General features: G+C 41.5%; 4 protein-coding genes across 8 annotated transcripts; 1 reads left to right on the top strand and 3 right to left on the bottom strand.

The window, feature by feature from the left end:
- Positions 1-124,978: 124,978 nt before the first annotated feature.
- On the bottom strand, positions 124,979-137,815 carry LOC134349956 (NHL repeat-containing protein 3-like). Its single transcript, XM_063054910.1, has 8 exons — positions 137,749-137,815; positions 137,260-137,438; positions 135,259-135,411; positions 130,788-130,938; positions 128,865-129,065; positions 127,892-127,983; positions 126,796-126,908; positions 124,979-125,714 (listed from the first exon to the last, which is right to left on the bottom strand). The coding sequence occupies exons 1-8, from the start codon at positions 137,813-137,815 to the stop codon at positions 125,480-125,482; spliced, it is 1,191 nt and encodes a 396-aa protein (XP_062910980.1). The 3' UTR covers positions 124,979-125,479.
- Positions 137,605-174,257, top strand: proser1 (proline and serine rich 1). Of its 3 annotated transcripts, XM_063054372.1 has the most exons (12): positions 137,605-138,097; positions 138,771-138,836; positions 139,857-139,925; positions 140,384-140,478; positions 145,577-145,670; positions 148,942-149,052; positions 152,296-152,379; positions 155,030-155,108; positions 155,209-155,295; positions 164,573-165,011; positions 165,918-167,124; positions 169,640-174,257. In XM_063054372.1, exons 1-12 carry the CDS (start codon positions 138,053-138,055, stop codon positions 169,766-169,768), a joined length of 2,505 nt encoding a protein of 834 aa, XP_062910442.1. In that variant the 5' UTR covers positions 137,605-138,052; the 3' UTR covers positions 169,769-174,257. The 3 variants fall into 3 exon arrangements, with proteins under 3 accessions (XP_062910442.1, XP_062910443.1, XP_062910445.1); XM_063054373.1 differs by lacking the exon at positions 137,605-138,097 and having other exon boundaries at positions 138,780-138,828; XM_063054375.1 differs by lacking the exons at positions 137,605-138,097; positions 138,771-138,836 and adding an exon at positions 139,546-139,595.
- A 7,247-nt stretch (positions 174,258-181,504) lies between these two features.
- LOC134349684 (high-affinity choline transporter 1-like) lies at positions 181,505-221,671 on the bottom strand. Of its 3 annotated transcripts, none has more exons than XM_063054371.1 (9): positions 221,654-221,671; positions 217,360-217,554; positions 214,336-214,449; positions 210,952-211,107; positions 201,115-201,263; positions 199,188-199,331; positions 196,352-196,505; positions 192,515-192,732; positions 181,505-182,899 (listed from the first exon to the last, which is right to left on the bottom strand). In XM_063054371.1, the coding sequence occupies exons 2-9, from the start codon at positions 217,541-217,543 to the stop codon at positions 182,432-182,434; spliced, it is 1,587 nt and encodes a 528-aa protein (XP_062910441.1). In that variant the 5' UTR covers positions 217,544-217,554; positions 221,654-221,671; the 3' UTR covers positions 181,505-182,431. The 3 variants fall into 3 exon arrangements, with proteins under 3 accessions (XP_062910441.1, XP_062910440.1, XP_062910439.1); XM_063054370.1 differs by lacking the exon at positions 221,654-221,671 and adding an exon at positions 220,745-221,373 and having other exon boundaries at positions 181,506-182,899; XM_063054369.1 differs by lacking the exon at positions 221,654-221,671 and adding an exon at positions 220,696-221,372 and having other exon boundaries at positions 181,506-182,899.
- Positions 221,672-224,629: 2,958 nt separating this feature from the next.
- Positions 224,630-429,423, bottom strand: LOC134349683 (FRAS1-related extracellular matrix protein 2-like). The gene is made up of 24 exons (XM_063054368.1): positions 424,239-429,423; positions 417,960-418,049; positions 371,464-371,610; positions 367,759-367,989; positions 339,773-339,898; positions 338,445-338,693; positions 280,702-280,851; positions 279,336-279,545; positions 278,346-278,543; positions 276,868-277,032; positions 276,598-276,780; positions 275,763-275,893; positions 274,963-275,121; positions 270,549-270,852; positions 267,127-267,258; positions 265,033-265,364; positions 247,884-248,076; positions 242,884-242,988; positions 242,052-242,179; positions 238,474-238,608; positions 237,502-237,628; positions 236,183-236,370; positions 235,408-235,554; positions 224,630-227,359 (listed from the first exon to the last, which is right to left on the bottom strand). Exons 1-24 carry the CDS (start codon positions 429,277-429,279, stop codon positions 226,865-226,867), a joined length of 9,366 nt encoding a protein of 3,121 aa, XP_062910438.1. The 5' UTR covers positions 429,280-429,423; the 3' UTR covers positions 224,630-226,864.
- Positions 429,424-500,261: the final 70,838 nt, after the last annotated feature.

Here is a 500,261-nt window from a genome sequence, read left to right as displayed (position 1 = left end):
ACCCTTCATCAGGACTAACTGAAAGAAGAGCTAGTAAGAGATTTGAAAGTGGGAGGGGGACGGGGAGATCCAAAGTGATAGGAGAAGACAGGAGGGGGAGCGATGGATCTAAGAGCTGGAGAAGGGAGAGAATCATGGGATGGGAAGCCTGGGGAGAAAGAGAAGGGGGGAGGGCAGTCCCGAGGGTGGAGAGCAGGCAAGGAGTTATACTGAGAGAGAGAGAGAGACAGAAGGAGAAAAAAGAGAGAGGAAAAAAGGGGGAAAAATACAAAATATATGGAATAAATAAGGGATGGGGTGTGAAGGGGAGGAAGGGCATTAACAGAAGTTAGAGAAGTCAATATTCGTGCCATCAGGTTGGAGTCTACCCAGACAGAATATAAGGTGTTGTACCTCCAACCTGAGTGTGGCTTCATCTTGACAGTAGAGGAGGCCGTGGATAGTCGTGTCAGAATGGGAATGGGATGTGGAATTAAAATGTGTGGCCACTGGGAGATCTTGATTTCTCTGGCGGACAGAGCGTAGGTGTTCAGCGAAACGGTCTCCCAGTCTACGTTGGGTCTCGCTAGTATATAGAAGGCCGCATCGGGAGCACCGGATGCAGTATATCACCCCAGCCGACGCACAGGTGTAGTGTCACCTTACCTGGAAGGATTGTCTGGGGCCCTGAATGGTGGTGAGGGAGGAAGCGTAAGGGCATGTGTGGCACTTGTTCCGCTTACACGGATAAGTGCCAGGAGGGAGATCAGTGGGAAGGTATGGGGGGGGAAACGAATGGACAAGGGAGTCGTGTAGGGAGCGATCCCTGCGGAAAGCAGAAGGTGGGGGGAGAGAAAGATGTGCTTGGTAGTGGGATCCCATTGGAGGTGGCGGAAGTTACAGAGAATAATATGTTGGACCCGGAGGCTGGTGAGGTGGTAGGTGAGGACAAGGGGAACCCTATTCCTAGTGGGGTGGCAGGAAAATGGGGTGAAAGCGGATATGCGTGAAATGGGAGAGATGCGTTTGAGAGTAGAGTTGATGGTGGAGGAAGGGAAGCCTCTTTCTTTTAAAAAGGAAGACATCTCCTTCGTCCTGGAATGAAAAGCCTCATCCTGAGAGCAGATGCGGCGCAGATGGTGGAATTGCAAGAAGGGGGTGGCGTTTTTGCAAGAGACAGGGTGAGAAGAGGAATAGTCCAGATAGCTGTGAGAGTCAGTAGGCTTATAGTAGACGACAGTAGATAAGCTGTCTCCAGAGATAGAGACAGAAAGATCTAGAAAGGAGAGGGAGGTGTCAGAAATGGACCAGGTAAACTTGAGGGCAGGGTGAAAGTTGGAGGCAAAGTTAATGAAGTCAACGAGCTCAGCATGCGTGCAGGAAGCAGTGCCAATGCAGTTGTCGATGTAGCGAAGGAAAAGAGGGGGACAGATACCAGTATAGGCTTGGAACATAGATTGTTCCACAAAGCCAATGAAAAGGCAGGCATAGCTGGACCCATACGGGTGCCCATAGCTACACCTTTAGTTAGGAGGAAGTGGGAGGAGCCAAAGGAGAAATTGTTAAGAGTAAGGACTAATTCCGCTAGACGGAGGAGAGGGGTGGTAGAGGGAAACTGGTTAGGTCTGGAATCCAAAAAGAAGTGGAGAGCTTTGAGACCTTCCTGATGGGGGATGGAGGTATATGGGGACTGAACATTCATGGTGAAAATAAAGTGGTAGGGGCCAGGGAACTTAAAATCATTGAAAAGATTCAGAGCGTGAGAAGTGTCATGAACATAGGTAGGAAGGGATTGAACAAGGGGGGGATAAAACAGTGTCGAGGTATGCAGAAATAAGTTCGGTGGGGCAGGAGCAAGCTGAGACAATGGGTCTACCTGGACAGGCAGGTTTGTGGATCTTGGGTAGGAGGTAGAAACGGGAAGTGTGGGGTGTGGGAACTATAAAGTTGGTAGCAGTGGGTGGGAGATCCCCTGAGCTGATAAAGTTAGTGATGATGTGGGAGACAATGGCCTGGTGCTCTTTAGTGGGGTCATGATCGAGGGGTAAATAAGAGGAGGTATCCGTGAGTTGTCGCTGTGCCTCGGCAAGGTAGAGATCAGTACGCCAGACTACAACAGCACCCTCCTTATCGGCGGGTTTTATAGTAAGGTTACAATTAGTGCGGAGGGAGTGGAGAGCAGAGCGTTCGGAAGGAGTGAGGTTGGAATGGGAACAAGGTGCAGTGAAGTCGAGACGGTTAATGTCCCATCGGCAGTTAGCAATAAAGAGATCCAGAGCAGGCAGAAGACCAGAGCGGGGTGTCCATGAAGAGGAGGAGGGTTGAAGACGGGAGAATGGGTCATCGGTGGGGGTGGGAGAGTCCTTGCCGAAGAAGTAGGCTCGGAGACAGAGCCGGCAGAAGAAGAGTTCAGCGTCATGGCGAACATGGAACTCGCTGAGGTGTGGGCGAAGGGGGACAAAGGTGAGGCCCTTACTGAGGACAGAGTGCTCTGCCTCAGACAGTTGAAGGTCGGAGGGGCTGGTAAAGACCTGGCATGGATAAGAGCTGGGATCAGAGGGGGGAGGAGGGAGAGAGGCTGGTAGTGTCAGTGAAGAGGGGAGGGTTGAGGTGAGAGGAAGAAGGAGCCTCCGAGGGCCGAGGAGTAGATGATTGGATGTGAGGGAGACGGGGTTGCAGAGTGGTGGTGGGGGAAGGGGGGACGGGAGTCACAATAGCAGCACGTGAAGACCCGGCCTGGAGTTCAAGGCTGGAGTCACAGTTGGAGGTTGTGCAATCGCTTTGAAGGTGTCCATGGTCGTTGTTGGAGTCTGGGTTTTGAGAGATGGTAGGAGAGATTCTTTTTCTCTCTCTCTCTCATATACACACACGCCTACAAGGTCTGACTGGTTGTTCTCTGCAGATAAAATCAAAGAAAAAAGATTAGTATTTTGTCACATCTACATCAAAATTACAGTGAAATGCATCATTATGTGTCCAATCAAATCAGCAAGGATATGCTGGGGCAGCCCACAAGTTTCGCCATACTTTACGGCACCAGCATAGAATGCCCAAATCTCACTAGCCCTAACCATACATCTTTGGAGTGTGGGACTCCACGCAGCCGTGGTGAGACATGGCACTGTAAAGCATTGTGCTGACTGCTACAGTACCATGCCACCAACTTCTTCATGATAATTGTGTAGATACTGCATTAGCCATTGAAGTGTTCAATGGGCTTTCCCTGTCTTCAGTTCCAGTCCCCACAATTTCTTCTGCCTTCTGTTGAAGGATACTAACAGAATGGTTCAATTAAGTTTGCAAATGAGATTTCCCTGCAGGATCTGCACAGTTCATCACCACAAGCAAAATAGCATGGTTTTATTTCTTCTGCAATTTTCCCTCTGGTTTATTTCCAGTAACTCTTCTTTTCCATCTTGAAGATAACCCACTCTCCTTTTTCCACGTGACGATACATGCCATTGCAGTAACAGGAAATCTCACACCTACATAGTGTTTAAGGAATGGAAGTAGCAGTGCCCCTTGAGGTTGCTTCACCTTGAAATATCCATCTCCAAAGTTGAGATCCCATTGGCTTCAAAGAATCTACTGATCTCAGTCCTAAAAATACTCAGTAACTGAACAGCTACTACCCCTTTGGGTAGAGATTTGCAAAGATTCACAGTTTGAGGATAAAGGACTTTCTTCTAGATGATTAATCCATTATTCCAGGAATCCCCCCCCCCCATTTAATTCTAGACTCTTGAACCATGGGAGACAGTCCACAGCATCTCCCCATTAGCCCCTTCCAGTCTCTTGTCAATAAAAACATTGCTAAAAAGCATTCTAAGGAGAATGACAGAAACAAAATAGAAGAAAGCAGAGTATTTTGTCAGAGTAGGGTTGAAGAAGAATGGTAGAAAATGTGCTTAAATGCCAGATTTTTTAAGATTCTCATGGTGATAGAATGCTTGAAGAAACAGTAGTGCGAGGGTATGGTTTGGATAGCTAAGATGCAAACGGTGAAGTAACAGAGAGACAAGACACACTAGATGCCAATGCAAGAGATACATTTTTGGGGGGCAGAAGGAGTTTGAGGGAAAGGAAAGGAGCCATGAAAAGATTTAAAGATAGAAATCGGAAATGAGAGGGACTTGGTGGTGGGCGGGGGGAGGCAGAGGCCAATAGAAATAATGAAGGCAAGGGTGAGATATGGGCAGTAGGGATTAAAATGTGCCAAAGGTCAAAGAAGACAAAGAACAGACAGCTAGCCAGAGATTTCAGCAAAATGAGGTAAATGGGATTAGCTCCATTAGACAAATTGGTCAGCAGAATGAGTTGGGCCAAAGGGCCTGTTTCTGTGCTTTATAGCTCCATGGTTTTATGTGTTTAAATACCAATAGATGATTTTCAACAGCTAAGGCAGTATTTGTGAAGGAAAAAAACAGAATTAAATATTCGAGTGGTCCATTCTAGAGGTGACGATGACAGGATTTCAGCACCGGGTGGATTGAATCAAGGCAAAGATTTACAGGCAGAAATAGGGGTGTATTGTGGAAAGATTTAAAGAAGCTGATGGAGATCAGCTCACCTATCAAAAAGACAAGTTTATGGTTATATCATTCAGGCAGTGAGCTAAACTTGTTTTGGGAGCCAAGGTTAGTGGGTATGAAACTGGGTCTGTTAGCAATATGAATATGCTTGTCAAGATGCATGGTGCAGGAAGATCTCGTCATGAAAGGATGAATCCCTATAACTGATATAGGACAAATAGCCGACAGGAAAGAAGAACAAGGAGCTAGCAGTCTAGACTGTCCCCTACAGCCTGTGTTTTCCATGAGAGTGATGCCAGCAACTATAATCCCAAATCCTCAGTCACAAAGATTCTCTGACCATATCACCCTTCTTTGTCACCAACCACTGCAGCACCCTCTTCCCTAAAGACTAAAAATAAGCATTCAAAACAAAATTTAAAGTCTTTATATTAGATGAAAAAGTGAACTTGTGAAAAGGGTACTCTTGTCAAAGGTGGACAACGTGAGCTAATGTTGTGCCAGCCACATCATTGGTTGCAGAGAGTCTGACTGTGAAGGGTGGGGTCTCAGTGGATATAATTTACCATCCACATAGAACACAGAACCTATGATAGTTAGCTTAATCCTAACTCCACCTACTGCTGGATGACAAGTGGGAACAAGAACTCTGAGAGATTTTCTGTTCCTACCCATGAAATTCCACCCCACCACCACTGATCATTTTTCTTCCAAACACGCACCAAAGTCACTGCTTTCCTTCTGCCTGGTCCTTACAAAGATCTGCTGAAGATAGTTGGGTGTTCTTGCTATTTTTGTCTATCAGGAATGTTAAGCTTACAGGAAGGAGCTTAAGAAGGAAATTAGGAGAGCCAGAAGGGGCCATGAGAAAGCCTTGGCAGGCAGGATTAAGGAAAACCCCAAGGCATTCTACAAGTCTGTGAAGAGCAAGAGGATAAGATGTGAAAGAATAGGACCTATCAAGTGTGACAGTGGGAAACTGTGTATGGAACCAAAGGAAATAGCAGAGGTATTTAATGCAAACACAAGGAAATCTGCAGACGCTGGAATTTCAAGCAACACACATAAAAGTTGCTGGTGAACGCAGCAGGCCTGGCAGCATCTATAGGAAGAGGTACAGTCGACATTTCGGGCCGAGACCCTTCATCAGGATTTGAAAGTGGGGGGGGGGGGAGGGAAGAGGGAGATCCAAAATGATAGGAGAAGGCAGGAGGGGAAGGGATGGAGCCAAGAGCTGGACAGTTGATTGGCAAAAGGGATATGAGAGGATCATGGGACAGGAGGCCTAAGGAGAAAGAAAGGGGGAAGCCCAGAGGATGGGCAATAATGGATGGGGTACGAGGGGGAGGTGGGGCATTAGCGGAAGTTAGAGAAGTCAATGTTCATGCCATCAGGTTGGAGGCTACCCAGACGGAATATAAGGTGTTGTTCCTCCAACCTAAGTGTGGCTTCATCTTTACAGTAGAGAAGGCCGTGGATAGACATATCAGAATGGGAATGGGACGTGGAATTAAAATGTGTGGCCACTGGGAGATCCTGCTTTCTCTGGCGGACAGAGCGTAGGTGTTCAGCAAAGCGGTCTCCCAGTCTGTGTCGGGTCTCACCAATATATAGAAGGCCGCATCGGGAGCACCGGACGCAGTATATCACCACCCCACTAGCCTCCGGGTCCAACATATAATTCTCCGTAACTTCCGCCACCTCCAACAGGATCCCACCACTAAGCACATATTTCCCTCCCCCTCTTTCTGCTTTCTGCAGGGATCACTCCTTATGTGACTCCCTTGTCCATTCGTCCTCCCCCCATCCCTCCCCACCGATCTCCCACCTGGCACTTATCCTTGTAAGCGGAACAAGTGCTACACATGCCCTTACACTTCCTCCCTCACCACCATTCAGGGCCCCAGACAGTCCTTCCAGGTGAGGCGACACTTCACCTGTGAGTCGGCTGGGGTGATATACTGCGTCTGGTGCTCCCGATGTGGCCTTCTATATATTGGCGAGACCCGACGCAGACTGGGAGACCGCTTTGCTGAACACCTACGCTCTGTCCGCCAGAGAAAGCAGGATCTCCCAGTGGCCACACATTTTAATTCCACATCCCATTCCCATTCTGATATGTCTATCCACGGCCTGCTCTACTGTAAAGATGAAGCCACACTCAGGTTGGAGGAACAACACCTTATATTCCGTCTGGGTAGCCTCCAACCTGATGGCATGAACATTGACTTCTCAAACTTCCGCTAATGCCCCGCCTCCCCCTCATACCCCATCCATTATTTCCCATCCTCTGGGCTTCCCCTCCCCCTTTCTTTCTCCCTGGGCCTCCTGTCCCATGATCCTCTCATATCCCTTTTGCCAATCACCTGTCCAGCTCTTGGCTCCATCCCTCCCCCTCTCGTCTTCTCCTATCATTTTGGATCTCCCCCTCCGCACCCCCCCCCACTTTCAAATCTCTTAATTGCCCTTCTTTCAGTTAGAGTTCATCCTGACGAAGGGTCTCAAGGGTCTCGGCACGAAATGTCGACTGTACCTCTTCCTATAGATGCTGCCTGGCCTGCTGCATTCACCAGCAACTTTTATGTGTGTTGCGAGGTATTTAATGAATACTTTACTTCAGTATTCACTATGGAAAAGGATCTTGGTGATTGTAGTGCAGACTTGCAACAGACTGAAAAGCTTGAGCATGTAGATATTAAGAAAGAGGATGCGCTGGAGCTTTTGGAAAGCATCAAGTTGGATAAGTCACCGGGACCGCATGAGATGTACCCCAGGCTACTGTGGGAGGCGAGGGAGGAGATTGCTGAGCCTCTGGCGATGATCTTTGCATCAAGAATGGGAACGGGAGAGGTTCCGGAGGATTGGAAAGTTGTGGATGTTGTTCCTTTATTCAAGAAAGGGAGGAGTAGGGATAGCCCAGGAAATTATAGACCTGTGAGTCTTACTTCAGTGGGTGGTAAGTTGATGGAGAAGATCCTGAGAGGCAGGATTTATGAACATTTGGAGAGGTATAATATGATTAGGAATAGCTTTTGTCAAGGGCAGGTCATGCCTTACAAGCCTGATTGAATTTTTTGAGGATGTGACTAAACACATTGATGAAGGAAGAGCAGTAGATGTCATGTATATGGATTTCAGCAAGACATTTGATAAGGTACCCCATGCAAGGCTTATTGAGAAAGTAAGGAGGCATAAGATCCAAGGGGACGTTGCTTTGTGGATCCAGAACTGGCTTGCCCACAGAAGGCAAAGAGTGGTTGTAGATGGGTAATGTTCTGAATGGAGGTTGGTGACCAGTGGTGTGTCTCAGGGATCTGTTCTGGGACCCTTACTCTTCATGATTTTTTAAAATGACCTGGATGAGGAAGTGGAGAGTTGGGTTAGTAAATTTGCTGATGACACAAAAGGTTGGGGATGTTGTGGAAAGTGTAGAGGGCTGTCAGAGGTTACAGCAGGACACTGATAGGATGCAAAACTGGGCTGAGAAGTGCAGATAGAGTTCAACCCATATAAGTGTGAGGTGGTTCATTTTGCTAAGTCAAACATGATGGCAGAATATAGTATTAATGGTAAGACTCTTGGCAGTGTGGAGGATCAGAGGGATCTTGGGGTCTGAGTCCATAGGACGCTCAAAGCAGCTGTGCAGGTTGACTCTGTGGTTAAGAAGGCATACAGTGTATTGGCCTTCATCAATCATGGAATTGAATTTAGGAGCCAAGAGGTAATGTTGCAGGTATATAGGACCCTGGTCAGACCCCATTTGGAGTACTGTGCTCAGTTCTGGTCGCCTCACTACAGGAAGGATGTGGAAACCATAGAAAGGGTGCAGAGGAGATTTACAAGGATTTTGCCTGGATTGGGGAGCCTGCCTTATGAAAACAGGTTGAGTGAACTTGGCCTTTTCTCCTTGGAGCGACAGAGGATGAGAGGTGATCTGATAGAGGTGTATAAGATGATGAGAGGCATTGATCGTGTGGATAGTCAGAGGCTTTTTCTCAGGGCTGAAATGGTTGCCACAAGAGGACAGAGGTTTAAGGTGCTGGGGAGTAGGTACAGAGGAGATGTCAGGGGGTTTTTTACACAGAGAGTGGTGAGTGCGTGGAATGGGCTGCCAGCAATGGTGGTGAAGGCGGATATGATAGGGTCTTTTAAGAGACTTTTGGATAGGTACATGGAGCTTAGAAAAATAGAGGGCTATGGGTAAGCCTAGTAATTTCTAAATTAGGGACATGTTCGGCATGACTTTGTGGGCTGAAGGGCCTGTATTGTGCTGTAGGTTTTCTATGTTTCTATGTCTATGTTTCTATGTTGGTACTGATTGAAAATTCATAAGAACAATACCCCGACCCAACCACTTCCAAACAAACCAACCACCAGATACAATGCTTCAGCACAAGGTGCTGTTTACGAGATTGAATGTCCTGTCCGAAGTACAGGTTTTAATGGTGTCTCATCTGCTGCCATTCTCTCAAAGAAACCAGTAGGTGAAACGATGCAAAATAACTCAGTAGTGTTAGGTCTTGTGTGAATTTTCAAAGATTACTTGTCAATTGCAGGAAGAAGGGAAGATTAATGAAAGCGCTGAGCAGCAGTATCTGGAGCTTATGAACTGGTAGAAGAGACCGGATGTGGAATTCTGTTTCAGCGGTAACAATGCCGATCAGCTCTCTGTTTCAACTAATGGCACAGAATCTGCTGTAGAATGTGCTTCAGGCAATAATGCACGATAGGATCTGACCTCTGGCTCCAGGTCAAATCGAAATCCAGGGCTATGAATGGATAGAAGTTAATTATAGAATGCGTAGAAGGCCCTGTTAAACTGTGTGTGTGGTCTCTTCAGACATAGTTTTCAGTTGTGCTGATCCAGCATCCAGCAAAAACAAGGAAAGAACACAAATTAGAATCATGAGAAAATTGTCCCTCTAAACCCTTCCTAATTATGTACTTACTCAAATATCTTCTGCATTTTAAAAAATTATCCCTTTTCTTAAAAAGTAATTAATTGGCTTAATGGATTTCAGTACAATATGGTGTGATATAAATAGAGTGACATCAGTTTGTCACCAAGGCAGCCCCAGCCTCACCTTATCAGAGACATTCATTTGTCCCCTCTGTCTCTCTCATACTCTGTTTGGATCTTAAGATTAACGTGTTCCCTCTCACTCTTGGTTATGATGAAGAGTCTATAACCTGAAATGGAAACTTCTTTTCTTTCCCCAGAAGGTGCTTTATTTTTTGGAGCATCTCCAACATTTCCTGCTTTTTGTATTACAAATAAACCAAGATGTTTGCTTTATTTTCTTTGTTTTTAAAATCACAGTTCATAAACTCTCTGTAATTGTTGGTTCAAGGTGAGATTCGCATACATCCTTTTCCCTGGTAGGATGTTGGTTTCAAAATCACCCATAAATGACAATACCAAAGTTTATAATTTCATCTACAGAAAGATACTTCCTTTCCAATCAATTTGAGATATAAACCACACATATACCCAATCGCAAACAAGAGAAAATTTGCAGATGCTGGAAATCTAAGCAAAACACACAAAAAGCTGGAGGAACTCAGCAGGCCAGGCAGCATCTATAGAAAAGGGTACAGTTGACATTTTGGGCCGAGGTCCTTCTGCAGGACCCTTCCATTTCTGCTGAAGAGATATACTCTATGTTCCCTTTAAGGTGTGCATGTGCGTGTTTGCACACACACCTTTTGCTACTAGTGCAGAAAAGATTTTAACCTGAACACAAAAGGTTGTCACCCTCTAACTCACTGGCATGTTAAGTATATTTCACGATTGTACACAATCACATTTCCTTTTCTGGTTTTTGGTGCAGACAATGTTGACAACATGGAGTTTGGAATGATTTGACTGCATATTTATACTTTTTATACTGTTTTTATTGAAAAAATTATTGATTCACTATGTCAAATTCCAAAGAAGCAAAGGGTATGAAGCACAAAAGAACTGCTAGATCATTTAAAACAGAATGGCTTAATGAAGCAGCAGAAACTGCTGAATCGAAAGCTCATGAGGTCAGGAACGTGCAGCTACGAGAAATATTTATATACATTACAGAAACTGGTGTTTTCTGTGTTTATTGTTACGATGCAAAAGTTGCAAGTGGGAAGAAGTGGAGTGATGTTTGGAAACTCGACTTTTTAAAGCATCACTTAGCAAGCAAATCAGATATGGAAGGTGTGCAAAAGCCCCGGTAAGAAAATCCTTCATTACCTGCTACAGGCCTGCTACGTACGTTTTGTGAGAGCGTAGATGAACGAGAGCAAAAACGATCAAACCCAGAGGAGGTTGAAATTCTTATTGAAAGTGCTTTGCTTGCTATTAAAATGAATACTTCTATATATACAATTCAGCGCACACATGTTGTCGTCACTGGATAAAAAATTGCACAGCACAAGATTTTTGCACACTGCTCATTATAAATTAGAGGGAACATTGGTACTGTACGTCATTAGAATTTTAAGCCAGATAGAAACCATTGTTTAATAAAATTTCTGAACCTAACCACAAGTACCATAAAAATAATGAAAGTTAGAAACTCAAAATCAGCTAGAAAGAACAATTTAGTAGCAAGTCTATTGAGTGAATAAATAAATGCGTGTTAGCACAAGATGGAGATAAGATGTCCTGTCTGAAGTGCAGATTATAAATGAACAGATGCTGGAAATCCAGATAAAAACAGAAAATGCACGAAATACTCAGCAGGTCAGGCAGCGTCCGTGGAGAGAGAAACAGAATTAACATCTCATGTCAGTGACTCTTTATCGAAACTCAGAAAAATGAACAAAACAAATTAGTTTTAAGATGCAAGATGGAGAGGGAGAAGGTGGAAGGGACAAAGGAATATTTGAACTAAGATGAGGCCAAGGTGATAATGGGTTAATTGTAGCAGTTAGAGAGTGAGAACAGAGAATTTGGCTCTGGATTTGAGAATTGCAATATCAAACCATCACCCTGAAAGGTAACCACACACCTGTTAGTCTACACTCAATTGTGGGTTCTTCTCTCAGAGGCAGAAATGATTGCCATCATGGATTTGTGAAAGGCAGTTCATGATTTATAGATCAAGTCTAAACAAATTAAAGAGACCATAGGGATGAATTTACAGAACAGCTTTGGCCACTGTCTCAAGAAGTACTTTGAGAAAGAGGGGTGAAATGGGCCAAATGTATTTGCTTCTTCGTCATGTTCATGTGCACCAGAAGATTTTTGATTAGCAAAAGGAAGTATGAATTTGAAGGGGAGGCAAGCTCCCTTAATGGTTCTCAAAGTCAAGAATGGTGGAAACACTCAGCAGGTCAGGAATCATATGTAGAAAGAAAAATAGAATCAATGTTTCAGGTTAAACAGCTTTGTCTTTGACCCGATGTTTTTCTCTTTCTACAGATGTTGTCTGACCTGCAGAACATTCCAGCATTTTCTGTCAATATTACAGATTTTTTCATTTCTATTAATGGTTCAAACGGTAGAACACCGTGCATCTGGAGAGGAAAGAATCTGATAGGAGAGGAGAGTGGACCATGGGAGAAAGGAAAGGAGGAGGGGACACCTGGGGAAGTAATAGGCAGGTGAGAAGAGGTAAAAGGTCAGAGTGGGGAATAGAAGAGAGGAGGGGTAGGGATATTTTTTTTACCTGAAGAAACAGATGTTCATGCCGTCAGGTTGGAGGTGACACAGTTGGAATACAAGGTGTTGTTCCTCCAGTGTGAGTGTGGCCTCATCTTGGCACAAGAGGAAGTTCTTGGTTCTCATTTGTCAGACTCAAATCTGGTGTAATTGTAGAGGCTGAGAATTGTACTGAAACACCTGCTGTTAACTTTATTCTTAAGTGTATAAAAACTTGACGTGCCTTGAGTTCAGGGAGATATGACTGGGAGAGTCTCTAAGAGAATTCTTGTGATGAATGAGGACCTTTTACATGTACTGGCTTCTGTCTCCCTGTGGCTTAGTTATAGTCACAGCAGTGGCATCAGCCCTGCTTTCTGAAAAGAAAGAGGGATAGAGGGATAATGTGAAGTTTATAAATGGACAGCATTACCCATTACTCTGGGATGAAATACTTACTGGCAACGTTCCCTCTGATTTGTAATGACCAGTCTGTGCAAAAAACCTTGTGCTGTGCAATTTGTGCAGTGGCAACAACACGGGTGCACAGAATAATTTCTTCAATAAAAACAGTATAAGTAAGCCGGTTCTAAAATCTGCAGTCAAATCATCATAAACTCCACATTGTCAACACCATCTGCGTCAGAAACCGGAAAAGGAAATGTCATTGTGTATTATCAGGAAATATACTTAACATGCCAAAGAAGTAGAGGGTGACAACGTTTTGTGCGCATTTTAAATTCCCTTGTGAGCTAGTAGCAAAAGGTGTGTGTATGTGTGCGCGGGCACACACACACGCGCACACCTTAGAGGGAATGTTGCTTAGTAGTGAGGTATACTTGTAAGTAAAACTTTCATCTGTATACAAATCGCCACTAATAACCTGTGATCCTTTTTATTGCTGTAGTTCCTACTGTTATGCTGCATGTAGCTAGAAATTAAATTGTTAATGAGATCTCTCATTGACACCAGTCCGTGGTATTGTGCAAACAACCTGGCATGAAAGCAGTTATAATCACAATTTTGTCCAGTTTGCTCCGAGGTACTTGCAAGCATTCAGCTGTTTACTCAAAGGATTCCATGTGGCTAATACAAAGTAACCATTGTGGAAGTGCTTCCCATGTGGCTTTCAAAGATTTGAGATACATCAATAAACATTGAACTGCAGCCAAAATAAAGTTAGATCAAAAATGTAGCGAATTGTTATACAATCCACATATAAGGAAGCAGGACGTTGCTACAGGGTACAGACTGACCTTCAAGAGAGCTTAGCTGTTCTCCCCTCTCCACTGAAACTCTGGCTGAATGTTTGAATGTTCGGTGTCCATCACTCTGGTTGGAACATGTTCAACAGAGCTGAAAAATCTTTAATCTGCCAGGGAGGGATATGAATTTAACACTGAAATAGAAAAGCAAAGCCTGGGTTCTCTCTGTTGATGATCACTGAGGTTAGTCAACCAAGTTAAACTTAAAGAAGAAAAGGGAGTTCAAACACTCCTACGCAGAAACTAGGCTTAAATCGTTTTTAGTGCATTGCATTAAATGGATGGTTGTGTATGGCATAAACAATCACAAGTTATTCCTGTCAACACCATAAAATTTGACAAAGGCTCTTTTAAGGAAGTCTTGAGGTGTTTTGCACATGGAATGATGTGGTGAAATGGGCTCTGTGCTGTTTGACAAGGCACTCTACTTGATACTGCAAACTTTCTGTCATAAAGGGGGCGTTGGGAACGGACCCAAAATCAAGATACAGACACTGAAGTACTAGGGACAGGACTAGGATGCAAGACCTGGGCTAGGACATGGACAAGAAACAGGGAACCCAGACAAGGAAACATGAACTAGGAGCCTGTGCTTGGAGTCCGAGCCAGAGACTGGACAAGGACCCAAAACCTAGGTCTTAACTCGGGCTCGGTCCACAGAACCAGGCAAGGACATGACATGGCTGGGTTCTAGGGGTCTTCGAGGCTTGAGGCCTTGGAGACTACATGAGGACATGATGGGGCAAGGATACTTCAAGGCAGCTCCTGGGCAGGACGCAAGGACAGGGAGGGATAGACCTAACCACAGGGTAATGGCAATCGGCCTGGTATACCCGATGGAGGCAAGGGACAGGAAGGGAGCTAGGTCCGGAGTGGCTCCAAGACTCGAGGCCACTGGTAACCTCAGTGAGCTACGGAACAGCCACATCCATACCTCAATGGCTGCACTAGCTTTCCACCAGTGGATTGCTCCAATGAGAGACTGACAAGATGATCCAGCAACCACACTCGATCCCAGGGCCACTTATATTCCCATCCCCAAGATGAGCATCAGGTGCTTATGGTTAGATCCAACCGAAACAAGGGACAGCCAGAAAGCCCGGAGTCTGGAGTCTGTGGACCAGACTGTGAACCGGAATGCGGACTTCAGACCGGACCATGACACTTTCACACACTTCTGTTACATCTCATTACCACAAGGGGTCCATTTCTTCACGGCATGATCCCCAGCAATGGGTAATTGGGGACAGGAGTCAACAGGAAAGCTGCAGGAGGAGAGGGAGAGGGCTTGATGGTTCAACCAGTGAACTATGGAAATACTAAATGCCATAGGTGCAAGGAGGGTGTTGTAAGCTGTTAGAGGTGTTGAGAGACCCAACAGGGGTGACACTCCTCTACTAGCCTGTGTGACTATGCACAGCTCCAATGCCATATTCAAGTTTAGTCTTGTTGGCCAAATCACAGGTGGTGACAAATCAGCATATAGGAGGGAGATTGAAAATCTGTCTGGGTGGTGTCAGAAGAGGAGGAAACCAGAGGTCCATGAGCCAGTCCTCTTTGGAGAACGAGAGATGGAGAGGATCAGTAGCTTTAAATTCCTCAGCGTTATCATTTCAGGGGACCTACCCTGAGCCGAGCACGTACATGTGAAAATGAAGAAAGCACTGCAGTGCCTCTACTTCCTTAGGAACATAGAACATAGAACGGTACAGCACAGGGATCAGCTATTCAGCCCATAATGTTGTGCCAAACCAGCTAAAAGGCCAATCAAAAGCACCAGAACACTAATCACTCCTATCTCCACAATCTCTATATCCCTCCATCTTCCTTACATCTATGTGCCTACCTAAACATCTCTTAAAAGCCTCTAATGTATTTTCCTCTAGCATCATACAAGGGAGTGCATTCCAGACATCCATGACTCTCTGAGTAAAAAATTTACCCCCAATATCCCTTTTGAACCTATCCCCTCTCACCTTCAAAGCATGCACTCTGGTGTTCAGTTTTTAAACCCTGGGAAACAGATACTCCCTGTCTACTCTCTGCCTCTCATAATCTTATGAACCTCTTTCTGATCTCCCCTCAGCCTCTGCCGCTCCAGAGAAAATAATCCAGATTTATCCAGCCTCACATGCTAGCACACACCCTCTAAACAGGGAGCTTCCTGGTGAGCCTCTTCTGCACCCTCTCCAAAGCCTCAACATCCTTCCTATAGTAGGGCAACCAGAGCAGTATGCAATACTCCAGTTGTGGCCCAACCAGGGTTTTATAAAGTTGACTTTTGATCTCAGTGCCTTAAGTAACAAAAGCAAGCATTCCATAAGCTTTCTTAACCACCTTATCGACCTGTGTAGCCACTTTCAAGGAGCTATGAACTTGGATTCCAAGATCTCTCTGCTCAGTAACACTGTCAAGGACCTTGATCTTAACAGTGTACTGTCTTGTTGAAATTTCCCTACCAAGCTGCAACGCCTCATATTTATCTGGGTTAAGCTCCATCTGCCATGATCTGCAACTGATCTGCATCATGCTGTATTCTTTGCCAGTCTTCTACATAGCCACAACTCCAGCAGTCTTGGTAATATCCGCAAACTTACTAACCCACCCATCCATATTTTCATCCAAGTCATTTATATACATCACAAACAGCAGAGGTCCCAGCACAGATCCGTGTGCAACACCACTAATTACAGACTTCCAGCTCAAATAGGTCCTTTCAACCACTACCCTCTATCTTCTATGCACAAGCCAGTTGTGAATCCAAACAGCCAGTTTGCTGGGGACCCCATACATCTTAATCATCTGGATTAGCTTGCCATGAGGGACTTTGTCAAGCGCCCTACTAAATTCCATGTAGACAACATTCACTGGCTACCCTCATCAATCCCTCTTGTCACCTTGTCAAAACACTCAGTCAAGTTGGTAAGACACAACCTGCCCCACACAAAGTCATGCTGGCTCTCCCTTATTAGACCATGGGTTTCCAAACGCTCATGTATCCTATCCCTAAGATTTTTCTCCGGCACTTCCTGACAACACACATTACACTCACCAGTCCATAGTTCCCAGGATTTTCCACTGTTCATTTCTTAAATAGGAACTTGCAAAGATTTGGCATGACATCTAAAACTTTGACAAACTTCTATAGATAAGTGGTGGAGAGAATATTGACTGGCTGCATCACAGTCTGGTATGGAAACACCAATGCCCTTGAATGGAAAATACTGCAAAAAAACTAGAATCCGTGTAGGCAGAATTAAGAAATCACAAGGGAAAGAAGACTCTGATAGTAGTTATTTACAGGCCTCTGAACAGTAGCCAGGATGTGGTCTATAAATTACAGTGGGAGACAGGAAAATGCATATCAAAAGGGCAATATTACATTAGTAATGGGAGATTTCAATATAGAGGTAGATTGGGAAAATCAGGTGGGTGCTGAAACCCAAATGAGAGTTTGTGAAATGCCTCCAAGATGGCTTTTTGAAGCAGCTTGTGGTTGAGCCCACCAGGGGATCAGCAATTCTGATTGTGTGTTGTGTAATTCACTGGTTATATTCAGGGAGCTTAAGATAATGAAGCCCTTAGGAAACAGTGATCATAGCATGATAGAATTTACCCTGCAGTTTGAGTGGGAGAAACTAAGGTCAGTTGTAACAGTATTACAGTGGAATTAAGGGAATTACAAAGGCATGAGAGAGGAGCTGGCCAAAGTTGTTTGGAAGGGGGATATTAGCGGGGATGTTAGCAGTGCAGCAATGGCTGGAGTTTCTGGGAGGAATTCAGAAAGTGCAGGATAGATACATGCCAAAAAAAAGAGTAAGTATTCTAAAGGCAAGATGACTCAACCGTCACTGACAAGGGAAGTCAAAGCAAACATAAAAGCAAAAGAGAGGGCATATGATAGAGCAAAAATTAGTGGGAAGTTAGAGGATTTGGTATTTATTAAAAAAAAACAACAGAAGGCAACTAAAACAAAATCATAGGGGGAAAGATGAAATATGAAGTTAAGCTAGCCAATAATAACAAAAATGATAACAAAAGTATTTTAGAAACATAGAAACATAGAAAACCTACAGCAAAATACAGGCCCTTCAGCCCACAAAGCTGTGCCAAATAAGTCCTTACCTTAGAAATTAACTAGGGTTACTCATAGCCCTATGTTTTTCTGAGCTCCATGTACCTGTCCAAAAGTCTCTTAAAAGACCCTGTCATATCCATCACTACCACCGTCGCCGGCAGCCCATTCCACGCACTCACCACTCTCTGCGTAAAAAAAAAATTATCCCTGACATCTCCTCTGTATCTCCTTCCAAGCACCTCAAAACTGTGCCTTCTTGTGTTAGCCATTTCAGCCCTGGGAAAAAGCCCCTGACTATCCACATGATCAATGCCTCTTATCAACTTACACACCTCTATCAGGTCACCTTTCATCCTCTGTCGCTGCAAGGAGAAAAGGCCGAGTTCACTCAACCTATTCTCATAAGGAATGCTCCCCAATCCAGGCAACGTCCTTGTAAATCTCCTCTGCACCGGTTCTATGATTTCCACATCCTTCCTGTAGTGAGGAGAAAAAACCTGAGCACAGTACTCCAAGTGGGGTCTGACCATGGTCCTATATAGCTGCAACATTACCTCTCGGCTCCTAAACTCAATCCCACGATTGATGAAGGCCAATGCACTATATGCTTTCTTAACCACAGAGTCAACCTGCACAGCAGCCTTGAGTGTCCTATGGACTCAGACCCCAAGATCCCTCTGATCCTCCACACTGCCAAGAGTTTTACCATTAATACTATATTCTGCCATCATATTTGACCTACCAAAATGAACCACCTCATACATATCTGGGTTGAACTCCATCTGTCACTTCTCAGCCCAGTTTTGCATCCTATCAATGTCCAGCTGTAACCGCTGACAGCCCTCCACACTATCCACAATACACCCAACCTTTGTGTCATCAGCAAATTTACTAACCCATCCCTCAATTTCCTCATCCAGGTCATTTATAAAAATCACAAAGAGTAGCAGTCCCAGAACAAATCCCTGATGCACACCACTGATCACCGACCACCATGCACCCATCTACAACCACTCTTTGTCTTCTGTGGGCAAGCCAGTTTTGGATCCACAAAGCAATGTCCCCTTGGATCCCATGCTTCCTTACTTTCTTTCTTTTTAAATATTTTTATTAAATTAGTATACAAAAGGTAAACCATGTAGACACTAATACACTGCTGCAATATAAATTTGCAAGAAATATTAATACACAAAAAAGAGAGTATAGTACTTAGGAAATTTCTAACTTGGAGATATCTAAAAAAATGTATTCTTGGTAAGTTATATTTGTTAGATAATTGTTCAAAAGACATAAGGGAGCCATCTAAAAATAAATCCAAAAACCGTGACATACCATTAGTCTTCCAAATTTGAAAGGCATGGTCCGTGGAAGAGGGGGGAAAGAATATGTTGCCTAAAATAGGAATCGCAAGCCCAAATTGATTAAGATCGAAAAATTTTCGGAATTGAAACCAAATACGTAAGGTATATTTAACTATCGGGTTACAAACCTGTTTGTGGTGTTTCAAATCGAAAGGAAGAGAAGAACCTAAAATGGAGCCAAGTGCATAACCTTGAGTAGATTGTAATTCCAATACTACCCATTTAGGAATGGCTAGTGTATCTTGGTCAAGTAACCAAAATTTCATGTGTCGAATATTAATTGCCCAATAATAGAATCTAAAGTTAGGTAATGCAAAACCTCCATCTCGCTTAGCTTTCTGTAGATGTATTCTACCCAATCTCGGGTTTTTATTTTGCCAAATAAATGAAGAGATTTTAGAGTCAACTTTGTCAAAAAAGGATTTTGGAACAAAAATCGGCAGTACCTGAAATACATATAAAAATTTTGGCAGAATAAACGTCTTAACAACATTAATATGACCAATCAAAGTTAAATAAAGTGCAGACCATTTAAATGAAAGTTGAGTAATGTGATCAATTAAGGGTAGGAAATTAGTCTTAAATAAATCCTTATGTTTACAGGTAATTTTAATCCCAAGATATGAAAAATGGTTATTAACCAATTTAAATGGGAGGTTCTGATGTAAGGGAACTTGCTTATTAATCGGGAAAAGTTCACTCTTACTGAGATTTAATTTATAACCTGAAAAAAGACTAAATTGTGCTAATAAATCTAAAGCAGCAGGAATAGAATTTTGAGGATTAGAAATATATAAAAGTAAGTCATCAGCATAAAGTGATACTTTATGAGACTTTAAACCACGAGTTATGCCAATAATATTTGAGATTCTCGAATAGCAATTGCAAGAGATTCTAATGCAATAGCAAATAACAAAGGACTAAGAGGACAACCTTGTCTAGTACCTCGAAAAAGAGGAAAAAAAGGTGAGTTTAAAGTGTTAGTACGAACTGAGGCCATAGGAGAATGATATAACAATTTGATCCAGGATATAAATTTCGGGCTGAAATTAAACATTTCAAGCACCTTAAATAAGTAAGGCCATTCGACTCTGTCGAAGGTTTTTTCAGCATCTAAGGAAATGACGCATTCAGGATCATTTTATGACGGGGTATAGACAATGTTTAACAGTGTACGAATATTATAAAAAGAGTAACGACCTTTAATAAAACCCGTTTGGTCTTCTGAACTTTCTCAATAAGCCTTGAATGGGGTACCTTACCAAATGCCTTGCTGAAATCCATATATGCTACATCTACGGCTCTACCTTCATCAAAGTGTTTAGTCATATCCTCAAAAAATTCAATCAGCCTCTTAAGGCACGACCTGCCATGCTGACTATTCCTAATCGTATTATGCCTCTCCAACTGTTCCTAAATCCTGCCTCTCAGGATCTTCTCCATCAACTTACCAACCACTGAAGTAAGATTCACTGGTCTATAATTTCCTGGGCTATCTCTACTTCCTTTCTTGAATAAAGGAACAACATCCGCAACCCCCCAATCCTCCAGAACCTCTCCCGTCCCCATTGATGAAGCAAAGATCATCGCCAGAGGCTCAGCAATCTCCTCCCTCGCCTTCCACTGGGGTACCCGGCTGGGGTACATCTCTTTCGGTCCCGGTGACTTATCCAACTTGATGCTTTCCAAAAGCTCCAGCGCATCCTCTTCCTTAATATCTACCTGCTCAAGCTTTTCAGTCCACTGTAATTCATCCCTACAATCACCAAGATCATAAGCTCTTCTTTTCTTCTTGACTAGATTTACAACAGCCTTTTTACACCCAGTTCCTGTACCCTAACATCCTTTCCCTGTCTCATTGGAACGTACCTAAGCAGAACTCCACGCAAATATCCCCTGAACATTTGGCACATTTCTTCCGTACATTTCCCTGAGAACATCTGTTTCCAATTTATGCTTCCAAGTTCCTGCCCGATAGCCTCATATTTCCCCTTACTCCAATTAAATACTTTCCTAACTTGCCTGTTCCTATCCCTCTCCAATGCTATGGTAAAGGAGATAGCATTGTGATCATTATCTCCAAAATACTCTCCCACTGAGAGATCTGACACCTGACCAGGTTCATTTCCCAATATATTTTCAGATACAGTATATAAAGACCAAAAGAGAGGCGATATTGGACCACTGGAAAATGACGGTGAGAGATCGTAACAGGGGACAAGGAAAGAAGTATCTTGCATTAGTCTTCAATGTAGAAACCACTAGTAGTATGCTGGAAGTTTGAGAGTGTCAAGGGGGGAGTGCATTTGCTATTACTAGGATGATTGTGCTTGGAAAACTGAAAGGTCTGATGGTTGATAAGTTACCTGGACCTGATGATCTACACCTCAGGGGTCTAAAAGAGGTGGCAGAAGAGATTGTGGAGGCATTAGTAATGATCTTTTAAGAATCAATACGTTCTGGCATGGTTCTAGGGACTGGAAAATTGCAAATGCCACTCCACACTTTGAGAAAAGAGGGAGGCAGAAGAAAGGAAATTATAGGCCAGTTAGTGGTTGAGAAGATGCTGGAGTCCATTGCTAGAGATGTGGTTTCAGGGTACTTGGAGGCACATGGTGAAATAGGCCGTAGTCAGCATGGTTTCCTCAACGAAAAATCCTGACCGACAAATCTGTTGGAATTCTTTGAAGAAATAACAAGCAGGATAGACAATGGAGAATTGGTTGATGTTGTGTAACTGAATTTTCAGAAGGCCTTTGACAAGATGTTGCACATGAGGATCAGGTTGATTCTATTATTTCATCTTTTCTTTAGAATAATAAAAGACCAAGAATTGGAAAATATCAGTTACGAAAATTTAAAAAGGATGGAGGTCTTGCTCTGCCTAATTTAAGAATGTATTATTGGGCTGTTAATATACATTATGTGTGTTCTTGGTTATATTGGACTGATAAAAATGAATGACCACCTTGGGTTGATTTGGAATTGAAAGCTGTGAAACAATTTTACTTAACTTCATTATTAGGAGCCTCTTTACCTGTACAATTAGCCAAAATTTCTATTCTAAATTTATATCCTATGATTAAGCAGTCATTAGGAATTTGGTATCAGTTTTGTAATTTTTTTAATCTTAAAAAAATTAACCTTCTTAGTTTAATTTATCGAAACTATTTATTTAAACATTCACTTAGTGATCCTACCTTTTCTCTTTGGAGGAATGAAGGAGTTTATTCCTTCATGAATCTGTTCCAAGAAGGCCGATTGATGTCTTTTGAGAAATTAGTAACTAAATATTCTCTCTCGAACTCACATTTCTTGCAATATCTTCAGGCCAGATATTTCTTACAAGAAAATTTAAATAATTTTCCATATGTACAAGATTCTGACCAGTTAGACATTATTTTAAAAATGAATCCTTTAGTAAAAGGTTTTATTGGGAAAATTTATAATTTACAATTACAACAGTACAATTATCCTTTACTTAAGATTAAGCAAGATTGTGAAAGGGAGCTTAATATGACCTTGATAACAGAGGATTGGTTCCAAATTTTGAAATTGGTTAACTCTTCTTTGATTTGTGCCAGTCACTCTCTAATTCAATTTAAAATTGTACATTGTTACTATTTGACAAAGGAGAGACTGTCTAAAATATTTCCTAATGTTGATAGTCAGTGTGATAGATGTAAAACTGAGACAGCTACATCGACACATATGTGTTCTGTATTGAAACATTTTTGTAAATCTATTTTCTCTACAATTTCTAAAGCTTTAAAAATTAATTTACAACCTAATAAATTGACAGTTTTGTTCGGTATAATCCCTCAATATATTCACGGTATTTCTATCTCAGACCAACACGTAATTGCATTTGTCACATTATTGGCCAGAAGGGCTATTTTATTGAAATGTAAAGATGCCTCTGCTCCCACTTTGATACAGTGGTTCTCTCAGGTGATGTTATATCTTAGTTTGGAGAAAATCAGAAGTCGAACTTTTGATCCTCGATTTGACTTTGAGAAAAGGTGGGGTTCTTTTGCTTGCTACTATCATCTGATTTGAGTTAATTAAGATGGTCCCCTTCTGATTCTTGTTTAAATGGACTTGGTTGGTGGATTGATGTTTTTCTTTTATGGAAGCTTGTATGGCATCTAGCTCCGGGGTTGTGCTCCCAAAGGTTTTTTTTTCGGGTTTTTTTTTGTTAGTAGGTTTTTTTGTTGTTTTAGCTAGTAGGGGTTCTTTTTTTCCTTCTTTCTTTTTTCCAAAAAAATAATTTTAACATTTTGTTTTTTCTTGTTATTATTGATATATTGTTTAGCTTTGTTAATCAGTTATTTGATAATTTAATTCTTATTGTACATATGACATGTTGACTTGATTACTTTAATTTTTTTTGTTGATTTTCAATACTAATTAATAAAAAATATTTAAAAATGAGAAAATGAGGCTACTAACAAGGGCCCAGGGCATTAAAAGAAAGATACTAGCATGAATAAAGCATTGGCAGATTGGCAGGAGACAAAGAGTGGGAATGGAGAGATCATTTTAGGATTGGCTGCCTTAAGTGGTGTTCCTTAAGGGTTTGTAGCCCCTGCCAATCCCCCACATGATTCATCTGCTGTCAGCCCCCAACCAACACATATTCCACTCTCCCCTCCTATCCCTCTTCACAGTCCCCCACCCTGCTCTCATGACTACACCCCTTCCCCACACGAAACCACCATGGTGGGCTTCACAGCTGAACAGGTGAGAAGACAGTTGAAACATCTCAACCCAAGCAAGGCTGCCCGGATGGTCTCAGTACCAAGGTGCTCAAAGCCTGTGCCCCTCAGCTATTTGGAGTACTTCCCCATGTCTTCAACCTGATAATGAGTCTCCAGAAGGTCCCTGTGCTGTGGAAGATGTCCTGCCTTGTCCCTGTGCCGAAGACGCCGCGTCCCAGCGGCCTCAGTGCCTACAGACCGGTGGCATTGACCTCCCACATCATGAAGACCCTGGAGAGACTTGTTCTGGAGCTGCTCCGGCCTATGGTCAGGCCACACTTAGACCCCCTCCAGTTCGCCTACCAGCCCCGACTAGGAGTTGAGGATGCCATCGTCTACCTGCTGAACCTTGTCTACGCCTACCTGGACAAGCCAGTGAGCACTGTGAGGGTCATGTTTTTTGACTTCTCCAGTGCGTTCAACACCATCCACCCTGCTCTGCTGGGGGAGAAGCTGACAGTGATGCAGGTGGATGCTTTCCTGGTGTCATGGATTCTTGATTACCTGACTGGTAGACCACAGTACTTGTGCTTGCAACACTGTGTGTCCGACAGAGTGATCAGCAGCACTGGGGCTCCACAGGGGACTGTCTTGTCTCCCTTTCTCTTCACCATTTACACCTCGGACTTCAACTACTGCACAGAATCTTGTCATCTTCAGAAGTTTTCTGATGACTCTGCCATAGTTGGATGCATCAGCAAGGGAAATGAGGCTGAGTACAGGGCTACGGTAGGAAACTTTCTCACATGGTGTGAGCAGAATTATCTGCAGCTTAATGTGAAAAAGACAAAAGAGTTGTTGGTAGACCTGAGGAGGGTTAAGGCACCGGTGACCCCTGTTTCCGTCCAGGGGGTCAGTGTGGACATGGTGGAGGATTAGAAATACCTGGGGATACGAATTGACAATAAACTGGACTGGTCAAAGAACACTGAGGCTGTCTACAAGAAGGGTCAGAGCCGTCTCTATTTCCTGAGGAGACTGAGGTCCTTTAACATCTGTCGGACGATGCTGAGGATGTTCTACGAGTCTGTGGTGGCCAGTGCTGTCATGTTTGCTGTTGTGTGCTGGGGCAGCAGGCTGAGGGTAGCAGACACCAATAGAATCAACAAATTCATTCATAGGGCCAGTGATGTTGTGGGGAGGGAACTGGACTCTCTCACGGTGGTGTCTGAAAAGAGGATGCTGTCCAAGTTGCATGCCATCTTGGTCAATGTCTCCCATCCACTATATAATGGACTGGTTGAGCACAGGAGTACATTCAGCCAGAGACTCATTCCACCGAGATGCAGCACTGAGCGTCATAGGAAGTCATTCCTGCCTGTGGCCATCAAACTTTACAACTCCTCCCTTGAAGGGTCAGACATCCTGAGCCAATAGGCTGGTCCTGGACTTATTTCATAATTTACTGGCATAATTTTACATATTACTATTTAACTATTAATGGTTCTATTACTATTTATTATTTATGGAGCAACTGTAACAAAAAACAATTTCCCACGGGATGAATAAAATATGACTATGACTATGGCTATGTGTTGGGACCTCTTCTTTTACAATATATATTAATAGAAACTTAGAAAACATACAGCACAATACAGGCCTTTTGGTCCATAATACTGTGCCAAACATGTCCCTACCTTAGAACTACCTAGGCTTTACCCATAGCCCTCTATTTTTCTAAGCTCCATGTATCCAACCAGGAGCCTCTTAAAAGACCCTATCATTTCCGACTCCACCACCGCCACCGGCAGCCCATTCCATGCACTCACCACTCTCTGCGTAAAAAACTTACCCCTGACATCTCCTCTGTACCTACTTCCAAGCACCTTAAAACTATGCTATCTTGTGCTAGCCATTTCAGCCCTGGGGAAAAGCCTCTGACTATCTACACGATCAATGCCTCTTATTATCTTGTACACCTCTCATCTTCTATTGCTCCAAGGAGAAGAGGCCGAGTTCACTCAACCTATTCTCATAAGGCATGCTCCCCAATCCAGGCAACATCCTTGTAGGTCTCCTCTGCACCCTTTCTATGGTTTCCAAGTCCTTCCTGTAGTGAGGTGACCAGAACTGAGCACGGTACTCCAAGTGGGATCTGACCAGGGTCCTACATAGCTGCAACATTACCTGTTGGCTCTTCAACTCAATCCCATGATTGGTGAAGGCCAATGCACCATATGCCCTCTTAACCACAGAGTCAACCTGCGTAGCAGCTTTGAGTGTCCTATGAACTTGGACTCCAAGATCCCTATGATCTTCCACACTGCCAAGATTCATACCATTAATGTTATATTCTGCCATCATATTTGACCTGCCAAAATGAACCACCTCACACTTATATGAGATGAACTCCATCCGCACAGTTTTGCATCCTATCAATGTCCTGTTGTAAACTCTGACAGCCCTCTACACTATCCACAACACTCCCAACCTTTGCGTCATCAGCAAGTTTACTAACCCATCCCTCCACTTCCTCATCCAGGTCATCTATAAAAATCACGAAGAGTAGGGGTCCCAGAACAGATCCCTGAGGCACACCACTGGTCACCAACCTCCATGCAGAATATGACCCGTCTACAACCACTCTGCCTTCTGTGGGCAAGCCAGTTCTGGATCCGTAAAGCAATGTCCCTTTGGATCTCATGCCTTGTTGCTTTCTCAATAAACCTTGCATGGGATACCTTATCAAATGCCTTGCTAAAATCCAGATATACTACATCTATGACTCTACCTTCATCAATGTGTTTAGTCACATCCTCAAAAAATTCATTCAAGCTCATAAGGCATGACCTGCCTTTGACAAAGCCATGCTGACTATTCCTAATCATATTATACCTCTCCAAATGCTCATAAATCCTGCCTCTCAGGATCTTTTCCATCAACTTACCAACCACTGAAGTAAGACTCACTGGCCTATAATTTCCTGGGCTACCCCTACTTCCTTTCTTGAACAAGGGAACAACGTCCGCAACCCTCTAATCCTCTGGAACCTCTCCCGTCCCCATTGATGATGCAAAGATCATCGCCAGATGCTCAGCAATCTCCTCCCTTGCCTCCCACAGTAGCCTGGGGTACATCCCCTCCGGTCCTGGTGACTTATCCAACGTGATGCTTTCCAAAAGCTCCAGCACATCCTCTTCCTTAATATCTACATTCTCAAGCTTTTCAGTCTACTGCAAGTCATCCCTACAATCACCAAGTTCCTTTTCTGTAGTGAATGCTGAAGCAAAGTATTCATTAAGTACCTCCGCTATTTTGTCCCGTTCCATACACACTTTTCCACTGTCACACTTGATTGGTCCTATTCTCTCACATCCTATCCTTTTGCTCTTCATATACTTGTAGAAGGCCTTGGGGTTTTCCTTAATCCTGTCCACTAATGCCTTCTCATGGCCGCTTTTGGATCTTCTAATTTCATTCTTAAGTTCCTTCCTGCTGGCCTTAACATCTTCTAGATTCATAGTTTTTTGAACCTTTTGTAAGCTCTTCTTTTGTTCTTGACTAGATTTATAGCAGCCTTTGTACACCACGGATCTTGTACCCTACCATCCTTTGCATGTCTCATTGGAACGTACCTACTCAGAACCCCACACAAATATCCCCTGAACATTTCCCACATTTCTTCCGTATGTTTCCCTGAGAACATCTGTATCCAATCTATGCTTCCAAGTTCCTGCCTGATACCTTCATATTTCCCCTTACTCCAATTAAACGCTTTCCTAACTTGTCTGTTCCTATCCCCCACTCCAATGCTATGGTAAAGGAGATAGAATTGTGATCACTATCTCCAAAATGCTCTCCCACTAAGAGAGCTGACTCCTGACCAGGTTCATTTCCCAATACCAGATCAAGTACAGCCTCTCCTCTTGTAGGCTTATCTACATATTGTGTCAAGAAACCTTCCTGAACACACCTAACAAACTCTACCCCATCTAAACCCCTCACTCCAGGGAGGTGCCAATCAATATTTGGGAAATTAAAATCTCCCTCCACAACAACCCTGTTATTATACCCTGTTAGGATACATGGTGTATCAGAAGGATAGGAAGGTAGGCAGAGGGGGAGGCATGGCTTTATTGGTAAGAAATGATATTAAATCATTAGAAAGAGGTGATATAGGATCGGAAGGTGCAGAATCTTTATGGGTTGAGCTAAGAAATAGCAGGGGTAAAACGACCCTGATGGCAATTATTTATAGGCCTCCAAACAGCTGCAGGGATGTGGACTACAAATTACAACTGGAAATAGAAAAGGCTTGTCAGAAGGGCAGTGTTATGATAATTGTGGGGGATTTTAACATGCGAGTAGATTAGGAAAATCAGGTCAGCACTGGATCTCAAGAGAGAGAATTTGTAGAATGTCTGCGAGATGGCTTTTTAGAACAGCTTGTTGTTGAGCCCACTAGGGGATCGGCTGTACTGGATTGGGTATTGTGTAATGAACCGGAGGTGATTGGAGAGATTGAGGTGAAGGAACCCTTAGGAGGCAGTGATCATAACATGATTGAGTTCACTGTGAAATTAGAAAAAGAGAAGCCGAAATCTGATGTGTTGGTATTTCAGTGGAGTAAAGGAAATTACAGTGGCATGAGAGAGGAACTGGCCAAAGTTGACTGGAAAGAGACACTGGCGGGAAAGACAGCAGAGCAGCAGTGGCTGGAGTATATGCGAGAAATGAGGAATGTGCAAGACAGGTATATTCCAAAAAAGAAGAAATTTTTGAGTGGAAAAAGGATGCAACCGTGGTTGACAAGAGAAGTCAAAGCCAAAGTTAAAGCAAAAGAGAGGGCATACAAGGAAGCAAAAATTAGTGGGAAGAGAGAGGATTGGGAAGTTTTTAAAACCTTACAAAAGGAAACCAAGAAGGTCATTAAGAGAGAAAAGATTAACTATGAAAGGAAGCTAGCAAATAATATTGAAGAGGATACTAAAAGCTTTTTCAAGTATATAAAGAGTAAAAGACAGGTGAGAGTAGATATAGGACCGATAGAAAATGATGCTGGAGAAATTGTAATGGGAGATGAGGAGATGGCAGAGGAACTAAAGAAGTATTTTGCATCAGTCTTCACTGAGGAAGACAGCAGTATACCGGACACTCAAGGGTGGAGGGAAGAGAAGTGTGTGCAGTCACAATTACGACAGAGAAAGTACTCAGGAAGCTGAATAGTCTAAAGGTAGATAAATCACCCGGACTAGATGGAATGCACCCTCGTGTTCTGAAGGAAGTAGCTGTGGAGATTGCGGAGGCATTAACGATGATCTTTCAAAAGTCGATAGATTCTGGCATGGTTCCGGAGGACTGGAAGACTGCAAATGTCACTCCGCTATTTAAGAAGGGGGCAAGGAAGCAAAAAGGAAATTATAGAACTGTTAGCTTGACATCCGTGGTTGGGAAGTTGTTGGAGTCGATTGTCAAGGATGAGGTTACAGAGTACCTGGAGGCATATGACAAGATAGACAGAACTCAGCATGGATTCCTTAAAGGAAAATCCTGCCTGACAAACCTATTACAATTTTTTGAGGAAATTACCAGTAGGCTAGACAAGGGAGCTGCAGTGGATGTTGTATATTTGGATTTTCAGAAGGCCTTTGACAAGGTGCCACACATGAGGCTACTTAACAAGATAAGAGCCCATGGAATTACGGGAACATTACGTATGTGGATAGAGCGTTGGCTGATTGGCAGGAAACAGAGAGTGGGAATAAAGGGATCCTATTCTGGTTGGCTGCCGGTTACCAGTGGTTTTCTGCAGGGATCAGTGTTGGGGCCGCTTCTTTTTACATTGTACATCAACGATTTAGATTATGGAATAGATGGCTTTGTAGCTAAGTTTGCTGACGATACGAAGATAGGTGGAGGGGCCGGTAGTGCTGAGGAAATGGAGAGTCTGCAGAGAGACTTGGATAGATTGGAAGAATGGGCAGAGAAGTGGCAAATGAAGTACAAAGTTGGAAAGTGTATGGTTATGCACTTTGGCAGAAAAAATAAACGGGCAGACTATTATTTAAATGGGGAAAGAATTCAAAGTTCTGAGATGCAACGGGACTTGGGAGTCCTCATACAGGATACCCTTAAAGTTAACCTCCAGGCTGAGTCAGTAGTGAAGAAGGCGAATGCAATGTTGGCATTCATTTCTAGAAGAATAGAGTATAGGAGCAGGGATGTGATGTTGAGGCTCTATAACGCGCTGGTGAGACCTCACTTGGAGTACTGTGGGCAGTTTTGGTCTCCTTATTTAAGAAAGGATGAGCTGACGTTGGAGAGGGTACAGAGAAGACTCACTAGAATGATTCCAGGAATGAGAGGGTTAACATATGAGGAACATTTGTCCACTCTTGGACCGTATTCCTTGGAGTTTAGAAGAATGAGGGGAGACCTCATAGAAACATTTCAAATGTTAAAAGGCATGGACAGAGTGGATGTGGCAAAGTTGTTTCCCATGATGGGGGAGTCTAGTACGAGAGGGCATGACTTAAGGATTGAAGGGCGCCCTTTCAGAACAGAAATGCGAAGAAATTTTTTTAGCCAGAGGGTGGTGAATCTATGGAATTTGTTGCCACGGGCAGCAGTGGAGACCAAGTCATTGGGTGTATTTAAGGCAGAGATTGATAGGTATCTGAGTAGCCAGGGCATCAAAGGTTATGGTGAGAAGGCAGGGGAGTGGGACTAAATAGAAGAAATGGATCAGCTCATGATAAAATGGTGGAGCAGGCTCGATGGGCCGAATGGCCTACTTCTGGTGCTTTGTCTTATGGTCATTCCAGAATCTGTCTCCCTATCTGCTCCTTGATGACCCTGTTACTATTAGGTGGTCTATAAAAAACATCCAGTAGACTTATTGACCCCTTCCTATTAATGATTTGGATGATGGAATTGATGCTGTGTGGCCAAGTTTGTGGATGATATGAAGGTAGGTTAAGCGGCAGGTAATGTTGAGGGAGCAGAGAGGCTGGAGGAGGACAATGACAGATCAGGAGAATGGTGACTGATGGTGGCTATGCCAGGAAGTATATGGTCATGGACTTTGATAGAAGGAATAAAAGCGTAGAGTATTTCCTAAATGGGGAGAAAATTCAAACATCCAAGGTGCAAAGGGATTTGGGAGTTCTTGTGCAGGATTCCCTGATGGTTAATTTGCAGGTTGAATCAGTGGTGAGGATGGCGAACGCAATGCTATCATTCATCTCAAGTGGACTAGTATATAAAAGCAAAGATCTAATGCTGAGACAGTATAAGGCTCTGGTAAGGTCTCAGTTGGAGTATGGTGAGCAGTTTTGGGCCCCTTATTTAATAAAGGATGTGCTGACATTGGAGAGGGTTCAAAGGAGTTTCACGAAAATGATTCCTGGAGTGAAAGGGTTATCATATAAGCAGTGATTGAAGGTCTTTGGACCTGTGCTCACTGGAATTTAGATGAAAGAGAGGGGTATCTCACTGAAACCTATTGAAAGTTGAAAGGTCTAGATAGGATGGATGTGAAGAGGATGTTTCCTTTGGTGGGGGATCTAGAATCAGAGGAGTACAGGACCATTGTCGCAGGGAAGTAGCATTCATCATCAGGGTCCCACACCACCTAGGCCATGCTCTCTTCTCACTGCTGCCATCAGGAAGAAGGTGCAGGAGCCTCAGGGCTCACATCATCAGGTTCAGGTACAATTATTACCCCTCAACCATCAGGTTCTTGATCCAAAAGGGATAAATTCACTCAATTTTCACTTGCCCATCACTAAAATGATACCACAACCTATTGACTCACTTTCGAAGACGCTTTATCTCATGTTCTCGATATTTATTGTTGCCTTTTTCACACTGGTTGGATGCCCAGTTGGTGAGTCTTTCATTCATTTCATTATGTTTGTTATTTTATTGAGTAAGCCCACAAGAAAATGAATCTCAGGTTTTATGGTGACATATTTACTTTGATAATAAATTTACTTAGAACTTTGGAACTTTGAACTGGGAAGAAATCTGGGGCAGCACAGTAGTGTTTCGGTTAGTCCAATGCTATCACAGCACCAGCAACCCCGGCATCAGTTCAGCTGCTGTCTAAAAAATCTGGACATTTTCTCATGACCGCATGGAGTTCCTGGAGTTTTCCTCCCATATTCCAAAGCCGTGAGTTAGTAGTGTGGCAAGGACAGGAAGGGCCGGTTACCATGCTGTATTTTTAAATAACAAAATAAAAATCAAATTTTAAAATTGCCTTGGGTTACACCCTCAGGGCGATAATCTCTGTACTCCATATCTGTCACAAGAAGCAAGATGTTTAAAGCCGTATGAAGGAATTATTTTATGCTTGTACTCCCACACACAGAGATAAAATCATAGAGTGATACTGCACTGAACCAAGCCCCTTAGCCCTCTTTATTTACAGTGGTGCTAGAAAGTTTGTGAACCCTGTAGAATTTTCTCTATTTCTGCATAAATATGACCTAAAGTATGATCAGATCTTCATGCAGGTCCTAAAACTAGATAAAGACAACCCAAAAATAAACACAAGAAACATTATACTCAACAACTTTCAGAGGGCCTTATAAGAATTGTAGATGCTGGAAAAGGTTGCAAAAGCATTTCTAAAGACCAGAGTGTTCATCAGTCCACAGTGTGAGAAATTGTCTACAAATGGAGGAAATTCAGTGTTGTTGCTACTCTCCCTAGGAGAGGGCATTCTGCAAAGATCACACCAAGAGCACAACATGTAATGCTGAGGGAGGTGAAAAAGAACCCAAGGGTAACAGCAAAAGACCTGCAGAAATCTCCAGAACTTGCTAAAGTCTCTGTTCATGCGTCCACTATAAGAAAAACACTGAACAAGAATGGTGTTCATGGATGGACATCATGGAGGAAACCACTGCTCTCCAAAAAAAAACAAAAAAAAAAATTGCTGCATGTCTCAAGTTTGCAAAAATCCACCTGGATGTCCTGCAATGCTTCTGGGACAATGTTCTGTGGACAGATGAGACAAAAGTTCAACTTTTTGGCAGGAATGCACATTGGCTGTGTTTGGAGGAAAAAGGGCACTGCACACCAATGCCAAAACCTCATCCCAAATGTGAAGCACAGTGGAAGGAACATTATGGTTTGGGGCTGCTTTGCTTCCCAGGGCCTGGACAGCTTGCAATTGTTGAGGGAAAAAATTAATTCAAATTTGTGTCAAGAAATTTTACAGGAGAATGTCAGGGTAGCAGTCCGTCACCTGAAGCTTAATGTAATGTGGGTAATGCAACAAGAGAATGATCTGAAAGACAAGAGTATATCAACAACAGAATGGATTAAAAAGAAAATTCATGTTTTGAAATGGTTGAGTCAAAATCCTGACCGTAATCCTATAGAAATGTTGTGGAAGGACCTGAAGCAAGCAAGTTCATGCAAGGAAGCTCACCAACATCCCAGAGTTGAAGGAATTTTTATAAGGTGGAATGGCCTAAAATTCCTCCAAGCTGATGTGCAGGACTGATCAACAGTTACTGGAAACATTTAGTTGAAGGTATTGCTATACAAGGGCGTCACATCAGTTACTGAAAGCAAAGATTCACCTACTTTTCCCAACAAATACATGTACTATTGGATTATTTTTCTCAATAAATAAATGAACATTTAATTAATTGGATTCTCTTTATCTAGTTTTAGGACTTAAGTAGATGTCTGATCACATTTTAGGTCATTTATGCAGAAATGGAGAAAATTCTGCAGAGTTCACAAACTTTCTAGCATCACTGTACACTGCCCATTGAGTACTTATCTACGCTAGTCCCATTTACCAATACTCGGTCCACAGCCCACCATGTTTTGGTGACTTGAGCACTCTCCTGGGTGCTTCTTTAATGTCCCGAGCATACCTACCTTCACCACCTCCTTCTCGGGCAGTAGTTTCCAAACTGAAACCACAATCTGGGTGAAAAAAAGTCTTCCCAAGTTCTCTCTATTCTTTCTCCCCAATTTAAACATGTGTCTTAGACACCCCAACAGCTACGGTCTTCTCTAACCAAAGTTTTATAACGTTGTATCTTGACCGCCATGCTCTCATACTCTGTGACCTAGTAATGAAGGAAACCATTGTGCATGTCCTGTTGGTACTCAGTTCACTGTTTACAGATGTGTGTGCAAACTCACATATATTTAAAAACGTGAGCATTTGCACGCACACACACAACCTCACAGTACACTGTCTGGTATGCTCACTCATGCCTCATAGATAGCTGTGGGAAGTGGTCTGAAGTTGCTGGCCCTTCTACAGCAAACTCTCCCTAAGGGTCCTTCCATTCACAGTCCAGTGACAAGGAGCAGCCTCCCCGAGGTCAGGCTGGAGCCACACAGAACACACAGTGATGTAACATAGCGAAGTGCTAAGGATATCACAGACGCAAGGGTTTCTGCAGATGCTGGAAATCCCGAGCAACATACACAAAATGCTGGAGGAACACAGCAAGTCAGGAAAGGAATAAACTGTCAGCATTTCAGGCAGAGACCCTTCTTCAGGACTGTAAAAGGAGGGGAAAGTCACCAAAATAAAGGAATCTAATAGGAGTGGAGAGTGGACCATAGGAGAAAGGGACCGAGCAGGGGGAGGCGAGGGGCAGGTGAGCAGAGATCAGACGCCAGAGTGGAGAATAGAAGAGAAGGGGCAGGGGAGGCAACTTTTTTTAAAAAACTAGATAGAAGAGTCTTTACTATAAAAACAGACTGTTTAAATCCACTTTGTTTTTATGTTAAAGTTCTGTTAGAACACTACCACTGATGGAGAATGTGCTTCTCCCCACCCCTCTAATTACTGATGGCCTTGTAGCATCTGTCGGAAGTCTGATTAATCAACGTGTCCTTGTGATGCTGCTCCAGGCTATATCTCATTCGAATGAAGTCATCCCACTGAGGACTGCAGCTGAATATCAGCTGCTCACTTTATTTTTATTTTTACGCCATTGTTTTCATGCCCCACTGCCAGTATCTAGGCCTCTTCTTGATGTTTCACCCTTTCCTGTTTAGCACTCTCGAGTTATTGAGGTTACCTGCAATGCAGGGACTTTTGTTGAAAGCATGTGTATAGTTAGTTAGTCATGGATTCAAAGAGCAGGGAACCAAGCTCCTCGGCTCTCTGAGTCCGTATTGGCCATTAGCTTCCAATTTTACACTAATGCTACTCCAACTCATTTTAATCTCATCAATATCCCACTAACTTCTCCCTGGATTCTACCACTCAGAAGAGACAATTCTCATGGCCAATTAATTTACCACCCACCAATATTTTGTGATGTGGTAGGAAAGTGGAGCACCCAGAAGAAACCTATGCAGTAACAAGAAGAACTTACAAACTCCATAAGACAATAAGACATAGGAGCAGAACTAGGCCATTCAGCTCATCAAGTCTGCTCTGCCGTTCAAACATTCTACTGCTTTCTCCCTACAGGCTTTGGTGCCCATACTAATCAATAGCCTTTACCTATCAACCTTCGCTTTAAATATGCCCAAAGTCTTGAGCTCCGCAGTCATCTCTGGCACTGAATTTCACAGATGCACCACCCTCTAGAGAAATTCCTCCTCATCTCTGTTCACAAAGGACGTACCTCTAAGGCTGAAACACAGCACTTACAGAAATGCAGTGAGAGCACTATATTGTAAAGTGACGGACCATGCACAGAAGTGGTAGAGAGCATTGATCAGACTTTTTGTGTGCTACGAAGTGCTTTCACCAATTAGAATCAGCAACTGTGACCAGTGGCCGAATGTCCCACCCCATCATTAAGTGATAAATTTGTGCAATGGCTTCAGGTTACTTGCATCTGGAATTGAAAAAGCTTGTTCTCATTGATGTTTGAGTTGGGGGCGTGTTAATCCCTTTAAGGAACTCCATACCCTTCGAATGCCAATCAAACTGCATTGTTGCTGGGTACGTTATTTTTAGCTGCTACCTGGCAAAGCCCTTTCCTAGAAAAGGGCTCAAAAAAAGAAGTAATGATTTACACCTGCAGGAAGGAACAGAGGGAAGGAGAGCACATTAATGCTATTTATCAATGTCTATTATATAGCTAAGATCATAAAACATAAGACACAGGAGCAGAATTATGTAATTCAGCCCATCGAACCTGCTCCACCAGTCCATCACAGCTGACTCATTATCCTTCAGCCCCATTCTTCTGCCTTCTCACTGTAACCTGACTAATCTAGAAACTATCAACCTCCATGTTAAATATACCCGATAACCACCTCCACAGCCGTCTGCGGCAATGAATTCCACAGACTCACCACCCTTTGGCTAAAGAAATCCCTCCTCATCTCCGGTCTAAATGAACAAGCCTCTATTCTAAAGCTGTGGCGTCTGCTCAAAGACTCTTCCATTATGGGAAACATCCTCTCTATATCCACTCTATCTCGCTATTTCAATATTTGACAGGTTTCAATGAGACCCCCACCCCTTATTTTTTCAAACTCCAGTGAGTACAGGCCCAGAATCATCAAATGCTCTTCATATGTTAACCTTTTCATTCCCAGAATCATTCTCTGGACCCTCTCCTACGGCAGCACATCTTTTCTTTGATAAGGAGCCCAAAACTGCTCACAATACTCCATGTGCAGTCTGATCAATGCCTTATAAAGCCTCAGCAATACATCCATGTTTTTATATCCTAGTCCTCTTGAAATGAGTGCTAACATTGCACTTGCCTTCCTCACCACTGACTTAACCTGCAAGTTAACCTTTAAGGAATCCTGCTTGAAGACTTCCAAATCTCCTTGCACCTCTGATTTTTGAATCTCCTCCCCATTTAGAAAATAGTCTGTGCCTTTATTTCTTCTACTAAAGAGCATGACCATAAACTTCCCTGCACTATATTTCATCTCAAACAAGAGAAAATCTGCAGATGCTGGAAATCTGAGCAACATACACAAATGCTGGAGGAACTCAGCAGGCCAGGTAGCATCTAGGAAAAGACTACAGTTGATGTTTCGGGCTGAAACCTTTTGGTAGGACAGTCCTGCCAAAGGGGTTCGGCCCGAAACGTCGACTGTAGTCTTTTGTAGATGCTGCCTGGCCTGCTGATTTCCTCCAGCATTTTGTGTGTGTTACTATATTTCACCTGCCATTTCTTTGCCCATTTTCTTAGTCTAAGTCTTTCTGGTGTTTTCATTTCTTCAGCACTACCAGCCCCTCCACCTATCATCATATCGTCTGAAAACTTGCCCACAAAGCTATCAATTCCATCATCCAAATCATTGACATATAATGTGAAGAAAGTAGTCCCAATCCCAATCTCTGCAGAACACCACTAGTCACCGAAAGACAACCAGAAAAGAGCGTATTCCCACTCTTTGTCTCCTGCCAGTCAGCCAATCTTCTATCTATGCTAGTATCTTTCCTGTAATACCATAGGTTCTTGTTAAGCAGCCTCATGTGTGGCACCTTGTCAAAGGCCTTCTGAAAATCCGAGTAAACAACATCCACTGACTCTCCTTTGTCTATCCTGCCTGTTATTTCCTCAACGAATTCTAACATTTGTCAGGCAATATTTCCCTTAAGGAAAACCTGCTGACTATGGCCTATTTTATTATGTGCGTCCAGGTATCCTGTTATAACCAAAGAAAAAAATAGCTGAAGTCGCCTAGCACTTTAGAGCGAGGGTGTTTATTAGGTGTGTCAAAAATCAAACTTACAAAAATTAGTGAAAATAGCAAAAAGAAAACTGTCACTATTTACAAAAAATATATCTACCAGAAAATACAATAATGGCTCCTTACTATTTTTGTTCAGTGTGATTTCTCGGCAGCCCCTACTGAGGATGAAGAGCTCTTTTTTAGGCACTAGAACATACCACCTTTAATTACCATCAAAGTTAACTTAAGACTACAAATGAATTAGAATATGATGCACCCCACAATGTAATTACAATCATATTACAAAATGAACAGAGGTATCTCCCTTTAATAGTATACAAACAACATATACACATTTACACATCCCTATTACTAAAGGTATGGAATATTCCAGAATGTATGGTGTGAAAGGCACCATAAAGCCAATCCGAGCACACCAGCTCAGTTTAGGAGCCATTATGAGAATATACTGAGGAAGACATTGAAGTGCGTACACTCAGCAGAATGACAAACAGAATGTTTGTGTGTATAAGAAGTGCACTTACCAAGTGCTCTCTGTCACATAGCCTGAGACCTCATCCTCAACAATCGACTCCAACATCTTGCCAACCACTGAGGTCAGGCTAACTGGCCTATGATTCCTTTTTTTAATGCCTTCCTCCCTTCTTTAACAGTGGAGTGACATTTACATTTTTCCATTTCTCTGGCACCAGTCCAGAAGGATCACTGCTTATGCCTCCATAACCTCTTCAGCTAACTCTTAGAAACCTGGAGTTTAGTCCACTTGATCCAGGTGACTTATCTACCTTCCGAACTTTTGGCTTCCCAAGCTCCTACCCCTACCAACAGCAATAGCAGTCGCAATTATTTCTGCTCCTTGACACCCTCAACTTTCTGATATAATACTAGTGTCTTCCACAGTGAAGACTGATGCAAAATACTTATTAAGTTGGCCTGTCATTTCTTTGTTCCCCCCTTACTACTTCTCCATTGGTATTTCCCAGCACTCCAATATCCATTCTCTTTATATACAGTATCTGAAAAAATCTTTTCTGTATCCAGCTCCACTCTCATGTCTCTGTAATCCCCTTTGCTGCACTGTAATACTGATACATCTGACTTTAGCTTCTCCTTCTCAAACTGCAGGGTGAATGCTTTCATACTGTGTCATATAAATATTATTCTATCATGTAGGTAATGCACATTCTACAACAAGACATTGCATAATGGATCTCTTCGCTGATGAGTGCCTCACACCTGCACAGAGGGGTGTAACAGGTGGGCATTCATGTTACCTGCTATGCTGGCTGAGTGCCAGAGCAGTCCATTGTTCAGAGTTCCAGGTCACCTGGTCTGGAACTCAAATTGGCCACAAGAAATGTCGCTCTATAAAGGATTCTCTTACTGGCCTTGCAGCGGCTCAAAGATCAAAGTAAATTGATTATCAAAACGCCTATGTCACCATCAACTACCCTGAGATTTGTTTTCCTCGTGGCATTGGTAGTAGATACAATAGAATCAATGAAAAACAACACACAAGCAAAGATGGATGAACAGCCAATGTGCAAAAGAAGACAAACCATGAAAAAAACAAAATTTAAAAAATAATAAATAGGTAACTAGATAGATAGGTAAATAAATTATATAATATTGAGAACATGAATTGCAGAGTCTTTGAAAATGAGTCCATAGTTTGTGTAATCAGTTCCGTGATAGCTACTATCCTATCTGTGGATTTTCATCTACACAAGAGATTCTACAGATGCTGAAAATCTTGAACAACACATAAAATGCTGGAGGGGACTCAGCAGGTCAGGCAGCATCTATGGAGGAGAATAAGCAGAAGATGTTTCAAGTCAAGATACAGAACATTACAGCACAATATAGGCCCTTTGGTTCACAATGTTTTGCCGACCATTAAGCTACTCTAAGATCTCCCACATAACTCTTCACTTTTCTATCACTCATGTGCGTAAGAGTCTTAAGTGCCCCGAACGTACCTGTCTCCATCACTGTCCCCAGCAGCACATTCCACATAGCCACCAATCTTTTTGTAAAACAAACTTACATCTGACATTCCCCCTTTACTTTGCTCCAATCACCTCAAAAATATGCTCCCTCCTATTAACGCTTTCCACCCTGGCTGTCCACTCAATCTATGCTTCTGATTATCTTGTAAACCTCTATCAAGTCACTGCTCATTCTTCTTTGCTCCAAAGAGAAAAAGCCTTAACTTGCTCAACCAAAGAGAAAAGCCCTAGTTCACTCAACCATCTGGATCTTCATCAGGACTGAAAAGGAAGGAGGCAGAAGCCAGAATAAGAGGGTGGGTGGAGGGGAAGGAGTATAAGCTGGACGACGATAGGTGAGACCAGGTGAGGGGAAAGGTGGGTGGGTGGGGAGAAGGAAGAAAGTAAGAATCTGGAAGGTGATAGGTGGAAAAGGTAAAGGGCTGAAGAAGGAGGAATCTAATAGGCGAGGACTGGAAGCAACAGAAGGAGGAGGGGCAGCAAAGAGAGGTGATGTACGGGAGAAAGAGAAGGGACGAGAGTATATCTGGGGCATTTCCATCCTCCCTTTTTTCCTTTGCTTCCTTTTCCTTTCCAGGTTCTTTCAGGTCCCTTCCTCTGGAACATGCTGCTACTTATGTCTTGCTGGAGTAGTGCACACAATATTTGCCAGGTGTCATTTTACCTCAGCCAGTCACTCTGGATCAAAGAGGACGTGTGGGTTCTGAGTTGATTGATGAGCTCATTGTTGGAACTCCTAGCTCTTCCACAGATGGGACAGGTGTTGGCTGAAGGGGCAGGTGTGTGAATAATTTTAAACAGGTGAGTTCCCAATGCTTAGACCAGAGGTTTTCAACACCGGATCCCTGAAAGCCACAGCTGAGTGCAGAGATGTGCTCCCTGCTAAAAGCCTAGGATGCTGCCTTCTAAGTCTGGAGAGAACAGCTCACAGAACAGCCAGGAGAAACCTCATATTGGGCATCAAGAGGGCAAAATGGCCTGTGCACAAAAAACTCAGGAACAGGAGTATGATAATAATCCCCGGTGTATGTGACACATGTAGCCCCCCCTGGCCACCCTCAGGGTCGCTCGGCTCACTGTCGTCTAGGGAAACAGCACCTCGTCCATCTTCTGTCTCGCTCTCCCGCCTTCTGCCCCAAAACCCCACGCATACAGTATCTTCAAATACACCAAAACCATAACAACTATCCCAATTGGTTAATAGCACTCTCTTATCACACTCTAAAGCAAAAACAAACTGTTAGCGCAAACTTTCTCAGTGTTTAACACAACAAAGCCGCATTCCCCAGATTAACATAACAAAGACATCATTTTAATTAGCCTCCGCAGTAATATAAAAGTCGAAACCCACTTACACACATAACGGGGCATCAGGGGCGTTACTGACCAGGCAAGTAAAATCAGCAACATCTGCACCAGCGACACCTCCCTCCCTGATGCTCTGAGTAAGTTTTATGCATGCTTGGAGGCATGCAACGCAACGCCAGCCATGAAAGCTGCCTCCTTGCCAGGTGGGCAGCTACTGTATTTACAGTAACTGCAGCAGGCACGAGAAGGACTCTGCAGAGAGTCACCCACTGTAAAGCGGCCAGGACCAGACAACATCCCAATACTCAATAAATGTGCACGTCTGCTCACGGACGTCTTCATGGACATCTTCAATGCCTCAATGACTATTGCCCTGTAGCGCTTACGTCCACAGTGATGAAGTGTTTTGAGAAGCTGGTGACGAAGCATATCAGCTCCTGCCTGAGAAGTGTCTTGGATCTGCTCCAGTTTTCCTATCAGCGCAAAAGGATTTGGAGCTGAACTTTGATGAACTCCAGATTATTCTGGAGGCTGAGGGCATGATGGATAGGAGGTACAGAGATATAGTTGCAGGACACAGGAAACTGGGTGACAGTCAGGAATAGGAAAGGGGAGAAACAGCAAGTGCAGAGTACCTCTGTGGCCACCCCCTTCCCCAACAACAGGTATATCATTTTGGATACTTTTGGGGGCGAGAATGACCAAGCAAAGGAAAGTCCAAACATTCGGGTCTTTGGCACTGAGTCTGACTCTGATCCAGAAGGGATGGGGGTGGGGGATGGAGAAAAGGCGAACTGTGGAGACAGGGGATTCATCAGTTAGGAGTACAGAAAGGAGGTTCTGCCTGTGGATGAGAATGAGATTCCCCGGTAGTGTGTTGCCTACCAGGTGTAAGGATCCAGGATGTCTCAGGTCTAGTCCTCAGCATTCTTAAGTGGGAGGGCGGATCAGACAGAGGTTGTGGTCCATATATTGTAGGTACCAATGACAGAAAGGAAGAGGGATGAGGTTCTGCAGAGGGAGATTAGGGAGTTAGGTGCTAAGTTAAAGGGCAGGACCTCCAGGGTTGTGATCTCAGGACTGCTACCCATGCCATGTGCTGGTGAGGCCAGAACTAGAAAGAACATACAGTTTCACATGTGTCTAAGGTATTGGTGTAGGAAGCAGGACATAAAATCTTTGGATCATTGGGTTTTCTTCCAAAGAAGGTGGGACCTGTACAGAAGATGTTTGCACCTGAGCTGGAAGGGGACTAGTATCCTAACGGTAAAGTTTGCTACTGCTGCATGGTGTGCGGATGAGAACCAGAGTGCCAGAATAGTTAGCGGAGAGGTTGAGGAGACAGATCTTGGTAAAACCTCAGACAAAGTTAGGAATCAAAAGGTTGATCATGGTGTGACTAGTGCCCTGAGTTGCGTATATTTCAATGTAAGAAGTGGATGAGCTAAGGGCATTGATCAACATCTGGAATTACGATATTGTAGCCATTAGTGACACTTGGTTGCAGGACTGGCAGCTCAATATTCTGGGGTTCTGTTACTGTAAATGCGACAGAGCGGGAAGGATTAAGGGAGGAGGGGTGGTATTACTAGTCAGGGAAAATGTCACTGCAGTGCTCAGACCACTTAGACTAGAGAGCTCGTCTAGTGAGCTGTTATGGGTGGAACTGAGAAATAAGGAAAGTATGACCACGTTAATGGGGCTATATTACAGACCACCAAACAGTCTGATGGAATTAGAGGAACAAATTTGTAGAGAGATCTCTGACTGTTGCAAGAAACATAAGGCTGTTACAGTAGGTAGTTTCAACTTTCCACATGTTGACTGGGACTTCCATACTGTAAAAGGACTAAATGGGATAGAGTTTTGTCAAATATGTTCAGGTAAGTTTCCTTATTCAGTATGTAGAACTCCCAACGAGAGAGTATGTAATACTTGATCAGTTACTGGGGAATGGACAGGGTAGGTGACAAAAGTTTGTGTAGTGGAATACGTTGCATCTAGTGCTCACAAAACCATTAGTTTCAAAGTAAATAGGCAAAAAGATAGGCCTGATCCGTGGATTGAGATTCTAAATTAGAGAAAGGCCAATTTTGATGGTATCAGAAATGATCTGGCAAGTGTGGATTAGGACAGGTTGTTTTCGAGTACAGTAATGGCAATTTCAAAGGTGAAATTTTGAGTGTTCAAAGCTTGTACATGCCTGTCAGAATAAAAGGTAAAGATAACTAGTATAGGGAACCTTGGTTTTCAAGAGATATTGAGGCCCTGGTTAAGGAAATAAAAGGAGGTGCATAACAGGTATAGTCAGGTAAAAACAAATGAGGTGCTTATGGAGTATAAAAACTGCAAGAAAACACTTTAAGAAAGAAATCAGGAGGAAGTTACCAGGCAGATGGATGAAGGCAAGGCAGTGGATGGTGTCTGCAAGGACTTTAGCAAGGCACTTGTCAAGGTCCCACATGGGAGGTTGTTCAAGAATGTTCAGTTACTCAGCATTCAAGACGAGGTAGTAAATTAGATTAGACATTGGGTTTGTGGGGGAAACCAAAGAGTGATAGTGGAGGGTTGCCTCTCTGACTGGAGGTTTGTGACTAGTGGAGTGCTGCAGGGATCGGTGCTGGGTCTGTTGTTGTTTGTCATCTATATCGATGATCTGGATGATATGTGGTTAACCGGATCAGCAAATTTGGAGATGACACCAAGACTGGAGTGTAGTGGACAGTGAGGAAAGCTTGCAAAGGGATCTGGTTCAGCTGGAAAAATGGGATGAAAAATGGCAGATGACATTTAATGCAGACAAGTGTGAGGTGTTGCATTTCAGTAGGATCAGCAAGGGTAGGTCTTACAGAGTGAACAGTAGAGCACTGAGGAGTGTGGTAGAACAAAGTGATCTGGGAATATGGGTCCATAATTTGTTGAAGGTGGTGTCAGAGGTAGATAGGAAAACTTCTGTTACATTGGCCTACATAAATCAAAGTATTCAGTAGAGGAGATGGAATGTTATGTTGAAGTTGTATAAGACGTTGATAGGCCTAATTTGGAGTATTGTGTGCAGTTTTTGTCACCTACCTACAGGAAAGATGTATATAAGGTTGAAAGAGTGCAGAGAACATTTACAGTGATGTTGCTACAGCTGGAGGAGCTGAGTTATAAGGAAAGATCAAATAGTTTAGGACTGTATTCCTTAGAACATAGAAGACTGAGAGGAGATTGATAGAGGTATACAAAATTATTAGGGGTATGGATAGAATAAATGCAATCAGGCTTTTTCCACTAAGGTTGGGTGGGACTTCAACCAGAGGTCATGGGTTATGGGTGAAAGATAAACAGTTTGAGGGGAACATGAGGGGAAACTTCTTCACTCAGAGGGTCGTGAGAGTGTGGAATGAGCTGCCAGCACAAGTGGTGCATGTGAGTTTGATTTCAATGTTTAAAAGAAGTTTGGATAGGTACATGGATGGTAGGGGTATGGAAATATATGGTCCTGGTGCAAGTCGATGGGAATAGGCAGTTTAAATCATTTCAGCGTGGAGTAGATGGGCTGAAGGGCCTGTTTCTGTGCTGTACTTTTCAATGAATCTATGACTCTATGTGTGGTGGAGAGTACATTGACTGGCCTGCATCATAGCTTGGTATGGAGCACCAATGCCCTTGAACCAGAATGATTTATGATTTTCAAGATGGATCAGACCACGAATTCTAGTAAGGAAAAGGGTGGCAGCGTGTGCTTTGTGGTTATTTCACCTTGGTGCACCGTTGTGGCAGTTATGTTGAATTCACATTCCCCTGAGTTGGAACTCCTATCGAGCAAATGCGGACCATTCTATTCGCCTTGGGAGTTCTCGTCTGCGATCCTGATCACAGTTTATATACCACCAGTGGCCGACTATAAGCAAGCACTCATAACACTGCATGTTGTTTGTGGAGAAGAAACAGCCCATCCTGATGCATTATAGTCGGTGACTTTAACCAAGCGCAATTATCACCAGCCTGTAACCTGTAGCACCAGGGATCCTGACACACTAGACCACTGCTATACTATGATAAGGAAAGCCTCTTGTTCACTGCCTAGATCACATTTTGCTAAATAGGACCACTTGGCTGTCTTCCTACTACCTGCAAGCGGATAGAACCTAAAAAGTAAGGTTTCAGAGATACAACTAAGAGGTGGTAGTGTAAAGCAGAGGAACAGTTACAGGATTGCCTTGAGTCAGTGAACTGGGCCATGTTCAAGCACTCATCTGTGGATCTGAATGGACTTTATTAAAACAATTCTGGATGACGGTGCCCTCATGAATTTGTTTAGGGTTTTCCCCAATCAAAAGCCCTGGATGAACCATGAAATCTGAAACTTGCTGAGGGCCATTTCAGAGGCATTCATGTCTAGAGATCAAGACTGCTACAAGAGGTACAGGTATGATCTCTGGAAAGCCCCCTCATGGGCAAAGTGGAGATTCTGCACTAAACTGGAGTCAACAAGGGATGCTCGATAGCTGTGGCAATGTTTGAATGTTATAACCTCCTACAAAGTTATATCAAGCGACATGGGGGACAGCAGGGCTTTCTTCCAGATGAGCTCAATGTCTTCTATGCTCTCTTTGATCATCAGAACATGGAGGAACCATTGCAAACCCCCACATCTCCTTATGATCCTTTGGTCTCTTTATCTGAAGATGATGTCTATGCTGCCTTCAGGAGAGCGAATCCAAGGAAAGCAACCAGTTTGGATGGAGTACCTGGCTGATTACTAAAGACCTGTGCTGACCAACTGGCTGGTGTGTTCATGGATATCTTCACCCTCTTGCTCAGGCAGTGTGTGGTACCCACCTCTGTCAAGCAGGCTTCAATCATACCAGTGCTCCAGAAGAGCGTGGTGACCTGCTCCAATGACTATCGCCCAGTTGCACTTACACCCACAGTGATGAAGTGTTTTGAGAGCATATCAGCTCCTGTGTGAGTGACGACTTGGATCCACTCCAATTTGCCTACTGGAGCAACAGATCCACAGCAGATGCCATCTCATTGGCTCTTCACACAACCCTGGGACATCTGGACAGCAAAGATGCGCACATCAGGATGCTCTTTATCGATTTCATCTCAGCATTTAATACTGTCATCCCCTCAAAACTAATCAGTAAACTCTAAGACCTGGGCCTCAATACCTCTTGTGCAATTGAATCCTGGATTTCCTCACTTGCAGACTCCAGACAGTTCGGAATGGCAAAAGCATCTCCTCCATGATCTCCATCAGCACAGGTGCACTAACCCCGGCTCTACTTGATTTGCACTTATGACTGAGTGGCCAAGCTCCAGTGCCATATTCAAGTTTGCTGCTGGCACCACTGTTGTGGGCTGTATCAGAGGAGGTGATGAACCAGCATACAGGAGGGAGATTGAAAATTTGGCTGAGTGGTGTCATAACAACAAACTCTCACTCAATGTCAGCAAGACCAAGGAATAGATTGTAGACTTCAGGAGAGGGAAACCAGAGGTCCATGAGCCAGTCCTCAGCAGGGGTTCAGAGGTGGAGAGGGTCAGTAACTTTAAATTCCTGGATGTTACTTTCTCAGAAGACCTGTCCTGGACCCAACATATAAATGTTATTGTGAAGAAAGCATGACAGCACCTCTACTTCCTCAGGAGTCAGAGGCGATTCGGCATGTCATCTAAAACTTTGACAAACTTCTATAGATGTGTAGTGGAGAGTGTACTGACTGGCTGCATCATGGACTGGTATGGGAACACCAATACCTTTGAATGGGCAATCCGACAAAATGTAGTTAATACCCCTCAAACATCAGGTTTTTGATCAAAAAGTGCTCACTTGCCCATCCATTGAGATGTTCCCCACAACCAATGATCTCACATTAAGGACTCTTTATCTTGTTATTTCATGCTCTCACATTTACTGCTATTTATTTATATTTGCATTTGCACACTCTGTTGTCTTCTATGCTCTTCTTGATTTTTCATTGATACTGTTATAATTACTATTCTATAGATTTTCTGAGTATGTCTGCAGAAAGAGGAATCTCAGGGTTGTATGAGGAGATGGTTATATCGACTTCAGGCGAGCTCACACAATTCACACCCCACTTTTACATTGGCGGCACAGCAGCAGAAACTGCAAGCAGTTTGAAACTCCTGGGAGTGCACATCAGACACAATCTTTCATGGTCCCAGAGTACATCCTGCACAATCAGGAAATCTCACCAATGCCTCTACTTTCTGAGGAGGCTGAAGGGAGCTGGACTTTGCACATCTAGACCCATGTCATTCTGCAGATGTGCAGTAGAGAGCATGCTTGCTGCAACACTGCATGGTACGGAAACTGACCTGTGGTGGACAGGAAGACTCTAAAACAGAAAACCTACAGCACAGTACAGGCCCTTCAGCCCATAAAGCTGTGCCAAACATGTCCCTACCTTAGAACTACCTAGGCTTTACCCATAGCCCTCTATTTTTCTAAGCTCCATGTAGCCATCCAGGAGTCTCTTATAAGACACTTTCGTAATACCCTTAGAGAGTAAGATCATATATTTTGGGTATATACCTCAAGAGTGGTTGAGTAGAGATAAATATTTAATGAATATACTGCTGTTGGCTGGTAAAAGCACCCTTAATAGGAAATGGTTATCACAGGAGAGCCCAACTTTAAATGTATGGATGGAAATTACAATGGACACTTACAAAATGGAGAAGATAACAACATCTGTTAATCATAAATTGGAACAATTTGATTCATACTGGGAAAAATGGGTTAACTACATAACACCTCATAGGCCTGATTTTATTCTCACAAGTCAATGAATATGTTGTAAAAAAAAAAGATCACTTCCTACTTTGTACATAGTTTTCTTCTTTTGATTGTTCCTTCTTCCCTCTCCTTTCTATAAGTGTATACCTCACATAAATATTATGTGGAGATTCGTGACAAATATGATTATATAATATATACGTACAGTATCTGAAATACAGCTTATGGAAATATTTGTTTGTTGATGAACTTCAATAAAAAATAAATTACAAAAAGAAAACCCTATTGTTTCCGCCTCCACCACTGCCGCCGGCAGCCCATTCCACGCACTCACCACTCTCTGCATAAAAAACTTACCCCAGACATCTCCTCTGTACCTACTTCCAAGCACCTTAAAAGGATGCCCTCTCATGCTAGCCATTTCAGCCCTGGGGAATAGCCTCTGACTATCCACACGATCAATGCCTCTCATTATCGTGTACACTTCTCATCCTCCGTCGCTCCAAGGAGAAAAGGCTGAGTTCACTCAATCTATTCTCATAAGGCGTACTCCCCAATCCAGGCAACATCCTCGTAAATCTTCTCTGCACCCTTTCTATGGTTTCCACGTCTTCCTGTAGTGAGGCGACCAGAATTGAGCACAGTACTCCAAGTGGGGTCTGACCATGATCTTATCTAGCTGCAACATTACCTCTGGGGTCTTAAACTCAATTCCATGATTGATGCAGGCCAATGTAATGTATGCCTTCTTAATCACAGAGTCAACCTGCTCAGCAGCTTTGAGTGTCCTGTGGACTCGGACCCCAAGATCCCTCTGATCCTCCACACTGCCAAGAGTCTTACCATTAATATTATATTCTGCCATCATATTTGACCTACCAAAATGAACCACCTCATATTTAACTGGGTTGAACTCCATCTGCTGATCTCGGTTGAACTCAATCTACCTTATGTTCTGACAGTCCTGTGCCCAGCATCACTTTATGGACATACAATAATCTATGTATATGAGTTATCTTACGTCAGAATCAGAATCCGGTTTACTATCACCAGCAAATGTTATGAAATTTGTTGTTATCCAGCTGCAGTACATTGCAATTCACTTTAATAAAAAACTTGCAATTTACAGTAAGTTCGTATACTTTAAAAAGTTAAAATTAAATAAATAGTGCAAAAAAATAGAGAGGTAATGTTCATAAGTTCAATGTTCATTCAGAAATGTGTTGGCAGAGGGGAAGAAGTTATTCCTGTATCATTGAGTGTGTGCCTTCTGGCTCCTGTACCTCCTCCTTGATGGTAGCAATGAGAAACGGGCATGCCCTGGGTGATGGGGGTCCTTAATGATGGGTGCCACCTTTCTGAGGGGTCGCTCTTTGAAGATGTCCTGGGTGCTGGGGAGGCTCGTGCCCATGATGGAGCTGACTGAGTTCGCAACTTTCTGCAACTTATTTCGATCCCGTGCAGTGGGCCACCCATACCAGACAATGATGCGTCCAATTAGAATGCTCTCAACGGTTCATCTGTAGGAATTTGTGAGTTTCTTTGGTGACATACCAAATCTCCTCAAACTCATAATGAAATACAGACACTGCTTTCTTTGTAACTGCATTGATATGCCGGAACCAGGATAGATCCTCAGAGATGTTGACACCCAGGAACTTGAAGTTGCTCACCCCTTCCACTTCTGATCCCTCGATGAGGACTGATGTGTGTGCTTTCTAAAGTAAAATATCAATTCTTTGGTCTTACTGATGTTGACTGCAAGGTTATGATATTTTGCTCCTGTACACCCTCTCATCATCATCTCAAATTCTGCCAACAATGCTTGTATCTTCAGCAAATTTATAGATGGCATTTGAGCTTTGCCTAGCCACACAGACATGCGTGTAGAGAGAAAAGAGCAGTGGGCTTAGTACACATCCCTGAGGTGCGCCAGTGTTGATTGTTAGTGAGGTGGAGATGTTATTTTCAATCCGCATAGACGGTGGTCTTCACGTTAGGATGTTGAGGATCCAGTAGCAGAGGGAGGTACAGAGGCCCATGTTCTGGAGCTTTTCGATCAAAACTATAGGACTGTTTGTGTTAAATGCTGAGCTGTAGTCAATGAACAGCAGCCTGACATAAATATTAGCATTTCCAAGTGTTCCAAGACGTGTGAAGAGCCAATGAGAACGCATTCACTGTAGACCAATTGAGGCAACATGCTATTGCAGTATGCATTTATTGTGTTTATTTAAATTATTGTGTTTTTTATTTTATTGTTTTGTGTATTGTATTGGATCCAGAGTAACAATAATTTGCTTCTCCTTTACACCTGTGTACTGAAAAATGACATTAAATAATCTTGAATCTCTATTATCATGTATCGCATTGTACTGCTGTTGCTTAGTTAACAAATTTCACAATATAGCTAGTGTTAATAAACCTGATTCTGATCTTGAACTTGAATAAAATGGCCTTTTGCCACTCGGACTATTAACTGCAAGGATCACGTCAAAAAGCATTTTCTGTGTTTGGCTGAGTGGCTCATTGAAATACCTAGTCAATTTCAAGGCATGCGCCAAGTCTAACAAAAGATGTTGAGCCCGGTGAATTCATTGGCTTTATGTCTTTTACTCCCCATTACATATCAAAACCATTAGCATTTCCACAGACTAATGGTGAAAGCTATATTTTATTTGATTCAAAACAAAGCAAAACAGTCTGCTCTGGAATTGGAGATAGAAAAGACTGCAAATACTAAATCTGGAGTTATTGTACCAATTCTTTCTCTGCTTGGCTTGTGACATGATATGCAGAAGAATGAAGCCCCTCTGCCCCCTGGGGCAGATCACAGTTGTTATTTGATCTGTTGAAGAAGTGAATGCACAAAATGCCTCACCCCATCAGATGCTGCTTCACATTAGGCAACACAGACAAAATGCTGGAGGAACTCAGCAGGCCAGGCAGCATCTGTGGAAAAGAGTACAGTTGATATTCGGCCAAAACCCTTCGGCAGGACTGGAGAAAAACAGATGAGCAGTAGATTTAAAAGGTGGGGGGAAGGAAGGGAGAAACACAAGGTGATAAATTAAACTGGGAGGGGGAGGAGTGAAATAAAGAGCTGGGAAGTTGATTGGTGAAAGAGAAACAGGGCTGGAGAAGAGGGAATTCAATAGGAGAGAACAGAAGGCCATGGAAGAAAGAAAAAGGGGGAGGAGCACTAGAGGGAAGTGATAGGTAGGCAAAGAGATAAGGTGAGAGAGGGAAAGGGGGATGGGGAAAGGTGAAGGGGGGGGTGGAGGGCTATTTTGAGGAGTAATACCGGATATCCGAGAAGTCAATGTTCATTTCATCAGGTTGGAGGCTACCCAGATGGAATATAAGGTGTTGTTCCTTCAATCTAAGTGTGGCTTCATCGTGACAGTAGAGGAGGCCGTGAATAGACATTTCAGAATGGGGATGGGAAATGGAATCAAAATGGGTCCCATTGGGACCTGCTTCTTCTGGCTGGTAGGTGCTCGGCGAAGTGGTCTCCCAATCTTCATCAGGTCTCACCAATATACGAGAGGCCACACCGGGAGCACCAAACGCTGTATGTGACCCCCAACAGACTCAGAGGTGAAGTGTTGCCTCACCTGGAGGGACTGTTTAGTGCCCTGAATTGTAGGGAGGAGGTATAAGGGCAGGTGTAGCACTTGTTCCTCTTCACCTGGTGACACTTCACTTGTGAGTCTGTTGGGGTCATATACTGCGTCCGGTGCTCCCAGTGTGGCCTCCTGAATATTGGTGAGACCTGACATAGATTGAGATACCATTTTGCCGAGAACCTACCAGAAGAAGCAGGATCTCCCAGTGGCCACTCATTTTAATTCCACTTCACATTCCCATTCCAATATGTCAATCCATGTCCTCCATCAATCCATGATGAGGCCACGTGCAGGCTGGAGGAACAACACCTTGTATTTCGTCTGGGTGGCCTCCAACCTAATGGCATGAACATCGATTTCTCAAACTTCCAGTAATGGCCCTGCCCCTCTCCTTCACCGTTCCCATCCCCTTTTCCCTCTCTCACCTTATCTCTTAAACCCGGACTCCAGCAACGACCATGGACACCTTCAAAGCGATTGCGCAACCACCAACTGCGACTCCAGCCTTGAACTCCAGGCCGGGTCTTTATGTGCTGCTAGTGTGACTCCCGTCTCCCCTTCCTCCACCACCACTCTGCAACCCCATCTCCCTCAGATCCCACCGTCAGCTCCTGGACCCTCAGAGGCTCCATCTTCCTCTCACCCCAACCCTCCCCTCTCCACTGACACCCCCAGCCTCCCCCCTCCTCCCCTGATCCCAGCTCTCATCTGTGCCAGGTCTTTACCATCCCCTCCGACCTGCAACTGTCTGAGGCAGAATGCTCTGTCCTCAGTCAGGGCCTCACCTTTGTCCCCCTTTGCCCACACCTCAGTGAGTTCCACATTCGCCATGAGGCTGAACTCTTCTTCCACCGGCTCCATCTTCGAGCCTACTTCTTCGACAAGGACACTCCTGCCCCCACCGATGACCCCTTCTTCCATCTTCAACCCTCCTCCTCTTCATGGACACTCCGCTTTGGCTCTCTTTATTGCTAACTGCCGACGGGACATCAACCGTCTCGACTTCACTGCACCTTGTTCCCATTCCAACCTTACTCCTTCCGAACGCTCTGCTCTCCACTCCCTCCGCACTAATCCTAACCTTACTATTAAACCCGCCGATAAGGGGGGTGCTGTTGTAGTCTGGCGTACCGACCTCTACCTTGCCGAGGCACAGCGACACCTCGCGAATACCTCCTCTTATTTACCCCTCGATCGTGACCCCACTAAGGAGCACCAGGCCATTGTCTCCCACACCATCACCGACTTTATCCGCTCAGGGGATCTCCCATCCACTGCTACCAACCTTATAGTTCCCACACCTCGCACTTCCTGTTTCTACCTCCTACCCAAGATCCACAAACCTGCCTGTCCTGGCAGACCTATTACCTCAGCTTGCTCCTGCCCCACCGAACTCATTTCTGCATACCTCAACATGGTTTTATCCCCCCTTGTTCAATCCCTTCCTACCTATGTTCGTGACACTTCTCATACTCTTAAACTTTTCGATGATTTTAAGTTCCCTGGCCCCCACCGCTTTATTTTCCTTATGGATGTCCAGTCCCTATATATCTCCATCCCTCACCAGGAAGGTCTCAAAGCTCTCGGCTTCTTTTTGGATTCCAGACCTAATCAGTTCCCCTCTACCACCACTCTGCTCTGTCTAGCGGAATTAGTCCTTACTCTTAATAATTTCTCCTTTGGCTCCTCCCACTTCCTCCAAACTAAAGGTGTAGCTATGGGCACCTGTATGGGTCCTAGCTATGCCTGCCTTTTTGTTGGCTTTGTGGAGCAATCTATGTTCCGAACCTATTCTGGTATCTGTCCCCCACTTTTCCTTCGCTACATCGATGACTGCATTGGCGCTGCTTCCTGCACGCATACTGAGCTCGTTGACTTTATTAACTTTGCCTCCAACTTTCACCCTGCCCTCAAGTTTACCTGGTCCATTTCCGACACCTCCCTCCCCTTTCTAGATCTTTCTGTCTCTGTTTCTGGAGACAGCTTATCTACTGATGTCTACTATAAGCCTACTGACTCTCACAACTATCTGGACTATTCCTCTTCTCACCCTGTCTCTTGCAAAAATTCCATCCCCTTCTCGCAATTCCTCCGTTTCCGCCGCATCTGCTCTCAGGATGAGGCTTTTCATTCCAGGACAAGGAAGATGTCCTCCTTTTTTAAAGAAAGGGGCTTCCCTTCCTCCACTATCAACTGTGCTCTTAAACGCATCTCCCCCATTTCACGTACATCTGCTCTCACTCCATCCTCCCGCCACCCCACTAGGAATAGGGTTCCCCTGGTCCTCACCTACCACCCCACCAGCCTCTGGGTCCAACATATTATTCTCCATAACTTCTGCCACCTCCAACGGGATCCCACCACTAAGCACATCTTTCCCTCCCCTCCTATCTCTGCTTTCAGCAGGGATCGCTCCCTACACAACTCCCTTGTCCATTTGTCCCCCCCATCCCTCCCCACTGATCTCCCTCCTGGCACTTATCCTTGTAAGCGGAACAAGTGCTACACATGTCCTTACACTTCCTGCCTTACCACTATTCAGGGCCCCAGATAGTCCTTCCAGGTGAGGCGACACTTCACCTGTGAGTCGGCTGGGGAAATATACTGCGTCCGGTGCTCCCGATGTGGCCTTCTATATATTGCCGAGACCCGACACAGACTGGGAGATCGTTTTGCTGAACACCTATGCTCCGTCTGCCAGAGAAAGCAGGATCTCCCAGTGGCCACACATTTTAAATCCACATCCGATTCCCATTCTGACATGTCTATCCACGGCCTGCTCTACTGTAAAGATGAAGCAACACTCAGGTTGGAGGAACAACACCTTATATTCCCTCTGGGTAGCCTCCAATCTGATGGCATGAACATTGACTTCTCTAACTTCCGCTAATGTCCCACCTCCCCCTTGTACCCCATCCGTTATTTATTTATATACACACATTCTTTCTCTCACTCTCCTTTTTCTCCGTCTGTCCCTCTGACTATACCCCTTGCCCATCTTCTGGGTTTCCCCCCCCTCCCCCTTTCCCTTCTCCCTGGGCCTCCTGTCCCATGATCCTCTCATATCCCTTTTGCCAATCACCTGTCCAGCTCTTGGCTCCATCCCTTCCCCTCCTGTCTTCTCCTGTCATTTTGGATCTCCCTTCCTCCTCCCACTTTCAAATCTCTTACTAGCTCTTCCTTCAGTTAGTCCTGAGGAAGGGTCTCGGCCTGAAACGTCGACTGTACCTCTTCCTAGAGATGCTGCCTGGCCTGCTGCGTTCACCAGCAACTTTGATGTGTGTTACCTTATCTCCTTTCCTGATCATCACCTCCCTCTGGAGCTCCACCCCCTTTTTTCTCTTCCATGGCCTTCTGTCCGTTCCTATCAGATATCCCCTTCTCTAACCCTGTACCTCTTTCACCAATCAACTTCCTAGCTCTTTACTTCGCCCCCTCCCCTTATCACCTTGTGTTCCTCCCTCCTCCCCCCCATCTTTAAAATCTACTCCTCAGCATTTTTGTTCCTTCAGTCCTGCTGGAGGGTCTCAGCCAACATCGACTGTACTCTTTTCCATAGATGCTGCCTGGCCTGCTGAGATCCTGCAGCATTTTGTGTGTGTTGCTTGAATTTTCAGCATCTGCAGATTTTCAGTTGTTTGTGTTCACATTGATGCATTGTTTACAAAGAGCAATGAACAAATTGAAACCACAGGCAGATGGCCCTGAAGTCAGCACGAACATAAGTTTTCCATGTTAACAGCAAAGCTTATTCCTATCAGAGTGAAATGGGGGCATCGACCATTTCCTGCTTTCAATGATGAATGTTTGATAATTTTTTCTTGAGGGTTTAATTTGATTTTCAGATTACTTTGAGCTTAATTTATCAGAAAGAAATAAAACACATTTCAGAATTTGCTATAATAATTGATGATCTCACAACATATTTCTGATAGCTATTTAATGTAACTTATCAGGTGGAAAGGCATTTCTTACCTGGTAGTGTTGATATTAGGATCACTGATGTTACAATTATCACCACCAGGCATATAATAATTAAATCAAATTTACAGCTAAGAAGCCTCACACATGAACTTGCTTCCACTTTTACAACACCCTACATTTCTTCTTATTTTTCTTTTTTTCTATTATTTTTAGTTTCTCAGTTAGTTACCAACCTACTCTTAAATACTGTATATTTAAGATTCAATCTCATATCAGATAATTGTAGACAAATCAAAAATCAGAATTAAGCATTGCTGTTACGAACTTCCTGGTGGCTCAGTGCGCACTGTGGAAAGATTCTGACTAGGCCACATTCTAAATCCTAACTATAGTGAGTACACGAGTACATTGGTAGCTTCTGTGGTTTTGGTCTAAGGATTAGAATTTACTGATTGGAGATCTGAACCCTGACCACTAGCCATTAACTTCTCCTGAAAAGGTAAATGCGTAAGCACTGATGAGGACAAAATTAGACTGGGCAATGCTTACCTACCAACAGGTGTTCATGCAGGAGAATTTACTACGGGCACATTATTAGAGATTACCTCTTTACCAGTGTTGCAGGTTCACATTCAGGGGCACAAATTGTCCTATTTTGCACATTGCTTTTTGTCCGTCTTTACTTGTATATAATTTTTGTTTATTTTCCTGTAAATGCCTGGAAGAAAATGAATCCCAAGGTAGTATATTGTGACATATGTGTACCTGGGTCATGTAGTGATTATTGCCACACTATTGCAGCTCGGAGCCTCAGTGTTCGGAGTTCAATTCCTGCATCCTCTGTAAGGAACTTGTACATATTCCCCATGGCCACGCGAGTTTCTTCCGCATGCTCCGGTTTCCTCCCACATTCCAAAAGCGTACCATATAGTGAGTTAATTGGTCACTGTAAATTGTCCTGTGATTAGGCTAGGGTTAAATAGGTTGGTTGCTAGGCAGTGTGGTTCACTGGGGCGGAAAGACCTGTTCCACTCTGTATCTCCAAATAAGAATAAAATAAATAATATCTACTTTGACTTTGACTAATATGAGGAAACACAATTGAAAGTTTAAATAGGTAACTCATTAAATGTATGTCATTGCAATGGAGTAAACTGCAGGAGTGAATCTGATTCTATTTTATATTTTAGGATCTTTCACTCCCTCTCTCCTGTTGGATTGGACTGTATAATTGTTAATTTCCTTCTCGTTTAACTTTTTATGCTTGCTTGTATTTTTGTATAACTACATATATACACAGAATTGTTCAGTGTGATATTTTAGTGATTGCAGTCGCCTTTGTATCTTTCTGGAAACTTCTCAGTTTCAGTGGCGGTACGCATTGGTTGACTAGAGTCTGTCTTATTAGTTAATTTAAGCAATTGAGAGCAAAGTGTCTCAGCACACCTGGAGGCACATTATCACTAGTTCAAGTCTGCTGAAACAGACTTGGCCTAATTCTTCTCCCATGTTTTATGGTCTTATGGACTTCAAGCTGATACTGGCTTATTCGATTCCAAGACAGGTGGGCAGCTCACGAGTGCAGATAAAGTACCTTTCTTAGTTAGGATGTGGTGTGATGTGAAGAAGGACCTACAAGTGATGGTGCCACTATGCATTCACTACCTTCATCCCCCTGGGCAGTAGATGGCGTGGCTGTGGGAAGTGTCACTGGCCTTGGTGAGATGAAGCAGTGCAGTCAAGACGTGCTGGCGGTGCAGAAGGAGAATGGTCAGGATAGAGGATACCAAAGATTAAATTATGAGAACACTCAGTCCTCTTTTATTGTCATTTAGAAATGCATACATGCGTTAAGAAATGATACAGTGTTTCTCCGGAGTGATATCACAGAAAACAGGACAAACCAAAGACTAACACTGACAGAACCACATAGTTATAACATATAGCTACAGCAGTGCAAAGCAATACCATAATTTGATGAAGAACAAACCATGGGCACGGTAAAAATAGTCTTGAAGTCCCCGAGTCGATCGACTCCCGAGTCCCCAATAGCGGTGGCAAAAGGGAGAAACTCCCTGCCATAAACCTCCAGGCACCGTCAACTTGCCGATGCCTTGGAAGCAGCCGACCACAGCCGACACTGAGTCCATCCGTCGGAAAACTTCGAGCCTCCGACTAGCCCCTCCGATACAGCCTCCCGAGAACCATCCTCTGCCGAGCGCCTTCGACCTCGCCCCGGCTGCTGAAACACGCAAAGCCAAGGATTTCGGGGCCTTCTGCTCCAGAGATTCCGGTTACCACACAGTAGCAGCAGTAGCGAAGCGGGCATTTCAGACGTTTTCCAGATGTTCCTCTGTACTCTCACGTCCGTCTCCATCAATAATAGGTCCATAGACCTAGGTGGTCTGAAGGACAGGTGAAGCTGCTCTAATTGAGGCAAATAGAGGGAACTGCATCACACTCCTGACTTGTGCCACATTGATAGCTGAAAGGCTTTTAAAAGCAAGAGATGAATCTGTTAGCTCAGGTTACTTAACCTCTGACTTGCTCTAGTAATTCAGTTCCAGAACAATGGTAATCTCAATAATATTGTTTGGGCTTTATTAAAAAAGGTAAAGCCATTAGATGTTAAGTAGAGTTGGTTTAGACTCTTAGAGATGTCTATTGCTTGACAAATGTAAAGTATAAATATTACCTTGCATTTACATCTTGACTGTAGTTCAGGCCTACTGCTTTTTAAATGTGGACTGCTTCATTCACAACGATGCAAGAACTATTCAAATCAAATTGGATGGGTTGCAGATCACAGAGAGGGTTTGTGGATGGGAATGGAGGAGCGAGACTCTGAATAGTTGAGTGAAGATCCTATCCAATTTTAACAGGACTGGACAAATGAAATAAATGTGGGAAGGACGTCGGGAGCCTGAGGACAACTTTATGGATAACTGCAAGTTTAAGACTGAGATTAGGAAAAAAATTATTATTACAAAGTGGTAAACCTGTTGAATTCTCTCCAACAGGAAGCAATTTCTTCCCCACCACCATCAGATCTATGAGTGGACAATGGACCAACCCAGAACACTATTTTTGCTTTCTTTTTATTTTTTTATTTAAATTTTATTTTTATTTGGATAATGTATTCACAAATAATACACAAACTTTTTTTTACATGTATAACCTTTTCCATTTTTTATATGAATAAATCTATATTAATTTGTACATTCACAAGTGCACATTGAGATAATATAGAAAATAATTAGGCACTCAAATAGATGTTTATGTGCAATTGTAATTCCACTCTATTAAACTAAATAATGCTAATAGCTATTATAAAAATATTAATAATAGTGGTTGAATACTAATTTCCATGTATCTCTTTTGGTCCATTTCTTTCTGGTCCAAAATTTCCCCAAATCTTTTCCTTCACTTCTGTTAATTCCATATTTTCCAAAAAAGAGAACAGTAAACATTTGAGCCAAGGGTGCTTACGTTTACACTATTACTATGTTGGTGAGACAAACAGGAGACAAACCATTAGGAGAGTCATTTAAAGTCTGCTCGCTCTGGGGTTATAAATTCGTTCCATTTATTCCAAATTTGATAAAAAATTTTCCTTTTGAATTCTCAGAGAGTAAGTTATCTTTTCCATTTTAAGTATTTCCAAAATGATTTCATGCCAATCTTCTAATGTAGGTGATGTGGTTAAATCCAACATCATGTAGGTGATGTTGGATTTCACCACTTTCTGGTGATTGATTTCTTACTTGCCGCTAAAAGGGCCAGCAGCAGCTTTATATCTTCCTTCTGTTCCAAAAACAAAACATGCCCCAAGTAGAGAGTCTCAAAGTTCAGAGGTATCTGAGTCTTAAATACCTTAACTAATGTTCTGTGAATAATCTTATTTCTCTTAATTGGATTCAAAACCCCATTTACATTATAGGAAATTATCTTTACCAGTTCAATTTGCATTTTTCTCTAATAGAAAAAAAATCTCTCCTTTTCTAAACAAACAGTAAGCAATCCATTCTCAACAATAAACCAGAACATAAAACCAAACCCTAAGCATTTTTGAACATAGAACATTTGAAAAATTTTCCCCGACTTCCAACATTGAGGCCTGAGCACCGACCTGCCTCAGTTCAGAGGGATAACCCCTGTCTCCAGTCTGTGTTAGAGGGCCCTCCGCAGTGTGAGCAGTCATAGGGAATTCTCCCCTTCTTATGTCTCAACCGTATTGCTATCACTCAAGTCATTCCGTCTAGTTTATTTTCAATTATCAACTTTCATTTTACTTTTAAGTACGATTTACTCTTTTCAGACATTTCTCAATTATTCTACACTCTCTGTATGTTTGCGTCCAAATACTTGCAGCTTTTCCTTATAGCTTGACACTCAGGTTCGAGTGGAGCGTCCTTGCTGCACTGGCTGCCAAGTCCACCGCCGAATCTTCTCCAGTAATGACTCCCGTTGGGTGGTAACTTTTATGGGTAGTCCCCGAACCAATGTTGCCTCTTTCACTGTAGCGTAGGTTTTTGTCCCTTTGTCGTAAAAGACTCTTAGCCGAGTTGGATACAGAGTCTGAAATCTGATGTTGTTTTCCTTCAGGACCCTTCGTGTTTCCGCATATTCCTTCCATCTGGCAAGGATCCCCGGTGCGTAATCATGGTCTAAACTGATTTTACAGTTGCTCCACATAAAGTCTTTCTTTTGCCATGCCAGTTTAAGCACTTCTTCCTTGGTTCTGTAACTGAGAAATCTGACTGGAATCAACCTGGGCTGGGCATCTGCTGGGGGTTGTGGTGCCAATGTATGGTGGGCCTTTTCCATCTTAGGTCTTTTGCGTCTGGTATATCAAGGTTTTCTGTAAGCAGCTTCTCCACGAAGGGAATCACCAATCCGGCTTTACCTTCAGCTCCTTCGGGAACTCCGTAGATCCTCACATTTTCCCTTCTTGAGCAGCCTTCTTGGTCTATTAGCCTCCACTGGAGCTGCTCTTGTAGCTTTAGCATTTCTGCTATCACTTCCTCTGCGTTTTGCAGCCTCTCCTCAGTCCCTACAATCCCCGCTTCGGCTTCATCTAACCTCAGATTAGTTTTTCCTGTTTCTCCTTTTATATCTTCCAGCTGCTTGTTGATATCTTGTCGGAAATCACGAATCTCTCTAAGAATTGGTCAGATTCATCGATTCTTCCACATTATCCCTGACCTGGCTAGCCGTGGGGGAGCTAGGCCCCTTGTCTTGCTGCATCTTTTTATATTTACCAGCCTTCTGAGCGGACTTTTTATTCTTGTACATAGACTCCATCCTTGCCCCTTTTATTGATCTAGTTATACAATACTAAATATTTGTCTAATTTCGACTTTGGGGCATTTTACGTTCTGTTTTGTCGAGAGACCTTTTCCTACGCTGCCATCCCTTGGTGACCCCAAAGTTCTCCTCATTTTTGCTTTCTCTTTGCACTATTTATTTAATTTATTTTTAAAAATATAATTCTTGTTGTAATTTATAGTTTTTTAAAATGTATTTCTGCTGCAAAACAATAAATTTCATGACATATGTCAGTGATATTCAACCTTATTCTGATACTGATTCAGCTGAAGGAAACGTATTCAAGAAGGAACTGGATATTTTTCTTTGGTGAAGAGAGGTGAAGGGATATATGGGGAGAGCAGGAACAGGGTACAGGTGACCCCCACAGAATGGAGGGTTGCATTCTGAGAAAACATCTGTATTTATTTTTCTGTAATGTAAAGCCCTAATTTTCCATTCAATCCTGAACATCGATGATGAGTACCACAGCTGCTGGATCACAGTGAGTTGCCACTTAAGAGATTTGCTTTGAAAACTGACAAGGCAATTTCCTAAGTTGCCAGCAACTACATTTGGAGGCACAAGTGATACCACCTTCCAGCCTTTCTCTTGAGTCGAAAAATACACTTTGAATGCGTATCACATATGGATAGGACAGATTAATGATATAACTTAATAAATAACAGTGGTCATTTAGGTTTACAACTTTCAGTTGAACTTGCTGGTCCTGTTTCAGAAACCTTGAGAGGAAATATAATGGAAAGCTTTTGGGGGGAAAATAACTGCTAAAGAGCAAAATGAACATGCTATGTTAAAAAAAAAGCTCGCCACATTATTTGTGCTCATGGCAAGAAACGTGAAGTAAAAAAAAATAAGAATAGACAACATTTATTATTTCTTTTTCATTTTGTGGCTTATGTGATTTCCCCCCCACATAAATTCCGTAAAAACAAATTTTATTCGGTATCTTAGAGTTTTGGGCAGTAGTTTGTGCATTTGAGAGGGTGAATTCCTGTAATGTAGGTGTCACTTGTACTGAATTTGGATGATCATATAGAATGGTGGAGCAGGGTCAAAGGGTCAAATGGTCTTTTCCTACTCCTATTTTCATGTTTTTAATATTAAAATTATTAACAGGAGAAGGTTGGAGCATGTGGTCCAGGGTTTTAGAAGCATCAGGAATCTAGAGGATTTGTCTGACAGTAATCACCTTTCTAAAGTACAATGATGCTTCCAGGCAATAGGCAGCTCAGACTCCATAGAAACGGCTTGTCCAAGGCCAGGCTGCTTTTGAACGTTGTTGAAGCAAACCTCAACTCTCCAGCTATGTCCTGCTTTGGTGTGAGTAACTTGCTCATAACCTCTTTCATGTGACGTTGAAATGTGCATCGAATTCCATTTTGTATGACTGAAGCAGCCTGCTTGATTCGATTTTTTTTTGTATTTTGTGCATGAGGAAGAGTGTTCAACCTGAAATGTTAACTCCATCCCTCTTCCCATATATGTGGCCTGACGTGCCTGTTCTGTTTTGATATTCTGTGTACAATGGATCTGTTTAAGTAATGCATACACTGAGTGCCCTGTCACATTAAGCAATTGGGGTTTAGATAAAATGCAAGGAAAATACAATCTCAGCTCTGTATAAATAAATGTTTACAGAAGCTTCAACAATGCAGTCGTTTTATATTGCGCATAAAGTTTTAAATGCTCCTTAGCAACGAACCACAACTAATGAACGAGAATGCATTAGCTATTACAGTGTGTACTTTACCTCGTTCTCTCTGTAGGCTTCCATCTCTGTGTGTTCACCAGATTTTCCAACGTGAAGAAATGGGCCCTTAATCTAGGCACAGTCTGTGTAAACATGGGGGAGAAAAAACACCTTTACTTCACTAATGTCTTCTGCTGAGAGGCCTGGAAAAAATTCTTATATTTCTTTAGAATGACCGATTGTGTTTACACCATCTAATATTAAAGGGCGTGCGTTTAAGGTGAAAAGGGGCAAATTCAAAGGAGATGTGTGCAGTGAGTTTTTAAACACAGATAGTGGTGGGTATCTGTGATTGTGCTGCCTGGGATGGTGGTGAAAACAAATAGAATAAAGGCATTAAAGGGGCTCTTAGATAGGCACCTGAACGTGCAGAGATTGGAGTGATATGGCCATTGTGTAGGCAGATGGGATTAGTTTAGTTTTGGTGCTTAATTAATAGTTTAATTAATCCAGCACAACTGTAACATGCTGTAAGGTTTCACTGCTAATGTAATGGTTTCTCTGTAGCAGCAATGTCTGGGCTATGACTAGAGATAACGGGGCTTTGGAATGTGGGGACTATCCAATGAGAGAATGTTGTTCTTTCTGGTGAGTCTGGAAGAGAGATCTTCGGGTCTTTTGTCGGCAAGTGAGGAAGAAGGAAGACACGTGTGGAGAGAGCTGGCAGACCACCGGACGGAGTGGACTGGGATCGAGGGTTCGAAGGTCAGTGAAGAGGTCAGAGGAGGTCGATGGTTGACTGTATCAGTGAGCTTAATGTGCACTTTTGACTTTTTCCTTAAAACGGGCCCTATTTCTTTTAATTTTCTTTACTAACCCTATATTCAGATTTAAGATTTATAAAGTTCAATCATTTAATTGCACATTGTGTACTGTTTGCTACCTTGCGGTGTGGATTTGTAACCGGGCAGCATATCACGCAGCTAGGGTTGCCAACTTTCTCACTCCCAAATAAGGGACAAAAGTAGCAGTCAAATACGGGACACTTGTGTTTACCCTGAGAAAGACTACCATGACCATGAAGCCTTGCACGGGCACCCGCGTGCGCATGCGTGACATGCGCATACGTGTACATGCCAAATTTTTCTACAAATCAGTTTTGGCTTAATCTTCCTGATTCTGGTACACTGTATATACATTATTTCTACTTTATATAGGCTGTGTATTTATCATATCATTCCTGCTTTTACTATATGTTAGTGTTATTTTAGGTTTTGTGTGTTATTGGTATGATTTGGTAGGTTATTTTTTGGGTCTGGGAATGCTCAAAAATTTTTCCCATATAAATTAATGGTAATTGCTTCTGCGCTTTACACCATTTTGGCTTACGAACGGTTTCATAGGAACGTTCTACCTTAGCGGAGGAAATATGGGACAAGGGTGGGCCCGTATGGGACAAACCAGTTTAGCCCAATATATGGGATGTCCTGGCAACCCTGCAGGCAGCATCCACACAAATGAGATGTCTCAGTTTGGCGGGGCCAGGAGTTGTTTCCCCTAGACGAACACGTGCTGCCCGAGCCTGAGGGTTACACAACATTGTGGGCTGAAGAATCTTTTCTTATGCTGTACTTGTAGAAGCCATGCATTCTGTGTTGTCCGTTTATTATGGTAACTGGTCACAGGAGTAAGGGCGTGGTAAAAGCAAAAGGAATTAGTTATGTATTCTTGCTTACTTCATGGCAGTTTGTAGCTTGGGAGCGCAGAGGTCACATCTTTGCTGACCACTTAATACCATTTAATATCGCTTCAAGATTGTATGTTTGTTAATTGCTAAAAAAAAGGATAGAAATAAGAAATTCAACTCTTTAGAATACTCTTTGAAGCTGAGGGTGAATCATGCAAGTATAACAATTCCATCAGTCTGAGGTCGCTGGCGCCAATTGTTTGGTTCTGATTTTGGATATTTTATTTGCTGCTACAGTATGTTCCGTCTATCCTCATTTTATCCTCTCACTTCTCAGTGTTTTCTACTGTCTCTCATCTCTCCAAGGTTAATTTTCAGGTCAGGGTCAAACCCCAGTCACTTAGAGATGCAACAGCAGCATAAACTGTAGCCACAAATGATGGATTGGCCTTAGGATCTTCCCTGGACCGGACAGAGACCCAGCACTGCTAAATAAGGGAGAAAAAACTTGACAACCCAGCTTAAAAATGAAAGTGACTATAAGGCTGGAAATATTGCTGCTGTCAAGGCCTGTGAGGTTCCCTGAAAGCAAGGGTAGGCCAAAAAGACTGCAATCATGGTTAATAATTAGAACTTAGTTATTTTAATTGTTAACTAAAAATCACCATTGCTGCCAACTAGGAGATGAAGCAGGTAATTTTCACACTGCAAGTGCCCAGAAGAGCAACATGGAAATGCCCAGATGGTCTATTTTAGTGATCCTGACTGAGTGGTAACTGTAGGCCAGGATGCAGTACAGCCCCTTTGGCCTACAAAGTTGTGCCAACCTAGACAAATCTACTCCACGGACTTCTCTCTTCCTTACATATTTATATGTAATATTTTTGAATGTGAAGTAAATAATTATTCATCAATGGCAGTGCAAGGATTTGTGGCAGCACCCATCTCAACAATCTCTAAAATGTAAGAGTCTGTGACTTTTAGTCGAAGCACAAGATATTTTCTGGATCATTCCTTCCACACTTAAGAGTTGGAACTGATGAGATTAGTGAGGTTGAATTCCTTTGGGATGGATCCAACCTTAAAAATTCCAACCAGTTCTAACTCATTTCCAATGTGGAATGAATGTACCTAGAAAATACCAAGACAATTCTGTGGCCTACTGCTGTGAGCCTCTACTAATAGTAACATAAATAGTGTAGTTTATATCCTGTAAGAGATCAACAGGATTATTTATGTAGTCTTGTTACTCCTATTTTCTTTCTGTTGTTCATATTTATCCATGCTCTTGCACAGTGGCGCTCTCTAGAGAGCTAGGTTCAATCCTGACCTTCAGGGTTCTCTGTCCGAAGTTTGCATGTTCTTCCTCTTACCGGGTTCGTTTCCTCTGAGTGCTTTGCTTTTTCCTCCCTCATCCCAAGGATCTGAATGTTATAGGTTAACTAACAACTGTAAGTTGCCACTTTTGTGTACATAGGACATGGAACTGAACAGCATAGAAACAGGCCTTCGACCCAAAACGTAGAACATGGAACTGGACAGCATGGGGACATGACCTTCGACCCACAACATGGAACTGAACGGCACAGGGACATGACCTTCAACCTACAACACAGAACAAGGAACTGAACAGTACTAAAATTCCCAACGAGTCCCTTTTGCTATACAATATCTGTATCTTTCTATTTCCTGCATATTCGCATGTGCCTTAAGTTTTTTGAACGTCCTTATCTTATTTGTCTCCACCACCAACCTGAGGAGCACATTCCAGGCATACACCTCTCCGTGTGTAGATAAAAAAAAAATTTGCCTGCACATCTCCTTTGAACTTACCCCCTCTCACCTTCTTGTATTGCATATTCCAACTTACAGGACGGTAGAATCTTTGGGGGAGCTGGTGGTAATGTGGGGAGAATAAAAATAAAAATAGGATTATTAAAGGTAAATGTATCTAGGCACCATCTCTGTAGGCTGTAGGGCTTATTTCTGTGTTTTATGGCTCTCTCACTCTGGAATGTGGCTCACTATCTGTGAAATTAAAGGGCCAAGCAGTATAATTAATTCCTTACTTACTTATGGCCCACCACGCCACTGGCGTTTAGGGCAGCAATGAAGGTCCTCTATCTCTGGCAGTGTTCAGAGCTTCCTTTATCACATCAGTAGCTTCTGCTTGGTTTTCACTACTGTCAGTCATGTAATTTCCGGGTGGAGACTCAGGAATACCGCCGCACTCAGATGTAGAAGGATTCTTCCCTGCTGTTTCTGTAACCATTTTGTTTTACCAGTCAGGGTTGTTAGCCCCTAGCCCTGAACTGGTGGATCACTCGTAGTCTGTCCTCTACCCTTTGACCTGTTTGGCATGGGTGACCCTAGCAAGAGCCAAAACATAAAGCCCTGACTCCAGCTAACATAGCTCTCCAGGTCATTGAGGCACGCAAGCCTACAAAACTCAACAAGATTGTGATCCATTTGGAGGATGATTAATTAGTTATGACTTTATTTCTCCACTTTAATCAATCCTTTGGCCACTAAAGCAAGCAGCTTTAGTCAGCTTATCACACATTATTGAACTAAAGGTATAGACACTTATTAAAGCAAAATCACGGCAGGAACGTGGCTTGCGGAACATTTAAATTGTGCATATTATTTCAGGATATATATTGTGTAGCTCTGATTTACCAGATATCTAGTTTCTTTCCAAACAGGATTAAGACCCACTTCTGATGTAATATAAGAAAGAGGGAGAGTAGGTACTTCACACTGATCAGTTGTTTGTAGTTTCAAACTAATGGGTTAGATGCACAAAGAAACAGTTTCTGTTTACCCAAAATCAAAAAGAACCAACATACTGAGAACACAATAAGGCTGTTCAAAGGCCACAGTAAGATCTTTGTTGTTAAACAAATAACAGTGGAACCTTCTGAAGAATTAGACAGGTTTATGTGCCAATTCTGATAAACTCCGATGATGAAAATAACAGGGCAGCCAAGTATTAGGTTCTCAAACGCATGTGCTTTGTTTTCCCTTCCAAGTTTATCTTTTCTGACTGTTTCTAATAGCACGTCAAATAAAAACACATTCTTTTTTCTTTTGAAGTATTCTATTTTCTTTTTGTAGCATATTAATGGTTAACAAAAAGTTTTAGCAGAAGTGTTCAGTGATCTGCGCCTGGCCAAATTATGCTGAATGAATAAAACATCTTTCCAGTGTGGAATTGAGTGATATAATTATCAGCACCAGTAAAATTAGTTTTGGTAATCTCTTCACTGTTCGTTTCATTTTCAGCACGGGTCAGAAGTCAAACGGCTTTCAGAGTGGAATTTTCCATTGGTAAAGATGGTTTGTCTAGACTAGAAAACCTTCATCTGCAGCACACTTCCAAGTGTGCTTGCTGCCATTTCTTCAATGTCCATTCAACTGATCGCCCATTCATCGTTCTGACATAGAACTTTACTCACAGGGGGCTATTTTTACTCTACCTGTTTGACAGAATTTGGAGAGTGGGCAGTTGCTCATTTTGAAATAATAGCTTCTAATTCTCCCGGCCAGAGAGCACAAAAACCTGGCTCCAATCTATGGGATACATTCCAAGAAATGCATCTGGTCCCATCAGCATCTCAAACATAAAATCCATTGGGGTCAGTACAGGACCAATAAAGTCATAGAACGCAGGTCTATTGACCCACTGAGCCTGGCCTAAGTAACTTCGAATAAAGGTCTGAACTTTCCTGGAACCAGGAGAGCCCAGGAATATTAGAGAGAAAGCTATGCCTTCCATGATAGGATGAAGACCTCCCCATGTCGGATCACAAAGACCCCTGACAGCAAACTGGTCTGACTATTTCTGTCATTTCTCCCATTTAATTCGAAGGACGGGGCAAAGTGAGGCCTGGTTGTTAAAATATTACGGGTCTCATGCTCCTGTGACCTCTTTCACTGCCAAAAATATTCTGAGGATCAAAGAGGCTCCTGTGTTTATGACTGTTAGGCAGAGGCCAGTGCCTGCTCTTTTCAAACCCATTTCAGGTGTCTGGTTTATAGGCAAGGTTCTCCCTTATATCAGCTCTCTTCCAGGAGCCATGTGTTTCTCTGTGGATGACTGTTCCGACTCCTGTAATTGATTCTCACACTCTCACCCCCACACCCCGAGGAAAGAAGTTCCCCCTCATGTTCCCCTTAAACATTTCACACTTCTGACACCAACATAACATGTCTACAACTCACTAACCCTAGACTGGAGCAGCTGGCGGAAACCACACAGTTAATAATGTTAGGAATAGGAAAATCGCAAAGTGAAAATTGGGTTACTTGCTTACAGAATATTAGAGTCTTAACTTTCGTCATAATAATCCTTTCAGTCCGGTGGCTACAGATTTGTGTTTTGACACATAACATAGATAAGTGGCAATACAAGTGTCCAATGAATGTGGTCAGTGATCATTGAAAATTGATCATTCAGCTGTTTCAGGCAGAATAATTTAAAAAGCAGTATTCAATCGACAGCCTTTGCCTGTGATAATAGAACATCTTATTAACACTATTGTAAGGTAGTGTATTGGGTGACAGATGACACATATTCTCAATAATAGAAACTGTTCTACGTAGCTCACGAACACCGTCGCTGAGTTGTTGTGTTCACTTTAAGAGATGGCGTCTGATGTAATGACGTCAGTGTAAGGCGACTGCTTTTGGTTTGTTTGTAATGGAAGTAAAGGGCTGTGGCTTATGTTGAGTACATGAAACGACTCTCCCATGTTTTATTCACAAAATCCTACACTCCCACTGATTCCCAGGCTCTCTTTTACACAAACGCCCTGAAATATTCATGACTCATACTTCTTAAATTAACTACTGTAAATCACTGTTATGTGCTATATCTATTTGGAAAATAATGATACAAGTAAATTCAGCCTTATATTATAACGTACCAAAAAATCAGTGGAGGCTGAGTTCTAACCACTTTTCTTCAAACTTACCGGGTGCACAGATCTGCAAATGCAGCCTGTGGAGAGAGCAATGAAAACACCTTCTGCCAAAGAGCAAATTGGTACCACAAGATCAGTGTCTGGAAACACCATCACCGTTTGGAGTAGGATTAACAACTGCATCGTTCTCTTAAATGTGCATAAACACGAGATATAACAGATACTGGAAATCTTGAACAAATATGCTTGCTGGAGGAACTCAGCAAATCAGGCAGCATCTATGGAGGAGAATGAACAGTGGATGTTTCGGGCCGAGACCCTTCATCAGGACTGGGAAGGAAGTCAGAATTGAAGGTGGGGGGAAGGGTTGGTGTACAAGCTGGCAGGTGATAGATGAGACCAGATGGGAGACAGAAGGTGGTGGGTAGGGGAGGAGAAATTAAGTTAGAAGCTGAGGGGAGATAGGTAGAAGAGGTGAAGAGCTGAAGAGAAAGGAATCTGATAGGAGAGGACTGTAGACCATGGAAGAAAGGGAAGGAGGAGGGGAACCAGAGGGAAGTGATGGGCTGCTGAGGAGAAGAAATGAGAGGGTATTCAGACTGGGAAATGGGAAAAGAAGGTGCTGAGGGGCTGAGCTATGGACAAGCTGGAAGTTAGAGAAATTGATTTTCATGCCATCACATTGGAGGCTACCCAGATGGAATATGAGGTGTTGCTCCTCCAACCTGAGTTAGGCTTTATAGAAAGAGCAGAGGAGGCCATGGACATGCATCAAGACTGAGGGTACAGAGGGAAGATATACCAGCCAAGCAGAGGCTGTTAGGTTCACCCTGTTCACAATGGCCATCTTCAGCATCCAGTTGAATGTCATTACATCTCCCCTTTCCTTTCCCACACTGACCTGTCTGACCTCAGTCTTCTCCACTGCCATGGTCAGACCAAAAGCAACCTCGAAAAAGAAGCATCACATCGTTTGCCTACAGTCCAAGTATGAACATTGCATTTTCCAGTTTCGGTTATCCCACACCCCCATGTTCCTTTGCCTCTCCCACCAGTCCATCCAGGATCGCTCTTGTTTATTCACCATTTCCAACCTTCTTGTTACCTAGATAATGCCGACCCCCCCGCCCCCGTTCCCATCTGCTCATCACCCACATTCTTACCTACCTGATTTGTTTATCCCTTGGCCTACCTTCCCAACCTGCTTGCATCTGCTATCACCCCTTCCTTATCCACTTCCACCTATCACCTACTGGCCAGTGTCACTATTTGACTTCTTTCCTTTCCCTACCTCTCTAATATTTTTTCATAAGTTTCACCTATCACCTCCTAGCCTCTGTCTCAACACTCCTCCCCCTGTCTCACCCAGCTGCAATCTACCCAAACTCCCCCTTCTTCACCTGCTTCCACCTACCACCTTCCAGCTGTTGTTTCACTCTTGCCTTTCACCTCTCTGTCCTGGCGGTTCTTCCTCTACATTCTCAGTCCTAGTAAAAGGTCTTGAGCCAAAATCTTGACCATTCCATTGCCTCCTGCTGCTTGACCTGCTGAGTCTTCCAGCAGTTTATCTTTAATAGAAACATAGGACATAGGAGCAGAATTAGATCATTTAGCCCATTGAGTCTCAACCCTATTCCCCTGCCTTCTCCCTGTAACATTTGACAACCTTACTAATCAAGAACTCATCAACTTCCTCCTACCTTGGCATCCACAGTCAACTGTGGCAATGAATTCCACAGATTCACCAGCCTCTGGCTAAATATTTGAATGCCTGGGAGATCTTCCGTTTATTGGAGTCTGGCAAATTAGCAAAGCTGGCGGGTGATATATAGTTTGAAGTATACTGTTTGTTCCAGAGTGCCCTGGGGTCCTGTCTTCTGAGAGGAGGGGGCTTGCAGCAGTTCCAACAGTAAGCTGCCAGCCTAGTCCAGGAATTTCACTGCATAATGTGCAGGGAAAGAACACACAAATGGAAGCAGAGATGAAAGATCTTGGGGAACTTGGGAATAATATATTTCCCTTAAGCAGGCAGAACATTAATTAAGGAGCATAAATTAAATTAATTAGTGAATTTGAGTGGAATTGAGGAAAATTGCTTTCACTGAATGAGTAAAGGAGGTCGGAATTTGCTGATTGAAAGAGTGTTGCTGCCAGATGCTCTCACCTGGATGATCTCTCAAAAATTAGTAACCCACAAATCTACAGACTTGGAGTTGGGAAGTAGGGCTAATGTTATGCATTTTTAGCAGGCTTGGACGTACTGGATTCCTTCAGTGGCTTACATTTTTTATGATTCCATGGTTTTAACTGCTTCATAATTTCCCGTGCAATGTCTTGTAAAACAGAGAATAGGATTACAGACACTCCGGTTGAAATTCCTTGATCTTTCACTCTGATTTGAACAATTTTGGGTGAGTTAAACTGAAAGCGACATGTACAACCTGTGGGGATTGTGATAAATCAGTTGACCATGCAGGAAAATGAACGGAAAGCAAAATGACTTCCTTCTATATTACATACTTTGCATCTCGTTCAGGGAGTTGCAAAGTGCTGTATCAAAGGAGATCCTGTGAACGATATTGTGGTATCACCAGTCCATTGTCATGTTGGCTGAGAGATAAACTTTGGCAGGATTTCTTTAAAGTCCTGTTGGGGAGGCAGCAGGGGCTTTAATTCAGCATCTCAATTGAAGGGTGGATGTGACTGTCTCCTCCCCAATGTAACTCCCCTATGGATAATGACCACTGAATGATGCAGGCCTGACAGCAGCACCTTTTATCAATTTACAGGAAAGTGGTCAGTGGTTACAAAGTTTTAATAGACTCTGCGCAGAAAGCACAGATTTAATAATAGATTTATGATATGTAATTGTTGACGTGCAGCAATTATGTTTTTCCATGCTATGCTCTTATGATTCACTATTATGGAGTATTGTGAGCTGCTCTGAGCCCCTTATCTAAGAGAAGATGTGTTGACATTGGGGAGGGTTCAAAGGAGGTTCCAGGATTGAAAAGGCCTGTCATTTGAGGAGCGTTTAATGGCTCTGGGCTTATACTCACTGGAATTCAGAAGAATGAGGGGTGATCTCACTGAAGTCTATCGAATGTTGAAAGGCTTCAATAGAGTGGATGTGGAGTTGATTTCTTATGGTGAGGATCAGAGGACACAGCCTCAGAATAGAGCCAAATCCACTTAGAATGGAGCTGAGAAGGAATTTCTTGAGCCAGAGAGTGGTGAGTCTGTGGAATTCGTTACCACAGGTAGTTGTGGAGGCCAAGTTGATTGGGTATATATAAGTGTCCTGTCTCTTTCCCATAGACGTTGCCTGGCCTGCTGAGTTCCTCCAGCATTTTGTGTGTGTTGCTTGGGTTTATTTAAGGCAAGGGTTGATAGATTCTTGATTTGTCAGGGCATGAAGGGACAAGGGAAGAAGGCAGGAGATTGGGACTGAGAGGGAAAATGGATCAGCCATGATGAAATGGAGAAGCAGACTCGATGGACCAAATGGCCTAATTCTGTCCTATATCTTATGACCCTGTGGTCTTATTATCATGTTACTAGCAAACTATAATTCAACATTACACAATATAAGCATATATTCGGTAAATAGATACTTGTAATCTAGATATTCACTAAATATCATGCAAATACAACAAAGGGCTCCAGAAAGCCAGAGTAAAATGCTCTGCAACAAATATATCTGTTTCATACTGAACTTTTGGGTAATGCTTTCTATAGTGATATAAACTCAAGATATTCTGCAGATGCTGAAATCCACAAACTGCTGGAGGCACTCAGCAGGTCGGGCAACATCAATGGACAGGAATAAACAGATGACGTTTGGGGCCAAGACCCTTTATCAGGACTCTTCAATGCCTGTAAAGTTTTTTTTTAAATGTTTGTAGGTCATCTGCTAGTTCCATATGAATTCAAGATTCATTTTTTATCTATTATATTGTCTTACTATTCTGTGTGCTCATTTTTGAAATACATTTAGTGGCCATCTTACACCTGTACACCTGCTTGTTAATGCAAATATCTGATCAGCCAAACACATGACAGCAACTCAACGCATGAAAGCATGCAGACATGGTCAAGAGGTTCAGTTGTTATTCAAACCAAACATCAGAATGGGGAAGAAATATGCTCTGAGTGACTGACCACGGAATGACTGTTGCTGCCAGACAGGGTGCCTTGAGTATCTCATAAACTATTGATCTCCTGGGGTTTTCACTCACACCAGTCTCTAGAGCAGGGGTTCCTAATCTGGGGTCCATGAACCTCTTGGTTAATGGTAGCGGTCCGTGGCATAAAAAAGATTGGGAACCCCTGATCCAGAGTTTACAGGGGATGGTGTGAAAATCAAAAAAAAATCCAGTGAGCGGCAGTTTTGTGGGCAAATATAGGCTGTTAGTGAGAGAGGTCAGAGGAGAGTGGCCAGACTGGTTCAAACTAACAGGATGGCAACAGTGGTGTGCAGAAGAACATCTCTGAACACACAACATGTCGAACCTTGAAGTGGATGATCTACTGCAGTAGAAGACCATGACTATATGGTCTGCACTGGTCAAAGAACACTGAGGCTGTCTACAAGAAGGGTCAGAGCCGTCTCTATTTCCTGAGGAGACTGAGGTCCTTTAACATCTGCCGGACGATGCTGAGGATGTTCTATGAGTCTGTGGTGGCCAGTGCTATCATATTTGCTGTTGTGTGCTGGGGCAGCAGGCTGAGGGTGGCAGACACCAATAGAATCAACAAACTCATTCGTAAGGCCAGTGATGTTGCGGGGATGGAACTGCACTCTCACACAGTGGTGTCTGAAAAGAGGATGCTGTCCAAGTTGCATGCCATCTTGGACAATGTCTCCCATTCACTACATAATGGACTGGTAGGGCACAGGAGTACATTCAGCCAGAGACTCATTCCACCGAGATGCAACACAGAGCGTTATAGGAGGTCATTCCTGCCTGTGGCCATCAAACTATACAACTCCTCCCTTGGAGGGTCAGACACCCTGAGCCAATAGGCTGGTCCTGGACTTATTTCCTGGCATAATTTACATATTACTATTTAACTATTTATGGTTCTATTACTATTTAATTATTTATGGTGCGACTGTAACGAAAACCAATTTCCCTCGGGATTAATAAAGTATGACTATGACTATATCACTCAGTGACCACTTTATTAGATACCAGAGGTACCTAACAGAGTGGCCACTGAGTGTATGTATAGTAAGAAACTCTGGGAAAAACCATTTATATTGAAAACTATCTGAGAGTAATCTTTATTCCTGAGTGTATCCTGAAAGAATTTCAATAAAATCTTGAAAAGCAGCTATTGAACAGAGCTGATCTATTCTGCTGACTGGACAGGTGACTACTCTTCAGCATAGTTCATGTGTGTGTTTACGCTGATGCTTTCTAAGTCTACTAGAGTCCCAAGGTTGGTAGCAGTTACATTGCTTCCAGGTCTTATTTAATGTGAAAGGAGAAAAGTATATATTAAAGAGTTAATCTTAGTGCAGAGCGATGAGACAGAAATCTGTGTCCATGTTTCAGGCACAGCAAGTACCCACTCTCGGCAGGGGAGGTGTCAATTACAGGCTCGCACACAGAAGAATGAGAGTGTAAGTCGCCCTAGTTCTCTGATCCAAGTGCTAATGGCAAGCAAATCCAACATAGGCAGAAGTCCGAAAGTGGGTCAGCTACACGTCAAGGAAAAGGGAATGGTGCCAGACATACAGAAAGGATAAGAATGTAAAACATATAAAGTAGACAAAGAAAAACAGCAATAGCAAAGCCAACTGCACAGGTGTTATGCCAAAATAACTGCAGTAGCTCCGATCCTTGTGCACATGACATATCCTGTTGTGTGAAGACATATCGAGGTAACAGCTGGTCCCGGGGCTAAGCCAAACCTACATTTCAGTGCCAGAACCTAGGGTTTTGGAATTGACATTGAATATCAGTTTTGGAAGGTGGGAACAGCTGACACCATTCAGGTCACTTAAAAGACAAACCTTTCGGTGTTTGATGCAGTTAATATAAAAAATCATATGCAACAGAAAGAAAGTATTTCTGAAATGTCTCCCACCTCACATTCAATGTGAAAAGTATTTCAGATCTAAATAAACTTTGCAGACATTTAGTTCTTAATAGTACATGTTTGCACACTGTGAGGAATTGGGTGGGTGCTGTTCAGTTGTGGGGAATTTTTCTCACATTGTGGCATATAGAAACAAATTGCTTTGGTTTAATTGCAATCTAGGTAGTAGAGTGTGCAGAAAGTTAAACTTTCAGATTCGGATTTACTTGCCACATGTACATCAAAGCATACAGTGACATACATTGTTGGCATTAACCAGCACACCCTAGGATGGGCTGGGGGCAGCCCACAAGTGTTTCCACACACCCTGGTGCCAACATAGCATATCCACAATGTTCCTCAGAGCAACCCAAGCATCAACAACAACAAAACAAGACAACAACAGCAAAACAAGCCCCTTTTGCATCCATCCCACCCATCCACACTCACAGACAGTCATCCAACCCCAGGGAACTCCGCCTCCGGGCCTTCAGTCCTTCTGACCAGATTCTCAGGCTCACAGACATCAGGCCTCCAGCTTCAGACTTCACCCCAGGATTGGTCAGACCGCACTTGGAGTATTGTGAGCAGTTTTGGGCCCCTAAGCTAAGAAAAGGTGTGTTGGCATTGGAAAGGGTCCAGAAGGGGCTCACAGCAATGATTCTGGTAATGACAGGGTTAATGTATGAGGAGCATTTGATGGTTCTGGGCCTGTACGCATTGGAATTCAGAAGAATGAGGAGGGATCTAATTGAAACTTACCGAATATTGAAGGGATAGAGTGAATGTGGAGAGGAAGTTTCCTGTAGTGGGAGCATTTAGAACCAAAAGGTACAGCCTCAAAAGAGAGGGACATCCATTTAGGACAGGGATGAGGGAGGAATTTTGTGGAGGCCAAGTCATTGGATATATTTAAAGTGGAGGCTGATCGATTCTTGATTTGTCAGGGCATCAAAGGTTACAGGGAGAAGGCAGGAGAATGGGGTTGAGAGGGTTAATAAATCAACCAATGATGGAATGGCGGAGCAGACTTGATGTGCCAAATAGCCTATTTCTCCTCATATGTATTATGGTCTTATGGATGCCAAACATGGGTTTGACCTTCAGGCCTCAACCTCTAAACTATCACAATAACTCTGACCCCAGTGACTTAGGCACTCGTGACACCTTCGGTCCTCTGCTTGGAAGGTGGCACCTCAGACAGTGCAAGCATCAGCAGCTTGATGCGTTTTCCACGTTAAGTACACACATACGCATGTGAATGACCTGTAGGCCTAATGATGGTGGAGAAGTCCTGCTTCTGTTGACCCCTTTCCTGTGTGACTGGGTAATCTGTGTCTGGGTAACCCGGAGCTCTCCATTACCCAACTCCCCTACCTATTGAAGGAAGAGGAAAGAAACTCATGGAATAGAAGGGAAATTATAGGAAGAAGATAAAGGACAATATTTGATTGGACTGGCCATCTGATGAGTGCAGAGCCAGGGCCGGACTTTAGGCAGGGCTAGGCTGGGCTGCAGCCCAGGGGCCCGAGCTGCAGAGGGGCCCGAAATAGGTAGCTATCATCATGGCGGACAAAAGAAAATACGAGAGTGGAGCATGCCGCTGAGCACATAGGAGAGCATGAAAATAGTGAACACTGCAGGAAAACGATACTGACCTACATTACACTAGCGTCTGACAGCGGAAGAATAGATACAGAACTGCAAAAACTGTTCGAGTCAGAGTGTGTCTACTAGACCGATGTATTGAGAAGAGTGTTGGTGGTTGTGAAGTTTTTGATCGAGAGGGGACTGGCTATCCGAGGCTCCAGTGACATACTTGGCAGGCCTGATAACGGCAATTACATAGGCTCAGATCCACAATGGGACAGGACAGGCTGAGTCATCTTACTCTGATGTCACTTGAAAGTGATCTTGTTCGGAAACTGGATTTTAGTGATCTGATCAAGGACTTTGCTGCGAAGAAATCCAGAAGAACCAGGCTTTAATTTTGAAAAACAAGCATCTGACTTTGTAAATATCTAGGCTTGTGTGTCAGTGCTGTTCCTGTTTTTGTGGCAATAGGCTAATAGTTGACTGTTTACAAACCTAGTAAGTAATAAGTGGTCTTTACTCTGCAAGACATACAATACAGCAATAGGTTAGTATGTGCTAGATTTCATTTTTCAAAAAGACTGTTGGAGTATTGTCAGGTTTCCTAGTTTGCCATAGTGCCATCTCTCTTGGCCTTTTTGTCTCTCATTTCCATTTTACTTTCTCAGAGCACACGGTTGAGAAAAATACCTAGACAAAAATGCTTTGGCATTATTTGAGAAATAAGGCCTGTGGTATGTGCAGCAATAGCTAAATAAAGATTTAAGATTGGGTACATCATACTTCGTCTCCCTCATAACTTTACTAAGCCAACTAAGCCTAGGTCAATTTTTAGTGCTTTAGATGCTGTCCTTCAAACTAAGAATCTGCATTACTTTCTGTTCTCCCTCTTAAGGCCTGTAAGCTTACAGCCTAAACCAAAGTCTTGGTCCACAGCTTTGATATTTAGACCAGTACGACCTTTGCTCTTGTTCTTGCCTTTTTTTGCTTGGTCCAGCAGCATTTTACGGTGTTGGCGGGGGCCCATTAGGGCCTCCAGCCCAAGGGCCCCGGCCCCACTAACTCCAGCCCTGTGCAGAGCCCACCCACCCACCTACAGCACCAATCCAAGCACAGAGGGAAGCCACCCTGACCGTTGCCTTTCCACTGAAGGAAAATGGACCGTGAACGGTGACAGTGCCTAAGGCGGCAGAGATAGACTCTGATTTGCTGCTGTTTAAAGGCCCTTGAACTAAAATAACAAGTTTCTGATAATCACAAAGCAGTTCAAATAGGTTCAAGTAATCAAAAGAGTGATTAAAATACATTACAGGTCAAAATATTGATGAAAACATTAAGATAAAGTAAAATTAATGATAAAATAAACTACTACCTATACTTACCTTAGGATTACTCAGGATTAGTCACCTTGTTCAAATGAATAGAGCTGTGTTTCGAACTCTGGGTAGATGTGGAGTTATATTTGGAAATCAGCTCAGCACTGTCTGGTGTGGAAGGGCCATTGCACAGGATCGGAAAAAGGTGCAGAAAGTTGAAAGCTCACCCAACTCGAGCATTAGTTACCTCAGCATCCAGGTCACCTTCAAAAGGCCATGCCTCAAAATGGTGACGTTCATCGTTAAGGACCCCCATCCCCCAGGACACATCCTCTTCTCATTGCTACCTTCAAGGAGGAGGCACAGGAGCCTGAAGACACACACTCGACAGGAACAGCCCCTCTCCCTCCATCGTCAGCTCTCTGAATGGACAGTGATCCCATGAACAGTACCTCTCTTTTTCCACTACTTAATTATTGTAATTTTCTTTTCTATATATACTTCTTACTGTGATTTATAGTTTTTATTATTATATATTGCAACATACTGCTGCCACATAACAACAAATTTTACGACATATGCTGGTGAAATTAAACCTGATTCTGATTCACCCAGGGGTCTGCCACTGGACTTGCTGACGTTTCCAAAACAAAAAGAATCTCAAGCTAGTCTATGGTCACGTATATACACTTTGATAATACATTTACTTTGAACTTCAACATCAGGTATCTGGAACACCTTTCGGCTTCTGTATGTTAATGTACAAATGCATAAGTCAGCACTGGACAACAGTCAGCCATTCCAGTAGAAGTGTTGGCAAGTGGTATGATCCAGTCCAATAAAGTACAAAATTTGCTTTCTTTCCTTCTCTGTGACATATCAGTATTTAAGGCAACCCGTTCATTGTAATCTGCTTGCAGGTTTCTACAATAACAATGAAGCCCACACTAAAGATGTTTGGAATATACTTCTGAGAATATCAGCCAAGACGTAGATGAGTTCCAGGATACGTGTAAGGCTAAAAAGGCATCCTGTTTAGTGTGTAGTGCTATTTACATCCTGTCTCACTATCTTTTTAATGGGGCTTCAAAAGTTCCGGTGCCCAAATAATCATCTGGTGTTACAACACCAGCTCCAAAGCTGGCTGATTACCATAACAACAGGACTGATCTCCAGCGTTTGCTCCAATTAATTGCACCATAAGGATTCTTCTTTGTGAGAGAGGTGTTTGCAGATGACAAGGTGTATTTATGCATTCCAGATGGGCAGTCTGGTAATACTAGGCCTGACTTCAGAGATGTCTGTCAGTCTGGTCAAGGTGCTGAATGGACTTCGCATCTGTGGCCTATAGGCAACAGGCTCCTGGACCTACCTCACTCACCTCAGCACTGAACTGGCTCCATGGCCGTGGAGAGACTCACCTCAGCACTGAACTGGCTCCATGGCCGTGGACTCATTCACCTCAGCACTGATCTGGATCCATAGCTGTGGACAGAATCACCTCAGCACAGATCTGGCTCCATGGCTGTGGACTGACTCACCTCAGCACTGAACTGGCTCCATGGCCGTGGACTCACTCACCTCAGCACTGAACTGGCTCCATGGCTGTGGACAGAATCACCTCAGCACAGATCTGGCTCCATGACTGTGGACAGACTCACCTCAGCACAGATCTGGCTCCATGGCTGTGGACAGACTCACCTCAGCACTGATCTGGATCCATGGTTGTCGACTCACTCACCTGAGCACTGAACTGGCTCCATGGCCGTGGACAGACTCACCTCAGCACTGATCTGGATCCATGGTTGTCGACTCACTCACCTGAGCACTGAACTGGCTCCATGGCCGTGGACAGACTCACCTCAGCACTGATCTGGATCCATGGTTGTCGACTCACTCACCTGAACACTGAACTGGCTCCATGGCCGTGGACTCACTAACCTCAGCACTCATCTGGCTCCATGGCCGTGGACTCACTCACCTCAGCACTCATCTGGCTCCATGGCCATGGACTTACTCACCCCAGCACCGAACGAGCTGCCCAGCCATGGATTGACTCACCTCAGCACTGATCTGGCTCCATGGCTGTGGACTCACTTTCCTCAGCACTGATCTGGCTCCATGGCTGTGGACTCACTTTCCTCAGCACTGATCTGGCTCCATGGCTGTGGACTCACTTTCCTCAGCACTGATCTGGCTCCATGGCTGTGGACTCACTTTCCTCAGCACTGAACTGGCTCCATGGCTGTGGACTCACTTTCCTCAGCACTGAACTGGCTCCATGGCTGTGGACTCACTCACCTCAGCACTGAACTGGCTCCATGGCTGTGGACTCACTCACCTCAGCACTGATCTGGCTTCATGGCTGTGGACTCACTCACCTCAGCACTGAACTGGCTCCATGGCTGTGGACTCACTCACCTCAGCACTGAACTGGCTCCATGGCTGTGCACAGACTCACCTCAGCACTGATCTGGCTCCATTGTTGTGGACTCTCTCACCTCAGCACCGAACTGGCTCCATGGCTGTGGACTGACTCACCTCAGCACCGAACTGGCTCCATGGCTGTGGACAGACTCACCTCAGCACTGAACTGGCTCCATGGCCGTGGACTGACTCACCTCAGCACTGAACTGGCTCCATGGCTGTGGACGGACTCACCTCAGCACTGATCTGGCTTCATGGCTGTGGACTCACTCACCTCAGCACTGAACTGGCTCCATGGCTGTGGACGGACTCACCTCAGCACTGATCTGGCTTCATGGCTGTGGACAGACTCAACTCAGCACTGAACTGGCTTCATGGCTGTGGACAGACTCAACTCAGCACTGAACTGGCTCCATGGCTGTGGACTCACTCACCTCAGCACTGAACTGGCTCCATGGCTGTGGACTCACTCACCTCAGCACTGAACTGGCTCCATGGCTGTGGACAGACTCACCTCAGCACTGATCTGGTTCCATTGTTGTGGACTCTCTCACCTCAGCACTGATCTGGCTGCACAGCCATTGACAGATTCACTTCAACACTGAACTGGCTCCATGGCTGTGGACAGACTCACCTCAGCACAGATCTGGCTCCATGGCTGTGGACAGACTCACCTCAGCACTGAACTGGATCCATGGCTGTGGACAGACTCACCTCAGCATTAAACTATTTCCATGGCTGTGGACAGACTCACCTCAGCACTGAACTACTCCATGACTGTGGACAGACTCACCTCAGCATTGTTCTGGCTCCATAGCTGTGGACTCACTCACCTCAGCACCGAACTGGCTCCATAACTGTGGACAGACTCACCTCAGCACTGAACTACTCCATAACTGTGGACAGACTCACCTCAGCATTAAAGTGTTTCCATGGCTGTGGACAGACTCACCTCAGCACTGAACTGGCTGCATGGCCGTGGACTGACACACCTCAGCATTAAACTGGCTCCATGGTTGTGGACTCACTCACCTCAGCACTGAACTGGCTGCATGGCCATGGACTGACACACCTCAGCATTAAACTGGCTCGATGGCCATGGACAGACTCACCTCAGCACTGAACTGGCTCCATGGCTGTGGGGTCACTGTTGGGGACTCTGCAGTTCATGCTGTGGGTATTATTTGTTTACTTTTTTTATTGTTTGTACGGCTCGTTCTTTTATCGTGCACTGGATGCCTGTCCATCCTCATTGCATGGGTTTTTTCATGAATTCTAATATGCTTCTTTATTTTGTGGCTGCCTGCAAGAAGACAAATCTCAGGGTTGTATACGGCTACATACTTGGATAATAGATTTACTTTGAACTTGGACTTTGAAAGCCTAATGAACAACACCGCATGTTGCTTCTTGCAGCAAGACCCAGACTTTCAATGGAGTTTTATCTTTCGTTTAAATTAAATTGTTCTGTGTACAAAAACGTGGTGAAACCCAGTCGTCCACGGGCAGACAGGTCGATGCAGTCATGTGTGGTTACTCTCAGCTTCCCAGCTTCAATACTCAATCTAATTTCTAAGCGAATGATGAAAATTCGTTGTTCAGTGTTTACAATGCACCTTGAGTATTACATTTAGTTTCGGCTGTCAAGGAATGAAAGATGTCTCTGTGGTCTTGGCAGTGAATGATGAAGCCTGGTATCAATGAGAACCAGTGCCAGTAAATCAGATCTGAATGTGAATATGTACAAACATGATATACTTTTATCTCTTTCTACTTTAATGACCTTTGCTAAACATGGTCCACTTCATGTGTTAGGATAAGGAATCCAGCCCATCTATAATCACGATACTGATCATCAAACATGAACATTAAAAGAGATACTATTTTTTAATATCTATAACCGGCTCATAATTTCCTGTGGGAATGAATCTCAACAGTGTCTTGTCATTTATTAGATTTGCCTTTGTACATTGAAATTCCTGAAATTTTTATACTGAAAGCACAAGATGATAACATCATTGTACAGGAAGCCGGAAACAAAAACGAAGAATGCTGGAGTATCTCGGGAGGTTAGATAGAATCTATGGAAAAAGAAACAGAGGTAATGTTTCAAGTCATAAACACGAGATTCTGCAGATGCTGGAAATCCAGAGCAATGCGCATGAAATGCTGGAGGAACTCAGCCGGTTAGGCAGAGCTACGGAAATGAAAACGGTCGACATTTCAGGTGGGGACCTTACATCAGGACGCGTGATGACCCAGTCCTGTTGAAGGATTATGGCCTGAGACATTAGCTGTTTTCGTTTTCATAGCTGCTGCCTGACTGGCTGATTTCCCCCAGTGTTTTGTGTGTGCTGTTCTAATGCAGAGTTTCCCACCTTGGGGTCCATGCACCCCATGCTTCATGGTATTGGTTCATGCCCATTCAAAAGATTGGCAAGCTCTGCTCCATGCTTCAAGTCGAAGACCCTTCATCCGATTTCCTTTTCCACAGCCCTCACCCAACTTGCTGGGAGATCCTGCACTTCCTGCTTTTTATTTCAGATTTCCAACTTCTACAGATTTTCAGTACAAAAGAAACTCAATGTTTGGACATCTGACACCAGAAGAAGCAGGGCAAATAACTAGTTTTTTTCTTAACCAGTCAGATTGTGGTCTAGAAATTCTTTCATACATCCAAACAAAAGATGCTATGCAGAAGAATATCCTCATCATTGAATGTTGTAGTCAAAAGGAAATTCCACTCCTGATTTCATTTACTCTGTCATCTTTTTAACTGGTGGAAAACTCTCTTAAAAGGTGTCAACAGTTATGGAGTAGTCCAGATTTTATTAAATCCCTTTTCCCTGAAACTATGCTGTCGAAAGGGAATACGCTCAGACTAACTTATCTTGTTATCACTGTGGCCTATGATGGTCCAGATTCTCCTGTGTGCCTGGGCTGTTATACCCAATCAATTCAAAGTCACCCTCTCTTCTCAGCGCTCCAGCTTCAGGCTGCTGCTGGTCTCGGCCTCATCCTGCAATTTGCTGCCTACTTTGCAATAAGGAGGTCACCAAACTCCATGATCATGGAGGGGAGGCTTATATTGCACAGGAAAGTCCATCTGGCCCATCAGATCCATGCTAGCTCTCAGGGAGCATTCCTGTTCTTCGTTTCTCTAAATGCGTGCAGTTTAATCTTTCTGACACAATTTTGTCAACTCCCCTTTGATTCATTTAGTCATTTAAGGGACAATTTACAGCAGCTAATAAAACCATCATCCTTGGACTCTGGAGGTAACTCAAACATCCAGAGGGTACCCACTCAATCATGAGAATGTGCAAACTCCACACGCACGTTACCCATGGTCAGGAATGACCTTGGGACATGTGAGGGAGTCCCTAGACGTGGCATCCGGCTGCCCCCTTCTCAGCTGTTCACTCTTCAGCTCACAGGAGCAGGCAGAGTCAGTCTGAGTTGGTCTCAGCTAGGGGAAACCGCAAATGGGGAGAAAAACAGAATATGGAATGCAGTTTCCTGAGAAGGTTCAGTACAGGTAGACAAGGGCCAATACAATGTAGATTGAGAGATTAAAAGTTCATCTTTTACCATATGAGAGTAATGAGACCACACCTGGAGTACTGTGTGCAGTTTTGGTCTCCAAATTTGAGGAAAGACATTCTTGCTATTGAGGGAGTGCAGCATAGGTTCACGAGGTTAATCCCCAGGATGGCAGGACTGTCATATGTTGAAAGATTGGAGCGACAGAGCTTGTATACACTGGAATTTAGAAGGATGAGGGGGGATCTGATTGAAACATATAAGATTATTAAGGGATTGGACACACTAGAGGCAGGAAACATGTTCCCAATGTTGGGGGAGTCCAGAACCAGAGGCCACAGTTTAAGAATAAGAGATAGGCCATTTAGAACAGAGCTGAGGAAAAACTTTTTTACCCAGAGAGTTGTGGATCTGTGGAATGCTCTGCCTCAGAAGGCAGTGGAGGCCAATTCTCTGGATGCTTTCAAGAAAGAGTTAGATAGAGCTCTTAAAGATAGTGGAGTCAAGGGATATAGGGAGAAGGCAGGAACGGGGTACTGATTGTGGATGATCAGTCATGATCACAGTGAATGGCGGTGCTGGCTCGAAGGGCTGAACGGCCTACTCCTGCACCTATTGTCTACTGAGATGTCGGTTCAATAGCCTGATCACAGTAGGATAGAAGCTGTCCTTGAGACTGGGGGTACGTGCGTTGTTCTGTGGTACTGTATGTCCAGCAGCTACAAGAACTTGTGACAGATCCATTGGTGTGTACAGCACCCAAACTGACAGTGGGCAGTGTCTCACTGGGAAACCCAGCAACCTCACAAAAGATCTAGATCTTATTTTTATAACATCACTGAGGAAGGCCATTCCGTCCATCAGGTCAAGTGCTGAGAAACTATAATTAACACTTAAAACGTTGATAAAAGGCTTCCTAGGTTGAAATGGACAGGCTTTCTATGGTGAGGGTGGTTAACAGGCAATTCAGTTCTTTGAAGCTGGGAAGCATTCATCAAGATATTATTTCTAGAAAATTAAAAGGCTTGTACATCTTGATCAGTTGTTTTTGTACTTCATTTTATTTGTCCCTTTGAACACGCTCAGCCCTATTGTTATTCCAGCAGCAAGTTCCAGGACATCATTTTCTAGACATTTTTCTGCACTGAATAATGTGAGGTTATTCATATTTGTGAAACCTGCCTTCAAAATATGAATACTTCTTTTACCTTCTAGTGAACACAGAACTCAAGATTCAAAATTTAAGAATTTTTTTTTCAGATATATAAAGAGTAACAGAGAGGTGAGAGTGGATATTGTACTGCTGGAAGATGTTGCTGGAGAGGTAGCAATGGGGAACAAAGAAATGGCAAATGAACTTAATAAGTATTTTGTGTCAGCCTTTGCTGTGGAAGACACTAAGCCAGAAATTTGAGGGTCTCAGGGGACAGAAGTGAGTGCAGATGCTATTAAAAAGAAGAAGGTGCTTGGGAAGCTGAAAGGCCTGAAGGTAGATAAGTCACCTGGACCAGATGGACTACACCCCAGGGTTCTGAAAGTGGTAGCTGAAGAGATTGTGGAGGCATTAGTAAATGCTCTTTCAAGAATCACTAGATACTAGAATGGATACCGCATTGGATACTGTTTGGGGGGATGACTTACCTGGGACTAGCTGCAGTAGCTGGATCTCTGGCACTGAGTCTGGCTCTGCAGTGCAGAAGGGAGGGGGGAAAAAGAGGGGAGCAGTAGTGATAGGGGACTCGATAGTTAGAGGTGCAGATAGAAGGTTCTGTGGTCATGACAGAGAATCCAGGATGGTTTGTTGCCTCTCGGGTGCCAGGGTCAAGAATGTCTCTGATCGATTGCATGACATTCTGAAGTGGGAGGGTGACCAGCCAGATGTCGTGGTGCACATCGGTACCAATGACATAGCAAGGAAGAGTGAAGAGGTCCTGGACAGTGAGTATAGAGAGCTTGGTAGGAAGTTGAAAAGCAGGACCTCAAGGGTGGTAATCTCAGGATTGCTACCTGTGCTAAGTGCCAGTGAGGGTAGGAATAGGATGCTCTGGAGGAGGAACAAGTGGCTGAGGAACTGGTGTAGGGGGCAGGGTTTCAGATTTCAGGATCATTGGGACCTCTTCTGGGGCAGGTGGGACTTGTACAAGAGAGATGGGTTACACTTGAACCACAGGGGGACCAATATCCTTTCAGGCAGGTTTGTTAGTGCTATTGGGAAGGCTTTAAACTAAATTTGCAGGGGGATGGGAACCAGAGAGCCAGAGCTGACAGTGTGGCTGGGGTGAAAATAAATGAGGTTGAAAGTTTAAGCAAATCCGCTGATAGAAAGGTTGTGAATGGTAGTAAAAATCTTCTGAGGTGTATATATTTCAATGCTAGGAGTATGGTGGGGAAGGCAGATGAGTTGAGGGCGTGGATTGACACATGGAATTATGATGTTGTAGCAATTAGTGAAACTTGGCTACAGGAGGGGCAGGACTGGCAGTTTAATATTCCAGGGTTCCGATGTTTCAGATGTGATCGAGGCAGAGGAATGAAAGGTGGGGGAGTAGCATTGCTTGTTAGGGAAAATATTACAGCAGTGCTCAGGCAGGACAGATTAGAGGGCTTGTCTACTGAGTCCTTATGGGTGGAGCTGAGAAACAGGAAAGGTATGGCCACATTAGTGGGATTGTATTACAGACCACCCAATAGTCAACGAGAATTGGAAGAGCAAATCTGCAGAGAGATAGCAGGCAACTGCAGGAAACATAAAGTTGTGGTGGTAGGGGATTTTAATTTTCCATACATTGATTGGGACTCCCATACTGTTAGGGGTCTAGATGGTTTAGAGTTTGTAAAATGTGTTCAGGAAAGTTTTCTAAATCAATATATAGAGGGAACAACTAGAGGGAATGCAATATTGGATCTCCTGTTAGGAAACGAATTAGGGCAAGTGACAGAAGTCTGTGTAGGGGAGCACTTTGGTTCCAGTGATCATAACACCATTAGTTTCAATTTGATCATGGACAAGGATAGATCTGGTCCTAGGGTTGAGGTTCTGAACTGGAAGAAGGCCAAATTTGAAGAAATGAGAAAGGATCTAAAAAGCGTGGATTGGGACAGGTTGTTCTCTGGCAAAGATGTGATTGGCAGGTGGGAAGCCTTCAAAGGGGAAATTTTGAGAGTGCAGAGTTTTGTATGTTCCTGTCAGGATTAAAGGCAAATTGAATAGGAATAAGGAACCTTGGTTCTCAAGGGATATTGCAACTCTGATAAAGAAGAAGAGGGAGTTGTATGAAATGTATAGGAAACAGGGGGTAAATCAGGTGCTTGAGGAGTATAAGAAGTGCAAGAAAATACTTAAGAAAGAAATCAGGAGGGCAAAAAGAAGACATGAGGCTGCCTTGGCAGTCAAAGTGAAGGATAATCCAAAGAGCTTTTACAGGTATATTAAGAGCAAAAGGATTGTAAGGGATAAAATTGGTCCTCTTGAAGATCAGAGTGGTCGGCTTTGTGCGGAACCAAAGGAAATGGGGGAGATCTTAAATAGGTTTTTTGCGTCTGTATTTACTAAGGAAGCTGGCATGAAATCTATGGAATTGAGGGAATCAAATAGTGAGACCATGGAAACTGTACAGATTGAAAAGGAGGAGGTGTTTGCTGTCTTGAGGAAAATTAAAGTGGATAAATCCCCGGGACCTGACAGAGTGTTCCCTCGGACCTTGAAGGAGACTAGTGTTGAAATTGCGGGGGCCCTGACAGAAATATTTAAAATGTCGCTGTCTACGGGTGAAGTGCTGGAGGATTGGAGAGTGGCTCATGTTGTTCCGTTGTTTAAAAAAGGATCGAAAAGTAATCTGGGAAATTATAGGCCGGTGAGTACAACATCAGTAGTAGGTAAGTTATTGGAGGGAGTACTAAGAGACAGAATCTACAAGCATTTGGATAGACAGGGGCTTATTAGGGAGAGTCAACATGGCTTTGTGCATGGTAGGTCATATTTGACCAATCTGTTGGAGTTTTTCGAGGAGGTTACCAGGAAAGTGGATGAAGGGAAGGCAGTGGATATTGTCTACATGGACTTCAGTAAGGCCTTTGACAAGGTCCCGCATGGGAGGTTAGTTAGGAAAATTCAATCGCTAGGTATACATGGAGAGGTGGTAAATTGGATTAGACATTGGCTCGAAGGAAGAAGCCAGAGAGTGGTGGTAGAGAATTGCTTCTCTGAGTGGAGGCCTGTGACTAGTGGTGTGCCACAGGGATCAGTGCTGGGTCCATTGTTATTTGTCATCCATATCAATGATCTGGATGATAATGTGGTAAATTGGATCAGCAAGTTTGCTGATGATACTAAGATTGGAGGTGTAGGAGACAGTGAGGAAGGTTTTCAGAGCCTGCATAGGGACTTGGACCAGCTGGAAAAATGGGCTGAAAAATGGCAGATGGAGTTTAATACTGACAGGTGTGAGGTATTGCACGTTGGAAGGACAAACCAACGTAGAACATACAGGGTTAATGATAAGGCACTGAGGAGTGCAGTGGAACAGAGGGATCTGGGAATACAGGTACAAAATTCCCTAAAAGTGGTGTCACAGGTAGATAGGGTCGTAAAGAGAGCTTTTGGTACATTGGCCTTTATTAATCAAAGTATTGAGTATAAGGGCTGGAATGTTATGATGAGGTTGTATAAGGCATTGGTGAGGCCGAATCTGGAGTATTGTGTTCAGTTTTGGTCACCAAATTACAGTAAGGATATAAGTAAGGTTGAAAGAGTGCAGAGAAGGTTTACAAGGATGTTGCCGGGACTTGAGAAACTCAGTTACAGAGAAAGGTTGAATAGGTTAGGACTTTATTCCCTGGAGCGTAGAAGAATGAGGGGAGATTTGATAGAGGTATATAAAATTATGATGGGTATAGATAGAGTGAATGCAAGCAGGCTTTTTCCACTGAGGCAAGGGGAGAAAAAAACCAGAGGACATGGGTTAAGGGTGAGGGGGGAAAAGTTTAAAGGGAACATTAGGGGGGGCTTCTTCACACAGAGAGTGGTGGGAGTATGGAATGAGCTGCCAGACGAGGTGGTAAATGCGGGTTCTTTTTTAACATTTAAGAATGAATTGGACAGATACATGGATGGGAGGTGTATGGAGGGATATGGTCCGTGTGCAGGTCAGTGGGACTAGGCAGAAAATGGCTCGGCACAGCCAAGAAGGGCCAAAGGGCCTGTTTCTGTGCTGTAGTTTCTATGGTTCTATGGTTCTGGGAACTGGAAAATTGCAAAAATGTCACTCCACTCTTTATGAAGCGAGGGAGGCCGAAGGGAAATTCTCGGCCATTTAACCCGACCACGGTGGTTGAAAAGATGTTGGAGTCCTCTGTTAAGGATGACGTTTCAGGGCACTTGCAGGCACATGATAAATTAGGCCAAGTCAGCATGGTTTCTTTAAGGGGAATTCTTACTTGAAAAATCTGTTGAATTCTTTGGGGAAATAACAGGCAGGATAGACAAAGGAGAGTCGGTCGATGTTGTTTACTTGGATTTTCAGGCCTTTGACAAGGTGCTGCAGATGAGGCCGCTTAACAAGGTAAGAGCCCATGGTATTACAGGAAAGATACTGGCATGGATAGCAGATTGGCTGATTGACAGGAGGCAAAGAGTGGGAATAAAGGGGGTTTATTGTGGTTGGCTGCAGGTGGCAAGTGGTGTTCCGCAGGGTACTGCTTAATTTCCCGTTATATGTCAACAATTTGGTTGACGGAATTGATGGTTCTGTGGCCAAGTTTGTAGACGATGCCAAGGTAGTTGGAAGGGCAGGTACTGTTGAGGAAACAGGGAGTTTACTGAAGGATTTGGACAGATTGAGAGAATGGACAAAGAAGTGGCAGATGGAATGTAGTGTAGAAAAGTGTATGGCCATGCACTTTGGTAGAAGAAATAAAAGTGTAGACTATTTTCTAAACAGGTGCAAATATCAGAGGTGGAAAAGGACTTGGGAGTCCTTGTGCAGGATTCCCTAAAGGTTAACGTGTAAGTTGAGATGATGATAAGGAAGGCAAATACAATGTTAGCATTCATTTTGTCAGGACTAGAATATAAGAGCAAGGATGTGATGCTGGGGCTTTATAAGTCAGACCACCCTTGGAGTATTGTGAGCAGTTTTGGTCCCCTTATCTAAGAAAGGATATGCTGGCATTGGTGAGGGTCCAGAAGGTTCAAGAGAATGATTCTGGGAATGAAAGGGTTAACATATGAGGAACATCTGATGAGTCAGGAGTTTAGAAGAACTTAATTGAAACGTATCGAGTATTGAAAGGCCTAGACAGAGTGGATGTGGTGAGAGTGTTTCCCATAGTGTTTGAATCTAGGACCAGAGTTCACAGCCTCAGAATAGAGGGACGTCCATTTAGAACAGAGATTAGAAGGTATTTCTTTAGCTAGAGGTAGGTGAATCTGTGGAATTCATTTGCATCAGCTGCGGAGGCCAAGTTCTGGAAAACATTTAAAGCAGAGGTTGTAGGCTCTTCGTTGGTCAGGATGTCAAAGGTTACGAGGAGAAGGCAGGAGCATGGGGTAGACAGTGATAATAAATCAGCCATGATGGAATGGAGGAGCAGGCTCCATAGCCCGAGTGGCTTAATTCTGGCCCTGTGTCTAATGGAAGTCTGAATCACATCTGCAAATACAACAGACCTGCAGACACACTGAGGTGGGTCCAGGCTGCATAACGCATAATATCCTGTCATTGTGTGACACAGTATTTGCAAATAAAAATGCCATAGCAAATATCTAAAGCAGGGGTTCCCAACCTGGGGTCCTCAGTTAATGATAGGGGCCCGTAGCGTATAAAGGTTGGGAACCCCGGATCTAAAGGTTTGGTCTGGTGCTGATCATCATCATTATCGTTATGTGCTGTGTCGTATGACGTGGGCGACCATGGTCTACATGACCATGTTTATTCTTGGCAAATTTTTCTACAGAACTGCTGGTAGACTTACAAGTTACATTTCTGTTCACAGAATTGTGAAAACCCAATAAGTACGGATCAATGAGTTTAACTTCAAGAATTAACAATTGTTTGGACAATTGAGTAGAGAAAATCAGATATATGGTAAATGGGCTGTAAATGTGTTTGATAAAATACCAGTTAATATGCTGGTCATCAAGTCTGAAGTCCTTTGGAATAAAAGAGGTTGTGAAAGAATGGAATAAAAATTGCCACAATTTGTAGTCCTGTCTAAATAGTTGGTACTTCCTAACACAGTTCCCAAACCAACTTGACAGGCCAATCAGCCTCCATCCATATGGTAACCAAACTATAAACAATGGAGTTTAAAATGCTGATAACTTGATTTTAAACAACTGAAAGAAAATGGTACCTATGTATTCAACAACAAGCTGTGTATAAAACTATACAAGTCCTTTTCAAGTTCAAGGTTGAGACCTATGTTACAGAAATGACTGTGGTGTACACAGCATTATTTTAAGGATTTAGTAAAAGTATTACATTTCTTACTTGAAACTGTGTCAAACAGATTACATCTACTTTCTAGATCCTTTGGACTTCCGAGAGTTAAGCCAGATTTGAGATGTTCCTAGTTTGAACATGCAATTACAGAATAATAAGGCCAAGGTGCAGAATTAGGCCATTTGGCCCATCAACAAACAAGAGAAAATTGCAGATGCTAGAAATCCAAGGAACACACACAAAATGCTGGAGGAACAGGCAGAATCTAAAGGAAGGAGTGAACAGTCGACGTTTTGGGCTGAGACCCTTCATCAGGACTGGAGAAAAAAGATGAGAAGTCACAGTAAGAAGTTAGGGGGAAGGGAGGAAGACATACAAGGTAGTAGGAGGGAGGGGGAGGGGTGAAGTAAAGAGCTGGGACGTTGATTGGTGGAAGGGCTGGAAAAGGGGGAATCTGATAGGAGAGGACAGAAGACCATGGAAGAAGGGAAGGGGGAGAAGCACCAGTGGGAGGTAATTGGCAGATAAGGTGAGAGAGGGAAATGGGAATGGGGAATGGGGATTGGTGAAGGAGAGAAAGGGCCATTACAGCAAGTTCAAGAAATTGATATTCATGCCATCAGGTTGAAGGCTGCCCAGACGGAATATAAGGTGTTGCTCCTCCAACCTGAGTGTGGCCTCATCGCGGCAGTAGAGGAGGCCATGGTCTGACATATTGAAATGGGAAAGGGAAGGAGGATTAAAAGCAAAAAGTAGTAAGGTGAAAAGTAAAAGTGGCAGGCTGACAAATCCAGGGCAAGCATCAAAAAGGGCCACTTTTCAACATGATTGTATAAGGGCTAAGAGTGTTGTAAAAGCTCGCCTGAAGGCTTTGTGTGTCAATGCAAGGAGCATTCGTAACAAGGTGGATGAATTAAAAGTGCAGGTTGTTAATAATGAATATGATATAGTTGGGATCACAGAGACATGGCTCCAGGGTGACCAAGGATGGGAGCTCAACATTCAGGGATATTCAATATTCAGGAGGGATAGACATGAAAGAAAAGGAGGTGGGGTGGCGTTGCTGGTTAGAGAGGAGATTAATGCAATAGAAAGAAAGGTCATAAGCCAGGAGGATGTGGAATCGATATGGGTAGAGCTGCATAACGCTAAGGGGCAGAAAATGCTGGTGGGAGTTGTGTACAGGCCACCTAACAGTAGTAGTGAGGTTGGGGATGGTATTAAACAGGAAATTAGAAATGTGTGCAATAAAGGAACAGCAGTTATAATGGGTGACTTCAATCTACATGTAGATTGGGTGAACCAAATTGGTAAGGGTGCTGCGGAAAAGGATTTCTTGGAATGTATGCGGGATGGTTTTTTGAACCAACATGTCGAGGAACCAACTAGAGAGCAAGCTATTCTAGACTGGGTATTGAGCAATGAGGAAGGGTTAATTAGCAATCTTGTCGTGAGAGGCCCCTTCGGTAAGAGTGACCATAATATGGTGGAATTCTTCATTAAGATGGAGAGTGACATAGTTAATTCAGAAGCAAAGATTCTGGACTTAAAGAAGGGTAACTTTGAAGGTATGAGACGTGAATTAGCTAAGATAGACTGGCAAATGACACTTAAAGGATTGACAGTGGATATGCAATGGCAAGCATTTAATGATTGCATGGATGAACTACAACAATTGTTCATCCCAGTTTGGCAAAAGAATAAATCAAGAAAGGTAGTGCACCCGTGGCTGACAAGGGAAATTAGGGATAGTATCAATTCCAAAGAAGAAGCATACAAATTAGCCAGAAAAAGTGGCTCACCTGAGGACTGGGAGAAATTCAGAGTTCAGCAGAGGAGGACAAAGGGCTTAATTAGGAAGGGGAAAAAAGATTATGAGAGAAAACTGGCAGGGAACATAAAAACTGACTGTAAAAGCTTTTATAGAGATGTGAAAAGAAAAAGATTGGTTAAGACAAATGTAGGTCCCCTACAGACAGAAACAGGTGAATTGATTATGGGGAGCAAGGACATGGCAGACCAATTGAATAATTACTTTGGTTCTGTCTTCACTAAGGAGGACATAAATAATCTTCCAGAAATAGTAGGGGACAGAGGGTCCAGTGAGATGGAGGAACTGAGGGAAATACATATTAGTAGGGAAGTGGTGTTAGGTAAATTGAAGGGATTAAAGGCAGATAAATCCCCAGAGCCAGATGCTCTGCATCCCAGAGTGCTTAAGGAAGTAGCCCAAGAAATAGTGGATGAATTAGTGATAATTTTTCAAAACTCTTTAGGTTCTGGACTAGTTCCTGAGGATTGGAGGGTGGCTAATGTAACCCCGCTTTTTAAAAAAGGAGGGAGAGAGAAACCAGGGAATTATAGACCGGTTAGCCTAACATAGGTGGTGGGGAAACTGCTAGAATCAGTTGTCAAAGATGTGATAACAGCACATTTGGAAAGCAGTGAAATCATCGGACAAAGTCAGCATGGATTTGTGAAAGGAAAATCATGTCTGACGAATCTCATAGAATTTTTTGAGGATGTAACTAGTAGAGTGGATAGGGGAGAACCAGTGGATGTGGTATATTTGGATTTTCAAAAGGCTTCTGACAAGATCCCACACAGGAGATTAGTGTGCAAACTTAAAGCACACGGTATTGGGGGTAAGGTATTGATGTGGATAGAGAATTGGTTGGCAGACAGGAAGCAAAGAGTGGGAATAAACGGGACCTTTTCGGAATGGCAGGCGGTGACTAGTGGGGTACCGCAAGGCTCAGTGATGGGACCCCAGTTGTTTACAATATATATTAATGACTTGAATGAGGGAATTAAATGCAGCATCTCCAAGTTTGCGGATGACACGAAGCTGGGCGGCAGTGTTAGCTGTGAGGAGGATGCTAAGAGGATGCAGGGTGACTTGGATAGGTTAGGTGAGTGGGCAAATTCATGGCAGATGCAATTTAATGTGGATAAATGTGAAGTTATCCACTTTGGTGACAAAAACAGGAAAACAGATTATTATCTGAATGGTGGCCGATTAGGAAAAGGGGAGGTGCAACGAGACCTGGGTGTCCTTATACACCAGTCATTGAAAGTGGGCATGCAGGTACAGCAGGCGGTGAAAAAGGCAAATGGTATGCTGGCATTTATAGCAAGAGGATTCGAGTACAAGAGCAGGGAGGTACTACTGCAGTTGTACAAGGCCTTGGTGAGACCACACCTGGAGTATTGTGTGCAGTTTTGGTCCCCTAATCTGAGGAAAGACATCCTTGCCATAGAGGGAGTAGAAAGAAGGTTCACCAGATTGATTCCTGGGATGGCAGGACTTTCATATGATGAAAGACTGGATGAACTAGGCTTATACTCGTTGGAATTTAGAAGATTGAGGGGGGATCTGATTGAAACGTATAAAATCCTAAAGGGATTGGACAGGGTAGATGCAGGAAGATTGCTCCCGATGTTGGGGAAGTCCAGAACGAGGGGTCACAGTTTGAGGATAAAGGGGAAGCCTTTTAGGACCGAAATGAGGAAAAACTTCTTCACACAGAGAGTGGTGAATCTGTGGAATTGTCTGCCACAGGAAACAGTTGAGGCCAGTTCATTGGCTATATTTAAAAGGGAGTTAGATATGGCCCTTGTGGCTAAAGGGATCAGGGGGTATGGAGGGAAGGCTGGTACAGGGTTCTGAGTTGGATGATCAGCCATGATCATACTGAATGGCGGTGCAGGCTCGAAGGGCCGAATGGCCTACTCCTGCACCTATTTTCTATGTTTCTATGTTTCTATGTAAAAAGGGGGGCCACTGGGAGATCCCGCTTTTTCTGGCAGACAGAGCGTAGGTACTTGGCGAAGTGGTCTCCCAATCTATGTTGGGTCTCACCGATATACAGGAGGCCACACCGGGAGCACCGAACACAGTATTTGACCCCAACAGACTCACAGGTGAAGTGTCAACTCACCTGGAAGGACTGTTTGGGGCCCTGAATTGTAGTGAGGGAGGAGTTGTAGGGGCAGATGCAGCACTTGTTCCGCTTACAAGGGTAAATGCCAGGAGAGAGATCAGTGGTGAGCGGCGAATGGACAAGGGAGTCGCGTAGGAAGCGATCCCTTTGGAAAACAGAAAGTTGGGGGGAGGGAAAGATGTGCTTGGTAGTGGGATCCCACCGGAGATTGCAGAAGTTACGGAGAATTGTGTGCTGCATGCGGAGACTGGTGGGGTTCTAGGTGAGGACAAGAGAAACCTTATTCTTGGTGGGGTGACGGGAAGATGGGGTGAGGGCAGTGTTAATGGTTGAGGAAGGGACACCCATTTCTTTGAAGAAGGAGGACATCATCTTCGTTCTGGAATGAAATGCCATATCCTGAGAGCAGATGTGGCAGAGATGGAGGAATTGAGAGAATGGGATGACATTTTTACAAGTATCAGGGTGGGAAGAATCAGTGGGTTTATAAAGATATCAGTAGATAAGCTGTCTCCAGAGATAGACAGAGAGATCGAGAAAGTGGACGGAGGTGTTGGAAATGGAGAAGGTAAGGTTGAGGGCAGAGTGGAAGTTGGAGGTAAAGTTGATGAATTCGATGAGCTCTGCATGGGTGCGGGAAGCAGCACCAACGCAGTCATCAATGTAACACAGGAAAAGTTGGGGAGTGATATCGGTGTAGGCTTGGAATATAGACTGTTCCACGTAGCAGACAAACAGGCAGGACTGGCTGCGACCCATGTGAATACCCATGGCTACACCTTTATTTAAAGTAAGTGGGAGGAGTCAAAGGAGAAATTATTAAGAGTGAGGACAAGCTCCACCAGGCAAAGGAGAGTGGTTGGATCTGGTGTACAGAAAGAAACAGAGAACTTTAAGGCCTTCCTGATGGGGATGGAGATGTATAGGGAATGGACATCTATCATGAAAATTAGATGATTGGGGCCTGGGAACTTGAAATCATTGAACAGATCAAGAGTGTGTGAGGTGCCACGGATGTAGGTAGGAGGGGACGGAACCAGGAAGGGACTGAACTGAGTCAAGGTATGCCGATTTAAGTTCAGTGGGGCAGGAACAAACAGAAACAATGGGTCTACCTGGACAGGCAGGCTTGTGGTTTTTGGGTAGGAGGTAGAAATGGGGTGAGGGAACTATGAGATCCCCAGAGTTAATAATGTCAGTGACGGTGTGGGAGCGAATGGCCTGGTACACCTTTAGTGGGATCCTGTTCTAGAGGTGAGTAAGTTGAGGTGTCTGACAGTTGTTGCGTGGTCTCAGCAAGGTAGAGGTTAGTCCACCAGACTAGTGGAGCTTGTGCCTTGTCTGCAGGTTTGATGGTGAGTTTAGGATTAGTGGAGAGCAGTGCATTCGGAAGGAGTGAGGTTGGAATTGGAAAATGGCACAAATAACACAGAGGTCCATTTTCATGTCGGGTGATCCAATTTTAACAGGAGAGTTGGAACAAACCAGGTTGCAAATGAATAATTTGTTCTTTCTTCTTCCTGGTTCCATGTTTTTTTGAATTGATCTTTGCATTTCATATATTACTTCACTGATGCAAATAATCATTCAAAGGTTTATGACCTTGGTTGCCAATTTGTCCTTTTCACGAAAGGAAGATTTATGTTAACCATCTGATAATGCCAAGCCTCTCATTTCTAGATGATGGAATGTCAAGTTTCATCATTAAATGTTCAGATAGTCCTCAGGCAAGTGGAGTAACTAAATAGAAATAAAGTCTGTTTCACCCATTAACTCGCCTAACGGTTCATAATCATTGAGAATCCCCAGTTTCAATGTGCCAGTTAATACAACTTGCTGACATTGCCAAATTCAATGCCTTCTGCATAAGTCAGTACAACTAATAATATTGATGTAATTTGAAGTAATTGTGATTATAAATAATCCTTATAAAATAACATCTGCTCTTGATAATAAGCTACCAAGGTCACGGTATGGTTGAATGAATTGGTCTAATATCAAGCCTCCAGCATTTGCACATGAATGTCTTGTAAATTCAATAATCATTGGACCTATTATGAACTTTATAAAGTTCAGATGTGTCATAATTTCATTTGTATTGCATTTCGCTTCCATTTAGCTACTCTACTTTTGCATCAGTATTATATATGGATATTAGTAATGATGATGATATGGTATATTAATCACATAAAATTTTCATTTGATTGAATATATGGCCTTCATTTAAATTATGACATTATTTGAATAATAATTATAGACTAGAAATCCCATAAGGACTACATAGAATGATTTGAAATTTTAAAATACTTTGGGTTCCTTTCAGGGCATTCTAAAGAGGAGACATCACTCTATAAATGTAGGAACTACCAGTTTTCACACAGAACACTTCTACAGCACCAAGGAGAATTTAATCTCTTTTAATAACTGAGTGAGGAAAAATATTGGCTAGGGGATACAGAGTAAACTCCCAAGGATCGTTTTCATCCACTTGGGGACAAAGCTTTAATGTCTCATCTGGAAGACATTACCCCTGACAGTGCAAATTCTGATGTTTCACGAGTTGCTTTTTAAGAATGTTGCTTTTGTTTAAGTGTCATGTTTAGGAAAAGCAACTTACCCACTTGTAAAGATGTATGTCCTTTGAGTTGCTTGCTCCTGGCCATGCCACAGTCTGCTAATCTTTTAGAGAATGAAATCCCTCATTGAGCATAGTATTCCTACAGGCTATTGAGTTAAAAAAAAATAAGTTTTTAAAAAAACAAAGAAGTCCTACTTTTGTCTGAACTCAAGAGATTCTTCAGTTGTTGGAAATCCCAAACAACACCGCAAAATTCCAAGGTCCTAATGAAGGATTCGGCCTGAAACACCAACTCTGTTCTTTTCCCTGGATGCACCCTGAGATGCTGAGTTCCTCCAGCATTTTGTGTGTTACTACTATTGTCTAAACTATCATTGTACAATTGTCACCTATTTTCACATATTTTACAGCTTGCTTTGAAGACTGGGAGCATAAAAAGGTTGCAAAATATTACTCAACTGACATTTTATTAAAGTCAATTGACGTTTGTGATTGATTATTTTGTGATTTTAAAAAGCTACAGATTTACAAGTAGACGAGCAGAGGACGGACTGAAGGACAGCCAGAACATAGAAATGATCTGGAAGCTCTGATGATAATCCTCTCACTCTCTCTGCAGGATCTACAACAGCAAATGTTGTGTGGCAAAGAACCTGCTGATTTGTTGCACATTCTGTCAAAATGAATCTTGCTCCACATAACTGAACAATGCCTTTTCCAAAGACGAGGGAGTGCTGTCATCCTTCAAGCACTAACTCACTCATCATTTATTATACAAGTTGGTAGCAACAATGGCTTAATTATTAAACTCTATTGATTTACTGTCACTGAAGAATTGTGTGTTAATCTTTGTCCTCTAAACCAGCATGTTCAACAGGAAAAATAACTGAAAGACTACGGTAAGTAGCGCAAGAAAAGACACCGGAACTGAAAACTGGAGCAGATGTTGAAATTCCAAGACAGAGATGAACCCAAGTGATCAGTCTCAATAAAGACAAACAAAGATTTTTGAAGACCCTGCATTAAAACTGGAGAAGTGTGATGGGTTAGGTTGGAAAGTACAAGGGCCTAGCATTGATAGATTGAAAACCCTATCTCAGACATTCTCTCCATTCATCTCCCTCCCTCCGACATAAAGCTTTTTTTCTGAGTTTTCAATTCTGATGAAGAGTCCTTGACTTGAAACATTGATTCATGTTTCTCTCCCGACTGATGCTACTTGATGTCCTGAGTGTCTCCAGCATTCTCTCTAATAAATGAAGCACTGTTTCCCTGTGCGAAGGAAAATGCATTATTTTAAGTTCAATGCCATCATTATTTCCAGAAATTGTTTCTAGTGGCCAGCACGGTAATGGAATTTGGATGACCAAACAGCTAGGGATGAAGATAAACCATTACAATTTCTTTTTCAACGCAGTCTGATGGGATTTAAAACCTATGGGAATAAAGGAGTAAGTTTATATCTTTAAACACTGAGCACTGGGCTTTGCTTGAGGTTAGTCCATGTAGGGAAATCTAGTGGGAATGCTTCCGCATCTCTAAAAATTACAATATGGTGTTTCTGTTCAATTAAGTTAATGGAAAGGAAATGGACAATCTTCTATAATGTATGTAAATGCATACCTACTTCTACAGTAGGGGTTCCCAACCATTTTATACCATGGACCCTTACCGTTAACCGAGGGGTCCATGGACTCCAGGCTGGAAACCCCTGCTCTAAGGGAGCATTAAAAATATTTTTGCAGACAAAGTTTCTGAACAACTGCTTAAGTTCTGCCACCTGACCATTATTGTCCCAACTACCTGAAGCACATCCCAGCCTTTGGATCTCAAGAACAATGCAGGCTTTTAATTTGAGTTCACTACACTACACTTGATATTGCTACAGATAAAAATATATGAAGACTTAAGCACAAGAAAGTCTTCAGAGGCTGGAAATCCGGAGCAACACACACAAAATGCTGGAGGAACTCAGCAGGTCAGGCAACGTCTATGGAAATGAATAGTCGATGGTTCGGGCCGAGACCCTTCTTCAGGACTGAAAAGGAAGGGGGAATATTGAATGGCAGGGCACACTTAATGCTCCTATGTCTTATGGTCTAAGATGCCAGAATAAAAAGGAAGGGTGAGGCTGCTAGTCATAGTCATACTTTATTGATCCAGGGGGAAATTGGTTTTCGTTACAGTTGCACCAATAAATAATTAAATAGTAATAAAACCATAAATAATTAAATAGTAATATGTAAATTATGCCAGGAAATAAGTCCAGGACCAGCCTATTGGCTCAGGGTGTCTGACCCTCCAAGGGAGGAGTTGTAAAGTTTGATGGCCACAGGCACGGTGGGTTTCACGGCTGAACAGGTGAGAAGACAGCTGAAACGTCTCAACCCAAGGAAGGCTGCAGGACCGGATGGTGTCAGTACCAGGGTGCCCAAAGCCTGTGCCCCTCAGCTATGTGGAGTATTTTGCCATGTATTCAACCTGAGCCTGAGGCTCTGGAGGGTTCCTGTACTGCGGAAGATGTCCTGCCTCGTCCCTGTGCCAAAGACGCCGCGCCCCAGCGGCCTCAATGACTACAGACCAGTGGCATTGATCTCCCACATCATGAAGACCCTGGAGAGACTTGTTCTGGAGCTGCTCCGGCCTATGGTCAGGCCACACTTAGATCCCCTCCAGTTTGCCTACCAGCCCTGACTAGGAGTTGAGGATGCCATCGTCTACCTGCTGAACCGTGTCTATGCCCACCTGGACAAGCCAGCGAGCACTGTGAGGGTCATGTTTTTTGACTTCTCCAGTGCGTTCAGCACCATCCACCCTGCCCTGCTGGGGGAGAAGCTGATAGCGATGCAGGTGGATGCTTTCCTGGTGTCATGGATTCTTGATTACCTGACTGGCAGACCACAGTACGTGTGCTTGCAACACTGTGTGTCCGACAGAGTGATCAGCAGCACTGGGGCTCCACAGGGGACTGTCTTGTCTCCCTTTCTCTTCACCATTTACACCTCGGACTTTAACAACTGCACAGAGTCTTGTCATCTTCAGAAGTTTTCTGATGACTCTGCCATAGTTGGATGCATCAGCAAGGGAGATGAGGCTGAGTACAGGGCTACAGTTGTGTTGGTGATCCATGTACCTGTCTGCATGAAGAGCAGAAGGAGCTCCTCTCCCAAGAGGGGAGAGAATGTAGATATGGGGGAGTGGGAATTCTGGTGGAGGTCGGCCTGGAACCTGAACTCTCAGATATATTCTTGAGCCCTGTGGTGGGTGGAGTGTGTGCACGGGCAGGTGTTGCAACTGCTTAGGCATCTGAGATCACCCTGGATCCCACCCCCCCACCAGTACTTATTAGTTAGTACTTACTCCTTAGAGCTGGGTACACTGGGTAAGGTTGGTGAAGCGGTGACTAGCCCCTCTTATTCTCAGGATCCCTAGAACTGGAGATGTCAGGGCCTGGGCCCTTAGGTGAGTGATGTACTCACCATGCTGACCCCATCAACCCTCGGTTTCCTGGGGGCGATGCCTCAGTCCTTGTTCTTGGGGGGGCAGGGCTAAGGCAAACGCGGAATCGGCAGGTGTGAGCGAGGTACCCCCTGCGCTGTAATTGGTTTAGAAGCACTCTCATCTGTGAGTGCACACGAGGAGGAAGATGAGGGCTCTGTGTGTAGTGAGGGGGTGGAAGGAGACTCACCTGATAGTGTGACAACGGACATCATCACCCCACCTGAGAAAACCCCATTGTTTCCCTTCAAGGCGATTAAAGAGTTTACTCTCACCTCTGAGATTTTTACTGCTGCACTTTGTCAACATGTATACCCTAGGTGTGGTCTGTTGCAGGCATGCCTATTCCTAAACAATGGAGACTACAATGGGATGAGGGAGGATTTAGCTAGACATCTGGGTAGGGAGCAGCTTTACTCCCTTGGGGGATGGCAGGTCACAAGGTGGAATTGGCACTGCTTGAGCCGGAGAGCAAAGAGCATTCTTGCCCTTTTTGGGGAGAGTAGGGATGAAGACAGCTCCGCTCTCACCGGGAAGGCTGCTGGTGCAGAGGCCTAGTGTACTCCTGATATGAAGCCCACCGTAGTTAGTCTCAATGTGAATGGCAGCAGGGGTTCTCTCTGCAGATTTAACAATCTCTCAGTCCTCAAGATTGGGAAATATGCGGTGAGTTTCCTGCAGGAAACACACACCATCCCAGGAGATGAGTCCGTTTGGCTCCTGGAATGGCAGGGAGAGGTCTACATGAGCCACCTCAGCTCCAACTCTAGGGGAGTGGAGATCTTGTTGGCCCCAACCTTCAAGCCGGAAATCGTACAAGTCCAGGATATTGTGCTCCTGGATGGTATACTGCTGCACTTTGTCAAAGTGTATGCCCCTAGGCGCAGAGTGTAGCAGACATGCCTATTCCTAAACAATGGAGACTACAATGGGATGAGGGAGGATTTGGCTAGTGTAGACTGGGAACACAAACTACATGGTGGAATGGTTGAGAAATAGTGGAAGACTTTCAAAGAAATTTTCATGGTAGTCAGCAAAAGTATATTCCAGTTAAAAGCAAGGATGGTAAGGGTGGGGAGAGCCAGTCTTGGATAACTAAGGAAATAAGAGAAGGCATCAAACTAAAAGCTCATGCATACAAGATCATCAAGAGTAGTGGGAAACGAAGATTGGGAAGACTAAAAAACAACAAAAAAACCACAAAGCGAGCAATCAAAAAAGGGAAGATAGATCATGAAAATAGGCAGTAAAATGAAGTAATAGGCAGGTGAGAAGAAGTAAGAGGTCAGAGAATACATGAGGGCTATATTGTTCATGAACACTCTGCCATTTTGGAAGAGTGTGACACCACTTGTGGTTCTTCATGTTACCTAATACTGAGACATACGGTTATTCATCTCCTCCTGGTAGGGTCACCCATGACAGTAAGGTCAAGGGGGAGGTTCGGAGGAAGAGCGATCCAAGGAAGACCTTAACAGTGGAGCTGGTGGAAGATGTTGACACATCACAACAGCAGTGTGGTGGCTGTCCGTGCATCAGCCTCTCCATGTTAAACTAAGTCACGCACAGGTATTCTCTAAGGAAATCCATCCTAACATCCCAGACTATGTGGATTCCCGACCAGCTTCTACAGCCATCTGAGAACCCACCAATAGACAATCCCTTAGGAGAACATCATATTCGACCCGCGTGATCACACTACTACTAAATCATGAGCTACATCAAGATTAGTGAACAACTGAATGGATAAAGCTGCTTTTGAGGCAAACAGGGGGTGAAATGAAGAGGAGCTTCTTTACTCAAAGAATGAACCTTACGAATTCTCTGTCCCAGATGGTAGACCACTCCATTCAAAACAGAGATTGGCTTAAAGGAATAGAGGAGGGTGGAAATACTGCAGTGTCAGGGTGTTTAGATTAAGGTCAATCCTTGCTGACTGGTGGAGCAGGCTTGAACGATTCAATGGCCTTTTCCTACTCAACTACTAATGAGCTTAATTGCCAAAATGCGGTTTGTATGGTTGAAATTCTATCACCATATCTGAGTAGTTTAACCTTTACATCAGTTATTGTAGAATCACAAGGTGATTATCAGCGAAGAGGAAAATTCAGTCCGGCATGATTTAGCTACTGTTAAGTTAACACCACGGCATCTCAGTCGGCGATGTCATGTTACTCTCCTCTACTATTTTGGAACCCATTCTAAATATTATTATCAGTCCTAAAGATATTCTTTTGTGGACAATATCATGCCCTTTATGTTTTTCACTATCCAGGCTTAATTTTAAATGTAACATATCAGTTTCTGTATATTTGTTGCCTGGTTTCAAGGCTAAAAGGATCCAAGTCTTTGCTCAGGTTTCAGTCCACTAATATTGAACAATATTAGCCTATTGTTCTGTTTCATATCATGTGAGACACCTGTTTCATTTACCTTTGAATATGATTTTAATATCAATCCACTCAAATGTTTTCAGCATTTTCTATTTTATTTTGGGTCTACCCTATCGGTTTTGTTTCACATCATTTGAATTATTTTTGAATATGATTTAACACCAATCCACTTGACAGTTTTCAGTATTTTATGTTTTCATTTCAAATTTACATCCTCTGCAGTTTTCTTTTGCTTTTCCAAACATTCAGTAAATGGCTTCATAAATCCTCAGCTCTCCAAAAACCCAAACAGAATAGGATTGAATTGTTGAATTGTAATGCCGTGACATTCTCCATTAGAAGGGAGCAGGGGAATACATTAATTTCATCTATTTTAAATAGTCATAAAGGTAGAATGTACAAAGTACATGTAAATGTCATTGTCTTCACATCAGATGTTTTGCCCATTGTACTACTAGAAGTGCAAAACAGGATTGGAGTAAATTAAGTTCCCTTGACTTTGTGGGCTGTTTCCCAAAAGTGAAAATAATATGTGGGACATAATTTCAACTGCCTACTATAAACATAATAACTAATGTGATCTCATTAAGACACATTTCCAGTGGGCAGAGCATATGACTTGAAGATAATGCCTTTACAAATATTTATCAATTTATTTCAAACAAATTAATGGATTTTCCTTGCACCCTTCCAAGGGAATGTTTTATGGCATTTACAGTTCAACACTGACAATATTTCTGAAAGTTAATTTTTCATCAAGGTTTTCCTCTGAAAAGTATATAATGTCACTCATAAATGAAAAAAAACTTGATAAGCCCAACTAATCTTAAACAATCAAATTGAAATTATTAGTGACATTACAGCTAATTTCATTGTATTGCAACAGATTAACTGTGGAAAGAATCAGCTAGAATCACAATAGTTGATTGCCGAAGGGTTTCAGCCCGAAACGTCGACTCTACTCTTCTCCCAGATGTTGCCTGGCCTGATGAGTTGCTCCAGCATTGTGTGTGTTGCTGGGATTTCCAGCATCTGCAGATTTTTTTCCTGTTTGTAGTTGATTGCATTTCATGTTAAACATGTATTTAAAACTTATGTTTTTGTACTGGGGGTTGCCACATTTATTTCAGCTTGATTTATAGCAAACATGTTTTTCTTGTCTATTCTGTCAGATCAAATGAATCAATTGACAGGCCTAGGTCATTAAGGCTGGTAAATAATAAATACTTTACACATAGATGTTCAAGACTGGACTCATAAGCCACTTGAGAGCCCATAAGTAGATCAACAGAACGAAGACCATCATCCTTGACCTCGAGGGACAGTCACGACTGACACATAGATGTAAAATTGCATCTAAGGACAATTCAAGATAATGAGTCATTAAATTGATCAATTGTTATTCATTGTAATGCATACCGTTTTAGAGTGTTTTTATAGGTGCTGTTTTGACTTCACATTTATATATACACAACGAGTGTGCTTGATTTAATCTTTTGCTTAGACTAGAACTATTTTCACAACTCAGACTGTTGAATTCATGTAAGAAACTGAAATCTGAATATTCATCAATACAATAAAATCAAAGCAATTATTTGTTATCCACATACTTTTATTATGCATGTGACGTGCCAGTAGAGGGATGAAAGGTATTCCACGGTGACTGTATTAAACTTCTCAATGTAACTAATCAAAAAGAAATTTATCATAATTCTCTTAACAAAATATGCTTTGGTGCTTTGTGTCACTTTCCTCAAGAATTCACAAATCCAAGCTCTTTCCTCCAGTTAACTGTTTCTAGCTCCTTTTTAGCTACTTCATTAACAACATTCTTTCCAATATCAGGTCAGGTCAGAAGTGAGTATTTGCTGAAGATTGTATGCTTAATCCCATTTTCCAACTTCTTAGAAAATGAAGCTCCTGCCTACTCATAACAAAATCCGGACATCATTCAGACTGAGCTAGTGTGCAGCACGTAATATTTGCAGCATTCAAGTGCCAGGTAATGACCTTCTCCAACGAGAGACCATACAATAAACTATCCTTTATATTGCCAAATCGCCCACCATCACAGCTGAGTAATCATGAGAGTGTGGTGACTGCATGAGATCAGAAGCTAGATACCTCCAAGCTCTTTGCACAATCTAGAAGACAGAAGCGTGAAAAATGCTTTCCACTTGCCTGATGTGTTTATCATCAACAGCACTCAAAGCTTTACTGTATCCAAGACAAAGCAGCTGATTTGATTGGCAATGATTAGCATCCCATCCACCACTGGCACACTGTGATGTACTGCGGTTACACCCTCAACTCCCAAACCAGTGACCTCTACTTTCTAGATGATATAACAGCAGGTAAGTGGGAACACCATCATCTGAATCTCTCCATATCACACATCACTAACATTTGAAAATATATTACAGTTGAATTTAAGTCCTGCAACATTCTAGCCACTAACACTGCATTGGACTAGTTGAGAGGAAGAATAGACGGGGGTGGGGGGAGAGGGGTGGATCTCAGTGAAACCTGTTGAATATTGAGAGACCTAGACAGAGTGGATATGGATGTTTCTTACAGTGGGTGAGTCTAGAACCAGAGGGCACAGCCTCAAAATAGAAAATCTTCCCCTTAGAGCAGAGGCGAGGAGGAATTTCTTTAGCAAGAAGGTGGTGAATCTGTGGAATTCATTGCAATAGACGGCTATGAAGGACAAGTCGCTGAGTATATTTAAAGTGGAGGTTGAATCAGAATCGGGTTTATTATCACCGGCGTGTGACCTGAAATTCGTTAACTTAGCAGCAACAGTACAATGCAATACATGTTAATAGAGGAAAAAAAAAGTAAATCAATTGTAGTAAGTATACATACTGTAGATCAAATAGTTAAATTAAAAATAGTGCAAAAACAGAAATAATACTGTATTAAAAAAAAGTGAGGCAGTGTTCGTGGATTCAATGTCCATTTAGGAATGGGATGGCAGAGGGGAAGAAGCTGTTCCTGAATCACTGAGTGTCTGCCTTCAGACCTCTGTATCTCCTTCCTGATGGTAACAGTGAGAAGAGGACATGTCCTGGGTGATGAGTGTCCTTAATAATGGATACCGTCTTTCTGAGGCAGTGCTCCTTGAAGATGTTTTGGATACTACAGAGACTAGTACCCAAGATGGAGCTGAGTAATTTTACAACTTTCTGTAGTTTCTTTTGATCCTGTGCAGAAGCTCCCTCCCCACCCCCCATACCAGACAGTGATGTAATCTATGAGAATGCTCTCCACAGTACATCTGTAGAAGTTTTTGAGTATAGTACTGACAAACCAAATCTTCTTAAACTCCAAATGGAATATAGCCGCTGTCTTGCCTTCTTTATAGCTGAATCAATATGTTGGGACCAGGTTCAATCCTCAGAGATCTTGACACCCAGGAACTTGAAATTGCTCACTCTTTCCACTTCTGATCCCTCTATGAGGATTAGTTTGTGTTCCCTCATCTTACCCTTCTCCATGTCCATAATCAGCTCTTTGGTCTTACTGACGTTGAGTGCCAGGTTGTTGGTGCGACACCACTCCACTAGGGTCGTCATTAGTAAGGGCAGCAAAGGCTACAGAGAGAAGGCAGGAGAATGGGGTTGAGAAGGATAATAAATCAGCCATGATGGAATGGCAGAGCAGACTCAATGGTCCAAATCCATCAACCATAACTCCAGTTCTCCATTCACTAACAGTCCCATGAGCAACCGCAGTCATTCAAGGGGATGACAGCACAACCTTTGTAAGGGCAACCAACTACAGGTAACTGAACCAATAAGGCGGCTCTATATAGTCAACTCTTGCTAATTATATAATTTACCTGGCATCTTCACTAAAGAGTGAGATACAGATTTGCATACAGAGGGCCACACAAAGGGAAAGAACAGACCTGTATACAGCAGAAATGAGAGGTAGGGTGAGGAGATTGGACTGAGGTGTGTAAAGAACAGAGAATTACTGAAAATATAGCAAGGAAAAAGCTGCAGCAACAGGAACCAACATTAAGCTATGATCAATAAATATTGCATAATTAACATGTTACATAATCTTACAAAGTCAAAAACTTTTTAGATGGGGGAAATTGGAAATAAAATCAGAAAATGGTAGAAACAGTAAGTGGGTCAGGCAGGAATGTGTGGAAAGAAACATTTACAGTTTCAGATTGCCTTGAAATGTTAACTCCATTTCTCCTTCCACCAGTGCTGCCTGACCTGTTGAGTATTTTTGCACTTTCTAATCTTTTTGTCAATGTAACGCTCCATTGTTTAGAAACCGCTAAGTCCGAGTTCACATTCCGATGCTATCCCACACATAAAGTCAGATATTTTTGACACAATGTGCTAATTTTATGGAGGTATCTAACAATCTTTTGAGGATTAAAACTCCTGTTTAAAAATGCTGTAATTGAATCTCGAAATAATTACTGATCTTCAGTATTGTAGCACTACCTTGTGTACGAAATGTGAAACTACAGTTAACCATGTCTACTACACAAGCGGAAGGGGAATTGTAAAGTAATTGTTGGATATCACTTGATATTTTTAAGAACATTACTTTGATCCAAGTAGAATATAATGTATTAAATTGTAATTACATTTTCCTGTAATTGCAGAATGACCAAGTTTTTTTTGTCTTGTGTTTCTAGTGACTTTAATAGTGTCCTATAAACTTTACAGTCACAGTTTCCATTAATTGGGATATATCTGAACAAATGAAATTAACACATCTAAGCATCCAAATTAGATATGCCTAAGATTATCAGTTAGTCAATCATTGAGATTACAAACAGAAAATTAAGCAAGACTCATAGAATAAAATCATGCACAAGAGGATGAGGTTCACAGGAATATTCTGGGCAAGTGTTTAGATAGCCCAGGCATGCTTGAATCTACTTTCAATGTTTTCGCAGGTGTAAACTGGCTGTGCAGATTGTCCACTAAATATAATATAAATCAATGGGGCTACCAGAACAAAGGTTGTTACTGTAACAATAAGGGACATTTATATCTAAATAATTAAATATATCTGGAACATAAAACTATACCAATGTAGCTGACTTAACTTGCTTTTTAAAATGACCTCTCATGGCATTCATAAGATTGAAGGCTAAAGAATAAATTTTGCAATGGCATGGGTGCCAGGCAACAGAAGAATCAGATGCATGACGCTCCTGGCTGAGCATGCTTGCAGACAATTCAGTTTAGTTTAGGGGCTTGTTCTGGGCTACGAGAACGGATGATGCTGTACAATCCAATTTAATACTTTCTCCACTTCGAATGGCTGAGCTGATGAGGGTGTCACATTCTTTGGAGGCTTTGGGGCTGTAAAGAGAGGAGCCATCAGGACCGTCACAGAGGCTGCTGAGCGAGCTTCCAGGTGGCTATGGATCAAGAGGTGTGACCCGTGGATCAATGCTGCTGGACACAAGCCGGGACTGGTCAACAGTGGCTGGGTGTCTGATGTTGAAAGACCCAAAACTCCCAATGACCCAAGGTTACATCACTAATGAAGCATCTCAGCGTCATGAAAACTTGCTTGAAGCGCTCAGTTGCCTAGACAACGTGCGTGTCCATTTCAGGAGCCTAGTTTGGACATGCAAAATTGGCAAACAGCCCAGTAGAGCAGCCTGAGTTCAACTGGAGGCTCAGTGTTGGGAATGTAGATTTGAGAGAAGATGCTGATGTTGGATTAAGAGGATTTTGCAACAACAGCATCAGTAGTATATTTCTGGTGCTTTGTGGCATCCATTACAAGTATTCAATTTCAACTTTATTGTCATCTGACTGTACACGTTTAACCAAATGAAACAATGTTCCTCTAGACCACAGTGCACCCACAAAAAAAAACACACAGAGCACATAATCCAAAATATTATCACAAGTTAATAAAATATAATTCAAAATGCATGCAACACAGGTGGACGGTAAACTTTACAGTATGCAGCAAACAGCATGCTGACCTAGTGACAAGGCCTTGGAGGTGGCAGGGTATTTATCAGTCGCACAGCCTGAGGGAAGGAGCTGTTACAGAGTCTGACAGTTCTAGTCCTAATGCTTCTGCACCTCCTTCCTGATGGCAGTGGGTGAAGGAGATTGTGGGGATCCTCAACAATGCTTTAGGCTCTTCGTCTCCTCCTGGTAAATCGGCGGGAGGGTGACCCCGGTGATCCTCACGATGGTCTGAACAATCCTCTGTAGAGTCTTCAGACCTGATGTCTTGCTGTCTCCGTACCAGACAATGACACAGCCAGACAGGACGTTCTCGATGATGCTCCTGTAGAAAGTTGTTAGAATGGGGGTGAGGAGCCTTGCATACCTCGTTCTCCTCAAAAAGTGTAGGTACTGCTGTGCTTTCAGGATGTGAGGAAGCAGGTTAGATTCTTTATTACGTGTACACCTAGATGTTTTGTGCTCTTTACTCTCTCCACAGCAGAGCTATTGATGTGCAATGGAGAGTGGTTGATCCGTGCCTTCCTCAAGTCCACAATCATCTCTTTTGTCTTGTCCATGTTGAGACTCAGGTTGTTGTTCTTCTTACACCATTTGATAAGCCTCTCAACCTCCTCTCTACCATGGGTTATGATCTTCATTGATGTTAATTCAAAGGTTCAACCCTGTCCAGACTGCTGCTACAGAAAATCCATTCATATTCCCCCAGGTACGTTCAGCTTTTCAATTCTATCACCACTGCCTATATTTTCAGCTATGTTAACCCCGTGATCAGTGGTGAATTGGCAGGATCAATGCCGAGTCCATTACTGCTTGTTATATACTTTGATGGTTGAGAAGTGAATGCAGGAGATACAATTTTGAGTAAGTTTGTAGATGGCAAGAAAATTCAAGGTACTGTATTTGCTAATAATGAGAAGGAACTCCTAGGCTGCAGAATGGTAATGATCAGTCAGCAAGATGAACAGAGCAACAATGGAATTCAATCCAGTTGTGAGAGGCATTGCAGATACGAGAGACAGCACTGGAGGAACGCAGCAGGTCAGGCAGAGTCTATGGAGGGAAATGGACACTCGATATCTTGTGTCAAATGTCAACGCTCTACTTTCCTCTGAGGAGAGGTGATGTACTTTGAGATGACGAATAAGGGTAGGACATAATGAAAACCAGGGCACTTGGGAGCACTGAAGAACAAAGGGAAATTGGGAGCAAGGATAGATAAAGTGGCAAAGAAGGCATAAAGTTTATTTCATTACCCAGGGCAGAGAGTATAATAGCAGGGAATATATAATACTTTATAATGCAGTTCTGGACTTCACACTCTAGGAATGAGGTGGTCAAAAGAGATTCATGAGAACGTTGTCTGGGATGAAGAGTTTCTGTTGGGAGACTGGGTAGGCTGGGTTTGTTTTCACTGAACTGGAAAAGGCTGAAGGGGGAGGTGGCAAAAGAGAGATACAAAATTGAAAAGGGACATAGCAGGAAACATTCTCATTGCAGTAATGTGTGTAAGTAGAGATCACAGATTAAGGAAACATTGCAGTGGTGTGTGTAACTAGAGATCATAGATTAAGGTGAGGGGTGAGAAGTTTAGAGGGGATTTGAGATTGTTTTTCCATTCAGAGGTTGGAATATGGAATACGTCTTAGTAGGTAATGGAGAAAGGTAGTTCTACATTTAATAAGCATCCAGAAGGGTGTTTGAATCACCAAGTCATAACAGCTGCAGACTAAGCACGGGCAAATGGAAGTAGTACATTGGTTAGCATAGATTTGATGGGACAAAGGGCCTTTTCCTCCACTCTGTGACTAAGAAACCCCAGTTTATGTGGCAAACGGTCACCCCACAATCCCGTCTTCAATCCCACTCCTATCCCTCAAAATTCTGAACACAGTTCCTCTGCAATCTTCAATCTCTGTAAAGGTAGATAGCCACACTGTGATTGGGACCTCATTCACCACAGAATACCTGAATCGGTCAAAACTTCCTCCAGTGCTCCACCTCAGCTGTTCCCAAAGATTGTGGGTGGCTAGGGAACCATGCTAATTGTACTGTTTAGCATGTCTCTGGCCGTGTGTTTTTGCTGCACAATCATTGATGTACAATCATTTTTGCTGCAATATTGCAACTGCCTTTTTTTTGGTAAATACTCATTATTAAATCAAATATGCTCTCCTGGCTTGGTAGACAAGGGATGTGCCGTAAGATAAAAAGTTGCATTGGTTTATAATCTTGCTGCTAAAGGTTCAGTTTTGAGGTGCTACATCCATCCAGAGCACACTGGTAATAAAAACTTGATGAGTGTGCTGACTAAAGGCAAATCATCGTATTCACAAGGATGTGGTGGTAATCACTTTTACTACTGCTGTTGTAAATCGATGCATATGCACAGGGTAGCTTGGTTAAGGTCGAACAGGCTTCTCTCCTACTAGGTTACCATTTACCTCAGCTCCAATTTAGCACCTTCTGATGCAACCATCCTGGTTACTGACACACCTAAAGTACACTCTGCATGCTTGTTGCTTCTGTGCTTCTATGCATTGAATAACAAATTAGGTCTGACTCTGTGGTAAACCATGTATATATGTTGTAACTCGGTTGCCTGTCTGGACACACTCCTCTGCTGACTGCCCCTGAGGCTCCTCCCACAGAGTCCTGTATAAAGGTGTTCGCCTTGCCCCTCCCCCTCAGTCCGGGGGCAGACACTCACTGTGGAGGTCGTATTGTACAGCGAATAAAAGCCTTTCAGTATTTTACCAAACCTCAGTCTTTTGGAGTAATTGAAGGTGCTTCAGACTCATTAACCAACAGTGGGCAATAGGTAGAATTCAATAGGCCACCTTTCCCGTGAGTGATCTGGTGAAACAAGACTTCATGGAAAAGATTCAAATTTGAACACTTCCTTAGCCATACTTGTACAATTGCTTTTTCTAATCTTTTTGTCTTTAATCTTGCACTGTCACTATTGGTGGCTCGGTTCAGCCAGTACAACAGGGCTGACATTACTAAAATTTGTGACAGGAATATCTGGGCTCCAGGGGTTCTCAATCTGGGGTCCATGGACCCATTGGCTAATGGTAAGAACCCATTGGCTAATGGTAGGGACTCTTTTGCTAATGGTGAGGACCCATTGGCTAATGGTAAAGGTCTAAGGCAAAAAAAAAGTTCGGGAGCCCCTGATCGAGGGTACTGGCTGAAAGACACAGTTGTGTGGTCTTGACTGCGTCATGTCGCTGATTCTATCACAACTAGCAGTTTGTTTTACAGCAAGAAATCTGATGGGAATTTTAAAAATATTAGAAGTTTGAGATAATACGTTGTGGGAGGCCAAACATCTGTGTAATGGTACAAAACTATAAATAATCAGAGGAATCCTTCAAAGTAGCAAAACAGGAAAGACAAGTTGATTACAAAGGCAGATAGGGTACCTGCCTTCCATAATTATAATTACGGGGAGAGTGTCTAGGCTAGGCTTGTTTTCTTTGTAATATATCACACACAGACAGAAGTCCAGAATTTTAAAAGATAGCCTGATAAACAGAAAGCACTCATTTCCGCTAACAAACAGGTCCATAACCAAGGGATGTATGTTTAAAATCTATCAACAAAGTTGTTGCTTGGCTCAATTGATTAATTTGTGATACTGGCCTAATTGCTGATAAAGTTTTGAATCTCAGTTGATACATATGTACTTTAGTCATGTTCTAGGCTACAGCTGGCTAGTCTTTTTTCCTCCAAAAGGAAATTGTTTTGGTATAATTTACTTGCTTGCTGAGCCATTTTGGTCTGAATCAGTGATATTTCATGTTAGATCAAGAGAATATTAATGACAATTCAGTTATATTATGGTCAATATTACTACTTTTTTAGTCCAGATTATCTGATTTTAAATTCACCAAATACGATTTGAGCTTATACCTCTAATTTACTTCTACTTTCAATAACTTAGCCTTTTGTACTACTTTCCCCCCTGGAACTTTTTCCTCTTGTAAAACCATTGATAGTGTAGTGTAATGTAAGGGATGGAAACATTTGCATTAGTTACAACCACCGACATTGAGTTGGAGTTCACACTTTAAGAGGCTGGTATGAGATGAGGACATAATGACGCAAAGTTTTTTTTAACCGTTCTTTACATTCTGTGTTTGGTGGACAATAAAGAAATTGTTATGGTTTCCCTTAAAGTTTAAAACGCCTCCACTGTTTTATTTACAAAAACCTACATTGCTGACCCTGTTGCTCTACTTATTCAAGGAGTCGTCCAATGCAGTCACTTTGAAACCGCCCGAGTTTTGGGAGCAAAATGCCATTGCTTGGTTTGTACAAGCAGAAGCCCAATTCGAGCTGTGAGAAAACTCTGTGGATGACATCAGATATTATTATTTAGTAGAGCTGCTCAGTAGTTCTGCAGTAGCAAGAGTGGTGAGTCTGCTTGAACACCCTCGGGAACGTGACAAATATCACACACTGAAGACTTAGCTAGTACAGACTTCTGAACTATCGGGGTCTGAGCATGCCAAACAGTTGCTCTCCTTGCCCGGCCTCAGTGATGCTCGGCCTTCAGAGCTAATGGACCACGTGCTGTTTCTCCTGGGAAATCACCATCCTTGTTTTATTTTCAAAAAGTTTCTTTATGCAGAAAATGCCTGAGCAAGTTTGCATAGCCCTCACTAATACTTTGTGAATGACTATAAAGAGCTCGCTAAAATGGCTGAGAGTCGACACTCAGCCAGGCAGAGGAGCATAATTCCTCCTCCTTTCTCTGCCTCATTCAGCAGGGCCTCCAACACACGCACACCTGCAGCTGTGAAACAGACAACGCTGGGTCTGCGCTTTTACCACGCTTGCTTTGGTATGAATGCCAGGAGGTGCCGGCACATCGGGACATCAGGGGTCTGTGAACGGTTGGGTTCCAGCTGCCAGGGTCATCTACTATTCATTACAGACACTCTTTCAGGGTGACGCTTCTTGTGTGGTACCGGTGCTCAAGTGAGTGTGTCGCCAGTATCACCGATTGATCAGAAGGTAAAGAGCAATGAAAACTCACTGGAGGCCGCCATCGGCCGCAGGATCGAGACCTACAGGACACGACAGGTGACACTCTGCTTCAGCGGGTGTCACTACACATGGGACTCCGACCTGGTTGAAGTGCTCGGTGCAGATTTCCTGTGTGCCCAAGGACTGTTGGTTGATCTTAAGAACTGCCGGCTCATGAATGTCAAGTACTTGGGTTGTTACCCTGCTCCCCTAGTAAGTTCTCGACAACGACTCTGTCAAGTGCACGCACCACCGCATGCAAGTTCACTCGACCGCTGGGTGAATTCCTGAATCTCTAAGCCCACAGTCTGTACTCCAGTCACAAACATGGGGACAAGCACAACATTTCCACAGATGGCCTGCCAATCCATGCCCACGTGCGTAGACTGGACCCAGAAAAGCCAGTCACTGCAAAGGCTGAGTTTGCCAACATGGAAAGGCTTGGAATTGTGTGCAGGTTGAATAGCCCCTGGGCTTTGCCCCACCACATGGTGGTTGTTGTCCATGTGGCAATTACCGCCACTTTAACAAGGTTACCTGGTCCCACATATCCAAGACTTGTCTGCACGTTTAGCCAGAAAGTTAATTCTTTTCCAAAGTTAATTTAGTTTAGGGCTATCTGTATGCTCGGAGGATATTCACAAAATGACCGTGATAACTCCGTTTAGCCTCTAATTTTCTGTGCATGCCTTTTGGACTGAAAAATGCAGCACAGGCTTTCCAATGGCTGATGGACTCTGTATTAAAAGACTTAGATTCTGTATACGTGGATGACCTACTTGCTGTTAGTGCATCCAAATCGGAACACATATCTCATCTCCGCACACTTTTCAAACACTCAAGCTGGGTTGATTACTAATCCTGCTAAATGCCAGTTTGGATTTTCAACCTTCAACTTTCTTAACCATTGTATCTCCGCAGAAGGCGCGAAACTCTTCCCATCAAAAGCCAATGCAAACATGGATTTCCCACTGTCCCACACTACTGAAAATCTACAGGAGTTTTTAAGTGTGGTGAACTTCACTCTATGAGTTGCTGAACTTACACTCCCCTGTATCATGCCCTTAAAGGTAATGCCCCAACAGCGAGCTTGACTGGTCAGCGGACATGACCAGAGCATTTGATGACACCAAGCTAGCTCTTTCCAAAGTGACCCTCCTGTTGCATCCACTCCCCAGTGCACTACAGCCATTACTACTGACGCTTCAGACTACACTGTGGGTGCTGTGCATGAACAGTTGGTCAGAGGCATGTGGCAGACACTCATCTTCTTCAGCTGGCAGCCCCCTCCCCCAAAAGGAAGTACAGCATGTTTGACTGTGAGCTTCTTGGTCTCTCTAACTGGCTGTCCACCATTTTTGTTTTCTTCTAGAGGGTCGCCATTTCACAGCATTCATTGACCACCAACCCCTTGTGCATACAATGGCCAAAATATCAAACCTCTGGTCTGCATGGTAGCAAGGCCACCTAGCCTACGTCTGAGTTCATGACTGACAGACAACACATCAAGGGGAAAAAATAGTGGCCAGGGCTGATTGCCTCTCACGGCCAGCCATTGAGGCCATACACACAGGGGTTGGCTATGCCAGCATGGCAGCTAACCAGACTACTGACCCAGAGGTTCAAGCTTATCGAGGAGCAGTCATGGGCTTGCAGATGGCTGACATCAAATTCAGGGAAGCTGGGATTTCTCTCCTGTGTGATGTCTCAACTGGTCGCCCTTGCCTCATAACGCCTGCAAACTGGGGGTGAACTGTTCTTAACTTGATTCACAACCTCTCACATCCAGGCCGTAAGGCCTCACAGAAACCGATTGTGCTAAAGTTTGTGTGGCAGCCTCAGGAAGGATGCATGTGATTGGAGTGGAGCCTGTCTTGATGCCAGTGGGTGAAAATTAACCGTCATGTTTAGGCACCATCGACACATTTCAAGATCCCTGATCAACAGTTTTAACGTGTCGATGTGGACCTGGTTGGTCCTCTTCCACACCCCCCCAACCGCGATTTCATGCGCCTCTTGACCACAGTAGCCCAGGTGGCCAAAGGTTGTCCCTCTAGCATTGACGATGGCGCAGATGTGGCTTGAGTGTTCATCAGCACCTGTGTTGCTCGGTTTGGCATGCTATCTGATATTTCCTCTGACTGCTGTCCCCAATTCATATCTGGGCTGTGATGGCCCAGCACCTCAACATTAGATTACATCACATCATCCACAGTCCAATGGCCTGTGTGAGTGGTTTCCTTGCTCCTTAAAGGCTGCTTTGAGGGCTTCCCTGACAAATGAGTGTTGGCATGATAGTCTCTCATGGGTCCTGCTGGGGCTCCGAACAGCTCCAAAAGAGGACCTGCAGTTATCCACGCCTGAGTGCTGTATGGGCAGCTGTTATGAGTGCCAGATGATTTTATATGGGTTGGCCTCTCAACAGCGTTCTGCCTTCCTCAGTAAAATCAATTCCTCGGCACGAATTCCTATCTCCCATCATGGCGTACAGCACTCATGGGTTCCTGTTGACCTACACTCCACCTCATTTGTTTTTGTCCATCATGATACACATCAACATCACTTAGGCCCCCCTGTGATGGCCTGCTCCACATTTTGGAATGGAAAGAAAAGACTTTTGTCAGAGATAGGAGGGTTAATCCTGAATGTATTTCAGTAGATCACCTTAAACTGGCCCAACAAGAGTTGGAGGATTCCACTACTGTGCCCGGTGTCACAACATGACTGTAAGTGTGTCAATACACCTCTGGATGAGCCAAAGGGGACCTACTGTTACTCCACCCATGGAACATGGGACCCAAGCCAGGAGACTCACAATGCTGGTTTTGGTGAATTCTTGGGTGGCGGGGGTGGGGGGGGGTGTGGTGTGGACTTGTGTAGGGTAATGTAAGGGGTGGAAAAATATGCATAATTCACAACCACCAACATTGAGATTGGGTTCCTTTAAAGAGGCTGGTCTGACGTGATTCGTAATGACACGGAAGTTTTTTTACTGTCCTCTATGTTCTGTGCTTGGTTGACAATAAAGGAGTTGTTCCCTTGGGCTTAAAATGCCTCTGCCGTTTCAGTTATGAAAATCTACAATAATAGATCAGTTTCACTATTGTCCAGAACTCTGCCATGGACAGTCCCAAGCCCGACTGTGAGAGGAGGTCGGCCATGGGACTAGCAACCCGATCCCATAAAAACCCAGAGCTACTGAAACACCAGCAGAAGCTCCAAAGACCTCATCCCTGGGAGAGGAAGGATCTTTGCCTAAAAGGCACGTGAACTTAAAGGCCAACGAACTTAACCTGTTCTTTAACAGATTTGACATTGTGGCCCCTGCCCATCCCCCACATGAGTCATCTGTTGTCGGCCCCCAACCAGCACATATTCCACTCTCCCCTTCTACCCCTCCTCACAGACCCCACCCTGCTCTTATGACTATACCCCTTCCCCACACAAAACCACCACGGTGGGCTTCACAGCTGAACAGGTGAGAAGACAGCTGAAACGTCTCAACCCAAGCAAGGCTGCAGGCCCGGATGGTGTCAGTACCAGGGTGCTCAAAGCCTGTGCCCCTCAGCTATGTGGAGTACTTCGCCATGTATTCAACATGAGCCTGAGGCTCCGGAGGGTTCCTGTACTGTGGAAGACGTCCTGCCTCGTCCCTGTGCCGAAGACGCCACGCTCCAGCGGCCTCAATGACTACAGACCGGTGGCATTGACCTCCCACATCATGAAGACCCTGGAGAGACTTGTTCTGGAGCTGCTCCGGCCTATGGTCAGGCCACACTTAGATCCCCTCCAGTTCGCCTACCAGCCCCGACTAGGAGTTGAGGATGCCATCGTCTACCTGCTGAACCGTGTCTACACCCACCTGGACAAGCCAGCAAGCACTGTGAGGGTCATGTTTTTTGACTTCTCCAGTGCGTTCAACACCATCCGCCCTGTTCTGCTGGGGGAGAAGCTGACAGCGATGCAGGTGGATGCTTCTCTGGTATTATGGATTCTTGATTACCTGACTGGCAGACCACAGTACCTGTGCTTGCAACACTGTGTGTCCGACAGAGTGATCAGCAGCACTGGGGCTCCACAGGGGACTGTCTTGTCTCCCTTTCTCTTCACCATTTACACCTCAGACTTCAACTACTGCACAGAGTCTTGTCATCTTCAGAAGTTTTCTGATGACTCTGCCATAGTTGGATGCATTAGCAAGGGAGATGAGGCTGAGTACAGGGCTACGGTAGGAAACTTTGTCACATGGTGTGAGCAGAATTATCTGCAGCTTAATGTGAAAAAGACTAAGGAGCTGGTGGTAAACCTGAGGAGAGCTAAGGTACCGGTGACCCCTGTTTCTATCCAGGGGGTAAGTGTGGACACGGTGGAGGATTACAAATACCCGGGGATACGAATTGACAATAAACTGGACTGGTCAAAGAACACTGAGGTTGTCTACAAGAAGGGTCAGAGCCGTCTCTATTTCCTGAGGAGACTGAGGTCCTTTAACATCTGCCGGATGATGCTGAGGATGTTCTACGAGTCTGTGGTGGCCAGTGCGATCATGTTTGCTGTTGTGTGCTGGGGCAGCAGGCTGAGGGTAGCAGACACCAATAGAATCAACAAACTCATCTGTAAGGCCAGTGATGTTGTGGGGATGGAACTGGACTCTCTGACGGTGGTGTCTGAAAAGAGGATGCTGTCCAAGTTGCATGCCATCTTGGTCAATGTCTCCCATCCACTACATAATGGACTGGTAGGGCACAGGAGTACATTCAGCCAGAGACTCATTCCACCGAGATGCAGCACAGAGCGTCATAGGAAGTCATTCCTGCCTGTGGCCATCAAACTTTACAACTCCTCCCTTGGAGGGTCAGACACCCTGAGCCAATAGGCTGGTCCTGGACTTATTTCATAATTTACTGGCATAATTTACATATTACTATTTATGGTTCTATTACTATTTATGGTCCATCTGTAATGAAAACCAATTTCCCCCGGGATCAATAAAGTATGACTATGACTATGAAGTCGTGTGGTGAAAGCTGCTAATCTGTGGAAGTCACAGGGCTGATCAATCTTCTATATTCCAGGACCACCTTCTGACTGGCCCAGGATAGAGGGCTCTGGCAAGCTGCTGTCGACAGCCTACGCCCCTTAAGGGGCGATGGGCTTAACTAACTATTGTCCAGGTACTGCAAGAAGCTGCATTTGCATAGTAGCTTTGAACTTAGAGCACGCTTCAAATAATGAATTAGTTTTTAAGCTCAGTTACAACTAAGCACATTGATGAAGATAGAGCAGTAGATGTAGTGTATATGGATTCCAGCAAGGCATTTGATAAGGTGCCCCACGCGAGGCTTATTAAGAAAGTAAGGAGACTGGTATCCAAGGGGACCTTGCTTTGTGGATCCAGAACTGGCTTGCCCCCAGAAGGCAAAGAGTGGTTGTAGACAGGTCATATTCTGCATGGAGGTCAGTGACCAGTGGTGTACTCCAGGGTTCTGTTCTGGGACCCCTTCTCTTCATGATTTTTATAAATGACCTGGATGAGCAAGTGGAGGGATGGGTTAGTGAATTTGCTGATGACACAAAGGTGTCAATGGTGTTGTGGATAGTGTGGACAGCTGTCAGAGGTTAAAGTGGGACATCGATAGGATGCAAAACTGGGCTGAGAAGTGGCAGATGGAGTTCAACCTAGATAAGTGTGAGGTGGTTCATTTTGGTAGGTCAAATATGATGGCAGAGTATAGTATTAATGGTAAGACTCTTGACAGCATGGAGGATCAGAGGGATCTTGGGGTCAGAGTCCATAGGACACTCAAAGTTGCTGCGCAGGTTGACTCCATGGTTAAGAAGGCATACGGTGTGTTGGTCTTCATCAACCGTGGGATTGAGTTCAAGAGCCAAGAGGTAATGTTCCAGTTATATAGGACCCTGGTCAGACCCGCTTGGAGTACTGTGCTCATTTCTGGTCACCTCACTACAGGAAGGATTTGGAAACCATAGAACGTGTGCAGAGGAGATTTACAAGGATGTTGCCTGGATTGGGGAGCATGCCTTATGAGAATAGGTTGAGTGAACTTGGCTTTTTCTCCTTGGAGCAATGGAGGATGAGAGGTGACCTGATAGAAGCGTATAAGATGATAAGAGGCATTGATTGTGTGGATAGTCAGAGGCTTTTTCCCCAGGGCTGAAATAGCTAACACAAGAGGGTACAGTCATAAGGTGCTTGGAAGTAGATACAGAGGAGATGTCAGGGGTAAGTTGTTGTTGTTTTTTTAAAAAATGCAGAGAGTGCTGAGTACGTGGAATGGGCTGTTGGCGACGGTGGAGGTGGCGGATAAAATAGGGTCTTTTAAGATAGGTACATGGAGCTTAGAAAAAGAGGGCTATGGGTAAGCCTAGGTAATTTCTAAAGTAAGTACATGTTCGGCACAGCATTGTGGGCTGAAGGGCCTGTATTGTGCTGTAGGTTTTCTATGTTTCTAAAACATTAGGTTGAGAAACAAAAATAGCTTGTACAAGTAGAACAAAGGAAGAAAACATTTCACTTTTTTATTAAAATAATAATTACAAATTTTATTGATTCTCAAAAGTAGAAACTTCTCCCTTAGTCACATTTTAATTAATACACATTTCATCTCATGAACTCAATTGTTCTCTGAACAGTATGCAGCAAATTTAATGTAAATTTACATCAATTAAAATAATTAACCACTTACATCAAATAAAACTGAAGTAAAAAGCACTAAAGATTAAACAAGGCCATCAACAAAGATGGGAAAGTATTTCAAAATGATAGTAACACAATCGATAATTTCTTCTAAAATAAAGCAAGACATTGAGAATTGTGATCGGAGGAATAATCCAAAATAAAAAGTAAAAGGTAAATCCAGATGGAAGACGAAATGGATCAGAATTCTTTTTATTTTCTCCCTCGTACCTCATTACTCATTTCCTCTCTCTTCTCATCCCTACCTGCTTCCTGTCTCTGTTCCTGTTTACGCCTGCTACTTCATTCATTACAGACTCAAGAAAGATTGCAGATGCTGGAAATCTGGACCAACACACAAAATGCTGGAGGAACTCAGCAGTATCTTTGGAGGGAAACAGGTAGTTAAAGTTGGGGTCAAGACCCCTCCTCAGGAACCAATAGTATTTATGGTAAAACAAGGTTGACCTAACATTCCTACCAACCAAATGAGTGAAACAGAACAAAATCATAATACTAATACAAAAAAAATTTCAATGATGCTATCCTAATTTTTAACCCTTTGTTACCACCTCTTACCATTGGCAATTCCAAAGAATACCAGGTTCCCAGAATTAATTATAATAAGCTTCGTATGCATCAGAAGTACCTTTTAAATACAGAGATGTTAATAATCCAAAATAAGCACTTAAAGCTTTCCCTTAACACCTACTTGATCAGTGGTTTCCTAGTTTTATTAATTCTTTATAAAAACTGAAACATTTCCTTACCCTTTCTCAATGGATAACGTCTATTTTAGACATTGTCTGAAATAGACTGCAAGCCTCCAGACAATTACTCAGGACTTATAAGTATCAGTCATGTAAATGTTTCACAATTACTGTATCAATGATTTAGCAGCGGAGTGAATTCTGGTGCCAAACACTTGAATTAGTCTATAACTGTAAGACATCCATGCTTTTCAAAATCTGAAGACTTACCAACACGAATAATGGTCAATCATTCCAACTTTCACCCTGCCCTCAAGTTTACCTGGTCCATTTCCGACACCTCCCTCCCCTTTCTAGATCTTTCTGTCTCTGTCTCTGGAGACAGCTTATCCACTGATGTCTACTATAAGCCTACTGACTCTCACAGCTATCTGGACTATTCCTCTTCTCACCCTGTCTCTTGTAAAAACGCCATCCCCTTCTCGCAATTCCTCCGTCTCCACCGCATCTGCTCTCAGGATGAGGCTTTTCATTCTAGGACGAGGGAGATGTCCTCCTTTTTTAAAGAAAGGGGCTTCCCTTCCTCCACTATCAACTCTGCTCTTAAACGCATCTCCCCCATTTCACGTACATCTGCTCTCACTCCATCCTCCCGCCACCCCACTAGGAATAGGGTTCCCCTGGTCCTCACCTACCACCCCACCAGCCTCCGGGTCCAACATATTACTCTCCGTAACTTCCGCCACCTCCAATGGGATCCCACCACTAAGCACATCTTTCCCTCTGCCACTCTCTCTGCATTCCGCAGGGATCGCTCCCTATGCAACTCCCTTGTCCATTCGTCCCCCCCATCCCTCCCCACTGATCTCCCTCCTGGCACTTATCCGTGTAAGCGGAACAAGTGCTACACATGCCCTTACACTTCCTCCCTTACCACCATTCAGGGCCCCAAACAGTCCTTCCAGGTGAGGCAACACTTCACCTGTGAGTCAGCTGGGGTGATATACTGCGTCCGGTGCTCCCGATGTGGCCTTTTATATATTGGCGAGACCAAACGCAGACTGGGAGACCGCTTTGCTGAACATCTACGCTCTGTCCGCCAGAGAAAGCAGGATCTCCCAGTGGCCACACATTTTAATTCCACATCCCATTCCCATTCTGTCATGTCTATCCACGGCCTCCTCTACTGTAAAGATGAAGCCACACTCAGGTTGGAGGAACAACACCTTATATTCCGTCTGGGTAGCCTCCAACCTGATGGCATGAACATCGACTTCTCTAACTTCCGCTAATGCCCCACCTCCCCCTCGTACCCCATCTGTTACTCATTTTTATACACACATTCTTTCTCTCACTCTCCTTTTTCTCCCTCTGTCCCTCTGAATATACCCCTTGCCCATCTTCTGGGTCCCCCCCCCCACCTCCTTGTCTTTCTTCCCGAACCTCCTGTCCCATGATCCTCTCGTATCCCTTTTGCCTATCACCTGTCCAGCTCTTGGCTCCATCCCTCCCCCTCCTGTCTTCTCCTATCATTTTGGATCTCCCCCTCCCCCCCCCAACTTACAAATCCCTTACTCACTCTTCCTTCAGTTAGTCCTGACGAAGGGTCTCGGCCTGAAACGTCGACTGTACCTCTTCCTAGAGATGCTGCCTGGCCTGCTGCGTTCACCAGCAAATTTTATGTGTGCTGCTTGAATTTCCAGAATCTGCAGAATTCCTGTTGTAATGGTCAATCATATTGAATTCCTATGTGCTTAGAGTTAATTCAGTTATAACCAGCTGGCTGCACAAGAGTGGATAAGTAATATGCAGCACTTCATGAAGATCCAAGCATAGAACCTACTCTAATTCCCAGAGCTTCATTTAGAATCTGCACCAAAACAGTTAACCAAGGAACAGAACAACAAAGTTAAAGTTGTAAACTTAAAGTATGAAAAGAGAAGAATGTGCTACAAATGTCCAAAAGAAACACATTAATGGTCCAAGATAAATAAAAAAAATTGTAGGCACTATTCTCTCCACCCAAAGCAGTACTGTTGTATTATTTATCCCATATCTACTCTACTTGAAGTAAACAGGGTGCTGAAAACAAGAAAAATATTTGCTTCACAGCAACAAAAATCCCTCTTCAATCAGCTTTCATCCTCTGGGAAAATCAAGATGGGATCAAGATTTGTCACGATCTTAATGCCACACAAGTGTAAGAAGCAAAGGTTCCTGAGAGACAATTGCTTCAGGGGCTGTGTTGCACTTGAAAAGGAGTCAGGCTCACTGAAATTTACCTTTTTACAGACAGACAATCCTAAGGCCAGGAAGCTTTTGAATGTATACATTTATCCAAGTAGTCATCTTAAAAGATTGAGGGAAACATTTCATCATAGCGATTATCAGCAACTGTGTTTATATTGAAAGATTAAAAAAAACATTTGCTGTTCTGACATGTTAATGAAAATAGCAAAACTCAATTTTAGCCAATAAATTGTTTCTCATAGTTTGTTTGTTTATTTAATCAAAGACAGTTGACCTACCTTGAGCCCCAACTCATTACATTAATTTGATCTTCTACAAAAATACTATCAAGTTTGCAGAAAATGTCATTCCCCCCCCCCCAACCCCCACAAAGAACTGGATACTAATGAAAACTAAAAGATGTTGAAAATTTGGATCAAAAAACAACAAAAAGCTGGAAAAATCTTGCAGGCCAGAGAACATCTGTGGAGAGAGAGTTCTGATAAGCATCCTTGAATGTGGCATGTTGTCTAGCTTGAATGGTTTTCCCAACATTTCTTTTCTTTGATTTTGTAACCAGATATTAATGCTGAATTGAGGGGTAATATTCAGAGTCACTGAAATTCAGTGCCATCACAGGTAGAGTGTATTTGACTTTGTTTGTGATCTCAATGGGATACTGAAATGGTGTTATAGACAATAGGCAAGAGCTTGTTGATTATAGGGGAAAAAAAAATCAAAGGTTGGTGTAAATGCAAAATGAGGATAAATGATGCCAGGGAGGAGAGGAGATGCAAAAATAGAACAAAAACACTTCATTGACACTAATTATCAAAACTTTTTACCTATTTACAATAATGCTCAGAAATCCGAATAGCCATTTTATGGCATATTCATTACATTAATGCAACAAATTAATTTCAAAATAAAACTTCAACATGGTGGGCAGTGTTGGTAAAGGCGGTGCATTTCTAAATCAATATATTTGCTTCGTATTTTAAAACGTCCCCTCAATTTTTATTTTTTTCCCCTCTCCTCCTCCTCTTCCTTTTTGGCATATAGCTCCACAAGTGGATTTCACTCAAGAAGTCAATTATAAACACATAAACCGTGTGTTAGCGGGTCTCAGCAGATTGTTATAAAAGGCTCTTAATTTCTTTGCTCAAAATCTACTGTCATTCACCTCCAAAAGGAACCACAAGCTTTTTTTCCCCTGGGACTTGAGGCAGAAGTAATGGAGTGTATTAATATTGTTCTTAATGTAACCACAAGATTAATAAACTCAATTCAAGTCAAGAATTGAACCTGGGATCTTATTGGTTTCATTCTCAGTTGGAGAACTTTAAAAGTCTGGTTTTAAATCACATCTAATGCAAATGAAAAATTATACAAGAAAGGTTATTGGACTGTATCGTAGATGGCTTTGCAATAGTCTGCTCGGGGTTCACATCATACCATCTCACCCATGACAGCACCACTTTAAATCTGATGTACATTTCAAACCACCAGTGTGAAAGTGCCAGTATAACAGCATTGGAAAGCTTAAGAATTATTTTCTAGTATTAGGTACAAATTTCTGTGCTTGCTGTGCACCAATTTCTGCAATATAAATAGCACCAGTTTTACGACTAACATCCACAAGATGGGGCTTTACATCATCAGCTAATTGGATTGTATCAGCTATGTAACACACCCCAATGTCACCTACTGATGGAACAGATAGAAACAGCACTCTGTTGATTTTCAACTGGGTCACAACGAAGAACTTGTTGTCATACGTCAATCTATAATATTAAAAACAAAATTATAAAGTTTACTTTATTTAGCAACCTTCTTTTAATAAGTGCATAAAATAGTACAAACTATTAAAAAAAGAGATATTCCTATAACAATGAATACAAGCTCCAAAATTCTGATGAGTGCATAATAGCAATTGGTTTATGAAAGTGTTGGAAGATACCAGGAGGGGGAGAAAAAAGACTTGTTAAAAATTTGCAAGATCAGTGGGAGGACATCTCCTTGCAGGGAAGATTAGTGCAAGTCAAGGGTAACACACCGAGTGCTGGAGGAACTCAGCAGGTCAAGCAGCATCTATAGAGAAGAATAAACAGTTGACCCTTCGTCCCCATTCCCTTCCAGTCCTGATGAAGTCAGATTAAGGTAGTGGGGAGAGGGGTAGGCAGGATATAGATGAAGACAGGAATGGGGGAAGGGTGGGTAAGGATGAAGTGAGATGCCAGGAGGTGAGAGGTGAAGAAGATAAAGGGATGAAGAAGGAATCTGATAGGATTCGAGAGTGGAGCATGGGAGAAAGGGGCACCAGAAGAAAATTGCTCAACCCTCTCCCCAAAACACTCTCATTAATTAAAAATCAGAAATCCTGAATGCATCATCCTTGGCGTATCAACTCGTATACCATTTTGGATTTTTAATCATGGTCATGATTATAAATTCTAGATTATGAATTCTTAATCCTTACTTATATTTTATTTATAGGGGATGAATACAAATTCCACTCATCATAACCCTACACCGAAATCTTCACAAATAGCAAAGACCCAATGCAACTTCTTCATTTCTCTGCCAGCTTTCTACAGTAGAGATATTTAAGTATTTGGACCCCAAGGTTATTAAAAGAATCGAAAAATGATTCAAATTGTGCGTTCAAAGAGGACCCATAGCCAATATTTTCATTCTGAATATTCAGCTATACAAAGGGATAAGGTAAAGTCTGAACACTTCCCCACAGGCTGCATTGAGCACTTGTACTTGTCAGAATCAAAAACATAAAAACACCAAAAGTACGTATTTTTTAAAAAATGAAGTTCTATGAAATTTGATTTTACTCCAGATAGCCACACTCACCTTACAGAGGAGGGACCATCGTCTGTGAAGCAACTGGACCAAGCTCCGATCCACTGACCTGTCTCTGCATCAAATGCTTGTAAACGCATGTTGCCTCTGTCAGCTACCCAAATCTAAAATTAACAGAATTATAGATAGGACTACAATTATACTATGTGCCCTGAAAAAAGATATTTGCTGAATTATTGTCTCCTTGCTGAATGTCAGAGTATATATGCAAAGGGCCGAATTCTTACAGACATTGGCAGGAAGTTGTTTAAAGTTCTTAAGGTTTGCAACCTTGATATAATGGTTGTTGTCTCCATCAGCAGCTGTCTACAACAAGACCAACCAATGTCAGTCATACAGCAAGGAAACAGGCCATCTCATCCGCCACATCCACACTGACAAATGGGAACCTATTTGTATTCCAGCAGTTTCCATGCAGCCTTCAATGCCCAGGAGATTTGAGCCCTTGTCCAGAGACTTTTTTTAATGATGAAAAAGTACCCCAGAGTGACTTCATTTAGATTACAGAGTCAGATTGAAATTTCCCAGCGGTTGAGGCCGGATTCATTGAGTCAGTTCAGTCGCCCAACTTGAATTACTGCCTACGGTCTTTCCACATCTCTGTTTGCCTTGTTCTTGTATGCAGGCACTTCCACAGTCCAACATCATGATCTCTGTGGAAGAGGGCTTCCAGCAGCATTCCCACACTTCAAATGCAGAACTAGTGACAATGCTTTGCTGGTCATAAAAATGACTAAATATTTAAACACGTTTACCGTTTGAAAATGGTTACAACTGAAATTAAATAATAAAAACGGAATTAAAAGAAAAATACGCACTTGCTTCTTATTCTTTGTCTTACAATCTCAATAAGACCAAAGAGGTCACGGGTCATGATACAAGTCTAGCCTAGCACAGGGTTGAAGAGGCAACTTTCCAATAAAGTGCTTGGGAATTCAGCAAGACAGGACTTTGCCACGGGACTCACTGCTGTTATTTTCAAGTTAATTATCGGTTTTGTCAAAATCCAAGTGTAATTAAATTCAGATTAATAAAAAGCACTGTTTAAAAATATTCATTTTCAACTCGTAACAGACCTAAGACTTACCCTCCCTACATTATCTTCAGTTACACTGTGTGGAATGTAAAACTGGGAAGGCTCATCTCCCTTTTCTCCTTTCATCCAAGCGACACCAAAACCTGCAGGGGAAAAGCACATGGGGCAGAAATGAAGTTATTTTCAATAATTATTTATGTTCAGTGACGTAAAATTCAACTGGGTAAGAAAAGGAATGCAAAGATGAATATATTCATCCATGTTCCAGATACAAGACTAAAATGATAAGTCATATAGAATTACAAACAACTGGCTTTTGCAGATATTAAAACATATACTATAAATCCCTTAATTTAGTTTTCACTTTTATCCCATGAACTTCCTGTGTTCCTGAGCAGAGTATTTCCGAGGTTGCTACAAAGCCAAAAGGTAACAATTGCCTTACCTCGCTTTTGTTTTCACAATTTCTGTTTTACAATATTTTCAATATATATACACACATGCTGCTAAGTTAACAAATTTCACGGCATATGCTGCTGATATCAAACCTGATTCTAATTCTGAATTCTTCATTCAGATTGGTCCTAATTGCACAGAATTATCACTCCTCAGTATCAAAGCTGAATTTTGGAATTACTTATTGGAGAATAGGACCGGGAGAGGGGGCAAATCTAATAGACAAGGAAAATAAGGAATTACGGAATTCAGAGCACTACTATGCTCTTCAAACACAGCTTTAAAAATAATCCTGTTGGCATTAGCATTATTTACCAAACTACAGTCAGAAAATTAAGGTTTACAGAGAGGCAAAATTAAAAACTGAATTTGGAACTAGCTCACTGCTGAAGGAATGCTATCCCAATATGGTATATACTTTCGGGATGCGGAGGGAAAACTCCAGGAAAATTAAATCTCTTTGCAAAGTCCTTCACTAATCCAGAATTGATCAGGCAAAGACAAATTAGAATAAAATTACACCTAAAATAAAGCTTTTCTTGTTAACAGTTGAAGTAATTACAAATACCTAGCTCCAGTTTGATTAGTCTGTTGTTTAAGCCTCCATCACCATCCACAATATACATTTCCCCCTTACTGGAAACATACACTTCTGCTGGTTGATCGAACTGCAATGGATCCAAGAATGAGCCTGGATGCCCAGGTGTCCCCAGAGTTTGAAGAAGCTTTCCAGATTGGCTGTACTGTTTGATGGTGTGCCCATACTTTCCTAGAACAAAAAAAGACACATAAAACTTCCTTTATATCCTCAGCATGGGCCTCAAAGTGTTTCGTAGCCTCTGAGTGCAATCAGTGTTATTAGCAGATGTTTTGGCACCCAATCCAAATTTAGTATTATCTTTAAATTCCAGTATTTTTAAATGTAGATTCATAATTTTGATTAACTCTTTCTCTAATGTTGATCAGCAAGGTCAAGTCCCACAAGTCAAACCATCTGCGCTCAATTCTTTAATTTCCCCATTTTGAACTCACTTTTCAAACTAGAACCTGTTGCAAGTTTCCCATTCTCCTCCTAGACATTATTTAGAATTTCTACATTGCTTACATTGGTGTGCTTTTTAAAATCACATGGGATTTTGTGTTTTTTTTTTAAATCAAAGGCTTCACTCAAGTCCACATAGGTAATGGGGCAGATTACCCAGACTCTGAGATTGCCAATCTTCAACATGTTCTTTTGTCTAATGTAGCCCAAGGTGGATTGTTCAACCAAGAGGATGGATACTATGTTCCAGTGGAGGTCATCTCTCAGGGTAAGCCCACATCTATTCACACATAATGGCTTTGACTGCTGATGTGATCCTATCCCCAAACTCAAACTGCAAACTTCTCAAGGAAATTGAATGTTTGTGAATATCTTTGCATTTAAACATACAAATAAAACAGGGAAACCTTTAAAGAATATAAAAGAAAAAATATTAAAAAAGCAAATATTCTTAAGAAAATTAAAAAAAAATTAACGTACATTGAAGCCAAATTAAATAACACAAACAATGCAAGGTCACATAACTTGTTCCCTTTAAAATTATTTGATCTTGCTTTTGGAGACCATCCATTCTTAAATGCAATAATTGACACAATCACCATGCAAAAAAAAAATTAGATAGTTTACATTTCACAGCCTCCGATTTCTTTTAAAAATGATTATTGTTCTATCTTTGGAAATGCTGTGGCCAAAATGTGGACACAGAACTTCCATAAGCAAGGATGCCACAATTGTACGGAGTGCTGATGAGGCTGTACCTGGTGTATTGTACACAGTTTTAGTAACCGTATTTATGAAAGTGCAGCCAGGCATTGGGAACAGTCTCAAATGGATTCAACAAATTAATTCCTATCGGGCTAGATCAGTTTTCATTGGAGTTTAGTAAAATGAAGGTTAATCATATTGTCCCACAAGATCCTCAGAGGGCATGGCAAGATAGGTATTGTGATATTTCTATTAGTGCAAGAGTTCCAAACAAGGGATCACTTTACAAGATAAGAGCAGTCATTTAAAACTGAGTTGCAGAGGAATATTATTTTTCTTGCAGAGGGTGATCAGTCTATGGAAATATGGATAAACGCAAGTCAGGACACCAAGGACAACATCCTTGCTCTTTTCTCAAAACAATGCTACTGGATCTTTTATAGTCACTTGAGACAGTGGATGGGGCTTCAGATTAACGTCTTATCCAACCATGCAGTGCTGCAGGGTCAACCCAAATTTTGTGCTTCACCTCCTGACTCAGATGAGTGGCAGCAGGCTAGCAAACAAATAGGCTGTGAGATCTAAAAGACCTGCCCCAGGAAAATTACTGCCACACTAGTTATGTGACACATGATGTGAGCATATCTCCAAATTCATAAATAGAATTATTAGAAGTTGAGGGATAATATTACAACAGATTTTACACTTCAGATTTTGTACATCCATTCCACTATATATCCATACCATTTCCAACATCTGTCACCCACAAAGATGTGGCAGGAGAGGTCTTAGCTGCAAATATCCCATGAGGCATTTCAATTGTTGTGGTGTTCCATGCTCGGAGGAAGAATCCTCCTTCTGTAAACATTAACATTTTTGGTACAGATTCCCCTCTCTGTAAGGTTTAAGAAAATCATAATATTAATTGAAATTGTCAGAAGATTTAAATCATTTAGAACACAAGAAATAGGAGCAGGGTACTCCATTTGATCCTTCACTTGGCCGTGCCATACAACAAGCTCGTGGTTGACCCTTCACCTTATTAAGGATCATTTTCTTGCCCATCCCCATATGCTATACTTTCTTCCATATTCAGAAATCTACTGAGTTCAATTTTGAATGCAGTCAATGATCCAGTTGTTGCATTCCTCGGAGGCCAAAGATTACAGAAATGTGAAGTAATTTCTCGTTCCTGTACCAAATGACCCATCTCATATTTTGAGACTGTGACTCTTAGTCATGACATTTTAACCAGAGAAAACATTTGCCCAGCTTCCACTCTGTCAAGCTTCCTTAAAAACTTTACACCATTCGTACTTTTAAACTTTAGAGAGTCCTTGCCTGCTCACTTGCTTCTCAGATGACATGCTCACCATTCCAAGAATGAATTTGAATTTTACCCTTTCTTACAAGAATAACTTCTTTATATTTAAGGAAATCAAAACTGTATACAATACTCTTGGTGAGGTCTTCTCAAGGTTTTATATAATTTAGTAAGATAATTTTGCTCTGCGCTCTTTGCAAAAGGCCAACATATAATTTGCCTTCCCATTGCCTGTTTCACCTTCATTTTCAGCAACTTTTGCTTAGGGACACACACAAATTTACCGAACAGTTTCAGCACAGAATTTAGTCATTCAGTCTATCATATTTGCACTGGCTTTTCTCCATAGCCTTGCAACTTTTCCCCCACCGTATATTTAGTCAATTCCTTAGGGGCAGACCAACTGATTCGAAGACAGAGAGACAGCTTTGCACAGGTCGGGGAGAAAAGTTTTAAAAAGAAGCGCTTCACGGGGCTCGGCACATTAGCAGCGGACCAACTGATTCAAAGACAGAGTGAGCTTTGCATAGGGCGGGAGGAAAGTTTAAAGGAGAAGTGTTTCGTGGCACATTGGCGGCGGACCAATCAATTCAAAGAGAGAGCGAGCTTCGCACAGGTCGGAATGAGGTGCGGAGACGCAGTAGCTCTACATTGCGCAAGAACGCTGAGAAAGGGCTCCAAAATAAAAGAGAGACAGTCTAGCAGAGCGGTCATTGGAGCAGTGCAAGTCAGAGTAATAGGGCTTTGGCTCATCACGGCTTCAGCGAGGTAGTTAATTCCACCCCCCGCCCCCAACAAGAATAATGGGTATGACTGCAAAGCCAGTTTTCTGTTCTGGTATCAGATGTGGGATGCCTGGGACACTTCCAGCCTCCCTGATGGCCACATCTGCACCAGGTGCATCGAGCTGCAGTTCCTTAGAGACAGAGCTAAGAAACTGTAGATGCAGTTCGATGACCTTCGGCTTGTTCGGGAAAGTGAGGGGGTGATAGACAGGAGCTACAGGCAGGTAGTCACCGTGGGGCCACACGAGACAGATAAGTGGGTGACCGTCAAGAGAGGGAGGGTATCAGGTAGTGGAGAGCACCCCTATGGCTGTACCCCTTAACAATAAGTTCTCTATTTTGAGTGCTGTTGGGGGGTGTGGGGTGGGGAGAGACAACCTACCTGCGAAAAGCAACAGTGGCCATGCCTCTGGCACTGAGTCTGGCCCTGTGGCCCAGAAGGGTAAGGAACGGCAGAACAGAGCAGTGGTAATAGGGGGACTCTTATAGTTAGGGGGACAGATAGGCAATTCTATGAGTGTGAAAAAGAAACAAGACTGGCAGTTTGCCTCCCAGGTGCCAGAGTTCGTGATGTTGCTGAGCGTGTCCACAATATTCTGAAATGGGAGGGTGAGCAGCCAGAGGTCGTGGTACATATTGGTACCAATGACATAGGCAGAGAAAGAGTGGAGGTCCTGAAAGCAGAATACAGGGAGTTAAGAAGGAAGCTGAGAAGCAGGACCTCAAAGGTAGCAATCTTGGGATTGCTGCCTGTGCCACTGGATAGTGAGTATCGGAATAGAATGAGGTGGAGGATAAATGTGTGGCTGGAGGATTGGAGCAGGGGGCGGGGAATTTAGATTTTTGGATCATTGGGACCACTTCTGGGGCAGGTGTGACCGAAGTGAAGAGGCAGAGGATGGGGAGGTTGGAGCACAAGGAGAGGAAGGAGAGGCAGATGTTAGAGCAAAGATGCACTCAGCCTGATGGTTTGAGATTGTGTCTATTTTAATGCGAGGAGTATCATAAACAAGGCGGATGAACTTAGAGTGTGGATCAACATGTGGAACTATGATGCTGAGGCCATTGTAGCACCTTGGATGTCTCAGGAGCTGGAATGGCTGCTGAGTGTGTTAGGCTTTAGATGTTTCAAAGAGAACAGAGAGGGAGTCAAAAGAGGTGGGGGCGTGGCATTACTAATTAGGGATGGCGTCACGGCTGCAGAAACGGAGGAAGTCATGGAGGGATGGTCTACTGAGTCAATGTAGGTGGAAGTCAGAAACAGGAAAGGGGCAATAATTCTACTGGGTGTTTTTTTTATTGACCCCCCTGCCCCCCCCCCAGCCCCACCAGTAGTAACAGAGATTTTGAGGAGCAGATAGGGAGGCAGATTCTGGAACGGTACAATAATAACAGGGTTGTTGTGATGGGAGATTTTAAACTTTCCTAATATTGATTGTCATCTCCTTAGTGCAAGGGGTTTAGATGGGGTGGAGTTTGTTAGGTGTGTTCAGGAAGGTTTCCTGACACAATATGAAGATGAGCCAACTAGACGAGAAGCTGTACTGATCTGGTATTGGGAAATGAACCTGGTCAGGTGTCAGATCTCTTGGTGGGAGAGCATTTTGAAGGTAGTGACCATCACTCTATTTCCTTCATCATACTGCTGGAGAGGGATAGGAGCAGACAATTTGGGAAAACATTTTATTGGAGTAGGGTGAAATATGATGCAATTAGACAGGAACTTGGGAAGCATAAATTGGGAGATGTTCTCAGGGAAATGCACGGCAGAAATGTGGCAAATGTTCAGGGAACATCTGCATGGAGTTCTGCATAGGTACGTTCCATTGAGGTGGGAAAAGGATGGTAGAGTTAAAGAACAAAGGATGTAGAAAATCTAGTTAAGAAGAAAAGCTTACAAAAGGTTCAAGAAACTAGGTACAGTTAGAACTCGAGAAAATTATAAGGTTGCTAGGAAGGAGCTTAAGAATGTGATTAGGAGAGCCAGAAGGGGCCATAGAAGGCTTTGGTGAGCAGGATTAAGGAAAAACCCAAGGCATTCCACAAGTATGTGAAGAGCAAGAGATGAGCCGTGTGAGAATACAACCAATAAGGTATGATAATGGAAACGCATGCATGGAGTCGGAGAAGGTAGCAAAGGTACTTAATGAATACTTTGCTTCAGTATTCACCAGGGAAAAAGACCTTAGCAATTGTGGGGATGACTTACGGTGGACTGAAATGCTTGAGCATATAGACATTAAGAAAGAGGATGTGCTGGAGCTTTTGAAAAGCATTAAGTTAGATAAGTCACCGGGACCAGTTGAGATATACCCCAGGCTACTGTGGGAAGTGAGGCAGGAGGTTGCTGAGCCTCTTGCAATGATCTTTGCGTCATCAATAGGGATGGGAGAAGTACCAGAGGATTGGAAAGTTGCAAATGTTGTTCCTTTGTTCAAGAAAGCGAGTACAGATAACCCAGGAAATTATAGACCAGTGAGTCTGACTTCAGTGGTGGGCAAATTGTTGGAGAAGATCCTGAGAGGCAGGATTTATGAGCATTTGGAGAGACATAATCTGACAGGGAGTCAGCATGGCTTTGTCAAGGGCAGGTCATGCCTTACGAGCCTGATTGAATTCTTTGAGGAAGTAACAAAACACATCGATGAAGGATAGAGTAGAGGATGTAGTGTATATGGATTTCAGTAAGGCATTTGATAAGGTTCTCCATGCAAGGATCATTGAGAAAGTAAGGAGGCATGGGATCCAAGGAGATCTTGCCTTGTGGATCCACACCCTGTGCCTGGTCTTTTCCACGAGTCAGTGCTCTGGACACAGCAGAGCGCTAGATCGTTTGATCGAATTCCAAACTACACATCACAGGCTCCATCAGTCTGCGTAACACCCTGGAGCCATTGAACTATCATAAGATAATCAACACAAGGAATGAGTTGAATCACCTTGATTATTCCTGCTCACTTCCAGCAATTTACTGACACATGGCAGAAGTCCAGTTTCAACTCATTATCTTACTTTCACAAAAAGCAGCAAAGTAGTATTTTTAAAATAAATTGATGAAAGCATTAAACAATAACAATTAAATTCAAAGAAAGAGTATGTGACTCACCTGTGCTACGTAAACAACATCAGACACTGGGTCAACTGCAACAGCAAACACTTGACCTGTGAAAACTTCTGGAAACCTAGGCCATCCAATATCCAGTCTGTACAGACTTTTCTCAGAAATTCTAGCGGAGCCCGTGGAATATCCAGCAGATGCCTGATTAACAGATTTGTGGAAAACCTAAAGTACTTCTCCTAAACAGCTACAAAATTATATCTCACAGATAAGAGAGAGAATAAATAAAGTGTGATTACCAGTTCATTATTTTATATTTGCAAATGAAATGCTTGTCTCTATTATATACGTTCCCCATCACATTTTGTTGCAAAGACAACAGCTTTCAGTTAATTATAGTACAGATTAAAAATAATTTTGTGAAAATCTCTATGTATAACATATGAAAGGAAATATGAATATCCAACGAGGATGTCATGAACAGAGCAAACACAAAAAGAGAAATAATGTACAAGATCGTGAAAGGGCAACGTAACTTCATTGGACATGTGATTAGGAAAGAGGAATTAGAATGCACGGTAATTACGGGAAAGATTGAAGGGAAGAAAGCAAGAGGAAGACAAAGACAAATGATGACGGAGAAAGCAGCCAGAGAACTGGAAATGAATACCAATGAATTGATCCACTTGACCCGAAACAGGAGTGTGTGGGCCATGGCAGTCAAAGCTCAAACTGGGCACGACACCTGATGATGATGATGATGATGATGATGATAACATATGAATGGCTGTCTTAATTAAATGATTAATGAAAGTTAATCATACCTTCTCCTTCCCTCCCCTTCAAAACTGTTGCATTGTTCTTGATCAATTTTAAAACCTTATTGGGAATTATATTAGGAAAAGAAAGAGTGGAATATTAGGTGTTTTCTGGCACAGCAGAATCTGAGGCAACCTAGTGCATTTTGTCTTGTACACCCAGTTCTAAGTTTCACAGAGTGCAGAGTTAGCAGCACAGAACACAGACCCTTCAGCCCACCCACACATGCTTTCCCGATCGCCTAACTGAGCTGACTCCACACCTCTCTAAACCTTTCTTATCAACGTACCTACCTCCACCATCACTTCCCCTAGCAGCTGGCTCCACATACCCACCAGTCCGTGTGGAAAAAAAATCACTCAGGTTCCCTTTAAATACTGTCCTCTTCACCCTAAATCTATGTCCTCTAGTTTTATATTCCGCGAAAAAAACTGTCATCATTCCTTAATCTATACCCCTCACAATTTATATACTTTCATAAAATCACTTCTTAGGCCTCTGTTCTATATTTTTAAAATCATATACATACATTGGATATCTACCACACTCACTTGGGGAAAATTCTATTTTTTTAATCTACATAAGGACAAATACTTAAAAACTAGTATTTCAGAGCTTCCTCTTTTATTAACAGAAACAAACTCATAGGCCATAGATTACTGATTTCCTCTCTCTCCTAGTGTGGAATCACTCAATCTATTTGCACTATTGGTAAAATTACTTGCCACTACCTCAATTTTCTTTTTACAGATTCTTGGTGTTGTAGCAACATCCCAATTCTGCTGCTGAAACTATTTTCAATGTTTAATAGTTCCTGGCTCACCATTCAATACCTTCCCACGTTTTATCATCTGTATTGGTATATTATTGGCGTGCTTATACAGTGGAGAAAAACTTCGTGCGCCGCGTAGGCAGATCATGCCATATACAAGTATATAGAGATAGTAAAAAAGAGAACAGAATGCAGAATATAGTTCATAGCAGCAGTTGGGAAAATGCATCCGAACTCCACCAGCAGCTTCTTAACTCACTAATTTGCCCTCCTACCTGATTTCCCTTGGTTATAAAAAATTCAAAACCTCAATTGTTTCACCCTTTCCCATCTCTATAAACTCCACGGATTTCGTATATTACTGATGTTATCTACAGTCAGCGGACAACACTCCACAATTCAATCTTCAACCCCTCTCTTTCCATCTTAAACATAAACGACTGGAAAAAAAAACTTACAGTGTTAGCAGACCGAGTAGATAACGTGCACAGGAAAAACAATACAAGCAACATCACGACCCCAACAACAAGCCTATTTCGGTTCACATAAACTAAACGAAATAATCTTTTAGAGACGGTCCTACTTCGTCCCGCCTTCATCCTTTCACTACCGCCACCCATGTAAGGCGGCCTTTCCACTGCCAGAAAAATATATTAGGAACATGAATGCCGCCCGAGAGTTAAAGTGGAGGGAGGTTAAATAACAAACCCCAGTTTTAAAAACTGTGGTACAATTAAAGGAAAGCTGCTCCTACAATATTTTGGGAAAGGGGGCCTGCTGTGCACATGACATCATCAGCCGGAGCCGCATGGCCGCCGTTGAGGGACTCGACCGGTGACCGAACTGGGTTCGAGTTCGCGGTCCGAAGGCGTGAGGACCGAGCCTGAATGTGCGCGTCAGTCGGCCGAGGCCCGAGGCTCCCCTCCCCTCCCTTTGGCGGCTGTTACCGTGAACAAAGCCGCTGGCTGAACCGAGGCACCTGTTTTCTGTCCGCACCCGGCCGCTTACCGACATGGAGTAGGCGGCTGGAGTAATCTCCTTCCCCCCTCCTACACTTCTCCCTCACTCACTTACCCATCCACTCTTTCCCCGGAACCAACAGGGCCAGTGGCCCAACACCCCATTGTTCGCAACGGTGGGTCCCTGGAAGGTACCGACACTCGGCCAGAAAGACGCTGCATGGACGGCTGTATCGCTTAAAATAAGAGAAACAATTGCCTTTCACCCTTTTCCCTTCATCTCTAAAACAAAATGGATAACAAATCGTTTGCTATAGTCCTGGATGAAATAAGGAAGGTAAAGAATATACTGTTCTGGTAATTTCGATGTTGTGAATTGCAATACATGGTAAAAGCAAGCCTACTGTGCTCAAACGTTTAGGTGACATAATCACTCTAAGCCATGCTTTTGGCTTGCTTTCCTGTGCAGTACTTCAGCATTTAATGAAGCTAACAGATCTAGAGCCTTAGATAATGGAAGGAGAAGAAGTGAAAGCAGAGAGAGATCGCATCTCCTGCCAATGCATGCATGGGAAGTGCTGTAAGTGGAAGAGTAGACCCTGTTGGTAATGGAAGAGTAGACCACGGTGTCATGAAGACCCTTCAGAATGTGGAGTGGGGAGATAATGTGTCTGGTGGTGGAAATGGCAAAGGATGATCTTTTGAATGTGGAGGCTGGGGAAGTGGAAGGTACGGAGCAGAGGTGCTTTAAGCGAGAAGAGTGAGAGCAGATCAGCAGCGAATCTGATGAGATTCTGTCACCTATGGTAGAGGGAGAACTGCTGTTGGGATAGAAGGAAGATATTGACCCACTATTTGATTATCTTCAAAAGATTATAGATAAACATGACTTAAAGTTGATATTTAATTTTTACAATGTCTATTTCTACTAACACAACTCAAGTACAGTGTCATTACTTTCTAGGACCTTATTATTGAATGTTAAAACTGGAAATATTCCTTTTTTTTAGGGTGTTTTGACTGATCAGAAAATAAAAGCAATTGAGTATGTACATGGATATTTTTCAAGTGAGCAGGTATTACCTTCGAATACACATTTGCTTCTCTATGATTTGTGTTAGTTTTGTTATATTGCAATGAACAATTTAAATTATTATGACAGGTGTATAATTTTTCTCTGGCGTATTAAGAGAGAAAACATTTATTATATTTTAATGTTATCTTTTCCTTTGTCCAAATCAGAAATGAAACTAATCAAAAGCAACACGCAAAATGCTAGAGGAACTCAGTAGGTCAGGCAGATTCTATAGAAATGAATAGATAGTCAACATTTTGGGTCAAGACCAAAAATATTAACATTGCTTTCAACCTTTTCTATTTCTGATCAATGGTTACTAATATTTACATCTGTTTTTAAACTTGTATATTCCATGAGTAAGATACTCTATCTTTTCCAGTATAGACTGTCTAGAGGTTAGAAATGCCTGACTTGTAGAAACCCCTACATACAGAGTTGTTATAATTTTAAATTCAGAATTTTGATGTGTTGTACATATGTTTGTTTCTATGAGCAGCCATGTTAGTTTCCCCTCTCTCTCCAATTCTAGTAATTGTTCGTAACATTTTATGTGCTTTTGATACCATTCATTACAATAACATGGAGGTATGGTTGCCACATCAAGTGATGTTTTGTGCACTTTCTGACTTGTAGGCAAAATCAACTTCAACTTCAGGACATTGTTATCGGAGACAGCCTGTACTTTTTATTCATATTTATTGAATGAAAGTAACTGATTGAGCTTCTTTCTCTTCAAGACTGTGTAGTAAGTTAGAAGGTAATGAAGTGGTCTGGCAAAAATCTAAGGATTAACAGGGCACCAGATGGAAGACGTTCATTTGGTTTTGATAATTTTGCAGAAAAATTTACTTATTTGATCAATATGAATGATTATGTATTGATATATGCAAATATGTAGGATAGAATGCTGTGAAAAACTGGTTAAAAATCTGTTATTATCATGTAATGCCAGTGATTTTATTGGTGAAGTATGTTTGAATTCCTACAAAACTAAATGTATCCATATTGTTTCTTGCAGGTAGTTGAACTACTGAAATATTTTTCTTGGGCAGAGCCACAACTAAAAGCTCTTAAAGCTTTACAACATGTAAGTGTTAATCTCATACTGTGTTGTTATACTGTAAGATATTAATAATATATTTTCCTGGTTTTACCTTTCATTAAAATTGAATGGTTTGACTATATATAATTTCCTGTTATATCTCCCACTTCTACAAATACTGAGGTATTCACACTTGTCCAATTCTAGTCACCTGGTCATCTGCAAATTTAAGCCATCTGCCATGTTGTTGAAGTTCTAAACTCTTAGATTCAACCCCTTAGTTTTTCTACCCTTCTGTTTCCCTTTGCCTTCCAAGACTTTCCATAAAATCTACCCATTTGACAAATACCTTGTGTGGCTTGGTCTGTTTTGATATTTTTAAAGCTAAAGAAATGTATCAACATTATTGTTATCTTAATGAATACATTGTATTGTGGAATTGAGTTATCAATAATAGTAATTGACAAATTAATCTGAAATCACCTGGTTGTTGTGTTTTTCAGAAAATGGTAGCCATCCATGTATCTAAAGTAATAAATATCCTCCATTGTCTCACTTTCACTAAAGACAAACTTGTTGCCTTAGAGCTCATAGCTTTGTAAGTATGTTTTAGATGTTACATGTAATAATTTGAAATATTTCATTTGACACAATGTATACTGTTTTTACTGGAGTTGTAATTTTTTCCAGCAGATTTGAGTCATTTCAAAATTCTAAGACTGGGTTGTAAGATAACAGGCTTGAGGGTAAATAGAGGAAAATGATATTGATGGCAAGTGTGCACATTTTTTAAAGCAAAGTTATGCCTTTTATTGGCTTTGAAAATCTTGAAGCTTATTACGAATCAGAACTGTAAGTGGTTGTATCTAGATAATGGAGTGCCAAGCTGTCGTAGTGGTTAAGATTTAGGTTTAAACCAAAAATGAAGAATGCTTGATAAATTGATCACAAATACTTATTTGTGTCCTTCACTTAATACAATTAAGATTCCTTTCTTTCTCACATGTACATGTATTAATGACTGAAAATCGAATAATGGTACGAATCATCTTTTATGATCATTATACAAATCATTGAAGGGATAGTTCTCCTAAGCAGTATTATTGCTTGGTTTGAAACACAGGCTGTTATATAAAGATTTAAAACTAGTTGATTGTCTTCTTATCAATTTTAATTGTGAATATCTCCTGTACTTAATAAAGTGGCCACAGTATGTTCATGATCTTCTGCTGTAGCCCATCCACTTTAAGATGCAATGTGCCATACATTCAGAGATGCTCTTCTGCACACCATATGAGTTACTGTTGCCTTCCTGTCAGCTTGAACCAGCCTGGCCATTCTCCTTTGACCTCTCTCATTATCAAGGCACTTTCAGCTACAAAACTGTTGCTCACTAGATTTGTTTTTGTTTTTTTTTGTCTATTCTCTGTAAACTTTAGAGGCTTGTGCATGAACATCACAGGAGATCAACAGTTTCTGAGTTAAACGATCTGGCGCTATCAATCATTCTACCATCAAAGTCACTTAGATTGTATTTCTTCCCCATTCTGACGTTTAATCTGAACAACAGCTAAATCTCTTGACCATGTCTACATGCTTTTATGATTGACTTGTTGTCACATGATTGGCTGATTAGATATTTACATTATTGAACAGGTATACCTACTAGAATGGCCACTGAGTGTACTTTTATTAGAACCAAAACTGAAATTTTGTTAGTTTCCTCATTGCTTTGATTCACTGTAAGCTACAGTATCCAACTCAAACTCTATTTGCTTCATCATGGGAATGCAGTTGCACAAATAACATCTGATATATTGATTTATATAATCCTAATCTTTCTGCTGCAACATTGTTATCTGTAAGTTTGCATCTTTTATATTATTTGTTGTTGTTCTGCTGTTTTTTTCCACTGAGATGGTATTCCTTCCGTTGCCATTTTGTATCTTATCAGTATTGCTAATCCCAGTACCTGTAGCGTTTCCTTGTTATCTTGTAGCCTAGAATATTTAGTTACAAATTGTTCACTTTTTTTAGCCAGATCTCTTTGATGCAAGGTCTTATTTGTGCTGGAGTGCATGCTTCCCTGATGTTAGTAGGAAACTCACTGTGGGAGCAAAATGTGGTGAATAGATATGTGAATAGGAAGCAGGGTGAGTATTCTGTTTGTGAAAGTAAGAGGCAGCAATATCATTGCACTACGCCGCATTTATTTAGTGTCTTTAACATAAAGCATTTGACAGCTGTGGTACCAGACATTGACAGTGACCATATAAGTTGTTAACAATTAAGAGACAAGTTGTACAGAATATTTGGAAGGCATAAAGAAATGGAGAGATTTACAGCAGCTTCTTTGTAGCTTGGCTTCTACACATCTTAAGGAAGGGTTGTATGTGGAATGGGAATGCACATTTTAAAACTGAGGGATTGATAGACAAGGACTCAGTGTAGGGCTACAAGCATCGAGATTGGATGATTAGGCGAGTGTAAGGTAGTATAAGTACAACAGAGCTTTATGTGAGCTCAAGTTTATAGAATTTCATTTATCTCTTCACGCTTTGTTCTTTCCTTTTTCTTATTTACCATCTGAAATATCTGGGTCTACATGTGCTTTGATGATATTTACCCCACTTCTCTTGATCTCACAACTTCTCTGATACTTTCAGTTAGCAGAAATCCTCTTTCTTTGTTATCTTTCTCAGACCTACCAGATTATATTCTTTCTTTTAACATCGTATTTTCAAGGACAATCTATAGATTGTAAACAAGCCATAGCTCTGTTCCTTTCAACTTATGGAATGGGAAACATTCACTCAACACCTTGAGTCATAGAGAAATGCAGCACTGACCGCAAGAAAGAGCGGAAAGTAGCGGTGACTTTGATAGAGCGTCACTGTCTAAAGACTCCACGAAGTTTTGTCAACACACCCAGGTGAGCACATGGAGGGATAGCTACTCTCCCTTCCGCAATGCTTACAAAGTGCTCCTCCACCCGCCATTTGGAAAATCAGATCACTCCTCCATCTTGCTGCCAAGGTACAGACAGAAGCTGAAACAAGAGGCGGCCATAGTTAAAACTGTCCACTGTTGGTCCGACCAGTCAGCCTCCATGCTACAGGACTGCTTTGATGACGTCAACTGGAATGTCTTTCATGATAAAGATGTCTCTGAGTTCACGGAAGAGGTCACGAGTTTCATCCGGAAATGCATCAAGGATGTTGTCCCCCAGAAATTGGTCAGTGTCTATCCAAACCAAAAACCCTGGATCATCAGTTCCGTGCGAGCAGCACTTAACGCACGACACAGAGCTTACACTGCCGGTGACTAACAGGAACTCAAGAAATACAGCTATGATCTGTGTAAAGTCATCAATGCAGCGAAACGACGATACAGGATCAAGATCCAGATACAGCTGTCCACCAACCGCACACACAGCTTATGACAAGGTCTGCATGCCATCACAGACTTCAAAGCTAAACGCAGCGGTGTTTCCAACATTGCTGCCTCTCTCCCAGATGAGCGAAATCTTTTTTACTCTCAGTTCGATGTCGCCAATACTGAGCCCGTGAGGAGAGCCACCGAAGTGACTGGCAGCTTGGTCATCTCTGAGGCCGGAGTACGCAGGTGATTCCGATGAGTGGACAGTCGCAAGGCTGTGCGACTGGAAGGCATCCCAGGGCGGGTACTCAGACTGTGCATGGCACAACTGGCAGGTGTGTTTACAGACATTTTTAATCTCTCCCTCTCCCAGTGTAGATTGCCCTCCTGCTCCAAAACATCCACCATTGTTCCTGTACCTAAAGAGACCAAAGTAACATATCTGAACGACTGGCATCCTGTCGCACTCTCTTCAATAATAAGCAAATGCTTTGAAAGGCTGGTTAAGGACCTCATCTGCAGCATACTGCCACCCAAACTGGACCCCCTACAGTTCACCTACCGACACAACCGATTGACAGGTGACGTAATAGCCACTGCTCTACGCACCGTCCTTACATATCTGGAGAAGAAGGATGCTTATGTGAGAATGCTGTTCTTGGACTACAGTTCAGCATTCAGCACCGTAATCCCCCGCAGGCTCAACAAGAAACTCAAAAAAGAGACCTCAGCCTTCACCCTGCCTTGTGTAGCTGGATCCTGGACTTTCTGTCGGATCGCCGGCGGGTGGTAAGAGTGGGCTCCCTCACTCCTGCCCCTCTGACCCTCAACACAGGTGCCCATAAGGGCTAAATCTTAAGCCCTCTCCTTTACTCTCTGTATATCCCATGACTGTGTTGCCACCCACAGCTCCAATCTGCTAATTAAATTTGCTGATGATACTACATTGATTGGCTTGATCTCAAATATAACGAGGCGGCCTACAGAGAAGAAGTCATCATCCTGACACAGTGGTGTCAAGAAAACAACCTCTCCCTCAATGTTGCAAAAACAAAGGAGCTGGTTGTGGACTACCGGAGGAATGAAGACAGGCTAACCCCTATTGACGTCAATGGATCTGGGGTTGAGAGGGTAAATAGCTTTAAATTCCTCGGCATACACATAACTGAAGATGTCACAGGGTCTGTGCTTACTGGCTGTGGTGAGAAAAGTATAACAGCGTCTTTCACCTCGGACAGTTGAAGAAGTATGGGCCCCCAAATCCTAAGAACTTTCTACAGGGGCACAGTTGAGAGCATCCTGGTATTACTGCCTGGTATGAGAACTATACTTTCCTCAATTGCAGAACTCTGCAGAGAGTGGTGCGGACAGCCCAGAGCATCTGTGGATGTGAACTTCCCACTGTTCAGGACATTTACAAAGACAGTTGTGTAAAAAGAGCCCCAAGGATCATTGGGGACCTAAGTCACCCCAACCACAAATTGTTCCAGCTGCTACCATACGGGAAATGGTACCGCAGTATAAAAGCCAGGACCAACAGGCTCCGGGATGACTTCTTCCACCAGGCCATCTGACTGTTATATTGTCTGTCCTGTTGTACATACTATTTGTTACAAATGACTATAAATTGCATATTTTTACTCATGTATATGAAGGATGTAAGTAATAAAGTCAATTCAAATCAATATATGAGTTGTTACTATTTACTTCACTGTGACTAATAATAACTGATTGAGAAATCTTGGCTATCTTTGATTTTAGCAGGCCTCTGTTATATCCAATGAACTTTTATTGAGCAGGGAGAATTGCAAATGAAGTCAGAATCACAGAGCAATGCAGCATCAATATAGGCTGTTAGTTACAATGTGTCCATATCGACCATGGTGTCAACCTACCTAGTCTCAATTTCCTGTGATGGCCCATATCCCTGTAAGGTCTGAGCCCTGCCTCTGCACATGCCTATCTAAGTGTTTCTTGAATGATGCTCAACCTGGCTCAACCACTTTCTCTGAGTTCATTCCATATACTCACTGCCCTCTGCAAGAAAGAAGTACCTTTTAAATCTTACCCCTCTCACCCTAAATTTGTCCTTCCTAGTTTTGAACTCCCCTACACTGGGGAAAAGACGTGCCATCCACCTTGTCTGTTCCACACATGGTCACAGTTCATTCTTCTGCGCTCCAGGGATGATGTCTTATTGTGAAGTTGTTACTAGGAATATAATGTTCACGGTGTCAGGTTATGAAACTAATAGTTATAACGTGACAGTTTTTGGTGAGCAGAGGAAGTGTGATCAACAGTTTTTTTTTAACATGTAGGAATATCATTGATCCCCATAATTATCGACCTATTGAAGATATTTTCCGGGTGCACTTGCCAGAAAAGAAACGCTGCAAAAAAATTCTTGATCAGGTAATAAATCTCTTGCTGAGATCACTTTACTGACATTTGTTTTTCCAGGTATATTTTCAGTGCTATATTTATATAAAAAAAATTTCAATGATGCTACATTAGGAAGTATGCAGTTAATGTAATCAGATGATTTGGTTAAATGTAGGTAGATATTGGATAATATATAGAATGAATGTACTGTTTTAAAAGGCAATTGGACCAAAATATTGTGATGAGAATTGTAATGAGTGAGAGAGAAACTGAGAGTTGTCTATTTCAGCAAGTTATATTTTTTGCCATAAATATTAACCAGAGTTAGGAGAGCAAAATACAGTTTGAGTGAACAGAGTAAAGGACAAAGTGGGGCACAGTGCTAGTCTTTTTGCCTTGAGCGGCATTTGTGTGAGCCATTAAAGAAATTTCAAAAGTGTAGTTTTTTGTCATGTTGAGCAGACTCTGTTCCAGATGTTGGCAATAAAAGGCAGGTGAGACAGACCCAGGGTCTAGGTCTTAAATGAATGAAAACAGGATAGGGTAAAGTGTAAGGCAGACCAGAGACTGGGACAAAATGAATTGAGAAAAATAAATTCTAATGTTTGAAAAGAGTAAGAAATATGCACATCATGAGTATAGAGAAAATATAAAGAAAGGAATTAAAAACACAAAATATAGTATTTTAAAGGGAGGGAGATAGCTACTTGGCAGCACATTGCTTTACAGTACCCAGCGACTGGGGTTCATTTCCTGCCGTTGCCGGTAAGGAGTTTGTACGTCTCTCCATGACCACAATGGTTTCTTCCGGGTGCTCTGGTTTCCTCCCACAATCCAAAGACGTACCAGTTAGTAGGTTATTGGTCATTGTAAATTTTTTCTGTGATTAGGCTAGTATTAAATTGGGCGATTGCTGGGCAGCGTGGCTCAAAGGATACTGTATGCCAATAAATAAATGAATTAATTAAATTAGCCAGAAAAATAAGCTAAAGTTTACCGTGTTTCACTTGAGCAGCACCTGGTGGCCAGATTCTGGAATTGGAGCAGGTTCAAAACAACTAAGTATTCTGGCATTCCAAATTTGTGTTGTGAGAATTTGTATTTTGTAAGTATGACTCTGGGTGATCAGGACATAATTAACTAAGAACAATCTATCTTCTTGAAAATATGCATATGAGCAACATAAATTGTTTCAGGTTCATAAATAATTAAATCTTTTTGGAGAAATAGTTCATCTCAAGATATCTTTATGTGATATTGTGGTGCATTGTTTGATGCATCTTGCTGCATTCACAGGTAAAGGGGGGTTTTCTTTGGCACTTAGACCTACTTTTAAACCTAGAATGATTTCCATGCCTTCTGCAGTGCCTTTGGCCCAGTCTTCCTTCTTTTCATCACCACTGTGGAAATGAACAAAATTATGTTAATGGAGAATGGTTTCTTTAAACCACTTGGCAAGTTGGATGCCAAATGAGTTGGTTACAGTGGATTACTAATGGCTTGCACAAACTGACATTGTCTTGATGGATCACAAAAGGGGTGACATTTGACAGCAGTGGAAGCTATTGAGCTGGGATTGACTTTGAAGGAACCAGGCATAGCTTGTATGGCCCAGTTAATTTGCATATCACCCAGTTTCATATGGTTGCTCACTAACCAAATTGGAGCATGGTATCTGGGGGTGGAGTTATCAATGAGAGTAGAGATCAGTAATATGTCAGTGGCACCCACTGCAATTGGCTCCATTGTCAGTGTACATGAGATTGCAGCTTCTTGGGTGAGAAGTGTATTGATATTGACATGCAGCAGTTTTTCCAGAGTTGCAGATTGACCTTTTGGTTGTGTTGTTTGGTTTGAATTTGTTGGTATTTTAATGGCAATGCCATCAGGTTTTATTTTTGCATTGGGTGCCCAAAGGCCTTTTGAATGTGCCTATAGGTTGAAAGTACAGTTTTATTAATAATGTTTATGGAATGCACTCAAAATCCGGTATGTGGAATGCATTTGATTCTAGTTGCTCTTTAGCTAACACACTTCTTTACAGTAACTTTGCAGTTGTGATCTTGTTTGTGGTTGTACTGAACAAAATATGATGATGTAACAGGGATTTTTTTTTTTGCTTTGGTGTTTAGAGATTTCCTTCAGTTGTCCAATACTTTGATCTGTATTTCTGTCCAGAAGCATGTTCTCATTTTCCTATAAAGCAATGAGTCTCCAACCTTTCTGTCTGGTGGCTTTCAATCCTTCTCAGTGTGTCTGGTTATTAATAAGTTCAGGTTTATCAGGACTAATGTAAAAGAAACACCTCTGTTTGAAAGACTGTCTCATAGCAAGCATTGATAAAGTGTATTACCTGGAACGGTAGGTCATGGTGCAGGAGGCCAGTGTGACTGCTAAGAAACAGACTGAGGAACTCCCTTTGAAACACATTTAGAAACCATAGATCCATAACATGCATATCAAGGTGAAAGGCTGAACTGTAAGAGGAGCCAGCTCCAGCTGAACTGCGAGCACAAACCCGGATAGTGTCCAGGGGCTCTAGCAGCACGAATAGGAAAGGTGTGCGTGATGGTACGTTAGTACATCTGGAACAGGAGAAAACATTTGTGAAAAGGATTCATCAAGTGAACTTGACCAGTTTTGAAGTCAAAGTAACAGACGACGCAGACAGATTACGAATCAATGATAAAATCTACAGATTTCCAGGTGGCTGTAATGTAAAATACAGCTTTTTGAATTCTGCAATACACCCTGTATCATGTGTATGATATAGTAACTGCAATCCACTGCCACTAGATTATTATAATTTTAAGTTTATGTTAAATGCTATTTTGCAGCAGTAGTTGACATCCATACTTAATGCAAATGAATTTCAAATATGCATTTAATAACTGCTTTAGACGTTGAGCTGAGTTATTTTTATTTTTGTTTGATCTTACAATTAAACTCTAATTTTAAATGTGCTAACTTAATAATCAGATCATAAATGGTTATTGTAATTATTATGACTTGCATATTGTATTGCAAAAACATGAGAGTTTCAATAGGAACATGCAAGGAAAAAGAATCACAAATGCTACTTAATCATATTACTTAACTTGAGAAATGCAGATGCATTCATTTTTTCACTGTTGGATTCAGGTGATAACTATTCCTTAAAATCTGTTTAAATTGCTCAACCACAGAAAGCTTACTTTTCAGAGTGATTTGGTTTGCAAATTTTCTAATGGATATAAAACAAGTTGGATTCTGAATTATACTTCCTTTGCTGATAGGATTTTGTTTTGTTTTTGGATTCAAGGCTTCTAAAGCTGGCTGTAAGGCTCCTCTTGCCATGAGATCTTCATGTGGAATGATTCCAGGAAATCCTTACCCTAAAGGAAAACCTAGTATGTTAAATGGTTTGCTAGCAGTAAGTATGCAAGCTTTGCTTTGTCATACATTGATCAAGATTTGGTTTGATTGTTTGTGATGAAAGTACTGCTCCTATTTAGAATACTTGCCCAGATGGAAACTTCTAAATGACAATTCATATGCTTCTCTGTAGACTTGTGGAAACAAATTTCATGTCAGCCCCAGTTAATATTGAAGCTGTAAGTAGAGCAATGGAGGACATAAATTTGTTTGTGACGATTCTCCAAACGTTTGTGGTTTCTAGTCTCATGCCATTTATGAATGCAGGTTAGGTATTTCTCCTACAGGAAAGTAAGCACAAAATATTAGGAGAGTTACCACGAATGGGTCTTTCATGTATTTTAAGGACTGGTTAAGTAGCAGGGGCAGAGGACTGAAAATAGTTGCATTGTGTTACAAGAATCACCCCTTGTAATGGTGATCAGTGAGGCACAGAGAATCTGTATATACCGACAAGTAACTTTTATTGTTTCAACTAAAAAAAGCAGGTGGGTTCAGACTCTTAGCTACCTGTTTGCTCCCTACTAGAACCCCTGACAGTCCGTGAACAGTCAATGAAGAGAAAAAGATAGAACCCGGGAAAGGAGTCTACGCTGGCCGGGCGTTCCTCGTAGTCCTGATCTCCACGTGTCCGTGGGGTCCTCCTTATCCGCGATGGCTGGTCTCTGGCTGCTGGAGAGTTATTACCCCTGCATATTTGGAGCTCCTGAGTCTTGTACTGGTCCTCATCAATTGAACCATTGGATCTCCATCCCATTGGCTCAAGGTCACCTAACTTACCTGGGTCATCTTCTTATTAGTCATAGTACAGGGCTACAGCCAACATTGTTTCATGGCTCTGCCCACCCTAGCCTTGTGTATTTGTGCCTTTACACTCTGACTGGTCCAAACCAGTTAAATGAGGCAACCCAAACAACAGGAATTCTGCAGATGCTGGAAATTCAAGCAACACACATCAAAGTTGTAAGCGAACAAGTGCTACACATGCCCTTACACTTCCTCCCTTACCACCATTCAGGGCCCCAGATAGTCCTTCCAGGTGAGGCGACACTTCACCTGTGAGTCGGCTGGGGTGATATACTGCGTCCGGTGCTCCCGATGTGGCCTTCTATATATTGGCGAGACCCGACGCAGACTGGGAGACCGCTTTGCTGAACACCTACGCTGTGTCCACCAGAGAAAGCAGGATCTCCCAGTGGCCACACATTTTAATTCTACATCCCATTCCCATTCTGACATGTCTATCCACGGCCTCCTCTAATGTAAAGATGAAGCCGCACTCAGGTTGGAGGAACAACACCTTATATTCCGTCTGGGTAGCCTCCAACCTGATGGCATGAACATTGACTTCTCTAACTTCCGCTAATGCCCCACCTCCCCCTCGTACCCTATCCGTCATTTATTTTTATACACACATTCTTTCTCTCACTCTCCTTTTTCTCCCTCTGTCCCTCTGACTATACCCCTTGCCCATCCTCTGGGTTCCCCCCCACCTTGTCTTTCTCCCTGGGCCTCCTGTCCCATGATCCTCTCATATCCCCTTTGCCAATCACCTGTCCAGCTCTTGGCTCCATCCCTCTCCCTCCTGTCTTCTCCTATCATTTTGGATCTCCCTCTCCCCCTCCCACTTTCAAATCTCTTACTAACTTTTCCTTCAGTTAGTCCTGACGAAGGGTCTTGGCCTGAAACGTCGACTGCACCTCTTCCTAGAGATGCTGCCTGGCCTGCTGCATTCACCAGCAACTTTGATGTGTGTTGGTTAAATGAGGCAACCCAGACAGTTTCTAACAAGGTTACAGATTGCAGCTCTGGCATTTTACATATCAAGTAGCTACTCCTCTGACAATGGTTTCAGGTATATTGCTCTGATTAGATTGTCCCAGAGAATCAGTTCAGAGTCCATGTCCTTTACATAACAAATGGCTACTTGTTTGAGAATGGTCTCAGGTTTAGCAGATCATTACCTGAAGCTTCCTGTGTCCACATTCATTTGCTCTGATTAGATTATCCAAGGGCAAGAAACTGTTCAGAGTGCACAAAATGGGGGAAACAAAGACAACTGGCTTGTCTGCTTCCCCTGTCCTTGATCAGACTGATGTTTCTTCTGGCTAACATCTCCCTCCTCTTTATCCAAAGATATTTATCTTAGGATCATTATCCTTCTCTCCTTCAGTTGACTGCCCATAGGAGGAATTGGAGGAATTATTTCCATGTTGGGGAATGTGGAATACTGCTCCGGCATAAAACGTTCCTTTACCATCATCACAGGTACCCAGTACTCTGTTGGTTATTGTGAGGCTTCTAATATGACACAATGGCATCCTTTCTCCAACCCATTCTTTTAGCTGCTCATCTGAGACCCAATTTGATAGTTGATGTGGAAATAATTCAACCTACCCTCTGAAAAGTGTTCACAGTGTTGGCAAATATCATGAGAATACATTGATATCCTTAAGTAACCCACCAATACTTGCTATTGTTATGAATAGTACTGGGAAAGGGATAGATTTATCACGATGCCGTCAAGGGGGAGACCACTGGTCTTGTCCAGAAGAAATGACAAAGCAGAAGCATACAAATTGTGGTTTCAGTACTTATGAAAATTGTTCTTTGTCTATTTTGCCTGTGAATAATCAGTCTTTCTTACAATATGCATCGGTGGGACAGACATATAGCAACAGGGGTCACAGTTATACCAAGGGATGGAAACAATGCCCTTTGGAAAGTCACAATGTTGCCATAGGGAATGTGACTTCAGATCTGACCATTGGAGGACGAACCTTGACTCAGCTAGCAAGGAGAACTTCAAGATCCAACACGCTGATACAGATGAATATCTGTGGGACTGTTGTTAGTGAATTGCCACCAATTCCTCACTTGACTGCAGACTGGACACGTGTTGTGGAGGAGGCAAGGGAGATAATCCATCAGTGGACTAAACACACTAAATAATTAAAACGTGCTGGCAAGGCAAATGAACTATTGAGTAACCCAAGCTTTTGGAGTAAATTTTGGAATTGGGGGACAAATGTTCAAATACATCCATGGGTAAGAAGCAGACAAGCTAGTTGTCTTTGTTTCCTTTGTCCTTTATCAGACTGAAGTTTCTTCTGGCCAACAATTGTACCTAATAAAGTGGCAACTGAATGTAGATTCAAATATAGATGAGAGAAAAATGAAATCATGTCGGTCAAATACCAATTTGATAGTTGAAAAGTTGATCGTGATTTTATTTCATCAGGCTCTTGCTGTTAAGAAAGAAAACGAAGAAGGTTATACTACTAGTCGAGGAATAGCAACCTGTATTCTAGGACCTTCTAAACCTGTGAGTATTTAGTTTAAAACTTTGGTGTGACTTAGTTGATAAGGTCAAGAATTATAGTTGTTAAACAATGACGTTTCTGTTGATGATTATAATTTGTCATGAAAGTATGTGCACCTATATTAGCATTTTCAAGGTGCAATGCATATGTTTGCATCATATTGTATATTATTTCCTATCATAATTTTGTATTTTAAATTGTTTAAAAAAAGGTAAATTGCAATCATTTAAATTGCACAAACACCTACTAGATAACACAGTAGCTTTCAATGGACTTCACCCATCATACTTTATAAACAAGCAGTTTGTATTCTGATCTGCAATTTGAGTACCTGTCAGTTCATTTAGTGTTAAACAAACAATCTTCAAACTTTGTAATTGTTGTTTCATTGTAGGAGCAGAGTAATATATTGGGCATAATACTCGTTAAACAAAAGACACTTATTTACCTTGACAAATTTGTGATTCTAGTCAATGTCCAATAATCCAAAAATCAGTGTGCATAGAAATGGAGTTTAGTAGATCTGTTCTACAGTCATAAGATGAAGTTGTGTGTGAGTGTGCGTGTGTTTATTTATTAAATGGTAATGTATTTGAATAAAAACATCCAGAAAGATTTGGGAACTTTTGGGATTATATATTGTAAGCAGTCTCTTCTATGTTGATACATGATCGAAGAAAGGAAATAAAGTATTAAGATGTACAGTTAAGGGTGTAATGCTATTTTAAAGTGCTAAGTTTACAAAATCAAAGAAGAGTAAGGCATGGAAACAGGCCATTTAGTTTAATTCATCTGTGCTAGACAGCAGGCTGTCTATTGATCCCATTACTCAGCATTTGGTCCATAGCCCTTTGTGCTCATCTAGACACTTTTTGCATGCAACTTCAGTCACTCTCAGGTAGTGTATTCCATGTACTTGGCACTGTCCGGATGAAGAAGGTCTTCATCATATTCCCTCTAATTTTTTTCCCTCTTTAAAGCTATGCCCTCTTGATTAATTTTATTTCTAACATGAGGAAAATTTCATCTAGTCTACCCATCTGTACCCTGCCATAATTTTATTTACCTTAGTTGTGTCCCATCTTAACTCCCTCTGCGCCAGGGAGAAAGGACCTATGTTCTTCAGCCTCTACTCATAAATCGACTGCTCCATCCCAGGTAATATCCTGGTGAATCTCCTCGTTATCCTCTCTAGCACTATCAAATCCCTCAGTGAACAGACCTACAAATATAAATCAACTGCTCCATGCCAGGTAATATCCTGGTGAATCTCCTCGTTATCCTCTCTAGCACTGTCAAATCCCTCAGTGAACAGAACTACAAATAATCCTCCAGCTGAGCCCCTTCATCAGTACAATTTGTTACCTCTTCAAAAAAAAAATTCTGTATCAATTGGACAGGATTAGCCTTGACAAAGCCACATTGGTGGTGTTTGAGTACTCCTGCCTTTCCAAGTTCTTAGTTCTTTCTCTCAAAATATTTTTCCAGTTCTTCCCTACTACTGCTGTTAGGCTACCAGGGGCCATTCATATAAAGGGAAAATGAGGTGTGCTATCCTGCAGTCATCCAGTACCTCACTTGTGTCAGGCAGAAATATAAAAGTCTGTTCCAGAGTCTCGTCAATCTTCCCTTTCTTCCTCATTTGTTACATATTTCCCTTTTATATTCTCTTCAACCACACAGTATTTTCAGGCCAATGGGATGACCTGTTCCTATGTCGCCTTCTATTTTATAGTTTCCTTTAGGAGATATGAATGTCTGCTTGATTGATTCAAGTGGAAAATCTCCCCATAGGTATCAACAGACACTGGTAAGAATGAACCAGTAAGCCAATGACCGCTAGAATGCTGTCAGTTAATTCAAATGAAGCAAACTTTTGCTGGTTTCATAAACAGAAGAGATTCTGCAGATACTGGAAATCTAGAGCTATACATACAAAATGCTGGAAGAACTCAGCAGGTCAGGCAGCATCTATAGAAAGGAATTAACAGCTGATATTTTGGGCCGAGACCATCTTTTGTCTTACTGTTCTTTAGTTCTCCTGTCAGCCCTTACATCTTACGGATTTCATGTAGGAGTGAATTACTTACTATCTGTAGGGTGTTCACTTACTCATTAGCATTAAAAGACACAAACCCATAAAAAATACAATGAATGGATTTTGTTCTGGTAGTTAATGGGTTAATCCTATGCTACTCTGTTAGTCACTCCAACATGGGAGGAGTACACGTATTGTACAAACAGTGTTATCAATGAAGTTCAGTTGAATAGCCTGCGAGGCTGCCTTGCTGGTGTGGTTCCCGCCCCCCCCCCCCAATAACGAACACAACAGGTTTGATAGTATTTTCCTCCAGAGTTATAGCTTTGATGCGTATGACTGCAACAGAACAAGAAGTAACTGTATGAACCAACTTTCTAAACTAAGAATCTCTGGATTTCAAATGCACTTGCCAACTTGTTAGTGGGACTGTTAATGATTAATGTTATATTACACTTCAGTGAAAGTGATCAATTTTGTATTTATTTTATATTTTGCTCTTATTTCTGTATAATCTTATCCAAAAATATTGTAAAAAGAAGTATTGTAATTGTTTTTCTTCAGTCAAAAATGTGAATTCTCCATATTTGTTTCTGAATATTACTCTCATCTAGGCTCCAGCAACATATAATCCTCACAAGCCTGTTCCTTACCCTATACCTCCTTGCCAACCACATGCAACTGTTGCACCAAGTAAGATTTTTAGAAACATTTTTCTTAAGCCATTTGCCTCAACTGTAATACGTATGCTGCACTAAACCACATTTAATGTATGTGTGTTGTTTTCTTGTAGGTGCATATAACACTGCTGGCCTTGTTCCAATGGGTGGTTTCATGACTCCTGTTGTAGCAGCACCAGCTGCGTATGCTGCCCAGCAAGGTCTGTATAGAATGCATGTATTTTAGATTATTACAGGAAATTCTTAATCTGAGACTAAAAGGTGGTATTTAGGTAGTAAGAAGCATCATAGTATTCATATTGCTAATGATAAGCACATACTGCGTATCACTGCTGCTGAATGTTACAATTTTTCCATCCTCTGTCATTCCAAGAGTTAGATGAAATTATGTGATTGTTCTTCTAAGTTAAAATTATTTGTACTGCAACTTATGAATATGGAAAAGACAATAACTAGTCTTAACTATTCTTAATGGGAGACAAAAGCTCAAGGAATATGGAGATCTGTTATATGCATTGTAGACTTGTTGAATTCAATTTTGAACTTGTTGAATTGAAGTTCTATAGGAAAGATTCTGCAAAGTCTGTGGAGGAGAATTTTTACATATTTAGGCTATAGGCACATTTTAAGATAGTTGGCCTGGTATACTGGCTGTTTTGCACACTAAACAGTGCTGTCCTTATTTTGGTAATTATCTTGGCTTTTGTTGGTTGAAACCCTCTCGCACCATTGCATGGAGAATATCCTCTCCAGCCTTTCCAACGGCAAGGGCTGTATTGTTCTCATTTAGAAATACATTGTTTCAGTATGTTGTCTTTGAGCTTTTCAGTAGAATAAGCAGCAACATTAGAAGTTGATGAGCTTAGACCTTCTGGTGGATACACTGTTTTGATCTTTCACGTGTGGGCGGCATCCATGGATAGATGTAAGACGTTCACAGTTCGACTTTGAACTTTAAGATGCCTAAAGGGCTTTGCAATTGAAGAATTACATTTGAAATTACGCTTAATTATTTAATAAACATGATAACAGGTAGTCTGACAAATTGTGCACAGACATTCCCAACGAACAAAAAATTACATACATTAGATAATTTGTTTTAATGATAGTTGAGATGGCCGAAAAGTGCAACGTCAATTGATTGCAGGATTTTTTTTAGTAAACTGAATAGGTCTTGATTTAATGTCACACCAGTCTAGATATCTCTTTTTCAGATATGCCACCAATAATGTCTACAACCCTACAGAATTCATGCAAATGATAAAAGATTATTAGTGCTACTGTCAAAAGTGTCAGAACTTCTAAGCTCCAGTGCAAGCAAGTTATGACGACAAGTTAGGAGAGCCATCTAGTGGTGCTGTTTACAAGTACAGGTGATTCCCTTGGTTACAGCCTTTAGTACAGAAATTCACCCTTATAGAATTCACAAACTACTACCCAAAAATCCATAATACAAAATGAAATTCACTTTTTTGGAATGGATGTGGGAGTGGGGTCAAGTGAAAAAATAAACAAAATGCAAATAGAATGTTTGTTTTTAAAAATGTTTGACTCATTTCTTGACACAAACATAGATGTTATGATTTTATTTAGCAAAGTAGATTAATGTAGTTATCTAGCAGTTTTTTCGTAATCATTTTTCACAACGAATGCAGATTAGCAAAATATTACTGTTGGTGTAAGGTCTCCGACTTGCTGCCCATGAGCAACGGCTAAAATGTTGCTGTGGTCCTGGATATTGAAACGGTTAAGTAAATGATAATTTGATTCTCACTGAGTCTCTTTGTGATGGAAAAATCACCAAGGTTCCCAAAACCTGGCCAAGTCCATGTGTCCAGTATAGAGTTTTATCATGAAGGAGAGAGATGATATAACTCAAACAAAAGGATCTATTGAGAATGACATACCAGTGGGAATGAAAAACAGGATAAGATCTAATTGAATTGGGAGGCAGATTTTGGAAAGGTGCAAAAATAACAGGGTTGTTATCATGGGTGACTTTAACTTCCCCAATATTGATTGGCACCTGATTAGTTCCAAGGGTTTAGATGGGGCAGAGTTTGTTAAGTATGTCCAGGACGGATTCCTGTCACAGTATGTGGACAGGCCGACTAGGGGGAATGCCATACTAGATCTAGTACTAGGTAATGAACCGGGTCAGGTCACAGATCTGTCAGTGGGTGAGCATCTGGGGGACAGTGACCACCGCTCCCTGGCCTTTAGCATTATCATGGAAAATGATAGAATCAGAGAGGACAGGAAAATTTTTAATTGGGGAAAGGCAAATTATGAGGCTATACGGCTAGAATTTGCGGGTGTGAATTGGGGTGATGATTTTGCAGGGAAATGCACTATGGACATGTGGTCAATGTTTAGAGATCTCTTGCAGGATGTTAGGGATAAATTTGTCCCGGTGAGGAAGATAAAGAATAGTAGGGTGAAGCAACCATGGGTGACAAGTGAGGTGGAAAATCTAGTCAGGTGGAAGAAGGTTACATACATGAGGTTTAGGAAGCAAGGATCAGATGGATCTATTGAGGAATATAGGGAAGCAAGAAAGGAGCTTAAGAAGGGGCTGAGAAGAGCAAGAAGGGGGCATGAGAAGGCCTTGGCGAGTAGGGTAGAGGAAAACCCCAAGGCATTCTTCAATTATGTGAAGAAAAAAAGATGACAGGAGTGAAGGTAGGACCAATTAGAGATAAAGGTGGGAAGATGTGCCTGGAGGCTGTGGAAGTGAGCGAGGTCCTCAATGAATACTTCTCTCAGGTATTCACCAATGGGAGGGAACTTGATGATGGTGAGGACAATATGAGTGAGGTTGATGTTCTGGAGCATGTTGATATTAAGGGAGAGGAGGTGTTGGAGTTGTTAAAACACATTAGGACGGATAAGTCCTTGGGGCCTGATGGAATATTCCCCAGGCTGCTCCACGAGGCGAGGGAAGAGATTGCTGAGCCTCTGGCTAGGATCTTTATGTCCTTGTTGTCCACGGGAATGGTACTGGAGGATTGGAGGGAGGTGAATGTTGTCCTCTTGTTCAAAAAAGGTAGTAGGGATAGTCCGGGTAATTATAGACCAGTGAGGCTTGCGTCTGTGGTGGGAAAGCTGTTGGAAAAGATTCTTAGAGATAGGATCTATAGGCATTTAGAAAATCATGGTCTGATCAGGGACAGTCAGCATGGCTTTGCGAAGGGCGGATTGTGTCTAACAAGCCTGATAGAGTTCTTTGAGGAGGTGACCAGGCATATAGATGAGGGTAGTGCAGTGGATGTGATCTATATGGATTTTGGTAAGGCATATAACAAGGTTCCACACGGTAGGCTTATTCAGAAAGTCAGAAGGCATGGGATCCAGGGAAGTTTGGCCAGGTGGATTCAGAATTGGCTTGCCTGTAGAAGGCAGAAGGTCGTGGTGGAGGGAGTACATTCAGATTGGAGGATTGTGACTAGTGGTGTCCCACAAGGATCAGTTCTGGGACCTCTATTTTTCGTGATTTTTATTAACGATCTGGATGTTGGGGTAGAAGGGTGGGATGGCAAGTTTGCAGGTGACACAAAGGTTGGTGGTGTTGTAGATAGTGTAGAGGATTGTCAAAGATTGCAGAGAGACATTGATAGGATGCAGAAGTGGGCTGAGAAGTGGCAGATGGAGTTCAACCCAGAGAAGTGTGAGGTGGTACACTTTGGAAGGACAAAGTCCAAGGCAGAGTACAAAGTAAATGGCAGGATACTTGGTAGTGTGGAGGAGCAGAGGGATCTGGGGATACATGTCCACAGATCCCTGAAAGTTGCCTCACAGGTGGATAGGGTAGTTAAGAAAGCTTATGGGGTGTTAGCTTTCATAAGTCGAGGGATAGAGTTTAAGAGTCGCAATGTAATGATGCAGTTCTATAAAACTCTGGTTAGGCCACACTTGGAGTACTGTGTCCAGTTCTGGTCGCCTCACTATAGGAAGGATGTGGAAGCATTGGAAAGGGTACAAAGGAGATTTACCAGGATGCTGCCTGGTTTAGAGAGTGTGCATTATGAACAGAGGTTAAGGGAGCTAGGGCTTTACTCTTTGGAGAGAAGGAGGATGAGAGGAGACATGATAGAGGTGTACAAGATAATAAGAGGAATAAATAGAGTATATAGCCAGCGCCTCTTCCCCAGGGCACCATTGCTCAATACAAGAGGACATGGCTTTAAGGTAAGGGGTGGAAAGTTCAAGGGGGATCTTAGAGGAAGGTTTTTTACTCAGAGAGTGGTTGGTGGGTGGAATGCACTGCCTGAGTCAGTGGTGGAGGCAGATACACTAGTGAAGTTTAAGAGACTACTGGACAGGTATATGGAGGAATTTAAGTTGGGGGCTTATATGGGAGGCAGGGTTTGAGGGTCGGCGCAACATTGTGGGCTGAAGGGCCTGTACTGTGCTGTACTATTCTATGTTCTATGAAGCTTCGGAGGATTTATGTATAGAAGAACTGATGCCCAAGAGTGAGAAACAGACTGGCACTCAATCAAGAGTTTGTGATATTTATATAAAAAATAAAAGGCAAGGCAAGTTTACTTGTGTAGCATTTTTCAAACACAAGGCAGTACAAAGTGCTTCAAATAAAACGATATAAAAATCAAACATCAAATTACAGACTATAAAGAGAATAAAATCACACACAAAAAATAAAGAAATAAAAGTTGCAGTGGAGGAGATTCTAATTAAAAGCTACAGTGAAAAGAAAAGTTTTAAGCCTCGATTTAAAAGAACTTTAAGTTGGGGCAGACTTCAGATCCTCTGGAAGGCAGTTCCAAATATGTGGAGCATAGTAACTTCGCCATGTTTAGTTTTGGGGACGTTAAGCAGACACGCCCCAGGTGACCTAAGAGCTCGGGAAGGTTCATAATGCAGTGAAAGATCGGAGATGTATTTTGACCCTCGACCATTCAGTGGTAAACTAACAGTGATAAACCAGTAGTAATACTTTAAAGTCAATCTTCTGATGGACAGGAAGCCAGGGTAGCGATCTGAGAACTGGAGTCATATGTTCTACTTTCATGGTTTTAGTGAGGACTCTCGCAGCAATGTTCTGAATGAGCTGTAGCTGTCCGAAGGATATTTTACATAAACCTGTAAAAGCGCCATTACAGTAGTCAAGCCTACTGAAAATAAATGCATGGATGAGTTTTTTTAGATCTTGCTGAGACATAAGCCCTTTAACTCCTGCTATATTTTTAAGATGGTAGTAATCTGACAGTAATTAATGGGAGTTATCTACAGGCCCCCAAACAGTAGCCTGGATATAGGGTGCAAGTTGAATCAAGAATTAAAATTGGCATGTTGCAAAAGTAATGCTACGGTTGTTATGGGGAATTTCAACATGCAGGTAGACTGGGAAAATCAGGTTGGTACTGGACCCCAAGAAAGGGAGTTTGTGGAGTGCCTCCGAGATGGATTCTTAGAGCAGCTTGTACTGGAGCCTACCAGGGAGAAGGCATTTCTGGATCTAGTGTCGTGTAATGAACTGGATTTGTTAAGGGAACTTGAGGTAAAGGAACGATTAGGAGGTAGTGACCATAATATGATGTTTTAATCTACAGTTTGAGAGGGAGAAGGGAAAATCAGAAGTGTCAGTATTACAGTTGAACAAAGGGGACTACGGAGCCATGAGGGAGGAGCTGGCCAAAGTTGACTGGAAAGATACCCTAGCAGGGGTGACAGTGGAACAACAATGGCAGGTATTTCTGGGAATAATACAGAAGGTGCAGGATCAGTTCATTACAAAGAGGAAGAAGGATTCTAAAGGGAGTAAGGGGCGACTGTGGTTAGCAAGGGAAGTCAAGGACAGTGTAAAAATAAAAGAGAAGTATAGCAAAGATGAGTGGGAAGCCAGAGCATTGGGAAACTTTTAAAGAGCAACAGAAGATAACTAAAAAGGCAATACGGGGAGAAAAGATGAGGTACGAAGGTAAACTAGCCAAGAATATAAAGGAGGATAGTAAAAGCTGCTTTAGGTATGTGAAGAGGAAAAAATTAGTTAAGACCAAAGTTCGGCCCTTGAAGACAGAAACGGGTGAATTTATTATGGGGAACAAAGAAATGGCGGACGAGTTGAACAGGTACTTTGGATCTGTTTTCACTAGAGAAGACACAAACAATCTCCCAGATTTAATAGTGGCCAGAGGACGTAGGGTAACGGAGGAACTGGAGGAAATTCACATAAGGCAGAAAATGGTGTTGGATAGACTGATGGGACTGAAGGCTGATAAATCCCCAGGGCCGGATGGTCTGCACCGCAGGGTACTTAAGGAGGTGGCTCTAGAAATCGTAGAACGCATTGAAATCATTTTCCAATGTTCTATAGATTCAGGATCAGTTCCTGTGGATTGGAGGGTAGCTAATGTTATCCCACTTTTTAAGAAAGGAGGGAGAGAGAAAACAGGGAATTGTAGACCAGTTAGCCTGACATCAGTGGTAGGGAAGATGCTGGAGTGAATTATAAAAGATGAAATAGCGGCACATTTGGATAGCAGTAACAGGATTGGTCCGAGTCAGCATGAATTTACGAAGGGGAAATCATGCTTGACTAATCTTCTGGAATTTTTTGAGGATGTAACTATGAAAATGGGCAAGGGAGAGCCAGTGGATGTAGTGTACCTGGACTTTCAGTAAGCCTTTGATAAGGTCCCAAATAGGAGATTAGTGGGCAAAATTGGAGCACATGGTATTGGGGGTAGGGTACTGACATGGATAGAAAATTGGTTGGCAGACAGGAAACAAAGTAGGGATTAATGGGTCCCTTTCAGAATGGCAGGCAGTGACTAGTCAGGTACCGCAAGGCTCGGTGCTGGGACTGCACCTATTTACAATATACATTAATGATTTAGATGAAGGAATTAAAAGTAACATTAGCATATTGCAGATGACACAAAGCTGGGTGGTAGTGTGAAATGTGAGGAGGATGTTATGCGAATGCAGGGTGACATGGACAGGTTGGGTGAGTGGGCAGATACAGTTTAATGTGGATAAATGTGAGGTTATCCACTTTGGTGGCAAGAGCAGGAAGGCAGATTACTATTTGAATGGTGTCAAGTTAGGAAAAGGGGAAGTACAATGAGATCTGGGTGTCCTTGTTCATCAGTCACTGAAAGTAAGTATGCAGGTGCAGCAGGCAGTGAAGAAAGCTAATGGCATGTTGGCCTTCATAACAAGGGGAGTTGAGTATAGGAGCAAAGTCGTCCTGCAGTTGTACAGGGCCCTGGTGAGACCACACCTGGAGTATTGTGTGCAGTTTTGGTCTCCAAATTTGAAGAAGGACATTCTTGCTATTGACGGAGTGCAGCGTAGGTTCACGAGGTTAATTCCCGGGATGGTGGGACTGTCATATGTTGAAAGATTGGAGCGACTGGGCTTGTATACACTGGAATTTAGAAGGATGAGAGGGGATCTGATTGAAACATATAAGATTATTAAGGGATTGGACATGCTAGAGGCAGGAAACATGTTCCCGATGTTGGGGGAGTCCAGAACCAGAGGCCACAGTTTAAGAATAAGGGGTAGACCATTTAGAACTGAGTTGAGGAAAAACTTTTTCACCCAGAGAGTTGTAGATCTGTGAAATGCTGTGCCTCAGAAGTCAGTGGAGGCCAATTCTCTGGATACTTTCAAGAAAGAGTTAGATAAAGCTCTTAAAGATAGTGAAGTCAAGGGATATGGGGAGAAGGCAAGAACAGGGTACTGATTGTTGATGATCAGCCATGATCACAGTGAATGGCGGTGCTGGCTCGAAGGGCCGAATGGCCTACTCCTGCACCTATTGTCTATTAACAATTTGAATGAAATGTTGTAAATAGGGTTAGTAAGGTTGCAGATACATATAGGGGTGAATGATGAAGAGGGTTAACTAAGTTTCCAAGGCAATCTAGATTAACTTGGGAAATGGGCCAGTGCATGGCAAATAGAAGTTAACTCTTGTCAAGAACAAAGTTTTGCATTTGGGTACGTAACACCAGGGCCGTACTTGCGCACTAGGATCCTGGAAAATATTGTAGAATGAGAAACTTAGTGGTATAGGTCAATAGTTCACTCAAAATATAGGCACTGGTAGATTGGTGAAGAAATTTTGTCTTCATTGGTCTGGGTTTTGTGTATAAGAATTGGGACATCATGTTACAGCTGTAGAAGATGTTGATGAGACTGCACTAGGAAGACTGTGCATTTGTGGTTAATATAGACAGGGTGCAGACTAGATTCAGAGCATGTTACCGGGACTGGTGAATTGGAGCTGTAAATTGGTTGGACAGGCTGGAGTTTTTACTGAGGTGAGTAGGAGTCAGAGAGATGACCTTGTAGCGGTTTACAAAATCAAGAGAGACACAGATAGGGTGAATGGTCACAGTCATTTTCCAGGGTAAGAGAACCTAAAGCTAAAAGCTGTAGGTTTATGGTGAGAGGGGAAAGATTTAGTAGGGATCTGAAAGGCAAGATTTTCCACACAAAAGTTCCTGAGTACATAAACCAAACTTCCAGAGAAGTGGGTGAAGCAGGTACAATCTTAACATTTAAAAGACATTTAGACAGGTGTATGGATGGGAATGGCTGAGAGATGTGGGCCAAATGTGGGAAAATGGTACAATTAGACAACTTTGCTGGCATAGGCTATTTGGGTGAAAGAGCATATTTTCAAGATGTGTAACTGACTCTTGAACTATCTTATCTATAAATGATCTGCATTTAAAACTGTATATCTCCATCTAAACCAGGGATTCCCAACCGTTTTTATGCCATAGACCCCTGCCATTAATCGAGAGGTCTGTGAACCCCAGGTTGGGAACACCTGATCTAAACAGAAGGCTGGAACGTGATGATCATTTGTGTCACTTAGAGATTATCTTGTCAGTTTCAATGGCAAGTTTCCAATGTGTGAAGAGAATATCTTTGAAGCGATTATTCGTTATTGTAATTTGTTCCGTATTCAAATCATTTTGCAAAAAGGCAGAATAGCATAGCGATTAGCACAGTAGGTTTACGGTACCTGGCTAGTAATCAATGATAGGTTCAATTCCTGATAAGGCATTTGTACATTCTCCCTGTGACCATGTGGGTTTCCTCCGTGTTCTCCAGTTTTCTCCCACGTTTCAAAGGTGTACAGGTTAGGGGTAGTGAGCTGTAGGCATGCTATGTTGGTGCCAGAGACGTGGTGACCCTTTCAGTCTGCCGAAGGGTCTCAGCCCAAAACGTCGACTGTCCTCTTTTTCCATAAACGCTGTCTGGCCTGATGAGTTCCTCCAGCATTTTGTGTGTGTGTTGCTTGGATTTCCAACACCTGCAGATTTTCTCTTGTTCAAGAACAATCATTGCTGATTTGATTTGACACAAACGATGCATTTCACTGTGGCAAATAAAGCTAACATAATCTAATCTAGTCACTTTGAAATTGTGTGATGAGGTTTTAATAGTTTTTAATATATTATGAATTCCATTTTAAAGGGATTTTTTTTTCAGCTTTTTCTAGGTCAGCGGGTCAACTGAGTTACAACTCAACTGCTGCCAACTTGCATACAGCTGCATTTTCCCCACATGGATCTTACCCATCCGCTCCTGCAACACCAATTGCAGCACCAGCACTTGTGCAGTCTCCTGCAAATCAGCTAGGTTTTGCTTCAGCGCCAGGCACACCAGTCTTTTCAAGGCTTGGCACATCTACCCCAGTACCTCCTGTTTTTGCAGCTGCTCCTCCACCAACCAGCACTTCTGTTCCATCTTCTTATCCCGAGTGTCAGAATCCGACAACTGTGATGTCAGCAGTCCCACAGACATCCCAGGCTCTCAATGAAATAACAGCGGCAAATGCAGACACACCCATTCATAGCTCAGCTGCTGCAGGGTTAACGTCAAGTTATAGCAACACAAACTGCAGCTCTGGAATGATGCTACAAACTGGGTGAGTCCCTTGTTGATTTCTCAGTGCAGCTATTACCTCTGTTGAACAAGAAAAATAAAAACAGGTGTGTTTGTTGTTACTAAAACTAGTAAATCTCCTTTGTTAAAATGTGATGTGTACTTTGTGGTCTACTGTAGTATTTGCTATAAGATTTTTTTTAGAAACAATGAATTGTTATTTGGTTCAGAGATGATGAATTTGACTCATGTAAAAATATAACAGCTGAGTCCAATACAGAATGAAGGGAATAACGTTTTAACAGGTTGCTTGCTTGCAGAAGCAATAGTATATAAAAGTTATACCTTGTTGGCTTCACTGGATGTCTTAACAGAAGCACCTAAAGTGACAGCACAGTGTATTTAGTATTCTGAGAGAAGTAGACCGTCCTAAAATTCTCTTTAGGAAGCTTGATCCAAATTTCAAGCAGTGTGTTTTAGAGCATTATCAGATTTATTCCTTAAATCCTCATTTTATAACCAGTTATAAACCTGCATCTCTTGCTACTAAATATGACTTCATTGCACTTTCTCCTAGCAAAACCTCATATTTCTTACATTGAGTGAAGTAAATAAGTCCAATATAATTTACTGTTTTGTAAAATTAATTCTTTTTCTCAAAACTGTCCACACAACCTAACATTTTAAAAGTTAGGGGTTTCATTTTTTCTGGAACAATGTTTTGAAAGTAAGACTATTTTTTCCATCTTGAATGGTTGTTAAATTGTCAAAAATGTACATTCCAATTGCAAATGTGGATGTGTTTCTTTCTAAACATGGAATACACATAGTCTAGTTACATAGAGTTTGTGAATGCTGTTGTAAATGATGGCTACTTTAGGAGTTTTCTAATTGTAATTATCCAAGTTAGTTCAGTAATTGGATTTAACATTGGATTTTCATTTTTCAGTTTATCCTCAGGTTTTCAGGCAAGTGATGGTTCTAGCAGCTCTCCATGCATGAGCAACTCCTTCCCAGGTCTCGTATCCTTCCCAGGAATGTCTGTGTTTTTTCAGAACCAGACTTTATCTGCTGCTACATTGTCTGCCCTCCAAGCTGGAATGAGTGTTGCAAATCTGCCTGGACTTCAGTCTATTGCAGCTGCAGCAACCTTGGCAGGAATGCATTCTTCTGGGACGGGTACATCTCTCTCTGCACTCCAAAATAATATGATGGCAGCAACAGTGCCTGGCCACCAGTCTGTTACTCCGGTTGCTGGACTCCAGTCAATTGCTGATGTTGCCTCTCCTCGTGGACTCCAAACAACAGCATCTCTAGGTGGACTACAGCCGAATGGAAGTTCAGCATCTCTTCCTGGATTACAGCCTACAGTATCTCTGGCTGGACTGAGATCTGCTGCAGCCTCTCCAATTGGATTGCAATCTAGTTCTGGGTCTCCAGCTGGACTACGATCTACTGCAGCTTCTCCGGCTGCACTGCAAGCCGCTGCCTCTCTTGCTGGACTGCATGCTGTTGCTGCTTCTCTAGCTGAATTGCAGTCACCTGCTGTCTCCCAGTCTCTCCCTGCATCCATTTCAGAATTCCAGACCATTGCTGGTTCACCCTCTGGCCTCCAACCTCCGATTTCTTCTCTCCCAGGGCTGCATCCTGCCAGTTTTCCTAGATTGCAGTCCTCTACATCTTTCTCTGGACTTGAGTCTATTGTTGCAGCTGCCTCTTTGGCTGGGTTGCAAACTACAACCAGTACTGTATCTCTTCCCAGCCTTCAGACAGCTGTACCAGTCTCATCTCTACCTGGGCTTGAGTCTGCCATGGCTGCTGCTTCTTCCCTGCCTGTTCTTCAGTCTGCTTTGGGTGCTGCTACGTTACCTGGACTTCAGTCTTTGGGTGCTGGGTCCCTACCAGGAATACAGTCTGTGGTGGGTAATCCCGCACGTTCTGCTATCCAAACATCTATAAGCGCTACCTCATTTTCTGATCTTCAATCTACTGTGAGCACCACTTCTCTGCCTAGTGTACAGTCTGGAGCAAATACCGTGTCAACAATGGATCTGCAGTCTACTGTAGATACTACAGCCTTACCAGGATTTCAGACTACCATGGGTACCGCATCTCTCCCTGGATTGCAATCTGCTGCACAGTCAGGTTTACTTCAGGTAATTTGTCTCTGCCCACGTATATCTCACACAAGGATTCTTTTTTTTAAGCTTTTATATGTCTGAATTGAGACAAAATGTCATAAATACAAGGCTTAGGGAAATGAGTTCGACAATAGAGGATACAAAGTAAATTTTGGTTTATGCTGGCCAAACTGTAACTTGAATGCTTTCTGTCTTTCATATTCCTTAGCTGTTTTCCCAATAAAAGTATGGTGGACAGTGAAGGAGGATGTCTAAGGTTATAACAGGGTCTAGATCAGCAGAGAATGGCAGATGAAATTTAATTCAGACAAGTGCAAAATGATATACTTTAGGAAACTAAACCAGGTCACAATTTACACAGGCCCTGGGGAATGTTGTAGAATAGATAGATCTCAGGGTATACATCGTACCCTGAAAGTCACGACAGTGGTAGATAAAGTGATGGAAAATGGTGTACGGTCTGGTAACCTTCATCAGGTAGGTATTGGGTATAAAGTTGGGTCATGGTGTTTAGAATATTGGGGAGAACCCACCAAGAATATTGTGTGCATTTCTGGTTCTCATACTCTAAGAAGGATGTTATTAATCCAAAGTGCATATAGAAAAGATTCATGAGGATGTTGCAGGGATTGGAGGATTTGAATTACAAGGAGACGCTGGATGGGCTGGGAGAGTCTGAGGGGGTGACCATATGAGAGGCATAGATATGGTGGATGGTTGCATTATTTTCCCCCTAGATATTGGAGTCTAAAGCTAGAAGGCACTGCTTTAATGTGAGAAGGAATATATTTAAAAGTGACAGGAGGGGTAAGTTAATTAGGAGATTTGAAAATGGGGTTTGGTTAGTACATTTTTTTGAGGTTTTGAATGTGAAAAGACTATTATAATTGCTCATTCCAGTCAAATAATTGAATGAAGCAAAGGAGTATTAAAATATTTTAAAGATCTGTAAGAAGGTGAGTTAGTAAGGAGGAGAGACGTCTAATTACAATAATAGGAAACACAAATATGGAAATCAGTGGAAAAATTTTGGCAATTTGAAAGAAATGGGTGTGATATTTAAATGAAGTCACTGGAAAAATATATTGGATCATAGTCATGGTTCAGAAGGAGAATAAAAACAGCTTCAGAGAGATGCTGTTCCCAGATGTTCTCCCAGGCCAAAATAGTACTACACTCAGTGGCTACTTTATTCTACCGGTGTAGCCCATCTACTTCAAGGTTTGACATGTTGTGCGTTCAGAGATACTCTCCTGCACACCACTGTTGTAACATGTTTTTATTTGAGTTACTGTTGCCTTCCTGTCAGCTTGAAGCAGTCTGGCCGTTTTCTCAGACCTCTCACATTAACAAGGTGTTTTCACCCACCAAACTACCTCTCACTGGGTGTTCAGTCTTTGTACCAGTCTGGAGACTGTTGTGTGTGAACATCCCTGGAGATCAGTTTCTGAGATACTCAAACCACTTCATGTGGCACCAACAATCATTTCTTGGTCAAAGGCACTTAGATCACAATTCTTCCCCATTTTAATATTTGGGCTGAGCAACAACTGAGCCTCGTGTCCTTTCATGCTTTTATGCATTGACTTGTGGCCACATGATTGGCTGATTAAATATTTGCATTAATGAGTAGGTGTACCTAATAAAGTGCCCACTGAGTGTATTGTAAAGGATTAGTTTCCTCTTCCCCAGAAATGAATCCTGTATTATCCTTTGCCCTGAAGACTCCGAGACCAACATAAGTTCAGTGTGCAAAAAAAGTATAGAATGTCAAAGGAAAATTGCTATTTTATTGTTACACGTAATGAAGTTAATCTGTTTACATATGCCTGAAACAAAGGGTTAAAGATCATCTAAGTAAAAGACGAAAGTCTGCTTTTAAAAGTCATGTTTGATTTGTTAGAAAAGTTTGACAGCCAAGGATAGAATGAGTAAACTAACAACTGTTTGAACATGGAGCTTGGTGCTGTGTTTATGGGTAGAATGGGGATGTTAGCCAAAGTGGTGCCCTAATCTTTGTGTGGCTTTTCTAAAGTAGGGGAGGGAGTACTTAGTAGTGAGAGCAGTTTATCCATTCTCCACATCCAAATTATTGTTCACTGCTCTAAAAGCACCTGAATTACAATTTTACATGTTCTTCTGATTCTTTCTTCATGCTGAGGATTCAAGCAGGTGAATATCTTGTTCTTTCCAGGCTTGCTGTCCTAAATCTCTCTTTTCCTTGGGTACTCGAACTTCCTGTTTCTTCAAAGTATTTTTATTAAGAGTGATCAATTAAACAGATATAAAATGAGAGCTTTATATGGATCGTTCAAGGTAGAAGTGGAAGAGCAATTAAAATCAGAGGAACACTCAATTCTGAGATACCTTCTAATTAATTGTCATTCATATGAGGAGCAGTGATTGGATCGATGTAGCAGTGTGTAGTTAATTAAATTTATGAGTAGCTTATTAGCTTAATTGTACAAAATGAATCAATCTGTTTAGTTTCTGGCATAAATAATTAAAATGTGATGTGCTCTCTTTTCAGGCACATTCAACTGGATCTGTGGAGAACTTCCCAAATCAGGGCAGTAATGGTTTTACATGTTATCCTTCCACACCTACAACTCCATATTCCCTGCAACCTGGTCTACCTTCTCAACTAGGGTGGCAGTAAATAGTGGACTTGTTTTGAGCATCCTCTTGGCTTGAGATTCGAAACTTTTGAACTTATCCAGCTTTTTTAACTAGGCATGCAGTAAATTTAGCAGTGCATGCAGCTGAAACTTGCTTTTTTTAAAAAGAAAAAATCTGAAGGGTAAAAGAAAAAAGTAGGGGATAAAGATACACAAGAGTTCTACATATGCTGGAAATTTTACAAATGTGTGCAGGAGAGTTTCCACACTTCCCTTGTGGAGGAACTAATTTAATTCTGAAACTATAAGCCCAATGTAACTTTATTTTAAACCAAATATCATGGAAATGGATCAGATCATGTTTAACTTACTGTGTTTCGAGTAAATCAATCAAGTGTCCAGATATCATTCTGGTAAATTGAGGTTATAGTATCAGCAAGGCCATTATGTCCCTTCAGAAGTGTGATGCTCTTGTGTGAGAATAATCGGAGTCTAATATAATTCTATTGTATAATTTTAACTCCACTGTATTTTAATCATCTGAATATTTGTTGTTGAGGTACAGCTCAATATAGCGGTGTCTCATTTACATATATCCAGAGGATTCGAGTACAAGATCTCATTTTAAAAGTCAATTGTATGAAAAGTAGAAAATGCATTGTACTATAGTAGCTTCTTAAAGATTATAGATTAGCTTTATTTGTCATATGTACATCAAAACAACAATAACACGCAGGGAAATGTGTGGTTTGCATCAATGATCAAAACAGTCCGAGGATGTGCTGGGGACAGGCCACGAGTGTCATCGTACCTCCTGCACCAATGTTGCGTACCCACAACTTACTAACCATAACCCATACACCTTTGGAAAGTGGGGGAAAACTATAGCATCTAGAAGGAAACCCCCATGAACGTGGGAAGAAGGGCGTGAATTGATCCTGGGTTGCTGATGCTGTAAAGCATTAAGTTAACTGCTATGCTACTTTGCTGCCGTTATTTCCAAAATCCAAGATGCATTTGTAAGCAAGACTTAAGATAAACTATTTGACATGTTTTGTCTGCAAACATATCTCTGGAGCAAGTGCTACCTTTCACCAAGATATAGTCTCTGATGTTCTATTCATATGATTGCCTAGTTCCACATTCAGCTTGCAAGTATGATTTTAATAACTTTTGCTTTCACCAATATAAAGACATAATTTGAAACCATTGTAGAAATTTATATAAGATGGTAGTTAGTCTGTCCAAAACAAGATTTTGACAAGTTTAATTGATGGGCAGTATTGGCAGAATTGTCACTTGGTCCTAATATCTGCAGCATTTTTTATTTTCATACTAGATAGGTTACTGGACCGGTAGCTAGAATTTTGGAGCCACCATGGCTGTGTGGGAATTTTAAATTGAATAACTAAATATTGAATTTAATATATATATTAAATATATAATCTCAATAATGAAAGTGCAGGACTTTAAATGGTCCTTAAAATTCCACACAATTCATTGTCCTTGTCTGGTATATTCTATATGTGACTCCAGGCATATCAATGTGCTCAACTCTTAACCACCTTCTCAGTTCAGGAGCAGTTAAGGATTTGCAGTAAATGCAAAGAACAAATGAATAAAAGCAAAAAAATCAGAGCGATAATGTATTCTGATGTGTGGACCGTTACACCAGGATCAAAATTGCTACGAATAGAATGATGTTCCCCTTTAAATCCCACATACAGAATGAGAGGAAAATCATAATGGGAAAAAATCAAAATCAAATTAATGATTAATAGATTTTATTGTTTCATGTACGTTGAAACATACAGTGGAATGTGTCATTTGCGACAAATCAAATCAGCAACAATTGTGCTGAATTGCCAAACTTCAAGCATCAACATAGTAAGCCCTAACTTAAACACCTTTGAAATGTGGGGGAAAACCGGAGTGCCTGGAGGAAACCCACTCTGTTTACAGTGAGGACGTACAAACTCCTTACACACAGCGGCAGGATTTGAATCCAGATCTTTCAGCTGATGCTGTAATAGCGTTATGCTGACCACTGCGCTACCGAGCTGCTGCTGTAAGTTTGCTAAAGTCTCTCATCAATCTCATGATCTTTTTAAGCAAAAGCGTTGCCGTAATCAGTACAACCTTAAAGCCATGAATGTTTTAGATCGAAGAGATGAGCTTAATTTTTTCTTTGAATACTGTGGAGACACTGTTCTCACCACCTGGTTTCAGGGACCACTGAGTGCTTGTTGATTTGGAATTGTGATTGTTGAAAGTGATGTCATGCTGCTGTGTGAAATCAACTCTAATTAATTGTGGTAGTCCACAAAAAAGGTTCCTAAGTGTAGACACAGTATTTGATTTGGTAAGGAACCAGGAGTTTTTGTTTATCCTAGTAAGTGGTTAGACTCTGGATCTTGCTACCAATTAAGATGTTGTGGCAGAAACCATACATTTAAGCAGAGCTAGATATAAATTAGTAGATGAAATATAAGCAATAATGTTAGATTTTGTAAGGAAATAGTAAACCAGAATTACTACTAGAAATTGGATTAATATTGATTCATTTTAATATTTTTTGAATGACTATAAATATACTGTATATGCTAATGAATACCTACTGTGACTTCTTTGTATAGTCTATAAAAAAAAACACTTTTTAGGTGCTACTAATAATTCTACGGTGAGTGTTGATTGCTATGATATTTTGAGGCAGTTCTATTAAGAAAATAATAAACTGCTGGCGTATTAATCAAAGAGTTCATACACCTCATCATGTTTTTTCTGAAGGTTCATGTTGAGATGAACCTTGGTTCAGCTACTGATTCTACATTCCCTGTGTGTATTTGTTTTATAGAAACTATTGTACAAATTGAACATTTTTAATATTTGTGTGCTCCAATTAAGAGTATTCAACTGCAATACATTTGATATTTTAGATGCTATATAGTGGTGATGTAGTATTCTGTGTAAGCAGTTAAAATGTATTCTCAGAACCAGGTTATATTTAATTTAACAATCATGGATTTTGACAATTGTTGGTATAATGGGGTATCAACTTTAAAAAGATTTTAAACCTAAAGCTGTAAAGCTTTTAAAAAGTTGCACCCTTAATATAGTTTTTAAATTGGTGCAGTGGGTGCTCATGCATGAGAATGCTAAAACAGGCACTTTCAGAAAGTTACTCTTTTATACATGTATGATTGTGTGTATCAAGGTAAACATAATTGATTTGGGTATATTTTACATACTTGAAGGATAAAATGGACTTTACCATGAATATATTGCCTGTATGTTACTTCTGTTTTTTTGAGTTTTTAATGTCTTGATAAAGTGCAAACGTTTATCAAAACATGATTTTTTAAAAATTGTACACTTACCTGCCTCAGAGTATTCATTTGAATTTGTGAAGATATTTACACATTATTCTTTGGTGCATGAATTATTGTCCAGTTACCTTAGCCAGATGTGTCTCTTGCCATTTTATACCAATACAAGTAGGCACTTTTGGTCTTTGAATATTCAGGGTAATGGAGGGGAGTGTCTCAGTTGATAATGCAAAAATATAAATAATGCACTTCACATTAATATGCATCAGATGTGTTTTATTTCTTAAAATATTCATATTTCATTAATTGGCTTGTAGCAGTTGTAGGATTGAAGGATCATTGAAGGATGTAACATCCTACTGCTCTATGAATTGAGCGATGTGATTTCCTCCCACCGTATTAGGGTCTCTAGAGGACATGCGTTTTAAGGTGAGTGGGGGAAGGTTTACAGAGCTATGTGGAACAGAAAGTGGTTGATGTCTGGACTGGGCTGCCAAGCGAGGGTTAGTGGTAGAAGGAAATACAATAGTGGTATTCTTTGTGGACACATGAATATGCAGAAATGTGAGGCTGTGGAATCAGATCTTCCTCCAATTCCATTCAATGTGAGATATAAGTATTTTTAATTATGATATTTTCACCTCCACCTGTTTACTGCTCAGCCTATGGTTGAAGTTTCTTCTGCAGCTGAGCTCTTATTATTGCTTATGTCTGATAGTTTTTCTTCATGAGTGACTCGTGTGATTGCAGTCCTTATTTTGGCCATTTCATAAACTGCATTCAGAACTGTCAGCTTCTAAATAAATTTTAATTACTTTCCCTCACTAACATGCTTTTCTTCGAGAATCCATAATTAGCAGTAATGAGGATGAGGAGGGGCAGTGTTCAATTAGAGAACCATTTCTAGGAAGTCCTTATTGCAAAATGACAAACATCTTGACCAGCAACGGTTTGAGAATGAAATGGCCCACCCACACTGTTTTCTGGCATATTAAAAATTTTCTCAAATGAAGGTCTTTCCTTGCTGCTTTGTTGAATCTCACAAAATTTGAGCTTGTAAGTTGATTCTGTTTGTCTTTAACATTTTGAGGCCTAAAACTTGTTCAGTCCTGATTCCCTAGATCTTAATCCTTCACCCCTTCCTTGAATCATTCCAGTGTTGCTGTGTCAAAATCCTCATGTCATCGCCTTTGTAGATATTTTTTAGACACACCACTCGAAGTCAAGCGAATCAAGTAAGATCAGTGTCTAAAATTCTGAGCCATCTATTCATTCATACCATATCTTCACCAAGAATTGTTTTATAGTCATGCCTTTCTTCCAGATTCTGAAAGCATTCAAAATTCTTTTTGAAGCTTAACCCCACTCGTCCCAGTTTTATGGATATTTACAAATGTATGTGGGTTCAGTATGACAGGGATGCAGTACTCTACCAACTGTCCAGATTATTTATAAATGACAAAACACAGTTTTAACTGTTTGATCAAATTCTTGCTGTTGTCTAATGCATTCTCCAGAGGCAGAATCATACCCAGAGCAGGATAAATATGAGTCAACTGTTTGAAAAGTCAAGAATAAAAAAGGTCAACCAAAGCTCCACCGATCAGTCATGCTTCCATTAGTACATCCAGCTAAATTTTGAATATGCCTCGAATGCCTTAGCACTCTGCTGTCTGAGGGAATGTTTTAGATATTTATCATAAATTTATTAGTAATTAAACTTCTAGCTAATAAAATTTTAAATCAATTAACTATTTTGTATGAATGAAACTGAATATAAAATGTGCTGTTCATTTTATTTACACTGGGTTCCGTTTATACAGAAGCAGTGATAAGAATGCCTTAGTGAAGCAACAAATAATTGGATGTTATATTGTCATATCTGGTCAATATTTCTAAATAGTTAGATTTTCAGTCTTACAGATTTTTGTGTTGTAAACAGAGACCATTTACAGCCTGTCTCATACAATCAATAAAGCTTGGTTTGGCATGTAAGCTAAAAGAAAGAAAATTAAAATGAGAATTTGAAAAATTTTGTAACTTTTAAAAATAGACAACCACTGTACTACAAATTCAATTTTTTAAATTGCATGAATATTCTTTCCAATGAATAGCGGGTGTGAATTTGACACTTCTGTGGTATTCTAAGACAGGAAGTAATCAGTTCACTCACAAATGAATTGTTGCTAGAAGGAACACTTTAGCATAATACTTTATCGCTGCCAAGGGTTTTCCAATACGGCAGTAATCATAACATCGATTTGTAACATTGGCAAAATAAATTACAAAACCTGTGGAATTTCTACAATCTTTCAGAAATGGAAAGATCTTGCAGCTTTGTTTTTTGTCATCTATTTTGATTTCTTTACTGTATATTTCTGACTGCTTATTGTATTTCTTTGGTACATAAGAAAATTGTATTCAATTTAATAATCTACTAAAGTTATTGCATGTAATTAGGCTTGTGAAAGATTGCCTTTGTAGTGATATAATCAACTGAATAACAGTTAAGCTTTGCAATAAAGCATTTTTACTATACAGTGTATCAGTGACTTCTGTATTGTAAAATTTACTTTCATATAATTATATTTGAATAATTAGTATGTGCTAATATTACCTTTTCCATATCTCCAACCCCCATCACCCTATGGTGTTTGACTCTGTTGTTGGGTCATTGAATTTGGACTTTTTTATTACTCAGTGAGGCTCTGAAACTCTGCAAGTTTTCCTCACTGTTACAGATCTAATCAAATTATTAGTGATGTTTCATGTGATTATCCCCAAACTATTTATCACCATTTTCTCCTAGAGCAGGGGTTCCTGACATTTATTATGCCATTGATCAATACCATTAAGCACAGAGTGTGTGGAGCCCAGGTTGGGAACCCCTGTCCTTGAGCATCCCTCTATCATTATTTGATCTAATCCTATTCTAACTTCTGGAGTAAAGCTACCTGTAAAGAATTTCCTTCTGGATTCCATGCCATAATCTCTTGTGTCCCTCATCTCACCATCGCCCCCAAAGGATTGAGCTCATCTTTGTGTATTTATAATTGCTTGGCAACATTTTTGATTTTCATATGATATACTGATCTTGACCCCTCATTGTCTGTAAATTGTTAAACTACTTTTCTGAAATTAAGTATAGAAAGCAGGAATTTCCTTCAACTAGGGGATACAAATATTGAAATCCATGTCCCAAAGAATGTCCTTCTACCCAATCACATTTGACTCGAAGATTAGCTGTTTGTTTTCACCTGTAATATGAGGCTCAAAGTCAAATTTTCTTTGATATGCCTTATGGAATGGATTGCTGACTCAGAACACTACATGTTCTCTGTAGTCTTAGGGCAAAACCTATATTTATGCCATATTTAGGATAAAAGACTTGGTTATTTTGATAAGTAAGCAGAAAGAAATTCCAAGTATCTACCAGACTAATGTGAAATTAAAAAAACACAATACTGAAGGATTCAGCATCAGAGAGAGAGAGAGAGACAGACAGACAGACACAGACAGAGAGAGACAGACTGACTGACTTACCACTACTATAAAAGTAAGAAATATATTTTAAATGGAAAGGGAGGAATGTAATAAGTTGGAAACCAATATTGTTTAGGCGCCATGGTGTTCATCTCCACCTGCTATTCCTCTACTTGACCAAGGAGAATCCCAAGCAGGATAATCATTATCAAGTATTTCCTGAAAGTCCTCTTAAGGTTGTATCAGATAACACTCTTATTAAGCATAGTCTTCAGGATTTGAGGGAATTATTTGACAAAATATTCTGGAAAGTCCTCCAATGTATTTCATAGTTCCTTTAAAATTCTGTCAACTTCTGGCTAGAATTGCTCAACCATCGATCTCTTGAACCCGAGTGGATAACTTCATTTGCCCCATCACTGAACTATTTCCAAAACTAATGGACAACTTTCAAGTACTTTTCCTATCATGTTCTTGTTATTTATTGTTTGCTTGCTTATTTATTTATTTATTTTTCTATTTCTTATTTGTGGTTTGTTGTCCTTTGCACATTGGTTGTTGGTCTGTCCTGTTGAGTGCGGTCTTTCATTGATTCTGTTGAGTTTCTTGGATTTACTGTAGGCCCACAAGAAAATGAATCGGGGTTGAGTATGGTGACATATGTACTTTGATAATAAACTTACTTTGAACTTTAAGAAACAACAGTGAAAATTTAGTATTGATTTGACTCTCTGTCTCAGAAACACATTTTATATGCCTGTCAGCTGTTTACTGTAGGGAACATTGCCACTTGAAGCTTCAACTATCAATGTGGTGTGATCTTAGAATCTAAATTGATTTCATTGGCTATTTGAGAAACAGAACTGGAGTTGAAGCAAGTTATCCTTGATTCTGAGGAACTGCCTTTGAAATAGTATTCTGGGTTTGCCCAGTATCTTATATACGGTAAGAGATATTGATGTATATCATGCTGGAGTTAGGCTAATTAATTAATCTATTCCACAACCCTTGTCACATGTTAATTTAATTGACTTTATATTCTCCCACCTATTCTGCAGCAAATTAAAGCTCAAGTGTTCACATTGCCAATGACTATTGGCATTCTGCAGTAACTGGTGTTGGGTCTCCTGCTGTTATAGATATGGCAATTTGAATGAGAATGTAGGTGGTATGTAGTCTGTGAATGACTCCAAAATTGTGACATGATGAACAATGAAGATGGGTTAAGGTCCAATCAGATCTAGTCCAGCTGGAAAAGTGGGCATAGGAATGGCAGCTGGAATTTAACTGGCACGTATGAAGTGATGTATTTTGGGAAGTTAAACCAGGAAAAGTAAATGACAGAGTCCTGTAGAATAGTAAAATAGACATCCAGAAATACAAGTACATAGTTCTCTGCAAGTGACAACACAGGTAGACAAAGTGATGAAAGCATAAGACATTAGTGTATCAAGCACGAGCACTATGCTATCACATTACAGCTCTATAGGAGGTTGGTGAGACTGCGCCTAGAATACTATATGCATTTCTGGGTAACCACGCCAGGAGGGATGTGTTTAAGTTGGCAGAGAAGATTTACAAGGATGATACTATAAGTCAAAGGCTTGAGTTATGTGGGGAGATTGGGTAGACTTTTCCCAGAAGGAGGCAGAGCGATGATGTAGATGTTTATGAAATAACGAAGGTTTAGATAAAGCTGTCACCGTCTTTTTCCCTGGTTAGGGAAGTCTAAAACTTGAGGCCATAGGTTTAGGATGAGAGGGGAAAGTTTGAAGGGACACATTTACCACACAGTGTGAGGTGAGTATATAGAGGACTTGGAAGTCTCAATGGGACTAGCTCAGGAAGGTACTTTGGTTGGCATAGACTTGGCTTTGCCTAGACTTTGGTTGGTTCAAGGACTTGTTTCCAAGTTGTGTGATTGTAAAATTTGTGAATTTAAAACTAACTTCATGAAAACTGGGTTCTTTTTGTTCTTGCATCTTAAACTTATAAAGAATGGTCTTTCCTATTTTGGAAACCATAAAATCAGAAAGGAGTAGAACAGGACAGTTTCAATTTCTGCATCTTGATATAAAACTGCCTTATGGTTATAACAATGTGCAGGCCTGAGATTCCTGAACTCTTCTGCGGATTTGCTGGTCAGGATAGCGCATCCAAAGTATGCTACAGAAATGCAGAATAATCTACATTTCTTCAGGGTTACCAAGGTGTAGAAATTCCCCCGGGCCAGAATTTCCTGCAGTTCTCTTCAACTGATAGGCATCCAGTATCAATCAAACTTTTTGTCCCACCACATTGGAGCGGGAGAAGGAAGCCATAAAAGATCTCTCCATCACTAACATGTTCTACCATTACCTCCATCTTTTCATACTGATCTGATTGGCTTACTACATAACACAGATGCAGATACCTCATGTCCTCTAGACGCAGAAGAATGCCCTTAAGTGTTAAGCTTTACGCCTGGTGTTTATTGAGAGCAAAGATTTGTAAAACTACTCATTATTCAGACAGGTATTTGAACCTTTAGATCTCCACTCCCAAGGTGAATGTGTGGGTATGTGGAATACATCTCAGCTATTGCAGGTATTGTGGTTTGTTCATAGAAGATGTTGACCTCAAAGACCTTGGCAATCTGCTGTGGTTTTCTCCTTTTCAATAAGGGTTCTCATCAGGTGGCAATAATAATGAAATCCTGTGACACCAAAGAAGCCGAACAGCAAATAACATTTTAGAATCTCAAGCCATTGTCAGAAAATAATCTTTAATTTGTGATGTTACAGACTGCAGGAAAAATTGGAACATACAAAAGTTTAAGGTAGAAATTGAAGTACTAAAGCATAATAAATTTCCCAGTTCTGCTGTAGTGCCCTGTTAGTAGCAGAAATAAACATGTATTCCTTATTACGAATAGAAATGCAGCAAAACTTTATAATTAGTAAGCTTAAAAATAAAGAATAAGAATTTATAAAGAAATTAATGGAATTTGGAAATCTTTATAAAGAAATGAAGGTTTTTAGAACTAGAGTAGTTGTTAGGCAGTAACTATGGAGCTCTGTTCTCTGTGCTTGCACAGTTCCTGGGCTTGTCTGGGAAAGATGCCTTGGGAAGGAGAATGGTTGTTGACACATTCAAGAGTGGACTTAGGGTATTGCAGTGAGAAGATTGAGGGTTTTATAATGATAAACTCAATTGCAACTGCTGACAACAACAGGGAGAGAGAGCTTTGAATATTTTCTGTAAATTTTATACATTTTATTTCTGAAGAAACTTGACAGTAGCAGAATATAAAAACACAACTGTAGTGCAGCTTATGTAGGGTTCAATGGTAGCATTCATCCCAACCTCACCTTAATGATGCTGAACTGCACTGCTAGTAACGAGAATGAGCTATAGTATAGAAACATAGAAAATAGGTGCAGGAGTAGGCCATTCGGCCCTTCGAGCCTGCACCGCCATTTATTATGACCATGGCTGATCATCCAACTCAGAACCCCGCCCCAGCCTTCCCTCCATACCCCCTGACCCCCGTAGCCACAAGGGCCATATCTAACTCCCTCTTAAATATAGCCAATGAACTGGCCTCAACTGTTTCCTGTGGCAGAGAATTCCACAGATTCACCACTCTCTGTGTGAAGAAGTTTTTCCTAATCTCGGTCCTAAAAGGCTTCCCCTCTATCCTCAAACTGTGGCCCCTCGTTCTGGACTTCCCCAACATCAGGAACAATCTTCCTGCATCTAGCCTGTCCAATCCCTTTAGGATCTTATACGTTTCAATCAGATCCCCCCTCAATCTTCTAAATTCCAACGAGTACAAGCCCAGTTCATCCAGTCTTTCTTCATATGAAAGTCCTGCCATCCCAGGAATCAATATGGTGAACCTTCTTTGTACTCCCTCTATGGCAAGGATGTCTTTCCTCAGCTTAGGGGACCAAAACTGCACACAATACTCCAGGTGTGGTCTCACCAAGGCCTTGTACAACTGCAGTAGTACGTCCCTGCTCCTGTACTCGAATCCTCTCGCTATAAATGCCAGCATACCATTCGCCTTTTTCACCGCCTGCTGTACCTGCATGCCCACTTTCAATGACTGGTGTATAAGGACATCCAGGTCTCGTTGCACCTCCCCTTTTCCTAATTGGCCACCATTCAGATAATAATCTGTTTTCCTATTTTTGCCACCAAAGTGGATAACTTCACATTTATCCACATTAAATTGCATCTGCCATGAATTTGCCCACTCACCCAACCTATCCAAGTCACCCTGCATCCTCTTAGCATCCTCCTCACAGCTAACACTGCCACCCAGCTTCGTGTCATCCGCAAACTTGGAGATGCTGCATTCAATTCCCTCATCCAAGTCATTAATATATATTGTAAACAACTGGGGTCCCAGCACTGAGCCTTGCGGTACCCCACTAGTCACCGCCTGCCATTCTGAAAAGGTCCCGTTTATTCCCGCTCTTTGTTTCCTGTCTGCTAACCAATTCTCCACCCACACCAATACCTTACCCCCAATACTGTGTGCTTTTAGTTTGCACACTAACCTCCTGTGTGGCACCTTGTCAAAAGCCTTTTGAAAATCCAAATATACCACATTCACTGGTTCTCCCCTATCCACTCTACTAGTTACATCCTCAAAAAATTCTATGAGATTCGTCAGACATGACTTTCCTTTCACAAATCCATGCTGACTTTGTCCGATCATTTCACCACTTTCCAAATGTGCTGTTATCACATCCTTGATAACTGACTCCAGCAGTTTCCCCACCATCGACGTTAGGCTAACCGGTCTATAATTCCCCGGTTTCTCTCTCCCTCCTTTTTTAAAAAGTGGAGTTACATTAGCCACCCTCCAATCCTCAGGAACTAGTCCAGAATCTAACGAGTTTTGAAAAATTATCACTAATGCATCCACTATTTCTTGGGCTACTTCCTTAAGCACTCTGGGATGCAGACCATCTGGCCCTGGGGATTTATCTGCCTTCAATCCCTTCAATTTACCTAACACCACTTCCCTACTAACATGTATTTCACTCAGTTCCTCCATCTCACTGGACCCTCTGTCCCCTACTATTTCTGGAAGATTATTTATGTCCTCCTTAGTGAAGACAGAACCAAAGTAATTATTCAATTGGTCTGCCATGTCCTTGCTCCCCATAATCAATTCACCTGTTTCTGTCTGCAGGGGACCTACATTTGTCTTTACGAGTCTTTTCCTTTTTACATATCTATGAAAGCTTTTACAGTCCGTTTTTATGTTCCCTGCCAGTTTTCTCTCATAATCTTTTTTCCCCTTCCTAATTAAGCCCTTTGTCCTCCTCTGCTGAACTCTGAATTTCTCCCAGTCCTCAGGTGAGCCACTTTCTCTGGCTAATTTGTATGCTTCTTCTTTGGAATTGATACTATCCCTAATTTCTGAGCTTTCAACCTTTATCCAAGGGCAAATCATCTAAAGTCTGTGAATAAAATATATTCGCATAGTTCATTATTTTATACAGATAATCCTCCTCACAAGCAAGATCTCATCTGAGATCACCTCAAGGTCACTTTTTAAAATATTGTGTTAAAAGATGCCAGCCAGTAAAGCAATATGGAAATGTCTAAATTAATTGTGTCAAACAAGAAAGATTTCACAGCACTGTCGTATCTTGACCATCCTAACCATTGAGTCTGAAGTTTGAAGGCATAATTAATAATTTTCCCAGATTTGCTGTAGTGCCCTGTTAGTAGCATAATTAAACATGTATTCCTTATTACAAATGGAAATGCAGCAAAGCTTTATAATTAGTGAGCATTATAGAAGCTCAATGAACTGATTTGAGTAAGAAAATTAGATTCCAAGTTCTTCCTCCACCAGTGTGATTGTACTGTATATTGTATGCCTATTTTCGTTTATTGATGCAATAATTCAGTGTTTCTCATCTCACCTGGTCTTCCTGTCAAGGTAAACACAGTACCAGAACCCTCTGGCCATTTAATTTTGCTTATATGTGACAATACTACAGTTGTAATCAAAGAGGAGAGCATTGCAAATGTTTTATAAGGGAAAGTCTGAACATAATAGTTGTTTTGAAAATAACCTCCAGGATAGTGGATAATAGGCGGCAAATGGAAAAGGGGTTCGCCTCCAGTAATCCTGAGCAATGCCCCTATCAAAACTCCTGTGACAAATCCAAGCCTATTCACGCATGGAACATACAGAGCACAAACGAGCTGTGGAAAAATGACAACATACACTATGTCAGCACTTAATACATAAAGGCCATAAATGGTGTTAGTGAAGAGAGCAAGGACAGTGGCTAGTACTGTCACCAGAAGGACTGAGGTTTTCATCACATACAGGATTTCCTTCTCTGAGGCCTGAAAATAAGAAGAAAATGGGCACTATGAGAAAGCGGTCTCTGTGAAAATATAGGAGAATGTATCAGACATTTGACTTTCAAACACAAGAGAGTCATAATGAAAGGTTTCGGCTCAAAATGTTGACTGTTTATTCCCTTCCAGAGATGCCACCTGACTTACTGAGTACCTCTACTATTTAGTGTGATGCAACTTTCTGAATGTTACCAATGTGACAAGCCCTGCCTATTAAAATAGAGCTTAGCTAAGCAGAGCAGACGCCCGAGCACAATTACTTGGCTACATCCACTTTATAACAAAGGGTTTAATGAAAAATGTCATCCATGCATAACACATTTATGCTTCTTGGAATCATACAGATACAATAGAAAAATGATGATGAGCATGAAACAAAAACAGTGACTGCTGAAAACCCTCAACTGGTTAGGCAGTATTTGAAAAGAGAACCCACTGTTGGGTTTCAACCAAAATGTTCATATCTCTTTCACCTCACAGACTCTGCTCGATCCACTGAGCTCCTCCAGCCGAGTAATGCTCTGGATTCCAGTCTTTGCAGTTTTCTATGTCTATGGAGTTAACGCAATCAGGTTCAACAACTTTCGTCAGAAATCAGTAGGAAGATGAAGAAAATGTCCCATAATTTTAATGTTTTTAAGAGTAATTCAGGCAGTGGAATGCTCCTCCTGTGAGATGTGGGATTTCAGGGTACTTAATGGTCTCCCTGATCAGTTAACCCAACTTCAGGTTTCTGGATCATCGCGATCCCTTCTGGGGAAGATGACCTGCACAAAATGGACACTTACACCTGAACCCGAGAGGGACCAATATCCTTGTAGGCAGGTTTGCTGTGCTGTTGAGAGGGTTTAAACTGAGTTAGCAGGGGGGGTGGGAACTGGAGAGATAGGGCTGAGTCTACAAGTCACTACAGTGTGTAGTGAGACTGAGAAAGTACGGGCAGACGGGGCAAAATTGCAGTCAGTAGGATGCGGGGGCAAAGTCAAAAAGAGTGAATGAAAGACTGAACATGTTATCTTTGAATTCACACAGTATACAGAACAAGGGAGATGATCTTGTAAACACGAGGAATTCTGCAGATGCTGGAAATTCAAGCAAAACACATCAAAGTTGCCGGTGAACGCAGCAGGCCAGGCAACATCCTGGCCTGCTGCATTCACCAGCAACTTTGATATGATCTTGTAGCACAGTTACATAATTGGCAGGTATGATTTGGCCATCACTGAGATGTGGCTGAAAAAAGATCAGTTGGGAGCTTAACATCCAAGGATAACCATGTATTGAAAGGTCAGGCAAATAGGCGGGGGGTTGAGGTAGCATTTGGTTAAAAATGAAATCAAATCCTTACAGAGGTGACATAGGTTAGGAAGGTGTAGAATCATTGTGGGTAGAATTAACAAACGTCAAGGGTAGAAAGACCCTGATGGGAGTTATATACAGGCCCCTGAACAGCAGCTAGGATGTGGGATATAAATTACTACGGGAGACAGAAAAGGTGTTTAATAAGAGGCAATGTTACGATAGACATGGGGGGATTTCAAAATGCAGGTAGACTGGTAAAATCAGGTTGGTGCTGTATTCCAAGAGAGGGAATTTTTGTACAATGCCTATGAGATGTCTTTTTAGAGCAGCTTGTGGTTGAGCCCACTAGGGGAAAGGCAATTCTGGATTGAGTGTTGTATAATGAACCAGATTTGATTAGGAAGATAAAGTTAAAGTAACCCTTGAGAGGCAGTGATCATAATATGATAGAATTCACCCTGCAGTTTGAGAGGGAGAAGATAAAGTCAGATGAGTCAGTATTACAGTGGAGTAAAGGGAACTACAGAAGCATGAGAGAGGAGCTGGCCAAAATTGATTGGAAGGGAACACTGGCAGGGATGATGGCAGAACAGCAGTGGCTGGAGTTTCTGGGAGCAATTTAGAATGTGCAGGATACATCCTAAAGGTGAAGAAGTATTCTAAAGGGAGGATGAGACAACCTTTGATGAGGGAAGTCAAAGACAGCATAAAAGCAAAAGAGAGGGCATATAATATAGTAAAATTTAAATTTAAAATTTAAAATTTAAGAAATTAAAGGATTCGGAAGCTTTTAAAAGCCAACATAAGGCAACTAAAAAAAACCCATAAGGAGAGAAAAGATGAAACACAAAGGTAAGCTAGCTAAAAATATCAAAAAAGATACCAAAAGCTTTCAGAAATATAAAGAATAAAACAGAGGCAAGAGTGGATATTGGACCATTAGAAAATGACAGTGGAGAGGTAGTAATGGGAGACAAAGAAATGGCAGACAAACTTAATAATTTGCATCAGTCTTTACTGTGGAAGACACTAGCAACATACCTGTATTTTGAGTGTCAGGGGGCAGAAGTGAGTGTAGTTGCTATTACTGAGGAGAAGGTCTTGGGAAGATGAAATGTCTGAAGGTAGGTAGGTCACTTGGACCAGATGGACCACACCCCAGGGTTCTGAAAGAGGTAGCTAAAGCTGATATTAGTAATGATCTTTCAAGAATTACTAGATTCTGGAATGGTTCCAGACAATTAGAAAATTACAAATGTCATTCCACTCTTTAACAAGGGAGGGAGGCAGAAAAAGGAAATTTCAGGCCAGTTTGCCTGACTTCAGTGGTTGGGAAGGTGTTGGAGTCCATTATTAAGGATAAAGTTTCGGTGCTTGGAGGCGCGTGATAAAGTAGGCCAGATATGCATGGTTTGCTTAAGGGGAAATCCTGCCTGACAAATCTGTTGGGACTCTTTGAGGAAATAACAGGCAGGTTAGACAAAGGAGAGTCAGTCGATGTTGTTTACTTGGATTTTCAGGCCTTTGACAAGGTGCTGCACATAAGGCTGCTTAACAAGGTAAGAGCCCATGATATTACAGGAAAGATACTAGCATGGATAGAGCAGTGGTTGATTGGCAGGAGGCAAAGAGTTGGAAAATACAGGGGGGAGGTGCTCTGGTTGGCTGTTGGTGACAAGTGCTGTTCTGCAGGTGTCAGTAAAGGGACCACTTCTATTCACATTATATGACAACTTGGATGATGGAATTGACAGCTTTGTGGCCAGGTTTGCAGATGATACAAAGATAGGTGGAGGGACAGGTAGTATTGAGGGAGCAGGGAGTCTGCAAAAGGGTTTGGACAGATTGGGAGAATGGACACAGAATTGGCAGGTGGAGTATAACGTAGGGAAGTGTATGGTCATGCACTTTGGTAGAAGGAATTAAGGTGTAGACTATTTTCTAAATGGGGAGAAAGTTCAAAAATCAGAGGTGTAAAAGACTTGGGAGTCCTTGTGTAAGATTCCCTAAAGGTTAACTTGCAGGTTGAGTCGGTGGTAGGGAAGGCAAATGCAATGTTAGCATTCATTTCGAGAGGACTAGAATATAAGAGCAAGGATGTAATGCTGGGGGTTTATAAAGGCACTGGTCAAACTGCATTTGGAGTATTGTAAGCAGTCTTGGGTCCCTAAGAAAAGAAGTGCTGGCAATGGAGAGGGTCCAGGGGGCTTGCAAGAATGATTCCAGAAATAAAAGGGTTAACATATGAGGAGCATTTAATAGGAGTTTAGAAGAATGAGAGGGGATCTCATTGAAACCCATTGAATATTGAAAGGCCTAGACAAGTGGATGTAGAGAGGATGTTTCCTATAGTGGATAAGTCTAAGACCACAGGGCACAGCCTCAGAATAAAGGGATGTCCATTTGGAACAGAGATGAGAAGAATTTCTTTAGCCAGAGCGTGGGAAATCTGAGGAATTCATTGCCACGAATGGCTATGGAAGCCAAGTTATTGAGTATATTTAAAGCAGTTGTTGATAGGTTCTTGGTCAACAGGTCATCAAAGGTTACCATAAGACCATAGACTATAAACTATAAGCTATAGGAGCAGAATTAGGCCATTTGGTCCAACAAGTCTGCTTCACCATTTCATCATGGCTGATCCACTTTCCCTCTCAGCCCCATATAGTCTCCTGCCTTCTCCCTGTATCCCTTCGTGTCGTGACTAATCAAGAATCTATTCACCACTCTCTGGCTAAAGAAATTCCTACTCCTCTCCATTCTAAAAGGATGCCCCACTATTCTGAGGCTATTCTTAGTCTCTCCCACCATAGGAAACTTCCTCTCCATATCCTCTCTGTCGAGGCCTTCCAAAATTCAATAGGTTTCAATGAAGTCGCCTCTCATTCTCCTGATTTCCAGTGAGTAGAGGCCCAGAGCCATCAAACACTCCTCATCTGACAAGCCTTTTAGCCCTGGAATCATTTTTGTGAACCTCCTTTGAACCCTTTCCAATGTCAGCACACCCTTTCTCAGATAAAGGGCCTAAAACTACTCACAGTACTCCAAGTGAGGCCTCACCAGTGCTTTATAAAGCCTCAACATTACATCCTTGCTTTTATATTCTCATTCCCTCGAAATGAATGCTAACATCGCATTTGCCTTCCTTACCATTGACTCAACCTGCATATTAATCTTTAGGGAATCCTGCACAAGGACAATCTTGGCACCTCAGATTTTTGAATTCTCTCTCCATTTAGAAAATAGTCTACGCTTATATTTCTTCTGCTAAAGTGTGTGACTATACACTTCCCAACACTCTTTCATCTGCCACTTCTTTGACCCTTCTTCTAATCTGTCTAAGTCCTTCTGCAGTCTCTCTACTTCCTCAAAGCTACTTGCTCCTCCACCCATCTTTGTATCGTTTGCAAACTTAGCCATAGAGCCATCAATTCCATCATCCAAATCATTGACATATAATCTAAGAAGAAGTGGTCCCAACACAGACCCCAGTGGAACATCAGCAGTATCTGGCAGCCAACCAGAAAAGGCTCAGTTTTTTCCCATTCCTTGCCTCCTGCCAATCAACCACTGCTCTATCCATGCTAGTATCTTTCCTGTAATATCATGGGCTCTTATCTTGTTAAGCAGCCTCATGTGTGGCACCTTGACAAAGGCCTTCTGGAAATCCAAGTACACAACATCCACTGATTCTCCTTTACCTGTCTTGCTTGTTATTTCTTCAAAAGAATTCCAGCAGATTTGTCAGGAAAGATATTCCCTTAAGGAAACCATGCTGACTACGGCCTATTTTATCGAGTGCCTCCAAGCATCCCGAAACAACATCCTTATCAAACAACTGCGTCATCTTCCTAACCACTCAGACTAACTATTATATACCCTGTCTTTGGCTTTATGTTGGCTTTGACTTCTCTTGTTAGTCGTGGTTGTTTCATCTTTCCTTTAGAATACTTCTTCCTCTTTGGAATCCATATATCCTGCACCTTCCAAATTGTTCCCAGAAATTCCAGCTATTGCTGCTTCGCCATCATCCCTGCCAAACAATTTTAGCTAGCTCCTCTCTCATGCATCTGTAATTCCCTTTACTCCATTCCAAACAGATACATCAGACTTTTTCTTTTATTTCTCAAATTGCAGGGTGAATTTGATCATACTATGATCACTGACCCTAAGGGTTCCTTCACCTCTAATCAATTCCAGTTCATTGCACAACACCCAATTCAGAATAGCTAATCCTCTAGTTGGCTCAACCACGAGCTACTCCAAAAAGCCATCTCGTAGGCATTATAGAAATTCCCCCTCTTGGGGTGCAGCACCAACCTGGTTTTCCCAAACTACCTGCATATTGAAAGCCCCCATGATTATCGTAACATTGCCCTTTAAGATGCATTTTCTATCTCCCATTGTAATTTGTAGACCACATCTTTACTACTGTTCGGGGAACTGCATATAACTCCCAATAGGGTCTTTTTACCCTTGCAGTTCTTTAGTTCTACCCAAAACAATTCAAAACCTTCCAATCCTATGTCACCTCTTTCTAATGATTTGATTTAATCTTTTTCCCCAAGGGAGTCACGCCACCCCTCTGCCTACCCACTTGCCCTTTCGATACAATGTATATCCTTGAATGTTAAGCTCCCAGCTATAATCTTCTTTCAGCCACAATTCAGTGATGCCAACATAATCATACATGCCAATCTATAACTGTGCTACAAGTTCATCTACCTTATTCGGTGCATTCAAATATATCACCTTCAGTTCTGTATTCACCTTTTTCAAATTTGTCCACCATTTACATTGCAACTTATCAAATTTGCCCTGTCATCAGTCTCTTCTTGCTAGCAGTCTCACTACACATTGCCTCTGTTTGTAAAAACCAACTACCTCATCCCCAGCACTATCACTCTGGTTCCCATCCCCCTGACAAATTCGTTTAAAACCCTCCTGAACAGCTCTAGCAAACCTGCCTGCAAGGATATTGGTCCCCCTCTGGTTCAAGTGTAATCCGTCCCTTTTGTACAGGGGAGAAGGCAGACAAGTGGGGTTGAGAGGAATAATAAATCAGCCATGAGGGAATAGCAGAGTATACTCGATGGGCCAAATGGCCTAATTCTGCTCCTATGTTCTACACAGTCTGATTAATTTTGTCCTCACTGTTCTTCCCTCACCCTTTGCCATTTAAAGCCAGCATGTTTATTTCTCTTTCCTAGTTCTGGTGATGGGTCTTTGACCTGAAACACTAATTTGCTTTCTCTTCCCACAAATACTGCATGAGCTTCTGGAACGTTCTGTTTTCAGATTTGCGCTATCTGTATTTTGTTTCTGGTGTTCAGTGAAAAGTGGAACTAGACCGAACATGATGAGATCTGTGAAGAACTGAGAACAGTGGAAGAGGATTGTTACCGCTCAGGAGGCCAGTCTGTTTGTAGCGACTCCAATCCCTGTATGATCCCCATGTTATTCTTCCCTGAAGCACTTGTCTAGTTCCTTTTTGAAGTCCCGATTGACTTTGTTTCCAGCACTTTTATGATGAAGGCATTCCAGATTTAAGCCACTCTGTGTAAAACATCAATTTTCTCACATCTCCCAACAGCACTCTCCCATTTACCTTTTGCCCTTTTGATCTTTATCCTCTGCAGCCTTAAGCAACTGCTAATAAGATCAGGATTGAATCATGTGTGCAGAGCAATATGCGGCAGTGTTTCCACTTAAAGCCGGCATGGTTTGGTTGACAAAATTGCCTTGAATTTTGTCTTTTAAGCCATCTGATTTTTTTAATGTAACAGTTGTCTGTAAACTTTTTCCGACACTTATTTTCTTCCCCCAATCCTCCTGCATTTCCAAAACTCATTTATAAAGTACAGTGCCTTCACTATGCTGCCCCCCCCACCCCCCCGGGATCTCTAACCACTAAGTGCTACTAAACTGAAGTTGGAATTCGACCAAATGAGGCAGGCCAGATGGATGTGGTCTGCAGCCAAGATAATTACTTTGGACCACCTCATATCACCCACTGCATTCAGACTACAGTGCAAGCTGGCCAGTAATATGACCTTGGCAATGAACTTTGGCCACTCTGGAGACTATTTCAGGGCAAATATCTGCCAAACTGCTTCTAATTCTTGGATACTGTACTTGCACTGAACTGTCAAGTGACTGGCAGAATCAGCTTGGAGATCCGATGACATGTTCCTTTGTTCACTATTACTTCCAATAGACAAGTGACAGCATTATAAAATTTATTGCAGCTTAACATTTTGGTTGGGTAATTTGAGGATAATGCATGTGGTCTAGGTGATGCTTGGGCACTTTCTTGAAAGTGCATGAATATGTCAGCAGCATAATGTGTATGACATCTATTTTATAAACCTGTACATTCTCATTCTGATGGGCTCTGCGGCCCAGTCTATCCTGGGCCCAACATATTGATGCAGTTTTTTATATTTTATTGGGAGTCTTGGTATGACAGCAAAGATCTCACACATTTCTACAGATGTACAGGGAAAGCATTCTAACTGGTTGCCTCGCTGTCTGGTATGGAGGGGTTACACGCTACAGAAAAAACTGCAGGGAGGAGTAGGGGAGCCTCAAGACACACACTCAATGTTTCAGGAGCTGCTCCTTCCCCTCTGCCATCAGATTTCCGACGGATAATGAACCCATGTATACTACCTCACTACTTTTTTCTTTTTTTCCCTCTCTTTTTGCATCATGTATTTAATTTATTTAAAAAATACATTTCTTATTGTTACTTATAGCTTTTTTAATATTATGTATTGCAATGTACTGCAGCTGCAAAACAACAAATTTCACGACATATAAAACCTGTGATATTAAACCTGATTCTGATTCGGATGGTGTAAAGACAAAAGCTCAGTGATTATTAGTGCTCGCCTGCAGGGAACAGTGGCTGTAGATCACACAGTGCTTGGACGGTAATGAGCCATACATTCTCTTTTACCTGGGGAATTGTCAGGGCTGGTAAATTACCTGACATACCAACAGTCATTGAACAGAGCATTGGAATGTGATATTCCCCAAGGGCCTGCGTTCCTGTCGTTCCTGAGGTCCTGAACACTTTCTCAGTATGCCCAGGGATCTGTGTGAGACTCCTGTACAGGACGATGGCTCAAAACATTGGAAGTGTTTGGGAGCTTGCAGCAGATAACCATAAAGGGTTAATATAAAGTACATTAATATTTGAAAAGGGGCACCCTTTTATATTTAAACTCTGATCCTTGGTTTGCGACTCTGGGAGGAGCTGTTGAGAAAACGCTGGGTGTAACTCCTGTGCATTCTGGGGCCAGTCAGCTCTCACTATTCATTGAATGGTGGAGGACGTGGATGTCAAGATGGTGGACAGAGAACTGAATGAAGCAGCCTGCACTCCACTTACTGCCACCTCGGGGGAGATGAAAATCACCTTCGACCTTGGCAGTATGCCTGCAAAGAAGAACATTTCTGAAACCTCTCTACCCTTTCTTGATCTAGCAGTCTCCATAGCAGGAGATAAACTATCACTGACATTATATCACACAGCTACCTAGATTAGACCTTCTCTCATCCTATCTCTTGTAAATATGGCATTCCTTTCTCTCAGTTTCACCATCCCCGGCACAACTGTTCTCAAGATAAACCCTTCCACTCCAAAACATCTGAGATGTCTTCCTTTCTTAGACATATTATTGATAAAGATATAAAAGATAAAGGTTAGCTTTATTTGTCCCACGTGTAGCGAAACATCAAAGCATATCGTGAATTGCATGATTTGTGTCAAATCAAATCAGTGAGGATTTTATATGATAGGCAGCCCGCAAGTGCAGCCACACTTGGGGCGTTAACATAGCATACCCACAACTTATTAATCCTAACTCAAACATCTTCGGAACATGGGTGGAAACTGGAGCACCCGGAGGTCACGGGAGAATGTATAATTACAGACAGTGATGGGAATTGAACCCAATCATTGATAGCTGGTCAGCACCATGAAGCGATGCACTAACCGCTACTCTACTGTGCCATTGTTGCAATAAGAAGAAGGTGTTGTGAAGGCTTTCTTCTGCATAGGTAGACCACTGGATATTACTGGATGTCCCTGCATTAGCGTGCCAGAAGCACAGAAGATCCAGAGGGAAAACTACAGATCCTGAGACTCAGTGTATGTTCCTGACTTTTCTTTGTGGTTAACTCTTTGCTGAAATTGAATTGTGTATTGTACAAAAAGGTGGGACAATGCAATCCAATTTCTAAGCACGTATCTCTAGCACGTGGGCACACAGGCATGATCATTAATGTTACCTTTGGTCTGAGAATTTTCCAATAAATGTTATAGGTGAACATGGAACTGGATGAAAGGAGACAGGAGTCTGTTGAAGACATGACAGCAGCAGCAATGGCGCCGATTCCAAAAATAGAAATGTAATGCGGGCACAAATATTGGAGGACTATCGGCAGGATCATAGAAGCCTCCCCCATTTCGAAAGGAGACTTGGCACCATAAGAGGTTTGATTCCAGTCTGAAACAAAGAGGAGAGAGAAGTACTCAAAATGAGAACATTGTCCGCCCTGAGCAATCAGTGTACTTGAAGATGAGCTTTATTTGTCACATGTACATCAGAACATACAGTGAAAGGTGTCACTGGAGTCAATGACCAACATAGTCTAAGGATGCGCTGGGGGCAGCCAGCAAGTGTCTCCACACTGCCAGTGCCAACATAGCCTGTCCAGAATTTACTAACCCTAACCCTAGCCGTACATCTTTGGAATGTGCGTGAAACCAGAGCACCTGGAGGAAACTCACGCAGTCAGGGAGAGGACGTGCAAACACCTTACAGGCAGTGGTGGAATCGAACCTGGGCCAAGAGGCCTCCAATGGTCGGGGTCAATCATGGATGTTGCGTTGTGTCTCAGTGCTCAAGCCAGGGCAGAACAGTATGCAGAGCAAGCTGCTGCCCATGTCGCAGGCTCCCCCTCTCCACGCAGCTGACGAACCCAAAGGAACAGCAGAGACCAATACAATTTGGTACCAGCGGCATTGCAGGAGTTGCCAGTCAGTGTTGAACTCAACATAGGACTGCCTTAGGGTCTCCAGCTCCGGAGTTTTCCTGGATGTTTACTCCTGAAGTCTTCCCCATGACTGTGTATAGCTGCAGGGCTGTGGAGGTTGAGATCAGAGTTTTCCTTCTCCTGGATGAGCTGCCTACAATGGCCGATGAGCCCCAACTGCCTGAAGCGACTGGTTTTAAGGCATCAGTAACCCTCCTTTGCTCCTTCTCCTGTCAGTGGAAAAGGTTCTGCCAGCCTTAGTAGCTCAGCCAGACACGAAGGCCAGGAGCTGGACTTGTTGTCAGAGGCTGCTTGAGACACGCGGCATTCAGAGCATTTAATAGGTAGTGGAAGCTTGTCCCTATCACCCCCATCACACCCAACACCCCTGTCCCCTGGCTCTGATAACCTTAAGGAACCAACCCAGTTCACTAGCACTATATAGCATTACAGTAGAAGGTTGAGGGGGGACTTGATAGAGGTATTTAAAATTATGAGGGGGATAGATAGAGTTGACATGGATAGGCTTTTTCCATTAAGAGTGGGGGAGATTCAAACCTCTATCAAGTCCCCCCTCAACCTTCTACACTCCAAAGAATTAAGACCCAACTTGTTCAACCTTTCTCTGTAACATCGGTGATGAAACCCAGGTACCATTCTAGTAAATCTTCTCTGTACTCTCTCTATTTTGTTGACATCTTTCCTATAATTCGGTGACCATAACTGTACACAATACTCCAAATTTTGCCTCACCAATGCCTTGTACAATTTCAACATTACATCCCAACTCCTATACTCAATGCTCTGATTTAGATTCCACCATAGAAGCTGGCCAATTTAAATTCAGGTAACTGAATAAATCTGTAATTCAAAAGACTAAGCTCATTTTAGTCACAGGAACCATGAAATAGTGGATCATTTAAAAACCGTCTGTCTCACTGATGCCTTTAAGGGAGAGAATCTGTGGAAGTCATTTTCACAGATGGCTGTGAAGGCCAAGTCGTTGGGTATATTTAAAGTGGAGGTTGATAGGTTCTTGATTAATAAAAGTGTTAAAGCTATGGGGAGAAGGCATGAGAGGGATTATAAATCAGCTAGGATGGAATGGCAGAACAGACTCGATGGGTCGAATAGCCTAATTCTGCTCCTATGTCTTATAGTCTTATGGTTTTATGGAAGCTGCCATGTTCAATCCAAACCATGGGTGAGGCTAACCTATATTTCTGACCAGAAGTCATATCACCAACATCATAGTGACCATTTTCTTATTCGTACGCTGTATCTGCTTTCAACTCTGCTTCAGACCCACCAACCTTGATTACTTTTAACTGCCTCCTCAGTTCAGGGGAAATCAAGGAAATGCAAGAAATGAATGAATGATCCCAATACTGCCATTTTGTCTGTTTAGTCCTTTCTATACAATGACAGACTGGAAATAAGTGGAACCTCTTACATTAATACCCCACTTGTTTTACTGTGTCACATATTGCCACTTCATCCTCCAGAGTACTGTGGCAAGTGACATATCTCCAGCTTGTGATGATTGCACGTCTTCAGCCTACTGTCTGGTAAATGTCTATCACACAAACTGTGGACGTGATCCATGTAATTTCGAAGCCTGCTGCCCTAGAATGAAAGTCTTGAGCAAATTGCCAAAGGAATGTACACAAGCCTTCATTCCAGTTTGTAAGCCGAGCAGGTAAATATTCTGGGTTGCTAAATTAGCTGACAAGCTGCAACAAGACTTTTCTGTAACATTGTTCAGCTGTAGCATCAATGGATTGATCTCAGCCACACCCTCTTCCCCACCAATTCTTTTGCCCTATTGACTGATAAATGGACAGACGTGAGGACCTGATCCACACACACACACACACACACACACACACACCCACATCCCCTCTATAAACACACACACACACACACACACAGAGTTCAAGAACAAAAACATTCAAAGACAGCTTTTGCCTTTCAACCATTAGGCTCCTGAACCAACGTGGATAACTTCACTCACCTCAACACTGAAATGATTCCACAACCTGTGGACTGACTTTCAAGGCTCTATAACTCACATCCTCAGTATTATTTATTTATTAATTATTATTTTTTTTTCAGCTCAAGCTGGTAAAACCTGAGGTACAGGCATAGCCAAGCACGCTCATTTGTCAATTGCTGGGAACTTGCGGACTGTTCTAGTGGTAGTTAGCATTGTGGCTTTCTGAAGATCTATATAGATATTAAGGTGCAGCCCTAATTGTGTAGAACCTTTGGGATGACACCATTTGCAGCTATTACTATCAAGACAATGTATACCTTGTTCATGTTCCAAAGTCTTTCAATTTCCTCTTTTAATTCAACTGGTGTTTTTCATTTATGCATTTCTGTAATTTATGTGTGTTTGAGATGGATGTATCTATTAAGTTGTTCTTGCTTGTTTATCCTGTATTATTATATCCGGACAGTTATTACGGATTCTCCTTTCTGTAATAACGGATCAGTCATAATATAATTTATGGGACTCTGACCCTAAAGCTGGATCAGGCTTGTATTTATAGCAAGGTACGATTTCTTTTATGAGTTTGTATTTTAAAGCAAGCTTTTGATAAATGATGTTTGCCTTTTGATTGTGGCTGTGTAAGTAATCAGATTGAGCTAAACTGCTATAGGATCCTGTAATGTGTCGGATTGTCTCTGATTTTTCTCAGCATTTTCTACATTTATCATCTTGAATTTGCTTGTCTTTTATGACATATTTTTTGTGTTAATCGCTCATTCCTGTATTCCCACAAGAAACCATAATTATTATTATTATTTGTGTTTTTTTATATTTGCACAGTTTGGCTTCTTTTACAAATTGGTTGTTTGACAGTCTTTGCGTGTAGTTTTTCATTGATTCTATTGTATTTCTTTGTCTTTCTGTGAAAACTTGTAAGAAAATGAATCTCAGGGTCATATATGGTAGCAGATACATATTTTGATAATAAATTTACTTTGAACTCTGTGCGCACACACACACTGAACAACCTAGCTCTGGTGGATGGGTGCTTTGTCATTCTACTGGAGCTTGTACATGTTTCTGAACGGATGTACCTGTGGAAGCTGCAACTGAGCCAATCAGGACTGAAGGAACGCCCATAATACAACCACCGAATGCTCCTGCTATTGATAATATTTGAGCACTTTTTGATGATGAAGCAGCCAGCACACGTTGAAAATAGGCTTGCCACGGTATTCCACCCAACACCTGCAAAATTAAATTTCAATCTATCTGGAATTATTACATTAATATTGATTTGTCTGGTGAGACCAAAAGAATTCTAATGTACTAAAGAAGTAGAAGATTCAGCTGGAGTACATTAATTACGGTTTAAAGTACATTTTCGTATATCATTAGGAACAGTGTGTAAAATCAGACAGAAAAGATTTACTATTAAAATAATAAAGTGCATTGGAACTACATTACAAACAAGAGAAAACCTGCAGATGCTGGAAGTACAAACAACACACACAAAACTCTGGAGGGTACTCAGCAGGCCAAGCAGCATCTATGGGGAAAAAAACACAGTCGACGTTTTGGGACGAAACCCTTCAGCAGGACTGGAGTTAAAAAAGCTGAGGAGTAGATTTGAAAGGTGGGGGGAGGGGAGAGAGAAGCATCAGGTGATAGGTGAAACTTGGAGGGGGAGGGATGAAGCAAAGAGCTAGGAAGCTAGTGCTCTCAGGATGAGGCTTTTCATTCTAGGTTCCTTTGCCTCCGCTGCATCTGCTCTCAGGATGAGGCGTTTCATTCTAGAACGAAGGTGTCCTCCTTTTTCAAAGAAAGGGGCTTCCCTTCCTCCTCCATCAACGCTGCCCTCAACCGCGTCTCTTCCATGTCCGCTCTTACCCCATCCTCCCACCACACTACCAGGGATAGGGTTCCCACCAGCCTCTGCATCCAGCATATAATTCTCCAAAACTTCTGCCACCACCAAACACATCTTTCCCTCCACCCCACTTCCTGCTTTCCTCAGGGATTGCTCCTTTTGTCCCTCCCCACTGATCTCCCTCCTGACACTTACCTTTGCAAGCGGCACAAGTGCCACACCTGCTCCTACACCTCTTCCCTCATTATCATTCAGGGCCCCAAACAGTCCTTCCAGGTGAGGCGACACTTCACCCGCGAGTCTGTTGGGGTCATAAACTGTATTCGGTGCTCCTGGTGTGGCCACTTGTATATTGGTGAGACCTGACGTAGATTGGGAGACCGTTTCGCCAGAACAAGTGGGATCTCCCAGTGGCCACCCATTTTAATTCCACTTCCCATTCCCGTTCGTGATAAGGCAACACTTAGGTTGGAGGAACAAGGCCTTATATTCCATTTGGATAGCTTCCAACCTGATGGCATGAATGTTGATTTCTCAAACTTCCAGTAATGCCTCACTTACCCCCCCCCCACCCCACCCCCTGTCACCACTTCCCATCCCCTTTCCCTCTCTCATGTTATCTCCTTGCTCGTCCATCACTTCCCTCTGGTGCTCCTCTCCCCTTTTTTTCTCTCTTCCATGGCTTTCTGTCTCTTTCACTTATCAACTTCCTAGCTCTTTGATTGATCCCTCCCCCTCCAAGTTTCCCCTATCGCCTGGTGTTTCTCTCTCCTTCCCCACCTTTCAAATCTATTCCTCAACTTTTTTCCCTTCAGTCCTGCCGAAGGGTTTCAGCCCAAAATGTTGTCTGTGTTTTTATTCCATAGATGCTGCCTGGCCAGTTGAGTACCCTCCAGAGTTTTCTGTGTGTTGCTTGGGATTACATTCATTAAAATTGTTTTGAGTTATTGTTTAGAACAGCTTTCATACAATTTACTTATAAATTACGACCAACCCAGAATACAAGTAACTTACTGTGCTTTTGTTCTCAATTTCCCTTGTGTGGCACAGAACCTATTAGAATGGATCATTCTTCACAAAGATGTAGATTGCATATTTTTTCCCCCAGATGTTATAAACCTCTAGTCTGGCCATATCAAGAGTGGTTATTTCTGGTTGCCCCACTATATAGGAAGGATGTCGAGGCTTTGGAGAGAGTGCAGAAGAGCTTTACCAGGATACTGGCTGGATTAGAGGTCAAGAGGTTGGACAAACTTGGGTTGTTTTCTCTGGAGCTGCAGAGGCTGAGGAGAGGGCCAACAGAGGTTCATAAGATTATGAGAGGCGTAGACAGAGTAGACAGGCAGGATCTTTTTCCCAGGGTTGAAATGTCTAATACCAGAGGGAATGTGTATAATGTGAGAGATGGTTAGTTCAAAGTAGGTGTAAGGGACAAGTATTTTTACACAGTGGTGCACTGACTGGGTGGTGGTAGAAGCAGATATATAGGGGACTTCTTAGAGATGTTTAGATAGTCTTAAAAAAAGTTCTTTCTTGTGCGCGGGTGGTGGGTTTGATGTTTCTCTCTGAAGACTTTCATGGTTTTTCTTTGTTTTGTGGCTATCTGGAGAAGATGAAGTTGTATTAGGGGTTCATACTTTGATAATCAGTGAACCTTTGAATGTGAGGAAAGTGGAAGGACATGCACATCATGTAAGGAGAAGAGAGTAGATTTAGTCGGCCATTTGATTTCTAATATAATTGGTTCAGCACAATATTGTGAGCCGAAGGGCCTGTTCCTGTGCTGTACTGTTCTATGTTTCAAAATATGTTTCTTCACCAATTTATGAACAGTTCTAATGTATGTAACAGTGCAAATGATACATCTAGAAATCAATTTACAATGAAAAACTGTGACTAAGCTATAACGAAGAGACATTATTTTCTTCTCTCGGAGAATGCCAAAGCAGAATTTAAATAGGTAGCTGGCCGGTCACTTATTTGGTCACTAATCTGCAACTTTCAATTATACCACATAAAACAGTGAGTTTCACATTTAAAACGGAAAATTTGATTCTTACCATTATAAAAAGATTATCTATCCATCTTCCAATAAATATCTCATCAATTTTGCCTAGCCAGGGCTTCTGATAGACCTCCTGAACTGCTGTGATTTTGAGGCTTGTAACAGCTTGATTTTGAATTGTGAAAGGAACAGCGAGCCACTGAAAGAAAGAATATGTTTTGCAATTATCCACTCGTGCATCTTAGCGTGAATACAGTAAGAGCCTGTTCAATACCTGTGGCTGGAGAATTTGTTCAGCTTTCAGTCGAGTATTTAGTTCTGTCATTTGGCCTATTCATAAGTTATTGTCCAGATCTGACGGTTGATCCTCAACCCAAACACTAACCCATATTCTGCATTCTTTTATTCCTTGTCCCTGTACTTCCTTGATACACAATGTTTTTTTCTGTATTCAGATGTGACAGTCCATTTACATGTCCTCACACTCTATGGATGCCGATGTGTTTCTGACCTAATTTTCATTTAAGATTTTCAGCATTCATTGCTGAATTATTTCAATAATTTGATGCATTCATTTACATTTCTTTATGACTGAGAAAGAGGGCATTTGGTCCATCAAATCTATGCTGACACTCAGCAATCCCATCAGTCCAATTCACCCACTTATTTTCCTGCAACCCTTTCCTTCCCCCAAGTCCATTAACATACCTTAGAGTTTCTCAATCTGGAGAGTTTATGTTAGTGGCCAACTAATCTACCAATAACCTGACTGTATTGGTGAAAGTATCCTGGCTGGTTGCATCATGATATGGCACATAAATTCAAGAAGCTGCAGAGGTAACTAATAAAGTGACCACTGAATGTAATTTGAGATCTTCTGCAGTTGTAGAGCATCCACTTCCCGGGTCGACGTGTTGCCCATTCAGAGGTACGTTTCTGCACGTCACTGTTGTAGCGCATGGTTAGTGGAGCTACTGTCACCTTCCTGTCAGCTTGAACCAGTCTGGCTAGTCTTGTCTGACCTCTCTCATTAAAAAGGCAATTTCACCCACCGAACTGCTGATCACTGGGTTTCTTTTTTCACAACATTCTCTATAAACTCTAGAGAATGTTGTGCATGAAAATTCTAGATCAGCAGTTTCTGAAATACTCAATCCACCACATCTGGCACCAACAACCATTCCACGGTTAAAGTCACTTAGATCATAATTCTTTCCCGTTCTGATGGCTGGTCTAAACACAATCTCTTGACCGTGTCTGCATGCTTTTATGCATTGAGTTGCTGCCACATGATTGGCTGATTAGATATTTGCATTAATGGGCAGGTGTACAGGCTTATCTAATAAAGTGGCCTCTGAATGTATATCTCTCATAAGTTTGTATACCTGAATAATCCCAGTTTATTACAATCATTATCCGAACAATCAAAAAAACCTCAATTTGATGGAAATCTAAAATTAAAAATGAACAGAAATGCTAGAATATTCACCAAGTCAGGCTGCCTCTGTAAGAAGAGAAACAACACTAACATTTTAGGTCGAAGACCTTTTCTTCCTCCCAGTCCTGAGGAAGTGTCTTTGACCTAAAGCATTAGATCTTTTTCTCTTCCCACAGATCCAGCCTGACCAGCAGAGTATTGCCCTCATTTTCTGCTCTTATTTATAATCCACGGTTGAATTGGTAACAAACATTAAATAATGTGAGCCAGCTGCATTGGACTTTGAGGTGAGTGGTCCCAAGTTCAAATCCGGCTGGCTCCCTGCACGCTTTCCATCCATGCTGGGTTGAGCGTTGAGCTAACAACTTGGCCTTGTGAAAAAAAAAACTTGCTAAGTAAACGGCAAGGTTGCCACCAAAAGGCGCGGACAGAAACAACAACGATGAAGTAATGTTGACGTTACTCTTTTAAAAATATGGCCAAAGTATTGAAAACTTTAGTTAACCAGTGATATGCTTACAATATTAGAGATGCTCAAACTCACCAAACCAAAGAAGATGCATCCTAACTGAACAACATCAGTATATGCCACAGAGTACAGACCTCCAAGTAAAGTGTATATCATTGCTACACAGGCTGAGATCGCCATTGATATATCCTTGTTCAGGTCCAACATGACACTGGAAGTTGTACCTATTTAAGAAGGAGAAATTGAAATTTAGTCTTCAACAACGTTAATGTTTATGGAGAAACCTTGAAGGTCTTTACAACTCGTTCTGTTTTATTTACTTATTTGTTTATTTGTTAGTTGATTTATCTATCTATTTATTTATTGCCAATCCTGTACCAGGTTGGTTAAATTACTCTGGGAGACAACAGTCCCTTGGTCAAATTGACCTTGAGTGTCGGGGAGGAAATACAGGAGCCCGAAGACCCAAACTCAATGTTTTAGGAACAACTTCTTCCTTTCTGCCATCAGACTTCTGAATTCTCCAAGAACCCTACCTCATTATTCCCCTTTTGCACTATTTATTTATTTTTATTAGAACTTACAGTAATTTGTACTGCTGCTTCAAAACAGCAAACTTCTCTGTTTACGTCAGTGACAATAAAAGTGATTCTGACTGTGGTGGAGGAATCACAGAAATCACGCTCTATTGCTCTGTTGTGACTTCCTTTATTTATTTGTTTAGAGATGCAGGGCGGAACAAGCCCAAGGAGCCGTCCCACCCAGCAAGCCGCCTATTTAACCCAGCCTAATCAAAGCACAATTTACAACAATCAATTAACCTACCAACCAGTATGTTTTTGGACTGTGGGAGGAAACAGCAGTACTGGAGGAAACCCACAGAGTCATGGGGAGAACGTACAAACTCCTACAGGCGGCGCTGGAATTGAACTCTGAGCCCTGGTGCCCAGGGCTTTATTAGCATTGCTACGCTATTGTGGTGCCCCAACTGGTAACAGTAGGTGCCTGTCTCAGTGTTTAAATATCCTCAACCTGCAGGTTAAAAAGATGAATTGGATGGTTAACACAGCATGCTTTATGATTTTGGTAATGCATACTGCATCATCTTCCTAGCTGTTTAAAAATCATTTAATTTGTGGGCATTGCAGTGGAGCAGCAGATAGTGTTGTGCAGCACAGTTCCAGCAAACTGGACTTGATCCTGACATCCAGCGCTATCTGGGTGGTGTCTGAGTTTTCCCTGTGACCACATGGGTTTCCATCAGCTGCTCTAGTTTCATCCCACATCCTGCAGACATGGCCAGTAGTCTAGTTGACCCTTCTGTAGGTGCACTGTGGAGCATTCTAACTGGTTGCATCAGTGTCTGGTATGGAGGGGGTCACTGCACAGGATCGATAAAAGCCGCAGTAAATTGTAAACTCAGCCAACTCCTTCATGGGAACCAGCCTCCCCAGCATCAAAGACACATTGAAAAAGCAATGCTTCAAGAAGGTGGCATTCATCACAAAGGGCCCCCGTCACTCGAAGGGCCGAATGGTCTACTTCTGCACCTATTGTCTATCATCTATTGTCACTCAGGACTTGCCCTCTTCTCGTTGCTACCATCAAGGAGGAGATACAGAAGCTTGAAGACAGACACTCAACATTTCATGAACAACGTCTTCCCCTTCACCATCAGATTTCTGAATGGACAATGAATCCATGAATACTACCTCACTATATTTTGCTCTCTTTTTGATCTACTTATTTAATTTAATTTTTTATATAGACAGTAATGTGCAAAAGTCTTAGGCACACTGGATTTGTTTATATGGTTTCAGATGATATGATTTCAACCGAGCCCTGATCTCAACATCACGAAGGCTGTCTGGGATTATCCGGAGAGAGAGAGACAAGAGAGACAGACAAGGTCTACAGAAGAACTGTGGCAAGTTCTCCAAGATACTTGGGACAACCTACCCTCACATTTTCTTATAAATCTGCACGACAGTGTAACTAAGAGAATTGATACAGTTTAAAAGCAAAGGGTGGTCACACCAAATATTGAATTGATTTTTTACTGTTTACTGCTCTTTATAGTAATTTTTTTGATATATGTATACTTTTCAATTCATTATTTTTGAAAGCATTTTCACTTTACTGAATATTTTTAAACGTGCCTGACTTTTGCACAGTACTGTATACTTTTTATTGTAATTTATAGGTTTTTTTATGATCAAGTATTGCAATGTACTGCTGCCACAAAACAACAAATTTCAATATATACACCAGTGATATTAAACCTGATTCTGAGAAGCAGGGTGGAGTTGAGTGCATGTGAAAGAAAATAGCGAATAAATGGTGGAATGAGATTAATTGATTGATTATTCTGTTAAAATTCATAACACATTACACATTCAACCATTGTTCATTCAATTAATTTTCTTTATACCATAAAGTTAAATATAATCTAATACCTCAGTTGGGTGCTGGGGTGGAGATACATCTCTACCAAAGGTCACCCTCGGGCAAGGTGTAGCACCTGCTTAGCTCCCTCCCCCTCCCCCCCCCCCACACCCGATCAGGGTCACATGAAGCCATGGGAGCAGGTGGTGGATGGTCGTATGAGCAGCTGGGGCATATCACAGATCCTGGTTATGTGACCACTGACACCAGGCAGGCAATCTCTGAAGAGTATTGATAATGGCTGGGGCGGGGGGTCACCCATCTTGTAAAGATACTGCCCTGGAGAAGGCAATGGCAAATCATTTCTGTAGAGAAATTTGCCAAAAAGCAATCACGGTCATGGAAAGTCCATGATTGTCCACATCATACGACCTGGCGCATAATAATGATGATGAAAACTTCAGCTGGACCTTGGGGAGGCATATGATTGGCTAGAATATAAAAACAAAGGAGCTTCACTCTTAGCTTACTGGGCCACGTAACTGGAAACTTGTCAAGATTTTACAATAAAGACACGTTGAGAGGTATCAAGGAAACTTAATCAGTGTGAGAGTGGTCTAAGAGGTCTAAATACAATTTACATTCAGAAGATGCAAAAAGGACCTCAAAATGTGAAAAACGTTCCTTTGTACCCAATCAGATCTTCAGCATTCCAGATGGCCAAATGGAAATCCTATGTTTAGATAATATTTGTGAAGTGGAGTAATGGCTTTACATTAAACTGTGGATTTCTAGATAACATTCCAATATTTTCAGTGAAGTGCTTAACCTGGAATTGGCAACTATGGTCACATTTGAGTGCTGGGTACAGTCCAAAACGAAGACATCCACGAGTTCCCTCACCAAGATCCAATACGCAGATGGCAACAGTGTTGCAGCTCTTTCAGAAAACCACCTACAACAGATTCTGACTGCCTTCAACCATGCATACACAAAACTTGGACTTACCATCAATTCCAAGAAGACTCAGATCATCTATCAACTGTCACCAATTGAGACAAATCGGATAGAACCATCAATTCAACTTGGCGAAACAACCCTGGAAAACGTGGACCACTTTCCGTATCTTGGAAGTCACCTCTCCTCCAATGTCGACCTTAATGACGAGATCCAACATCGTCTTAAATGCGCTGGAACAGCTTTTGGACATCTCCGAAGAAGAGTCTTTCATGATCATGACATCCGAACAGACACCAAAATGTTAGTGTACAAAGCACTGGTAATCCCAACACTCCTGTATGCATCAGAAACCTGGACAACATACCGACGATATCTGAAGGCATTTGAAAAGTTCCATGAACACTGTTTTTGAAACATCTTAAATATCAGCTGGGAAGATAGAAGAACCAACGTCAGTGTGCTAAATGAAGCAAAAACAACAAGCATTGAAGCCTACGTCATCAAGAACCAACTAAGATGGAGCGGTCATGTTGTTCGGATGAAAGATGAACGCCTGCCGAAACAAATCTTCTGCTCCTAGCTTAAAGAAGGCAAACGTAAAAGAGGCGGACAACAGAAGAGATTCAAAGATGTCTTAAAAGCCAACATGAAGAAATGTAAACAACAGGAATTCTGCAGATGCTGGAAATTCAAGCAACACACATAAAAGTTGCTGGTGAATGCAGCAGGCCAGGCAGCATCTCTAGGAAGAGGTACAGTCGACGTTTCAGGCTGAGACCCTTTGTCAGGACTAACTGAAGGAAGAGTGAGTAAGGGATTTGAAAGTGGGAGGGGGAGGGGGAGATCCAAAAAGATAGGAGAAGACAGGAGGGGGAGGGATGGAGCCAAGAGCTGGACAGGTGATTGGCAAAAGGGATACGAGAGGATCATGGGACAGGAGGTCCGGGAAGAAAGACAAGGGGGGGGGACCCAGAGGATGGGCAACGGGTACATTCAGAGCGACAGAGGGAGAAAAAGGAGAGTGAGAGAAAGAATGTGTGTATAAAAATAAGTAACAGATGGGGTACGAGGGGGAGGTGGGGCATTAGCGGAAGTTAGAGAAGTCGATGTTCATGCCATCAGGTTGGAGGCTACCCAGACGGAATATAAGGTGTTGTTCCTCCAACCTGAGTGTGGCTTCATCTTTACAGTAGAGGAGGCCGTGGATAGACATGTCAGAATGGGAATGGGATATGGAATTAAAATGTGTGGCCACTGGGAGATCCTGCTTTCTCTGGCGGACAGAGCGTAGGCGTTCAGCAAAGCGGTCTCCCAGTCTGCGTCGGGTCTCACCAATATATAAAAGGCCACATCGGGAGCACCGGACGCAGTATATCACCCGAGCCGACTCACAGGTGAAGTGTCCCCTCACCTGGAAGGACTGTTTGGGGCCCTGAATGGTGGTAAGGGAGGAAGTGTAAGGGCATGTGTAGCACTTGTTCTGCTTACACGGATAAGTGCCAGGAGGGAGATCAGTGGGGAGGGATGGGGGGGACGAATGGACAAGGGAGTCGCGTAGGGAGCGATCCCTGCGGAATGCGGGGGGGGGGGAGGGAAGGATGTGCTTAGTGGTGGGATCCCGTTGGAGGTGGCGGAAGTTACGGAGAATAATATGTTGGACCTGGAGGCTGGAGGGGTGGTAGGTGAGGACCAGGGGAACCCTATTCCTAGTGGGGTGGTGGGAGGATGGAGTGAGAGCAGATGTATCTGAAATGGGGGAGATGCGTTTAAGAGCAGAGTTGATAGTGGAGGAAGGGAAGCCCCTTTCTTTAAAAAAGGAAGACATCTCCCTGGTCCTAGAATGAAAAGCCTCATCCTGAGAGCAGATGCGGCGGAGAGGGAGGAATTGCGAGAAGGGGATGGCGTTTTTGCAAGAGACAGGGTGAGAGAGGAATACTCCAGATAGCTGTAAGAGTCAGTAGGCTTATAGTAGACATCAGTGGATAAGCTGTCTCCAGAGACAGAGACAGAAAGGTCTAGAAAGGGGAGGGAGGTGTCGGAAATGGACCAGGTAAACTTGAGGGCAGGGTGAAAGTTGGAGGCAAAGTTAATAAAGTCAACGAGCTCTGCATGCGTGTAGGAAGCAGCGCATGACCTAATCAGTTCCCCTCTACGCTTCTTTTTGGATTCCAGATCTAATTAGTTCCCCTCTACCTCCACCCTGCTCCGTCTAGCGGAATTAGTCCTTACTCTTAATAATTTCTCCTTTGGCCTCTCCCACTTCCTCCAAACTAAAGGTGTAGCTATGGGCACCCGTATGGGTCCTAGCTATGCCTGCCTTTTTGTTGGCTTTGTGGAAAAATCTATGTTCCGTGCCTATTCTGGTATCTGTCCCCCACTTTTCCTTCGCTACATCGACGACTGCATTGGCGCTGCTTCCTGCACGCATGCAGAGCTCGTTGACTTTATTAACTTTGCCTCCAACTTTCACCCTGCCCTCAAGTTTACCTGGTCCATTTCTGACACCTCCCTCCCCTTTCTAGATCTTTCTGTCTCTGTCTCTGGAGACAGCTTATCCACTGATGTCTACTATAAGCCTACTGACTCTCACAGCTATCTGGACTATTCCTCTTCTCACCCTGTCTCTTGCAAAAACGCCATCCCCTTCTCGCAATTCCTCCCTCTCTGCTGCATCTGCTCTCAGGATGAGGCTTTTCACTCTAGGATGAGCGAGATGTCTTCCTTTTTTAAAGAAAGGGGCTCCCCTTCCTCCACTATCAACTCTGCTCTTAAACGCATCTCCCCCATTTCACGTAAATCTGCTCTCACTCCATCCTCCCGCCACCCCACTAGGAATAGGGTTCCCCTGGTCCTCACCTGCCACCCCACCAGCCTCCGGGTCCAACATATTATTCTCCATAACTTCCGCCACCTCCAACGGGATCCCACCACTAAGCACATCTTTCCCTCCCCTCCCCGCATTCCGCAGGGATTGCTCCCTACGCGACTCCCTTGTCCATTCGTCCCCCCATCCCTCCCCACTGATCTCCCTCCTGGCACTTATCCGTGTAAGCAGAACAAGTGCTACACATGCCCTTACACTTCCTCCCTTATCACCATTCAGGGCCCCAGGCAGTCCTTCCAGGTGAGGCGACACTTCACCTGTGAGTCGGCTCGGGTGATATACTGCGTCCGGTGCTCCTGATGTGGCCTTTTATATATTGGCGAGACCCGACGCAGACTGGGAGACCGCTTTGCTGAACACCTACGCTCTGTCCGCCAGAGAAAGCAGGATCTCCCAGTGGCCACACATTTTAATTCCACATCCCATTCCCATTCTGACATGTCTATCCATGGCCTTCTCTACTGTAAAGATGGAGCCACACTCAGGTTGGAGGAACAACACCTTATATTCCGTCTGGGTAGCCTCCAACCTGATGGCATGAACATCCATTTCTCTAACTTCCGCTAATGCCCCACCTCTCCCTCGTACCCCATCTGTTACTTATTTTTATACACACATTCTTTCTCTCACTCTCCTTTTTCTCCCTCTGTCCCTCTGAATATACCCCTTGACCATCCTCTGGGTCCCCCCCCCCCGTCTTTCTTCCCAGACCTCCTGTCCCATGATCCTCTCGTATCCCTTTTGCCTATCACCTGTCCAGCTCTTGGCTCCATCCCTCCCCCTCCTGTCTTCTCCTATCATTTTGGATTTCCCCCTCCCCCTCAAACTTTCAAATCTCTTACTCACTCTTCCTTCAGTTAGTCCTGACGAAGGGTCTCGGCCTGAAACGTCGACTGTACCTCTTCCTAGAGATGCTGCCTGGCCTGCTGTGTTCACCAGCAACTTTTATGAAGAAATGTAACATCGACATCAACAATTGGGAATCCAATGCCAAGGACACGAAACTCTGGCAAGCCATCATCTGAGAAGGAACAGCAACTTTCGAAGCCAACTGATGTGCAGAATTAGAAGAAAACTGAAGAAAATGGAAGGAGAGGCAGCAACAACCAAAGCCTGATCTGCCATCTGGAACTACCTGTCCTAAATGCGGAAGAACTTTCAAAGCCAAGATTGGACTCATAAGCCACTTGAGAGCCTACAAGTAGATCAACAGAACGAAGACCATCATCCCGACCTCGAGGGATAGCCACGACCGACAGTCCCGGTGGCCCAGGTTGTATTTTGGTGCAGAATTGTTATTTTCTTATATCTTCCTAGTAATCTAACTTTCCTATGTTTGTATTTTTATATAATCATCTTATATACCTATAATTGTTCAGCATTGTCCAGTTGCTTCTGCATTTCTCTAGTTTTCTGTAGCAGGTGTCCTGCCACTTCAATCTGGCTAATTTGTAGAGTTAGTGTTATCACTGCAATTTTTGTTATCTCTAGACCGAGTACGAGATGACCATGGCTGCTTTTTTCGTTGTTCTCTCCCTTACTGTCTGTTCATTCTTTGCTCCTGTAACACTGTAAGCAACAAGTTTTATGCCTCATTCCTGACTTCCTAAGAACCTTCAGAACTCAAAAGCATCAGAATCCAATATCCAGCTACAGGAAGGATGTTAATAAACTGGAGAGGGTGTATGTACATGTGTACATGCCATAGCACCCTGTTCCCCCGGTGCTACATGTAGAAAAGATTTACAAGGATGTTTCGAGGACTGGAGGACTTGAGTTATAAGCAGAGAGAGGCTAGATAGGCTGGGAAACACAAACAATTCCTTTCCGCGCGCCCCCCTCCCCCCGCCGCCACCCACCAACAATGTTCCTCCAGCAGATTGTTTGTTGCTGGATAGGCTAGGACATTTTTCCCTGCAGTGTAGGAGGCTGACTGGTGGGTGACCTTATAGAGTCCTGAGCAGCATGGCTAAGGTGGACTGCCAAAGTCTCTTCCCAGGGTAGGGGCATCCAAAACTAGAGGGTCGGTTTAAAGTGAGAGGGAAAATATATAAACAGGAGAAATCCAAGCAACACACACAAAGTGCTGGAGAAACTCAGCAGGCCAGGCAGCATCAAAGTATAGTTGACGTTTCGGGCCTAGACCCCTTGGCATGTTGGCCAGAAAGAATGACAGCTTACAAGTCAGTGAATTCAAATGAATCAAGGACAGTGGAAGCAGACAGACCAATTGTCTTTGTTCTTGCCAAGTGCTTAGGGATAGAGGCTGCCATTTTGTGAAGACACTCTATTCTCCATTTTGCGAGTTTGACATGTTGGGCTTGATCAATGTTTTGAAGAAGACACAATGATACTTCAGGTAATCTGCTGGACTGGAGATCATTTCCAAATCCGAAGTCATTTGTGAGATGTTCTTTGGCTGATATAACATGCAGGTTTGTGAATGTTGGGGTTGGTGCCTGCCTGGAGTGATTCGAGCTCGTTGCTGATTGAGAACAAAAAGCCATAAATTATCGACTGTCACTTGATGGGAAGAGGGCAATAAGTGAGTACTGGCCTGGAGCAGAGCCAATAACAAGGTGTTAAAGGTCAGACACATGACCTGTGGCCAATGACACTGGAATGCAATATTTGAATTGATAAGGAATCGATATAAAAGTGGATGCTTCGTGTGTGCTGGCAGTGGTAACTTCAAAGAATAACCATTGCAGATACAAGTGTGTGAGCAACCCTGCGTGGAACACGTGGTGAGTGAATCGGGACTACGAGGAACACCTGGCCAGTGTAGGCTCCTTTGCCCAGATAATACCTTTACTATTCTTTGACTATTCAAGAGAGTCAAGGATACTTAGTGGGTGGGCACACAAGGTATTTAGTGTATGAGTTTACGTACTTGTTGGTTTAAACAATAAAGGTACTTGTCAATAAATACAGATCTCTCTGTGCCTCACTAATCATTGTTTTAAGAGGTTTTTTTTACAACAGGTAGGACTGAGAAAAAAGGATGAGGAGTAGATTTAGAAGGTGGGGAAAGGGAGAGAGAAACACAAGGTGATAGGTGAAACTGGGATGGGGAAGGATGAAGTAAAGAGCAGGGAAGTTGATTGGTGAAAGAGACACAGGGCTGGAGAAGGGGGAGTCCGATAGGAGAAGACAGGAGGCCATGGAAGGGGGGAGGTGCACCAGAGGGAGGTGATGGGCAAGCTAGGAGATAAGGTGAGAGAGAGAAAAGGAAATGGGGAACGGTGAAGGAGGCGGGGGCATTACTGGAAGTTCAAGAAATTAATGTTCATTCAAGTTGGAAGCTACTCAGACGGAATACAAGGTGTTGTTCCTTATATATGAAAGTGATTGGAGGGGTGAACTTTTTCACACAGAGGGTGGGGAGTATCAGGAATGAGGTGCCAGAGGGGGTGGTTGAGGCGGGTATAATTATGACAATTAAAAGACATTTAGATCATTGCATGGATAGGAAAATGTGGGCCAAACACGGCCAAATGGGACAATCCTGGTCAGCATGGGTGAGCTGCATTGAAAGGCCAGTTTCCTTGCTGCAGCCTATGACCCTATGCCTCTATGACAAATCATTAATCAACCAGGAAATAACACATATGGATATGATAGAACGTGATGTGTGGGGTACTAGTTTCAGAGGACAATCAAAGTATGCTCCACATCCATACCTAATGCTGCCAGAATGGCAGCAGACCAGAATATTTCACCAATTATAGCTGGAATGAATATAAGGCTTGCAATGCAGTTGCCATAACGTTGCTGAAAGGGATCCAACATGGTTACATACTTCTGCCTTCGCATTTTCTTGGCAAAAAATAATGCACCTGAGGAAGAGAAAGGAGATATCATTGATATGCTGCAGGGGGGACCCAAAACATCAAACTCCCCTTGTATCTTCCCTTTGAGGTTTGCACCTTTGTTAACAGCTAACAGCTGATGAAAACATAATCTGATTATAGGAACACAAAGAAACAAGCAGACTACTCAGCTCCTTGGGACCTCTCTGCCACTTAGTAAAATTGTGGTTAGTCCTTTAACCCTGCCCTTACAGATATCATTAATGTCCAAAAAAACCTCACTTGGTCATGGGGAGATATGGCACAGCGGTGGTCACCACTGGGTCGGCAATCCAGAGACCCAGTTATACCCTGGGGACATGAGTTCGAATCCCACCAGGGCAGATAGTGAATTTGAATTCAATAAACAAAAATACCTGATCACCATGAAGCCATGTCGATTGTCGTGAAAACCTGGTTCACTAATGTCCTTCAGGGGAGGAATCCTGTCGTCTGGCACATATGTGACTCCAGACCCACAGCAACGTGGTTGACTCTTAAAAATAGGGATGGGTAATAAATCATAGTCATACTTTATTGATCCCGGGGGAAATTGGTTTTCGTTACAGTTGCACCATAAATAATAAATAGCAATAGAAGCATAAATAGTTAAATAGTAATATGTAAATTATGCCAGTAAATTATGAAATAAGTCCAGGACCAGCCTATCGGCTCAGGGTGTCCGACCCTCCAAGGGAGGAGTTGTAAAGTTTGATGGCCACAGGCAGGAATGACTTCCTATGACGCTCTGTGCTGCATCTCGGTGGAATGAGTCTCTGGCTGAATGTATTCCTGTGCCCAACCAGTACATTATGTAGTGGATGGGAGACATTGACCAAGATGGCATGTAACTTAGACAGCATCCTCTTTTCAAACACCACCATCAGAGACTCCAGTTCCATCCCCACAACATCACTGGCCTTACGAATGAGTTTGTTGATTCTGTTGGTGTCTGCCACCCTCAGCCTGCTGCCCCAGCACACAACAGCAAACATGATCGCACTGGCCACCACAGACTCGTAGAACATCCTCAGCATCGTCCAGCAGATGTTAAAGGACCTCAGTCTCCTCAGGAAATAGAGACGGCTCTGACCCTTCTTGTAGACAGCCTCTGTGTTCTTTGACCAGTCCAGTTTATTGTCAATTTGTATCCCCAGGGATTTGTTATCCTCCACCATGTCGACACTGACCCCTTGGATGGAAACAGGGGTCACCGGTACCTTAGCTCTCCTCAAGTCTACCACCTGCTCCTTAGTCTTTTTCACATTAAGCTGCAGATAATTCTGCTCACACCATGTGGCAAAGTTTCCTACAGTGGCCCTGTACTCAGCCTCATCTCCCTTGCTGGCTTAGCTGGCAACGGCCACATCCCGTAATTGAATAAATAAAAAAAAAACTATCTCAACATCGGCTGGTTGCAGGAGGACCCTTGTACCAGCTTTGGTGTAAGTGCTCCTTCTCTCATGCTCGTCCAGTCCCCGTAACACAGGCAACACAATATAGTGTGTGCTGCTGAACGATGTGCCTTGTTTTAGTACACTGACAAAGCTTGTCTGCTGAGCCCATTTGCACCTGTTCTTTATATCAGCTTTATTAGATTCTTTGTGATCGTATCCTGAGAAGATTATGGCTGACAGGAAAGATTCCCCTGGCGACCAGTGTGACTCGTGTAGCTAATGCTGCTGCCTACCATGTACTGCACTTCTTCTACTCTACTGGAAGAAATTAAAGCTTTTGAAAGAAACTTTTGATCTTTCATGTGAGCATAAAAGTCTCACTGGGTTGGATGCTATCTGTACTGTATCAACAACCTCCTGCATGCAGCATCCTCTGGCCTTGCCTTTCAGAGAGATTCGACATGTCCCCGTTGACCCTTACCGATTTTTATTGATGCCCCATAGAAAGCATCTGAACTAGATGCATCGTGGCTTGACATGGCAACATGACCACAGGAAACTGCACAGAGTTTGTGGACCCACCCCATTTCTCACGCAGACCCTCACCTGCATGGTAAGAACACTGAACAGTGGCTGTCTAACATACTAATTCCTTGTGTTTGGGGTGAAATCGGAGTGTCCACACTGACGGCAGTCAAGTTCAGGATCAAACCTGCTTCTCTGGCCCTGTGAGGCAGTGGTATTGCAGATTCTGCAGATGCTGGAAATCTTGAGCAACACACACGCACACACAAAATGCTGAAGGAACTCAGCATCCATTTTAATTTATTTAGAGAAACAGCACAGTAACAGGCCCTTCCGGCCCAGAAGCCTGTATGGCCCAATTATAGCCATGTGACCAATTAACCTATTAGCTTTGGAATGTGGGAGGGTATCAGAGAACCTTGAGGAAGCCCATGCATTCTCGACGGGAGCTTATGGACACTGGTGGGAATTGAATGCAGGTCACTGATACTGTAACATTACGCTAATCACTACGCCTATAATAAATGGTCAATATTTCGGGCCAAGACCCTCCATTTGTGTATTTCCCTCCGCAGATGCTGACTGACCTGCTGAGTTCCTGTAGTATTGTGTGTGTGTGTGAGAGAGTGAGTGAGTGAGTGAGTGAGTGAGTGAGTGTGTGTGTGTGTGTGTGAGAGAGAGAGTGAGTGTGTGTGTGTGTGTGTGTGTGTGTGTGAGAGAGAGTGTGTGAGTGTGTGTGAGTGAGTGTGTGTGTGTGTGTGTGAGTGAGTGTGAGTGTGTGTGTGAGAGAGAGAGAGAGAGAGTGTGTGTGTGTGTGTGTGTGTGTGTGTGTGTGTGTGTGTGTGTGTGTGTGTGTGTGTGTGTCTTACTTGAAGCAGAGACACAACTAGCTGCCCAGCAAGCTGTCTGTTCAGCATCCCCATGTTCTCAGGCACCAGTGTAGCTGCTGGACTAGCTTACAATGTGATTCACAGCTGCTTCCTGCTCTAAAATCTTGGTTACTGTTGAAGGCTGTGAGATCTCTTAGATACTTAGAACTAGATCAAGGTAAAAGTCCCCCCTGGCCAATGCACCTGCACTGCGCAATTACGCCCATGTGCCTGATTAACCTACTAACCTGTATATCACTACCCGTATCTGTAGAATGTAGGAGGAAACCAGAGCACCCAGAGGAAACCCACGTGGTCACGGGGAGAATGTACAGGCAGTGGCAGGAATTGAACCCAGGATCCTGGTGCAGTATAGCATTACGCTAACCGCTACACTTGTAAAATTAGATTACATCTCTGCTCACCGGTGAACAAACAGAGTAGAGTAGTCCAAGGGGCTACAGTCCACACTAAGCCAGCGTCTGGCCGGTACACCATCTCAGCTATGCCATTGACGTAGGCACCACCAACCCACGTGGCTAAAAATGGAAGCACAGGTCAAGTCATTTGTACGGCAATTAGGGAACATCTTATCGAGAGAGTAAAGGTTTCCAGTTGCTGTGATGAAGTACACATCTTATCACAAATGTAAAACTTTTTAGACTAGGCTTAAGAGGGAATTCAGAAGCAAAAAGAGGACATGAGGTAGATTTAACAAGCAGGGTTAAAGATAATCCCAAGATGTTCTTCAGTTATATTCAGACTAAAGGGGTGATGAGGGAGAGACTAAATCCTCTTAAAGACCATCAGGGCTCCCTATGCGTGGAGCTGCAGGAGATGGCTGAGATTTTTAATGGCTATTTCTCAGTGTTTACTAAGGAACATATCATGGATTGCCAAAGAAATGAGAGTAATAGGTAGTGAGGTCTTGGATTATTTGCATATTATGAGGTAGGGGAGTACATTAAGTTGGGCAAATCCCCAGGGCCTGACCAAGTGCACCTCTGGATCTTTTGGGAGGCCAGGAAGAAATCTCAGAGGCCCTCGTAGAGATATTTGCTTTACTGTTAGCTACTGGTGAAGTTCCAGAAGACTGGAGGGTGACGAATCTAGTTTCTTTATATAAGAAAATTAACATGGACAAGACAGGCAGCTACAGACCAGTGAGCCTGACTTCATTTGTAGGGGAGTTACTGGAGGAACATCTGAGGGACAAGATCTATTGTCACTTGGAAAGTCAAGACCAGATTAGGAAGAGTCAGCATGGTTTTGTGTGTGGGAGATGATAGAGTCATAGAAAAGTACAGCACAGATACAGGCCCTATGGCCGATCTAGGCCACAGCAAGCCATTTAAATTGCCTAGTCCTATCGACCTGTACCCAAACCATAGCCCTACATATTCCTTCCATCTATGTACTTAATCAAACTTCTCTTAAACACTGAAATTGAAATTGCATCGACCACTTGTTCTGGCAGCTCATTCCACACTCGCACGACCCTCTGAGTGAAGAAGTTTCCTTTCCTGCTCCCTTTCAACATTTCACCTTTCACCCTTAACCCATGACCTCTAGTTGTAGTCTCACCCGACAACAGTGGAAAGAGCCTGCTCGCAGTCACTCTATCTATACCCCTTAAAATTATGTATACCTCTATCAAATCTCCTCTCAATCTTCTACATTCTAGAAAATAAAGTTCTAACCTATTCAATACTTCCTTATAACTCAGATCCTCCAGTCTCAGCAATATCACTGTAAGTTTTGGACTTTAGTAGTTCTTTGACAAGGTCCTGCATGGCAGACTGATCTGAAAGGTTATGTTACATGGAATTCAGGGGGAGCTAGTGAGGTAGATTCAGAATTGGCTCAGTGATAGGAAGCAGAGGGTGATGGTTGAGGATCAGTTCTCCAGCTGGGTGGGTGACCCAGGGGCCAGTGTTGGGAACTCTGTTATTCCTTATTTATGTAAGTGGTTTGGATATGAACATGGTACGGTTAACAAGATTACTGATGATGGTAAATTAGCATGTCTTGTTGATTGTGAAGCAGGTTATGATGAAATGCAAAGAGATCGCGATCAGTTAGAGAGATGGGGCTGAGGAATGGAAAATGGATTTCAACTTAGGGAAGTGGGAGGTGATGCACTTTGAGAGTCAAACCAGGCTAGAACTTGTACAGTAAATGACAGGGCACTGATGAATGCTGTGGAACGGAGAGACCTGGGAATACAAATGCACAGTTCACAGAAAGTGGCCTTGCAAGGAGACAGGGTGGTGAAGAAGGTGGCTAGCATACTGGCCTTCATCATTCAGGGCACCGTCTTCAGGAGCAGAGGCAAAATGTTGCAGTTACCTATGTCGCTGCTGAGGCCGCTCATGAGGTACTGTGTACAATTACGGTCACCCTGTTACACAAGAAACACTGTCAAGCTGGAGAGATTTATGAAGATGCTGCCTGGGCTAGAGGGCCTTAGTTATAGGAAGAGGTTGGCCACACTGGACCTTTATTCCCTGGAGTGCAGGAGAAGCAGGGACGATGTCACAGAAGGTTATGAAATCATGATGGGTATAGATGCAAGGTGGATGCTCGTAGTCTTTTCCCCAGGGTTGGAGAGTCCAAAACCAAAGGGAACTAATGCAAGATAAGAGGGGATTTAATAAAGACCTGAGAGGTAACTTCATTATACAGAGAGCAGTAAGACCATGAGATCGAAAGACGTAGGAGCAGAATTGGACCATTCGGCTCATTGAGGTTTCTCCACCATTTGATCATGGCTGATTTATTATACCTCTTAACCCTATTCTCCTGCCTTCTCCCCATAACATTTGACACCCTTTCTAATCAAGAACCTATCAACCTCCACTTTAAATATACCCAATGACTTGGCCTGCACAGGCATCTGTTACAATGAATTTCAGAGATTCACTGCTGTCTGGCTAAAGAAATTCTCCTTAACTCTGTTCTAAAGAGATGTCTTTTCATTGCTGGGACCATTCTCCCGAACCTCCTCTGGACCCTCTCTGAATCCAGATCATCTTTTCTTAGATGCCCAAAACTGCTCACAATATGCCAAATGCAATCTGACCAATGCCTTATAAAGCCTCAGCATTGCATCCTTGCTTTTATATCTAGTTCTCTCACAATGAATGTTAACATTGCATTTGCCTTCCCCAAGACCAACTTAACCTGCAAGTTAACCTTTAGGGAATTGTGCACTAGTACTCCCGAGTCTCCTGGCACCTCTGATTTCTGAATTTGCACCTCATTCAGCAAATAGCATACATTTTTATATTTTCTACCAAAGTGCAACTTAGATCTGCCACATGCTACAGCTGCAGAGCTATTTGTGGATGATTAGGTCTCCTCATGCACAAATCAGAACTGATACACCAGCATTATTGAGTCAATAATTACTACAAACTGCAGATAGTGTAATATCAAGATCACATTACCTGTGGTTGTTAGAATGCCTAGAATATTTCCAATTCTTCTTCCTGCAATTATTAGCATTTCAGAGCGATCACCTGCATATGTTCTTTCAACTTTTTGGCCTTTTCTTGCAGCCCAGATACCAACCGCAAGAAAGAGAAGATAAAAAATGCCCATTGACAGAGCTCCGGCAACATTTACTGCCATAGTGCTTTCTCCTGCAGTATGAAGTACAGCCAAAAATTAAACACAACACAATTCAATTAATAATACAAAAGAAAAAAGCTGCTGGACAGCTGAAATAAAAACTGAAAATAGCAGAAAGAGTAGATGATGCTGCCCGTGTGGACAGAGAAAAAGGGTTAACATTTCAGGTTGACGATATTTCAGCAGGATGATAACAAAACAGGTTTTCGGCAACTCTTGAAATTGATCTCATTCTAGACTGTCTAGCAGATGTACAGCGCATATTTTCTGCGAAGGATGTCTTAGCAGATTCACTATCACTAGAATATCATTGAGAATGTTTTCATGTTTTATCTCTACTCAGAATTATTGTTTTCTCGCACTTAGCCTTATGTGCTCAGCAAGTGAGCTGAACATTTAGTTTTAACTGTAGAGGAAGACCTTTAGTCACACCAAGAATGATGTACTGTAACTGGAATATGATTAGATGTGTTGTCTATCTGGACTTATATCAGTCAAAGTTATGCCAGCTAATCAGATCATAGGAATATTGAGTCTAATGGTTATCTTCTTAACCATGGAATGATTTTATATCCATTCTGGGATGTATTAATGTTACTGGGCAACATTTATTACACTCCCCTAATACCCTCTGGGAGTTGCTGCAATTTTTATCGTGAAAGGACTCCTACTGTGCTGTTTGGTAAGGAATTCCAGGATTTAGTTCCCAAGTCGGGACCATGTGAGACTTGGCGGAAAACCTGAAGGTGGCTGTGATACTTCCTTGTCCATCTAGGTGCTAGAGGTTTATAGCTTTGGGCGATGCTGTCACAGAAGTGAAGGGACTAGGAAAATGAATAACAGAGAAGGAAATAGGTCAAATTGGAGATTATTATGATTATGATTAGATGCAGGAGAAATCAATTGTGGGAAATAGTGGATTAAGAGAAGGGCAGAGAGACAACAAGGATAGAAGAAAAATGTAAAGTTAAGAAATTGTCTGTGGAGTGGTACTTCACAAGTTCATTGTTAGCTCTTCAGAGCTTCAGGTATGTTTGCAAGTCAAGACCAGAAACAGAGTAATCTTTTAATACATCCCGAGTGGCCACAGTGAGGTTAAATTGCATTAACAGCACAAATCCAGCCAATGTAGGATAGACAGAGGGTGGGGGTGAACCTCTAAGTTCTTTAGTTAAGGCTGACAGTGGAATATTGCAGAGTACTCTAGGAGTCTATGGTGCTTCAAAATTCACAACTCCTCTCTCCTCTCATCTTGACACGTTTTAGACATGGGAAGTGAGCTGAACTTGCCAGCAGTTTCATGGTCAGTGAGGTTAGTGAGAGTGCTGTCAATTTGACCTTTCTCCTCACGCCAGGTCCTAGAGTGGCTAATATGGAAATATGAGGAGTTGGGTCAGACGATGGCTGGACTTTCACAACTGGGCCTTGGGAAATGTTGTAGATCAGAGGGACATTCATGCAAAAGTACATAATTCCCTGAAAGTAGTATCACGGTGTTTGGTGGCTGTTCATCAGTCAAGGCGTCAAGGACAAGAGTTGAGTCATTATGTTGCAGTTGTCTGGAGTAGTGCGTGCACTTCTAGTTGTCCTGTGCAGGGAAAATGTCACTAAGCTGGAAATATGCAAAGAAGATTTACAAGAATGTTGTCAGGATTCAAGGGCAGCTGCTATAGGAAAAGATCAGAAGACTAGGACATGATTATTTGCAATAAAAGAGACTAAGAAGAGTAGAAAATCATGAGCAGTATAGATGGGGTGAATGCGCAGTCTTTTTCCCAGGGAAAAGGGAATCAAAAACGAGAGGGCATAGGTTTAAGGTGAGAAGGGAAAGATTTAAATGTGGATCTAATTGGTACCTTTTCCACCCAGGTGGTGGTGGGTATTTGAATTAAGCTACCAGAAGAAGTGGTAGAGGTGGGTACAATTGAAATATTCACAACACATTAGGATAGGTTTATAAATAGGAAAAGTGTTGAGGGATACGGACCAAATGCGGGTGAGTGGGATTACCTCAGATGAACATCTTAGTTGGGATGAGGCAATTGGAATTAAGGGCCAGTTTCTGTGCTGTGCCGTGACACTCAAGTAACATTTGAATAGCAGACTTCATAATAATATTCTATTCCTAATCTACCTGTATTGTCATACGTGGAACAATAGCTTCCTTCTTACCTCCTGGCAGGATGCCTATCAATCTTCCTTTATTAACCAACCAGCACACTATTTCTATTACTTTATGTCTACATAAAGTTTCTACATTGAAACCGTGTTGAACGGTATAGTGACAGTGTCTTTCAGGATGCCTGAAGACCTGATTAAGGTTAACTATTGCATGTCAAAAACCATCCTCTACCCTGGAAAAATGTCAACCTTAATGCATGAGGAGCATTTAATGGCTCTAGGCCTATAGTCACTGGAGTTTAGAAGGATGAGAGGGACCTCATTGAAACTTACCAGATGTTGAAAGGCCAATATAGAGTGGATGTGGAGATGCTTTGGTTTGTGGGGGAGTCTAGGACCAGAAGGCACAGCCTCAGAATAGAAGGACACCATTTTAGAACAGAGATGAGGAAGAATTTCTTTAGCCAGATGGTGGTGAGTCTGTGGAACTTGCCATAGGCAGCCGTAGAGGCCAAATCATCAGGTGAATTTAATGCTGCCATTAATAGATTGTTGATTAGTAAGGGCATCAATATTACAGGGAGATGGCAGGAGAATGGGGTTGAGAGGGATAATGAAGCAGCCAATATCAAATGGTGGAGCAGGCTTGATGAGCCAAATGGTGTAATTCTACTCCTATGTTTAAGGCCTTAGGGTTATGTCTGGATCACTATCAGGAAGTTGATTAAAATAATTCTGCATTATATCAGTGACATAAAACTTCTGCAATTACAGTGCAATATTGTGTATTTAATGTAGGTAGCCCCCCGGCCACCCTCAGGTTCGCTTGGCTCGCTGTCGTCTAGGGAAACAGCCTCGGCCCCACCAAACTGGATAATTCGTTTGTGTGGATGCTGTGTGAGGTACCCCACCTCGCCCAAATAACAGACAATACACCAGATGCAATTAAATGATTTACAGTTTATAGATATTACTGAAACTATATAATTAAAAGAGAATAAAATATAAAAGGAAAATAAAAGGCGCCACACTTATCAAAGTTCAATCTCTTCGTGCACAAAACTGTTGGAGCTCAAGGACCTTCTTCTTCACCCTGCGACCCCTCGGACCACCTCGACCGGCCGCCTGGGACCAACAACGGTGGTCGACCAGACGCTCCACACGAGTCCGTCTCCGTCTCCTCACCAAACGTCCCGCTCGGGGTCCAACCTCGTTAGCGGGCTCACAGCACCTGGTCCATCCTCTGTCTCGCTCTCCCGTCTTCTGCCCCAAAACCCCGCGCATACAGTATCTTCAAATACACCAAAACCATAACAACTATCCCAATTGGTTAATAGCACTCTCTTATCACACTCTAAAGCAAAAACAAACTGTTAGCGCAAACTTTCTCAGTGTTTAACACAACAAAGCCGCATTCCCCAGATTAACATAACAAAGACATCATTTTAATTAGCCTCCGCAGTAATATAAAAGTCGAAACCCACTTACATGTACTTCTGAAAACATGAGAATATTTCACTATTGTATCACACCACAACTGGAAACTGTTCTAATATTTGGAATGAGCTTCTGGAAGCAACCTGCTAATGACATATTCCTATTGTTCAGCCACAGGCTGCACATCTGCCCGGTTAACCATAGACAAAGATCATATTATAGACTTCTAGCTGGGATTCAAATGCATACTACAGAGCTTAACCATGTTTGGGATAGGCAGGCACAATCTGCGTTATTTCCATTACCCATATAGTTCAAGCACATCATCTATAGTGTTTGCTCATGTTTATGATCAAGCAGGTTCCCCAGACTTCCTTTAATCCACCGGGATTTTCACGTTACAAATGGAGAAACAAGCTGAATACTTGTACTGCAGAAGAACACATGCAATGTGTTACCAGGAATCCGATTCATATCCTTTCTCTGTGATGCATGGTTAAGTTTAAACATGTCATTAGATATATCCAGTACTCCAACAAAGAAACAGCTTACCTTCAGACAATGCTGCACGGATTCAAACAGGTACAACACGAGCTGACAGAGATCAGAAATGAATGTAGAACATCACTCTTGATTCCCTCTTCACTTATCTCCTCGGGGGCAGATACACAAAACTGCTAGTTGCTCACCACTTCTGAAAATTTCCACTAGAACTAGCAAGAATTATAAGAATTTCTTAGTCACCACAAGACTATCAAGGAGTTAGACTTTTGGACTGTCAGAGATTAGGTGCTTGGTGCACACCACAGTACACTGTTATAATCCTGTTAAGTTCTACTAAACCCACACAGTTGGGATCAAGACCAGTATTAGATATATCCTACACACCTACAGCAGATTGATCAGAATTGACTGCAACAGCTGAAGATTGAAAGAATCTTCACAAGCCATAAGGGAACAGATGATTCAAAACCAATATGATTGGGTAAAATTTCAGGACAGCCTTCATTGTTTGAATTCCGCCAATTGGTGTAGAAAAATATTCCTCCCCAAACATGGCACAGTACTGAGCATCAGTGAAACTCGGAAGCACGTGAAAAATCAAATTACTTCAGTCAGATTGAATTGTTCCTGGTGGATCATTGACTGAGCCTGAAGATATTCCTTTGCAACCTTATTGCTGCAAATAATATATGCACAGACCGTTAGAAGGGAAAGAATACAAACACTTTTGGTGACAAATGATTGATTTTGATTTGAGGGAAGAAAATGCTTATTTGGTTTCTTTTGCTAAGCAGATAAAATCCAAAATTCAGATGATTTATTTGACATTTATTTTCCTCCCTAAAAATAGCAAAGTAAGCAAAATTTTTGAACTTGCCTTGCAGTAATTAAAATCAGCTAATGTACTTCTATTCATAATGGAGTAAGGAGTTTTCAAATGATAGTTAAGAAAGCCTGAATTAAAAACAACTAACAACGGAATCTTTCAGAGATATAGGAATTTATCAAGAATTTAATTGTTTTCAGAAGTTATTCCTGCTAAATGGCTTCTTTGTAGATATACAGTAGTCTTCCCAATCTAATTTTTCTATTTCCTCTCAATTTATCCAGATGAAATTCCTTCACAGATCCACAATTAGTTGTCATAGTTATTCACAGACTTTTTTTGTCTGTTATGGTTTATGGCAGTCATAGGATTTCAGTTTGTACAGCAGAATATTTGATTAGCTGTTTATATATTTCCAGCAGACGGTTGGTGTTCATATATAGCTGCCAGCTTCATTAGGCATCAGTTTAAAAGTCTACCAAGAGTTTTAACAAGCTGTTGAATTGACTGCCACAATATCTAAACTTGGATACTGGATCATGTCAAACAGTAATTGTATAAATCATTTCCTCATAAAGGTCTGAACACTTTGTGATGCCTTCATTCTTCCTCAGGGTAAAGAATGACTTTCTTCCTCTTCAGTTCTGTGAGTTCTGAGCTGACTGATGTTTATGTCGGTAGGCAAAACATTGTGGGACAAAGGCCCTGTACTGCGTTGTACTATGTTGTATGATGTGGCCAATGTGAGAACAAAATATCAACCTTCCCACCCCAAAGACATGAAAGGAAAGTCCGACAGGGTGGGTGGGTAGGTGATTCATGAGGTGGTGCACTCTTTCTCGTGTTCATGCATGCCTTTGGTGTGCACCTAGTGCACAGACTTGAGATGCTCAAAACCATCCTTAATGCCACTTCTTCACTGAGGGGTAAGCATGGGCCAGGAATATTCAGGAGCCAGTGGGGATGTTGCATTTCCGAAGGCAGTTTTCAGATCCTTTAATCTTTTCCTCGGGCTTCCTAGTAATTTATTCCTGTGACAGATGCCGAAAAGTGGTGGTCAAGGGTAGTGAGTAACTGAGGGCATCATTGCACAAGTAGGAGATGGTGAATCAAATCTGAAATTACCAGGAGAATTTAGCCAATTTCAGATGGTCAGCCGGTACATTGCATCCAGTTTCCCCCTCTATTCCAGTAATTTTGGATTTAATTAATCTCCTACTATTTACATTCCTGCAGCTATACCTTTCAATATTCATTAACGTTTATCATTCCCTTTTAGCTGGCACCACCAATTTTGCTGTTACTTCCTCCTATCATAAACCTTCTGTTTTATTCTCTTTGACATCCTTCTTTCTCTACCATCTTTAACAGGTTTAAAACTTCTTCCCAATCCGGCAAAAAGTCATCATTTTGAAATATTAACTGTTTCTCTCTTCACAGGTCTTACCTTGTTTGCCGAGTATTTTCCATTTATCTGTAAGCTTGCTTGTTTTTAAAGCAATTGTAAACCAATCACACGCAAAGGTCAAAGGTTTTCCATAAAGCTGCTCTCAGGTATTGCTGTGGTTCACCCGATTTTCAATCCTTTTAACCCATTGGAATGGAACTTTGTTGTACTTTCAGCCAGCTTGTGCAAGTGGACCTGGAACACTTCCAAGAAAACATTGCCATTTTTGCCCTATTATAACTTACAATTCATCCCTCTGACCTGTCTAACTATGTAGGATAAATAAGTCTGGGTCAAGAACTAGAATGGTACAGCACAGAACAGTCTCTCTGGCCCTCAATGTACTGACCTTTTAACCTATTCTAAGATCAATCTAACCTTTCCCTCTTCCATATGGTAATTTTCCCTATTATCCATATGCCTATCTAAGACTTTCTTAAATGTTATAGAGAGTATACATTTGTCGATTTGAAGAGTTGGCTGGAAGTATATAACTAAGTTTTATTTTAAATGAAGGATCTTCAACCTGAATTCTTTCTCTCTCTACAGATGTTGCCCTAGCTGCCAAATATTTACATTGTTTGTCATTTCTATTTCAGATTTCCAATATATGCCTTTTTTAAAATTTTCTATTACTTTTACAATCTTTCTATATTTCCGCCACGCATGAACTACCTTAAAAGTAACTTGTTAAACAATGCCATTTCATCTATAAATGAAACAGGATGGTGATTTTTGAGTGGGTCTCTGTGCAACCTCTGATAAATAATACTATTTACACGGAACTGTTAGGTTTTCAAATTCAATTAGACACAATCTTATTGCACAGAGCATTGAAACAAAGATGCATGACACTTGAGAAAGTTTTGAACAATTATTCTTTTAAAATCAATGCTATTCAGTAAAAATAGGAGAACAAATATTTTATTTGTTTGCAATATGAGCAAAACTAAAAAATAAGCCAATGGAAGGTTAAAATGACGTGGTGTTTAAATGCAACTTCCACATCATTTCTATAAGTGATTTCTGTTTACAAATGTTCTTTTTGCATGGCACAAATACTTACAATGAAATCAAGAAAGATACTCCCCAGAAAACTAATATCCACTAATCTTGCTGCAGTTCCTAGTGCCTCCCAGTTGAATACAAAAATGGTTCCAAACAAAATAGATGAGAGATATTGTAATTTTAACAAGTTGAAAATTTTAAATGTTTTTTTTGCTGTAGGTTGCATAGTTTGCCCATTCCAAATAATTTGAATACAGTAGTACACAAAGAACAATACATACATGCTATTTTAAAAAATGAACTGGAAATAGATGGTTCATAAAAAGGCAGGAACTAGAAATCTCAGAATGAGCAGTGAATTATATCAGTGAATGTGTGGCTTATACACAAAATGGTCATGGAGCCTCAATTAGATGTGCACTTTAAAGCATTTTCACAGCAACATTTGTCTAATATGTTGTTACAAAACCTACATTAAAATAATAATGTTTACCCTGCAGACTCACATAAAATCAAGTTACCAGTGTTGTTGGTATGATCATAATAGAATGTAACATTTCATGTGTGAACATTAACATATTCACGCAAAATTGAAAAGAAGTGTGGATCAATATCATAAAGGGGCTTGTTTATGGATAGATGATTGTTAACTCTATAATTAAATGGTAAATCCCTGGTGATTATATACTGATGGAACATACTTGGCGAGACAAATTAGAATTATGCCCAAATATCACAGCGTAATAGGTTCACCATGGCTTTTATTAATAAAAGTCCTATGACGTTATGGTATCAATGTGCCAGATGGGTACAGTGACCACTCTAGTCTAGGCTGCACAGAACTATAACATATTTAATTATTCAGTCTAATATTATTCAGTGCAGAGATTACCAGATCCTGGTCTAACCCTGTTCTGTAGATAAGGAGAAAACTCAAGGAAAAGGCCCAAGGCAAATTTTTTCACATTTGTTAACAAGAATATGATGTGGTGCTTTTATTTTAAACTTAAGGAGTTCATATCCTTGTGTCATTCAAGACTTTATGTACCCTGAACCTGGCCCTTTGAATATTTTACACCCACCATCCTTGCATGTAGCACAAGGTATTAGTTGCAACTGATGATGGTGGCACACATGTCGTACATATACTTGCTGCAGTCAAAAGCAAAACAAAATATAACCAGAATAAACAGAGCCTGCACAAGAAACTCTAAAAAAGAATACACAACATGAAAGCACCAGGTAGATAACTTAGAAATTACTGGCATGAAATTAAAGCACCTCAATCTTCTTAGGTGGACCAAACAGCTAAAATTTAATAAACATTTTTTTTAGTTGAATAACTTTTATCCAGTGAGCGCAACAATATAAGTTACTTTCCTCTGTATTTGATTCTTTCTGAGCTAAATGGTGTAAAATGGGTAATGTATTTACTTCATTAGTGGTGGGTCTATTAGACATGCACCTACTGTAGTTGCAAGAATCTGATATAAAATGGTCACTAATTCATTTGTGGACTGAAATAAAAAAGCAAAATTAAAAATGTGATATATTGAGCCTTTTATCTACTGCACCGCCAGTTTTTACCATCATCTACACAAGTTAATAAATCTCCTTTCAGCAGGAGGACAACTTAGCACCTTTGTCTTTTAATCCTGACTTGTGAAAATACTATCTTATAAAAGTATAGACTCCCCTCCCACTACCCTCCTGTGTTGCAGTTCATACTGTGCCTTTTTGGTACACAGCGCATTTCAGGTCACTTGCTGAATTCTGTGCAAAAGATGATACTGGAGACCCTTGATCGAGTTTCAGTGAATACAATGTGCATGGCTTCCAAAGCCAAACATTCAAGTTTCAACAGTTGGAGACTTGTGTCAATGTTCATTGGATAAATAAAGTTCCGGTCTTTGTAATAAGGCACAGATCAAGTCCTCTGAGGCACTTTGTGGTTGGCTGAACTCTAGCTGCGAGGTATTCAAACCTCAGAACTATCATTGTGATAATTTTGTGCAGTCATAATCTTGTCGCAGGGTGATTTCCTGTATTCAGCCTTACCTGATTGCTTCTTCCGTTTCAGCATAAGGATGATGATAATGATGACACAAATAGCTAGTAACAAGGCAGCAATCCCTGCAATAATGGGAATATTGCCATCTTGGTCACCTCTATCATTTGGTGACTTAGCAACAGCTCCTTCAGGGAAAATCACTTTCTCAACGACCTGCTTCCTATCGCTCCGGTTCAAAGCAATATGCTGGATGTTAGTTCCTCGGTTGTTCTCAACGCCAATGTTCTCAGCAAGTGCTGAAGCTTCCCTGACTGATCGACGCTGACGTGAACCTGAGCTCCAGTTTTCAGAGTGTGACAGAATATGATATTCCAAACTTCGTTTTCCAATCCCTCTGGAAGCACTTTCCCTGGACCGCACAGTGTAAATGGTATGAATATACCACTCTCGCCCAGCAGCAACCTAGAGGTAAAAGGTAACATGTAGCTATTGTATGTCAGGCTTTATTAAAATGAAGAGAAAACTAAATGAGCAAAAGATAGGTTTGCAACTAGTTTAAAAGAAAGACTTTTAAAATGACCTATTTTTTCATCAGAAGGTGTCAGTAGCCACTAATAGTTGTACGCATAGAACATTTATGATATTCTGTGTTGGCATATTAACAATTAATTTCAGGCAGATTACATGTCTTAAGTATATACTGTTCCCTGTATGTATGTAATCATTAAATATTAGAAACAAAAAAAATTCCTTATGATTTATTTGGTTTGTAAAAATTAATTGTTTGCTTTATTTTGTTATTGTATTTGCCTGGGACTTGAGCTTTTCACCCCATACATTAACTTTTTAAGGCAAAGTAAGTTGCTTATCCAAGTGTACAGGTGATATCCCATTTGGTGTCATATTAAGTAGTGTAGATGGGAGCACAAAGCTTTACCTTTTCTGAGATTGAGTCGAACTCTTTGAAATTTCAAAGAAGGAATGATGATCTTACTGAAAAGTCAAAGTTCTTACAAGGCTTGGCAGACTAGATGGTGAGAAGTTATTCCTTTGCAAGAACTAGATGAGGGATCAGATATTCAGCACAGACAAGGATAAATTACTTTTTTTTAGGGAAGGCTGGGAATACTTAGATGAGCAAGACTGTGGAAACAGTGACATTAATTCTGTAAGTTTCAAGGTAACTAGTGAAAGGAATAAGGTTGGTCCTCAAGTTAAGATCCCAAATTCAGGGAAGGCTGATTTCAACAGCACAAGAGAGATCTGGTGAAAGTAGAGTGGTAGCATATGCTTGCAGTTTACACAACATCTGACAAGAGGGCATCTTTTAAAAGAGAATTAGCAAGAGTTTTGCACTGTGCTGTAAAGGGTGAAAGGCAAAGATGGCAAGATAGATGTCAAAGATTATTGAAGGTACTAAATTGCAGAGCAGGCTCCTAATGCTGTGCCGTCTGTTCCTTTTCTATTTTTAATGCGCTAATCAGAATCAGGTTTACTATCACTGGCATATGTCATGAAATTTATTATCTTAGCAGCAGCAGTACAAAGCAATACATAATAATATAGAAAAGAATAAATAAGTAAATCAATTACAGTAAGTATATATATGTACTGTATATTAAACAGTTAAATTAAAAGTAATGCTAAAACAAATAATAAAAAAAGTGAGTTAGTGCTCATGGGTTCAAAGACCATTTGGGAATCGGATGGCAGAGGGGAAGAAGCTGTTCCTGAATTGCTGAGTGTGTGCCTTCAGGCTTCTGTACCTCCTACCTGGTGGTAACAATGAGAAGAGGGCATGTCCTGGGTGACAGGGGTCCTTAATAATGCACACTGCCTTCTGAGACACCGCTGTTTGAAGATGTCTTGGATACTACGGTGGCTAGTACCCAAGATGGAGCTGACTAATTTAACAAGTTTCTGTAGCTTCTTTCGAACATGTGTAATGGCCCTCCCCCACCCTCATACCAGATAGTGATGCAGCCTGTCAGAATGCCCTATAGAAGTTTTCAAATGTTTTAGGTGACAAACCAAATCTCCTCAAATTCCTAATGATATACAGCTGCTGTCTCGACTTCTCTATAGCTGCATCAATATGTTGGGACCAGGTTAGATCCTCAGAGATCTTGACACCCAGGAGCTTGAAATTGCTCACTCTGTCCACTTCTGATCCCTCTATGAGGATTGGTTCGTGTTCCCTTGTCCTACCCTTCCTGAAGTCAACAATCAGCTCTTTGCTCTGACGTTGAGGGCTATGACACCACTCAACCGACTGGTATATCTCACTCTTGTATACTCTCTCATCTCCATATGAGATTCTGCCAACAGTGGTGGTATCATTAGCAAATTTATAGATGGTATTTGAGCTGTGCCTAGCCACACAGTCATGGTGTATAGAAAGAGTAGAGCAGTGGGCTAAGCACTCATCCCTGAGGTGCGCCAGCGAGGAGATATTATTATCAATCCGCAGACTGTGGTCTTCTGGTTAGGAAGTCAAGGATCCAGTTGCAGAGGGAGGTACAGTGACCCAGGATCTGTAGCTTATCAATCAGGACTGTAGGAATGATGCAACACACAACAAAGCTGCTGGTTAATGCAGCAGGCCAGGCAGCATCTCTAGGAAGAGGTACAGTCGATGTTTCGAGCTAGCTCTTCTTTCAGTTAGTCCTGATGAAGGGTCTTGGCCCAAAATGTCGACTGTACCTCTTCCTAGAGATGATGCCTGGCCTGCTGCGTTCACCAGCAACTTTGATGTGTGTTGCTTGAATTTCCAGCATCTGCAGAATTCCTCGTGTTTACTGTAGGAATGATGGTGTTTAATGAAGGGTTACATGATAGGCAATCCATGGAGAAAGAAGCAGGGCATTGGAACTGTTGGGAATGATTGGAAATCGATTTTAGACTTGATGTGTGCATGGCCTCTTTCTAGATGACATTATAATAACGTGGTAAGGAAATATAAAATTGTACAGTTGTAAAATTGTGGAATTCAAGACTTCAAAAGAAGATTGCCCATAGTCCTAACTATTCACCATAGTGTGGTGACATGGGATTTGCATGAAAGTGTTCTATCTCCCAGCATCAAAGGAGATCACTATATAGATGATGTGCTATTGCAGGAATTCTATGAAGAGGAGGTTTCCAAAGCCTTTAATACATGATTGATCACATGCAATCAAAGGGATGGGAAATTAAGCCCGATGAAATACAGGGCCCAGCTTCAACTCTTCATTTTCTAGTAATACAATGGACCAAGGGTGATAGGATAATTCCCAATAAAGTCAGAAGTAAGATCCTAGACATAGCACCCCCTACAAAAAAAACAAGAAGCCCTACACTTTGATGGCTTTTTGGGATACTGGCCACATAGCCTATTTAACTATGCTCCTCTGACCCTTGCATGCTGTGACCGGAAAGAACCTCACTCTTCTATGTGGTCCCAAGCAATCATCAGCTTTTGAGGCTGCACAGGAGGTCGTGGCCACTGCCTTACTCAAGTCGCCTCACAGAGAGGGGCCCCCATTTGAGCTGCAGGTTTCTGTTAAAGATGATGTGGCTGTCTGGAGTCTATGGCAGAAGTGTGGTGGAAAAAATATGCCTCTGGGTTTGCAGTTCTGAAAACATCCTGATGTTGCCACGAGGTAAACTGCATTTGAGAAATGACTTCTGGCCTGCTTCTGGGCTTCAGTAGAGACTGAAGCCGAGATGGGGGAGTTCCCTCATCTCTCTACGTCCTGAACTTCCCACTATGGGACGGGTACTCTCTGATGGGTAGGGTGTGGACAACAGATTTCTATCGTCAAGTGGAAGTGGTTTATTTCCAAACGGGTGTCAAAGGGATTGGACAGAACTAACAAAATACATGAAGGTGGTCGCTGAGTCCCCTTAGGCTACGTCACCCATCCTGAAGCTACTCCAATCAAAGCGTCCCCTGTTGCATGGGGCGTTCCCTATGACCTTCTAACTCCTGCTCAGCAGCAGCAGGCTTGGTTTATCCAAGGCTCTGTGATATGGAAGAATGGTCGTTGCTGTGGGAAGGCTGCCCTTGAGCCTCTCGCCCAACAAGTTTTGAAGAAGAAAGGCTCTGATGGCTTGAGTCAATATGTAGAGCTTGTAGCAGTGCATACAGTCATTATGCCCGAAACCAGAGAAGCCCATATTTAGACTGATGCTTGGGCTATTGCTAATGGACTTGCTGTCTAGTGAGCCAGTGGTCTTATACTGTTGTAGGGCATCTGCAATGGAGAGTGGAGTTATGGAAGGACATTTGGAGCTGATCATTACATGCTATCATTACAGTTTATCATGTCGACGTCCATTTGAAAGATAATTTGCCGATGACAAGATTTAACAACATTGCTGACAAACCCGCTTTTGTTGACACAAATCTTGCTCTTGTCACTTGCTCCGTGGGCCCATGAATTTTCTGGTCATTTGAGGGTACAGGGTACCATGGAATGGTCTAAGCAGAGGGGATTATTCCTTCCCACTGATATAGCTCGTACAGCGGTAGGGAATTGAGGGCTATGTTTCCAAATTAAGAGCCAGCACATTCTAAAATGACCTTTGAATACCATTCACTGTGGGTGCACCCTGCTCAGATTTGGCAAATAGATTATGTCAGTCCCCTTCCTTTACAGAAGCGATTCCAGTCTCTCCTCACTATGGCGGGCACCTATTCTGGCCTTTTGACGGCAATCCCTACTGCTAAAGCTAATCAGGATGGTACCCTGAAGGGATTAGAACACCTTGTTTCTACATACAGCAATCCCCTTTAAATTCAATCTGATAATGGTTCACATTTTTCAGGTTCTAGGGTACAAGAGTGGGCTGCCTCTAATGGTATACGGTGGGTCTTTCATGTTCTCTATTGTCCTCAGGCCAGTGACCTGACTGAACAAATGAATGGCCTATTAAACCAGCCAATTCACTTACTTACTCCTGTCCATACTTATCTGAATGGTTACCGTGCTTTGTATAATTTGAACAGCCACCCCTTGAAAGGAGGTACTCCCATTTTGTTAATGACAGGACAATCAATTCCTTTTGTTGGAATTGAACACACCGATCAAGAGCTGATTCAGTTCTGCCAGGAGTGTAGATAATGGGGGTGACATACTCGTCTTCCTCTCCAGAGGAAGTTGTAAGCTGACAGATAAGATGTGTGGTTTGAAGGAAACCACTGGCAGGAGAACAAAGGATTTGTCTGTCTCTTGATGAACTGCACTTGTGAAACTTGTAAACAGTACGTGGAGGAACTTCCCAGATTTCGTTGGAACTTCACCCAGACCGGAATCGCAATCAGTGCATTGGATCACAAGTTGGAATTGGGGTTCCCTCGATATCAACCAAGTGGTGACCAGAAAGCGAGGGACCAGAAATTTTTGTGATTTGCTGTGTAGTATTTTATGATCCCTTGATCAGAGGGGATGATGAGACGGCCTACAGGGACGAGGTCCAGCATCTGGCTGTGTGGTGTGCCGATAACAACCTGGCCCTTAACATCCAGAAGACCAGGGAGATCATTGTAGACTTCAGGCATGCCAGGAGTCACACTCACGTTCCCATCTACATCAATGGAGCTGTAGTGGAGCGTGTATCAAGCTTCAAATTCCTTGGTGTCCACATTTCCGATGATCTCACCTGGTCCCTGAACTCCTCCATCCTGATCAAAAAGGCACAATAGTGCCTTTATTTCCTGCGGAGCATGAAGAAAGCTCACCTCTGTCCCAGGGTACTGACGGACTTTTACCGCTGTATCATTCAGAGCATACTCACCAACTGTATCTCAGTGTGGTATGGCAATTGTCTCCTATCAGACCGCAAAGCACTCCAGCGCGTGGTGAAAACTGCCCAATGGATTATCAGCACCCAATTGCCCACCATTGAGAACATCTACCATAAACGCTGCCTGGGCAGGGCGAAAAGCATTATGAAGGATGCATCTCACCCTAGCCATGGACTTTTTACTCTCCTCCCATCCAGTAGGCGCTACAGGAGCCTCTGCTCCCGCACCAGCAGGCATAGGGAGAGCTTTTTCCCTGAGGCTGTAACCCTGCTGAACCTCACATCACAGCGCTAAGCGGTATTGCACCCAGATTGTACTGTCTCAGTACTTTTATATTTGTGTGCAGTAACACTTACTTTTTATTTGCAGTGATTTTGTAAATAACACTATTCTTTTGCACTTCTGGTCAGATGCTAATTGCATTTCATTGGCTTTGTATCTGTACTCGGCACAATGACAATAAAGTTGAATCTAATCTAATCTAATTTAATGTGATCTATTTGTACTTTCCATTTTATGGTAATAAACTGGGTTTAAATTACTTTGTTGTGCTTACTCACTTATTACCACATCTCTTGGACACTGGAATGATTGGGTCTGAACAACCCAGCCTGTTACAGCAGCATTATTAGAATGTCATCTGGTAAATTATCACTGACAGTAGCATCCCAACACACTCCATCCATGGTGTCCAATGAAATTCTTCAGGTAAGAATAGGTAAGCATAGATCTGTGTGTGTAGCAAAAGACGGATAAAGAACTGGATAGAAGAGCTGGTCATACTTGCTGGAGTAATGAGCAAGTACGCTTCATTAATAATACTGATGTGCCCATTATTTATCATCTATATTAACTAATCTGGATTCATAATTTCAGTTCAGAGATGGTATTGACTAGTGTGGATGCTGTAGAAAATTTGTAAATGGGTTATTTGAAACAAGTCTGTTTCAGTGAGTGCAAGATTTTGCATGGAAAGAATAACAAATTTGTTTTACGTATAGATGGAAAAAAATCTGTCCCTGCAGACCATTAAACCGCATGGAATGCTGAACCACATTAGCAAAGAATTAGAACATAAGTATGTCCAACTGATGTTCTGTCAGAGGACACTTTATCCAGGACACCAAGCAGAACGGTAAAGACTAAAGCCAATCAATTTCTCAAATTAAATTATGAATGCTGCACAAAACAGCCTTGGATGGTGGTAAAAAGTACATTGACAAATGATGCTATATATTCATAATTGGATTAATATCTTGTGATTTTCCAGATAGGATTTAAGTGGAAAAAAGGCAGGAGAATCGGGTTGAGGGAATAATAAATCATCCATGATAGAATAGGGGAGGAGACTCAATGGGTCAAATGGTCTATTTCTGCTCCTATGTTTTATGGTCTACATTAGAAAAAAAAAATCACATCATAGGCAATAGATTTGGCATTAAATAAATTCATAAAGTCAGAGTCATAGAACACTATAGAAATGGGATTTGTCCTCCATACCCCTTCCATTCCCTCCCACGTACCTATCCAAATTTCTCTTAAATGTTGAAATTGACCCTGCATCCACCACTTCTGTTAGCAGCTCAGTCCACATGCTAACCACCCTCTGAGTGAAGCAGTCCCCCCTCATGTTCCCCTTAAACATTTTACCTTTCACCCCTAAGCCATGACCACAAGTGGGTTAGGTGGCCAGTACCGTGTGATGTATTATCTGGTGATAAGTTTCATGCACAGAACAACAATGCAATTAAATGAAGACTCTATTAACATCACAGTATATTAAGTAAAATATGACTGAAGTAAAACCCAGTGGATTCCAGTTAATTGGGACACAACGAGAACAACCCAATTAAGCGGCTGCTCCAATTAGCCAAAGTTTCAGGGAAATAGTGAAGAAGGTATAAAAAAGACAAGCTGAGTAACAACATATGTATTTAAATGAAATACAGAACAAATTAGAATACTACCAATATTACCACAGTACTATAAAACTATGTATTAGTCCTTAATAGCTATTGATCCAGTGTACGCAAGGAACAAAATCAATGCAGACAACAAGTGGAGATAATGGACTACCTTCATATGATGCTATCAATGATTGCATCCTCCAAATCTTCTTTTTCATTGTAACCTACAAGATGACTGTCGATACCTTCAAATTCTACACAGTTTCTAACTTATTGAAGTAGTGAAATTGTTTTATTTTCACTCTCGGCTGTTTCTGGCATCTCCAAGCCTGAATGCTTGAAACCGCTGTGAGCAAAACGGATCAGAATTGTCTTATGCTTATTTCTCGCCTACTATCAGCGAAAAAAATGGCTTCTTTTTCAATACAAACACACACTATTGACACTATTTAAAAACACTTTGCTCTGTGTAGGAAAAATTGTGTGGCATCTAACGGCAACACAAGTGCGCGTGACTGAAGCTAGTTCGGCAATAGCCTCCTGCCTCGATGAGGTGGCATAGTGTCCCAAATAATTGAAGGTATTCCTGGCAATTTTCATGATTAGTGTTTTCTCTTTATGAATAAGTGGCTGCCCCAATTAACCATAATCCACTCTATTATGTAATGACATAATGCAATTCAGAATGGGAAATAATGACATATTCCATTGTTTTCTTAATAAAACAGCACAAAGAACCTCCTAACTGGTTTTAAGGAAGAGGTATCACTGATAATTGCCTGCACAGCACACACCCATTGAAATCTACTTCATACCTGGAAGAGTGGAGAGGAATCCAAACGGAAGCCATCAGAGCCAGGCTGTGTGGCAAGCGCCAGGGCTTCAGCGTCATCAATGGCAAGTCTAGCATTGAATGCCACATTTCCAAAGAAGGGATCCTGTGTCTCAGGTTGGGCCTTATCCTGTTATAACAAAGAGCAGAAGCTTTGTTCACATGTCAGTGGAAAAAAAGCTGTAACTGTGAAGACAAATTATACTGGGCCAAAAGCAACCCAATCCAAAACAGAAACAAAATATGCTCAAGTGGCATAATAGTTGATTTGCTCAGTTACTTTTTTTTATATTCCTCAAAACATTATTTATCTATCTTTGTCAACGGTACATTCACGATTTACAAAATCAAGGAGCCTCCTAATCAAGGATCAAGAATCAATTTTGTTCACCAAATACATTTACATGTATTAGGAATCTGCTGTGGAGTGTCAAGGTATGATGTGCAACGAAAAACACCATTCAACGATTATAAAGAATAAAGAACTCCATAAAAATAAAGTTAGAGGTTAGAGTACAGATATAGAATAAAATGTACATAAATACCAGCATGTATTTACAATGTAAACAACATTATAAAATTGGTTTAAAGTGTTTATAGTGCAGTGCAGTACAAGGTAATAGAGAGGGGTTGGCTGCGGGCTTAACAATACATTATGAAGAGGAACAGGGATATTTTAAAAAGTCACAATACACAGGGGTAATAGAGCAGAATTGCTGAATTCTCTCAGCACAAAAGGAAGCGATTAACTGACTTACCAGAATTTTGAATCTGTACAAGAGAGAAGGTGAATCGGCCAGACAGCCATATTCAGCATTTGGTGGATTGTACTTGGGAACATATCCGTCAGCTCCAGTACACAGAAATACCTTCTCAATGTTACAAAAGAACGAGTCTCCCAGATTTTGCACAGGGTCAACCATCACACGTCCATAGACAACTGATCCTGCACGAGAAATGGACTTCAGTCAGGAACGTGGTGAGACTTTCACCTCTGGTGCATGTGACCAAGCTACCTCCTCTCCAGTTGTAAATAAATACTTTCTTGTTATTTTATATGCAGTGCAATGCTTCATCAGTTTTACTCTTACTGACACAAGTACAGTACAAGGCATTTAAGTGTCAACCACACAGATGCAGAGCTAGAGTAATATCTAGAGTGGCCACTTTATTAGGTATCTCCTGTAGAAGAATTGAGAAAAGTACGTTTGATGAATTGTGTATTCAGAGATGCTCTTCTGCACACCAGTGTTGTAACACATGGTTATTTGAGTTACTGCTGTTTTCCTGCCAGCTTGAACCAGTCTGGCTATTCTACTATAACCTCCCTCATTAACAAGGCACTTTCCCCCACCGAACAGATGCTGACTGGACATTTTTGTTTCTTGCACCATTCTCTGTAAACTCTAGAGACTGTTGTGTATGAAAATACCAGGAGATGAGCCGTTTCTGAAATACTCAAACCACCCCATCTGATGCCAAGAATCATTTTATGGTCAAAGTTACTTAGATCACATTTCTTCCCTGTTCTGATGTTTGGCCTGAAAACAACTGAACCTCTTGACCATGCCTGCATGCTTTTATACACTGAATTACTGCCACAGGATTGGCTGATTAGCTTATACAAGTGGCCAGTAAGTATATGTATATAGTCCAGACTGGGTAAAGAAAATTCCTCGAAGGAATATGTTTTCACAACAAACCAACACTTTCATGAACATCATTATCAGTATTATTATTTTAAAGAGTCTAGATTCATTTAAAAAGGGAATTTAAATTTTACAGCTGCTATTGTGAAATCTGTGTGATCTCCAGACCATCAGTCCAGGAACATAATCTCCATGTTATCATATCTAGCAATCTATAGTGTTACTTTGATGTATCCTGACAAAACTCCCCTAGAGATTATAGATACATCAGCTAGTCAAATAAATATTGTTAATTCTGATTTGACTAATATGTTTATTTTTCTGTACCTTGCTGGACTGAGTTAGGGAACTACATTTTGAAAAACAACAACATTTAGTTTTAGCCCGTTTTATTGTTCCTGCAAAGCGTTGTGACCAGTCTTGCATACCTTCTGCAAAAGCGACATCACTGCCTTCTCCAAATCCCATGGAGCCGTCAGAGAGCCAGAGACTCTTCTTATTGAGTAGGAACATTTGAGTGTTCAGGCTGAACTCGGCAGCTACTGGGTCGCTCACCTGGAAGATGCAGTTGGAAATGATGAAAGATAAAACATTAAGCGTATGAAAAAATACATTGAAATCACCGCAAACCATTAGATCATTAAAACCACTACGAGTGCAATAATGAGTGAAATATAAATTTCTTATTCTGCTGAGTGAAAGACCTTGCAGATCCCACACCAGGTAGAATCACTAACATGTCCCTCAGCTACTGTTAACTCTAGCACACTCATATTCAGCCACAGGATCTCCACAAAGTTCAGTGTGACTGATTCCCTGGCAAATCCTGCCATTTTGTATCTCAATACTTTTCTCCTGAACTTCCTGGTATACAGTGGGTAAATGTGGCCAATTTAATGTGCCAAATGATTGTTTGCAAAGCTATTTCTGGAACCTTCTGAAGCCTCCTATAGTTCAGGTAAGCCTTACTTGCTTCTTCCATTGGTACTTCAAAACTGCATTAATCTGTCGTGATACAGGGATACATCATGCAATTACCTCATCCCAAATGACGTGGAAGTCTTGAGAAGATAACGATTAGCTTTTTGTCACATGTACACTGAAACGTGCCATCTTGCATCAAATCAAATCAGCCAGGATTGTGCATGTGTCGGCACGCTTCTGGCACCAACGAAGTACGTATGTCCACAACTTACCAACCCTAAGCTGCATATCTTTAGAACGTGGGAGGAAATCATAGCACTCGGCGGTAACCCACACATTACAGAGTGAAAGCACAAACTCTTCATAGACAACGGCTGGAATCGAACCCCAGTCGGTGATCGCTGGCGCCGTAAAGCAATTACACTAACCGTTATGCTACCGTTCTGCCCCTTTTGAGCTGCCTAATAATTTTGTACCTGTTGAAACCTGATGTCAAGATCAAACGTAATCGGCTCCCTTGGATTACACACGAATGGTATGGTATACTCCTGGCTTGGGGGAGAGGCACACGGAATCAACTTCAACGTGTATGTACCTGAATAATCACGGACCTAGAACAAGTGAAGATAACTATCAGGTTCAACAGTAAAAAGCAAATGGAAATTAGAAATTAATTCCAAATTTATATATTTTCACATCAATATTTATATTCCCTAAATTGCTTTTACTCAGTGCCTTGATGAATTTTTACTGTGATTAAGCTTTTTAAAAAGTTTAGAAAAGCCTTCTGATCAGACTAATGATCAGGAACAAATACACGTTTGGTGGACAGGCAACGCATTATCTTTTATAAATAAGCTTCCTTTCTGCCAAATGTTTCACTAAATCATCTCAGAGCTTTTATCTGAACAAATCATTGATATCCTAGTTGATATTTTCAAGCAAATAAATAACAACTTAGGTTTAACAATGTAAGACTTAACATGAAGCCCATATACAGAAATAGCCATTCACCATCCCCCTCACCTGGCTTCACCTGTCACCTTCTAGCTTGTAAGTCTTCCCTACCCCCACCTTCTTATTCTGGCTTCTCACCACCACCCCCCCCCCCCACCCCGCTTTCCAGTCCTGATGAAGGTTCTTGGCCCAAAGCATTGACCCTTTATTCCTTTCCGTAGATGCTGCCTGACCTGCTGAGTACCTCCCTATATCATATGCGTTTTGCTGGATTTCCGAAATCTACAGAATACTGTAGATGTTTGTCGTTAGGTCGCATCTGGAATTTCCAGTTGGCGGGCGATTTCCCTCCGCGCCAATCTGACATATTGGGAAATCATGTTCGTGGCAGGTTACAGCAGTGGTTTGCCTTTGCCTTCTGCCGGGTGAGTTTAAAGGGATCACCACCTCTTGCAGTGGATGACCAGGACGTCTAAGTGCCTCGTCGTGCTCTTAGTGCTCCACCACGCCTGCTGGCCAGCCTTCTTGACCGTTGGACTATTAATTGGTCTCTTCCGCTCAATCTGCCATGGCCCAACTTCACACGCTGGGACAGGCAGATCCCCTACCTCACCGAGGGTCAAAGACCCGTTGGCTACCCTCACCCGGTTTGGTCGGTCTGCCGAGACGGTTTACCGGGGTTTGGCCCGTCTGCCGAGATGGTTTACCAGGGTGTGGCTGCTGCGCGTGCTACAGCTACTTGGAGCCACAGGTGAGGGCTGAGTGCCAGGTGGGGACCAAAGGTGGACGAGCTACCCTGAAAAAGGGCATGGCAGGCCCCGCTACCAGAGGTGCTACCCCTCTCTAGACACCCCATACACAGATGTTACTGCACGTTATGAAATGCTTGGTTAGACAGCCTTGTTATTAGAGGCATCTTAAAAGCAGGATAGATAAAGTTTCCTGTGGGGATTTCAAGGCTGCTAAAGAGGGCACAAATAGAGGAATGCAGAGAATTCCGGAGTGAAGGTCATTTTTGAGAAAGAGAAAAACAAATGTGTGAAGGAATTGTAAACAAGGATAAGAGACAGGGGTGAGATAATGCTGGATCAGTAGAAAACACAGGGATGAATAGGTCTTGGTGTGATGAGGGCACGGGCAGCAGGAAATGGGGTCAGTTCAACTAAGGTGGAACATATAGAACATGCAGCATAGAAATTCACAGCACATTACAGGCCCTTCGGCCCATAATGCTGTGCTGACCATGTAACCTACTCTAGAGACTGCCTAGAAGTTCCCTAGCACATAGCCCTCTATTTTCCTAAGCTCCATGTACCTATCTAAGAGGCTCTTCAAAGATGCTATTGTATCCGCTTCCACCACCGCCGCTGGCTGTGCATTCCACACACCCACCACTCTGTGTGAAAATCTTATCCCTGACATCCCCTTAGTAGCTATTTCTACGCACCTTAAAACTTTGCCCCCTTGTGTTAGCTATTTCAGCCCTGGGAAAAAGCCTCTGGCTATCCACATGATTAGTGCCTCTCATCATCTTATACACCTCTATCAGGTCACCTCCCATCCTCTGTCACTCCAAGGAGAAAAGGCTAAGTACACTCAAACTATTCTCATAAGGTACGCCCTCCAATCCAGGCAACATCCTCGTAAATCTCCTCTGTACTCTCCCTATAGTATCCACGTCCTTCCTGTAGTGAGATGACCAGAACTGAACACAGCAGTCCAAGTGGTGGTCCGACCAAGATCTTGTATAGCTGTAACATTACCTCACAGCTCTTGAACTCAATCCCATAGTTGATGAATGCCAACACACCACATGCCTTCTTAACAACACTGTCAACCTGCACAGCAGCTTTGAGTGTCCTGTTGACACAGACCCCAAGATCTCTCAGATCCTCCACACTGCCAAGAGTCTTACCATTTATATTATATTCTGCCATCATATTTGACCTACCAAAATGAACCACCTCACAGTTACACACATCAAAGTTGCTGGTGAACGCAGCAGGCCAGGCAGCATCTCTAGGAAGAGGTACAGTCGACGTTTCGGGCCGAGACCCTTCATCAGGACTAACTGAAAGAATCTTTCAGTTAGTCCTGATGAAGGGTCTCGGCCCGAAACGTCGACTGTACCTCTTCCTAGAGATGCTGCCTGGCCTGCTGCGTTCACCAGCAACTTTGATGTGTGTTGCTTGAATTTCCAGCATCTGCAAATTCCTTGTGTTTGCACCTCACAGTTATCCGGGTTGAAGTCCATCTGCCACTTCTCAGGCTAGTTCTGCATCCTATCGATGTCCTGCTGTAACCTCTGACAACCCTCCAGACTATCCACAACATGCCCAGCTTTTGTGTCATCAGCAAACTTACTAACCCCACCACCCCCCCCCCCACTTCTTCATCCATATCATTTATAAAAATCACAAAGAGGAGGGGTCCCAGAACAGATCCCTGTGGAACACCACTGGTCACTGACCTCCATGCCGAGTATAAACCATCTACAACCACCCTTTGCCTTCTGTGGGCAAGCCAATTCTGGATCCACAAAGCAAGGTCTCCTTGGATTCCATGCCTCTTTACGTTCTGAAAGAGCCTTGCATGGGGAATATGTGTTTTGAAATAAGAGATTTACTGATAATCCTCATCCACATCTTAATGGTTGCATGAAATACTTTGTATTTCATAACAAATATTGAAAGGCCTAGGTAAAGTGGACATGGTGAGGATACTTCCTATAGTGGGAGAGTCTGGGACCAGAGGGCCCAGCCTCAGAATACTAGGACATCAACTTAGAACAGAGATGAGGAGAAATTTCTTTAGCTGGAGGGAGGTGAATCTGTGGAATTCATTGCCACAGATGGCTCTGCTGGCCAAGTAATTGGTTAAGTATAAAGTGGAGGTTGATAGGTTCTTACTCAGTAAGGCATTAGGTAACAGGGAGAAGGCAGGAGGACTGGGTTGAGAGATTCATAAATCAGCTGTGATGGAATAGTGGAGCAGTCTCGATGGGCCAGACGGCTTACTTCTGCTCCCATGTCTTATGGTGTTACGTTCACTAGGAATTACAGTCAATGTTGCAGTGCTTAAACTTGCAAAGACTTACAGCAAAGTCTGAAGTGAAGCTCCACTGCTGCTCAGGATGATTGTACGTTGGCTCACTCCGCACTAAACTGAGAGTAAAGGTTAATCCTGGGTGATCGGCAGACATAACCATGGAACTGAGAGGAGATGCTGCAAAAGCACAGGGACGGTTTTAGGCCATACATAAAAAAAAAAGAACATTTCCTTTATACTGCACTGCAAAACCAAAATTAATAACATGGAGTTATTCATAAATATTTTACAATATTTTCCTTTCCCAAAAGATAAAAATTACTCAATTTTTTTTTTCTGCCAGAACAAATTTATCTAGTGACTGAATTACAAATCGGGAGCAGCACACACAAAATGGTGGAGCAACTCAGCACATCAGAGTCCTGATGAAGATGTTTTGGCCTGAAATATTGACTGTTTATTCCTTTCCAGAGATGCTGCCTGACCTGCTGAGTTCCTCCAGCATTTTGTGTGTGTCGCTCTGGATTTCCAGCATCTGCAGAATCTCTTGAGTTCATGAATTACAAAATCAGGGTGCGTCTAGTTTTGGGCCCAGGCCCGTGCTGGATTTGTGGAGCTATTTGCAGGGGGATCAAAACTGAACTCAGGCCCTGTAGGAGAAAGCATGCTAGGATTCTGGCATCTCATTAGAATCCAGAAATCATTGCTCGAGTATGCAGAAGCAGACACAGGCTATGATACAGAATAATTTCTAAGACTTTTTGTAAAGATTAAATCAAGAACAACAGTCTCTCTTATAGTTAATATGGTAGTACTTCAGAAAGAGAGTACAGAATGGCAAAGCAGAATGACAAGCTGTGCATGAGGTGAAATTCACTCACCAGGGTGCACCATGACAAAGAGCCCATGAAACCGTGCCTCGGTACGGAAGTTCACAACCAGACGACCTTCACTGTTGATCCTCATGCTGGTTGGGTAAAGGGCACCTGCCGGCAAACAACACACATCATTAAACCTACTGACAACTCAGCTCAGACTGCAGCAATGTTATCTGTTAGGTAACTTTTTGTCCTTGTTAATGTATGCCCAGCAAAAGCAGTGATGCAAGACTTGCATGATTCTTGATGGGGCCCTACCTCATCTAGCCCACCTCTTGATAGTGGTTGCCCAGTATTCAGAAAAGGGTGTTAGCAACACACGTTTTGCCTGTCATAGAGGTGACGAAGTCCGATGGAGAACTCTCAATGAACTCAAAGGAACAAGGAAATTTTGGTCACTGAGATGTATTCAGGAGGAATTGAAATTGCCATTGGTTTATTACTGTTACATGTACTGCAATACAATGAAAAGCTTGTCTTGCATACCATCCATACAAATCATTACACAGTGCTTTGAGGGAGTCCAAGGTAAAATGATAAAATGGAGAGAGAGTGCAGAGCAGTAGACAATACGGTGCAAGGTCATAATGAGGTAGATTGTGAGGTCAAAAGTCCATTTTATCGTACGAAGGAACCATTCAATAGTCTTATAACTTGTGGGGTAGAAGCTGTCCTTGAGCTTAGTGGTGTTTGCTTTCAGGCTTTTGTAGCTTCTGCCTGATGGAAGAAGGGAGAAGTGAGGATGTCCAGTCTGGATGTGGGGTCTTTGAAAACGCTGGCTTCTAAGCTGAGGCAGCAAGAAGTGTAGACAGATTTCTTGGAGGGGAAACTGTTTTCCGCGATGTACTGAGCTGTGTCCACAACCCTCAGCAGCTTCTTGCAGTCACGGGCAGCGCAGTAGCCAAACTAAGCCATGATGCCTTTGGATTGGATGCCTTCTGTGGAGCATCGATAAAAATTGGTAAGAGTCAGCTGGGACATGCCAAATTTCTTTAACACAAAATAATCTGCAGATGCTGGGGTCAAAGCAACACTCACAACATGCTGGAGGAACTCAGCAGGTCGGGCAGCATCCGTGGAAAAGATCGGTCGACGTTTCCGGCCGGAACCCTTCGGAGGAAGTAGAGGCTTCGGTGAGATTTCTTGGCCATGATGTCTACATGGTTGGACCATGACAGACAGTTGGTGATGTTCACTCCTTGGAACTTGAACCTCTCAACCCCTTTGAGCTCAGCACCATTGATGTAGACAGGAGCACATGCATTGCCCTACTTCCTTAAGTCAATGACCTGCACTTTCGTTTTGCTGAGATTGTGGGCAGTTGTTGTGACAGCATGTCACTAGTCTTTCTATCTCCTTGTTGTACTCAGAATCATCACTATTTGTGATACGGCCCACTACAGTGGTACCTTCTGCAAACTTGCAGGTGAAGCTAGAGCTGAATCTGGCCACACCGTCGTGAGTGCACAGGGCGTAGAGTAGGGAGCTGAGCATGCAGCCTTGTGGAGCACCAGTGTCGAGAATAATTGCAGTGGAAATGTTGCCTATGCTTATTGATTATAGTCTGTCGGTCAGTAAGTCAAGAATCCTGTTGCAGAGGGAGATTTTGACTCCCAGGGTCTGGAATTTCACGATGTGCTTTGAATTATAGTAGTCAATCATAGCAGTCTAACATAGGCACCTTTACTGTCCAGATGCTCCAGAAATGAGTGTAGGGTCATGGAGATGGCATCAGTTGTAGACCTGTTTTGGCGGTAGTTGAATCACATTGGGTCGCGGTTGTCTGGGAGATTGGAGTTAATGCGTTCCATGACTGGACTCTCAAAGCACTTGGTGATGGTGGATGTCAGATTCACAGGTCAGAAGTCATTAAGGCCCATTACCTTGTTTTTCTTAGGCAACAGGATGGTAGTAATAATTCTTAAAGGAGGTGGGAACCTTAGATTTAAGCAGGAACAGGTTAAAAAAATCTGAAACTACCCCTGCCAGCTGATCTGCACAGGATCAAAGGACACAACCAGGAACACCATTTGGGCCAAATGCTTTCTGTGTGTTCACTCTCAGGAAAACTGATCTTAAGTCCACAATGGTGACTGTGGGTTTAGGTGCATTGATAGTGACATTCTATTTGTCTTCCGTTTGAAACGTGCATCATCATCATCAGGTGCCATGCCCAGTTTGAGCTTTGACTGCCATAGCCCACACACTCCTGTTTCGGGTCAAGTGGATCAATTCATTGGTATTCATTTCCAGTTCTCTGGCTGCTGTCTCCATCATCATTTGTCTTTGCCTTCCTCTTACTTTCTTCCCTTCAGTCCTTCCCATAATTACCGTGCATTCTAACTCCTCTTTCCTAATTACATATCCAATGAAGTTACGTTGCCTTTTCATGATCTCATACATTATTTCTGTTTTTGTGCTTGCTCTGTCCATGACATTCTCGTTAGATATTCGTTTCGTTCACGATATTCTTTGCATCCTCCTCAAAAACCACGTCTCTGCTGCTACAATTCATTTCCTCATGTTACTAGATATTGTCCAACATTCTGAGCCATGTAACATAACTGGATAAACGTAATATTTCAGTACTCTGAGGTGGGTTGTCATGCCTAGTTTATTGTTGGTCAGTATACTCTTCATTCTCATAAAGGTGTCTTTTGCCATCCTTATTCTTCTTTTGATGTCCATGTCGCACCTGCCATCTGATGTCACCCAGCTTCCTAAGTAGCAAAAGTTCTGTACTTGTTTTATGTCTTCCCCGTTTATTCTCAGCCTGCAGATAGGATTCTCCTTCTTTTTGGATATCACCATACATCTGGTCTTTTTGCAATTGATAGATAGACCCATTTTTGCACTCTCTTCAACAACTACATCAATTAAGTTTTGTGTGTAGAGTGTGTTAATTTTTATTTTTTAAATTTTTATTACCACCCTCAGGGAGGAGGCACAGGAGCCTGAAGACTCACACTCAATATTTCAAGAACAGATTCTTCCCCTCTGCCATCAGATTTCTGGAACCCATGAACAGTACCTCATTATTCATCTTTTGCACTATCTATTTATTTATTTAGTAACCAATCGTAATTTTTATGTCTTGCGCTATGCTCCTGCATACAAAACAACAAATTTCATGACATACGTCAGTGATAATAAACCTAATTTGGGTGTATGGTCTAATTAAGTAAAATAGTCCAAATACAAATAGATGTTTAAGAGAAACACTTTTAACTTAACTACTTTGCTTCACTACTCGATAATTTTACCAAACATTTCTGACCCCTTTTCTTCTCTTAGTTTGCCGATGGGCAGAGAAGAAATTAATCTAAAGATATAATTAGCACATAGATTATTGTCTACCAGCAGTTGTATCCTTTGAGAATGTGTGTTACTCTGGCGACACATAGTCAATGTACATTTAGGTAAATTTGCAACGCTTACACTACTGTGTTCTAAAAATCTGCTTCAACACATATCTTTTAACGTGTGCAGATTTAAAAAACAGGTATTCTCTGAATCAGAATTACAAGATTACAACAACCATGGGCTAAATACAGTGAATTAGAAAACAAATGTTAACAACAAACACTAGGGCTGGTTTTCAGGATTACACAAAGGACTAAAGTCTATTCATAGAACATAGAACAGTACAGAACTGTTCGGTCATTAGGCCCATGACGTTACGCTGGCTGACCTCTTAACCAACACCAAGATCATTCTAACCCTTCCATCCCACATAGTCTCTTAACTGTCCCTAATGTACCTTCCTCTACTACCACCCCCCGCAGTGCATTCCCTGCACCCTGCAACAACCTTATCTCTGACTTTCCTTTAATCATCTTAAAAATATGTCCTCTCGTATGAGCCATTGCCACCCTGGGAAAAAGTCTCTGGCTGTCTAATCTATCTATGCTTCCTAGCATCTTATACACCTCTACCAAATCTCTCATTCCACTTCACTCCAAAGGGAAAAGCCTTAGCTCATTCAACCTATCCTCATAAGACATGCTCTCTAATCCAGGCAGCATCCTGGGTGGGGTAGCATCCAAGTGTGGTCTAATTGGGGCTTTAGCGGGCTGCAACTTTAACTCTGTGTTCTTGAATTCAATCCCCTGGTTAACAAAGGCCAACACAACATATACCTTCTTAACCACTCTATCAACTTGCATGGCAACCTTGAGGGATAAATGGACTTGGACCTCAAGATCCCTCTGTTCCTTTCATTCAAGTCAACCTTTTATGGGTATACAGTGTTGTATCACATTTTACCGTGATACAGAAAAAAAATCCTAAATAACTTGTGAACAGCAGCAACTTTTATTTTATAAACAAAATATTTGTGCATTGGAAAGTTTCAAACAATGCATGGAACAGTCAAATCAATAAGCTTGTGATAGTATTGAAGGTCACTATTTTGTACACTAGCAAACCTCCGTGCATTTTACACAGCTATTGGATCTACCATATCAAACAGAGTAACCAAACAGGACTTCATTGAAAGAACAAATCCTTCAACACTGACCAACACCTGGCAATGAAGTGTTAGCTTAGATCCTGGAGTGAAATGCGCGCTGTGATCTTGTGAATTAGAGGTAAAAGTGTCTGGAACTTGTATACTGTATTTAGAATATATTTTGAATGGTTATTTTAGGCTATGAAGAAAAACAAAATTAGCTATGTCTTCTTGTATGTATTTTTTCATTTGTTTCCAAATTGTAAGGGAAAACTTTAAAGCAATAGCTGATTAAATTTAATTGTGCTTGCAAATGAGGAACTTGTTAATTGGAATAAATTTTGCTTCACCTTTTGAGAGGCTGAATGATTTCTATCCATAGTGAAACTTATGTGACTCAAAAGTTTTTCTTTTAGCATCCAGGAATTTTGTGACGCCCGGTGAGCGTCGTGAGTAATAAAACAACAGAGCATACTGGAAAATGAAAACCATTTAAATGTTCCTGACTGATAACAAAAATTGCCAAAACAAGCTCTGGTAGTAATTCACCAACCCTGTAATTCAGCCTCTGGTGGGCTGCCAATTCCATCTCTCCACAAGATGGCAGTGTCGTACACAAAAGTCAAGCGCAGCTCAGACTGCAGGTCGAAGTGCTGCCAGCCTCCAACCCCCACCGGGGAATGGAAGACATAGGAGACATATAGAGGGACTCGCAGAGTTACGTAAGACTGCACAAGGTTCAAAACCTGATGGAGAAAAAAGAAATATTTTAGTATGCCAGCTATCCTCAAATAATGCATGCAATTTTATTATAAACACGTTTTTGCTGAAATCTGTATAAACAAATGTTAACTTACAAAATCTAAACATGTCTGCATAAAAAATAAGCCTAATATTTATTTTAAAACTATGATATTACTGCTCTGCATGATTTGATGTTGTTTTTCTACAAACCACTCTATATGCACGCCTTTGGGACACTAAAGCAAACTAAGTCATAGGAACAGGGGAAACCAAAAATAAATCTGTTCCTTTCTTCAAAGATATCCGCGATTTTCTATCATACCTTATTGTTTTAATTGAGGTTACTGCATTGGTAACTTCTATAATATAAAGCATTAGTTAACTACAAAGACCCTTTTCAAATTGTTTTGTTGCTGACTTATACCACGATTTTTAGCTGAACATTGGTCAAAAGTCTGACAATTAAATGTACATGATGGGATCTTTAGTAATACTTCTTTCCTTAAGATTTTATAATGATACTAGATGGTTGTTGCATATGAAAATACATGGTTCACACACACTTAATCTTTAATCATGGCCATCAATGGTTTACACAGAGCTATTTGAGCACAGGTCACCTTAGAATTACACTCTAAACGTTACACTTAGTAGTGAAAGTCCAAACTGGGAAGCAAATTCTATTAGGAATGGAAAGAGAAAAAGTGGGTAAATACTTAGATGGGAAGTAGCAAAAGATAGGTGAGAGAGTACCGTGCTGTACTTTTAGACTTTTGAACTCATCTTGTCTGCCAGCCAAGGCCCTGCACATTCCTGTGTTCCCATGCCTGAAGGAATTTTAGCTTCTCAACTTAAACATTTATCTGCTTTTAACTGGATAGGGCTGTATCTATCTTGCCCATCTGCTACCTTATACTCAGCCTGCACTACAATTATTTCCAGGGCTTCAATTTACTTTCCCAGTACAATTTAATTAGGATAGTGAAATCTATTCCTCGAAAACAAACAAAACCAAGTGGCATAACTGATAAAATTAAATCATCACGTAAGATGATTATTTGTACCACTGCAAGAGGTGGTAACAGTGACCCTCACATGCACTTTCTCAGTGTGAATACACCGCCTTTGTTATCCACCCCTGGTCACCTCTACTTCCCATAGATATTTCCGACACATCAGTTCAGTGCTTTGAAACTCACTTTCCTAATTATTATTTAACGTTGTGTAACAACATGAAAATGAACAACTGTTATTAAGGTCAAACATTGAGTTAGCATAAAAGAAATGATGGCAGATTCAGTGATGTGCAGGCACAAATACTTAAGATTTAATATGAGTTTCTCAAACAGATGGAGTGATTAGTTCTAAGGTCATGCCCCCAGGTTCTGAAAATCCTTGAGGGAACAAGCATCTGACAAGGAAAGAGACTACATATAACTACTAGTATGTACTCAAGCCTTTGAAAACAAGCATTCATTGTTACCACTAAGGACAGGAATCTAAATTACTTAAATTGAACAATGACTCCGTATAACCTAGAGCTTTTAACATCAGTTACGGAAAAAAGAAAATAGAATGCAGCTTCAAAAGCAAATGACATGGAAGTCATCTAACTGCCAGCTTAAAATGTAAGCCTCCAGTGTAGGATGAAGCAGTGAATTTTTGTTTACCAATTAGCTTTGACTTTTCCGATGACTGTACAAAAATTTCCTCAGTTGTTAGATTGTAAATAAGAGGTCCTGTTTTCAGAAAATTATTAAGACAGATTAGCATTGATACAGTGCCTTTCAAAATCTCTGGACACTGCAAAGTGCTCCATAGCCAGTTATGTGATTTCTGAAATAAAAGAAATGCACTAAACTGTTTACACATAGCAAGTTCCTATACAGCAATGTGGGCTAAATGATCTGGTTTTTAAAATGAAAAATAAATCTCAAATATGACAACAAAATCCTTGAAACTCTGGAAATCTGGTTATCATTATTCCCAGATATCCATAGAGAATTATAAGCTGTGAGTTAAATGATTATAATTTTTTTATATTTATTATAATTATTTCCAGTTATCAATTGATCTTCTTAACCTGAATTAGAAAAAAATTCATAGAGTCTAATAAAATTCATCTATTATGCAATGTGATTCCTGGCCATTTTATAGTCGTTAGCAGCAGTGGGGCTAGCAAGTAATTTCTTGACATGATTGCACTACAGCTGATTTCAAATTTGGGGCCAAGGACTGACCTGAAATAAAGGCAGGAGATCCATAAACAACAACAAACCAACAAAAGTTAAATGTACTAAAATGGCTATCTACTCTGAAGGTTGCACTGAAGTTTTTTTTGATGAAGATACATAGAAAAGGAAATGGAAGAAGGTAAAGCAAGATTGAGACATATAGGGCATTATTCCAATACGCACTCTGGGTTAATTTAATCAAAAATAATCTGCTTTCACCTTCCACCCAGATAGGGAGATAGAGGAATCCAATTTAAGGGATTCCACTAAATTTCCTTTTGAGACTAGTGAAGCTAGATTGAGAAGGAAAAAAAGGCACAGAAATTAAACCAGTATGTTTTTTTCATTGTGAGACTTAGAAAACTTCCTAGGAATAGTGTTGAACATCAATGTTGAATATGAAGCAGAGGATGGGGGGTTTTTGAAATTCTCAAACTAAGGTGGCTGTAGATGATCAATTATTATGTATATTTAAGGCAGAGATGGGAGCTTTGTAGGAATATAGTGTTGGGATAAAATATCTAACAATTTACTGAATGGCAGCGCCTGCACAGAAGGGCCGAATGGCTTGTTCCTGTTTCTTTTTCTTTTCTTCTTATGCTGATGGTTGTAGCAGAATGTGGTATTTGAACATTATACAGGTTGGTCTCAAGAAGGCAAGTGAGGCTGATTTTACATGCACATGTCTAGCAACAGCAGTTTTGGCAAATTAAGTTACCAAAAAGAACTCTTACCTATCCCTTATAACTGAAGATGGAACCACTAATAAAGACAAAGATCATGAAGATGTTTAAAAAGTAAAAAAGTTAGAAGATGTTTATCTTTTTGCTGGTTTACGAATTGTGTAACTTTCAATAGCAACATTCTGTTGGAGGTGCTCGGTGGGGGTGGGGGGAGGATGTCAAACAGCATTTGAAGGTGGAAAGGAATTGTTTTGGGTTGAAAGTCAGTATGGATGCACTGGCACAAAACATTGACAACTCCTTCCCCCACAGATGCTGCTCGACCCACTGAGCTCCTCCAGCAGTTTGCTTGTTGCTGCAGATTTCAGCATCTGCCCTCTCTTTTCAGACTTTGGCCCTAAATTTGAACCTGCTTGATCCTACAAAATAAACTCCGGTTCAAAAAGAATGGGAGTTGTGCTTTCTTTCATTGTGTCATTTAATTGCGGGCAGATCAAATAAAATTGTGAAAGATAATCAACTGAGGGCAGGGCATTCCACTGGGATGAAAGAGAAAAATGCCCCTGTTTTCAGCATTCTGAATTGCATGCTATCCCTTATCTGTAGTGAGAAGTGTCAGCAGGTGAAGAAGTTTCCTTATCAGGAGCACACATCAAAGTGGAAAGTCCTTGATTCAAGAGTTTGTTTGAAAATTTGTCTTCACACAACTGCAAACAAAGAATGGACATAATGTATTTCCATATATTTATCTGAAGCTGGGTGTCTTTAAAAGGGCACCTCATCAGACTTTTGGTGCTTGTTGATAAAGATGAGACTGTTGTGGCTACCAGTGTTTAAGGAATGTGCCCATCTTACACATGGGAGAATAGAGAGCAAGGAAGATAAATCTCTCTTTCAAAAGTATATCCTTTGTACTTGGACTTTTCAAACCCTGGAACTAGTAACAATGAATCTTCGGCTACGAGTCTGTAAATTTTTTATCTCTTTATTTCAAACTTGCAGTTAATATGTATATCAACTATTTAATATACATACATATATATATATATATATACACACACACATACTTACTGTAATTGATTTACTTATTTATTTTTTCTATATTATCATGTATTGGATTGTACTGCTGCCGCTAAGTAACTTCATGACATATGCCGGTGATAATAAACCTGATTCTGACTCAGATTCAATGAAGACACCATTGCTTGGTCTTTGTCTGAATGAGAAATTGGGTACTTGAAGCTCAAAACCTCAAACCTGACAAGAAACCTCAAAGTCTGCTGGGTAGAAGTGTTCCTTGCCCTTTTACAGACTTCTGAAACTTGGACTACTTCCAGCCGCCTCTGCAAGAATGCACACAGTCCTCTATGTTCTTCAGACAAGTCAAGTTTTTTGTGGTACTGTAAGCAGAAGAACATGTACACACGGGTGCAATGAAAAACAGAAGGATTCGGGCATATGACAAACTTTGGTAGGTGGATAGTGGAATGCATACTGACTGGTTGCAACATGGCTTGGCATGGGAAATTCCAATGCAAGAGCCGACTCAGCAATTCGCATCAGAGGTATAACTTCCCCGCCATCGAGGTCATCAACAAGAGCCAATGTCATAGGATGGCACCAGCCATCATTAGGGATCCCCACCCACCAAGCCGTGCTCCCTTCTGAAATTCAGGAGCCCGAAGATTCGGGGTTCAAAAAGTCTTCTTTCCTCACAACTGATCTAATTTTTGCAGTCACTGTCTGGTTTACTTATTTAGAGATACAGCATCGTAACAGGTCCTTCTGGCCCAACTAGTCCGTGGCGCCCAATTACACCTGACTATCCTGTATGTCCCGGAATGTGGGAGGAAACTAGCCCACCTACAGGAAACCCATCCTGTCACGGGGAGAACGTCCAAACTCCTTACAGACAATGGCAGTAAGCTTCGGCTTCTTTACTGATTAAAGATTTATCCTTATCACATTGAATGGATATTCAAAAATTCAACCCCCAAAGTTTTCTGAGGTGAGGAATTTCAAAGATGCACAAGCTTTGGGGGAAGAAATTTTTCTTAATTTCAGTCTACAACATGTAACTTCTTATTCTTTTGCTATGCTCATGAGAAAAACTACCTAACACTTGCTCTGTCAAACCCCCTAAAAATTGTACATATTTCAATAAAATTACCTCTTTTTCTTTTAAATTCTATGAGTCCTGAGAAGACACTTTCAATCTTTGCCTTAAGATAATGGAAATGATTCTTTTTGGCTTTCACCTTGTTTAAATGATGAAAGCACACTGGTAGTTTTTCAATCCTTTTGTATTTCTACAAACTATTAGGCTTTTTAGAAGATTGCAATCAATTGACTCACTACATCCTACTTTTTTTAGGATTGAAGGATACAAGCTATATCATTGATCATACTATGTTGGAATACACCCTCCAGCTTGAGAAGATGATAAAATCGAATATATCATTATTACAGTGGAGTAAAGGGAATGACAGAGGCATGAGAGTGGAGCTGGCCAAAGTAGATTGGAAGGGGATACTAGCAGGGATGATAGCATAACAGCAATAGCTGGTGCTTATGAGGGACTTTAGGAAAGCACAGGAAAGATGCACCCCAAAGATGAATTAGTATTCTAAAGGGAGGATTAGACAACCATGGCTGACAAAGGCAGTCAAAGACAGCAGAAAAGCAAAAGAGAGCACATATAATATTGCGAAAATTAGTGGGAATGTAGAAGATTGGGAAGCCTTTAAAAACCAACAGAAGTCAACTAAAAAAACCGTAAAGGGAGAAAAGATGAAATATGAAGATAAGCTAGCCAACAATATGAAAGAGGATATAAAAAGTTTTTTCAGATGCAGATGAGACTGGAAATCGGCTAGCTGGAAAATGATGCTGGGGACAAAGAAATGGCAGATGAACTTAATAAGTATTTTGTGTTTGTCTTCACTGTGGAAAAAAACAAGCAGAATTCCAGAAATGTGAGAGTGTCAGGGGGCAGGAGTGAGTGTCGTTGCTATTAATAAGGAGAAGCTGCTTGGGAAGCTGAAAAGCCTGAGGCCTGAAGGTAGAGAAGTTAGCTGGACCAGATGGTCTCCAGGGTTCTGAAAAAGGTAGCTGAAGAGATTGTGGAGGCAGTAACAATGATATTTCAAGAATCAGTTTAGATTCTGGAATGGTTTCTGAGGCCTGGAAAATTGCAAATTTCATTCCACACTTTAAGAAGAAAGAGAGGCAGAAGAAAGGAATTTATAGGCCAACAACAGGAATTCTGCAGATGCTGGAAATTCAAGCAACACACATCAAAGTTGCTGGTGAACGCAGCAGGCCAGGCAGCATCTCTAGGAAGAGGTACAGTCGACGTTTCAGGCCGAGACCCTTCGTCAGGACTAACTGAAAGAAGAGATAGTAAGAGATTTGAAAGTTGGAGGGGGAGGGGGAGATCCAGAATAATAGGAGAAGACCGGAGGGGGAGGGATGGAGCCAAGAGCTGGACAGGTGATTGGCAAAAGGGATACGAGAGGATCATGGGACAGGAGGTCCGGGAAGAAAGACAAGGTGGGGGGACCCAGAGGATGGGCAAGGGGTATAGTCAGAGGGACAGAGGGAGAAAAAGGAGAGTGAGAGAAAGAATGTGTGTATAAAAATAAATAACAGATGGGGTACGATGGGGAGGTGGGGCATTAGCGGAAGTTAGAAAAGTCGATGTTCATGCCATCAGGTTGGAGGCTACCCAGACGGCATATAAGGTGTTGTTCCTCCACCCTGAGTGTGGCTTCATCTTTACAGTAGAGGAGGCCATGGATAGACATGTCAGAATGGGAATGGGATGTGGAATTAAAATGTGTGGCCACTGGGAGATCCTGCTTTCTCTGGCAGACAGAGCGTAGGTGTTCAACAAAGCGGTCTCCCAGTCTGTGTCGGGTCTCGCCAATATATAAAAGGACACATCGGGAGCACCGGACGCAGTATATCACCCCAGTCGACTCACAGGTGAAGTGTCGCCTCACCTGGAAGGACTGTTTGGGGCCCTGAATGGTGGTAAGGGAGGAAGTATAAGGGCATGTGTAGCACTTGTTCCGCTTACAAGGATAAGTGCCAGGAGGGAGGTCAGTGGGGAGGGATGGGGGGGGACGAATGGACAAGGGAATCGCGTAGGGAGCGATCCCTGCGGAAAGCGGGGGGGGGGAGGGAAAGATGTGCTTAGTGGTGGGATCCCGTTGGAGGTGGCGGAAGGTACGGAGAATAATATGTTGGACCCGAAGGCTGGTGGGGTGGTAGGTGTGGACCAGGGGAACCCTATTCCTAGTGGGGTGGTGGGTGGATGGAGTGAGAGCAGATGTACGTGAAATGGGGGAGATGCGTTTGAGAGCAGAGCTGATAGTGGAGGAAGGGAAGCCCCTTTCTTTAAAAAAGGAGGATATCTCCCTCGTCCTAGAATGAAAAGCCTCATCCTGAGAGCAGATGCGGCGGAGACGAAGGAATTGCGAGAAGGGGATGGCGTTTTTGCAAGAGACAGGGTGAGAAGAGGAATAGTCCAGATAGCTGTGAGAGTCAGTAGGCTTATAGTAGACATCAGTGGATAAGCTGTCTCCAGAGACAGAGACAGAAAGATCTAGAAAAAGGAGGGAGGTGTCGGAAAAGGACCAGGTAAACTTGAGGGCAGGGTGAAAGTTGGAGGCAAAGTTAATAAAGTCAACGAGTTCTGCATGCGTGTAGGAAGCAGTGCCAATGCAGTCGTCGATGTAGTGAAGGAAAAGTGGGGGACAGATACCAGAATAGGCACGGAACATAGATTGTTCCACAAACCCAACAAAAAGGCAGGCATAGCTAGGACCCAAACGGGTGCCCATAGCTACACCTTTAGTTTGGAGGAGGTGGGAGGAGCCAAAGGAGAAATTATTAAGAGTAAGGACTAATTCCGCTAGACAGAGCAGAGTGGTGGTAGAGGGGAACTGATTAGGTCTGGAATCCAAAAAGAAGCAGAGAGCTTTGAGACCTTCCTGGTGGGGGATGGAAGTATATAGGGACTGGACATCCATGGTGAAAATAAAGTGGTGGGGGCCGGGGAACTTAAAATCATCGAAAAGTTTCAGAGCATGAGAAGTGTCACGAACATAGGTAGGAAGGGATTGAACAAGGGGGGATAAAACAGTGTCGAGGTATGCAGAAACGAGTTCGGTGCGGCAGGAGCAAGCTGAGACAATAGGTCGGCCAGGACAGGCAGGTTTGTGGATCTTGGGTAGGAGGTAGAAACGGGAAGTGCGAGGTGTGGGAACTATAAGGTTGGTAGCAGTGGATGGGAGATCCCCTGAGCGGATAAAGTCGGTGATGGTGTGGGAGACAACGGCCTGGTGCTCCTTAGTGGGGTCACGATCGACGGGTAAATAAGAGGAGGTATCCGCGAGTTGTCGCTGTGCCTCGGAAAGGTAGAGATCAGTATGCCAGACTACAACAGTATAGGCCACTTAGCCTGACTTCAGTGGTTGGAAGGATGTTGGAGTCTAATATTAAGGATGAAGTTTTGGAATACTTGGAGGCACATGATAAAATAGCCAAAAGTCAGCATGGTTTTTAAAGGGAAAATAATGTCTGACAAATCCGTTGGAATTCTTTGAGGAAGTAACAGGCTGGATAAACAAAGGAGAGTCAGTGGATGTTGTTTATTTGGACTTTCAGAGGCCTTTGACAAGGTGCTGCACGAGGCTGCTTAACAAGATAAGAGTCCATGTTATTACAGGAAAGGTACTGGCATGGTTAGAAGATTGGCTGACTGGATGGAGGTAATGAGTGGGAATAAAGGGGGTCTTTCCTAGTTGGCTGCTGGTCACAGGTGTCGGTGTCGGGACAGCTTACTTCCATGTTGTATGTCAATGATTTTGATGAATTAATCGCAGGACTCTGCAGAGAGAGTTGCGGACAGCGTACCGCATCTGTAGTTGTGAACTTCCCATGATTCAGGACATTTGCAAGGACAGGTGTGTAGGATCACTGGGGACCCGAGTCACCCCAATCACAATCCATTCCAGCTTCTACCATCCGGGAAGAGGTATCACAGTATAAAAGCCGGGACCAACAGGCTCCGGGACAGCTTCTCCCACCAGACCATCAGACTGATTAACTCAAGCTGACTTGAGTGTAACTCTATATTACATTGACTGTTCTATTCATTATAAATTATTATAAATTACTATGATTGCACATGGCACAGTTAGATGGAGATGTAACATAAAGATTTTTACTCCTCATGTATGTGAAGGACGGAAGTAATAAAGTCAATTCAATTCAATTTAATTGATGGCTTTGTGGTCAGGTTTGCAGATGATATGAAGATAGGTAGAGGGGCAGGTGGTATTGAGGATGCAGGGTGTCTGCAGAAGGGCATAGACAGATCAGTGGAATCAAAGAAAAGATGTGCTGGTATTGGACAGGGATCAGAGGAGGTTCATGAGAATGATCACAAGAATGAAAGGGTTAACAAATGAAGAGTGTTTCATGGCTCTGGGCCTGTACTCATGGGAATTTAGAAGAATGAGGGTGGGATCTCTGATGTGGAGAGGATGTTTCCTTTAGGGGGCAGTATAGAACCAGAGGGACAAAGCCTCAGAATTGAGGGACGTTCATTTTGAACAGAGATGAGGAAAAATTTCTTTAGCCAGAGTGGGGAGTCTGTGGAATTCATTGTCACATATGGTTGTGCAAACCATGTCTTTGGGTATATTTAAGGTGGAGATCGACAGGTTCTTGATTAATCAGGGCATCAGAGGTTATGGGGAAAAAGCAAGAGAACGGGGTGGAGAGAGATAATACATCAGCCATAATGCAATGGCAGAGCAGACTCGGAGGGTTGAATGGCCTAATTCTGCTCCCAAGTCTTATGGTCTTTTATATTCCAGTGCACATATGGACCTTTAACCTCAGTAGTTTTGTATATACAACTTCTTTCCTGTATCTTTAGAAATAATAAAAAAAAAGTAGTATTTTCTAGTGGTAAATACTGATGCAAAATAGATGTTTTCGTATTTCCCTGTTCCTGCAACTATTTCTCCAATCTCATTCTCTGAGGGGCTAATGCTCACTTTGGCCATTTTCTTCCACTTCATGTGCTGAAAGATATTGTCAGTTTCTGTATTTCTCACTTCTTTGCCATTGTAGTTTATTTTTCTTTCTTGATTTTTAAAATCTATTTTGTTGGTTTCTTAACTTATCCTAATCATCAGGCAAACATTAACATCTGACATATTCTATGTTTTCTCCTACAGTTCGATAAAAAAACATCCTTAGTTAGTCATTGGTGGTTCTTTCCCTTGAGAATCTCATATTCTCATTTGATTTATTTTAGCTGGGAATCATGATTACCTCCACAAATGTCTGCCACTACCTGACTATAATCTACTTACTAATCTTTATGCACTTGAATCAACTCATCCATGAATCTTTTCTAACTCTTCTTGCAGAAGTTGTTTCAGACCCATATTTCCCATGGTAAATTCTATCTTTTGTGATCAGTATATCATTTCAATCTTGACTCATTACCAGGTCCAAACAAACCCGTTCTCCAGTTGGCTCCATAATCTATCGATTTAGGTCTCTGTCCTGAGAATTATTTCCTGTGCCTTCTATTACTAATCTGATTATCTTAATTTAAATGAAGACTAGCACACATGGTTATTGCTTTGCATATTGTATGTTATTGACTTTACTCTTTCTTATAGTTGACTTATGTTTGGGAGCTTATATTATTTATTTTCCTTGCCATTTTTTAACCTTCACCCAAATATCATCTGAGCCTAAATCATCTCTCACTGAAACTTCACTTCATCTCTTATTAACAAAGCGACTCAGAATCAGGCTTATTATCATTGAATGTGTTGTTGAATTTGTTGATTCACAATGAAAGAACTTTAAGTTGAAATAAACTAATCAAATAAATCGTGTTAAGGAGGAATAGTAAGGTAGTGTTCATGGACCATTCAGAAATCTGAAATCTTCTGCACCTCTTCCTTTTCCACCTGTCCTTCCCAAAGTCAAATATCCTCAAATATAGTGTTCCCAGCTTTGTCTCTGCAATGGTTGCAATATCATTCCTACATATTGATGCCAATTGTAATATCATTCACTGATTTTTTTTTCAATACCTTATGCATTTGGATAAAGAGCTCATAATTTCTTTTTACCACCGTTCCCCGTGACAATCCCATCTGTTTGGTCTAATATTGCTCTATTTGGTTTTCACATTTCTGCTTTTATATTTTGCTTTCTATTTAGAAACATGGAAACACAGAACAGTACAGCACAAAACAGGCCATTCGGTCCACAATGTTGTGCCGAACCACCTAAAAAGCAAATCTAAATCACCCGAACATTAATCCCTCCGACCTACACCATGTCCGTATCCTTCCATCTACCTTACATCCATGTGCATTCCAGGTTTCCACAGCTCTCTGGGTAAAAAACTTAGCCCTCACATCCCACTTGAACCTACCCCCTCTCACCGTTAATGCATGCCCTCCTGTATTAGACATTTCAACCATGGGAAACAGATACTCTCCGTCCACTCTATCTATGACTCTCATAATCTTGTAAACCTCTAGCAGATCTCTCCTCAGCTTCTGCCACTGCAGAGCAAACAGTCTAAAGTTTATCCAGCCTCTCGTGATAGCATATGCCCTCTAAACCAGGCAGCGTCCTGGTAAACGTCTTCTGCACCCTCTCCAAAGCCTCAACACCCTTCCAATAGAGGGACGACCAGAAGTGTACGCAATACTCCAGATCTGGCCTAACCAGAGTTTTAAGAAGTTGCAGCATAACCTCCTGAAGTTTCAACTCAATGCCTGGACTAATAAAAGCAAGTATTCCATGAGCCTCTTTATCGACCTGTGTAGCCACTTTCAAGGAGCTATGAACTTGGATCCCAAGAGTTCTCTGCTCAGCAACAAATGTTAATGACCTTGCCCTTGACAGTGTACTGTCTCCTTGTATTTGCCTTACTGAGGTGCAACACCTCACACTTATCGGGATTAAACTCGATCTGCCATTTCTCAGCCCAGATCTGCAACTATCGTGCTGTATTCTTTGCCAGTTTTCTACACTATCCACAACTTCACTATTTGTCTGCTTTCAATTTCTACCCTTGTTCTTTACTCCTCTAACTCTCTGCTCAGGTATTTATTCCCATGTAAAATGCCCAAATCCTCCTCAGTACCACTTGGAGAGAGTAGACATTGGGAGGGTGTCTCTGTTAGTAGGAGAGTCTAGGATCTAGGTGTAGTCACAGAATAAGGAATATCTCTTAAAACAGAGATGAGGAGGGATTTGTTCAAGCAGAGCTTGGTGAATCTGTGGAATCTGTTCCCACTGAAGGTTGTGGAGGCCGAGTCATTAGGTGTAGTTAGGGCAGAGAATGATAGTTTCTTGATTAGTAAGGAGGTTAAGGGTTAGAGGGAGAATGTAAAATAATCAGCATTGATTAAATGGTGGAGCAGACACATTGGGCCAAATTCTGTCCTATATCTTATGATCTTATTGTAAATGCTGTTGAGAGGTTATCAATCCGGGTCCCTCCTGAATTTATAACCTGAGTAAATGCTTCAAGGATGTCCTTAGAAACACCTTGAAAACTGCATCTTCCGATTGATTCCTGGGAATTGCTGGCTCATGAATTCCCAAAGTGGAGAAGGAGATTTTGGGAAGGTGCTAGGAACCTCAGTCCATGGACAGAAGCTGACTGAAACCCAGTGTGAATGAATATAACATAGAACATAGGATAGTACAGCACAATACAGGCCCTTCGGCCCACAATGTTGTGCTGACCCTCAAACCCTGCCTCCCATATAAGCCCCCACCTTAAATTCCTCCATATACCTGTCTAGTAGTCTCTTAAACTTCACTAGTGTATCTGCCTCCACCACTGACTCAGGCAGTGCATTCCACACACCAACCACTCTCTGAGTAAAAAACCTTCCTCTAATATCCCCCTTGAACTTCCCACCCCTTACCTTAAAGCCATATCCTCTTGTATTGAGCAGTGGTGCCCTGGAGAAGAGGCGCTGGCTATCCACTCTAGCTATTCCTCTTATTATCTTGTACACCTCTATCATGTCTCCTCTCATCCTCCTTCTCTCCAAAGAGTAAAGCCCTAGCTCCCTTAATCTCTGATCATAATGCATACTTTCTAAACCAGGCAGCATCCTGGTAAATCTCCTCTGTACCCTTTCCAATGCTGCCACATCCTTCCTATAGTGAGGCGACCAGAACTGGATACAGTACTCCAAGTGTGGCCTAACCAGAATTTTATAGAGCTGCATCATTACATCACGACTCTTAAGCTCTATCCCTCGACTTATGAAAGCTAACACCCCATAAGCTTTCTTAACTACCCTATCGACCTGTGAGGCAACTTTCAGGGATCTGTGGACATGTACCCCGAGATCCCTCTGCTCCTCCACACTTACAAGTATCCTGCCATTTACTTTGTACTCTGCCTTGGAGTTTGTCCTTCCAAAGTGTACCACCTCACACTTCTCTGGGTTGAACTCCATCTGCCACTTCTCAGCCCACTTCTGCATCCTATCAATGTCTCTCTGCAATCTTTGACAATCCTCTACACTATCTACAACACCACCAACCTTTGTGTTGTCTGCAAACTTGCCAACCCACCCTTCTACCCCCACATCCAGGTTGTTAATAAAAATCACGAAAAGTAGAGGTCCCAGAACAGATCCTTGTGGGACACCACTAGTCACAATCCTCCAATCTGAATGTACTCCCTCCACCACCACCCTCTGCCTTCTGCAGGCAAGCCAATTCTGAATCCACCTGGCCAGACTTCCCTGGATCCCATGCCTTCTAACTTTCTGAATAAGTGTACCGTGTGGAACTTTGTCAAATGCCTAACTAAAATCCATATAGATCACATCCACTGCACTACCCTCATCTATATGCCTGGTCACCTCCTCAAAGAACTCTATCAGGCTTGTTAGACACGATCCGCCCTTCACAAAGCCATGCTGACTGTCCCTGATCAGACCATGATTCTCTAAATATCTGTAGATTCTGTCTCTAAGAATCTTTTCCAACAGGTTTTCCACCACAGATGTAAGGCTCACTGGTCTATAATTACCCGGACTATCCCTATTACCTTTTTTGAACAAGGGGACAACATTCGCCTCCCTCCAATCCTCCGGTACCATTCCCGTGGACAACGAGGACATAAAGATCCTAGCCAGAGGCTCAGCAATCTCTTCTCTCGCCTCGTGGAGCAGCCTGGGGAATATTCCGTCAGGTCCCAGGGACTTATCTCTCTTAAAGTATTTTAACAACTCCAATACCTCCTCTCCCTTAATATCAACATGCTCCAAAACATCAACCTCACTCATATTGTCCTCATCATCATCAAGTTCCCTCTCATTGGTGAATACCGAAGAGAAGTATTCATTGAGGACCTCGCTCACTTCCACAGCCTCCAGGCACATCTTCCCACCTTTATCTCCAATCGGTCCTATCTTCACTCCTGTCATCCTTTTTTTCTTCACATAATTGAAGAATGCCTTGGGGTTTTCCTTTACCCTACTTGCCAAGGCCTTCTCATGCCCCCTTCTTGCTCTTCTCAGCCCCTTTTTAAGCTCCTTTCTTGCTTCCCTATATTCCTCAATAGACCCATCCGATCCTTGCTTCCTAAACCTCATGTATGCTGCCTTCTTCCACCTGACTAGATTTTCCACCTCACTTGTCACCCATGGTTCCTTCACCCTACCATTCTTTATCTTGCTCACCGGGACAAATTTATCCCTTACATCCCACAAGAGATCTCTAAACATCGACCACATGTCCATAGTACATTTCCCTGAAAAAACATCATCCCAATTCACACCTGCAAGTTCTAGCCTTATAGCCTCATAATTTGCCTTTCCCCAATTAAAAATTTTCCTGTCCTCTCTGATTCTATCCTTTTCCATGATAATGCTAAAGGCCAGGGAGCGGTGGTCACTGTTCCCCAGATGCTCACCCACTGAGAGATCTGTGACCTGACCCGGTTCATTACCTAGTACTAGATCTAGTATGTCATTCCCCCTGGTCAGCCTGTCCACATACTGTGACAGGAATCCATCCTGGATACACTTAACAAACTCTGCCCCATCTAAACCCTTGGAACTAATCAGGTGCCAATCAATATTAGGGAAGTTAAAGTCACCCATGATAACAACCCTATTATTTTTGCACCTTTCCAAAATCTGCCTCCCAATCTGCTCCTCTGTATCTCTGCTGCTACCAGGGGGCCTATAGAACACCCCCAGTAGAGTAACTGCTCCCTTCCTATTCCTGACTTCCACCCATATTGACTCAAAAGGGGATCCTGCTACATTACCCACCCTTTCTGTAGCTGTAATAGTATCCCTGAATTTGGCCTATTTCTCCCTAAACCACTCCCATCCATGCATCTGTCCAAATGTCTTTAAAACTTTGTAATTGTATCTACCTATAACAATTCCTCTAGCAGCTTGTTCCATATGCCCTGCTCCCATTGTGTGAAAAACTTGCCCTCAGATCCCCTTTAAATCTTTCCCCTCTCATATAAACCTATGCCATCTAGTCTCCGACTCCCCAGGAAATATACGGTGGTTACCTGCCCTACCTATGTCCCTCATGATTTTATAAACCTCGCTAGATCACTTTCCAGTCTCCTTTGCTCCAGAGAACACAGTCCCAGCCTTTTTAATCACTCTTCACAACACAAACATCCAAAGTAGGCAACATTGTTGTTAATTTTTTTCTGTACCTTCTCTGGTTTCATTACATCTTTCCTGTAGTTTGGCTATCTGAACTGCACACCGTATGCCCAAATCATCAAATGGTACAATTATCTCATCACCTATACTCAGTGCCTTGGCTGAAGGTAAAGTTAAAAAACGCCTCATCATCACTTGTCTACCTGTGTGCCCACTTCACAGAACTATATTCTTACAGTATATCCGAAAGTCTTGCTGCTAAATGAGTTTGCCCAGGGCATTTACTGTCTATGCCCTGGCTTGGCTTCTTTCCCCAAAGTGCATGACATTATCTAAGGAATCCTTTGAAAATGAGGTTAACTTAGTTTTGTAGGTTCTGAAATAACTGATTATAATCTGGGCCAGGTCACCATGTATGGCTGAATGGATGCTAAAACATAGGGTTAAACTGAAACGTATTATTCTACAAAAACTGTTGTTTTCATATGGTTTCTCATTCTAGACCTGACTACTCTCTCTCTTGCTCACCCTCATCTCTGACTGCAAGCACATCTTATACTCTGGGGCCCAAGTCCCAATCAACGTTTTAGGAACAGTTTCTTCCCGTCTGCCATTAGACATTTAAACAGTCCACAAGCCAAGCAACATTACCTTGCTATACCTCTTTTGGACTATTTACTTGTTTTTCAATTATTATAGTAACTTGAAGTAATTTGCTATGCCTGCACTGTTCCACTGCTACAAACCAAAATATTTCATAACTTTTGTCAGTGATAGTAAACCTGATTCTGATACTGTTTATGCAACAGAAAATATTCCAGCATTCGTACAAAATCATTGGTTTCCAAAAATAACTGACTCACACAACTGCAAGGCAAGTCTGCAGATGCTGGAAATCCAAAGCAACACACACAACACATCCAAAGCAACTCAGCAGGTTAGGCAGCATCTATGGAAATGAAGAAACAGCTGGCATTTCGGGCCGAGACCCTCCATCAGGACCTGAAGGAGGGTCTCGGCCCATAGATGCTGAGTTCCAGCATTTTGTCAGTGTTGACTCACATAGCATTATTTTGAAATTAGTTTGAATGGGACATCCTTTGTACCGATGAGTATAGGTTGTGCATTAATAATGAAAAAGGCCGTATCTGGGTCCCATGGAACCATGGGCATGAAATTTAGAAAAAACTGTAATACATTTAGTGAACATCTTGTTTGTGCTCAATTATTGTACAGAAATTATTGCAGAAAACATTAGCAGTAAATATAAATGAAAGAATCCACTTGATAAGGGGTTATACTGGGAAAACTGTCCATACCTGTCCATCTGTGCCAATAGTGCCTCCGCAGTCTGTGAGAAGCTCTGACATATCATAGAAACTCTCAAACTGCCAGAGACAGGCTTCCAGGTTGAGGTTTCGGTAAAATCTGAGCGTGGAAGGCCCACGCAGAGAGGGGTTATACTGGTACGGGGAGGTCTCTCCAATCACCTCTGGATTTTTAGTGGAGTCGGACAAAAAGCCATAATGAGTCTTTACTTCATTGTAGTCTAAGAGGTTAGAACACTTGTGGTTTCCGACACGGGTCCCATCGGGGCTGAGGGTGAGCTCGAAGTTAGAGAGCTGACGCGTGGAGATAACAGGAAGCATGCCTGAGACAAAAACAGAACATCTGGTAAATTTTATTAAATCAAAGACTATCATTTACTTCAACTCTCTTGCTGCATCTGGAAGAGGATAAGGGTCCAAAATTGAAATATACGTAACACAACATGCACCTAGTTATTTTGATTTTGGTGAAGTAATGGAGATTCATGTATTTAGTTAACTTGTAAGTTAATATTCCAAGTACTAATGACAATCCAATTTACCACTACTACAAACACAAGAAAATCTGCAGATGCTGGAAATCCTAGCAGCACACACAAAATACTGGAGGAACTCAGCAGGATGGGCCACCTTCTTAGTTTAACCTCGTCTTTCTTTCCAGTCCTGATGGAGGGTCTTGGCCTGAAACATTGATTGTTTACTCTTGTCTATAGATGCTGCCTGGCCTGCTGAGTTCCTCCAGCATTTTGTGTGTGTTAATGCTACTACACGAGCTTTTTAGGAGTCAGGAAAATGTTCAGTGAAATGCCTTGTTGAGGTGGAAAGGTTGGGATTTCTGTCCCATCAATCTCAGCATTTCTCACTGGGCAAGAGAGGCAGGATGCCCATTCACTGCCAAGCAAAGATGTCTTTGCTCCTCCTCACCCTGACTACCAGCCTTCCATCCTCTCTCCAAATGACAGTAAGCCTTTCCCAATCTTTTTGCAAACATAGGATTTGACCCAATATTAGGATTTCTGACCTATCTAGCCCTAAGCTCTGATGTCCGGAATTCCCCCATCACCTCCCCTGAAAGCCATCTGCAAGTCTTCTCCTTTATGCTACACCCTGCAGCTCTGATCTCTGGCCTTGTCTCTGCCGTACTGTTCATCAGTATTTCCCATGGTACCACAGTCATTTACCATCAGTTTTCTGGAAGCATCTCTAGAAGTACTTGGCTTTGGCCCTTGATGGCTAATGTCCCCCTCCTCATGCTGAAGAATACATCTGGGTCGCACTATTGTGTTTGACGTTACCAACAAAAACTGAAATGCCACAGGAACTCGACCAGTCAAGTAGCATTTGTGGAAAGAGGAACCAGTTAATATTTCAGGTCAAATTCTCCTTCAGAATTGAAATAAATAACTGAGCAAACTTTCACTTTCTTTCAATTCTGATGAAGGTCTTTGATATAAACCATAAACGTTTCTCTTTCCATAGGTGCTACTTGACTGACTCAATTCTTCCAGTACTTCTGATTTCCTTCTTGTTTCAGATTCCAGCATCTGTAGTTTTGTTTTCCACCAGACTGCCCAGCCTTGCTATGGTGTTCAGCTGTACCTTCAGCATTAGGTACCACTAGAGCAAGAATGATACTCCTCAGAAACCTTCTGGATCCTGTCTTTAACTTTCCATAAATCTCCAGAACATTAACGGTGTTTGGGAACCTACAGCTCAGCTTAAGCTTATGCAAAGAATATGGTGATGCAGTGCCCTTTACACTTGTGCATTAAGATTTCTTTTATAGAAGTTGTTCCATTGTAGTAATGAATGCCTTAACCATACAGTCTTTCTTTACACTGTGGACATATACACTAAACTTTACCCCAAAGTCTCACATTAATATTGGGGAAGTGACCAGACAATGGCAGCAACAAAAAAAAGATCTGTTTTGCTGAAGTGGGGGACTGGCGACTTTGGCATTTATGTTAAAGACCAGTTAAGTGAAATCTATAGGCAGTGTAAGAAAATTCTGTAGAATTTGTAAAGGAATTCATATAGAAGACAGTAGAACACAACACAGCAACTCCATAAAATACTCCCTACCATCAATGTGTGGCATTGTTACAGTCAATTTAATAAGGTTCGGATGGTCTGAATCTTCAGTTCCTGTGTAACGCAACTTGGCGGAGAACGGTTCGGCACCAACTGCTCCTTGCACTCTAGGCTGGCACAGACCTGACAGCAAAGGAATTACACATTACTAGTCGGTAATCAAGGTTGATTCTCTTGTCCTCACACTTTTGCTTGGCAACGTAAAACCTTTACGTGGATGTGCAAATTATTATTCACATTAAGGTGCTAAACTAGCTAAAAATAGCTAAAATAGCTAAAAATAGCAAAAATGCACACAGGTAAGAAATCATCTTTGCTTGCTATTACTATAAAAGGACAAGTAGGTAGTATCTTTGTATAAAATTCAGTTTCAAAAAGGTCAACTTTGTGCTTAGCAAATGGTTAATAATGAATTTTCACTCCATAATTTCTAATAGTTATAATTTTGGAAGGAAACAAAAAGTGTTCCACACTATAAATTAATCTTGTAGTAGCTTTGAACAATTATAGTTACTATAATAAATCATAATATAGTCATTCATGCCAAACTAACAATCTTGTAATGGCTTTGAAGAATTATACTTACTACAGGTAGAGTACCCCTTATCTGAAATGCTTGGGGCTGGAAGAGTTTTGGAATTTTGGATATTCTTGGATTTTGGAATATATAATGAGATAGCTTGGGATCACCATAATTTCCACCTCTGAATTTATGTACTACCAGTAAGAGAGTTTTTGTCTTACACTCAACAGTAAAAATTATTATAATGAAAATAAATAGGGTAACAGAGGAACTGAAACAGATTGACGTTAGGAAGGAAACGGTGATGAGTGGACTGATGGGTCTGAAGGCTAACAAATCCCCAGGTCCAGATGGTCTGCATCCTAGGGTGCTAAAGGAGGAGGCTCTGGAAATTGCGGATTCTTTGGTGATCATTTTCCAATGTTCCTTAGATTCAGGATCAGTTCCTGAGGATTGGCGAATGGCTAATGTTATCCCACTTTTTAAGAAAGGAGGGAGGGAGAAAACAGAGAACTATCGCCCTGTTAGCCTAACATCAGTAGTGGGGAAGATGCTAGAGTCCATCATTAAAGATGAAATAGCAGCATATCTTGATAGCAGTGATAGGATTGGGCCGAGCCAGCATGGATTTACCAAGGGCAAATCATGCTTGACTAATCTATTGGAGTTTTTCGAGGATGTAACCAGGAAGATAGACGTGGGAGATCCAGTGGATGTGGTGTACCTTGACTTTCAGAAGGCATTTGATAAGGTACCACATAGGAGATTGGTGGGTAAAATCAGAGCTCATGGCATTGGGGGGAGGATATTGACAAGGATAGAAAACTGGTTGGCAGATAGAAAGCAAAGGGTAGAACTGAATGGGTGTTTCTCGGAATGGCAGGTAGTGACTAGTGGGGTGCCACAGGGCTCGGTATTGGGACCACAGCTGTTTACGAATTATGTCAATGATTTAGAGGAAGGCATTGTGAATAACATCAGCAAGTTTGCTGATGATACTAAGCTGGGTGGCAGTGTGACATGTGATGAGGATGTTAGGAGAATTCAAGGTGAGTTGGATAGGCTGGATGAGTGGGCAGAAACTTGGCAGATAGCGTTTAATGTGAATAAGTGTGAGGTTATTCACTTTGGGAGCAAGAACAGGAAGGCAGGTTATTATATGAACGGTGTGGAGTTAGGTAAGGGAGAAATACAAAGAGATCTAGGAGTACTTGTTCATCAGTCTCTGAAGGTGAATGAGCAAGTGCAGCAGGCAGTGAAGAAGGCTAATGGAATGTTGGTCTTTATTACAAAGGGAACTGAGTACAAGAGCAAGGAAATCCTTTTGCATTTGTACAGGGCTCTGGTGAGACCACACCTGGAGTATTGTGTGCAGTTTTGGTCTCCAGGGTTAAGGAAGGACATCCTGGCTGTGGAGGAGGTGCAGCGTAGGTTCACTAGGTTAATTCCTGGGATGTCCGGACTGTCTTACGCAGAGAGGTTAGAGAGACTGGGCTTGTACATGCTGGAATTAAGGAGATTGAGGGGGGATCTGATTGAGACATATAAGATTATTAAGGGATTGGACAAGATAGAGGCACGAAATATGTTCCAGATGCTGGGAGAGTCCAGTACCAGGGGGCATGGTTTAAGAATAAGGGGTAGGTCATTTAGGACAGAGATGAGGAGGAACTTCTTCTCCCAGAGAGTTGTGGAGGTGTGGAACGCGCTGCCTCAGAAGGCAGTGGAGGCCAATTCTCTGGATGCTTTCAAGAAGGAGCTAGATAGGTATCTTATGGATAGGGGAATCAAGGGTTATGGGGACAAGGCAGGAACCGGGTGTTGATAGTAGATGATCAGCCATGATCTCAGAATGGCGGTGCAGGCTCGAAGGGCCGAATGGTCTACTTCTGCACCTATTGTCTATTGTCTATCGTAAAATACTATAATGAAAATTTAGTGTGTGCAGGATAACAAAAGCAGCATCAGGAGAATACCTGAACTGGCTGTTGAACAACAGCAGGCTTTTAATCTCCATCTAAGGTATTGTGTTTTGATTAAAAGATTACAATACACTGTATTTGTATTTTACACTTTTTAGGTTTGATGTAAGATAGTAAAGAAAATAAGCTTTGTAGACTTGTTCTGGTGTCAGATTTTCATCAGTGACGCTTTAAAATTTTAATGACGTTATGTAAGGCATAAAAGCAATCAGCAGGTTCTGGTGCTAGATCTTTGCTTGTTTCATGATCGGCACACCGTTAAGTGGCATATGGTCACTCTGATGCTAATGATATGCAATTGAGGACTTCATTTTTCACTTTATGCAGTGTTTTTTTATTTTTCATTAACTTCTCTTCATTACATATGTGAGGTCACTTCTCATAACTGTTTATGGAGTGCAGAGACCCACGTATCATCCGGGAAGCTTGTAGCATCTTGTGGAATTTTCCATTTGTGACATCATGTCACTGCTCAAAAAAGATTCAAATTTCAGAGGTATTGGATTTTGGAATTTTGGACAAGAGGTACTCAACCTGTATAATTAATCTCAATGTATATTCATTCATCCAAACTACAAGCATCTGCTGACTGACATCACACTGCTCGTCCTCACACGAGCTCAAAAATGACCGTCACAATTTCAGGATTAAGTTAATGTTAAAATTTGAATGATGGCATTTAATTACCTTTGTTAAACCAAACAGACTAATGATTGTACTAACCAAGCATTTCAACAAAACAAAAAGTATTAACCAATGCACAGAAAATATAAGTTAAACGTAGAACTATTTATTGTAAAATATAAATCTCTTTTATCTTGTGAGAACTTCCTTGCTGATCATCCTTCAACGTAAAATTGAGCATAGTATATTGTTTGAAGAACCAACAACACACTTTTATGTATTACCTTCCTCAGTGCTGACTGATACGATAGGGCTTATTAACTCGAGCCCTTCGTCCCCATTGGAATTAACGGCTCGAGCAGCACACTGCACCCGGGAGCCGGCTTGGAAGTAGATTGAGTCTAGAGTAATCATCTTGGATGAGGTGAAGAAGGTGTTTGAATCCACTTCTCTCATAGGGCTTGTCACTCCATCCGGACCTGTAGGAGCACTCACCAGCCAACGGTAGCTAGTGAGCGTATCATTGATGTTCTCACTGCTACATATTGATCCTGTTTTGTCATAATCAGAATACTTCGGATTGCAAGCCTGACAAAAAGAAATGGAATGAAGGTAAGTACTTCAAACACAAGCAATTAATTATTTTAAATAAGTAACAAAAAATACTTTGATGTTAATCTAAGGGCAAAAAATAAATTGCATATCCTGGAAATCTGAAATAAAAACAGAAAATGCTGGAGACACCTGTTTATTCAAGGGAAATGAAATTGTAAACTGCTGAACTTTCATTAGAACTGGAAAAGGGAGAACATATATATTTTAAGCTGCAGGGAAGAGGGAAGGTGTGGAGGGAACACGATGAACCACTGGTACAAGATATGAATTAGAGATGAACAAAGGTGAGAGAATGAGGGGGGAGGGGGAGGGAGAGGGAGAGGGGGAGGGGGAGGGGGAGGGGGAGGGAGAGGGGGAGGGAGAGGGGGAGGGGGAGGGAGAGGGGGAGGGGGAGGGAGAGGGAGAGGGAGAGGGAGAGGGAGAGGGAGAGGGGAGGGAGAGGGGGAGGGAGAGGGGGAGGGGGAGGGGGAGGGGGAGGGGCAAAAGGGAGGCACAGTAACGTAGTGGTTTGCACAACGCTTTACAGTACAGGTGACTCGGGTTCAATTCCTGCCGCTGTCTGGGTTTCCTCTGGGTGCTCAGGTTTCCTCCTCGAGTCCAAAGACATATCGTTGGTAGGTTAATTGATCATTGTAAATTGCTCTGTAATTAGGCTAGGATTAAATCGGGGGATTGCTGGGCGACGTGGCTTGAAAGCCTCTTCTGCGCTAAATCTCAATAAATAAAAAAACAAATAAACAAAAGCCAACATTGTAACAGTGAGATGCACAACACAGCAGTTACTTCAGTACAACTGTGATTAGTAAACATTCACACCAATCCCGTGCCATCTCCACCCGAGTACAGCATTGCTCCGTCCCTTCCCTACAACTTAAAGCACACTCGTTTCCTCATGTTTCAGTCCTGATGAAAGGTCTTTGACCTAACTCATTAACTGTTTTCCTCTCCACAGATGCTGCCCGATTTTAGTTTTTATTTGGTAAGTCATGCTTATATTTTAGTTGGTTTGCAGGCATGGATTTGGGGGCAATGTCATTCAACTTAAGCATTACTGCTGGAAGCAGTCAGAACGTGGCGAATCTGTGGAAAGGTAATATTCTCCGGATTGCTATCAGAGTTGCGTACAAATTGGCACAGCATCAATAAGATTATAGCGTTAAATGTATGGCTCAAAGATTGTGTGGGAGAAGTGGGTCTGAGTTTGTGGTATATTGGGGAAGGAGGGAGCTCTTTCTGAGAGTGACCCGAACTATACTGAGACCAGGGTCCTGGAGAATTGCATTACAAGGGCTGTGGATAGGGCTTTAAACTGAACAATAGGGGCTGGGTTCAACAGATTGGAGAGGTATGGATAAAGTAAAAGGGAAATTCTAGGCAGCTTCTGGAGTCGGTTACATAGTCGGCACAACATTGTGGGCCGAATGGCCTGTAATGTGAGGTAGATTTCTATGTTCAATGTTCTATGAAGGAACATACATGAGAGGTTCTTATCTCCAGAATAAGAAAGTGAGACAGAAAGTTTAGAAAAGGATAAGAATTCAATGCCAGGCAACATGGACATATATTTGAGAAGCAGGCAGTGAATACAGGACACAGTTTATGAAACAAGGTAGATGAGCTTATAGCACAGTTAGAAATGGGCAGGTATGGTGTTGTGGGCATTGTGGAGTCATAGTTGACAGCTTAACATCCAAGGATACACATCCTATCGAAAAGACAGGCAGGCTGGCATTGTTTTGTTGGTAAAAGGTTAAATCAAATCCTTAGCAAGAAGAGATAGAGGGTCAGAAGATCCTATGGGTAATCCGGAAAAAAAACTGCAAGGATAAAAAGACCCTCATACGAGTTATATGTAGGCTTTTGAATAGTAACCAGGATGTGGGATATAAATTAGAACAGGAGATAGAAAAGTTATGTAAGAAAGAGAACGTTACGATTGCCATTGCGGTCTTCAATATGCAGGTAGATTGAGAAAATCAGGTTGGTACTGGATCTCAAGATAAGGAATTCGTAGAAAGCCTGAGATGACCTTTTAGAGTAGCATGCAGTTGAGGTCACTCAGAATAAGGAAATTCCCAGATTGGGTGTTATGCAATGGTCCAGATCTTAATGTAAAGGAACTGTTGGGAGACAGTGATCATAATATGATATAATTCATGCTACAGTTTGAGAGGAAGAAGCTAAAATCAGAAGTATTGGTATTACAGTTGAAATACAGAGGTATGAGAGAGCAGCTGCCGAAGTTGATTGGAAGGGGACACTAGCAGGAACGATGGCAGAGCAGCAATGGCTGGCGTTTCAAGGAGGAATTTGGAAGATGCAAGACCATTTCATCCCAAAGAAGAGGAATCATTCTAAAGAAAGGATAAGGCAACTGTGACTGACAAAAGGAAGTTAAAGAGAGCATAAAAGTGAAGGAGAGGACATACAATATTGCAAAAATCAGCAGGAAGCTAGAGGATTCAGAAGATTTTAAAAACCAAAAGGCGGCAAATAAAGATGCAATAAGGAAAGAAAAGATGCAATTGGAATGTATGTACTCAATAATAGAAAAGAGGATACTCAAGTTTTTCTCAGATACATAAAGAATAGTAGAGAAACAAGAGTAGACGTCAGAGTGCCGGAAAATGATGCTGAGAGAGTAATAGTGGAGAGCAAGGAAATGGTGGATGAACTTAACACGTATTTTTTGTCACTGTGGAAGATAACTGCACATGGCAGAATTTCTGGAGAGTTGGGGGCAACAGTGAATGTAGTCACTGTTACCTAGGAGAAGGTGCTTGAAAAGGTGAAAGGAGCCTACGGTATTACAAGAAAGGTACTAGCACGTATAGAATATTGGCTGACTGGCAGAAGGCATGGATAGAGCATTGGCTGATTGGCAGGAGGCAAAGAGTGGGAATAAAGGGGGACTTTCCTGGTTGGCTGTCAGTGACTAATGGTGTTCTACAGGGGTTGGTGTTTGTCTGCTTCTTTCCACGTTACGTGTTAATGATCCAGATGATGGAATTAATAGATTTGTGTCCAAGTTTGCAGATGATATGAAGATAGTTCAAGGGGCAGATAGAGTTGAGGAAACAGGCAGCCTGCAAAAGGACTTGGACAGATTAGGAGAATGGACAAAGAAATGGCAGATGTAATACAGTGAAGGAAATTTCCTTCTTACTTTGTAGACAGAATAAAGACATAGGGTATTTTCTAACTGGGGATAGAATTCAGAAAACAGAAGTGCAAAGGAATTTTGGAGTCCTAGTGAGGAATTCCATGAAGATCAACTTCCAGGCTAAGTCAGTAGTAAGGAAGACTAATGCAATGTTAGCATTCATTTAGAAAGGACTAGGATATAAAAACAAGAATGCAATGTCAAGGCTTTATAAGGCATTATTCAACTACATTTGAAGTATTGTGAGTAGCTTTGGGATCCATATTTAAGGAAGTGTTTGAGAGGGTCCAGAGGAATGAGTAAAAGGATGAGAGGGTTAACGTATGAGGAGTGTTTGACGACTCTCAGCCTGTACTCACTGGAGTTTAGATGGATGATGTCATTAAAACTTAATGTATATTGTAAGTTCTGGATAGAGTGGACGTGAAGAGGATGCTTCTGGAAGTGGGAGAGTTTAGGGTGTATTTAAGATGGAGATTGATATGTTCTTGATTGGCATGAAGGTTGAGGATCATGGGGAGGTAGTGTGACATGACAATGGGATTGAAAAAAAATCCACCTTGATAGAATGGTGAAGCAGTCTCAATGGGGAAATGGCTTAATTCTGCTCTTATATCTTATGGTCTTCATTCATTGTTATCTAGTGCATTAACTTTTATCCATGTTTTCAAACTCTCAATGGTCCTTCTGTTTTCCACTCACACTATCTTATCAAAATTACATTCTATTGTCCTGAGGAAGGGTCTCGGCCCAAAACATTGACTGTTTATTCCTTTCCATAGATACTGCCTGACCTGCTGAATGCCCCAAGCAATTTGTAAGTGCTATTCTTATTTACCTAATAAAAGCATGATGCACATTTAAGCTATTAATACTGGCAGGACCTTGGAACAGTGATATATTAACATGGTGATACATACTGTAACGCAGACAACAGGATAGCCTGCTGGAGGACTGGGGTTTTCCTTTGCTTTGGATGTATCATCATATATTAGGAGTGAGACAACTTGTGGAACAGATGGGAACGTGACATCAGCCATGCTGTTCATCTCCTCGATGTATACTATTGCTTTACTTATCTGTGAAATAACAAAAGAAATGTCAACTGCATGCTCTTGGAAGGAAGCAATATGGCTACATCGACAGCATTGTTTGATAATATTTACACAGTTACAGGGACACCTCAAATAATGTGTTGCTTATTCATCAGAATGGGCCAATTGGTGAAAACATTTATTGCCAATCCTGAAAAAGGTACATCCCAATATCATTTAATGCTTCAGTGCTAGATGGTAATATTATCATTAAATAGAGTCCAGGAAGACCAACTCCAGGGCAAGCAGATGCTGCTCATTTCACTAAAGTCACCTTCGGTTTTGTCTCATGGCTCCTTTCTAGAGATCACCAGCAAGATCAGTAGAAGTAACCTGCATGCTCTGCACCACAGCTTAAAGGCTATAACTTATTTAGAAGAGCAAGCAGGCATGTCACTTAGCTCATTTGATAGAAGTACTCAGGGAGTGAAGGAGAGAAGTAAAAGCTGAAAAATATTAATTTAATTGCTGTGATATTTAATCTTTGCCCAGTAGTAACCCTCTCCTACAGCAGCAGATGATAATCTCCTCTTTACCTTGTTTGATAAAGAATTTTAATACTATATTTAAATCTTTTAATAAACCTGCAGCTAATCAAGTTACAATTTTTTCTTTTGTGTTTGTACCTGAGTTTCTGCCACCATGTTCTCATCAGGTTTCAGATGAATGGTGAATGCCTCCCTCATTTCTCTCATTCCATCATAAAGTATTTCAACTTCAACAAAATGCTGAGTTTCACCTTCTTTAAATTCAATTTCTGAAATAAATCAGAAACAACCAACTTGGTTCAAGAAAGGAGACAATATTATTCAAGCTTAGTAAGATATTTTTCTCAACAATGTTGAGAGACTAAAGTCTTCTTTGGTCTATTGAGTTACATACTTGGAATAATAACTGGCAAAGTAGAATTGAAGAAGTCACCACAGATAATTGAGGGAGCAAAGACAAGGATGAATGGGGACAATGAGAGATTTAAAAAGAAGAAAGATACTTTAATTGAGGATGTTCCTCTAATTGGTGATGATAAGGCTATGTCCAATTCATATTAGGTCAAGTTCACCCAACACCACAATGTTTGTTGGGCTGTACAGCAATGGTTTGATTTAAAAATTCACATTTTCATACTCTGCCCGGCTGTGTTACAAATCTGGAGTTGTTGATGCACGTCACACAGGAATTTTCATACCTAACCAAATCTAAATGCCCCAAAATTTCTGATTTAAAATCACAAATCCTACGCAACACAAAGCTCCAATCTATTCAACACGCCTGTGTTTATTGAAGTAGTTAATCTTGTTGGCCATGTCTGAGGCATTTCTTTCTACATCGAATAAAATTCAAAATGCACAAGAAGTATCATCAAAGCAGGTTGAATCTTGTTTCAAGTAACTCAAAGATTAATTTTAGTATAATTATCTAAACCATAAGAAATAAAGCATAAACCACATCACATAACTATACCTTCAGACAAGGGATTGTAGTCTTCTCCAGAGGTGGCAGAACCATCTTTTGTATGAACTCGTACAATGGAAACTCTTGAAGTGTCTCCCAGACGTAGTACTGGAATTTTTACTACTGCGATCTGCCCAGGTTCTTTAGGTTCACTGATACTAAATTTGGTTTCTCCAAATTTGATAATAGCCTCTGTAATTAAGAACCAAGTGCTGTTAGTGTGGTCCATGAAACAAGAAAGGAACTCATTTCATTAAAGTCATTCACTCTGAAACTCACTGTCTGCTCCATCCATGATCTTTATCACAGTTTCGTTCACTTCACCAATTGAAGCACCAAATGGGGATTCACTCTTTGGCGTTCCAAGAACTAGTCTCAGCTCCTCAACTTCTTCATGTATTGTATCATCACTTAAGCTTACAGTGCACGGTTTCTCAATTTCACCTGTGAAACATCGTACAATGCTTTCAGACTTTGAAGTGACACAGAGAAACTTCCAATTTATACAAAATCCAAGTGTTTTTTTAAAACAGGAAAAAATAACCTAAAAGCACAAATTAATTTAGACTTTCTATAACCTGTCCTGGGATGGATAATATTTAACTTTTTGACAGGAATACTTTTGAAAACTAGACTGAATTACCTTTCTTAATATTCATCAGGTCAAAATGTTTGGCATCATAATCAAAAAACCCAAAACACAGAAGTGTAAAGTTTAGAAAGGAACATATCTAACAGTGGTCAAGGAAAAAAGATCCGAGTTCTCTTGTACATTTCAGATGACTGTCTTTTTCATTACATTCGTATTCATGAATGCATAATCCCGGAGAGTTTACACTCCTTTTGTGCAGATCCCAGTACAGGATTTTTCACAAGAGCTAACATTTTTACAAATTCTAAAGGAGTAAATCATTAGGATGCCAAGAGCAGGCCATGACCATGTGAATAAAAGGAAGGATTTTCATTGACACAGTCCCTTAAACCGCCTGATGTTGTCCCGAGTTTTTACAGCCTAACTTCACTGTTCAATGCCTTCGTCTTTATACCACATGCAACGTGGCAGCCATATTGCAGAGAGACAGTTTGCAGAATTAGCAATAACTACCAGATAATCCCATAATTGAGGGACAAGGCCTGGAGACCTCCCTGGACAGGAAATCGCCTTAATTCTGTAGAACCTCTGCATTCGTATGGCAGAGAACATTGTATTTTATTGATTTCAACACCTCATTAGATCTTGCATAAGATTCTCCCAATTAACGAGTTGGAATTTCAGCATTAGTTTTTTTGCTCAGCATCTTTGGAGTGGGACTTGAGCCCAGGTAACTCAGTAGCAAAAAAAAGCTAACCTCTAGAAAAGTATAAAAAGCAGATAGCTCGAAAATCGCCAAGGTTATTGATCAACCATAACCTTCTGTCTCAAGAGTTCAGGCTCAAGGTGCTGAACAGCTTCCAGCTATTCACCAATGTTTCATTGAACGTATGATATTTACCACAGATCAATCTGTGAGAAAGATATCCCAATACAAGAAACTCCAACAAAATTAGAGCTTTAATTAAATAAAGTTGATATTCAAAAATAAATGAAAAAAGATTATTTCGGGATGTTAAAAGCGATTTCAGACCAAGGTAAAGATCTTGGCAACATCTGCAAGTAATGTAATGCAAGGTTTGCACAAGAAAGGGTCAAGAGGGAAAAGAGAAAAGTGCTTGCTTTCTAATTTGGAGCTGAAATATTTTTCTGTAAACTACGATACCTGGAAGGAATGTAATGACAGAGTCGTCTGTGTTTGGCCGTTCAGCAAAATCCATCATGACCTGAGCAGAAGCCTGGCGTGTATAGCATCGGACTGTGGACTTGTAGCTGATGTCTCCACTTCGGTAAACAACTGCTGTGACCTGACCATCATTCTCCTTCCCCACATAAGTAGATTCTTTAAATTGTACTTTTGGCACTAAGGAAAATGGAAGTTATTAATAATTTGGTTTTCTCCACAATTGTTTATTGAGTGAAACAGAACAAAGTTCTCCATTACACAACTGTACTTATACATGACACAAATGGCAAACCTTCCCTGATACCAGCTATCCTGGTGAGATTCAAAATACAATTTTATTTTAATACCGTACAGTAGGTTGTTCTGTCATTGCTTATTTTTGTGTTAATTTGCATTTCTCTGACCATATGGATAAAATACATTGATTAGATACACAATTCCCACCCAATTTACCACTGTAATGGAAAATAAAATGAAATACATTCAGAAGTTCAATTAATCTCATCAACCTCAAAGCAGCCTTTATTTACCAATGTACTCCCGTAATATTTGCATTCTTTTTTGATCTTAAGAAAGGATTAACATGATTTCTTTTTAAAAAATATTCTATACTCCAAGCAATATCTTGTAGAATTTACATATTAAAGAATGCCTTTAATAAATTTAGGAATAATCTCAAAAATCTGCTAATATTTTATATAGTTTACTATAGAAAAATATAGACATTCTAAGAGGGATGACAGATTTTTATCACTTTCACAAAATATGTAAGGATATAAAAGAATTCTTCTGAGAAAATTGTTAAATATGAAAATTTAGCTAAGTATTTACTTGCATCCCTGCCCATTTCTTAGCTTTAAGGGATATTTGAATGTTACTGAGCTAAACATCTCAGTTCTCCACAATAAACATCTTGCAGTTTCTTGGCACATCATTGGGAGGCAATACTTCCATATAGAATAGACTTACAATCAGAAACAGAGTCATTAATGAGAACAGTGACTTTGCTTGGCTCTCCAAGAACTGCATTCATTGGCATACGCAGGACAAGTTCAAATCTTTCTGGCCCTTCCAGTACTGGCTGACCTAAGTCATCAAGGATGGTCACTCGAAAAGTCTGCATGTTCACTCCAGGAGCAAAATCCAGGTTGCGGCTTATCCCTACGTAATCAACGCCGGCTAGAAAAAAAAAAATCGGTAGTGATTCGTTAATTTTGATTAACTTCCACAAAGATCCACAAATACCTTAAAACTCCCAATTCTAAGACAATGTTCCCTTCAAACTATTTTTAATATTGCTGTGGTTCTGAAATGTAACAGCACCACTTTCCAGGGTAATAGAAAGATTTACTGGTCCAACCAGCCCTTGCCACCCAATTACACCACTGTGATGAATTAACCTACTAGCCTGTTCACCTTTGAAATGTGGGAGGAAACCTGAGCACCTGGAGGGATTCCACACTGTCATGGAGAGAACTATAGGGAGCGACAGAAATGAAACCAGGTTGATAGCGCTGTAATTACATTACACTAACCACTTCACCACTGTGCGTTACCAACACTTCCTGTGCACATCAAATCCGTCAGTAAGTTTCAATTACCCGCTAGCCTGCAGGTCACTCCTGAGCAAGGTGTAAAACCTGCTCAGCCCCCTCCCAGTCAGGATCATGTGAAGCTGTGGGAGCAGGTAGTGGATGGTCATATGATCAGCTGGTGCATATCGTAAGTCCTGGTTATACAATCACTGACGGCAGGCAGGCACTCTCTGAAGGGTATTGATAATGGCTGGGGTCTGCCGTCTTGTAAAGACACTGCCCAGAAGAAGGCAATGGCAAACCACTTCTATAGAAATATTTGCCAAGAACAATCAAAGACCACGATCGCCAACATCATATGACATGGCACATAATGAATGAATTAAATGGTGAAGGTAAAGTAAGATTTTTTTTTTCCATGTGAGAATATGGTTCATTTACAAATTTAAACAAAAAGCTGGTGGGGGAACCCACATAAAGGATTTGAATGTCTGCAGAATTCTTTATATTGTCTCAATGATTACCTCTTAATTAAATCATCAATACTAAGTTTCTCCATTGATGGAGAAATTTTATGTAGATGATTTAATTGCTTTGCCATCAAATATCAGATGTGCGAATGGTGACCTTCCCAGAATTCATGCACGCCATGGGGTACATTTATATTCCTTCACAATGTTTTATTGATATAAATGCAGCGTCATGCATATCTTTGATTATTTTACGGCAAATAACAGGATTAGTCATATTCCTAGCCTGTGCGATCTGTCAGTTAAGAAGCATAACACGTGTGGTCTCACCTTCTGCTGACGCTGGGTCTGTTTTGCGGGATCGTACTGTCACTGTTGCGGTCTTGGACAAATCAGTTCCTGTTCTCCAGACCTGAACTTCCACATAGCCTTCACTTTCATCTACTTGATACTCAGTGTCGCCGAAGTAAAAAACTGGTTCTGGAAGACAGATAGAGTGAAGAATGGTGCACCAGCTTGCTAATACCCATTTTATCAAATCCTGCCCATCATTCCAACCACAATATGAGGAAAGCTTCCTGTAACAATGGAATAAAGCTTCCGGTAACAAGTGGAATATTAAAAAAAGTAATGCTTGCTCATTTGATGAAACTATTAAAGCAGCATTGCTTAAAATGAACTTCCATAGCAAACTTTCTATAACATTACTTAGAGATTTCGGCAGAGAGTAAACATGACAAAAAGCAGATTGATCTGTATTAGGGTGCTCTTTTGATTGAGCACAATGATTATTCAAGTTTCTGCAATATCCCACATCAAGTAAGCATAATTAATGTAGGACAAGCATTTTCACATCAGGAGGCAAACGAGAGAGAGCATTATTTTGTGCCTAGTACAAGTCATAGGGCTTCTTTTCCTGATAACCAACTACTTATTTCTTTATAGCTAAACTGCAGAGGAACTGAGTGAAAATGATATCGGGCTTGGCTGTGCTGAACTGGCAGCCTGTTGTTACTCACTGCTTGGACTCCCCCTAGCAGAAAATGAAAGACAGTGTGCACAGGAGCAGTCACAGGTACAGAACTAGTGAGAAACCATATCACTACAAATAAGACACAGGTAACCAAAGTGCAACGTTAAGATTATATCTTTTGAAACAACTCAGGCAAAAAAAAACAAAGTACAAACAAAAGGTAATTCGAGTTAAAAGCAGGCTTTCAAATATATCCATTCACTTATTGTATGCTTCAGTTCAATAGATTGGAATCCATTGTTTTATCATGCTAATTGCAACAAAATGTTGCATTACCTGTTAATATGTTTCTAAGAATTAATCTGTTCAATTTTAATTTTTGCGGGAAATCGCAGATACATTTTTCAGCAGATTGATTAACCTTGTGGTAGCAAGTTTAATCATTTGCCAAGAAAGTCCAAACGTTCACTCACTTTTCTACAAAATGCACTATGTAGGCTGGATACCGTATATGTGAGTCTTTCCCACTATTCGTTCACAGCAAAACCAGTAATTGATATTGCTTCATCTCATTTAACACACTTCTGAAATAGTACAATACGTGTCAAACTGCCTTCTCCCTGCTGGCGAAACAGAAAAATCAGAACCAGGATCAGGTTTAATATCACTGACCGGTGTCGTGAAATTTGTTTAGCAGCAGCGGTACGGTGTTGCATAGAAGATAGCTTTCCAGCACCAGTGATCGGGCCTCAATCCCCAGCTCAGTCTGTAGGAATTTTATACGTTCTCCATCTGATCCTGTGGGTTTCCTCCGGGTGCTCCAGTCTTGTTTCCGGCATTCCAAAGACATTTTGGTTAGTAAGTTGTGAGCACGCTATGACGGTTCTGGAAACTTGGCAACACTTATGAGCTGCCCCCAGCACATCCTTCGACGGTGTTGGTTGTTGACGCTAATGATGCATTTCACTGTGTGTTTCAATGTGCATGAGACAAATAAAGCTTTATTGATACATAAAAATGTAATATATGGCACAACAAAGAGAGTGCAAAGAGAGAGCAGGATAGTGAGACACTCCCACAGATGGCCACGGCAGATTTGTGGATAGCTTGTGAGATATTCTATTTCTAATGCAGGAGTTCTGCGTGCTCTCCATGGATCTCAATTTCATCATGAATGCTCCTCGTCTTTGAGTGGTTATGGATCAGAGGTTCCCAGGAATCAGAGTCAAGTCAGCGTTGAACAAATTGTTGACTCTTTTTTCTCTATCCAGTTGCTGTTTAATTCCTCCTCTACCACCTTGCCCCTATGTTGTATGCCGGGGTGAGGGTAATAACTGCAATGAACTGTCAATGTGTTTATTATGATTCTAGCCATGGGTTTTCTGTAATGTCAGAAAAATATTCATAAAGGATAGAAATACGGGAAATTAACTTACTTACTCAGTGCAAAATGGCAGCACCAATGGCAAGCACATGTGCGACTAACTATACCTGTTGTATTTGGCATTTTGCCTCAGATGTTAGGAAATCATTAAACGTTAGTCAGAAGAGCCAGAGAACTAGCCGTACATCTCCTCACACCCCTCCCACCCCACTGAATAGCTCTGGATGATCTTTCATGTCTTACTTGAAAGGGCACAGCTCATCTGATATACTCCTTAAATTGAACATCTGCAGCACTATAGTCCTTCAATACTGCATTAAAGCTGTAGCCTCGGTTAAATGATGAAAAACTGGAACAAAAATTCCACAAAACAGTAGTAGTTGTATTATGGACTTTTGAAAGCCTTACGTTGACCTTCTGTCTTTCAAAGTGAATTCAAAATGAATCTAATGAATAAATTGAATCTAATAAAATATACACAATCTCAATGGACATGCAATTGCTCTTCAAAAGCATAATATCTTCTCCTGTGTTCAAACAATGGAGGGATTCCATGTGTGTAATAATCAGAAACTTAGTCAGCTCTGTAATGTTAGAATTTTAGGGGACTGCAAATTGGAAATTAATGAAACAAGGTTAAAATCTGTGTAATCTCCCAAAAACAAGTATGATCCTTAGAAAGTATCCAATGCTGACAAATACTCATCAATCTAAACATTAAATCATAAGTTTAAATGTTTATTTTATTATCAAAGTATGTATACAGAATACAACTCTGAGATTTGTCGTCTCCAGATAGCCACAAAATACAGAAAAACCATAGAAGTAGTTGAAAGAAAACATCAAACCCCCCCCGCACGAAAAGAAAAAGAAACAAAAACTCACAAACCCCAAACTCCCCAATCCCTCCCTTGCACGAAAACTAACAGATCACCCACACGGAGGAAAACAATCATAGAACTGAAAGGGTCCAATACGAATTATAGCCCATTCATAAATCTCAGAATTTCCAGAACATCTCCGAGAGCAACCGCTTGAACCCAGTGGCCTTTGTGAGGAGAGCGATTCATGCAAACCAACTGGTCATATATTAATTGAGCTTGTATACTCTATAAAAGTGTGCTAAAAATTCATGGTAATTAATTTATTCAAATTTATATGACATCATTAAAATAGCAGCAAATAAGTTGACAGACTAATGGTCCAATTAAATTGCATGCTCTGATGAGAGATCAATATTTGCTGAGAAAAGTAGAGATTTAATAAACCTGAATTGCATATTCAGTCCTGTGTCAAAAACCAAGGCACTTTCCTCACTAGCACAGGGAGATAGTCTCAACTTTTATAATCAGCAGAGATGTGAAAAATTTGAATAAAGTTTGCCATGTCATTCCCTTTGAGGAATAAAAACTAAGTTTTTTTTGTTAACATTAACTTGCAAAACAAATTTTGTTTTTCCTCTGCAAGTTTTATTCAGCAGGTTTTTCCCCAACCTGCTGAAAATATTAACTTATTCCATTTTAAATTTAAAGTTTTATCACCTCCAGTACTTGGCTAATGCATGTGGAGAGTTAGGTCCAAATGTGATCTTCAGGCAAAGCAGTGCTAATGACCAGGAGATAATTGGATCAGGATGCAGAGACAAAATCAGATCTACTTTGGCTTGACTTTAATTTCTCCACCATACGTTCCATGTCTACATCTATAAAGAAAACTGCTTATCTAAACTTCTTACACTGTAATTAGATTGTTCTGTCAGTGGTGTCCTGCTGTGTAGCTACTATGGGAAGAGTGTAATTATAATCTGACAAATTTTACTATCATTTAGGAATTTACAGAGGAGAAGTTGATAAGAACTGAAAACAGATGCAAAGATATTTTAACAGGAGCTGGTTTACTGCAGCAGGACATCAAGCAATTCTTCCTCTCTCTCTCTTGTTTATTTCATAATTCTTAATATTAATAGTTGTGTATACACTTACCAGCTGTTTCTGTTACAGATATAATATTTCCATTACTATCAACAGGTACTTCCAAAAACTTTATTGGCAAAGTCTTTTCTACCTGAGGGAGTAGATTCAGATGAACCTATTCATCAGGTTAGGAGAGAGGAGGAGGAGGGGGAATTAAAGACAAGTAATTCTCAATAATAATTGTGGTGTGGGGGGTGGTGAAATCAGATTAAGAAAGAGAAAGAAAGATACAAATAGAAAAGGAAAAATAATTAAAATGTGACTGTTTTAAGACATTCTTATAAAATTAAAACCATTAATGAATGAAACTCCATACTTGGGATAGTTAGTTTTTTGGTGCCACAAAGGTCAATAACTGCCAGGCCATTAGAAGTGTTTACATAAAAGTCATCATTGGCATAAATCTGCCAATGATATTTATGCCAATGATTTCCAGCAACTTCATGAAAATCAACAGTTGTCTATGAAGAGAGGAATGTAAACTAACATCTCTGGTTCTTCTTAAGAAAGTGATGGATTGGATGGAGCACTAAGTATGGATTTGTCCAAACATTTTAAAAGTAACTTCAATAAGAATTGCCAAATGTGTGGTGAAAATATTATATTTATATGCAAAAGTATTTTTTTCTAAGGAATGATATCTAGGAATTCTTCATTTGTGACATCAGTGAACATCAGGGTAGCATTTGGAAACATTTCTCCCTAAAGTTGTGGTTATTTCAGTTGTGTAATGTTGCCTGTGAAGACTCATTGATAATCGTATTTCTACAGATTAGCACAAGCTTTATATCACATGATTTGAAGGCAAACCTGCAACATGTCAGTGATAATTGTTTACCTTATATAACTGACATAATAAAATATGTTACTCTGCCCAAAGTGGTACAATTGTTCTTTCCAGACTCATGCTAATGAAATCAGAAACTTCTGAATCAATTCACCATACTTTTGTAGTCCTCCACAGGGTCGAACATACAGCTTCTGAGTTTTTAACTTCACTGCCAAGGTTCAGTGGAATTACAAATTGATAGAATACCCAATAATGTCAGATACAGATGTATTCAAACAAAGTCCAAAAATCAATTTTTTTAAGATCAGCTTTATTTGTGAAATGTACATCGAGACACACAGTGAAATGCATTATTTGCATCCAGTCAAATCTGTGAGGATTGTACTGGGCAGCCCACGAGTATCACCACTCTTCCGGAGCCAATGTAGCATGCCCTGAACTCACTAACCCTAACGTATGTCTTTGGAATGTAGGAGGAAACCGGATCACCCAGGGAAACTGCATGGTCACAAGGGGAATGTACAAACTCCTTACGGACAGAGGTAGGAATTAAACCCCAATTGGTGATCAATAGCGCTGTAATAGTATTCCGGTAACCGTTACACTACTGTGTCATTCAAACGAAGTTTATTGTCAAAGAACATATATATTACCACGAGATTCACGTCCTTGCTGGCATTTATAGGAAAAACAAAATACAATAGAATTTTATGGAAAACTATACATAAACAGAAGAACGCTGACAAACAACTGTGCAAAAGAATGCAAGCTGTGTAAACTCTTTACATCCTCTGTTCTCACTATTATTTTTAGAGTCTTTGAAAGTGAGTCTGTAGGTCATGGAACCATCGAAGTGGAGAATGAAGTTAACTATGCACAAAGCATAATGTCTCAGATTTTATGCAGATGTCCTGCTATAGATCAGTCTCACAACATATTATCTGGTTTGACTGTTCAAGTTTTTTAGGTTACTACTAGGTCATGTGCAAAGAATAGGAGGAGAGCTTTATACAAAGTGCAAAACTGATTAAAGTGTTAAAACGGTTACAAGGCACTGACTTGTACAGATCAGGTCTGATGGAAAGTGGCATTAAATCATTGCCTTATGTGCAAGCCCCAACTTCCCCTCCCCCTGTGAAAAAGTGGGAGGGCCTCAGCAGAATTCTGATTTAGCCTGAGTAAACCTTGCACTCAGCAGCTTGGAGGAACTCTAATGGAAAGATGTGGGAGTTAGTTAAGATCTGACTTGGAACGTGTTGCTAAACCCTTCTTGAGAGATAACTGTGTGACTGTTGCTTGGGCCTAGCTCGTCACAACTCAGGGACTGAGTGAATAATCGTATCCAAAGATATCTTTCTCTTCACATACTGAGTGTGACTGACACAGCGGTATTGAGGGGACCGGACGATTGATAAGAAGGCACAAGTTTGAATTGTACTACTGCAGCTGAAGAATCTGCATTAAAGTTAATAAATAAACCTGGAAAGAAAAGTCTGGTAATGTTAACCATGGCTAACCATGGATTGTTGTAAAAATCCACTTAAAGAATTAATGAGAGGAAATTTAGTATATTTACCCAATTCTCTGCCAATAAATAGAACTCGCTGTCTCCAAGATTATTACATTTCCAACATCCTTTCTTTCCAAAACCTAGGAATTAAGTTGCTACTTAATAATTTTCTTCTATTAGTTAAAATTCAAGACTGGGGCAGCATCTGAATGAGGAAAGGAACTACCAGTGTTCCTTCCACCCCCACAGATGCTGTCTGGCCCATTGAGCTCCTTGAGCAGATTGTTTGTTGCCAGGGAAATGTTGCTAGAGACACATGAAGTTTTAGACAGAATCTCAGAAAACAATCAAATTTTCTATGTCAGTGTCAATTCATCTCCTCCCCAGTTATCATGTAATCCCATCATGTTATCTCTATTTCTGTTCTGTTCCTGTGAAAATATTTGGCGGGAGTACAGCTGTTTTATTTATGTAACAGTTTTTCCCTCAAACCATCGGACTACCAACCTACTGCCCTCCGCTGTGCCTATTGTCTTGTTTATTATTTATTGTAATGCCTGCAGTGTTTTATGTACTTTATGCAGTCCTGGGTAGGTCTGTAGTCTAGTGTAGTTTTTGTGTTGTCTTACGTAGTTCAGTGTAGTTTTTGTATTGTTTCATGTAGCACCATGGTCCTGAAAAATGTTGTCTCATTTTTACTGTGTACTGTACCAGCAGTTATGGTCGAAATGACAATAAAAAGTGACGACTTGACTTGAAAATGTCTCTTCATTTAAAATACAACTATTAAATTAAGAACCTGGATAAATGCTTGTGAAAAATCTCAAATGTATATGGGGTAATGTTGCCTGACTTCACCACATAACTCCATCTCACCCAGGGTGACACAGGAGTGCCAGAAAAAAAGTCAGGCTCCAATGTTGGTTCTGTGACTCTTCCCACCTCGGTGAAGTAGGAATTAGTTCCAGATTCATGGAGTTGTATGGCATGGAAAAAGGCCCTTTGGCTTAATTTGTCCATGTCGACTAAGATGGCTGTCTAAACTAGTCCTATCTGCCTCCACTTGGCCCATATTCTCTAAACCACTCATATTGATGAATGTGACCATGTTTTTAAACATTACAATTGTACCTGCTTCTAACTTCTCCTCTGTTCTGTGTAACTGTCACCATGTGTGAATATCCTGACCTCCCCAATCCCCTTCAAAGTTTCCCCTTTCATCTTAAGCCTATACTCTCTAGTTTTAGATTCCTCTACTCTTACAAAAGGACAGAGACTAACTACCCTATCAATGCCATCATCATTTTATAAACCTTTATAATATCACCCCTCAGCCCATTTTTCTCCTGGAGAAAACAGTCCCAGCCTATCCGATTTCTCCTTGTAACTCAAATCCTCCAGTGCAGGCAACATCCTTGGGAATCATTCTGAATTGTCTCTTGCTTAATCACATCCTTCCTATAGTATGGCTACCAGAAATGCAGAGAATATTCCATCTGTTGTCTAACAATCATTTTGTACAACTGTAACTTGATGTCCTAACTCTTATATTCAATACCTTGGCTAATGAAGGCAAGCATGCGATATCCCCTTCTTCAACAACCTATCTACATGCATTGCAACTTTATAGCGAACTAGGTGTTTGTACCCCTTGGTCTCCAAAGTCTACACCACTCCCCAGTGCTCTGCATTCACAGTCTATGTCCTGGCCTGGATAAACATACCAAACTGTATCGCTTCCCAATTGTCCAATCCCATCTGCTATTCCATTGCCCAATTTCCCAGTTAACCCAGATCCTGTCGTAAACTTATGCCAACCTTCTTCACTGTCCACTATACCAACTTTGGTATCATCTGCAAAGTTACTAATCATGCCAACTAAATACTCAAAGAAGTTATTCCTAAATAACTTGGGCCCAGCACTAATTTCTGCAACACATCATTGGCCACAGGCTTCCAATCAGAAAAAAATTACTCCCAAGTTCACCCTTTAACTCCTATCACCAAATCAACTTGGTATCCAAGTGGCAGCTCACCCTTGACCACACATGTAACTTGCCAGGCCAGCTCTACCATGTGGAATCTTGTCAAACACCTTGTGTAAGGTCCATGCAGACAGCATGTATCACCTGTGTCCTGACGAAGGGTCTTGGCCTGAAACGTTGGCTGCGCTTCTTCCTATGGATGCTGTCTGGCCTGCTGCGTTCCACCAGCATTTTGTGTGTGTTGCTTGAATTTCCAGCATCTGCAGATTTCCTCGTGAATGTATCACCCTGTCCTAGTTAATGTTCTTGTTCCCTTTTTCAAAAATACTCAGTCTAATTCATGAGACATGATTTTCCCTGCACCAAGCCAGGCTGACAATCCCTATTCAACTCGTGCCTTCACAATAGCACAGAAAATCTTGGTTGCACAGTTTGAGTGTATTTTAAACACCTTTTAGTCATACATCACATAAACAGGCTCTTCAGCCCATCTAGTTTTGTTCTGAGCTATTAATTTGCTGAGTTCTATTGACTTGCACCCAAATTATAGTGCTCCATACCACTCCCATCCATGTACATACCCAAATTCCTCTTAAATGTTGAAATTGACCTTCTTTCTGCTGGCAGATCACTCCACACTCTCACCACCCTCTGAGTGAAGAAATTCCCTCTTCATTTTCCCCTTAAACATTTCACCTTTCACCCTTAACCTTAACGTCTAATTCTAATCTCACTGAACCACAGTGGAAAACACCTGCTTGCATTTATCCTATCTACACCCCTCATAATTCTGTGTATTCTCAACCAAGTCTCCCCTTGTTCTTTTACGCTGCAGGGAATCAAGTCTGAACCTCTTCAACCTTTTCCTATAAGTAAGGTCCTCAAGTGCTGGCAACATCCTTGTAAATTTTGTCTGCATTCTATCTATCTTAATGATATCTTTTCCGTAGGTAGGTGACCAGAACTGCACACAATACTCCTAATTAGGTCTCACCAATGTTTCGTACAACTTCAACAATTGCTTAATCTTGAAAACCAAAGGAATAGCAGTGATCTGAATCTCTCATCTTCAGCCTTATGCCCTATAATAGGATCAGTTTCACTGATCTTTTCTTTCTTACTTTATAAATAACAACAATTCATGATCTGTAACCTCATAGTTCCCACACCATACACTTCCCATTTCTGCTCTCTACCCAAGATCCAAAAACCCGCTTGTCCAGGTAGACCCATTGTTTCAGCTTGGTCTTGCCCCACTGAATTCATATCTGCATACCCCGACTCTGTTTTATTCCCCCTAGTTCAGTCCCTTTGTACCTACATCTGTGACACTTCACACCCTCTGGATATTTTCAATGATTTCAAGTTCCCTGGCCCCCATTACCTTATTTTCACAATGGATGTCTAGTCCCTATACACCTGCATCCCCAATCAGGAAGGCCTCAAAGCTCTCCATTTCTTTCTAGACACCAGACCCAATCCATTCCTCTCCACCACCACTCTCCTCCATCAAACAGAACTTGTCCTCACTCTTAATAATTTTTCCATTAGCTCCTCCCACTTCCTTCAAACAAATGGTGTAGCCATGGACGCTCAACGAGTCCCAGCTAAGCCTGCCTTTTTCTCGGCTACATGGAACAGTCTACGTTCCAAGCCTACTCTGGTATCACTCCTCCACTTTTCCAACACTACATCAATGACTGCATTGGCGCTGCTTCCTGCACCCGTGCCAAGCTCGTTGACTTCATCAACTTTGCCTCCAACTTCCACCCTGCCCTCAGATTTACCTGGTCTATTTCTGCCATCTCCCTCCCCTTTCTTGATCTCACTGCATCTGTCTCTGGAGACAGCTTATCTACAAAGCAAGAGGCTTTCCTTTCTTCATCATCAACACTGCCCTCAACCATATCGCTTGCATTTCACGCACGTCTGCTCTTACCCCATCCTTCTGCCACCCTACCACGGATAGGGTTTCTCTTGTCCTCACCTACCACTCTATCAGCCTCCGCATCCACAACCTAATTCTGCAGAACTTCAGTCACCTCCAATAGGATCCCACCACCAAGCACATCTTTCCCTACCTCCCCCCCCACTTTCTGCTTTCTACAGGGATCGCACCCTATGCGACTCCTTTAAGCATTTGACCCTCCCCACTGATCTCCCTCCTGGCACTTAACCTTGCAAGCGGAACAAGTGCTACACCTGGCCCTATACCTTCTCCCTTCAGGGCCCCAAACAGTCCTTCCATGTGAAGCGACACTTCGGTTGTGAGTCTGTTGGGGTCATACACTGTGGTGCACCCAGTGGGATCCAATGTAGATTGGAAGAGCTTTTTGCCGAGCATCTACGCTCCATCTACCGGAATAAGTGAGATCTCCCAGTGGCCACCCATTTTAATTCCACTTCCCATTCCCATTCCATTATGTCAATCCATGGCCTTTTCTACTGTTGCGATGAGGCCACACTCAGGTTGGAGAAACAACACCTTAAATTCCGTCTGGGTAGCCTCCAACCTGATGGCACATGAAAATCGGTTTCTCGAACTTCTGGTAATGGCGCCCACCCCACCTCCCCTCTCCTTCACCATTCCTCATCCCCCTTTTCCCTCTCTCACCATATCTCCTTGCCTGCCCATCACCTTGCTCTGGCGCTCCTCCTCCCTTTTCTTTCTCCCTCACAAACTCATTCGTAAGGCCAGTGATGTTGTGGGGATGGAACTGGACTCTATGATGGTGGCGTCTGAAAAGAGGATGCTGTCCAAGTTGCATGCCATCTTGGACAATGTCTCCCATCCACTACATAATGTACTGGTTGGGCACGGGAGTACATTCAGCCAGAGACTCATTCCTCCAAGATGCAACACAGAGCGTCATAGGAAGTCATTCCTGCCTGTGGCCATCAAACTTTACAACTCTTCCCTCGGAGGGTCAGACACCCTGAGCCAATAGGCTGGTCCTGGACTTATTTCCATCTGGCATAATTTACAGATTATTATTTAATTATTTATGGCTTTATATTGTTATATTTATACTCTATTCTCAGTTGGTGCAACTGTAACGAAACCCAATTTCCCTCGAGATCGATAAAGTATGACAATGACTATGACTATGACTAGCCTTCTGCTCTCTCCTATCGGACTCCCCCTTCTCCAGCCCTGTATCTCTTTCACCATTCAACTTCCCAGCTCTTTACTCCATCACTGCCCCTCCTGGTTCACCTATCACATCGTGCTTCTCTTCCCCCTCCCCCACCTCTTAAATCTACTCCTCATCTGTTTTTCTCCAGTCCTGCTAAAGGGTCTACGCCTGAAACATTGACTGCACTTTTTTCCATAGATGTTTCCTGGCCTACTGAGCTCCTCCAGCATTCTGTGTGTGATGATTTGGGATTTACAAGTTAACAAATACAGCAAATCATTACTTAGGGCTGTACAGAATCTACTCAAGTATCAATGCCTGATGATTCTGGAACACAATGATACAGTTATATTTCCTAAGAACTAATAACTCCACCAAATGCAGTTGCATCCTTTCATTCATCCTTTTACTGTGTTTGTATTGTAGTGCGTTGGTGTCTGCACTTGTGAGGCAGAGAATGGCAGTCATCAGTCTGATTGCCACAGATGTCTTCTATTTAAAAATACCATAAAAAAAGAAATTTGAGATCTTAATGCCTTCTCACGGGTGTCACTGTACAATCTAGGTTCAGCAATAAAGTAAAAGCTATTGTGGTGTGCCATATGACAAGTCCCACTATACACACCACTTAAGAATGCACTTTGGAATAGGGGACTTGGATATAATTGGGGCACAGTTTAACGGCCAGATGTTTCAGTTCAACACCCTCATTTCCACCATGAAATCTGCCAGATTATTCATTGCAGCCATAATGTATGAATGAGATCAGTCATTAGTTTTTATTAACAGCCGTTCCCCTGCTTTCTTATCCAATTTGGCTCTGTCCTGTAATGATTCTGAATTCAGCAGGAATGTGGTCATTCACCCTCACCAGATGACTGTCCACTCAATAGCTAAGAGGTCAAAAACTGGGCCACTAGTCCCTTCAGATTTAAGCCACCCATACACAGTGCCTTGTCAGAATGAGAATTGTGTTTTTATCACTGACTTAACTGTTGAGAAATTCGTTTTGCGGCAGAACAGTTCAAAGACACAAAATTTCTAAAGCTACAAAATAACTAGTGAAAAAAGGAATAATGAGGTAGTGTGCACGGACTGTTCAGAAATCTGATGGCGGGGGGATGAAGCTGTTCCTAAATCATTGAGTGTGGGTCTTTGAGCTCCTGTACCTCCTCCCCAATGGTAATAATAAGAAGGCATGTCCTATATGCTGCTGGTCTTCAGAGATGGATGCTGCTCTGATGTCCTCGATGATGGTGAGTGTTGTGCCCATGATGGACTGGCTGAGTCTACAATCCTCGGCAGCCTCTTATGATCGTGTGCACTGGAGGCTCCATACGCGGCTCTGATGCAAGCAGCTACCTATAGAAATCTGCATGAATCTTGGTGGCACGCAACCTATGGACTTACTTACTTTCAAGGACTCTTTGTCTCATGTTCTCAATGTTTATTATTATTCCTTCTTTCTTTTTGTTTGTTGTCTTTTGCACACTGGTTGTGCACCCAAGTTGGAGCGGCCTTTCATTGGTTCTATTATAGTTACTGGATTTATTGAGTATGCCCTCAAGAAAATGAATCTCAGGGTTGTATATGCAGACATAAATGTACTTTGATACTAAATTTACTTTGAACTTTGATACCAAATCTCTTCAAACTCTGAATAAAGTCGAGCTGCTTCATCATTACATCAATGTGTTGGGCACAGGAACTTAAAGTTGCTCACTACTGACTCCTCAATGAAGACTGGAGTGTGTTCCTCCAACTTCCTCTTCCTGAGGTCCACAAATAACTCCTTAATCTTGCTGATGTTGGGTGTGATGATGCTGTTGTGTGACACCACTCAACTAGCTGATCAATCTCACTCCCGTGCACCTCCACATTAACATCTAAGATTCTGTACTTGTTTACAATAATACATGTTTATGAAAATATTTTCAGATTTTCTAGTCAACACCGTACATTCTGAGTAAGCAATGTACTCCCAAGTATCCATGTACGTAATTCAGACAAAGATATTGGGAAACTCTGAGAGGATTCTTTCTCTTTTAGATTTTTGCTTGACATCTATTGAATAGTAACTGGCATCAAATTGAAATTTCTAAAATTTGAAGAAATTATCTTAAAGTTTACTTATTTACTGATACAGTGCAGAGTAGCCCTTTCTGGCCCTTCAAACCACACCCCACAGCAACCCTCATCAAGCCATATTAATAGGACATTTTATAATGACCAATTAACATACCCGCTAGGTTTTGGGACAGTGAGAGGAAATCGGAGGACCTGGAGAAAACCACACCTTCCACAGGGAGGACATACAGAAACTCCTTACAGGACAGTGCCAGCTGAATCACCGGTGACTTTGAAAGCGATATCGGAGTTAATTCAGAGGGAAATTTCAACCTCTGTTAGGGAGATGATTCGTACAGAAATTATGGGCTTTGTTAAAGACCTGATTCATACGGAAATCTCAACTAAGTTCCAGAAAATTGCCGATTTAATTGATAAGATGCAAACATGTATTGCGGAACATCAGTCGGCTATATCTGATCTTCAAAAATCCGCGCAACAAAGTGAGCTTAAGATGGGGAAAGTCGAAGAAACAATTAATGTAATGAAGAAGAAACTTGACTTTTTGACTTTTAAAAACTCTGACTTGGAATCTAGAATGCGACGGCAGAATTTACGAATGATTGGCGTCAGGGAAGCCGTGGAAGCTAACAACCCTATGAAATATTTCTCCCAACTTTTAAAAGATGCATTCCCTACTGTATTTCCTGACCAACCACCGCTACTGGATCGTGTTCACAGAATCCCATCATACTCGTCTAGGTCAGATAGACCTAGGCATGTTATCTTACGTTTTCATTACTTTCAAGACAAGGAGAGACTGTTTCGATTCGCTCGATCTAAAGGTTTCATTGATTTTTCGGATCTTAAGTTCCGATTCGTGGAAGATTTCAGTAAACCAATCTGGGACCAACGGGTCCGTTACAGATCCGTGATGTCGGAATTCTATAAGATGGATTTAAGACCAGCGCTGCTGTACCCTGCACGTCTAAGGATTCGCATGTCAGATGGAGCCCTTCGTTTTTTTGATTCTCCATCGGATGCCCAGAGTTATCTGGATCAACTTTCATCCTCAACATCTTAATTGCCTTTTTTTTAATTATCTCCGTTGATCGGAGGCTGTGAATTGGTTGGTTTTAACTTTTCTGTGCCCTATTTGGGCAGAAAAGTTTACTTTCGATTTCTTAATATGGCTGCTAAACTTTCTTTTTAACTGCGTTATTTCTTTCTTTTTCCAGGGGATTCTGGGTGGTTACTTCCCTTTTGTCATCTTACGTATTTCCTGTGCGGCCTTAAATTTTGTAGTTTTTTTTAAATTTTATTCTGTTTTGCTTTTTATAATCATTTTATGTTAATAATCCTATTTTTTTTGTTGCTGTGTCTATTCATGAGTTTGAGGTTTATTGTGGTTTTTTTTTAATATATACTTTCCGGCTTTTGTTCTGTTCTGTGTGTATTTTAATTGAGCTAACTTTTTTTTTACTTATTTTTTTACTGTTTTACAATTAGCTGATCCTTTTCATATTTATACCTTTTTTTTAGGGAGCGTATACCGGAAGTCATGGGGGTAGTTTTAGCGCTTGCTTCTTTCTGGCGGGTCTGCTTTAGATTTCGCCTTGGGGTCTTGGGGTGGGGGGTGGTGGGAGGGGCTTCACGTTTTAGTTTGTTTCTCTTTGGGCTATATACATTATTGAAGTATTGGTTGCGTCCTTTTCCCCGGTATCTTTTGTATGTTCTGTTTCCTCTCCGGGTTTGTGGGTCGCGCCTATTGTCCATCCTCCTTGTTATGGGTTGACTTTAGGATTTATGGAGTCTATTATTAATTTTGTCTCCTGGAATACTAATGGTCTTAATCATCCTATTAAAAGGAAAAAAGTTTTTAAAGTGTTCCGGAGACTTAAAGCACAAATTTTATTTTTACAAGAGACCCATGTACGGAGGGGGGACAGACTACGTTTTTTCAAATTCTGGAAGGGACAACAATTTCATTCGAACTCCAATGCTAAGATTCGAGGCGTCTCTATTTTTATAGACTCCTCAGTTACTTTTATACAACAGGATATTATCTCTGATCCGAATGGTAGATTTTTATTGGTTAGTGGTTTACTATTTAATAAAAAAGTAGTTTTGGTTAATGTTTATGCTCCCAATATGGATTGTCCGGAATTTTATAAATCATTGTTTGATCAGTTTCCGAATTTGAACGAGTTTTCATTGATTTGGGGCGGAGATCTTAATACCCGTTTATCTCCAGCTTTGGACCGTTCGGCTCCTTTACGGACTTTACCTAATAAATCTGCAAATTTGATTAATTTTTTCCTTTCTGATTCTGGGTCGACGGACATTTGGCGTTTTCTGCATCCTCAGGAAAAAGATTTTTCCTTCTTTTCACATGTTCATCATTCCTATTCAAGAATTGATTATTTTTTCATTGATTCTCGTCTCATTCCTTCAGTGATTAAATGTGATTATGATTCTATAACCATTTCGGATCATGCTCCACTTAAGCTTTCTATTAAAATTATGGCCAATATACCAAACAATAGACAATGGCGTTTTAATTCGCTGTTGCTTCAGGACTCGGACTTTGTTAATTTTATGAATGAACAGATTGAGCTTTTTTTTACAATTAACCATACAGAAGATATTTCGGTTAACACTCTTTGGGACACTTTTAAAGCCTATATTCGGGGTCAGATTATTTCGTATTCCGTTGCTTTGAGGAAGAAACAGAAGCAGGAGGAGATGGCAATTGTGGACAAGATTAAAGAAATTGATAAGAAATATGTTATGGCTCCTTCTGAGGAGCTATACAAACAAAGAACTGAACTTCAAATGGAACACAGTTTACTACTCTCGTCCTCGATTGTAAACCAATTAAAGAAAACAAGAAGTGATTTTTATGTTCACAGTGATAAAATTGGCAAGCTGCTGGCTAATCAATTGAAATCTAATTATGTTAAATCTCAAATCAATCAGATTTATAACCAAAATGATCGATTGATATTGGATCATGTGGGGATTAATCAAACCTTTTGTGATTTTTATTCTTCTTTATATCAATCAGAGTCTCCTCGAGATTCTAAATATATGAATGATTTTTTAGATAAGTTAGACTTCCCTCAGATTTCACAGGATATGTCTTCTTTATTAGATACTTCCATTACAATGGATGAGATTAAGAATGTTATTTTTTCTGTGAATCTGGGGAAAGCTCCTGGCCCTGATGGGTTTACCGTTGAATTTTATAAATGTTTTGCTTCTTTATTGATTCCTTGGCTCTATAAGGTTTTTGAGGCTTCTTTGAAACTTGGTAAACTTCCGGAATCTTTTAATAGAGCATCAATTTCTTTAATACTAAAGAAGGATAAAGACCCTGCTCAATGTGCATCTTATAGACCAATATCTTTATTAAATGTTGATTCTAAAGTTTTTTCTAAGTTATTAGCAAATAGACTAGAAAAAGTACTTCCTTCTATTATTTCGGAAGACCAAACGGGTTTTATTAAAGGTCGTTACTCTTTTTATAATATTCGTACATTGTTAAATATCGTTTATACTCCCTCACAAAATGTTCCTGAGTGTGTTATTTCTTTAGATGCCGAGAAAGCTTTTCATAGAGTAGAATGGCCTTATTTATTTAAGGTGCTTGAAATGTTTAATTTTAGCTTGAAATTTATATCCTGGATTAAACTGTTATATCACTCCCCTGTAGCCTCGGTTCGTACTAACTCCTTAAACTCACCTTTTTTTCCTCTCTTTCGTGGTACTCGACAAGGCTGTCCTCTTAGTCCCCTATTATTTGATATTGCATTAGAACCTCTTGCAATTGCTATTCGAGAATCTTCAAATATTACTGGGATAACTCGGGGATTAAAGTCCCATAAATTATCACTCTATGCTGATGATTTACTTTTATATATTTCTAATCCTGAGAGATCCATTCCTGCTGTTTTAGAGTTATTAGCACAATTTGGTCTTTTCTCAGGTTATAAATTAAATCTTAGTAAGAGTGAACTTTTTCCGATTAATAAACATCTTCCCTTATATTATAAATTTCCATTTAAATTGATTAATAATTACTTTTCATATCTTGGGATTAAAATTACTTGTAAACATAAAGATTTATTTAAGACTAACTTTTTACCATTAATAGACCATATTACTCAACTTTCATCTAAATGGTTTCCCTTATATTTAACTTTGATTGGTCGTATTAATGCAGTTAAGATGTTTTTTTTGCCAAAATTTTTATATGTGTTTCAGGCATTACCAATTTTCGTTCCTAAATCTTTTTTTGATAAAGTTGTCTCTAAAATTTCTTCATTTATTTGGCAGAATAAGAATCCGAGACTGGGTAAAATACATTTACAGAAAGCTAAGAGAGATGGAGGTTTAGCATTACCTAACTTTAGATTTTATTATTGGGCTATTAATATTCGACATATGAAATTTTGGTTACTTGACCGGGACATACTATCTATTCCTAAATGGGTAGCATTGGAATTACAATCTGTTCAGGGTTATACACTTGGTTCTATTTTAGGTTCCTCTCTTCCTTTTGATTCGAAACGCCTTAAGCAGGTCTCTAACCCGATAGTTAAATATGCTTTGCGCATTTGGTTTCAATTCAGAAAATTTTTTGATCTTAATCAATTCGGGTTAGCGATTCCTATTTTGGGTAACATATTTTTTCCTCCCTCTTTTACGGATCGCGCTTTTCAAACTTGGAAGACTAAGGGTATTTTACGGTTTTTGGATTTATTTTTAGATGGTTCCCTTATGTCTTTTGAACAATTATCTAATAAATATAACTTATCAAGAATACATTTTTTTAGATATTTACAAGTTAGAAATTTCCTAAGTACTATACTTTCTTCCTTTCCAATGCTTCCTCCTATATATATTTTAGATTCGATAATTAACCTTAATCCATGTCAGAAAGGTGCATCGGCTATGATTTATAATATTATTATGAAACTTAGGAAAGCTCCATTTGATAAGATTAGGGTAGATTGGGAACAGGAATTGGGGCTTACCATTTCTGTGGATGATTGGGGGCAGATTTTACAATTAGTTAATACTTCCTCTATTTGTGCTAAACATTCCCTAATTCAATTTAAAGTGGTTCATAGAGCACATATGTCCAAAGATAAGTTAGCGCGTTTTTACTCGCATATTAATCCTTTCTGTGATAGATGTTCGGGGCAGATAGCCTCTTTAACTCATATGTTTTGGTCTTGCCCTACTTTGGAAACTTTTTGGAGAGATATTTTCAATATTATTTCTAAGGTATTAAATATAGATATCTCTCCTCACCCTATTACTGCTATCTTTGGACTACCTAAAATTTCTAGTAATCTTTCCCCTTCAGCCCGTAGAATGATTGCATTTCTTACTTTAATGGCGAAAAGATGTATTTTACAACATTGGAAAGAGCTTAATGCTCCAACTACCTTTTTTTGGTTTTCTCAGACGATTTTATGTTTGAATCTGGAGAAAATTAGAAGTAACCTTTATGATTCTTCATTTAAATTTGAACAGATTTGGGGACCTTTTATTCGATATTTTCATTTAATGTAATATTTACCCTTCTTGTTTTTTCTTCACTGTTTTAATGGAGGTCGGGATTGAGGACGTGATTTTAAGTTTAACTCTGTTTGGTTTCAAGTTAGCCCATTGCTTTGCTTTGCTTTTAGTTAGTTGCACGGTGGGTTTTTTTTTTGGGGTTTTTTTTTCTTTTTTTTTCCATTGATATATATAAAATCTAGTATACTATTATGTTATCTTGGTTTCTTATGCTTAAATTACATTGTTTGTAGTATTTTCTTTTTGGTATTGTTATCTTTTGGAATTTTATTATACTTTAACATTGTATTAATGTTTATATGGCTTACCTTTTTTGTATACTTACTCAATAAAAAGATTTAAAAAGGACAGTGCCAGAATTGAATTCCTAACTCCAGACGCCCTGAGCTGTAATAGCATTGTGCTGACTGCTACTCCGCCATGGTGCCCTTGGTGTACGCATGCTGTCAATCCTTCTATGATCCAACCCAAACTAACCCAATAACGAGCATCAATGACAGAGATAACTATGAAGCAGCACTTCATCTTCTTAGTGACTGAGTGGTGTATTTAGCATGTTCCAAGATGGTTTGTAGAAGAACCAAATAACAGATACTACGCAAAACAAAAATGACGTCGTGGGATAGAATAGATTCAATCAACGTTTTCAAAATGGATTCTAGTAAGTACTTGAAAGGGAAAATAACTGCTGAGCACGTGGAAAGAATGAAGGCATGGCACTGTCCGTATTGCTCCACTATGGACCAAATGAGCTTCTTCCACCCCCCTCCGTTTGATGATTCAGAATGAAAAGAATGTGTGGAAAACAAAATAAAACACGCAGTGAGCGGCAGTTCTGTGAGCGTTCATGAGAGAGGTCGGAAGATATTGACCAGACTGGTTCAAGCTGACAGGAAGGCAACAGTGACTCAAATAAACACTGTTATATGAACAAATAAACAGTATTATGCAGAAGAACTCCTCAGAATGCACAACACATCGAACATTGAAGTGGACGGGCTACAGCAGCAGAAGATCACACTGGTTCCACTCCTCTAACTAAGAAAGTGGCCACTGGATGTATTTTATTTGATGAGTATAACAAGTCCAAACAAAAACAGTTTAAAGTATCCAATTTCCACATAAATATCTAATTTCTTATTTTTGTGTTCCAATGTATATTTACATCAATTAAGGGGCATCAGGGAGGGGTAGCACCTCTGGTGGGGGAACACGGTTGTGTCCTTTTCGGGGCGGTTAGCCCACCTTTGGTCCCCACCTGGTGCTCAGCTCTCACCTGTGGCTCCCCGTAGCTGTTTGCATGCAACAGCGGCCACATCCCGGGCAACGGCTTCGACAAGCCAGCTAAACCAGGTGAGGGTAGCCGACGGGTCTCAAACCTTCGGTGAAATAGGGAGTTGTCTATCCCAGCATGTGAAGACAGACTCCAGCAGATTGAGTGGACGAGACCAATGGAAGGTCCAACGGTCAAGAAGGCGGTCTCTACAAGCGTCGTGGAACGCGTAGAGCACGACAAGACACAGAAGATGTCCTGACCATCCACTGCACCTAATCCCATCTCCAGCCGTCTCGACTCTGTCTTGCCACTGGATCCAGATGGGAATTGGGAAGAGAGAGTGAGGCTGACGCTGCGCAACTCTCCCTCACTTAAATCCAGATCAAGCACTAGTCTCGACACCATCAAAGCTGGCTGGTGGCGTAGTGACATCAGCGCCGGACTCTGGAGCGAAGGTTCCTGAGTTCGAATCTAGTCGAGCAGCTCCCGGGCACCCTCTCCATCCGTGCCGGGTTGAGTGTCGAGCTAGCAACTCGACCTCATTAAAAAAAAGTACTAATGGTGTCAAGGTCTTCATTGATAATGATGGACGAATCTTATACATCAATTAAACTTTAACTTTTTAATTAATTACATCTCACCATTGTTGGTGGCCCTTATGCCTAAGGCTCACGGTCGGTTTGTTACATACGGAAGAGTCAGTTATATAGTTGTTTCTAATTCTGCAGCAATTTCTTGTATTCCTAAACATCTAGCTGGTAATTTTAGTGACATTCTTTACAACTCTATATTTTTTGAAACCATTGTGCAGCCAGATCTTCAATTTCAAATAGCCTATTTCCTGCCAATTCATTTAACTGCTCCCCAGGGGAATGTAAAAGTCATACTTTCAATGGTAGGTATTGTGCACGCAACAGGTCATGTAGAGCTCTTCATTTAAGTGCAATGTCCTTTTAAACCTCCAATCACATTAAGTACTGTGGCCGGGAAAATTAATGGCATGTTTTAAAGGAACACTTCAAAACCATAAACTGAAGTAGGGGTGGATATTTCTTTTCATTGTACAGATAACAATCTATTTTATTCTGTGTGAAACAACTGTTACTATAAAGTTGTCTTCCGCCAAGATTGACAAAATTTCTTACGGTTACAAACTTAAAGATGATAGTCACCTACAAATTACAATGATTACAGGAAGTTCCTTTATATTCTGCTCAATTGCGCGAAGCTAAAATCCTTCAAATGTGTGTTTTAATGTGCCTTCTTCCATGACACAAATATGAAAATTTGACTGCAGTTTGCCATGTGTATGACATTTTGAACATTTCTCACATAATGCTACATGTGAAGTGGTTATTAGGCTGCAAAAGAAAAGATTGATGGATGCAACGCATCTGCGCATTGTAAACATGTGAAACCATGCTGGAAGTAAAAAGGTATTTGTATTTAATTTTGAACATACTGTCAAAGTGGGGCAAATAAATAAAATAAATCAAATGCTGAAAACCCAGGATAAAGATGGAAGATGGAATTACACATCAGATTGCCAGCCTGTAAGAAGAGAAACTTATGTATCAAACTGACTCAAATGTGTCAAGAAAAAAAATCATTAATCAAATAGTATTCCATCTTTCCCAGCCAAACTACTAGACTGCTAATAAATTACCTGTTTTGTGTACAGTTAATTCTGTACACACTGCGCTAGGCTACATGAAAGCAACTTCTGTCCACTGTGCCGCAGAGAACAAGCAGCAGCTGTGAAAGGACAGACTGAACAAACAAAAGTCCCAAACACTAATCACGGTCACCACTTACTCTTGCCCACACTCCACCAGAATATGTGGATCACGAATCGGCCTCTGAAGCCACCAATAGACAACTCCTTAGGAGAACATCATACTCCACTTGAGTGATCACACAACGAATTCTGATATGTTTCTCACCTGAATGATTGGAAGTATGACAGTAGGTAACAATATGATCTATAGGTAAAACAGCCTGACACAAATAATCTATCGGGTGAGGATTTTGTACAAATGCAACCAATTCTTCAAATTTCACTAAGTTGAGTAATTTGTAACCGGCAATATCAGAAGGTAAGCTAATAAATTAATTTAGTCTCATTGAGTTTCATTGATCTTGGCAACCAAGCTCTCAAGCTAACATTAATTTAGCGTGCACACACTTAGAAATGATAAAGTGACTTTTGAATTATGATGAAAGTTAAGTGAGTCACACCAACATATATCTGTGTGTGATGTTTGTGTTTTCTTTTATGTAGTATAAGATCCAGATAATTCTTTGAAAATGAATTGAGGCATTGATTGACATATTTGATAATTTGACAAGTGTTATCTACAGATATTGATTTGGCTTTGGATTAATGACTCTAACTCTCAGATATAGCCATCTATTCACTTTTATCCAGTAGTTTAAAAATAAACACATAAAGCAGCATTGCCTATATTACATGTGCAAACTGTACTTGATGGCAAATGGCTCGTGGCAGGCTGTCTATATAAGTAGCAAATTAAGTAACAGCATCTGAAACATGCTTGTTAAAAATGTTGCCATGAAACACTTTAATTCGGGTCTTGCACACCTATTATTAGGAGAATCAATGCATGACGCATTGTGAAGAGAGGCATGAGCTGATACCTCATAACTGATGATGCACTGACTGCACATAAAGTCAAATGGTTAGGGCTCCCCTATCTGTTTCTATTGGGAACACGAGGCAGAGCTTTCCTGCCACACAGAAAGTGCAAAACATCATGTGCAGAAGTTGCACCATGCATGCAACTCTAGAGTGGTTGTCCAGAATATAACAGTGCTTCCTGTAATCTTTGTAGTTTACAAGTGATAATCATCTTTACATCTGTAATGCTAACTTACTTTTCTATTTATCATTGTGTCATCAGCAAATTTAGAAACTTTATCTTTGGTGCCTAAATCCTGTTCATATAACTAAATTGAGCCAACTCCATCAAGGGTACTAGCCTCCCCGGAATCGAACACATCTTCAAAAGGTGATGCCTGAAAAAGGCTGCATCTGTCATTAATGAGCCCCATCACCCAGAGCGTGTCCTCTTCTCACTGCTACCATCACCGAGGAACTACAGGAGCCTGAAGACACACACTCAATATTTTAGGAACAGCTTCTTCCCCTCCGCCATCAGATTTCTGAAAGGCCAGTGAGCCACCCCATGAAAACCACATCACTATTTCTGCTCTCTTTTTGCATTACTTAATTCATTTTTTAAAATATATTTTTATTGTAATTTATAGGTTTTTATTTATTGCTCTGTACTGCTGCCACAAAACAACATATGTCAAAGCAGAAACGTCGACTGCACCTCTTCCTACAGATGCTGCTTGGCCTGCTGCGTTCACCAGCAACTTTGATGTGTGTTGCTCGAATTTCCAGCATCTGCAGAATTCCTGTTGTTTATGTCAATGATATTAATCCTGATTCTGATTGAGAAAAATTGAAACTTCTGAGTTGATCCTGATAGCATACTCCTTATATCTTGCCATACTGCACTATTTCCTAAGAACCAGGAAATCTTCAGTCCATGATAATATGTGGTCTTCCATGCCTAAACTTCTAATTCCTGTAATAACTTTTAATTATTTTCTTGAAATATTGGTTCATTCCCTGCTATCCCTGATCTACAGCTCATGCAATTTCAGAACTCTCAGTAATTAGTCCAACATGACATCTCTTTCATAGAATTTTGTTGATGTTGCCTCACTATTTTGCCTTGCCATAACATCTTTAATAATATCTTTGATCATTTTTCCTCTGGCAGATATTAAGCTTACTGGGCTGTTGTTGTCTGCTTTTTGTCTTCCTCCCTTTTTGAATAAAGGAGTTACTTTGCTCTTTTATAATGTAATAGAAATCGACTTGAAATTGCCTTGATTGGACACAGATCTGGAAATTAAAACAAACACTCAGAGCAGCTATTTCTTTTAAGACCCTGGGCATCAATTCAACAAGATTCAAAGACTTGTTAGCCCGCATTCAATCACATGACCAGTACTACTTTCTTGTTGACATTAGTTTTCCTGTGTTGCTTCCTTTTTTTCCCGAGTTCTGAATTTCTGCAGTCAAACTTGTCCTCTATCTAAGACTGATGTGAAATAACTGTTAAATTTATTGTCAGACTCCTTGTTTTCCATTTCCAGACTTAGTTTCTATTGGACCAAACTTGCTCTTCACTCTTTTACATTTTTGTAGTATCTTCTACTTTCTGTTTTTGTATTTCTAACCAGCTTTACCTTGCTTTCTAATTCCTTTCATATTAATCTTTCACTTATTTTTTTGATTCTTAAAACATATTTTGTCCAAATTCTGACCTGCCACCCAACTTATTAGATATCTCAAGTCAGATTCTATTTTAGCTTATAACAAATGGAGGAATCTCCCTGTGAAATTTTATTTTCATTTGGTAATGCATCTATTCTTTGTATTCTAAAAGATAGCCTAAATATCTGCCACTGCATCTTGACTGTCTGATCCCTTAATCTCATTTGCCAGTTCACTTCATTTGCTTCCGTGCTCACATAAAACCGAACTTAAGTTTAGAACAAAAGGATCTTTATTCTTCTCTTCCTCAAACTGAATTCAAACCTTAATCATAGTACAATTGTTGCTACGTAAGGGTTCCTTCACAATAAGGTTATTAATTAAACCTATCTTTTTGCACAATGTCAAGACTGTTCTCTGGTTAGTTTTGTTCCAAGAAACTCATCTTCTTAGTTACATTTGCCTGTCTGATTTTCCCACTCTATGCAGAAACTTACCACTGTAGTTGTCTGACCAACTTTCATAACCTTTATCTTCTAGGGGTGTAAGGAATGTATCAAGTGCTTATCATGGCAGTAGTCCACACCGAGAAGAGACTTCTTGCTGTTATTATTAATTTTCTTCTAAACCACTTCTGTATCCTAACATCTTGAATTTAGATCACTACTTTCCACTGTGCTAAGTCTATCATCAACTAACAGAGCCACTCCTCCAAATTTTCCTCAATTCCTGTCCTTCCTAAGCTCAGTTTATTACCCCATAGATACTGCCTGAATATCTTCAACATGTTCTGTTTTTATAATTATACATAACCTTCCCCCCCATTTTCTGATTAAAATCCACATCTGTTGAAGAAAGTAATATTCCAGGAATCCAAATAGAACAAGGTAGATCATATGTTGAAAAATTAATGATTTTAAATGACAGAGGCCAGATTTCTTTCCTCAGTTTCACAAACTTCTACTGTTACAAACTTCTAACTAATTTTCAGTGCACAAATAACTATGATTTAGAAAATAACTAACTATTCCACCTGTAAATTTGTTCAGTCAGTGGGCAATGCTGAACGAGACATTCACTGTGAAACTGTTTGCAAATTTGTTATCAGGGCCACGACATAAAAACTTCGTTATCATGCGTGTTTTATTCCTTATTATGAAGGCTGTGGTTTAGACAAATTAACTTCTTTATTTCCCTTACTTCCCCAGTTCCTTCTCATCTTGCAACAAACACTAAATAAGAAGGCTGGGGATCATGATGACCACCAACTCACTGCTGCTTGGTGTTTGTGGACATATTTGCTGAAAGCTCTCTGATGTGGCTGCTTGTGAAAGCCTTTAACTTTAGTCTCTTTCATCTGTTCAACATAATCGACAGAAATTCTAATCTACCACCTTAACCACAGATGCCGCTCCTAGTTACAGGGTGGTTAGTAAATTCATGAGGCGACTTAAATATCATGGGACTGATCAGTAAATATTTCACATTGTGGCACTTTTTGTTTACATCTCAGTAATTATCAGTCAAATATCTAATGATGGTTGCTCTTTATTATTAAAATACATCCCTAAAACAATGATTAAATCTATTAAGTCATAAGAAGTACTAAACTATATTGAAGTCTGTCACTGATAGATGAAGCTTCTGTGCAGTGAAATGGGTCTATGAAATCGGTTTTTCTAGCTTATATAATGGCAAGCCAGGTTAGAAGATGGGAATAATATAACCAGAGTGTGGCAGTGGTTCATTTATTTCAATCACCAGCCATCTCCATTGCTGAGCCTACCCAGATCCTTGGTAACATCACATGGCAATGCATCTGATTCTGGTGGTCTGGTAGACAGAGGATAGAAGTAACATACTGAGCTGTTTTTAAAGTAAATTTAAAGTCACCTTTTCAACGATCTGACAGTACTAATTAGGGGAAGCTAAAAAAACTGAAACTACTTAGTTTATAGAGTTATCTTGCTGATTTTTAGAACTTACACCACCTAATAAAGTTAAAAAGCTTGACACTTTCTTTTTTCATGGTATTATTGTCAGATAAGTCTGAAAGTTTGTTAACAATCAACTTAAGTGTATTAGGGATTCATTTTTTGAATTCTCTCAGTTGGGTTTCAAAGGTGTAGATATCTGAAAACTAAAAACAAGGAACAAACATGACCCACATCTCCAATGAACTATGGCAATCCAGGAATTTGTTAAAATGTATAGAATATTACTGTACAACAATGACACCATAGCAGATCAGTCCTCACTACAGAAGCTGAGAACAATGAATGACTATTCCGGTTGCACTCTCTGTGAATATCCAGTAGTGCAAATCCAGCTCTGGTCAGTACTTGGATGGCTGAGTACCTGGAACACCAGGTAAATTAAATGCATGTCCTGGAGATAAGTGATCTAAATTCCCACCAAATTCAACAGCAACCTCCAACAGATTGGATGTATTAAAATAAATATCAGCAATGATACAAACATTGAAACATAGAAATCTACAGCACATTACAGGCCCTTCAGCCCACAATGTTGTGCCGACCATGTAACCTATTCTAGAAACTGCCTAGAATTTCTCTACCGCATAGCCCTCTTATTTTTCTGAGCTCCAAGAGTCTCTTAAAAGACCCTATTGTACCTGCCTCTGCCACCTTCACTGGCAGTGCATTCCATGCACTCACCACTGTCTGTGTGAAAAACTTACCTCTGACATCCCCCTTGTACCTACTTTCAAGCACCTTAAAATTATGTCTCCTCGTGTTAGCCATTTCAGCCCTGAGAAAAAGCCTCTGGCTATACACATGATCAATGCCTCTTATACACCTCTACCAGGTCACCTTTCATCCTCCGTTGCTCCAAGTACACTCAACCTATTCTCCAAGGTATGCCCTCCAATCCAGGCAACATCCTCTCTGCACTCTGGTGAAATAAATATTCCAATACGACTAATGACCGCAGACAAGGAAAGAATAGAAATGTGCATGGATGTTTGTGATACTGTAAGTGGTTAAATAATTCTCCTCCATGAAGTAAGGTTAAGATATTGTATGATAAAGCCAGGTTTGTTTCAGTTTTTCATTCAGATTTTTACAAGAAGTAAATGCACAATTTACTTGTTTTTAGTATAAGATGTGCTTAAAGGTAGTGGATACAATTCAACTAGTTACCATGACTATACAGAAACCACCATGCACTGGGACCTTCACCAAAAGCATCCTGCCCAATATGGCCATAAAAAACTCTTCAAGCTGATGAAAGCTTTACTGCAAACATATTCCTATGTAAGGAGGCAAGATGAAGTTTTTTTTACTGTTTATTTACCTTATTAATTTGCTTTATAATAAGATAGTTTCACCATTTTTCTGTTAAATGAACGTTAGGATGCCATAAGTTTATGGAGTTAAAAGAAACTTCTTACAATTGCAATCCACAAAAAGTCGAAAGAAAGCCAGAAGGAGATCAGGTAACAGCTTGGTAATGTTTACCTGTGCGATGTGACAGAATTTCTGAGGAAAACCAATATTGAGGGAGTGAACTCTACAAAGTTTAAAATGACTTACAGTCTGCTCTGCTTGTCTAAATTCCAATGCATGAGATGCACGCACATGTGCAAGAGCATTCGACAGGCATTTCCACGGTTTTCATTTCCATTTGGGTGCCCCACAGACGCTGTAAACAATCTGTTTTCACCTGTTTGCTTTGCAAAAGTAAATGAATTAGTAAACCCATTTCTCCAAATGCTGTAGAATTTCTTGGTGGTGTAGAATGCCTTGGACACCGGAGGGAGAAATATAGTCTCTTGATTCAAATGGACAATATAATAGAAAGTGAACTGTACACAACAACATATTATGCATTTAGCCCAAGTAACCAAGGTCAAACCGTATGACTAACCTTAGTAACTACCTAAGTTCCAGAAGGCCCTACTCTTGTCTTTTTATATATTATTATAGAATGCCAACGGAGGCAATATCTCTTTGTAAGAAATAATTTACTGCTGACAGCAAATTATATAACACTGTATAATCCAAACTGACGGGGACAGCGCCAGTTAATTGCTTCACTAATGGCTTTAATGTGGATAAATGCACCATTTCTGTGGGAATGTAATGGAAATGTATGTGTGATTAATGAGTGTCAAATAGCAGTTTGGGGGAGCGGGGATAAAAACTTCTGCTGCATTATTTCAAAAACTGTGAAATGACTGCAGTCAACACCCATCAGGGCAAATTATTCAAATTACAACTGAAACCAAATTTGGAATGCTTTTTCCAAGGGACTTTAAATGAGAATTAATAAAGATAGTTCTAGAATCTAGGAAGCCTGATACCCTGCGGAAAGTTACTCCATTCTCTTTCTTTTGCTTCACCAGGAAACTTCTAGAATTCCTGGTGAAATGTAACCTCAGGGTAAATGGTCCATCCTTTTACCCAGAGGTTACATTGATCAGTAAAGTTGCACCAGGATAGGGTGTAACTTAGATACACAGTTGGCTGTGATGACTAAACTGTAGTAAAAATATCTAGAATATATTAATCTAATTTTCAAGCACTATTAATCAACAGAGCGTCAAGTTCAAACGGAGGTGATCAACTAAATAAAGCATGGAATTGGAATGATTTCTTTGCTGCTTGCATCACAGACATGTACACCAAGACAATCTTCTGTGTTATGCAATGTTTTGATACATTATGCAAATGAATTTAAGGCACTCTTTGAGGAGGAGCAGGAGCATTCCAGGTCATAATTTATCAAAGGCGCTAGTTCTAGCTGAAATGTAGGACGTTACATTGGACAGATTTTCTGATCAAAGCCAGAAGTTTTGGGTTGGATGGTGAGGGCAAAGATGGTAAACCAAAAGGACGGACGGGTTTCACAAAACATTTTCTCGGGTATTAACTGGTCAGTAGAGTCAATGGCAAGATGACCTATGTAATGTTATCAGTAAACACTTCATTTCCTTTCGTTGTTTATGTATTCCTATTCAATAGGGAAATGGAAGTATATTTACAAATAGTTTAACTGGGAAGTGAAGATTAAACCAAATAATGTTTCATGCTTCATATTTAAATTCAATAAAGCTATGCTTGTGGCTTTCATATTTGTTAACTTTTGGATTCTTCTTGTTTTTCTCCTCCATGGATGATTTGCCTGTTCCAACTACTTTTACATTTGAGGTAGGTTTTTGGTAAGGCCATATAGAACCCAAGAATCTTTTCACAGGTGGGGCAGGAGATACTCAATGGAACAAGCAGGTAAGTAGCTTAGGAGGAGATGCACTTCTTCCTCTGTCTTCACTGAGTGCTCCAATGAATGGACCTCAGATCCACAAATGTGTTGAGTTGCCTGCTGTAAATAGGCTGTGTTTTGAAAATGTATACGGGCACAAAGACTACCACTGTCTGCAGACCATGAGGTTTACTTGAGGTATTGTACTTAAGGTTCTGATTCTCAAATACTGTTTTCCTCAGACGTTCAAAGGCTGAGGTGGAGCACAGATCAAGATGGCGAATTTCACAAACATTGTCCACCTTCACTCAATCCTGAGATATGGGAAACAGTTCCAATTTCTTTGCAGACCTTAATTGTCAGAGGGGCAGACAGGTAGAGGATTTCTGTTTTGCATTGTTAAGTCCAAAGCTCATTCTCTTAAATGCTTTAATGAACAGGACAAAGGTGATTTGGAGCTCAGCAATTTAATGAACTTAACAGAACCACTGTCTAAATTTAAGCTCAGTCAACGAAGTCGGGTCAGCTTTGTTTCAGGAAACAGTTAATGCTTCCATTCCCCCTATTGTTTAGCTCCATTCTGATGGAAGACGGTGAGGCGCAGCACCAAGCAAGAAGGAAGGAGAGAAAATTTGATGCAATAAGTAAACCCTCCTTGACCATGTAGGTGTGCTGTGGACTTACTAAGATCATGGCTTGCGTAATGTCACAAAGCAGATGTGAACTGGATAAAAATTTCTGTGGGCAGCCAAATCTGAAAATGATGTTCCACAGCCGCTCTCGACTGACAGAGTCAAACACTTTTGTGAGGTCAAAGTAGGATATATAGAGTAGTTGGTGCTGCTTCCTTCATAGGCCATGCAATTTAAAAAGCAATTCTTCAGTCAAAGGGAGGAAGGATTTGGAGGATACTGTTGATGATTTTCCCTGTGATAGAATGAAAGGTGACACTCCCCACTCTTCTTTAGTTACCTCAATGAAATGGACCTCAGGAGATGCTGTAGTTATGACATTTGGATGCAACAGTCCTCATTTGGAATGCTACAGCTCTGATTGCATAATACCTTGCTGTCGAACAATTCCACATCTTGTTTAGTATTCCACTGAACTAGCACTTCCACATCTGGGTAAGAGGTTAATGAATTTATTTAAAATAGTTAATTAGTATTTAAATCAGACTAACAAAAATGAATTTCCAAAAAGCTTTAAAATTTAAAATATCAATTTAAACTGATCTACACTTAGAAACGCTAAGTGGTTATAATATAGAAACTTCAAAATGATGGCTACTAAATAATGAAAATAAAAACTACATTAAAACTTCAGCTAATGCACTGTTCTGATTAATTATACATAATTACAGTACTTGGACCATTGCACTTATTTCCATTCTGACCTGTGCCAGACACACCCTGTTTGGGGAGGTGAGAATCTTGTGCTCATAACTGCAAGCCAGAAGTTGGAAATATAAATTCTTAGTACCAGTGATACTTGCTTTCCAAATGTTAATGAAATAATTTGTCCCAAGGTAGTGGTAATTGAGTTGGAATGATTTTGTACAACTTATTTAATATCTAACTTTGTGGGTACCCTCAGTGATTTATTAACCACTGGTGACCTCTATGTTAAGGAATAATTATGTTCCGAGAAAACTGTTCATATCATTATTTTCCTTAAGGTAATATCTTTTTGTCCCATTAATTCATTTGTTATAAGTGAGATATGTTCCTTCAGGACGTTCTTCTCTCAACAGCAACAATAATACCACAGCAAACACGAGGAATTCTGCAGATGCTGGAAATTCAAGCAACACACATCAAAGTTGTCCGTGAACGCAGCAGGCCAGGTAGCATCTCTAGGAAGAGGTACAGTCGACGTTTCGGGCCGAGACCCTTCGTTGGGACTAACTGAAAGAAGAGATAGTAAGAGATCTCTTACTAGCTCTTCTTTCAGTTAGTCCTGAACAAGGGTCTCGGCCCGAAATGTCGACTGTACCTCTTCCTAGAGATGCTGCCTGGCCTGCTGAATAATACCACAGTTATTGGTTCATGGTGGGGTGGGCGAAGAAGGGGTTATGACACAGGGAGGACTTAACAGGTTACCTTGTCAGTTTCCAGAGCAAATCTCTCATGTGGCTAGCAGCTGTAATGTAACCCAGAGTAGGCTACATGGTCGGCACAACATTATGGGCCGAAGGGCCTGTAATGTGCTGTAGATTTCTATGTTTCTATGCATGAAAATGCACAGAAGAGGACAGAAACAGTTTACTTGGTTGAGGTAATCCATGTTGATATTTGTGTTTGACTTGAGCACCCTCCCAACCTTCTTCCTTTGTTCTCTATCAATATAACCCCCACCAAATTCTTCTTCTTCACATGATTCCAAGCTTTGCACCAAATACATCCATAACATTTGCTCATTCTAACTATTCTTTGTGTAACTGGGCTTGCGAAAAAGCAGATTTTCAGTGTTTCTGACCTCTGTCTCTTACCATTCATAAAAAGCTAAGTCATGAGATATTAGTTGATAACCATCAGGTCTAAACAATTCAGCTTTATTTATTCCCAATAATGTAATATCAACAGCAACATGAGTTTATAGTTCAAGACAATGGCGATTCCCTGCTTTACTTTGAAGTTATGGGATATGGTTAGATGCCAATTTTTACATTACCGATTTACAGGAATGTGTGTGGAATTCCAACATTTGCTTGTACCTTCAAAGTCTTCAAAAGAATTGTGGAACAGATGCTCTTCAGACTCTAGTAATTAGTTGTCTGGTATGAATTTAAGTATTGGAATTATAACACTCCTCCGGAAACCATAATTAAAACTAAAGAAACAGATTTTATCTGAAGTATGGAATGAGAATTTATATATTTGCCAACAGCCAACACTGATCTCTAACTAAGGTCTACGAATTAGCGATCTATTTTTTATCTCAACTTGAATCATTCTGAAACCATTTTTGGATAGATATAGTCCGCAACGCTGTTCTGACCAAAGTCAATTTGTAAAGCCTCTCTTTTAACTTCGTATCACTTTAAAGATAAAGATTAGCTTTATCTGTCACATAAACATTGAAGCATCGAAACATACTGTGAAATGCTTCATTTGTGTCAAAGACCAACACAGCCTTAAGTGTAGTTATGCTTCCAGTGCCAATGCAGCCACCTACAACTCACTAACTCTAATCCATACACCTTTGGAATGAGGGAGGAAACCGGAACACCTGCAGGAAACCCACGCAGTCACAGGGAGAATGTATAAACTCTTCACGGACCGAGGCAGGAAATGAACTCCAATCACTGGCATTGGAAGTGTTACAGTATCACTGTGCTACTGTACCACCACTGAGTGCATACTTAATGAGATCATAAGGTCCCATACATTGCAACCTTGGACACTTGATCTCACAATCTACCTTGTTATGGCTTGGCACCTTGTCTGCCTGCAGTGCACTTTCTCTGTGACTGCTTTCTTTTGTACTATATCGATGCACTGTTATAATGAAATGGTCTGTGGGGATGGCATGTGGAACACAGTTTCTCACTATACCACAGTACATCAACATTATTGTCATATACACTCAATGTCCACTCTGTCTAAGCCCTTCAATATTGAATACGTTTCAATGAAATCCACACTCCCCCATTCGTCTAAACTCCAGCGAGTATAGGCCATGAGTGATCAGATGCTGCTCATCCATTAACATGAGTGTAGAGAGAGCAGAGCACTTTCCCTGGGACCTCTGCAGTGATGAGGAAGGGACTCACGACTGCATCAGTCAGCTCCTCTCAGTGTTTGAGACACCATTAGTTGACAGAGGAAGAGGAAGGTCGAGCTCTGCCTCACACCTATTCACTCACCAGAAAGACTCACGGCCGCATCAGTGAGCACCTGTGTGAAGCAGAGTGTGGCCACCAATGGCTTCGCAAGTTTCAGAGCCCGGGTTTGGTCTTAGTGTAAGGAGCTGCATGTGAGGTGAGATTAGCTTACGGACAGGGACAGGGTCAGGGAGAGGAACTGGAGCTGGCAAAGGCACCAGCTGACCCTTCTGCTCCAGTAAAAGGTGAAGAGTGTGAGGTGGAAACAGATCTTCCTCGTTCCCATGGCCACCAACAACTTCACAAGCACCAGGGAGAGCTCACAGATGCTGTCATCACCGCCGCTGCAGTTCCCAGTCAAGTCGTGGACCCTGGGCCTTGTAACTTCAGACAAACTAAAGGCTGGAACGACTTGATGCATTCATCACTGTTGGTGGACAACTGGGGGGTGGCATCTTGCTACCAGCCGAGGAAGTGCTTGTAAGAACTTACATTGAGTGCCATATCCCCTGATGGAGACACTGACTCAGAAGGTGAGGCTGTTTCTGCTACCTCTCCATGCCAGGTAGAGGGAATACATCAAAGTGTAGCTGCTCCCTCATGCAGGAGACTGACCTCACTTAACTCGCTCCACTGACCGAAACTGGGCTCTCCCATCAATTGAGGGAGAGGATAGTGTCCAGGAAAGATCCTTGGCACTCTTTCAACGTAGCTCAAGTTTATGGACTGACATGAGGCTGTGGGGAGAGAGTGGGCTAGTGGGATTCGTTTGGGGACTGACAGGGCTGTGAGGAGAGAGTGGGCCAGTGGGATTCATTTAGGGACTGACAGGGCTGTGGGGAGAGAGTGGGCCAGTGGAATTCGTTTAGGGACTGACAGGGCTGTGGGGAGAGAGTGGGCCAGTGGGATTCGTTTAGGGACTGACAGGGCTGTTGGGGGAGAGTGGGCCAGTGGGATTCGTTTAGGGACTGACAGGGCTGTTGGGGGAGAGTGGGCCAGTGGGATTCGTTTAGGGACTGACAGGGCTGTGAGGAGAGAGTGGGCTAGTGGGATTCGTTTAGGGACTGACAGGGCTGTGGGGAGAGAGTGGGCCAGTGGGATTCGTTTAGGGACTGATGTAAAATTTGTTGTTTGGTGGCAGCAGTACAGTGCAAAAACATAATTACAATTTACAATGACAAATTAACCTACCAACCGGGGAAAATACTGTTCCTGATGTTCTTGTTGTAATATTCTGCTGCTTATGTTATTGACATAAAAAGAAGGTAATTGGGGATGAGAGCCCAGACATTTAGCTCTGTGATGTCCAAAAATAAAAATGGTGTTGCACAAGCAAAAAGCACAAACACGCAGTGTTAACCACAGTCCTGTTTTACCTGTGTTCCTGTATGAGATAACACCAAGCAATCACATTATGTGCTGTAACTTGTATGCAATTGCACTGTACCCAAAATGAATTTCTGGTGAGAATTTCAACTACATTTATCTGAATCCTGACTGACACTGTTTACTCCCATCTCTCATTTCTTTAAACTCTTGAGAAAAGGGGACAAGTCTACTCAATATAGAGTCACAAAGACCAGTCCGTCTTTGGAAACTGGAGCATGGGAAAACAGACTGTGTGCACTTACCCTACCCATACCCCTCAAGATTGTACACACATCTATAAGATCACCCCTCCTTTTCCTGCACCCTAATGATGCTCAACTTCTCTCTGTAATTCAGCCCCTCAAGTTCCAGCAACATCTTCATAAATCTTCTCCCTACTCTCTCCCGGTCAAAGGCATCTTTCCCATATCAGGGTGGCCAAAACAGAACACAGTATTCCAAATGTGGCCTCACCAGTGCTTTATACAAGATTATCTTGTATTTATTTACTTACTATTTAGTGGTACTGCCGGATAGGGATTTCCCAGCCCCTTTGAGCCGTGCCATCCCAGCAACAACCGACAAACCCGATTAATGCTAATCACGGGAGAATTTACAATGACCAATTAACCTACCCGGTAAGTCTTTGGGCTGTGGGAGGAAACTGGAGCACCTGGAGAGAACCCAGGCATTCCACAGGGAAGATGTACAGAGACTCCTTACAGAGCAGCGCTAGAATTGAAATCTGAACTCTGGAATGCCCCGAACTGTACTAGCGTTGTGCTAACCGCTATGCTGCTGTGACGTCCATCTTTTTGTACTATCACCACTGGGTCCAGTCAGCTCCTCCCTCTATCGCAGTACATGCTGCTTTAGTTGAGAAGAACAAAGCAACTATACATAATATTCTAATAGTGGACTCAAGTCCCTGTATAATCGTGGAACAATTTTACTTTTTCTCCCAATATAGAATTTGCCTTCACACCCGTCTCCCACATCTGTATGTTAACTTTCAGTGACTAACAGCGTCATACAGCACAGAAACAGGCCCGTTGACCCAGCTTGTCCCTACTGACCAATGAGATAGTCCCATTTGCCTACACTGGACCTGCATCCCTCTAAACATTTCCCATCTATGTTCCTGTTTAATTGTAATTATACCCACCTCTATCATTCTCCCAGCAGCTTGCTCCACATATCCAATACCCCCAGTGTGGAAAAATTACCCCACCAGTCCCTTTAAATCACCAGCTGCCCTCGAATCTGCAGGAACCGTTCCTCAATCTGTAAATTTTGGAAGATAATTGCCTAAGTAAATAAGTAAATAAATAATACCGGGAACATGATTTGTAGTCCTTGAAAGTAAAATTATATTCTGCTAAATAGCATGAATTTATGAAAATGAAATCATGTTTACTTAACCTATTGGAGTTTTTTCAAAGATTCAGAGCTGTTAAACTCTACCATTTTAAATAATTCCATTGGCCATCTTAGAAATTCACTTTCACAGACAGCTAAACATTTAGTGAGAAACCATGTCTTTGAAACAGATTAACGTGATCGTGGATGCAGCATCTTAAGGCACTTATAGGCTTTAAACAAAAATCACCCAGAAGGGGCTGTCTTTATAATTATATCAGAACACAGCTGCCCACATTCCAACATAATTTACGAACAGGAGTCGACAATGCCTCATTGACACCAGCAGGTGCTGCAGAAGTTTTCAGTTCAAGACGTTTGTTTACACTTGGAAATTTTTGTGGCACAATGTGAAATTAAGCCTAAATTAAATTGCCATCTGGAGTAGGTTTTCTTGTATTCCACATAAGTGGGCACTTTATTTGATTCCCAATGTTAGTAACCCAACTTGCTTTCACAATTACTCCTTCTACTAGTTTTCATGTATAAAACAAATATTAACCCCATGTAACAAGCCAATTAGATAAGTCCCCTGAATTCTAAAACAATAGGCTGTATTCAAAGAAAATTATACTAGTCCATCCCATCCTCACTCTTCCATCTCAGTAAACAAGAGGTCTACAATTGGAATCATGTCACATCTGCCGATCCTATCCAGCACAAACCTAGATGGTTTGTGACGTGACCATTAGATATTGTATGTGTTACCTCTGGCACCAGCAAAGTTCAAAGTTCTAAGTAAATTTCAAGATTCAAGTTTCATTTATTATGAAAGAATACATAAATTATACAACCTTGAGACTTGCTTGCCCACAGGTGGCACAAAGCACGAAACCCGAAAGAAACCAATTAAACAAAAAAGAGAACAAAAATTAAAGACCAACCCTCAATGCGCAAGAGAAAAAATATATAAATCACAAACAATTGAAATGAACAACAGCATTCAACCCAAAATCGAGCCCTCAGATCGGAACCCTGGAGCAGCCTGGAGTAGGCACCAGAGTGGGCTTATCAAAGTTACATATACTGTTTGTAACCATATACTACCCTGAGATTCATTCTCTTACAGGCATTCACAATAGGACTAAGAAATACAATAGAATCAATGAAAACTTCATGCAAACAACCATTGAAAAACAACTGCATGAATCCAGAAAATCCGGTGTTCACTCATTATATTAATAATTGGTAGGAATGATAACATTTCCAAGTAATTGCACAGAAAATGTGGAAGAGTGTTCAGTTTATAGAAATTGAAAATACATACAGTATGTCACAAAAATGAGAAAGCCTGCAGATGCTGGAAATCCAAAGCAACACACACAAGCTGCTGGAGGAACTCAGCAGGTCAGGTAGCATCTGTGGAAAAGAGTAAACAGTTGACATTTTGGGCCAGGACCCTTCTTCAGGACTGAGAAGGAAGGGAGAAGATGCCAGAATAAAGACCATAAGACAAAGGAACTGAAGTCGGCCATTCAGCCCATCGAGTCCGCTCCGCCATTTCATCATGAGCTGATCCATTCTCCCATTTAGTCCCACTCCTCCGCCTTCTCACCATAACCTTTGATGCCCTAGCTACTCAGATACCTATCAATCTCTGTCTTAAATACACCCAATGACTTGGCCTCCACTGCCGCCCGTGGCAACAAATTCCATAGATTCACCACCCTCTGGCTAAAAAAATTTCTTCGCATCTCTGTTCTGAATGGGCGTCCTTCAATCCTTAAGTCATGCCCTCTCGTACTAGACTCCCCCATCATGGGAAACAACTTTGCCACATCCACTCTGTCCAATAAAAAGGTAAGGGGGAGGGGAAAGAGGCTAGCTGCAAGGTCATAGGTGAAGCCTGGTGGGTGGGAAAAGTCAGGGACTGGAGAAAAAGGAATCTGATAGGAGAGGAGAGCTGACAATAGGGGAAAAGGAAGGAGGAGGAGACCCAGTGGGAAGAAATGAAAGGTCAGACTGGGGAATGTGGTGGGGGGTGGGGGTGTTGAAATTTGTTCATCAGAAGGAGAAATTGACATTGATGCCATCAGGTTGGAGGGTACCCAGACAGAATATAAGGTGTTGCTCCTCCACCCTGAGGGTGGCCTCATCTTGGCACATTGGAGGGTAGCCTCATCTTAGGTAGAACGGGAATGGGAATGGGAATTAAAATGTCTGGACACAGAGAAGTATCACTTGTGGTGGAAGGTGTGGAGGTGCTCGACGAAGCAGTCCCCCAACTTTCGTCAGGTCTCACCAATGTAGAGGAGGCTGGATCAGGAGCACTGGCATAATAGAAGGCCCCAGCATAATAGATGACATACAGCATGTACTTTGGTGAGTAATATCAGTTGTCACTTGTGAAAAATTCACGACTGCATGTGTGGCACTATAGGCCTCCCTCAAAGATGCAGTTTTCATGTACCCACACCAACACGTGACCCCCCCCACCCCCCCCATTGCTCTCATTTCCCCTGGCCCTCTCCTCCTGACGTACATCATTTTGACTTTCTTCTCTCCTCTCTCTGTATTCAAGTTAGCATTTCTCTTCCTGTTTCCAGCAAATGTCTAATTACAGAACTCACATTATTTTGCAGTTGTGTAGTTGTACAGCAGAAGAGTTACTGTGGAATTGTGAAATTGTGTAGAACACGTTCCCTAAAGGCATCTAGTAAAAAGGATTGTTTCTAATAATAATAATAAATAAATAAATACTTTATTGACCCTGAGTGGGAAATTCTTTCGTTACAGCAGCAGTATTTAAAGACACATTGAGCAGTGTGTAGACAATTGATAATAAAGTACAGAATAGTAATATACCCAATAATAACATACCAATGTTGAATAATGTATGGAATAATAAAGCAGAGACAATTGTACTGTGATGTGTGTTCTCCTGTGTATATAATAAATAATTTAAATAAAAACTTTCACATTCCTGTCATGACATCTTAATTTTATAGCCAGAGGCAATCTTCTAGTTTGGCACCCTGATGATTTGAGAACTAGCTACAAGCAACTACTTATGGAAGAGTTGATGTCAGAGTAAATGACCAACAAAGTTGTAACCGATGAGATTTGAAGAAGCTTTGACAGTAAAGGGTAAAGATAAGCAAAATGAAACATAGTGGGGGCAATCCCTACAGATGCTGCCTGTCCTGTTAGAAGTTCCTGTAGCATTTTGTGTGTGTTATCAAGCATTCTTAAGTATATTTAGATGTCTGTCACTTTGTAGGAAATGGCAGCCAGTCTGTGCATAGGCAAAGGCAATATGCTCATGCTCACTTTGCCTTACAAAGTGGGCATGATCCAACAGCAACCTTACAAGAATAAGATTCACTGAGGAATAACAACTCGCTAAGGATACTGGAAAGAACTCCCCAATTTTTATATATATATATTTTTTTAATCTTATCTGGTTTTCTAGAAAATAAATATTACTTATATGCAATAATTTTATTAAATTTTATTCAATAACACAAAAGCTACAAATTACAACAATTGGTTAACATCATGAAAAGTTTTGTTACAAATGATAACATACGTACAGTAAGAAAACAAAAAAAAAGCGGTCTCAGTAATCAATGCCAAATACAATTCTACTGGAACGTAACAAATAGAAGTGGTGCCACAACATCAAATAGTCTGGAAAATCTCTCAGTTCATATGACTAAATCTGTGAGTGTGTAGGTTAACTTCAGTCAAAGTGCAACCTTTATATGTTACATACCTGTATCATAGGTATAAAATGCCTTAAACACAATTTAAAATAGTTTCAACTGTTGGCGGTACTGGGATACTTCATTCAAGCACCAAAATATCCATTCATTTTAAGTAATTTCTTGTCTAACAGAAGCCAAGTTACACACAAAAGGCTGGAGGAACTCAGCAGGTTGGGCAACATCTGTGGAGAAGAAGTGTCTTGGCCAGGAATATCGGCCATTTATTCCCCTCTATAGATGTTCCCTGACCTTGAGCTCCAGCATTTGGTGTCTGTTACTCTGGATTTCCAACATCTGCATAATCTTCACTGAGACTACTTTGCTGAGCACCTACGCTCCGTCTGCCTGAAAAAAAACGGGATCTCCCAGTAGCCACCATTTTAATTCCACATCCCGTTTCCATCCTGATATGTCTATCTGTGGCCTCCTCCACTGTTGTGATGAGGCCACATTTAGGTTGAAGGAACAACACCTTATATTCCATCTGGGTAGCCTCCAACCTGAAGGCATGAACATCAATTTCTTAAACTTCCAGTATTGCCCCCCGCCCCACTCTCCTTCGCCATTTCCCATCCCCTTCTCCCCCTCTCATCTTATCTCCTTGACCACCCATCGCCTCCCTCTGGTGCTCCTCCCTCTTTTCTTTCTTCAATGGCTTTCTGTTTCTTTCACCAATCAACTTCCCAGCTCCTTACTTCATCCCATCCCCTTACTTCATCCTTCCCCCTTCAGGTTTCACCTATCACCCAGTGCTTCTCTCTCCCTTCCCCCTATCCTTTAAATCTACTCCTCGGCTTTTTATTTCTCCAGTCCTGCCAAAGGGTCTCGGCCCAAAACATCGACTGTACTCTTTTCCCTAGTTGCTGCCTGGCCTGCTGAGTTCCTCCAGCATTTTGTGTGTGTTGCTCTCTTGTTTGTGATCTGCACAATCTCTTCTGTTGATGGCTGGGTATTTCATGTTCTCCACTAGTTCACCCATGGATCTACATTACAAGCCTTTCACCTGTTAGAATCTATAAATACTTCAAAATCAATGCTATGTGATAGCAGTTTGAAAGAACTTTTGAGTTTGAATTCAATTTTCTGTTGTGTTCTTTATATTCTGGGGGTGGGGACCAGATGAGGTAATGAACATCAGTGTATAAATATTACACAATATGTACCATTAAGTATAATATTTGTACAGTGAATGCTCTGGGAAAGAGAGAAGCTGCATATCTAATAGTATCAACAAAGTATATTATTACATTAAATCAAACAATGTGGTTTGGTAAGTGGCAATACTACAGGAGATCTGGCAGCTCTGAAAGGCCGACACTGATGGTGTTATAGGTGATAACTTTCATTTTATCATTATCCGTACATACTGTTCCTAAAGAATAATCCACATGACATTACTAATGCAATGTCATTCAGGTCAGAAACTTACTACTTTTACCGGCTAATCTCAAGGTAGAGAGTAAGTTTAGTTCAGGAAAAAGGAAGATAATCTCAGAAATAATAGTGTGGAAAATCTATCATCTGTAGAAATACAGCAAAGCCAGAGAAACTGTAAGAATTGGTTGAAACTGCTACAGGTATGTAGTGGAGAGTATATTGACTGGCTGCATCACAGCCTTGTACAGAAACAACAATGGCCTTCAACAGAAAATCCGAGAAAATGTAGTGGATACAGTCCAGTCCATCACAGATAAAGCCCTCCCAACCATTGAGCACATGTACATGAAATACTGTCACAGGAAATAAGTGTCCATCATCAGGGACCCCCACCACCTTGGACATGCTCTCGTCTCATTACTGCCATCAGGTAGAAAATACAAGAGACTCGGGACTCACACCACCAGGTTCTGGAACAGTTACTACCCCTCAACCATCAGGCTTGTGAATCAAAAGGGATAAATTCACTCAACTTCACTTGCCCTGTCACTGAAATGCTCCCACAACCAATGGACTCATTTTCAAGGACTCTTCATTTCATGCTCTCAATATTTATTGCTTATTTATTTATTATTATTATTTCTTCTTTTTGTAATTGGGTAGTTTGTTGTCTTCTGCACTCTGGTTGAACACCCTAGTTGGGTGTTCCTTCATTGATTCGTTATGGTTTTTATTCTGTAGATCTATTGGATATGCTCATAAGAAAATGAATCGCAGGGTTGTATATGGTGACATAAATGTACTTTGATACTTTTTCCCACTTTGATAAAATTTACTTTGAACTTTGAGTACCCACAGGAACCCAGATGAAAAGAGGTGCAATCATGGTATTTTAGCTATTGTTATAAAGAGGATAACACAGCTGGGGGGTGGGGGGGGGGAAGAAAAGACAACTCAGAAGCACTAGTGTAGTCTGCCATTTTAATCCTTTATCCAACACCCACTCATATCTCTGTTTTTGTTGTCCTATACTGTTCTAACAAGGCATAACATAAATGCGAAGAAAAGCACCCGATCTTCTGTCTGGGCTCACAGAACACAGCACCAAATTCAACAATTAACTAGCTTTTCATGTTTGAGTCAAAATCAACTGGCTCTGATGTTAACTCAGTTTCTCTTGCATTACCTGAACTGCCAAATATTTCCAGTATTTACCTTTATTTCAGATTTCCACTAACTGCTGTGCTCTGGATCTTTTGGATACTGCTTTTTATGCACTTTACCACTTCATGCAGCTCCCTGCAACTCTTCCAGACAAAGTCACTCAGGATCGAAGGTTGTACGGACTGGAAGAGTGGACTGTGAGTGAGATTGGTGGGGACATTGCTGGTGCCTAAGCCTGGCTCCATGCTCAATTCTGATAGATTTGTGTGTTAAGGTTGTGGACAGATCTGAGTACTGTGAGGAGATGAGTCAGCCGATTGCTGTACTGAAGTACAGAAGGTTTTTTTCAATGGAGGCCAGTCAAAATGAATGTGGTTGTTGTGGGGAAGAGGTCAGTTAAGAGGAGAAAGAAGCCTAAGTGCTTTGTTGCTACCCTACGACAGGACTAGGGATATCTCTTCTGGCCTGGAGAGGAAATGTAGTAGGAGAGGGAAGATTCAGCTGCCATAGATTAGCATTGTTACGTGGTGAGCAGTAACAAGAATACTGAAATATTAGTTAATAAATATGAAAGTCAGGAGGTTAGAAAATAAATTATTTGCATGGACTTTAGAAGCACATTAAAAGAGAATTGGATAGTAACTTAAAAGTGGAATAGTCAAGAATGTTGGAACGACAAGGACAATAGGATTAGATTATTGATCTTAATGAAAATGTACATGTGTAAAATTGACTCTCTAAATAGCTAGTTCCTCTTATGTAAAATTCCGTGATTCCAATTGACAGTTGAATACAATTTCCCCAAAATTCACTTCTCAGCTGCATATTTACTGATTGCATTTGACTACTGCAATGAAATGAATTTTAACCGAGGTTGATATGACTACTTAAAGTTTCCAGCACCACTAACCAGGGTAAATTTCTAGGTAACTGTTTAACAATGGAGATGATGTATCATGTTAAGTGTGTTTTAAATGGAATCTTCATTTTGAAAAGATCAATGAAAATACAGTCAGTGGCCATTTCATCAGGTACACATGTACCCCTGCTCATTAATGTAAATATCTCACCAGCAAATCATGAGGCAACTGAATCATAAAAGCATGCAGACGTGGTCAAGGGGTACAGTTGTTGTTCAGACTAAACTTTAGAATGGGGAAGAGATGTGATCTAAGTGGCTTTGACTATGGAATGATTGTTAGTACCAGACGGGCTGGTTTGAATATCTCAGGAACTGCTGATCTCCTGAGATATTCACGCACAACAGTCCCTAGTGTTTACAGAGAATGGTGCAAAAACACAAAAGATCATCCAATGAGTGGTAGCCCTGTTGGCAAAGACAACTTGTTTATGAGAGAGAGGTCAAAGGAGAATGGCCAGACTGACAGGAAGGTGACAATAACTCAACTAATATGAAAGTCAGGAGGTTAGAAAATAAATTATTTGCTTGGGCCTCAGAAGCACATAAAAAGAGAATTGGATAGTAACTTGAAAGTGAAGGATGTTGGAACGAAAAGTACAAAAGGACAGAAGAGCAGTTCTGAATGCACAACACATTGAAGTGGATGGGCTACAGCAACAGAAGACCACAAACATACACTCAGCGGCCACTTTATCAAGTACAGGAGATCCCTAATAAACAGGACACAGAGAGTATAACATCTAGTTTGTGTGTGTTAGTTAGTTTTAATCAAAATGCAGTATGATATTGCCATTTTGTTAAATGCATCGCCTTCCTCTTTAATTAGGAGACAAGTCTGTGCAGAGCTATGGTCTAAACTGAAGTTTGCACATTTCATTTTCTGGTATGTTTTATTGACAAGACATGTAGCTGAAGGACAAAGGGAACAAACACTCAAGTTTCACTGGAATTATCTTTGGAAAACTAGTAAAATTTGTCAGCCACATTACCACGGATGCTAAATCTCAGAGTAGCTCTTGCATCTAAACACTTCCTAACATAAAGACGATTTATGAGTCCAAATTCTAAAATAATTGTGATGTTCATTTAATGGGACCTCAGGAGGAATTTCAATCACATATTTATATGTATGTATTTGTAACCAGGATATCTGAAAGCTTTACAATCTCACCCACATGAATGAGATTTGGCAGGAGTAGACTGAAACAAAATCAATTTGGTATTAAGTTTAATCATATTTATATACTGTTAGTGCTTCAAAAAAAAAGCTGCAAAGTTGAAACTCATGAACCAACATGTTGTAGGTATACATAGAAAAAACTACAAACATGAGAGATTCTGCAAATGCTGGAAGTCCAGAGTAACACGTAAAAAATGCTGGAGGAACTAATCAGCTCAGGCAGCATCTATGGAAAGGAATAAACAGTCAATGTTTCAGGCTGAGGCCCTTGATTAGGACTGAAAAAAACAGAAAAAAAATAGTATTTGTAGACAATACACAAACAATATTTTAATTTAAAGCAGTGTATGTATTAATGGAAACAAAGAGACTGGCCAAATCTTTGATGAAAGTTCAATATGGTTTAGATATTAGTAGGTGTGAATTATTTGGGTCCGTCTTACTTTGAAAGCAGATGCTTTTAGAAAATTGAATTTTAATGGGCTCCAAAGGAAGGAAGCCCTTACATTCTGAACAAATCACCAAAGGTAAGGACCCAGACACATACCTACAAACACTCAGTCACCATTGAGAATGCCCAGGTAGCTCACACTTGCCTCTGACTTACCACCATGTACACCTATACAGACAAATGATAATAAAATTGTTCCTCACAGTCCTTCACCTTCCCCATGAAGGCAGACAGTGAGGAAATGGAAGGTGGGCCCTTGCTTATTTAGTTCCTCATACTAATGATAGGCAGCAGAGAGAACACACTATTGAACTACCTCTATTGTTAGTGTGAAACAAACTTAGAGATCTGTTACACTATACCCTTTTGCCTTAGTCAACACCATCATTACACTCTGTGCAACTGTATCATCATGAAGATAATTTGGCCACAAAACTAATCAATAAGCTTCAAGACCTTTGTCTCAAGATCTTCTTGTGCAACTTCATTTCCTCATCTGCAGAGACCCAGTCAGTTTGGATTGGCAAAAATACTTCCTTCACAATCTCCATCAGCAAAGGTGCACCACAGGGCAGTGTGCATAGCCCCCTGCTCTACTCACTTTATACTTATGACTGCGAGGCTAAGCACAGTTCTAATGCTATATTTGGGTTTGCTGATGACTCTATTGTCATTGGCCGAATCAAAGATGGTGACGAATCAGCATTCAGGAGGGAGATAGAAAATCTGGCAGTGTGGTGCCACAATAAAAAGTCTCACTCAATGTCAGCAAGACCAAGAAGCTGATTATTGACGTCAGGAGGAGGAAACAGGACGTCCATGAGCCAGTCTTCAGCAGGAAATCAGAGGTGGAGAGGGTCAGCAACTTTGAATTCCTCACTGTTATCATTTCAGAGGGTCTGTCCTGGGCCATGCATGTAAGTGCAATTACGATGAAATCACAGCAGCATCTCTACTTTCTTCGGATATTGCGAAGATTTGGAACATCTAAAACTTTGACAATCTTCAAGAGATGTGTGGTGGAGAGTATATTGACTGGTTCCATCATGGCCTGGTATGAAAACACCAATCCCCTTGAACAGAAAAGCCTACAAAAAGTAGTGGATGCAGACCAGCCCATCACATATAAAGCCCTCCCCACCAATGAGCACATCTACATGGAATGCTTTCGCAGGAAAGCAGCGTCCATCATCAAAGACCAGCATCATCCAGGCTATGTTCTCCTCTCGCTGCTGCCATCATTAAGGACGAACAGTAGCCTCAGGATGCACACCACTATGTTCAGGAACAGTTATTATCCCTCGAATATCAGGTTGTTGAACCAGAGGGGATAACTTCACTCAACTTCACTCACCCCGTCACTGAAGTGATGCAACAACCAACGGACTCACTTTCAAGGAATCTTCATCTCATGTTCTCGATATACATTGCTTATTTATTCATTATTATTATTTCTTTCATTTCTTTCATTTTTTATTTGCACGGGTTGTTGTCTTTTGCACATTGGTTGATTGTCCATCCTGCTGGGTACAGTCTTTCATTGATTCTATTGTGGCTGTTGTACTTACTGTGAATGCCCACAAGAAAACAAATCTCAGGGTTGTATATGGTGACACATACAGTTCTGTGCAAAAGTCTTAGGCACCCTAGATTTCATATATGGTTTCAGATGGTATGGCCTCCAGAGATTCCTAATCTCAACATCACTGAGGTTGTCTGAGTTATCTGGGGAGACGGAAGCAAGGGAGACAGCCAAAGTCTGCAGAAGAACTGTGGCAAGTTCTCCAAGCTGCTTGGAACAACGTACTAGCCAACTTTCTTATAAAGCTGACAGTGTACTTAAGAGCAACATACATCAAAGTTGCTGGTGAACGCAGCAGGCCAAGCAGCATCTGTAGGAAGAGGTGCAGTCGACGTTTCAGGCTGAGACCTGACGAAGGGTCTCGGCCTGAAACGTCGACTGCACCTCTTCCTACAGATGCTGCTTGGCCTGCTGCGTTCACCAGCAACTTTGATGTATGTTGCTTGAATTTCCAGCATCTGCAGAATTCCTGTTGTTTGAGTGTACTTAAGAGAACTGATGCAATTTTAAAAGGCAAAGGGTGGTCGCACCAAATATTGATTTGATTTTTTTTACTGTTTTCTGCTCTTTATAGTATTTTTTTGATATTTAGAAACTTTTCATTTCATTATTTTTGAAAGCATCCTCACTTTACAGAATTTTATTACAAGTGCCTAGACTTTTGCACAGTACTGTACGTACTTTGAACTTCCCAGTGCATCTATCTTCCATTTTGTCTCTGCCGAGTTATCAATAGATGTCACAAGTTGCCACTTCTTAGAGGAGAACAGGAGCAGGAAGAGTAGAGGAAATGGAGGGGGCATGAGAGAGAGGAGTACGATGGTGAATGGTCAGACAGGAGAGGAGAAGTGGACTATGGAAGGATAGATGAAGGAGAGTGATGATGATCATATTGCATAGTATGTTATCTTTTTACTGGACAGACCACAGTACCACTCAGAGACTGATATGGGTGCCTGTCATTAAGAAATATCCCAGATGCTCTGAGGCTGCAGCACATAGTGAATCACATATCTGCATTGCTTCAGAGGACTCAGATGAGAGCCATGGTTGGGATGCTTTCATGACAAGACTAACTTGACTTCACATTGAGTCAATTATCTCCATGTCAGCATTTAATGCATGAGATGACTGAATCATCAACTGAGGTTGGGTGGGACTACAAGCAAAGGTCGTGGGTTGAGTGTGAAATGTGAAAAGTTTAAGGGGGACATGAGGGGAAACTTCTTCACTCAGAGGGTCGTGAGAGTGTGGAATGAGCTGCCAGTGCACATGGTGCATGCGAGCTCAATTTCAACATTTAAGAAAAGTTGGGATAGGTACATCGATAGCAGGGGTATGGTCTGGGTGCAGGTTGATGGGTGTAGACAGTTTTAATGGATCAGCACAGACTAGACGGGGCAAAGCACCTGTTTCTGTGGTGTACTCTACGACAAGGAGCACAGAGGAGGAAGTCTTCATGCGCTTGTAGAAGGTTGAATGGCTCCACGTAGCCATGCACGCTTCACAAGTGCATGATGATAATCTTGTTACAGCATCTACTGGTAGAAATGTTTTTTGCTCTGAAGACAGACATAGGCTGCTGTCTTTTTATCTCTTAAGCAGAATCATTCTGATTCAGCTGCAAGCCTCATCTTTGCCACACAGGAACAGCCTGAATCTCTTTAGGAACAGTGATATGCTATTAGGGAGCTGCCAGACCTGTTAAATAAACAGCGGGATGAGACTTGCGAGTGGATCTCTTTCCTATTTAAAACATATGATTCTCTGCATGAACAGAAGCCTGCTCTCAACACGGAGCTGCTCTCTATGACCTGCTTGTAGATCTCCAGGAGGAAAAGGACGTTGAATTTGAGCAGTTCACAGCTCTTCACAATGTTGCTTCACATCAGCAGTTTACTCCCCACAGCAGAGGAACATTATGTGTGAGGAGATGAGGAGATGAGGAGATATAGTACACAGGGATCTCTATTCTACAGGTACATGGACATGTGCTTCCAATCTTACAAACTTGTTGTTGGGAAAATCCTGCTGAATTCTTCTTCACCCTTTCTTGGTCAATGCCTATATATGTCATTCATTTTCTTTTGCTATGCTCCTTATCACAGATATTCCTTAGTCCTTCCCACTTCTCTTTGTCTGAAATCTAAAAGATGGCTATTGAAATGAGTCTACCCAACTTGGACAGAAGTTCATCTGTTTCTATTTCAGCAGATGCTGCCTGACTTGCTGAATACTCCCGTTCTTATTTCAGATTTGTTAATTCAGTTCTTTTGTGTAAAAGATCAAGCACTGTGGAGGAAAAGGGTCAACATTTATGCTGTGACTTCCCTGTCTTTAGTTCCTTCAGTTCAAGTCATTTAAGTATGCATTGTTTTGTTTAGCCAATCATTACATTAAATCTGTTAACTGAAGGGAAATGTTATACACAAGACTGATCTCTGAATACATGTAAAAACATCACTTACATCCAGAACTAATCGTGGCAATTCAAAGGGGGCTTATTCATTTAATTGAGGTCAAAGCCTTACTTAAAAGAGGAAGTCAAAGTCAGCATAGGTTTGCACATAAAAAAATAGTTTGACACACCACAAGGTTATATAACTGTTCTACTCAATTAGGTTTTGTTCTTCTGCAGTTGTTCCAAATCTATATGCGCATATAGTTAAAGAGCAAATTCCAATTGGAGACTCCTGCACTATACCCAAAACCGTACCATGGAATGGGAATTTCAACACTGATATACTGAGTACTTCCAGCATTTTCCCTGTTTATTTCCAGACTTCTGTCATTCATAGTATTTTTCCTTCTACAGAAAATGATCGCATGTTAATCAGGCAGCATCGATGGAAATTAATGAACAGTCGATATTTTGCCAAGACTTTTCTTCAGTACTGGAAAGGGGGAAGGCACCAGAATCAAAGGGTTGGGGGGAGGTGAAGGAGGACTAGCTAGAAGGTGGTAGGTGAAGCCAGGTGGGTGGGAAAGGTAAAGGGCTGCAGAAGAAGGAATCTGATAGGAGACGAGAGTGGGCCATAGGAGAAAGGGAAAGAGGAGAGGAATTGTGGTGGGGGGGAGAGGAAGGGTAATAGGCAGATGAGGTGAGGAGAAGAGGTAAGAGGACCAAGAGGGAAATAGAAACAGAGGGGAGGTGGAGGGAAATAAATTACCAGAAGGAGAAATTTATGTTTATGCCATCAGGTTAGAGGCTACCTAGACAGAATGGAGGTCTTGTCCTTTCACCCTGAAGGTGGCTTCATCTGGCAAAACAGGAGGCCATGGACCAACATGTCGGAATGGGAATAGGGATAGGAATTAAAATGGTTGGCCGCCAGGAGATTCTGCTTTTGACAGATAGAATGGAGGTCTTCAACAACAGGTCCCCTGATTTATGTCAAGCACTTCTGCTTCCCCAATTTACTTTGAACTTCTCCGCTCCTTCCTCCAAAAGCAAACTTTCCCAGTGATGCAGCGTAAATTATGGGACTACTTTGTTGAGCACCTCTGCTCCATCTACCAAAATCAGAAATTTCCATTGGCTAATCATTTTAATTCCAAACCCCATTCCCATTCTGACATGGCAGTCCACGGCCTTCTCTTTCGCCGCAATGAGGCCACTCTCAGTGTGGAGGAGCAACATCTCATATTCCGTTTAGATAGCCTCCAACCTGATGCCATGAATATCGATTTCTCCTGGTATTTTTTTTTCCCTTTCCTCTCCCACTCTGGCCTCTTATCTCTTCTCCTCATCTACCTATCACCCCCCATGCCTCTCCTCCTTCCCTTTCTCCTATGGTCCACTCTCCTCTCCTTTCAGATTCCTTCTTCTCCAGCCCTTTATCTTTCCCACCCACCTGGTTTCACCTATCAGCTTCTAGCTAATCCTCCTTCCCCTCTCTCACCTTATTATTCTGGTACCTTCCCCATTCCTTTTCAGTCTTGAAGAAGTACCTCGGCGTGAAATGTTGACTGTTTATTCATTTCCACAGATGCTGCCTGACCTGCTGAGTTCCTCCAGCATATTGTATGTATTGCCCTGGATTTCCAGCATCTGCAGAATCTTCTGTGTTTATCATATTGAACATACTTAACCAAATATCCTAGATGCCACGTGCTTGAATTATAGGGAAAGCTTGGCCACACTGGATCTTTATTCCCTGGAGTGCATGAAAATGAGGGGGGCCTTACTGAACTTTATAGAATCCTTTAGGAGTATGGATAAGGTAGATGATTATAGTCTTTTTATCCGGGCTGCGAGTCCAAAACTTGATGGCGCAGGCACAAAATAAGAAGGGAGAGATTTAAAAGAGACCAAAGATGTAACTAGCTTAGATAAAGGAAAGTGAGTACCTATAATGTGGAAGAGGTCGAGGTGAGTACAAATGAAACAGTTAAGAGATGTGTGGATAGCTACAAGGAGGAAAGGAGCTTGAGGGTTATGGGCTAAACGATGGGCAACTGGGACTGGCAGGGAGGATGTTGCGTTCAGGGTGAAGACTGTACTATTCTATGACTCTACAAGTTCTTTAAAACACTCTACTCACAAATCACTTAGTTACAGCAAATAGCGGAAAACCAAATAGATTGGTAATGTACTAAAAAGTAATCTGTCTAACGTTAGGTAGGCTCCCTTACAGGCGTACAGGACAATCTATGCAGTATTTTGTTATTTGCCTGAGCTTTGTTATCCATTTTTCCAGAATGCATACCCTTAAAAAAATCTTCCTTAGAATAGCAGACTAATCCTTTTAAGAAGTTATAGAGAAATTTCACTATTGGGTTCTAGATTTAAACATTTAAGTTAGGGAAGGTGCTATAATGGAGCAAACAATTGGAAGAAATGGGTTAAAATGAACTGAATGGTCTTTTGATATGACACCAATGCTGAAAATTTTTGATACAGCACCAAATGGCACAGGATATCTCATACCTAATTCAAGTCAGCCTCTTCAGTAGCCATTTTTCTTTATTGTATGTTCAGCCTTTGTGAAATTAGTTGCATGTATCAGGTAAGCGATCAGCATTTCAGAACATAAGCACACTTCAGTCCTTAAGTCCTCTATTACTTGAGCCGTTTTTCCTTAAAAACATCTGACAACACACAGATGCAGATAACCTTAAATTTTAAAGTTCGAAGTAAATTTATTATCAAAGTACATATATGTCACCATAATCCCATGAGATTCATCTTCCTGTGGGCATACTCATTAATCCAATAATCATAATAGAAAGACCACACCATCTGGACATACAACTTGTGTACAAAAGACAGTACAAATATAAAAGAAATAAGCAATACATATTGAAAAGATGAGATGAAGGGTCATTGCAAGTGAGTCCGTAGGTTGTGGGAACAGTTCAGTGATGGGACAAGTGAAGTTGAATGAAGTTAACCACTCTAGTTCAAGTGTCTGATGGTTGAGGGGTAATTACTGTTCCGGAAACCTGGTGGTGCGAGTCCTGAGGCACCTATACCTTCTTCCTGATGGCAGGCAAAAAAATAACTTTGCATATATTCTTGTTTAAGAATTAATTTTCATTAATACTTAAAAAAAGATGAGTAAAGTTCCGAATCAAAAGCCATTGATAAGCTCATGTTTTTCCCCTGGAATGTACATTTATGGATGATTTGCAGCTTTGTTTGAGTATTAACTAATTTAATAAATGAATTATTAGCCAGTGGCAAAACAATAAAGAGTTTCAATATTATGTTCATGCTTTCAGTTTTCCAGGTGATTAATTTTAATATTCTTGAAGGGAAAACCCCACACTGGTATTGAAATTATGCATTGGTTCTACATTCAGTAAAGTTAATAATTTTGATGCTTATAGCTATTTTGTAGATTGTATGTTTGATAAAGATAAGGAGAATTAGGATGTGTTAAGGCTAAAGTCAAACAGCAGTCATGGGATCCAGATGAAGTTAAGTAGGAATGTCAACTAATAAGGCTATCAGGGTAAGTTGTGAAATGTAGGTATTTCAGATGTGGGACGTAGATTAAAATTTATAAATCATTGCAGATGTTCAGAATAGTGATGATATCCTCTTTTCAATAATGCTACTAATGAGGAGAAAATGCAAGAAGTCTACAAACATTAGGTTAATGAAGTGTTATTTTCAGGGAAAAAAAAGAATCTATAGAGAAGAGACCAGAAGTGAAGGAAGAGGAGTGAACGAGTAAAAAAGTGTATTTACCATATTTATAGATCATACAAAAAAGTTTTATGCGACTAATGAACTTGCTTCATGTCTTTCAGTCATGACTGATGATAACTACTTCATACTTTTCTAATGTTTTTTGACACATGACAATTTTGCGACCTCACATAAGCTGGCTTCTTGCACTTACTATCTCAAACTACTCTGAACTATCCAATAGACCTGTTGCAAATGGCACAAAATAGATAGTTCATAACTGTTAAATCAGCAACAACTGAAGAAGAACCACTTAAAGAGTAATCGTTATATAGCCCTGAAACAGGCCTTCTGGCCCAGCTCATATATACTAAACAATCTGCCAACCTAAGTTAGCCTTATTTGTCTTTATCTCTAATCCTTTCTATCCGTGTACGTGACCTGTAAACATTGTAATTTTACCCTCCTGTACCACTGCCTCTGGCAGCTTGTTCCACTTACACTCTTCAAAGGCATACTCATGCACATTGTGGCAGATTCATGATCTGCTCTGTTTCATGATATGGAAAATCAAGGGTTTAACTTTAAAGTTCCTTACATCCACTACAATCAAATATAGTCCAATCAGGGCTGGCCTGAATGAAACTGACAAACTCTGTATGCAAGATGGACACAGAGAAGCAAAGAAGGCATGCATAAAACACTACATAAAACACTAGCTCAGCCTCAAAGATGGAATTATCCTTTCCTTGTGCATTATAGAGACTGCTTTGTTAAAGACTAATGTCCAGCTTAAGGTTTCCTGAGTGTTTCAAATATAGCTGACATAATACCGTGCCCAAGGCGTTGGCGTCAGAGTTGAGACATTTCATTGGTGATCGAAGTGAGATGAAAGCAACTGCTCATTACCACTCGTGTTTTATTTTGACACCCCCAATTCTCCGTTTATGCTGCCACTGCACAGTTCATGTCATAGTTTACAATCTTCACAACATGCACCGAGTGCAGCACTTTATCAAAAGTCTTTTCAAAGCACATGCACAACAAGCTAATTTCTCTTCAATAACACTTTATGCTAGCTTATCAAAAAAAGTTTACTAAGCCTGATTTTGTTCTTACAAGTTGATGATGGTTTCCCCTGACTAATCCACAATTGTCCAAGTGATTGCTAACTCTGTGCTTGATTATCATCTGTGAAGGTTTCACATCATCAAGATTAAGTTGGCTTGAAGATTCCTGGTTATTCTAATACTCTTTTGAATAACATTTACAATTCTAGGTTCCTTAGTCTGCACTCAAGTATCCATTAACATACCAAATTTATGGTCAATATTTCTATAATTTCCACCTTTACTTTGCTCAGCAACCAAAAATACACCCATCTCAACCAGGTAATTTATCCATTTTAAACGTAGCTCTGTCAATTTTTAACTCGCTTAATACCACAACTGCAGTTTTGTTTGCTGAGACTTTAGAAGCCTTCTTTCTTGGTTAAAAAAAACCCAAAAAAAACAGGAGAATGAGGGAAGATTTCTTAAAGGTATGAGAAGAATGAGGGAAGATTTGATGGAGGTATATAAAATTATGAGAGGTGATGTGACGGCCTCCGTCAGTCAGTGTTGACCATGGATATTGCATCCTAGCTGTCTAGATATGCAAGTCTGGGCAGAGCAAGCTGTTGCCCCTGTAGCAAGCTCTCCCTCTCCACGCATCTGATGAACGCAAAGGAACAGCAGAGACTGAAATAGTTTGGTACCAGGAGCATCACAGGAGTTGCCAGTCAACATTGCACTCAATGTAGGACTGCCTTGTGGACTCCAGCTCCAGATTGTTCTATCTGGGTTTATTCCTGAAGCCTTCCCCATGAGTGGGTATAGCCGCAGGGCAGCGGAGGTTTGAGATCAGAGTTTTCCTTCCCCTAGATGAGCTGCCTACCACAGCTGACAAGCCCCATCTTCCCAAAGTGGTATAGATAGGGTATTATGAGTGGTATAGAGAGGGTAAATGAAAGCAAGCTTTTTCCACTGAGCCTTGGTGAGACTAGAACTAAGGGGTCATGGGTTAAGGGTGAAAAGTGAAACATGAGGGGGGATTTCTTCACCCAGAGGGTGGTAAGAGTGTGGAACGAGCTACCTGCAGAAGTGGTGGACGTGGGTTCAATTTCAACATTTAAGAGAAATTTGGATAAGTACCTGGATCGGTTTTGTATGGAGGGAGGGTGGAAGAACAGTTTGGCACAGGCAGGATAGGCTACGAGGTCCTGTTTCACTGCTGTAGTGTTCTATGACTCTAAAATAAATTACTTATAGTACCTCAGCCATGCCCTCTGCCTCCACAAAGAAATTTCCTTTTTTTTTTGGATCCTGATTATTACCACCTCTCCTCTTACTTCCCATTTAATATTTAAGTGTCTATAGCAATTATACTTTAAAACCCAAAAGAAACGAAGTAAAATATGTTCAACGTATCACAAAGCTTCCATAATGTCATTGCTCACAAGTATAAGAAAATGGGTTTCTATCATTTCCCCGGATTATGGCATACTTTGGATAGCCTATCATCCCTGACCAAACTTACCTTGAAACAGGGCTTGTTTCTCGTAAGTAAGAGGTTTATGAAGTTGACAGAAATCTGCATTCAAGTATGATTCAATGCAGTGATTGAAAGAAAGATTTCTTTACACTTTTCAGTTGAAGAGAAACTCATTGGCCAAGACGTTGCATCATAGGTTAGATAACACCGAGCTTCACTCTTCCAAAATGACAAAGAGCCAAGTGCTGTTTCATTCAAACATACTGTCTACCTTACAAGAAGAACTAAACCCCTAAGTAAGAGAGTTATAAACACATGGATAAGACTTTAAAGAATCATTTTGCATTTGACAGTTTGAAAGATAAACTGTCATGAAGATAGGCAGTAACTCTGAAAACAATGGAAATATTTAAATCAATAAAATTTCTATAGAATTCAAAAAAATTTATGATTCACGTGAGAGATTACAATGCTTGTTAACAGTTCACTATTCAGTCAATTATATGCAATTGTTCTGAGCTCCATTATCCGATTTCAGAAAATCCATTTTGGGTATTATCTTTTACCTTACAAAGGATGGAGGATGAACTGCCAAGTGCTGAATCCACTTTCGTTTATTAGCAAAGAACTCAGCAATTTTGAGATCAACTCTGACATGAACCAGCTTCCCTAAACTGGGTATGTATCATTCCTTGACAAGAAATCTAATCAACTCACCAAAGTAATTTATTAACACATTTCATTTTCCATATTCTTAATATTTTACTCCGTTAGAACTGTAATCCTTGCATTATAGATACATCAGTTCTTTTCTGGACCTTATGGAGATCATGATTACTATTCACTTAACATATATATCTAATAATGTAAAATACCAAAGTGCATACAACAAAGTTTTTTAAAAAAACTGAATTGTTTATATCTAAGATGTTAGACAGAATATTAGTTGAGACTGCAGAAGTTACATTGATCTCAAACCTGTGGACTACACAAGACAGTTTTAGGCATCAACTGATCAATGCACCTCCTGCATATCCCATTATTACAGAAAATTCATCAACTGTGGAACAAATATAACTAAATTTACTAGATTACCTGAAATCTTCTAAATTCGCAACAGGATGATTATAAATGTTCGTATTGTGACGAGAATACACATAAAATTAAGATGTTTGCTGGCCTGGGTTAGCATCAGTGACATCAGCAAGTGGTCTGCCACCTGCCCTCAGGGGAAGGAGAGATAAGGAACAATGGAGCAGCATTTGGAGATGTGTAATGAAGGGACGGGGGAGAGAGAGCTGTCTGGAGCGGCTCCCCACTTTGAACCTTGAACTGTTTGAAGTGATGGACAGGCGATACCACAGCAGGGGGATAAAAAGGGACCGGTTCGCTAAGGCAGGACACACACGCCACCCGAGGTAACGAGACCCTGGAAGCGGTATGCCTCTCACGAGTCGGTGGGAAGTATCAGACAACAGCCAGGGTGGAAAGGTACGATCAGCGGGAACCCGGTGTGTGTCCGCCCCTGCCTGGGTGCCGGGTTCACTGCAGAGGATCGACCGCATCTGGAGGAGGGGTCACAGTCGGTGACCTCAGGTGACATCACCAAGGACCTGCCCAAAAGCTGCTTGTGAGCCATATCGCCGGCCTGTAAGTGAAGCCGTGTCTGAATGATCAGTTGTTCCTGTTCCCTCTCTCTCTCCCCCCAACGTTGTCCATCGCCATGGCAACGATTACTGTGAACTGAACTACTAAACTGGACTGAAGTTTGAGTCACTTTGAAATTTGGTCATTTACCCCTAGACAACGATAGAGCTTGATTGATGCTGTTATCTTAATTCTGTGCACATGTGTGTTTATAATCGCTGAACTGTTGCATTTATTATCCTTTCGATTACTGTGTTGCTTGTTTCTTTAATAAAACTTCCTTAGTTCTAGTACTCCAGACTCCAACTGAGTGATCCATTTCTGCTGGTTTGGCAACCCAGTTACGGGGTACGTAACAGTATATTGAGTTACAAGAATTAAATCTGCAAAGATTGTGGGGGTTTCTTTTCATTGGATATGATTTCAAATGATTCAATTTCAAACATGGGGCATAACAAACAATTTCAGATCCGTTTATTTGTTGGTTCAGTCACCCATTAGTAAAATGTTATGCAGAAATGTGAAAATGATGTGTCTTACCGTCATTTGGATCTGGTACAATGAAAATTTGACTACTTGGATGCATTCCTAATCTGCCTCCCATGGGCATGCTCAGTGTGACATTAAAGGTCTCCTCATCTTCATATAAGGAATCATCAATGATGACCACCTGACACCATTTTTCCGATTCATCCTTATCAAACCGAATGACACTCTTGTGATCATCTGGACGAGTGATATAATCGGAGTAGGACAACACGCTGGATGGAATAGTACCAGTAGCAGTGCCTGAAAGGAAGAACGTAGAACATAGAAATCCACAGCATGTTACAGGCCCGTTGGCCCACAATGTCGTGCCGACCATGTAACCTACTCTAGAAACCGCCTAGAATTTCCCTAGTGCATAGTCCCCTATTTTTCTAAGTTCCATGTACTAAGAGGCTCTTAAAAGACCCTACCGTATCTGCTTCCACCACTGCCACCAGCAGTACATTCCACGAACCCACCACTCTCTATGTGAAAGGATCAAAGCATTTCACCTTGAACCATTTCGCCAAAACCAAATAATCAAATAGTTCATTCTCAGCCTCCAAAGAAATAAAAGCTTGAATAGGGAATGCAGACAAGCATTCTTCCAGTTATGCTGGTGCCATATGAAATTCTATCATATATTTCCTATTTTACTTTAATACCTCATTCACAGTAATGTCCTTCCTCAGCAACAAGATCAAGTTTGAAGTAATAATGACATCATCACAAAAGCAACTATTTCATAAATAATACATGCTAATCACAAAGTTATAGAACAGCAGCTTATGTAGCCTCTCTAACTCATTGCATATTTAATTAGGATTAATATGAATATGAATTTCTGTTAAAGTCCACTATACTCACTTGGCTGATTTGGTTAAAAGTACAGAACTTGACATGAACTGACTTGCCTGCATTGTAGGAAGAATAGTTGTGACTGAAGAGAGAAAATGAAGAATTAAATGTCCACAAATGGAGCAGTTGGTTGGGAGAGATGTTTCATAGATGGATGGGAGGGACAATGTGTAATTGTGAAAAGAAATGACAGACATGATGAGACAAAGAATGCCAAATAGAAATGGAGAAACAGGGGGTGCTTGGGAACAGATTTTGGCTGCACAGAGTATTGGAAAAGCAGGTGGCGGAAAAAGGTTGGGCATAATGGGATTGCTGATTGGCGTGACTCGAAGGGCCAGAAAGGTCAGTTCCACACTGTATCTCAATAAATAAATAAACAAATATTTTTGACCCCAGAACATCCCAATGGAGAAATAAAATTCGCTACAGATTGCAAAAACAGTGATAACTAGATTATTTGTAGCAACTTATCCTCTTACCTTGTTGAGTGAAACACATAACCATCAGCTCTTGACTTATATCTCCTGTTCTCACCACAGGAATCAACAATTCACCGACATCTTCATCAATGGCATAGGAGGATTGGGGGATGAAGACAGTTGACTCTGGAGAGAAAAATATAGGTTATTTTTAAGGGGAAACAAAAGTGAATGGATGTGATTAATTGATCCAGCATACTGGACTTTACACACCTGTACAGAAATTGGTTACAGTACAACTCTGAAAATCTGGCACCCTTAGGAATTTGGTGGCATTCGAACAGTAGATTTTCCAGATTACCTGGGGGGTACTTGTTTTAATATTTTAACACACTTTTAATACACTTTTCTGAAGATTTTAAACAACAGAGCAAAAAACCAACCTGATGAAGTTAAAGTGAGAATGAGAAAAGGGACTCACCGAGTTTAAAGGGAGCATGGGAAAAGGGGCCCTGTGAGTTTAAATAGAGCCAGGGAAATAGGGCCCTGTGAGTTTTGAAGGTGGTATCTCAAAATGAGACCTGCTAAGTTTAAAGGGATCCAGAGAATAAGCTCCGGTGTGTTTAAAAGAAATGTTGGAAACAAGCTCGGGTAAGTATAAAGGGAGCCTGGGAATTGGGACCTGGATAAATTTAAAAGGAGCATGGGAAATGGGACCTCAGTAAATTTCAAGGGAACGTGAAAACAGGGCCCTGGTAATTTTAAAGGAAATGCAGGGTACAACACCCAATGTGGAGATGCAGAAATATCAGGATCTCTGAACACTGTGGCAGCAGGATTTTGGAGTTTTACTGTGTCTATAACAGGATAAAAATGATGCTTTGACATTCTGTGGAATTCTATTTCTATCTATATTATGAAAGGTGCAGTGAGAACCTATTCACATTTATAGCTCCCAGAGACATTAATGGATATCAGTTTGTTTAACCAGTTTTCTAAAGACTTTTATATTGGGAGAATTATGAACTAACCACTCCAAAGTCAAGAAATTTGCATTGACCAAACCTTTATAAAATATACTTACAGTATTTATTTAATGACCTTCACTTAACTTTTAGTGCTAGCTGGCAGCCTCACTTGTGCACCTCCCACGGTGGAAAGTATGCTTGCTTTTGTTCCAGAAACACACACGTGCACATGCACACAGAGGCTTCTGGCAAATTATCAAAGGAATCCTTCCAATCCCAAATCCTGATTAATCCTGACACTGCACATCAGAATAAACTAAATATTTGGGGGTGCTTTGCAATTGACACATTTATATAAACACAAGAGATAATTATAGTTTTTGTTATATTAATCAAAGTAATTTGACAGACAGTACTTTTTTTTAAAAAAGAATCTTTTCAGTTTTTTAGCTAGTTGGTTACACCTGCAAGACTAAGAAATTTTACAAGTCACACGTTATTAAATATAGGTTACTGAACAGCTGGTGAAATTTTTGTATGTCTGCATAGCAATGAAGACAATAAAAATGTGTCTGTTCCAAAGGGTATCAAAACTAAAAGATCAATTTTAAAGTTGTTTATATTGCTGGAAAAAATTTAATTCTGAATTTTTATACTCATAACCAAACAAAAAAAAACTGATCAAATCTTCTGATAATTTCCACCCTTTCATCAGGTTCAAGTTACTCATCTCTAGCTTCTGCTTTCTACCTACATTTCAGAGGACAGATAGTGACTAAAATGTACAATAAACTCGCACAATTAACTCGACTGTACTTTTAATACCCTATTTTCTGTAAGATCTCCATGGAATTCTCCCAGTCCCTCCATTTCCTCACACCTATTCCGTCGGTGCCACTTTCCATACTCGTGTCCCAGATTCACATTTACTTATCCCATGCATCCTAAAACACACCATGAAATATGTCATTTGTGTTAACAACCAACACGACCTTAGGATGTGCTGGGGACGGCCTGCAAGTGTCACCATGCATTCCAGCAGCAACGTAGCATGCTCACAATGTTCACAAGAACAACACTAGCAGCAGAAACAACTACAACAACAAAAACAAACAACAACAGCAAAACAAGCCCTTTTCCCATCCTCCAGGCCTCCCGTCCTCAGGCCTGGACTCTCAGGTATCAGGACTCGTACTACGGACTTCACAAACCTCAGGGTATCGACCACAGAGCTTGCCAATCAATGGGTTTGATTTTTGAGCCTCGACTTCCAGACTCGCACGGACCTCAAACCCTGGTGGCCTGGAGGGCACCAGCCCTCGTGACGCCTGCCTGTGTGGACTTCTGGCCAGGGACTGGGTCTTGCTGACCTGAGGATGGCTGGTTCCTCAGAGCCTGCTAACCCTGTTGTGTCTGTGCACAACTACATAGCAATTAAATAAAAGCATACACACGGGAAATGGCTTTAACTGGTGTATTCACATTGCAACGAGAGAGAATGAGAGAACAGTGCAAGCATACATAGTGCTGGGGGGCGGGGGGGGGGAGTGTCATTTCTCTAAAAGAAATAGATCCATAAATTACACTCCCTCCCCCTTGAGATTAATGCAACATAAAACTGTATATGTACAAAACATTCCATTTCCCTTTCATAAGCCCATATGCTTTTACAATAACAGTCCATAACTAACTTCACAGTTCTAAAGGTCTTTTGGGTGGCGCTCTGTTTCTTTCAGGATAGCACCTCTAAACCTGTGGGGTGGCATCAGGTTTGGCAGGTGTCTTGTCAAGATAATGCACTTGGTTTCTGGGTGTCACGTTGTAGTTAGTGAGAGGTAGAGGTAAGAGGTAAGTATCATTAAGAGGTAGGTCCGGTGACTGTAATGTGTCCATTTTGTTGGATGCTGTTGACTCAGGTGTGGTCTTCGGTTGGGCATCCAGTATCTGGTCCACACGACGTCTCCATGTCTGATCTCCAACATCCACTGTGTACATCAGTGGTCCAATTCTTGTAGGGTGTTTGCTTGTCTTCTCGGTAATCACACACTAGGATTTCGTGTCCAATCTCAAAGCTCCTTGCTGCTTCACTTGGCAACTGGCTGAACTGTTTATTCTGTACTTCCCTCCAGAGGTCTGGTTTCAGGAGGTCTATGATGTGGTTGACTTCATTGGAATGATCTCCGGCCACTTTGAATGACCATCCACAGCAATCAGAAACATGAAGTCCATGAATGGCCCAGCAAAGTCAATATGTACTCTTTGCCATGGTGAAGACGGCCACTCTCACGGGTGTAATGGTGCCTGTGGGGGTGCATTTTGAACTTTTTGGCATCCTGAACAGCTTTTGGCCAAGTCTTCAATTTGTTTATCTATTCCCAGCCAGGTGAGACTCTTCATCTTGACTGTACCCAGGTGCCCTTCATGCAGATTTTCTAACACTCTGCTGCACAATTTCCAGGGAACCACAACATGAGATCCACACATCAGCGTTCTTTGACATACAGACAGTTGGTCTAATCTCACTGAGAACTCTGGAAACATGGGGTTACCATGAGCTGGCCATCCTTACATGGTGATTTCATAGACTTCTGACAATGTCGGGACATTCCTTATTTCTCTCTATATTTCAGAATTTGTTACCAGCAACTGGTCCACCAATGCGGTGTGGAATACTTCTGCTGGGTCACAGTATGAAGATTTTTGTTCAGTTGCCAATGGTGGAAGATGTGACAAGCCATCAGTGTTGTTTGTTACCCTTGAACTCTATGTCATGAGAGTGGACTCCTAGGAATAGTGCCCAATGTTGTAACTGGGTAGCAGTCATCACTGAAATTCCTTTCCTGGGATTGAAACTAGACACAAGGGGCTGGTGATTTGACACTAGTGTGAACTTTTCTCCATAGAGATAGTGGTGGAACTTCTTTATTACCCATACTAGACTAAAGGTCTCTCGGTCGATCTGTGCATTCTACGCTTGTCAGTGATCTTGAAGCAAATGCAATCGGATATTCAGATCCATCTTCCATAATTTGTGACAAAATGGCCCCAATGCCATAAGGGGATGAATCACACATCAGTCTGATGGGCAAGGTGAGTCATAATGGGTGAGCAGTTCATCGGATGTTATTAGTCTCTTCGTTTCCTTGAATACCTTTTCATATCTTTCTGATCATTCCAACTTTGTTCCTGTCTCTAACAGTGCGTTCAATGGATGCACCACTATAGCAATGTTTACATGGCCCAAGTATGACCTAAATTGTGACACATTTTCCAGTTGGGGTGCTTGAAGGACTGTTTCAATTTTCTCTTGTGACTTACGTAAGCCATGCTTGTCAATGACATGTCTATAATATGAGATTTCGTTCTTGAAAAACTCACATTTCTCTCTCTTTGCATGCAGACCATATTCACTCAGCCTGGTAAACACTTTGCCAAGGTTCTGGAGGTGCTCTTTACCCAGGAACCGGAGTGAAAAGACTCAGGATAGGACAGATGGTACAAAAGCAAAATAAGCGCGCAATCAGACTGTCAGGAGGGGCAATGCAAATAATAGGACAAAATTGCAGCCAGCAGGGTGAGTATCAGTGCATTAGGGATGCAGAATCATAAAGGGTAGCAAATACAGAACTCAAAGTGTTATATTTCAATGCACGGAGTATAAGAAATAAGGTGGATGACCTTGTTGCACTATTACAGAATTGATTTTCAGGTATGATGTTGTGGCCATCACTGAATTATGGCTGAAGGAAGATTGTAGTTGGGAACTGAATGTTCAAGATTACATATTTTAATCGGAAGGATAGGAAGGTAGGCAGAGGGGTGGCGTGGCTCTGCTGGTAAAGAATGGCATCAAATCAGTAGAAAGGTGTGACATAGGATCAGAAGATGTTGAATTCTTGTAGGTTGAGTTAAAAAACTACAAGGGTAAAAGGACCCTAATGGCATTTACAGTATATATAGGCCTCTCAACAGCTGCTGGGATGTGGACCACAGATTACAATGGGAAATAGAAAAGGCATGTCAAAAGGGCAATAGTATGATAGCCATGGGAGATTTTAACATGCAAGTCAATTGGGAAAATCAGGTTGATAATGGATCTCAAGAGAGTGAGTTTGTTGAATTTCTACAAGATGGCTTTTTACAGCAGTTTGTGTTAAGCCTACTAGGAAATCAACTATATTGGATTGGGTATTATGCGTTGAACTGGAGGTGATTAGGGAGCTTAAAGTAAAGGAACCCTTAAGAGACAGTTATCACAATATAATCGAATTCAACTTGAAATTTGATAGGGAGAAAGTAAAGTCTGACGTAGGAGTATTTCAGTGGAGTAAAGGAAATTACAGTGATATGAGAGAGGAGCTGGCCAAAGTAAATTGGAAGAAATACTGACAGGGATGACAGCAAACAACAATGGCGTGAGTTTCTGGGGAAAATGAGAAAGATGCAAGATGGATGTATTCCCAAAACAAAGAAATACTCAAAGGGCAAAATAGTAGAACTGTGGCTGACAAGGGAAGTCAAAGCTAATGTAAAAGCAAAAGAGAGGGCATACAACAAACCTAAAATTAGCAGGAAGACAGAGGATTGGGAAGCTTTCCTACAGAGAGCAGCTAAAGGAATCATTAGGAGGGAAAAGATGAAATATGAAAGCAAGCTGCCTGACAATATCAAAGTGGATAGTAAAAGCTTTTTCAAGTATGTGAAAAATAAAAGAGAGATGAAAGTGGTTATAGGACCACTAGAAAATGAGGCTGAAGAAATAATAATGGGGACAAGAAGATGGTACATGAACTAAATAAGTAGCTTGCATCAGTCTTCACTGTAGAAGTCACTAGCAGTGTGCCAGATGTTGTTGTGTGAGAAGGACGAGAAGTGAGTGCAGTTACTATTACAAGAGAGAAGGTGCTCAAAAAACTGAAAAACCTAAGGGTAAATAAGTCACCCAGAGCAGTTGTATCTGAGATGCAAAGGAACTTGGGAGCTATTATGCAGAAAACCCTAAAAGTTAACTTGCAGGTTGAGTCGATGGTGAGGAAGGCAAATCCAATGTTAGCATTCATTTCAACAGGTCTAGAATATAAGAGCAGGGATGCGATGCTGAGGCCTTATAAGGCACTGGTGAGGCCTCACCTTGAATATTGTGAACAGTTTTAGGCTCCTCATCTAAGATGTGCTGGCATTGGAGAGGGTTCAGAGGAGGTTCACAAGTATGATTCTGGGAATGAAAGGGTTATCATACAAGGAACGTTTGATAACTCTGGGTCTGTACTTGCTGGAATTTAGAAGGATGGGGGGGGTGGAATTCTGATTCAAACCTTTTGAATGTTTAAATGCCTAGACAGAGTAGATGTGAAAAGGATGTTTCCCATGGTGGGGGAGTCTAAGACAAGAGGGAACAACCTCAGCATTGAATGGCATCCATTTAAAACAGCTGTGGAGACCAGGTCGTTGGGTGTATTTAAGGCAGAGATTGATAGGTTCTTGATTGGACATGGCATCAAAGATCATGGAGAGAAGGCCGGGGAGTGGGGCTGAAGAAGGGAGATAGGGATTCAGCCATGATTGAATGGTGAAGCAGCCTCGATGGGCCAAATGGCCTAATTCTGCTTCTATGTCCTATGGTCTTCATCATTTTTGCCAGTCACGATGATGTTATTAAGATAACATTGTGTTCCTGAGATATTTTGGAGAACTTACGTAGAAACATAGAAAACCTATAGCACAATAAAGGCCCTTCGGCCCACAAAGCTGTGCCAAACATATCCTTACCCCAGAACTACCTAGGCTTACCCATTGCCCTCTATTTTTCTAAGCTCCATGTACCTATCCAGGACCCTATCATTTCCACCTCCACCACCACTGCCAGCAGCTCATTCCACACATTCATCACTCTTTGTGTAAAAAACTTACCCCTGACATCTCCTCTGTACTTACTTCCAAGCACCTTAAAACTATGCCCTCTCGTGCTAGCCATTTTAGCTCTGGGAAAAAGCCTCCGACTATCCACACAATCAATGCCTCTCATCATCTTGTACACCTCTCTCAGGTTACCTCTCATCCTCACTTGGTCCATTGCTCTTTGCCAAATTGCTGGAGCTGATGCGACACCAAGGACGAGATGATTATATTGGAACAGTCCCTTGTGAGTGTTGATTGTGAGGAACTTCCTGCTTTGTCTCCTCAATTTCCATTTGCAGATAGGCTTGTGACAAGTCCATGTTTGAAAACCTCTCCCTGCCCACCAAAGATGCAAAAATGTCATGGTAGGGGATACTGCACACACGCAGCACCTTGGAATCCCCACATATGCAAACAGCTCCAGCCTTCCTTTCTTGATCACTGGGACAATGGGAATAGCCTGGGACACTTCTTTACCTTCAATCAACGTTTCTCTTCCCCTGTAGCTGACAGAGGATTTCATGGTGCTTATCAAAACTCTGACTTCTCATCTTCCACACCAGTGGGCTCCACATCCGATAAATAATTCTTTGTCATTTCCAGCACCTCCAGTATAGCACCACTACTTGCAAGCTCTTTTTTTTTTTCCTTTCAGCATTCAACAGGGACACTTTACTCCATTAAACATAAGCTCACTACAGAATTACTAGCAGTTGTCTTTCATCTATGAATGGCAGCTTTCTAGATACAACACTTTAAGTGTTGCATGTAGGAAGTGTATTTACACTCACTGCTCACTTTATTAGGTACACCTGTACACCTGCTCATTAATGCAAATAAGTATTTGGCCAATCATGTGGCATCAACTCAATTATAAAAGCATGAAGAAATGGTCAAGAGGTTCAGTTGTTCAGGCCTAACATTAGAATAGGGAAGAAAAGTGATCCAAGTGACTTTGTCCACGGAATGATTGTAGGTGCCAGACAGGGTGGTTTGAGTATCTCAGGAACTGTTGATTTCCTGCTATTTTCATGCACAAGAGTCTCTACTGTTTTCAGAGAATGATTCAAAAAACAAAAAAAAAGCACAACATCTGTAGTCCAAAATGCCTTGTTAATGACAGAGGTCAGAGGAGAATGGCTAGACTGGTTCAGGCTGACAGGATGGCGACTAACTCAAATAAACATGTTACAACAGGTGTAAGAAGAACATCTCTGAAGGTACAACACATCAAACACCATGAACATACAGAAATACATTCAGTACAGTATTATGTACTGTACCTCCTGTATTTAAGAAATATCTTTGTAGGGTGGATCAGAATTTACATTTTGAATGATTTGTTTTAACCTAAAACATTAATTCTCTTTCTGTTTATAGCTGCTGCCTGACTTCTTATATATATTCAACATTTTCTGTTTTTATTTAAACCTTACAACAGTTGCATTTACACCTACTTTGAGAGGTCAGTTATGGCCAGAATCAACTCCTACCTGAGCAAGGACCTGGACCGCTGTAATGTGCCTATCAGCACGGTAGGTCTACAGCAATGCAATCTCATTGGCTCTCAACTTGGCCCTGGATCACCTGGACAATAGCAATACCTACGTCAAGTTGCTGTTTATTGATTACAGCTCAACATTCAACACAACTATACCCTCAGTTCTAATCAACTAGCTCCAAAATCCAGGTCTCTGGACATTCCTCTACAACTGGATCCTAGACTTTCTCACCGGGAGGCCATAGTCAGTGCGGATCAGAAATATAATTCCAAAGTTCAAAGTACATTTTAAAGTATATATACTTCATATAACCTTGAGATTCATCTCCTTACAGGCAGCCACAAAACAAAGAAACCCAACAGAACCCATTGAAACAAAAGAAGACCGTTGAACATCCAATGTGCAGAGAGGAAAAACAAACAGATTGTGCAAACACTAGAAGAAAGAAAACAGTGTTCAGAACTGAAGTTTGCCGGAGTCCACGGTCAACCATCACTGCAGCCGATACAGAAGCCTGTTAGTTGCAGACAAGTGAACCTTGTGGATCAGCGAGGTGAACTGGCCTGTCCCTCACCTTTGCCCCCGGAAGTCTGATCTTTTCAATCTGGCCTAATGATTAAATCATCCAAACCTCAGATCAATCCTTGTGCTTGGACCTGGGCCCTACTACTTCAATACGCTCTCAGGCTCAAGCCCTGCCGTTTCGATTCAGTTCATACCCGACCTTTCCAATTCAGTTTGGCGCTTAAATCAATCAAACCTCAGGTCCCTCCTCGCACTTGGGCCCAGGCTTCCCGTTGCCTGCGCTCACTGTGCCTCTGCTGTATCAAATTGACTCTGAGTCTGCTCCAACAATGGCCACATAATGGCTCATTTTCTGCTCTCTGGCCCATACCCCACTGCCTCGATTGGCCCAAGTACACCATCTCCTGCACTTTCAAGACTTCAGTTCACACTGCAAGATGCCAAGTCAGACAGGCAGCTCAAAAGATCAAAGCCAACAGGGAAGTTAGAGGCTTTTGTTTGCGGTGATTGTTTACCAGAAAAAGTGTGATTAATAAAGTATTTAGTTGTTTCCTTTGTTTTATTTGCCACCAGCAAGTAGTCACTGAGCTTCACCAGTGCTATCTTAAACTGATATAACATTTCCTCCTCACTGACAATCGACACTGGTGTAGGTCAAGGATGTGAGCTTAGCCCACTGCTCTAATATCTCTACACCCATGACTGTGTGGCGAGGCACAGCTCAAACTCCAGTAACGATGATTACATACAATATTAATGTTCAGTTGGAAAGGCAGGGATTTCCAAACACATGTCATTGTATATTTCAATGTACATGTGATAAATAAATCTGAATCTGAAGATGTAATGGCTTCATTGGGGCCGGGGAATCTAACCAATTGGACTGACTATTCCAAAGAGGTGACAAAATGTACTGATGAGGCAATGCTGTTGATGTAGTCCATATGGACCAAGACAAATTACCATATTGAAACCAAATAGGCTTGATAATGGGACGCAATAGGGTGCTGGTGGAGGTTCTGGATTGAATTTTGAGATTGAAAGTCTGTGACTAATGGTGCCGCACAGATCTGATGTGGGGACCTTACTGTCTGTTATGTAGGTTAAGGATCTGGATGTGAATGCAGAAGGTAGAATCAGTAAGCTAGGGTGGATAAATCTTCAGAACTTGATGAGGTGACCCCTCAGACCCATTTCTGTGCTGCAGAGCTCTATAAGACAAAATGTTATACTGTAGGCTACAAGGTATTATTGGTCTGTTGTTGGTCTAAGTGGGCAGACAAAAGGCAGATAGGATTTTATCCTGATAAATGTGAGGTGATACACCATAGGAGGTCTAATAACAATAGGATATACTGTGAATGGTAGGGCCACTGCCTGTACAAATCTAAGGATCCTTCAGCACAGGAGGATAGAAGGTATACATGGCTTCGAGAGCCACAGCATTGCTTATGTTCAGGAAGGTAATCGTAGAATTTTATAAAATATTGGTTAGGTCACTGCAGTTGGTTAAGTTAAAGAAAGTAGATTTATATTTGTTGGACTTTGGAAGACTGAGATAATAAGATTCTTACTAGCCATGACAAGGTGTGTTTTAAGATGTTTCCAATAGTGGGAAAAATCTCAAACAAAGCGGGATTGTTACAAGATAAGTCATAAAACTCCTTATGAGAATGCAGGGTGACTTGGACAGGTTGGGTGAGTGGGTAGATGCATGGCAGATGCAGTTTAACGTGGTTAAGTGTGAGGTTATCCACTTTGGTGGCAAGAACAGGAAGGCAGATTACTATGTGAATGGTGTCAAGTTAGGAAAAGGGGAAGTACAATGAGATCTGAGTGTCCTTGTTCATCACTCACTGAAAGTAAGCATGCAGATACAGCAGGCAGTGAAGAAAGCTAATGGCATGTTGGCCTTCATAACAAGGGGAGTTGAGTATAGGAGCAAAGAGGTCCTTCTGCATTTCTACAGGGCCCTGGTGAGACCACACCTGGAGTATTGTGTACAGTTTTGGTCTCCAAATTTGAGGAAGGACATTCTAGCTATTGAGGGAGTACAGCATAGGTTCACGAGGTTAATTCCCGTGATGGCAGGACTGTCATATGTTGAAAGATTGGAGCGACTGGGCTTGTATACGCTGGAATTTAGAAGGATGAGAGGGGATCTGATTGAAACATATAAGATTATTAAGGGATTGGACACATTAGAGGCAGGAAACATGTTCCTGATGTTGGGGGAGTCCAGAACCAGAGGCTACAGTTTAAGAATAAGGGGTAGACCATTTAGAACGGAGTTGAGGAAAAACTTTTTCACACAGAGGGTTGTGGTTCTGTGGAATGCTCTGCCTCAGAAGACAGTGGAGGCCAATTCTCTGGATTCTTTCAAGAAAGAGTTAGATAGAGTTCTTAAAGATAGCGAAGTCAAGGGATATGGGGAGAAGACAGGAACAGGGTACTGATTGTGGATGATCAGCCATGATCACAGTGAATGGTTGTGCTGGCTCGAAGGGCTGAATGGCCTAGTCCTGCACCTATTGTCTATTGTCTAAAACGGAAATGCTTTGGAACTTCTGCTCAACCTCGAGAAGTCACTACCCTGGAGAATTGTGCAGGGTAGATCATCAAGAGTATTTAAAAAAAGGAAAGAGATAAATTCTTTGAAAGATTGGGGAAATAAGGACGATGAGAGTCCGGCACAGAAGAGGAGACAAGACCAGGGACAGAACAACCATGATCAGATTGAATAGTGGGGCAGGTTTGAAGGGCCAACCAGCCTACATCTGTTGTTTATATATGTTCTTATGTTCACAGGAAGAATATTGTGCACAATAATGGTCACTACACTATAGGAAGGAAGATGATTGCAATAGAAGGTATGCAGTGAATATTCATCAGAATGTTATAGGATAGAGAGTTTTAACTTTCTTTGAGGAGAGGCTGTGTTTGTTTCCTTTGAAGCACAGAGGTGAGCTGACACGCATACACAAAGTTGCGAGGGACAGATAGTGGAAAACCTTTCCTCTGAGCAAAGGTGTCGGAACCTAGAGAGCACAGGTTTCGGACAGGAGGTAAAGGGAACAATAAGAGGAAGGCGGTTAGAATCTGGAACATACTTTATGAGATAGAGCCAGATATTGACATTACATTGAAGTAGTATTTAGATAACCACTTCAATTGCTAAAGCATAGAAGATTACATATCAATTTCTGGTAAAGAGGATTAACTTTGAGGGACAGCATGGGCCAAAGAGCTTGCTTCAGTGTTGAATGATACTATGACTTCAAACAGCAATAGTTGCTGCTTCTCCCTGCGGGGATGCGCTCTGGCAGCAGAATACAACCAGAACTTTAAGCTGTGATCATGGAATTGGAGACGGATAGGGGAGGGGGTTGTGGGAGTTGGAGAGAATGAAGCGGGTTGATGAAACTTCCAGCTGGTACTACAGATGCATGCTTTGACTGTGTTTGATGGATTTTGAAGCCTTTCTTGTTGTGCCACAGACAGCACTGCAGCTCCCATTCAATCACAAGAAGTGGCAAATGAGCCAATTCTTTATCTGGTCAGTTTGCTGCCAGGAATACCACAGGCAGATGCTCCTTTTCACTCTCTGTTACTATTACATTGCATGCCAATTATGACATTGGGTTGTAGCCTTCATATGTTGATTCAGATATAAACCTTGCCAGTGACCTGATTTGCCTTTGCTGGGCTTTAAACAAGAGACTCTTTAACTTAAAATACAAGGATCAGGTTAAAGTTTTAAAATTCTTTTTTAGGGATCTGAGTGTCACCGATAAAACCCTTAGGATGGTGTCAGTGACCTAACTTCCTGAACTACTCTATTTCTTCCATAAGACCATAAAACAAAGGAGCAGAATTAGGCCATTCAGCCCATCGAGTCTGCTCCACCATTCCATCGTGGCTGATCCCAGATCCCACTCAACCCCATACACCTGCCTTCTCGCTATACCCTTTGATGCCCTGACTGATCAGGAAACAATCAACTTCCGCCTTAAGTATACCCATGGACTTGGTCTCCAGCGCAGTCTGTGGCAGAGCATTTCACAGATTCACTACTCTCTGGCTAAAAGAAAAATTCCTCTTTACCTCTGTTCTAAAAGGTCACCCTTCAATTTTGAGGCCGTGCCCTCTAGTTCTGGATACCCCTACCACAGGAAACATCCTTTCCACACCCACCCTATCTAGTCCTTCAACATTCAGTAAGTTTCAATGAGATCCCCCCACATTCTTCCAAATTCTGACGAGTACAAGCCCAAAGCTGCCAAACTCTCCTCATATGTTAACCCCTTTATTCCTGGAATTGTCCTTGTGAACCTCCTCTAGACTTTCTGTAATGACAACAGATCCTTTCTGAGATACAGGGCCCAAAACTGTTGACAATACTCTAAGTGTGAACTGACTAGTGTCTTATAAAGCCTCAGCACTAGATCCCTGCTTTTATCTTCTATTCCCCTTGAAATAAATGCCAATATCACATTTGCCAAAGGGTATAGGCCAAAATGTCCACTGTACTTTTTTTCATAGATGCTGCCTGGCCTTCTGAGTTCCTCCAGCATTTAGTGTGTGCTGTTTGGATATCCAGCATCTACAGGTTTTTCCTTGTTTGTGATTTGATCACATTTGCCTTCTTTACCACAGACCCAACTCGTAAATTAACCTTCTGGGAGTCTTTAACAAGGACTGCTAAGTCCCTCTGCACCTCTGATGTTTGAACCTTCTCCCCATTTAGATAATTGTCTGCACTATTGTTCCTTTTACAAAATGCATTATCATATATTTCCCAACACTGTATTCCATCTGCCACTTTTTTGCCCATTCTTCCAATTTGTCTAAGTACTATTGCAATCACATTGCTTTCTCAGCATTACTTACCCTTCCACCTGTCTTTGTATCATCTGCAAACTTTGCCACAAGGTGATCAACTCTATCATCCAAATCACTGACAAACAATGTGAAAAGTAGCAGTCCCAATACTGGCCTCCAAGGAACATCACTAGTCATCGGCAGCCAACCAAAAAAGGTCCCCTTTATTCCCACTTGCTACCTGCTGCTTGTCAGCCATTCCCCAATCCATGCCAGTATCTTTCCTGTAACACCACAGGATTTTATCATGTTAAGCAGCCTCATGTGTGGCACCTGTCAAATGCTTCCGAAAATCAAGTAAATGACATCCACTACAGCCCCTTTGTCCACCCTGGTTGTTACTTTCTCGATGAAGTCTAACAGATTTGTCAGGCAAGATTTCCCTTTACAGAAACCATGCTGATTTTATCATTAGTCTCCATTGTTAATAATAGACTCCAACACTTTCCCAGTCACTGAGGTTAAGGTGTTCACACAGTGTAGTTGGATAAAGAGTTCCAAGACTTACACCCAGTGATATATCTCCAAATCAGGATGGTGTACGTCTTGAAGGTCAAGGTGTTCTCAGGCACCTGTTGTCCTTATCCTTCCTGGTGGAGAAGGTTGTTATTTGGCAGGTAGTAGCCGTCTGGATAACTTCAGTATATTTTGTTTCTGGTGTACTCTACACCCACTAAGCACTAGTGGTGCAGAGAATGAAATTGGTGCTAATCAAGAAGGCTGCTTTTGGAGGGTGACATCAAGCTTCTTCAGAGTTGTGGAACTGCACACATCCAGGCAAGGGAAGAGTACTGCATCACACTCTTCCTTGCACCTTGTAGATATTGAAATGGTTTTGGAGTGTCAAGTATGAGACACTCAACATAGGTCTGACCTGCTCCTGATGACACAGTATTTACGTGGTTGATCCAGTTACATTCAATGCTGTCTTAGGATATTGATGGAGATGGGTCAGGGAGGTAGAGAAGAAGAATGTGATGATGGTAATGGCATTCAGTGTCAAAGTTAGGTGGTTAAACTCTATTTTCTAGGAGAAAGTCACCTTTGAGGCACAGATGTTCCTTCCCTTATATTAGCCCACGACCTGAATGTTATTCAGTTCAATGTCATGTTATATAAGCATGGGCTGTTTTATTTGCTGAGAAACTGCACTTGGAATTGACCATTATGCAGTAATTGGCAAAGATCCTTTCTTCTGACCTTACAGTAGAAGAAGATCAATAATAAAGATGATGGTTGGATCCAAGACACTGCCCTGAAGTTTTTCTGCAGTGTTCCACTCAAACTGGGATGACCAAGCTCTGACAGTCACAACCATCTTTCCTAGGGCAAGGTCACACTCTACCACTAGGGGTTTTTTTTTCCTGTTGTTCATTGACTTCAGTTTTTCCAAGTGCCTTACTGTCATACTTGGTCAAACATTGCCTTGATGTCAACACACTTCTGGAATTCAGGTCTTTGGTACATGTTTGGACCAAGGCCATGTTGAGGTCTGGAGCTGAGAAATACTGGCAAAACCCAAACTGGGCACCAGTGGGTTGATTACTGTTGACCAACTGCTGCTTGATAACAGTTTCCATCACTTAACTGATGATTTAGAGCAGATTGATTGGCTGAGAATTTTTTTTTCTGAATAGGCAATTTCGACACAAGATGCTAGTGCTGTAACAGTATTGGGACAGATCAGTCAGATATTCCTTACTTACAAAATTTTAATGATCTTCTGTCAATTGTTGGATGATAATAATCAAAGTCAATGAATCAGTTGAATCTTGATTAATCTTTAGTTTTCTAATTCATGAACATTTTACCTAAATTACAATATTGCATACAATGCAAATATCTAAAGCCAATGTCAGCTAGACATTTACCATTACCCATTACCCCTAATTATTCTGCCATAATGTCAGCTGGCCATGGTTGACAGACTGGGTTATCAAATTCTCAGATGAAAGCTTGAACTTGTTATATGGTTATTATGTTTTACTGATTTACAATACATTTACTATTTTAGCATTTACTCATTTTCCATTTACAATCCTAAGTCCACACTATAAACAATATACTCCCAAACGCATTCCTACTTCAGATAAATCACTCAGTAGGAGTAATGCTATTCACCCAAGGTTGGGAGGGTATTTTCCTTGGGCTGGTAAAACTACACATCATTGAGGCTTATGACTTGGAAAATGTGTCCTGCTTTACATCATAGAGAATATACCAAGGGAAAGGAGTTAACCAAGTGATATTCAATAAATTCTCAGTTTTCTAAACTAGATTGGTCAGCTAATTAACAAAGTGTGACAGGCTCTGACTGATCCCACATGTGATCTAATCTGCTGCTTCACATATTATTTGGTATTCACTTAATTAACCAAACTATAGGAATTGTTATTTTTTTTGCAGCCAAATGTTAACTTTCTTGGAAGGAGGCTACAGAGCAGATTTGATGAATTTTGGAATATTCCTGACAAAGGAACTATAAATGCAAGCTGACAAATGAGGGATAGAGAAATATCTCATTATTTTGCTGAACACCAGAATGTTCAAAAGAAAAATAATGTTTTTTCCACTTGTCTTTCCTGTTGTCCAAAAAGACAGGCTTGTTCCTTTTCAGGTTTAGTCAGCATTCAAACATTCTTTCAGCATTAAATTACACTGGGTAACATTTAACCAATACTCACAAAATGCTGGAGAAACTCAGCAGGTGAGACAGCATCAATGGAAGGAAATAAACAGGTGTTTCAGACAAAACCATTTATTGGGTTGAAGGCTACCCAGAGGGAACGAGATGTTGCCCCTCCAACCCAATTTTGGCCTCATCATGGCAGTAAAAGCTGCCATGGACTGATATGTCTGAATGCACTAACCAGATTGATGAGTAACAGTCACACAGGTTACCAGTGGTGGCCTTAAGCCATGAGCAGCTCTCAGCCATCACAGAGTCAAAGAGACATACAGCATGGACACAGGCCCTTCAGCCCAAATGGTCAGTGCTGGACAAGATTCCCACCTGCGCTAGAACCCATTGCTTGTGTTTAGCCCATATGCTCTAAACCTTTCCTATCCATGTCCCTGTCCTACTACCTTTTAAATAGTGTTAACTACTGCCACTCACTCATATACTGACCACACTGTGTGAAAAATTTGCCTCTCTGAGTCCTGTTAAATCTCCTTCTTCTCACCTTAAACCAACAGTTTCTACTTCTTGGTTCCCCAGCCTTGATTCTCCTTACCTATGTCCCTCATGATTTTATACACCTCTATAATATCACCATCTCATTCTCCTAAGCTCCAGTGAGAAAAGTCTCAGCCCGCTCAAGCACCTTCCATAACATAGTCCTTCAAGTCCTGGCAATGTTCTTGTAAATCTCCTCTGAGTAATGTCATCTTAATGGCACCTTTCCAAAAGCAGAACAAGTGAAGCTGAAAACAATATTCCAAAATAATACCTCACCAATGTTGTGTCCAACTGCAACATAATATCCCAACTTCTAGGTGCAGCGCCCTGACTGATGAGTTCTGAATGCCTCCTTCATCTTTATGCAACTCACATTGAGCTTGGGCAGAAGCTGAGTAAGGAAGTGGTTCATTTTATTTGTAACGCTTCTCCAGCACAAATGATCAATTCCTCCATGACTGATATTCAGGTTTCAATATGTATCATGGTCAGGACATACGAGGACAGGACATTCAGCCTGCAGAGCAGAAGTCAACACCCTGACACAGTGGTGCCAAGAAAACAATACAGTGTTGGAAAAAATGAAGGAGTTGATCGTGGATTACAGGAGGAACGTAGACAGGCTAGTCCCTATTGACATCAATGGGACTGCAGTTGAGAGGGTGAGTTTCACGTTCCTTGGTGCACATAATAGCAGCTGTGTGGTGAAAAAAGCACAACAGACAGCTGAAGAAGTTTGGCACGAGTACCCGAATCCTCAGGACTTTCTACAGGGAGCTTCTTACTTTCATCAAGAGCATCCTGATTGGCGGTGTCACCATCTGGTAAGGGAACTGTACTACCCTTAATCATAAGGCACTGCACAGAGTGGTGCAGACAGCTGAGTTCATTTATGGATGTGGACTTTCCTCTATTCAGGACATTTTCAGCAGCAGGTGCATAAAAAGGGCCCGGAGGATCATCAGGGACTCCAGCCACCCCAACCATAAACTGTTTCAGCTACTTCCATCTGGTAAACAGTACCTCAGTATTAAGGCCAGGACCAACAGTCTATGGGACAGCTTCTTTCTCCAGGCCATCAGATTTACCAATACACATTGATTTGATTACATATCTGACTGTACATACATGTATACAAAACAATTATGCATACAATGTTAATGTTTGGGCAATATCCTCCCACATTTCCCTTCCTTACTGCTTGTATAGAGACGCAACATAAAAATTTTTACTCACTCATCTTGTGAGATGGATGAAGGAGATAAAATTCTAATTCTAATTCTACAGAAACAACAAGCGTCTCATTGAGGGAACCTCACAAACCTGAAAACTTTTCCATCTTAAAGGAACATACACTTAGTAGCCGATTTATCAGGTAAAACTGTACACCTGCTCAGTAGTGCAAATATCTAATCAGCCAATCATGTGGCAGCAACTCAATGAAAAAAGGCATGAATATACGGTCAAGAGGTTCAGTTGTTGTTCAGACCAAACATGAGAAGAAAAAATGTGATCTAAGTGATTTTGACAGTGGAATAAGACTATAAGACCATAAGGTATAGGAGAAGAATTAGGTCATTTGGCCCATTGCATTTCATCATGGCTGATCTAATTTTCCTCTCAACCCACGTCTCCTGCTTTCTTCCTGTGTCCCTTCATGCCCTGACCAGTCAAGAATGTATCAAACTCGGCTTCAAATATACATAAAGGCTTGACCTCCACAGTTGCCTGTTGCAAAGAATTCCACAGATTCACCACTCTCTGGCTAAAGAAATTCCTCCTCATTTCCATTCTAAAAGGACACGCCTCTATTCTGAGGCTGTGTCCTCTGGTCTTAGACTCTCCCACCACAAGAAACATCCTTTTCACATCCACTCTATTGAGGCCTTTCACCATTCGATTGATTTCAATGAAGTCTCCCCTCATTCTTCTGAATTCTAGTGAATACAGGCCCAGGGCCTTTTCATATGACAAGACGTTCAATCCTGGAATCATTTTTGTGAACCTCCTTTGAACCCTCTCCAGTTTCAGCACATCCTTTCTTAAATAAGGGGCCCAAACCAGCTCACAGTACTCTAAGTGAGGCCTACCAGTGCTTTATAAAGTCTCAACATCACATATTTGCTTTTATATTCTAGTTCTCTTGAAATGAAAGCTAACATTGCATTTGCCTTCCTCACCACAGACTCAACCTGTAAATTAATCTTTAAGGAGTCTTGCACAAAGACTTCCAAGTCCCCTTGCACCTCAGTATTTCGTATTTTCTCTCCATTTAGAAAACAGTCAACCCTTTCATTTCTTCTGCCAAAGTGAACGACCACACACTTCCCAACACTCTATTCCTTTTGTAATTTCTTTGTCCATTCTCCCAATCTGTCTAAGTCCTTCTGTAGCCTTTCTATTTCCACAAAGCTACCTGCCCTCCACCTGTCTTCATATCGTCTGCAAACTTTGCAACAAAGCCATCAATTCAAATCATTGACATACATTATAAAAATAATCAGTCCCAACACAGACCCCTGTGGAACACCACCAGTCACTGGCAGCCAACCAGAAATGTCTCCCTTTATTCCCTCTCTTTACTTTCTGCCAATCAGCTACTGCTTCATTTATGCTAGAATCTTTCCTGTAATACCATGGCTTCATATCTTGTTAAGCAGCCTCATGTGTGGCACCTTGTTAAAGGTCTTCAGAAAAATCCAGGTACACATCAACCAATTCTCCTTTGTCTATCCTGCGTGTTATTTCTTTAATAAATTCTAACAGATTTGCCAGGCAAGATTGTCCCTTGAGGAAACTATGCTGACTACTGTCTATTTTATCACGTGCCTCCAAGTACCCTGAGACCCTACCCTAACAATTGACTCCAACAGCTTCTCAACCACTGAGGTCAGACTAACTGGCTTATAATTTCCTTTCTTCTGCCTCTTTCCTTTCTTAAAGAGTGGAGTGACATTTGCAATTTTCCAGCCTTCCAGAACCATTCCAGAATCTGAAAGATCATTACTAATGCCTCCATGATCTCTTCAGTCACCTCTTTCAGAACCCTGGGGTGTTCAGCATCTGGTCCAGGTGATTTATCTCCCTTCAGATCTTTCAGTTTCCCAAGAAACTTCTCTCTAGAAATGGTAACTTCACACACTTCATGCCCCCGACACCTGGAACTTCCACCTGTGTCTTCCACAGTGAAAACTGATGCAAAATACCTATTCAGTTCATCCACTACTTTTGTCCCCCTTTACTACCTTTCCAGCATCATTTTCCAACGGTTTGATATCTACTCTCACCTCTCTATTATACTTTATGTATCCGAAATAACTTTTGATATCCTCTTTAATATTATTGGCTAGCTTACTTTTGTATTCTACCCCCCTCTTCTTAAAGACATACAAGTTGTCTTCTATTGGTTTTTAGAAGCTTCCCAATCCTCTAACTTCCCACTAATTTTTACTCTATTATATGGCTTCTCTTTGGCTTTTATGTTGGCTTTGGCTTCTCTAGTTAGCCACAGTTATGTCATCTTTCCTTTAGAATACTTCTTCCTCTTTGGAATGTATATACGCTCTGCCTTCCGAATTGCTTCCAGAAATTCCAGCTATTGCTGCTCTACCATCATCTCTGCCAGTGTTCTTTTCCAATTAATTCTGACCAACTCCTCTTTCATGCCTCTGTAATTCCCTTTACTCCACTGTAATACTGATACATCTGACTTTAGCTTCTTCTCAAATTTCAGGGTGAATTTGATCATATTATGATCACTTTCCCTGAAGGATCTTTTACCTTAAGCTCTCTGATCGTTGCACAATACCCAATCCAGAATACCTGATCGTCCAGTGGACTCAACCATGAGCTGCTCTAAAAAGCCATCTTGTCTGCAATCTAGAAATTATCCCTCCTGTAATCCAGCACCGACCTGCTTTTCCCAATCCACCTGCACATTGAAGTCCCCCATGACTATTGTAACATTGCCCTTTTGGCATGCAATTTCTATCTCCCATTGCAATTTGTAGGAATGATTATTTGTGCCAGATGAGGTGGTTTAAGTACCTCAGAAACTGCTGGGATTTTCTTGCATCCTAGTCCCTAGAGTTTACAGAGAATGGTGTGCAAAACAAAAAAAACATCCAACGAGCAGCAGTTCTGTGGGTGAAAATGCCTTGTTAATGAATGAGGTCAGAGGAGAATGGCCAGACTGGTTCAAGCTGACAGGAGGGCAACATTAATTCAAATAACCACATGTTACAACAATGGTATGCCAAAGAGAATCTCTGAATGCAGAACACGTCGAATTTTGAAATGGATGGGCTACAGCATCAAAAAGCCATAATACTGTATATTATGTGCAGATGACAGACAGCTATCACACTCCATCCCAAACTGAAAATAGATTGGATTCTGGTTAATTGGGACACATCAGGACAGTACATTTTGGTCCAATTAAGCAGCTGCCTTAACTAGCTAAAGTTTCATGGAAATAGTTAAAAAGGTATTAGTAAGACAATCTGTCATTTAACTGAGTAGAACATTATGTACTTGAATAAAATACAGATCAAATTAGAACACTCAATATTATTACCATACTATAAAACTATGTATTAGTTCCAAATAGTTATCAACAGAGGAATTTGTCTAGTGTACATTCTGTTCTTTTGATTGACTGCAAATGAATAAAATCAGCACTGACACTTAGTGCAGAAAATGGACTGCCTTTTGACAATTGCATCCTCCAAATCTTCATTTTCAATGTGGCATTTAAGATTATTATTGATACCTTCAAATTCTTCATAGTTCCTGACTTGTTGACATAGTGAAATCATGACTAATGACCATACAAGTGCATGTGACTGACGCTAGTTAGAAACTGTTCAGCTGTTGCAAGTACGAGGCTGAGGACAAACCAAAGTGCAGGACACAGGCACGGAGGCAGAGTCATGAGGTGTCAGCACCGCCATGAACAGGGAACCAGTATCCAGGAGAGTCTTTATACAGAGACAAGGTTTACGTAGAATATCCAGGAAATGATGCAGAGCATAGAACTGACAGCCCCAATGAATCAGGAAACAAGGTTTACTCATACTAGAGTCAACGAACAAACTAGCAAAGCATGGCTGTGCCACCCGAATTTTATCCTATGTTCGCTAATGGGAACCAGGTGTGCTGTAATTAGTGGAACTGGGAATGACTGGAAAGCAGACGAGGGGATTAAGGCCCAATTAAGAAGGTAATAGCAAGATGGGGAATAGCCAGATGGGACCATGACATCAGCAAGTCTCCTGTCCCAATTAAGTAGCACAGTATCCCAAATAAACGAAAGGAATCCCAGCTATTTCTTCGATTAATGTTTGTTCTTTGAGTTGTTCCAAATAATGGGCTGCCCCAATGAACTAATGGCTCAATTAACCAGAATCCACTATATAGCATTGTTCCTTCATTGTCATTGAGTCTAAATCTGGAACTCCTCATCAAAACACAATGCAGGAAGCCAGGACTACAGTGGTTCCAAAAGATAGATCACTAACACTTGGTCTAGGTCAAGTCTGGATGGGCAATAAATGTCAGCCATTCTTGGAACATCATGAATAAACGAACTACAACTCATGCCAGAAGTGTGGAAACTAAATATTTTTGTGAAAGCTGATCCCTATTCCTTTCATGATATCATGAAGAAGTAGAACACTGATAAAGATAAAGGAGAAGGAACCAACAATTGATCCTTGGGTGATCTCAAGTTAATTGGATGCAACAGAAGGAGATTCTGGCAGCAACTGATATGGTTACATTTGGGCAATTAGCATGAAACCACAGAAGTCGATCCATACAGCTAGAAACTGATAGCAAAGATGGAATAATTACAGGAAATTGCAGCAGGGAATCTAGAAGAAGGAAGACACAAGGAGGATGCCATTCATGAGTGTGCTAATGAGAATTTTAGAGAAATTTGAGAAGAAATGAATTACACTGAAAGGTTTAAAGCAGGAATTGTTGCTAGAGATAAGCACAAAATTAGAGATTAAATATTTTCTTGAATAGAAAGGTCCTGGAAGAAAGATGCAGGTGAGCACTTAAGCTTGAGAAGTTAGAGGTATAACAAGCGTAAGCAAGATAGAATGCTCCTCCAATGAGATGTAGGATTACAAGGTACCTAATAGTCTCTCTGATGACTACATCTGTAGCAAGTGCTTGCAACTTCAGCTCCTGACTGACAAATTCAGGAAACTGGAGCTGGAGCTAGATGGGCCTGAGTACATTCACTTGGCTGAAAACCTCATAGATGAAACTTGAACTGAGGTGGTCACACCCAGAATACAAGCCTCAGATAGTAGATGGGTGATCACCAGGAGAAGTAAGAGGAGTAAGCAGTCAATGCAGGACTCCCCTGCAGCCATTCCCCTTAGCAACAAGTATACCCCTTTGGATACTGCTGGAGGTTTGAGGAAATGATTCTATCATGGCACAGCAGCAGCAGCCAATCCAGTGGCACTGTGGCCAACTCTAAGGCTCACCAGGGAAGCGTAAAGTCCAGCAGAGTGAAAAAGATAGGAGACTTGATAGTTATGGGGATGGGAAGGATACTCTGTGGCCACAAAACAGGCGCCAGGACTATCTGTTGTTTCCCAGGTGCTTGGGTCTAGGATGAGTCAGAGCGGCTGCAGGAGATTCTGAAGGGTGCACACTGGCACCAAAGACAATGGTAGAAAGAGGAAAGGGGTTCTGCAAAGTGACTATAGGGAGAGAGGGAAGAGGCTGGATAGCAGGACCTCCAACGTAGTAATCCCAGTAGCACATGGTAATCAGGGCAGGAATAGGATGATAGTACAAATAAATGAGTTGCTGAGGAACAGGTGCAGCAGGCAGGGTTTCAGATTTCTGAATCAGTGGGATCTCTTCTGGGAAGTTTGACCTGTACAAAAAAGTCAGGTAACAACTGAACCAGAGGGGAAGTAACATCTTTGTGGGCAGGTTTGCTAGAGCTGTTGGAAAGGGTTTAAATTAATTTGGCAGGGGAATGGGAGCCGGAGAGATAGGGCTGAGGATGGGGTAGTTGTTATGCAAGTTGATGCAGTGTGTATTGAGACTGTGAGGAAGAACAGGCAGATGGTAGGGCAAAACTGCAGCCAGTGGGATGAGCTGAGGTGGAACATGGGGCAAAATTGAAAGGGTGACGAATATAGGACTGAATGTGTTATATTTGAATGCACACCATATGCAGAATAAGGTAGTTAGATGATCTTGTAGTGCAATTAGAGTCTGACAGGTATGATATTGTGAGCATCACAGAGCTCTGGCTCAAAGAAGGTCATGGTTGGGAGCTTAACATCCAAGGATACACATTGTATCGAAAGGACAGGTAGGTAGGCAGAGGGTGTGGGGTGGCTTTATTGTAAAAAATGAAATCAAATCCTTAAAGAAAGGGTGACATAGGATAGGAAGGTGTAGAATTCTTGTGGGTAGTGCTAAGAAATTACAAGTGTAATAAGACGCTAATGGGAGTTATATACAGGCCTGCAGACAACAGCTAGGATGTGGGATGTAAATTACAATGGGAGATAGAAAACATGTTACAATAAGTCATGGGGAATTTCAATATACGGGTAGATTGGGAAAATTAAGTTGGTGCTGGATCCCAAGAAAGGGAATTTGTAGAATGCCTACAAGATGGCTTTTTGGACCAGCCTGTGGTTGAACCCACTAAGGGAAAGAGAATTCTGGATTGTGGGTATGTAATGAACGATACTCGATTAGAAACCATAAGATACAGGAACCCACAGGAGGCAGTGATCATAATGTGATAGAATTCACCCTGCAGTTTGAAAGGGAGAAGCTAGAGTCAAACGTATTAGCATTACAGTGGAGTAAAGGGAATTACAGAGCCATGAGAGTTGGTGAGAAGGGGACACATGAGTTAGGTGTACCATGGGGGCAAAATTGAAAAGGGTGATGAATACATGGTTTAAGATGTTATATTTGAATGCACACCGTATGCAGAATAAGATAGATGATCTTGTAAAAAGGGGACACTGGCCAAAGCTGATTGGAGGGGGACACCATCAGGGATGATGGCAAAAACAGCAATGGCTCAAGTTTTTGGAGGCAATTCAGAAGTCACAGAATAGATACATCCCACAAATTAAGAAGTATTCTAAAGGGAGGATGAGGCAACCATGGCTAACAAGGGAAGTCAAAGACAGCAAAAGAAATGGCATATAATATGGCAGAAATTAGTACGAAGTTAAAGGATTGGGAAGCTTTTAAAAACCAACAGAAGGCAACTAAAAAAAAGGCATAAAGAGAGAAAAGATGAAGTATGAAGGCAAGCTAGTCAATAATATAAAAGAAGATACCGAAAGTTTTTTCTGACGTAAAAACAGTAAATTAGAGGTGAGAGTGGATATTATCTTGTGAGGAAAAAAAAGCTGAAGAGGTAGGGATAGGGGACAAAGAAATGATAGTTGAACTTAATAAATATTCTGCGTCAGTTTTCTCTGTGGAAGACACTAGCAGCATGCCAGAAATTCAAGTCTCGGGGGCAAAATTCAATGTAGTTGCTATAACTAAGGAAAAGGTACGTGGGAAGCTGAAGGGACAGAAGGCCAATAAGTCACCTGATCAAGATGGACTACACACCAGGTTTCTGAAAGAGGAAGCTGAAGAGATTATGAAAGCATTAGTAAGGATCTTTTAAGAATCACTAGATTCTGGAATGGTTCCCGAGAACTGGAAAATTGCAATTGTTACCTCACTCTTCCAGAAGGGAGAGAGGAAGAAGAAAGGAAATTACAGGCCAATTAACCTGACTTCAGTAGTTGGGAAGATGTTGGAGTCCATTACTAAGACTGAGGTATCAGGGTATTTGGAGGCACTTGATAAAATGGGCCAAGGTTGGCATGATTTCCTTAAGGGGTAATCTTGCTTTACAAATCTGTTGGAGTTCTTTGAGGAAATAGTTAGCAGTATAGACGAAGGAGAGTCAGTAGATGTTGCTCATTTGGATTTTCATAAGGCCTTTGTCAAGGAACCACATATGATGCTGCTTACCAAAATAAGAGCCAAAGATTACAGGAAAGGTACTAGAATGGAGAAAAAATTGTTTGACTAGCAGGAGGCAAAGAGTGGGAATAAAGGGGGAATTTTCTGGCTAGCTGCCTGTGTCTAGTGGTGCTCAACACGTTTTAGTATTGGACCGCTTCTTTTCACTTTATATGTGAATGATTTGGATGACAGAATTGATGGCTTTGTGGCCACATTTGTGGATAATATGAAGTTAGGTGGAGGGGCAGGTATGTTGAGGAAGCAAGGCGTTTGCAGAAGGACTTAGACAGTGGAAAATGGGCAAAGATGTGCCAGATGGGAAAACAGTATAGGGAAACGTTTGGCCATGCACTTTGTTAGAAGAAATAAAAGTTTAGACTATTTTCTAAACGGGGAGAAAATACAAAAATTAGAGGTGCAAAGGGATTTGGGAGTCCTTTTGTAGGATACCCTGCAAGTTAACTTGCTGATTGAGTCAGTGGTAAGGAAGGCAAATTCAACGTTAGCATTCATTCAAGAGGACTAGAATATAAAAGCAAGGATGTAATGCTGAGGATGCAATGACCTTACAAGAAGTATTCTGAGCAGTCTTGGGCCCTTTATTTCAGAAAAAAATGTGTTGGCATTGGAGAGGTACCCGAGGAAGTTCATGAGAATGATCCCAAGAAAGAAAGGATTAACATTTGAGGTGTGTTGGTTGGCTCTGGGCCCATACTCTCTGGTATTTAGAAAAGTGAGGGAAGATCTCATTGAAGCCTATTGAAGGCCTAGATAGAGTGCATGTGGAGAGGATGTTTTCTATAGTGGGTGAGTCTGTTACCAGGGGGCACAGCCTCAGAATAAAGGGACATCAATTGATAACAGAGATGAGGAATTTCTTTAGCCAAAGGATGGTGAATCTGTGGAATTTATTGCTACAGATGGTTGTGGAGGCCAAGTCATTGAGTATACATAAAGCAGCCATTGCTTGGCTGTTCATTAGGTAGGGTGTCAAAGGTTACAGGGAGAAGGCAGGAGAACTGGATTGCGAAGGATAATAAGTAAAAACTGCATTGGGAATTAATCTCTTCTTTAGACTATAAGAATTAGGTCATTCATCCCACTGAGTCTCTGCCATTCCATCATGGTCTAAAAAAGATAAATTCACAATGCAGTTTTTAGGGTGGATAATTCCCCAATTATTTTAAAATTTAGAGAGCAAGCCTGAATTTAAAAAAAACTTTTAACAGCATCAGTGGATTTCAGGGAACTTGCATTATGTTCAAGGAATAGATTTATCACCATCACAAATCTGAGATTATCCAAACACACATTTAAAGAAAATAATGGGCTGTAATTTGCACAATTTGAATTTTGTTAAAACAGTCAAAGGTTATGCGTTCTCTCTCGGGCTGCCCAGATCCCAAAACCAGTTAAGAAGCAAACAGTGTCGGCCTCAATGAAGAGACTGAAATTGGAAAATGCAGAATAGAGTCCGAGGATCAAAGTCAAAGCAGGAGGAAGACTGCCTGCTTCTCAGACAGTGGGTTTGAGGAGTAATAGTCACAACCGCATAGACCTTAGAGCTGAGGTAATGCAAGAATTGTTTATTCCTTGAAAATGACAATGGAGAAAGTAAGGAAAGGCTTCTTTGACTATGACTACAACTATGACTAAAAGGTGATTCTCATTGAAAAAAAATGTCTTCGGTTATTCTTATTCATTGCAAATAAGGAACTTGCCAGAGGATAGTGAGATTAAGTTTAACATAAAATGGCTGAGCCAATGATTGAAGGATTAATCCAGAGGTGCACCATATTTTTGAGGTCGGATCTGACTAAATCTGTATGATGATGACAAAGGTGACATTAAAAATATCTGTGACTATATCAGACAGAGAAGATTCAAAACTAAACAAAAGTTTTTTTCTGGATATGCTCCACATTCTCGCTTTTTAGATTACTATATTTTGAAAATCTAAATTTAATTGGAATGCAATATATGTTAACTAATTCCAACAATATGTAATCACATACATCTGGGGCAAGAATACAGAAACAAAATGCTCTTAACAATATTCACCGTCATCCGGGTCGACAATCTCCACAGTTGCAATCTCCGGGAATTCCAGAACAGCCATTACTGGCTCCGACAGTACAATCTGGAATGTTTCAGATCGTTCGTATTCATGATCTGTCAAAATGAGTACTCTCCAAGTTGCTGTGGATTGACCTGGATTGAACTGCACCTGCTTTTGGGATTTCCCCCTGAAATCCTTATCCTTCTCAGCTGTGTCATCTTTTGTACCAATGCCTGTCAATCGAATACAAAGAACAGCTGGGTCAATATCCAAGTAAACCTGACATATATTCCTGCTGCACCGGTAAAACAAGTGGATGAATTCATAGCTAGCACAATTTTAATGCACAATTAAGGCAAACAATGGACTTAATCTGCATTAAATTAAGGGGATCAAAAGTAGTTTCTATGCTGATGGCAACACACCAAACTTTCCTGAAGATATCTGCACTGTAATCCAATGCATGAAAAGCAGTCAGAGACAAGCAAAAACAAAGGTGCAGGGAACAAAGGACAATGTAGACTATACAGCATCTTCTTTTTAAATTTATTTTTATTTTATGATAGATAATTTGAAGTTTATGCACATAAAGCATAATGTTTAAATAAAATACTATGTTTTAAAGAAATTGCAAATATAATGTAAAATATTTTGTTACCACTTTTCATTCTATATATTCTTATTCTATTGCTAGCCATATTCTAACATACGTCAAGTTTAATTTCTTTCTTCATCTGACTGACCTACGTTGTTTCTCGGTTGAACAAAAGCTCAGTTTTCAAATTCCCACTCTTATTTTCAAATCTCTTCATGACCCAGCCTGCTTCTGAACTGTTTGACCCACTTACATTGGGGAAGAAGTTACACAATATCCATGCCAGGATCACTAGACTCAAAAGCACTTAAGCCTGATTTATACTTGTGCGTATGGGCTATGCGTAGGCCTGATTTATACTTTGGATACCCCTACGCCATAGCGAGCATGCGTAGTTGTGTCTGCGTTGCTCTGCAATTCACCGCCAAAACGCTAGTTGGCGGTGGGGTTTCTATGCCACTGTGTTGAGTTTCTTCGTGAGAGACATGGACGAGGAAATGCATTTCAAATATTTTTGGATGTCGGCAGGTAGATTTGACGATTTGGTTCATCGTCTCCAACCATTCATTTTGCATCAGTGTACGGACATGACGGAGAAAAGCAACCGGAAATGCAACGCTACCAAGCGGACCAATCACAGTTGTTGCGGTCTGCGTCGCCACGACACGCGAGTTGCTTTTTTGGGGTGGTGCATGTCACCCTACGGCATAGGGTACACGTACCTTCGGCATACATTTGACGCGGAAGTATAAATTGGGCTTTACTTCCCCCAAGGCGTCAGGCTGATCATCATCTCCACCTCATCACTACATACACTTCACCTAGTGTCACCTTATATATATGACAGTTCAATTACTTACATGGTAAGTAATTTACCATGTTTTGTGCACTTTATGTAGTCCTATGCAGGTCTGTAGTCTAGTACAGTTTTTATTTTGTTTTACGTAGTCTAGTGTAGCCTTGTGCTGTCTCACATAGTCTAGTGTAGTTTTGTGTTGTTTCAGGTAGCACCATGGTCCTGGAGGAACGTTGTTTCGTTTTTACTGTGTACTGTATCAGCAGCTTGTGGTCGAAATGACAATAAACTTGACTTGACTTGACTTGATGGTGTTTTTATAGGATAACTTATATATTTATATTTATTGTTTTTGTTATACTTTTTTATGCTGCATTGAATCTGGAGTAATAATCATTTTGTTCTCCTTTACACTTGTATACTGACGAAAGACAATAAACAATCTTGAATCTTGCCCTACCCCCTTTGCGATTGCGACCTCCTCCAGTTGTACATCTCCCTTAGATATCTGTAGTTCTCCAATAATAGTTCAACTTACATCATTAATTTCAAATAATAATCAAAGAGTAAACATTTTTGTAGTTTGCTTTTGGGATATGGAGGATACTGGTGTCTCTATTTACTCCCTATCCTGAGTTGTATTAGATGGAATGAGAGTTAATCATTAATTGTGGTCTAAAATCAGATGAGATAAATGTAAGTACCTTTCACTAGAGGACATGAGGGAACCAATCTTCCAGCACTTTGCATTATTCTACTGGTTCATCTTCACAAACTAAATTTCACAACTCGCAGTGGTGGAATTTAAAAACAAGAACCTTTGTGTTGACAGAATAATCAGTAGGCTAACTGCAACTGCATTGATTCTATATTGCAACTAGTTAACATTCAATCAACCCTTTCATAACAGAGCACATAGGAAAAAACCTTAACCTATTCGTACTGATGCCAGAAGTTGCAAAACTACCATTAATTTGTCCTTTTGTTCTCCCATCTAAAGCTAAGGAGAAATTGTATCCAAAATGAGAAAAGAGGAATCTCTAAAATCTTGCTGGATAATACAATTTGAAAATGAATATAATTTTATTTCCACAATACAATTAATTATTTATTTTTTAATTAGCAAAATAAGTAAATATTCTAGAGCCTGTATTGAATTTTAGCTGAAAGCATTGCAAGAAAGAAACTCATTATTACATCTAATACGTCTAAATGCATTTTATCAACATGAAAGCAGATGAGAAGAACAGCAAAGTTGAAACCTGTGCCAAGCCATTGAATGTGATAGTTCATCCTCTTGGATTTTTGGCTACGCACACAACCTGGAAACCTTCCACATAACGCTTGGATTAAACGCACCTCTCTGCTAGAACTGAATGAGAAGCCTTTATTTTCCCTGGGCTTTTGGTGTAAAACAAAATGCTGAATCCTGGGTTGCAAAAATCTTAAAACAAGTTTTTTCAGACAACTGAAGTATGACCTATATATATCTATCAGAGTTCAGTACTCAGTGGCTCAAATAGTGGAGGAAGAAATAAAGGCAATATTAGAATGGTATTCAGTATTATTCTGCAAAATTTAATACTTGTGTTTTTTTGAGCAGATGCAGTGGAATTGCAATAAGTGTACTCAGCTGCACTGAAAATGCTTTGACATAAATACAAATATTTATTGCCGGTGATCTTTAGTTTCTTTTTACAACTGAAAATACTATGATTTTATTTTACCTAAACATAATGATTGCTTCAGCTTCGAAACTTAAACTGATTAGGCAAGGGCCAACTTGGTAGGTAGGCTTCAAATGCATATTTTTTTCTACATTCAGTAGCAACCCAAATGTTACATTTATGCAGACTGGCTTTTAGAGATGTGTTTGATTTAACACTTAAATATTGTTGACAGTGAACTGTCTCTATGGAAATTGTCATTGTGATATGACAATGACAAAACAGTCACATTGAGATTAATGATTCAGTGCCAGTTATCTCTAAAGGAATATTACTAACATTACATCATTTTTGGATAAGAAATTTGTGAAACTTTGGATCCTTCTTTCATGGTCATATAGATTCAGCTGTTAGCAAAGAAACTCCTTATTACAGAGATGAAGAATAGGTAACTTCTAATATTCATCTAACCATTCTATTTAGACAATTCAGCCTAGAGAAAAAATAGAATGTTTAACCTGGCAGATAACACTGACAGTACGAAGGTCCTTTGGAGATATACATATGTCTTTCAGTTAGATGGTATTTGTGTAAATAATGCAATCATATGTAATTCCGTAACAGTTTCAATTTCTAAATGGTACCTTACCAACAAATGAAGTTTCTCCAAGAAAGCCTCTGCGCTTCAGAGTAACCTCCAGAAATTTAGAACTCTCATCTATTAGGTAGTATTCCTTCTCCAGAGAAATCCAAGCCCAGTTTAAACGGAAAAGCTGATTCTTCAACTTATTACCACCTGCAATGAAAATTGGAGAGAAAACCAATTTAAATGTGTACCATAGAATCAATAAATTGATTGTCACAATATTGAGGACACACATTCAGTGTTTCCCAGACAACTTCTTCCCCTTTGCCATCAGATTTCTGAATGGACAATGACCCCATGAACACTACCCCACTCTCTTCTTGTCCTCTCTTTTTGCACTACTTACTTAATTTAATTTATGACATTATATATACACATATATATATATCAATATCAGAATCAGATTTATTATCACCGGCATGTATTGTGAAATTTGTTAACTTAGCAGCAGCAATTCAATGCAATACATAATATAGAAGATAGATAGATAAATAAATAAATAAATAAATAACAGCTATGTATATTGTAGATTAAAAGTCATGCATAAACAGAGATAATATACATAGAAAAGTGAGGTAGTGTTCACGGGTTCAACAGCCATTTAGGAATCGGATGGCGGAGGGGAAGAAGCTGTTCTTGAATCGCTGAGTGTGTGCCTTCAGGCTTCTGTACCTCCTCCCTGATGGTAACAGTGAGAAAAGTGCATGCCCTGGGTGCTGGAGGTCCTTAATAATGGATGCTGCCTTTCTGAGACACCGCACCCTGAAGATGTCCTGGGTACTTTGTAGGCCAGTACCCAAGATGGAACTGACTAAATTTGTGACCCTCTGCAGCTTCTTTTGGTCCTGTGCCAATCTTAATGTAATTTACAGCTGTAAAAATTCTGATGTAATGCAATGTAATGAAAACAACAAATTTCAAGACATGTGCCAGTGATATTAAACCTGATTCTGCTTCCTCTCTGTTACCATTTCAGAGGATTTGTCCTAGGTCCAGCACATAAGTGTCATTACAAAGAAAGCAGAGCAGCACCTCGAATTCCTTTGAAGTTTGCAAAGATTCGGCATATCATCTAAAACTTTGACCATGTGCGGTGGAGAGGATATTGACTGGTTGCATCATGGCTTGGCACGGGAACAACAATGCTCTTGAACAGAAAAGCCTACAATTAGTAGTGGATACAGACCAGCCCTTCACGGGTAAAGCCCTCCTCACGCATCAGCACATCTACATGGAGCGTTGTCTCAGGAAAACAGCATCTATCATCGAGGACTCCACCATCCAGACCATGCTCTGTTCTCACTGCTGCCATCAGGAAAGAGCTGCAGAAGTCTTTGCATCCTCACCACCAGGTCCAGGAACAGTAATTATCCCTCAAACATCAAGCTCTTGAATCAGAGGGGATAACTTCACTCAACTTCAGCACTGAACTTTTCTCACAACCTATAAACTCACTGTCAAGTACTAGAAACATAGAAAACCTACAGCACAATACAGGCCCTTCAGCCCACAAAGTTGTCCGGAACATGTCCCTACCTTAGAAATTACTAGGGTTACCCATAACCCTGTATTTTTCTAAGCTCCATGTAGCTATCCAAAAGTTTCTTAAAGGATCCTATCGTATCCGCCTCCGCCACCGTTGCCGGCAGCCCATTCCACACACTCACCACTCTGCGTAAATAACTTACGCCTGACATCTCCTCTGTACCTACTCCCCAGCACCTTAAACCTGTGCCCTCTTGTGGCAACCATTTCAGCCTTGGGAAAAAGCCTCAGACCATCCACACAATCAATGCCTCTCATCATCTTATACACCTCTATCAGGTCACCTCTCATCCTCTATCGCTCCAACTCTTCATATAATGCTCTTCATATTTATTACTTAGTTATTTGCTGTATCCATGTATGTTTGAATGACAATTAAACTTGAACTATGAACAATTAATTATTAATTTTCTTTCTATATTTTCACAGTTTGTTGCCTCTTGCACTTTAGACATTTGTATGTTCTGTTGGGTGTGGCCTTTTATTGATTCCATTGTATTTCTTGTATTTACTGTAAACGTCCAGAAGTAAATGAACCTCGGGGTTGTACACAGTGACATATATGTACTTTCATAATAAATTGACTTTGAACTTTGAAATTCAACTCTGTTCTTGCAGGAAACCAGTGATTCTTTATCAGCTTGTTTCCAGCTCCAGAGAAGCTGATGAGCCTGTGAATAAGTTCATTTAGATAAATGAATAATAGTCAACTAGCCATCACAGACCTAAATCTTTAGGCAAAGTACTGTTCCAGGTCTGAGTCTCTTTCAGTAAATGTAAATGAACAAAAAAGAGCACCAGATGCGAGAATTATCAAGAAGGGTCACAGAGGCGAAATACTGTTGCATGCCCGATTAGATTTTTCAAGCATCTTCTGTTTTTTAATGTTTCTGAATGTTTTGCAACCCTCCTGGTTTACAGCACAGATCAATTTCCCAGCATTAGAGGCCATGCCAACTACAGACATCCCACCTCTCCCGGAAGTTCCGGGAGTCTCCCGCATATTGATAGTGGCTCCCCAATGCCCAGAAATTATATACAATATCCCGGAAATTGATTTTATTTTGAGAGGGAGAGGGAGGGCGAGAGCGAGCATCCTGATCGATCTCTCTTCGTGCTAAGTAGACCTGTCAGTTTTCTCTGTGGGCGGGCTTTACAGTCGACCTCAAAAATAATGACAGTGTTGCTCGCTGCACTGTTTGCAACCACGAGGAAATCTGCAGACGCTGGAAATTCAAGCAACACACACAAAAAATGCTGGCGAACGCAGCAGGCCAGGCAGCATCAGCGACATTTCTATTTCCCATGGTGGGTTAAAATGTAAAAGACATGTTGAGGTGAGTTTAACAGGTGACATTCGTTCAGTAGCAGTTATTTAAACTAGCTGGCTGGCTGCTAAGGAGCTACTCTACTGATGTCCTACATGATGAGGCCAAACTCCCTGTAGACTTGCTTAAAGTTGTAATAGAATAAGCATGATAAAATAATATAAGTACATAATTTAATGTCACATTTTCTGCATGTACCCAACTTGGTTTACGGATTAGACAAAACCGCTAAACAAAGTATTACATACACCCTTGGAGGTCGACCGGGAGGAGGGTGATATGGGGTTGCTGGGGGCGGGGGTGCTACCTCCCTGAAATGAGTTTTTGCAGGGTGGGATGTCTGCAACTATGAGTTGAAATCATCTCTCTGACCCGCTCAGTATTTCCAGCATCATCAGCTTTTTAATCATATCAATATAATTCTCATGCTTTGTATGAAACATGATCTCTGCATTCAGAACCAGTACAATGATTTTTGTTCTCTTAAAATGTCATATTGAGCTAGTTACTATTACCTCCCAAAAACGATAGGTTTCCAAATTCCAACCATCGTCACTCAGCTTCAGTACCCTCTCCGAGCCAGCATAAACACTATTTGTGTCACTTGGATTCTTTTGGTCTACACTAATCACAGAGGTTCCCTATGCCCTCTTCACCCTTCTCTATTCATGCACCTCAAAACATATTTCATTTCTAATTTTTCTTGAAATGTTATCTACCCTTTTTAAAACAGATGTTACTTGGCCTGCTAAGAATTGCCATCATTTTTTAGTTATAAATATTGTTTTGAAATGGACCACAAATTGAAAGAATACCTTGTAAATCAAAGCATGAAATAACTTGAAATATGATCTTTTTTCTTCTTGGGATCAAGGAGAACTTCTTTCCACTCTGGTTCTGTGTACTTTGACATGATTAATGAGACCAACATAGGACTCACAGATCCTACTACAGAGGGGGTGAGGGGGTGAGGGATGTTTGATGGAGGGATAGGAGGGTGTAGTTTGCAAGATGTTATACTCCTGTCATGTATACCAGGCTTCTATGCAGTCTCAATACATCAATTTGATGTTCTCAATACCAAGAAAAATGTGTATTTTCCACTTTTAAGCAGTCATGGATCAGCACTTCCTGGGAATAAATTTTCAAAGAAGCTTTGAAACATCTGCTCACCTGACAATCTCTTCCTATGACAGTTTGGAATAGAAAGTGTGTTTCAAGAGTCTGATGCCAAGACTTTGAATATTGTAGCTACGAATAGACCGAATGTAAATAGGGCTTCAAACCTATTGTTTGAGGAGAGGATGATGAATTTAGCTCACTTAGCCTTCCAGTGGATTTCTCAAATATTATAGGGACAATGTTGGAGATATCTCTTCAGGGCTTTGAGGTACCTACCTATAGATTTTTTTACAACAGTATTTAATGTAAAATGGGAATTCTGTGAACTACAGCTTTTGAAATACCCAAAGCCACTCCATAAATTTACACTGAGGAACTGAATACTTAAATCATTCCATGCTTATTCTATCTCGATCCTCAATTAAATAAGAATATGAAAATAACATGTTTATTTATTTCATTCATTCATTCAGATACAGAACGGAATCGGCCCTGCTGGCACCTCGAGCCACACCACTCAGCAACCCCCGATTTAACCCTAGCCTAAACATGGGACAAGTTACAATGGCCAATTAACCTAGCAACCGGTACATCTTTTGTCTATGGGAGGAAACCAGAGCACCCGGAGGAAACCCACGCCGTCACGGGGAGAACATACGAACTCCTTGCAGACAGCAGTGGGAATTGAACCTGGGTCGCTGGTACTGTAAAGTGATGTGCTAACCACCATGCTACCATGCAGCTGCTACTAGGTTCTACAGATTTATCCTCTACAAATCACCAACCATTTTATAGGCAAAGCAAGAACACATCAGAATTCAATGCATATATCAACCATTTTGCTTGCAGTTCAAGTGAAGTCAAGTCAAGTCTATTGTCATTTAACCATGTACATGTATACCATCAAACAGGACTTTTCTCTGAGTCAGGGTGTGAAGCATAGTAGTAAACATAACACACAATAATTTATGAAAGTAAGGACAAAATATACAGATGCATTACATATAAATAAACAAACTAAAGTGGAGAAATTAAATATTGTAAAGTACAGAACAGATTAACAAGTGACACTTTCAATGTGATGTGGTAGGGAATTCAGAAACCTAATGGTTTGAGGGAAGATACACTAGTTGGAGTTATACCAGTTATAAAGAGAGCTAATATTGTAGACATTAACCTAAAAATTGAAAATAAGTTGCATCTGATTTCTCATTCTTGTTGGGTCACCAGCAATTTGACAGACTAGATCACCATAGACTTGTAAGCAGATAAACTGCATTGGTGAAAGTTGATACCTTTTTGTGAAGACAATGAAAATCACAAGACATACAACCTAACATTTAACGCTTGCCAAACTTCTAATTGTGTGATATATTATCGAACAGGACATACTTGACAGAAATACTAGTCAGTTTTCATATCATAAATTTAGTGAAGGTTAAGACAAGTGAAGGGAGAAGAATGCCAAATGGATTTAAATCAACTAGAATAGGTCACTAGTGAACTTATTAACTGGAAACTTCAGTTAAACAATTTTACACCATTCAGGCCATTGTAAAGCCAGAAACATTTCTACTGTGCAATTGTTTAATATGTCTTTGTAAGCATTGATGAAATTCTAATCACTTGTTCTCCAGTTAATAAAGTGAGGAATGTTACTATAGTACAGATGATTAACTAGATGGAGGATGGAATATTAAATATGAACCCTTCATCCCTAATTATGCTCTTGAAAGATACGTGAACAAAGTATTACATCAGCGGCTTGATATCTCCCTTTGTAAATAGGAATTTACGCTTGAAATAAATTCTTGCTCATTCTATCTTTTGAACAGCAGGTACTGAAATGGTTACAAGTTATGTTGGAAATGCAGGGTTTCATCACATTTCATCCAAAGAGTAATTAAAAATAAGTGATTGGAAATCTTAACGTGATCATCCCACAAGACAAATTTCTGGACAATTTCATGTAACAATAGTAAACTCTCATTTGCAAATGAAATTATATTCAAAGATTCAAAGTACATTATTATCAAAGCACATATAAATTATACACCTTGAGATTTGTTTGCTTACAGGCAGCCACAAGACAAAAAAACCTGAAGAACCCGTTTAAAAAAAAAATGAAAGCCCATAACCACCGTGCCACTATGCAGAGAAAGAAGAAAAACACACACACACACACACACACACACACACACACACACACACACCATGCAAACAATAGAAGTAAATGACAATATTGCAAACCAGACTGAGTCCTTGAGCAGCCAGAGTAGCCCCAAGCCTCGATCTCAGTTCATCATATTTGCAGGGCAAAACCTCAGCAAAATGCACTGCGATGACAGCCACCAGAGCAGTCCAGAGCCTCAGCGCTGTGGAAAAAGGAATGAGCTCATTGCGGGACAGCGAGCAGAATCAGCCTGACCCTCGCCTCCAGTCCTGATACTTGGGCTTTCCGGTCTACCTGGGCCGGCGTTTAAATTGTCTGTGCACCGGGTAGTGCCTCACTCTAGGACCTGAACCTCGGCATGGCAACACGCTTGGGCAACACAGCCCAGAGCCATGCTCAATCTCACCAAATCGGCCCAGCGCTTGGAGCGATCCAGCCCCACACCGGGTTAGGAATGGGTATCGAACCCTTCCACATTGATTCCTCTCCAAATCATTCACTCCAACAGTGACAACGACACCAGCACTGCCTGCAACCCAGTCTTGAACACATTGCATTCCATCTTTTCACCAGCAAGGTTCGTCCTTTGAAACAGCTTTGCCTCCACTTGCTTCTTCATTATTTTCAGTGATAGTTGACTTCAAATATATCATTTACTGCTCTGAAACATATTGACTTAAGTTCATCTATCATACAACAGCTTAATTTTACTTGGATTCCTTTTGGTTTGTGTTTCCAAAGACAAGTTTGACTTTGCTTATTTGAAATATTTGTCAGTTGTTACAAATCAAACTAAGATTGGATGTTTGGCAATCTTGTTCTTTTGTCCTCCCTCAGCTAAGACCAGAGTAAAGCATCAATTATTCTGTAACTTGGATTGGGTCAGTGAAGCCATAGAAATAGCTCACAGTTTGTATCATTAACTATTCTTTTAGCGAATCAAAATGAAGAAGCCTATTAAAACTTCTAATAATCCTCTCTAATGTAATTGGCTGTACACTTATTTTGGAATTAACATATAAATTATTAAGGAAAACTATAACACTTTGCAAGTCCAATTATATTAATTCAATTTTGTTCAAAGAATTGAATTAAAAATACACTTGGACTAAGATGTTAACTGTCCTGTGCGATCACCAGTGGGACCATCAGTTGATCTGCCACCTGTCTTCAGGAGTTTCGGCCCGCTTATGATCAAGACCCCCTCGAGGTGGTGGGCCAGCAGTGCTAAAGCACCACCTCCCACTGGTGAGCTTAAAAACTTGGCATCTGCCTCTATCATTTAATATTTCAATATGAAAAATTAAATGGTTCTGAGATCTTGCAGTTTTATTGGTACATATTATTTATTTTTAAAATATAAATTAATGACCCAATGGTAAAATATAAAATCTTGCATGGCTACATTTTTCTATTACAAACTTGCCATGTTAATAATTATTCACATGACTTTGTGATCAATTGGAAGGAGGTAAAATTCTACCTGTGCAAGTTTGGTAAAAGTAACTTATTTTCTTCCAACAGCTTCTCGGAGTTTCGATTACCGTCAACAGTTCTGTATCACTAAAATGAGCTTTCCCATTATTTGAATTTACAAGATTATGTAATACTTTATCCAAGCTTATTGTTACATAGACTTGTATTTAAATAAATCTCCTCAAATAAAGAAAAGCCTTAGAAAGCCAAAAAGAAACTATTTTTTTCTGCTGACTTTCAAAAGAAGAGTGTATATGACAGGACACAGCCACTCAAAACTTTAAATGGGAAAACAAGACTCTATAGAGGACTGGATAAGTGCTGATGGTTAAATTCAGTACTGACCAGGCTCAAAACAAGTACAACCTCATTAAGTAAACAGGAAGGTCGGTGTTAATGAAATGCACGTCCTACAAAGAGTAAAACAGATTGGCTTTTGGTTTTGCCAGTTTTAAGTTGGAGAAATGATGTCTCAAAGACTTACAGAAAACCAGAGTGGACAACTATAATCCCTGTGAAAATTTAACTGAAATTCATTAAGAGAACTCTATAATGCACCTGTGTTATCATCTTTTTAAATGACATTGCCCCTATGCCCATTTCAATTTCATTCTTGGCTGAACGGTCATTGGAAGAAAGCAATGAGGGAGAAAATGGACAGGATTACACATGGGCAGTTACATTTCCTGCATCACTGATCGTGTTCCCAAAGATTCAGATTAATTGGTACTGGTACCCATAGGCTCCAGTGTTCTGCTCTCCTGCCCTTTGGAGACATTTTGCTGAATAATGCTTTATTTAAAATGGACCATATTTTCAGCATTCTTTTCCAGAAGCAACCTAGAACCATCTGGCTGTACGAAGGTTGACTGATAAAATTAGTCATATTCATTGGACAATAAACTCAAGTATTTTCCTTAAGGCACAACTTAAAGAATTTTAATTTTGCTCAATGTCAAGCTAGAAAATAATTACCACCAATTTTGCTTTTTTTGTTACAATTGACAAATTACTCATATACAGTATTGGAAAAGAAGAAAAGCCAATTTGAGAAGCTCCTAACATAGCCTTCAGATATGGTAGTCCAAACAACAGTGAGGAGCCACGTGTTGTCACATTGCATAGAAATATCTCAGCGAGTGTTTCCTCACATAGATGCAATGCTGTCTGTCTGTGGGGCAGTTTGTTGTAAGATTCCCATATTCCACTACACACGGCATACAAATAGACAGGCTGCCAAAGGATCCACTTGCTGCACTTGCTTCATTGTTCAGGGCAATGAGTACAGGTGCTGAGATGTCATGTTGTAACTTGGTAAATCATTGCTGAGACCCTGCTTGAAGTATTATGTGCAGTTCAGGTTGCCCAGCTATGGGAAGCATGTCCTGAAGCTTGAGCAACACACATAAAAAATGTTGGTGTACGCAGCAGGCCAGGCAGCATCTATAGGAAGAGGTACAGTCAATGTTTTGGGTCGAGACCCTTCGTCAGGACTAACTGAAGGAAGAGCTAGTAAGAGATTTGAAAGTGGGGGGGGGGGAGAGGGAGATCCAAAATGATAGGAGAAGACAGGAGGGGGAGGGATGGAGCCAAGAGCTGGACAGGTGATTGGCAAAAGGGATACGAAGCTGGAGAAGGGAGAGAATCATGGGACGGGGGGCCTAGGGACAAAGAAAGGGGGAGGGGAGCCCAGAAGATGGGCAAGGAGTTATAGTGAGAGGGACAGAGGGAGAAAAAAGAGAGAGAGAAAAAAATAATAATAATAAATAAATAAAGCATGAACATTGACTTCTCTAACTTCCCCACCTCCCCTTCGTACCCCATCCGTTATTTATTTGTTCTTTTTTAAAGCCTGCACTATTTGTAAGTTACATAAATGTGACAAGTTAGTCATGAAATTGTGAAGAATACTATCACTCCATAAGCAGACATGCATGTACATAACAAACACAGTGGACAATACTACAATTAATGACAGCATGTCATGACAAAGTAAATAGGTTTCTAATGAAATTTATTTCTATGGTGCACGAATAAAATACATTGAGATACAGAATTTTTCAGCCAATGATTTATAAGACAACCTTATATTGGCAGGAAAAAATACAATACAATGTTTGGCTTTAGGAATACAATTTATAGAACAGTAACTTCTGGAGTACCTACAGGCAATAAAATATCATCATTGGGTTTGCTTGATAAGTACAAAAAGCTTGTTCTTTGAAAGCCATGGCACTGGAAGTACCTCCTAATTAACCCCAATTTCCATATGTTCGAGAAGGATACTCAGAGCACTTACCAAGAGCTTTCCAGAAGAGCTGCTCACTAAGGCAGATATAGGTTAAAAAGGCGCCCATTGTAATATTCAGATACTGACTACTGTGTAAACACAGCACATTCTTCCACTGATAATTGGGGCAGACAGTCCTAACTAGAGGTCCTCACATGGACTATTACAAGTCACACTGTGAAATTGTTCCACTTTTAAAATTGTTTCTGTGGGTTTGAAAATGCTTAAGTCACATTTTTGATTTGCAATGATAAAATGGACAAACAGAACAACATGCTGCTGCTTTCTTGGAACTTAAAATTACTGTAGTTTGACAGAGATCTCAAAAAGACATAGTTAACTTCATAAAGTACAACGCAGTGCAAGACTGAACTATTTATGCAATGCAAGCACTATCACCTACAAGTACTTTAATAAACTCTTAGATACAAACATTTAAGTCATAACTTATATGTACACAGCTACTGATGATCAGCACGACGAGAGGTAGGTATTTAACATAGAACATAGAAATCTACAGCACGTTACAAGCCCTTTGGCCCACAATATTGTGCTGACCATGTAACCTACCCTAGAAACTGCCTAGAATTTCCCTACCGCATAGCCCTCTGTTTTCCTAAGCTCCATGCATCTGTCTAAGAGTCTCTTAAGAGACCCTATTGTATCCGCCTCTACCACTGTCACTGGCAGTGCATTCCACACACCCACTGTCGTCGTGGCTATCCTTTGAGGTCAAGGGTGATGGTTTTCGTTCTGAAGAAGTGGCCCACAGAGTGAAGACACCTGTGTGTGTATTTGTTTAACGTGTACTTGATGTTGCACTCCAAGAAGCACACGATACTTCACAAATCAACCAACTAATTCCAATGGCATGGAAACCACAACGATTGGAGCTGATGGATTTGTTGCAGCCTTCATCCGCCTTCACAGCCGTTGAGTTTGAAGTAACTTCGTCCGCCTGTTCCACTGTTGAGGTCTTGGTTGGATTGTTCTTTGTCAGGGACCTCACCCTCGACCTTACCGCCATGGGTGACCCTACCAGGAGCAGAGCTCCAGACGGCATCGTTCTCGGGATCACAGGACCACACAAGCCTCTCCACCACGACAAGGTGACAATCCGCGGAGAATCCACACACCCACCACTCTCTGGGTGAAAGACTTACCTCCAACAAAAAACTCTGTACCTACTTCCAAGCACCTTAAAACTATGCCCTTTCGTGTTAGCCATTTCAACCCTGGGGAAAAAGCCTCTGACTATCCACACGGTCAATGCCACTCATCATCTTATACACCTCTATCAGGTCACCTCTCATCCTCCATTGCTCCAAGGAGAAAAAGCGCAATTCACTCAACCTATTCTCATAAGGCACACTCTCCAATCTAGGCAAAAATTAGTTTTATTTACCTGCATCATTTTTCTTTACTTAGTTAAAAACCAATCTTTATCTTTAACCCAAACACTCATAAAACTACTTATTGATGATATACCTATTAGCATTACAGTTTATACTTATGCTTTCTCTCAAGACAATAGGGGGCCAGTTTCCACATCACCTGATACTATGCAGCAACATAGCTAACTGTGTGCACAAGAAAGGCTTTGCTTCCTGGAAGCTGTGGAGTGCCTGGATTTCTGGCAGGTTTCATAGACAAAGAGAGGGCACATTTGTACTTGTGAAGACAATAACTGGAGCAGACCACCCAGTAAACAGGCTGCTAAAAGGGGTCTATACAAGAAAAGGCATCTGCAAGTAACTGCTGCAGATGTATACGTATATTAGCCCAGGGTTTTTCAACCTAGAGATAAAATGCTGATTTCAATTAAGTTATCAGATTGTTGAAACAAATCTTGCTGTGCCTGTGAATTTGAAATAAATATGGAAACGAAAAGCAGATAATGGTAAATTTGTCACAATTTGTGACAACAAGACTGGTTTTACTAAATCCATTCTGAATGACTCTAATTCCACATTGAGGTAGTTGTATGGCCATTGTAAAATTTGGATCCCCTGTACTACACCAAGAACCAGGCTGAGTGTAAAATATCATTTAAGCAACATCAGGAAAAGCAGAGTGGAGAGGGTTGTTCGACACAGCAGACATCCCACCTCTCCCAGGAGATCCGGGAGTCTCCTGCATATTGATAGTGGCTCCCTGATGCCCGCAAATTATATACAATATCCCAAAAATTGATTTTTTTGAGAGTGAGCATGAGAGCGAGCGAGAGAGAGAGAGAGCACCATGGCAGAGTGTTCCAAAAAATGAAAATATTAAATGTACGTCACCCCAGACTACACTAAAGTGTACCCCTGCCTATTAGGGGTCAAAAATAATGACAGTGTTGCTCGCTGCACTGTTTGCAACAGTGACTTTTCTATTGCCCATGGGGGGTTAAGACTGTAAAAGACATGTTGAGGTGAGTTTAACAGGTGTCATTCGTTCATTACCATAGCTAACATTATTTAAACTAGCTGGCCAGCTGCTAAGGAGCTACTCTATTGCAGACATCCCACCTCTCCCAGAAGTTCCAGGAGTCTCCTGCAAATTGATGGTGCTACCTCCCTGAAATGAGTTTTTGCAGGGTGGGATATCTGACACAGTCAGCTTGCAATTGGTATCAGCTTAAAAATTATGAAGTAATCAAAATGAATGCTGTGATTTGAAATTGCTGTTGAAATGCAGTTGAAAACAAGTAGTCTTGACATTTAACTTAGAGCAGCACAGTAGCATAGTGGTTAGCACAGGCAACCCAGGTTCAATTCCCATCACTGCCAGTAAGGAGTTTGTACATTCTCCCGTGACCACATGGGTTTCTTCCAGGTGCTCCGGGTTCCTCCCACATTCCAAAGACCTACCAGTTAGTAGGTTAATTCATGAATGTAAATTGACCTGTGATTAGACTAGAATTAAACTGGAGGATTGCTGGGCAGCGTGGCTCAAAGGGCCAGGAGGGCCTATTCCGGGCTTTATCTCAGTAAAATAAAAATTAAAAATTAAATTAACCTAGTCCCTTCACTTCCCCAACCCCAAATTATCTTTGCTTGGTTACTCATTAGGGAACATGAAAACCAGACAATATTTAGTTCTGACCATGAACAACATTTTTTACACCACAATAATGAAGTTCATATGCTGCCACTTATTTGAAATCCAAATTTCCATCATTTCAACTGCGACTACAAAGGCAACCACAATTAAATAGATTCGCAGCAGTCAGTATTAAGACACCGTGTATCTATCTTAAACGTACCATGGTCTCAAAATGAATTACAACTTTTTTATGTTTGGCGTAAATTTTAATTCTGGGATCCCTCAAGAAATAATGAATTGAGTCTAAAAGCAGTTTAAAACATCAATAGAATAATTTGCACCAAGGTGAAGACCAAAAAAAATACCTGACCAGGCATGGGTTAAATTTAGCACAGCTATTGACAGAGTGCAGTGCAGTGACCAGAAAAGATGTCAGCATTTTAAAGACACATTTCACCATAGCAGCTAGATTGCAACAACACCCTATAACTGTCATGAAGAATGAGGCTGCAGAGAGAGAAAGAGAGAAAGAGAGAAAGGGAACACCAGGTTTAGTGAGGGGAAAAAAAACAAGGAAACCTCATGCATGAGGTATTTAGACCATAAGACATAGGAGTAGAATGAGGCTATTCAGCCCATCAAATCTGTTCCAGATTTGATCTTGGATGATTAATAATCCTCCTCATTGTCATTCTCCTGCTTTCTCTCCAATCTTTGACACCCTTTCTAATCAAGAACATATCAACCTCCATTTGTCAGATTAGGTACTTTGCTTACTCCATTACCAGAGGATCCACCAAGGCCATTACTAGTAAAGCTTGGCAGGATGTGGCTGAACCTCTCATAATCAAAAGATCAATGCTGCAAATAATTTCATGATCCAAAAATTTCAACAATTCTTTTCCTTCCACAGATGCTGCACAACCTGCTATTTCCATGATTGTATCTTCTGTTTAGTCTTTGTGTCGTATCTGGAATCTCAGGCTTCTCCAACAAATACCATAACTCATAGTAGGAGTAGAGAGGAGGAAGGCAGAATTCAGAGATGAAGCTCAATTCTAACTGGAATTCTAAAATTTCCAAACTACTTCTATGTACAATTTATTTATTTGGAACAAAGATTCTTTCAGAGGATGTTAGCATTACTGGCTCTTTGTGCAACCAACTCCAGAATCCATCAGCCATGTGATGGCGAGCCCGGTAACTATATAATACTTTACACTTTATTGTCGCCAAACAATTGATACTAGAACGTACAATCATCACAGTGATATTTGATTCTGTGCTTCCCGCTCCCTGGAGTACAAATTGATAGTAAAATATTAAAAATTTAAATTATAAATCATCAATAGAAAATAGAAAATGGAAAGTAAGGTAGTGCAAAAAAACCGAGAGGCAGGTCCGGATATTTGGAGGGTACGGCCCAGATCCGGGTCAGGATCCGTTCAGCAGTCTTATCACAGTTGGAAAGAAGCTGTTCACAAATCTGGCCGTACGAGTCTTCAAGCTCCTGAGCCTTCTCCTGGAGGGGAGAGGGACGAAAAGTGCGTTGGCTGGGTGGGTCGTGTCCTTGATTATCCCGGCAGCACTGCTCCGACAGCGTGCAGTGTAAAGTGAGTCCAAGGACGGAAGAGTGGTTTGTGTGATGTGCTGCGATGTGTTCACGATCTTCTGCAGCTTCTTCCAGTCTTGGACAGGACAACTTTCATACCAGGTTGTGACGCACCCTAGAAGAAAGCTTTCTACGGTGCATCTATAAAAATTAGTGAGGGTTTTAGGGGGCAAGCCAAATTTCTTTAGCTTTCTCAGGAAGTAAAGGTGCTGGTGGGCCTTCTTGGCAGTGGACTCTGCTTGGTTGGACCAAGTCAGGTCATTTGTGATATTGACCCCGAGGAACTTAAAGCTTTTGACCCGTTCCACTTGCGTACCACCGATGTAAATTGAGTCGTGCGGTCCGCTACTCCTTCTAAAGTCAACAACCAATTCCTTCCTCTTGCTGACGTTGAAGGATAGGTTATTGTCTTTGCACCATGCCACCAGGTTCTTATTCTAGTATTTCAATATTCCAGTATTTTAATTAAAAACCAATTGACAAAAATATTTGCAGTATCTTCCTAGATTCTCACACAAAAGTGGACCTCACTCAGCAACCAGTAGAGTGGAATATTTACACAAAGCTCCATAATTTATCAACTAAACTATGTATTACTTATGTATATCATTCCTGGTGCCAAATCTGTTTGTGATCTTCCCCAATACTGATAGGACTTGCATAAATAATTCATTAGTGTATTAATATATTGAGCCATTAAATCACTATGGATATACAAGTGTACCTTTGTTTCTCATGAGTCTTACTGAATTATTCACATTCCTGTTTTCACTGGATCCAGATTAGTTAGTTGAACTAAGTGCTCCAGACTTTTGTCTTCTCCACTGTGCCTCTTCCTGTTCCAGTTATTGAAGAGTGAATTTTAAGTCAGAATTTAAATTAAATCTCCTATTGATCATTGCTAATGAAGTTATGATCACTTAAGAGTTAATCTGATTTTTTTGTCAGTGTTTTATTTGTTTGCTGGATTTTCTTTGTTTTTTTTTGTTTAAGAATTAAAGAACTTCCTCAAATAATAGCTTTTATTAACTCAGATCAAGACTGGAAAGTTCTGAACAACAGCTAGTTAGTGGTTGACAAACTATAAATTTTGCTGCCTAACAATCAACCATTAAAGCTGTTTTTATCTCTATTACTAATTTCTTATTTTGCTGATTGTACTCGTTTCCATTATCTGATAATACACAACTGTCTCTAGCTCTTTACTGTTCTACTTGATTACTTCCTTACCTATAGCTAAAAGATAAGGGACAATGTGTTGAAGTTGGCATCCACTTCCACAAAAGTAATGAATTATAGATCTACACTTACTTAATACTATGCTAATCTGTTAATTGCATCTCAAACACAGAGCAGGATTTTATAACGTCCGTTCTAGATGTTCAAAGTGAAACTTGTGGGAGGGTTATCGTGCCCAAGAGGGTGACAGTAATCTGCCTCAATGAAGGCAGTCCTGGGGCACTGACCTCCACAATAATGAAGTGCTTTGAGCAGTTGGTTACGGATCTTATTAAACCCCATCTTCCTGCTACACTGGACCCTTTCTAATTTGCTTATTGCTCAAATCAGTTCAGTGATAATGCCATTGCCTCTGTATTCCACACCGTCCTGTCCCACCTGGAAAATGGTACCTGATATCCCAGGTTGCTGTTTATTGACTTCAGCTCGGCACTTAATATGATTATCCCTCAGAAACTGGGGGGTAAGCTGTTCTTGATTGGTCTCAACACCCCTCTCTGCAACTGGGTCCTGGACTTCTTGACAGAAAGGCCACAGTCAGTCCATGCTGGCAGAAACATCTCTAGTTTCATCACGGTGACCACCGGTGCTCCCTAGGGTTGCCTGCTCATCCGCTGCTGGTGCATGGCTACATTGCTAGATCCAGCTCAAACCGAACCATCAAGTTCTTGGATGACACAACAGTGGCTGGCCTCAAAACAACGACAACGAGACAGTGTACAAAGAGGGAGTAGAGTGGCTGGTAGAATAGTGCAATAACAACTACTTTGGTCTCAATGTGGACAAGACCAAAGAGATGATTGTGGATTTTAGGAAGGTGCAAGCTGATCACTCCTCACTGCAAACACACAGCTCCTCCATGGGTGAGTTATGAGCACCAAGTTTCTGGGAGTGCGTATAGCAGCCAATTTCACCTGGTCCCTCAGCACCATCTCTTTGCTCAAAAAAGCACAAAGTGTCTCTACTTCCTGAGGAGAATGAGGCAAGTGAGACTCCCACCCACATCTCCCCCCCGCTATTTTAAATAATTTTTACAGGAGCACCCTTCCACCCATTAGAGATATTTATCAGAGGAGCTGCGTATGCAGGGCTCGTAATATTGTCAGTGATCCCTCCCATCCATCCAACAACCTCTTTGACCTCCTACCATTAAGCAATAGGCATTAGGACAAGAACTGCTAGGGTGGGAAACAGTTTCTGTCCCCCAGGCCATAAGACTACTGAACCCCCTGCTACCATCCAGGTCTCATCACATACTAAGTGCCAGGAGCACTATACTGTTTACATTTTAACTTGTATTGAATGTCCACCTTATTATTGGTTAATTTATTTGAGGTAATCTTATTTCATGTGTTATGTGTGTGACTTATATGTATATGCCTACAGGTGAATGACAATAACCTTGAACGTGAACTAGAGATAAGTAGAAGCTAACAAGTAGAGAAAAGTTCTGTGAGTTGCTTGGTCTGGTATTTACAAAGTGCAAGCAATAGCAAGCACATAATTTTTTATGGCAGCTTAATCAAAATAATTATAGTTGTCTATATATATATATGAAGAAAACTTGAGTTAACACTGAAATAATCCATGCTGATCATTTTTTTTGTGCAGGGGAAGGGATCTGGGGGTCAATGTGCCTGTTCCGTTTTAGTTTGTTTTTTGTGCGGGAGGGGTATTTGGGGGTTGATGTGCCTAATCAGTTTTGTTTGTTTTTTTTGCAGGGAGGTGGGATTTGAAGGCTGATGATTGGGCTGCCTTTCTTTTCATTCTTGGTTTCATGACTATCCAGAGAAATAAAGAATTTTAGAGTTGTACACTTTGATAATAAAATGAACCTTTGAAATAATAAAACTATACATTTAGCTTTCACATCAGATTAAACACATTTTGCTTCTTATCAATAACTTTATCAAAAATATGAAATGGATTTAAATACTTTTTTTTTAGGTGGAACATTCAATTTCAAAGATCACAATTTTTAACAAAAATCACTGATTTTAATTTCAGGCATTTCTGCAACCATACTTCCCGCATAATGAAGCCAAGTAATGTTTAACCTTTCTCCTTATTTTCATTTGTCTCCCAGTGGATGCTATCTAAAACCAGCAGGAATTATGTAAGAGCTGGCATTAGAGAACAGGGAATTGGACAGAAGCCCAACGCAGTTGGGAATTGAAGATTATAGTCTTTAGCATAAGTGTATTGCTTGGAGTGGAGGAGGTCTCCAAGGAGATGAGGGTGGAATGGTAGGATGAAAAGAACAGGGCTAGGAGCCAGAAAGATTTCTTGAAGGGAGGCTTGGAGAAGCAAAATTCACTAAATCTAAGTGATCTTCTCTGGCAAGTCAGATACATTCCATCAGGTTTCCCTGGCAGATTTGACGCTGATCAGGTCTTTCCTAGTTTCAAATTAAAGTGGTACTGAGCTGTCATTTTTTTTTCTAAACTCTTCTTCTACCCCAGGTGGTCAATAGTTCTCATTGTACTCAGTCTAACTCATGCCATGTGTAAACACAAGAAATTGATCCATCTCAAACAACAGGAAATCTGCAGATGCTGGAAATCCAAACAACACACACAAAATGCTGGAGGAACTCAGCAGACCAGGCAGCATCGATGGAAAAGAGTGAACAGTTGACGGTTCAGGCTGCGACCCTTCAGCAGAACCCATCAAGAGCTTTGTATATATGCGGATACTTTTTCCCACCTATATCCACTGCCTCTAATATAGTTGCCACCATATGGACCCCCTGTCTATTCAGAATGCCATTGTTTTTGCTATTGCCATTTACAAAGTGCCCTTTTTTTTAACCTTTTTTCTGTCCAAAGTGCATGATTCTACATTAGCTAACTCTAAAAACCATTTACTACAGTTCCATCTGCCATCATTGGTACTGTCTCATAACTTTATGCTTCTGTTTCTACCTTGCTTCAAAGGCCATCGCAAACGGTTACTTATCGATTCATATATTTAATTGCATGTGGATAGGACGTTATTATCTAATTTACTCCTCAAGGAAGCTGATTATCAATGGCCTCACCAATATCGCTCTTCTATGGGATTAGGATGACAATGCTGACATTCCCCAACTGCCCATGAAAAGCGGGTGATGAACAGCTTTCTTGAACTGGTGCGGTTTTTCTGGAGATGGTTCTCCCACAGAATCAAATCCAAGTTTGCTTAATGTCATTTCCAGTACACAAACATAAAGGAGATTGAAATAATTGTTTCTCTGGATCTGATGCAGTACAAAAAAAAACACAATTAGAAAAAGAGCACAATAATAAAAAAGCACGATAAAATAAATACATAAGATAGCTTATATAGATAGATTGATTGTATGTCCATAAGGTGATGCTAGATACAGGAGTGTCTGTACATAAAGCGACTGATAGGAAATGATAAAGTAGTGGTGTTTAGGATTATGGAGGGGTGGTTAGTGGTATCAGGGAGCAGGTATTGATCAACCATACTGCTTGGTGAAAGTAACTGTTTTTGAATCTGGTGGTCCTAGAGTGGATTCTATGTAGCCTCCTCTCTGATGAGAGTGGAACTAACAGTCCATGAGCAGGCTGGGTGGGATCCTTCATGATATTGCTGGCTTTTTTACAGTACCTTTCTGGATATCTGGTCACAAGGTAAGAGGATGAGTTAGACTTAGGAGGCAGTGATATACAGTTGAAAGTCAGGATGTTTTGTGAGCTGGAGTGGATCTATGGTTGATGCTATAAATTAGGTTAAATGTCCTGATCTCACTCATGTTAAAAGCTTGCACAGATTAATTTTAAGTGGAGCTTTTTGCTATTTTATCAGAGATGCTTTACATAATGGACTCATGCTGCAAGTAGGTTGAAGTAAACATACTAATTCCTGTAGCACAAATCAAAAATAAACTAATTTAATCAAAAGGTTAAAAAGATGTGCCATTTTAGTGAAACCTCTTCACTCAATGTCAGTAGATGTAAAGAGCTAGTTGTTGACTTCAGGAAGGGAATAGAGAGAGAACACGTGCCAGTCTACCTTGGGAGATTGGCTGTAGAGAGAGTCAGCCACTTTAAGTTCCTGAGCATTAACATTGTGGATGGCTTACCCTTGGCCTTGGACGTAGATGCGATCACAAAATATGCCAGTGTCTTTACTTTCTTAGGGGATTCAGGAGGCCTGACTCTCCAGTGTTTTCTGGTTTATTATAAACAATGTTTCGAAGCATTTGCCCCCACTTCTGATGGAACTCGTCCCCGTTAGGAAGCTGGACTGGGAAATTCCACCCACAATTCATCCTATGCGGATGTCACTGCCTTCTTGTACCTTGCACTTGTGATCATGTACAGATAATGACATCATCAAAACATATTTCAGATTTGGTGACAGAATCTAACTCAAAATATCATGGTCCACAATCTTTCTCGTTCACTACAGCAAAATAAGGAGCTCATTTTGGGGGCAATCATGTGAACTAAAGGATCCATTAATGACATGAATGTTACATTTACTGACACCCCCATATTGATTTACAGGTACTGCTCTTACGCAGACAAAAATCACAGTCTCTGTATAGTAAATGCTGCATTAGATTCCGCAATGGGTGATCATAGTGGCAGCACAAATGGTTTCCCTTATACTATGTGACTGCAAGGAGAGAACTCCTTAACTCTGACAACCCACTTTCCAGGGGGTAGTGTGTGAATGAGACACCAGCTCTGAGCTCAGACAGCATCTGCCCTCTTTACATGCACAAGTCTATGTTTAATACTGTTAAATGAGAGAAAATCATGTCAGGATTTCTTCAGATTGCAGTTGGTCTGAAATTAGGGCAAAATGTAGCACCTCAGAAATGTATGAAACTTAATTTGTAGTCTTCAGTTCTTCAGCACATTCCACTTTCTAGCTGGAGGATGGACCTCCAGCTGGAGAGCTGAGCAGGACAATACGCTGTTATCTGGCTCACTGTCACTGTTATGTCAGTACTGTAAATGCAACTCTGGCTGCAGCAAGTTTTGTCAATCGTTTGTGATCAAATGTGAAGGATAGATCTTTCAATGATAGGTAATAGCATTTAATAAGATATGAACAGCTGTTTCAACTGGCCAAAAATAGCTGGTGTCCTCAATTTGTTCTAAGCTATTCCTTTGAAATTGATACTCATGTTCATGACCAATGTCTGGCTCTACTTGTCTGAGAGAAGCTGCAGTCCAGGATAAGCAGGGCAGCATAAGTGATGCGGGTGTGCTGAAATCTGATCCAGCTTTATACGGTATGGTCACTGATACAGTAACCATAACAGTAATTAGACTGGACATTGTAGAAATGCAGGCAATTAGTACATACACTGAAAACTGACATTAGCAAACACAATACAAGTAATCACTGCATATTAAACAGGACATACTGCAATTACTAAAGAATTCTCTATTCTTATTATTGACCTATCAGACAGTGACCTTAATTTAACACTTATGTAACAAGGACACTACAATAGGCCTCTCTTCCAAATGGACTGGCTGCCTTTATGACTTTGAAATGGTGAGCAGGGATGCAGTCCCCTATTTTAACCCCTTTGTTCTCAGAATTAGACATCTGAATTTTTAACTGTAACCTGCTACAGTTGTCAATATTTTGACTCAGGCCAAATTTAGCTGTCTGGAACATCCATATAATACAGACCTTTGGCCTGCTAAATATGCAAATCTAGGTCTTATACAAATAACACAAGTTGCCAAAGGGCAACACAGTCTGTCATACACAGTCCACCCAACCACTCTAAGCCTTTAGCAAATTGACGACAAACTGTAGATAACTATTGAAAAGAAAAAGGCAGCAAATTTTCAGGTGCATATGATTAGGCCTGGAAGATATAGAACCTTTGAGATCACTTTAGCAAACTGATCAACTCAACACAGTATTTGGCACTCAACAGCCAGAGAGCTGCCTTTCTATAGTTTGTCCTCATTAATTAAATGAGAAACAAAAGCCAAATTTGACTCTGGTAGTTTGGCCTCAATGTACACTAGGCTACAGACTATTTTTGCACTGAAAAATCCTCATCTTGTTAGCAACTCATTAAGACATGTTAAAGAAGAAAAAATCCTCCTCAATATCATAAGGTCATAAAGCCATTCAACACTGGAAGAGCCCCTTTGGTCTCCATGTCCATCAAGCACAGACAAAGGAGATGCAGTAGACGTGGTGTACTTGGAATTTCAGAAGGCCTTTGACAAGGTGCCGCACATGAGGCTGTTTAGCAAAATAAGATCCCATGGAATTACAGGGAAGTTACTAGCATGAGTGGAGCATTAGCTGGTTGGCAGAAAACAGAGAGTGGGAATAAAGGTATCCTATTCTGGCTAGCTGCCAGTTACCAGTGGAGTCCCACAGGGGTTGGTGTTGGGGCCACTGCTTTTTATGATGTATCTCAATGACTTGGACTACAGTATTAATGGATTTGTGGCTAAATTTGCTGATGATACAAAGACAGGTGGAGGAGTTAGTAGTTTTGAGGAAACAGAGAGACTGTAGAGAGACCTAGATAGTTTAGGGGAATGGGCAAAGAAGTGGCAAATGAAATACAGCATTGGAAAGTGTATGGTCATGTACTTTGGTGGAAGAAATAAATGGGCAGACTATTATTTAGATGGGGAGAGAATTCAAAATGCAGAGATGCAAAGGGACTTGGGAGTTCTTGTGCAAGATATCCTAAAGGTTAACCTCCAAGTTGAGTCAGTTGTGAAGAAGGCTAATGCAATGTTAGCTTTCATTTCTAGAGGTATAGAATATAAGAGCAGGGATGTGATGTTGAGGCTCTATAAGGCACTCGTGAGACCACACTTGGAGTATTGTTTGCAGTTTTGGGCTCCTTATTTTAGAAAGGATATACTGACGTTGGAGAGGGTTTGGAGAAGATTCATGAGAATTATTCCAGGAATGAAAGGGTTACCGTACGAGGAACGCCTGAAAGCTCTTGGGCTGTATTCCCTGGAGTTCAGGAGAATGAGGGGGGATCTCAGAGAAATAATCCGATGTTAAAAGGTCTGAACAGATTAGATATGGTCAAGTTATTTCCCATGGTAGGGGATTCCAGGAGAAGAGGGCACGACTTCAGGATTGAAGGGCATCCATTTAGAACTGAGATGTGGAAAAATTACTTTAGTCAGAGGGTGGTAAATCTATAGAATTTGTTGCCACAGGCGGCTGTTGAGGCTAGGTCATTGGGTGTATTTAAGGCAGAGATAGATAGGTTCTTGATTAGCCAGCGCATCAAAGGGTATGTGGTGAAGGCAGGGGAGTGGGGATGACTGGAAGAATTGGATCAGCCCATGATTGAATGGCGGAGCAGACTCAATGAGCCGAATGGCCTACTTCTGCTCCTGTATCTTATGGTCTTATGGTCTTAAGTACTCATTTATACCAATACTGTTTACCAGCACTTAGTTCATAGCCTTAAAAAAAAGCCACAAGATCTCAATTGGCACAAAGAGTCAAAGAAATTCGAGGAAAATTGTTCTCCTCTGACGAATCCACTTTTCAAATGAACAGCATCATGGGGATGGCAGATTTCAACATTTCTATTCTCACGTATTAGTGATTGCACATGTTGTTGGCAGATGTGATTCATTATCAAAGCGAGCATTAATAGCCTCATCATTATCCTCAAACGGGCTACTGCTTGTATTAGAATGTTCATTTGTTATGTGACTGAATATTCATTATTGATGATTGACATTTTAATGAGGATAATGAATGGAAGGATGCAGGCTGTGAATGTTCAACTACTGTTACTACAGGAATTTGAAATACACAATCAAGCCAATGACTAGAATGTGGCATATTGTTACAGCATATTTTAAATGACCTTTCCCTCTATTACTCGGGAATACATACACACAGTTAAACCCAGAAGCAGAAATGACAATGTTTAATTTAAGATGTAAATTTTAAAAAAATATCAGACAAGGCAAATTAATTCTACACTATTCCATTACCTTTACCGCTCTGACTGTCACCTGCATATTGCATTCTCCTTAATCTTTTGCCAGTGACAGTCTGGATGCATGGACAAGAGACCAATTACTTGTTCTCAGTGACATTGCCAATAAGACTAACTATTTGCAACCAGCGATTTCATGATTGATTACACTCTGAAAATTTTCCTCCAAGGAGAGATGAGGTGAAGATTGATTGGTATGTTCACGTTTTATTTAGGATTACAGAGGATACAGACATCCAAAACATACCACTTGGTCTAACCAGTCTATACCAACATTCATACTTGAGTCAACCCTCTCCTGGTATTTTCTCATTTAAGGTTATCAGCATAGCTTTCTATTCCCTTCTCCCTAATGTTCTACATATGATCCAAAATTAGCAATGGTTGCTATTATGCTTTTGGACTGTATGTTAAATTTATTTCATTCTTTATATGGCTTTGAAAATAGACTGGTTGGTTTCTATTTCTAATTGGTATTATCTGCAATAAAATACTCTGTGACTTTATGCTTTATCTATTATTTCGACACACCCTTTTCTCTATGAGATTGTCATCTGTTGTCTAAGTATCATTTACAGTATTTTTATATTTCTATGATACCCAAGGTCATGCCAAATTACTAAGTCTCAGCATTGGTTCATTATTTTTGACTGTAGATAGCAGAAAGACACAAAATCCAAGCGATGACCTGGGAAATATATTAAAAGAGTATAAAGTCAACACATTTTCTCAGTAATATTAATATAATTTGCATACATAAGCCAATTCAAAAAAATTAAAACAAAATTTTAAAAAATGAGGATAGAATAAAAATTACAGGACCCATAATGAAAGAAAAGGAACTGGAGGAGAAATTCTTCTGGCCAGACAGCATCTATGGAAATGAATAAACAGTCGTCATTTCAAACTGAGACCCTTCATCAGATCTGGTGAATGGACTTGGCACAAAAGGTCAACTGTTCGTTAGTTTCCATAAACACCGCCTGACCTGCTGAGTTCCTCCAACATTTTCAGTGTGTGTCTCTCTGAAAACCTATGCGTAAAGAAATTCTTCTTCCTTTTCTTAGGGAGAACCTCAGGATTTTGCTTCCACTTTGGCTGAGTGGGTTCTTCGGAGACTGAAGGCTGGTGCGCAGCCATGTGTAGGAAAGTGGGCAAGGTGTGTGACTGGAGAAAGAATGTGGATTACGTGCAACTTCAGCTGGAGCTGTGAAGCTGCGGGTGTGCAGTCTGACCTGGGGACTGGGAGCATGGGTCAGTGTGCCCTAGAGTCAGGAATAGATATTTAACCAGAAGAAGCAGATAGAGATGTGTGAAGCTGAAGCCAGACCCTGAAGTATAAGGTAAAGAACTGATAAAAGAGAGACAGAAAAAAAAGATACCATGCCAAATGTAAAATGGTTTTGTTAACTTTTCACCCCATCTCATCCTGAAACTTAGCAGTCAACTAATTCTATTGATTCATCCACAAGTAAGTTCTAATTGTCCATTCCACATATTCTGATCTCAATAAAATTAAATTATCACTGAATTCTTATACAGTGGTGGAATAGCATGCCAGCTGTTTGAAATATTTCACATCTAGCCAGTTCAATTGATTGCTCCATTATCCCAAAATTATCAAAATACTTGTCCAAAATTCAGCAGCAGATCAACAGAAAATTCCTTGAACTAAATACTGGATAGATCAAACCCAATGAGTGATATCTGCCTACATCCAAGTATTGTTGACATCTTGCTGCATAAAGACATGAACTGCCTCATTTGCTGAGGAATTGGAAATGAGCTGAACTGCTCATGATGTATGATAAAGGTTAAGCCAACGAAGAAGCAACCAAAATGTTTGTGCCTAAGATACAATCCCAAAGTGTTCCTGAGGAGAAACCCTGGAACTGGGATGATTGACTTCCATGTGAATTTATGACTCCAGTTACATGATATGATATGACTTGTGTTTTTCCTTGATGTCAATAGATTTATTTTTTGCCAGATATTCTTGATGTAACACTTAATTATTCCTATTTCTCCTCTGAGAGCTTTATGGTGCATGAAGCCTGGGGCTGTGGTCTAAGCAAGACCTAAATTGGGCATTTGTGAGCAGATTATCGGAGTGCAAATGATATTTGCTTTCACTGTTGATGACTTCTTGCATCATTTTGCTTGTGGCAGGTTTGTTCCTGAATAATATTAATGAACCAGGTGGCCTTTTGTACAACAATGCTAGCTGTTATCGAGATTAGTAATGAATAAATTTCTTTTCTTCAAACAACTGAATTAAAATTGCACAATGAGCAAAGTGGTATTTGAACTCAGGCACCCTCTGGATTAGTAGAGTACTGATTTAACCAATGCATTGTCGTCATTAGCATAGCTGTGACGTTATGTCCCATTCACAATGGCAGTCTGTGCATTATTACAACGTCTCAGAATTTTAAAAAATAATACCAGTCCATTTTAGCTCATGGTCTAGAAACTTGCCTCTGTTGTTCTGCTTCAGAACTAGTCTCCTTTAGAAGTAACCTTTATGATTCTTCATTTAAATTTGAACAGATTTGGGGATCTTTTATTCGATATTTTCACTTAATGTAATATATACCCTTCTTGTTTTTTTTCACTGTTTTTAATGGAGGTCGGGATTGAGGACGTGATTTTAAGTTCAACTCTGTTTGGTTTCAAGTTAGCCCATTGCTTTGCTTTGCTTTTAGTTAGTTGCACGGTGGGTTTTTTTTGGGGTTTTTTTTTTCTTTTTTTCTATTGATATATATATAAAATTTAGTATACTATTATGTTACCTTGGTTTCTTATGTTTAAATTGCATTGTTTGTAGTATTTTTTTTGGTATTGATACCTTCTGTAATTTTATTATATTTTAACATTGTATTAATGTTTATATGGCTTACCTTTTGGTATACTCATTCAATAAAAAGATTTAAAAAGAAAGAAAGAACTAGTCTCATTTCTCACACTTCTGGCATGTATTCTCACAGCTTCCACTGAAGGTAGCAACACTTAAAGAATCACACCAAAACATAAGTAACAATCCTCCAGCTATTTGGGACGTGAAAACATGCTCTCATGCTGGGAAGGAATGGATTGGTGATGCAAGGTTCTCAAAGACAGCAGAGATGACTATGTAAGCTGTCAGGAGTGTCTTCCTTTATGCCAGCACGCTTCTGGCTGAAGGTTGCCAGGCAGCCCTCACTGAATATCTGTACTTGGGGAATTCCGCAATTTGCCAAATAACTTTGCCAGTTCTGAATGCTGAAGTCAAATTAACCAAACATTGGAATTTACTTGCCATGAACGTTCAGCGTTCTTGATGGCTTCTGCAACAGTCAGCTGCCAAGTATCCTCTGTAGCATAAATGAGGGAAAGCAAATCGGAAAGACTTTGTTGCTGGGTGTCTGAGAGCAAGGGTGACTTTGACTTCAGGATCAGTGCGGGCACTTAAGAGCTATTCTGAGGTTGCAGATGCAAAAGGAGATAGCCTTCTGGATGAAAACTTTGCATAAGTATTGCTCCTGCAAGAAGTAAAATGAGGGTGACTATATATGAAGACTAGGTTTATAATGTGTTCGGTTCCACCACCTTTGACAGATGTTTCTCACATTATTGTATTCATTTCTCAGCCATTGAACATGGAACCTCTGCAGGATGTCTTCTGCTATTCCTGGGCACTATTTTTTTTTGTTAGAACCAATGGAAACAACCTGATGGCCTGGTGATTGGGATACCAGTTTGGGTCAGTGCTCTGATATTCTAGAGCTGTGCAGCCTTGTACTCGTTCCTGAAGGAGAAGTGTGTCTGACTCAAGTTCACAAGTATTAATTCGTTAGTTGTTAAGACAGGAAAGCTTGAAATTTTCACTGAAGACCTACTGTGGATTTGCAGAATTATTAGCACATTTTGGGCAAGATGGAGGGCAGCAAAACGATGCCAAAGTATGTGAAAATATTGCAAAATTTCTTCATGTGATTTAATGTAAATTTTATCCGTGCAATACTGTTCATCTATCAGCTTGAAAAAATGACTTTCTAAATTTATTTTTCCCTCAGTTCATTCTAAACCAACAGATATCGACACTTTGTCAGATAGAAGGACTTAAGAGATGAGTTTAGTGAAGATAAGTGGCACCGGGACAGAAGGTCAGTCACGGGGAGATTTCATTGAAACCTACTGAATGTTGAAAGGACTAGATAGGGTGGATGTGGAGAGGATGTTTCCTATGCTGGTGGTATCCAGAACTAGAGGGCACAGCCTCAAATTTGAGGAGCGACCCTTTAGAACAGAGGTAAGGAGGAATTTTTTTTGCCAGAAAGCTTTGATTCTGTGGAATGCTCTGCCACCAACTGTGGTGGAGGCCAAGTCCGTGGGTATATTTAAGGCAGAAGTTGATTGTTTCCTGATTGGCAAGGATATCAAAGGATATAGCGAGAAGGCAGGTGTATGGGGTTGAGTGGAATCCGGGATCAGCCATGATGGAATGGTGGAGCAGACTCGATTGGCTGAATAGCCTAATTCTGCTCCTGTCTTCTGGTCTTATGGCATTACTGAAAGCTGGAGGAGACCTGGGGGGATGGGAGGGGGTAGTCAAAAGGCCTCTTCTTTTTCACGTGCTGTTATATTCTTTGTTGAAAGTAAATTGAAGTGGTGGGAGTGGGGAGTGTGTGGGTGAGGGTGAGCTACTGAGTAAGAGTGCTGTTGGACCCAAAGTTAATTACATTCCCACACTTGGCAATGGTAATTTACCATTTCAATCTCCTGACAGGAAGCACTTAACTGCTAAAAGTTGTTGCTTTATCTGAAACATCAGCACAGGCAGATGGCTGAGCAGGTAATAATATTTTTCAGCATTCTAAACTGTATACAGCTCATTAATTTTGTTAAAATTGTTCAAAATGAGATCCAAGTACAATGTACTTGATAACTTACTCAAAATAACTTGTATCACCGCAGTCTTTGTGGTAACCTTGAAAACATCAAGTAGCATTATACAAGTTGAAAAGAGGTTTCATTACATGATACTAAAATGGCTAATGGTGCATAATATTATACAGTAGCAAATGGAGTGTGAGATCTAACTGCAATAATTATCTAAATTATCCTACAACTGCTGGATGTAGTTTTCTTTCACCGTATTTTGGAAAAGTACAAACAAACTTCAGCACTCAGATGAAACTAGTTATACGGGCAATCCCAGTGTTACGAGGGGTGGGTCATTTTCCTAAAGAATTGTGATCTCTGCAATGTGAAGCTGCATTCTATCTGTCAAGGAACAAGTTTTTAAAAATTGTGCTTATTTACTTTTTCTCCCACGCACAATAAGGGCAAATTTCTGTAACTTGAAGGGCTATAATGCAGGGGTCACCCTGTATATCATTGTTGGCTACTACGTAATACTAGGTGGGAGTATATGCAAACTTTAATTAACTGCTCCGTGCTCTATTCACTGCTTCACCGAATAGGATATTTAGTGACACAGGTTAAATAAAAGCAAAAACAAATGCCAATCGCTCTAGTACCTTGAAAATAGTAATTTCCGGAGGGTGAAACTCATACAACATCTCACTGTGTAATGTAATAATATTACAAGTTACTAAACAGATCTGTGCAAGACCACTGTGAGGACAAAACAGCTTCAGGGTACACAGTCTAAGTCTCTTCTGTATTTATGTAACTCCAAAGAAAATAGATTGTGCTGTGTAAGCCTGCAATCCTTAAAACACTTTGGGTTCACGTCCCACCCATTGAAATTGGTAGAAGGGAGGTGGGGGGGGGGCAAGAGGGAGAGGTGGGGAGGCCAAGCCTTCCTCGTGTGATTCAGAGAAGCATTCTTCTTTCTCTAACACTCACAAGGATGTAAATGATCACTATTATTATTTTGTTCAAACTTACCTTGCTGAGACACTACTGGGTGCACATCCAGTGCCTGACAAGTTTGGTCTGGTAGGGCCTCAGGTCTTGGTTTATCACCAAATCACACCCTGGCTGGTGATAATCACAGACATGTAATTTGTATACTTAAAGCAGGATGATGTCTTTGCTAACCATGTTAAAAATCTAACTGCGAGATCAGGAAGGGAGGAAGAGTTGAATTGTTCTAACTCACTCCCCACCTTCTCAATCTTGGTTTCTGTCAGGTTGATCAGTTAAAGAAAACAAAGGAATAGATCAAAGGTCAGTAACATTATCAATATTTTCTAACATTACTGTAGAATAGATTTCTATCTGTAGAATTTGTACTTTGACGAGGAGACTGCCACTGAAAGGCCTAAATTACAAGACTTCTTGATCAAAACAGAGCTGTAAAGAGGGAATTTGCTAACTGTCTACAGTCACTCACACAACCTGCTCAGGTATGTCAAGAATGCACTGCTGGAAGACTGAAAGCAAACCAAACAGACTTAACAAATAAAGATGGCAGTCAGAATGAAAGGGTTTATTTTAACCAGTTTGTGAAGCTTACAAAAGGTAAAAACAATTGAGGGAGAGTAGGGAAATACTTGTTAAGTTTACTGTCAAAATATTTTCTCCAGCTATCATCTGCCTTTGGGCTTTGGAAGTGGTTTCAGTGTCCACATATCCACGACAGTATTCAAAATTACAATGTAGCACATACCTGAAAATAAAGTACAACTAACCTTTGCCTCCCACAGCCACATTAAATTTTAATCAAAGTTCAATTTCAGTCGTACACTCAGCTGACTTGAACCACAAAATTGGAATCAGACCTTTCACTTGCAAATGAATGGGATCCAATACTGTGTTCACTGTGTGGACATTGTGGGTGGGGGGGGGGGGATATGCATTGGGAACATGTTATGAGTTGGCAAAGAGGTAGAGCACATCAACAGCAATCCAGAAAGTGGGTGCTTTAAGATGACATAACCGTAACACATAGGAGCAGTATTAGGCAATTCTGACTATCAAGTCTGCTCCGATATTCGATCATGGCTGATATATTTTCCCTCTGAACCCGATTCTCTTGTCTTCTCTCCGAAACCTTTGACACTCTTACTAATCAAGAACCTATCAACCTCTGCTGTAAATATATCCAATGACTTGGCTTCCCCAGCTGTCTGTAGCAATGAATTCCATACATTCACCAGCCTCTGGGAAAAGAAATACCATATCTAAAGGAACATCCCAGCATTCTGAGGCTGTGCCCTCTGGTCCTAGACTCTCCCACTATTGGAAGCATCCTCTCCACATGCTGTTGATCAAGGAAATTTAGGGAATCAATGACTTCATAACCTATGTGGAGGAAGATGAACATGGATTCCTTGGTAACGTAGCAAATAAAATAGGTTTCAACCCTCCTGTGAAGATCAATGTCAGTGTTCAGCAAATTTCCATTTGTGAGCCATACACAACTGTTTCTACTTACGTAATCTTAAACTGTTAACAGAATTATGAAAATTCTGTTTTGCAGTTCGAGAGGATGATGAATAATTTCACATCTGAACAAAGGCTCTCAGCTACAGATGAGATTCATCATGCAGGAACATTAGCGCAGAAAAAGTGTAAGAGCAACAGTTTATTCAACAAATATTAGGAATTGCTACTTGTATATCTGCAGAATTTCAAACTGGTTTGCTTGAATTCTTTGATTTCACTGCTATTAAATATAGCTTAAAGATTTAGAGGAGGTTAAAAAGAGAATTATATGGTATTTGAAGTGTACTGAATTATTGAAAGGCCTGGATAATGTATACACGGAGAGGATATTTCCATTAGTGGGAGAGTCTAGGGCCAGAGTACATCGCCTCAAAGTACAAGGACATCCATTTAGAATAGATATAAGGAGGAATTTTTTTAGCCTGAGGGTGATGAATCTGTGGAATTCATTGCCACAGGCAGTTGTGAAAGCCATGTCATCGTGTATATTTAAAGCAGAGAATGATAGCTTCTTGATTTGTAAGGGCATCAAAGACTATGGGGACATGGCAAAAGAATGGGATCAAGAGGGAAAATAAATCAGCCATGATCGATTGGTGGAGCAGGCTCGATGGGTTGAATGGCGTAATTATGCTCCTATATCTAATGGTCTTATGATGCCGCTGGCCATTCCCAGTGGCTTCTAATAATATGCTCATCGTTTGTCTGGAAGAGCTGGATTGAAAATCTGGAAGTGTGCTATTGCTGAATAAGCCATCATTTATATGTTACACATGGGAAAATGCTGGACAAACTCAACATGTCACACAGCATCGATGGAGAGGAATAAACAGTCGACCTTCATCTGATCTGGAACGGAATGGGTAGAAACCAGAATGAGAAGGTTGAGGAAGGAGAAAGAGTACAAACTGGTAGGTGAAAGGTGAAGCCAGGCGAGGGGGAAGGTGGCTGTGTGGAAGAAGCGAATGAAATCAGAAGCTGGTAGATGATCGGTGTTAAAGGTAAAGGGCAGAAAAAGGAATCTAATAGGAGAGTGGACCATGGGACAAAGGGAAGAAGGAGGGCAGCAGAGGGAGTTAATAGGCAGCTGAGGAGAAGGGGTAAGAGGGGAGCCAGAATAGGAATTGGGAAAAGGGGGAGGAGGAAGAAGTTACCAGAAGTTAGAGAAATCAATGTTCATACTATTAGGTTGGAGGCTACCCACATGGAATGAGGTATTCCTTCTCCATCCTGAGAGTGGCAATAGAGGAGGCCATGGAGGCCTGCTGTCTCTCTTCCTTCTCTTTCTTCCATGGTGACGCTCTCCTCTCCTATCTGATTCCTTCTTCTACCACCCTTTACTGTTAACACACATCACCTCTCAGTTTCTCACTTCATCTCCATTTCCCCATCCATTCTCCTTCCCCCCTTACCTGGTCTCACCCATCACCTGCCAGCTTGTACTCCTTCCCCTCCCCTCACATCTTATTTTGGCTTCTTTTCCCTTCCTTTCCAGTCCTGATGAAGGTGTCTCGGCCTGAAATGTCAACTGTTTATTCCCCTCCATGGATGCTGCCTGAACCGGTGAATTCCTCAGCATTTTGTTTGTTACTCTGGATTTCCAGCATCTGCAGGATCTCTTTTGTTTATACATACACAAATGCACAAAATAATCACCATGTTTGGTGTGCAATGGATTCAGTAATCCACTATGTTTGTGGGGGAAGGAAAGTGGTAGAGGAATGCAAGAAGTAACAAAGTCAATTCACGTACAGCAAACTTCCACAGAGAGCAATATGATAATGATCAAGTAAGTTGTTTTGAAAACATTCATCAAAAAACAACTATTGGCCATTTCACCCAATATAGCTCAACATGAAAACTTTCCTGTTCACCTCAGGCAATGGAGCCCTTTTTTGGTAACCATCTCATTTAAAACTAGTCTCCATCCAATAACCCATTTGCAATAGGGACCCCCAAAGGACAATATAAAGGATGCTGCTATCTGATCTTGATCATACCAAGCCTGAGGACACAGAGGCCAATTGACATTCAAGTTAGTCTCTGCCTTTCTATTCATTGGAACGTTTCATAGTGAATTCTAATATACCAGTTATACAATTTTGAAGCCTGTTAATTTCAGTAGAAATGAAACTCTATATTTTATGGCTATGAAGAAATTAGGAAGTCTTTAAGCTGAACAGCGGTAAAATCAAGGAATTCAGAAAAACATGTTCTCTGAAAGGATAGAAATTCTGATTCTACAAATATATCAAGAGCAATTCCTTTTATTTAAATAAACTCTTACACTTTTTTTCAGCACAAGTGTTCCTGTATTATAAACCTGGTCTGTAACTGAAAGCCTTTGTTGGGATGTGAAATTATTTATCATCATCATCATCTTTTCTTTAATCTGAGAAACAGAACTTTTATAAATCTATTAGTAACTTATGACTCGATAAATGGAAATAACCCCATTGTAGTTAATCACAGGACAATGAATTGGACCCAGCAGAGTTGGATATTTTCAGCGTTTGTTTAAACATGCTTTGTATCTCTTTAGCTAGTGTTTCAAGACTAGACTGCTGTAGGCTTGATGTTTCATTGATCAGGTGACTAGGTATCCATAGAAAGGTTCTGGGAGTTCACGCAAATTATTCATGTCAAACCGATCCAGGAAAACAGTCAAGTTCAGCAAATGGGATTATGGTGGGCAAAAGAACCTGGCCAAACATTTTAATTCTGATTGCCATACCAACATGTCAGTCCATGACCTCTTCTTGTGCCATGATGAGACCACCCTAAGGGTGAAGGAGAAATACCTTATATTCCATCTGGGTAGCTTCCAGCCTGGTGGCATAAATATCAATTTGTCCTTCTGGTTAAAAACATTTTCCTCCTCCTCCCCTCTTCTTCTATTTCCACTCTGGCTTCTTACCTCTTCTCACCTGCCTATCATTCCCCCCCCACCCCCCGGTGCCCCTCTACCTTCCCTTTCTCCCATGGTCCACTCTCCTCTCCTCTCAGATTCCTTCCTCTCCTGTCCTTTACCTTTCCTACCCACCTGGCTTCACCTATCTAGATATTCTCCTTCTCTTCCACCTAACTTTTTATTCTGGACCATAACCTATCACTCACCAACCTGTTCAAACGTCCCCCTTTCCTCTTCAGCTCCATCTACCCATTATCTTCCAACTCTGTTGGGTGTAGCTGTAACTTGCCAGCCCTTGCCTGACGCTTCCCTTTCACTTCTATATAAAATTTTCTCTCATTGCTCAGTCCTGATGCAGGGTCTCAAATGAAACATCAGCTCATTGTCTCCACACATGCCAATTTGACCTGCTAAGTTCCTCCAGTCATTTGTCTTTGCTCCAGATTCCAACATCTTCTGCCTCTTTTGCATCTCCAGTTTTGTGCCTTAGTAATGTGGCAAGGAATTGGGAAGCCATACAGAGATCTATTCACCTAGGATATTCAGCCTATAGGACCTGTTCTTGCAGCCACATTATTTACACAATTAGTCCAGATGCGTTTCTGGTTGACAATGACCCCACCCACTCCCCAAAATGTCAATGGCCAGGGACTTAGCACTGATAATGGCATTGAGTGTCAAGGGAAGATGGTCATTGTTTGGGTTATATATCTGCCCATGTTAAAATCTATAGAACATTATGCTGTCAAAGAGGAGAATGCTAGTGTTTGCCTTAGTGCCCATGTCCTTTTTTCGCTCGTGAGGCCATCCTTTCCTAGATTCCCTTACAATTGCAGAGGCTGTCTTCTGTCCTCTCATCAAATCTCCAGCTTGTGACTCTTGCTGACTGCACTCCCATATAGCCGACCACCGATTTGTCACACAGCACACTTCCCAATCCCAGAATCTGCCAAACTAATCTCTCACCCCTAGCTAATCACGGTCCTGTAGTAATCCGCAAGCAATAACACCCCAGCAGATGACTCTCATCCTAACAGTTATACCAATCAATAGTGATCAACCTTCTTTCACCACGATCTACCGATCTTTAGCAAGTGACTCTTATCTTGCCCTGTTATGTCAGAGCACTTCTTTCCCCACACTTCTTCACCCACTCAAATAGTAGATCACACAAAGTAAAAACCCGTTCAGTAGCATGCAATATCTTATACAGCAGTTACAAAATTCTGTAATGCTGGACCCTCAAGAAAAACATCTGTTGGCCCACTGTGTGCTGGCCATGAACCTGCCTAAACAAGCATCATACAGTGTCTGCACTTATTTTACTGCAATCGTGATTAGCAGGATATTTTTGTTTAACCAAAAAAGAAAACAAAATAGTCTTTGTAATAATCCAAATGCCAGTGTTTTCTTAGTAGTAATTACGCTGTTTAGTGACCTTCATCGGCCCATTCATCTACATGATTCAACTACATGCCATCACAGATTAGATTAGACTACTCTTTGTGCTCATGACAGCTCTCTACATAAGTGCTTCTTTACTAAATTGAAATTATAAAATACTTTAAATATATTCAAAGTTGCGGCTGTAGAAAATTGTCTCTACACTGAACACCTTTGTAGCTTCTGTGTTGAAGAAACAGTATTAATTAACAAATATACCCAAAACATATTAAGGTTTCTCACAGGAATTACTTCAGTATACTTAACACTAATATGCTTGCCCATGGGCTTGACTATCTTGCCCAGCTGTGGTTTCAATGACAGAGAAAATGATTGTGTTTAGTCCAAACTACAGATGCATCCTATAAAGTTAATAACAAAAGGCATAAGAATAAAACATCAGAACAGAGCCTTAGATAGCAAACATGTAATTGAACCGACTCTTGCCAGGTGTCCTCCTCCTGTCCCCTCCCTCCATGCCCACAGGCACTTGCATTTTTGGCTGGAGATGAAAGATCAGCAGGCTCCCTTTGGAAAACTGAAGCCCTTTCCCTATTAAAAATGTGAAATGGTTCATGTTAAACACCTTGTTACTTTGCAAAGAACATTTAATGCAGATAATTATAGGAACAAGTTTTTCCATAGAAGCAGCCTGTTTAAATAATTATCTCCCTCAAAATCAGAGCCATTAACCCCTTCCCAGTTCACACAGGCACACTCGCCGCAAACCCATTAAAAACAAAAGCATTCTTTGCTTCTGCTGCTTCACATTTCACAGAGGCATTTAACTCTTTAATCCCCCATATTACAGATGCATCTTTCTCTGTCATTTCCCCTAGGAATTCAGAGCGGCACTTTCCTTCCATCTTTATAAGTTCTCCACCATCCACATGATGGGGCCCACTGTTGACAGGTAAACATTCCTGTCCAACGCTCTAACAATATTACTGGTCGTCCTTATCCTTTCTAATCCATTCAATATCTTGTTGTCACTCCCTGCATTCATTACTTCAACTCTTTCCTCTATCCAACCCCACTCAACCTTTCCAAAATTCCTTGTTCACAGAAGCATATTTTAGCGTTTAATTGGCAAAGTTCCTCATGTGCTTTAAATCAAGAATAGCTTACAAGGTGCTATGTTCATTTTTTTCTCTTGTTACATAGTGATTTTTATGCTTCATTTTTAAAATCATCAAATTTATATGCTTCCCTATGGATAGTCTGGAGATTTCAACCCCAAATTTCATCTCATTGCCCCAGAATAGTTGACTGAAAGAGGAAATCATCTCAAGTGACAGGCACAAGGACATTAATTCTGTTTCTCTTTCCACAAGTACTTCCTGACCTGCTGAGTGTTTCCAGCATTTTCAGCTTTTATTTATTGAATAGCCCTCTGCGCTCAGTTGAGATACAGGAAGACAGTCTGGCAGGATATCACTGTCAAGTGGTGGAGACATCAAAGGATCAGAGAAGGCTAAGCTTTCTTCATGTAGTCTGGTGGAGCAGCAAGATTGTTTCTAATGGCCTCAAAAGCCCCATTCCTCTTCCCAAAAGCTTCACTAGAAGGGACAACAACAATGCCAATTTATTAATTGGCTTAATTACACCATCAGATGTTACTATATTATCTTAAGAGAAACTATTTACAGGCAAATATCTTTGATACCTACATTGAAGTGAATTAAGAAAAAAATAAATGAAATCTAACAAGTCATGAAATATATCAGCTTGGTTAAAAGTGCTCCTATTTCAAACTAGTCTTATAGATAAATCCCAACTTTTAAGTCACACTTAAAAAGCACTTTTAAGTGCTTAGGTCTAGATAAATTTACAGTACACACAGGATTACATAGGCAAACCTTCTTCAGCTTAGCTTCAGCTATTCATTTTTTCCTATACCCTCACTTAATCTTGCTTTTCAACAGGTAGGGCACAATAACAATACACTAATGCACTGCTTCACAACTTTATGAAACAGTTTTTAAAAAGCATGCAGCAGTAAAAATATGTTACATTGTGTTACTTCCTTGTGATGTATAAAATCATAAACTTTTTCTAACAGATATTTAAGTGATGGTGTGAGTAATATTCTCAGATAGCAGTCCGTTTTCTTTTCTTACCAGCTTCCTGTAACTACCTAGCATTAAACAATTGCATTTTGAATATTACTGAGACATTCCATAATTAGAAAAACATGCTTTGATTACAATGGAGCAATTTTCATAAGTTCAAAGTTGCTGCCAATCACAGCTTATTTCGACAAATACCAAAAGACGGGGGGGAGTGGTGGCAAACTGAGTGACAGGGCTGAGGATGGGGCAGTAGGTATACAAGCAGAGGCAGTGACTCAGTGTGTCAGGAAGGACAGGCAGATGATAGGGCAAAATTACAGTCAGTGGGATCAGTTGCAGTGTAACAGGGACAAAATTGAAAAGGGTGATGAATACAGGACTGAAGGTGTTAAATTTGAACGCATGCAGTATACAAAATAAGGTAGATGATCTTGTAGTGCAGTTAGAGATTGGCAGGTATGAAGCTGTGGGCATCACTGAGTCGGGACTGAAAGAAGATTATAGTTGAGAGCTTAAATTCCAAGTATGCACATTGCATTGAAAAGACAAGCAGGTAGACAGAGAGGGTGGAGAGACTCTGTTGGCAAAACTAAAATCAAATCCTTTGAAAGAGGTGACATAAGACTGGAAGATGTAGAATCATTGGGGGTAGAGTTAAGGAACTACAAGGGTAAAAAGACCATGATAGGAGTTATATACAGGCCTCCTAACTGTAGCCAAGATGGGGGCTACAAATTACAATGGGAGATAGAAAATGCATGTCAAAAGGGCAATACTATAATAGTCATGGGGGATTTCAAACTGCAGGTAGATTAGGAAAATCTGTTTGGTGCTAATTTTGGATCCCAAGAGAAAGAATTTGTAGAATACCTATCAGGAGTCTTTCTAGAGCTGCTTGTGGCTGCACCCGCTAGGGGATCAATGATTCTGGATTGGGAGTTATATAATAAACTGGATTTGAATAGAGAGCTTAAGATAAAGGAACCCCTAGGAGACAGTGATCATAATATGATAGAATTCACCCTGCAGTTTGAAAGGGAGAAGCTAAAGTCAGTTGGGTCAGGAGCGGAGTAAAGGGAATTACAGAACGGCAGATAGGGAGGGAGGAAATCGAACATTTCAGAGTTTTGAGCATAGAAGTTTATCTGTAACTAGGGATGTGTAACATCCAATACGACAGCAACAATTGTACACTGCTTCCAAAACAATGCCTGTATTGACAACATAATCATTTTGAGTGATGGAAATTCACCCTCAGGGAATGCACAAAACAATAACAAAAAAATTAGATACAGAACAAAATTCCAATCACATGGAATTGATGTGAGAAAACAAAAACTTAGTTAACACAATATGTCAAAGAAACAACTAATGTTGTCAATTTTCCCCAAGGCTTTGAGTTATGGAAAGTCACAATATGGTTGGTTTTATAGGAACTTGACCTCTCCATAACATAGAGGGTGTACAGTATTTACAACCAACATTTAAGTCACCTCTTTTAATTCCACCACCAAAGCTTGGCACTGAGTTTCAAATCAGGTAATTTGCACCACAACTGATTTAGCAAATTACACCAACTTCAATGTTTAAATTCAAAACACATTCAGTTCTTGGCCAAAGCAAGAAATAAATCACCTTGACACTACTTCATCCAGGAAAGGAAACAATAATGGAATTCACCTTTCACAAAACTCTGTGTGATTACTAGTCACTTATTATTAGTCCATAATTAGTCATGAGAGGGGGACAGGAATGGATGCTCTATGTGTTAGAAGGTAGAGAAGGAGGTAAAAGAGTGGGGGGGGGGAACAACATTACAGTATGTCGAGGGGACATGATGGAGGCTTCATCTACTGAGGCTATACGGGGTGAACTTAAATAAGGAAGGTACAGTCACTCTGATGGTATCATACTATAGTCTCCATAATAGCCACGATGGCATTGTAGGACAAATATGCAAGCACATTAGGGAAAGGTGCAAAATCAATAGGGTTGTTGTAATAATGAGTGACTTCAATTTCATTGATAGACTGGGACATCCTTAGTGCAAGGCAGAATTTATAAGGTGCATGCACAAAGTTTGAGCAATGAGCCTAGCCAGGTAACTGACTGTTCAGTGGGGGGAAAAAAGGTTAAGGAACAGTGATCACAACTCCTTATGTTTTAAGATAGCTATGGATGAGGATAGTTCAGCAAAACATCATGGGCGGCCTGTTCCTGACCTGTACTGGTCTGTGTTCTAAAATAGTAGAGAAGAAATCATTTCAGACTCATATGAATACTGACATCCCATTACAGCTACTTTGCTTGTAGTAGTTGGATGGATTGTTGCCAATGTGGCTTTAATTTGCTTTCCTTTAAGATATTTAAAATGCAATTTATTTTCACAAGGTTCCCTTGCCTTCCAGTATCCTGAACAAACAGACTACTAGCTCAATTTCTGAAAAGGGACAACTTAAAACAAATGGGACACTAGTTAACATATAACAATGTCATATTTTCCTTGACATGAAATATAAAATCTTAAAATAAGTTACTGTACTAAAGTATGAAATTATGTAATCCTATAGTAAAAAATATATGGTGACCCCTTGTTATGGGGTGTGGGAGGGCGCAGGGTTGCATTTCTAAATGTAATTCTCCATGGCGTAAAACTGTCATCTGTATCAAGAAACATAATTTGAAAAGAAAGAAGTTCTGCAATAATTGTTACGTTTTTCTATATAAATTCTGTGAGAGTAAATTTTATTCCGTATTTCTAACTTTGGTAAGTGATTTTGAATTCTGTCAGAGCGAATTTCCATAACTTCTACTGGCATTTAGATGTGGGCATTCAGAACCAGAAAAACATCTTAATGAACCTGCACCTCACAAAATAATTTAATTTCTTAATTATAGCCACTGTTGTACTATGAAACATAATATCAAATCTTGAAAAAACCTTTAGTGCATTTACCAGCCTCCCATCAGGCACGGAGGAACAAGTTAGTCTGAAACCCTGATATTCAGCAACCACTTATCAACACACAAAGACCACAGACTTAAAAGTATTTCCAGAAAAAAAACAATTAAATAGGAAGCATCGAATGTTAGCTGTACTTGGAATCTACTCATATATAATTAGAGGTGAAGAAAAGCCGACAGAGTAATTTAGTCATTATTTCCAATGGAGGTTCTTATTACTGAATTATTTGCCTCTATGCAACATTCTCAAGTGTACACTGCATATAGCATGTTATCCTATCACAACACGGTCTGTGGTTAGAAAAATCCACACCTCACAAGCTCCGAACTGTCGTTCTTAAATGAAACTTGTAATAGAACATAGAACATAGAAATCTACAGCACACACTGTGTTGTGCCAGCCATGTAACCTACTCTCGAAACTGCCTAGAATAATGTACTTTAGAAATACTTTCAAGATATTCTCATCCGTCAGATATTTAATCAGAAGCTGGCAATGTACAGTGAAATTGTTTCTGCAAAAGTCAACAAATATCCTACGTCTACTGAAATTACGCTTTATTTTTCATTGTAACCATCTCTAATATGAAATATAAAATATTAAAATAAGTTACTAAAAACCAGAAATGCTGCAGCTTTTTACAAAGTTTGCTTTTGTTACACAATGGTGACTCTACAGATGACACACAGTCATAGACAGGGAAAAATTTATTTGATCTTCCATCCCATTTGAAAATGTAGCATGTTGAACTAAATATTAACAGGAAAAGTAAAGCGTTCTACAACTGAAGTATATTTGCACTCTAGTTGCTATAGTAATGTAGTATACCAATCTCACACAGCATCTCAGTAAATAGCATGGAGAGACAAATAGTCTTTAATTTTAATGACATTACTATGTGGATAAATATTTACTAATATACCCAGAATAACGCTCTGATCATGGAAAGAGTGTTTTGGATGTTTTGTATCAACCTAAAAAAGCACTAATTGACACTATGCCATGTTAAACAACATTGCACATAACACCAGGTCAGTTGAAAATGATATTATAATAATAGCCATCTGTTCTTTCATAATCCTTGAGGCAAAAGGGATTGTTAAGCATCTTTCTTATAAAGTCATTCTTTTCTCATGATACCATAATAAGAAAATAAAGTAAATAACAAAAACATTAGCTGCTTATATATTTTCTGCTCCAAAGGCAGAAAACATATAGAACATAGAATAGTACAGCACAGTACAGGCCCTTCAGCCCACAATGTTGTGCCGACCCTCAAACCCTGCCTCCAATATAAGCCCCCACCTTAAATTCCTCCATACACCTGTCTAGTAGTCTCTTAAACTTCACTAGTGTATCTGCCTCCACCACTGACTCAGGCAGTGCATTCCACGCACCAACCACTCTCTGAGTAAAAAACCTTACTCTAATATCCCCCTTGAACTTCCCACCCCTTACCTTAAAGCCATGTCCTCTTGTATTGAGCAGTGGTACCCTGGGGAAGAGGCGCTGGCTATCCACTCTATCTATTCCTCTTATTATCTTGTACACCTCTGTCATGTCTCCTCTCATCCTCCTTCTCTCCAAACAGTAAAGCCCTAGCTCCCTTAATCTCTGATCATAATACATACTCTCTAAACCAGGCAGCATCCTGGTAAATCTCCTCTGTACCCTTTCCAATGCTTCCACATCCTTCCTATAGAGAGGCGACCAGAACTGGACACAGTACTCCAAGTGTGGCCGAACCAGAGCTTTATAGAGCTGCATCATTACCTCGCGACTCTTAAACCCGATCCCTCGACTTATGAAAGCTAACACCCCATAAGCTTTCTTAACTACCCTATTCACCTGTGAGGCAACTTTCAGGGATCTGTGGACATGACCCCCAGATCCCTCTGCTCCTCCACACTACCAAGTATCCTGCCATTTACTTTGTACTCTGCCTTGGAGTTTGTCCTTCCAAAGTGTACTACCTCATACTTCTTGGGGTTGAACTCCATCTGCCACTTCTCAGCCCACTTCTGCATCCTATCAATGTCTCTCTGCAATCTTTGACAATCCCCTACACTATCTACACCACCACCAACCTTTGTGTCGTCTGCAAACTTGCCAACCCACCCTTCTACCCCAACATCCAGGTCGTTAATAAAAATCACGAAAAGTAGAGGTCCCAGAACAGATCCTTGTGGGACACCACTAGTCACAGTCCCCCAATCTGAATGTACTCCCTCCACCATGACCCTCTGCCTTCTGCAGGCAAGCCAATTCTGAATCCACCTGGCCAAACTTCCCTGGATTCCATGCCTTCTGACTTTCTGAATAAGCCTACCCTGTGGAACCTTGTCAAATGCCTTACTAAAATCCATATAGATCACATCCACTGCACTACCCTCATCTGTCTGTGGTATAAAAAACTTAAACCACAAACTTTTTCCCTCCATTTTGAAATAACTAAATTCAACTCTAATTACAATATGAAAGTCTGAAGACTACAGTACCTTTAATAAGTGGTTATGTGCAGTAAAGTGTTTAACTTGTGGAAGAATTAAATAATTGAAATAAGCTGAGACCATAATCGACGGAATGAAAGCTCTTTAAAGTTTTAGTTCCTCATCCAAATTCTCTCCACTGGGGTTAAACCAGATTACACTGGGCCTGGCTGCTGCCCAACCACACCACCTGCTGTGCCCACCCACCCAGATTTACCTTCCCTGGATGTGGAAGCCTAAACAAGCTGACACTCTGCTCTCAGGGAGCACCACATGAGGCACAGCACTGCTCCTGGAAGGCCCAAGCTGTCTTTGACAACAAGCCAGCTACATTTCAACAATTGAGATAATTTTTAAAAAAGTAAAATTGTCTTACGAGGCAGTTAATGGCATTAAATTAAAATGGCATTTAATAACTCGATTATGTAAACTGCAAGTAACACAGCCAAAACGCTGGAGGAACTCAGCAAGGTGAGGCAGCATCTATGGAGGGGAATAAACAGTCGATGTTTTGGTCCGAGACCCTTTATCAGGACTGGAAAGGAAGGGGGAAGGAATAACAAGGTGGGGGAGGGGGAAAGAAGTACAAACCGAATGATGATAGGTGAAGCCAGGTGAGGGGGAGGTAGGTAGGTAGGTAGATGGGGGAGGGGGGAATGAAATGAGAAGCTAGGAGCTGGAAGGTGGACAAGGTAAAGTTCTGAAGAAGGAATCTGGTAGGAGAGGAGAGTGGACCATGGAAGAAAGGGAAGGAGGAGGGTCACCAGAGGTAGGTGATAGGGCAGGTGAGAAAAAGAGAAAGGATAAGAGGGGAACCAGAAGTCAGATAAATTGATATTAAAGTTGTCAGGTGGGAGGCTACGCAGATGGACTATGAGGTGTTGCTCCTCCACTCTGAGATTAGCCCCATTGTGGCAGTAGAGGAGGTAGGAGCCAACATGTCTGAATGGGAATGGGGAGGCGAATTAAAATGGTGGGTCACCAGAACACTGTCTCTTGCAGATGGAGCAAAGATTAGTCTGCACTTACCTTCCTCCACAGAGTCAGCAACCTCATCAAAATCAATGGGGTTACCATTCGCAAGCCAGCTATTCCTGCCATAAAGATGCTGATTTGGTACAAACTGCACCCAGTCCCTCTGGCTACCAGTTCTAATCAAGCACCTGCATTTGCCCAAGCATGCTTCAAAATACAATGCATCCCAAGTCCTGAAGCCTTCAGTAGAGAACTGCCAGCTGACAGTCAACTTAACTGAAGTCAATGTGCTCACTTAAGTGCAATAAGTCTGAAACTGAATACTGTGAATATTTTTAGCGATATTTGCAATATATGGATTTGCTTATTACATTTTAACGAAACATAAAAGGTGTGTCTTTTGAACTTAACTGTTATCGAGTCTGTAAACTGCATTGACAGACAGGCTATAGCCAACTGTTTTGCTCTTTGCCAAAGAGTTGAATTGAAGTAGAGTGCCCCACTGAGTGCTGGCGCGTGGCCAAGTGGTTAAGACGTCTGTCTAGTGATCTGAAGGTCGCTAGTTCGAGCCTCAGCTGAGGCAACGTGTTGTGTCCTTGAGCAAGGCACTTAACCACACATTGCTCTGTGACGACACCGGTGCCAAGCTGTATCGGTCCTAGTGCCCTTCCCTTGGACAACATCGGTGGCGTGGAGAGGGGAGACTTGCCACATGGGCAACTGCCAGTCTTCCATATAATCTTGCCCAGGCCTACGCCCTGGAAACCTTCCAAGGCGCAAATCCATGATCTCACGAGACTAATGGATGCCTATATATATATATCTGTGTGTGTGTGTGTGTGTGTGTGTGTGTGTGTGTGTGTCACACTGATCGCTTAACCTCATTTTAAACTGTGTTACCTCTAGTTTCAGCCATGACAGATTCCATCCTTTCTCCGTAATCCTCTTCAGTCTTGTGACGGGAAATAATATTTGCATTCTTCCACTTCTGACCTCCTGATCATCCTCAATCACTGTAATGCTGATCGCTGCTTCTTAAGGTGAGAAATCCTAAATTCTATAATTTCCTCTATTTTCCATTTATTAAAGACATTTCCTACGACACACCATTTTTGAACAAACTTTTAATCATCTGCCTATTATTATGTAACATTCTATACTTGGCTGTATGGGATTCCTTTTTATTTGACACCAGTTTCTAAGCTAATAACTAATCTTTTGGGGAGATTGAACAGAAAAAGAATATTTCTACATTCAATTTTACATCCATGAATGCACTTTCTCAGAAAATAAACTGCAAATATTTAGCTTTTAATAATAAATTTTGGCTTTTGGTATTGTACAGTATTTCAAAATAGATATAGCCCAATGATTACAATCAAGTCAATACCTTCAGGAGAAAACTCCTATTTGTCAATCAGCGATAACAACTTTGGGAATGTCTAATGATACATTTGCAAGAAAAAAAGAAAGGACACCTCAACTATTTTTGACATAGAAATAGGACATAAGAGCAGAATTAGGTTATTAGGCTCCACCATTCCATCGTGGCTGATTTATTGCCTCTCTCAATGCCGTTCTCCTGCCTTTTCCTCATAACCTTTGACTCTCTTATTAATTAAGAACCAATCAACCTCTGCCTTAAATATACACAATGACTTGGCCTCCACAGTGGTCTGTGGCAATGAATTCCACAGATTCACCACCCTCTAACTAAAGAAACTCCTCCACATCTCTGTTCAAAGGGGACGTCCTTCCCTGTATTCTGAAGCTGAGCCTTTGGTCCTAGACTCGCGCACTACAGGAAACGTTCTCTTCGCACTCACTTTCTCCAAGCTTTTCAATATTTGATAGGTTTCAATGAGATCTCCCCCATTTCATTTTTCTTATCTCCACCAAGTACAAGAACAGAGCCATCAAACACTCCTCCTACTTTCATTCCCAGGATCATTCTCATGAACTTCCTCTGGACCATCTCCAATGCCAGCACATCCCTTCCTAGATAAGGAGCCCAAAATATATTTTGTTGGAACACCACAGTGAAATGTTCATTGCTTATGAATGCCAACTAAAATTAAATGATGAAGGGAAGTACACAGAATATTCCCAGACAGACAGCATAAAAAAATCTATGTTTTTTGGTCTGATGGTCTAATATTTCTCCAGAGATGAAGAGCAAATCAGATTTATAGACATAACAGACAAGATATAAATCTCCTTTACTTCAGAAGATGTGAGCTGAGGTCATCCAACCACAGTAAATGTACTGGAATGCTTGGCCTGAAAAGACTAATGGAAATCTGAATACATATATAACGTAAGAAATAACACCCTGACTTCCTCTAGGAAGTCTTTTCTATAATTAAAGCAGAAATACACAGTCATTGAAATGCATTATAAAACAATTCGTTAGCCTGGTTTTGTACATAACACATTGAATCACTTACCACTATCTTCAACTGAGAAGTGAAAAATGTCACTTGTCGCATTGATTCCTTCTTTCAGCACATAGCAGATTTTCATGCCATCAACATCACCTGAAATACCAAAGACAGTTTATTGTCATAACATGGCCACATTACTATCTGCTTTTCACATAGCTTTGTTTAATAAGTTTCCTTCAGTGGTCAATGAAATCTTTAGAGAAGTCACTCATGACCAGTGAGACATGCATGTGGGTGGCACTGTCGTGCAGCAGTTGGCACGACGCTTTACAGCATCAGCGTGCTGGGTTCAATTCTCACCACTGTCTAAAAAGAGTCTGCACATCCTCCCTGTGTCCACATGGGTTTTCTCCAGGTGCTATGAATTCCTCCTACATTCCAAAGATGTACCGTTTGGTCATTGGTCATTGCAGACATCCCACCCTGCAAAAACTCATTTCGGGGAGGTAGCACCATCAATTTGCAGGAGACTCCCGGAACTTCCGGGAGAGGTGGGATGTCTGCAATAGAGTAGCTCCTTAGCAGCTAGCCAGCTAGTTTAAATAACGTTAGCTATGCTAATGAACGATTAACACCTGTTAAACTCACCTCCACATGTCTTGTACAGTCTTAACCCATCATGGGCAATAAAAAAGTCACTGTTGCAAACAGTGCAGCGAGCAACACTGTCATTATTTTTGACCCCTGTTAGGCAGGGGTACACTTTAGTGTAGTCTGGGGTGATGTACGTTTTATATTTTCTTTTTTTGGAACACTCTGCTATGGCACACTCTCGCGCGTGCTCTTTCTCTCGCTCTCTCTCTCTCGTGGTCGCTCTTGCTCTCTCGCTCTCTCTCACTCTCTCTCTCTCTCTCTCGCTCTCACGCTCTCTCGCACGCTCTCAAAAAATTGATTTCCGGGACATTATATATAATGTCCACTATTAATATGCGGGAGACTCCCGGAACTTCCGGGAAAGGTGGGATGTCTGTCATTGTAAATTGTCTCATGACTGGGCTCGGTTTAAGTCTGGGGATTGCTGGGTGGCACGACACCAGGGGCTGATTCTACGATGTATCTCAATAAATAAATATGTTATGGTTGTTGAGAGACCCACTAGTATGCAGTGTAAGTTTGAGAAAATGCTCTGTAAACCTGAATTAGATGATGTAAAATGGCAGTGATTAAAAGCTAGCAACTCAAGATAGGTGGGGAAAAAGCTGAGAACATCACAGGATTTAGCATGTACTCCTGCAGAAAGGCAGCATCAAAACAGAAGAATAACCTTAAACTATAGCTACTCTTCCATATTTGATGTTAGGCTTTGGTTTGGGAAAAGCCCACAAATAACTCATTTTGATATCAAGTTACTGAACAATTCAAACAACTTCCATTAGATAACTACTGATTCTTGCTTTCAGCCACTCAGTTGGAAACAACAACTTGCTAAAGGGTTGCTAAACTGCACACTTAAAAAAATACTGTTCCTAATTATCTTTATCAAATGCTGCAAAACAGTGAGCATTTGAAGTAAATGATGAATTAAATTAGATTGTTGCCTTGCTCTGTTGTCATTATTCAAGGCACTCTCTATCTGAAACACAGCTGATGTACAATCAGCAGAAAGGTTACAGCCGTTCAAGATGCTCACCACCACTTTTGCAAGGGTAATTACAGGTGTGCATTAAATAATAACTTTGCAAGAGATGCCCAGGTCCTAAAACAAAAAGAAGAAGAAAGTAACAGCCACTCAAGTAAAACACCACTACACACAGACCAGGATTTGAGACCCCGGTGATTTCAAAGGGAATTGTAGGCCTGCAGCGTGGATTAAGTATCAAGTTTATTATCACTGACCTACAATATATCATGAAATCTGTTGTTTTCTGGCAGCAATACAGTGTAATACAAAAGCTTACTATAAATTACAATAAGAAATATATAAAAATATATAGATATAGTGCAAAAAGAGACCAAAACAGTGATCAGAGAAATCCCAAGTAATTATTCACAAAAATTATAAGTTTACTTTTACGTTATTTATTTATTAAGACACCGTGCAGGACAGGCCTTTCCAACCCTCTGAGCCACGCCGCCCAGCAAACCGTGACTTAACCCTAGTCTAATCACGGGTCAATTCCCAATGACCAATTAACCTACCTAATGGTGCGTCTTTGGAATGTGGGAGGAAACTAGAGCACCTGGAGAAAAACCATGTAGTCATGGGGAGAACGTACAAACCCATTACAGACAGTGGCAAGAATTTTACTAATATAAACTTCGCGAATTATTGCTAAGTAAGTCTAACCATTTTTTTTTAGATTAATTACTTCAATTTCAAAACTCGGAGTTTCTCCAAGCTTCAAATATACATTCCACTAAGAAGTGCCACAGTTTTTGCAAGAAACAAAGCTTAAACCCAGCACTTCATCTGGTATTCTTGTATTCACGCAAATAATTTACAGAATTCAATAACTGAATAATCTGGGACGCATGGTAGATTTGATATTTATCATATTGAACCAATGAAAAGCAGCAGTTAAGCAATGCCTGCAGGACATCGAACAGTAAAAAAAAGTTGTGGGCGTTATGGTAACGGAGCAGTTCGTGCGATGCTATTACAGCTCGAGGCATTCCGGAGTTTGAAGTTCAAATCCAGTGCCATTCTGCAAGGAGTCTCTGTAAGTCCTTCCTGTGGAACGTGTAGGTTTTCCCTGGGTGCTCCAGTTTCCTCCCACAGTCCAAAGACATACCAGGTAGGTTAACTGAGCATTATAAATTGTCCCATGATTACATTAGGGTTAATCAGGGTTGTGGAGTTGTTGGGTGGCATGACTTGAAGGGCTTACTCCACGCTGTACCGCTAAATAAATAAATAACATACATGAAAAATCAGGCAGCAGCTATCGAGGAAATAGAGAAATGGTTTACAGTAGATGTACATTGTAGTCAAGTGTAACTAAAACTTCATTGTCTCCAAATGTATCAAAACACAGGTTTTGTGACAAGTTTGCATAAAGTACCTAGAGGTTAGATGGTTTATGAAGGCTACAACTCTTAATGCCAAGTCGGATGCAGACAGGGAGTCAGTCAGGAGCTGCTGATAATGCTTTCTTGCTTTATGTGACTATGCATGCAGTCCCATGGGAAGATCACTTGGAAGAGGCCTTTGGAAGGAAGCTCTCCAAGTACACAGGACTGGTCAGCAACTGTCAGCAGGCTGGATGGAGAGCGAGGTGTCTCCCAGTGGAGGTTGGTTGTAGGGGATTCATAGCCCATTCTTTAGTTAGATCCTTCAGCAATTTGGGCATCGAGGGAGAGAGGAAGAGGAGAGCCATCCGCAGTACCACCGATGCGGCAGAGAGGGCCTCAAGATGGCTGTGGCTCAAAAGAGGGGAGCTGTGGAGTCATAAGTAGCTAGCCATCTGGACACAAGCTGGGGTCTGATCAGCCCCGGCTGGGTCACCTGAAGGAGGATGTATGATGTTGAAAGACCCGAAACACCCGATGATTCCAGGAACATCACTGAAGATGTGTCCAGAAGCATCAGTAGATGTATGTGCACAGGGCCAAGAGCTGGGAGTGGGATTTACCCAGTCTATTTTTGGCCAACATGGATATAAGAGGTTAAATGGTTCCCTTAAGTATGCCAAATTTCTATGATTCAGTATTGTGTACTTGGTAAGGCAATCCAAGGATGAGGTTCTTCCTCTCAAGTTTTGCAAATAACTTTAGTCCCACATCCTTCCTCTCATCAAGGTAAGTGGAGATGCTCACTGCTAGCTCCACAATGTTCAATTCCATTCATTACTCAGACAATGAAGCAACGTCCACATACAGCAAGACCTGGAAAATATTTATTCATGGGCTGATAAATGGCAAGTAACAATGGTGGCAGAAACATGCCAGACAATGACCATCTCTACTTAACCTTGATATTTGATGGTGTTACTATCACCAAATCTTTTACCATCAGTAATCTGGGAATCACCACTGACCAGAAACTGAACTAGACCAGCCAGACTGCAGGTCAGAGCCAGAATATTTTCCAGTGATACCCCAAGTCTTTCCGATGTCTACAGGGCACAGGCTAAGAACATAATGGAATATTTTGCACTTGACAAGATGAGTGAAGTTTTAGCAACACAATAATTATAACACTTTTCAGAACACAGCAGCTACCATCCACCATCCTAAATACTTATTATCTTCATCGTCAGCATGATATGCTAGCTACAAAAGACACTGCAGGGGCAGCCTAGGTTAGTCCAGGAGCACCTCCAAATGTGCAGCTTCTTTCATAAAGAAGGACAGGAATAGTAGGTGCTTTGGAAGATGACCACCTGCAGGTATCTCTCCAAGTCACAAACCAACCTAACACAGAAACATACCACTGTTCCTTCATTGTGACTGGATATCATCAGAAAGACTCAGCCCTTCAAAATGGTCAGTCAACAGGTTCTCAAGCCTTGCCATCAACTCTTGCATACCGAAAATACTCCACTGATTTCATAAGAAATTGCTTTCAGAAGGAGTTCAATATGCAGCTCTTACAACATAAGCATATTAAGAGCAAGTAATCAATACTGAAATTCTCCATTAACTCCAAAATCAGAAGAATACATTCTAGTATAGTGATCCACATCTATTATATTCACAGCCAAGCCAGAAATGAATACAAACAATTCTATCCAGCACACACAAAATGCTGGAGGAACTCAGCAGGCCAGGCAGCATCTATGGAAAAAAGTACAGTCGACGTTTCTGGCCAAGATTCTTTGGCAGGACTAGAAAAACAGAAGAGAAGATTTAAAAGGTGGGGAAGCGGCGAGAGAAACACCAGGTGATAGGTGAAAACTGGGAGGGGGAGGGATAAAGTTGATTGGTTAAAGAGATACAGGGCTGGAGAAGGGGGAGTCTGATAGGAGAGAGTCGAAGGCCATGGAAGAAAGAAAGGGGACGAAGAGCACCAAAGGGAGGTGATGGGCAGGCGAGGAGATAAGGTGAGAGAGGGAAAAGGGGATGGGAAATGGTGAAGAGGGGAGCATTACCAGAAGTTAGAGAAGTCGATGTTCATGCCATCAGGTTGGAGGCTACCCAGACGGAATATAAGGTGTTGTTCCTCCAACCTGAGTGTGGCTTCATCTTTACAGTAGAGGAGGCTATGGATAGACATATCAGAATGGGAATGGGAAGTGGAATTAAAATGGGTGGCTGGTGAGAGACCTCGGCACGACAGTAGAGGAGGCCATGGTTTAACATATTGGAATGGGAACGCTCATCGCGACAATAAAGGAACCTTATATTCCATCTGGGTAGCCTCCCACCTCCCCCAGCCTTTTAAATCTACTCTTCATTTTTCTCTCCAGTCCTGCTGAAGGGTCTCGGCCTGAAACATTGACTGTACTTTTTCCCATTAATGCTGCCTGGCCTGCTGAGTTCTTCCAGCATTTTGTGTGTGTTGCTTGGATTTCAAGCATCTGCAGATTTCTCTTGTTTGCAGACAATTCTATACTCTGAATACATATTGGTAAACATTAGAGTCATAGAAAAGTACAGCACAAAAACAGGCCCTTCAGCCCATCTAGTCTGTGCAGAACCTTGTTAACTGCCATGTCCCATCGACCTGCACCAGGACCACAGTCGTTTATAAGATTATCCAAAGTTATTTCATAAAAGGCTTTTTTTAAATGGGGGGGAAGGAAACTTCAATTTACCCCAATAGTAAATTACAACTAGATCTCAGAAAATGACTGTCTGGCAATGTATTTTTCTACCCAGATTCCCCAAACAAAATCTTGTTGCATGTAATTTTAAATGTAAATATAATCTGACATTACTAAAATGAACTTGCTTCTTTGTGTAATGTACTTAAGAAACTGGTACATGGAAAAACATCTCTGTTGAGAGAAAAACAAGCTTAATATTACTGCTTTAACAAACAATAACATAAATTTGTTGGGAAACACAGATAGAGAAGCTTATTTCTGATGTGCAATATACCTGACATCAGGCTCAGGTTGCCAGTTCAAACAAAAAACATTGTCATAGTTTAGCCTGTTATTTGCTAATGTTTGCCACTTGATAATCAGCTACCATAACAACATTTTTCATTCATTAGTCAATGCACACATTGCAGACAAAAACACTTGACATTTGACTGCAAGCTACTCACTGATTCACTTTACAAGATAATTTGGCTTGATAGATACTGACACATTTTCCTACTTAAATCCAGTAACAGCATTCAGAAAAATAATTTCAGAACAACACAGAAAGAAAATTATTTGGAGTTAAAATTACCTTGAGTAAATCTAGTAATGCTGTCATTTCCTTTGCCCAGGTGGATAAGGTGTCCATGTTCAGGGCCTTCCACTACCTTGAACTTCAGAACACTATTCACACTGTCACGATCTTCAGCTTTCAGAGCTTTGCTTGTAATCATGAACCCAAGATGTCCCGTGGCAAGTCCACGCAGAGTGGGAGCACCCTTGTTAACTATAATCTGAGGTATTCCATTGTCAATTGACATTGTCCGTATTCTCATCGTCTGTGGCTTTCGAGTTTCAAAGACAGTATCTGGGAAGACGTAGAAGTCTGTGTGTGTGCCATCAGTCACGATGAAGGAAAAGCTATCTTCAGAAAATTCAGTTCCATCATGCTTGTAACTGATGAGGTTTTCATTCAAGTCCTGCTTTGTAAAGGATCGAGCAGGTGATGTGCGGTTGAATAACAGCTGTCCATGAACAGGTAGTTGCGTCACAGTAAATCGTAGCAACTGATCAGGTGTGTCCCTGTCCTCAACAGTCAGTTCAAAGGGGGTAATTAGTTTCATTTCTCCCTCATGCACCACCAATTCATGTAAAGTAAGCACAGGCTTTTTGTTGTCAACGTCAGTGATCGAGATCCTGAAAGTGCGAAACACAGGGTTGTAACCATCTGTAACTTCAAATTCAAAGCTGTCCATTTTCACCTCGTCATCGGATGTGTGGATGTAGTAAATTTTGTTACCAGCTAACTGAAGCTGCGTGAATGTCGTGATTGGTACTCCGGGCTTATCAGTGCATTCTAGGTGGCCACGGATGGGTGCTCGGGTAATGCTGAAAAGCAGGTGTTCATCTGGACTATTCAGGTCAGTTGTACTAAGTAAATCTGTTGTCAGAGTTACTTTTCCACCTTCCTTCAGAGAGACTCCTTTGCTAACCACATCTGGGAAGATCTTGTCAATTCCACCAATAGTGACGTAAAAGTAACGATCAATGAGTGGATTAATGCCATCTGTTACATCAAACTTGATCAGATCACGGATGCCTTCCTTGCCCGTATGCATATACTGAATCAAGTTCTTGTCGACATCTTCCTGGGTGAAGTTCATCCCTCCTGTTATGTTTACAAATTTCCCAGAAGGGAGAAGATGTTGCAAGAGACCTTGATTTGGTCCATAACGTATAATGTAGACAAGTGTTTTATCATCTGAGTCCAGGTCTGTGGCTTTAAGAATTTTATTATTTATTGTTTTAGTTTCTCCAATGTCTATTTCTAGTCCATCATTTATTGTCATTCTTGGAGTCTCGTCATCGACTGGAATGACCATTATAATTACTGTTTTTTCAACAGTGTACTTCCCATCAGTTAGTTGAATGTTAAAGCTATCTTCTTTTGTTTCAGAGTCATCGTGCTCATAAACAATGCTGGAGCCTTCTCTGATCTCATTTAAAGTAAAGCTGTCAACAAGGACAGTACCTGTAGTAAGCTGATTTACAATCTGCCCGTGTTTTGGTGGTTTAATGATGGTGAAAGTTAATTCATTGGCAGGGATATCACCATCAGCGGCATTTAAAATGGGAGTGTCAATAACCAAACTCATGCCTTCCATTACAACAAACTCTCTCATGTAAATATCTGGTTTCTCATCATTTGCAGGAATTATGATAATGGGGAAAAAGTGTCTTTCGGCGAAGTTAACTCCATCAGAGCAGCGGAACGTAAACCTATCTTCCACTGGTTCCACAGTTTTGTGAATACTTTGCACATAATTAACATGTCCGAGACGTATTTCTTTAAGAGTGAAAGCAGTGATTGCAGTTCCTGCCCGAGATGTTTCAGACCCAGGAGCTGGCGAGATGTTCTCTACGTAGCCTGAGGTTGGTTGGACAATAATCGTACAGAGAATATCATCATCAGGGGTATCAACATCTTCTGCTCTTATATTTTTCAGTGTGATTGTATTTTTCTCACCTTCAACCACGGTGAACTGCTTCCCTATAATAACATTTGGAGCCTGACTGTCAACAGGAAGGATGGTCACCTGCACACGAACACCTTGTACTTTATTCCCTCCAATATTCCACTCATCAGACATGTCAGTGAGAGTCAAATTAAAAGAATCTTCTTTTTTCTGTAATCCTATCTCACCACTTGTATGAGTATAAATCACAACCCCATTGATTATATCTTGCTGTGTAAACCTTTCCGCACGAATTCCATTAACCAAGATCTCTCCTAGTTTTGGTTGATCCTCCACAATGAAAGTCAACCTAAGATCATCAGTATCTTCATCTGTTCCTTGGATAACATTACTTGTTATCTCAGTGGCTCCACTTTCTAGTACATCTATATATGATCCAATAGTTCCAGCTGGCAACATAATAGTTGGCACTTCATCGTCAACTGGGCGAACTCTTATTTTAACATTGATTGTAACAGTATGGACTCCATCACTCACATCAATTTTCAAAGAATCCCCAGTAGATTCATCGCCATTGTGAACATACGCTATTTTCCCATTAGCTATATCATTCAGATTAAATGCTTCTCCTTCATTTATACCAACGCTAGCATACTGCAGTTGCCCATGTTTTGGAAGCTGAGAAAGTGTAAAAGTGATCTGAGGTCTGTCGGTATCGGGATCTGTGGCATCCAATTCAGCGCTTGTAATGACGTAGGTGTCCCTTTCAAACATTGTGAAACCAGTGTTGGTAATTTGCGGTGGCTTGTTGTCAACAGGCTGTAGAAAGATTGTACATGTACCCTCGGCTTTGTTTCCAGCCATGTCTTCCACTGTGAAGTCAAACTGAACAATGTGAGGAGTAATTCCGAGTTCCACGTCTGGGGGCCTGTAGGCGATTTTGTGATGGTTGACTTGGGCCTGTGTGAACTCCGTCACTAAAGTGGAGGGGCTCTCAGTCAGCACTATGTTGCCCATTTGCACGGGATTGTTTTCATCGGTGTCAGTGGGGGGCTTAGTAACCGTGTACTTCAAATCTCTGTCATCCGAGTCCAGGTCAGTATAACGCAGATACTTCCTCCGAAAGTACGTCAAGCGGTACTCTTCGACAATCATTTGCAAAGTGGTTCCTGGATGCATCTCGGGTGGGATGTCGTCAACCGGCTGAATTTTTATCATGAAAGTGTGCTCCCCCGACTGATTGGGCGGGTCGTTGTCATCCTGCACTCGGAAGAAAAACTGGTCCATAACGGTGGTGGTGCTGTGAGGACCGGTGTGTCTATAGAAGAGCTTGCCGTCCAAGATGTCTTGTTGGGACCACTCCAGGACCACCTTCTCGTAGGCGCTCTCGCCCTCAATGAACTGCCAGGAATAGGGCTCCAGAGGCCGCTCGGTCTGGCGGAGGACCAGCTCTCCCACCTGGGACAGCGGCGGCTCCAGCGTGAAGCGTATCGTCGAGTCTTCTGAGTCGACGTCGGTGGCGCTGAGCACGAAGGGCGACAAGGGCATCATCTGGTGCTCGGCCAGCACCAGAACGGTGTTGGCATTGACGACGGGCGGCTCGTCGTCGGTCGGCACGATCGTGATGGGGAAGAGGAACTCGACTTGGTGTGCACCGTCGCTCATGCGGAAGATGATGTTGTCGCTGTAAGTGTCGCTGCCGTCGTGCTGGTAGATGACGGCGCCCGCCTGCAGGTCGGCGGGCGTGAAAAACTTGCTCTGCGCCCCCAGCACGGTCAGCGAGCCGTGCCTCAGGCCGTCCACCACCATGATCCTCACCTCGTCCAGGTTGTCCTCGTCGCTGACCTGCAGGCTGCGCGGGCTGGACAGCGGCCGCGACTGGCCCTCGAACAGCAGCTGGCCGGTGTTGCGTGTGACGACGGGCGCCAGCGTGTTCATGGGTTTCACCACCACCATGAAGGCGAAGGGCTCGGACACGGCGCCCTCGGTGTCCACCACCTCGAACTCGATCTGGAAGATCCTCTCGACGTCCGAGTCGTCGGCTGGCGGTCGGTAGGCGATCCTCAGCTCCTGCAGGTCACTCTGACGGAAGGAGGAGATGGGCAGGTTCTGGTCGTCGGTGCTGACGATGGCCGGCTCATGGCCAGCCGGCGAGGTGATATTGAAGATGAGGTCTCCCGACTCCGACTCGGCGTCCTCGGCCGCCAGCATGTCAGGCGTGATAGCTGTCAGCACGAACTGATCCACCTCCATCATCATCATGGCCACGAAGCTGGGCTTGGGCGGCGTGTTCTCCGCTCCCTCTCGGATGCGCACCAGGATCTGGAAGTACTCCTGCTTCAGCATGTTGCCGTGGAGGTCGTGCAACTCGGCCACCATGGGGATGTAGTCGCGGTTGGGCGACCGGCTGCGGGCTGTGTGCCGGTACCGGATATCTGAGGTGACCAGCTGGTCACAGTCCAAGCTCTGGGCGGACTGGTCAGCGCGCAACAGCCGCCCGTAGCGGGGCAGGCCACCGGCCCCCGGCAGCGGAGTCAGCTTACAGAGCTCCGAGGCGCGGTCGTAGTTGAACTCCAGCACCTTAGAATCGAGCGCGTTGCTGGTGCCCAGTAGCTTCTCGACGGTGAGAGGCATGTTGCGGGTGATGATCTCCAGCTGGGTGAACACCACCTCCACCTCCAGCATGAACGGGACAACCAGCGTATCGGTCTGCGTGTCGTACCTCAGCTGCAGCTTCACCCGGTCGGTAGACGGGCTCCGGGAGCCGAAGTGCGAGTACCTCACCTCGTCGCTCCCGAAGTCGCAGGGAAATTTCTTGGGAGTCAGCTGGCCCGGCCTCTGTGACAGTGGGTCGTTGTCCAGCACGGTGACGGTGCATCTGTCGCCCGGGTGCACCTGGATAACGAGGTCGTTGATGGGGTCGATGTCCACGGACCTCCCGAAAGGCACGCGGATGCCGTTATTGGCGAGAAGTATCGAATCGTCGGATGGCCCTGAACCGAAACCATAATACAGTTCGTGGCTATTGAAGTTCTCCTGCCCCATTGCGCTACCCGTGACAGTCAGAGCCAACAGCACCAGCAAACTTGTCTGGGCTGTATTCAAACGTGAAGATGCAACGTGCCTTCTCCGCTGGGAACTTGCACACACGGCCATGGGGTTAAATTTTTGAAATACTGATGTACTTTCTCTTCTCCTTTACCAGCAAGATTCAATGAATGAAAACTTAATGAGAATTGGCTGATTTTTATTGTTGTTGCTCCCTGCCAGTTTCTCAGCTGCAGCATCAAGTTCCACTGCACCGACTTCAAGCCCAGTCTTGGGCTATAAACTGCCCGCAGCCTTTCAGCAACCTGCTGGCGGAAGCACCGCCCCGTTTCCTGCTCTGGTTGCAGATCAATCAGGTCCCTGCCCTGGAGTTTATCACTCCACTTTCCGGCGGGTGGCTGGCCAGGTGAGCTGTCAATTAGGTGACGTCATCCAGAAGGCGGCTTCCTTCAATCTGTCTCCTGGAATAGACCCGGACAGGCGCTCCGTAAATGGCAACTCAATCTCAAGCAGAAAAGGAGCATAACTACCGGGATTGGGACGAGAGGGTAAAACTGCCAAGAAGTTAGTGGTTGCAATAGGGGAAATAATATGAACCTAAGGAAAGTAAAGTAGTTGACCTAGTGTACATATTGGTAAATAGGTTGGAAGAGAAGACAATGAGGAAGAAAATCAGCTCAGAGTTTGGGTAAGAATATACGAGACGGGAACGGGGAAACTGATACGGAAAAGATTAAAGGAGGAACAAGGAAACAAATTCCAAGATAAAACGGCAGATAAGAACAAAACAAAACATTTTCTTGAATCATTAAATACGAAGCGAGATCGCACATGTGTACAAGTAACAGCTGCCGGTGTTCCATTTTAGCTCATTTTATGTCCGGCAAGCAGTTTAAATTCTGGATTGAGCAACGCGAGACGTCGCTTTTTAACTGTGAATACTGAAGTAATATCATATTTGTCTGGTGTGTTTTTTCCCCTTTATTTTCAGTTAGTTTTACTCTAACAGTGGCATTCGATCCACACGGACATGTAAAATGCAACTTTGTCTACAGCCAGCTGTTGCTCATGACTTGATTGGAGGGTTTCTTCGTTCATACATAACTGAACTTCACAGCGGTCTTTGAAGTACCTGAAACGTACATAATTATATAAGATATATTAAATAGATTAATTGCTTTTTGTTTTACACAATGTTTTGATTGTGAAATGTTAACACAACCGTCGCCTTTTATCATTTGATACGGCTTTTACAAACTTAATGTTGAAACTACAAACGCGCCAATTCCCGAACAATTGTACATCTCTGATTGTTCCATCTATGATTATCGCTGGAAACAGATGCAGTACTATCTTTCTGGTCGGGATATCACTGTTCGCGGCCATCATCTGTCCTACTGTTGGAACTAGTGCGGTGCCGCGTCCCAGGAAAACCTGGAGGGAGCTCGGAATTACACAATTGCACGGTTGACAGCATCCTGGCCCGGGGCTAGGTGACTGGAATCTCCTTCGAGGCACTTTCATTCTCAACTGCCACACAGAGAGAGAGAAAAAAAACAATATGAATCATTTAACCCTTATCCTTTATAACCCTGTTGTCTTTTTAACGTACAACTTCTTTTGAACTTCGGCTCGAGGGTTTTTGCTGGTAAGTTGATCCGGTGTTCCCGACCACAATAACTCTTATCCTGAAGTAGTTGAAAATGTACTTTAAATTGTAATCTTGCAGTAAATAGGAGTTACACAATTCCAAAACGTCGCGGGATCTCATACAAAGAAGTAATCGCTACCAAGGACAGGGCTTCGATTTAGCTCACGTGGCATCTCATAGTATTTATTGCGCAAAAGTAGCATTTGGACCAACAGGTTGTTACTGATATTGAAGATCACACCAGCCTCCTTGCACCTGATTTCACAGTAAAAAGTTCCCCTCCTTTCTCTCCGTAATTCAACACGCAACATCCTTTTGTGTTTTGCCTTTTTAAACCTCTTTCAAAATATTTTGGTCAGGGCTTTCTGCAATCCGTCAAACAAAAATCGCAATGTTCACGTTAGGTTATCCACAGGGACCTTCTCGAACTTGTACAAATGATCTCTCTCTCTCTCTCTTTCTCTCTCTCTCTCTCTCTCCCTCTCTCCCTCTCTCTCTCTCTCCCTCCCTCTCTCTCTCTCTCTCTCTCGCTCTCCATCCATCCCATAGGATGATGATGGTTCCTTTCAGTCAGTTAGTGGGGTTTGATATGTGCGTCCTATACCCCACTCCTCAGAAAGGAACAGCGTGTGCGTGAGTGGATTTTAGGTGAGTAGGGGGTTGCACAGGTCCAGACCCACCCTCTCGACATCCCCTCCCTGATCCAGTGGCATGGTGGGGTCCAAGACGGCTGGGGGAAGTTCTGTTGCAGTGAATGGCCAGACCGAGCTTCAATGCAAGGGATGCCCTTTCCACGTCACGTGTTTGTTAGATGGCCGTTGACCCTACGAGAGGGTTCATCCGCCCTTTGACGGGTCTGGTTTTTCGTCCTGCAGGGTGTCTAGCCACCCTCCTCGCCAGGCAAGCCTAGTGGGGGAGCCGGTTTAGTCGCCGACCACCCGACCATGCGACAGGTAGTACTGGGTTACATGATACCAGTAGCACTCAGACCAGTGACCAACCTATCTCGATAGGTTGCATCTCAGTCTGGTATGACAACGGCTCTGCTCTGGACCGACGGACCCTGCAGAGTGTGCGAATGCGGCCCAGTCCACCAGTCGTTTCCTCACATACCTTACTTCGAGAAGGCTAATAGTATTGCCAAGGAGGCCTGCTACGCTCGCTATTTCTCTTTCCCTTTTTAACCGCTCTGGATAGGGCATACAGAGAGGTGGTTACACCCACGGTGCAGGACACTGGAGACTAGGTGACAGTCGGAAAAGGGAAAAGGGCAGTGCAGAGTACCCCTGTGCCCGTCCCCCTCAACAACAGGTATACTGTTGGGGAGGATGACCCAACAGAGGAAGGGAAACCTGTGGCGCTGAGTCTGCCTCTGTGACTCAGACGGAAGGGGAGAAGATGCGAGCTGTGGTGATTGGGGATTCATTATTTAGGGGAACTGAAAGGAGGTTCTGAGGACGAGAACGAGATTCCTGGGTGGTATGTTGCCTGGGTCTGGGACATCTCGGATCGAGTCCTCGACATTTTTAAGTGATTCTTAAGGTGAGCAGCCGGAGGTGGTAGCCCATGTCCGTACCAATGACATAAGTAGGAATAGTGACGACGCTCTGCAAAGTGAGTTCAGGGAGTTAGATGCTAAGTTAAAGAGCCGGGGCTCCATGGCTTGAGATCTCAGGTCTACCCGTACCGCGTGTTAGTGAGGCTAGAAATAGGAAGTCGTCGCGTTTAACACGTGGCTAAGGAATTGGTGTAGGAGGGAGGGCGTCAGAGTTTTGGATCATTGGGCCCTCTTTCATTGAAGTGGGGCTTGTACAGAAGAGATTGTTTGCAGCTGAACTGGAGGGGGCAAATATCCTAGCGGGAAAGTTTTGGTAATGCTGCAGAGCGCGGGGATGGGGGGCGGTGTTAAACTAAAGTTGCAGGGGACTAGGAACCAGAAAAGATGTTGGAGACGTTGTGGAGACAGAAGTTTCTAATATCTCAGTCAGTCAGGAATCAGAAGGTTGAGTATGATGCGACTCACGTCCTGAGGTGCCTGTATTTCAATGCAAGAATTGTAGGAAAGGCAGATGAGCTCAGGGCATGGATTAACACACGGAAGTATGATTTTTTTTAAAGCAATTAGTGACACTTGGTTGCAGGAGGGGCAGGACTAGCCGCTCAATATTCCGAGGTATCGTTGTTTACAGAGCGGGAGGGATTGAAGAGGGAGGGGTGGCGTACTAGTCAGGGAAAAGTCACGGCATTGCTCAGTCAGTACAGACTGGAGAACTCGTCTAGTAAAGATTTATAGGTGGGACCGAGGAATGGGAAAGGCACGATCACGTGAATGGGGCTATATTATGGACCACCCAACAGTCCACGGAATTAAAGGAACACATTTGTAGAGAGATGGCAGACTGTTTCAAGAATCATAAGGTTGTGATAGTGGGTGATTTTAACTTTCCACGTATCGACTGGGACTCCCATGCTTTAAAAGGACTAGATGGGATAGAATTTGTCAAATGTGTTCAGGAAAGTTTCCCTAATCAGAAGTCCCAACGAAAGAGTGTGCGATATTTGATCTGCTAATAGGGAATGAGACAGGGCAGGTGACATAAGGTTGTGTAGGGGATGCACTTTGACTCTAGTGATCCTGATGCCATTAGTTTCGAAGTAAAATGAAAAAGATAGGCCTGGTTTGCAGGTTGAGATTCTAAATTTGGGAAAGACCAATTTTGATTGTACAGTATCAGAAAGGATATGGCAAGTGTGGATTGGGACAGGCTGTTTTCAGGCAAAAGTATACTTAGTAAGTGGGAGGCCTTCAAAGATGAAATTTTGAAAGCACTAAGCTTGTATCTGCCTGTCAGAATAAAAGGTAAAGATAACAGGCATAGGGAACCTTGGTTTTAAAGAGATTTTGAGGTCTGGTTAAGTAAAAGAAAGGAAGCGCATAGCAGGTATAGGCAAGTAGGCACAAATGAGGTGCTAATAGAATAGAACACTTAAGAGGAAGTTACAGTACACTTTATGATTCTATAGCATTTTCTATTTTATGATAGTATACAATCATCATATAGTTAGTATATTAACATTTTGGAAGTTAAGAGCTGAATAATGATTGAACATAATACTTGGCATTAACCAGTGAAGCTGACCAACTGCCAGAAGAGCTCTAGTTGGGATCTGCAAATGCCAACCTAATCAATACTGGTTGATTTGGATTGGGTCGCACTAACAGTTGGATGACAATTTCATACAGCTTCTGTTCATGTATCAATTCTCTACAGACATGTGTGCTGACTGAAGGATGAATTTGATCTCTGGTTCTTCCATTGGATGGACTGAGCCAAGGGGTTTGGAGAGATATCCAAACTGTCAACCCCTGTCAGCACTGTGCTTGTGCCAGGACATCAAGATGTTTTGGAGAACCAATTACCCCTGGGTACCACTGGCTCCACCTGCAAGAATTGGTGGGAACTCCAAAGGGGTGGAGAGCCTGGGCACCAAACACCCATAGCTCATTGGATACAACACAGTTTGCTATTCCTACTTCAGTGCAAAAGTTTTGCATTACTCTAAAATAATTGAAAGAATTTCATGAGATGGGTTAATGCTCATGAATACTGTGCAGTCAGTACTCTCACATACTTGTCTACTAGTGAGAAAGGATTAGTTCACAGTACTTTTCTGGAGCTCTACTTTCTTAAGAGAATTTCTGAACCACATCACATTAGTTAGCTAAACTGAATCCAGATGAAATAGAAGTATGTTAAGCTGCAGTATTGTGAAGTCTTACTGTTCAGAGGCTGCAGGTGGAATGGAGGGAGGGATTTACAAGAGAGGTGCTGATCACAGGAGGCTGTAACATCACATCAGTTCTAATCAGAATCAGGTGTATTATCACGGATATATATTGTGAAGTTTGTTGTTTATAACAGCAGTACAGTGCAATACATTAAAAAATACTGTAAGTTACAATAAGAAATATATAAAAAGATAAATAGTGCGTAAGGAGAGCAAGATAACAAGGTGGTCATGGACCGTTCAGAAATATGATGGTAGAGAGGAAGAAGCTGCTCCAAAAAAGTGAGTGTGCATCTTTAGGCTCCTCTACCTCCTCCTTGTTGGTAGTAATGAGAATAAGGCATGTCCTCAGTGGTAGGGAGGCGAGTGCTCATGATGGAACTGTCTGAATCTATAACCCTCTGCAGCCTTTTTTTCAACCCTGTGCATTGGAGCCTCCATACTCGGCAGTGATACAACCAGTCAGACTGCTCTTCACAGTACATCTGTGGAGATTTGGAAGAACCTTTGGTGACATACCAAATCTCAAACTCCTAATGGAATATAGCTGCTAGTGTGCCTTCTTCATAATTGCATTAATATATTGAGCCCAAGATGGATCTTCAGAGATGTTGACACTCACAAACCTGCTGCCGTTCACCCTTTCCACTGTCAACTCCTCAATTAGCACTTCCTTAACATGTTACAACATAAAAAGGCCACACAATACAGTGGCAGAAATTGTGGTGGGATTTTAGAAGCAGAAGTAATTGATACAGCCTAGTCCATCATCGGATAAAGCCCAACCCACCACTGAGCACAGGAAAGCACCATCCAGGCTGTGCTCTCTACTCGCTGCTGCCATCAGGAAGGAGGAACAGGAGTCTCAAGTCCCACACCACCAGGTTCAGAAACAGTTGTTACCCCTCAACCATCAGGCTCTTGAACCAGTGTGGATAACTTCAATCACCCCAACACTGAATTGATTCCACAACCTAGGGACTCACTTTTAAAGCTTGTGTTCTCGATACTTATTGCCTACTTATTTATTATTACTATTTTACTTTTGCACCGTTTTTAATCCTTTTCACATTGATTTTGTCCTATAGTTTGTTTCTATTGTTTTTTTCTCTCTCTATTTACTGCGAATGCCCCCAAGAAAGTGAATCACAGGGTGACATGTATGTATTTTGATAATAAATTTACTTTGAACTTTGAAAACTCCCATTCTCATATTGAAGTTTCTTGAACTCCATTCATATAACATAGAAGGGTGTAGCACGGCAACAGACCATTCAGCCCATCATATCTGTGCCAACCATGACACTAATTTAAACTAATCCCTCCTGTCCATGTGCCTGTCTAAATGCCTTTTACATGTCACTATGGTAAATATTGCATTGCACATAAAATGTTGCTGTTGTACTCTCTTCGTATCAGAGGAGTAATCCCCAGTCACAGCAAAAGTCCAAGGAATTCTTATCTCTGTTGGGTGCATGAGACAGAAGTTCACTCTCCCCATGTTCTTATTTCCTTGGCTAGTATGCGAGGTTGCCACTTTGGGGTTCTAGTTTGTCTAATTGTCGTACGTGATCAAACTCTTCACAATGTATTCAGTGTATTAATTAAAGAAAAAACACAAGTAGCATTGGTGCTGTAACACACATCAAAGTTGCTGGTGAACGCAGCAGGCCAGGCAGCATCTCTAGGAAGAGGTGCAGTCGACGTTTCAGGCCGAGACCCTTCGTCAGGACTAACTGAACCAGCAACTTTGATGTGTGTTGCTTGAATTTCCAGCATCTGCAGAATTCCTGTTGTTAGCATTGGTGCTGTAGTAATTTTGATGGCACAGTAAATGTGAAGAGACGGTTGTACAAACTTAATAGTATTTCCTATATTTTTTTTTGAAATGAAACAAGATACACATCACCAGCAAAAGCAAATCCTCAACTAGAGAGCATGGAGAGAAAATTCTCTCTGTGCATGGATAGCATAACTTGGACGCTTGGTCAATCTGTACATTAAGTAACATCTATCACTAATCTGAGCTGGCCTTGTGGGTTGGAGTCAACTGCAGGAAGAGTGAGGCCATATTCTTTGGCAACTGGCCTGACTGACGCTCTGTTCCTTCACTGTCAAGTCTGACTAGGTGAAGGCACTGGGATTCTGGTTTGAGAGCAGTCTGGGCATGGAGCAAGAACTGGCTGGAGTAAAGCAGAAACTGGCACTCTGGGTGGACGATTCTATCTCAATGATTGAAAGTACCTGGTAGTCAACTGTTGTTCCTGTATGTGTGTTCCTGTACACAGGGCAGCAGTGGCCCATACCTTGTAGCTACGCCGTGACACTCACCCAAGCCACTTTCCATTTAAGCTGGAGATCTAAGATAGAACACATCCAACAGGTTGTGTTGTACAAGTCTCCAGAAGACAGGGGAAAAAGTACCCAAGATTGCCATTATCCTCCCGGCTACCATCATGTGTGGCTATATCAAGCCGTGCATAGAGCTAAAGTATGCAAACAGCAAATATCACAACAGTTCCACCTAATCCTGGTGTTGAGAATGGTGAGCCTCGCCTTGTTGCCACAATATTCGATTCAGTTGCTGCACTACTTGTCCATCCAGAAAAGTTACCGCTGTGAAGCAGTTTGATCTCAAATCTCTCAGGAAGAGGTCAGTACAGATGGTAATGTAGACTCTGCTGCAGAAGAGCATGATAGATCCTGTGGGACAGTCTCCCAATCAGATTGTCAACAGAATTTAGCAGACTGCCTCAGCACAAAAAGTTATCTACGGGAACCAAGCCCTCACTTGGCCGGAATGGAAAAGAGCATTTCCTGTCAAATTGTACCTACAGATCAAAGTCTCACTCCCAATAATGCATGCTGCCCTCCAGGTCTTTGTGATGTGGATGAGACAATTATCGACCTCTTTGTGAAATGTGCTTCATCCAAGAATGTCTGAAAAAGAATGATTGGATCCCTTTTGAGCTTTGACCCAAGCAGCCGTATAACAGAGGACATTGTGATTTGTGGGCTATATATCAAAACAAACATCAGCTATTATAGAACGGCCATCAATTCGGAGAAAAATGCACCTTTGTCTACTCAAAACCTGTTGATCTTCCAGTGCAAAAAGATATCTGTACTTAAATGAATGCTGCCAACCAGTACGTACCAGGCTTCAGGAAAACGTACTGAGGAATGCACTGAAGCTTGGTGCAGCCATTGTGGGGAAGGACCTCAATTTGAGGCCCTGCCACTAGTGGACGGTAGATCTGTTTTATCACCTAAGTGTATAGTAGTGAAAATCTTCCCACAATGGTTCTGTGGAAAGTTCTGAAACTGAAACTTCCATAACTGAGATTGATAGATCTGTGTTACGTAATGTTATCTTGATATGTAGATCAAAGACTAGCAGCTGTAGTTGAGGGATATGTGTTGCCTGAATGGTGCAACTGATTTGAATTGAATGGAATAATTCTGCGATTCTATGTTATGTAATTGAAAAAAATGGAAAAAGGAGTTTAATTAAAATCTTGTGCTATTTCTTTAGATCTGGTTTTAATCAAATTAATAACAAGTCAATATGACAGATTGTTTATGTAGTGATCTGTCAAATTTTACAACTAACTTTCTAAGATTATAACATATGGTTGTGTTTATCTTGACTGATTACTGCATGACCATCATGGTAACTACAAGAACCTCGTTAAAAAAAGTTATGGAAAAACTTGCCCTGAAGTGCATGTCTGAACCAGAATATTCTTCCTCAAGCAGAGATAGTCTAAAAATGTTTTAGTAATAATTTTCCTGTTAAGTATTTAGACTGTGATATGAAGTGTGATGTTTCACTGGATTTACATGAAATGTGTTGTAAAAATGATTGCAGAGCATATAATGTAACTCTAGTTGTGTAGTACTGTTTCTCAACAGTGAATTTTCCTGAATAGTTTACTCAAATCCCAGCATAATAAATAAGACATACTTGTAAAAGTCTAGTTGGAAGTTCAGAATTTACTTTATTATAGAAACATGGATAAATTAATGGTACATCAGTGTGAATGGAAGAATATAATACTTAAGTTTACAGCACTGTAGCATAGTGGTTAGTCTAACACTATTATAGAACTGATAATCCAAGTTCAATTCCCACTGCCGTCTGTCAGAAGTTTGTACATTCTCCCCATGACCCTGTGGGTTTCTGGTTTTCCCACATTCCACGGCATTTGGGTTAGTAGGTTAATTGGTCACAAGGTGTAATGGGTGCAGGCTTGGTGGGTCAGAAGGGCTTGCTACCATCTTGTATCTCTAATTTAGGGGCGGAGCAGCAGCATAGCGGTTAGTGCATTGCTTTACGAAGCTAGGAACCCGGGTTTAATTCCCACTGATACCTGTAAGGATTTCGTATGTGCTCCCCGTGACTGTGTGAGTTTCCTCCCACATTCCAAAGATGTATGGGCTAGGAGGTTAGTTGGTCTAATGGGTATAACTCGACGGCTTAAGCCTCTTGGGCTGGAAGGGGCCTGCTACCGTGCTGGATCTCTAAATTAAATTTAAATTAAATTAGGATCTTGGAGTATCCTTCAGGTTCCATATTCACTATTGTTGTGTATTTCTTCTGTGTCCAGAATTTGCACAGCAATGTGTGGCAGTAGCGGGCGGGAGGAGCCTTTCACCAGCTGGATTTCGAAGGGTCACTCTATTGTGACAACTCAGTTAACTGGAGCACTTTGTCTGAGGCACTCAAGGAACTCTTAGAACAGTCAGACCTGTTGTAGATTGCTGTATGTCAGCGTGGGTGAGAACAGACAGATCTGCTGTAGATTGCTGTATGTCAGCATGGGTTAGAACAGTCAGAGCTGCTGTAGATTGCTGTATGTCAGCGTGGGTTAGTACAGTCAGACCTGCTGTAGATTGTTGTATGTCAGGGTGAGTTAGAACAGTCAGACCTGTTGTAGATTGCTGTATGTCAGCGTGGGTGAGAACAGACAGATCTGCTGTAGATTGCTGTATGTCAGCATGAGTTAGAACAGTCAGAGCTGCTGTACATTGCTGTATGTCAGCGTGGGTTAGTACAGTCAGACCTGCTGTAGATTGTTGTATGTCAGGGTGAGTTAGAACAGTCAGACCTGTTGTAGATTGCTGTATGTCAGCGTGGGTTAGTACAGTCAGACCTGCTGTAGATTGTTGTATGTCAGGGTGAGTTAGAACAGTCAGACCTGTTGTAGATTGCTGTATGTCAGCGTGGGTGAGAACAGACAGATCTGCTGTAGATTGCTGTATGTCAGCATGAGTTAGAACAGTCAGAGCTGCTGTAGATTGCTGTATGTCAGCGTGAGTTAGAACAGTCAGATCTGCTGTAGATTGCTGCATGTCAGTGTGGGTTAGAACAGTCAGACCCGCTGTAGATTGTTGTAGGTCAGGGTGAGTTAGAACAGTCAGACCGGCTGTAGATTGCTGTATGTCAGGGTGGGATAGAACAGTCAGACCTATTGTAGATTGCTGTATGTCAGCGTGGGATAGAACAGTCAGACCTGCTGTAGATTGTTGTATGTCAGTGTGGGTTAGAACAGTCAGACCCGCTGTAGATTGCTGTATGTCAGCGTGAGTTAGAACAGTCAGACCTGCTGTAGATTGCTGTATGTCAGCGTGAGTTAGAACAGTCAGACCTGCTGTAGATTGCTGTATGTCAGCGTGAGTTAGAACAGTCAGACCTGCTGTAGATTGCTGTATGTCAGGGTGAGTTAGAACAGTCAGACCTGCTGTAGATTGCTGTATGTCAGCGTGAGTTAGAACAGTCAGACCTGCTGTAGATTGCTGTATGTCAGCGTGAGTTAGAACAGTCAGATCTGCTGTAGATTGCTGTATGTCAGCGTGAGTTAGAACAGTCAGACCTGCTGTAGATTGCTGTATGTCAGCGTGGGTTAGAACAGTCAGATCTGTTGTAGATTGCTGTATGTCAGTGTGGGTTAGAACAGTCAGACCCGCTGTAGATTGTTGTAGGTCAGGCTGAGTTAGAACAGTCAGATTGGCTGTAGATTGCTGTATGTCAGGGTGGGATAGAACAGTCAGATCTGTTGTAGATTGCTGTATGTCAGCGTGGGTTAGAACAGTCAGACCCGCTGTAGATTGCTGTATGTCAGGGTGAGTTAGAACAGTCAGACCTGCTGTAGATTGTTGTAGGTCAGGGTGAGTTAGAACAGTCAGATCTAGTTGACAGTGCTGCATAGCTAAGGGCCATAGACGCATGGTCGGCATGGAAACAGGCAAACCATCCTCTCAAAGGGGTTGGATGGTACCTCATTCATGGAACCAAGGCTAGATCCCAGCCCTCTCACAGGTCTGTATGAAAACAGAAGGGAAGTCTGCTGTGACGTTTCAAATGAGCCTATCCATCTTGGAACTCAGGGTCAAAATACTTACTTACTGCCCATCACGCATCAGGCGTTTATGGCACCGATGAAGGTCCTCCATCTCTGTCTGTATAGAAGGATTCTTCATTGCTGTTTCTGTAACAATTGTTTTTGATTGGTCAGGGTTGTTAGCCCTGAGCTGGAACCCCGAACCTGGAGGACCATGGTCCAGTCTTAGTCTGGCCTCTACCCTTTGACCTGCTTGGCATGGGTGACCCTACCAAGAGCCAAAGCACAAGGCCTTGACTCCAGCCAGCAAAGTTCTCCAGGTCATTGAGGCAGGCAAGTCTTCAAGCCCTACGACAAGGTTGTGGTCCTCTTGCAGTAGGGTCAAATCAACTTGATGAAATTCACTCACTTCTATAATAAGTAGCAATAACCACCATCATATTAGGTTTAGCAATCAGTTCCCTCACAGCCACTCCATTTTACTGTGCTTCCTGACATCAGCAGTCCAGCAGTTTAACAATATTCCTAATATCCATTGTTACTAGAACATAAATTATAATCAATATATTTGATGACGTATTTTATGATGGATCCTACCTACCCCGCTCATGGACTGTTTGTCCCACTCCCATTAGGGAAGAAACATCCACGCCAGGACTGCTACATCCCCTAAGGCATTAGGCTGATCAACACCTTTGTCAATTAGTCCACCCCACCACCACTACTTTATAATTCCCCTTCAGAGTCACCCAAAGTCGTGATGAAGGGTCTCGGCCCAAAATGATTCCTTCCGTAGATGCTGCCTGAGCTGCTGAGTTCCTCCAGCAATTTGTGTGTTACTTTATGCACAAAGACTGCTGCACCTACAGTCACTTTTCATACATACAGTTAGTCTACGTATATAGCGAAATGTATGTATTTATATTTATTGTATTTTTATTGTGTTCTTTATGCTTATTGTATTTTTATGCTATATCAGATTGGACGAACAATCATTTTGTTTTCCTTTACACTTGTGTATTGACAAATAGCAATAAACAGTCTTGAATCTCAGAATCACAGAGTCAAAGAAGACAGCTTCACAAAAACAGGCTCTTTGGCCCCTTTAGTTCATACTGGTCTATTTAATCTGCCTAGCCCCATTGACCTACACCTGGACCTAAGCCCTACATAACCCTCCCATCCATGTACCTATTCAAATTTCTCTTAAATGTTGAAATCAAATCCACATCCACCACTTGCACTAGCAGCTCATTCCACACTTTCACCACCCTCTGTCTGAAGAACCTCCCTCTAATGGAGCTTAGAAAAATAGAGGGCTATGCAGTAGGGAAACTCTAGGCAAGCTGCAGAGTATGTTTCGTGATCAGCACAACATTATGGGCCGAAGGGCCTGTAACGTGCTGTAGATCTTCTATGTTTCTGTGTTTCTAATGTCCCATAAACATTTCACCTTTCACCCTTAACCAGTGACTTCTAGTTCTAGTCTCATCCAACCTCAGTGGAAAAGGCCTGCTTGCATTTACCCCATCTATACCCCTCATCATGTTTTATGCCTCTATCAGATCTCCCCTCATTCTCCTACACTCCAGGGAATAAAGTCCTAACTCATTCAATCGTTTCCTGTAATTCAGGTCCTCAAGTCCTGGCAACATCATTGTAAGTTTTCTCTGCATTCTTTCACTCTTATTGACATCTTTCCTGTAGGTAGGTGACCAAAACTGCACACAATACTCCAAATTAGGCCTTATCAACACCTTTACATTTACCAATACAGCACATAGTAGGCCCTTTGAGCCACACTACCCCAGCAACCCCACAACCCCAATTTAACCCTAACCTAATCACGGGACAATTTCCAATGACCAGAAGTACCTACCCAGTACAGCTATGGACTGTGGGAGGAAACTGGAGTGCCCGGGGAAAACCCACACAATTCCACGAGGAACACACACACAGCGCTGGAGGAACTCAGCAGGCCAGGCAACATCTATGGAAAAGACAGTCAATGTTTCGGCCCGAAACCTCGGACAGAACGTACAGTAGCTCCTTACAGAATGGCGCCGGAATTGAACTCCAAACTCCAGAACCCCCTGAGCTGGAATAGCATTGTGCTAACCACTTTGTTACTGTCGCATCCAAGCCTTAAACAACGTCAACATAACATCCCAATTCCTGCAATCGATACTTTGATTTATGAAGGCCAATGTGCCAAAAGCTTTATTTACAACCCTATCTACCTGTGACACACTTCCAAGGAATTATGGATCTGTATTCCCAGATCCCTCTGTTCTACCGCACTCCTCAGTGCCCTACCACTCACCACGTAGGTCCTACCCTGGTTGGTCCTCCCAACGTGCAACACCTCACACTTGTCTGCCATTTTCAGCCCAGTTTTCCATTTTGAAAAATGTTGAATGTTTCCATTATTGTCCTTTGAGCATCCATACATGAACATATTAAATAGCCTCATTAGATTCAAGGCTAAACAAGAAGCCAGTAAATTTCTGTGCCATCTGTAAGGAGTTTGTATGTTCTCTATGTGACCCAATGTGTTTCCTCTGGTTGATCATGTTTCCTCCCCCAGTCAGAACACATAGCAGTTAGTAGGTTAATTGGTCATTGTAAATTGTCCTGTGACTAGGCTAGTGTTAAATAACACACATCAAAGTTGCTGGTGAGCGCAGCAGGCCAGGCAGCATCTCTAGGAAGAGGTACAGTCGACGTTTCAGGCCGAAACCCTTCGTCAGGACTAACTGAAGAAAGAGCTAGTAAGAGATTTGAAAGTTGGAGGGGGGAGGGAGATCCAAAATGATAGGAGAAGACAGGAGGGGGAGGGATGGAGCCAAGAGCTGGACAGGTGATCGGCAAAAGGGGGGCACGTTCCAAGAAAGGATATATGGCTGTGATAGCGAGTCTGAGTCAAAATGTGGTCGAAAAGTTGAAGAGCCGAAGAAATTACAGATGGGGAGCAGTGAGAGATGGTTTCACTGAACTCCCATTGAAGAGAAGATTTAAACTTCTTCAGTGTAGGCATCACCAGAAGAATTCTGCAGAATTCCTCATGTTTGTGTTTTTAAATTCACTACTGCGAAGCCTCTTCCTCTTCCTCTTCTGAAGAAGTTTAAATCTTCTCTTCGACGGGAGTTCAGTAAAACCATCTCTCACTGCTCCCCATCTGTAATTCCTTCGGTGCTTCAACTTTTCAACCACATTTTGACTCAGACTCGCTATCACAGCCATATAACCTTTCTTGGAACGTGCCCCCCTTTTGCCAATCACCTGTCCAGCTCTTGGCTCCATCCCTCCCCCTCCTGTCTTCTCCTACCATTTTGGATCTCCCCCTCCCCCTCCCACTTTCAAATCTCTTACTCACTCTTCCTTCAGTTAGTCGTGATGAAGGGTCTTGGCCTGAAACGTCGACTGTACCTCTTCCTAGAGATGCTGCCTGGCCTGCTGCGTTCACCAGCAACTTTGATGTGTGTTGCTTGAATTTCCAGCATCTGCAGAATTCCTCGTGCTAGTGTTAAGTGGGTTGGTTGCTGTGCAGCATGTCTCCTTGGGCCCCAAAGGCCTTCCCCATGCTATATCTCTAAACGTATAAAAATATTCCCTCTCACTTCTGTGTGATTACATTGGAAAGTCTCAGCCTGAACACCGGCAGACCGTTCAAACCTTGCCCTCACTGGACGTCTATACCCTATGGCCATACAGTTGAGTTCTCTAGATAGTGATCAGTAGAAGAAATCCTAATTAAGTTTCTCCTCCTTGATGTCGGGTCTAATTATAATGTCTTTGCTGAGGTCAGCTAACTCAACACCATCTGAGATTGACCTACTGGTATTAATTGTAGCTGAGAATTAGCTGCTCTGTTCATAAACACTGAAGAGATTTCAGATAGCTTAAAAATCTTCAGCCTTTGAAACATTGCTTGGCATCTGTTTACTGCTGGCAGTAAGAATATCTCTGTGAAACTTTGGAGTAACCTTACACCCAAATTACAGTGCAGTGCTGGTGTTGACGCACAGTTAACACTTCAAGCTGACAATTTTCCTAGACTGGCAATGTGGCGTGATCGTGAGTTAGACAAGTGAAGCAGCCCCACCAGACTTTTTGAATTCATTTCCACAACGTCTGGTAGTGTGAACAGAGCTAGCAGCATTTTGAATTACAACTTAGAACATACTGCACAGGATGACTAGAGGAGCTATTGGCAGACTTTTCTGTAATTACAGGTGTAGTGTGGAAATAACCCAACTTCACTGTTCTGACTGAATGAAAGAGCCCCATTGATTAAGTCATTGTCTGTTACAAGAAATTGCGATTACCATTGCAGAGTAACACACAAAAGTTGCTGGAGGAATTCAGGAGGTCAGGCAGCATCAATGGAGAGGAATAAACAGTGGATGTTTTGGGCTGAGACCCTGCATCAGGACTGGAAAGGAAATGGGAAGAAGGCAGAATAAGAATGTGGGGAGAGGGAAGGATTACAGGCTGGTAGGTGATAGGTGAAGCCAGGTGAGGGGGAAGGTAGGTGGGTGAGGGAGGGGGGATAAAGTGAGAAGCTGGGAGCTGATAGGTGGAAAGGGTAAAGTGCTGAAGAAGAAGAAGAAATTCTTTCCTAGCAGATTCATCCTCTCTTTCCCCCACCTGCTTACCTGCCCCCTCACCTGATCTCACCTATTACCTGCCAGCTTGAACTCCTGCCCCTCTCCCACACCTTCTTATTTTGGCTTCTCCCTCCTTCCCTTCCAGTCCTGATGAAGGGTGCTGATGCTGCCTGACCTGCTGAGTTCCTCCGGCATTTTGTGAGTGTTACTCTAGATTTCCAAAACCTGCAGAACTCTTGTTTATCAATTACAGTTGCATGCGGTATTTTAAAAGTCTAAGACTGAAGTAGATAGCCAGTGGCATTCAGTACCTGGCTATTGATTTTCTTCCAGTTTTACATCTGATCCCCAACACTCACTTATAGTTGTGAGTCTTGTTGTTTGCAGCATCGAAAAGTGAGCAAACATGTTCAACGTGGTTTCTTGCTGGAAGTATGCCGAGTAGACAGATCATGAAGTTAATCAGTATCTTATAATAATTTAATACCGTTGCTTACAGATTGGCCATCACCGATAAGGCTAATGTGATGCTCCAGTGACAGGCCAATTGAGAGCTGACAAAACTGACCTAAACAGAATGATGAATTTAAAAAAAATCTTATAAAGCCACTTTGTAAACCTGATTCTGATATATAATATTCAATTAACTATGAATATATGTGTTCAATCTTATATATTTAATGAAGTAGCATATTCCAATTTTATTCCAATGAAATCATAGAAAGATAGAAAACCTACAGCACAATACAGGCCCTTTGGCCCACAATGCTATGCCAAACACATACTTACTTTAGAAATTACCTAGGGTTACCCATAGCCCTCTATTTTTCTAAGCTCCACATACCTATCCAGGAGTCTCTTAAAAGACCCTCTCAGATCCGCCTCCACCACCATCGCCGGCAGCCCATTCCATGCACTCACCACTCTAAAAAACTTTCCCCTGACATCTCCTCTGTACCTACCTCCAAGCACCTTAAAACTGTGCCGTCTCATGTTAGCCATTTCAGCCCTGGGAAAAAGCCTCTGACTATCCACATGATCAATGCCTCTCATCATCTTAAACACCTCTATTAGTTCACCTCTCATCCTTCATCGTTCCAAGGAGTAAAGGCCGAGTTCAGTCAATCTATTCTCATAAGGCATGCTCCCCAATCCAGGCAAACAATCTTGTAAATCTCCTCTGCACACTTACAAATGGATTACAAATACCTGGGGATACGAATTGACAATAAACTGGACTGGTCAAAGAACACTGAGGCTGTCTACAAGAAGGGTCAGAGCCGTCTCTATTTCCTGAGGAGACTGAGATCCTTTAACATCTGCCGGATGATGCTGAGGATGTTCTACAAGTCTGTGGTGGCCAGTGCGATCATGTTTGCTGTTGTGTGCTAGGGCAGCAGGCTGAGGGTAGCAGACACCAACAGAATCAACAAACTCATTTGTAAGGCCAGTGATGTTGTGGGGATGGAACTGGACTCTCTCACGGTGGTGTCTGAAAAGACGATGCTGTCCAAGTTGCATGCCATCTTGGTCAATGTCTCCCATCCACTACATAATGTACTGGTTGGGCACAGGAGTACATTCAGCCAGAGACTCATTCCACCGAGATGCAGCACAGAGCGTCATAGGAAGTCATTCCTGCCTATGGCCATCAAACTTTACAACTCCTCCCTTGGAGGGTAAGACCTTCTGAGCCAATAGGCTGGTCCTGGACTTATTTCCTGGCATAATTCACATATTACTATTTAATTATTATTGTTTTATATTGCTATATTTATACTCTATTCTTGGTTGGTACAACTGTAACGAAAACTAATTTCCCTCAGGATCAATAAAGTATGACTATGACTATGACTATGACTATGACTATGACTATGACTTTTTATAGTTCCCACATCCTTCCTGTAGTGAGGTGACCAGAACTGAGCACAGTACTCCACGTGGGGTCTGACCAGGGTCCTATATAGCTGGAACTTTACCTCTCGGCTCTTAAACTCAATCCCACGATTGATGAAGGCCAATGTACCGTATGCCTTATTAACCACAGAGTCAACTTGCGCAGCAGCTTTGAGTGTCCTATGGACTCAGACCCCAAGATCCCTTTGATCCTTCACAATGCCAAGAGTCCAACCATTAATACTACGTTTGTATATTCTGCTATCATATTTGACCTCTTTGAAATCATGTTTTAATTTTAGGTATTTGCTGGAGGATCAAATTGACATTTTTGCGTTTCTTAACATAATAGTAACTGCAAAGGAAGATGAATGAATGGGACAGGGCAAAGTTCAAACAACTTGTTTAGTTGAGTACTGGCATTATTAGACTTAGGGGAAGGACTGGATTCAAAATTTCACAGTGATCACTGCCAAAATGTCTGTGTCATGCAAATCTCCAAGGATTAGACACCCAGGCAATTTACTTAGTTCTCTTTTCTAGACAAAGACACAACAACATTTGATGTATATAATTCAGTCACATTTCTTTTGTCAGTAACATTAAATTCAATCACGAAGTGGAATATTGTTGATGGAATAAGGCTTGTATATTCTTGGCACTGTGATAGAGAATTGTACCAGTATCCAACTTATAATATAGCCTTCCTGTGCAGTGACCATGCCTGACAGAAAGAAATTCAAGTTTCAAATAAATCATGTACAGTATGACATCTGATTGAACTTCATGTAACCAGCAAACATTGATTTACTGACTCAACATTAGAATTTTGTAAATTTCATGTCTAATCTCCTAATTAATGAAATACAAAAAATAACCATATGGATTTTATTTATATTTGAAGAAATATGATTTGATCCCTCAACAGGCAATTGCTCCATGCAGTCAGCCACCAGAGAGTTCTGGGTGCTGTAGCGCATCTGTAGATGTGATCTTCCCACTATTCAGGACATTTACAAAGACAGGCATGTAAAAAGGGCCCGCAGGATCACTGGGGACCCGAGTCACCCTAACCACAAACTGTTCCAGCTGCTACCATCCGGGAAACGGTACCGTAGCATAAAAGCCAGGACCAACAGGCTCCGGGACAGCTTCTTCCACCAGGCCATCAGACTGCTAAATTCATACTGACACAAGCGTATTTCTATGTTATATTGACTGTCCTATTGTACATACTATTTATTATAAATTACTAAAAATTACAATTGCACATTTAGACAGAGATGTAACATGAAGATTTTTACTCCTCCTGTATATGAAGGAAGTAAGTAATAAAGTCAATTCAATTCAATTCATAAGGACAACACATTGTCTGCCTTTTTACGCTGAATTGGACAGAATGATGCAGGGAGCAGTAAGATGGGTGAGAGTTGGCAGAGGGAGCGAGGGTCCGGAAGCTGTTGTTGGAAGGCTCTAGAGGGCTTTGAATTCAGCAATAGTCAGCTATTGTATTGTGGGTGCAAGAGGAACCAGTCCATTTGACCTTGATGCACTTCAAGGGAAGGAAATTTTGCTGGACTTTTTTTAGAGTAGTCTTTGACGATCCTGCTTGGGAATTTTGAAGATCTCTTAAATATCGGGGTCAATACAGTATGGATTCAGTTTCCTTTGTAACATGCTCTACTGTTCTACTGTTACATGAACTATCAGTGGACGAGTGAGTAATTTATCCCTGTGACCTTCCACTCTACAACATTTTAGCAGTGGCATCAACGCATTTAAAATAAACTGGTTAAAGCTCAGGTTGAAATATGGAGCAAGGGCAAAAAAAACCCCTCCCTGCTGATATTGACAATAGTGATTTCTAAACAAATTTTTCAATTTGAACAGAAGACAATGTTTGAAACCTAGTTCCTTTTATTGCAGAACTGTCATTTCATGAAATGAATATGTGAAGTTTGATATGCAATCTGAGCATTACTTAATCTCAGCCTTATCATAGATACATGAGTAATGTGCTTAATTGATAGTCTATTTAGTATTGTTTGTAATATATGATACTTGACTGTGCAAGTCTAGGAATTGTTGATGCTTAATATGATATTTTTGTAGTTAATATTACTTTATGAAGTCATTATATTGAGCATCATCTATGAAGGTTTTTCTACTATATACAGTATTAAATAGTGCTATTTACTGAGGATTATCATAGTATTTATCATAGTTTTTCTGAACAGTAATATTTAGACTACATACCAATCTTTTTAGTATTTTTTTCTTCATTAGCTGGGAAAAAATAATGGCAATCTTATATAGTTAAGTGTTTCTTTTCCACAATTTCTTGATGAACCTGTTTCACAGCCAAAACATTTCTTCTGATTTGGAATTGTGAATATTTAATGAGTAAACAGGGCTGTCAAAATCTCATAGACAGCAATAACTAGTGACTAGCACTCTGGTGGTGCTCTTTGAAGGATTGAGTTAGACAGATCATAAGTAATACTTGCTGATTTTCTTTGAATAAACTATCGGGGATCATTTACGTTCACTTACTGTCTTATCCCCATGTACTGGCACTTCGAGCAATTCAGTACTTCCTCAATATGCCTCTGTAGTATTAGTCTGAGTTGCTTACTCATCAGTTTAGCTTGAATTATTTACAGAGGACTGAAATAAAACTTTTGACTTGAATGCAAGAATGCGGCCTCTGAGCAGAGTCAAAATTTCAACAAAACTATATAAAGATGTAAAAAAGATGTAACCCTCATCCATCCAGTTGTTTAGGGATTAACAACAGATAAGGAATCCCCGTTGTGTTACACAACTAAGGAATCAGCAAAACTTCACTGACAGTGGGAGATTTTGCAGTGAGCACAAAGCCCTTATCAAAGCACTAAACAATATATTGAGTATATTTACATCTGATCCTTCTCACAATTCATGCATGCCTAGAGATTAATTTAACTGAAGTATAGTCATAACAAGGTTTATATGTTTTGCCAACCTAAGCACCAGCAGCCCCTGTAGAGCTTAGGACCATGACAAGTACCCAGATATTTTTGAGCTTGGAAATTTTTGATATAAGTTTGTACAAGTACAATGAAACTCCATTAATCTGGCATGTGGAGTAGTTTGCTGGTGCCAGACAAGCAGATTTTCCAGATTACTTTATGTAGTTCTATTAATAATCCAACACATTTTTAATTCCTCAGTCCTGATGAAGGGCTTTGGCCTGAAACGTCGACTGTTTATTCCCCTCCATTGATGCTGCCTCACTTGCTGTTCTCCTCCAGAATTCCAGCACCTGCAGAATTTTTTTGTGTTAACAATTTTAATTCAGCTTTTTCCTGATGTTACGCTGTAGACTGTAGAGCTGCATTATGCACACCAACACTCATAACCTTCCACAGCTGCGCAGTTGAGAGCATCTTAACCTAAGATGCTGCGTCACTGTGTGTGACAGCAATGGCACTGCAGTGGAGAGGAGGGCTCTACAACTGCCCAATGCATCAGCCTACCCACTATCAGGAAATATATACAGAAAAGTGCCGGAAAAAGGCTGGTAATGTCGTGAAGGATCCCACCCTCCCTGTTTGTAGAATGCTTGTTCCACTCCTGTTCGAAGAGGCTATACAGCATTCATGCCAGGACTACTGGACTCAAAAACAATTACTTACCCCAAGCCAATCAGCCTGAGCAACACCATTAACCAATCCACCACCCCAGGGTTCATAAACCCCACTACTACCTAGAACAGCCCCTCTTGCCGAGAGTCACTTTGCCACCTGATCAATTCCTGTCAGAGTCATCTTATGGTCTGGTACTCCTGCACTTAGCATCACTTTATGTGCATACAATTAGTCTATGTATGTAAGCTAACATTATGTGTGTATATGCAGCAACACTCATCAGTTAATTGTATACTGTCTTTTATAGGATTGCTTTTATATTCATAATTATTGTGTATTATATGCTTATTGTGTGTTTTATGCTCCATCGGATCTGGAGTAAAGTTCATTTTGGTCTCCTTTACACACACGTACTGAAGAATGAGAATAAATAATCTTGAAACTTGAGTCTTTAATCTAGAATTATAAATTTTCCACTCAATCCTGGTAAATTAACCTGGAGCACAGGGAAACAAGGCAGCCAATCAATTTAATGGAAGTGAGGGAAACAGGACCAGGTAAGGACAGCAGTCAACAGAACTGTCACGGTATGTTCTCGGAGGACTGGACCTAGGTACGGAGGAACATCAGGATCCTCAGGAAGAGATGGAAACAAGCGGTTAAACGTTGGAATCAGAGACTTGGAGGAGTGACTGAGAGATATCACGAGGTAATTCATTCTTCGTGGTAATTGATCCCAATATGGCACTGAATAAAAGTCCTCCTTAAGTAATCATAGACGGTAGGAAACATGAGCAGCCACAATTAACTTAACAAGATTAACCGAAAACACAAGGGTTTAACAACTCTAGTTAAGATATTGATTAGTAAATACAGGTGCTCAAAAACCCTAGCAACTCGATGCTGTATGGCAAGTCACAAGGAACCATGACAAGAACAAAATAAGTCTAAAGGGAGTGGGAGAACTGGAGCCCTGGTGAGTGGACGGGGAGTGAGTCATCCAGGGCCCCAGTAGGTAGATGAGCAGCAGGGGAGCTGGGCAATGGTGAGTGGACAGGGAATGCAGGAACCAGGGCTTCAGGGAGTAGAAAGGAATGTGGGAACTGGCAGTCCAGTGTGCAGATCGGGAGACAATTTACTGAACAATGGCTGACACAAATCTGAGATATGAAATGTGTTCTGACTCTCAGGTCAGTAAGATCAGGAACCACCTCCAGACTCACTGTAAATGCACGACAGAGTGTATGGTCAGCTGCAGTGATCTTCAATGCTTTCTGTATTTCTAATTTTTGTTCACAGGCATGGAAGATGAAACAGAGCTGATATACACTCTTTACAAATCACTGGCAATCTATCAGTCTAATCTTCAACACAGGAGCTTCTTCAGATGCTGGAAATCAGGAGCAAGGCGCACTAAAATTCTGTGGAATGCTCTGCCTCATAAGGTAGTGGAGGCCAATTCTCTGGATTCTTTCAAAAAAGAGTTAGATAGAGCTCTTGAAGATAGCGGACTGAAGGGATATGGGGAGAAGGCAGGAACTGGATACTGATTGTGGATGATCAGCCATGATCACAGTGAATGGTGGTGCTGGCTCAAAGGGCTGAATGGCCTGCTCCTGCATCTGTTGTCTATTGTCTAAAACAGGGGTCCCAAACTTTTTTTGCACTGCGGACCGGTTTAATATTGACAATATTCTTGCGGACCGGCCGACCGGTGGGGTTGGGGGTGGGGGGTAGTAGGGTTGCCAATGGATAAAAGTAGCAGTCAAATACATTGTGTTTACCCTGAGAAAGACTACAATAACCATGAAGCTTTGCGCGGACACCTGTGTGCTCATGCGTGTACGCGCCGATTTTTTTCTACAAATCGCTTTTGGCGATTCTGTTCGGGGAGGGGGTGTTAATCACGACCGGAATATAGGTGATAAGTAGCTAATGCACTCAATTTCGTTTCTAAAAGGGTTTATCTAACGAATTTAGTATTAAACACACAGTGCATATTTTCCTTGCATGAATATAGCGATAAGTCAATTATCAGGAGAGGACAGGGTAGCTTGAAGTAAGTGTTGAACGAACTTCCAGTAGAAGTGGTATAGGCAGTTTCAATATTATCATTTAAAGAAAAATTGGATAGGTATATGGACAGGAAAGGAATGGAGGGTTATGGGCTGAGTGCAGGTCGGTGGGACTAGCGTTCGGCACGGACTAGAAGGGCCGAGATGGCCTGTTTCTGTGCTGTAATTGTTTTATGGTTATATAAGTCAATAGCATCATAACATTTTAAGTAACATTTGGATATTAAATACACAGCACATATTTTCCCCGTATGAACATATAAAATCATTGCAACACACCAATATCGCTGAATCAGTGGGAGCCCTGGGCTTGTTTTCCTGCAACAAGACGGTCCTATTGAGGGGTGGTGGGAGACAGCGATACTCAAAGGGGGTTCCTTATGTCCAGTCTATTCCGCAATTTAGTTTTCGTTGCATTCATTGCAGAGATATGTTGGAAATGGAAGCAACGTTTTCAGTGCTTTCATGGCTATCTCAGGATATTTAGCCTTGACTTTGATCCAGAATTCCGGCAGAGATGTTATGTCAAACATACTTTTCAGCCCTCCGTCATTTGCAAGCTTGAGGAGTTGATCTTCTAAACCGCACTGACATGGATGACGCGCGGGTAATGACCTTGCATGCATAATGGCTCAACAGTGGGCGTGACAGGGAATGAGGAAAGGTGCAGCTGACTCCTGTCGCCAAATCATATTGTTTCCTCGCGGCCCGGTAGCACATGCTTTACGGCCCGGTGGTCGGGGACCACTGGTCTAAAATTCTGGAGAAACTCAACAGGTCAGGGAGCATCCATGGAGGGGGATAAACAGTCAACATTTCAGGCCGAGACCCCTCATCAGTAAAATCTGATCCATTATTAAAATTAGGTTAATCCCAGAAATTAATATGATTTGTCTACTTGATAACAAGTTGGTATAATTTTTAAAATTACAGGCTGTGCATCCTATGATGTCTCGAACTAGGTGGAAGTAGGAGATCATGGACTGTTACTGTGATTTTACAGATTCTGGGAAAGTAAATTTGGACACATTATAATCAGTGCTCAATTACCAGAGGATACAGTTGAGAATGTGAACATAAGAAGTGAAGTCAATAGAAAAAGATTTTTATTGTATATTATCAGCAGGGGCATCATGAAATTTGAATAAACAGAGAGAATTAGATACACTCACTCAGTGGCCACTTTACTAGGTACAGCTGTATACCTGCTCATTAATGCAAATACTGATCTGCCAATCATGTGGTAGCAACTCAATGTATAAAAGCATGCAGATGTGGTCAAGAGATTCACCTGTTTTTCAGACCATATATCAGAAAAGGGAAGAAATGTGATCTACATGACTTTGACTCTGGAATGATTGTTGTTGCCAGACGGGGTGCTTTGAATATCTCAGAAACTGCTAATCTCTTGGGATTTTCACACACATCAGTCTCTAGAGTTTACAGAGAATGGTGTGAGAAAGGTAATCCAGTGAGTAGCAGTTCTGCTGGTGAAAGCAGCTTGTTAATGAGAGAGTTCAGAGGAGAATAGCCAAACTGGTTCAAGCTGACAGGAAGGCAGTAGTAACTCGAATAACCATGTGTTACAACAGTTGTATGTACAAGAGCATCTCTGAATGCAAAACACATTAATCCTTGAAGTGCAGATCATTTTATCAACTCCTGTAACTAAAGTGGCCACTGAGTGTATATTTCCAGTAGTGATGCTTCAAGGGTGTGAAACAATGATGACTTGATAAAGTTGATCTATCAAAAAACGACAGTTTCACTGAACTTAATGTCTTTTTACATCTATGTTAATATGTAGAGTTCATCCAGGTTCTCTTGACCTAGGCCACCTTCACTTTTCAAAGCGAAGTCTTACAGGGACTACTCCCAATCTAGATACAATAATTAAAAATAGGCCATATGGACATATTCATAGTTTGCTACCTCTGAGTCTAAGGGAGTTAATCCTACTTAAAACACAATAATAAATCAAAATTTTCAAGACCTACATTATGATGTTCCATTACTTTCTGCAGACAGCTGACTTTGATCTATTGTGTCTTTCTTCTAACATGGTCTATTTGACAATCAAACACTGAAAGGAGTGAAGAGAGTTTATGCTTCTGAAGTCACAGTTATTCATAAATTTATTGTTTTTCAATAATCCTTAGACTAAGGATAAAGTCTAAGTAAAGTAAGTGATAATAAATTGGCAACTCATTTTAGATCTGAAACATAAAATCTTGAGGAATCTCTATGCAGAGTGGATGTGGAGATGTTTCCTCTTCTGTGAGAATCTTCAGCTAGAGGTCACTATTTTAAGATAATGGTCATCCATTTAAGATGGGAATGACATTTTTTGAAAGTCGCTTCCTCAGTGAAACCAAAGTGCTTGAATATATTTAAGGTGGAGGTAAATAGATAAACAAAAGGTTGAAAGATTACCAAGGCAGACAGGAATATGGTGTTGAGATTACCATCAGTTCTAACATTAAATGGTAGAGAAGCCTTGAGGAGCCGAGTGACCTACGCCTGATCCGAATTTATACGTTTATTTTGGTACAAAGAGATAACAAGACACTGCATAAAACAGACTTCCAATTCACCTTTGGCCATTTTGCACTTTGGTCCAAAATGAATTTTACCTCCAAAATCTTACAAATGGTTAATGAAAGAAGATATAAATAATAACATAGCAAAATAATGATGAAGAACTGAAGTCCATGTACATAGTTCTCTGAAAGTGGTGAAATAAAGTTGTAAAGAATAGGTATTACATGCTTGTCTTCCTTGGGTAGGGCACTGATGACAACAGTTGGGACATCACGTACAAGCTGTGCATGATGTCCCAACTGTTCTTGTGGCTGCATTTGGAATATTATGTTCAGTTTTGGTCACCCTGCCACACAAAAGATGCAATTAAATTGGGAAGAGTGCTGAGGAGATTTACAAGGTGTTGTTGGGACTTGAGGGGGACTGAGTTATGGAGAGAGGTTGAGCAAGCTGGGCTCTATTCATTGGAGTGCAGGAGAATGAGAGATGATGGAATTAATGGCTTCATGGCCAAGTTTGTGGATGATACTAAGTTAGGAGCAGGGGCAGATAATGATGGGGAAGGATGGAGTCTGCAGAAGTACTTGAACAGATTGGGAGACTGAGCAAAGTGGCAGATGGAATACAGTACAGGGAAGTGTATGATCATGCACCTTGGTAGAAGGAATAAAGGCATAGACTATTTTCTAAACAGGAAAGTCATTTTCTAAACTAAATCAGAGGTTCAAAGAGACTTGTGCAGGGTTCCCTAAAGATTATCTTGTAGGCTGAGTCAGTGGTAAGGAGGGGAAATGCAATTTTAGCATTCATTTCAAGAAAACTAGAAAATAAAAGCAAGGCTGTAATGCTGAGGAATTATAAAGTGTTAGTTAGACCACATTAGGATTATTGTGACCAGGGTCCTGAGTTTATGGGAATGATCCCGTGGATGAAAGGATTAACATGTGAGCAATGTTTAATGCTTAGGCTGTACTTACTGGATCTTAGAAGAATGAATGAGATCATATTGAATATTGAAACACCTAGATAAATTGGATGCTAGGAGGAAATTTCCAATAGTGGAGAGACTAGGACCAGAGGACACAGCCTCAGAATAGAAGGATGTCCTTTAAGAGTAGAGATGTTGAGGAATTTCTTTAGCTAGAATGTGGTGAATCTCTGAAATTCATTGCCACAGACAGCTGTGGAGACCAAGTCATGGGTTTATTTAAAGCAGAGGATGATGGGTTCTTGATTAGTAAGTGTGTCAAAGGTTATGGGGAGAAGGCAGGAAAATGGGGTTGAGAGGGAAAATAAATCAGCCATGTTCGGATGGTAGAGCAAACTCAATGAACCAAATGGTCTATTTCTGCTCCTATGCCTCAGGGTCTACAGCCTTCTAATAGAGGTGTACATGTATCAAATCATGTGGGGGATAGATTGGCTGGATGCACATAGACTTTATCCCAGGGTTGGGGAATCAAGAACTAGACAACCTAGGTTTAGAGGGAGAGGGAGGAGACTTATTAAGAATCTGGGGGCAGCTTTTTCACCCAGAGGGTAGCCTGTTTCTGGAATGAGCCGCCAGAAGAAGTGGTTGAAGCAGGTACATTATAACAACATTTAAAGCCGCTTGGACAGGCTCAAGGCTAGGAAAAAATTAGAGGGATATGGGCCAAACATGGCCATGTGGGACTAGCACAAATGGCAAACTTGGTTAGCATGGACCTACATGACTGCAAGGCCTTTATATGCTGTATGCCTCTAAGACTCTGTTAGACTTTGAGCCACAAAGGAAAGATTCAGGAACTAGCACCTATACTGAGAAAATGTCAAGAAGATGATTCCTAGTTTCATGAGTCTGAAATCAGGAAAACTTAGACTCCTTTGGAAAAACTGAAGCCTTGAATGATACTATAACTAGTTGTATGATGGCTAAGGGAATGTAAACATGTCTGAAGTATTACTGTAAATAAAATAGCATGAGAAGGAAAAACAATATAAGCAAAAATTAATATTCGGTACAGTTAAAAGTTAGAAATCCTACAATCAAAGAATAATGGAATATACTCTTGGGAAGAATAACAGAGCGAAAAAGAAACATAAATGTGCCGTAACAACAACCACTGACTCAATGTCCAGCAAGATCAAGGAGCTGATTATTGACTTCGGGGGAAGAAAACCAGATGTGCATGAGCCAGTCCTCATCAGAGGATCAGAAGTGCAGAGGTCAGCAATTTTAAGTTATTATTATTACTTTAGAGGACCTGTTCTGGGCCTAGCACGTAAGTGGAATTAGGAATAAAACACAGCAGCACCTCTACTTCTTTAGGAGTTTGCAAAGATTCGGAATCACATCTAAAACTTTGACAAACTTCTATAGATGTGTAGTGGAGAGTATATTGACTGGCTGCATCACAGCCTGGTATAGAAACACCAATGACCTTGACTGGAAAATGCTAAAAAAAAAAGGAGTGGATACAGCCCAGTCCATCACAGGTAAAGCCCTCACAACCATTAAGCACATCTACATGAAACACTGTCGCAGGAAAGCAGTATCCATCGTCGGGCACCCCATCACCCAGAACATGTTCTCTTCTCATTGATGTCATTGGAAAGAAGGTACAGGAGCCTCAGGACTCATATCACCAGGTTCAGGAACAGTTACTACCATTCAGTCATCAGGCTCTTGAACCAAAGAGGATAACTTCATTTAACATCACTTGCCCAATTATTGAGATGTTCCCACAATCAATAGACTCTCTTTCAAGGACTCTTCATCTCATGTTCTCGATATTTATTGCTTATTTATTTATTTTAAGTATTTCTTTCTTTTTGTATTTGCACAGCTTGTTTACTTCTGCACTCTGGTTAAACGCCCAAGTTGGGCAGCCTTTCATTGACTCTGTTATGGTTATTATTCAATAGATTTATTGAGTATGCCCACAAGAAAATGAACTTCAGGGTTGTATATGGTAATAGATATGTACTTTGATAATAAATTTATTTTGAACTTTGGATTATTTAAAGATTAATTGAATGGTGAAATAGAAGGCTTTAGGATCCTTATGGATGACCAAAATAACTGCTCTCTCCCATACTCTGTTAGGTTCTAGAAGTTCTGCCAATAGTACCATGGTGTGATAAAATGCAGCCTTGACCTTGATTCTTTCAATTTCATCTCTGGTTAGGCTTTGGTAAGTCAATTCTATTGGCTGGCCTCATAACATATACATCAAGATTATTTACCAGATGGAAAAGACTTAAGTGATGTGTATTTGCTAATGATTTTGAAACCAGGTACTATTCTGCACTTTAGAAAAACCATAATAAAAGTTATCCCGGATCACTAAACAAATATCTACATGAAACACTGTTGTATAAAAGCAGCATCCATCATCAAAGATCTTCACCACATAGGCCATGTTCTTTTGTCACTGCTGCCATCAGGTAGAAGGTACAAGTGCCTTGGGATTCACACCACCAGATACAAGTACAGTTACCACCCCTAAACCATCAGGCTCTTGAACAAAATCGGGTAATCACACGCATCTATTGTGATGTTCCCACGATCAATTATCTCACTTTAAGGACTCTTTGTCTTGTTATTTCATGCTCTCATTATTTATAGATATTTATTTAATTTTGCAATTGCATTTGCACAGTTTTTTGTCTTCTATGCTCTTGCTCTTCCATTGATCCTGTTTACAGTTACTGTTCTATAGATTTGCTGAGTCTGCCCACTGGAAAAAGAATCTCAGGGTTGTATGTGGTGACATGTATGCGTTCTGACTGCTCTGACAATAAATTTTATTTTGAACTTTGAACTTTGAAATAACTTGGTAATATGTAAATGATCCTTTGCATCATTTTAGTTCAAGAGTGCTGTATTTGAAATTAGGACAGTATATTCAGTATTATACATTTAACTTTGCAAATCACAAACTAGATCAACAAAGCTCTTAAAGTATTGTTTTCAATTTATAAACCACATTCTTTGCTAACTTCTAAATTTAAAGTTAAAGGTAATGTTGGCTGAAAAAAAGAAAATCTCTTAATGAATAGCTAATTAATGATTTATGGGTTTTCGCCAAAACATTTATAGCTTCAAGCCAGGATTGGGACTTGAGATAGCAGCCTTTGCATGAAGCACAAGCTTCAGTTCATTAGAAACAGTTGTCCGCAGAAATGAAAATATTGCTGCCCATTTGTGATTAAGTATGTGGCTGAATTTAACAAAAAAAACACATTGAGGTGTAACTGATTCATTGACCACCAGCAATACTTTTAAAAATGTGTGTTTGTACTTGTGCCAGCATTTTTTTATTAGGTTTGACAACTTTACTGGATCATTTCCAGGAGAGAAAATTTGACAGAATTTTTCACAAACTAGCATGCAAAATTACTGAGGCTTTGGACATATGTCATAACTACCATATCTCCATAATTATACCAGCTTGGATTTAGATGCACAAAGGAGACTCTGTATACTTAGGTAAAATGATAACACTGTTTTTAAACACTTTTAAATATACGCATTCCAGTTTGATCCCATGCAAATTGTACAGTTTAATAAATGCTTTAATTTCAATCAGTGAATCCATATCTTTAGTTTGCCTAAAGGGTTCTTTCAAATGAGGATGTTTCATGGGTTTGATCTATGTTTTGCACTGAGTTTAACTAGCTTGTACTTTGTTGTAATTATAGTGCAACACTAAGTGTTCACTGTCATTAGGCCACAAAAATAATGAAAAATGTACTTCCGCACATGCATAGTTTAATATGGAAATCTTAAAATCTTAAATGGAAGGTGCAATAGTTCGATCTAATACCAGTGTATTATGCCTAAACAATGGAGACTACAATGGGATGAGGGAGGATTTGGCTAGTGTACATTGAGAACACAGGCTATATGGTGGGACGTTGAGGAACAGTGGATGACTTTCAAAGAGATTTTTCACAGTGCTCGACAAAAGTATATTCCAGTTAAAAACAAGGACAGTAAGGTTGGGGACAGCCAGCCTTGGATAACTAAGGAAATAAAAGAAGGCATCAAACTACAAGCTCGTGTGTACAAAGTAGCCAAGAGTAGTGGGAAGCTCGAAGACTGGGAAAACTTTAAACAGCAACAAAGTACCACTAAGTGAGCAATAAATAAAGGGAAACTAGATTATTAAAATAAACTAGTACAAAATATAAAAACAGATAGTTAAAGTTTTTATAATTATATAAAGAGGAAAAGGGTGGCTAAAGTGAATGCAGGTCCCTTGGAGGACGAGAAGGGGAAATTGATATTGGGTAATGAGGAAATGGCCGAGGCTTTGAATGATTATTTTGGGTTGGTCTTCGTGGTGGAGGGCACGTCAAACACGCTAAAGAGAGATGTTATGGATGCGATGGGAGGTGAGGACCTTGATGCAATAGCTATCAATAAAGAGGTAGTGCTGAGCAAACTTGTGGGCCTGAGCATAGACAAGTCCTCTGGTCCTGATGGAATGCATCCCAGGGTACTGAAATAAATGGCAGTAGAGGCTTTGGTAATAATTTACTAAAATTCTTTGGACTTTAGCAAGTCTCAGTTCATTACAAGACAGTGAATGTCAGACCACTGTTCAAAAAAGGATGTAGGCAAAAGGCAGGTAACTATAGGCCAGTTAGTTTACCATCTGTAGTTGGGGAAAATGCTTGAAGCTATCACTAAAGAAGAAATAATGAGGCATCTGGAAAGAAATGGATCCATCAGGCAGACGCAGCATGGATTCAGCAAAGGCAGGTCCTGGTTGACAAACTTACTGGAGCTCTTTGAGGATATAATGAGCGCAGTGGATAGAGGGGAACAGATGGACATTATTTACTTGAATTTCCAGAAGGCGTTCGATAAGGTGCCACATAAAAGACTTATCCATAAGATGAGGATGCTTAGAGTTGGGGATGATGTATTAGCATGGATAGATGATTGGTTAACCAATAGAAAGCAGAGAGTTTGGATACATGGGTGTTGCTCTGGTTGGCAATCAGTGGTGAGCGATGTGCCACAATGGTTCATGATATATATTAACGATCTGGAATAGTGGACCGAGTGTAGTGTATCTAAGTTTGCTGATGACACTAAATTGAGTGGGAAAACAAATTGTGCAGAAGATACGGAGAGTCTGCAGAGAGATACAGATAGGTTAAGTGAATGGGTAAGGGTCTGGCAGATGGAGTACAATGTTGGTAAATGCAAGGTCATCCATTTTGGAAGGAAAAATGGAAGATCAGATTATTACTTAAATGGTAAAAAACTGCAGCCTGCTGCTGTGCAGAGGGACTTGGGAGTGCTTGTGTATGAATCACAAAAGTTGGTTTATAGGTGCAGCAGGCTATCAAGAAGGCAAATGAAATATTGGCCTTCATTGATAGAGGGATTGAATTTAAGAGCAGAGAGATTATGCTGCAACTGTACAGGGTACTGGTGAGGCTGTACCTGGAGTACTGTGTGCATTTCTGGTCTCCTTACTTGAGGAAGGAAGGCTTTGGAGGTGGTGCAGGGGAGGTTCACCAGATTGATTCAAGAGATGAGAGGGTTAGACTATGAGGAGAGATTGAGTTGCCTGAGCCTGTACTCGCTGGAATTAAGAAGAATGAGGAGAGATCTTATAGAAACATATAAAATTATGAAAGGGATAGATAAGTTAGAGGCAGGAAAGTTGTTTCCATTGATAGGTGAAACTAGAACTAGGGGATATGGCCTCAAGATTCGGGGGAGTAGATTTAGGACAGAGATGAGGAAGAACTGTTTTTCCCAGGGAGTGGTGAATCTGTGGAATTCTCTGCTCAATGAAGCAGTGGAGGCTACCTCAGTAAATATACTTAAGATGAGATTGGATAGATTTTTGCATAGTAGGGGAATTAAGGGTTATGGGGAAAAGGCAGGTAGGTGAAGATGAGTCCATGGCCAGATCAGCCATGACCTTATTGAATGGCAGAGCAGGCTCGACAGACCAGATGGCCTACTCCTTCTCCTATTTTTTATGTTGTTATGTTCTAAAATTTTATGTCCTGTTTCAAAAGTTGTCCTTATTTAATGGCATATAAGCCATGATTTCTCTCTCTGCTTCTAAACCCAAATGCCTAGATAGAGTGGACATGGAAGGGATGTTTCCATTAGTGGAAGAGTCTATGTCCGGGGGCACAACCTCAGAATATAAGGGCGTCCCCTTAGAACAGAGATGAGAAGGCATTTCTTCAATTAAAGGGTGAAGAATTTTTGGAATTCATTGCTACATCTGACTACAGAAGCCAAGTCATTGGGTATATTTAAAGTGGAGGATGATAGGTTTTTGATTAGTAAGGGCATCAAAAGTTATGGGGAGAAGTCAGGAGAATGGCACTGAGACGGAAAAGAAATTAGCCATGATCAAATGATGGAGTGGATTTGTTGGGCTGAATTGCTAAATTCTGCTCCTATGTCTCATGGATGGCATGCTAGCATAGTGGTGAGCACATTGTTTTGGCGCCAAATGAAGATCAGTGTTCAATTTTCGCTGCTGCCTGTAAGGAGTTTGTATGTTATCCCCGTGACCACGTGGGTTTCCTCCTGGTGCTTGGTTTTCTCTCACATTCAAAGACGTGGGGTCAGTGAGCTGTTGGCATGCTATGTTGGTGCTGAAAACATAGTAAGACTTGCAGGCCGCTCAGCACAATCCTCACTGATCTGATTTGATGCTTTTCACTGTATGTTTTGATGTATATATGACAAGTAAAGCAAATCTTTAATGTTTGTTCAATGCTGTTAAAATATGACTCATACACGTGGATTATAATTCCCTCAACAATGTATGAGAAAAACTAACTTACTATTTTAAAATGTCACTTCTGTCATAAATCTGCCTTTATCTTAGTCTTGTTAAGCTTCTTCTTAACCCTTGATGCCTTATAAACTGCTTTAAATATTTGTTAAATGATATAGTTTTCCATTTTTGGCACACTGTTTGAGAAAATTCTTCAAGGTTAGCTGTTTAGTATGTTTGATGGCATCACTATTGTTATATCCCAGGGATCCTGTTGAACTGCCATGTGACAGTCACTGACATTAGAAAAGAGGGAACCATTTTCACTGGGATTTCTCTAGGTTTTTGTGAAGAACTTCTTTCAAGGTTCATTACCCCACTGTAAATAAACTATAGGAGATTATTATAGCTGTTGTGAAAAATAAGAGATCTGAAAAGGAGAGTTGACCCTAGGGCTCTGTTAGTTATCATTATTCAAAGATTCCTGCTGAAAGTGGAAGTGTGTCAGCAGTTGATGACAGGAGTCAGCTCAGCCATGATTCTTCTCACAAGCATGCAGCTTGACAATGCCAATGTTAAATCCTGAAAGTTGTCAAATCTTAGCTCTTTGAGTGAAGTACCAAAGATGATCCTAGATTTGAAACGGTATTTCTTTAATGGAAATTGTCACATCACCGGGTTCAGAAACAGCTATTATGCTACAACCATCAGGTGCCTGAACCAGTTTGGATAAACTCACTCACCTCAGTATTATTATTATTTTCAGTTTGCCTTCTTGTACACATTGGTTGTTTGTCAATCTTTGTCTGTTCATGTATAGTTATTTTTGGAAAATTCTACTGCATTTCTTTTTTCCTGTAAATGCTTGCAAGAAAATGAATATAAAGATGGTAGCTGGTAACATATACAGTACTGTGCAAAAGTCTTACGCACATATGTATAGCTAGGGTGCTTAAGACTTTTGCACAGTATTTTTGTAATTTTATATATTGCACTGTACTGCTGCTGCTGCAAAAAATAAATTTCTTGACATATGCGAGTCTGACTCTGATATAAGTTAAGGTACAACTTTATTTATCCCAAAGGAAATTATTGTTGCAAGGTTACTCAGTCACAAATATGTACTTTAAAATACAGAATGTAAGCATTGAGGTATGTAAAAATATAAAATGAGCATTAAAAATTAATAGTGCAAAATGCAAATGTGCAATGAAACCACATACTTATATACTTAAGGAAGAGGAGTCATGGAGTCTTATAGACACAGGTCGATAGGATTTCAATTGTGGAGTGAGTGTCAATTGTGGACTGAGAGTGGGAAGGGGGCAGAGAGAGGGATATCATGGTTGCGAAAAGGGGAAGGAAGGGAGAGGGGAGGGAGTGGGAAGCACTGAAGAGATATTCTGTAATGAAGTGACTAAGAAAACACTAGCATCATTCGTACCATGTGAATCTTAACAGTAAGTAATTGGCTCATATCAAATTATTGAATTAGAGGAAGATTGAAAGTAATGTGATAATTTAATTATGTGTTCATGTCAAACTAATTTATTCACCTGAATAGTTCAACGAGTTTGAGATAAATATTAAAGTCTTAGACGGAGAGATTCGATGCTGAATTATAATGATATGCTGGAATAGCTATTAAGGATCACGGTAGCATAAAGCTTCACATTGCCAATGATCTGGGTTCACTTCCCACCATTGTCTGTAAGGAGTTTGTATGTTCTCCCCATGACGGTTTCCTCTCGGCGCCCCGGTTTCCGCCCACATTCTGAAGCCGTACGGGTTAGTAGTGAAATTGGTCACATGGGGGTAATTGAGCAGTGTAGGCTCCTTGGAGGGGAGTGGAAGGCTCTGATACCATGCTATATTTCTAAAACAAATCAATACAGAGGAATAGTCAGTATACAGTAATTTAATGCAATGCCTTTAACTCTGTTTTGGAGTCACCTATTGGGAATTGCTAATCTGTGTTGTTAAAGAATCTTGGTAATTGAAACAATAACATTTTGTTCAGGTCCTGAAGCAAAATCTTAATCCTTAGTTGTGGAAACAGCACATTGCTTTAACCCAGTGATTAGCAGATAATTTTGTTCAGGTATTCTTAAAGTCACTTGATCCTCATTCTCTACTGTGTAATATGGTTTATTTAAAGAAGCAACTTATTTCATCATCTCCTTTTAATAGGAACCAGAGCTCCAAGAACAATAAGTGCATTGTCCTGGTCTAGAATTAACCCCTTCAGCTCTTAATATAAATCTTTAGAAGTGACTTGCTAGAAATGAATAAGATGACAGGAAACATAAACAGAGTGGACAGCCAGAGACCTTTCCCCAGGGTGGAAATAGCTACTATGCAGGGGCATGATTTTAAGGTGATAGGAGGAAAATATAGCGGGTGATGTAAGATACACAGGGAGTGGTGAGTGCATGGAACATGCTGCCAGGTTAGTGGTAGAGGCAGGTACAATAGGAGCATTTAAGAGACTCTTTGATATGCACATGGATGAAAGAAAAACGGAAGGCTATGTGGGAGGGAAGGGTTTGATTGATCTTAGAGTAGGTTAAAAGGTCGGCACAAAGCATGTACTGTACTGTTCTATGTTCTAATGTGAATATTTGATCTAAAACATGTCATGGAATTGGCAAAAGATAATAGTTAGCTACATTAGCTGTCTTTAATTTTGGTATGTCTTTGTATGCATCGGTATTAATTATGTTTGAGCTTGGCCACAGAACTTTTTACAAGTTATAATAAAAGATTTGGTATAAAATGTAGTTTCATATCAAAATATTTCCTGGAATGTGAGTGTTTCGACAACATTTGATTATTAGCAGCTGATATAGAATCTTGAAGAAAGGGGCAGCACAATTTAAAAGCACAAGGAGAAGGGCAAATGACTGTAATTCAGCCAGTCTGAACTCTAAGTGATTAAAAGTTCAGGCCACTAATGCTCACAGAAAATTGGCTAACTTGTGCTTAAGGTGCCTTGATGTTTATTGCATAAGATAAAAACCCAGGTACAAGTGTGTTGCCTTTCAGGGAGGGGTTGGCATGCATCATTAACCTTTTGGAGAGTCTCCACCAACTTTGGGGCTGAAGAAAACTTCTTAAGCATATTGTAAATCATTACCTTTGCCCTTGAAGACCATTGAAGAAAACTTCAAGACATCATTGGAATGGTAAAATCGAAGTGATTCCAATGTAATTATATGATTATAGAGCCACAATGTTTCATCAAAAATCAAACACTGTAGGTGCTGGATATCCAAGATAAAATAGTGAATGCTGGAAAAACTGACCTAATGAAACAGCATCTCTCAAAAGGAAAACCAAAAGGAAGATAAATTGTGATTCATCAATCACAGCTCCAGACGTGTAGGCTCTTTCCCCTGGCTATCCCCTCACCTCTTTACACATACTGTCTCCCCTCTACGCTCTCAGTGCAGACGAAGAGTCTCAAACTGAAATGCTGACTGACAATTTCCTCCAACAGAGATTGTCTCACCCGCTGAATTCCTCCAGCAGTTTGGTTTATATTCCGCTCCAGATCACTGTACCTGTAGTCTCTAGTGTATCATTTTTTTTTAGATACAGCACGGAATATGTCATTCCTGTCTTCGAGCAGTGGCACCCATCAACCCACTGGTCTCTGGACAACTTACAATGGCCAATTAACCTCCAAACTGGTCAGTCTTCGGAAACCGGATCACCCGGAGGAAGCCCACGTGCAGCAGGGAGGAAGGTACAAGCCTGCTTGCAGAGGACGCTGGAATTGAACTCCAGACTCCGACACCCTGAGCTGTAATAGTGTCATGCTAACCGCTACACTAACGTGGTGACTCACTTACATTATTCTTCAATCTTACGTTAGGCTTCTGCACACAAGAGAGTCTGTAGTTGCTGGAGGAACTCAGCAGGCCAGTCATCGTCTATGGAAAAGTTGGGACCCTTCATCAGTCCTTTCCATAGGTGCTGCCTGACCTGCTGAGTTCCTCCCGCATTTTGTGTGTGTTGCTCTGGATTTCCAGCATCTGCAGGATCTCTTGTGTTTGATTTGTGGTTAATTTTCCATCCGGGCATGTTGCAATCTGCAGGACTAAATACTGAATTCTTTAATTTGAAACATCTCACCCTTTCTTTCTGCTTGCGTAAGAAATGGCGATTCCTGCTTGGCTTCATCATTTTGGCTCATTTTCTGTTCTCTTCTTCTTTCCCCAGATAGTCCAACCTGCTGAGAATGCCTCATGTAATTACCATTAGCGTGCTACTACACAGACAAAGAATCTTAATTTGATTTTATCTACTCCTTATTTACCACATTTCCATCTCAATTATCTCTTTTCCTTTGATCCACCCATCACTCTTGCCATTTTCTGCTACCTAAAACTAATTTGTTATATCTCTCTTTCTGAGTTCTGATGATCAGAATTAGAATCAGGTTTATTGTCCTTGGCATTAGTTGTAAAACTTGTTGATTTGTGGCAGAGTACAGTGCAGGCATGACAAACTACTCCTAAAACTGTTTCTAAAATGTTGAGTGTGTGTCTTCAGGCTCCTGTATCTCCTATGAGAAGAGGGCATGTCCTGGATGCTGAGGGTCCAGGGTGGATGGATGCTGCCTTTTTGAAAGCTGAAGATTTCCTCAACTTTCTATGAACATCTATAAAAACTTGGTGACATACCAAATCTCTTCAGATTCCTGATGAAGTAAAGCCACTGGCATGTCTTCATTTTGATTGCATCAACATGATGGGCCCAGGATAAATCCTCTGAGATGTTGATACTCACGAACTTGAAACTGCTCATCCTTTCCACCACTGACCCTTCGATTAGGATCAGTGTCTCTGTCTCAAAATATGTACTGTTTCTCTTTCCACAGATGCTGCCCAATTTTCTGAAAAGTTTCTGCGATGCTCCATGCCTGGTTATCACTGGTGAGACACCTATATAAACTTCAAGCAAAGAACAAACTGCGAAGTAACTGTGGAAAAGGCAGCATCTATAGAGGGAATTGGACAGTCAACATATCAGTTTGGGATCCTTCATCTGACTATAGGGTAGAAGGGAGATGGGCAATTTAAAGATAGAAGGGGAAGGGGTGGAGGAAAAGCTGGTAAAGGATATGTTGAACCAGGTGAGGAGAGTTGATAGACAGATGGAAAAGGCTGGAGTGGGTGTAGCCACAGAGGCTGGGAGGTGCTAAAGGACTGCAGATGATGGAATCGGATGGGAAAGGTACGAGGAACAAAGAACCAAAGAGGAATTAGCTTGGGCAGATGGGAACAGTAGAGGGAGAGGACGTAATGGGAGGAATATGTGGTTCATGGGCAGATGGAGTAGGTGGTGTTGGGAAAAGAATCAGAATGATTGGGACTGGAATGGGGAGGGGAGGGAAATGGGAGAATGAAGCATGAACTGGGTAGGTCAGAAGGAGAGAGAAAGGGGGCACAACAGAAGCAAGTTACTTGCACTTGACCAATTCAATGTAGCGCCATCGGGTTGTAAACAACCCAGGTGGAATATGAGGTACTGTTCCTCTGGTTTGGCCTCACCCTGGCAGTGGAGGAAGCCGAGTACAGATAAATCAATGTGAAATTGGAGAGAGGAATTAAAATAGCTTCTATCTAGAAGTTCCAGATGGCCATGGTGGACAGAGAACAGAATCTCAGCAAAGCGGTTGCCTAATCTGTGCTTGGTCTCACCGATGAACAGAACACCATATCCAGAGCACCGAATACAATGACTCTGCCTCACCTGAAAGGGTTTATAGGCCCCTGGATATGGTAGTGCAGGAGCAGGTGTAGGTTCTGGTATTCCATGCCTTATTGTTGGAGGGGAAAGTGCTGGGGGGGCGGGAAGGTGGGGAAGGTAGAGCGGTGGGCGGATGAGGGAACCAGGGAATCAGAGAAAAGCAGAACAGGGTGAGGGTGGGAAAATGTTGCATGTGATAGGATCACGCGGATGGAAATGTCAAAGTAATGATGTGATGGATGCATGGGTAAGGACCAAGAGGACACTATCCATGTTCTGCCTTGTGTGAGAGCCAGAGTGCGGGAAGTAGAGGAGATATGGGTGTGAGTTCCGTTCGCTATAGTTGTGGGGAAGTCTCCAACAGAAGAACATCTGCAGATGCTAGAAATCCAGATTGACACACACAAAATGCTAGAGAAACTCAGCAGGTCAGGCAGATCTACAGAGAGGAATAACGAATCAATGTCTTTGGGCTAGAATCCTCGATCAGGACTGGAATGAGATCTTTCATTGAGGGCGGAGTAGCCTCTTTTCCTGAAAACGGGGTGTATCTCAGATGTCCTAGAATGGAAGTTTATTTTACTTGTGGTATTTAACTTTTTAATCATTTTAAACTATTGAATAAAGTTTGGAAGAAATCAAGGCATTGTAGAATAAAACCTGAACACATTCTACATTGGCATTTATTACACGAGGATTTGAATACAAGAGTAAAGATGTCTTAATGAAGAGTCTAAGCCTGAAACATCAATTATTAATTTTCCTATGTAGGTGATGCTTGACCTGCTGAATTCCTCCAGCATTCTGTGTGTGTGAGTAAGGATATCTTACTGAAATTGTAAGGGGTTTTAAGGTGCCTGCTATAGATAGTCTAATTAACAGAAGTACAGAGCAGATCCTTGTGGATCTTGAGCTTTGTACTGGGATTGATACTGAAATTGATCTTCCAGCACTATTCTCCTCAATGTCCAATGACAGTGTTGACATGCTGAAGGTGTTGGTGAATTTCATCATGGATGTCTTTCTTAACAGAGACACACTCAAAATGTCCAAGGAACTCAGCAGGCCAGGCCTCATCCATGGAGAGGAATAAACAGTTGACATCATGGGCCAGGACCCTTCATTAGCACTGGAAAGGAAAGGGGAAGAAGCCAAAATAAGAAGATGGGGGAAGGAGAAGGAGTACAAGCTGAAGAATATGGTCAAAGAGTTGGAGAATGGCACAGATCATGGGGTGGGGGTGGGGGGCAGTGAAAAATGGTCACACAGAAATCCTATCAAAGAGAAGATTTTAATCTTCTTCGGGGTAGACATACATTGAAGAGACTATGTTATGTGTGTCTTAAAATAATCTTAAGGGATATGGGATGATACTGTTTACCAGGGTCTTGCATGGATCTTTATTGCTATTGGTCAGAGTTATTCAGTGAGGATAGGTTAGCAGCGGACTCCACAAATCATATTATGAATTTTGATTTAAGGCCCACCTGTGGGTGTTTATGTTCATTTAGAACAAAGGTTTGTAATGTAGCTATGAACAATCACACACCACCAGTTTCGGGAACGATTATTATCACTCAGTCATCTGGCTCTTGAACCAGAGAGGATAACATTACTCAACTTCACTTGTCCTGTCACTGAACTGTTCCCACAACCCTATGGGCTCACCTTCAAGGCCTCTTCATCTGGGTTTTATTGCTTATTTATTTGTTTGTTTGTTTCTATTTTTTTCTTTGCGTATTTGCACACTTTGTTGTCTTTTGCACATTGGTTGTTTGTCTGTCCTGTTGGGGGCAGTCTTTCATTGATTCTATTGTGTTTCTTCTAGTTACTGTGAATGCCCACAAGAAAATGAATCTCAAGTTCGAACAGTATATGGTGACATATATGTACTTTGATAATAAATTTACTTTGAACTTTGATATACTATTCACAATCACATAAAGAGTAAAACCTTCAAAGCATATTAACTTTGCTACTTTATTGATGTAATTTATGACTAATTAAGATCATTGCTTGGTGATTAACACCTGTAAAAATGTCTTTCTACTGCTTTCTGAAACAAAAAGGATGATGATGTGAATATATGCAATTAACTAGAACAAGAATAAACCAAGGACAGTTCTCAGTTCATTCCTCGGGCACATAAAAAGAATTTAGGCTCATTCAACAGGGAGAAACACTTTCTCGTATACAGGGTGTGAGCTCATTTACAAAATTAATTTAAAAGAAGGCAGGTGAATCTTTAACAATAAATATAAAAGAAAATTTGTTCTGATAGAAATAGCTAAACATACACAAACAACATAGGATCGCCAGGCAATGACACCCAGGTAAAGCGGTATGAAATTGTGGCTACTCAATACATGGAAAACTTCACTTCTGAAGCTTGTTGTTCCTGTGTGGATAAGTCAGTAATACTGCATAATTGTGAAAGAACCAGATATCGAAGGTGTGGTTTTTGGATTGAGCTCAAGATTTTTGGAGCTTGAAGTTTATTTTTCTGTAAGATATTTGACAGTTTCAGCTTTTCTTTTCCGCACCTCAAAAATCCACAGCAATCTGATTTTAGGAAGTATGCAATAAATTGAAACATGATCTCTGACAGACTTCCAAATCTCACACATTTTGAACAAGTCATAATAAATTCAGTAAAAAATTACTTGTTTCTACGTGCCTTAGACACTGAATGTAAACACACATTGCACTTTTACACAGTTTTTAATCCACCTCTCAGTGTTGCCCATTCTATTTTCTCCTTTGTATAGCGTGACATTTACTATCTAACTTTGGAAGCATTTTTCCAAGACAACTTTTAATTTTAGTTCTTTTTTAACTCAGTGTGTGTTAGTTAAACGCAGAATGCTTTGCATTAGCTGTGTAGAAATAAAATGAATTGTGGGCGATTGAATGATTTGGAAATAGCATACAACAAAGAACGTTCTAGTTGGAAGAAAAGAAAACTTGTGTTTATCCACTTCCTTTCCTGAAGTTGAGATGTCTTGAGTCATTTTACTGGAGTTGATGTAAGGTACTTTATGAAATGTTCTCCCTGTTGAAATGTAGGAAACATCCTTGCCGATTTTCAGACAGCAAGCTCCCACAAGCAACAACATGAGTTGTCTACCACCCTACAAGCCTCCGCATTCAGCACATAATTCTCTGCAACTTCTGCCATCTTTAATGGGATCCTACTACCAAACGCATCTTTACCTGCAACCTCACAATTCTCCGTTTTCTACCTTTCAAGGTTTTGCTCTCTCCATGACTCTCTTGTCCATTTGTTGCTCTCCACTGAATTACCTCCTGGTACTTACCCCTGCAAACGGCACAAATGCTGCATCTGCCCATTCATGTTCACCCCCACCACTATTCAGGGCCCCAAACAGTCCTTCCAGGTGAGGTAACGCTTCACCTGTGAGTCTGGCGGGGTCATCTACTGTATCCGCTGTTCCCAGTGTGTCCTCCTCTACATCACTGAGACTCAATGTAGATTGGGGGACTGCTTTGAGAACACCTTCGCTCCATCCGCCGCATAAGGAGGCTTTCGCAGTGGCAAACCATTTTAATTCCACTCGTCATTCCCACTCCAAAATGTTTGTCCGTGAGCTCCCCTATTGCCATGACGTGGCCAAACTCAGACTGGAGAAACAACACCTCATATTGTGTCTGGGTAGTCTCCATCCTGACAACATGAACATTGACTTCTCCAACTGCGGTAATTTCACCCTATCCCCCTTCTCTCCTTTTCCATTCCATTCTGGCTCTTTCCTCACCCCATCTCTTCTCTTCACTTCTTTCTGGTGCCGCTTTTCCTTCCCTTTCCTCCATGGTCCTCTCTCCTCTCCTTGCAGATTCCTTCTTTAACAGCCCTTTACTTCTTCCGACTATGACCTCCTAGCTTCTCACTTCATTGCCCCTCCCCCACTCATCTACCTCCTCCCCCCTCATCCGGTTTCACCTATCACTTTCCAACTCACATTCCTTCCCAATCCCCACCTTTTTTTCTGGGTTTCTTCCCCACTTCATTTCCAGCCTTGAAGGAAGGTCTTGGCCCAAAGCATCGACTGCTTAATCCTCTCCATTGATGCTGCCTGACCTACTGAGTTCCTCCAGCATTTTGTGAGTGTTGTTCGGGATTTCCAGCATCTGCAGAATCTCTTGTGTTTATAATGTGACCACATCTATCTCTTCTATTTTCTATATTTCTGCATTTCTTCAGCAAAGTGCTACCACCGGTAACCCAGTGCCTTACAGCTCCAGTTACCTGGATTCAACCCTAGTCTCAGGTGCTGTTTATGTGGAGTTGGTGTGCTCTCCCTAACACATGTGGGCTTCCTCTGGATGCTTCAGTTACCTTCCACATCTAAATGACTGGCTTGTTGGTAAATTAATTGGGCACTGCAATTTTCCCTGGTGTAGGTGAGTGGTTAAATCCTTACAGAAATTAATCAAAACATGGGAAGAATAAATAATGGGATTAATATTGGATGGCTGATGATTAACAGGGAGTAGATGATAGGTGTAGACTCAGTGATGAAAGGCACAGTTTATGTGCTGTTACTCTCTGTGACTCTTCCCAAACAGGACAAGATGGGGCTTCGCTTTCCCTCACCTGGCACCCAGTCAGTTTCCACAACAAGCACCCTCCATGATTTCCAACACCGTCAAACTGATGTCACCACCAGGCGTTGCTCCTCTCCCCCTCTGCCTTCATCATTTTTCCTCAGCTTCCAGATTCATCCTTCCATCTGCACCAACACGCACCCTCCTTCACACAGAACCTTTCCATGCAACTGCTAGAGATTCACAAAATCAGCCATGACGGAATGGTGGAGCCAAGTAGCCTAATTCTGCTCCTGTTTCTTATGTTCTAATGCAACGACTGCACTTTTATCTCTTCCCTTCCCTCCATCCAATCACCAAAACACTATTCTGAGGGGAAGCACCAATTGATTTCCATGTCCAACAGTTCCATGGACATGAATTTGGTGCTCACGGTACAGGTCTCCTCCATGATGGAGAAATCAAATGCAGATTATATGACTGCACTGTAGAAAACCTCCCTTCAGTCTAAAAGAATGACACTGAATTGCTAGTTCCTCTCACTTTAACTCTCCTCTCCACTCCCATTCTGATCTCCCTGCCTTTGATTGTTTACATTGTTCCAACAAATCCCAATGTAAACTCAAAGAGCAGCACCTCATCTTCCCTCCAGGCATGCTACACCCTTTGGAGGATTAATATTAAATTCAACAGTATCAGTTAACTAGCCTTCCCATCTTGTTCTTGTGTAAGGGCAGGGAATTCCAGAGGTCCTCAGTGTATCAGGTAGCTTTTGTGAGGAGAGGCCAGCTTACCACTGAACATTCTTACAATGATAGCTTATCTTCAAGGCAACTCTGACCTCACCCTACCAAAGATATTTCTCTGTCCTAACAAGCTGTCTGCCATGTCCCCTGCAGCTTGATACTAAGAAACACACACAAAATGCTGGAGGAACTCAGCAGGCCAGGCAGCATCTATGGAAAAGAGTGCAGTTGATGTTTTGTGCCAAAGGGTCTCTGCCCAAAATGTGGACTGTACTCTTTTCCATAGATGCTGCCTGGCCTGCTGAGTTCCTTCAGCATTTTGTGTGTATTGCTTGGACTTCCAGCATCTTCAGATTTTCTCTTGTTTGAGCTTGATACTATCTTGTTTTCTTTCCTACCCAGTTCTGATGAAGGCTTATTAACATTAAACATTAAACATTAACTTTGTTTCTCTCGCCACAGATGCTGCCTGACTTCCTGAGAACTTCCAGCACCTTCTGTTTTCATTTCAGATCTCGAGATTTGAAGTTTCTTTTTATTTTCATTGGAACAAAATATGCAGTAAAGAATTTTATTTAATTTTCTTCTTTCACATCTTAATTAGAATCAGAATCAGAATCAGGTTTATTATCACCAGCATGTGATATGAAATTTGTTAACTTAGCAGCAGCAGTTCAATGCAATACATAATATAGAAGAAAAGAAACAAAATAAAATAATAATAACAATAAATAAATTACAGTATACATACATTGAATAGATTAAAAATCATGCAAAAAAACAGAAATACTATATATTAAAAAGGTGAGGTAGTGTCCAAGGGTTCAATGCCCATTTAGGGATCGGATGGCAGAAGTCGTTACATTTAATTCAGGTTGAAAATTATGGAGGGTACTTGTTGTGGAAACTGACTGGGTGCTAGGTGAGGGAAAGCGAAGCCCCATCTTGTCCTGTTTGGGAAGAGTCACAGAGAGTAACAGCACATAAACTGCACAGAAGCTGTTCCCGAATCACTGAGTGTGTGCCTTCAGGCTTCTGTATCTCCTACCTGATGGTAATAGTGAGAAAAGGCCATGCCCTGGGTGTTTGAGGTCCTTAATAATGGACACTGTGTTTCTGAGACACCACTCCTTGAAATGTCCTGGGTGCTTTGTAGGCTAGTACCCAAGATGGAGCCGACTAAATTTACAACCGTCTGCAGTTTCTTTCGGACCAGTGCAGAAGCTCCCCCTAACCCCCCCCCACCATACCATGCAGTGATTCAGCCTGTCAGAAGGCTCTCCACAGTATGTCTATAGAAGTTTTTGAGTGTATTTGTTGACGTACCAAATCTCTCCAAACTCCTAATGAAGTATATAGCTGTTGTCTTTTTAAAAAACGCAAACACGAGGAAATCTGCAGATGCTGGAATTTCAAGCAACACACATAAAAGTTGCTGGTGAACGCAGCAGGCCAGGCAGCAACTTTTATGTGTGTAGCTGTTGTCTTGCCTTTTTTATAACTGCATCGATATCTTGGGACCAGGTTTGATCCACAGAGATCTTGACACCCAGGAACTTGAAGCTGCTCACTCTCTCCACTTCTTATGTGTTCCGTTGTCTTACCCTTCCTGAAGTCCACAATCATCTCTTTCAACTCACGGACGTTGAGTGTCAGGTTATTGCTGCGGCATTACTCCACTAGTTGGTGTATCTCACTTCTGTTCACCCTCTTGTCACCACCTGAGATTCTACCAACAATGGTTGTATCGTCAGCAAATTTATAGATAGTATTTGAGCTATGCCTAGCCACATAGTCATGGATATATAGAGAGAGTAGGGCAGTGGGCTGAGCACACACCCCTGGAATAATTAACTGGATTATGAGCTAATTAAATAGTTCTTCCTCAGCATGAGAGGTTATCTGGCCAAAATACCAGTATTCCATAGGATTTATTGTTTATTTGATTACATACCCTTACGCAGAGAGACCGCTAAATGTCTTCATGCTCTGTTGGCTATACTGATTTTCAAATAATCTCATGTGCTACTCTGGCCCCACTCTTGGTTTTCTTGAAACTCTTGATTTTATTGCAGTGTTCTGCTATTTCATTATTTAGCCTGTTCCTACACAGTACCCCTCATTGTCTGGTTGATCTGAGCACATATAATTGAAAAGTAGATCTTCCCAGAGAAGATTGGCAGGTACTTGGCTAAGCTTTGGTCTCAGGGATATTAAACATATGGATCCCCTGAACATTCCAAGGAGACAAACACATTTTACAAATCGGTGGTTCAAAACTAAACTACTGCGATGTCATTAGTGGTTTTAGAAAAGCATGTCCAAAACGAAAAGATTGCCTTTGGTTAGGAATGTAAGGAGTCACCAGTGATGTACTGCACTCTAAGGGCTCTTGGTGATAACGTATGACATATTTTCAGGCTGAAATCTGATAGTAAAGGAAGTAAGTTACTTGCTAGATTTTTCAACCTGAATTAAATGTAACGGCTGCTGTACTAGGAACAGCTTGGCCAAAATTCTTGTTTTAATTTTTTGACAGAAAGATGAATGAGGCGAGAGCAAGGAACTTGAGAAAGGCAGCAGAAATCACTTAGAGATTTGTTCATTTGGTACACTTCACAAATAGTTGGTAACTATTAATTAATGAAGAATGGCAGTGAGTCAAAGTCACTTTCTTTTGGTTGGTGATTGAGTTAAAAAGTTGTGGTATTTTACATTTGCTCGAATGGGAAAACTGACTATAAAGTAATGTAGCTGATGAAATGGTGGAATTTTTCACGTTAGTGTTATAATAGGAAAGTACAGCACAGAAACAGGCCCTTTGGCCCCTCTATATCATGCCAAATAGCATTTAAACTGCCTACTCCCATTGATCTGCATGGGGACCACAGCCCCCCATATCTCTACTATCCATGAGCCTATCCAAACTTCTCTTAAAATGTTGAAATTGAGCTCACATGCACCCAATTGTGCTGGCGGCTCATTTCACAATCACAGGACCCTTTGTGTGAAGAAGTTTCCCCTCATGTTCCCCTTAAACTTCTCAGCATTCACCTTAACCCATGTCCTCTGGTTGTTGTCCCACCCAACCTCAGTGGAAAAAGACTTCTTGCATTTACCCTATCTACGCCCTTCATAATTTTGTATACCTCCTTCAAATCTCCTCTCAAGTCTTCTAGGTTCTAAAAAATATAGTCCTAATCTATTCAATCTTTCCTTATAACTCAGGTACTCCAGACCCGGCAACATCATTGCAAATCTTCTCTGCACTCTTTCAACCTTGTTTGCATCTTTTCTACAGGTAGGTGACCAAAATTGCACACAATACTCCAAATTGGACCTCACAAATATCTGATACAACTTAACTGTGTGGCTGGACATAGCTCAAATGCCATCAATAAATTTGCTGATGATACAGTCATTGTTGGTAGAATCTCAGATGGACATGAAAGGGCGTACAGGAGTGAGATATACCAACTAGTGGAATGCTGTCACAGCAACAACATTGCACTCAACATCAGTAAGACAAAAGAGCTGATTGTGGGCTTCAGGAAGGGTAAGATGAGGGAGCACAAACCAATCCTCATAGAGGGACCAGAAGTGGAGAGAGTGGGCAGCTTCAAGTTCCTGGGTGCTATGATCTCTGAGGATCTAACCTGGTCCCAACATATCCATGCAGTTATACTGAAGGCACATCAGCGCCTATATTTGATCAGGAATTTGAAGAGATTTGATTTGTTATCTAAAACACTTGAGAACTTCTACCAATGTACAATGGAGAGCATTCTGACAGGCTGCATCACTATCTGTTATGGGTGCAGGGGAGAAGCTACAACACAAGATTGAAAGAAGCTACAGAAAGTTGTAAAATTAGTCAGCTCCATCTTGGGTACTAGCCTCCATAGTATTCAAGATATCTTCAAAGAGCAGTGTCTCAGAAAAGCAGCACCCATTATTAAGAACCCCACTCCCAGGGCATGCCCTCTTCTCATTGTTACCATCAAGAAGGAGGTACAGAAGCCATAAGGCACACACTCCATGATTCAGGAACAGCTTCCTCCCCTCTGCCATCTGATTCCTAAATGGATATTGAACCCATGAACACTATCTCACATTTTTATTTATGTTTTTGCACTATTTTAAATTTAAATACTTAATACATCTATATATACTTACTGTAATTGATTTACTTACTTTTTTCTGTATTACCATATTTTGCATTGTACTGCTGCTGCTAAGTTAACAAACTTCATGACATATAGTGGATAATAAACCTGATTTTGATTCTGAACATAACATTCAATCTTCTGTACTTAATACATTGATTTATGAAGGCCAATGTGCCAAAAGCTTTCTTTACAATCCTATCTACCTGAGACACCACTTTCAATGACTTATGGACCTGTATTCCCAAATCCCTTTGTTCAACCACACTCCCCAGTGCCCTACCGTTCACTGTGTAAGACCTACCCTGGTTGACCCCACCGAAGTGCAAAAGCTTGGGCATGTCTGCATTGAATTCCATCTGCCACTTTTCAGTCTATTTTTCCAGCTGATGCAGATCCTTTTGCAAGCCATGATAGCCTTCCTCACTATCCGCTACACCCCCAATTTTGGTGTCATCTACAAGTTTGATGATCCAGTTAACCACATTATCATCCAGATTATTGATATAGATGACAAATAACAAAGGACACATCTCTGATCCTTGCGGCACACCACTAGTTACAGGCCTCCAGTCAGAGAGGTTACCCTCTATTACCACTCACTGGCTTCTCCCAGAAAGCCAATGTCTAATCCAATTTATCCAACCTTGAATATCGAGCAACTGTACCTTCTTGACCATTTTCCCATGCGGAACTTGTCAAATGCCTTATTGAAGTCCATGTAGACCACATCAACTAGCTTCTAAGTACTAGAACCAAAGAAAGCAATGCAACCATGGAAAGGGAGGTTTTGAAAGTGACTAGATCTTCTGCCTAAAATTGTCATTGCTTATATGCCTGTATCTTTCCTAAAGGAAATGGCTAAAGGATTAGTACAACACAAGGCAAAAATGTGGACAGAGGGCTGCCTTTCCTAACTTTTGCTTTTATTTAGCAAGCTTTGTATTTTGGTATGGCCCAGGGAACCTCCCATAAAGTGGCACTAGAGAAGCTGAAAATATTTCATACCATAGTCAAAGAAGAAACCCTATGTGAAAAGGCTGGAATATAAAGAAAATGCGCAAGGCAGGGCCGAATTTTAATACCAGTCAACAGGAGGGATGATATGAAGTCAGACATTCACAATTTAAAATCTGAAACAGGTTTACTGCAGAAGCGATAAGGATACAATCCAACTGCACAGCTATTGTTCTCTGGTATGATTATGTTCAGATTCAGCACACTTATCAAGATGAAAGAGTAAGGGAAGTGAAGACATACCATTGGAGTTTTGTTATGCTGTCTCATCAAAGAGTTCCTCCTCGAAGATGTAGGAATCACAGAAGCTCCCCGCTTATCTGGATTTAAACTTTAAAAACTTTGTTTTCATCACATGATATTTTAAAGAGATATTTTTCTAATTCACTTGTTCCCAACAAGGCCGATGTGGTTCTCTCCCACATCGTACAACTTGAGGATCCACCATGCCTTTACTAAAGAACCTATTTGGAATAATCTAACTTGATACACAGTATAGATAATAAATGCCAAAATTGAAAGATTGACCAGAGCTTCCATGAAACCCTGGATGTACTGCGTGATTCTGTGCTTCTGACAAGTTCTCTGTAGTGATTTGTAAATTTCCCAAAGCATGAAGTGGAGATCATAGGATATTTTAAAAAGCATCGGCAGATTTTGTTCTCTGTGCCCTTTATCCATCTTGTTACCAAAGTTTATTCATTTTACAGTATTCAAAAATAATTTTACAATGGTGTAATATGTTACAATTACTGCCAAATAATCTACTGAGCAAATAAAATTGATTTTTACAAGGAGCTTCTTTAAATGCTGAAGTTTTGTAAATAAACGTCACATTGGAACAAGCTTCTCATTTATTTCTCTCATTAAATTTTGCATTTTATTTCCCTTCATTTTGTTTCTTGTACCAGATTAAATTAATTATTCCGACTTCACTTCCTGAATCGCTACATGAAGAATTCTCGAATCTGATCGATTACATTTGTTTCTGTTGTTGTCACACTGTAACAATACTATTTTGATGTCCCGCTCATCCACGGTTATCGAATAGGAAGGTGAAAGTCTGATAAATATGGGTTGACTTTCAATCCTTTAGCATAGTACAGTCTGGCTCAGTATATTGATTGAAGAAAGGCCATCTTGATAACTAAATATGAACAAGAAATTGTTCCCTCGTATAAATGTGTATGGATAACCATGACCAGTATGTGCATCCAGAATAATGCACAAAATCAATCACTGATGGTTTGATGTAAGTATTTCAAAGCACATGGACACACTAAAATGCTTTCAGGGATGATTTTGCGTAAAACAGCTACTTTAATGCATCTTTTAACCAAGGTGTTCTCTCCTATTTCAAAATAGATTTACCTTGTACTGCCTATAGCCTAATGGTTTGAAATACAGACATGACAGATTATAATTTATAGATCTCCCAAAGAAGATCACATAACCTGTTTGGAATTTACAGAATGCCAAAAGTAATCAGGTTCACCATCCAATGATTGATTACATTCTAAATATTACCATGGAACTGAGGTGGAAAAGGAATTTATAAAGTGCATTGCAATTGCTCTGTTGAAACTTAATCCTTAAGATGCAGTAGTGCCATCTGTGCAAATTTTGTGCTCCATCAAGAAATCACTCCATTGTGTTGCTCCAAGAATGACAAAAATAACAAATTTCACGTCACATGCCGGTGATAATAAACCTGATGCTGATTCTGATTCTGAATTAACCCAGGTTGAGAACAGATTTATGATTTTGATACCAATAGTGAAAGACATTGTCCCCTCCTAGTTCTGTGATGAAGTATGACTTTGCTCATTATTACCAATTACATATAAATGGTAATGTGCACATTTTTGACACTTAACTGAGTTAACTGGAAAGAAAAGTCAACTAAAGGAAGAACTACCGGTTCATTAGCAGGAATGGGCTTGAAAATGGTAACAGTAGGCTGTAAGACCATAAGACATAGGAGCAGAATCAGGCCATCTGGCCCATCAAGTCTGCTCCACCGTTCCGTCATGGCTGATTTATCCCTCTCAATCCCATTCTCCTGCCTTCTCCCCATAACCCTTGATCCCCAAACTAATCAAGAACCTATCAATCTCCGATTTAAATATACTCAATGACTTGGCCTCCAGAGCCAGCCATGGCAATGAATTCCACAGATTCACCATACTCTGGCTAAAGAAATTCCTCCTCATCTCTGTTCCCTCTATTCTGAGGCTGTGCCCTCTGGCCTTTGACTCATACACCATAGGAAACATCCTCTCTAAGTCCACTCTGTCTATGCCTTTCAATATTTGATAGGTTTCAATGAGATCCCCCCTCATTCATCTAAACTCCAGTGGATACAGGCGCAGATCCATCAAACACTTCTCATACGTTAACCCTTTAATTTCCATAATCATTCTCAGGAACCTTCTCTGAACTCTCTCCAATGCCAGCACATCTGTTCTTAAATAAGAGACTCAAAACTGCTCACAATACATCAAATGTGGCCTGAACAATGCTTAATAAATCCTTAGTATCATATTCTTGCTCTTATATTCTAGTTGTCTCAAAGTGAATGCTAACATTGTATTTGCCTTCCTTACCACCGACTCAACCTGCAAGTTAGCCTTTAGGCAATCCTGTTCGAGGACTCCCAAGTTTCTTTGCACCTCTGATTTTAGAATTTTCTCTCCACTTAGAAAGTAGTCTATGCTTTTATTCCTCCTACCAAAGATCAAAGGTTCAAAAGGTTTAATGGTTTATTTATTATCAAAGTACACAACTCTGAGATTCTTCTTCTCCAAATAGGCATGAAACCAAGAAGAAAGAAACAGCAACACGATCGGCAACCCTAACCCTAACCCAACCCCCAAAACCCCTCCCCCTCCTGAACAAAAAGATAATGAGAATGAATGGGCGAAAATACAGAATGTAGAGAACTATAAGACTGAAATAAAGTCAACAGTCCATAGTCCAAACCCATATCCATATCCCTATCCATAAACACAGAAACGTCGGTAACATCCTTTGGGCACAGTGACAGGTCATGCAGGCTCGCTTCTCCAGCAGCAGAGTGATCCTACCAGCAAGGCAGTCAATCGGCGTTCACCCTCCGCATTCGCCTCCACGTTTCCATCTCCCTCTTTGCTTTAATCAGCAAACAATGGAAGCTTTAATCGGCACAATGGAGTCAAATATTGTTCTGCACCCTGTCTCACAACCTCCCCACCACGAGGCTTGTGCTTGCTTCCTCCTGGAATCTTCTCAGACACAGCAAAGCACTGGATCAAGCAAACAATCTCCAAACTGCAAATCACAGGCTCCAACAGTTCCAGAAACATATTCAAGCAAAAAAAAATGTAAAGGATGTAAAAGAAGTGAAATAAATAGTTTAGTGTTCTATAAAGAAGATGTCGACTGTGGAAGCATTGTACGCAGGGGCCATCTTGACTGGAAGGACATACACTTCATGACATTATGTTCCATCTGCCACGTCTTTGCCCTTTCTCCCAATCTGTCTGTCTTTTTGCAAACTCCCTGTTTCCTTAAAACTATCTGTCCCTTCACCTTTTTTTGTATACTCTGTAAACTTGGCCACAAAACCATCAATACAGTTATCTAAATCATTTATGTGAAAAAAAGCAGTCCCAATACCAACACCTAGGGAAGGTCATTAAGCCACCGGTAACCAACCAGAAAAGACCCTCTTTATTCTCCACTCAATGCCCTTTTTATTCGCCAGTCTGGAAATGTCATCCTCAGTAATGGACTCCAACACCTTCCCAACCACTGAAGTCAGGCTGCAACATAATCATTTGGAGGAGGAATTTTTTTTAACAATTGGATTCCCTTTCTGAGATCCTTTCTCTTTGGGACAACCCTAGAATGGGCAGAATTGATTAAGCTCCAAAGATGCATAATCTTCCTTTGCTACTATAACAATGGCAGTGTGGAACCCCCTTATAAAGACCAGTTGGGTCACATATGAATACTTGGGACCAGAAATTTTACTAAAGTGCTGAGATGCCTGAACCAATGTTGGAACAGATGAGGGTTGAGGAAACTGGGGCATTGGCCAGCTGATGAATTTTGCTGATTCTGTCTCTAAGAAGTCTGCTTTCTTTCCTTAAGGATGCTGTTTGTCTACCAGTGTATTACATCTAATACACAGCAAAAGTGGAATTGGTGAGAATTTCAAAGTTATCACTCATCCAGTCAATTTGGTCTTGTGGCATTAACTGTAAAATCATTTCCCATATTCTGCCATCCTCAATTACCAGTGTTACAATCCCCCTCCTTCTACCGACCTTCCCAAAAGCTTGCTGAAAGCAGGTGGTGCAGTTACCCATCATTATATTATCTCCAGTTTGAATGGAAACACAGAATAGTTAAACAATTTTCTCTGGAACATAGTGGCTTGGAAGCATCCCAAAGGCAACTGTGCAGTTTATTTGACATTTAGTGGGTGTTTGACACCTGCTCCAATGTGAAGAACGATATTTTGTGGATGCAGGTTCAACGGTTCAAAGGAATATACTGTAATAGAAATATATATAAAGTTATATAAGGCTGGGGTTATAGCCGTGTGATCAATGTAAATGCTTTTGATCAGTTTGATCCCCTATCAAAAAGTAAAAGTCATACTGCCTTAACTGTAGCACATTGATTCTCTTTTTCTCTCCATAAATGCTGCTTGTCCTGTCGAGTATTTGAAGCACTTTCTGCTTTATTTAATTTATACAGTAGTATTTCACTTTTGTATGAATTATTTTCTGAGAAAATTAACATCTAATCTGGATAACTGTTATCAATATGATTACTGAATTACTCAGTGATGATGCTTCTGGCAGTGATTGAATCGCATATCAGCATACATGACTTATCGAAAGCTCATTAAGTACATGGGCAAATGGGGCTAGCAGGCAAATGAGAATAGCTTAGGTGGGCATGTTGGTCAGCACGGATGAGTTGGGACAAAGAGCCTGCTTCTATGCTGTATCGTTCAATGAGTCTATGTGTCAAAAATGCAGGAACAAGTATTTGTCTCAATAATCCCCACAGTGCAGGAATACACCAGGGGAAATTCAGAACCTCAGTGTTTACATTTAGACTCATGTCATCACTCAAATGATGTTTTGCAGCAGGTCTCAGGTGGCCATTTGAATTCACTGACTTCATGTTAACTCTGCTGGTGTTTGTATTTAATTGTCTAATGCAATATCTGGGCCTCAGTAATGGTTTAGAATCTAACTTTAGATCAATATGCTACAGGGCTAAAACCTCAGTCTAATATAACTTTATATATATTTCCATTTTACTCCTTTGAACAGGAGTTTCAGTAAAAAAAAATAACTTCAAAATCAATCACACAAATCTTCAGAATGTTTGAGAAATGACAGCTTTGTATTTTTGCTAATGGGTCCTTAATTCAACATCACGTACATTTAGGCTGGTTGAAAAGACTATCAAATAACCCAAAGATCAATATGATTATTTAAAACTCACAATGCACCATGAATATTTTGTTTTACAAATGCAATGACACAACAGAATAAGGTCTCTGGACATTACTAAACCTATCACTTAGGATAATTATTGGACCTCATTTCGCCAATTGTCCCTTACTCGCCCATTCCAGACGCACCATTTGCCTTCTTAACAACACTGCCAACCTGTGCGGCAACTTTGAGTGTCCTATGGACACGGACCCCAAGATCTCTCAGATCCTCCACACTGCCAAGAGTCTTACTATTAATATTATATTCTGCCTTCAAATTTAACTTACCAAAATGAACCATTTCACTCTTATCTGGGTTGAACTCCATCTGCCATTTCTCAGCCCAGTTCTACATCCTATCAACACCCGCTGTAACCTCTGACACCTCTCCAGACTATCCACAACCCCAACCTTTGTGTCAAATGCAGAGTTACTAAGCCACCCTTCTACTTCTTCATTCAGGTCATTTATAAAAATCATAAGGAGGAAGGGTCCCAGAGCAGATCCTTTTGGAACACCACTGGTCACCGTTTTCTATGCAGAAAACGAACGATCTACAACCACACTTTGCCTTCTGTGGGCAAGCCAATTCTGGATCCACAAAGCAAAGTCTCCTTGGATCCCATGCCTCCTTACTTTCTGAATGAGCCTTGCATGAGGAACCTTATCAAATGTCTTAGTGAAATCCATATACACTACACCCACTGCTCTACTTTCATCAATGTATTTTGTTACATCCTCAAAGAATTCAATCAGGCTTGTAAGGCATGACCTGCCCTTGACAAAGCCATGCTGACTATCCATAATCAGATTATGTCTCTCCAAATGTTCATAAATCCTGCCTCTCAGGATCTTCTCCAACATCTTGCCCACCGCTGAAGCAAAATTTACTGGTCTATAATTTCCTGGGTTATCTGTACTCCCCTTCTTGAACAAGTAAACAACGTTTGCAACCCTCCAATCCTCTGGTACTTCTCCTGTCCCTATTGGTGGTGCAAAAATCATTGGCAGAGGCTCAGCAATATCTTCTCTCACTTCCAACAGTAGCCTGGGGTATATCTCGTCTGGTCCCGGTAACTTACCTAACTTAATGCTTTTCAAAAGCTCCAGCACATTCTCTTTCTTAATGTCTACATGCTCAAGCATTTCAGTCTGCTGTAAGTCATCCCCACAATTACCAAGGTCTTTTTCTCTGGAGAATAATGAAGCAAAGTATACTTCTGCAACCTCTTCTGACTCCATGCACACGTTTCCACTGTCACACCCGATTGGTCCTAATCTCACATGGCTCATCCTCTTGATCACAGCAAACAATGAAGAGGCGAGCAAAGGCGAGGCTGATCTGAGGGTCGAGGCACATGAGTATGAGACGGAGTCAGAGTGAGGTTGAGGCAAGTTTGAAATGACCGAGGCGTAGCTGGAGAGAGCACAGTGGAATTGTTTCAGAGCCAGCCCACCTAACCCAGTGCTGGGCTGATTTGGAAACATCGAGTATGGGCCAGTCCGGATCAAATCACTGTGGTGGGGCCGGGGTCCCAGTGCTTGGTCAGTTTACACGCTGGGCCAGATAGACTGAAAAGATAGGGTGTAGGGACTGGAGGTGAGGGTCGGGGCTGGTTCTGCTCCATGTTGTTTTACTCCGCTCTCCTCAGTGCTGAGGCTGAGACTGTGACATGCCCTGGCTGCTCCAGGGTTCCGGTATAAGGACTCAATTTCATTCTGAATGCTGATGCTTGCTTTATTGTTTGCAGGCTTGGATTTGATTTTTTTCTCTTTGCACGTTGGGTGTTGGTCTTTTTTTAAAAATTGGGTTCTTTTGGGTTTCTTGTTTTGTGGCTGCCTGTAAGCCAACAAATCACAAGATTGTATAATTTATACATACTTTGATAATAAATATACTTTGAAATTTTGAACTTTGATATGTCCTCTTCACACTGCTATCATCAGGGAGGAGCTACAGGAGCCTGAAGACACACACTCAACAATTTAGGAATGTCTTCTTCCCCACTGCCTACAGATTCTGAATGGACAATGAACCCATGAACATTACCTCAGTGCTCTTTGTGCACTACTCTTTAATCGAAAGAACTTAGTATGTATTTCTTATAGCAATTTATAGTCTTTTTTAATGTATTATGTCAAAATGGTTGTTGTGATGCATTTAGTGTGGTAGCGTAGTGGGTAGTGGTTGTCGCTCTACTTTCAACTTCCACTACTGGCTAGCAGTCTTACGAGAAGGAGGGCTGAATGTGTAAGTCTCTCCCCGCCAGTATATAGTATCTCCAGCAGCAACCCTCATGTCCTGCCTCCTTGTTGGTGACGCACAGAAACTGAGCACTCTTCAGACTCAGGCTGATCTACAGAGATCAGGAAGGAGGTCTGGCCCGCTGCACACGTAGCATGCAGGCCCACCGGTGTGTGGACACGCCTCGGTGCTCATGAACCAGATCCCCAGCTATGGGTAAATAGCCCCACTGCCTTGTGGGTGGCCTCAGGAGAGACGATTGCTACGGGAGTAAACCTAGACAGCAAATCCGAGCGGAGCCCCTCAGGCGGCTGGACGTCATTGAACATCCTTTTGGCAGCTCCTGTAGCCAAGTTGGTGCCAAATGTATTGCTTCATATACTTTCCTTTGGTAAGGCTGGGAGGGGGAGCTTGCTGACAGGGCATCTCAGGATCTCCGTACCTTCCACCCAGTCTTGCGATGATGAGGATCATCACCCGTTATCCTTCGAGACAGACGGATGCCAACCACTATACTGCTGCCGCAAAATAACAAATTTTATGACGTATGTCAACAATATTAAACTTGATTCTGATTCTACTCCAGTTCAGTTCCAAACATTTCAAAATATGTAGTTCAACCCATGTTGCTAGCACTGAGCAAGCTATATATTGACAGCTGTGCATATTATTCATTCAAATTTCAGTTCCATGAATAATCAATAGAATAAATTTGAGAGGAAGAGTTCAATATGAGATCACTGCTATGCAATGCTCTCAGATCCTCCCATTTGGGATGAGTTTCTCTTTAAAATTAATTATCTTTTAGAAGATTACATGCTACATTTCATGAATAACTCAGATCCTAGTTTCTGAAATGTATTTTGCACTCTGAGTACAATTTTAAAAAGTTAATTAAAACTCTTGTGTTCAGCTTCCATATGCGCTGAGTGTGAGAATTAGTCAATGTCAGCCAACTTTTGACAGCAGTGTTGCTGATGGTGAATGATCCTGTGGAACAGGACCCTGAGAGTAACGTCAAGGGAGGCGTCAAGCATCCACTCAAGGAGTGTACAGCTTCATGTGAAGTCCACACTTGTGTGCAAATGACAGCTAGTGCACAGGTTGTCATCACTGCACATTCCCAGTAGGTTCCATGTGTATCTGCCCTTTACAAAGGGCGGATGCAGAAGAAAATCTTGAAGTGTGCTGCTGGCCCACCCAGTATGCAACTGCATCCAGAGACAGAGCTTATGGCTTAAAGTTCTATTGTGTAAAAAGAAAACGCCACTAGAATTCTTAAATGAAAAAAAAATGAAGAAATGTTACAGTAATTCAAAGCAGTGTGCCGTACAGTGAGTTACAATACCACATCTCCACTGAGATATATAAAGCATGACTTGTTGGCTTCAAGTAAAGAGGTACAAGGATATGTGACTGAAAACAGAGGTCTGCTTAAGGAAAGCCTTGAAAAGGCTGGGAGCGATTAAAGTGCAAGGGAGGGAATTTGAGAGCTTTGGGCCCAGGCTTTTGATGACAGAGTACTCCCACTTGTCAGTGAGCTTCACCCTATCCAGGGTTCAGATAATTTCTGAAGTACTGAGAATTGTAAACTTCCTCTCTCCTAAACCTTTAAATATCCGTAGTGAATTGTGATGGCACCATGTTAAGTTTCTGCCCAATTCTTACTGTTTGCTAATTTTACAGTACAGATTGTCCAACATTTGGTGCAACCTGTTTAATGGGGCCTGAGAAGTCATGGGGAGATAAATGATAGAACAGAAATAATTCACAGATGTATAAAGAATATCATTTAAAAGGGACACAGAACATAGAACAGTACAGCAGAGTACAGGCCGTTTGGCCCATGATGTTATGCCGGCCTTTTAACCTACTCTGAGATCAATCTAAACGCTTACATCCTGCATAGCTCCGCATTGTGCCTATCTTCTTCTTCGGTTGTCCATCGAAACCCGATGACGACGTCCACTCCTTTAACGGTGAGATCTTTGATGACTATACAGTCCTATCCTGGACCCACAAGCTCTATTGCAGGTGGGACATGTACATGTAGTGGTGGTGGTAGTGGTGGCAACCACGGCTGCATTTCTCCTGGCTCTCTTCTGCTGTCTTCTGGTTGTTCTTTCCATCTCCAGAATACGAACCCCGACCCTACACAGCCGTCGCCAAGTGGTACAGTCAGCAGCAACATCCTCCAGGTCCTCGGGTCTGATCCTGCACTTCCTTAAAGCATTCTGCATCTGATCCTTATAGCGCTTCTTCGGCCCTCCAGCTGAGCGTCGACCATGATGTAGCTGGCCGTATAACACTCTGCGGGGCAGCCGACATAGGGGCATCCTTATGCCTATCTAAGAGTCTCTTAAATGTCCTGAATGTATCTGTCTCTATCACCACTACTGGCAGCGTGTTTTATGCACCCACCATTCAGTAAAAACCTACCTCTGACATCCTCCTAAACCTTCCTCCAATCATCTTAAAATGATGCCACTTCTAGTAGCCATTTCCAACCTGAGAAAATGTGGCTGGGTGGCCATTCCATTCATGCCTCTTATCATCGTATACCCTTATGCATTATTATCCCTAGCTAATTTATGTTTCGATTTTGTGGGAACGGTAGCTAAGTGGTTATGTTACTGGTCTGGTCATTCAGCAGCCTGAAAAAATGATTTGGAGCTTTGAGTTTAAATCCCACGCAGCAGCTGGAGAACTGAAGTTTACTTAATTAAATGAATGAAACAAAAAATGTTTTCATGAAACATTAGCAATGTATTGAAAATATATCTGATTCAGTCATGCACCTTTGCAGAAAAGAATGTGCTATCCTTATCCAGTCTAGACTTTTTGTGAGTCTAGGTTTACAACAGTGTGTTAACATTTACCTGCCCTCTGAAGTAACTGAGAAAACTCCTCGACTGCGCCAAGATTTTTTCTTAAAGCATAATAAAACCCAGGCATCAGATTCAGGCATATAAAAGGCATACCCAGGCTACTAAGCAATACAAAGTTCTCCTTATGAACATCTGAGTAAATGTGACTAAAGTAGGACAGCAGACTGATTAACTAAAAGAGAGATAGTGTACTGTAAATGGCTCATTTTTGGATTGGCGGTTAGTAACCGCAGGGGTGCTACAAGAATCCATCCTGAGCCTCAGCAACGCGCAATCACAAACAAGAGAAAACCTGTAGATGCTGGAAATCCAAAGCAACACACACAGAATGCTGGAGGAACTCAGCAGGCCAGGCAGCAGCAACTATAGAAAAGAGTCTGGTCAATGTTTTGGGCCAAGACTCTTCATCAGGACTGGAGTAAAAAAAGAAGAGGAGTCTAAAAAATTAGCGAAGAGTATGAACCTGAATGTCAGGAAATATCACAAACTGCACAGACAGTTACGGGATGAAACAGCGAAAGTTAAACAGCACGAGAAAGCCGTTATGGATGCCGACAAAAGTCTGAGTAACTGCCTGCATTGTACACAGTGAAAGGCTTGCTAAAGTGAAAATAACGTGGCAATGGCTTCAGTTGGGAAAGTTGACAAATTTAATAGCGCTATTGAAGGCTGGGAGTTGTATATTGAGAGAATTGAACTGTATTGTAACATGACAACATGTTACATAAAGTATGTGGGCAAAGCAGACTAAAAGCACAACCGAGTGAAAAGTCTCAAACACAAACCTAAGCAAATGCATAAAGTTACTGAAGGTAAAACAGAATCCGACAACATAGAGTCTGACAAAGGTGAACTGCCAAGCCTAGAACTGCATAGTATAACTGAAGAAGGTCGCAAAATCATCTGGATCGCAATAGACGTGTCTGGTGTAAAACTGAAAATGGAGCTGGATACAGGCTCAGCTTTGTCCATAATTCCAGAGGCTGACTACAACAGTCTGTTTTCTAAGCTACCATTAGAAAAGAGCTCAGTGATGCTAAAGACCTACACAGGTGAAAAAGTGTCCCCAAAGGCAAACTAAAAGTGAAGGTGACGTATAGAGGCCAAACACAGCAGTTAGAGCTTTATGTATTGAAAAGTGGAGAGCCAGCAATTTTTGGATCTGAATGGTTGAGAAAAATCGAACTAGACTGGCACTCAATCAAAGCTCTCAGTGTGACATCAACCCAGGAAACAGTGGCCCAGATTGTAGCATCAGGGACTGGTGCTGTTTAATGCTAATAAGAAGGTGTCTGAGAAGGGTATTGGTAAACTCAAAGGCATGAAATCCAGAATTGAACTGGATAAAATAGCAACACCAAGATTACATAAAGTGTGTCCAGTACCTTACACATTATGTCTGAAAGTGGATGCTGACCTGCAGAGCTTGGAGGCGTCTGGAATTCTCTCCAAGGTTGAGTGGAATGGTTGTCCCAGTGATCAAGGGAAGGTTGGAGCTGTTCACATATGTGGAGACTTCAAGGTGAGCATCATCCTGGTGCTATGTACTGTGCAGTATTCCCTGCCACGAATAGATAACATTTTTGCATCTTTGCAAGGCAGGGAGAGGTTTTCAAAGATTGACTTGTCACAAGCCCATCTGCAAATGGAGATTGAGATGTCAAGCAGGAAGTTCCTCACAACCAACATTCACAAGGGACTGTTCCAGTATAACTATCTCATTCTTGGCATCGGATCAGTTCCAGCAATTTAGCAAAGAGCAATGGTTTAAGTGCACCAAGATATCCCAGGAACACAATGTTACCTTGATGACATCTTTGTGACTGGCAAGAATGGTGAAGAGCACCTCCAGAAGCTTGGTAAGGTGCTTGAGTGAGTATAGTCTGCGTGCAAAGAGAGAGAAATGTGAGTTTTTCAAAAATGAAATCTCATATTGTGGGCATGTTGTTGACAAGCATGGCTACATAAGTCACAAGAGAAGATTGAAGCAAAAACCAGAAAATGTATCACAAAGCAGATCATACTTGGGCTTTGTAAACTACTACCACTGGTTTCTCCCAAGCATTGCTACAATGCTACAATGGAGATTGTCAGAAAAATGCGAAAGAGCATTCAAGGAAACAAAGAGACTAATAACATCTGATGAGCATCTCACCCATTATGACCCATCCTTGCCCATCAGACTGCCATTTGATGCGTCCCCTTATGGCATTTCAGCCATTTTGTCACACAATATGAAAGATGGATCTGAACGTTCGATTGCATTTGCTTCAAGATCACTGATGAGTTCAGAAGGCAACTATGCACATATCGACCGAGAGGCCCTTAGTCTAGTATTGGGAATAAAGAAGTTCCACCACTACCTCTACAAACAAAGGTTTATGCTAGTGACAGATCACCAGCCTCTTGTGTCCATTTTCAATCCCAGGAAGGGAATTCCTGTGATGACTGCTACCTGGTTATAACGTTGGGCACTAATTCTAGGAGCCAACTCTCATGACATAGAGTTCAAGAGTACCAAACAACATCCAACACTGATAGCTTGTCACGTCTTCCACTACTGGCAACTGAAGAAGACAAGTCTTCATACTGTGACCAAGCAGAAGTGTTCCACACCGCATTGGTGGACCAATTTCCAGTAACACATTCCGAAATACAAAGGGAAAGAAGGAATGATCCGAGATTGTCAAAAGTCTATGAAATCACCATGCAAGGATGGTCAACTCATGGTAACCCTATATTTCCAGAGTTCTCAGCAAGATGAGACCAATTGTCAGTATGTCAGAGGATCTTGTGTTGTGATTTCCTCTAAGCTGCACACCAGAGTGTTAGAAAATCTACATGAAGGACACCTGGGCACGTTCAAGATGAAGAGTCTCACCCGGAGCTACGTGTGGTGGCCAGGAATAGATAAACAGATTGAAGGCTTGGCCAAAAGCTGTTTTTGATGCCAAAAAGTTCAAAATACAACCCCACAGGCACTGTTATGCCCATGGGAGTGACTGTTATCACCACGGCAAAGAGTACATATTGACTTTGCTGGGTCAGTCATGGACTCCACATTTCTGATGGTTGTGGATGATCATTTGGAGTGGCCGGAGGTTATTCCAATGAAGTCAACTACCTCAGCAAAGACTGTCTCCGTTCTGAGGACTATTTTCGCCAGAAGCGGCTTACCAGTAGAAATTGTGAGTGACACCCGACCACAATACACATCAGAAGAATTCTGACCGTTCATGAAGAAAAATAACATTAGACATTTCAAGTCAGCTCCTCGCCACCCAGCAATGAATGGGTTAGCTGAAAGGTTTATTAAAACTTCAAGAAGTCCATTAAAGCGATGGTCAAGGAGGACATTTCTCTACAGCACAAGGTGGACAACTCCCTTTTGTATATCAGAATTCCATTCATGCGATGACAAATCAAACACCTGCAATGTTGTTCATGAACAGGAATCTAAGATCTCACATAGAGTTCCTGAAACCAGATCTACAGAGGGAAGTGCAGAATAAACATTTTAGCCAGTTGCCAAGTAAAGCACCAAGGAGCATCGAAATTGGACGGGAAGACCTAGTGTGTGATCACCAAGAAGACAAGTGGACACCCAGTAGGAGCTATAAGAACTGGACCACTGACACACACATGGAGTCCTCATGTAGACCAGATACTGAATGCTCAACCGAAGAACACACCTGAGTTGACTGCATCCAACAAACTGGACACATTAGAGTCACCGGGCTTACCTCTTAGTGATAACGTCACTGACAGGAATGTGACACCAGAAACTGAGAACATTATCGTTGATAAGATGCCTACCAAACCTGATACCACTCCACAGGTCCAGAGGCACTATCCTGAAAGAAATAGAGTGCCACCCAAAAGACTGAACCTTTAGGACTGTGATGTTAGTTATAGACTGTTACTATGAAAATATGTTTATTTGGAATATGGGTTTATAAAGGGAAATTGAATGTTTTGTATATACACAGTTCTATATCGTATTAATCTAAAGGGGAAGCAAGTGTAATGTATGGATCTATTTCTTTTAGAGCAATGACCCCCATGCATGCACATTGTTCTCAAAGTTCAAAGTAAATTTATTATCAAAGTACATTTATGTCACCATATACAACCCTGAGATTCATTTTCTTGTGGGCATACTCAGCAAACCTATAGAACAGTAACTACAACAGGATTAATGAAAGATCAAATAGAGTGCAGAAGACAACAAACTGTCCAAATGCAAATATATATAAATTGTAATAAACAATGAGAACATGGAATAACAAGATAAAGGGTCCTTAAAAATGAGAACATTTGTTGTGAGAACATCGCAATGGATGGGCAAGTGAGTGTAGTTAACCTCATTTTTCAAGAGCCTGATGGTTGTAGGGTAGTAACTGTTCTTGTTAGTGCAAGTCCTGAGGCTCTTGTACCTTCTACCTGATGGCAGCGGTGAGAAAAGATCATTTCTCATCTCCAATGAGGATCTCTAATGATGGATGTTGCTTTCCTATGACAGTGTTTCATGTAGATCTGGTCATTGGCTGGGAGGGCTTTACCCCTGATAGACTGGATTGAATCCATTACAATTTTGTAGGATTTTCCGTTCAAGAGCATTGGTGTTTCCATACCAGGCTGTGGTGCAGCCAGTCAATACACTCTCCACTACACATCTATAGAAGTTTGTCAAAGTTTTAGATGTTATGTCAAATCTCTGCAAACTCCTAAGGAAGTAGAGGTGCTGCGGTGCTTTCTTCGCAATTGCACTTACAAGTCGGGTCCAGGACAGGTCTTCTGAATACTAACATCCAGGAATTTCAAGTTACTAACCCTCTCCACACCGATCCTCCGATGGCGACTGGCTCATAGACCTCTGGTTTTCTTCTCCTGAGGTCTCCAATCATTCCCTTGGTCTTGCTGACATTAAGTGTCTCCCTGCTGTACATTGATTCATCACCATCTCTGACTCAGGCTACAACAGTGACGTCTTCAGTAAACTTGAAGATATCATTGGAGCTGTGCTTAGCCACACAGACATGGGTGTCAAGTGAGTAGAGCAGGGGCTAAGCCCACAGGCATGTGGTGCACCTGTGCTGATGGAGATTTTATTGCCAATCTGAATTGACTCGGGTCTACAAGTGAGGAAATCCAGGATCCAATTGCACTAGGAGGTATTATTGATTGGTTTTGAGGGGATGATGGTATTAAATACTGAGCTGTAATCTCCTCTTGTCCTTACTTACTTAACGAACTTGACCTGTTCTTTAACAGATTTGACATTGTGACCCCTGCCCATCCCCCACAGGAGCCACCTGTTGTCAGCCCCCAACCAACACATATTCCACTCTCCTCTCCTACCCCTCTTCACAGTCCCCCACCCAGCTCTCATGACTATACCCCTCCCCCACATGAAACCACCATGGTGGGTTTCACGGCTGAACAGGTGAGAAGACAGCTGAAACGTCTCAACCCAAGCAAGGCTGCAGGACTGGATGGTGTCGGTACCAGGGTGCTCAAAGCCTGTGCCCCTCAGCTATGTGGAGTACTTCGCCATGTATTCAACATGAGCCTGAGGCTCCAGAGGGTTCCTGTACTGTGGAAGACGTCCTGCCTCGTCCCTGTGCCGAAGACGCCGTGCCCCAGCGGCCTCAATGACTACAGACCAGTGGCATTGACCTCCCACATCATGAAGACCCTGGACAGACTTGTTCTGCAGCTGCTCCGGCCTATGGTCAGGCCACACTTAGATCCCCTCCAGTTTGCCTACCAGCCCCGACTAGGAGTTGAGGATGCCATCGTCTACCTGCTGAACCGTGTCTACGCCCACCTGGACAAGCCAGCGAGCACTGTGAAGGTCATATTTTTTGACTTCTCCAGTGCGTTCAACACCATCCGCCCTGCTCTGCTGGGGGAGAAGCTGACAGCGATGCAGGTGGATGCTTCCCTGGTGTCATGGATTCTTGATTACCTGACTGGCAGACCACAGTACATATGCTTGCAACACTGTGTGTCCGACAGAGTGATCAGCAGCACTGGGGCTCCACAGGGGACTGTCTTGTCTCCCTTTCTTTTCACCATTTACACCTCGGACTTCAACTACTGCACAGAGTCTTGTCATCTTCAGAAGTTTTCTGATGACTCTGCCATAGTTGGATGCATCAGCAAGGGAGATGAGGCTGAGTACAGGGCTACGGTAGGAAACTTTGTCACATGGTGTGAGCAGAATTATCTGCAGCTTAATGTGAAAAAGACTAAGGAGCTGTTGGTAGATCTGAGGAGAACTAAGGTACCGGTGACCCCTGTTTCCATCCAGGGGGTCAGTGTGGACATAATGGAGGATTACAAATACATGGGGATACAAATTGACAATAAACTGGACTGGTCTAAGAACACTGAGGCTGTCTACAAGAAGGGTCAGAGCCGTCTCTATTTCCTGAGGAGACTGAGGTCCTTTAACATCTGCCGGACGATGCTGAGGATGTTCTACGAGTCCGTGGTGGCCAGTGCTATCATGTTTGCTGTTGTGCGCTGGGGCAGCAGACTGAGGGTAGCAGACACCAACAGAATCAACAAACTCATTCGTAAGGCCAGTGATGTTGTGGGGATGGAACTGGACTCTCTCACGGTGGTGTCTGAAAAGAGGATGCTGTCTAAGTTGCATGCCATCTTGGTCAATGTCTCCCATCCACTACATAATGTACTGGGTGGGCACAGGAGTACATTCAGCCAGAGACTCATTCCACCGAGATGCAGCACAGAGCGTCATAGGAAGTCATTCCTGCCTGTGGCCATCAAACTTTACAACTCCTCCCTTGGAGGGTCAGACACCCTGAGCTGATAGGCTGATCCTGGACTTATTTCATAATTTATTGGCATAATTTACATATTACTATTTAACTATTTATGGTTCTATTACTATTTATTATTTATGGTGCAATTGTAACGAAAACCAATTTCCCCCGAGGTCAATGAAGTATGACTATGACTATGACTATGACTATGACTATGATTACTTACCACCCCATCAGCCTCTGCATCTGACTCATTATCCTCTGCACCTTCCACCATCTCCAAAGCGATCCTACCACTAAACATATCCTTACCTCCCTCCACTTTCTGCAAGGATTGCTCCTTCCGTGATTCCTTTGTCCATTCGTCCCTCCCCACTAACCTCCCTCCTGGCACTTATCCCTGCAAGTGGCCCAAGTGCTATACCTGGTCATTCACCTCCTTCCTCGCTTCCACTCAATGCCCCAAACTGTCGTTCCAGGTGAGGCAGCACTTCACCTGCGTCTGTTGTGTCCAGCGCTCACAATGCAGCCTCCTCCACTTTGGTGAGACCCGTTGAGCACCTCCACAAAATTCACCATAAGTGGAGCTTCCTGGTGGCCAAATGTTGTAATTCCGATTCCTATTCCCATTCTGACATGTTAATTCATGGCTTCCTCTTGTGCCAAGATAAGGCCACACTCAGGGTGGAGGAGCAGCATTTTATATTCCATCTGGGTACCATCCAACCTGATGACATAAATATTGATTTCTCCTTCTGGGGAACAATTCCCCCCACCCCCACCCGCCCTTTCTCTATTCCCCACTCTGACCTTTCACTTCGAAGACTATCGAAGGATCATCGGGAGAAGTGAGGGTTTGTGATGGTTCCTCCATGTTCTGATGGTCAAAGCAAGCATAGAAAGCATTGAGCTCATCTGGAAGCAAAGTTTTGCTGTCCGCCATGTTGCCTGATTGGATATTGTAGGAGGTTATAGCATTCAAACCCTGCAACAGCAAACAAGCATCCCTCATAGATTCCATTTTGCCTGTGAGATGGCTTTCCAGAGATTATACCAACATCTCTTGTATCTTTCTTGGTTTCCCGACTTGAATGCCTCTGCTCTGACCCTCTGCAAATGTAAGATCTCATGGCTCATCCAGGGCTTCTGACTGAGGAAGACCCTGAAGGACTAAGTGGGGACACACTCATCTATGGCTGTTTTAATAAAGTCTGCTACAACCTTGGTGTATTCAATGAGATCTCCAGATGAATGCTTGAACAGGCCCAGGCCACTGACTCAAAACAATCCTGTAATCATTCCTCTGCCTCCCATGACCACCTCTTAGTTGTCCTAATCTCTGGAGTTTACTTTTTAGATTCTGCCTATAGGTAGGAGGAGGACAGCCAAGTGAGCTGATTTACCAAAACATCAACTCTGCTCTCAAATGCATCTCTCCCATTTCACGCACATCTGCTCTCACTCTATCCTCCTGCCACCCCACTAGGAATAGGGTTCCCCTTGTCCTCACCTACCACCCCACCAGCCTCCGGGTCCAACATACAATTCTCCGTAACTTGAGCCACCTCCAACGGGATCCCACCACTAAGCACATCTTTCCCTCCCCCCCTCTTTCTGCTTTCCACAGGGATCGCTTCCTATGTGACTCTCTTGTCCATTCGTCCCCCCCATCCCTCCCCACTGATCTCCCTCCTGGCACTTATCCTTGTAAGCGGAACAAGTGCTACACGCGCCCTTACACTTCCTCCCTTACCACCATTCAGGGCCCCAGACAGTCCTTACAGGTGAGGCGACACTTCACCTGTGAGTCGGCTGGGGTGATATACTGTGTCCGGTGCTCCCGATGTGGCCTTTTATATATTGGCGAGACCCAACGCAGACTGGGAGACCGCTTTGCTGAACACCTACGCTCTGTCCGCTGGAGAAAGCAGGATCTCCCAGCGGCCACACATTTTAATTCCACATCCCATTCCCATTCTGACATGTCTATCCACGGCCTCCTCTACTGTAAAGATGAAGCCACACTCAGGTTGGAGGAACAACACCTTATGTTCCGTCTGGGTAGCCTCCAACTCGATGGCATGAACATTGACTTCTTAAACTTCCGCTAATGCCCCACCTCCCCCTCGTACCCTATCCGTTATTTATTTATATACACACATTCTTTCTCTCTCTCTCCTTTTTCTCCCTCTGTCCCTCTCACTATACCCCTTGCCCATCCTCTGGTTTTTTTCCCCCCTCCCCCTTTTCTTTCTCCCTGGGCCTCCTGTCCCATGATCCTCTCATATCCCTTTTGCCAATCAATTGTCCAGCTCTTGGCTCCATCCCTCCCCCTCCTGTCTTTTCTTATCATTTTGGATCTCCCCCTCCCACTTTCAAATCTCTTACTAACTCTTCCTTCAGTTAGTCCTGATGAAGGGCCTCGACCCGAAACGTCGACCGTACCTCTTCCTAGAGATGCTGCCTGGCCTGCTGCGTTCACCAGCAACTTTGATGTGTGTTGCTTGAATTTCCGGCATCTGCAGAATTCCTCGTGTTTGCGCGATTTACCAAAATGTGATTTGGGTCAGGTCAGGAACGGTAGGCATTCCTTATCTTAGCAACAGTTCAATGGTTCAATTTACTATCAGAGAATGGATACTGAATACATTCTTACTCTCTGCAGACATCTAAAAAACTGAAAAAAACCCAAAGAATGATTGTCAGAAAACATTAGAACCCCAAAGTCTTCCTTCCTCTCTCTCTCCCAAGCACCACCACCAGCAAAAGCATTAACTCTCTCCCAACTTGCTCCAGCAAAAGTATTGACCCCACCTCTCCCCATCATGCAGGCAATAGCAAAGCCCCGAAAGAGACTGTGTTCTAGAGCCCATCAAAAACTGCTGTCCATCCTAACGCTTTGGTATCTCCAGACCGGCTCTCTCTCACTATCGAGGGAGAGAGAGATGTCACTCCTGCAGCAAACGAGAGTAGGATACCAGCAGCTTGCTGTTTTGATGTTATAGTCTGTCATGTCACTTTTCCAAGCCCCCTGACTCAAGGACTGACAGGCTCTCACTCACCGGGTGTGTGTGTGTGTGTGTGTGTGTGAGAGAGAGAGAGAGAGAGAGAGATGCACCAGATAT

The sequence above is a fragment of the Mobula hypostoma genome, chromosome 7 (genome assembly GCF_963921235.1).
Source record: "Mobula hypostoma chromosome 7, sMobHyp1.1, whole genome shotgun sequence".
In the NCBI taxonomy this organism is placed as follows: Eukaryota; Metazoa; Chordata; class Chondrichthyes; order Myliobatiformes; family Myliobatidae; genus Mobula; species Mobula hypostoma.
This window is presented reverse-complemented; position numbering and strand designations above follow the sequence as displayed.

Bases quoted from the DNA above. Each gene is read 5' to 3' on its own strand.
- proser1 (XM_063054372.1), top strand. From the start codon at position 138,053: ATGGATAACAAATCGTTTGCTATAGTCCTGGATGAAATAAGGAAG. The intron at 155,296-164,572 runs GTCTGTATAGAA...TTTTTTTTTCAG, and splicing joins TGCGTATGCTGCCCAGCAAG to CTTTTTCTAGGTCAGCGGGT. The intron at 165,012-165,917 runs GTGAGTCCCTTG...TTCATTTTTCAG, and splicing joins GGAATGATGCTACAAACTGG to TTTATCCTCAGGTTTTCAGG.
- LOC134349684 (XM_063054371.1), bottom strand. From the start codon at position 217,543: ATGGCAGTAAATGTTGCCGGAGCTCTGTCAATGGGCATTTTTTATCTT. The intron at 211,108-214,335 runs GTGAGCAGAGAT...TCTCTTCCTCAG, and splicing joins TCTACTCTGTTTGTTCACCG to GTGCATTATTTTTTGCCAAG. The intron at 192,733-196,351 runs GTACATCCGTTC...TCTTTGTTTCAG, and splicing joins CTCAGTTGCAGCTTCCACAG to ACTGGAATCAAACCTCTTAT.
- LOC134349956 (XM_063054910.1), bottom strand. From the start codon at position 137,815: ATGTCGGTAAGCGGCCGGGTGCGGACAGAAAACAGGTGCCTCGGTTCA. The intron at 137,439-137,748 runs GTAACAGCCGCC...TTTTTCTGGCAG, and splicing joins AGCCAGCGGCTTTGTTCACG to TGGAAAGGCCGCCTTACATG. The intron at 127,984-128,864 runs GTATTTGTAATT...TTTCCCCTGCAG, and splicing joins ACTAATCAAACTGGAGCTAG to GTTTTGGTGTCGCTTGGATG.
- LOC134349683 (XM_063054368.1), bottom strand. From the start codon at position 429,279: ATGGCCGTGTGTGCAAGTTCCCAGCGGAGAAGGCACGTTGCATCTTCA. The intron at 237,629-238,473 runs GTACAAAATTAT...TGCATCTTCCAG, and splicing joins TTGACATCAGGTTTCAACAG to GTGAGCGACCCAGTAGCTGC. The intron at 236,371-237,501 runs GTATGCAAGACT...TTTCTCGTGCAG, and splicing joins TGATGTCGCTTTTGCAGAAG to GATCAGTTGTCTATGGACGT.